Below are 517349 nucleotides of genomic sequence, written 5' to 3'. Positions count from 1 at the left end.
CCTGCAGCCCAGGTACATGCCCTTGACTGGAATAGAACCTGCACCCTTTGGTCCATGGGCCGATGCTCTAACCACTGAGAAAAACCAGCGGGCACCCTCATCTTCTTTTTCCAACAGGCAACTACACTTCCATTTTTTATGTATGAGGTTCTGCTTAAGATTTAACTTGGAGAACGATACTATGTTGCTTCAAAGAAAAAACAAAACAGAAAAAATTTTCAGTTGCATTTAGAGCCCTCCTGACTTCATTAACCTTAGGTACACAAATGAGTTGTTTTTATTCCCCCCAGGAAATGTTTGCTTTATATATAAAAAAAAAATAATGGCAAAATTAATCACAGTTCACAGTCACAACAACAAAATTGAAATGCCTAGGAAAACTACAGTGAAATTCACATGAAAAAATTCATTATGTTCCCTGAACAGTATTAAAGTAGGAGAGGATGGGAAGCCTGAATATTCCAAGAAGGTAACTTATTTTAAAAATAGTCTCCTTCCTTCCTTCTTTTCTTCCTTCCTTCCTTCCTTTCTTCCTTCCTTCCTTCCTTCCTTCCTTCCTTCCTTCCTTCCTTCCTTCCTTCCTTCCTTCCCTTATTAACTTTAAAAAAAATAATTTTAGAGAGTGAGAGGAAGGAAGGAGAGGTCAATTTGTTGTTTATTATGCATTCTTTAGTTGATTCTTGTGTGTGTTCTTACTGGGTGTATCAGGACCTTGCTCTAACCAACTGAGCTACCCAGCCAGGTCCCAACAGCCTTTATTTTTTAACAAATGACAGAATAATTAAAAAATAATATTTAATATTTAAAGTTATTTTTATTGCATATTATGATAGCAAAAGCCAGGAAACCTAAATATAAATATAAAATGGACACTGTTGTAATTAGCTGGTTATTAATAACAGGAAAGGAGCAAAGGGAAGGACAGACATTATAGGCATGTCATGTGGGCAGCTGCACCAGGAAGCTGCAGGTTGGGTGGGTTGGAAAGGGACCTTAAAAGGTGACAGTTAGGGATCTGGCCACAAATCGGTTAGATTGGGGAGGAGGGATGAATTGTCCAGGGTGACTCCTGGCTTTCTGGTTTGAACAGGACAGAGATAATGCCATTTCTCCCGCTGGCTGATCCTGGAAGGGCCAGGCCTGGGGGAGATCTTGGGTTCATTTGTGGACACAGAGGCGTTGACCTCCAAGGAGAAGGTGGAGACACTTGTCAGGCATACAGGTCTGGGGTGGAAGGTGAAATGTGTGAATCATCAGAGCCCCAAGGAGGCCTGAGATGACCCGAGGAGACAAATCAAGTGAGAAGAGGAGAGGCCACACCTCCAGGAGCCGCAGCAGGTAGTGGCCTGGCAGGGAAAGCAGGGGCAGACAGAAGGAGGGAAACCAGCCATCAGTCACAGCAACGCAGGGAGGAGGGCGGATCAAGAAAACACTGCCAAGGGGGCCAGAAGCCAGGGGCAGGTGAACTAGGGACGGCGACAGGAAAATGCCCACAGGATGCGGGCCATCAGCGACCTCACCGACACTTTAGTGGAGCCCTGGCACCAGGGAAAACTTATGAAGGATTTCTGATCACAGAAGCATATGATGTAATTCCAAGTTTAAAACAGGGAATCCAAGCTCACACTTATCTTAATTATGTAAAAACCATTTGTATGGAGAAACATACGGCTGGATATGTATTATTTTGATGACTAACGCTACACAGCATAAGGAAATGTATATTGTACTAATTTGTGGAGTAAGCCTCTAACCTTTTCCTTTAGTAAGGTGCTGAAATGGAATTCAGCCTATAGTTGGAGTTGAATATATTCAAAACAGTGTATTTTTAAAGTTGGAAGATTATTTAATCTTTTTTGTTCTTTCAGTGTGCTGGGTTATTTTTCTCACTTTTCATTTAAACACAAATTGATGAACTCTTCCTGGGCCCACTGACTTGATGGGAGTTGGCAGAGACAAGTCTTGTTGGCCAGCAGCCTGCGTGGTGCTCTCGCCCTTTATAATAAATCCCGTTACTTTCCTGGCTAGGTTTTACAGACGTCGTGTACAGTGTTGTAAACTCATTAATTTTCCAGAGGTAAAGACCCTCTCGTTTAGGAGGAAACTCATATACTTAGAGTAATATTTATGGGAATTCTGGCCTGGATGTTAGAGAAAGACAGACTGAGAGCCACCACAGAGCTCACTGTGAGGCAAATTCATTTGCAACTGACTCAAGGAAATGACTCTGGACGAGCAGAGACAGTGTATGTTATAGAAAATGGGAACAGGCAAACGTCCTGCAATTCTGTCTCTGGTTTTCGTAAATTCTTATGAAGACACCATGAAGCCTTGATAATTAATGCCTTCACCTTCCTCCTTACTGAGAAGATAACTGCGTAGCCACTTAACTGGCTCAGTGAGAACTACTAGAAAGTTATATTCTAGTAGCCTGTTGTAGGAAATTCCTGCAATAGGGCTTCCTGCTGCGCTCTCCCCCGCCCTGCCTGCTTTCCTTCCTTCTCCCCGCCCTGCTGTTTCCCTTCCTTCTCCCCTGCCCCACTTGCATGCTTCTCCACAGCTTCCCTCCCTTCTGCAGTGCTGGACTTCTTTCTACGCTATCTTGATATGCAAATTAATTGCCATCTTGGTTGGGTTAATTTGCATACTCACCCTGATTGGCTGGTGAGTGTGGGTTGGGCATAGCGAAGGTGCAGTCAATTTGCATATTACTCTTTTATTAGGTAAGATACTAGAGGCCTGGTGCACTTGCCATCCCTCAGCCTGGCCTGCGCCCTCTCGCAGTTCGGGAGCCCTCAGGGGATGCCCAACTGACATCTTTAGCACTGCCGTCACCGCTGCTGCACCTGCCAACGGTGAGCCTGGCTCCTGGTGCACTGACCACCAGGGGACAGCTCCTGCATTGAGCATCTGCCCCCTGGAGGTCAGTGTTCATCATAGTAACCGGTTGTTCAGCTATTCAGTCTATTTGCATATTAGCCTTTTATTATATATGATTGGCTAAGTCCTTCCCCTCCCCTTTTCTACAAGGAGTTCATTGATCTGCCTGTCACTTGGGCAGTTCGATGGCCTGGCTCTTCCCCAACAGGGGAACCCCTGGCCTCCCCTTTGGAGAAGGGTGAGTAGGGGCAGAGAGCAGGGCCCAAGAGCCCAACCACAGTCCAGTTCACCCTGGAGCAGCTTCATGTTTACACGGCAACCGGGTAAGCCTAGACCTTTAAAACGGTGGCCTGAGCATGTGTTGAGGGCATTCAGGGGTTTAGCAAGAGAACTGGGATGAGATTATGCTGTCTGCAGGACGAAGGGTGGTCTTGCTGCACAGAGTTCCTGGTGAAAGGCCCCGAGCACCTGGGACATTGGGACTTGGGTTTCTCTGCCTTGTCTCTGACCTGGACCCTCCCCGGTTAACCTGAAATCAGTGCTTCTGAGCCCCAGAGTCAGTGCTGGGAGCTGGGCTGCAGGGTGAAAAGCAAGGCCCTCGTGAGTCTGGTAGAATGTGGAGGCGAATGTGGGGGTGGAGTCTGGTAGATGGGAAGGCACAGTGTGTGTGTAATTTCATTGGAAAATAAGAAAATACCAAAAAATCACCGACTCACCCAAACACTCCCTTTAAAGGAAGAAAAAAAAGGTATGTTTATAACGCGGTAGATTTTATCTCCTTCAGGGACCGCTTCCCAGCCTGCCGTGATCCTGACTCACACTCATTGGGGAGAAGAGGCAGGCGTGTGTCCTGGCGCTGGCAATTTTTGTGGGGACAAGCCACTCCTTGGGGGGTCGAGTTCCCCCGACACTGCCACCCTCCCTCTAAAATTTTAAACGATTTCTCCATTTTGTGAGCCCTGGCCCGACCCCTCACTATCTCTGCTCTCCTCCAAATAACTGGAAATTTTCTCTAAATCGCAACTTTGTTTTCCAAATTCTGAGAACAAAAGCTCAAGGGTGATCCTTTCTCACCCCTGGCTGGTTCCCTGTGGAGTCTGCTCCCACCTGGCTTCACTCCCAGCCCCACCACAGGCCAAGTCCCAGGGACACCCACCCTTCACCACCTGCTTCTGGGGGCCTTTGACCCCAGGGTGGCTTCGCTCTCCCCTCCCCTCCCCTCCCTGTGCCCTGAGCCCTCTGCTCCCCTCTGCCTACCGGGCCTCCCCTCACCGTCCCTCACTCCTCCCTCCCTTCCCACCCTGCCCACTGCGTCTCTGTGACCTGCCCTTTGCAATGAGCCCTCACTCCTTCCCTGACCCCACACTCTCAAAGGGGTGACCTCAAACCCCATTTCTTTGCAGAACCACGAGCCTGTTGATCCAAGTGCCTTAGATCCCATCAGCTCTTCACACTAGGCAAACCTGCTCTCACAGCCTTCCTGACTGTACCTGACCCAGTCCGCAAGTCAGCACCCAGCGACAGAGGATGCCACTGCTGCCCACCTCCTGCTGGGCCTTTGCCCTCCGTGACCTGCCCTCTGTGACCTGCCCTCTGTGACCTGCCCTCTGTGAGGGGCCCTCTGTGACCTGCCCTCCGTGACCGGCCCTCTGGGACCTGCCCTCTGTGACCTGCCCTCTGGGACCTGCCCTCTGTGACCTGCCCTCTGTGGCCTTCCCTCTGTGACCTGCCCTCTGTGACCGGCCCTCTGTGACCTGCCCTCTGTGAGGGGCCCTCTGTGACCTGCCCTCTGTGACCTTCCCTCTGTGACCTGCCCTCTGTGACCTGCCCTCTGTGACCGGCCCTCTGTGACCTGCCCTCTGTGACCTGCCCTCTGTGACCTGCCCTCTGTGAGGGGCCCTCTGTGAGGGGCCCTCTGTGACCTGCCCTCTGTGACCGGCCCTCTGTGGCCTTCCCTCTGTGACCTGCCCTCTGGGACCTGCCCTCTGTGACCTGCCCTCTGTGACCTGCCCTCTGTGACCTGCCCTCTGTGACCTGCCCTCTGTGACCTGCCCTCTGTGAGGGGCCCTCTGTGACCTGCCCTCCGTGACCTGCCCTCTGTGAGGGGCCCTCTGTGACCTGCCCTCTGTGACCTGCCCTCTGTGAGGGGCCCTCTGTGACCTGCCCTCTGTGACCTGCCCTCTGTGAGGGGCCCTCTGTGACCTGCCCTCTGTGACCTGCCCTCTGTGACCTGCCCTCTGTGACCTGCCCTCCGTGACCTGCCCTCTGTGAGGGGCCCTCTGTGACCTGCCCTCTGTGACCTGCCCTCTGTGACCTGCCCTCTGTGACCTGCCCTCTGTGAGGGGCCCTCTGTGACCTGCCCTCTGTGACCTGCCCTCTGTGAGGGGCCCTCTGTGACCTGCCCTCTGTGACCTGCCCTCTGTGACCTGCCCTCTGTGACCTGCCCTCTGTGGCCTTCCCTCTGTGATCTGCCCTCTGTGAGGGGCCCTCTGTGACCTGCCCTCTGTGACCTGCCCTCTGTGACCTGCCCTCTGTGACCTGCCCTCTGTGGCCTTCCCTCTGTGAGGGGCCCTCTGTGACCTGCCCTCTGTGAGGGGCCCTCTGTGAGGGGCCCTCTGTGACCTGCCCTCTGTGATCTGCCCTCTGTGAGGGGCCCTCTGTGACCTGCCCTCTGTGACCTGCCCTCTGTGACCTGCCCTCTGTGACCTGCTCTCTGTGGCCTTCCCTCTGTGAGGGGCCCTCTGTGACCGGCCCTCTGTGACCTGCCCTCTGTGACCTGCCCTCTGTGGCCTTCCCTCTGTGAGGGGCCCTCTGTGACCTGCCCTCTGTGAGGGGCCCTCTGTGAGGGGCCCTCTGTGACCTGCCCTCTGTGATCTGCCCTCTGTGAGGGGCCCTCTGTGACCTGCCCTCTGTGACCTGCCCTCTGTGACCTGCCCTCTGTGACCTGCTCTCTGTGGCCTTCCCTCTGTGAGGGGCCCTCTGTGATCTGCCCTCTGTGATCTGCCCTCTGTGAGGGGCCCTCTGTGACCTGCCCTCTGTGACCTGCCCTCTGTGGCCTTCCCTCTGTGACCTGCCCTCTGTGACCTGCCCTCTGTGACCTGCCCTCTGTGATCTGCCCTCTGTGACCTGCCCTCTGTGGCCTTCCCTCTGTGACCTGCCCTCTGTGACCTGCCCTCTGTGAGGGGCCCTCTGTGACCTGCTCTCTGTGGCCTTCCCTCTGTGACCTGCCCTCTGTGACCTGCCCTCTGTGATCTGCCCTCTGGGACCTGCCCTCTGGGACCTGCCCTCTGTGACCTGCCCTCTGTGATCTGCCCTCTGTGATCTGCCCTCTGTGAGGGGCCCTCTGTGATCTGCCCTCTGTGAGGGGCCCTCTGTGACCTGCCCTCTGTGACCTTCCCTCTGTGACCTGCCCTCTGGGACCTGCCCTCTGTGACCTGCCCTGTGTGACCTGCCCTCTGTGACCGGCCCTCTGTGACCTGCCCTCTGTGAGGGGCCCTCTGGGATCTGCCCTCTGTGACCTGCCCTCTGTGACCTGCCCTCTGGGACCTGCCCTCTGTGACCGGCCCTCTGTGAGGGGCCCTCTGTGACCTGCCCTCTGTGACCTGCCCTCTGTGAGGGGCCCTCTGTGACCTGCCCTCTGTGACCGGCCCTCTGTGAGGTGCCCTCTGTGAGGGGCCCTCTGTGACCTGCCCTCTGTGACCTGCCCTCTGTGACCTGCCCTCTGTGACCTGCCCTCTGTGAGGGGCCCTCTGTGACCGGCCCTCTGTGACCTGCCCTCTGTGAGGGGCCCTCTGTGACCTGCCCTCTGTGAGGTGCCCTCTGTGGCCTTCCCACTGTGACCTGCCTTTTGTGAGGTGCCCTACGTGGCCTGCCCTTTTTGACCTGTTCTCTGTGATCTCCCTTCAATGACCTGCCACCTGTGACCTGTCCTTTGTGAAGTGCCCTCTGTGATGTTCTGAAAGGCAGTGGATTCCAGTTAGTGCAATTTCAGTGGCTTATGTTTTGTAAAGGTGTGAAATATCTGCCCCAGGGCCATAAAGGCCTGGGTAATCCTTTGGCCTGGCCCTGGGAAGACTTTGGGGTGAGTTAATTAAATGTTTGACAAACGTAGCAGGCGCATGTTTCAGTTGCTAATTTTGTATGGCTTGCAGATGATGTCACACATCCAAATGGCCCCAGGCAGACACAAGGCTCCTCCCCTGGCCTTCAAACAACACAAACCTGTTCTCCTAGGGTTCTGAAGGCCGGAGTCCAAAATGGTTTCAGGGCCAAACCAGGGTGGCAGCAGAGCCGTGCTCCTGAGTCCTTTCTTAGTCTTCTCCAGCTTCTAGAGCTGCGTTCCTTGGTTCATGCCCTTTCCCTGACCTCAAAGCCAGCAGTGAGGCATCATCACGCCTGTCATTGTCACCTCAACTTCTTCCTCTTCTGTTGTCTCAGCTCCCCGCCCCCTCCTCTAAGGACCCTGTGACTTCCCTGGGCCCACCGCGATGACCAGCTGTCCTCCCCATCTTCAGGGCCTCAGCGAATCACCTTGCAAAGCCCCTTTGGCCTTAGACAGTAACACTCACAGGGTCCAGGGCTTAGGACTTGACTACTTTGGAGTCGGCATTCCGCGGAATGCATCTCGCTCTCCCCCTGCAGCCAGAGTGAGCTTCTGGACCTGCTGCTGAGCGCTCCTCCTTCTCTGGCTCTGCATTGCCACCTGTCAGCAAGCCCCTTTGCACTCTGACTCCACCCTCCTTTTAAACACATCTCCCCCTCCTGTTTCCTCTTCCCCTCATCACCACCCTAACGCGCAGGCCCCAGCCTCCCATGATTACACGTTATGCTCTAGCAACACTGAATGCCGGGAGTCCTGCCAGCAAGGCTGTGCATGTGCAGGTGATCAGGTGCGAACTGAACAAGGTTCTCATCATGGACATACACTGATTTATCAGAAACACAGGAGCCGTCCCATCGAAACTGCCCTCCCATGCAAACCTTCACACACACAGGCAGGAGGGCACACAATAAAATTCCTAGCTGATTTACAAAAGTATATTGTTAGTGCTTTCAGAGAGGAAGGGTGAGGGAGAGAGAAGAGAGAAACATTAATGATGGGAGAGAAACATCAGTGATGAGAGAGAATCATTGATTGGCTGCCTCCTGCAGCTCCCACTGGGGACCGAGCCCACAACCTGGGCATGTGCCTGACCAGGAATCAAACTGTGATCTTCAGATTCATTGGTCAAAGCTCAACCACTGAGCCACATGGCAGGCCCTCGCTGACTTTTAAAACGATAAAGAGGCGGTGCCATTCTAACTCATGTATGTTGCTGCTCAGCTAGAGGCAGCCCTGTTCCACGTGCACTTCTCACACCTTCCTGCCTCTGCACTTGCTGTGCTCTTTGCCGTAAGTGCCCTCCCAGCTTCCCCCTTTCCTTACTCATCTGTTCACCTTTCCACACCCCGCCAAGGTGTTAGAGCCCCTCCGAGGCCCTCCATGCACCTCTCACCGAACCTGCTCCTCGTATTGTCCCTCACACACGGGGTTGCGGTCTATTGGCTTAAATATTTGCCTTCCCTTCCCCACCCAGACAGGAGTCCCGAGTTGCAGACTGTGCCCAGATCACCTCCCTCTCAGCACTGCCGGGTCTGCGAAGGCCCCTTGTAAAGCCATTCTAAGCACCTGCCAAAGGATGCACGCAGGACTCATTTCCTCTGGCAAGCTCACAAAATAACAGATTTCTGACTGCCCTAATTATCTCCCCTTCCCTCCTATTCAGCCCGCTCCGAGAGCCCTAATATCTCATGAAGACTTTCTAATGGACTCATTTATAAAACCATGCTCTTTTTTAATAAGTCAGGGGTAACTCACCACATGGATTACTAATGGCCTCTTTCAAAATGCCTTGGCATCTCTTTTTGGTTTCAAAAAGCCCTAAATGGATTTCTCAGTTTGAGCAGAACCAATTTATCCTTTTAAGATATACCCATCTATAACAAGAACATTTCCGAATGACTCACAGTATCTATATTGCAGTGTTCCTGCAGTGGATTCAAATATTTTCATATCAGATATTTTAATATAAAGTATATTGGTATTTTTGTCCTGCTATGTCAGCAGACCCCAGGGTCCCCTTTCAGTGACCGTGGCTCCCTGGGCCCTGCAGCGGGTTATATGACTTGTCCTGCATACTCACTGCCCCTCTCTGGGCCCACTGCCTCTGCTCCCTCCGTGTCCCTCCCCCATGGGAAGGTAGACTGCCCTCCTGTCCCATTGGCTTCATGCTTGGCTATTCAACCTACTTCGATCAATGGCATGTGAGAAGGTATATCCCAGCAGAAGCTGTAAAAATGAATGAATATTGCCAACACATAGATCAGTGGAACAGAATAGAGAGCTCAGAAATAAACCCATATGGCCAATTAATTTATGATAAAGGAGGCAAGAATACATAATGGGGTAAAGAGAATCTCTTCAATAAATGGTATTGGGAATACTGGACAGATGCAAAAACAATGAAACTAGACCATTTTCTTACCTCATATACAAGAATAAACTCAAAATGCATTCAAGACTTCAATGTTAAGACCTGAAACCAGAACACTCCTGGAAGAAAACATAGGCAGTAAACTCTCTGACGTGGCTCTTAGTAACATTTTTTTTGTGTGTGTGTGTGTGTGTATATCTCCTCAGGCAAGGGAAAATATAAACAAATGGGACTACATCAAAGTAAAGTTTTTGCACATCAAAGGAAACCATCAACAAAATGAAAAGCCAACCTACTGATTCAGAAAAGATATTCTCCAATGACATATCAAATAAGGGGTTAATATCCAAAATTTATAAAGAACTCATACAACTTAATGTCAAACAAAACAAAACAAAAACACCCCCCCCCCCCAAACAAAACAAATTAAACATTGGGCAGAGGACTTGAATAGATATTTCTCCAAAAGAGAACATACAGATGTCACTAGACATATGAAAAGATGCTCAATGTCAACAGAGAAATGGAATTTATCCCCTCACACCTGTCAGAATGGCTATCATCATTAAATCAAGAAACAACAAGTGTTGGGGAGAATGTGGAGAAAAAAGAACTTTTGTGCATTGTTGTGGGATTGCAAATTGGTACAGCCACTATGGAAAGCAGTATGGGGATTCCTCAAAAAATTAAAAATAGAACTACCTATATGACCCAGCAATTCTACTCCTGGGTATTTATTTATCTGAAGAAATCCAAAACACTAATTTGAAAAGATATGTGCATCCTTATGTTCAGTGCAGCGTTATTTACAATAGTCAAGATATGGAAGCGATCTGTGTCTATCGATAGACAAATGGATCGAGAAAATGTGGTACATACACACAATGGAATATTACTCTCTATAAGAAAGGACGAGAATTTACCATTTGTAACATCATGGATGGACCTAGAGGGTATTATGCTAAGTGAATAAGTCAGAGAATGACAAATATTATATGATTGCACTTATATGTGGCATCTAATGAAAACAAAGGAACAAAGTAGAAAGACTCATTAATACAGAGAACAAATTGATGGTTGCCAGCCTGGCCAGTGTGGTTCAGTGGTTGAGTGTCATGAACTAGGAGGTTATAGTTTGATTCCCAGTCAGGGCACATCCCCAGGTTGTGGGCTCAGTTTCCAATGTGGGGCATCAAGGAGGCACCCAATAAGTAATTCCCTCTCATCATAGCCCTCTCTCTCTCTCTCTCTCTTCCTCTCTGAAATCAATAAAAAATATTAAAAATATATATTTAAAAAATTGATGGCTGCCATGTTGGGAGGGGAGATTGGGGGACTGGGTACACAAGTTGAAGAGATTAAGAAGTACAAATTGGCAATTTCAGCAGAAACCGGTTTGGCTCGGTGGATAAAGCATCGACCTGCGGACTGAAGGGTCCCAGGTTCGATTCCAGTCAAGGCATGTAACGGTTGTGGGCACATTCCCGGTGGGGGGTGTGTAAGAGGCAGCTGAACGATGATTCTCTCTCATCGATGTTTCTAGCTATCACTCTCTCTTCCTCTCTGTAAAAAAATCAATAAAAAAATATATATATATATATATATATATATATATATATATTTTTTTTTTTTTTAAAGAAGTACAAATTGGCAATTTCAAAATAGTCATGGGAATGTAAAGTACAGCATAGGGAATATAGTAACTGATATTGTAATAACTGTGTATGGTGTCAGGTGGGTTCTAGAATTATCAGGGGGTTCAGTTTGTGAGTTATATAAATGTCTAGCCACTGTGATGCATATCTGAAACCTAATAGAGTATGGAATGCCAAGTGTAATAAAAAAATTAAAATAAAAAAAAGCTGTCCCTTCAGTTTGTCTGCTGAGGATGATAAAAACACTTGGTCCAGTGCTGCTGCCAAGTCGACTTGTAACGTGAGCAAGAAATAAAAGTTTGTGGTTATAAGCCCCTGTGGTTTTATTTATTTTTTATTTTTTAAACTTATCTTTGGCTCCTGTGGTTTTAGAGTTGTTTGTTGCTGCAGCTCAACATGGCAAAAGCTGGCTGACTCAGAGGCTTGGGGTCACACAAAAAAGACAGAGATTTATGGTTTTGAAAACTCCAAAGAGGTTTTCTTACCGACCCATTGGGTTATGGGACACCTGCTAGCTTGCAAAGAAGACTCATTTAACCTCCACAACTGCATTCCCATTGCAACATGTCATGGTCTCACAGTTTTAGCATCCATTCCTCCATCACCATAGCAACACATGTTCTGGGGCTGGAGTGGTAATATCTTTGAAAGGGATGGGAGAAACAATTCTTACTTCCTCCTGTATATTATTCTTTATTTCAGTCAGTGAATGCTTAATTTCTGACTGGTCCTTTCCATTTTTTTTGGCATTCTCACTAAGATCCTTAAAAGTCTCACTAAGTCTCTTGAAGGTCTCATGAAGATTCTTGAGTAACCTTACAACTGTGGTTTGAACTCTGTATCCAGTAGTTTGCTTTCTTCCATTTCTTTTTAAAAAAAATATATTTTATTGATTTTGTACAGAGAGGAAGGGAGAGAGATGGAGATAGAAACATCGATGAGAGAGAGTCATCGATCAGCTGCCTCTTGCACACCCCCTACTGGGGATATGCCCGCAACCAAGGTACATGCCCTTGACTGGAATCGAACCCGGGACCCTTCAGTCCCCAAGCCAACGCTTTATCCATTGAGCCAAACTGGTCTCGGCTGCTTTCTTCCATTTCTTTAATTTGTGACATGTTTCTTTGTCTCAGCATTTTGGCTGCTTCCCTGTGTTTGTTTCTATGTATTGGGTAGAGCTGCTAAGTCTCCTTGAGTTGATAGAGTGGCTTTGTGTAGTGGGTGTCCTGTAGGGCCCAGGTTCAACTGGTTGTTGAATCTAAACCAGTGCCAACAGCTTATCTGTCAGGGTCTGGCAAGTGCCTGGAAGTCTTGGTTTTGGTTTTGATTTGTGTTGCTGAAGAGATACACCGGGGTTATTTAAAAGAGAAGAATCGACACTGGGCGTTGGAAAGGAATGTCCTGACAGCCTCCCCAGTCACCTGAGCTGGGAGCTCCAGGTGTGCCCCTCTGTGGGCTGTGAGCACAGCTTTGTTGTAGTTGAGCCTTGTTTGCTGTTGGTGTCACTGGGAGGCATTGACCTCCAGGCCAGTTGGCCCTGAGGACCAGCTGCACTACAGTGGTAGAGCTGCTGTGTAGGAGACACCGTGTGGAGCGAGACTTTCTTTGGTGCTCACTGGGTGTGTCCAATGACTGTGCTGCCTATGGATGTGTAGAGTTGTAATCTGGGGTGGTCTGGCGCTGACCATCTGGGGTGGTCTGGCACTGGCTCTTGGGTTTCCAGGGAGGCGCAAAGTCAGCCAAGGGCTGGGGCCACCCAGCAGGAGCTACAGGGAGACCTGCAGATCCCTCCTCTTTGTTTCCAGTTTGGGAGTGCCCGGGCGAGGCCCAGCTATGAAGCAAGGCAAGCTAATGCTGGTGCTAGTGCCGTGTCTTCAGCCTTTTATTGACAGGTTGGGGGCTTCTTGACCCAGCTGCAGCTTGTGAGGGAGATGTTAGCCATTCCTACGCAAAAGCTGCTGCATGCGGCGTGGGTGGGGCTAGAAATTGGGTGAGGCAGGGTGTCGGGAATCACCTGGGCAGAGCAAACAAATGGCGGCCAGTCAGCCCTCCCACAGGAACAGAGAGAGCCCTGCCTGCACCTCCGCCCCGGAGAAAGCCAGGAGTTCCTGCCCCGATGCCAGACAATCCAGTTCCTCCTCGTTCCTGTCTGTGTCCCCAGGAGCCTCGCCCCCACACTGCAGCTCAGAGGAAGAGAGACCAAGTAAGCTCATGCCAGGCCCTTTACCAGGGACACCTGAGTCTCTGCAGCCTCCGTGTTCCTCAGCCACAATCCACGCTGGTTAGGGGCCTTCTCTTCCCAGCTCTGGCGCCTGGGCTGGGGGTCTGGTGTGGGGCTGGAGCCCCGTGCTCCTCACCAGGGGCCTCTGCAGAGACCATCTCCCTCCCAATTAACAAAGCGGCACACGTGGTGCAGGTCCAGCAGTTCAGTGCCCCCATCCTCCTACCGGTTTCGTGTGCTTTTTCCTTTACTTCTCTAGCTGTGAGACTTCCTTTCAGCCAGCTTTCAGATGGTTCTGGATGATGGTTGTTCTGTATTTTCGCTGTATTTTTGATGTGGTTGTGGGAGGCGGCGAGAACAGACACTTACCTAGGCTGCCATCTTGGTTCTCTGTCTTTTACCTTCCTCTTTGCCACAGAGAAGAGAGCCACAGAGATACGGTGAGGTTCAGAGGTCAGAGGAGCTGCCCTCCGCAGCAGCTCCGGGCGGTGCTTGATAGGGGTCCTCACTGCCTGCCACTGGGATCACCCACATCTTACAGCCGCCATCCCTGCGTGTTCTGATGAGCCAGGAATATGTCGAAGTTGTTGAATCTAAACCAGTGCCAACAGCTTATCTGTCAGGGTCTGGCAAGTGCCTGGAAGTCTTGGTTTTGGTTTTGGTTTTGGTTTGTGTTGCTGAAGAGATACACCGGGGTTATTTAAAAGAGAAGAATCAACACTAGGCTTTGGAAATGAATGTCCTGATAAACTTCCCGTGCTCTCACCTGACTCCGAAAAACCGGGGCAGACGGGAGCAACATGCCTAGGCCATGTGTGTGCGCATCTGATTCTGAGAGCTTGGCTCTGAGGAAGCGGGAGGGGCTCACAGCACGGATGCGGCACCGGCCAGCAGGCTTCTCAGGAGGAAGAGAACGAGGGAGAGTATGTGCAGTGACTGAGAGGAACGGGCGCGTGCAGTCCTGGGGGCTGAGAAGTTTGATGCTGGGGCATCGGCAGGCGCAGGCCCAGGAGAGCCAGGGGTGTGATCCAGACTGCAGGCCTAGCAGCCAGGGGAGCCAGTGGTGTCAACTCCAGTCCAAGGGCGGGGGAACATGGGATGAGGGGTCCCAGCTCAAGCACTGAGGCAGGAACCAGAGGGGGTGAACTTTTCCTTCCTCCCACGGTGGTTCTGTTCAGGCCCTCAGCGAACTGCCTGATGCCCTCCACATTGGGAGGCTGCTCTACTGAGGCTGCCAACTCAAAAGCTAATCTCCTCTGGAAATGCCCTCAAGACACAGGCCGGGATAACGTGGAAGCCGGGCACTAGGTGGCCAGGCAAGCTGGTAGAATTAATCATCACAGGAGGGAAGGCAGAATCAGACCCGAGGCGGGCCCCGAGGTGGGCAGGCGAGGGACTGCCAGGAGCCTGGGAGGGCTCAGGAAAGTGGGGCTCACATCCGGGAGGCCTGATGGGGCAGGGCGGACACGGCCCAGGCAGGGTGCAGAGGCCTCCACAGTGTGGTCTCGAGGTCATCCATGGTCAGCCGGGCTCTCACCAGCAGCTGGAGCAGGAAGGGAGGGTTGGAAAAAGAGCCCAGAGGAAGGTGGGTGGCAGGAGGAGGTGGTGGTGGTGTGGCGGTGGAGCAGGCAGGGCTGAACTCCTTGTAGGACCTGCCGGGAGCGCTCTGAGAGAAACCAGGCAGACTCCCTGAGGCCAGATTTGCGTTGGACAGACATAGAGGAGGGCTGGGGCAGGGCCCTGTGATGTGTGAGCTTCAGGCCCCCAAGGTTGCCCCCAGAGGGCTGGCACACAGGCTCTGCTATGTCCATTCCAGCCTCCCCCGTGGGGAGCCCGCGGGCTGCCTGGCGGCCACAGGTCTCTGCAGACTGTGTGGGAAGGGTGCCCACAGCCCCCTCCACTTCGAGGCCCTGTTCTCTTGGCACCTGCGCCTGCCGCTGTCACTCCCCTGGGCTGTCAAGATGTTCGCTTCCTCTCAGGTACAAATGGAAATTAGATGGAATAAGGTGCCCTCGAATTATTTAATGTTTTTTTTTAAATTTGATTTCCAGCAGCCCTCTGTCTCTGATCATCTCATCATTGCCCCAGAAGAAAAATGTGAGAACACTGATGGGGAATTCGGTCTCTGTCTTCTCCTTACACCACAAAAACCCAGGGCTTACCTGCAGAGAGAGCCTTTCCTATTGTCACAGTTGTTTCCATAAATTAATGAAAGGCATTGAGGTGTTTTTTTTTCTTTCTTTTTTTTCCTGAAGGAATACGAAGAGCATTGTGTTCCTGTTTATGATCAATTTTCATCAGCTTCCTCTTGTCTGTTCTCCCGGGGGAGATGTCTACAGGAAGCGTCATTCAGGAGGGACAGTGGTCATGGGACTTGGACTGTCCTGAGATGGGCCGTGTGCTTCCGTTTCTGAGTCTGAGGGACTGTCTGTCTCCTTCCATGCAGAACGGGCTGCGCTGGGCGTCCGAGGGCCGGTTCTCTCGGCCCCGTTACAGCTTAGCGAGCAGGGCCCACCCTACCTCTCCCTGGGCTCAGGCAGCAGCTCCCGTTAGCTCCCCAGCTCCTGCGTCTGGCTGAGCGGCAGGTACGACTCCGCCAGGATAACTTTCTAATGGAAGGCGGCATGATGACGGTTAATAATGTCTTAGTTTTTTGAAATTGTTTGGAAATGAGGGATTCAACAAATTGAACATTCGATGTTGAAGCTTTTTAATGTGTGTGTGTGTGTGTGTGTGTGTGTTTCAAGTCTTCCTATGAAATCTTCCCAGTGTAAAGGCAACATTAACCTATCTAGTAACTACAGTATCTGTTTATTTGTTTCTATTTAAGTGCCATTTAAGGGCAGCATATAATTAGGTCTTGTTTTTTTTAACCCATTTTGATTATGTATGTAGGATGTTTAGAGCATTTAGACTTACTGTGATTATTAAGTTAGTTAGGTTTAAATCTATCAACTTGCTATTTGTTGTTTATTTGTCTCATTTATTCTTGGCCCTTTCCCCCTCTTTTTCCATCTTCTTTTGGTTGCATGAGGATTTTTATTTTTTATGATCTCATTTTATCTCCTTTGTTGGCTCATTAACTCTTATGTTTTCAAACATTCTAGTGGTTGTTTCAGGGCTTATTGAATACATCCAGTGATATTATACAGCTTCGCATAGAAGATAAAAACCTTTCAAGAGTGTACTTCCATTTCTCCTCCATCACTTTTATGTTATTGCAGCCTTGTGCTTTACTTTTACAAATGCTAGGAACTCCACAATGCATTGTTTCCGTTTCCGTATGCCCTCTCAGATACCTTTTAAAGCAGGGGTCTTCAAACTACGGCCCGCGGGCCACATGTGGCCCGCAGAGGAGTCTGATCCTGCCCGCCAGGTTTTTTGGGCAGTGAGCGCAGCCGAGGTGTTACAGTAGGAATTAGTAGTTCATATAGTCCGGCCCTCCAGCTCTCTGAGGGACCGTGATCTGGCCCCCACTTTAAAAAGTTTGAGGACCCCTGTTTTAAAGAGATATACACCACACCAGACATTTATACTGACCCTTTCTGGTGCTCTTTAATCCTTTGTGTAGCCCCATCTTCCGTCTGTCTGAGGGAAATCCTTCAGCAACTGTTTTTGTCCTGGGACTCTGCTGATAATGAATTCTTTTAGCTTTTCTATGTGTGATCTCCTCTTCCTTTCACCTCCATTGTTTGAAAGATACTTTCACTGAGGATAGAATTCTATGTTTTCAGCCAGCCCTCTCCCCTCATCACTTTAAAGATGTTGCTCTTTTGTTTTTTACTTGTTTGTTCCTGACAAGGAATCTACTGTCATTGTTCTCTCTCTTCTTGTGTTTGTGACCTGTCCTTTTTCTCCTCTGGCTGCTGCTTTTAAGGCTTTATTTTCTATTCCTGGTTTTGAGCAACTTGTTAATGATATGCTTGGGTATAGTGCTCTTCATGTTTATTGTTTATAGTTTTCATCACAGTTTAAACATTTTCAGCTATTATTTCTTCAAATACTTTTTTACGTCCCTCCCCCCCTTTTGGGGGTCTAGACTTAAATGTATATTAGTCACTCAAAGTTGTCACAGCTCACTGAGGCTCTTTAGAATTTTAAAAGTTATTTTTCTCCCCGTTTCACTTTGGATAATTTCTCTTGCTAAATATTTGAGTGTTCTTCTGCTAGGTTTAATCAGCCGTTAATCCTATCCATCTTATTAATTGTAATTTTCATCTCTAGAATCTTTTTTTAAACACCTCCCATGTCTTTACTTTGCCTTTTTAACTTAAAGAACACAATGATAATGCCTGGTTTAATGGTCCTGTCTAATAGTTCCAATACCTTTGGCAGTTCTAGGTCGTTTTCAATTGATTGCTTTTCCTCCTCCTGATGGGTCCTGTCTTGCAAGCTTTGTAAATTTGGACATAAGACATTGTAAATTTTACTTTATTGTGTGCTGGATATTTTTGCACTCCTATATTCTTTTTTCTTTAATCCTTACCTGAGGATATAATTTTTTACTCATTTTAGACAGAGGAAGGGAGAGAGAGAGAGAAAGCAAAAGCGGGAAACACTAATATGAGAGAGAAACATCTATTGGTTGCCTGCCCTACTCACTCCGACCGAACTGGGGATCGAACCCATAACCTGGGTACGTGCCCTGACTGGGAGTTGGACCCGTCACCTTTCCATGTATGGGGTGATGCTCCAACCAACTGAGCCACATCAGCCAGGGCTTCTTATATTTTTTACTTTTGTTCCAGAATGCAATTAAGTAACTTAAAAACAGTTAGATCCTTTAGAGCAGTGGTCGGCAAACTGTGGCTCTCGAGCCACATGCGGCTCTTTGGCCCCTTGAGTGTGGCTCTTCCACAAAATACCATGGCCTGGGTGAGTCTATTTTGAAGAAGTGGCATTAGAAGAAGTTTAAGTTTAAAAGATTTGGCTCTCAAAAGAAATTTCAATCGTTGTACTGTTGATATTTGGCTCTGTTGACTAATGAGTTTGCCCACCACTGCCTTAGAGTCTTGCTTTTAAGGTTCGTTAAGTAGAACCAGAGCAGCGTTCAGTCTGGGGTGATGATTTACCACCATGAGGCAAGACCTTCCCGACCACCCTACATGATGCCCTATGAATTATGATGTTTTCCCGTCTGACTGGTGGGACCGGGCATGATCCCCGTGCCCGAGTGAGCACTGGGCACTGCTCCCTATCCTCTGTGGGGGGAGGGGACTGATTGCCTTAAGGACTGCGCTGTAGTTACTTTCTGTGCAGCTTTGCAGGAGGCTGAGTCCTTTTCTATAACGATACCCTGCAGGGGATCATTCTGGGAAATATTACAAAAGATCACAGCAAAATAAAACCAAATCTGCTCAAAATGCATGTCAGAGTGAAGTGGATTAGAAGCAGCACGTGTAAAAATAAAACTAAGAGTAATAGTTGGCATCATTTGAGTCAGAATTGGTATGACTTAAATATACATTTAAGTCTAGACCCCCAAAAGGGGGGAGGGACATAAAAAAGTATTTGAAGAAATAATAGTTGAAAATGCTTAAACTGTGATGAAAACTATAAACAAGAAACATGAAGAGCACTATACCCAAGCATATCATTAACAAGTTGCTCAAAATGCCCCCCCCCAAAAAAAAAAGAAAAAGAAAAAGAAAAAAAAAGAAAAAGAAAAAAAAAAAGCTAATGTGACCTCAGGTTTCATTAAAAGAAATACTATGTCTAAGACAAAGAAAGAGACATTTGTTCCACTCTGGTAACCTGCTAAGTGGGCAGAGCCTGGATAATGCTGTTGACTGCTCACCAAATCCCGGAATTATTTTCTTCTGTTTTTATTTAATAGATGTTTAAGTATCTGTAATTTAAAGCTGATTTTGGTTGGCTGAATACATCTTCACTGATGCAGCCTTCCCAAGGAAAGTGAATTGATCCTCACTATGAACGGTTATGCCCTTCTCCCTTCGACTGACCTATGGGACTGGACTCATTGGCTGACACACAGTAGGAAATATAATTATGTATTGAATGGTGTATTATAATGGAATTCTCCACACAGCTGACAGTGTTGTCCACTTTCCTCCAGTGATGACTAATGGCAGAATAAGGAGAAACGATTCTCAGAGTCTAACATCTACCAGACTTGCTGGTGTGTATAAAACTAGGGTTCAGGCTCCACTGCCCAGAGGCTTGTGGTGCGGATCTGGGGTGGGCTCTGGAGTCAGCATTATGAACCAGCACCCTAGGAGACTCCACTAATGAGGGTCCACAGGCTCCTTTAGCAGGGACATAGAGAACCAAGGGCTGCTAAGTTATATACATGGAGATTTCCCCAAATTTGGGGGGGGGGGGTAAATTTTGCAGTCACTCCCTAAATGATCTTTATACCAGTATGTCTATAAGACTTAAAAAATGTGTCTTTAAGTGCTGTAGAGCAATGTCTCTTTTCCGAGATGCCATAAAGATCTAGCCCAGCCCAGCCCAGCCCCATTCTCAGGACAGTGATGTCCTGGGATGGCTTTCTGAAGTCTTGCTCACGTTTACTCTTTATCATGGCTCAGAAATCTCTCCCTGCCGTCCCCAGGTCTCCGTGACACTGTGAATTCTGTTTCCCACCAAACAGGTGCGTCTGCTAACCCTCTCCATCACTTCATGTTCCAAGTCTAGAACACAGTGGAGATGGAGAGAGGGGGAGAAGAGAGAAAGAAAAACCACTCAACACAGATGGTTCATTAAGTCTCCCTCCCCCCCCCCACTGGAGAGTTAATTCAGTTCTTCTGGTTGATCTCTTACGAACTTTTGAAAATATTTCCTTTTCATTCAAAAGAACATCTATGCACTTCATCATTTGCACAGCAGGAAGGCTTCCTACAGAAAAGAACACTCAGATAAAAAACATGATGTTGGAAAAAGAAAAACATATTTTCAGTCCCATAAGCCACGTACAAGTTATACAGAAATTAGACATTTTTAAAATGAAATTTTCAGTGTTATTTTAATCATATTTATTGTAGGATATTTAGTAATATGCAAAACCATAAAGAAAAGAATAACATTATTTATAGCTCAAAACCTAGATATAACCCTGGTTAGATTTCTATGCTTACAAAGACATGGACTTTTGGACTTTCAACAAATTGGAATGATAATGTTTAACTTATATCTTCCATTTAAATTTTATGAACATATTTTATACAATCAAATATTCTTTAAAAACTATTTTTAATGATGGCATAATATATATATATATATATATATATATATATATATATATATTTATATGCATAATGATAGATATAAACTAATATCTGCCTATTGCTGTATGTAGATCATTTCTCATGTTTCTTCATTAAATGTAAATGCTAGTCTTCATTTCCCCCTTTCTCTTTCCTCCTCATTTTCTCTTTCCTTCCCTTCTCCTTCCCATCTTGTTTTCCCTCCTAGTGTGAGGATGTGTCCATGCAGCATCCAGGGAACAGGCTGACCAGAGGGGTGGGCCCTGGCGGGTGTCCCTCGGCCCCATTGACGCAGGCAGAGGAGTTGGCGTGCCACACGGAGTGTCCCCAGCAAGTTTTGCCCAAATTTCTGATTAATTCCTAGATATGGATTTAATGGGTCTGAACGGCTGTATTTTAGAGGATTTCCACAACAGTTGGCAACATCATACTCACACTACTCTCACTATCAGTGTATAGGGGCCTATGACATCTGACTAGTACTATTCCTTAAATCATTGCAGTGTGATTGGTTATCAATTTGAATCCTAGTAAGTTTTAAAGTTCTTTATCTTCATTAGCCAATACATACTATTTCTTCTTTTTTGAATTATCTACTCATGTCTTTTGCCTATTTTTTTTAATTAATGGATTAGTATTTTACATGTAGATTTTTTTTTTAAATAATGATTTTAAAGACTATTGATCCTTTGTTTTCTTGGAAAGCTTTTTGTCATTTTGTAAGTTTCCAATTTTGTTTTGCATTTTAAAATAAGTAACTGAATTATTTTCACATAGCAAAAAATATGTCTTCTAAAAGCAATGTGTTTTGGATTGAATACATCAGGTTTTGAACAGAAAAGTGACATTAGTAGAAAAACTGGTAAAATTAGAATAAAGTTAGTGAAATCAGTTAAGAGAAATGTGCCAATGTCAGTTTCTCAGTTTTGACAAAAGTACATGATAATGTAAGATGATGGTATTAGGGAAAATGGGTGAGGAGTATATGAGAATTCTCTATACTATCTTAGGAGCCTTTCTGCAAATCTGAAATTATTCCAAAATAAGAGTTTTATTAAAAACAAACAGAAAAATAAATATTCATTTTTTACTTCTACTTTCTCTCATTATTTTAGACTTGGAAAATTTTTGCTCATGTAGAGATCATGAATACATTCGCCTATATTTTCTTCTAACACTTTTGTGTTTTAATGTTTTGCATTTTATCTGTAGCTTATTTTGGTGTATGGCATAAAATAAAAATATAATTTGTATGCGTCTGACTTCCAGACTTTAGCTACTGGATAGGAAGGAGTAACAGGGATTGGATTTATCCACTAGCCTAAAACAACCACATTTTGGGCAAAATATCAGACAAAATATATAAAATAATGAAACTTGCTAAAGCTTTGGTCACTGTTTAAAAGCTGCCTTCACTGGGCTTGTCCCAGCTTACAACCTCAGGAGTTTTCAGGCTTGGATATATGGAGGAGAGCCCAGACAACGCCAATGGTCTCCCTGACCTGAGGATACAGGGCTAGGAGCCCAGGGATACCAAGAAGTGTAGAGTTTTCAAGAAAGAGTAGTGGAGAGAAGAGAGCTGCAGAGAGATAGAGAGAGAGATAGAGATAGAGATAGAGACAGAGATAGAGACAGAGATAGAGATAGAGACAGAGAGAGAGACAGACAGAGAGAGAGAGAGAGAGAGAGAGAGAGAGAGAGAGAGAGAGCGCGCGACAAGGGGGCGGGGGAAGAGGGAGCGGGAGGGGGAGAGGTAGATTGGCAGAGGGCTCTCATTCTTTAGCTGAGTTCTGAGCAAGGTGTTCCTGTGAAGAACTGCTGGCACTGGGAAAGAACCCTTCAAAAAGATTGGCAGGAACAACCCTCAGAGTTGAGACAGGACCAGGAATAGCTTTTGTTCCCACCAGCCACAATAGCATAATTCTAAGAAACAGTTACCACAGTGGTGAGGAAAACCACAGGAGCATATGGGGTAAAGAGTAAACATGTAGCAAATGGTAGAAATAAGTTCTGCCATATCAGTAACCACAATAAATATATATGGTATAAATATTCATTTAATTAAAGACATATATAGCCCTGGCTGGTGTGGCAACGTTGGTTGGGTGTTGTCCTGTGCACCGAAAGGTTGCTGGTTCGATTCCCCGTCAGGGCACAGGCCTGGGTTGCTAGCTCAATCCCTGGTAGGGGGAGTGCAGGAGGCAGGCAATTGATGTTTTTTTCACACTGATGTGCTTTTTTTTCTTCTCTCCCTCCCTCTCCCTCTTCTGTCTCTAAAAATCAATAAAAAGGATTAAAAAGTGTTAAAAATAAAAGACATATATAGATACCTTTTTAGTTAAAAGGCAGAGACTATGTGCTTTCTTTAAGAAACCCAATCTATAATAATAAAAGCATAATATGCTAATTAGACTGGATGACCTTCCAGACGAAGCTGAGGCTGCAAAGGAAGCCCAGGTCCCAGGTGCCTGCCAGCAGCCAGAGGGAAGCCAGTGCCAGCAGCAGGGGAAGGAAGGCCTACTCTTGCATGAATTTCGTGCATCGAGCCTCTAGTTTAAATATAAAGACACAAATAGCTCAAAATTTAGAAAGAATAAAAGAAATATACCATACCATGTTAACTCCAATTGTAAAAACTCTGGAGTAACTATATTGATGGCAAACACAGTAGACTTCCAAGCAAAGAAAATTACCAGAAATAAAAAGGACCTTTCACAATGATTAAGAGCTCAATAAATTAGGAGGACACAACAGTCCTATACATTTGTGCATCTAAAAAGTGAGCTTTGAAATATATGAAGCAAAAAAGCAATGTGGGCAGAAATGGCTATAACCACAATTATACTTGATCATTTCAACAACCCTCTCAATAACTGGTAAAAAAAAGTAGACAGAAAATCAGTAAGGATGTAGAAGAACTTAAACAACGCTATCAATCAACTTGACTTAATTGATATTTATATCAATCCAACAACAGTGTAGGGAAAGAAAAACTTCTATCCTCTTAGGTTCTGTGGCTGGCCTAAGAATTAAACTGACATATAAGAAAGATTAAAAAGAAAAAAGCATAGAGATTCATTTCATATTTTTTATAGGTAGGTAGGAATTTTCAAAAGACAAATGAAGACCTGGAGAAGCTGTTAGGCCCCAAAGCTTCTATACCTTTTTACACAAATAGCAATAAATTCTGGGAATGTGACAATGCTATGGGCAGTGAGTGGAGGGACAGTGATCAGGAGATATAGAGGAGAAACTAATAGAAGATGAGGATAATTTTAGTAAGTTTGTTTGTACAGATGAATTTCGCCATTGGCTCCCAGTCTCCAGTAATAAGAATGTTCCTCCAGTCCAGGTACAGGGAGGGCACGTTTCTCCTGGGGAATTTTATGATCTGTTTTTAGGTCAGAGAGCCCTTATCATCTGTTGTTCTTCAAGTGCTTTTAATTCAAAATAATCCATATACCAAAGCAGCATATTTGGGGATGGCATGTTCTAAACCTCTGCAACTGCAAAATACACATTCTTTTCAGGATAGACCATATTCTGGGCCAGAAGTCTAGATACATTTTAAAAGATGCAAGTTATACAGAGTACAGTCTTTGATTGCAGTGGAACAAAGTTAGAAATTAATTACAGAAAAAATATCTGGAAAGCTTCAAATACTAGTATTTGGAAACTGAGTAACACAAATTTTATTTTTCAATTGCTGTTGACATACAACATTAAATTACTTTCAGGTGTACAGCATAACGATTTAAACATTTATATAACTTACAAAGTGATCACCCTGGTAAGTCTACTGCCCATCTGACACCATGCATAGTTATTAGAATATTATTGAGTATATTCCCTAGGCTGCACTTCACATGCCTGTGACTATTTCTGTAACTGGAATTTGTGCATATTTATCGCTTCCCCTTCCCCTTCACCTCTAAACCCCCTTCAATCTGGTAACCATCAAAATGTTCTACCTCTGAGTTTGTTTCATTTTTTTTGTTTGCTTGTTTAATTTGTTTCTTAGATTCCATATAAGTGAAATATTGTATATATTGTTCTCTGACTGACTTATTTCACTTACATAATACCCTCTAGGTCCATCCATGTTTTCCCAAATGACAAGATTTTATTCTTAGTTTAAAAGTAATATTCCATTATACGTATATACTATATCTATAGCCATTCATCTATCAATGGACACCTACGTTGCTTCCAAATCTTGGCTATCGTGAGCAATGCTGCAATGAACATAGTACATATGTTACTATTTTTGTTTTCTTTGATAGATACCCATAAGTGGAATTACTGGGTCATGTGGTATTATTCTATTTAATTTTTTGAGGATATGTAATTTGTAATTTAAAAATAAAAATAAAACCTAAAAAGCATTCAAAGTAGACTGAAATAAATGGAGTGACATACCATGTTCATGAATTGGAAGTGCCAATGTGGTAAAAATGTAAATTGTCTTCAAATTCATCTTTAGTATATGTAATAAGAAATTTGGCCTTACCCAAAGAGAAGTTTGGTCATTGTCCCTGGATCACTTATAAATCTTTGACATTTCACAATGTCTTTGCTATTTATGGTGAGCCCCTCATACCAAACATAATAGTTTATGGTAATAAACCTCTTCATAATTGAATTCCCGGGAGCTCAATATCCAGGAAGTAGAGTGTGGGTACTAGAGATTGAGTTCAAGCCCTTGGTCAATGAATCAATTAGTCATTTCTTCATAATTAAACTTCAATAAAATCTCTGGACACAAAGCTTGAGTGGATTCCATGGTTGGCACTTGTTTTTGTATATTGTGAGATGTCATGGTTCAGATTACATAACCCCATCAATGGCTTCATGGGGAGAGGAACGACCCAGACCAGACTCTGCACACTGTGCTTCTTCCTTTGGCTGATTCTAAGTTGTGTCCTTTCCTTGTGATAAATTTGACCATAAATATAACAGTTTTTAATGAGTTCTGGCAATCTTCCTAGCTGATTATTGAACCTGTGGGTGGTTTTGGGAAACCCCCAAACTTACAGTTAGCTTCAGAAATCTTATACAGACTTGGCAGGCTAAAGGTTTTGCTCTCAAACTTCGCAGTCTGGCTAACTTCAGATAAGTATTATTGCAGTTTCTATAAAAATTCCGGGAGGAATTTCTTGTATAAGTAAGTTGATTCTAAAACTTATATAGAAAGCCAAAAGAAACTAGAATAGCTAAAGCAATTTTGAAAAAAATAAAAATAAAATTGAGGACTCACACTATCCATTTGTAAAAATTACTAGAGAGCTACAATAATCAAGACCATATGGTATTGTTAGAGGGATAGAAAACACATCAATAGAATAAACCCACACAAATACAGCTGACTGAATTTTGAACAAGATGTAAAAGCAATTTGATGGAGAAAGGATCATCTTTTTAACAAATGGTGTTGAAACAATTAAATATCTATTGGCAAAACAAACAAACACCTCAACCTCAATGTCACACCCTTTATAAAATATGTCCTCAAAACTGATCACAGAAAAAGTTAAACTTTTGGATAAAAACATAGGAAGAAAATTTTGGAAACCTGAGGATATTTGAATTTCTTAGACATCACACAAAGAGCACAATTAATAAAAGATGAAAAATGATAAATTGATTTGATCAAAATTAAAACTTTTGCTCTGTGACAATAATGTTAAAATAATGGAAAGAGAGCTACAGGCTAGAAAAATATTTGCATATCACACATCCAACAGACTTTAATCTTGAATACATAAAGAACTCTCTAAACTCAAGAGTAAGAAAACAATCTAATTTAAAAATGGGCAAAGTACTGGAAGAGAGATTTCACCAGAGATGATATAAGGATCAATAATAAACACATGAAAAATGTTTACTATCATTAGCCAAATCAAAACCTTGATGAGATACCATTACATATCTATTAGAAATAGCTAAAATTAAAAATACTGACAAAATCAAGTGATGGTGAGAATATGGAGAAACTGGAACTCTTTAAAAAAAATAATTTCTTTGTTGATTAAGGTATCACATATTTGTCCTCAACCCCCATTCCAATTCCCACCCCTCTCACTCATGCCTCCACCCCCCTATTGTCCTTGACCACTGGTTAGGCTCATATGTGTGCACATAAGTCCTTTGGTTGATCTCTCCCTTTTATCCCCACCCTCCCTTGGAGGTCCAACAGTCTGACCCATGACTCCTTATCTCTGGGTCTGTTCTTATTCATCAGTTTATGTTGTTCACCATTTTTCCTAGATGAGTGAGATCATGTCCTACTGGAAATATACTTATAAGAATAAAAAATGAGATAAGCAATAATCATTATGCTGAAAGTCATATGTATCAGTCTGCAGTGAGCTTCTTTCTGGGCCACCAGTTCTTTTGAGACCCAATTTCAATGTCAAACAGTTCCTTATGTGTACATGTCAGCAATGATATTTTAGTTCTGGATGGTGGGCAAATGATGGTAATGCAGATCCAAACCTCTGTGGTTTGGTCCTGGGCAACCTGCAGTGATACACAGCTGCTGACTGCTATTATGGTAAGGTGTCATCAGCGCCTTCCATCTCTGGACTGCTTCTCTTCTGTCTTCATGGTTGGAGTAGTCCTGTCAATTCCTCTCTGTTGCCAGAATCCACATAGTCTCGGAGTTGCTTTCTGAAAATATACAAACATATTCTCGACCAAAAGTTAATAAAGGAATATTTTCTATAAATTTGATTTGGGACCCCTTTTCATTTTTTGCCCAAATGATTTTCAAAAACTGGAACTCTTATCCACTGCTGGTTGGAATGCAAAAATATATAGCCACTCAGGGAAACGCTTTTTCAGTTTCCTTAAAATGTTAAATCTATACATACTATAGGACCCAGCAATTTCACTCCCGAGATAAATGAAACTATGTTCACACAAAAACATGTACATAAATATTTATAGAAGCTTTCTTTGTAATTTTGCAAACCTGTATACAACTCAAGTGTCCTTTGATAGATCAACAGTTAAGTGAAATATGGTATAGTTTCATTTATCTTGGGAGTGAACCACTGATACATGCAATACATTCGTTGGACTTTAAGGGCATTACACTGAGTAAAAAAAAAAACAAGTCAAGCTCAAAAGGTTAGATACTGTATGATTCCGTGATATAATATTGTAAAATGACAAAATGAGATTGTTGGAGAACAGAGCAGTGTTTTGCCAGGGTGAGAAGAGGGTGCGATCTTGGAGGGTTAGCATGAGGGAGTGTTTTGAGGTAATAGACATTTTCTGTAGCCTGATTGTGGTGATGGTTACACAAATGTGTATTTATTACAATATTCATAGAACTAAACATGAAAAACACACACCCAAGTACTTATAAAACTTGTAAAATCCAAATGAGGTCTACAGGTTAGTTGACAGTATTGTATCAATGTCAATATCATGGTTTTGATCATTGTACTACAGTTATGTAAGATGCTAACTTCAGGGGAAGATGAGTGAAGCACACACAAGAACTTTAGACAATGTTTTAGCAACTTTGATATAAGTCTAAAAATATTTCAAAGTCGAAAGTGGAAAAAAATTAAAAACAATTGGATCCTCAGCTCTTTACCTGGCTGTGCGGCCTGCACTTCCTTCCTCTCCCCCTGGTCGAAGAACAGAGGTTTATTACCTAAGAAGTAGTTGTGGGTTGGGGTGGATGGGGGTCATGAGCCCAACCTAAGGCAGGTGAACTATACTGAAATAAAATGAACATTTATATTCTGATTCAGAGGCCTGCCCCCAGTCCTGTTCCCTTATTTAAGTCCCAATATTGCAGACAACTTCCTGCAGATGATCCTGACCAGCCGAGGGAAAAAGACTTAGAGATCCTGACATAAAATTATCTTCAATGAAAGGGCCCAGTCAGACCACCTTCCATGCTAGGCCATACAGAGTCTGAGGGTTCACTAGTTCCAGCCTGTTCCCTAGCCCTCAACCCTTAAACATGAATAGAATGCGAAGGAATATCAGATGGCTACGGAAATGCTCTAACGTGAAAAACTATACTGCAGGCAAGCAAACAGACAAACAACAAGCACCTGGGAGGAAACAGAGACAATTCAGGAAAAAGAACACACACACACACACACACACACACACACACACACACCATCCAGAACAAAAAGGGGCGCCTAGAAATTAAAAGTTAGATAGAAGACATGACAAATTGAATATAGAATGTTTGGAAGATAAAATTAAGAAATCATAGACAACAGTATGATGACTGCTAGAGGGAAAGGGAGTGGGGGTAGGTAGAAGATAAAGAGGGAATAAATAGTGATGGAGGAGACTTGACTTGGGGTGGTAAATACACAATACAATATGTAGATGATGTGTAACAGAATTGTTCTATGAACCAAGATGATGTGTTATAGAATTTTTCTGTGAGCCAAGAATTGTATACCTGAAATCTGTATAACCAATATCACCCCAATAAATTTTATTAAAAAAAAGAAAATAAGAAAAAAAATGAGGGAGAAAACAAAGAAATAAGAAGACCTGCGGCCCAGGAATTAGGGGTTCCCACCCTGGTGCCTGTCCCCAGGACCAGGGGGCAACAGGTCCCAGGGGAGAGGTCAGCAGACACCCAGAGAGAGTTTTTCAAGAACATGAATTTGACAAATATCAGTTGCACTGCAGTATGAGGAGAGAGGAGTTGCAGAAAACGGAGGAGCATTTAGTTTAGTGCAGTGAGACAGTAGGAAGATCAATGGTTCTGCAGGAAGGGAAGGAGGGAGGGATGAATAGTGGAGCACGGGGAAACTATTTCATATGGTACTGAAATAATGGAGAGATAATCTATTTGTCAAATAGATTCATTTGTCAAAATGCACAGAACACACAACACAAAGAATGAACTTAATGTAAACCTTAGAGTTCAGTTAGTACTAAAGTTTCAATATTGGCTCATTGATTTTAACAAATGTGCCAGAGTAATGCAAGATGTTAAAATAGGAAAACTGTGTGTAGGCAGAGAGGGAGTACATGAGAACTCGCTGTACTTTCCATTCAATTTTTCTGTGAACCAAAAATGTCTCTAAGAAACAAAGTCTATTAACTTTTTTAATGTGCAATGAAAAAACAAGAAATGTATTAACTCTGGGGGGAGAGAGAAGTTGTGTTTAATAGGAAAAGGATTCATAATATACCTGTGTAAATAGCGGGGCATTAGCATACTGTGAACATTGGGAATGGGGCCGGTATATGGGAGTGAACAGGGTGTGAAAGAGCAAATCCTCATCTTCCATAGTGGAAAGTCCATTAAATAGCCATATGTCAGGGAATTGGGTGTAGGAGGTGGGGAGAGTCTTGTAGAACTATTTGCCTTTTTAGAGTGTGAACAACACTTTTTAGTAAAAAATAAAACTTTTAAAGACAATTCTAGATCAACAATATATACATTATCAATGCTATTAAAAATCTCAGGGAAGCTGAAACTGGTTTGGCTCAAAGATAGAGGATCGGTCTGTGGACTGAAGGGTTCCGGTCAAGGGCATGTACATTGGTTGCGGGTACATCCCTGGCAGGGGGTGTGCAGGAGGCAGCTGGTCAAAGTTTCTCTCTCATCGACGTTTCTAGCTCTCTATCCCTCCTCTGTGGAAAACCAATAAAAATATATTTAAAAAAAAATCTCAGGGAAATTTCTTAAGTTTATGTTAGATACTAGAGGCCTGGTGCACAGATTCATGCATCAGTGGAGTCTCTTGGCCTCATCTGTAGGATTGGGCTGAAACTGGCTCTCCAACATCCCTCGAGGGGTCCCAGATTGTGAGAGGGCACAGGTCAGGCCAAGGGACCCCACTGGTGCATGATCAGGGCTGGGGAGGGACATTGGAGGTTGGCTAACAGGGGAGGGAATGCGAGAGGGCTCCAGGGCGTATCCAGCCCATCTCGCTTAGTCCCAATCAGTGGGACCCCAGCAGCAAGCTCACCTACTGGTCAGAACATTTTCCCCCTGTTGGTCAGTGCACCTCATAGCAATCAGTTGAGCAGCCTTAAAATATCATTAGCATATTATGCTTTGACTGGTTGAACAGCCAACTGGACACTTAACATATTAGGCTTTCTATTGTCATTTTGAATAGATTATCTCCCCACTTTCTATTTTTTCTAAGTGGAAAGCATTAATTTGAAAATGCCTTCCCTCATTTTGAATTTTCTTGCTAATTTTCAGTTTGATTTGGACACTTTGGATTTCTTATTCATTTGATAGTATGTGCTAATATTTACTCCTTTGTGTCTGTTTCAGATCTTTTTGCATTAGTCAGAACTTCTAAAACTCTATAAAATTGTAATCATGCTGGCTGACATCTTTGTATTACTCTTGATTTTATGGAAATAGCCCAGTCAAAAGTGTTCCGTAATGTAAATTATACTATTGGCTGTTGAATTTAGATATAAAATCATGCTAGAGAGGAATCTTTTTAATTTTAACTATTATGTTTCATCAAGAATAAATATTAAATAGCATGGGTCTTTGATGCTTCTTTAAAATTGTGATATGATTTTTCTTATTGGTCCCCTCTTTTGTGACTTTTCATAATATTAGACATCTTATTATTTAACTGACTTGCATTCTTTTTTCTTTAAAAATATTTTACTGATTTTTTACAGAGAAGAAGGGAGAGGGTCAGAGAATTAGAAACATCGATGAGAGAGAAACATCAATCAGCTACTTCCTATACACCTCCTATTGGGGATGTGCCCTTGACCAGAATTGAACCTGGGACCCTTCAAGTCCACAGGCCAATGATCTATCCACTGAGCCAAACCAGTTAGGGTTGTCTTGCATTCTTGAGATAAACTCTAGGTGGCCATGACTCTTAATGCATCATTAGGTTTGGTTTGCTATTATATTATTTGTTATTCTACATTTGTCAATGAGAGTTTGGTAGTTTTCCTTCATTCTGCTTTTCTCCCCCACATTTTGACATCAGACTTCTTTGCTGTACAGCATCAAAAACATTTGTTCCTTGAAAAGTATAAGGTGCTCTTGTTTAAGGGTCAGCCTGCACCCACACATGTCTTTCCTGCCTCCTTAATTTCCTTTGAAATGTCAGCATAAGGAAATACAAAGAGATGAGTACATTGGGCACGCATTATGGGGTAGAGAGAAACCCTAGCTGACTAAATATGTTAAGAACTGCTGGGGGGTTCTGCAGTACTGGTCTAAGAGCTGCTATGATGGGAGAGCTCATATGCTCAGTGGGGCCCTGGAGAAGTCTCTAGGCCACAAAGAAGGATGGTGACAAAGGGGCAGAGGGCACAGATTTAAGTACAACCTAAGGACTGGCCAGGACTGTAGCCTTGTCCTGTCCCGGGGGAGTGCTGCCGTGAATGCCTGCCCGCGGTTTTGATTTGTTGTTCCCTGATATTGAGCATCTCCTTGTGTGCTTATCTGCCATTTGTATGTCTTCTTTGGAGAAATGTTTGTTCAGATTCTTTGCCCATATTTTACTTGGGTTATTTGTCTTCTTATTATCGTGTTGTAAGAGTTCTTAAAATATTCTGGATACAAGTCTCTCATCAGATATGATTTGCAAAAGCTTTCTCCCATTCCATTGGTTGTCTTTTGACTTTAATGGTAATGTTTGTAGCACAAAATATTTTAATGTGAGGGCCAATTTATCCATTTTTTTCTTTAGTGACTTGTGTATTTGGTGGCATATCTAAGATCATGCAGATATCTCCCATGTCTTCTTAGAGTTGTAGAATTTTAGCTCTTTGGAACTTTGATTCATTTGAGGGTTTTTTTTTTTTGTTTTGTTTTTTTTTGTTTTTTTTTGTATACAGTGTTAGGTTGGAGTCCAAATTCATAATTTTTTTTAATGTGATACACAATTTCCCCAGCACCACTTGTTGAAATGGGTACTCTTTTATCATTGAATTTTCTTGGCATCTTTGTTAAAATATCTATTGACTGTAAATGTAGAGATTTATTTGGGAAACTCTCAGTTCTCTTCCATTGATCCATCTGTCTATCTGTATGCCAGCACCACTTACTGGCATTTTGAATTCAAGAGATTAAGTTCTCTAAATTTGTTCTTTTTCAAGATTGTTTTTGTCTATTCTGGATTCTTCTAAATTTTCATATGAATTTTAAGACCAGCTTTTTTTTTTCTTCCCCCCCCTGCAAAAAGTCCAGCTGTCAGTTCACTTTTTACATATGCTTGGGAATGTTGTTAAATACCTCTGGTTCATCCCATCCACTCTCCCTGTTCCTTTGTTTTCTATGGCTTTTGTTATTGGATGGTTCTTATGAGCTGTTACACTTGTTCTGGAAGTTTTAAAAAATATATCATATACATATATCTATATAGAGAGAGAGTAGGGGGAGGGAGAGGGAGAGAGAGAAACATGGATCAGCTGCCTCTTGCAAGCCCCATACTGGGAATCGAATCTGCAACCCAGGAATCGAACCAGTGACCTCTTGGTGCATGGAATGGTGCCCAAGCAACTGAGCCATTCCGGTCAGGGCTGTTCTGGAAGTTGTGATGAAGGCACTTTTAGTATCTGAATGTGTTTGGGGCAGGACAACTAGGCCCTCCGTGCCACTGGCCAGAAATGGTTGTGAGTCTTCAACTATTGACATACACTGATTTTAGAAAAGTGAAAGTGTGAAAAGAATTCGTGTGTTAGAATGGACAGAATATGGTACCTGATTTCCTTTTTTCATCCTTGCCCCAAAGTATACTTTGGTACAGGACAATGGGTTGAAACACATAACTTCTTGGCTTCAGGCCTTCCCATGCCAGTCATTATAAAATCCAAACTGCCTACCATTGCGTCCAATATATTATGGGATGTGGTTCCCATAGAAAATCCACCTCTGAGATGGCTTTTCCTGCAGCTCTCCCTCGGACTGCTCTGCTCTAGTCACCCTGGCCTCCTTGCCACTCCTCAAGCACACCAGGCACGTCCCTATTTCAGCGCTTTCCCACCCATCGCCCCCACTGCCTGGAATGTTCTTCCCAAGACACTTACACAGCTCACTCCCTCACTTCATTTAGAGGCCTCTTGCCCAGCTGACCTAGAAGAGCCCCTCCTCCCAACACCGTGTCCTTCCTCCCTTGTTTTTTCATTTTGGCACCATCCCCTTCTTCACGGCGCGGCGCGATCTCTGTGAGAGCAGGGGATTTGTCTGGCTATGACCCTGTGTTTAGAAGACCAGCGTGCGTTAGGTGCTCAATCAGTATGTGCTAAATAAATGAAAAGAAGCACAGAGCCCATGGAAACAGCGGTGTTTACTCCCTTGTAAAACAGAGTGGCCCAAACTTTGGAGCAGGAGCAGAAAATTCAAACCCGTGAAGAGGCCTAAGACAGTAGGGAGCAGTGGGGACTGTGGGAAACTGGAGAGTGCAGACCCCACTCAAACGTTTCTGTTGTTAATTTTCCCTAAAGCATGTTTGTGGCTGGATTTGGCTGTGTGTGTGTGTGTGTGTGTGTGTGAGAGAGAGAGAGAGAGAGAGAGAGAGGGTGGGGGGGATGTGTGTGTTGGGGGTGGGGAGGGTTGGAGAGAAAAGAAGCAGATTCTGTAGAAGGTGAAATGAAATTGAAAGACTTGCTTGAGCAGGGTACAGTCCCCCGGAGGGTGTTGATATCTTAGAGCCGTGGTTTGCAATGAGACCGTTCATCCGGTGAAGTTCAAGGCAATCCATCAACCTAAGAGAAGGAAACAGTAAGACTTTTATTTATATCTATTTTTATGAAAATAAAAATTGAGCTCTATTGATATTTACCATGTAGATTGACCGTGGCTTCCTCACTTCCTGCTTGTCTGACAGCCAGGGCTCATGGGCACCACACAGGAGCTCTGGAGGGAAGAATGGGAGTAAGATCTTCAAAGTCCAGTGCCTCCCTCAGTGATTCATTTTCAGAGCATTGAGGCACATTGCGATGGTTGAGTAGGTATATAGACTATCTTGTCTGTTTTATACTAATATCACCCTCACAAAATGGACAAGTGTTTTCAAAATTTTCTGTAGAGAAATTGTAGATGACAGGTAATACTAATCAAAAAGGAACATTCACAACAAGAGAGCATGGCCATCACTTATTACCAAGTAAAAACCAAAGCAATCACTTTAGATTCACACATTCAATTCCTTTGTTATGATCATTTATTATAGGTACCATGTTTCCTCGAAAATAAGACATCCTCCGAAAATAAGACCTACTTAAAAGGTTTCCTTCTGAGTAAAATATAAGACATCCCCCGAAAATAAGGCCCCCCCCCCCCCCCTAGGCTAAACATGAGAGGTTTGGTCCACTGATTCTGAAAGAAATGGAGTCATAAGAAATTCACCAGGAAATTCAGGAATTGGATTGTTATGATGATGTTCCAGAAGATGATGACATGATTGTCATTGAATAAATGAGTAAATTCTTGATACTGTAGGATTCACAGTTTGTCTGGTTTGTGTTGACAACTACCGTACTACCAAGGTAATAAATTTCCTTTATTTTCATTTAACAATAAATGTGTACTGTATTCTTCTTCATGGAAAAATAAGACATCCCCTGAAAATAAGACCTAGCGTATCTTTGGGAGCAAAAATTAATATAAGACACTGTCTTATTTTCGGGGAAACAGGGTAGTATAGAAAGATACTTTTGAACCATTAAACTTGCTAAGCTAAAAATAAAAGGCCTTTCCAAATGAGAGGCAACAAGGATTTATTCGAGATCAATAAGAACAGCCATTTGGGACACACTGATTCAGGCAGAGCCCAAATAATGTTCTGATTAGGAGACAAAGCCAATGGGTATTTATGAGGAAGGGAAGGGGAATAATTACATCAATAGAAGAAAGGCATTTCTGTTGATGCAGATCACATAACCTAGTGATGCTAATTCAAAACAATGTTTTAAAATTTTCAGTCTGGTGGTAGCTCCAGCTCCATTTTAAAGTGGCTTCATTTATTATTACTTTTTATAGATTAAAACAAAAATTTCCTCATATTATCTGCAACCCGGGAATTGAACCAGCGACCTCTTGGTGCAGGGGATGATGCCCGAGCAACTGAACCATTTTATTCTTTGGAAAATCCTTTTATAATTTCTATTTGTGTATTTTTCATGCACATAATAAACTAGTATATTTGTACATGAAATTTGTCATTGATTATACATATGTTGAGATAGTGTGCAAATTTTAAAGTTTTTACTGATAAGGCTGTGATGATGGTCCATGGGAGCAGCATCACACCCAAAAGCTTAAAGTGAAGGGTGCGGGTTATTCTGTTGTCCACCTTTCCAGTCACAGGGGAAAGGGTGCCCAGAAATATAAACTCATCAATGTCAGAAGAAGTAAGATCAGCTTCCCTTAATAAGCAACTTAGACCTTTTTACATAATTCTAAATGACTATTAAGGATCTCTACATATTTTAAGAAAGTCAACAGTGTATAAGACAAGGATCAAATGAAAAACAACAACAACAACAACAAAAAACAGAACAAGAAAACCCAGAAGAAATAGCTAACTTGGTAAAAAAAGAAATTGCATAATTCTAATTAATATCACCAGAAAGACTACACAAGGTCTTGTACAGAATAAGTTCCTAAAACTGGAATAGTTTGCTAAGAAAAGTGAACAATGAGAGAATAAACAGCATTTCAAACATAAGGAGGCAATTTAAGAAGTTGAATATGCCTCTATCAGGCATTTTAGAAAGAGAAAAGAGAAATCTAGGAAGTATATTTAACCTTTTTTTACTTTTTCTAATTACTTGTATGAAGTAAGTATACCATTGACACCAAAACTTGCTAAAGACAGTACAAATAAGAAAATTATAGACCTAAATCACTTATGAATACTTTCTTAAATACTCTCTATAAAATAATCAAACATCACATTAATAAAATGATACATTATGACCAAATGGGATTTATTTTAGAAACTCAAGACTGGTTTAATATTTGAAAAGCCATATTATGATACACTATATTAAGAAATGTAAGTAAAATATTTTATTAATGTCTCCATATGTGCTGAAAATACTTTCCATGACATTCAACAACCCTTCCTGATAAAAACATGCAAGAAAATAGAAATTTATAACTATATTTATAAATTATATATAAAAATTTTATATGATCATAATAAATAGAAATAAATTTATAAATATATATAAATTACAGATATAATTTAGGAATATTATATATAATTTCTATACTTATATAAAATTTTTATAGATTTACATATAAGTATATATTTCTGACTATATATTATATATAAATTATATAATTAGAGGGTCATTGTAAAGATTCATGCACATTGAAAGTAAATTAATTAGAAGGTAGCTGGTGGTGTGGGACTGGGCAAGATGGGCCAGACATGCCCTGTAGCCAACCTCCCACGTTCTCTCTCTGGCCAGCTGCACGTGGGATGGCACTGGGGCATAAAGGGTGTCTGTGGAGTGAGTGGGGTCCCTGCGGGGATCGAGGCAAAACAGGCAGTCCCACATCCCCCGAGGGGTCTCTGAGTGCAAGACAGCACTCTACAAAGTTGCTGTCTCTCAGCAGCTTCTGCATTGAGCATCTGCCCTCTGGCGGTCGGTGCACGTCATAGCTACCGGCCAGTTGGCTGGTCACTTAGGCTTTTATATATATAGATATTAGATATATTAAACATATATTCCTAAATTAATTTGTACATCCAGTGCCATCTCAATAAAAATACCAATATGCTTTCTTTTTTTTTATTTAAACTAGGCAGGTTAAAACTAAATCCCCAAGTCATTTGGAATTTATTCTTATATATGATATGAAGTATAGATCTAATTTTATCTTTTTTCAAGTGGCTAACCAGTTGTCCTAGCACAATTCATTAAAAAGTCCCTTTGCCCAATTGATTTGAGATGCCACCATTATTACACACTGAAATTCCACAGGTACTTGCATCTATTTCTGAATATTCTATTCTTGTCCACTGGCCTATTCTCTGTTCAGGTAGTAACACTCCACTATTTCAATTAGCAAAGCATTGTAGTATATTTTAATATCTGACGGTAGTTGTCTCTCATAGTTTTTATTTTATAATGGTTTCTTGGCCGTTATTGAATGTTTATTTTTTCACATGAAGTTTATTATTATTTGCTGATATCTTCTTTGCTACTTATATGATCAGTTATTATAAATATTCCAAGTGTGCTTGAGGAGATTAATATTTTATTATCCAGGGTAAAATTTAATACATATTCAAAAGGTCTATGTTTTTTTTTTAATTATGATATACTTTTTTATATTCTTACTTGTTTTTGCCCACTTATTTAAAGTCATTGAGCAGGTGAGACTTATCCAAGGGATACTTGGACCCGGATGACTTTGGGTTTTAGCCTTCTGTCTTGTCAGTGAGAGATTTCCATTGGTTCACGCTGTGTTTTGTAGAATTTCACCTGGATACTGTTTATGCAGCTAACCTGCTCTCCTTGCCTTTTCTCTTAGATTAACACTGTGATATTGGCTTCTCTCTCCTCCCACATGCCCATCATAAGCTTATTTTCCTGGCATAAAATTTGTGGTGATCCTGAGCAATGGCTTAATACCATTTTTATCATTTTCTACGTGTACATAAATCTGGGAAAGACAGAATATTTTGGGATGTGGCACTGAGGCGCTTGTGGGACAGAAGGGGGCTGAGGATTTTGTGTGTGGTCATGGGAAGAGAGCCGGGAGTTTCTCGGGAGCTTTGGGTATTTGGTAGCCTGGAAATGGGGGACCAGTTCACAGCACTTGACAGAAGTGAAATGAACTTCGTGCCAGCCTCTATTTGTTTCTCCGCGTTTGCCTGCAGCACACCTGACTCCCAGAAAAACCTCTAGAAAGGGGGTGAGGTCCAGCATGGCAGTTTGAGTGGATTTTCACCCCCCAGGCCCTTGAGGATGTCTCCATCCAATAGTCAGCAGAGACCAGCAACTGGTGATAAAGAGGACGGACTTTTCTTCATGTCCCGGTAGATCGAACACCTTTGCAATGGCCTCCTCCTCATCCCACGCCCCCTTTATAACCCATTTTCTTCTCCGAGGTGTCTTCTGTAAACCTTTTACCTGAATTTCCATATCGGGGTGGCCTGGGTGACTGGCCTCACACCCACTTTTCTTCTGTGGCCTCAGAGCTCTGGGGCCAGCCCCTGCACATGCGCCGAAGAGCAGAGAGAAAGGGGAGTGCTGAGGGCTGCTCTGGAAGGAAGCAGGGAACTCATTTGCAGACAGAGGCAAAGCAATCTGAATTACAAGCGAAAACCCATATTTATGAAAGAAAATTATGCTGCCAACCTTGAAATAGGGAACCCAGATGACATCCATTTTTCTAAAGCCGGTGTTTTGATCCATTTAAAGCACTCGCTGGAGTTAGTCTTGTAAGTTTCATAATCCATCAGACAGCTGGCCTCGCAGGACGACATTTCATCATGAAAGTAGACATCAGGGAGGGGTAAGAGGAATCAAAGACACATGAGATTTATGACGCACTGAGTAATCAGTTTGCTGTCATCATCTTGACCTCTGTTGCAGGAGTCTCATCAGAGCCTCAGCTGTGGCCACCCACGGTGTTCACCATGATGTGGGGTCTACCCACTTGGGAAATGGATGCCCTAGGGAAGAGTCAGGACATAGCAGGACTGGAGGCCATTTGTCTTTCTCTCTCTTCACTTCCCCCTTTTCATCCCCTCTAGGGATGACTGGATTTGTTTCCAGACCCTTGGAAGTAGGAGCAGCTGTAAAAGATAAGTTTTTGTGGCAGTCTGTGTGAGCCATTAATAAACCTAGGCATTTCCACCTTGACTGACAGCTCAGGTAAAGCATGAGCACCCCCAGCACATCCTCAGCTCTGGCCATAAGCCCTCAGAGATCCTCACGGCGAGCGGGGATGAGGTGATGTGTGTGAACCAAGGGTGTCTGGGATTCACATCTGGGGGCTGCTGAGGAAGCACGACTGTTTTCATTTAGTAGATTGGGAAACAGACTCAGAGAAGGCTACTGGTCCTGGATTAATTGGTTTTCAAGAAAAATCATAATACAAATACAATCTGGGAAGTTGGAAATAAGAAGAATGAGTGGAAAGGAACTTAGCAAATTGGAAAAAAAACAGAAACTCAAGATTGCAGAAGGGAAGGCTAAATGCAACACGGAGTTGCATGTCTGAACTCCTGAAGGCCACGGGTATGTCTGAAGATGGGGATACAGCTTGGGTTCAGATAGATCGGTGGAAAGTGTATAAGAAGAAGGTGGGTCCCCTACAGTCAACTTCAGTGACTACCCATCTTAACAGAACATGCACTATTCCTCTTAGGAGAGCTTGATCCAAATGGAACCTGGACTCAGGGACACTGGGTCAGGGGGATTAAATACAAATGAACACATTGAATGGTGCTGGCATCCCAATCCTTGCCCCTCATTCGCCACCTAGAATAGAAATTCATAGTCAGGAGTATAGAGCTATATACAATTGCTGATAGGGGTAGAAAACGAACACATGAAACTATGAGACAATCATTCTTTTTTTTTTTTAAAAAAAATTCTTTATTGATTAAGGTGTTACATATGTGTCCTTATTTCCCCATTAGCCCCTATCTCCCCCTCACTTATGCCCTCACCCCCCTGTTGAGACAATTATTCTTAACTCCTAAGTAAAGAAAATGTTTATAAGAGAGAAATTATTTCCATGGTCTACACTCAGCCATAATAATCCCATATAATTAAGAGCTAATATGCTAATTAGACCAAATAGCAGAAAAACTGTCTGAACGACCTTCCTGACGACATTCTGGATGAAGCTGGGGCTGCGAGTGCCGGCTGAGGCAGGTGGGGCTGCGAGGGCTGACCCCTTGCATGAATTTTGTGCATCGGCCGCTAGTACTTATATAAGCACTGAATATTGATTTAACCAAAAGTTATACTGGAACAACATTGGGAGGATGAGGGAAGATTTATGAGGAATTTATATCCTCATCTTCCATGTTAGAAAGTCAGTAGTTATTATTTGAGAAATCAAGAAATAGTAGGCTAACTATGCAATTCTATAATGTATATGTAAACGTGTACATATTCAGATGCAAAATGGAGAGAAGTATTTACTCTATGTAGCAGGAATGGGGAATGGTGGAATTTACTTCAAAGTTTTGAATATGTGTAATAGTAGTTAATAGAGACATGATAAGGTGTTTGAATTATAATGATATATAATGTATGCTATATACAATATATGTGAATACACACATAATCTGTAGTAGGTGGAGAAGATGTCACAGATTGAAAGATATGTCAAAGTGATCAGATGTTTAGGAACTTCTACTTCATAATTTTAGACTTCCATCATAAAATGTTCTGAAGATTCTAAAGTCAAACATCTACCTTCACTGTCTTTATATGAAATAATTTCTGCTAAGCAACTAGGCAATGAAAATGTAGCATTTAAACCTTTTGCCTCCCAATATTATAAGGTTTCTTCCAATAAGTACAGCAGGAAAATGCAATACTTTATGAACATGTAACTCCAATAAATCTTGAGGCCCTAAGTACCCACAAAGAAACAATAGTCAACAATTAAAAAATAATCCCAGTGTTTACTTCCATCACTTAAAGAATATTATAATGGATCCATTTATAACCCAGATCCACGGCTCTTAGAATGCCCTTTCTTCTCTCCTTCAGTTCCTTTTCATCTCTAGCTATTCCAGAGTCACCCAATATTGAACACTTTGATTATTTACTCTTTATCCCAAATTACCTCTGAGCCTTTTACCTCTTCAGTTATGGCATCTTTCTACCCATCCTTCTGATTTGGTGTCACCAAAGCTCCTCTTGGAAGGTGTGGGCAGGAACGAAAGACAGAAATGCTTTCAGCAGATTAAAAAAAGAGAGAGGTCCTGGCAATACTTGTTAATGAATCCTGTTCTCATCACAAATGCAGAACTTTATTTTTAACCAATTTCTCGTGATAAAGTGATAATTTAGGCATTGTTCCTTTGAATGTTTTTATATAAACATCCTTATACATTATTCATGTAGATTATTATTATTTTGAAAAAATTGTTTAAAACTAATGAATTCATACACAGTGACTCAAATAGACTCAAATAACTGGAAATTTTTAACCAAAAGTTTTAAAATATAGAAATGCATAAAGAATAAATAATAACACCAGTGCCTCACTACTCAGAAGTAATATAGGCTACCAGCTCTTCGTGTTTGCTTTAGGCATTTTTTAATTTTAAGAAACAAGCTTAAATTAAGTAAGTTACAAGTAAAATAAAATAAATAATGACGAGGGGAGGTTATATAAGCGGGGGTGGGGGTGGTAGGGAAGAGAAGACAGGAAGCAGGAATGTTCTGCAAGTGAGCCCATGAAGCCCACAAAAGACAGGCACAGAAAGTGAGAGCTGGAAACTTCCAGCAAAAATTATAAGTAAAGGTGTTAAAACTCCTTCCTTATAGAAACAATTGTTTTTATATATTTGCCCACATATTAACTACTTCCACTACTCCTCATTTCTTTTAGATTTAAATTTCCAATGGTATTATTTCCCTTCAGCCTAAAGAACTTTCTCTTGCACTTTTTGCAATGTGAATCTGCTGACAGCAAATTATGTCAAATTTATCTAAAAATATATTTTTTTGCACTCATAGTTAAATAATTCTAAATTGACAGGATTTTCTTTCCACACATTAAGATATTCTTTCATTGTCTTCTGGTCTCTATTTACCAGGTGAGAAGTCAGCTGATGATCATGATAGTCCTCATGAATGTAATAAGTCCTTTCTGCCTGGCTTCTATTAAGATTTTCTGTTTATCTGTGGTATTTAACTGTGATGTGACGAGGTATAGGTTATTTTTAGTATAGATTCTCTTTGGAGGCTTGTTCATTCTCCTATATATGATGTTTATAATTAAATTTGTTTACTCCCTAAGACCATTGTACAATTATTTTATATTTTGTCTATAATCTATAATTGCCATCAGCAGGTGAGTTTTGTCTGATACAAGCTACCCTGCCATTATTAGAGATGGGAGAAAAAAATTAAAAAATAAATTAGTATCGTTACTTCTGTTTCACATTACACTAGAGGTCTTAACAAGTGCAATAGAATAAGAAAAAAGAAAAAGTAGATGAATGGAAAAGAAAGAAATAGAATTTAAATTATTTGCAGATGATATGAAAATTCAAAATAGTTTATTAAAAAGTTTTTAATAATAAGAGTTAGGGAAGGATGCTAGATTTTAGAGCAACATTTACAAATCCATTGCTTTCTATACATCAGATTCAGGTCTCTTAAGTTATATTTTAAGAACAATAAATATTTGTCTCAGATTCCGGACAACCTTACCATTCCAATTCCCATTCATGTTTATCTAGTTTCTTGAGGCAAGTTGAATTTTGTTCTCTGTTATTTGGTACCAGAAGAGCTTTAACTAAAAGAGAAAGACTTTATCTGAGGACAGGTGTAGAGAAGATGGATAAAGGGTCCCTTGCTCATGCGGTGTGTGACTACCTGGCAGAGTATTAAAGAGAGGATTCAAACAATAGCCAGGAGTTCAGATTTTGACCTTCAGAGTAAAAACTGGAAGAAAAACTGAATTGTAGTGTGGTAGCCAGCCTCCATGGTGGCCCTCAATGATTTCTGTCTCCTAGCATTCATGTCCTTGTATAGGCTCTTTCCACATTGGCTTGGGGCTGGCTGTGTGACTAATAGCATACAGTAAATGTCATAGAAAACATTGCAAATCACAACTGGATCTCTTGAATGATTCATTCTGGAGGAAGCTAGCCCTCATGTGGTGAGGGTACTCCCAACAATCCTATAGGAAACCCATATGGATAGGGACAATTTTCCCCACTAACTATGTAAGTGGGCCATTGGGAAGAAGATTATCCAGCCCCAGTCAGACTTTCAGATGAGTCCAGCCCCCCTGACATCTGACTACAACTTTACAAGATACCCTGAGGCAGAACCTCCCAACTGAGCCATTCCTGAATTCCTGACCCAGGGGAACTATGAGAAATGATAAATTACTATTATTGTTTTAAGTTACTTAGCTTTAGGGTGATTTGTTACCCATAACCTTTAAGGACAATGGAGTCTCACTCCCATTTTCTTTGGCTCTAACAATCTGTGCTGGTTGTTTACATTTTAGCGCCTCCCTTTGAGTTGTCTTTGGCATGGCACCAGAGACAAGTGTTCTGGGCAGGGTCAGGTTTCAACAAATTCCTATAGTTAGGGATGCTGTGTTGAGCAGGAGTCCCATTAAGCATGTGACTGAACAAACTTCTCCTCTGGTCAAGATGCTCCTGGAGGACAAGACTCACACCCCACGTTTGCATTATTACCAGCTCAGTGCCTGACACAGCACAGGTGCCCTCTAAGTGTTATTTGACTTGAACAAATAAAGGTGAGCTTGTCAGAAGCAGGTTCTCTGGTGTCTCTTATTCTTCTGATTTTCAGTCTTCCTGGCACACTCCTCAGCAGAGGGCAGTGTAGCGCATCCTGGGAAGCATGAACATTAATCTATTGAAATAGGTTTTCCCAAGTTTCGTAGCTCTGTTACTTGGGGGATAATTTCTTTTTTGCAATAAGCCCTAGATTTATATGTATGACTAGAAAGCTATACCCATAGAACACAGCTAAACATTCCTGAAGCCAAGGCATCGGGTGGCTGTAGATATAGATATACAAATAGATCGTAATAATACAATGCCACCTACATTAGCTCCCTAAAAGCTTGGATAAATAGAATTTATTTTCATTCTGATTTACAATAGCAACCAAAACGTTTGAAGCTGGCCCAGAAGGCACTGCAAGATCTAGAAAAGATGCTGTAAGAACCATGAAAAGAAGAGTTCATCTACAGCTGCGATTTTTAACCGGTGTGCTGCATACATTTTTAAAACATGCAATACCTGACTATTTAGTCATGGGCACTGACCTCTTTTCCCTTGAATTGTGAGAAAGAAAAAAAAAAGACAGCCAACAACAACAGCGTACAGGGGGCATGAGTCAAAATTATACCAATTTTTTTTTATCATATCAGCATAAAATATATTTTTTTGGTGTGCTGCAGCATTTTAGTAATTAATTTATGTGTGGCATGAAATGAAAAAGGTTGAAAATTGCTGATGTACAGCATGGATGAACCGTGAAAACATTATGCTAAGTGGAAGAGGCCAGTCACAAAAGACTGCATATCATGTGATTCCATTTCTATGAAATGTCCAAAATAGGCCAATCCATAGAGACAGAAAATAAATTAGTGTTCCAGGGCTGGGGAAATGAAGGATGACAGCTCAGGGATGAGGGGTTTCTTTTGGGGGCTGACTAAACATACTCTAAAATTAGGTTGAGATGATCATTGCAGAATTTTTTGAATATACTAAAATTATTAAATTGTGTATTTTAAATGAGTAAATTGTATGGTGTGTGAATTATCTCTCAGAGTTGTAAAAAAGAATTCTTTTTTAAAAATATATCTTATTGATTTTTTACAGAGAGGAAGAGAGAGGGATAGAGAGTTAGAAACATCGATGAGAGAGAATCATCCATCAGCTGCCTCTTGCACTTCCTCTACTAGGGATGTGCCTGCAACCAAGGTACATGTCCTTGACCGGAATCGAACCTGGGACCTTTCAGTCCGCAAGCCAACACTCTATCCACTGAGCCAAACTGGTTTCGGCTAAAAAAGAATTCTTAACGTTCAGCTAAATGTTTATATTTATCTTGTTATTCCTTTGGCTTAGCCTCTGAAAATGTGTTAGTTTGTGATGGAGATGATGGCTTTCCAAGGACCAAAGATATCACTGCCCGTACGTCCTGGATAGCACATGCCAGCAGGGAGCCATGACTCCTCTGATGCTGGGCAGCCAGTCTACATCCTGGGCACTGGTGGTGTGAGGGACTCCTCTGTTGTCTCCATTCACAAATAATGACCAGGCCAGGACGAGAGTCAGTTTCTCATTCTCATCATCAGTCCCACTCCTGAGCCATGGGGGCTGACCTGGAGGTTGGCATGGAGCCCTCCAGCCCTGCTGGCATTGACGAGGGGCCTGAAAGAGCCTCTGGCCGTGTGGAACAGCAGTCCCAGGATGCACGCAGGCGGCAAGGCTTTGCTTCCAATTCTTGCTCAACTTGCATCCAGGACCTACCTTCTTCCCATTAGCATGACAGTTCCTGTAACAGGCACTTTCAAGAAGGTGGGACTCTCTGGACCAGTAGTCTAAACAAAAAAGCAAAAGCCATCTTCAGAGGAAGCAGTCCCTGGCTGAGAATTAGGAGGCTTGGCTTCTAGTCCTGGCTCTGATAGTTGAATTGACCAAGATCACTCCCTGAGTTCTCTCTGACCTTGAGTAAATCAAGCTTCCTATGGGGAATCCAGGTTTAGAACTGTAAGGCCATTCTCCATCCTAAATTTCATGAGCTGGCAGTTCACACTCTTGGAGATAAATGTAGTTCGAGTGTTGAAGGCCAGCAGAAAAGGTGACAGAACTCTAAATGTCTCTTTCTTGTCTGCTCTCCCTGCTGCTTGTAATAGTCATAGTTTGAGAAGCTGTGGTTACTTCGTCTACTTCCCAGTCTAGGTGCCTGACGGGAGGGCTGTGCCTGGCGGGGCACTGGAGACGCTGCCTTTGACAGCTTGAGCCTCCTGTGTGGCCTCCATGGTTTGACCCATATCTGAGTGAAGGGGAAATTCTTTCCATTGTGTGACATTTGCAGGGAGGGAATATAACTGATTAACACCTGCAATTTTATATAGCCTGAAATGGGATCTCAGCATTTTCTTTTTAATATGTTTTTGTTGATTTCAGAGATGAAGGGAGGAGAGAGAGACAAGCACAGCAATGCTGAGAGAGAATCATTGGTTGGCTGCCTCCTGCACGCCCCCCACAGGGATCAAGCCACAACCCGGGCATGTGCCCTGACCGGGAATTGAACCTCAACCTCCTGATTCATAGGTCAATGTTCAATCACCGGTCAGTGCACATGCCCGGGTTGTGGGCTTGATCCCTGTGGGGAGCGTGCAGGAGGCAGCCAATTTTCCATTTGCACAAATATGACTCTTGATGTTCTTTGGGTCTTTGGTCACTTAATAAGAAGAAAACAATGCAAACGTGTGCAGCGGCCTTCCTTGCTGCTCCCGTGGTTACCATGATCACATCCCATCCCCACTGTGGCTGACTGCTCAGAGCAGTGGCTGTTCTAGCAGAAGCAAGCCTTCTTTGCACACAGCAGGCCCGAAGACCCTGTGAGGACCCTCACGGAATGAGCCCTGGTGGAAAGAACTCTTCTCAGGGGGATGCACGCAAAGTATGTCCATTGTACAAAAAGTGGACAATCCAACAACGAACGAACGAACGAAAGAAAAGAAGGAGAAGGAGAAGGAGAAGGAGAAGGAGAAGGAGAAGGAGAAGGAGAAGGAGAAGGAGAAGGAGAAGGAGAAGGAGAAGGAGAAGGAGAAGGAGAAGGAGAAGGAGAAGGAGAAGGAGAAGGAGAAGGAGAAGGAGAAGGAGAAGGAGAAGAAGAAGAAGAAGAAGAAGAAGAAGAAGGAGAAAGAAGAAGAAGAGGAAGAAGAGGAAGAAGAGGAAGAAAAAGAAAAAAGTTATCCCTAGCCCTAGCCCTCGTCTCACCACACATAAGCCACAATAATCAATAGTTTCCCATTTTTGAGCATTATTTTAAGTACTAGGCTCCCTGCTATGTAATTGTATACATTATGTAATATAATTTTCACAACAGCTCTCTGAGGTATTATTTCTATGCTGTTATTTCCCTCTGCAGAGAAGGTAACAGAGGGTCAGAGAAGTTAGACAACATGCCCAAGGCAGCGCAGCTGCTAAGTGCCAGAGCTGAGATGAAAATCCTAGTCACAACCCTCCCTCCTAACACCGTGGAGTACTTTCTACCAGCCATTTTGTCGCACAGGTTTTGTTTGTTTTCTCCTTGCCTAATTGTTACAGTGTGTTTTCTAGAGGTCTTTGACCTGCCAGACTCCCAAGTTCTCATGACTCTTGGGTATTAGATCTATGCAGAAATCCACACTGTAGGGTGAAAAAGGTGAAGGAATTAAGCAACAGAAACACACACACACACACACACACACACACACACACACACACCTTCATAGACACAGACACCAGAGGGAATGGAGGGTAAGGGGAGATACAAGAGGGTTTAGGAGGAATCAATGGTGATGGGAGGAGACTTGACTTGGGGCAGTGAACACACAATACAATATACAGGTGATGTCTTATAGAATTATACACCTGAAATCTATATCATTTTATTAACCAATATCACCCTAATACATTCAATTAAAAAAAGAAAAGAAAGAAATTCTGCTGTAGATGAAACCATTTCTGGAGGATTCCAGTGCATTCTATTGGCAGGAGAAGTCATGGTCTCTTTTTCAATCTTTCTTCAGCCCCTAATCTCTGAGGCTTTGCTTGCAATTCCTTTGCCTAAACATGCACAGATGCAAAAGGGAGCTGTGTGTTTCTGGATGATCTCCACCGGGCTGCCCAGGGAGCCCTGGCTGGGAGCCAGGAGGCCAGCTCGCGTGAGGGCCCAGGGATGTGCCCGTGCCTTGCTACCTGAGATTATATAACAAACATCAGGGCACACATCCCAGCAGCTCTGGCGTGGAGGGGTGCTGAGAAAGGGAATGTGTGAGGCCCCTGCAGGGAATGCAGCCCGAATGCCACGAGGGAGCCAGCACCTACGCCCAGCCAGGGGGCTCCAAGATGGAGCTGCTTCCGGGATCTGGACCCAGACAGGGCCTCTCCCCATTGGGCTAAGCCATTCCCACTCATCCTCATACAAATGCTTGACTCCAGCAGCATATTCTATTGCCCTCCCACCTCCCCCTTTCTGGTTGTTTTCCTCCAGCTTTCGGGAATATCAAATAAAGGCAGAGGGTCCCTGGGGCAAACAGCCAAGCAGCAGCATTTAGCTCTGCATTTCCTGCAGGTGAGCCAGGCTGATGGGGTGCAGCCATTTCAATAGAGAGAGGCTTCCTGGAGATTAGGCTGTGCTGGGCCTGATCCCTCACATTGCCTAGGTCACCAGGCCTAGGCTGGAAGAAATATCGCATGGAGAAAATGTGAGTGAGAAATAAAAAGCTCCTGTTAGGAATATTTACAGATAAGACTGTGTCAGATAGCGAAGCCCCAGGGGTCCAGGGCCATGGGTACTCAGCAAGCGCATCTGGAATTGAAGTTAGAGAAGTTATGATGATTCTTTGTGGTAAAAAGGGGGTGGGTTGCCCCTTTTTGTGTGTTTCCAGAGAGGAGACACCCTCTGGTGAGTACCCTAGAGGAGGAGTGTTGGTGTGAAAGCCTCCACACTGATGATTCCTGCCACTGGGGCGGGAGTGGCTGATGTACTCACATGGATCCATGTCACCAAGGGTTGAGTCACTGCTTCAGAAACAAAAAATATTCCACCACATCTGTCTACACCGTCTGCCTCATATAGGTAAGAGTCCGCGGGCTCCCCTCAGCGCAGGCTCCCATGAGTAAGCACACTGAGGCCAGGACAGGGGCCAGTTTCGAGAAGTAACTGGGCGTGTGAGGCAGGCCCGTGGTCCTCCACGAAGCAGGCAGGGTAGGAGGAGACCCACTAGGGATCCGGTCCATGGTGAAGCTCTAACCATTCAGCAGAGAGCCCTATTCTCCGGGGTCACTGGTACTACTTGGTCCATTAACAAGGATGATGCTCTGGCATCCTTTTGCCTACACACTGGGTGTGTTCTCAGCCGGAATCCTGGAGAAAAGGGGGAGTGGACGTAGTGAGCCTCTGTGCACCAGAGTCCAAGGAACTTACTCACCATTGAACTCAGGCTCTACCTGGTCTCCAGGGTGCTTTCTACTTTCTCATCCCCCAGTGGGGCTTTCTCTTCTCATCTGAAAGCCCACAGGAAGGCTCCCCCAGCCTTTTTATGTGTGTCAAACCTTATAGCCTCCTCTTTGGTTCTCCTCCAGGGCCCACTCATCTTTCCTTTTTCCTACTGTTCTCCCCAATGGTCTACCCCTGTGGGTCTTTGTCCATCAGTGACCCACATTGAAGAGCAAGTAGGGACACATTACACCCATGGTAATTATACTTAAGTGCCCCGTACTCCCTGAATGTTGCTGGACTTTGAGCCCTTTAACATTTTTAATAGAAGCAAAATAAATGGTTCCCCAGGTGCTTTTATAACCCTGTACTTAAAGGAGCCATTACAAATAAATTTGGGCCCTGGCCAGTGTCACTCAGTTGGTTGGGCACCATCCCATGCACCAAAAGATCACTGGTTTGATTTCTGGTTAGGCCACAGGCCCGGCTTGCGGGCTTGATATCCAGTAGGGGTGTGTAGGATGTAGCCAGTTGATGTTTCGCTCTCACATTGATATTTTTCTCTCTCCCTCTCCCTCCCTCTCTCTGTAAACATCAATAAAAACATCTCCAGGCTTGGGAAAGTCAAGGAAGGATTTCATGAAGTCGGCACAGGAGTAATCCAAATGAACAGATGGACCAAGAGTGTTTCAGGTTCAAGAAATAACGAGAGCTGAAACCGGTTTGGCTCAGTGGATAGAGCGTTGGCCTGTGGACTGAAAGGTCCCGGTCAAGGGCATGTACCTTGGTTGCGGGCACATCCCCAGTGGGGGGTGTGCAGGAGGCAGCTGATCGATGATTCTCTCACATCAATGTTTCTAACTCTCTATTCCTCTCTCTTCTTCTCTGTAAAAAATCAATAAAAAATATTAAAAGAAAAAAAAGAAATAATGAGGCTCAGGCAAAGTCAAGAAAGGAAGAGTCCAACCAGTGTGTCCAGGGGTGTGCGTGGGTCACAGTTCCGGGTGCAGGTGCAGAAGCACCTAGAAGAGGGCTGGTGAAGGGTGTGGTGCCTGCAGGGCTATGTGAGCCCTGCCCAGGAGTTGGCAACAACCAGGTGTCCCTCTCAGATTTTAAATACCGCAGGTCCGTGTTTGAAGACATCTTCACAAGAGCATGGCTTTCCTAGGGCTTAGGGAGACCGTCACAACCCATCCATTGAGTTAAGTAAAACGCCAGAATCTTGGAAATAAGGCAAAGAAAGGAAAACATCTTCCTTCAATGTCACACAGAAGCACTGTTTTCCTCCAAGCAATATTTAATTATAGGGGAATGTACCTTTGTTTGACTCATTAGTCATCATTGATTAAAATACCAGACATGTTGGTGTTAACTTGCTTTTTTTTTTTTCTGGTAGAGAGGCAATTGATTTCTGTCTGATAGAAAAGATAAGTCCAAATATTATGGTTTTTTTGCATTGTCAGGACGTTTACCAGTTTTGTATCAAACCTAACAACTTTATTCCAACATCTTCTTTCAAAAATCTATAGATACCCAGGTCCTCAAATGCTTTTTGAGTCAGCTTTACCCAACCCTCTGATTCTCTCATTAACAAGTTGAATAAATCTTGGATGTGCAATCCTTTTACATTTGCATGAGAACCATATTGTTAACTTTTGGAAAGTCATACTTTGACATGGGTGTTTCGGCCAAAAATCCCTGTGAAAGAAGATGGAACAGGAAAGCCTGGAACTGCTTTTTCAGCCTGAGACTGAAGATGCCCTGTTGAGAGGGCACCAGTGTGCTCCTGAGATAGTGGGAAAGGTTACTTTGAGGATTAAGAGGGGGTGTCTCAACTCACGATGGCACCCGGGGACCTCAGCAGCTCTGATTGGTGGGCAGGGGAGCCGATTTGCTAAGCGTGGGTGCTTGGGGTTTGGCTGGGGTCAGCAGATAGGACAGGAGGGCTTTCTGCAGCCGGTAATAGCAAAGCCAGAGCAGTAGTAGCACCCGTCCCGGTATGTTGCTAGATGTAAATCTGTTCAAGGCAGGACTTGAGCCAACAGCTGGCCAACATCCAGGGATACAGGCAGCGGGTGCAGCCCCATGTGGGGAAGGTAGCAGAGGTGTTCAGACTGCAGGAACTCACATTTCAACAGGGAACTGAAAACGAGGCAAAAGCTGCATCTTTCAGATCTGGCCAGTGGCTTGGGGACAGGTGAGAGTAGGAAGACTATGATATAAGAATATGTGAGGTCCTGGGGCTCAATTCCCAAGATGTCAGCTATTGTGCCTGAGGTGAATAAGATCTGCCTGTATTATCTCATTCACTCGTTCGTTCGTTCGTTCGTTCATTCATTCATTCATTCATTCATTCATTCATTTGTTCATTCAACAGGATGAATTGCCTGGCAAATGCCAGGCTCCGATGGCAGGTGGGAAAGTTTCTGTGACTGTGGTTGATTGCACTAGGGCAGGTGGCACTGTCATATCCTATGTTTCTATTTGCCCAATTCCCTTGCCCTCACTGGAATGAGATTGGGAGGAGAAGAGCAGTATTCTGTTTACCAAGTCTAAGTAGGACCTCATTATAACACCCCCCACAGTAGGCAACTGTCATTCTTGTTGGTTGGCTCCTTTGACCACTTAACCTGTGTTGGGAGAAAGCCCTGCTTGGTGGGCCAGCACCTCCCCCATGTAAAGCTCAGGAATAAGCTTCCCCAGCCACCACTGTGGCTGGAGGCAGGCATGCACCTGAGGCTCTGCATGTCACCGAGGCTCCCTGGACAGACTTCAGTCTGAAAGCAACAACCCTCAGAGGGAGGGGCCACATGGGCTCCGCTTCGGTGATGGTGGTGCAGCCCCCTGCAGCCCCCAGAAGCAGGGTAGGTCCAGCCTGTGCCCAGCGATGGTGTGGGCACGTGTCCTCAGGGATTCTCAGGGATAAGTGCCCACTGGTTGTTGGCAGTCCCTCTGCAGCACTTGGCTCAAGCTGGTTGCCCTGCAGGTCCTTAGTGGGGTACTCCTCCTAGGAGATCCAAATCATTGATCTCCAATGAAGGATTTACCTAAACATCTAGAGATGTTTCACACAAAAGTAATTCTGGGAAGCAATGAAAAAAAAAAAAATCCTGTAAGCTCTGTCTTGCCTGTTTCTTTACTGGAAGTGTGGGGTGATGAATGGTATTATATCCCTTCCATCAGGGAGGATCAGTGATGGGCTGTAAATGGAAATAGACCCTCATTCTGGATAGGAGTTTGCCTTCCTTGCTCATCAAGCTTCTGACAGCAACAATTTGTGTGGACTTCACAGAAAGCATTGCTTAGTATTATGGTGTTCCATATAACACTTAAAAATAAATTAATTAGCCCTAACTGGTTTGGCTCAGTGCATAGAGCATTGACCTGCAGACTGAAAGGTCCCAGGTTTGATTCCAGTCAAGGACATGTATCTTGGTTGCATGCATATCTCCCATAGGAGGTGTGCAGGAGGCAGCTGATTGATGTTTCTCTCTCATCGATATTTCTAACTATCCTTCTCCCTTCCTCTCTGTAAAAAATCAATAAAATATATATATTTAAAAAATTAATTAATCAAGGAACTCATTTACAGCAAAGGAAGTAAGGACATATAAAAGACTAATGCTGTCTCTTCCACCTGGCATGATTCAGGATATGCCCGAGTCAAAAGATCTATCCTCAATGCACACCTTCTAGAATAGGCAAATCTGATCATGAAGTAGCTAGGGTATGCCAAGTTTCCATGCTCATTTCTCAATTCCATTTTGTGCTATTTATTGAGCAGAACACTGGGCCAGGTGATTTATGCACATTATTGCAAATATGCAGTTATTACAGCAGCTTTTTCCCACATGACAAAACTGAGTGCCAGCGAGGATAAGTTGCCCAAGACTACATAGCTAGTAGGCTTCAGAGTTGGGCTTGAAACCCATTGGTGTTCATGTTCTTTTCACCCTATCATGCCCTGCTTTCCATGGAGAACTGAAGGGGGCAATTCTTTTATGGCTCTTACTATTCCCTCTCCTTCCTCTTACTCTGACTTCAGATTAGAGCTATAATCCACAGTTTCAAAGGACATTTTAGAGTAAGGTGTTATTTATGATGTATTCAGTTAGGAAAAGGAGCACTGATTCAGGCCACTTCCTCTTGACAGGTTTAGACAAGATTAAGGAAAGAGATCTAACAACTTATTATAAAGCTATAGTAATCAAAACAGTGTGATACTAGCACAGTATAGGTAGCACTACCAAGGAATAGACTTGATGATCCAGAAATAAGCTCCTACATCTATGGCAAATGGACTTTTGAAAGAATGTAAAGACCAATAAATGGGAAAAGAATGGTTTCTGCAACAAATGACGCTGGTACAAGTGAAAATTTGCATGAAAAAGAATGAAGTTGGACCCTTACCTCACACCATATATAAACATATAAATTAAAAATGGATTAAAGATTTAAATATAAGAACTAAAACCATAAGACTCTTGGAAGAAAACATAGAGGTAAATGTTCATGACCTTTGATTTGGTAATGGAGTCTTAGATATGACCCCAAGAGTCATATAAGTATAAGTAACAACAACAACAAAGGATAAATTGGACTTTATCAAAACTTAAAGCTTTTGTGCACCAAAGAAAATTATTATTTTTTTAAAAAAAATATATTTTTATTGATTTTTTTTCAGAGAGGGATAGAGAGTTAGAAACATCGATGAGAGAGAATCATCTATCAGCTGCCTCCTGCACACACCCCACTGGGATGTTCCTGCAACCAAGGTACATGCCCCTGACTGGAATTGAACCTGGGACTCCTCAGTCCGCAGGCTGACGCTCCATCCACTGAGCCAAACCGGTTTTGGCAACCAGAGAACATTATTGAGTAAATGAAAAGATAACCTACAGAATGTGAGAAAATATTTTCAAATTATATCTCTAAAGCATCTAGTATCCAGAAGATATAAAGAACTCTTACAACCCAACCAGAAAAAAACAACCCAATAGAAAATGGGCAAATACATTTCCATGAAGATATACAAATGGCCAACAGGTGCATGAAAAGATGCTCAACATCATTAGTCATTAAAGAAATGCAGATCAAAACTCCAGTGAAACAGCACTTCATGGTTTCAATGATGGCTATTAAGGAAAAAAGTGTTAGTAAGAATATGGAGGAATTGAACTCTTATACATTGCTGGTGGGGACATAAAATGGTTCAGCCACTTTGATGATTCTAAAAAAGTTAAACATAGAATTATCATCTAATCCAGGAATTCTACTCTTAGATTCCCACCCCAAAGAATTGAACCAACCTTAGAAATGTTATGCTAAGTGAAAGAGACTAGACACAAAAAAATTACATATTGTATGATTCCATTTATATGAAATATCCAGAATAGGCAAACCCATAGAGACAGAATGCTAATTGTGGTTGTCAGGACCTAGGAGTGAGGGGAATGGGAAGTAACTGCTTAATAGATATAGGCTTTTATTTTGTAATAATGAAAATATTTTGCAACTAGATAGAGGTGGTGGCTGCACAACATTGTGGATGTATTAAATACCACTGCATTGTCCATTTTATGGCATGCGAGTTTTACCTCAATAAAAATTGTATTAAAAAAGAAAAGATTAAAGTGAAACAACAGCCCGTCTCTTTGCAGAGTACTCTATAACCGGAGCGTGTTGCGGATGGGGTCCTGCTCAGAGAGAAGCAGCAAACAGGAGATCAGCAGGAGGGTCTCCAGAGGAATGGGGAAGGAGGTGCACCCCACCAGCCTGGCGGGAGCTCTGTGTGGCCATAGAAGGTGCCATCAGCTTGCTGGATCCACAGCTTCTCGGGAGTTAGCCTGACCCTCTGGAGGTTTTATAAGGCTCTCTCTCCTGCTCCTCCTCCACCTGCCTGTCTGGCCACGGAGAACTGGCTGGGCTCCAGGATGCTCACAGCTCACTTCTCGCTCTTGCAGTTGGTATAGGCAGCCTCGCCAGGGACTGGCACAACTTCATTGGGCTCCAAGGGGCTGGACTGGGCGCAGCTCTGGAGCGGGGCTCCCCGGAGTGCGGACACTGCAAGTTTATATTCTCAGCCCAGCTAGCAGGATTGGGACCATTTTGGCAGGTCCAGGAAAGGTTTGGGAGCCCATCCAGGAACACAGGTAAGTGAAAAGGGCCTCATAGGGGAATTGACAGGCTGTAACACATCCGAGTGTGTGACCCCACACTGTTTCCTCACCTTAGACCAGCGGGAGGGCCTGTAGCTGTCCTCCAGGAGTGGGGGCATTGCAGGGATGGCTTCTGGTTAATTTCTACTTGTTTTTCAGAGCTCAACACGGACACCGCCTTCTCTAGGAAGCCTTTCTGAGCCCAAAGTGTCCTTTCCCTGTGTCCTCAAAGCATCCTGAAGTTTTATAGCATTTTGTATATTGTATTTTAAAAGCCTAACGACCCATTGGTTTCCCATAGATACTAGTCTGTGGACTCTCTGTGGTTGAGTGCTCTCCGCCAGGCATCCCCTTACTTTCTCATTGGTGATCCTATAGGTGTCATGGGTGTCTATTATTGACCAAGGGAAGGATGGGTAGTTTTTTGCACGTGCGTGTGCAACACACACCACACACACACACACACACACACACACACACACACACACGACCTCAAGAAAAGTTCAGCCTGTTCTTCAATCCAGGTCCCTGTGATAGAATTTAAACTCTACAGAACTGGGGTGGCAATGGGCCAAGGTGTGGGTATTGTGGCTTCAAACGAATTGGCTCAAACCCTTGCATAATACTAAGTAATGGTATTTAGGGTGTTGTCTCCCATGTGAATGTCCTCTTGGTCGACCAGCTATCCCACTTGGCCCTATTTTTTTCATCCTCATTCTTTGCTTTCCTCCTTCCCCAGGCTGGGGCTATTCCCTTGGTTGGGGCGTCCCAGCTCCTCATCTGTATTAGAGTCCCCATTCATTTTACTGCCGCTGAGAGTGAGGCTTGGAACCTAGAGTCAGATTGGAGAAGGGAGAGGACTCTGCTCTCTGGATAGAAGCGTGCTTTTTCTTTCTGTTCCTTTATGATCATCCCAACGTATTTTATATATCAAGTCGCTTACACTGAAAGTGTTCATCTCATTCCCACAGACTTCTACATTCAAGATTCATGTCTTTCTGCTAGCATACTTTTTGGACTTTATTATCCTGGAAGAGTATCTGACTCTCTCCCAACCTTGACTGTGACATTACAAATTCTCCTTCTGGGAGCCCTGTTTTCAATTCTCACTTCTCATTTTCCCAGGCTGTAGCAATTAGGGGTTGGGTGTGAGTGGAAAGATGTTAATCTTGGTACAGACAGACAAAGGCCATGTACTAAATCTCAAATTGGGGCTGGGGGTCTCCAGGACCCTGGCAGATGAAGAAGGTCACTTATATAACCCCCTATAAGGGCCAGTAAGGCCAGCCCCTTGGGGCTTAAAGCACACAGTCTAGCGTGTGTTTGAAAGCAGAGGGGTGGCCAGGAATTTACAATATAATGTGATAAGTCTAGATAAGTACATGATGCTTTGACAGTGCAGGGAACAGAAGCCTAACCTTGTGCATGACAGAAGACTTCCTGATGAGGTGATGTCTGAGTTGAGCCATGAAGAACAAATAAAAGTTACCAGGAGCATGCTCATCTGCACTCTGATCCCAGAATTCTCATTCTGGAAAGACCAGAGAGAGGCCCTTGAGATACCCTGATGTGCTTTGTCCAGGATATTTGGGTTTGGTAGCCTGGACTCTGAAGCTTTAGCTGAACTGGGAGTGCAGCAGTCATGTGGGATGAATAAGAACTCTGGTCAGAGGAAACATAAATCCCATCCGACCTCAGAATGGACCGTGACAAGTGGCTAGGCTGGAGTGAACCACATGGGGGTCTTTTGGTCTGGGGAGGAGAGTGGGTGACTTGAGCATTCTGGCTGTCCCATCCCTTACCCCACTCAACCCTCCCTGCATAGCCCCATCTCTTGGCCAGACAGACCTAGATTATAGGGCTGTTTTGGGGTTTAGTCACACCTCTGACAGGGTTGCCTTGTGCCCAGAACCTCATAGCTTGACTGATGCTCTCTCTCCACAGTGGGGTTTTCTGTGTTTGGACCCAGAATACTGAGGCCAAGGACATACCTCTCTCCTTTGCTTCTGCTGGTCTCAGCTTGTGTCTTTATACACAGCTTGTCTGACTGATTTGTTTTCTTAGAAGCCAATGGTTTTATCATTGAGTTTGGCATCTCTTCTGGCTAAGAGATAAGGAGAGGAAGTTGGGCCTTTGAGCTCCGATAGATGGCCTTGCCAAGTGACAGCAATATGATTTAAGGAAATGACACTGACATTCAAAATTTACATTATCCGGAGTGCCCTGCTGGGGCCACTTTATCTACTCTGAGAGCCTTGCAGTAGGGCATAGCCAGCTGTGCTGGTGGCCAAGGTCAGGTGGATGGAGCAAGGTCATTCATGAGACTGTTTATGAGCGGCTCATGGCCTCCAGAAAATTCACCCGGCGATGCCTCCCTGCCTCCCTGCTTCCCCACCCCTGAGGGCTGCAGCATTAGCCAGCATGCAGCTTGGGAAGCCAATGTCTGCCCGGGCTGCACCCCTGTGTTTGGATTTAGAGGGGGATTCCAAGGCCCAGAAGTCACCATACCTTGGGAACAGATTTCACTAGTGACATTTTTATCCTTCACCTGTCTAGTTCATGCCACTCTCTTAGGAGTGGGGTAGAGAGAAGGACGGAGGAAAGAGGGGGAACTGGAGAGAGAGGAATCTGGGAGGGTTGGAGAGAACAAAACAGGGTGCTGTTTCTATTATTTGCAAGTCTTCTGGGCCACAGAGCAAACCCAGATTCACGGGTGCTCTGTGCTCTGCTATGGGGGACACAGCTGGCGGAGGAATGTCGCCATATTAAACCCACATCCTCCAGGTAAATGTGGCCGTGGAGCCTGACCCCGGATATGTCAGAAAACAGGGCCTAAGAGCGGATCAAGAAGTTAGATCTGGACTCAAGATTTTGACCAAAACTTTACATTTATATAATTGATCCAATGTGTCCACAAAAATCACACGGAATGGGGATTTTCATCTCCACTTTACCACACGGGGAATGAGCTGGGCATCTTTCTACCTTCACGGGAGGAGGCTGTAAGTTGGTGCTTTGACTTAAGCTGGTGGCTCCACACCTTGTGCACCTGTACTTCATGCACAGGGAAGCCATGCTATGCTGGACCTCTCACTCTTTAAGTTGGGATCTTGCACATTTCTTCTGATTGATCAACTAACTCCCAGGCAAGGCTAGAAATGCAGCTCCCCCCAGCAGGCCTTACGTTCTTGCATTTGGGCCGGTCTACTTCTGTGGGTAGGGGCCCAGTGAAACAACTCTAGAAAATCTGACTAATGTGAGGAAAATGATAAAATTAAGAAATGATGACTTGTGTATTATTTTGTGTACTATTCTAACAAATAAGACAATTACGTACTTGTTGAACAGATTTTCCTTGGGTTACAGACCATTAAAATGGCTACATATTGATAACTTTATTAAAACGTCACAGGTTTGAGTTTTATAAATTTTGCATTTTATAGCACTTAGCTTATCAATGTGGAAATATATTCTTCAGTTCCTTTTAACCAGAACTTATTGTGGCCCCACCCTATACCAGGAACTAAGAAGAAGTAAGCAAAGGACACCTGCCATTACCTTTACAGAGTGGGAGACAGTCGTGTGGGAGGGAAAGTTGCTATAGGAGAGGAGGAGTTCCCTTTCTGCCTGCGAGAAGGAGGTGGTGGGGAAACGTTGGTTCTAGAGAATGGGACATCTGAGTAAGGCCTTGATGGATGAGTAGGAGTTCACTGGGGTAGCAAAGAAGGATGTTCCAGGCTGGAGGAACAGCATGTGCTAAGGCCCAGAGATGAGAGGTAAGAAAAGGTAGATTGGGGTCTGCAGCTTATAAAAAAAGGCCTTTTTGGTAGATGAAGGAGTTTGGTTTTATTCCAGACACCATGGGTAGCAAATGCTTTGTATTTTAGAAGGACTGACCTAATTGTAAACCTTGTTCAATGTACAGCAGATTCTTCAGCACTCCCATATGGATGAAGGCTCTTTTATGTCACAATCCAACTTAGCTCAGTAGCAGCTTCCGTTCTCCCTGACCATGACATCTGCAGACCTCCCGAAAGCCTCTGCTCACTTCTTCATCTGACTACGAATCGGTCTCTCCTTGATTGGCGTTGGCTTATTTCCATTCTCCACTCTTGCTTGGTGCCTCAGAGCCTGTTCTGTCGGTCGAGAGCAATCTCTGCTCCATCAAACATCAACACTTACTTATCTTCCAGGTCCCAGCCTCACCATCCTTTCAGGAGCCTTCCCCGACTCTCCTGGAGTAAGTCAGTCCTGTGATGAGAATCGGCGGTGGCACTCCGCACGTCCTGTTCTTTGTCCTTGTCTCCTTTGCAATTGTTTGACATTTGTCTTTCTGCCAGCCCCTGAGCTCCTCCAGGGCTGGGCTTCCTCTTCCCAGTTTGCCACCGTATCTCTGGTGCCTAGCAGGACACTGGGAAGTATTTATGAACGGAGGGAGGGAGGAGATTCATTTAGAAATTTCTTGCAGGAGATCAGATGAGAGATAAAAGGGCTCGAGTGGAGCAAGCTGCAGTGGGAATGGAGAGGAAGGACTGCGTAGGCCAGACTTCTAGGTAGCACACGCTGGATCCCACTGCATGTGGTATCCTGGAAGAGTGGAAAGAGGTAAAGAGGATGATGCGAAGGACTGCAAACGCATTTTAAAAAATATATATTTTTGTTGATTTCAGAGACAAAAGGAGAGGGAGAGAGAGAGAAACATCAATGATGAGAGGTAATCATTGATTGGTTGTCTCCTGCATGCCCTACACGGGGGACTGAGCCCGCAACCCGGGCATGCACCCTGACCGGGAATCGAACCGTGATTTTCGGGCTCATGGGATGACGCTCAAGCACTGAGCCACACTGGCCGGGCCTGCAAAAATATTTGCCCACTCTCCCCACATCCTTACCCCTGCAGTAGAGGAGGGAACAGTTTTACTCTCTGTGATGTGCCTTTCTGCAGCCCCTCTCTATATCAGCCTCCCAAGAGGAAGAGGGTTGCTAATCACCAGGCAGAGCCCAGACCTAGATGAATGGGCAGGGTCTGGTCCCTGTAGCCAGAAAGTTCATGGCCATGCGGAGCCACTGTGCGGCTCTTCCTGTCTGTTTTTGCAGAGAGCGTCTCCCACCCCGCCTTTGGACAGGGCCTCGCTCAGAGCAGGCCTTCCTGCCCCTCTATCTGTGTCTGGGCAGATGTCAGACCACAGCTTGCGCTCAGGTCTCATCATCAGGCATTCAGTGTGGAGGAAAAGGACCAGGGTCCTCCCTCGAACCTCCCAGCCTAGGCCACCTTGTCCAGGCTCTGCCCAGGGGTCCTTTATTCTCGATGGGTTGTTCTCAGAACATAGACCCCCGCGGGGATGAAATGAGAGATGAATTAGGCTCTCCAATTGCCTAATATCCTACATTGCCCAAGTCGCAAGATATTAGTGAAATGTATTAACGTTTACCTGATGCCCCTAACATAGCTAAATAACAAGCAGAATGGTAATGTGCACGCTACCCAGAGTTCTTCCCTGCCGGGCTGGCATTCAGTTCAAGTCTCTCGAGGTTGACTTCCTCAATTATGCCTTAGGATTCTTTTGTTTTGATCTAAATTTAGCCTGGGAGCCTTTTTTTTTCCTTTTCTTTTTGATATTTGCAAATGTGGTATAAGTAACAAATCCGTACTATAAGGATGTGCCAATGGGCTCCGACCTGCCGAATGATCTTAAAAACTTTACTCTCTTGTAAGTTCTTGTAATCTGTTAACATCTATATGACAAAATATGTGACATGTGCCAAAATGTTCTGATTATGGCCTGATCATGACTATTAGAACACTCCAATTTGGAAAATTCTTGTCCAGTCAGGAAAACAAACCACATTCCATGTTTCAAACAGATGGCGTTTAGGCAGAGAATTAGTTACACTGGACGTGCAAAGTGGGAAATAACCAACAATGGATAATTGCAGAACAGCTTCTGTCCCCAGCCCTGGGGAAACGAAAGAGAAGAAGAGGTCTCATCTGGCCTAGGAGGGACCCCAGAGGGCTGATGCTCAGACCCCTGAGGGAGCCGTCAACCTAGCAGGATTGCCATGCTGAGGGGCAGAGGGTGCGGGGTGGACCAGGGCATGGCTAGGTCATAACCTAGCTTCCAGCACCGCTATTACCAGGGCAGAGTTGGTGCTGGCCGTTGAAGGGGTGCAGTGAGGCTGGTCTTAGCAGGAAGTCCCAAAGCGATCCTCTGCGGCATTCCTCCCTCCTGGCCTGCATTCCTCCCTCTGAGTCCCCGTTTGGCTGAACCAGCAGGAAGCCAGCGGAAGGGGCACAGAGAATAACCAGAGTTGCAAAAGCAGATTTGTGGACAGGCTCCTTTCAAGGCCCCACAAATCACTCCTACCTTAAACGGAGATTAGGCCTCCCGAGTGGTATTCTGATAAGCTTATCTGGTACAAGTCCAATGAAGTTAAGCTCCCGCAGATAGGAATGAAGAGCTGGACGTTCCCACTTGTCAATCACAGAAGAGGCGGGTCATTATTAAACGGGTGCCGACAGGGGACCTTGGACTGGAGGCCAGGGAACCCCTGCTTCTCTCTGGGTGTGGTCTCTTCGGTTTGACCTTGGAAAGGTCTGAACGCTCTCAAGGGCACTTCTTGGTGGTGGATGTGGCAGTCAGCCTCTCCCTTACTCGGCTGGGGCTGAGGCAGAGCTGAGTAAGCCACCAGCTTTCTGTTGCTTCTGGCTTCATGGCTCTTTGTACTGAGGAGCCTCCAGAGAGAGTGGAGGAAAGACTTACGGGGCATGGAGGCCCATGGAGGGTCCCAGGACCAGCTCTCCAGGGCCCTCCAGGCCATCCTGGCGTCAGCTGTGGTAACGTGGAGAGAGACCTCCATTTACCCTAAGCAAAGGTGGCCAGGCTGTTGTTCTTTCCCGTGTGAATGTTGTCTTCCTTGTCAGTCTGAGAGTTGTGGGACTGACTTAGCTTGATTCATGAAACTGGAAAAGAGATCCCGAGGATTTGGGGGCAGGCAGTAGGAACAGAGCTTGGAATTTGCCTCCAGATGCTTCCTTGTCCAGTGGTTCTTTGCCGTCTCTGCCAGGCCAGCCTCTCCGGACCCCAGAGTCCACCTTCCTGGGAGATGCCCATGAGGAGCGGGGGGCGGGGGAGGGGGGGCGCTGGGGCGGGGAGTCTGGGAACGCGTTGTGTCAGGCACACATCTCCCCCTCAGCCAGCCCCCAGCTCACCGCTGTCCTTACGCACTTTCTGAAGTGGGAGAGGGTGCCATACGCACGCCTCTCCGGGAGAAGGAGACAGGAAATTACACTAAGCTGATGTCTCAATGGGCGATGGCAGATTCTCCGCTGACAAGGTTTTTATTGCCAGTGGATGTGAGGACTCTGGCATCGGAGGGGGGAGGGAGATGCCAGGCAAGGGGAAAGTGGGCACAAAGAGCTTTGCGGGGAAGGTGGGGACAGACGGCATTGCTCGGTGACTTTGCCTCGGGTCAGCTGGAAAGGGCTCTCTGTGACCTTGGTCAGTCTGCGTGGGTTGCACGCAGGCCCCTGCCTCTCAGAGCAGAGGCTGGATCCGGTGAGTGTGTGCCCCACTCCATCCCTGGCTCACTCCGAGGCCCTTGGGGATGATTTTGCACGCCTCTGTGGTGTCTGTCCCCAGGAGCCAAGACTTGGTTAAGCTCAGAACAAGCTTTCTGAGGTCTGTGGGTTGACCTTTGCTTCCTCTTTCTGTTGAGAGCGTTGCCGTTTAGCGTAAAGCTGCTGTTCTAACGAGACCATCCAGGCTCGGGAGGGAAGGGTCACACGTGTGTGCTCCCTCCTGGCCGGCTCTGTCACAGCCATTCCTCTCGGCGCTCCACCTGTCACACACAGGCGCCTGGGGAGGGCGTCTGGCTGGCTGCAGGTCACGCAACTTTGCATCTGGGTGTTTGGAAGGTGGGCATGTGTATGTGCGTGGACAGGCATGTAGGTGCACATGGACAAGCATATGTCTGTGTACACGCGTAAGTAGGTAGGTACATGGGTAAGTAGGTAGGTACATGGGCAGACGTGACGTGTGTGTTTAAGGGGAGGCACGTGTGCATGCAGCTTACATGGTGGCTGTCACCCAGCGGTGCTCCCAGGAGAGGAGCACAGCAGAGACCACTCTGTCCTGGGGCGCCGTCCATCAGTTCCAAGTCTGGGGAGGGTGTCCCCGAAGCTGCTCGCGCCCAAGGAGGCCGCCTTTCTCGCTGCCCCAGGAGGCAGCACGGGGAACCACGGACGCCCTGTGGTTCTGATTCCGACTGTGCAGCCACGACCTTCCCGCCTGCACTTTTCCACCTTCACAGCTCCGTCTCCCTGCCGAAGGGAGGGCTGCAGGACGCTGTTCCAGCAGCAGCCACGGCAGCAGCAAGAGCAGCACCGGCACCCTCCGAATTGGGACTCTAGCCCTTTAAATCTGCTCAGTTACCAAAAAAGAAGAGGCACCAGACCCTGTTAATTAAAGCTCGCCCTGGTCCATCATTCTGAGGAGCTGCAGTGCTCTCTCTGCTCCTTCCCGAAGGCTCAGAGATTCTCCTTAACTCCCAGCCATGGATCTTGGAGAATTTCCCCCGAGATCAGCAGGAGGTATGATCCTTATCGATGGCACTCTGGGGCTTCTGTGGCTCGAAATCAATAGTACAACCGACTGCATGGATGCTGCCTGGCCCCCCTTCCTTCCCCTCTTCCCCTCTGCCTCCTCGCCAACCTCCCAGCTTGTGTTTAGTTGAGACAAATCAAGTTTTCATGGGTTTCCGAGGAAGGGGAGGGGCCGGGGGTCTGGAGGGAGCTCCCAATGTGTTCGCTTCGGTCCTGGCTGCCCCGGGGCTTGGAGGAGCCAGGAAAGATGTTCCTTCAAGCTGGGATCATGCCACCCCATTCCCTCCTGGCCGGGTCCCTTCCCTCAGGCTAGAATGAAAAGGGCATAACCCTGACTTGACTGGCTCCTGGAATCAATGAGCTGCCTCTCGGTCGGTCTGAAGATGGCTGTGCGGCTGTGCCCCTTATTGGGAAACTCGCTGCGTACAACTTTCTCTCCGTGCCGTGCGTTGTCCCGGCAGGAGCTCCTGTCCCCCAGCTCCCCTCCCCTGTCCTCTGAAGGCTGCTCGGTGACAGGCTTGCTGCAGGATTTCAGGAATCCCTGCCCCTTTCCCCGTGCCTTTTGAGGAAACTCACTTCCAGGCGAGTCTGAGGTTCTGTTGCAAAGAGTTGTTTTTATTCAGGAATCTGCTCTAGCCTGGCAGAGAGGGAGAGATTTATCTTCTTCTTCTTCTTCTTTTTTTTTTTACATCGCATTTTGCAAATTGTACTGGAGCCCAGAGAACATCTCTCTGCAAACCCTTCTTTGATTTGTGTTTGCCCCCACGGCTTCCTCCTGGGGAAATGCTCCCCTCGAGTCTCACCCGAAGGAGAGGTCTCCCCTCAGTCAGCTTGACACGACTTCACAGATGTCCTTGAAAGCCAGGCCTGGCGGAGGCAGCGGAGCCATTTTCATCGCCCGAGTGGCAGTCCCCATGGCCCAGAGCGAGGGTCCGTGTGCCCTGAGAGGAGGCTTCCAGCCTGCCCCCTGGCCCCCCAGGAGAGTGGCTTGGGAGGGAAAGCACTTTGACCGACTTTCCCAGGGGCTTTCAAACACGGTGGGCGATGAGCATTGCCGTTCGAGCTTTGAGCGGGATCTGAGCCAAAACACAGCTCACAGGAGCGGGGGTTTCCCCCTAAAGTTACTGCCAGCGGATCCTGAGCTGTTTACACAAACAGTAGTGACGGTGTGTGCAGCGGAACCCTTTCCAACCCCCCAGCTAGCATAAGGCTGGGAACTTTCTCTGATGAATGTCCCGGAAGCCAGCATGTCTGCCTCCCAGATGCCACGGGTTCCGTGCGATTCCAAGTCTCAGAATAATGAACTCTCAGCTGTGGCTCCGGGTCGGGGACTAGGCGCAGCATGCTGGGATTCCTAACCACCGTGCCCATCGGTGGACTCCGGGATAGGCTCCCAGGGAGGCAGCCTGGGGGCAGGAGCCACGGGGAGGCAGGAAGAGGGAAGCAGAATGAGGAGAGGAGGCCTGTGGGAGGCGGCATTCTGGGCGGGGTGCGCTCCTCCAGCTTTGCTTCCCGGCTGGTCTGTGGCTGGCTCAGTGCGGTCCGGCTCACGCCTGGGGTTGGGATGTGAGTAGGACTGTGGTCCTGGAAGCAGGGTGACCTGAGCTCATAGGTGGAGGGCCCAACCCGGGAGCTCCTCTCTAGAGAGCTCTTGTCCCCAACCCTCTGGGGAACCGACCGTCCTGGGCCCCTGCCTCTCCAGGTGCTATTGCTCAAGAGTCAACGCCTCCTTCCGCCCAGAGAAACGGGGCTTCACAGAGCCCCTGCCCGGGCAGGGAGAGGCCGAGTGATGTCACTGTTGTGTGACCACGTCCTTGGCCTGGTGGGATCTGGGGACAGTGAGGAAAGGAGTAGACGGCTCCTCTGTGTCCATTTTCCTTTGCAGCTTAATGATGTATGTATGTGTTTTGTTTTTAATTTACTGGATGGCTGCTGGCTCTCAGGGAGCTGTAAGCAGATCCTAATGGAGTCGGCTTAGACCCGGCGACGTGGTGGCTTTGTGGTTTCGGGTGTTCTTTCCGAGGCCTTGGCGGTGCTCCCATCACCAGGGTGTTGGAGTGGGAAGGGCATGGCCGTGGGGGAAGGTCAGGTCTTCGCTGGCCTCTCAGTTCCCCGTGCTTGGGTGTGGCCCACGCCGGTTACCTAATCATCTCTTGAGCCTCAGTTTCTTCATCTGTAATGTGGTGAAGTTGTCAGGACTAAATGGAGTAATTTAGCTAACGTCTGTGCACACAGAGGACCCAAAATAACGTTTCCCTCTTCCATTTGCATCTGCCTTGTGTTAAGTAAACCTTAACGGGGAGGGTGGAACCATTTAAACAGGTCCAATGGCTCCTTCACGGGCCCTGGACCCTGACTTCTCTGGGGCAGGGGCCACCTCCTCCGTGCCATGAGCCCCTCCCGATGGCTGGCACAGGACCCAGGGTGGGGCTGAGACTGCAGAAAACATCTACACAGGAAGGTCTGTGGACATTTAACCTTCAACATAGGTGATTTTTAATGACTAAGCGAAACCACTTCTCCCTCAATTCATTTAAGAAATACAACTGAGCCAGACAGATCAAAGAGTCCCATGACTGTAATACATTCGGACTAAAATATATCCTCTTGAGAAATGTAACAAAAAACAGCTCCTGCGCAAGGACCTGCGCCAGGTGCCTGTGGGCTCCTGGAGCGCCCCTGAGGCCCGGCTGGCTGCCGAGGAGAGTCCAGGTGACCACTGCCTTCCCCGGCCACGAGCTGCTTTCCCGTCCTCATGCTCTGAGGAGAAGAGGCTCTGGAGAGAGAAAACAGCTCTAGTTGGAAGGAGGCACGTTCCCTGTCTCTCTGCTGCGTAGAACAACTCAATCAATATATCAATCAATTAACCAATAAGTCTGTCTGTTTATAGCCACTACTATTGGGGGAAGTCATTGATTTAATAAATATGTATCAAAATAATGATAATAATAACAACAAATACCACTACTGCCACCTAATATTCACTAGGATGTCCTTGGCTCCAGGCTGGGGGTTCCGGCCCGAGAGTGACAACAGCTCTGCTCCGGAGCAGGGGGCCGGGAGTAGACGGTGCGCCCCTGGGATAGGGGTAGAGGCTATGACCAGCAAGAGACAAGTACAGTTGGGAACACAGGAGAGAGGTTTAAAAATGGTTCTTCTAACTACTGTGCTGAGGAAAGGTTGTAGGTGTCAATGGTGGAAGCAAGAAGGCCAGTTAGGAGGTACATAAAACCCCCCAGTGTGAGAGTATATGGCTAGACCAGGGGGGACAGTGGAGGTGTGAAAAGTGCTAGGAATCCGGATTTTTAAAAATTTTCTCCTCCCTCCCTTCCTTCCTTCCTTCCTCCCTCCCTCCCTCCCTCCCTCCCTCCCTCCCTCCCTTCCTTCCTTCCTTCCTTCCTTCCTTCCTTCCTTTTGGAGGAAGGCAACAGAATTTGCTGATGGATTGGATAGTTGTGTGAGAGAAAGAGATGAGTCAAGGATGACTCAAGCTTCTTTGGCCTCCAATGGGGGTGACTGGGGGTGGAGCAGGTTTGGAAAGGATGAGGAATTCAGTGTTCCTCCTGTTAACTTCAAGAAGGGTTTGAGCATTCCGGCAGAGATGGTGAGTAGGCAGTCCTGAGTTTATAGCAGAGATCTGGGCTGGATACAGAGTCATAGGAGCCATCAGAGCACACTTGGTGTTTAAAGCTGTTTCAGATGAGATCACCAGAAGGTGAGTTATGGATGGAGAAAACGAAGGACTGGATTTTAAGGCAATACAACTATTTACAGGTTAAAGAGAGGAGGTGAAGCCAATTGCAGAGCCGAGGAAGAGTATCTCTTCTGTTTAAGACAATTTACCCCCTTCCTGTACTCCATCTCCTCTCCTCTCCTGGGAACAAGAATCATAAATCACCCTCCCCACTTTCAACTTAATCCCTTTCTCCTGGTTTCTTCCACCTCCTTGGGCACCTGCTCACATGGCTCTCATCTTAAAAATAACCTGTTCTTGACTCGTAAGTGCTCCATTGCTTTTACCCCATTTTTCTCTTTTCCTCTACAGATAAACGTTTCTTTCTTTCAATATTAATTAAATAACTACTATATGCCAGGCAAGAAGGATGTAGACACAAAAAATAGACTTTATCTACTTGAAAGAATATCTATTTATTTCTACCTTTTCTACTTCCATAAACCATTTCAGATGTATTAGGGATATAAAAAATATAATTGTAAAGCAAGCATAAAAATTCTGTACTAAAGAAAATACAATTTAGAATAGAAGAGCAAGGCCAGAAAAAATAAAATGCGTAAATAAAGGTCAACAGGTGTATAAGAATATAATTGAGCCACCCATCTGATCCCAACTTCCTGGTCAGTAAAAGGCAATTCCTTTAAAAATGTAACCATCCTGGAATTTTTTATATCATGATTACATGGATCCATACCTTTTATAAACTGAACACACTCACCAGCATCCAGAGCAAGAAGTGGGACATAATTCACACTGCAGGCTCTCCCTTTGTGGCTATTTCTAGTTAGTACTCTCCACAAGGGCTGACATGATCAATTTCCCTATTTCAAGCTTTCTGGGAATTACTTTTTGAGTTTCATTGCTTGTGAGATGATATGCTAGTTCCTCAAGGAAACATGTTTTCTGGAATTTAATTCTCAAAGAGTATTTTTTTTGGGGGGGGGGCATTATTTAAGAGCCACTGAAAAAATTAGATAGACTATACCTTGGCTATTTCTATAACATATTCTGGATGGCATATACCCATATGTGTTTAGGCAATGAAATATAAAATTAGGAACTAAAGATAAAAATGGGCAAGGTGTGGCAGTTATTTAGTATCATTTGAAGTCTGATTGTGGACAGTCAGAAGGTGGAACCTGCAGAGGATGGTGTGTTAAATGCCAGAGGGACCGAGCAAGGCGGGGGCCGGGGAGTGCCCCTCGGACTTGGGAAGTGGGAGGCAGCTGGCCCAGTTTCCTGGAGTGATGGAGGCAGAAGCCACATTGTGGGAGGACAAGAATAGACTTGGAGCTTTGAAGTGATGGCTCTGAGTTGAGACCTCTATTTCTAGAAGGTCCATTCTCATGGGAAGGAGAGGGTGGTAGGCAGTGAAAGTTACAAAACCCAAAGAAGGGTTTGGTTTATTTCTCAGTAGAATGGCAGAGACGGAGTCATGCTCTTGGTGAAATAGGTAGTCAAGAGAGAGAGGGGAGAAATAAAGGGGAGGGGAAAGAAAAAGAAGCAAGAACCTAGATAAATTCTCATACTGCACATATATGCACACACATGCACGCACACACACACACACGCACACACTCAACCACTAACTTGGATTCTCCCTCTAACTTTTTCTGGCCATGGACCCCTCTCCGTGTCATCATTCTCCTTTGTTTCAAAGCCGAATGGCCCTTAGCAACCACACATCCCGTGGGGGCTCTCCCACAGGATGTGATCCAATCGGGCCTCTCCCTGAAGGGAAGAGCACTGTGGGATCCGCTGGACTTGATTTCAGCCATCTGTCCCACGATGTCAGGGCTGCAGGGGCCTGTTGTCCTTATTTTCCAAACGAGGACAGCGAGGCCCAAGCCTTCCCGTTGGGGAAGAGCCCGCAGCGGCAGAGCTGAGCCCCAGGCCTCGGGGGCTTGGTTGCAGCTTCAGCAGGCATTTACAGAGTTCTCCCTTGGATTTGAGCATTTCTAAGATTTCAGCAAGCATCCAAATCCCCGGAGGGTTTGTGAAGACCCAGATTCCCTGGGCCCCACCTTAGAATTTCAGATTCAGTGGGACTGAGATGGAGCCAAGAGTTTGCATCTCTAACAGCCTCCCAGGTGACACAGAGGCTGCTGGTCAGGGAGCCACGCTCCGGGGACACTGCAGGGAAGCGCTGTTGGCGGTGGAGACAGGGAGGGAGCAAAGGGAACCTGCTCCTAGGAGCTTTCCCTTTAGCTGCTCTCATTTCCCAAAGGTGAGGCCCAAATGAGGTGGAGATGGCCAGCTGCCCCCCCCAGCCACCAAAGATCCAAAGAATGCGGTGGGGCAGGCTGTGCTCTGAGACTAATCCTGGCAGTCAGGCTGTTGTGAACCACAGCCTGGGCCATGACAGCCCTCCCCCAGCCCTGGAGACAGTCACAGGGACCTGCTGTCGAGCCCAGGCTGGGGCCGGGAGAGTGCACTCCGCTTCCAGCAACTGGAGAGCCGCTCCCCTCCCTGTCCCCCGGGGGAAGAGGGAGTGCCTTGCTGGGTGGGACCCAAGGTTTGTCTTCTGCATATTCCATTATCTTGGGGCTCGGAGCATATGTCAAACGAATTCTGTGTCTGGCAGGTTATTACGCACTGAATTAGTGTGGTGAAATAAAAACTATAATAAAGCCGTACCAGACTCTTAAATTGTTAAAATTTATTGTAAAATGTGCATAGTGATTAACTGATTTTTGCCCCGTGTGCGCGTCTGCCTGTGCCTGAAGGCAGGGAAGATGAAAAGTGACTCTGTCAACGGGAGGCCCGAGTGGCTCCTGGAATCCTCCACAGCCCAGAGGGCGGCGCATGCCAAGTGCCCGGAGCACCCGGCCTCTCCCCAGGCTGAGGCCACCGCTCTCCAGGCTGCAAGTCCGGGGCCCAGGGGAGGGAGGCTGCCCCCTGCAGGCAGATCCCGCTGAGGGCAGTGTTCCTTGGCCTTGCTTTTCTCCAGAGTTTACCCCCCGAGGCTCCCTCCCTCACCGTCCAGTCCTGGGACCCGGTGTCCGAGCTCTGGAAAGCAGTTGCAAATGAGCTTCCCTGAGTTCTTTCTGCCGTAACCTCAGGCCTGTTTCCTACTCTGCCGTTTGAGAACCAGAGAAGGTGCCAGATTTTCCTTGGCTCAGCTGAGCCTGTTTTCCGGATTGGCCCATCCCCGAGGCGCCAGGCACTGGGCAGCCCAGCCTCCCGAGCCTTCTCCGCTGCCCCCCGGCGGGGAGCGGAGGATGGCGCTTTCTCCGATGCAGGGAGAGACGCTCCGGAGTGACCCCCGGATGGAAGGGGCTTCCCGGGCCTTCTGAACCAGGTGCTGGGCTGCAGTTGTTGACCCTGATGCCACCCCCCTGACGGGGGCTTTTGTGATTCTGAGCAACACCCTCCTTGGTTTGTCAGCCTGATTAGCTGCTCGGAGACCAGCTGCTAGACCTTCAATTCACTGGAAGCTGGAGATGCTTTGGCCTAAGAAAAAGTGGACGAGAAAAGCTCAGAATGTTACCCAAAAGAAGGCTGAAAGTGTTCTTTTGTCTCTGCCACTGTACCCTTGGGGGCACTGCGGATTCAACCCTGAGCATCCAGGACCACAAGCACAGTCTCCAAGTCCTGGGGGCACTGGGCCCCGATCATGGGGACCCTCAGCCTTCCCTGTGTGGGCCAGGTGAACTGAGAAACCCAGGGCCAGCGTGGGAGACCTCCTTGGTCCCTCTGGGAGGTGTTCTCCAGCCTGTTTCTAGGTAGTTCCCTGGAATAGGCTCCCCGAGCTCAAGTTCACCATCAGTGCACCCGGAAATTTGAGGCCCTGCTCCCTGTGGATGCACTGCTTTTGTTGGGACCCCAGTTAACCCACTTTCCGACCTTGGGACACTCAGACTGCCCTTTGAGTGAGGAGTTGTGAGGAAGATGACCCGCATTTTAAAGACTATTTGATGGTGCAGGTTGCTTTCTCCCTTCCAGTCACGGATTTGGAGAGAATGAAATGATACCAGCAGACATGTCAGCCACCTAAGGTCCAATGCTGTCCCAAACCCTCAATCCTCCCTCTCCTTTCCTTTGTCCCCTCAAAGCCGACAGAGTCCACGGGGAGCGCGGGGAGAGGAACAGTGTTCTGATTCAGACAGCGATGGGTTTATTCCTTTCCCGCCTCCCCTCGGCAGGGCTGCAGGGCACACACAGCTAGCAAGATCCCTGTGTAACAGGGAATGCAATCTGGTAAGTTCATCAGCATCGTCTCTTTGGCCTGGCCAAGTGGTTTTCTGGTTTTAAAAGACAGCGATGCTGCTGATGTGAGAACTGGTGCCTGCTGAAGTCGATCATAAAGTGGCCAACTTTGGAGAGCCATGTATCCTAGTAAATCCCCACATTGTCCCCAGGAGATGCAAGGCGGTTTGCACCGGTGCCTATGCCACTGCCAGTCATAAATCAATGAAGTTCAGTGGACAAAGACAATAAGACAAGCAAGTGTGGATCCAGGAAGGAAGTTAGGGCACACAATTCATGACATCAGACACTGTCATTTGCTAGAGGTGGAGCTCTGAGCTGTCCTGAGCTTTCTCTCAGCCAACACATTGCAGACGCAGCATCCTTGCAATAGAAGCAAAGCAACTCTCTCGGAAAAGGTGCAGCTATTCCTGGGACTGCAGGCAGGGAGAAGCCTCCCCCAGGTCCTCACGGAGAGGACATGGCTGCTGCAACAGCGTCCCAACGTCCCTACTGTGCCCAGGGCAAGGAGTTTGCTAGGGCAAACTAGCAAACTCCTTGCCATTGAGGAACCTCTCAGAATGTTCCTCAAGGAAGGGCGTTGGGTAGGGGGATAGAGCTGAAGGTCTGACTCAGTCTTAATCAGAGACTAGGTTATCTATGATGGGCTGCCTTTCTTTGAATCCATTTCTTGCGGAGTGATTCCATGGTGTGGTGTCAGAGCTGCTGCGGTGTCTAAGGTGTGTGAGTTGGGGGGATGGTGAAGGCCAGGGGTGCACTAAGGGGTTATGTACCCCAAGCCCTCAACCTTATTCCTCTAATTTGTGTACTGGGTTCCTCATAAGATTGACTTGAAGGGGGAGGGGCCCCCACTTCTCATCACGGCTTAAAAGTCATCATTGAGAAAGATGGATTGACGTAATTCGATGGGTGGTTGTTTTCCCAACTGTGTGAGCGCCGAGCAATGCATTTTGAGCTAATTCTCCTTGACAAGCGCCTGGAGGGCAGCGTCCCTGGGCTGCGGGTTGGGTACAACCCCATATGCTTGAACAGTTGGTGGAGCTGGAGGTGGCCCTGAAATCCTCTCCTGAACCCCGAGGAGGTGACCAGGACACCTTCCTGCACAGAACACCACTCAGGATGTGGCTACTGCCAGGCCCGGCCCTCGGAGCTGGCGCCTCTCCCAAAGGGTCAGTGTTCCACTGGCACCTACTGGACCGGGCAGTGCCTGCCCCCTGAGGGCTGTCACGCATTCTGAACGCCAGCCCACCTGGGAGCAGGACTGTGGAAGTCCTCCTGGAGAATTAGGGGTCCCATGTGGAGGCCAGGCCCTGGTCTAAGAGCTCCCCAAACTCTGGTCACGGCAAAAGGAACTGCCACATAGAAATAGTGGAAACAACTACCACAGTCAACAACCTCTTGATAGAAGCCGTTATGTCTCACTGTAGACACCATCATTTCCTCTGATATAAACCGGCCGCAGATTCAACACCTGGGTCCGCAATGAGCTGACTTCACACACACCATTTTTACTCTGAGGCAGTTCAGCGATGACAAGCGTTTGTGAAAAATGATGACATTGGCTTTCAACGTAGCCGCTCTCCATGCTTCCTTTTTGGCAATAATTAGAGATCAAAGTCAGTTGTCTGTAATAGCCACTGCTGATTCATGAGCGTAAAACCGTGCCCTCTGCTCAAAAGAGAACACGATTACTCTGCTCTCTGTCAGTGTTCAGTTCCTCTAGGAGGGGCCTCGGGTTCTAAGAGAGAAGATAAGGAGGAGAAAATACAATTCTGCTCTGCAACACAGTCATATTTTTGGGTGCTTTCTATGCACCCTTTGCTGTTTTGGTTGCTGGGGAGCGAGCAAGGCACAGACCCATAAGATTCCTGCTCTTAGCTCACTCGCTTCAGTGGAAGACAAAAAACCTTAGCAAAGAGATCTCTTATGATTTGAGCTAATTCTAAAACCCGAATCCACCTGAGGCTGGAGTCCTTCAGTTTCCCTTTCTCTCGAGCGTGGATCCCATTTTCCCGTTTGCTTGTACACCCAGTGATTCCGAAGTGCGCCCTGCACTGTGGACATGCAATGTCGTAGAGACCTGGGTTCTATTCTGCTCATCTGCAGAGCGTATTGATTTGTTGGTTGGTGCGTTTGCTTAGCAGGAAGTTTCCTTGGCTGAACAGCAGCTGAAGTGTCCGCTCAGTCTTCTGAGGGTTCCGGGGCTGCTCGAGTCTCACCCTGGGAGTCGACTGGAAGTTTGGCAGAATTATGATATTGGGGTCTCCCCTTCTGTGATCCTTTCTGTTCCTCATACTTCCTGGCTGCTGGGGATGCTCTCAATTCTGTCTTCTCGACAGTAAGACTCCAATTTCTAGCCTCATTGGTCACTGACGGGGGTGAGCGTGGGGAGGGAGCTGCCTTCAGGTAAAACCACAAAAGGGGGGATTCGCCTGGAGCCTTTCTAACGTCCCAATACTAACTCCCCTTCAGTTCCTTCCCGCTGTTGGGCCCCTTCCAGGGCCTTTTGGGCACTGTCTTTATACAATATAATGCCCAGAATTTATGGCTGCTACTTGTATGAGCGTTGGTTTAATATGAGCTACTCTGTAATTATTAGAAGTAGAACTCCCAGATATAGCAAACAAAGCGATCAGATAATCTCAGAGAGCGACAGATGCTCTGATGGGATGGAATAGGACAGAAGAGTGTGTATGTGGTGGGGGCACTTCACCTGAGGGACTGGGGAGAGTCCTTAGGAGGTGACATGGAGCTGAGTGAGACCCGAATGATAAGGAGAAGCCAGATGTGAATGGGTTTGGGCAGGAACGCTCCAGGGGGAGCGTCAGGCAGACCCGTGCGGAGGCAGGAGAGTGTGGTGAGCTGGAAAGGCAGGGAGTAGGGAGTGGGGACCAGAGAGCAGGCCGTCAGAGAGGAGGGCGACAGCTAGAGGGCGGCAACGAGAGCTCACAGGGCCTCAGAGCACGGTGCAGCAGTGGGGTTTCATCCCACGGATGATGAGAAATCACAGGAGGATTTTAAGCAAGGCATCATGGGATCTGTTCTATGCTTGCAAACGATGGCTCTGGCTCTGTGGAGACTGGCAAGAGTGGAAACCAGCTGCTGCAACCGTCCAGGTGGGGAAGACAGAGGCTTGGGCAAGAGTGGTGCCCACAACAGGCCCTTCCCACTGTGGGTGATGGGCTCCAGCAGCTTAGATTCTGAATAAGAGCAAACAGGGGTCAGGGCACACGGTCACTGGTCACTGTTCCCAGAACCAAGACCATTTGAGGTTGGCACAGGGGTTCCTAAGAAACCGCTCCTAGGGGGGTAAGTACAGCCAGTGGTCACAGCAGAACTGCCCTGACCCGCCCTGCCCACTCTGTGGAGCCTGGCCTGGGAAGGTCAGGCCGGAGGTGTTTCAAGTAGGAACCTGGCAGGCATCAGATGGGCCAAGAGCCTGTCGGGCCAGGCTGGGCGGGGCCCACACCCCTCTGGGCCTCAGCCGGGTGGGGCTCTTCCAGTCAGCCCCGAGGTAAGTGGGCTCAAGTCTGGGCCTCATCACCTGCCAGCCTGGGGCTTTCCTTCACTTTCTGGAAGAAAATAGCAGAAAACCCCTCCTGGTTTCCCAGGCTAAGCTGGGGTGCCAGCACAGCCAACAGAGAAGCCCCAGCTGGGGCAGCAGCCCATGCTTGGTCTGAGCCCTCTGCTCCTTCTCGGCTGGGGTCCTCGACATGTTTGGCTTCTTTGGAGGCACCGTGGAAAGAGGAGGATGGCAGTGCAATGACGGAACCTCTTCCTCAGACCCAGCAGGGCCATCTCGCTGGGCTGAGAGGGACAGGGGCAAGCTCAGGCTTTGGACTCTGTGGATAGCCGGGCCTGGGTTCAAGTCCGGCTCTGCCAACTTGTGGGTGTCCACCATCACCCACAACCTGCAACCTTTTCAATCCCAATTTCCTGATCTGCCAGTGGACAGGAACCCCTCCTGCTGCCTGGGGGCTGTGAGGGGAGAGGAGGTGCTAAGGACCGTCTGCAAAGTGCCGCATGGGATGTGGCAACAGGAAGCGCTGAATCAAAGTGAGCGACAATAATAGTGATAACAGCCGAAACCGGTTTGGTTCAGTGGTAGAGCGTCGGTCTGCGGACTGAAAGGTCCCAGGTTCGATTCTGGTCAGGGGCATGTTACATTGGTTGCGGGTACATCCCCAGCAGGGGGTGTGGAGGAGGCAGCTGGTCGATGTTTCTCTCCAATCGACATTTTTAGCTCTCCAGGAGGGCCTGGAGCTACACCACAGCTCACACCCAAGAACGCTTCCTCAGGGGCACCTATGGCTTGAGAGCCATCCTCCCCGGCAGGAACCGAACAAGAGGTTCCTCTGGGACGCTGTGCGGGTGTGATAGACACGCAGCAAGTGCTCTCTGTCGAGGTCCTGCAGCAACGGAGGTGCTGGTAGAGGGGTCAGGCCGGTGAGGCTGGGCTGGAGAGTTGATCAAAACATGAGGCAGAGAGTTGATTAAATCTTCTCTCCAGGAGCAAGCCCTCAGAATGGGTGCAGCCTCAGCCCCCCCTCAATCTATAGCTCATCGTGCATGGGCCTCAGTGACCAGGGTGGAAGCTGAGAAGGGAGGGATGAAGCAATCCTGTTCTCCACCACATTTTGATGTTTGCAGGGCCCGTGGTTCGGAGGCACGATGGGTGGGGTTTACCCATCTAAAATCCACCCTCACAACTTACAGGTGCCACCAGGTCAGGGCCCTGGAAGTTTTGGTCTCTAGTCCCAGGAATTTAAACTTTAAAATAGTTTAAGTATGTGAAAGCCCCGGATGTTGGCACTGAAGCGGGGCCTCTGCCATAGGAGGCGTCTCATGCACTGGAAGATGGACGGGGCAGCTTTTCTGTCCGTCACAGTGACATGCAGAATTACATTCGTTTCAGGTGTACGGCAGTGATTAGACATTTATAGACCTTAAGTCTAGTGCCCATTTGACACCATATGTAGTTATTATAATCCTAGAGGCCCGATGCACAAAATTCATGCAGGGGGATTGGCCCCCCCTGCCCGCCTGCTGCAGCTGCTACCACAGCTTCATCCAGAAGGTCGTCCTGAAGGCCGTCTGGTCTAATTAGCATATTATGCTTTTGTTATTATAGATTATTAAGATTATTGACTATGTTCTCTGTGACGTTTTTTTATAACTGGCAATTTTTACTTCAGAAGTATCTTTAAGGGGTCTCAGTCTGGAAGTTGTCACACCTTGGGGGCTGGTGTTGGCGTCTCTCTGCCGCCTTCCTGGGACTCAGCCTGTCTCAGAGGCTCCTCCTCGGGGTCAGAAAGCCAGACCCTCCCCCATTTGGCAGGAGGGGACACCTGGGATGTGTGTATTTTCCAGGAAGCTGATTATAAAATGTACATCCCCCTTCTCCTGTGCCCAGGTGGCCTGGGATGTGGGGTGCAAGGCCTTCCTGCAGAGCAGCCTGTGTCCTGTAGGGAGGCCACAGTGCCCCCTGTCCCAGGAGCAGTTTCCTGGGTCTCTGGAGGGGGCGGCTGCCTGGAGAGCCAGCCCTGGAAGGACAGGACGGAGGGAGGAAGGTCCCCAGCTCACCTGTGTGAGGCCTGGCTATCCCTGCAGTAGGGTTCGGCTTTCTGCTGGCTCCTCGGAAAAGTAAGAAAGAGAAGCAGATGAAGGAGACCACGGGCGGGGGGAGGGTGTGTGTGTGTGTGTGTGTGTGTGTGGAGTGGGGGGAGTGTGTGGGGGCACATGCTTGTAATGATGCAGCAATGGTAGAAAGTAGAAAAACTGCAACTTGAGATTGAAGGAAAAATGAGGGAGTGAAGAGGAAAGGGAATAGGATAGAAATGCAAACTCTGAACAATTAAATGTGCAGAAATAAAGAATGATGAGAAAGATAAGATGACGTCAATGAGATTGGTTTCAAAGTTAAAGCCAACAAGGTAAGTTAAAAACAGAAGGGTTAAAAAAAGCAAGCAACAGGATAAAAAGGTAAAAATTTACACAAAGGGTTAAGGATAAGAATGAAAACCAGTCAGGATTGCTTTGGGGGCTGTTTTTTGTTGTTGTTTGTTTTTGTTTTTTGTTTGTGTATGTGAGTGTGTGTGTGTGTGTGTGTGTGAGTGTGTGTGTGAGTGTGTGTGTGTGTGAGTGTGTGTGTGTGAGTGTGTGTGTGAGTGTGTGTGAGTGTGTGTGAATGTGTGTGTGTAAGTGTGTGTGTGTGTATGAGTGTGTGTGAGTGTGTGTGTGTGTGTGTGAGTGTGTGTGAGTGTGTGTGAATGTGTGTGTGTAAGTGTGTGTGAGTGTGTGTGTATGAGTGTGTGTGAGTGTGTGTGTGTGAGTGTGTGTGTGTGAGTGTGTGTGTGTGTGAATGTGTGTGTGTGTGAGTGTCTGTGTGTGTGTGTGTTAAAAAGAACCTTTATGATCCATTTATAGCAGTCCCTCATGTTCTCATGCTTTCTTGCCAGATGCCTTGGGAGCAGCAGGTGCTTCTGGGCTGGGGCTTTCGGACCCTTTGAGCTGGCGGAGGCACTGCCTTCTGGCCTGCGGGTTTCTGGGCGGGACCCTTCTGGGCTGGAGCCTGCTTGCCTGCAGGGGTCACCTTTTTTGCTGGAACTTTCGCAGCAGCTGCTGCAGCGGCACCTTTAGCATCAGGTGCTTTTTGGGGAGAAGTTTCCGGAGAGCTGCCTTTTGAAGCTTCCTAACTTCAAGCTTGATCATTCGGTCCCTCATTTTCTTTGCCTTTAGTACTTTGTAATGATCAAAATCTGTCATCTTGGCTTTCTTTTCTCTGGCTTCAATCTTCTTGGCCCATCTTGTGGCTGCCCATTTTGTATTGATATCCGCCTTCTCCCAGGCTTGTGGAACATACTGCTGGCGGGCACTGTGTGGGAATGTCAGGAAGAAGTCAGTGAGCTGCACGCATTTGAAAGGCATAGCCTGTCTCTTTACTTGAGTGCAAGGTCCATCAACCAAAGCCCTGTTCTGATCGATTACATCTATGATCGTGACCAGTGTCCCGGCATGAGGCCCAAAGGAGACGTAGGCCGCCTGGCCAACCTCTACTAAACGCCTGAACACCATGTTGGCGGCCCTCGGCGAGAAGGCGGGGGCTGGGTTTTTGTCGGCTCAAGGACTCAGACTCAGAGGTGCTGGGCAGAAAGGAAGGCACCGTGAGGACCCGCCAGGTTTCCATGCCCAGGGGTCCCCACAAATAGGTGAGCCCTCAGCTCCAAGCGCTGTCGCCCTTGCTGCCTTCCTGCGTTTAAGAGGGAACTCAGGTGTCACGTGAGTGGGGAATCTGCCCTTCTCTGCACCATGCCCAGGGGATGAAGGAGCCGCTCAGGCAGCCCCTCCCTAGTGAGAAGCAAGCATGGGCCTGTGGGCGGTGCGACAGGTGGTGCTGCCTGTGGGATGAGGGCCAGGTCAGGATGTTAGTCCATCCTGGGTTGGAGCAAAGCTGTGTGGAATGTTGGTTGTGTCTGAAACGGTATGCATCGGCTGCATCTTGCCCTCTTTTCCCCAAGCTGCTCCCTGGTTGGGTCTTCATGCAAATCGAGGGCCAGGAAGGTTAGCGGGACAATGAGCACCTGATCTGCATACCCGCCCTGGGAATGCTGGGAAATAGGACCCCTGGATGACTCCGAGTTGGGGAAGAAGTGTGGTCTCTGGGACCCAGTTCTCTGCTGTCAGACCAAGAGAGGTAAACAGTGCTCCCCAAACCCAGCCTCGGAGGGTGACCGGAGGAGATCCAGACAGGAGCCCTGAGCTCAAGATGATCCACAAATGCCTTGCCCTGTGCACCACAGGGTGCCAGTCAGGGAAAGCCAGGTATAGCTGGGGATGTTGCTTCCAATCTGAAGGAGTTGGGGTCTGCCAAGCCACCGAGGTTACCCTGAAGGGATGTAGGGCATTTGAACTCCTGGAGGCCCATCCAGTATGGTTGGCTGAGGAAGTTATCATCCTCGTGGGAGGTTCTGAGCTGGAGGAGGCCTAGGTGGGTTGGGAGGAGGACTGGCAAGCGTGTATTTTCCAGGAAGCTGGTCATGACATGTGCGGGCCCCTTCTCCTGTGCCCAGGGGACGGTTGTCTAGAAATGGTGAATGTATGGCTACCGGCATCCCTGTACCAGGTGCTGGGGGGCAATGTGGTGAATGTGGAGACTATTGCCCTCTGGACGGGGTAGTGGACAGAGTCTTACCTAAGATGAAGAGGGGCAAGAATGGCCAGCCAGGGTGGGGAGGAAGTTGGTTACCCCAGGGTTCCTGGTTGGGGCTCAGGGCGCAAGGTCGCTGTGCTGGAGTCTCAGGCTTGTCTGCCATGTGTCTCAGGGCAGCACGGCTACCCCAGACCCAACGCAGCCCCCCACCCCCGTCACAGCCAAGGAACACGAGGAACTCGGGGGCTCCACTCCTCGCCGTCCTCGGAGCTCCTGCCAACACTGCCACCAAGAGTAATAAGCATGTAGGAACTAATTATCACATCTGAACAAATCTGCTCCAGTCTACTGGATTGGACATAATCATATTAAAATATAATGAGTACAGTCAAACACGCAGGGCGTGATGGAATAACCACTTAGGAACCCGCACGCTGTTGGTTTAGGTCCTAATCTATTGCCTCCCGCCCCGACGCAGGCTCGTCCGCACCAACGAGTGGCGCTCCTGCGCCCTGGTTTTGCCCTCTGGTGTTAATCTTTGTCCCACTCAGAGTGCAGGGGTGGAGAAAGGGTTGTAGGGTATTTTTGGTATTGTGGGGACCACAGTCCTCATCCCTCTGAGCAAGGTCCGTTGCACAGGTGGCCTTGCCAACCCCATTCATTGTGTGGGAGGCCTCGCCCACCTCTTCCCAACGGCGGGACCAGGTAGCACTGGTCCTTCCCAGACCCCCGGCTTCCAGATGCCAGCCCGGACCTTCCTCAGCCGGACTTTCCCAGCACAGCCCCGAGGCTCAGCCTGGATTAGACTCAGGCCTCTCCTGGGAACCCCTGAGATGCCCAGCCTCCTCTGGCAGCTGACCTGGCACCTGGAGCACGTTTTGGCTAAGCCACGGCCTCGGGTTCGGCCCCCCATGGCTTCTTCCTGCTGCCCTGCACTCTCTGCCTCCTGCCCCAGCCCAGCCCAGCCCAGCCCAGCCCAGCCCAGCCCTCAGCTGGGTGCAACATCGCAGGTGGAATTGGAAAGTGCTGAGCAGAGTGAAGGGGGGTTGGGGTGGGGGCAGGCATGGGAAAGAGAAAGTAAGTGATCCCTAGGAGTCTCTGGCCATTAGGCTTGCCACAGAAATGGTGACAGACACACTTGAGAAAGAGATGGACTGGAAACTGGAAGGCTGGGGCCACAGAGACAGGTTCCCTGGAGCACCGCTCCTGCCGCCCAGTGGCCCCAGGAGACGTACAGAGCATGGAAAAATTTGCATATACTCCCTCACACATTTGCTTGCACTATCCTTCTTGGCAGTTTATACTGGACACTTCCAAACTCCATTACTCTGTCGTATCCCTGGAGAGCTTGGTGCTTCCACACTGGGATGAGGAGGAGAGCGGGGGTAGGATCAGGGAGAGTGACGTGAGGGTCCTCCCCGCACCCACACGAGCCCCCCCGGGGTCTGGCGTCAGGAAGGCCTCTGGCCTGGGCGAGAAGCTGTGTGACCTTTGGAAATGTCTCAGCCCCCTGAGCTCCAGGCTTCCCCAGGTGAATGGGGAGGGCCTGGGTTGGTCTCCTTCACGGGTTGCTTTTTGGATTTTTGCATGTAATTATAATCCCTGGTTAAGGCTCCAGCCCTGCTCTGGCCACACAAAATGAGGGACCCGGCCCCTGTCCCACGTGGACTGTCCAGGCCTCCTGCTACACTCCCGGGACCCTCCCACAGTCTGATTGCAGAGTGTGAATCAGCCTTCCACCCCCTGCTCCCACCTGGTGAGGCGATGGGAAGATACGGTATTAGCTCACAATTAAGTCATTAGCTACCAAAGCTTAATTGCTCTTGGGAGTATTTTAAGAGCCTTGGAGAGAGCGGAAGGAAGGAGAACGTGCGTGAGTGTGTGTGTGTGTGTGTGTGTGTGTGTGTGTGTGTGTGTGTTTAGCAGAACCTGCTTTAGCAAGTCCCTCCAGAATGCCTAGCAGCAAAAAAGCAGACACTAATGTCCACCCATGCATGAGGCGGCCCGCAGGCCTGAAGGCTGGTTCCGGTGGCAGTCTGCGTGGCCTTCAGGGAGCTGGCAGGAACGGACCTGCTGTGGGCAGAGGCAGGTGGGTGACTGTTATCCCATCTGGAAAGCCAGCCCCGGGCTGAGGCCTCCGCGATCTGGAACCTTCTGCAGGGGGCGGGAGAGGATCTTCCAGAGACTGCTGGGGGCTCTGGGGGTTTCCCTTGATTTGGAATGCGGGGTGTTTTTGATGTCCCAGTTTGTTTTTCCAAAACTGGGTCCAGTGGGGCGAGGTGTGGGATAGGGCTAGGGGGTCATCCAATGGCTGGCCCTGGAGGCCCAGACACCAAAGGGCACGCAGCTCACCTGTGCTACAGATGACAACTGGGAACTGGCTGGGCTGGGGGTTGGGGGGGGAAGGGGTGGTTCAGGCTGCAGTCAGCCTCCTGAGTCCACGTTTGGGAGCCATCTGATATCTTTGGTTGTCTGGGGAAGAGCTCGGAGCCTGGTGCCCTGGGGGCAGGTCCCTAGTGAGGGAACAGGTGGAGGAGGCAGGGGCCGGAGCCCATGCAGGGCTCATGCAAAACGCTGGGTGCCCCAGAGCAAAAACAGCGCTCCTGTCTCCAGGATTGCTGACATGCTTGAGAGAGGCGGTCGAGTGCTGTATCTGCCAACCACGGTCACATCCTGGTACACATGGCAGATGACAACATATGTATAGTGTGCTAGGTTAACAGAGAGGCTGCTGGAGGCCAGAGGGACCCTGCCAGGACACTCTGATGAACCCTGGGGCTGGGGGAGGGACACCAGCCTGGCACTCATGGAGCCTGTTGGCAGCAACTTCATGGGCCCTGAAGGGAGAGCCGGTGAGAAGCATGCCGGGAGCACAGCTGGCGAGTTCCTGATCCCGCCCCTCACCAGTCCTGGTCCTGGCGCCTCAGTCTCGTTGTCTCTAAAATCTTAATATCAGTCCTTACCACCAGGGTTGTTATGAGGATTCAGTGAGTAAATTCATGTAAAGTACCCAGAAGTATGCCTGGCATGAGGTACTTAATATGTGTCAACTATTACCAGGCATTTCACCCAACTCAGGACGTCAGTGGTTGTAGAAGGCGCCCTGGTTCAGAGATGCTAAAACATGAAAACAATGAGTCTTGGAGCTCAGTGAGTACGGTATTGTTTTGTGTTCATTACGAGGGAATCAGAACAAGGGGACTTTGCATAAAGAGAAGCCAGCTCCTGTGACCTGTGCCAACATACAAGTAGGACATGATTTGATTGGAGTCTCCTGCCCTCAGGTCAGAGGATGGATGTGGGGCCGAGGTGGCAGGGACGTTGAGATTAAGGTGGTGGGAGCAGCAGGGGGCAGGCTGGTGGAATTGCTGGGCACCAAGTCCTGCGGGGCTGGCCGGCCACACCAGAACCTTGGGCAGGGCTGAGCCTACCAGGGCCTTTGAAGACCAGGGCAAGGCGACAGATGTCCCCTTCTTTCTCGCTATTCCATGTAAGATTCTCTGGTTATGTTACTACTAGTGGCTCGGTACACGAAATTCATGCACCGTGTGTGTATGTATGTGTGTGTGTGTGTGTGTGTGTGTGTGTGTTCCTCAGCCTGGCCTGCACCTTCTCCAATCTGGGACCATTCAAAGGATGTCCTACTGCCAGCTTACAGGGATCGGGTCTAAACTGGCAGTTGGACATCCCTCTCGCAATCTGGGACTGCTGGCTCCTAACCCCCGTCTGCCTGCCTGCCTGATTGTCCCTAACCACTCTGCCTGCTGGCCTGCTCACCCTCAACTGCCCTCTGCTGCCGGCCTGCTCATCCTCAAATGTCCCCTCCCCCACCAGCCTGATCACCCCCAACTGTCCCCTGTGCCGGTGTGCTTATCTCCAACTGCCCCCCTGCTGGCCTGCTCACTCCAAACTATCCCCCTGTTGTCCTGATCACCTCTAACTGACCCCCACTGATGACCTGCTCGCCCCCAACTGGCCCCTCTGCTGGTCTGCTTACCCCCAACGGCTCTGCCCCCCACCAGCTTGATCACCCACAACTGCCATCCCATCTTGGCCTGATCACCCACAACTGCTCTCCTTTCTTGGCCTCTAACTGCCTCTACCTTGGCCCCGCCACCATGGCTTTGTCCAGAAGAATCTCTGGAAGGTCTTCTGGAAGGTTTCTCAGTCTAATTCGCATATTACCCTTTTATTTGTATAGATAGAGACCTGGTGCATGGGTGGGGGCCGGCTGGTTTGCCTTGAAGGGTGTCCGGGATCAGGATTGGGGTCCTGCTGTGGTGCCTGGCCAGCCTGGGTGAGGGGCTGAGGGCTGTTTTCAGGCTGGCCTCACCTCCTTCAGGGTGGGGGTCCCCTTTGGGGTGTCTGGCCAACCTAGGTGAGGGGCTGATGGCTGTTTGCAGGCTGGCTACAGCCCCTGGTGACCCAAGCTCTCAGCCCCTCCTTTTTTGCCTTTTTTTTTTTTTTTTTTTTTTTTTTTTTTTTTTCCCCTAGTGCCTTCTTGAGCAGAAGCCAGGGCTGGCTGAAAGCAGATATTTAGGATTTATTTATCTTCTATAATTAAAACTTTGTAGCCTTGAGCGGAGGCCAGGATCAGCCAGGGTGCACGGGAAGGTTGGCAACCCAAGCCTCCTGCTCTCTCCAGTTCTGTGGCTGCCGCCATCTTGGTTGAGTTAATTTGCAAACTCGCTCCTGATTGGATGGTGGGCGTGACTTGTGGGCGTAGCGGTGATACAGTCAATTTGCATGTTTCTCTTTTATTAGATAAGATCCTTGTACTATGAAGTAAGATTAATGATACACTTCTCTTTTTTAAAAATTGAATTTATTGGGTTGACATTGATTAATAAAGTTTTATAGGTTTCAAGTATACAATTCTATAATATATCATCTGCATATTGCATTGTGCTCTCACCAACCAAAATCATATCTCTTTCCAAATCCTCCTACCCCTTTCTCCTTTGGTAACCACTATACTGTTGGCTATGTCTGTTTTTGGTTTCTTTTTAGCTTCTTTTACCTTTTTCACCCAATACCTCAACACCTTTCCCCTCTGACAGCTGTATCTATGAATCTGTTTCTATTTTGTTTGTTAGTTTATTTTGTTCATTACACTCCACATACAAGTGAAATTACATGATATTTATCTTTCTCTGACTGGCTTATTTCACTTAAAATAATACTCTCCAGGTCTATCCATGTTCGTTCTCTCTCTCTCTCTCTCTCTCTCTCTCTCTCTCTCTCTCTCTCTCTCTCTCCTCTCTCTCTCTCTCTCTCTCTCTGTAGTATTCCATTTTGTGAATGTACCACAGCTTTTTTTTATCCACTCATCTACTGATTGGCACTTGGACTGCTTCCAAATCTTGTCTATTGTAAATAATGCTGCGATGAACATAGGTAGTGGTGCATATATTCTTTTGAACTAGTGTTTCGGGTTTCTTTGGATATATTCCCAGAAGTGGAATTACTGGGTCATCGGACAGTTCAGTTTTTAATATTTTGAGGAAACCCTATACTGTTTTCTACAATGACCATACCAGTCTGCATTCCCCCCAACAGTGCATATCCTCACTGACACTTGTTTGTTGATTTAGTGATGATAGGCACGAGGTGATATCTTATTGTGGTTTTAATTTGCATTTCTCTGATTATTACTGACATGGATCATCTTTCATATCTCTATTGATCATCTGTATGTTTTCTTTGTATAAGTGGCTATTCAGGTCCTTTGCCCATTTTTTAAATTGGATTTTTGTTTTCTTAATGTTCAGTTGTGTAAGTTCTTTATAAATTTTGGAAATTAACCCCTTATCAGATATACCATTGGTGAATATGTTTTCCTTTTCAGTGTCTTTTCATCTTGTTGATGATTTTCTTTGCTATGCAGAACCTTTTTAGTTTGATGTAGTCTCAATTTGTTTATTGTTATTTTTATTTCTCTTGCCTGAGGAGATATATCAGAAAAAAATATTGCTAAGAGAAATGTCTGAGATTTTACTGCTTATATTTTCTTCTAGGATTTTAATGGTTTCATGACTTACATTTAAGTCTTTTATCCATTTTGAGTTTATTCTTGTGTCTGGGTAAGGAGCTGGTCTAGTTTCATTTTTTTTTTTTTGTATGTATCTGTCCACTTTCCCCAACACCATCTAATGAAAAGACTGTCTTTACCCAATTATATATTCTTGTCTCCTTTGTCAAATATTAATTGACCTTATAGGCATGGGTTTATTTCTGGGCTCTCTATTCTGTTCCATTGATCTATATGTTGGTTTTTATGCCAGCACCATACTGTTTTTATTACTATCACCTTCTAATATAGTTTAATATCAGGTAGAATGATACCTCCAATTTTGTTCTTCTTTCTCAAGATTCTGAGGCTATTTGAGGTCTTTTGTGGTTCCATGTAAATGCTTGGAATATTTGTTCTGCTTCTGTGAGGCATGCCATTGGTATTTTCATAGGAATTGCATTGAATCTATAGATTGCTTTGGGTAGTATGGAAATTTTTAATTATGTTAGTTCTTCTAATCCATGAACATGGTCTATGCTTCCTCTTATTTGTATCTTCCTTCCATATCTTAAAATTTTCTGAGAACAGGTCTTTTACCTCCTTGGTTAAATTCATTCATAGGTACCTTATTTTCTTGGTTGCAATTGTAAATGGGGTTGTTTTCTTAGTTTCTCTTTCTGAGAGTTCATTATTTGTGTATAAAAATGCAATAAATTTCTGATGTTTACTTTATATCTTGCTACTTTACTGAGTTCATTTATCAGTCTTCGTAGTTTGTCGTTGTTATTTTTTTGCAATAATGATACACTTTCCTTAAATTGCTTTAGTATTATTAGTATCAACCTGCTTTCCACTTACTTTATAAGTGATAGTTATGATTCCACTACACAGAGACACCACATTTGAGAACAATTGGTATAGCAATGCCATGAACAAAAGGAGTCTCTTTAACTGTAGAAATTCTAGCCATGGTGATAGGCTGTGACAGGGATAGGTGGGAGTGGATTGTTTGAAATGATCACAGTACTTCCTGTAGGTAGTTGACTTTATAACATCTGACACTCATTCAACAAACATTTATGAGGTGTCTACTAATGCCAAGCCCTGAGCATATTTGTAGGGACAGGCCTAGCTACCATGTCAATGACCACAGCTAGGGTGGCAGAAACCCTCTTATGCCATATTATTCATCCCAGGAAAGCTAAGAAAAGACCCCTGACCTATGCCCTACTTTATAACCTGGCTTCCCCATCTCCAAAGCTGCTCATCTTATTCAACATTATTGAATTTCAGCTCCACTTGAATGCAAAACTGACCGTATGTGTATAAAGCATGTTTCTTTTCCCTTAATTTACACACAAGATATCTTGCCAAGATCCAACTCACCAAGTTCTTTTTCTAAACATTAAAAAAAAAAAAAAACCTTCTTATTGTGGAAATTTTAAAATATCCACAAAAGTAGTAGAGAGACTACTATAATGAAACCACATGTATCCAAACAAAAACTTTAATAATTAATGATACTCCTCCAATCTTGTTAATGTTTCTTATATAACATATTAGAGGCCCAGTGTATGAAATTCATGCACGGGGGAGGGTGTCCCTCAGCCCAGCCTGCACCCTCTCCAATCTGAGATCCCTTTCACAATCCAGGACTGTTGGCTCCCAGCCACTTGCCTGCTTGCCAGTTTGATCAGCCCCTCACAACTCCCCTGCTAGCCTGATTGATGCCTAACTGCAACCCTGCTGGTCCAATTGCCCCCAACTGCCCTCCCTTGCTGGCCTGGTCACCCCTAACTGCCCTCCCCTGCAGATTGGTCACCCCAAACTGCCCTCCCCTGCCAGCCTGGTTGCCCCCCACTGCCCTCCCCTGCAGGCCTGATCACCCACAAATACCCTCCCCTTTTGGCAATCTTATGGTGGCCATCTTTGACTACATTGGGCGACCATCTTGTATGAGTGTGTGAGGGTCAATTTGCATATTACCTCTTCATTAAATAGGATAATTTCACATGTAAATATTTCATTGTGTATTTCTCACAGATAAGGATGCTTTTATTTAATATAACTAAAATATCATTATCACTCCCAACAGAATCAATAATATTGCTCAATATCATCTCTATGTTCTATTTTCCCTGTTGCCTCAATTATACAGTTTGCTTAAATCAGGGTTTAAAGGGGCCACAGCTCACAACTGATAGTTCTTTTAAGTACCATAAAAGTGTCTTCCTTTTCTTTCTATGCCCTTTATTTGTTACAGAAATGGTATAATTAGTCCTATAGGACTCCCTGCATTCTGGTTTTGGCTTACTTTATTCTCCTGTGTTGTTTAACATATTTCTCGATGCTTTTAAGATCTTAGGTTTAAATATGAGGGCTTTATTAAAGTCTTATTCTGTTCTTCTAGGACCTAGAATCTAGGTTGTGCTGTGTGCTTCCTCTTACCTCACTTCAGAAGGCACTTAATATCTGGTTGTCCCCCTCCATTCATGTTAAGGTTGAGATTCTGTCAGCTTGATTCATCCATGATCAAGTTCTCTATTAACCTTACACCTAATGATTTTAGTAGCCATTGATGTTTATTACCTAGATCTATTATTCATTAGAGATAGCCAAATGGTAATGTTTTAATTCTATCATTTCTTCTTAATTAATTAGGAACTTTGTCTCATCAACTATTTGTTCACCTTCTAATACAGTCTGTATAGAAAAATGGTAGTTACAAAATAGTCATGGGGATGTACAGTACAATATAGGGAATTTAGTCCATAATGCTGAAATAATTATGTATGAAGCCAGGATTTATTGGGGGACTCCCTTCATAAATTATATGTATCTAACCACTATGCTGCATACCTGAAACTAACATAATATTGACTGTCAACTGTAATTGAAAAAAAAAAAAAAGAAAGAAACTGTAGGGTAATTGCTTGATACTTTCATTTATCATTTAAAAATAATAATTAGTTGGTGCCTTAGCATTTATAGTCTTATAAATTTTCAGAATAATGAACTGTCCCATATCTGACCATTGGACATGTCTTCAAGTTGATTCCTCTGTCACTTGACATCACTGGGAGCTTACCTGTGTTCTTGACATCACTGGGCTTATCTGTATTCAGGCCTGACAAAAAGTCCCAGACTACTTTTCACATTTCCTCCCCTGGAGCTGATTATTTATACTGGAAATGGCATTTAGAGACCACTGAATAAGTGCTAGTGATGTTCATTGCTACTGAGTTTTATTACTTTGAAGCCTTTCAATGACAGACCTGGGACCTACATATTCTTGAAAGAAAAAAATAAATTCTGAGTGCATACTAATATTCTTATTCAAATTAGATTTCTGTTTTTTATTGTAATTTAAAATGTTATATATGTCTTTTCTCTAATACAGAACATCTTGGTTCCTAATGATATTACCTTATTTATGATTCTTCTGTGGTTCTTTTTGTTTTTAGCATCTGTCTCACAGCCAAAATATTATGTTTTAACAGAACTGAAAAAATTCTTCTTTTCTTAGTTAAGCTATTAACCTGAAGCACAGTTGTATTTGCATGTTTTCATTTGCTTTCTATTTTTAAGAATTGCTTTACTTTTCCATTAAAAAACAATTTTTAAAATTGACTTTTAGAGTGAGATGGAGAGAGGGAAAACATCAATGTGAGAGTGAAACATGGATCAACTGCCTCCTGTACCAGGGACCAAGTCAGCAACCTGACCAGGAATTGAACTGGACACCTTTTGGTGCACAGGACAATGCCCACCCACTGAGCCACACCAGCCAGGTGTGGCTTTTCCATTTGGTATATTTTTTAAATATGTAAAAGTTATTAATTTAATTATTTTTGCCATTGTAAATGGGTTCTTCTCTTACATTATTTCTTCCTGGTATATGTTTCTAATAAATTCTGTATGTTACTCTGAAATCCTGCAAATTTACTAAATTCTCTTATCATTTATAATAGACCTTTTAGGGATTCTTTGGGTTTCCCAGACATATAATCATATTATCTTCAAGGAGAGATAGTTTTATTTCATTTCTTCTTTTCCAGACATGCCTTTTAGGACTTACCCAATCATATTGATTAATGCCTACAATACAGAGTTAATAGTAGTGGAGACATGAACAATATATGAATAGTAAGGATGACAGTGACTTTTTTCTGCTTTTAGCAATTCAGTCTCTGGTGTTGCTTCAGAAGAGAGAGGCTGGATGCTGGCTTTTGGATTAATGTGGATTTATGTAATTTATGCTAAAAAAATCGATTATTTCCCATTTTATTGTAATTTTCAACTTCAGTCGCTCTCAACCAGTCCAAGTCTCGGTTTCCATTTTGTGGGACCAGGGTTAGGATGTATTCTGTGGGTCCGAGCCAGGACACGGAGGGACCTGGGGCTCCTGAGGAGCAGCCTTTGTAGAGTCCTAATGCAGGTGCTGCTGAGGGGTCAGGTCTCATCTCCAGTCGTGGACTTGGGATTTTGGCTTTGCCTGGGCACACACTTTATCTTCATGATATCAACTTGGTTTTGGACAGAAATAGGGAGAAAAGGAACGTAAAAATTAATTTTATTGGGGTGACATTGGTTAATAACATTATGTAAGTTTTAAGTGTACAATTCTATAACACACCATCTGGTAGGCACATCACGTTGTGCTTACCACCCAAAGTCTAGTCTCCCTCTGTTACCATATATACAGTGTCCCAAAACACGTGTACACACTCATTTCTGTAGATTCTTTTACATTTTTAAAATGAATGTTAATAAACTTTATAATCATTCAGAGTGTATACATGTTTGGGGACACCCTATAATTGACCCCCTTTGCTCTCTTCATCTGCCCCTCACCCCTTTTCTCTCTGGTAACCATCATACTGTTAATCTACGTCTATTGAGTTTGTTTGTTTTGTTTGTTCTCTTGTTGCTTTCTGTGTTATACCCCACGCTCAAATGAAATCATACGGTTCTTGTTTTTTTCCATCTGATTGATTTTATTTAGCATGATCCTTCCAGATCCATTTGTTTTTACCTGACATTTATGGTAGCATTTAGCTTTAGCTGGTGCTTTTGCATTTTTTTTTTTTTTTAGGAGCTCAGTGAATATTTTCTATATGCTAGACCAGTGGCTTTTTTATTTTTTAATTCTAACCCAAATATATTTTCCCAGTGACTTTTAGAGAGAGTAGAAGGAAGGGAGGGGAAGAGAGAGAAACATCAGTGTTAAAGAGACACATCAGTTGGTTGCCTTCCTCATGATCTGGGCCGGGATCCAACCTGCAACCTTGGGCCCTTGACTGGGAATCCAACTCGATACCCTTCTGTGCGCAGGCTGACACTCTAACCATTGAGCAACACCAGCTAGGGCACCAGCAGTTTATTTTAATCTTTTACCTGTGCTTTGAATATTCCTTAGTATTAAACTATTTTAATGGCAAGAACAACCACTTTTACAAGATGACAGTGTCTCAGACTCAGTAAACAAGTGCATTTGGGTCGACTTTGCGGCTCTTCAGCACTTGGAGCTGCGTGTTTGCTCCTTTGACAGCCTCTCTTGTGTGGAAGGGGCCTCAGGGCTCACGTGTTCCGGTCAAGGCGAGATTCCTTGGCTTTGGGGCTAGCAAAACCTCACACCCAGCCTCCGGCTTCCTGTTCTCAGCAAATTGTACACCACTAAATATCATGTGGCATGACTCATTTCACTCAACATTTTGTCCAAAAGGTACCTTCAAAACAGAATTAAATTAAAGGGAACACTCTGCACTACTGGTGAGAGTATAAATTGCTACAACCACTACAGAAAAGGAGTATGAAGGTTCCTCCAAAAATTAAAACTACCATAACATCCAGCAATCCCACTTCTGAGTATATAATATCTAAAGGAAATAAAATCCTTATCTCAAAGAGATATCTGCACCTTTATGTTCTTTGCAGCATTAGTCACAGTAGCCAAGAAAACAACCTGTGTGTTCTTCCATAGACAAATGAATAAATAAAATGTGGTACATCTACAGAATGGGCTATTAACCCCACAAAATAGGAAATCCTGCTGCTTGCTACAAGGTGGGTAAAACTAGAGGGCAGTATGCTAAATAAAATGAGCCAGACCCAGAATGACAAATATTGCATGATCTCATTTATATGTGGAACAAAAACGGGCGGTGGGGGTGGGGGGCAGTGGTGGTTACCAGGGGCTGAAGGGTTGAGGTTGAGAGGTGGGAAAAGGGGAGATGTTGATCAAAGTGTACAATCTTCAGTTATAAGATCAATAAATTAAATTTTACTTGTGGATCAAATTGGATGGCATGTTGTAGAGGGTTTTGAAAGAAAAGACCCACATGCAAAACCCTTGTCAGGCAATACCGAGCATACAGTTATGATTATAATGTGGCCATCAACAACCGGGAGATGTAGCAGGGGCCACAAACACAAAAGGCTCTGACCTAATGATGTCCCATGTGGTCAGAATGCAGGGAGCGTCTCATGGGAACATTTGAACTGAACTTGGGAATATCAGTTTGGGAATTACTGTTCCTTAGGGTTCCCAGAAATTAAGTAGTACCATCTACCCCATATTAATAGATTATTTGTGCGGTAAAAATTAATCCTCGTACACTTTGCTCATAAGCATTAGATTGGCCAGAATAAAAAAAGGACAGCTTAGTTTTTATATACTAAATGGTTGAGAAACAAATAGAGTCCTTTACCTTCAAAAAGAAGTTTGCCTGTATCTATATTAGATGCCTGGTACATGAATTCTTGCATGGATGGGGTCAGGCCAGCCTGGCCAGGCAGAGGAGACATGGGTGGTTGGCTGGCGTGCCTGCTGATCGAACTCATGATCAAGGGGACAATTTGAATATTAGCCTTTTGTTATATAGGATATACACTGAGTGGCCAGATTATTATATGTTCAGAGATCATAATAATCTGGCCACTCAGTGTATATAGACTAGAGGCTCAGTGCATGAATTTGTACACTGAGGGTCCTTCAGCCCATCCTGCACCCTCTTACACTCCAGGACCTCTCAGGGGATGTCTGCCTGCTGGCTTGTGGCTGGATGGCCTTCTGTTGCTGCACAGCCTGCTGCTTGAGCTTCAGCAGCTGCTGCATGTGCATGGGCTGGGCCACCATGGTCTGTCCTGCGAACATCATCGAGTGGGTGAGTCAAGCGCAGAGGCAGGCTCACCCTGAACTGCCTGCATTTCCTGAGTCACTGGGTTGTTCAGACTGACTGCCTTCTATAGAGAATGGCACTGAGATTGGGCCTAAGTTGGACATCCCTTTCACAGTCCGGGACTCCTCGGGGGATGTAGCAATGTGCCAAGTGGCAGGTGACCAGGGAGGTGCCCAAATCGGGGCCAGGCACCACACTGCTCACATTCATCCTGGCCCAGTTCCGTAGTGCTGCCATGGGCAGAGTCAGGAGGGGCTCCCACTGTGGCAGCTGCACTCACCAGCTGTGAGCTGGCTTCTGGCTGAGCAGCACTCCCCCTATGGAAATGCACTGACCATGAGGGGGCAGCTCCTGCATTGAGCATCTGCCTCTTGGTGGCCATTCTGGTCGTTCCGCAGTAATAGTGGCTTAGGCTTTTATTATATAGCTACTAGTGACCTGTTGCAGGAATATTCCTGCAAGACTTCCTGCCTGCCATCACCACATCCGAGGCCACCACCACCACCACCACGGTCTCCCAGGGCCGTGTGTGCATTGCCACTACCACTGCACACCTCGCCCCACAAGCCTGACCCACTGCAGCTGCTGCCGCCGCCTCTGGGGCCCCTCGCACTACTGCTGTGTACCCTGCCCCACTCACCCGACCACTGTGCTTGCCACTCCTGCTGCCTCTGGCCACCACTGCCTCCTTGGCCACACGTCGCCTCACCCCACCCCGCCCCGCACAGGCTGCCAGTGCTTTCTCTCCAGCAGCTGCAGCCGCCTTGCTTTCCATTTTCCCTCCCTCTTCCTCCCTCCCTCCCTCCCTCCCTCCATCCATCCATGTATGCAAATTAACCACCATCTTTGTTGGGTTAATTTGCATGCTCAGTCTGATTGGCTGGTGGGCGTGCCTGGTGGGCATGGCTTGTGGGTGTAGTAGAGTGATGGTTAATTTGCATATTACTCTATTATTAGGTAGGATATCTATACTAATAAAAGGGTAATATGCTAATTAGACCAGACAGACTGGACATCCTGACAAAGCCAGAGCCTGGCCCTGGGGAAGCCGTGTATGGTCCCAGGTGTCTGTGGCTGGCTGGAGGGAGGGAAGCCCAGGTCCCAGGTGCCTGCAACCGGCCCAGGGGAAGCTTGCCGACTGGAGGGAAGCCTGGGTCCTGGGTTGTGGGGACTGAGGCAGAGGTGGTTAGGGGCGATCAGGCAGACAGGCAAAGGGTTTAGGGGTGACAAGGCAGGCAAGTGGTTAGGAGCCAGCAGTCCCGAGTTGTGAGAGGGTGCAGGCCAAGCTGAGGGACCTGCTCCCCCCAAGCATGAATTTCATGCACCAGGCCTCTAGTATATTTAATAATTCTTTATTGTTGAAAATATTACATATATCCCTATTTTTTCTCCATTGAACCCCTTGAGCATGTCCCTGCCTCCCACCCCAGGCACTTACTGCCCCATTGTCCGTGTCCATGGGCCACACACATATATAAACAAGGTCCTTGGTTGATTACCTCCCACCCACACACTCCTCCCCCACACCCCCCACGGCTCAGGCCTACTCTGAGATCCTGCACTCTATTCCATGCTTCCATGTCTCTGGATCCATGCCGTTTATCAGTTTATTTTCTTACTTAGATTCTATATATGAGTGATATCATATGATACTTATCTCTTTCTGACTGACTTATTTCACTTAGCATGATACTCTACAGGTCCCTCCATGCTGTCTCAAAGGGTAAGGGATTCTTCTTTTTTCCTGCTGCATAGCATTCCATGGTATAAATGTACCACAGCTTTTTTGTCCACTCATCTACTGATGGGCACTTGAACTGTTTCCAGATCTTAGCTATTGTAAGTTGTCCATTAGCCATGTTCTTAACCACACCAAGAACATGGGTTGGTAAAAGCTATGGAGCTGATAGAGCACCTTGAGGGCAGAACCAAGTCTGGGCGGCCTGGAGTGCCTCACACGAGGGGCCCGTTTTCAGGGAATATTTCAGGTGCTGAAGGAAGTTGATGGGGGTCCTTTGCGGAAACAAAACGTGGAAAGGACACTAAAGGGGGCCCAGGAATGAGCACAAAGCTCTAACTTTGGGACTTGGGCTCACAAACCAGCTCCTGGCCGACTTTTCAGATGATTATAAAGGACTTAGTGGGGAAATTCAGGAAGTTACCACCTTTAAGAATCTCAACAGGAAATGAGGCAACCAGTTAATTTGGGGACCAAGACTCACTTTTCAGGAGGTATTTACAGTGGGTGCCAAGGTGCACAAGGCCACTGAGGATTTGGGAGGTGCGTGCATATGGCTCTTCTCTTCTAGAAGCTCCTAGTGCGATGGGAGATGCAAGTTCATCTTCTCTGCAGATGCCACCTTAGGCTACTTCGTTAGTTGGCTGTGGTTGGCCAGTCCCACCCCGGGGAGGGCAGCTTGGCTTCCCCCACTGTGTGTCAGGCCAGCCGTGACCTGCAGAGGAGCATTCTGGTGACATGGCTTCTGGCTGGAGGAGCCAGCTCCCTGTGTGGCTGGGGACCAGCCCCCTGGCTTTGTGATTTTCTGGCTCAGAGGAAGTGCTGCGGTAAAGGGCATCAGAGGCCGGCCGAGCAGCAGGAGCGATGTTCCTTACGGAGAGCTGTCACCTCCAGGGCCACGCTCCTGTTGAGCTCAAGCACATTCCAAGTAATTAAGTGGATTAGGTTCTCAGGCTGTGGTGAGCATCAGCTTGGACATCCTGGCCCGGAGCGCCTGGCAGGTCCCAGAGCTGGCTTGGCAGCCTGACCAGCATGGTGGGGTGCCCCTGCCCTGGTGCCCACTCTGTGAGGAGCGGACTGATGAGAAAGTACACTCAATATATCTGGAAGGTCTCGTGTATAGGGAGCTAATTACGTTCTTTTAAAATCTAGTTGCCACCAATCACAGCTTCCATGGTGCTGTGACTGTCATGGCAACTAAAAGCATATCTGAAAATAACATGTCACCTTTTTTTCCATTTCTACTGTAATGACACAGGAAAAATGCTTTCGTTTTTAACTTAACATGATAAGTAGAGATGAGTAAAAAAGTTTAGGTGTGTGTGCAGCTCCTGTGGATAAGCAGGTGCCATTGTATATGTGAATTCATGAGTATGTGTGTGTGTGTGTGTGTGTGTGTGTGTGTGTGGTGTATATTGGTGTGTGCAGCTGTGTACAGCTGTGTGGCTGTGGAGTGAGTCCTCCTTGTGTGTCTGTCTAGGATAGGGGCTGAGATCACACATAGGCTGTGAATGTTTGAAGACTGATCTGTGAGCATGTGTGTATGTATACAATACTAATGTGTATGATTATGTGTGTGTGTGTGTGTGTGTGTGTGTGTGTGTATTTGAAGACAAGTGCTATTGCATGGGTGTGTTAACCCTGTATTGTTAATAAGAAAAGGCTTCTGCCTACCTTCCCATAGGGCAGGGGTCTTCAAACTACGGCCTGCGGGCCACATGCGGCCTACAGAGGAGTCTGATCCGGCCAGCCAGGTTTTTTGGGCAGTGAGCGCAGCCGAGGTGTTACAGTAGGAATTAGTAGTTCATATAGTCCGGCCCTCCAGCTCTCTGAGGGACCGTGATCTGGCCCCCACTTTAAAAAGTTTGAGGACCCCTGCCATAGGGTGTCCCTGTGGGAAGTTCCACCCAGTCACAGGAGAAAGAGCCCCTCTTTGGGGGAGGGCCCACCTCCTTGTCATGACCCTCAGAAAACCAGAGCTCTCACAGGCCAGGAGCACCCGGACACCGTCTGGCCTGGCCCTGACCTGGAGTGTGGGGTTTCCGGTCACGGTGGGAGTGACAAAGCCAGGGTCACTGTGTGCGTCTGTCACTCCCTCGCTGCAGTAACTGACACTTGTTGTGTCTGGAGCTGGGCTTCCCTCACTTGACCGGGATGGGACTGACAGATTTACCACCCTGACTTACAACAGTAATGACATTTGCACACACCTCTGCAAGGCGTCATGCTTCCTAAGGTCATCTTCTTAGTCCCGCCTCCAGAGGGCTGGCTTCCTCAGGAGGACACTTCCCAGGCGTGGCCATGCACCTCTGGTCAGACTCAAGGGGATGGAAGCAGAGCAGGGAGCCTCTTCCCAGGATGTGATACGCAGCCTGAGCTCCAGGACGGGGCTGCTTGTGCAGGGAGAGGCCACTGCCTGCTGCAGTGTGCGGCCGTCCCCTGGGGCCAGCTTTTTTGGACGAGGACTCCATCCATGATGCCAAGGCTCATTCTTTTCTTTCTTTAAAAAATATATATTTTATTGATTTTTTACAGAGAGGAAGAGAGAAGGATAGAGAGTTAGAAACATCGATGAGAGAGAAACATCGATCAGCTGCCTCCTGCATACCCTCTACTGGGGATGTGCCTGCATCCAAGGTACATGCCCTTGACCGGAATCGAACCTGGAACCTTTCAGTCTGCAGACCAATGCTCTATCCACTGAGCTGAACCGGTTTCTGCAAGGCTCATTCTTTTCATCACCAAAATGCTTCTGGTTACATTCTGTACTTTACATCTCTTAGAGATGTAAAGTACAGAATGTAATATCCTATTCTTTGCTTGGTTACTAATTTTTAAACACTCATCCAGAGGACTAATATTGATTAAATGTGAGTTTAATAAGTGTTTATTGGGCACCAATTATTTTAAGGTTGTCCTTGCCTGGGCCCAGATGACACAGCATGCATGGGAATTACCCTCTGCCTGGAGCTTTTCTCAATGCAGTGTCTCGGGAAGAGTGTTCAGCAGCCAAAGTGGGCACAGGTGAGGGGTGCCTTAATGTGAGGGGGTTCATAAGGGACCAGTAGGGGTTCACCAGATGTCGGGGAGAGATGGTGACATCCAAGGAATGCAGAGGCTCCCTTCGTGCGGGAAGCAAGTCTGGGCTGGAGACAGAAAGGGACTCTGGTCCTGGGTGCTCTTCGCTTTGTCTCAGGACGTTGGGATGGCACTGCCTTGGGATCCTGAGTAGCATCCCAGGCTTAGGAGCTTTGACAAGAATCTGCTCCATGAGGCAGCCACCCCGAACTCTGCCCCCAACTTTGTTTCTGTGGCTCTGCTGATGCCCGCGGCAGGGAAACAAATTATGTTGGCAAGGAGCTGGGCTTTCTTGCGAGTTGCAATCACGTTGGTGGCTGTGGCTCTCTCCACATCGCTTCTACTACCGCCGTCCCCACGGGAGCGTGAACGGAAAAGTACCTGTAAATAGGAAGGTTGGCTCCAAAGGCACATTACTGTTTCATTGTGTAACACCCTCCGGTGACATGGAGGCCTTATTAATAACTAAACAACTGTCACGACTGTAATTATATTTCTGGCGTCCGGATTGTGTTGCTGCCATTGTCCTGTTTAAACACGGAAGGGAGGGTGTGAATTATTTAGGCAACTGACTGAGTAAAAATGATCAACCAGCACTGTGCAGGCAGTAAGTTTCTGTCAACTCCTTACAGAGCCTCAGTGTCACCGCTGACGTTCGCTTGATGTGCTCACAAAGCTCTCTGGGAACATCGCCCTGGACCCCCGATGCGGCTGCCCGAGCAACCCGGAGAGGGGAAGCCTGAGCATGAGGAAAAGGGGGGAAGAGGAGCCCCTGGAGGGGGAGAGGAGCCGCCGAGGAGCCAGGCCCCCGACTTCCCCACTTGGCAAGTCTTCTCTCCCCAAACCCCCGGGAGAAACGAGCTTTCTCATGTGTTTGCTCAGGATTGATTGTGTTCTGCCCGCAGGTAGGGGGTGGTGTGGGGGCTAGGAGTGTCTGCTGCTGAGTGTGGGGGGAGAGGAGACAGGACATCTGGGAGGGGTCCAGAGGAGGCACATGTCTAAGCTGGGTACAGAGAGGAAGTCCTGAGCCTGACAGGTTCAAGGTGTGTGGTGGGTGAGGGGATGGGTTTGCAAGCTGACGCTCTCGGGTGCCGGTTGGGTTGGGGTGATGCCAGTGGTTAGAAAAGCAGCAACAGATATCATGTAGAGAGTGGGACTGTGTGTCAGCATTGGAGCGGGAGTGTCGCGTAGGTAATTTCCACAAATCCTCATAATAACCCTGCAAGGGTGTCACTAACACCGTTCTTACAGGAGAAAAGTAAGACAGACATTAATCAGCTCACCCCAGATCGCACAGGCAAAGGTAAACCTGTGATTCCTGCCACGGATCTCTGAATCCCAAACCGAGGTTCCTAACCACTGGGAGACCCAGTCCCTCACTTACAGGTGAGGAGGTCAGTTCAGGGGGAGGGGGTCTCACGTTACCAAGCCACAGGCTTCCCTGGCTTTGACCTTGCTTTCTTTCTTCTCCCTGGAATCATTCATGGCTGTATAAACTCAAGAGGAATTTCAACTCCAGGTGGTTTTTTATAGAAGGAAATTTTGATCTGTGATGCTGGCATTGAGGAGTTGGTTTGTACTGAGTCCTATAAACGGTTATGTTTTGAATGGTCTCCTTAAGGCTGTTGGAATGGAATCGCCAGTCCTTTCTGCCACCAACTCCTCATGGTGGCCGAATGTGTTGATGGTGGGGGCCCTGAGTTTAAGTTTAGGCTTAGAAGGGAAAAAAAAAAGAACTAGAGATGTTTCTGACTGTATCTCCTGATTTTTAGCCATTTCTCCCAGGTTTGGGAGAGCCGTGGTTTGGGAACTCGGAGGTCAGAGCTGGTGAGATCCCTGGCCCAGGGCATGCTGACCTGTGGGTGAGCCCTTCTCATCTACTCTGAGGAAAGGTCTGGAAGAGGGCAACATGAGCTGGAAAGGACACGAGCTGCAGGGCAGGCTCAGCGTGAGGTCTGCTCAGCAAGGTTGGACAGGGACCAGAGCAACCTGGGCAGGGCCTCCTCAATCCAGCTCACCCTTTCCAAGAGAGGAGCCTGGTAGGAGGTATGGTCTAGTTCAAGGGTAAAATTCCCAGTTGGCCTTTCCTCAGGCTGGTATAAGTGACAGCATCCTGGGCAACTGTCCTGGGGAAGGGGGACATGTTAAGGAAAAGAGGTAAGGACTGGGGTGACAGATGTTTCTGCATGTCCCACACATGGCTGTAACAAATAACAAACATGGCAGATGCCACAGAGGGAAGGGACAGGTTTCTACGTTAGTGGAAATGAAGGTATCATACAGTAAACAGACAAAGAAGTCTAACGGAGTTAGATAGAACGTTTTTGCTCAATATACTCCCAAATTTAAAAAAAAAAAAAGTTTTTTTAGTTGATCCTGTGACTTTGGGATTTAGAATTTTGGAGCCAGAACTGTGATGGGCATGAATTAGGCAATTTAATTTCATCTATCTTCGGGAGTAGCATTAACCCAATTGGAATGAACCAAACCATCAGCTTCTCCTTGCGGCATTAACTCTTTTTGGACCCAAGGCTGAGGGTCTGTAGGGCCTCTAGCTTATTCCCCTCACACATTCAATCCTCCTCCTCCATTACACTTTTGCATACTCCTTCCTTGGGAGCATACCCACAAAGATTTCTTGGTGCCATGGGCAGGGAGATACAGGTAAAAAGGAGGGATGAAATGAGGCCATGAGAGAGAGAGCCCTGATGTTATGGCCTCAACGCCAGGGATTGAAGAGAAGGGAAGGAAATACAGCTCATTTGGAGCATGGTCCCACATCAGTTTTCAGCAGTGAGGTCTCTCAGAGCAGCGGTCACCAACCTTTCGGTTTGCAGACCACCGGTTGGCCACCACTGCTCCAAAGGTTTCCTCAGAGTACATTGCCTCCTTGTCCTTCAGTCCCTTGGCTGGGACCTCCTTCAGCTAAAGCACGGGCTGGGTACTGCGTCAAGCCTACAGAGCATCAGAGGCCCTTCAAATCTCAAGCCTTCTGGGCAGTTACCTAGGTGGTTGTGCCTGGCATGGGCAGGGTGAGCAAAATTATAAAGTAAGGAGTCTCCTCAACATGTCCCATCTTCCCACCGGATCATTTTCACATTTCCTTGTACCATTTTGGTCGTACGTAACAGAAGTCCATAGAGTTCTAAGTGAAAAGAGAGACCTATAAGAAAGACTTCGGGCAGGGGTTGGAAGAGGTGTCTTATAGAATGCAAGGCCTAAAGGATGGATAACCCATCGGCCTAGAGGGATTTTGAAAACCAAATAAAGCTGCTCCTCTCTACCTGTCCACACTTCTCTGGTTTCTCTGGCTATATGAAAATTATTCTTGTCAAAAAGCTCCTAATCTGTCTTCCAGGCTTGGCTTGGAATCACTATTGTCTCAATTCCAAATTCCCCATGAACAGACTCATTGCTGCCCACTCCTGATCAAATCAATAGTATCCAGGATAGGACAGTCAGAGGTGATGAACATGGCTGCTTCCACTATAAATATGTGGATGGATAAGGGGAGAGGTAATGGCCAGAGTGGTGGGGCACTTCCTCATCACAGTTCCTGGAATATTGGTTTTGTATTCCATTCTGGAAGTTGGTTGACTATCTGATAAGGTGCTTACTGTTAATGCTTTAAATTGCAGCCTTTAAAAGAAGGTGGTCCCTTGCGATACCCAGAGGATTGTCACTGGTGGAACAAGCACAGTGGGGTGGGTAAGCACAGTGGGCCAGGGCCTCTGCAGGGGAGTGTGGAGAGAGACCTTAGACAGAGGGCAGGGACTAGAGAAGAAAAACCTACTCCCAGCCTTCCTCCCAGTTGTTCTACTCCTGCTTGTCAGCTCAGAGGATTGCAGAATCCCCCAGACTGTCTTTTCCTATGTCTTTGCCAAGGTGTGGTCATGTCTGCAGGAGATAACTCATAGATGGGGACCTCTTTCTTTTCTATTTCTTTTTCTTAAGAGTCTCCCAAGTGCACACAACAATGGAGCCCGACTTGTCTCGGGCCTGCCAAGGTGCCTTCTCAAACTGGTGACCTGAAAAGATGGTCTCTCCCTTTTGTTCAGACTATTGGATCTGGGGTGCTTTTTGGGTCAAGTATGGAGTTGATTTGTGGATGGTCAGTAGGCCCAGGAAGCCAGCTTGGAGAGTGTCGCCAGGTAATAGAGAGATGCCCAGGTGTCTTCATCAGATTACAATTAAATAAACAACCCTACTAGTATGGTGCTGCTCCAACCCAATCCAAAGGAAGCTTCTCTAATATGGGGCGAAATGGATGCGCACTATTGATATATGAGCTAAGAATAGCTCGTGTTCTAAACAAAGTGTTTTTTAGTATTTTGAAATAAAAACGTGTAGACAAAGCAAAGAATTAGAATGCATGACTCATTGCTGATTCTGAAAGCAATAGAATTTCAAAGGGAATTATTCTCTTCCTATTTCTCCCTCCCACCCCTGTTCTGAATAGCTTATAAAAAGAGTCTCTACATAAACAGGACCCACAAACTTCTCCATGATTTAAGGTTCAGCACAGTGAGAGGCAGCAGGAACTCAACCTGTATTACTTTGTCGTTAAGCTGGACTCCCCACTAGACTGGAATCATTTATCAGAGTCCTTCATGGCTTGTCCATCCTCATTTCTCCTCCACTTGTCTTCCATTCTTTGGATCCATTGTGGCCACTGCTCCTCCCTTCCCTGGCTCTGCTAGACCTCAGCAGACTCAACTCATTAGCCTTAACAAGGATGTTTCATCAATAAGCATTATCTCTATGGGCTATGGCTTAGGGGAGAGTGCAAACTGTATGGTATTGTAGCAGGATGCAGGATGTGGGCATCTCCATCAACTCACTGGGTAGTCTCAAGCTCATTTGTGTGTTGAATAGAATGGTTTGGCCTTATCAGTGGTGTTTAGTTGTGTGTTTTTTAAATTTTGTTTGTTTTTTTGCTCACAAGCAAAAAATAAGTCTTATGGGGAATCTAATAATTAAAACAGAAAAGTATTCTGGTTGGAAAAAGGTGTGGTGGTGTGTGTGTGTGTGTGTGTGTGTGTGTGTGAGAGAGAGAGAGAGAGAGAGAGAGAGGATGGGAGGTCCTCCAGGACCCCTGAGAAGAACAGCAAGATGTTTCACTTGAAGGAACTATTAGTCGACCTTCATAGCATGATTCCTTAAGAAATGTGAAAGTCTTATCTCTGACCTCTCCTTGCTATCTCCTTTCATTTCCAATCTCATGCTCCTTGAATACTTACCAGCTTGCTCAGTCTTATATCTGCCTCAAGTCTTGATGTCCTATGGGGAAGCTGAGAGGATCATGTGGATGACCAAGCAACATTTTCACCTCATGTTGCCTCAGCTTTAACTCTGTGACTTCCTTTCCTCTTGACTTCCACTCCCACGGCTTCCACCTTGCTCCTATTACTCTCTGGAGTAACCCACCTCTAGTACTAGATTAGTACTCACTGTAGAGTTCAATTGTTAAGAAATTCATGCACAGGGTGTGCCTAGGAGGCCGCCATTGCTGCTTTGAACACCTCTGAGAGCTCACACTGCAATACTGCTCTCTGTTTGACAACCTTCTCTATAGCTGTTTACCATTGCTAGTCCTATTTTGGGATGAGTAGCATACTGAGAGCAAATCCTATATGAATATGGGACACGGATAGTTGACCCTACGTACTCATAGCCTTCAACTCCAATAGGTCTTCCGTGTTGGCTCAGTAGTTCTTCTAGTGGGCAGGTTCCTCCCCATTCTCTACCGTGACTGTTTCAACCCCTACCCATTCTTCTAAAAATGATGTCACTTCCTCATCCACACAAAATACAAAGGTCCCAGGAAGAAAATTCTTCGTCTTCCTGACCACCATCTCTGTCATCTTTTCTTTATTCATGTCCCTCTTCACCTCTCCATGTCCACATTGTGGAGGAGAGGACCCCTCTACCAATCCAAAGACCATCTGCCACACGTGCTTGCATATCTGTTCCCCACCATCCCCTCTTAAAGGACCTATTCCATCAAATATACTTCCTCTGTTATTCTTCTACTTCTTGTTCTTCCTCTAAGCACAAACATTTGTTCTAATGTCACTCATCTTTTTTTTTTTTTAAAGCAGATACAAAATTTTCTTCAAACTTTTTGAAAAATTGCCTACACATGTTTTATTTCTTCCCCTTTCATTTGCTTTTCACCCCTTATTCACTGAAATCTGGCCTCTGCTTCAAAGATCAGTCCACTGCTCATATTCTGACTGGAACAAGGGATAGAGCAGAAGAAGCAATGCCAAGAAATGGGCCAGTTCAAAATGTAGCTCATTATCAAAATGTATCTACTGAGTTTATAAAATCTATATGTGCTTATGGGCTCTGCCTACTGAGTCAGAGCGTTCTCAAGCAGGACCTGGAAATCTGTCTCCATCAATTCCCTTCTCTTTGGGAACTTCACTGACAGCCCTGCCAAGTCTCCAGGGGTCCAGTCTGAGGGTCTTTGCCATCATAATGCCACACCAACAATTGCACTTTGCTCACTCTTGTCACATTGTCCAAATCTTTCTCCTTTCTCTTTTTTCATCAGTTCCAGCCATCCAATTGGAATTTCAAGTGATCTTAGCTAAGAAATATTTTTTTCTTTCTAATTTTTTAAATTAAAGTATTATATGTGTACATACTTTACCACCCCCACCCCCAACTCCCATACATGCCCTCTCTCCCCAGTTTTTCGTCCATTGGTTATGCTTATATGCATGCATACAAGTCCTTCGGTTGATCTCTTATCTCTCCCATATCTCCCTCCCCTCCCTGCTGTAATTTGACACAGTCTGTTTGTTTCTTTACTGTCTCTGTATCTATCTTTTTGTTCATCAGTTTATAATGCTCCTTATTATCCACAAGTGAGTGAGATCATGTGGTGTCTTTCTTTTATTGACTGGCTTATTTCACTCAAATCTTAGCTAAGAAATATTTAATAATTCTGGAGATTTTCTGACCCTGTCTCTTGGAAATGTGCTTTTCACCCAGGACCCATTCACTTCCTCTGCACTTCTTCTAAGGCAACATATTACAAATTAATGATCCTCAGAACATCAATGTAAACAAATATCCTCTAAAAGTGCTTCACAGTCAGTAAAATTCAGATGATGTTCTAGAGCTACATCTTGGAGAATATCAGTGCACATTGAAATCTTAGTGATGCCCTCCAGCAGTGAAAATGGCTTCTCTTTGGCTGACTCAGCTTTCCCAAACACAGTTTGAGCCAGGAATATTGGGTGTGAGTGAGTCCGTGTGTGTGTGTGTGTAAAAGCTTAGAAACCACATATTAAGTGTTGATTCCATCTTCCTAGGACATAGCTATCCTCAGATCAATGCTAACAATAAGTAACTGACAGCCTCTAGGGCCAGTGGATGGTTACCCTGGTATTCATTCAAACTCCAGTAATTGGTGTGTGTTGGGTGTTGGGGATAAAGCAATGAATACTTCAGTTTATAGGTTCATGAAAAAGATAGATTAGTACTCACTGTAGAGTTCATGTGTTAAGAAATTCATGCGTAGGGTGTGCCTAGGAGGATGTCAAAGGACACACACACACACACACACACACACACACACACTGTTTTATAGCTCCAGGGTAATATATATATATATGCCTAAGCAACTGAAGGACTGAATGACTGAACAACCAGTTGCTATGACACCCACTGACCATCAGGGGACAGGAGCTGCCTCCTGGTGGTCAATGCATTCTCACGGCCAACCTCCTGCAGTCCCTCCCCCTGGCCAGCTAGCCTCCCCCCCACCCCCCACATTGGCCCTGATCACCAGCCAGGCCGAGGGACTCCACCCATGCATGAATTCATACACCAGGCCTCTAGTTAACTTATAAAACAAGAATATGATGTGAGTAGTAATCCATGAAGTTATGGAATATAAAAGGATGGATATACATCCACCCAAATATGAATTGTTTGTTGTTTGAATAACATGTCACATTGCTTAGCAAGGTGTTTCAACTCAAGAATTTATTACCAACATCCTTTTGCATTGCATCATGATTTATGTAAGCAGTTCGATATTGATGGTTATTTAGGTCGCTCTGTTTGCTTTCACAAGCAGGGCTGCAATGAGCATTCTTGTATATTTATTCCTATAAACTTGTACAGGTATACCTGAATATAAGTTTTCTAGAAGTAACATTTCTGGGTCAGAAAGCATCCACATTTTTTCTTTTGCTGGATTTGCCAAATTGCTCCAGAATTATTATCTAAGGTAGGGCTTCTGAGGACAGGGGACACTGGCGTGGAGGGGAAGGAGGCTTACTTTCTGCATGATTTTTTTTCTAATAAAACACCACAAACTGAGGCTTAACATCAATATTAATAAGTGTTTTTTTAAAAGCGCTTCCTGGTCAGGAACCCAGTTGGCCCCTGGGAACCAGATGTCTTTGGAAGAGCTTTTGGTGTCAGGATGCCACCTTCTGGAATTTGCACAGGTGATACAGCCATAGGGGGAGCCTACCCAGCATCAGAGATAAACAGGATGCATGTTCATGTAATGTCCATGTCACCTCATGCCAGGCAGTCTGAGCCAGTCTAATATTCAAGCTAAGCCAGGTATGTTATGGTGCAGAATGCTAGTTTTTAAGAAAAAGTGGTGTCTTGCTCGCAGAGGATTGTTTTGGGCTATGACCACATAATTCTCTGTCATTAGAAGCCCTTTAATAGAAAAATTTAGAATCACTGGGACAGGCCATATTCAACTAGTACATTCCTTGTGTTTGTGTCAAATTTTAATCAGGGCATTTTGATCCTATTGAGAAAGTGACGGGGGAGGAGAGAGACAGTGGTGTTCATGCCCTAATAGACTTGCTGTTAGCAGAAGGCAGCACTTTACCTCAAGTTCAAGTCAGTCCTGCCCATTACAGAGTCCAAAGGGAACTGGAGAGACATGGAGGCTCCTCCCCCACTGTCTTCCCTGGCAACCGAGTCCAGCTCTCTGTCTGTGGTCCACACATCTGGCCATTGCAGGAGCCTTTTTCTCCTCACCTCTTCTCTCTCTCTCTTTCTTAAAAAAAAAAAAAAAATATTTCCATTGATTTTTAGAGAGAAACGAAGAGGGAGAGATAGAAACATCAATGATGAGAGAGAATCATTGATTGGCTGTTTCCCGCAGCGCCCCCCACTGGGGATTGAGCCCACAACCGGGCATACACCCTTGACTGGAATCAAACCCTGGACTTTCCAGTCCACAGGCTGATGCTTTTTCCACTGAGCCAATCCAGTTAGGGGTTAATGGAGACACAGCACAGCAGAGGACCCATTTGCTTTGTAGTGAACTACCCCAAATTCAGTGGCATAAACCAGCAAACATCTTATGCTCACGGAGTCTCTGCATCAGGAATTCAGTGCGGATGGCTTATTTGCCCCACGATGTCTTGTGCCTTTGTTGGAAAGACTCAGATGGCTGGGGGCTGGGATCATGTGGTCACTTGCATGCTTGGTACCTGGGCTGGGATGGCTGAAGGATCACCGTAGCTGGGACCATCTCCCTCTGACTTCTCCATGTGGTGTGTGCATCTCACAGCATGGCATCTGGCTTGTAAGATGGGCATCCAAGGTGAACCTTGCAGGAGGACCCGCTGGGACCTGGTTGGCCTTTTATGACTTCACCCTGTACGCATCACCTCTGGTATATTTTAGTGGTCAAAGCCATCAAATCCTCCTAGATCCAGGGGGTGGGACACATAGATAGCACCTCTCCTTGGGGAAAGGCTCCAACACTACACTTTTCCTTTCTGGATCCTGGGTCCTCTGCCACCTGCTCCAGGATGCTCATTGCAGCCCTGCTTGTGAAAGCAAACAGAGCGACCTAAATAACCATCAATATCAGCACCTTCTGGTTTCCTGCTGGCTGGTGTGGGAGAATAGAATGCTGGGTAGTCGAGATAAGGGGTCTTTCCAGTGATCTGAGAATCCTATGGATAGCTTAGAACATTATTATGTTAGAAGAATGTTTGCCTCCTTAAGTTATCCTAGCCTGGCGTTCCTGGAGGAGGAAGGACAGGGAGGAAGCACCCATGCTGGCACATCAGGAACATTAGACACACGAGCTGGGACAAGCAGGACAGGCTTCCAGGGAAAGTGGTAACAAAGCCCATTCAGGAGAGAGAGAGGCCCGGTCACACATTTCCTTATGCAAGTGGTGCGCTCCACAGCTCTAGGGGCGCTTAGGGATTGTAACTAATGGGCCGGGTTGCACAGACCTTTGATGGGACTCATTTAAGGGAAAGCAATCATTAGTTCCACTGTGCTGCTGTTATTCAAGGGCCTGCCGGCCTCAGTCATCATCTCCTATTATTCCTGGGCAAACAGCTGGGCATCAGATCCGTACTGAGTCTGTCCGCCCTGCAGCCGATTCTGGTTACCTGCTCCCACCCACAGGCTCAGCACCATCTCAGCTCTGTGCAGCCTCACTCCAGGTCCATGCTGGGGGCTCGGGGACCCCCATCTCCTTTCTCTCCATATGCAGCAGCCACCAAGTAACAGTCTCTGGGAGTGGGGGCCGGTGCTGGAGAGAAAGCTCAATTTCCTCTGCTGTGCTGTGTCTCCGTTCCCCACAACACCACTCACACACAGCAGATATAGATAAATCTCAGCTTTTACCGGACGCTTGGGAATAACCGGGGAATTGAAATGTAGAAAGAAATCACAAAATATGGAGCCATCGTCTTAGAGTCAGAAAAATAAAAATCTTCTTAAGGGGTCTTTCCATGCATAGATCCCTTTGCCAGCCTACTGAAGCCTGTGACATTATGTTCTTAAATGCATGTAATAGAGTAGTTAAGGCAACCACAAAGGAAATCAATTGAAGCACAGTGTTAAAATATTAAACAGAACCGATGTGTGATATAATAATACACGTGCTTCTTTGATGATGCGTTAAATAACACGATCCAGCGGTGGTGTAATAACTACCGTAATTTTGAGGTGCCGGAGTGGAAGGGTAAACAACAGTGTGAGATAATGTGCGATGGCGGTAACCTGATAGGAATAGATTGGTGGCAAAGCCACAGTGCAGCTAGTTCCACGGCGCCTGTGGCTTGCACTGATAATAAAAAAACCCCACGCGTGCTAGATTCCATTCCATGAAAATAAAGGTATATTCTTTCCCATTCAAATTCATGGACCCCTTGAATCCTATGCTCAAGCCCCCATGGTCTCTCAGGACCCCTGTCTGGTGTATTTTTTAGCCACGTTCCCAACCTCAGTGGCAGCCCACCTTCTCTCTCTCTCTCTCTCTCTCTCTCTCTCTCTCTCTCTCTCTCTCTCTCTTAAAATATTTTTATTGATTTCAGAGAGGAAGAGAGAGAGAGAGAGAGAGAGAGAGAGAGAGAGAGAGAGAGAGAGAGAGAGAGAGAGAGAGAGAGAGAGAGAGAGAGAGAGAGAGAGAGATTGAGACAGAGGCATCAGTGATGAGAGAATCATTGATTGGCAGCCTAGTGCACACCCACCTAGAGATTGAGCCTGCAACCCAGGCATGTGCTCTTGACCAGAATCAAACCCAGGACCCTTCAGTCCACAGGCTGACGCTCTATCCACTGAGCTAAACCAGCTAGGGTAGCCTGGCCTTCTCTTGCTCAAGACAGTGCACTTTCCCAGGAAAATCTCCATCCCTCCTTAAGATACTAGATCCCCCACTACTGGATCCATCTCCTCAGACTTCCTTTCCCACAGGGACAATCCATAGAACTCAATCCACTCGGTCCGTAGGCAATAAGAATGATATTCTGGAGAGGTGCCACACTGGTGTGTGTGAATATTAATAAGACTAAGCCCGAGTCAGGGACTTCTTTACCCCAGGTCAGAACAAGAGGGACTGGACCTCTTAGGGAGACAGGAGGCTTCAAAGCCAGCCCTCCAAGGCAGAGAAAACTTGCAAGATTAAAGGTGCAGACCTCTGAATTATTCTCCTGTGTAAGGAGGCTCCCTCGGACCACCTCTCAGGTGTCAGGGTGAGGCTGGAACCAGGATGAAGGAGCATATAACACAGCATAGGTAAAGGAAACTTCTCTCCATTTTCTGGTGGGAGGTTAAAGGGAGAAGGACAAAGGATAAGGAGGTAGGAGAGTTGGAAGGATGCTCTGCTTCCACCTCTCTCTGGGCACCCAGGGACAGGGGCGCCTGCCTCACCCCTCCATGGGGACTGTGGGAGCCCACCAGACAGACACCTGCTCAGGATGCTGTCACTCATCGTGCTAAATATGTGGAAAGTAGAGAAAGGTAGTGCCCTGAATCTCACTGTGGGACAGGCTCTGAATGGAGAGCTTGCGAGCCTACTGTGTGGGCACAGCAAGGTGTCTGTGGAACGGAGGGTGGACGCCCTGCTCCCTGGCCAGACCTGGATGGAGGCACCACAGAGACCAGGGATGTGCAGCCAAACAGAGCAGAGAGGAACCAGAGAGTAAGGACACGCACCAGGGCTCCTGAAAGCATTGCGCTTACTAGAAGGAGCCCGTCAGCAGTTCCAAGCTTCAGGTTTGGAGGCCAGCAGGACGCATGTGACTGTGTGACGAGACACATCACCCTGAGGGGTGATATGAGAGACTAGACATTCTTTAGAGTAAACTTTGTTTATGGGGGAACATTTTTAGGTTTACAGAAAATTTGAGAAGATAGTAGTTCAGATTTTCCAGGTGTTACAATGAATGAATCACTAATGATGCGGTATTGTTAACTAGGATCCATACTTTATTCAAATTTCCTTAGGTTTTCTCTAAAATCTGTTTCCTCTCCCAGGATATCATCCTGAATATAACATTACCTTTAGTAGTCACATCTCTTGAGGCTCCTCTTCACTGAGACAGTTTCTCAGACTTCCTTTGTTCTTGATGAACTTGAAGTTTTGAGAAATACTGGTCAGGTATCTTGCAAACTGTTCTCAATTGGGATTTGTCTCATAATTGCATGGGGCTTATAGGATTGGGGGAAGAAGACCACAGAGGTAAGGTGCCATTTAAAAAATATATTTTTATTGATTTCATAGAGGAAGGGAGAGAGAAAGAGAGAGAGGGATAGAAACATCAATGACGAGAGAGAATCATTGATTGGCTGCCTCCTACATGTCTACCACTGGGGATTGAGCCCACAACCCAGGCATGTGCCCTAACCAGGAATCGAACTGGGATTTTCTGGCTCAGAGGCCGATGCTCAGCCACTGAGCCACACCAGCCGGTGGAAAAGTGCCATTTCCATTACACTGTATCAGGGGTTCATACTGCCCATGTGACATCACTGTTGATGTTGATCAGCCTGCCTGAGGTAATGTTTGTCAGCATCGTCCACTGCAAAGCCACTAATTTCCCTCTTTCCTTCGTGTCTTCTTTGGAAGAAAGTCCCTTTGCACAGACTACACTTAAGAAATGAGGAGGGCAGAGTATCAACATAAACTACTTGGAATTCTGTACGGGGGAATCTTGTCTCTTCCCTATTCATTTGTTTAATTGCATATTTACACACGAATGGATTCATGGCTGTTTATATTTTGGGTAATAAGCCATTTCAACGTTGTTTTGTTGCTCTCATTGCCGTCACCTTGGCCACTGGGAGCTCTTGGTTCCTGTGTTTTGAGCACGTCCATACTTTCTGGCACTAGAACATGTTCCAGGCTCTGAAATATGCTCCAGGCTCATCTTCTGTATTTCCTATCCCAGCTCTCTGGCCTGGTTTCCTTTAAGAGAATGGTATTAGATACCAAGATCTGAACACTACGTGTGTTTGATGTTACTGTGGTATTATTGCTTCGAGGCCCACTCAGCTGACAGAACAAGGAAATATATATGTGTGTATTAACACCTGTGTACATGCACATATCTATACGTGTTTCCCTATGTAACCCTCTGTATCCAGATAGAAGTAAACATGGCTTTATACTGACGTCTCCAACTCGAATCCATTTCCACATAGATTGTTCTAGCATCCCCCCCTTACTTACTTAGCGGGGTCTTTTGCAGATTGGATTTTAATCCCAATTTTTTTTTTTCTAACAGTGAGAAAACTGGCTCCCACTATCCACCATCCATTTACACATTTGGTCATTGAACATTGCAGGGTTTAGGGGCACTGACCCCCATGCAGCTGAAAATCCATGTATAACTTTTGACTCCCCCAAAACTTAACTACTTATAGCCAACTGTTGACCTGAAACCTTACCGATAATATAAACAGTGAATAGCGCACATTTTGTATGTTATATGTCTTATATACTAGAGTCTCATCATACTAAGCTAGAGAAAACAAAATGTTATTAAGAAAATCATAAGGGAGGATCCAAGATGGCTGCGCCCAGGTGAACACCTAGCCGCAGCCGCACACAACAATTTCAATAAAATACAACTAAAATATAAAACGGACATTGCCCAGAACTACAGGAAGGTTGACTGACTGGAAATTCTACAGCGAGAAGCAAGGAGAAAACCAGAAGGAGGTGCGGAGGAGCTGGAAAAGCCCAAGGTACGGAGATGCGGTGTGCGGAGAGGACGGAGCCAGAGAGGAGGGGGAAGCGGAGTGCCTGGCGGGGGTTCCCTAGCGGAAAGGAGATAAAACTCCGACTGTGCTAGGCCCCCGACTTCTCTGAACCCCAGTTCCCCAGATCCCGGAGACCAAAGCTCATCCATAGGGAGCCGGGCTGTAAGGCGGGACCCGGGGAAGCGGCAAAAGGAGGTCCGGGAGGCGCGCACACTGCGCCCAGAGAAGGGACGGTCGGCTATGCCGCGGGATTGCCCTGACGGGAAGGAGACTGGGGCTCCAGACTGCTCTGAACGCCACCTCCAACTCCACAAACAACTGAACTGAACCCCAATACCGGGCTTATTGGGGGAGAGCATAGACTGTTTAGCAGCAGGTGGAAATTGAGGGCACCTTTCTCTCAGAGGCACGGGCAGCGAGCACTGAAGGACCCTGAGACCCAGGAGCCGCATAGGGCGGGGCTGACGGAAGCCAAAGCTGCAGGCTCCACCCTGAAACCCCGCCCCATCTGTAACTGCGAAATGCGACAACAAAATAAATCACAAACGAAAGAAATGGAGGACAAAAAGCGCCTGGATATAGAGTTCAAATCTACGCTTATAAGGTTTTTCAAGAATTTCCTAGAAAAAATGGATAAGACCTATGAGGATATGAAAAGAGATCAACTAGAATTAATGAGTCATCAAGAAATGATAAGGAGCAACAAGAAATAAAGAATACATTGTCTGAAATAAAACATATTTTACAGAGTCCTAAAAACAGAAGGGAAGATTGCAAGAATCAAGTCAAAGATTTGGAACATAAAGAACCAGAAGACACTCCTCCACAGAAGCTAGAAGGCAAGAGAATCCAGAAAATTGAAAATAATGTAAGAAACCTCTGGGACAACTTCAAGTGAACCAACATCAGAATTATGGGGGTCCCAGAAGATGAGAGAGAGCAAGATATCGAAAACATACTGAAAGAAATAGTGACAGAAAACTTCCCCCACCTGGTGAAAGAATTAGACTTACAAGTCCAGGAAGCGCACAGAACTCCAAACAAAAGGAATCCAAAGAGGACCACACCAAGACACCTCATAATTAAAATTCCAAGAGCAAAAGACAAAGAGAGAATATTAAAAGAAGCAAGAGCAAAGAAGGTAGTTACATATAAAGGAGCACCTATACGATTGTCAGCTGACTTCTCAACAGAAACCATGCAGGCCAGAAGGGAATGGCAAGAAATATTCAAGGTGATGAATAGTAAGAACCTACTCCAAAGATAATTTATCCAGCAAAGCTATCACTCAGAATCGAAGGTCAGATAAAGAGCTTCACTAATAAAAAAAAGCTAAAGGAGTTCATCACCACCAAACCAGAATTATATGAATTGCTGAAGGGGATTCTTTTAGAAGAGAAAGTAAACAAAGATAAAAATTATGAACAACAAATACGTAACTATCAACAAGTGAATCTAAAAACCAAGGAAATTAAAAAAAAATCTGATGAACAATAGTAACTGTTGAATATAATAGAATCAGAGGTATGGAAGGGGAGTGAACTGATGATTCTTGGGGAAAAGGGGAGAGGGGGGCGTGGGAAGAGACTGAACATAAACTGTGCACCTATGGATGAGGACAATGGGGAGTGGGGAAAGGGCAGAGGGAGGGGTGGGAACCTGGTGGAGGAGAGCAATGATGGGGGGGAAAAAGGAACATTTGTAATAATATGAACAATAAAAACATTAAAAACAGAAAGAAAAAAAAAGAAAAAAAAAAAAAAGAAAATAGCCCTGACCGGTTTGGCTCAGTGGATAGAGCATCCGTCTGTGAACTGAAGGGTCCCAGGTTCGATTCTGGTCAAGGGCATGTACCCTGGTTGCTGGCACATCCCCAGTGGGAGGTGTGCAGGAGGCAGCTGATCGATGTTTCTCTCCCATCAATGTTTCTAACTCTCTATCCCTCTCCCTTTCTTTCTGTGAAAAAAATCAATAAAATACATTAAGAAAAGAGAAAAAAAAAAAAAAAGAGAGAGAGAGAGAAAGAAAATCATAAGGAAGAGAAAATACATTTACAGCATTCACTAAAGAAAATCCACCCCTTCAGTTCAAACTGTATTGTTCAAGGGTCAACTGGACTTGATTGTTCAATTGCAGCACAGATGTAGAGCAGTATCAGAATTGCTAACACCCACCTGAAAAACAACTTCATCAACTATTCTTATGTATTGTTCCTGTGCCCTTAGTTTTACAGAATCCACTCGTTGCCAAAGTAACTGATATCAGCACCCCCGACACTGCTCCCTTCTGAGAGGTTGTTTCATACACTGTAATACAGATTAGTTGGCCACATTCTATGTTTCAATCCTGGGATTCTACTGACCTGCTCCATGGCTTTTAAAATTTGCATACATTAAGGCTCACTCAGTGCTGAAGTTCAGTGGATTTTTGCCAAATGCATAGTCACGTGCCCACAATTGCAGTATCACGTGGAATAGTTTTTCTGCTCTAAAAAATATAACCTGTGCTTCACCTATTCAACCTTCTCTTTTACCCCTAAACTCCAGAAACCAGTGATCTATGCATGACTCTATAATTTTGTCTTTTCCAGAATATCATGTATTCGAACCACACACACAGGATGTAGCTTTACAGACTGGCTCCTTTCACTTCCATGTATTCATTTAAGATTCATCCAGGTCATTTTGTGGCTTGATACCTCATTTGTATCGCTGAATAATATTCCATTTTATAGATGCACCACAGTTTGTTTATCAGTTCATCTCTGAAGGACTCCTTGATTCCATCCAGTTTTTGGCAAATATAAATAAAGCTGCTATAAATGTATAACTTTCCATATGCTTATATAGATTTATAAATAAACATTGTGCTATAAAGCTGCATACAGATTTTTGTGGGGACATAAGTTTTCAAATTAGTTGGGTGAAAATTTGGGCGTGTGATCATTAGAAAGAATGATAAGACTATGGTCAGTTTTATAAGAAACTTCCAAACTATTTTCCAAGGTGGCTGCACCATTTTTGCATTCCCACCATCAAGGAGTCCCTCTTGCTTCACATTTTCACTAGCAACCAGTATTATCTTTTCAGTTTGGATTCTAGCCACACTAATAACTATCTCACTGTTTTAAATTTGCGTTTCCTAATGGCATATATGTGGAACATCTTTTCATGTGCTTGTTTGCCATCTGTATGTTTTTTTTGGTGAGGTGTCTGTTAAAACCTTCCTCCCTCCCCCCCCCCCCCCCCATTAAATTGCTTGCTTTCTTATTGTTGAGTTTAATGATTTCTTTGGACAATTTGGCTATAAGTCTTTTATGAGATACATGTTTTGCAAATACCTTCTCTCAATCTTTTCATTCTTTTAGCAGGGTCTTTTGCAGATTGGATTTTAATCCCAATGAAGTTAAACTTATCAACATTTTTTTTCATACATCATGTTTTTGGCATTGCATTTAAAAGCTCATTATCAAACACAAGATCATCTAGATCAGGGGTCCTCAAACTTTTTAAAGTGGGGGCCAGATCACGGTCCCTCAGAGAGCTGGAGGGCTGGACTATATGAACTACTAATTCCTACTATAACACCTCGGCTGCGCTCACTGCCCAAAAAACCTGGCGCGCCGGATCAGACTCCTCTGTGGGCCGCATGTGGCCCGCGGGCCATAGTTTGAAGACCCCTGATCTAGATGTTCTCCTATATTTTCTTCTAGAAACATTATAGTTTTGCATTTTGCATTTAGGCCTACAATCCATTTTTAATTTTTATGAAAGGTATAAATTCTGTGCCTAGGTTAATTTTTTCCCACCAGTGGATGTCCAGTTGTTCCAGCTCCATTTGTTGAAATCAACATACGCCTTTCATTCTCCCTGTGGCCCTCTGGTCTCCCAGGACTGGGTCTTGTAGAAAATATGTGTGCAGATACACATTTGCCAACACTCACCTCCCAAGGACAAGCAGTATTCCCAGAGATAGCTCAGTGTAAGTCCGCAGAAAAGGAGAAAACCATTTTATTCAAAGCAGCATAGTCTGCAAAGTGTCCTCTGTTGATAATGGAGAAAGCTTTTTGTCTCCTTTCTCTAGGTCAGACTGAGAGATGCAGTTGTGCACACAAAGCCAGGATTGTTGTGACAATAATGTGACAACAAAGCTAACTGCTCTATATCCCATCTTTAGTTTCACTGTGGATTGCATATAAGCTGTGAAATCATTGCTTTTTTTCCATTGACTGGGCAGCAACCAATTTCCAGACAAGGCTTTTATCCTCTTCAGTATAAAGACACCTCCCTCCCCTTCCCAGAAACACCCTTGGGAGGTGCGAATAAAGTCCTGTGCTTGCAGCTCTACAAGGACCTTCAGTGCCAGCTGCTAGGGACAAAAGCAGAGACGGTATCACGCAGGTCCTGCCCTTCAGGGCTCCTATTGAGTTAAAAAGGGCAGACTTGAGTTAAAAATGCAGTTATAGGAACAGTAACCAAGCAGCATTTTTCGGACTGCCTGCCAGTCATTCTTTCGGAACTAGAGCTTCCCGGAGTCTCCAGCAGTGTTTCTCTCAAGCCTGTGCGCATGGGTTCAAGACTCTCTTGTGTGATGGTTGCCACTGTCTCCTGTTATCATCAAGGTGATGCTTCCTCTTCTGAGGGCTTCCGCAGCCTGACCCGGAAGGGTCCACTGCTGACCCTCGAGCATGTGGCCAGTGCTGGGACATAGCTGGACAGTGCCCATGGATGCAATCTGCTGAAGCGTGTATCATCAACACTTAGTTTTTTACTCACCTGAGACCCATCTAAGAGACTTGAGTTTTCTTTGTTTGGGATTTTTTTCTTATCAATTGATTGAGAGAGAGAGAGATAGAAAGAGAGAGAGAGAGAGAGAGAGAGAGAGAGAGAGAGAGAGAGAGAGAGATCAATTTGTTGCTCCACCAATTTATACATTCATTAGTTGTTTCTCGTATGGGCCCTGACCATGGATTGAAATCACAACCTTGGCCTATTGGGACAATGCTCCAACCAAGTGAGCTACCCAGCCAGGGCTATTTATTTTAGATATTTTTTTCTTTTCTGGTCTATAACTCCAATGATTTCCCCACCTCATCCTTGAATTTCAAAAGCTTTATCAGCCCATATCTATATATGAGTCTCTTCTTATTAATTTTGCCGGGAGGTGTGATCCACTGTAATTTTCATAATTACTTTTTAATCAGTTCAAAATTTTTTCTTTGGCAATATTTTTTACTATTATTACCTCTTTTCTGTGGTTTGGGCTTATTTCTTTGGAACACCTCTGACTCTTAGGATCCATCTCCATTTCTTTGCCCTACATACCTAACACATTTTTCTTTCAACATGTTTATATCTTTGTCCCTTTCTTCTGCATTCTGGGAGAGCTCTTCTAATTTTTCTCCCATAATAAAACTTTGGTTTATTTTTCAATGGAATATCAACTCTTTGTTGCCTCTGATGTGCCTTTTTTATCTGTGGCCATATGTTTCTTTCCTTCCTCTCATTTCCACATCTGTATGTTGCCTTCACCTTGGTTTGTTCTCTCCCTGACTCAGTATCACTAAATTTGGGCCTTCCTGTATCTTTTATGATGACCCCAAGGACACAGTTTCTAAAATTTATTTCTGTTTATTAAGATGTCATTTTCAAGAATAGTTTTCCTTGAACTTTTAAGACAATGTTTTCCTTCCTGCATGTTTCAGTGTCATCTGATAGGCTCCACATTTGGCTTTTTCATTCTGCTTGAAGCTTGGCATTTGCCAATTTGTGGACTTTGATTGGTACCCACTTGGCCTGGGGCTGTGAGACTGATGTGGGATCTTCTCTTACTCTGATTGTTGGATTTCCTGACTCAGTTGGAGAATTCCTCAAATTAATAATAATAACATGTACTGCTTCCAATTCTCTATCTAAAATGCTTTTCAGCTGAAACCGGTTTGGCTCAGTGGTAGAGCGTCGGTCTGCAGACTGAAAGGTCCTGAATTCGATTCCAGTCAGGGGCATGTACATTGGTTGCGGGCACATCCCCGGTAGGGGATGTGCAAGAGGCAGCTGGTCGATGTTTCTCTCTCATCGACGTTTCTAGCTCTCTATCTCTCTCCCTTCCTCTCTGTAAAAAATCAATAAAAAATAAAAAAAAAATAAAAAAATAAAATGCTTTTCATATATTATATTTCAATAATAAATACCATATTTTCCGGCGTATAAGACGACTTTTGAACTGAAAAAAAGCCTGCTCAGATTGGCCAGAGTCAGAGAGGCGGTCTATTAAAAAAAGAACTGGTGTTGCCTCGGAAGTGGTGGGTAGTCTTATACAGCGAATATAGGCCTAAACCTATGTTTTAACTATAAAATTAGGGGGATCATCTTATACGCCGGATAATACAGTAGCCTTTTTACTGTTGGATTGGGGCCAGGAGGCATACTTGAGTTCTTGCATACTGAGACTTGTAGTGACTTAAAGCAGAAAGAAGAGCTTAATTATGGGGGAGAGAGTTGCACATGGTGATAGCTCAGAAAATATTTTTATGCACCTGAGAGATGGTCACCTACTTTTCAGGTTCCTACAACCTCCATGTCCTAGAATCAGAGTTATGCTAAGGGACATACCAACTGGACAGCTGTTCAGGGTTTATATAGATAGATAGGTTGAATTACAATTCTATAGCTACATATGTATAACCATATCAATCTCTATGCAACAAATAAGTACACCTCCTGGTATATGCTATAGAAGGAAAAGTATTATAAATAGGATATTTTTTTAATTTAAAAGTGTTATTAATACTTGCTATTGAAATATAAATATGTATTGTCATACAGAGAGATAGATATAGATATATAAATAAAGAACTATAATTATATCTAGCTTTCTATGGAGGGCTAGCACATTTAAATAAATGAAAAATTGGATGGCTGTTAACTTGGATTTTCACACGTAATGCTTGGTAAAATATTTGTTCTACAGTTATTAAAATAAGAGTGCCTACAAGCAGGGTGAAGAAAACTCCTCTTTGGTAGTGTCCAACTTCTGTTGGATATTTTTATGAATGTGTTTGCACAAGTTTCAAGGTGAAAGCTGGTCTATGTCAGTGGTCGGCAAACTCATTAGTCAACAGAGCCAAATATCAACAGTACAACGATTGAAATTTCTTTTGAGAGCCAAATTTTTTAAACTTAAACATCTTCTAACACCACTTCTTCAAAATAGATTCTCCCAGGCCGTGGTATTTTGTGGAAGAGCCACACTCAAGGGGCCAAAGAGCTGCATGTGGCTCACGAGCTGCAGTTTGCCGACCACGGGTCTATGTTACCAACGCTGTGACTAGAGAAAAACTGGAAGTTACCTAGGGTTCACAGTGTTAATCAGAATTCTGAAACAACATAATAAATGGTGTAGTGCTACTTACAGGGGTCAAGTAATTTCCTGGCATAATGCTTGTATTAAGTGAGATAGTTCAGAGAGAGAGAGAGAGAGAGAGAGAGAGAGAGAGAGCGCGAGCGCGAGCGCGCATGTAGCCCAGTGTCTGGCACATGGTATGCACCCCGTAACTGTTATCTATTACCATTGTCATTAATTGAATGCACTTTATCTCAAATTAAACCTGTTAATGTGTCCTTTAAAAACTGTTTTATCAGAGAAAATAAGAATACACTATTTTTTTTAGGATAGACTTTGTCATACTAACCTAACACCTTTATGGGCTTAACAAATGAGGAATATTTGGTACTCCTATGAAGTCGGGCACAGATGGAGACCTGTTTCCCTATATTGTTGCTATTCCATGGGGAGCACAACCCTTCAAGGGTTGTATTGCAGGGGAGGAGAGAGAGGAGGAGCACAGCAGTTTTAATTGCTTTGATGGAAGCAGTATAGGTCATTTCAGAATACAGTTCACTGGCCAGAGCTAGTCACTTGGCCCCAATCCAACTGCAAGAGAGGATTGGAAGTACAGAAGAGCTCATTGATAGATCATAAATCTTAATAGATTCTACCACAGACTAAAAAGTAGGAAATCTGAATTTTGGACAAGACTACAAAATCAATTTCATGTAACTTATTTCTATATTTTCAGACAGGCATCAAATTCTAGCCAATTCTGTGAGATTGCAAAACATACAAATTAATAATAATTCTAAAGGAAAAAGTTATAATATTTTATCCTATTAAGTACCCATAAGAAACTCCTTATTTTGAGATCAGACAAGATCAGGGTGGTAGGATCTCAGAGGGAAGGCGGGGTGGGTGGATGGGAAGAGATTAACTAAAAAACTTGTATGCATATATGCATAACCCATGGACACTGACGATAGGGTGGTGGAGGCCTGAGGCAGGAGGTGGGGATGAGTTAAAAGGGGGTTATTGGAGAGAAAAGGGGGGCATATATAATACTTTCAACAATAAAAGGTTAAAGAAAAAACCCCCACCTCCTTATTTTGAAAATTCAGAGGTAATTATAAAACAAAAGTATAAGTCCACTGAACATTGACCAATATAATTTTGAGGAGGGTCCAGATTATTAGTTTTCTGAGATACTCAAGTCTAAAACTGGATTTGCCTGGAGTCAGGGATAAATAGTAGGTCTAAATCAAATCCTGTTGAACATTTTCTGAAATTACTTGTGCTGTTCAAATGAAGAAGTGAACATATAATGCCAACACTAAATTTTTTTAATAAAAAAATAATAAAAATGGTGTTTCAATGTACTTTCATTTCTGGTTAAGCAGGAATAACATAATTCGGATTTACCCTCCCTCCTGAAACAATAACAACAACAAAAATTGGAAAAGTACATGATATAATGTTTTTCAAGATATTACAATAAGGCGATGAAGAATAGTGAAACCTGAGAAACAAGTAACAGTGAGCCCTATGTTTGTCCCAACTTAGGGCCTGAAGGGTCTCCAGGTCTGAGTTCAGGGAGGAGCTCAGACATAGCACAACTTCAAAACACATGAAGTAAACCCTGAGAGGACACCAGGAGAAATGGACATCTCTGTCATAATAGTTGGAGATTTTAACACTATAACCAACTTGCCTTGTATAATGCTATTATTCAGCTTGACATAATTAGAATTTATAGAATGCTCCATCCAACAACAGAACACACATTCTTTTTAGGTAAATAGGCAACATTTACCAAGATAGACTATTTTATGGTATTTAAGTAAATAGTAACTTTAAAAGAATTCAAATCATACAAGGTATGCTCACTGGTAACAATAAAATTAAATTCGAAATCTATAGCAGGCCGATTTTCTTACATAACGTATGAGTCCAAGAATTCAAAAGATAAGTGGAAAAGTATGTTGAACTGAGTGAAAGTATAAATATAGCTTATCAACATTTATGGAATGTAGCTAAAGCAGTACTTAAGGAAATGTTGTAGCATTAAATATCCATATTAGAAAAGAAGAAAGATCTCAAACCAGTAATATAAGATTCCACTTTAAGAAACCAGAAAAACAAAACATTGTGAAAATAATAAAGGTCAGAACAAAATCAATAAAATAGACAAAAGAATTGATGAAAGCAACAAAACCAAAAGCTGATTCTTTGAGATAAATAAAATTGATCTAGCTAGATTGATCAAGAAAAAATGTGAAGTCATAAATTACCAATATAAGGAATGAGAGAGTTAACATCACTATAGATTGTACAGGTTAAAAGACTAGCAATAGAATATTGTGATTAGCTTTATGTCAATAAATTTGATAATAGATTAAAGGATGAATTTTTTAAAAGACACACCCACCAAAGCCTAGATTCTATACTAATATCAGACAAACTATATTTCTGAGTAAAAGAATTATAAGGCAACTCTAGCTTCCTCTTGATTAATATTTGCGTTATATATTTCTTTCCCATACCTTTATTTTTAACCTACCTCTATCATTATATTGGAAACAAGTTTCTTGTAGACAGCAAATATTTGGATACCATCTATATCCATTCTGACAATCTCTGTTTTTTAATTGTGTTTAAACCATTTATCTTTAATAATATAATTATTGACATATTTGGATTTATGCCTATAATTTATTGTTACTAATCTGTTTATTTCATCTTCCCTCCCTTCTTTTGGGTTATTTAATTATATTTTAATTTATTATTATTTATTATATATTTTGTATAATATTTTTACTTTTACTGTAGGAATTACAATATACATACTTAACTTTTCACAATCTAGTTAGAATCCATGTTTTAAAATTTTGTTTATTGAAATGTATTTTATTGACATAAAAGATACATAGCATGAAATTCATAAAATTCATGCATTTTAAAGTATATAGCAGAGTGGTTGATAGTAAATTTACAATGTTGTGCAACCGTCACAACTATCTAATTTCAGAACATTTCCATGACCTCAAACAGAAATCCCATACCTCCCATTTCCCTCTTCTCTCCATCCCAACACAGCACAGCTTTGCCTATTCTGGACATTTCTTATAAATGGAATCATGTTATATGTGGCCTTTTGGTCTAATTTATTGCACTGAGCATAATCTTTTCAGGTTCAGCCATGTTGTAGTTTGTATCAGTACTTCATTCCTTTATTTGGCAGAATAATATCTTATTGTGTAGATATACTGTATTTTGTTTGTTTAGTCACCACTTGATGGGCATTTTGGGCTGTTGCTCATATTTTGCTATGAACATTAATGTACACATTTTTGTGTGAACATATGTTTTTGTGTGAACATATGTTTTCAATTCTTTTTTGCATATCCTAGGAATGGAATTGCTAGGTTCAATAGTAACTGTATGTTTATTTATTTTTATTTTTTTGAGGAACTGCCAAACTATTTTCCAAAGTAACTACTTCATTTTACATTCCCACCAGTAATGCACAAGAGTTACAATGTTTCCATATCCTTGCCAACACACTTGTTCATTTTATTATTATTAGTGCCATCGTAGTGGATTTTGGCCTCATTATGGCTTTGATTTGCATTTCTCTAATGACTAACAATGCTGAACATCTTTTCATATGTTTAATGACCATTTATATGTTTATTGACAGGGTGTTCCATAAAGATATATACACACTTTTTTGTTGTTAGCTCAGTTGATATTTCTTTCTTTTCAGATTTAACCAATTGGAATGAATAATTATTCAAAGTGTATATACATTATTTGGGAACACTTTCTATATCTTTGTTGGAGAATAACTATTTAAATCTTTTGCCATTTAAAATGGGTCATTTGGGGTTTTGTTGTTTCTGAGTTGGAAGAGTTCTTTATATTCTAGATATTAAACCATTATCGTACACATGATTTGCAAATATTTTTCTCTCATTCAGTAAGTTGACTTTTCACTTTCTTGATAGGGCCCCTTGATTCACAAAAGTTTCTAATTTTGATGAAGTCCAATTCATCTATATATTCTTTGTTTGTTTGTGTTCTCTGTGTCATATTGAAGAAGCTGTTGCCTAACTGAAGGTCATGAAGATTTACAACTGTTTCCTTCTAAGAGTTTTATAGTTTTAGTTCTTATATTTAGGCCGTTGATCCATTTTGAGTTAATTATTATATGTGGTGTGAGGTAGGAGTTCAAATTTGTTCTCTGGCAATATGGATATCCACTTGTTCCAGCATCATTTGTTGAAAAGACTGTTCTTTCCACAATAAATGGTCTTTTTACCCTTGTCAAAAATCAATTAATCACAAATATATGGGCTTTATTCTTAGACTCTTGATTCTATTCCATTTTATTCTTACGCCAATACCACACTGCTTTGATAACTGTAGTTTTGTAGTAAAAATTGAAATCAGGAAATATGAGTACTCCAAATTTGTTTTCTCTTTCAAGATTGGCTATTCAGGGTCCTTGGAGATTTTTATGCATTTTAGGATAAGCCTGTTCATTTGTTTTTTTGCAAAAAGACAGTTGGAATTTGACAGAGTTTTCAAATTTAGAGAGTATTGTTCTTTAGTTTCTTAGGTATCATTTCTGATAGCTCTTTGAACATTTTCAAAATAGTTCTCTTGAAGTCTATGCCTAGTAAGTCCAACACCTGGGTTCAAGTATAATTTCTATTGATTGTTGTTTCACTCCATGGACCATACTTTCTTGTTTCTTTGCATGTCTTGTAATTTTTTGTTGCCTGCTAGATATTTTGTCTAGTATAATGGAGATAATTCTGGAAATGTAATCTTCTTCTTCCCCCCAGGATTTGTTGTTGCTGTTTGTTTTGGTTGCTGTACCTTGTTTAGTGACTTCTCCAAACTACATATTGTAAAGTCTGTATTTTTTTCGTCATGTATTGCCACTAAAGCCTCTGTTCTGTTAACTTAGTAGTCAAGTATTTAAAAGAAATTTCCTTAAACTCTTGAAATCAAAATATCTCCCAGTCTTTGCAGAGTGACTCTGTGTATAGGCATGCCAGCAACACTAAATCAGGAAGTTGATAATTTCCCCTTAATCTTCAATTTCCACTCACATGGATTCTGAAGGTCAGCCAGAGGTGAGTACTCGGGCCTTCTCAGGTCTTTCCTTAGCATGCTTTCAGCCCTGGGAATGCATGTTGCCTCCTAAATCCCCAGGAATATGTTGGATATTCCCCTGACTAATTTTTTTTTAATCTAGTTAATTTTTCCCCCTTTATTGATTAAGATATTATTTCACCTAAACTTTCTGATTAGTCTATTGTGTACCCTAATTGTTATCCATTAGCTCAGGCAGCAGTGACTAAAACATTTGCCTTTAAATGTTTTCAACTAATGATAACTGGGTAATGGCTTTCACACTGAGTGAATTTTAACGAAGGTGAGATAAAAATCAAGACTTTTAATTCTTGTATGTGCCCTAACAGGGCATCAAACCGACAACCTTGGCGTAACAGGACAATGCTCTAACCAACTGAGCTACCTTTTGCTACAGCATGGATGGACCTGGAGATTATTATACTAAAATAATAAGCCAGACAGAGAAAGACAAATACTATATAATCTCACTTATACATGAAATCTAATGAACACAATGAACTGATTGACAAAATAGAACCAGAGGCATTGGAACATGGAACAGACTGACAGAAGTCAGAGGGGAGGGGAAGGAGAGACCTGGTTAAAAAAAGGTGAAGAGATTAGCCACAGTCCATATATGCATAGATCATGGTCATGGCCAGCAGAGTGGTGATGGCCAGAGGGAGGGTGGTGGGACCTGGGTGGAGGTGGGTAAAAGGGGGGGAAATGGGGGATATCTGCAATAGTGTCAACAATGGAGAGAGAGAGAGAGAGAGAGAGAGAGAGAGAGAGAGAGAGAGAGAGAGAGAGAGAGAGAGACCTTTGAGCCACCAGACAGATCATAACAAAATAATTACCATTCTTTGTAAGGTTCATTATGCTGTTTCTGGTACCACGTGAGTTGTTGTTTTTAAGGCTGCTGGTGGTCTGAGGATCAGAAACTAGGATTAGCTAACATGCCACAAAGCATGTTGTTCTGACCAAAATTTAGCCGTTTGTCTTGAATAAGTGGTTCCAAATTTCTACAAGCTTTTGGCTAGTTTCCAGACTTCCCAAAAAAGTTAATTCTGATTTTGTTGTTGTTGTTGTTGTTGCCTGTTTTGTATTACTTTATGGAGGGACAGAATTTCAGAGTTCCCTATTCTGCCATTTTTGCTGATGTCACTCCCTATCCACTTCAAGTGGAACGTGGAAATTTTACTACCATACAGAATTCTTTATTCGCTCCTTTTATGTGGCAGTTGCTTTACATATTATGTCTACATGCATTGGAAAGCCTTTCAGATAATGTTACAATTTTTACTTTCATCCATTTAAGCATATTGCAACAAGAGAAGCATAATCAGTCTATTACATCAACCCAGATGCTGATCTTTATGTTGTTTTCCTTTATTCCCAATGTTCCTACTTTCTCATTTACCTTCTGTCTAAAGAACTCTTTTTTAGCATTTCTTTTAGCACATACCTGCCAGCAAGAAATTATCTTTGTTTTCCTGTATCTGAAAATGTTTTTGTTTTACCTGAATTCCTGAAGAACATTTTCATTACATATCGAATTCTTGGTTATTAGTTATTTTCTTTGAGCATTTTTAGAGTGTTGTTACATTTCCTTCCGCCTTCTTGAATTCTCATGAGAAGTTCAAAGTTATGTGAATCATCATTCTCGTTTGTTGCTCAGATTGCATCATTTTGATGGGTCCATCTTTAAGTTCTCTGGCTTTTTGTTATCTCGTGTGGAGCTTATCAAATGTGTTTTTATTTTGATTATTGTATTTTGAAGTTCTAAAATTTCCACTTGACTATTCTTCCTATTTTTTAGTTCTTAGCTGAGACTTTCTATCTTTTCATGTTTTAAAGAAGTGTTCACCTTTATGTCTTGGAGCATTTTACAACTGCTTGAAAGCATTTGTCAGATAATGTTATTGTCCATGTCCTCTTGGCACTGGCATGTGGTGCCTACATCTCTTTCCAAACAAGCTTAGATTTTTCTGGTTCTTTGTATTTTAAGAATTTGGGATACAACATTTAGAATATTACTTATATGACTAGGGGTTTTGTTTACACTCTATGCACAATGTTGATTTTTAAATTTTTTTTTTTTTAGGCAGTCATATTGGTTGGTTTCAGGGCACAAGTTCCAACCAATTTTATATAATTATGATTCTAGTTTCAGTTAAGTTTTCAAAGCGTTTGAATTGCTATTCATGTCTGTTCTGTGTGTGACACCAGTGGCTACTTTGGCAACTGGGCTATTGTCTAGCATAGTGGTTGGCAAACTGCGGCTCTTTGGCCCCTTGAGTTTTTAGCAAAAGCCAGCTTAGGAGTACCCTAATTAAGTTAATAACAATGTACCTACCTATAGAGTTTAGGTTTAAAAAATTTGGCTCTCAAAAGAAATTTCAGTGGTTGTACTGTTGATATTTGGCTCTGTTGACTAATGAGTTTGCCTACCACTGGTCTAGCACATTGTTCAGGCTTCAAAGTCTATGAGCTCATTAAGGGAAGGTTAATCTGCTCATGTGCCATTAGGCTCAGAAGTTTACAAACAACTGGAAATAGTCTTTTAGCAAACGTTTCTCTCTCCTTGAGTTTGTCAGCACTTTCCACTTCCCTGGAACTCTCCATTTTGGTCTTCCAACCAGAAGGCTGCCATGTTAGTTATCCCAGTCTACTGCCGCCTTCACACAACTGCACTTGTGTCGAGGACAAGCGGAGGGAGGACAGAGGGACACAATGCAGTGGAGGAACTCTCTACTCTTGGGAATCACATGCTACCTGATTACAGCGGAAGGTTCTTCCTCCAAGTTTTAGGCTCCTAGCGGCTGTTACTGCCAGTGCGGCGTCTGCTTCCAAGACCTGTTTAGAGGGTGAGATACAAGAGAACAGAGAATAGGAAAAGAAAGTGTGATGGAGAATTTCCATACTCTCTGAGTCTTAGGGAATGCCTTTCTCATTCAGCAAGCCAGACTTTGAGGCATCTCCTGGGGCTTTCTCTGCGGTGCTAATGCTCACGTTCAAATGCCAGACTGCATTGCACTCAGGCCTGGAAATACCAGGAGAAAGAAGAAACGATAAACTCATCACTAGCTGGTAGCCCTTTGAATTCTCTTATTCTCCTCTAGTCTTCCTGTTGCATTTATTTTCAGAGTCCTCAATAGCTGCTCCATGCATTCTCCCATAATTTTCGGCGGCACTCAGTGGGAGGTACCGGGTACAGTATGCTTGCTTCCCTCAGGAGTGAAAGCCTAGTCATTAGATTTTTTTTTTTTTTTTTTTTAACAAAGATGCAGAAACAACTAAATGGAGAAAGGGTAGTTGTGTTGACAAAACTTGTTGAAACAGCAGGATATCCATTTGTAATACATACATACTTCAATTCATACATCTGACCATATATAAAACTTAAATTATAATGAATCATAGACCTAAATGTAAAAGATAAGATTATAAAACTTTGGAAGGAAACATAAGACAACAACTTTGTGACCTTGGGTTAGCAAATAGTTGAAAAACATGATTCCCAAAGTATCCATAAAATTTTATTAATTTAATATACTAGACTTATTTAAATTGAGAACTTCCTCTTTGAAAGCCACTGTTAAGAGAATGAGATGACAAGCCACAGAGTGAAAATATTAGTAAATCACATATCTTATCAAGGACTTATATATACAACATATAAAGAGCTCTTCCAATTCAATAAGAACCCAAAATTAAAAAGGGTAAAAGATAAGACCAGATAATTCACCGAAAAAGGTATACATATGGCAAATGCATATGGCAAATAAGCACCCAAGAAGACATTAACATTATCAACATTAGGGAAATGCAAATCACAAATACAATGAGATGGAATTAGACACCTATTAAAATGTCCAAAATTTAAAAGACTAACTATGCCAAGTGATGGTGAAAAAAGTTGAGCCCCTGGAATGCTCATATTCTGTTGGTGGACATGTAAAAGTACAAGTTCTCTGCATAAGAATTTGGCAGTTTTTCCAACAGTTAAACATACATCTTAATACATTAATTAATATATTCTTAATACATCTGTCATATAACTTACTACTGCTATGTATTTAGCCAATATAAATGAAAGAATATGTTCTCACAAAGACTCAAACATAACTGCCTATTGCAACTTTATTTGTAACAGTCAAAACTGGGAGCAACCAAAATGTCCATGCGCGGGTTAGTAGATTAACAAATTATGATATATTCATACAACAGAATTCTACTCAACAAACTATTGTTACACAGAAAATTATGGATGAATTTCAAAAAAATTATGCCGAAATAGAGAAGCCAGATGACAGCAGTGCATATAGCACATTCTATTTCTATAAAATTCTAGAAATTGCAAACTATAATGATTCTTATGGATGAGGAGAGAGGATGAGAGAAGTAGGAAGAAGGAATTAAAAAGAAATAAGGAGACTTTGGGGGGCAATAGATATATTTATCATCTTGATTGTGGTAATGTTTTCACAGGTATATACATGTATTAAAAATGTGTCAAATTGTGCAGTTTATTATATGTCAGACCTCAATAAGCCTGTTTTATTTATTTTTTTCAATAAATCTTTATTGTTCAGATTATTACAATTGTTCCTCTTTTTTTCCTCATAGCTCCCTTCCACCTGGTTCCCACCCACCCTCTACCCTTACTCCCCCCCACTGTCCTCATCCATAGGTGTATGATTTTTGTCCAGTCTCTTCCCACACCCCCCACATCCCTTTCCCTCTGAGAATTGTCAGTCCACTCCCTTTCTATGCCCCTGATTTTATTATATTCACCAGTTTATTCTGTTCATCAGATTTTTTTATTCACTTGATTTTTATATTCACTTGTTGATAGATATGTATTTGTTGTTCAAAATTTTTTTTACCTTTTTCTTCTTCTATCTCTTCTTAGAGAATACTTTTTAGCATTTCATATAATACTGGTTTAGTGGTGATGAACTCCTTTAGCTTTTTCTTATCTGTGAAGTTCTTTATCTGCCCTTCAATTCTGAATGTTAGCTTTGCTGGGTAGAGTAATCTTGGTTGTAGGTTCTTGCTGTTCATCACTTTGAATATTTCTTGCCACTCCCATTTGGCCTGTATAGTTTCTGTTGAGAATCAGCTGACATTCGTATGGGTGCTTCCTTGTAGGTAACTAACTGTTTTTCTCTTGTTGCTTTTAATATTCACTCTTTGTCTTTTGCTCTTGTCATTTTAATTATGATGTGTCTTAGTGTGGTCCTTTATAGATTCCTTTTGTTTGAGGTTCTGTGTACTTCCTGGACTTGTAAGTCTATTTCTTTCACCAGGTGGGGGAAGTTTTCTGTCATTATTTCTTCAAATAGGTTTTCAGTATCTTGCTCTCTTCTTCTGGCACCCCCATGTTGGTATGCTTAAAATTGTAACAGAGGCTCCTTACATTATCTTCATATTTTTGGATTCTTTTTTCTTTTTGCTTTCCTAATTGGGTGTTTTTTTGCTTCTTTGTATTTCAAATCTTTGACTTGATTCTTGCAATCCTCTTGTATGCTGTTGGATCTCTGTATATTATTTTTTATTTCAGTCAATTTATGCTTAATTTCTAGTTGGTCCTTTTTCATACCCTCAAGGGTCTCACTAAATTTATTGGCCTTTTCTAGAAAATTCTTGAAAAACCGTATAGCTGGAGCAAGCAGGAGGCTTGGGTTGCCCCCACCAATGGAGGAAGCCAAGCTTCCTGTCTGCCCTGGCCAGCCCTAGCCTCTGCTCAAGGCTATAAAGTTTCAATTATAGGAGATAAATAAATTCTAGATACTTACTTCCAGCCGGCCCTGGCCTCTGTTCAAGGAGGCGTTGAAAGAAAAGAAAAGAAAAGAAAAGAAAAGAAAAGAAAAGAAAAAAAAAGAAAAGAAAAGAAAAGAAAAGAAAAGAAAAAAGAAAAGAAGAAAAAGAAAAAGAAAAAGAAAAAGAAAAAGAAAAAAAGAAGGGGCTGGGACCTTGGGTCGTTGGGAAGTTATCAGGCTAGGATGGGAAGGCAGGGGCCTTTGGGAGTGAGCAGACCAGCAGGGGGGCCAGTTGGGGGTGAGCAGGTCATCAGTGGGGGTAAGTTGGAAGTGATCAGGACAGTGGCAGGTTGGGACAGTTTGGAGTGAGCAGGCCAGCAGGGGACCGCTGTTGGGGGTGAGCAGGCTGGGATAGGGGGCAGTTGGAGGTGATTAGACTGGTGGAGGCAGTTGGGAGCAAGCAGGCTGGCAGGCAGAATGGTTAGGGGGCAATCAGGCAGGCAGGCAGGCAGGTGAGTAGCTGGAGCCTGCAGTTCTGGATTGTGAGAGGGATGTCTGACTGCTGGTTTAGACCCGATCCCTGTAAACTGGCAGTAGGACATCCTTCAAGGGGTCCCAGATTGGAGAAGGTGCAGGCTGGGCTGAGGAACACCCCCCTCCCAACCCTGTGCACGAATTTTGTGCACTGAGCCACTAGTTAAAATATAATTATGTAGTATGTATCTTACTTTACCTGTCTTATTTCATACAACATGATATTGATGAGATTAAGCTATGTGGTTTTAGGGGGTTGTAATTTATTCACTATTGTTGAAATGTATTCTGTCTCCATTCTGTGAATATATCATAATTTATTTATCCATTTTATTGTTGATGGGCATTGGGTGGTTTCCAGTTTGGAACTATGATGAATACTGCTGCTATAAATATTCTAGTGCAACTTTTATGAGCATATAAATGATTTTTTTATTGGTTAAACACATAAGAGAGATTGTTGGGTCATATACATGCAATTTAACTGAATAAATGCTATCATACTAGACAAAGTAGTTTTTAATTTGTTTTAATTATTGAATAAGTATCAGGCATCTTTTCATGTTCATTTATAGTATTTATCATATGGCTGTACCATATTTTAATCATTTAGTTGTTTATTTATGAGCATTTACTTTGCTTACAATTTCTCCTAATATAAACAATGCTGTATTCTGTATCTTTGTTTAATTGACTGATTATTGTTTAGGATAAATACTTAGAACTGCATCTAAAGGTACATTTAAATTTTGATACACATTGTCCAACTTGCATTTTGAAATGAGGCACAAATTACAATTTCACCAACATCGATGAAGAGGGAACATTTTCTTACTTTCTCACACTGGATTTTCTCTGTATTTTTAAATGTTGTCAGTCTGATAGAAAAAGAATAACCTCCCATTTCTTTCTTAATGAATTTAAGCATCTTTTTTAATAAATGTATTTCTCATATTATGTCCCTTGCTAATTATTTTATTATCTTTTTTTCTTATTGATTTATAGTTCTTTATATGTTCAGAAAAATAATTACTTGATTCATATCTTTGTTGTGAGTAATTAGTTCTGGTTTTTGTTTATCCATTAATTTGATTATATGTGTTGTGCTTTTTTGTGTGTCCTCATTACTATATTTTGCTTTTTCAGTAATGGAATCAACTTGATACATCTTTGTCTTTATGGTTTCTGGTTTTGGTTTCATACTTATTTGGGGTGGGGATGGGGGTCGGTCACTGAATATTTATGCCTCTCCTAATTCCAAATAATTTAAAAAATTTCAATGATAAAATACATTTCATAATAGCAAGGTATAATGTTTTTCAGAAAAGGAAAGATATATGTTTTAAATTTTTTCTTTATTTTTAAGTGATAGTTGACATTCAGTATTATATTAGTTTTAGGAGTACAGCACAGTGGTTAGACAATTATATAACTTACAAAGTGTTCCCCTGATATGTCTAGTATGCACCTGGCACCATACATAGTTCTTACAATTTTTATTGACTATATTACCTGTGCTGTAACTTATATCCCTGTGACTATTTTGTAACTTCCCATTTGTAATTCTTACTCCTCTCACCTTTTTTCACTAAGCCCGCAATTACCTCCCAACTAGCAATCATTCGTTTGTTCTCTGTAGCTATAAATTTATTTTGATTGCTCACTTTTTTTTGTTTTTTAGATTTCACATGTAAGTGAAGTCACATGGTTCTTGTTATTTTCTGTCCATTTATTTCACTTAGCATTATACCCCCTAAGCCCATCCATATTGTTGCAAATGGTAAAATTTCATTCTTTTTATGGCCTCATAATATTCCATCACACACACACACACACACACACACACACACACACACACATCTATCTATATCTATATCTTTATCTATATCTATATCTATATCTATATCCATATTCATATCCATATCCATATCCATATCCATATCTATCTATATCATCTATATCTATATCACATCTTCTTTATTCAATTATCTATCAATAAACACAGATTGCTTCCATATCTTGACTATTATAAATATTATTATAAATAATAACTATAGGGATGCATATACCTCTTTGATTTTGTGTTTTGGATTATTTGGATACTTCTGTGTATAGTTGGGTCATATGGTAGTTCTATTTTAAATTTTGAAGAACCTACATACTGTTTTCCAAAGGGGCTGCACCAATTTTTAATCACACCAACAGTTCATGAGGGTTTCTCTGTCTTCACATCCTTGTCAACACATTATTGATTTGTTGATGGTAGCCATTCTGACAGGTGTGAAATGATACCTCATTTTAGTTTTAATTTGAATTTTTCTGATGATTAGTGACATTGAGCATCTTTTCATATGTCTATTGGTCATCTGTATGTTCTCTTTGGAGAAATGTGTATTCAGACCCTCTGCCCATTTTTCAATTGGATTGTTTGGTTTTTGTTGGTTAGTTGTGTTTAAACCCAGTAACAGATGTATTACTGGTGAACGTATTCTTCCATTCAGTGGGTTATTTTTTCATTCTGTTGATGGTTTCCTTTGCTGTGCAAACCTTTTTAGTTTGATGTAGTCCTCTTTGTTTAATTTTTAATTTGTTTTTCGTGCCCAAGGAGACATATTTAAAAAAATATTACTAAGAGCAATGTTAAAAATTTTCTGCCTGTTTTCTTCTAAAAGGTTTATCAGGTCTTTCATTTACATCTTTAATCCATTTTGAATTTATGAAAGTGGTTGTTTTATTTTTGCATGCATTTGTCTAGTTTTCCCAGCATCATTTATTAAAAAGAATGTCTTTATCCCATTGTATATTCTTATATCTTTTGTCATAGATTAATTATCCATTAAGTATGGGTTTATTTTGTGGCTTTCTATTCTGTTCCATTGATCTATGTATCCATTTTTATGGCAGTACCATGCTGTTTTGATTAATAAAACCTTGATGTCGGGTAGCGTGATACCAGTAATTTTGTTCCTTTTTCTCAGAATTGCTGTGGTTATTCAGGTTATTTTTTTGGTTTCATATACCTTGTAGGATTACTTGTTCTAGTGCTGAAAAACATTCTATGGTATTTCCATAGGTATTACATTGAATCTACAGGTTGCTATGGTTAATGTGGACATTTTAATTATGCTAATTATTTCTATCTATGAGCATTGTTTCCATTTTTATATCCTCAACTTCTTTCTTCTATGTCTTCTAATATTTTGAGTACAGGTCTTTACCTCCTTGGTTAAATTTCTTCCTTGAAATTTCATTCCTTTAATGCGATCGTAAATGGATTGTTTTCTTAACTTCTTTTTCTGATGTTTTTTTTTATTGTTGTATAAAATGCAACTTATTTATGAATATTAACTCTGTATCCTGCTACTTTACTAAATTTATTTATTCTAATAATTTTTTTTTGTGTGAAGTCTTTAGGGTTCTCTCTATATAGCATTATAACATCTGCAAATAATGTTTTGGCTATAAGTTTTACTTCTTTCTTTTTGACTTGGGTACCTTTCATTTCATTTTCTTATCTGATTATTGTAGCTCAGAATTCCAGTAATATGTTAAATAGAAGTAGTGAAAGTTTACATCCTTGGCTTGCTCCTGAATTAAAAAACCCTACACTTGTAGCTTTTTCTTGTTGAGTATGATGTTAGCTGTTGTCATATAAGGTCTTTACTATGTTGAGATATGTGCCCTATATTCCCATTTACTGAGAGTGTTTATTATAAATGGATGCTACCCCAACATCTTTTGCTACCCCAACATCTTTTGGTTTCCATTTTCATGAAATATCCTTTTCTATCTTTTTACTGTCAAACTGTGTGTCTTTTGATCTGAAGTGGATCTTTTCTAGATAGCATATGTTTGGGTCTTGTTTTCTTACCCATTCAATTATCCTATGTCTTTGGCTTGAAAAATTTAATCCATTTGCATTTAAAGGGATTATTGATAGATATGTAGTTATTGCCATTTTATTATTTATATTTATGTTCTCTTCTCCCCCTCCCCCCTTTTCTTCTTTTTAAAGAAGTCCCTTTAACATTTCTTGTAATACTAGTTTCGTGGTGATGAACTCCTTTAGCTTTTTCTTGTCTGGGAAACTATCTGTCTTTCTACTGTAAATGATAGCTTTGCTGGGTAGAGTAGTGTTTGTTGTAGGTCCTTGTTTTTTATCACTTTGCATATTTCATGTCAATCCATTCTGGCCTGCATAGCTTTTGTTAAGAAATCAGCTGGAAGTTATATGGGAGTTCCCTTCTAGGTAACTAACTGCCTTTTTTTCTTTTCTGCCATTAAGATTCTCTTTATTTTTAACCTTTAAATTTTAATTATTATGTATTTTGGTGTAGGCTTCTTTGGATTCATGTTGTATGGATGCTTTCCAGTCTTGTATGCCTATTTCCTTTGCAGGTTTGTGAGATTTTCCATCATTAGTTTTTTCCAATAGGTTTTCAACCCCTTGACCTGTCTCTTTTTCTTCTGATATTCCTGTGATGTGAATGCTTTTATGTATGATGTTGTCCCAGAGATCCCTTAATTATCCTCATTTAAAAAAATATTTTTTAGCTGAAACTGGTTTGGCTCAGTGGATAGAATGTCGGCCTGCAGACTGAAAGGTCCCGGGTTTGATTGCAGTCAAGGGCATGTACCTTGGTTGCGGGTACATCCCCAGTGGGGGGTGTGCAAGAGGCAGCTAATCGATGATTCTCTCTCATCGATGTTTCTAACTCTCTATCCCTCTCTCTTCCTCTCTGTAAAAAATCAATGAAATATATTAAAAAATATTTTTTCTTTTCTCATAGGGTGTTACTGCTACCTTGTCTTTCAAATCACTGATTTAATCCTCTTTTTTTTTTTAAATCTAATTTACTTTAATTTGAAATATCATTTGATCATTATCTGAAATCCCTAAATATGTGTGTGTCTATTTCTGTACTGAAAATTCATTTCCACTGCTTTGTTCATCCATTCATATGACAAATATTTATGTGCCAGGTTCTTTTAAGCACTTGAGTTACATCAGTTAAAAAAAAGAGAGAGAGAGACTGATCTCTTCTCCTCATGGAACTTACCTCACAGAGGGAGATATAAATACAGATAATAAACCACAAGCATTATTTTTATTTCATCTCCTGAATTACTATAACGAGATGTTAATCACTTTAGATTTGTGGTTTCCGTTAATAGGAGACAGAGCTAGCTCTTCCACATTAGTCATTTTGCCTTTTTGTAAACATTAAATCTTACAGATGTACTTCAGAATCATTTGACAAGTTTCAATATAAATCCCGTTGGGTTTTAATCGTGACTGCTGGAATTTTGAACATCTTTAAAGTAGCTTTTTCTTATCAAATAATAAGGTATGCTTATCTATTCAAGTTTCCTTTTATTCAAATGTCCTTCTATGACCCTTAGTAGAATTTAAAAAATTTTCTCCATAGAGATTGAGAACCTTTTTTTGTTTGCTATTGTAAATGGAATTTTATTTTTATGTTTTATATCTTGTTATTGTTGTATATGAGTGCTATTGATTTTAGAAAAGATTTTTATAACTCCCCAGTTAAGTGATTTCCCATATGGTTCCTAATAATTTTTCAATTGATTTTTTTCTTAGGTTATTTGTTTTGTAATGGAACATTACAAATATCTTAACTGTGGACTATACTCTTATCATTACTTAAAGATTCTCCTTGTCCCCTTAGCCATTTTAATTTAGAATTCAATTTTGTATGATATTTAAATTGTGAGCTTTGTGTTCTTGTTTAAATTGGCCAACATCACCTACACTTTCATTTAAAGACTTTTTCCTATTACAAACTTTCTCTCTCTAGATTATACATATAATATATAGTATATATATACTACTATACATTTAGTATATATATACTTGCTATTCAGACACCAAAAATTCTGTTCCAACCCCAAATGGTTACTGCAATTCGATTCTGGCTCTGATCACCTGGAGTTAGCACAAATTAAGGGCTCAGTCCTCCGTAAGGCTGACCCACTTCAGATGCCAACCTGAGGTTCATGTGGTTCCCCAGGCCTCATACTAACGGCAAATTGGACAGGTTTCAAGGTCCCCTCAGTTTTAATAATTTGCTAGAATAACTCAAAGAACTCAGGAGAGCATTGTACTTATGACTTCCAAGGATTTAATGCAAGAACAGCCGAAGGAGAAGACATGTAGGATGAGGTCTGGAAGGGTTCCAAATGCAGAGTTCCCATGCCCTCTCCCTGAGGAGTCAGGAAACATCCCTACCCCTCCTCGCAGCACTCCTCCCCGCCCCCCATTCCCCCCTCCCCGCCTCCTGCCACAGCACATCAGTGTTTCTATCAGCCAAGAGCTCTGCCACGTCTCAGTTTTCAGAGTTTTGACTGGGCTCTCTTTCCATAGGAAGGTCTGATTAAATTATTGGCCACATGATTGAACTTAATCTCCAGCTTCCTCCCCTCCCTGGAGATTAGGCTGGCTCTAAGCCCAACCCTTTAATTACATGGTTGGTTTTTCTGGTGACTTGTTCACATTCTGAAGCTACCTCTGGGCACATCAAGAGTTATCTCATTAGGGTGAACTAGGATGTGATCAAGGGGCTTATGAATAAAGACTCTTATCACTTGGGAAGTTCCAAGAATTTTATTTTATTTTATTTTTAATATATTTTATTGATTTTTTACAGAGAGGAAGGGAGAGGGATAGAGAGCCAGAAACATTGATGAGAGGGAAACATCGATCAGCTGCCTCCTGCACACCCCCTACTGGGAATGTGCCCACAACCAAGGTACATGCTCTTGACTGGAATTGAACCTGGGACCCTTCAGTCCACAGGCTGATGCTCTATCCACTGAGCCAAACCGGTTGCGGCAATTCCAAGAATTTTAGAGGCTCTGTGCCATGAATTGGGGACAAAGACCAGACAAATTCCTTATTACACAGCATTCATGTAAAAGTTTAACAACATAGCCCTGGCTGTTGTGGCTCAGTTCATTGGGTGTTGTTCTGTGCAACAAAAGGTTGCTGGTTCAATTCCCAGTCAGTGCATATGCCAGGGGTTGCAGGCTCCATTCCTGGCCAGGAGCGTGCAGGAGGCAATCGATTGATGTTACTCTGTCACATCAATGTTTCTTTCTCTCTCTCCCCCACCCCCCTCCCTCTCCAAAAATCATAAACTATTTTTAAAAAGTTGAACAGCATGGAAAATGTATATATAGAAAACTAGTTACCTATAACACACAACCCAAAGAACGAATGCTAAAGTTGAAAAGTTAGTGAATGTTCTTGTAGAGTTCTCTGTGCACATATGAGCACAAAAATAAAATTGCTTTTATGCAAATGTCACTATATTTAAAATATTATTTTGAAACTTGTTTTTTTTTTTTCTGATAATTTATTTTGGGTCTTTCTGTATATCACTACATATAAACCAACCTTGACCTCATTATTTTAGACTGTTGTATTAAATGCACCAATGAGCTGAAGCCGGTTTGGCTCAGTGGTAGAGCGTCGGCCTGTGGACTGAAAGGACCCAGGTTCGATTCCGGGCAAGGGCATGTACGTTGGTTGCGGGCACATCTCCGGTAGGGGGTGTGCAAGAGGCAGCTGGTCGATGTTTCTCTCCCATCGATGTTTCTAGCTCTCTATCTCTCTCCCTTCCTCCTCTCTGTAAAAAATCAATAAAATATATTTTAAAAAAAAATAATAAAAAATAAATAAATGCACCAATGATTGTTTTCTAAAACAAAAACAAAATGCCCTTTAGTGGGAATTAGGGTTATTTCTAGTTTTTTCTCTTCTTTTGAAATTATGACTATTTTTTCTATTAATACCTTTGTGTATTTGTTCAAATACACATGTAAGATAAATTCTTTTTTTTTGTTTTTTAAAAAAAATATATTTTATTGATTTTTTTACAGAGAAGAAGGGAGAGAGGGATAGAGAGCTAGAAATATCAATGAGAGAAACATCAACCAGCTGTCTCCTGCACACCCCCTACTAGGGATGTGCCCGCAACCAACGTATATGTCCTTAACTGGAATCAAACCTGGGACTTTTTGGTCCACAGATCGACGCTCTATCCACTGAGCCAAACCAGTTTCGGTAGATAAATTCTTATAAAAGAAGTATTTTGGTAAAAATATACATGCATTTAAAATTTTACCATTTATTGCAAATAGCCCTTTAAAAACAGTTCACTGATGCATATTCCTACCAGTAAATTTTTGCTATCAATTTTTTTACTTTCAACTTTTTGTGTCTATAAAATATAAAACCTAACCTAACCTCTTTCTTCCTTCCTTCCTTCCTTCCTTTCCTTTCCTTTCCTTTCCTTTCCTTTCCTTTCCTTTCCTTTCCTTTCCTTTCCTTTCCTTTTCCTTCCTTCCTTCCTTCCTTCCTTCCTTCCTTCCTTCCTTCCTTCCTTCCTTCCTTTCTTTCTTTCTTTCTTTCTTTCTTTCTTTCTTTCTTTCTTTTAAATCCTCACCAAAGGATATTTTTTTTCATTGAGTTTTTTAGAGAGAGAGAGTGAAAGGGGATGGGGGGGGGGAGAGAGAGAGAGAGAAAGAGAGAGAGAGAGAGGAGATGTTGATGTGAGAGAGACATATCAACTTGTTGCCTCCCACTCTTCCCTATAGCTGAGGTGCATGCCCTGGACCAGGTATCAAACCCATGGCACTTTAGTCAGTTCTCAGGACAATGCTCTAACCACTGAGCCAGGGCTGACCCTTTTAAAAAATATATATATTTTTTGATTTTTTACAGAGAGGAAGGAAGAGGGATAGAGAGTTAGAAACATCAATGAGAGAGAAATATTGATCAGCTGCCTCCTGCATACCCCCCACTGGGGATGTGCTCGCAACCAAGGTACATGCCCTTGACCAGAATAGAACCTGGGACCCTTGAGTCTGCAGGCCAATGCTCTATCTACTGAGCCAAACCGGTTAAGGCCCTACCCCACCCCCCTTTTTAAAGGTGAATTTTATGTGTATTTAAAAAAATGTGTCAAAAAATCATTTTTCTCTTTGGTGATTTGTAATGTATATTATATGTATATTTAGTTTTATTAATTTATAATTGTAATTTTCATGTTTAAATTTATATCGATATATTCAATTACACAAGTTGTTTAATTGAAAGTGTTTCTATTTAAATCTTTCCTCCGAAAGATAGGAAAACATCATTTTCCCCAGTTCTTCCATTTCTTTCTCCTCTGTTTTCTCGTCCTCCTTGGTTGACTCTTCCTGAGTTCACTATATAACTCAGTAAGCTTTTTGTAATCGATGCTATCATATAAATGTGACATCACTGGGTCCAGAGTATGATATCACAGTAAAATTTTAAGAAATACCTACATGTACAAATTAACATCTAAATTCACAGGCAGAATCATTTTTATTTAACATCCATTTTACATATTATTAGGTTTTATGGGAATTGATATTCAAAATACTTAGCATCCAGCCTTAGGGACCAATGTTCTAGACGCTTCCTGCTGAGCCCTGGGCTTTGATCTGGGGAATCCATGGAATCCAGGTCTGAGGTGGGGAGGAATGGAGGCTACTTGGAAAGACTTGATGCTTCATCCCGATTTGTTTATGAATAACTTATGGAGATATTTTTTTATTATGAACAGTTAGCATTTTTGGACACAAATGATCAAAAACAATATATTCTCAGTGTAACAAATGCCAACAAGACAGGGCTAAATAGAGGTAGGAATGTTACAGTATTTATTCCTTTTTCCAATCCTCCTCTCCCCCACCAGGCTACCCTTCAGAGGTGACTGACAGCCAATGTTACCAACTGGTTTTTATTTAATACATTTTTCTATGCCCATGGGGCAAATATGATTTCTTCATTCTCTCTGATTTTGTATTTAAAAAAATGTCAAACCTAGGAAAAATTGCAAAAATTATATTAAAAAGCCCAGATACAACTTCACATTTTCTTTCTTTCTCTAGCTATCTTTTTGGAACCATTTGAAAATTAGTTAAGAATACACTGAACACGTCATTACAGACTTCACTTAAATATTGAACATGCACTTCCTAAGAACAATTCCTATTGACCTTTCAACTGTGTGGGTCCACTTATATGCAGTTTTTCAATAAACCTATGCGGCTCTTTGGCCCCTTGAATGTGGCTCTTCCACAAAATACCACGTGCGGATGTGCATGTACAGTGTGATTGATACTTCGTGGCCCATGCGCAGAAGTCGGTTTTCGGCTCTCAAAAGAAATTTCATTTGTTGTACTGTTGATATTTGGCTCTGTTGACTAATGAGTTTGCCAATCACTGTTCTATACCATTTTATAGATGGAACTTGAACATCCGTAGATTTTGGTATCTTTGAGGGGAGGGGATTTTGACACCAACTCCCAAGGGAACAACTAAGTTTTCAGAGCATTATATATGGTTTTTGATTATGTAGTGTCAGATCCTCTTAAACACTGCCCCCCCACCTCCATGTTGTTCAAAGGTAACCTGTACCTTCTTCTACCTGGCCATCATATAATTATCACACTTAGGAAATGTAACAGTGATGGCAAAGCATATACAGGCCAAAATAAGGTTTCCATGATTGTTGCCATAATTGCCTGCATTATGTGAAAGATAGGTGAAGGGAATGTGGAGAAATCTGGCAGCATCACATTAACCAATGATTAAACGTCATAGTGGGACATATGAGCATTGTGTGCCATAATTGCCATAATGTCCTTTATAGGTGTTGGTTTATTTATTTTTTTAAAAAATATATAATTTTTTTTATTGATTTTGTACAGAGAGGAAGTGAGAGAGATAGAGAGTTAGAAACATCAATGAGAGAGAGTCATCAATCAGCTGCCTGTTGCACACCCCCTACTGGGGATGTGCCCGCAACCAAGGTACATGCCCTTGACCGGAATCGAACCTGGGACCCTTCAGTCCCCAAGCCGACGCTCTATCCATTGAGCCAAACCGGTCCCGGCTAGGTGTTGGTTTAAACCTAAGATGCAAAATAGTAACCGCCTATGACATTGAGTTGTCAGGTAATTATTTATTTTTTTTAAAGGATTGCATTTTTAAAAAAATATATTTTATTGATTTTTTACAGAGAGGAAGGGAGAGAGATAGAAAGCTAGAAATGTCGATGAGAAAGAAACATTGACCAGCTGCCTCTTGCACACCCCCTACCGGGGATGTGCCCGCAACCAATGTCCATTCCCTTGACCGGAATTGAACCTAGGACCTTTCAGTCTGCAGACCGACGCTCTACCACTGAGCCAAACCGGCTTCAGCAAGTTGTCAGGTGTTTAATCCTAATGAGTTTCCTGGACTCTTTCTACATGTTTTATGGCTTGCATTCTTGCCGAGTCTGGGTCAGTGTTTTGCACAGGGTTTATATGATGTTTCCTTGTGTTTAGAATCGGGTTATGCATTTTGGCAAGAATGCTACAGATGTGAGGTTATCTTTCCAGCATATCACATTAGGAGGCACACAAAGTAAAGCAAACCCTTGCTTTAGTGATTGTAAAACGGCTATTCTTTCTACATTTATTAGTTGGCACTCTTCTACAAAAAGAATTGTCCCTCCTATCCTTTCTTAAAAATGGTTTTGGAATCAGTATTAAGTTATGAATCTGAGTCTATTTTTTTAAGGACAGCAAAACATGCTGAATGTATTAAGTTATGATTCAGCTAGAATTTACAGAGTGCCAACTGTGCTAGTGAGTTGGTATGCAATGTTAAACATAAGTAGATATAGTTCCCGTCCCCATGGGATGTATCTTCTAAGTGAAGGAAATAGGCATTAATGATCACAAATCCTATCTAATGAAAGAGTAATATGCAAATTGACCATCACTTCAACACATAAGAGGCTGCTCTCATGTGGTCAAAGATGGCTGCCCCCATGTGGACACAAGATGGCTGCCACAAGATGGTCAGCAGAGGAGGGCAGTTGGGAGGGACCAGGCCTGCAAGGGAGGGCAGTTGGAGGCGATCAAGCCTGCAGGGGAGGGCAATTAGGGGTGACCAGGCCACCAGAGGAGGGAAGTTGGGGGTAACCAGGCCTGCAGGAAAGGGCAGTTGGGGGGGGGGGGCAGGCCTGCAAAGGAGGGCAGTTAGGGGCAATTAGGCTGGCAGGGGAGTGGTTAGGGGGTGATCAGGCTGGCAGGCAGAAGCAGTTAGGGGCAATCAGGAAGGCAGGCAGGCAAGCAGTTGTGAGCCAAAATCCCCAGCAGTCCTGGATTTTGGCACCAACTCCCAAGGGAACAGTTGTGAGAGGGATCCCAGATTGGAGAGGGTGGAGGCTGGGCTGAGGGACACCCCCCCCCCCCCTCCATGCATGAATTTTGTGCACCGGGCCTCTAGTGAATGTATAAATATAAACTTTGGGCTGTAATTAGTTCTGTAAAGGGGAGCTTTTATCAGAGGATATGAGCTGGTCAGACAGCTCCCTCAGGAGGTGATGGCCTGTCTGAGATCCGAAGGATAAGGACCATTACTTCTGAGAAAATGGGCTGTGAGAGCAGAGTCCTGAGGACAAGGCAGTGCAGGGGAGCATCTGGAGATGGGCAGGAGCAGGGCACACAGGTGGGCCTAAATGACAGCCAGCAGTGTGGAAAGGCAGAGAGAATACAGAATGAAGAATAGTGTCCGATGAGCACAGAGAGGGCATGGAACCAGCCCATGGGAGGTGGGGGTGGAGTGTCATTGTCCATGTGAGAATTTGGATAGTTTTCCTGAGAGCAAAGGAAGTGTGTTTTATAGATGGAGTGATGCCTTTGAAAAAAGCATTCAGCCAGAGTGGGGTGGCTGAGAGACCCGTCAGTCAGCTCAGTGAGGCTGGTGGAGAGGGATGACTATTTGGCTAAAGTGCTCTATTGGCTGTGAGAGAGGTCAACAACCCTAGAAATGTGTGCGATACAAAACCAACGTGACTCTGAGTGATGGAAATAGTCCATATCTCGATTGTGAGGTGGTCACGTGGGTGTATTTCTAATGAATTGATTAAATACCCCAAATAAGATCCAGGCACCTCCCTATATGTAAATTTACTTTAAAACAGTGCTCTATCAAGTGAGAACGAAAGGGCAAAACAATAAATATATGGTACGGAGTTGTTTGTATGAAGAAGCAGCACCTGTCTGGACAATAGCTGTGGGTGGACACACAGAAGATAACAATAGGGCTTCCCGATGGAGGAGAGCCGAGTCTGTGGGACACGGAGGTGCCAGAGATGTTTTACTCAGTATTATTTTTACTTTGGGATCTTGAACCATGTCAGGCATCTTAGAGATGCATTGGGTATGGGGTCAGGGAAGAGAAAGGTGCCAAGAATGACTCAAAAGTGGTCTGGCCTCCCAAATTGAGGTTGTGCCAATTATTGAACTAAAGGTACAAATGAAAGGTATCAGCCGAAACCGGTTTGGCTCAATGGATAGAGCGTCGGCTTGGGGACTGAAGGGTCCTGGGTTCGATTCCTGTCAAGGGCATGTACCTTGGTTGTAGGCACAACCCCAGTAGGGGGTGTGCAAGAGGCAGCTTATCGATGACTTTCTCTCATCGATGTTTCTAACCCGCTATCTCTCTCCCTTCCTCTCTGTACAAAATCAATAAAATATATTAAAAACAAAACAAAACAAATGATAGGTATCAGGTCTAGCTGAAACTGGTTTGGCTCAGTGGATAGAGCGTCAGCCTGTGGATTTAAAGGTCCCAGGTTCGATTCCGGTCAAGGGCATGTACCTTGGTTGCGGGCACAACCCCAGTAGGGAGTGTGCAAGAGGCAACTGATTGATGATTCTCTCTCATTGATGTTTCTAACTCTCTATCCCTCTCTCTTCCTCTCTGTAAAAAAATCAATAAAATATATATTAAAAAAGAAAAGAAAAGAAAGGTATCAGGTCTAGTGTGAATTGCTGGGGAATTGGGGGGAGGGGAGTGGGTTATGGCACAGAAGAGGGATTGGCCTGAGGCAGGGAGAGGCAGGGCCTTCGGTGGAGAAGGAGGACAGGATACACGGCCATGAGGGTGGCAGGCTTGTATGGAGGGGAGCAGTGAACACGACTTTTCCGTGTAGCTTTGTTGACTTTGCCACTGCTGACACATTGAGAGGGAGCCATAAATTGCCCTTTTTATTCTCCCTTTCGTTGAAATTGTTTCGAGAGCTGCCGTCAGGCAGATGGGGATCAAAATGCCAGCTTTGTTGTACTGCACTTGGAATTAGGTAATTTACCACCTGGCCGGTCACTGGAAGTGAGGGACACAGGCGAGCTCGAAACCAAACGGAGTCCTGGCAGCGGGGACAGCCCCGGAGAGAGCTGGCGAGGGAGCCTGAGCTGCCGGTCCTCTCCCTTTGCCCACATTCACCAGGCAGAGGGGTGAGGGCGGAAGTGCTGCACTAATTGATAGGGCTCCACGTGGAAACCTGAAATCCAAGAAAAGCAGATCCCCTGCCACCAGCTGTCCTTCAGCACCCCCAGAGACTTGTCTGTCTCTCCACACTTCCGACCACAGTTGGGTGTTTAGGAAGACTTTACCATGTCTGTCTATTGATTGGGCTAACACGTAATTCACCACGAGGTTGTTTTTCAGCTGCACTTGCCTGGGACTCACTTGTGAAGATTCTGAGTCAGTGGGGTTGGCATGACTCTCCATGTGCATTTAAAAACATTTCAAAAATCTCACTCCTGGTGATGCTGGTATACAGTTGACATTGAAAAGCTCTGACATTTTATTGGGGGTGGGTGGGTGGGTGGGTGCTGTCAGTAAATGCTTCTCTTTACTTTTGATGTTATGCTTTGATCAGAAAATGGCTTTTTTTTTTGTTCCTAATCTAATCCCTCCCTTTCCTATCAAAAAGCTGGGGTTCATTAGCATTGGTGGTGGTGGGTCACAAAGGTCCCTTCCCCAGCCTCTGCTCTGGAGCGGATGTGAGGTGAAGGGGAAGCCTGGCTCTCTCTGGGGCCCGCCCTGCTCCCTCCAGATCTCTGCTCCAGCGTGTGTGTGTGTGTGTGTGTGTGTGTGTGTGTGTGTGTGTGTGTGGAGTGGGGGCGCTGTGAGGGAGGCTTGGCCCACCGCACCCGGTGCTGGGTCTCCAGCTCAGGAAGCGTGCTCAGCCCCTCCACCCCAGCATCCGATTTCATTTTAGTGCAAGCTGTGCTATGTCTGGCAGCTACTCCTCACCACGTAAAGGAAAAGGTTAAGGTTGTCCGAAGTCTCAGTTTAGTTTTCGTTTTAATTGTTGGTGCAGCCTTTGTTGATTTTTGTAGGTTTCATGGAGGAGGCTTTAAACATGTCTCCTTATTCTGCCATAGTTCCTGGAACGCCCTCCTTTCTTCCCTGAATTAAAAAAAAAAAAAAAAAAAGCTCACAAGTGTTTATGCTGAAAAACAGAAATTTCTAGCTCCGGGCTTTCTCTCCTGCCCTGAGGCAACTATGTTTAAACAGTTGTTTCAATATGCACAGATTCAAGAATATGCTCAGACATTTTTCTTAATTTATAGATTTTAGTTAATACGTTTTGATTCCCTTATATTTTTATTTTCGTTCTATTTTTAGATCTTTTATTATTTATTGGATCACTCAGATTGGGCTTGGCTGTTTCTGATTTTATTTACTATTTTGCTTTACATAATTTGAGCATATGCTATTAGGTATATCTAATTAGAGATGTCTTCCTGAGAGATTGACGCTTTTATCATCATGAAGTGTCATTCTTTTATCTTTAATAAAACCTCTTTACCTTAAAATTCACTCTGTTGGAAGGAAACCGGACTTTTGGTGGTGAGCATGCAATAGAGTATTCAGATTTTGAATTATGTTGCATACCTGAAATGCATATGTTGTTCTTTAATTTTAGAAAAAGAATGCCATGAGCCAAAGATTATAATTAATTCATGCCAGTGCCTCTTCAATCTATAAACAAACAAACAAACAAACAAATAATAAACCAATAGAAATGGAGACTTAGAAGCCCAAGCTTTCACATTTCTTCCATGATCTTTTCCATCAAGCTACTTCTATATTTCTATTGAAAAGATGCAAACAAAGTTCACTGTTGAGACAAATAGGGGCAATTTTCCACTGTGTTTGTTTACATTTGTGCCAGCTTTCTTTCAGTTAGTGTTTACATATGCCATCCTTTCATGTTTGAAAATTCTAATATTTAAAGTATTTATTACAAGCAAAATTTAGTTGGGCATTTGTATATTCATATGTCATCCAACAATCTTTGTCTTGAAGTCAGAGTACAGTTAGCCTAGTAATACTGAATACAGTTACTGATTTATTTGGATTTCAATTTAAAATCTTACTGTTTACTTTCCATTCATCTCATTTCATGTTCCACTTTTACTCCTTTCTTCCTTTTTGTGGAATTAAGTATTTTTATTATTACTTTTTCCTCTTATTAGTTATATGTTCTTTTATTATTATTTTTATTGATTACCCTAGAGCACATGTGTCAAACACAAGGCCCGTGGGCCAAATCCAGCCCGCCAGGCCTTGCAATGTGGCCCACACCGCTCTGTCATCACTGCACTCCGCTGTCAGTTTATGACATTGTCAGTTTATGACTGTTCAGTAAACCATTCCGCCCGCGATTTAGGCTGGATTTTAGATTTTGGCCCCTTCTCTGATTGAGTTGACACCCCTACCCTAGAGGTTGCCACATACACCCTTAGTTAGTATATTTATTGCTTTGATATGAAGCAAGGGCCTGAGAAAAGTTTAACTCCATTTACTTCACTACCACCTTTTGTATGATTGTTGTTATGTGTGTGTGTTTTATTCCTCACCTGAGGAGATAGTATTTTTTTAATGTTTTCTTTTTTTTTTCAGGGAGAGGGAAAGGGAGTGAGAGGTGGTGGGTGGGGGTGAGGGGTGGGGGGAGAGGTGAGAGAGAAAGAGTTGAAAGAGAAACATCAATGGGTTGCTTCCTGTATGTGTTCTGACTGGGAATTGAACTTGTGACCCTTTGGTGCATGGGATGATGCTCTAACCGCTGAGCCATGCTGGCCATGGCAACAGTGTTTTGTAGTTTTTAGTATACAGGTCTTGCCCTCGTTAAACTTATTCCTAATATTTCATGTCTTTGATACTATTGAGAATGGTGCTAGTTTTCAAATTTTATATTCCAATTGCTTATTTTTGGTATTGATCTTTTATTCCATGACCTTGCTAAAATCACTTACTATTTTTAACAGCTTTCATTTGTAGATTCCTTAAGATTTTCTGAAAATCTTGTTGATTTTGAATGAAAACAGTTTTGCTGTTTTTTGACCAATATATATGCACTTTACTTCTTTTAATTGCCTTATTTCACTGTTGGAGGTGCCAACAAATGTTCAGTCGAAGCCCTGTTCCTAATTGTACAGGGAGAGCATTCCATCTTTGACCACTGGTATGATGCCGGCTGTATTTTGTAGGCGTTCTTTACTGAGTTGCCTTCTGTTCCTGCTTTCTAAGAGTGTTTATGATGAACAGGTGTGGACTTTTGTTCAGGGCTCTTCGTGCATGCCTTTGGATGAGCATGATTTTTTTCTTCTCTGAATATGATAAATTATGCAGATCTCATTAAAAAAATTTAAACCACCTTTGTTTGCCTGGGAAAACTTCAAATTTTAAGATATAGTAGTATCCTTTTTTATGCATTGCTGGGTTTGGTTCGCTAATATACTGTTAAGGCTTTTGCATTTGTATTCGTTTTCTTTTCTTGTAAAAAATTATTTGATTTTGGGAACAGGGTACCATTGGCCTCATAAAGTGATGAGACATGTCATCCTCTATTTTATGAAATATTTAAAAAAAAAATAAGATTGGTAGTTGTTCTTCATTAAATCTTTGTTAGGATTCACCAGAGAAGTCATCTGGGCATAAAGAGATTTCTTTTTTGTTTTTGAAAGAAGGAGATCATTAATTAATTTCTGTAAGAGATATAGAGTTATTCAGATTTCCTATCTCTTCTTGGATATGCTTTGTCAATTTGTATTTTTAAAGGAATTTTTCTATTTTATAGAAGTTTTCAAATTTACTGGCATAAAGTTGTTTGTAATATTCCTTTGTTATTTGTAATGTCTTGTAGATATATAATGCATAATCATCATGCATAATGTTGGTAATTTTGTTTTCTTCATATTTTAAAATCAGGTTTAATAAAGATCTATCCATTATATTGACATTTTCATTAATTTTTTTCTATTGTTTGTCCATTTTCTATTTCACTGACTTCTGCTCTTTATTTTTTCCATTTTTCTATTTTCTTTGGATTTAGTTGCTCCCCTGCCCCCAGCTTTTTAAAGTCAAATCTTAGAATATTTGTTTTAAACTTTTCATCTTTTTTTCTAAAGTAAGCACTTAAAATTTAATTTCTCTCTCTTTCTCTTTTTAAAATATATATATATATATATATATATATATATATATATATATATATATATATATTGATTTCAGAGAAGAAGGGAGAGGGAGAGAGAGAGAGAAACATCAATGATGTGAGAGAATCATTGATCGTCTTCCTCCTGCACACCCCACCCTGGGGATGGAGCCAGCAATCTGGGTATGTGCCCTTGGCTGGAATCGAACCTGGGACCCTTCAGGCAACAGGCTGACACTCCATCCATTGAGCCAAACAGCTGGGGCCAATTTCTTCTTTAAGCATTGTTGTAGCTCTATCCCACAAATTTTAAAATACTGTGTTTTTATTTGGTTCAAAATATTTTCAAACTTCCTTTGTGATTTATTCATTGACTTATGCTTTATGTAAAACTGTATTTCATTTAGAAAATATTTGAGAATTTTCCAGGTATCTTATTGTTATTTATTTCTAATAGATATCTCTCATGGTCAGAGACTATTCTGTATGATATCAATACTTTACAGTACATTCTGTGGCCCAACATATGGCTATATTTTATGAATATTCCATGTGTACTTGAAAAGGTTGTATGTCTTGCAGTTATTAATGAAGTAATCTATACATTCAATTTAGTCAGGTTATTTGCCAGTGTTCCACAAGTCTTCAATGGTTTTTTAATGTTTTGTCCATTCTGAGAGAATTGTGTTAAAATCCACTATATTTATGGATTTGATGTTTTCTTCATGTAGTGTGCTTCATATATTATTTAAAAATTATATTTAGTTGGTGAAAAGTATTACAGATTTTAAAGCTTTATTATGAATTGTTATATTTTCTCAATGAATTGAGCTTTTCACATTATGTAGTAAAGCTATTTTTTTTTTCTTCTGGAAATATATATATATATATATATATATATATATATATATATATATAGAGAGAGAGAGAGAGAGAGAGAGAGAGAGAGAGAGAGAGAGAGAGGCCTGGTGCAAGAAATTCTTGTGCTTGAGTTGGGGGGTGGGGACTGGGCCCTCAGCCTGGCCTGTGGCCTCTTGCAGTCCAGGAGAGCTCAGAGGATGTCTGACTGCGGGGGAGCAGGCCTAAGCCAGCAGTCAGATTCCCTTAGCACTGCCACAGAGGCGGGAGAGGCTCCCACCACAGGCCATGTTACCAGCTTCTGGCTGAGCGATGCTCCCCCTGTGAGAGCACACTGACCACCAAGGGTCAACTTCTGCATTGAGTGTCTTCCTCCTGGTGGTCAGTGGGTGTCATAGCGACTCGTCATTCTGCCGTTCAGTTGATTTGCATATTAGCCTTTTATTATATAGGATATATATATATATATATATATAATATGTGTGTGTGTGTGTGTGTGTGTGTACAATTTTGTTCATCCTCACCTAAGGATATTTTTTCCATTGATTTTTTAGAGAGACTGAAAGGGAGAGAGGGAAGGAGGGAGAGAGAAACACATGCCCACTCACACTCATTGATTGGTTGTCTCCTACACATGTCCTCACAAGGGCCTGAGATCAAACCTGAAACCCAGGTATGTGCCCTTGACTGGGAATGAAACTTCCTATGCTTAGGTGTGCAGGCTGATACTCTAACCACTTAGCAACACTTGCTAGGGCTTGCGGTCATATTTAACTCATCCTAGTAAAAAAGTTATTTATATTTTTCTAATATGAAAACAAATACAGAAACATCCAAAAACCTCAAAAATTCTCATTTCCTGTGGAACCAGGCTCAGGCTTGAGGTCCTGGATCTGCTCGTCTAATGCAGGTTCAGGGAATGAGTCTCCCTGGGTAAAGTTCTTCTCAGGATGAAGATCTATAAGCTTGAGAGATGATTAATCTCCTCCCTCCTCTTCCCTAAACACCCAACATACACTAGTGAGGCAAAAATAGAATGACGGTAACAGACACCCTATTCGGTAACGGAGGGTACGGGAGGATTTCTTGTAGCAGTCACTGCTTCATAGCCATTTTGAAATCCGTCTGGGAAAATGTCATCAGTTCCTTAATTAGGACCCCGTCCTGCTTCTTGGGAATGATTCTTGGCATCACCTTTTGGGCTCTTGGTCCCACCCTCTGAGTCACTCACCCTCTCCCATTAGAAGTGGTTCCTCTTCGCAGTGTGTTTATTGCCTCTTAGATTGGGGGTTTGAAGGCCTCCTTTCATTTTGTCCTGTTTTTGTCCCTTCACTCCCAAACTAGTATACTTTCTTTAAAAACATTGAAGGCAGCCTGTGATTCAAATTACATCCACCCGTTAGACAAAAGCCATGCTTACACATCTCTTTACCAATAGGCCCTTCTCTATCTGTAGCCCCCACGAGGCTCTGAATTCCTTAGAAGCCCCTTGGGCATGCTCTCAAATATGTGTGAGGTCTCAACAAAGGGTCCGGTAGCTTCATCTTTATACAGAGACCCCACTTTACTGCTCTGGATTTGAAGTTTTTGCTTGGAGATAGTAGAATGAGAAAGTTATCCTTTCTAACCCAGAAGTCCTGGTTCTCTCTATTGCCTCTAATTCCTACTAAAAAAAAAGTAGTTTTGTCTTTAACTCATCTCCACTTGTCTTTTAGCACAGGCAACTCGAAAAACACAGTTTGCACTGTCTCATTCGTCCTGGAACTCTTTCCCAGCCAGATCCATGAATTCATTAGGTGTCCTTTTTATTTGTCGCATAAGGAGAGGCAACAGGTTTGCTAACTGTCCTACCAGTGTGTGACTCAGGCGCTCTTTTCTCCAGCTTCCATGAACAGTTTTATCGGTGTTCTTCAAGTCCCCTCACCCCCCTGCAAGAGTCTTCTGTTATCTTGTGTCTTCCATGTTTTGTTTTTAAAAATATATATTTTATTGATATTTTACAGAGAAGAAGAGAGAGGGATAGAGAGTTAGAAACATTGATGAGAGAGAATCATCCATCAGCTGCTTCCTGCACGCCCTCCACTGGGGATGTGCCTGCAACCAAGGTACATGCCCTTGACCGGAATCTAACCTGGGACCTTTCAGTATGCAGGCCGACGCTCTATCCACTGAGCCAAACCGGTTTCGGCCCAAAACCATGTTTTAACTTTTTGTTACAGCAGCCCTCTACTCCCAGATACCAAATTTTGCTCAGGTTATCTGTTGCTGCCTAACAGCATTCTAAATCTCTTGTCTCAAAGGAAAGAGTGTATATTGGAAAGAATTCAAAGCATTCTACACTCTGTGTTTAGTGGACTGCATGAAAAACGTCACTCTCTCACATATGCTTGCCCACATGATTTTTCTTTTTCTGCCCATTTCTGTTCAGAATAGAACATGCCACTTCATCACTCTCTACCCTTGGCTGTCTTGGAAGTAGATTTATTTACTGAAGGCAAAACAAAAGAATGAAGGTTAGGGGACAGAAGAGGTAGAGGCAGGAATGACTTTGGCCAGGCCAGAAAATGATTACTGTGGTGGAAAGGTCGCCATTTGTCCAGGTGTCTGATTTGTGTACCTCTGAGTCCCAAAGCTACAGGCAGGAGATTGAACCAAGTTAATTTCTAGCTGTCTTATGGAGGGCTGAATTTTTCTGGATTGGAGAGACTACTTATGCTAAATCCAGCTGCAAATGTATAATAAAGGGAACCCACCTCAATTTTTTTAGGGTGACCTGAGCTTCCATTCTTAAAATTGGTACAAGATTGTCTTTGGCATTTTAATAAGAAGGAGCTGACACATTTTGATCCTTAATTAATGTATGTTGAACAAAGAATAAAAGTTGGAGCAAGAGTACCAGGGCCTGTGAACCTGCAACTTCCTTAACATGGAAGTCTTAAATCATCACACTTGGTGAGGACCAGGAGACTCCATGTGGCACTCTCACCAACGTTTGACACCTGGCTTCTCTCGTTCTTGAGATCTCTTGAGCTTAGTATCCTTGATTCCCTCCCCACGCCCCCTCCCCCAGGAATGTCTTTGATATGAATGTCACCAATAATGCCAACATTTATTGAAAGCTTACAATATGCCCGGAACTGAGTTAGCTGAGGGAACTGCTATTCATGTTATCACATTGAATCACAGCAACCATGGGGGATTAAGTACCATAATTATTCCCATTTTACAGGTGAGGATAATTGAGATTTAGAGAGAACAAAAAACTTGCCCACATTCATACAGGCAGTAAGCAAGAGCAGAGAGCTTCTCTGCCAGATGTGTCCCTCCCTGGTTAATGGTGACCCTCACATTCCACCACGTGTGTATATAGACTGGCAAAGCACTTTGGTGACACAGTTGCCATCCAGAAAGTGACGAACAGTTTCTTACATAAGCAACTGATTGTGAGAAGATGCAGCTTTCATCCAAACTAAGAGATCAGAGGGAAAGATCATACTGAGACCCCACCCACTCTCTCCATGCATCTGCCCACGACCCGTCATGGAAACCCCTGAAAATGCCTCCTCTGCACATCTCTGAACCACGTCCCTCAGACTCAGCCAGTGGCTCAAGAGGCTATTAGCTAACTTGGGGGAGCTGAGCTGGCACAAGAAAGAACAGTAAGAATACAGGGGAGCAAATACTAAATGACAAAGGTGTGACACAATGAGTACTGCGGGGACTCGGGACCACTCCCAGTCTGCAAGCCAGGAAGCGCAGATGAGGAGGGGACCCTGATGAACGTGTGCCCCTGGCTGGCAGGGCCAGTGTCCACACTCCCTTGGCAGGTAGACCAGCCAGCAGAGAGGTGATGGCTGAGCTGTTTGCACAAGCTGCTTGTGGCCGTATTGCCTGCTTTGTTTCCGGTTGGCGTGAGAATTTTTATGCTGTGGCTTTTCTTTGATTCTGCGAATTGGAGTGGTTTGAGCTTGGTGAGCAGTCGTTCTGCCACCTAGAGCAGGCAAGGAACGGGAGCCCCTGGGAAGAAGAGTGCAGTAAGGAAAGGCCATCCTACTCCAGCCAGGTGGCTGTCTCTTCTGCCTTGGTCCACACAGCAAACAGCAAAAAGGACCTGGCAGGCCTCTGACTTTGTGGGACAGCCTGTGAACCATGTTGTTATTTTTTATTTTTCGTTTTTACTTGCAACACAAACCTTCGCTTCACTGTGCATTCCGTCAGCTTCTGGGTACGTGAGAGGTAGGCAGGTGGGGACCAGGGATGGTGACTGGAGACTCTTAAGCAGCTATGCTGTCCTTCAGGCATGGAGCAGAAGAGAAAAAAGGGGTCTGTCTGGGAATGGACTTGACATTCAGGTTTCAGATAGTCTTTTAAGAATTCTAGCTTACACCTGTGCCCAAGCACCCTCTTCCTCTCATCAAATCTATTTGACCTTGGAGGCCGATGGGCAGTGGCCCCAAACGTGCCTCCCTAGATAGTAGGGGCGGGCGAGCAGAAGAGCTTCCACCTGCTCCACCCATCTCTGCAGGTGTGATTGTGGCCCCGGGGTGTGGGCGCCAGGGATGGATTGGTGAAGGTGTGGGGCGCCCCGGGGGGAGCAGTCCAATACAGAAGAACAGCAGTTTGCCGGAGTTAACGTGGGCAGCCTCTTTGGGGAGAAGAGGAAGGAGGACCGTCTGCCAAGCTCCCGCTCGCCCCCCGCGTGTGCCTGTGTGTGCGCGCGCCAGAGAGAGTGAGTGCGCGCGCGCCGAGGCGTTCCTCAGGTTGCGCTGCTGCCTGGAAACCGAGGGAGCTTGGTTATTGGCAAGGCGACGGCGTGGGGGTGGGGGCTCCCCGACCCTCGGGGAAGCGCGGCGCGGGCTGCCGAGCCGAGCCCCGAATCCCGGCTCCCGGCGCGCGCTAAGGCGGCGCGGGGCGGGCGCGGCGGACGGGCGGGGGGCCTCCAGGCCCCGGGGGGCTCGCCGCGGGGGGAGGAGCCGGGAGGAGGCCGGAGCTGCATGGAGTTTCCAGGGCGCGCAACTCCGGCGGCGGGGCCTCGGCCACTGGGCTCCTGGGCGCTGCGAGGCAGCCGAGCACATGGGCTGAGCCCGCGCGCCGGGGCTCCGCACGGCCGGCGGGAGCGGGAGCGGGCGGGGTAGGGGAGCGCGCCGTGCAGGGTGCGGGGCACGCGAGCCCCAGACGGGAGCCGGGAGCGGAGACAAGGACAGACAGGGAGGCAGCGCCCGGAGAGCGCTCCCAGCCGACGGGGAACTCGCGCCTGGGGAGCGGCCTGGGGCGCCGTGGGAGCCGGCGGCGCCGGGGATGCCGGCGCGGGGACGCGGCCGCCCGCTGGGTGTGTGAGTGCGCGGCGAGGAGCTGCCCGCCGGCGCCCGCAGCCGCCCGCCCGCTCCCCGCGGGCCTCGGAGGGAGCCCCCCGGCGCCGCGCCTCCGCGCCTCGGAACCCGGGCTTCAGGGCTGTGGGCCCCGGCCCTGCCAGAGGTGAGTGCCATTCCCCCCCCCTCCCCCCGATCGCCCCCTCTCCTCCATGCCTCCCCCTGCGTCCTCGCCCCTCTCTTCTCCGCGGTGCGCAAAGCCCGCGGCGGCTGTCTCGGGCCCCTCTCCCCGAAGTGGGGGGCCGGGCAGGTGGCCGACGATGCCTCCGTACCTGTTGGCCCGGGCAGGGGGCGTCCCAGCTCTTCGAGCCACCTTGCTCTCCCTTGGGGTGGCTCCTGGACGCCGCCCGGGGGCGTGGGGCTGGGCAAAGGGCCATGGGTGTCCCAGCTGGGTGTCCCGGAGCTGTGCCGGCTTGAGGCTGGGGGCCAGCACCAGGGCGGAGGGAGGGAAGGGGCGGGAGGGCAGGGGATCGGAACCGCAGCCCAGGTGGGAGGGCAGCGCGGCTCCCAGGTCTTGGGGAAGCCGGGAGCCATGGCGATCAGGCGAGGCGGGAGGCGGGAGGCAGGCTCCTCTCCACCTCCAGCCCCTCGCCTGCCAGGGCGCACGCTCCTCGCCTCCACCCGATCGGGTTCGGGGTCCGGGCCCTGCGGAGTTCGGGGTAACCAGGGAGGCCTCCGGCAGCCCGGACTGGGACCTGCTGATGCTGCTCAGCTGGCCTCTGGGCATCAGGCAGCTCCGTGAGTCCGGCGCCCGGGCAGCGGCAGGCTCCGGCTCTCAGGGCAGTTTGGGTTGAAGCTCCCGGTTCCAGCCTCCCCGGACTGGCCGCCCCGAGGAGCGAACTTCCTCAGACTTGGCCTGAGGGCTCCCAGGCAGCAGGTAGTTCTGGGGCCGGGCGGGGGGACGCCTCTCCCCTGCGGGACGGCGGTGTGGAGGGCGGATGGAGGGCTCGCTGGCTTCGCCTCCGAGGCGCCCGCCACGTGCGCCCTCGGCCCCCCTCTTTCGGGTTTGGGGAGGAGTGTGCGGGGCCGGCGCCTTCCCTGCCCAGGTTCCCGCTCTCAGCCCAGGGGAAACGGCGCCTGCAGTGCCCTGGGTGCCAAGCCCGGAGCGCCATCCCAGCCCCTGAGCCTGTTTTTCGCAGAAAAAGGAGACCTAACATGGACTCAGAGAATAGGGGCTCACGGCGGACTGTGTGCAGCCGTGTTGGGTCGCGAAGTCTGATTAGTTTTCATAGTCATTACATTCCAGAGCGAATACGAGCGGCCTCGGGGTAGAGGTGCGGTGACCTCTGGGAAAAAGTGACATTTCTGCGCCCCGTATGCCCAGACACACCCGGCAGCCTTTGTGCCAATGGGAACCCTTAGCCCTCAGGATTTCCACATTTTGCTTCTTTCACTGCTGATTTTTGGTGAAAAAAAAAGATAAACTCTTTTTCAAGTCAGGCATCAGAGCTTTGGGAAGGGTTTTAAAGCCATTTGGTGTGAAATTGTCTGGAGGCTAGAGCAGAACAGGTTTTTTTCTTTTTTCTTTTTTCTTTTTTTTTTTTTCTCCCCTCAAATCAAAGCCTGACTGCAGCTCTCCTTGGCTCGCTGGTGGTTTTAATTTCATCTTGGGAGGAGGAGTGTCGATGGAGTCCCATTTTATGTATTGGAGGCTTTGACCGAAGCCTAGATGGCAGCTGAGACCTCCCCTCACCCCCCATGCTTGCAGCCCTGGCGGGCACCCAGCTCAGGATTCCCTCCTGGGCTCCCGATCTGCACAGCGGTTGGGAGTCAAAGGGTGATTAGGAAGTGGTCAGTCCCTTAGGCAGCTGGTGGTGGCCCTGATGGGTGCCCCGTGGACTGGACGCTGAGGGGGGGCACGTTCCCCCAGCAGCGGGGCCCTCTTTGCTGCGCTCACTGCAGACCTGTGGGTTTGTCATGGCACCAGCCGCCTGGAGAACTGCGATGTTTACTGAGGAGCTGGTCTAGGACACTGACATTGGTTACTGGATCTCTCCAAGTGGAGTAATGAAAACAAAACTCGCAGGAAACCCAATCCCCAGGCTATTTTATTGGAGGAGCGCTAAATCCTCTTAGAATGATCACCTCTCTCTGAACTCAGAATGTAACTGTTGCCAGTAATCGGGCCTTCGGTGAGAGTGCGGAGTAAGGGCTTTTCAGAAAGAAAACAATTTAATTCAGCTGGTTCTGTGGAGCAACTGATGGGCATGACTGGATGAAGACACACCGAGCTAAGGGGCGGTGGGGATTGGCTGCGGTGAGGGTGTGTGTGTGTGTGTGGACAGTTGCTTGGTTGACTTGAACATTGATCTCCACGGTGGGAGGACTCTGATCGGTGCTTAATACTGGGGAGTGTTGGGCTCGAGTCTAGAAATTTCTTTTCCATCGCGAGTGGACAGTGTGCTCCGAGGTCACCAGCCAGTGAGAGAGGTTTCTGTGCACTTTAAGCCTGCAGTCCGGGCTTTGCCAGCCCAGTCCACCACCAGCCGCCCATGCGGTACTCTTGGGTGGCAGAAAGGCCGCTAGTTCTTATGCCGAGGGGAATTCTCCTGGCTGTGATAGAACTTTGGACATTTCAGGTCTTTGAAGACACTCTTTATTCAGGTGTCAGAGCCTCTGCTTACTGCAAGACACACTCACACATTTGAGCTCACATAATCCTCATTTTTCATATGTGGAAGCAGATGCTAAGGGAGATTAGGTTAAATAACTTTCCTGGGGCTGCGTAGCTTGTGAGGAAGAGGCAGGGTTATGTTTTGATTCTAAGAGGTTGGGCTTTCTGATCCTAAGACCCGGGCCCTTTCTATGCCTTGGCTTACGATCTGAAGCGTATTTTGGTCACCTCTGACCTTTGGTGCCTCCTTCAGAGTCAGGCCCATAGTGGGTGCCCTGTCTGTGTCTGCTGAGTGAATCTAGGTCAGCGTCTCATTCCTCATTCCTGGTGAGGAAGCTCTAGCTCCGGAGGGAGCTGGGCTTTGGTGCATTGGGTCAGAGGAGAAAGCCCTGCCCTCTCGGGGTGCCCATATCCCAGCCTGGTAAGGTGCAAGGCCAGATTTGGTTTGATTCTGGGCCGCTGCTTGTTTGTGTGCATGCTCCCTCTCAGTGTGCTCACATTAGTATGGGGTGGGTGGCATCTTTGCCCTTCACCGGAGGCTTAACCTAATGCAGGCAGAGTGTCTGAAACATCCTTTTATGATGAAGAACCATTAGGCAGCGCGATGAACAATAGCCTCCGATTCCTGTTAAAACTGTGCGCTTCCAGCGATGAAACCGTCTTCCAGATGGGCAGCCTAGACTGATCCCTCAGTCACTCAGCTTCAGAGGAATTCTGAATGTGGTTAGAAAGATGGAAAATTAAAACACAGTGGTAGCATCCGACCTGCGGCTTTCAGAGTGAAGTATGCTTTTAATCATTTAAACAAGATCATCTAATAAGTGGTTAGTTAATAAATTATCTAACAAAATGTATTCAGTGCCTGTTATGTGGTATGGATATTGAGATAAATATGACACAGCACCTGTCATAAAAAAATCACAGGAGAGTGGGGAAGGCAGACCATGTATTGGGGGCACTCATTGGTGAGCAGAGACAGCAGGCAGCTAGCTTAGGATGGAAGTGATGTCTGAGCTGAGCTTAAAGGGTGATTAGGAAGTGGTCAGCCTTAAACAGGTATTCCATGCAGAGGACGAAGGGTAGGCACAGGGAGAGAGGTAAGAAAATATGTAGAGCCTAAACTGGTTTGGCTCAGTGGATAGAGCGTCGGTCGGCCTGTGGAGCTTGGTTGTGGGCACATCCCCAGCAGGGCGTGTGCAGGGTGTGGCTGATCAATGATTCTCTCTCGTAGATGTTTCTAACTCTCTATCCCTCTCTCTTCCTCTCTGTAAAAAATCAATAAAATACATGGAAAAAAAAAAGAAAATATACAGAGAATATGGGGAAGCAGCTGTAAGCTTGGAGTTCCTGGAGCTTACAGGTCGAGGCAGAGAGTGACAAGAGAAGAAGCTAGAATGATAGATGGAGGTCTTTGGTCAGGACGGGAGGTGCCCCATTTCTCCATTAGGGATGGGCAGCATGGTCAGATTTGAATTTTAGGTAAGACTTGTTGGGGACCTTGTAGAGAATGGATCTGGCAATAAGTCCAGCGGTGTGGAGACCAGTGAGGTGGCTGGTGCTGAGGCCATGAGGGGGCGTGGAGCAGAAGAGATGGATTGGGCAAACATGTAGGACAATCCTCAGAGTTCCTGGGTTGCAAGTAACAGAAACCAACTCTGTATAACAACTAAACCAAAGAGAATCTGTTAGCAGTATTGATGGGCACTCACAGGACTGAAGACACATCTAAAAAGCCAGGCTTGGAGCAGACAGGAATTAGGCAGAGGGCATATTGGTGGCAGGAATGGCCCACAGTTTCTCTCAGGCAATAGTATGGAGACAAATGATCTCCAGCCTTTTCCTCTTCCTCCATCATCATCATCATCATCATCATCCTCATCATCGTATACTTCGGTTACATTCAAATGCAGAGAGGAAATGTCCACTTGGCATAGCTTTGGGTTTGCATGTGTAGTAGCAGTTTCTTGAAATATCACTGGAATGGGGAGAGGTAGTTTTCTGAAAGACACGAATGATCCTGTGAAAACACAGCGACTTAGAAGTTGGACTGTCCTCCACAAGAAGGGATGTTGGTGAGACTTCTTGATTAATTGATGTAGGAATAGGAGAAAGGGAAGGGTGCAGCGTGACTCCCGGGTTTCTGATTCAGGTAATGAGGTGGATAAAAAATGAAACTGTGGCTAAGACTAAATAACTCACTTCCCCCCCACTGGCAGGGCTACGGGCAGCATTGTCTGATCAGTCTGCCCCAGAAGGCGATGACCTATTTTTAAAAGTCTCATTAAGGGGCTGTGTTGCTATCAATAAGACTAGGTAAGTAGTTACCTTATCTCATGCCCCACATAGCTGTGTACTTTGAGTACATTTTCATCCATTCAGTCAATATTTATTATACACATCTGGCTTAGGTCTTGGGGAAAAAGGTGAATTAGACAGAGGTGGTACACTCATATTCTGGTGGTACAAGACAATAAAATAGAAAATAAAATTAGATGATGTGATGGAGACAAGTGCAGTGAGTGCTCAGCAAGGAGCCCTATTAAGGAGGGTAGGTCAGGGGGAAGATCTGGAGAACTTCCAGACAGTGGGTGCATCCAGTGCAGAGGCCCTGAGGTCTGAACAGGCTGGGTGCATTAAAGGGACCGGAAGGAGGCTGGTATGGCAAGAGGTGAGAAGTAGGGACTAGTTCATGGGGAGCCTCATGGAGAGTTTGAGTTTGATGGAAGCCACTGGAGGGTTTTAAATGGGAGAGTGAGTGACTTAAACATGTTTTTGAAAGATTATACCAGCAGCTTTCCATTCTGTGTGCACTATCTTGGTACAGTAAAACGAGTCTTAATTAGAGTGTAAAATGAAACGTGCAATGTTTAAGAGTAACAGATGGAGAGAAAATGCTTTGGTAACCTTAATTTAGTGGTTTCTAATGTAGCAATTAAGTGTGGGTACTGACAAAACCACATTTTAGAAGAATAATGAAAATCAGTGGTCTAAAAATGTTCACACTGCCTGTTCAAAGATGTTGGCATTTTGGATGATTTTTATTTTTATTTTTTGAAAATGAGCGCATATTTATTTTATAATCAGAAAAGAATTGTTTGGAAATGTAGACACTGATGACCACAAATGTCTTGAATGGATGTTGTAAGAGGCATCTCTACGAAACACTTTTTTCCTGCCATTCTATTTCTGGAACTATTTTGCACCAACTGCCCCAATGGGTGGCTCTTTGTTTGAGTCTTAAAAATATTTTTAGTTACAAAGCAAACATTTTTTTTTTTTTTAATTAAAGCAATACAGAAATGTTACATAAAAAGTGATAACACTTCTCTGTTCTCTCATTCCCCAGACAATTACCATTCTGTACATATATTGTTAGGCTTTTTTCCCTATGCATTTCAAATATCCTATATAATAAACATGCAATATGCTAATTAGACCAGATGTCCTTCCGATCGACCTTCCCCACGAAGCTGTTGCTGAGAGGGAAGCCCGGGTCCTGGGTGCCAGAAGGAAGCTGGTGCTGACAGCCAGGGGAAGGAAGGCCTACTCTTGCATGATTTTCGTGCATCGGGCCTTTAGTATTAGTACATCTAATTCTTTGTTGAAGGATTCTGGGATACTGCTCTAACAAAATTCCTTCCTCTACAGCTTGAAACCTATTGTAGATGACCTTCCCCCCTTAAATTAAAGTCACTGGGAAACTTTGAATATAGGGCTCAGCTAGGAGAAGCTGCATCCTGTCTCTTTAGCATTCCGAGTGTTCACTGAGAGCATACTTTATACTTACAAAGAATAGAGCAATTAAATATTCATTAAATGTTCATTTTTGAGCACTGAAATATATTGCTCTAACAGTGGAGCCCAGAAGTTGGTACATGATTACAAACCACTTGCCAGTGTTTCATTAACAAAAGTTAGCCAATGTGGATGCTCAGAAGTGCAAATTAGGGAGCTTAGCTAATTATTTTGGTGACATATTTATCGCAGCGGAGTACTATCCTTTGAAAACAGGAAAGGAAAAAAACCTTCAATGAAGTGTTCCTTAGGGCTGCTGAGGTGCTTGGGAAGAGCTGTACCCCCATTGGTCTCTCCGCGCAGACCGGTGTTGGGAATGAAACTCTGTGTTAGGATAATTGAACGGTGTCGGATTGGTCTCATTATGTGATTCAGCAGAACTGCTACTTTCTCATCATTATTTTAATTACATCCTTTCTTGGAGAAGAGAAGAGCCAATATGTGCTTAGAAGAGAATGGTTGATAAAGTAATAGAACCATGGCGCTTAAAGGGGGAACAAGGCCCAGGGTTATTTCACTTTACACATGGGAAAAATGAGGACCGCAGGAGCAAATGACATGCACTCTGTCAAACGGAGTCGGTTTCCTCACCCTGGAACCTCTTCCCTAGACTCCGCAGTGGCTCTGTGTTGTCAGAAATGTATCTGTTTTGGTAAACCCAAGAATTAGAAAAGCACTCTGAAGCTGATGAAAAAAAAATTAAAAATGGGAGGGTGTTTGAGCGGTTCGTTTATTCTGTAAAACTGTAATCTGTTTGTGTACTGATAACAGGCCTGACTTCTGTGTAAACATCTTTACAGCCTGGGAAGAAAGCCCCGAACATCTGTACTACACATTGATGCGGCACGTCAGCCTCCAGCATTCCTCCGGCTTGTCCTGGAAGCCAGTTGTTCTGTTGTTTCATCTGGTCTAAAGTGGCCAGTTCATTTTACACACAGTCATGTAAACACCCGTTCCATATCCAGCAGGAAGTGACAGGTATTCATCCTCCTCTGGATTATTAGTATTTCCTCATTTTACAGATGAGGAAACGAAGATGCAGCAAAGCTGGGTAGCTTGCCCCGGGGTCCCAGGTGAGCCTGTGGTGGTGGGAACCACAGAGGCCTGTGAGGCACTAGCTGAAATCTCCACCTTCCTCAAGGACAAGCACACTTTCTACATGAAAGATCAGACTTGTCCTGGCTGATGTGGCTCGGTTGTTGGCACCATTCCATGTACCAGGAGGTTGCTGGTTCCATTCCTGATTTCTGATCACATGTCTGGGTTTTGGACTTGATCCCTGTAGGAGGTATGCAGGAGGCAGTCGACTTATTGATGTGGTGTTTTTACATTGATGTTTCTTTCTTTCTTTTTTTTTTTAAATATACACATTTAATACTTTTTATTTTTTTTAATTTTTATTTTATTTTATTTTTTTTTTAACAGAGAAAGGAAGGGAGAGGGACAGAGAGTTAGAAACATCGATGAGAGAGAAACACCGATCAGGAATGAACCTAGGACCCTTCAGTCCGCAGGCTGACGCTTTATTCACTGAGCCAAACCAGTTAGGGCTTACATTGATGTTTCTATCTTTCTCTCTCTCCCTCCCTCTCTCTCTCAAAATAAATAGACTATTAAAAAAAAAAAAAAAAAAAAAAAGGGAAGAGCATATTCTGACTTTGTGAAATTGCTTTAACTAGTTGAATCACTTTTTGTCTGGGCAAACTCATGGATGTAGACCTAGAAAGATCTCTTCTGGGGATTGAGTTTTCAAGTCTGTTTTGTGGGTTGTCCCCAACCCCTTCCCTTCATGAGTCACTCGGTGGCAGCAGGTTGAGGATGGATCATCTCTCAGCTGAGGCTGTTGGTCCTCTGTTCACTCCCAGACCCAATCCTCAAGTTAGTTGCCAGGATGCTAACCCGCTTCTGAGCTCTGGTGGATACAAGTACTGTTGTATTCCAGCTTGGCTCCTATTTTATCTCTTAATAAATACCAAAGTTCTCTACTTCTCACACATAGAGAAATAAATGCTTCTTTCAAAAACCTGGAGGCACGGAATCTGTGGGGCCCTCAAAGGGCAGGAATCACAGGGGAAGGATCACAAAATTAAAAAGGAGGGAAATATAAATACTGGCAGATACTGTCAGTGGTCCTCACTCAGAGATCACAGCCTTAAATTTTTAGTTACGGTGCAGGCTGACTCAGAGTCTTGCACACTGGGAGGGACTGAACATGGACATCACCATGGATTCTTCTACTCCCCCATTCTGGCCTCTGGTCCTGGGATCCATGTGCTTTGGGATCTCTGAATGAAAGATGCTGCTGAAAAAGAAAGTTCTGTACTCTGATTTGAAATGGTGTGGTGAGAGAGAGAGAGAGAGAGAGAGAGAGAGAGAGAGAAAGAGAGAGAGAGAGAGAGAGAGAGAGAGAGAGAGAGAGAGAGGAGAGAGAAAGAAAGAGGGAGAACTAAAAGCTAAAAAATGGTTTTCTCCCGGAGTGAGCACCTTGCAGGAGCTCGGAGGTCCGGGGAGTAACCTCAGACGCGAATGTAAACACAAGAGGCAGGTTCTGACTCGGGATGGTGACCCATCATCACTTGGAACGCCAGTGGGTGATCCTGCTCTCTTCTTGGGAAGGGTGATACAATCCTTTCCAGAGGGAAGTCGGTTGACCCTGGATTTGAGTTTTAGAACCAGAAGTGGAGAATCCTAGCTCAGTGTTTCTCAAACTTTGCTGCTCATTAGAATCCTCTGAGGAGCCTTAAAAATGTCCCAGTGGCCATCGCATCCCAGAGAAGTGGCGTCACATTCTTGGGAGTGATGGGACCCAGGCCCCAGGTGATTCAGTGCACTGTACAGTCAACTTTGAGAATCAGGGCTCTAGACAGCTGCTCTCAAACTGAGGTCCCTGCAAGTCCCTCAGGGATGTTGTTCAATTGCAAATTCTGATGCCAGGTCTGGAGCAGGCCTGGAGCCTGCGGTTCTAAGAAGCTCCAGGTTCTTCTGCTGCTTCTCATGGGCCACACGGGGAGGGCAAGGCCCAGGCAGGAGAATCAGATTCCTGATCTGTTTGGCTTCTGGAGCCATTGCCTTTTCATGGGATTATCTTTGGTTCATTCAAGGTAGGGTTGGAGAACAGTGAACCTAGACCCTGATTCCCCCTCCCTCTTTAATATTATAAAGAACAGATCAATTAAATATTCATTAAAATTCATCTCTGGACATTTAAACATTATTGCTCTAGTATTGGAGCCCAAAAGTTAAAATCATGACGACAAATCACTTGCACCTCTTTGTCCTTCAGAATCCAGAGCATCCTCTTGCCCCTGATCAACATTTATAGTCAGAATCAGAGGCTCGGGGAGTGCAAGGGACCTTACCAATGATCTACTCTAAACTCCTTAGTTTTGAAAGGGAGGAAACTGATGGTCCAGAGTCACAAATCATCAGGCCAGGGCTGCTGTGGAATCGAGACCAGCAGGAGGGAGAAGGAAGCCCCTGCTGCTCCCCATGCAGGGGAATCAGGAGACAGCGACACCCAGAAAGACGGACGATGTAGTCAGAGTAAAAGCGCCTGTGAATCGGGAGACATTGCTGTTAATTATACCTGTGATTTTCCATCGCCTTCCTCCAGCCAACTTCAGTTAACTGCGCAGGAGCTTGACGAAGTTCCTTGCTTCTGCGGTTGGAGTTGACACTTTGACAGATGTTCAGTAGCTTGTTCCCAGGTGGGATGCTAATTCAGGCTGCCCTACCTGATGCAGAATAATTACATTTACTGTCTTCACCCCAAATATTTTCCTCCTGTCGTTGAAACAAATAAAGAACACTCTTGCCATACAGGTTTCTTGATGTCATGATGACTATTTAAACCTGTTGTAAGAATAGGTCCTAATTGATGCTCCTGGCATTTGTCACCTGATGTGATGTGTTTGGCATGCGATGACTAATAGGTTATATTTTGTTGGATCCTTTCCTTCTGCTTTTTATTTTTTATTTTTTTCAGCGGAAGGCACCTGTTTCAGCATGTCAGTGTTGACAGGGACAATTTCCTGCCTATCTCTTCATGCTTTGCTTCACATGAAGGCTCAGAGACTGAAGGGGACATTACATTCTCAGGGCGGGTGTATTTTGTCCTAGAACAGTGGTCGGCAAACTCATTAGTCAACAGAGCCAAATATCAACAGTACAACGATTGAAATTTCTTTGGAGAGCCACATATTTTTTAAACTTAAACTTCTTCTAACACCACTTCTTCAAAACAGACTCGCCCAGGCCATGGTATTTTGTGGAAGAGCCACACTCAAGGGGCCAAAGAGCCGCACGTGGCTCGCGATCCGCAGTTTGCCGACCATGGTCTTAGAAGATCAAGTCTTTAAAATAGAGTAGGAAAAGACTTAGGGGCAGATGAAAGTTAGCATAAAGGTTGAGGCAGTATAATTATAGCTAATGGTTATATAAGTGCTCCTTTCTGAGTACTTCACAGAGGTTAGCTCATTGAATCCCTTCAGCAACCCAGGAAGGTAAGGGAGGAGGTGCCATTATTGACTCCATTTGTGTCGATGAGGATGCCAAGCCACAGAGGAGTTCAGTACCTTGCTGAAAGTCACACAGCTGATGAATGAGTAGTGAAGCTTGCCTCATGGCTCTGGAAGCCGGGCTCTTAGGCCACCAGGCTGTACGGCCTCTGTAATGCAGATTGTCCAGATGTGCCCAGCTCGGCGTTTCAGGGAACTTCCATCGGACATGTTCATGCAGACTCCGATGTTCCCCTCTCAGAGCACCCTTTTACCTACACGGAGGTGGGTTCTCTCTCATACCATACCATTGGAGCCGGTTCTGCCGGTGTTGGCCCTGTCCTATTTCCCCTGTCTTTGCTTTTCTAGCGCTCTGTAGATGTGTCAATTGATGGGCCCACATGTGGGCAAACTCCAGCTCGTAAGGAAGAGAAGCCACAACGATGGGTAAGGTTAGAATGTCATTCGGGGCAACCCTGTGTATGGTAAGCACCAGATACCTGTTTTGCATTTGACTTATGACTTTACTACTGCACTCTGTTTGGTCTTAATCCTCCTTTGGTGGCTACCCTTTACCCATGTCCTAGGCTTCTGAGATGGTGGCTCTGCTGTGCTTTGAGCATGGGAGTCTCGCTTTTGTTCTTGCTGCATTGTTCAGATTGATTGGTCACATTACCCAAATAGGAGTCTCAGTGGGGGTTCCACACTTGTGGAGAGAGGGGACCCCTAAGTTCTCCGTCACTTCAGGTCTGCTCTCTGGGCTGGATTTCCTCAGTCCAGTCCTTGCCTTGATTGCTCTGTCCTTGATCACTGGCTGGGCCGCCTGATGGCTCATTGGTCATCAGCTGGCCTGGTCTTGCTGCTCCCTCACTTCTCACTGGCCTGGTGTTGCCAACTGATTTTCATACTACAGCGGTTTGCCTAATGGTTAGCAAACTTTTTTTTTTTTTTTTTTAAGGGGCAGTTAGTAAATAGTTTAAGCTTTGTAGTAGGTCATAGGGTGCTTGTTGCAATTACTCAGTTCTGCGATTATATCCAGAAACCAACCATAGACAAGATGAAAATGAATGAACAGACTGTGTTGCAATAAAACTTTATTTAAAAAAACAGAGGTGGACTGGACTTGGGCTCATGGTCATAGTTTGCCACTTCTGCTTCTAGATAACTATTCACTGCTTCTCTCTGACTTCCAGCCTGCAATGACTGTCTCTTCAGAGGTCATTAGCAAGCCTACTCTAGAATCCACATTTCTGAATTCCCCAGAGCCCTGTACTCGTTGACCTCCCTAGCCTCTTGCTGTATTCACTTTGCAACCCTCCATCTAGAATAACATTAACCATTCACTTTTTCAAGTTCTCAGTCAGCTAAATTGATTCCATTAAAATTTTATGTTGTGCAACTACACGTGGGCCCTAAATTATTTTTACTACTCCTTCTTTTGAAACCTTGGCTGATTTCTTGCCCTCTCCACTGTGGCTGTATTCCTGAGTCTCTTCTACTCTTCTGAATGTTCTACTTCCTTCAGATGATCCTGCCTCTGACTTTGATAGATTGAAGGCATGGACTCCATCACCTCTTCCCTTGACCTTAATGCTCTCCATCCTTTCCACTTCAAAATTTCTCCTTTCTTCCTGTTTCTAAGAAAGAAGTGTCCTCATTTGTTTACAAGGACAACATGGCTCTGCCATTAATCTTATCAGTTTTCCTTTCTCCTCAGCTCAAATCTCAAATTTGCCTTTCCTTAGCTCATAAACAGAAGTCTCCCCAAAAGTTTGCTTGACCTTGCTGCCTCCCCAGGCTGCCATCTCATTTCACTCCCCTCTTTATGGCAAAGCTTCTGAAGAGGGTCTGCCCCTGCTGCTCTCACCGGTTCACCCTTAGCTCTTTGCTATTGGCCAACCCTATGGTTGGTCCCTATGGTATTAAGTCTTAGGTACTTAATACATTATGAACTTGCTTTTCAAAGCTCACTGACATCCTCACTTTAAAATCTAACAAGGTGGCCTCATTTTGCCGAAACTGGTTTGGCTCAGTGGATTGAGCGTCAGCCTGTGGACTGAAAGGTCCCGGGTTTGATTCCAGTCAAGGGCATGTACCTTTGTTGCGGGCACATCCCCAGTGGGGGGTGTGCAGGAGGCTGATTGATGTTTCTCTCATCAATGTTTTTAACTCTCTATCCCTCTCTCTTCCTCTCTGTAAAAAATCAATAAAATATATTAAAAAAATATTCTGACCCTCCTCATTCTGTTGAAAGTATATATAAAGAAATTAAAATTTAAAAAAAAGGTGTCCTCATTTTTCTTATTTGACACTATCCACCAACCTTTTCCTATGGACCTGCCCCCTGAATGAACTGCGCTGGCTTATTCTCACCCCTTAGGTTTTGGTATTAGTTTTCTAGGGCTGCTGTAACAAAGGAGCACAATGGGGGTGACTTAAACTACAGACATTTGTTTTCTCTCCGTTCTGGAGCCTGGAAGTCCAAGACCAGGTGTCAGCAGGATGGTTCCATGTGGGCCGTGAGGGAAGGCTCTCTGCCTGACCTCTGACCTTGGCTTGTCAATGGCCGTCTTCTCTGCATCTTCACATGGTTTTCCTTTCTGTGTGTCTGTGTTCAAATTTCCTCTTCTTATAAGGACACCAGTTATATTGAACCAGGGCCCACTCGACCTCATTTTAACTTAATTACCTCTTTAAAGCCTATTTGCAAATACGGTCGCATTCTGAGGTTAGGAATTCACCATTTGAATTTGTAGGGAGACACAAATCAGCCCATAACACTTTTCTATCTCATGTTTCCCTTTCCAACCCTCAAATGTAGGTGTTCCCACAGTTCCTGCATTTGCCTCTTCCTTTTCATGCTCTCTCTAGTTTCTTTCTTTGGACTATCTTTTCCCCTCCTCTGTGCTTCAACTATCTCTGGAGCATCACGTCTTACCAGCCTTTAGGTGTAAATTGTCCCACGGGCATTCCAAACTTGACATGGTCCAGGCAGAAGGGACCATTTCCTTCCCAATCCACAGTGTGCCCTCCTGCCTGGCCAGAAGCCTCCAGCCCCACGGACACTCAGAATAAGAAGCTTGTTGTCCTCTCTGGCTCTCGCTCCCCACCCACACGTGCTCGATTGACGTGTCCATTCTGTTGTTTGGCACCAGTGTTTGACCCCACTGCCACTGTTCTTATTCTGGCCTGGACTTGAGCCAGCTCCGACTGGTCCATCCGCTGAAAACACTAGGTGAGTCATGCCACTCTGGGCTTCCAGAGACTTCCAGTTGCATTTCGAATTCTTAGTGACTTTCATTTGGCCTCCTTGGGCATCAAACATCGCCACTTCTGTGTCTTCAGATTCCACCGAGACCGACCTCTGTGTCCTTGCTGTGCTCTTTCTGCTCCTCCTCATGCAGAGGCAACCGTAAAGCTGAGCTTGCCGGCGAAGCTGAGTTTAATTTCTCCCTCTCTGTGTTTGTATAATACTTACTTACCTAGTCATTTACCTAATACGTATTGGCTTGCACTAAGTATCACAGTTAGAATAACAGAGTCCTGGAAAGGTACAGTTAAAGGGATGTTAGAAGACATCCCTTTCAACGAGGAAATAGACCCTCCATGAGCTAAGCTAACGTGCAGTCATGTCTCTTCTTCCCCTTCTAAATTGTGAGCTTTTTAAAGGGCTTGGTGTGTGTGTTGTGTGTGGGCTGTGTGTGTGTGTGTGTGTGTGTGTTCACAGTTCTTGGCACAGTGCTTTGTCTGTAAGGCATGATTAGAGATGTTTCTTAAGTTTAATTGGAGGGCAGTCCTGTGGGGATCTAGCTGTGATCTGAAGACTCGGCCATCGGCTGGGAAGAGCAAGTTTGCATTGGTGTGCAAGATGGTCTCACTGCAGTAATCTTTGTCTCCATCATTTGCTCTGTGATTATTTGCTCAGTGTAAAGCCGAGATAATACATCGGGCACTTCTCCCACTGGGGAGGTGACGGGTAGGGGAGGAATGCAAGTGAGTTAAATGAACTCCTTCCTTTAACGCCTTGAATTCTTAGGAGAAGATGCCAGAGAGGAAACAGAGTAAAATCAAGGTATTTCTTGATAGAATCGTTTAGGTAGATCTGAACAGATGAGTTAGGGAGTGATTATTTGCACTAAAATTGAATAATTCACGGTAGGGGCCTCTTAAATAGGAACTCCCTCATAAATTTGAATGGAGTTTCCAGATCATTAGGTAATTGGCAGAGAGAAGGGAAGGCAGAGAAAATCATCCGTGTGAACAGAAAGCTCCATCAGAAATAGCTGCAAAGCAGGTCAGATATTATAACGCTGGGAAATGGAGTTTGATTCATTGCACAGAGTAAAAGGTTCTTTGGAAAGGGTGTGGTGGTTCAACATCCTTTCTCCTGCCTTTCCAGTGCATGGAATCTCCATGTCTCACTTTTCTCCAGGAAGCTCTGTGGATCCCTGCATGTATCGGGGCTGGTCCACGGTGCCTCTTGGGGGAGCATCGAGCCCTTTACCCTGGAGGGGCTGGAAGGAAGGCGCCTGCTGCACACCCCTCAGCCTTTCCCCGCTCTGGCTCAGTGCTTCTTGCATTGCCTGCGGGTGAGGGGCTGAGGCCTGTCTGGGTGCCAAAGGGACCCCCCTTGTGGTCACAGCTCCGTGGTGACTGGCTGTCCCTGGTCTCCTGGTGGAGCCAGCCAGGCAGCGCACACAGTGTCAGGAATAGTTTAGTGCCACGATGCCCAGCTCAGATCCATTCTTTGGAAATGTTTGGGAGCAGCCTGCCTTGTGGGCCCCGGCCCGCAGATTGGCCAGCGGTTCGGGGCTTTCCGAAGGGGACTGCCGCCCTCTGAGCACTGTGTTCACGTGTGTGAATGACAAGTCCATGGCAAAACATTGGTGGTCAATGACAGCAAATAAGAAAAGAGGAGAACATAAAATGTACTTTTTAATCCCATGGTCCCAGAGATAACCGTGGGCCACAGTTTGGGGAGAACATCTGCCAGAGTTTGTGTTTGGGTGTTTTGTACACTTATGAAAGCCTTCCTCTCTGTATTAGCAGGGGTGGGGAGGGGAATGCTCTTGTATAAGTTGCCTTTTAATTTAGTATTTGTGGATGTCTCTCTAGGTTGCTTCCTCATCATGTTTAATAAATGCATTCTAGTCCTCAAAGGGGCATGTGCTATTTTTGACTTTACTGTTGAAAAAATATTGCACATCCATGAGTGTTTTTCTAAGAATACATGCTCAGGAGTGGGATGATCAGGTCAAGGATTTGGGACCTTTTCGTAAAGATTTTCCCCATTACACTCCCCGCTGCAATAGGAGAGGGCTCATTCCCACGCATCCTCACCAATACCCGATATTGGCATTAGCTCTTTTCGAAACTTGATAGCCAAAATGGTTTCGAATTGTTTATTCTGGATTTCTGGGATCATGAGTAAGCATGCACATCTTAAACATGTATTTTGATTTTTTTCTTTTGTGAGTTGCATATTGAAGCTTTATGTTTACTTTTCTATTAAGGTGCTGTTTTCTAAAACAAAACAAAACAAAACAAAACAAAACAAAACAAAAAGACTGGTAAGAACTCTAATAGAAAGAATAGTACTCTTCTTTATTAATGCTGCAAAATTTCCCAAATTTGATGTTTATTTCATTTATATTATTTTTAACTTACTGCTTTGTTTTGTTTTTGTTTGTTTTTAATATTTAATCAAATGTTATATCATTCCCTTTTAAATACTTAAGTTTTGGAGTCATGCTTAGAAAATTCTTCCTTATCCTCCAGATTACATAAATATTTACTTCTTAAGTTAAAAAAAAATTTCTTCCAATTAAAAAAATCTGTTTTATTAATGTATTATATTTCAGAGAGTGTAGAAGTTGAATAGTATTCAGCAGCTTCTAACACCAAGTGGCTGCCCCTGCCATCCTGGGAACCATGCTGGGGGGAAGTTCCAGGGAGCTTGGGGCTGGATTCTGCCATCAGGCTGGGTGGGAGCCGAGGGCTCCTGGGTTCTGTGCACAGAAGGCTCCACACTCCACTCCTGCACTGGGCCTGGTGTGCCCCCTTTTTATTTCTGCTGAGGCTGACCTGCTGGCTCCCGGACACGGGGCACAGGAGCGGGATGCTAGCTCAGAGCTAGGGACAGGGCTCTGTCTGCCTGCCTCTGACCGGGGCCTCCCGCAGCACGGACACTACCAGTGTGCTTCTCAGGGTTCTGGCGCCGACTGGCTGGCCCCTTCCTAGTGTAGACCCATGACAGGCAAGAATCTGTCCTACCCTTCCCTCCATTAAGTCCCTAACCTCCTCTGTGCTTTCTTACCTCCAGATCCCCTGGAGAACTCTCTGTCCCCTCCTCTTTGTCCTCCTGCCTCTGGTCCTTCCTCCTTCATTCTTACACTGAGTGGCTAGATTATTATGATCTCTGAATGCAAAATAATCTGGCCACTCAGTGTATATATACACATATATATTAGAGGCCCAGTGCATGAATTTGTGCATGGGTGGGGTCTAGCCAGCCTGGCCAGGGGGAGGGGACATGGGCAGTTGGCTGGCCTGCCTGCTGGTCGAACTCCTGGTCCAGGGGACGATTTGCATATTAGCCTTTCTTATATAGGATGTACACTGAGTGGCCAAATTATTATGCATTCAGAGATCATAATAATCTGGCCACTCAGTGTATTTGCAGTGTTTGGGAGAGGAGAGGCAATAAATAAGTGAGATTGATTTGCCAGTTTTTACCAGAGGTCTAATACATATTTTTATTGTTACATTTAAAAAAGCCACCTACTATTAATTGTGGTATGAAATAGGGAATCTATTTTATTGTGGGGTTTTTTTCCCCCAAATAATTTTCAATCTTTCCAATATTACTTATTGACTAGTCCATCCGCTGACTGAGAAATGCCAGTTTTGTGTAACACCAAGTAACACATTTGGGCTGACCTTCTGATCTGTTGGTTCTATTTTACTCTTTTCCATTCTTTTTCCAGTGCCACCCTGGTTTCATTATAGTAACCTAAAAAATCCATGGTAGGGCAAATTTTCCTTTATCCTTTCTCATAGTTTTAAATTAGAATTTTTTTTCCCCCAGTGAGAAAACAGTTGTGATGGTCATTGTTTATCCAGATTTCCAGAGCCATCTTGCCAAAACCATTAAAAAAAGAAAAGAAAAAGATGCAGTTGTCATTTTTTTGACCGACGTATCTTTCCTAAAATTTCTCCATCTAAGGTGCCATTTCCAAAATTATATTTTAGGAATGATATTTTTTTCAGAAAAAAAAAAATCCCCTGGAATGGGGATTTCTTGACATGTGTGGTTCACCCGTGACCCCTCCACTCCAGAGAGGCACAGTGCTGTGTGTTATGGGGAACACAGCCTGTGGGTGCCCCCAAGTCAAAAAGTAAAAACAGCAATGTAAGGGAGTGACTCCTCAAGACCCCACTTCCCTCAGTCTGGGGCCGGTGGCCCTAGCAATGCTGAGACACAGATGTATGTCCCACGAGTGAGCAAGCCTTCCCTGCATGGAAATGGCTCCCTGTGGCAGTTTACCTGTCACCTTTGGTTTGCTCCTTCCCTGTTTGCTCACCACTTTCCTCTGTGCATCTCTTAAGTCTTTCCTGTGTCCTTGAATCATTCCTATTTTTCTTGCAGCATCCAAGCCATTACCTCCTTCCTCTTGAAAAACATATCCGGTCCACGGTTTTCTCTTCTTTCATAGGCCCTCTTCATTTTCCTGTTGGCCACTTTACAACTTCGCACTCTGCCCTTGTGTGTAGGTACTGATGCCATCAGATGCATCAAAGTGCCCCACAGACATTCCGATTCATGGTTCATGGCTGAGGGCTGCAAGCTCCCAGGTGCTGTCTAAGGCGGTGCCTGGTGATATCAACATCACAGCCCCGGAGGGCACACTCTTCTGGCTCCGCCTTCCCTCCCCCACCTGGACCTTCCTTATGCCCTGACGCTCCTGCGGGCTGCTGTGCTGAGGCCACAGCTCTGGGTATTTGGTAGAATCCTGAGTGCCGAGAGCTGATGCATTTTACCAGGCTCTGCGCTACGTATTCTCTGGATAATTCCAGGCAATGCTCACTACCGGGCAGTGAGGTGAATACCTTATAGATTGAATTTTATTGATGAGAAAACTAAGGCTTAGAAGGGTTGCATTGTTGAGGGCTTTACAGCTAGAATGTGGCAGAGCCTGCACTGGGTAAGGGGTCTTTAGCTTGGATGCTAATCTGCTAATCAGCTTCTCTTTATACGTTTAGGTGCCCAAGGGTTGGGAAAAGCCCCCTCCCAGGGCACGTCCCAGAGCTGGACATAGCAGAAGGGCCACCACTGGCAGGAGGAGAATGAAGGGGTGCTGAGTGGGCAGCACTGGGAGAGCACCTAGGTGGGAGAGGACTGGTAGGGGCCCCTTTGGCAAGTGTTGGCATCTTGACCGAGTCTACGTCTTTCTTCATCCTCTGGTCTAAAACCTCTACCCCGGACAGCCTTGGAGCAGGAGGTACAGGCTCAGCTCCTCCTTCAAACTTGAACCATCTCCTTGGACCTGTGAGTAAGGTCATTTTAGGAGACAGTGGAGACAAGATGACTAAATTAGGTTGGCTTTTATACCTCTTTGGCATGGAGTGGGGTTTGGGAAGCGATCCAGCGTCACTCTTCCTGGCTGGCGGTGGGGTAGAAGAAGACAGCAAACAGTGGGGGATCTTGCCCTCGTGTTTGTTTTGCCTCCTGGACACCTTCCCTGCCTGCCATTCTGATCTGTCCCTCCGATGCCCTCAGCCAAGGGCGTGTGAAGGTGGCTTCCTCTCCCAGCCATGGAACCCCCTTGCATCCCTTGAGTCCCTATTTGTGTGGCCATGGGAACGCCCCCTCCCCATTCTTTTCAGAGTGCCCTTCGTACGCCACAGTGCGTGGTCTCGGGCTGCTTGCTCCATCAGAGGAGAGGGTTCCGTTCCTGAGTCCCTCCCACCCTTTCAAGCCTCACACTGGCTTTCGGTGTCTTTGCAGACAGACTGTTGTGTGTGCTTCCGAGAGCAGAGGCCCTGCCTCAGGTTGTAGCTTCAGAAAGATGAGGAGGGCCAGCAGTCAATAAAAATTTCCAGGATGAGTGAATGCCTTTATTTTTCTTCTTCTTTTTTTTTTTATTTTTATAAAATATATTTTATTGATTTTTTACAGAGAGGAAGGGAGAGAGCTAGAGAGCTAGAAATGTCGATGAGAGAGAAACATCGACCAGCTGCCTCTTGCACACCCCCTACCAGGGATGTGCCCGCAACCAATGTACATGCCCTTGACCGGAATCGAACCTGGGACCTTTCAGTCCGCAGACCGATGCTCTACCACTGAGCCAAACCAGTTTCGGCAGAGTGAATGCCTTTCATCGTTGCTCTCTGTCCATCCCAGGGGCAGCTTCTGCAGATGTCGCCTTAGGCGTTGCCTCTGGAGCCAAGCCACTTGGGTTTGACTTCCCGCTCTCCCACTTGCCAATTCTGAAGTTTTGGACCAGCTGTTTAATTTGTCTGTGCCTCATTGTCCTCATCTGTAAAATGGGGGCAATAGTAATCCTGCCTCATAAGGTGTAACAGAGACGCTACTTAGCATTGCTTAGAATTGCCTGCCACGTAAAAATGTTCACTTTTCACGCATGACCTATTCTTAGGAATTTTCCTTTTGTATATCATGCCAGATGGTCATGGTCCCCGGAGGAACTTCTAGCATCATCACGACTCTGTGAGAGTTTTAGCTTCCAAGTTTTACTTTTCTGCTCCCACTGGCCCCGGAGATGGGATTTGCTGCAGGAAAGTGGGTGAATTGACCTCTCTCGTGGAAGGCAGAGCAGCTCAGGGAGGGATTGTCTTATTGCCTTTGTTATACTGGGTCTCCGAAGGAAAAGCTCCTTCGTATCATGTATTCATTTATGCAGGCATGCATTCCACAAACATTTGTACACCTCAGATGTCTGATTCTGGGCTCGATGCTGGGAGAACACTGTGACCGAGGAGCTCATTGTGTGGTTGTGCTTTGTGGACTCTGGTTGTTGATGAGGTTTTGTTTTTCATGTCTCCTGGGTATAGAAAGGCTTCTCATTTCTTGAGCAGATTCCTCTCCATCACAGGTCTTGGTGAAGGTTAGGCAGTGACTCAGAGGTGGCCTCCTGGTGAACTCACCATCTTAGCTTGTGTTTCTTGTTGGTTTCTGACTTTTTCTTCTGCCATCAGCTGGGACCCTCCTCTTGCCAGCTGTTCCGAAGGTGCCTGACATCCCGCACTTATTGGCCAGCTGTTGGGATGACCTTGTGTTCTGTTTGTGACATGCCTGATGCTGCCCTCTGGCTTCGGCATGGCTGTCCGCAGGGCACCGGTGTCTCTCCTGCAGGTGAGAGGTTGTGCCCAGTGTCAGCCTTCTGGAGGCTCAGCTGGTGCTTGCTTCTGGGTGCCGCTCTTCTCTGCCCGACTATGCACAGTTGTCAGAGTTACTTTATCTCTGGGACGCGTATCCCAGCAGCTTTATAATTTTTCAAGGACATGGGCTGTGACTTCTGCTGCAAAACCGTCCTGAACCACAGCATCCTAGATGCTTGACTGCTTACCCCCCAATAACTGAGTGGGTGAATTGACCTCTCTCATGACTAGATCGGCTTCAGCCTTCCCTGGGCACAGCCGCAGCTGAGTGGCAGAATGAGAAGAAACCTCAGAAAAAGACGAAGACCTTGTCTTCAACACTACAGTCTTATTTCCAAATATTTATGCGGTCAAGTGCAAAATAATGGGTAAGCTCCAAACCACTTTTCAGCTGAATGATGGGTTGAATGAATCTAATTTACATGCTTTTCATTTTATGTAAATTGGCCACAATGAGGCTAAATCTCCTGAGACCTACACCTTTCTCTATGATCTCTGATAGCCTTTTCCAAGTAAGGTAGGGAAAAAAAAAAAAAAAAAAAGCAACAGACTTTTAGAGACCTGCTTGATTTTGTCTGTCTTCAACCATATTTATTCTCAACTTGGCTACTGCTATAGACAGAATCCAGTCCCTTCCAAATTGCATGTGTTGTAGCCCTAACCCCCAAGGAGATGGTTTTCGGAGGTGAGGGCTTTGGGGGATAATTGGACTTAGATGAGGTCACAGCGATGGGGTCTTCAGGGTGGAATTGGTGCCCCCATAAGAAGAGATACCGGAGAACTTGCTTATATTCTCTCTCTCCCACTGTGTGGGGACACAGCAAGAAGGTGGCTGTCTACAAACAAGAAAGAGAGCTCTTAACAGAAACTGACCATGCTGGCACCTGCTACCTTGGCTTCTTGCTCCCATCACTGTGAGAAAATAACTTCCTGTTGTGTAAGTCACCCAGTCTATGATATTTGCTTATGGCAGTTCGAGCAGACCGTGAGAGCTGGTGCAGAACTAAACGCGCCATTCTGGAGAACTCTCCACAGTTAATGTTGGGTGCTGTGTGCAGGCATTCCCTGCCAGTTCAGGTCTTTTGCTTCCCCCTGTCTGTGGGCGGAGGGCTTCTGACTCTACCAATAGGATCGCCCACCTTTGCAAAAAGTTGTCCAGGGCTCTCAGTTTGTTTTATTTATTTTTTAAAACAATTTTTAAAATATATTTTATTAATTTTTTTACAGAGAGGAAGGGAGAGGGATAGAGAGCTAGAAACATCGACCATCTGCCTCCTGCACACCCCGCACCGGGGATGTGCCTGCAACCAATGTACATGCCCTTGACAGGAATCGAACCTGGGACCCTTCAGTCCGCAGATCGACGCTCTATCCACTGAGCCAAACCAGTTTCGGCAGGGGCTCTCAGTTTGACACTGGTGCCAGAAGTGTCTAGAAGAGTTAGCAGGATAACCTGACATGAGGATCTCAAAGGAAGATGCATAGAAATGTATTAACCTTAAATCCTTTAATGTTCAACTCCTTAATTAAAAAAGATCATAATAGCCTTAAGGAGAAGCCTTAAGAAGCAGCTGAACTTTTTGTCTAATTATTTCAGAACTCAAAGCATCTGCCAAAAGCATCTCTGTTGGAAGGTGAGCCTCAGCATTCCTATGACACGGGCAGACAATTCCTTCCAGCGGCTGCATCCACCTAATGACCTGCTGGCCTGTGATCCTTGGAAATTCTTGAGGAGACAGATCCACTCAAAATTGATGTGGGAGACGCACATCTGTTCTGGTCGACACGACCGGCTATTAACACTAGCCCTTAATCAACATTCTCTGGCCAAGACTCTCTCTGCTGAGGCGTGCGCTGCAGACACAGTGTGTGGGCACATGACGGCTGCGGGTCTTTTGAGCCCTGGCCTTAAAGCAACCCTGGTCCTGTCCTCAGACTCCCTGGGGCCCAACCCTCATGTGGAGGAAATTCCAGACAGGCTCTTCAGTTTGTAAAATAATGTTAGTTTTTTTTCTAGCTATAAAAATGAATTAGATCCATGATACTGTGGAAAGTTCAAACAAATAAGAATACAATTAAGTACAGTAAATCCATCACTCAGCAATAACTCGTATTTACATTTTGGTTTATTTCTTGCCATTAATTTTTCCTATGAATATACATATATGTACTGTATACACAGATATATGAATATACATATATATGAATATGCATGTGGATATACATGTGATGAGGAGACTATATTTGTATAGTTGTAGACAGGCTTTACATATAATTTTATGACCCGATCTTATAAAAATAATACAGGAATCCTATATAATAAAAGGCAAATATGCAAATTGAATGACAGAATGACCTGAGCTGCCCCCTGGTGGTCAGTGTGCTCCCACAAGGGAAGCCCTGCTCAGCTAGAAGCCTTGAGCCAGCAGTGCAGCGGTGGTGTGGGATCCTCTTCTGCCTCCTCAGCAGCACTAAGGATGTCCGACATCCCCCGAGGGCTGTGAAGAGGGCCGCATGCCAGGCCGAGGGACTCCCCTCCACCAGTGCACAAATTTCATGCACCGGGCCTCTAATAAGATAACAAAAACAATATAAATAGTTACCAAAAAAAAAAGTAAGAGTTCCCAACAGTCAAACCCATGTCAGAGGCAACTACTTCCAACCACTTGTAATTGTTAGTGCCATAGGCAGACGAAATCACTCCACCTCAAGTGCTTCTGCATTGTTGATGGCACTTTAAGTGGCGTGTCTCCATCCTCTCATAAGACAGACACGGAGATCCCTGCTGCCTGAGGCAGTCCCTCCCCTTTCACCTTCCAATCTCTGCCAGTCACATGTTTATTTCCAAATGGAGCTTTATTGCATTTATATCTTTATTTCTTCATTCACTTTAAACAGTACCTCTTGACCTCCCCCTGGGAGAGACTTTGCACCGCACATTCTTTTGCGCTCCCCCCTTTTTCTCAAAGAGCTTCATCAGGAGACTCTTAGGGTGTCAAGCACTTACACTCTGGTCTCTACCTGGAATTGAAATTTCTGTGATTTGTCCATCCATTTTGGATGTGAAAACAAAGTAATTAGTGTTTATAATATGATGCTTATGTAACTATTCACTGCAGAAACAAATATTGTGTCATTAATCTGTGCCACTTCTCTGTAGGAGAACTGTTTAAAAGGGAGAGTGAAGTGGGGAGGGGAGCCCACGCTGCTTGTGTTTGACATTTGGTGTCGGCATTTGGCTGCCCCTCTCTTCTTGCTCAGAAGAGCCAGCTCCAGCACCCTCTTTGCTGCCCCACTTCCCTTTCCCCTGCCCTCAGCACGTGGCACTGTGGCTCTGATTTGTTCCTTCCGTGGCCTTCTGGCTGTACACCTCTCACTGTCAGAATTTACCCATGTGTTGGATTCCAGGTTCTCTAATTTCTTGGTTTCCTTTTGTGTTTTGCTAAGATAATTCAGTAAGTGATTCTGTTAGGAAGCGCCTATGACTCATAAACTTGCTAGGCTCCTATCTTGATTAGATATTGACTGGGTATTAATTATTTTTTTTCCTGTGAGGTTTAAATATCCTGCTGTTACCTAGTATCTAATGATGCTGAACTGTGTCTAATAAGAGTGTAATTATCATTCATTAGAAAGTTGTTAGTTCTTCCTCTAGAAGCTTTAGAATGTTTTGTTTTTTTTAAAAAATGTTAATCTTTGTGTTCTGAAACTGTATGAAATTTTAGACTATTTGACAGGCCTTTTCAGTCTGAAGGTTCATCAGCTCTGGAAATTTTTCTTCTATGATTTCCTCTCCTCCATGTTCTCTTTCTCTTGTTTTGAAATGCTTATTAGGTGGCTGTGGCCCCTCTGCATGAATCCTTAGTATTTATTAATTAATTTTTCTCTCAGATTGTCTATTTCTATATTCTGTGTTATTTCCATGACTTTTACCCTTAGTCCTTCTATAGAAAATTTTAAAACAAAATTTTAATTTGCCCGAATTCTTGATATCAGCCTACTCATTTTTTCATAGTCTCTCAGATCTCCCTGAAGTGTTACATTCAAATTCTTCCAGGGTGTCTTTTTTTCCTGAATCCTCATTGCTGGTGCTGGAGCCATGTTTTCTGTCCTGAGTTCAATATTTATATCTGTTTCACTTTAGGTTTTTGATCATTTGATTTTTTTTCTTTGGTGATGCTGATTTTCTGACAATCGCGTTTGGCCATTGCCATTTTGACATTTCTGAAATGAAATGGGCCAATATAAGGGTCAAGTTTCCCTCAATACCATTTTTCTCCAGCCTCAGAGGAGTTGTGTTCTTATGAAAGACAAGAAGATGGGTGGGGCATATTGATGAGCAGGATTTATTTTAGGCTGCAAGGTAGGGAAGGGGTGGATAGATTGCCCATATGCCAATGCCAAAGGAGCACCCACCCAACCTCCTGATGGCAGATCACTCCTGTAATCGGACCATTTCATAGGGGTGGGAAACCCATCCAGCTATTCCAAGGAAAGGGTTTTCATCAGCCACTCTCAGTTCCTACCCTTTCCCCATTCCAGCGTTTGGTACCTGCCAGTCTGGCTGCTCTGTGGATCCCATGGCCTTTCCCTGACATGCTTTTAGCCTGGCCTCACTCTGCTCAACCTTGACCATCAAGATGGATAATTCTGCCTTACAGAGATTTGCCAGTTTTTTGGTCCCCTTTTCTGTACTCAATACTTTTATAAACTTATTTCATTTTGTTCCTCTATTCCATGATTTTCATGGGATTTTAGGAGCGAGAAGTGTGTTCAGTTTTTGTACTTAAGATACTTTTTCAAGTTAACAGTGTATTATAGAAATTTCTGACACCATTAAAATTTTAGTAAATATCAATGATACACAACGTACTCTAATATAAATATACTTTGTTTTTAATTACTATATTTTTCTTATCTTCCTTCCTTTTCTTATCTTTGTTTTTCCGTTTAAAATATAATGCAATGCAATTTTTTGGTGCACAAGTCTTTGACCGTATCTAAGGGTTGATTTTGAAACAATAGAGCCATTGGATCCCAGGGTAAGAATCCCTTTTTAGACTTCGTACACATTACCTTGTTTTCTCTAAGCTTTTTCTTCAACTGCTATGGAGTCCCATTACATTCTCACCAGCAGGTGAAAAACAAAATGTGAGCAACTTCTTCCCATGTTGAAAAGGCAGATAATGGCATTAAAATTGTATGTCCTTGGTTACTTGTAAGCTCAGGTATTGTTTTCATGTATTTTATAAGTTGTTTATTTTTCCAGTTTTGTGGATTCTCTGTCATATCCTTTTTGTACTCCCTTTTTGCTTGTTAGTTTTATTTATACTCTTTATAATATTCAGAAGATTGTGTTTATGCTGGCAAGACTCTCAATCATTTCCTTTGTACATTCTTTAAGTTACATTTCAACTTTGAATGACCTTTTACTATGCAAGATGACTTAAATAGTTATATCTGTTTCACTCTAGGCTTTTGATTATTTTTTTTTCCCTTGGTTTATTCCTTTTAAGTAGTCTCTTAATTTTGTTCATGTTTTACATCACTAAGTAGAATTTCTAGGAAAGTGTTAATTATAGAGGTATGGGTATCTTGTCTTTTTTCTCATCTTCACTACAGTATTCCCACAGGGATTTGCAGAATGGGGTGTGTAAAGTATCCTTTGGGGGTACAGGAAGAGAAGAGGAAGGAATTACACTTTTACTAATTATCTACTATAGAGTGATGCTGACCTCAGTTGCCCACATGCTTGCTGGTCCAGTGTGGCGGGAGTGACATGGTCAAGGAAGGGGGGCTCCTATACGAGGGCCGTTGGCAGTAGGACCTTCCTCTTGTACTTGTTTTCAGCGATGTGTGACACGAGTGCCTGGTTCGGGGGACTGACAGGTTACGTTACTCAGTTTTCAGTAGGCTAACACTCAGGGAAGAGGCGAGCTGTGTGTTAAGAAACCCCAGTTTGTGGCTCATGCTGATCGTGGAGACTCGAGTGGACCCCAAGAGAATGACCAGGTTGGCATTTCCTGTGGTCCCCAGGTGACTTTCATCAAACACTTTGTGAATTAACACACGGCCAAGCCCATCCGCTTGGACAGAAGTTGGCCAAAACCAATTAAAAAACTTCAAAAAGACTTAAGATACCGATCTTTATTCACTTTCATGAATACTGAAGCCTGGCTTAAGTCTTTGAAATGAAATGGAAAATGACTGCAGGTGGCTTTTAGACCTCAGTAAAAGGTGTGTCTTATTTCAGGGCAAAGTTCTTAAAAGAGTCCTCAAACAAAGATTGAGGAGGTAACTGCTTTTCGAAGGGACTCATGCTACAGAGAAAGCATTTTAAAAAATGGATATGTTTTTGAGACGTTTCAACCAGTATATGATTTTGTTGCATAAAAAAAAATTGACCTGAGTGTGCGATCTACAAGCCCAAATCGGTGAAGTTAAAAAGAATCTGGAAACCAATTTTCTCCAACTGTTTCAGAATCTCCCAAATGAATGGATCAAGTGCTTTGTAGACCCATTTGTTAAAAATTTGCAATCCGTCAATCAGTTTGCAAAGCCATCCATTGACATTAAGGAAGATGAAATGTTATGAGCCAAGTATCAGCAAAAATGTTGGCCTGCTTGCTGAATGGAATTGAAAAAGTTGCGTTGTTAGCATTAGCATTGTGGGCTGCAGAGCAATTTCTTCCTGGCAGATGTCTATTGTTATTTAATTCAAGGAAGTATATATGAGGTTATAATAAAAAAGAACTTCATCTAGTGATTTCAAAAAAGGAAAAATGAATATTGTGATTTAACAAATACTATCAATGACATTTTTCTAACACTTGGAGGTGTTAAAATCAGTATGGAAATACACCCAACATAAAACCAGATTTTTAAGTCACTGTATAACAAAGTGTTATGTCAAGATTTTTAATAAGCATGAATAATATTAAATTATATTTTTTTCTAATAAGAAAATCTAATTCCCATATATTGAGAGAAAAGCAGTTTTAAATTTATTGGTCTAGACTTGTACATAGAATTCTCATATTTCAGAGTGCGGTCTACTTGTGCTTTCTCTATTTGTTTTAATAAACTTGTCATAAATGTGTTTGGTTTATTACTTTTGTTTTAGAAATTGAACCAGCTCCTTCAGTTTGTCTACTTTCTAATTCATCTCTTTCATTATTTCTTTACTTTCTGTTGTCTTTGTTTTGTTGTTATTTTTCTAAGAAGTTAGTATGGAAATCTTACTTAGTATTTATTTTTCTCTTTAAAATAATGGAGCATTTGCCCTGGCAGGTGTGTTCAGTGGTTAGAGCATCAGCCCACACACTGAAAGGGTCTTGGGTTTGATTCCCAGCTGAGGGCACATGCCTGGGTTGCAGGTCCAATCCCCAGCCTCAGGATGTGTGCGGGAGGCAGACAATTGATGTGTTTCTCTCACTGATATTTCTCTCTCTTTCTCTCCCCATTCCCTCCTTCCACTCTCTAAAAAAATTAATGGAAAAAATATCTTCAGATGAGTATTAACAAACAAAACAAGTAATGGGGGCACTGACTACCTCACATCATACCTGAATACGCTTTTTAAATAAAAATATTTCCATTTTTTGTTATTTTAAAGAAAATCTATAGTTTTAATTATAATTTAAACTTTGACCTAAGAACTTGTTAAGAGAGTGTATTAAGTTTTTCAATTTTAATGAATAAGCTCAGGGCATCTAATATACAGAATGGTTATTATCCTATATAATAAAGAGGTAATATGCAAAATGACCATCATTCCAACAAGATGGCTGCCCCCATGTGGACACAAGATGGCCACCACAAGATGGATGGCAGGGGAGGGCAGTTGGGGGCAACTGGGCCTTCAGGAAGGGCAGTTGGGGGAGACCAGGCAAGCAAGGGAGGGCAGTTGTGGGGGGAGGGGGGAAACCCAGGCCTGCAGGGGAGGGCAGTTGTGGGTGACCAGGCCTGCAGGGGAGGATAGTTGGGAGGGACAAGGCCTATAGGGGAGGGCAGTTGGGAGGGACAAGGCCTGCAGGGGAGGGCAGTTGTGGGTGACCAGGCCTGCAGGGGAGGGCAGTTGGGAGGGACAAGGCCTGCAGGGGAGGGCAGTTGAGGGGAACCCAGGCCTGCAGGGTAGGGCAGTTGAGGGGAGGGGACCAGGCCTGCAGAGGAGGACAGTTGGGGCAACCAGGCCTGCAGAGGAGGGCAGTTAGGCATCAATCAGGCTGGCAGGAAGTGGTTAGGGGGTGATCAGGCTGGCAGGCAGAAGTGGTTAGGAGCAATCAGGCAGGCGAGCGGTTGGGAGCCAGCAGTCCTGGATTGTGAGAGGGATGTCCGACTGCCCATTTAGGCCCGATCCCGGTGGATATCCCTCGAGGGGTCTCGATTGGAGAGGGTGCAGGCTGGCCTGAGGCCCCCCCCCCCCCCCCCGTGCATGAATTTCGTGCACTGGGCCTCTAGTAGTGAATAATATTATATCATATATTTGAAAGTTGCTAAGAAAGTAGATATTAAATGTTCTCACTATAAAAAAAAAAAAGGTGGTATGATGGAGGTGTTAGTTAAAGCTAGGGTTGTAATCATTTTGCAATATGCAATGGTATCAAAGTATATCAAATCAACATGTTCTGCACCTTAAACTTACACAAAGTTATATATCAAGAATATTTCAATAGAAATAAAAATTTCAATTTTAGCTTTTAAAATACTGAGTTTACAAATTGTTTTACTTATATTCAGCTGTGCCAAACGTGCATTTGAATACCTTTACCAAAGTTTGCTTTGTGGTCTTCTTACATTTGAGAGATTTTTTTGAGTGTTCTGTAGACATCTGAAAAATGACCTCTGGGGATGGGAGAGGTTGTTACACACACGTACTCAGCCTTCCCAGAAAAAGGTGTACATTATTCATATCCTCTCTGTTTTTATTTTTTCTCATTAAAGTCTTCATTTTTATCCTCACTTTTTAATCAGTTTTTCTTTATGCTGAAATTATTTTTACTTTAAAGCAATATGAAATATGACTCATAGGGATTTGTGACTAATATATCATTTTGGATTGTACCCTTTTAAAACATGAAATGATGTTCATTGTAGTTCGGTACTTTTTATTCTGAATTATTTTGCAGTTAGAACTTTTCTTTTGCCTTAACGTTTTTCTCCAGAATTGAAGTTCTTTACTCATTTAACTTTAAGGGATCCTTTAACGGCAGCAGGGGGTAGCTGCTTGCTATTCTGAGACCCATTTAGTTTGCTCCTTTGTGGGGAGCCTGAATTTTCAACGTGGATAACTCAGAGGACTTTTCCTCATCTTTGAAATTAAAAAAATTGTCACAAGGATATCTAGTTCTGCCAATGTGACCACTAAGCTAATTTGGATTCTTTTCCTGTTATAAACATTGAAATGCTGGATTAAATATAATAAGATTTAAATGTGTCACTCTGCCAGTCATTTGCCTGCTTCCTTATATTTTATCCTTCTCCCTCCCCTTGCTCCACTCTGCCTCATAGGGACCCGTCCTTGGAAGCTGTGTTTCCAGATTCCCTGGCCAAAGGGTAGCAATAGCAGGCGATGAGAAGGCGGGGCTAGACACAGAGGCTCCCGCCTCTATCTTCCCTGGACAGCTGCCTCCTCAGTGCCTCTCTGTCAGGATCCTGATGGATGCTGGCAGAGCAGAGGTCTTCCTTTCATGGTCCAGCTCCTCATGGGCAGCCCTGACCTTGGTTCTAGCTCCTTCTGGGCACCCCAACTTTGAGGTTCTGGTATTGCCACCTTCTCCACCTGTCCCTCCAGACTAGACATGGGAACAATTTTCTGTTGTTGCTCATTCCACTAACCATCCTCTGTGGGGCTTTTCAGCCCTTCTAACCACACAGGAGATAGCTCACTGTTTTAAGTCCTTTTACTGAATCACCTGACATGGTCTCTGACCTCCTGACTTCACTCTGACTAGTATAACAACTTAATGTGAAAGGAAGAAGAGGAGTCACAGAGATGGCCATTGAAGTATGCTTGCTGCTCCTGCACCTTCCTCTTGACCTGTTTCGCCCCCCCCCCCCCCAAAAAAAAAATGAGCTCTCAAAGCTGTGATCTAAAGATTCAGAAGCCATTGCTGTTCCTGCAACCATCACCATGACTGCTTCTTCACGGCCAGGGAGCCGGAGAGGGGACAATGCAATGTTGCTATAGGAAAAGCCAGAAGTGGTCGGGATAAAGGCCTTCATCCAGTGAGTCAGTGCATGCCAGCCTGTGAAAGACAGTTGTTAAATTATCAGGAATTTTAAGAGCAGATTCATGAACACAGCCATTCTTATATAAATGATTAATGAAATATAACTTACATTCCTAAATAAAGCATAAACTTACAATTAATTTATATTAAAAATAAAGGTAATAATAATAAAAGAGGCTGTCTCTTTCTCATTATTTGACCACGTTTTATTACCTACTAGAGGCCCAGTTCACAAAATTCATGCAGGTGGGGGGGTGTCCCTGAGCCCGGCCTGCACCCTCTCCAATCTGGGACCACTTGCTCTTAACCACTCACCTGCCTGCCTACCTGATCACCCTAACCCCTCTGTCTGCCTGCCTGATGCTCCTAACTGTTCCCCTGCTGGTCTGATCACCCTAACCCCTCTGCCTGCCTGCCTGATGCCCCTAACTGTTCTCCCCTGCTGACTTGATCGCCCCTAACTGCTTCTGCCTCAACCCCCACCACCGTGGCTTTGTTTGGAAGGATGTCTGGTCTATCCGGTCTAATTAGCATATTATCCTTTTATTAGTATAGATGAACTGTGGCAATGTATGGTGGAAATACTGTACAGTGGTTTTCCTGGTACATTTCTGCACAGCTCTTCCCAATCCATGTTCAGTAACATCATGCTGGTAGCTTGAAATTGGCCATTTGAGAGTATTTACACCATGGAAGTGGGCAAGTGCTGCAAATAAGCACTTTTTTGAGTACCCCGCCCAGTTGGTAAACACTTACCAGTACACTACTGTTCACATCTGTATTCCAAACTTGTGTAAGTGCTTTGGAATATGGGAGCCAACTCTCATCTAGAACTGTTATAGCAGGAGAGTCCAAAAAATGCAGTTATAACTCCTTCAGCTTCTTCATTAATGGAGTAGAAATGGGTGTTGAAGGAACCAATCAAGAGTACCAAGCTTCAATGAAGAGGTCCAACTTACATAAGAGTTTGCAAAAGGGAGATTGCAAAGATTGGGAGAGGGCTTATAACTGGAAATGTAGACTTAGAATTGTCCAGAATGAGTCTTCACAGATGAACAACAACTAGGCTTCTCATCAGGTAAAATATTCTCAGAGTACCAAGGAAATAATATTTTTATAATTCTCTTCCAAGCAGAACTATAATTTAAATGAAATTGAAATAAAGACTTTTTAAAAGACAAAGACTTAAAAAAGATTTCCACATACAGTTCCTCAATGAAAGACTTAGTAAATTCCCCTCATTAAGAAGGAAATTGAGCCCAGGAGAGAGTGCCCGGCAAGAAGCAACAGTGAGCAGAGAAATAGGTAAACTTGTGGAAAAGTCTAGGTAAGTGTTGGTTGTAAGCTGTAACAAATTCAACGGCTACTACAACAATCATGACTAATTTGGGGGTGAGGGTTAAAAGTAAGGTTGAACTGAAATATTGGACAGCTATCCCATGGAAGAACAAAGAAATCCTAAAATGATAACCCAGTAAGATAAAGATGAAAAGCAAACTTACAGAAGAGGAAATCAGAACGGCCCCCAACTGTGCAACAAGATGCCCAAACTAGCAATCAAGAAGATCCGATTAAGAAAAATGGAACAGCCTGAGCATACCAAATGTTGGCAAGGCTGTGGAGAAAAAGGCATGGTGTTAGAATTATGGTGGGTCTGCAAATTGCCACAACCACGATGACGGACTCGAAATATGGTCACAGATTCTTTGATACTCCATGTTTGAATAGGTGGAGCCTAATTCCATAAGTGTGGACTGCACTTGGTGACTTGCTTCTGATGAACAGAGTGTGTTGCAAGTGACCATTTCTGAGACCACGCCATGAAAGTCCACTCCTTCGGTCTTTTGAGTCACTTGCTTGGCAAAAGCTGGCTGCTACGTAATAAGAACACGTGAGCAGACGTATGGAGGGGCCCAACGGAAGCTAGATGTTTTGTGAACAGCCAAGTGAGTGAATCATATTGGAAGTGGGTCCTCCAGCCCCAGACATGCCTTCTGAAGGTCAATGTCTTGACTGCACCTTCCTGAACCAGGACAAGTCAGCTAAACCACTCCCGATGCCTGACCCACAGCAACTGTGATAATAAATGTCTGCTGTTTTAAGTCACTAACTTCAGGGATAATTTTTTAATGTGGGGATATATAACAATTCCAGCCACTTTGGAGCAATTTGGCAAAATCTGTAATATTTAACCTAAGCACAGAGGCTAGAGAAGTTTCTGCCAGTGGGTGCAAGGAGAGACACAGAAAGTTATTCCTTGCATAGTGCTTTTTCTTTCCACCGGGTAACTGGTAAGTAGCAATGTACGTACACAATGGAAAACCATGGAGCAATTAAAAATACATTAACTAGTTTGTGTATGGATTTGGATAAGTCCCGAAAATTGAATAGTGCAATGTGCAAGTTGCAAAAGCATATGCATGGTGTGATATGACTGATGTAAATTTAAAGCTATATACAGCAATACTATAATATATTCTATGTAGTTCCATCCAAATGTAGGAAAAATGTTAAAAACACAGACTGGAAGGATACATTGCACTCCAGAATAGAGTTGTCACAGGGGATGGAAGGAGGTGGAGGAACAAAGTACATGAGCAGGGCTTCCATGTGTAATGGATCCTCTCTTTGAACAAATCTAAAGCAAGTAAGGCGATATATTAGCCCATGGCCAATCTGGTTTGTGGGTCCATGGATGCCTTATGTTATTTGCTGAATTTTCTGTTGGTTTGAGACACTGTTGCCATTAATGTAGATTCCCATTCTGCTGCTATTTTGGGGCTTGTTCTTTGCTTTGCAAAGGCCTGCACCTTTTCCAAATCACCTTGCCTCTTAGCAAGCTCTCCTTTCTTCTTCTTCTTTTAAAAAAATATATTGATTTTTTTACAGAGAGGAAGGGAGAGGGATAGAGAGCTAGAAACATCGGTGAGTGAGAACATCGACCAGCTGCCTCCTGCACACCCCCAACCAGGGATGTGCCCGCAGCCAATGTACATGCCCTTGACCGGAATCGAACCTGGGACCCTTCAGTCCGCAGACCGACGCTCTATCCACTGAGCCAAACCGGTTTCGGCTCTCCTTTCTTTTTAACTTGGTATCTCCTCACTTTACCCTGATATTTCCTTATGCATGCACATTCTTATTTCATTGACACACCACTTTCTGAACTTGTTTTTAAGGACATCACCAGAAACTTTGTAAAATTGTCTTCTTTCCCATATTATTGCCCTTTTGCTTTAATTCTTGAGAGTGCTTCCTCCTCTCATGCTGCAGAACTCTCATACAGACCCTACCCTGGTGTCTTTTGCTTACTCATTCCTGTCTGATTTGAGCTCTGTCCAAACCTTGTTTGCCAATTGGATCTTAATAAGGGAACAATCGTTTTATAGGTTCTCAGCCAAGTACCCAGTGCCTAGTGCATCTCTGCTGGATCTTCTTGTCCCCATGACTTAACTCTTGGACTCTGGGGAGGAGATGTACTATTTCTGGGGTATCTGAGGTCTTCTGATACTCTTTTGTAATCAAAAGCAATGCATGACAAACCAGAATGTCCCCATAGGTCATTGTTCTTAGGGTCCTTCTCATTGACACCTTTGCCTGCAGCACATTTTCTTTCACTTCACGTGCAGGGTCCATGCCTCTGTCCCTTTCTTATTTTTTTTAGCTGTGTTGCGTATTGGTAGATAAGATCCCTGATTAGTCAAGAGAAGGGGGGTGGGGGGGGTTGCTGCTCCACACTGGTGCCAAGGACAGTGGGGATTTGGCCCTGGCTACTTTGGAAAAGCAGTTCCAATTATAGGGTAATTGTCTGATGCCATAGCTGGTCATCCCCACCTTGAAGTGGAAGAGAAAGAATCTGGGTAGCACCAAAACCTCTTATCCCTTTACTGTCTGGCTCTATTATGTAGTTTCGGAATTCAAAGTGTGGGTCTGCCACTGATTGTCATGCTAATGCTAACTGTGCAGACTTAATGGAAACTTCTTCCACCCCTGTCAGGAACGGCATTTGTTTTGTGTGCCTTCCTGAGTGTATGTAGAGGAGTTTGGCAGAGGCCCTGTCTGGGTTGGCGAGGCTCTTTAACTTGTAGGATGCAGGGCCTATGTTGCCCCTGGTATGTCTGGTAACTAGGAACTCATGAGAAGGGTTCCTTGTGCACTCTCGGCTCTCTCTCTACAGAAAGCCCCCACTTTGGATGAGGTCTTGCACGTCCTTTCCAAAGCCCTTCTCTTCTCTCTGTGGACCTTTACAGAAATCCATGCAACTTAAACGAAGTACATTAGAGCAGTACTTCTTACACCAATTGTGGGGGAAGGGCAAGTTTGTTTTTTTTTAAATTCTGGTTCTTGGCAGACTGATTTTTTTGTCAAATACAGTAAGAAGGGGTTACTGGAAAAATAAAATGAAGATAAATCATCAACTGGTCACATGCTTAAATGTTGGGACAACGCTATAAACATTTCAAAGCGGTCTCCCTGTTCCTGTCCTTAGCTCATTGCAGACTAGCTACAAGCAGTGTCTGCCTGGCAGTGGTCCACAGAGCACGCTGAGTGGCCCTGCTTCGGGGCCCCGCAGAACTGTGTTTTGGTACACTCTGTCTGTAATAACAACACCAGCCTCCGGTAATATGCATGGGAGGTGTAGTGTTGTGGGCTCCTCAGAGAATCATAACCAATAAGATGGATGTGAACATAGAAGGATTTATTATAAAGAATTAGCTCCCATGGCTATGGAGGCTGAGAAGCCCACAATCTGCAGTTGGCAAGCTGGAGGCCCAGGAGAGATGATGGTGTGAGCTCCAGTCCAGGCAGAAGACCAGTGTCCCAGCTTCACCGTCAGGCCCAGAGAGTGGATTCTCCCTCCTCTGCCTCCATCGGTGGGCTGAGGCTCAGCCACGTCAGGGAGGGCGACCTGCTGTACTCAGTCTGTGACTCAGATGTTCCTCTCATCCAGAAACAACCTCACGGACAGCCCAGAATGATGTTTAACCAAATATCTGGGCACCCCAGGGCCCAGTCACATTGACACATAAAATGAACCTTCACTGAAGGGCACCATCTCATGTCAACGTGAATGGGGCTCTTTGGTTGGTTACTCCACCAAGAAATGTACCCGCTCCTTGACCCTTAAAGCAGGAACCACCCCTTTGATTTTTAACCCCTGGACACCTCGTCTATTATGTAACCGGAGAATCCCCTGGTGCCCAGGAGATTGACTCTTCTTCAGCTCCTGTGCTTCCCATTTAATAGCCCTCCTGCAGATGCAGCCAGCTGCTTGCCGACACCACTCTCCCCTCACCAGGAACGCTGGTGCTGTGAGCCCCTTGCCCACCTGTTCTCTCAGAGCCAGCCAGCTTCCCTCTGAGCCCACCCTTGCCACGTACTCCCTGACCCTCCTTCCTAACCCAGAATGTTTGATCTTCAATCCCATATCTGTGACCTCCTCTTTTCCCTGTATCCTGCTTCATATACCCTTAGCAAATAATTACTGATATTTATTGATAGTGTTTATGGTACTAAGTACAGCATTTTCCATATCTTATTTTATATTTATAAAAATACTATTCAGTATGTATCAAAACCTTCTTTTACAGAGGAGGAAACTGAGGCTTACAGAAAATAAGTAACTTGCTGATATGGTTATTGTAGGCAGAGGTAGGATTTAAATCTAATACTATTTTTGCTTCCAAAGTCCTGAATTAAAAAAAAAAATATATATATATATATATATATATATATATATATATATATATATATATATATATAATTTCAGAGAGGAAGAAAGAGATAGAAACATCAGTGATGAGAGAGAATCATTGATTGGCTGCTTCCTGCATGCCCCCGACCAGGGATTGAGCTCGCAATCCGGGCATGTGCTTGCAAACTGTGACCTCCTGGATCATAGGTAGAGGCTCAAGCTGAGCCACACCAGTCCAGCAAGTCCTGATTCTTTTTTTTTTTTTTTTTGTTAAATATATTTTATTGATTTTTTAATTTTTTACAGAGAGGAGGAGAGAGGGACAGATAGTTAGAAACATCAATCAGTTGCCTCCTGCACCCCCACCCCCCCACTAGGGACGTGACGTGCCTGCAACCAAGGTACATTCCCTGACCGGAATTGAACCTGGGACCCCTCAGTCCGCAGGTCAACGCCCTATCCACTGAACCAAACCGGTTTCGGCAAGCCCTGATTCTTAAACATGAAATCATACTGCCTTACAGAAGTTACAGAGAAAGTGTTCACGTGACCAAGCCAGTTAAATAATATTTCTTAATTAGTAAAGTTGTGGTGAAAATATTTGCATATATTTTGAGTTCATTGTCTCCCTTCTCTCCCCCATAAGGATCCATCTTCAAGTTTTAGTCCAGGACCATGTTTGTCTTTGTTGATGAACTTGTGTGTTTTTCTTCCTTCGCCAAAGAGAAAAATCTTGGTTGGGTTTCCCCAGGTGGCTTGGAGTGAAATTTAGTCTTTAATTGCAGCAGCTGTTTTTAGCTTACTTGAAATAATGTTCTTCCCTTTTTTGAACACGACTTTATTTATCTGTATGGATGGTTCAATTCCACGTTTTCTTTCCTGCTAGACATTGAACATTTTGGGTGCAGAGACCGAAGGAAATGGATATGTACCTAATTTTGTAAGCTGCTTTTTCCAGAAGCAAATTATGTTGGCATACCAAATGGGACTCAGTTATGACCAGCTTTTTTGTTTTTTTCTTTCTGCCAAGTACTCACTGTTTGTTATGTGCTGTACTGGGACATGGCTTGGGAATGGTCGTTTGCATATAACTTTGTTATTCGGCGGCAGAAATGTGTGTGGCAGATGCAAAGCTTCAGACGTCCAGGTAAAAGGTGATAAAGGGAAGATATTTACAAAATGCTTGGAAGCTGGAGTGATGAGTGATGAAATGGGGAGGAATAATTCCAGTGCTGGTACTGATCGGAGTGGGGCTCCTCCAGGTAGGGAAATTCGCTAAGATCAGTGTGATCGTCCCATGTTCACGAAGAACTGAAATGACAGAATAGCAGCCGGAGAGGCAGCTGGGATCCTGGGCCCGAGCTGAGAGGGAGCTGAAGGCATGCAGGAAGTGTTAGCCGGTGTTGACGTCTCTCTCCCTGGGCCACGGGGATCCAGTCCTTTGTCAGACAGTCACGGCTCCCGGTCCCCCAAATCCGGATTGGCTTTAGGAAAAGGGAGAGTGGCCTTAACGTACACGTCTGATACTGGCTTTTAAACCTGTTCTTTCTGAAATTTAACTTGGAGGAAAGAGGAGATGGCAATTGAATTGTTCTTCCAGAAAAAGATGATGGTTTTCTATTTATGTGAAAGGACAATGTGGCTTTGGGAGGGGGAAGTCTGGCTTGTAACTAGAGGAAGGTGTACATTATATACTTGGCAAATGTGTGTGTGCTTTGTGGCCAGCGTCCTGCCGTTGACGATCGGCCCGGGATGTGTGTTTTGTGAGCGGTAGAGTGTTCACGTGGTTTGGAGGCTGGAGGCCGGCTCTGGCCTCAGCCCTGTGTCTGTCTTACCGTTCGGGGCCCAGAGCATTTGTGAGAGCTGCCCCAGTTGTTATGATGAGTGAAAAGTACCTTTGATAGAAATAGAGAAATCAGGAAGTGTGGCCTATATTTTAGGAAGATAATTAATTTGTTTTTAGACATCTTGAGCTTGAAATGAGAGTTTGACATCCGCATGGAAATGTCTTGGCTCAGCTGTGGCTGCTTCGTCGAAACAGCGCTTAGGAGGCTTGCGTTCTGGAAAGGATTCTCTTTCACTCACGGGTTTTGTGCTCTTGGGCAAGCCCTGTAGCTCTTAGGAGTCTCCTGGGCTGATCCCGAAGTCAGCAGTGCTCAGCCCCAACAAGGACCCGCTGCTGTGGTGGGGACAGTAGGGGCGGGCCCAGCTGTGCCTGTCACAGTGGTGTCCCAGGGAGAAGAAGACAGGAGCCCCACCCCTGGTGTGTGCTGGCTCCACATCCCATGAGCAGGGACGATTGCCGAGCGTGGGTTCTCTGAGTGGAGTTTGAGGCTCAGCGAGGTTTGGCTGTCCTGAACTATCGTTCTCAGAGACTGGCCCTTTGGCTGCCTTCCTGCAATTTATACCTCGTTGCTCAGCAGTGGCCACCGGGGCTGCTCCGGCCACTCCGGCTTATCCTATAGACACAAGCGTTAGTGCCGGACAGGTCTCTACAAGTGACTTACATGCGGACTGATAGCTGAGTGGGAGAGAGCAAGGGGCCATTCCTCTCCCTCAGCCCTAGCAGGGAGGCCCTCATCCTTGCTTGGTGCTCCCAGGACGGGGAGATGACTCCTTCCAACCTGCCCAGTCCTCCTTCTGGGAGCCCTGCTAAGGTGTTCTTTACCCACACCCGGTGTTGGCTCCCTGTACTCCCTCCCTGTTCCCTACTTCCACTCACTGGCGTATTAGTCCTCAGTCCCTTTCCAGATGGGGAAGCAGAACCTGACATGCTCAGTGGCTCCCTCACTGTAACAGCACCAGGCAGGCCCTTTCTGCCCGGGAGGGCCCATCTTTCTAAGTGCCTTTCCTCTTTATCCTTTGTACCCGCCCTTTCATTCTCCTCACCACACCCCTTCCCCTTAGCCTGGAGCCTCTGGCCTGCCTTGCCCTGTGGGGACCTCTGAGGCCCAGCGGTGGCCATCTGGGCAGAGCAGCTTTGCCTGGAGGGTTTGTTAGTTGGGGGTAGAGGGATGCGTTAGTTAATTTCCCGGAGAGGGCTGGAAGCTGCTCAGTTCTGGGACACCTTGAGATGTCACTCACCTTTATAGTAGGGTGGGTTTGAGTCGGGCTTGGGGCCGCCCCTCAGGGGCACAGATTGGTTTGCATGTTCACGTGGAGCCGTGCGTGCCCCCCCTGCTCGGAGTGCTGTGTGAGCGGAATGCCTGCTTTGCCTGGGGAAAGTGAAACACGTGGGCCTCTGCAGGGTCACAGCCAAGACATCCGGTCCCTGGGCAGCCCGACATTTCTGGGGTGCACTGTCCTTTCTTGTGAGAACCGAGAACGAGGCTGCCAGGCGAGGGAGAGGAGCAGAGGGTGTTCCTGTTTGCACGGAGACAGCTTGGCGATGACATGGTGTCCCACAGTCTGCAGGGACAGCGCGCCTCAAATTCACAATTCCGTGGGAACAACGATGCAAGACAGACATACAGTGGAGGAAGGGCTAGAACTTGAGGCCCCGTGTGGATTGTTCAGCCACTGGCACCCCAAAGTTTTCTGACTTCCCCTCTAGATACGTTATTCATGAAAAGATAACACTGGCCAGGGGAACCCCGGGGTGGTCCTTTGAGGCCGGGCAGGAGGAGCGGCTGACGATGTCTTTCTCTCTCGCCCCCCTTCTCGCCGCGCACAGGGAGAAGATGCCTTTCCACCATGTGACCGCCGGCCTGTTGTACAAGGGGAATTACCTCAACCGGTCCCTCTCTGCTGGCAGCGACAGCGAGCAGCTTGCTAACATCTCCGTGGAGGAGCTCGATGGTAAGGAGCCCGCCCCGTCTGGGAACGTAGCCATCCGGAGAGGCATGTGGGGCTATTGTGCATCTCCGGTGAAAGGGCCAACCACCGTCTGACCGTGGTTGATGGGAAAGAGTTCAGAGGTAAATTCTGCCCGACGGACTTCTCTGTGTGGGATGGACCTCGAGGCCTGAAAGATCGATGGGGGATCGTTCCGTTTCCTTGGATACTGACTGGGAGGAGAGCCTTCCGCTCCCCAAGTGAATCTTCCAGTTTATGGAATCTCTGGCACACATGGTGTCGTCCTGTTCCCGTGTTGTCTTTTATGCCGGGGCCCAGCTGTGGGGGAGGTTTTCAGCCTGGCTAATGGCTGTCTCTTGACGTGTGGCCATGTGCTTCGAATCCTGCCCGGATGAGAAATAGTCTGGAAGCTGCGTCCAGGTGGACAGCAATAATTTTTATTGCCGCTGTTCCTTCGTAACACAGTTCAGGCCTGAGTATTCAGGGCAGAATGAGGGATGGGGAAAAAACCCGAGAACGCAGAGGCTGGCTTCGTCCTGGGACTCTGCCCTGTTGTGTCCCCATTGGTGAACCAACCCCCCATAAAAAGAAAATTAAAACGAGATAGAAGGAATTTTTTTTTTTTTTTTCTGGATTAGAGAATTAGGTTGATTCAGCCAGATGTTTGCCTAGGTGCCGCATCTGCTGAGGCCAAACCAGAATCGTTTTTCCCCCCAGTGTTTTGGAATGCTGTGTTCCTTGTAACACATTTTAAAACACGAAGTCTACTAATTTATTTTCTAAAAGAGAGAAGCGGAAAGTACCCCAGATGGCTCCCATCTCCGCTTTTAAGTGTAATGGTCCGAGCCAGCGCGCCTTCTCTGCGCTCCTCTTTTACCGGGGAAGGTGGGAAGAGTCAGAGCTGGGCCAGGGAAGCCACACTCGCTTCATGATCTGCAGCAGATGGACAGGGCCCTGTGATCACTTCCCCTGCCCTTGTTTATTTTGTTGGCCTGCTTCCCTAAAGGCTTGCTTATTTGTACGAACGGGCAGTGGAGTGGCAGAGGTGGGTGGGCTGTCAGAGCGAGTGGGCAAGGCCAGGCCCCTTAGGGCAGCAGCTGCTCACTGTGGTCTGGGCAGACTGGTGGCCGGAGAGGACAGCAGGACCCTCAGCTCTACTGGCCTTCAGTTGGCCAGAGAGCAGTCAGATGCAGGACACAGACGCATGCCAGAGAGCCCTAACTTCCTGTGACGTGAGCCCATCCTTCATTATTTTTGGCCGCGTTGGGCAGGTGAGGTGAGGCTCAGGCTCCCCCACACCCTGAGGAATCGGCCCCCAGTGGAGACGAGGGCAGGTGGTGCATTGATTTGGCGGGTTTGCACGTGTGTTTGGGTACGTCCTCTGGGTTTGTCAGTTCGCAGGAGCCCCCCGAGTGGGTTTTGCTGAACAAAGGCCAAGAACTGGCAACACTCAAAGATGCGAGATGACTAACCACATGAAGTTTGAAGATCCCCTGTGGCTGTCCCAGACCCCGCTTCCACTTCCCTTCCTCTTCCCGTCTGCCACCCAGCCTTGCCGAGAGTAGCCAGGAGATGATTTCTCCAACACGTCTCAGAGCAAGGCGCTTTCTCTGGTAAATCTGGGTCACCTCTGGGTGCAGCCTTTCAAGAGGGTGGCTGGTGAGAGTTCAGCCCGGTTCCCTGCTCTGAGCACCTGGCTGCAGCACCCTGCATGTGCTTGGACAAACATCAGCGTTCACCAGCTGTTTCACCCAGGCCCAGGCAGCTGGGCAGGGCTGAAAGGTGCCTTCTGCCCAGCTGGCATGGCTCAGTGGTTGTGCGTCGACCTATGAACCAGGAGGTCACAGTTCGATTCCCGGTTGCGGCTCAATCCCCAGTGTGGGGCGTGCAGGAGGCAGCTGATCAATGATTCTTTCTCATCAAAGATGTTTCTGTCTCTATCTCCCTCTCCTCGCTGAGATCAATGGGGGGAAGAAAAGAAAAGAAAAGGAAAGGAAAGAAAAGAAAAGCGAGACGGGCAGGCTCAGGAGTGAAGCCCTGGTGGAAGGAAGTGGAAGGAGTGTGGCTTCAGGACCCGAGGGCCCTGGTGAAGGTGTTGCCTTTGTCCTTTAGGAGGTGATCCACGCATTTTCTGATGGAAGATTTCTTCTACTTCTTTGTTTTTTGCCAAGGTGACCCCTGAGTTATGACTACTCATGCTTTCTTACGAGCATCCTGGGGCTCGGCAGGGCTGTGCAGATATGCACTGAGTTTAGAGCAGGGAGCAGGGTCTGAAAACCAGCTGGCAAGAACCGGTTCGGGTGACTGCCGCTGGTGCTTCGGGGAGCAGAGGTTTCCGAGCCTTTGGCTGCTTGCTGTTCTCTTGGGGCGGCCTCCTGTCAAGCTGTCCTCGGTCCTGCTGTTCGAGGCCACTCATTTATCCTCAGAGATCTCACGGTGTCACACAGGGAGTTGATGAGTTGGACACCGGTGGACAGTGGAGCATCCTTTGTGGTCTGGCTAACTCTGGTGCAGACACTAGTTGGGTTCCACCCTCACTTTCTGCTCCCCATCCCCCTCCTCATCCTGCAGCCTCCTGCTTCAGGATCACCATGGTGGGGATAGGGTGGTTGGTGTTTATCACCAGGAACAGAATGCCCCTTTCCTTCAAGGTAAAGGTCCAAAGTGCCCAGTCCCTGGGTGGGTCCCCACGGAGTACAGGCAGGACAAGAGCCTCTCTCCTGTTGCCATTCACTCTGGGAAGTTTCTGTTTCTTCTCTTTACACAAAGCTCAGGAGGAAATAGTGCAAAGCTGCTGCAAGTTGGCCAGGCTGAAGTTAAGAATCATCCAACAAGCAAACTCAGCCAGGATGAATCAATTGAGACAATCATTCATTCATTCCTTTGTTCATTCCTATTCATTCATTCCTTGCAGGAATGCTTACCCAAATGCTTTCTGGATAGAGGAAGAAATAAAATAGATATACTGTTCATTGCCTGTCCCCAAATAGTTTGCAGTATACCCAGGTAGTTCATGCATATTCATTAGCAGTATCTTGCACTTATACAGGTATCATATGAAGTTTTATTAGACATATGAATTATAATAAGAAAACAATTTTTGAAATGCTATTTATTGAATAATCTAGTGATGCTATCTTAATCTTAAACTAAAATTGCCTCTATCAGAGGTTCATTCATTTTCATTCATATATGGTATTCCATTACTGATACTCTAACTCAATTTCTATGTCCATTCTACTCAGGATGGATATTTGAGTTTCCAGTTTGGGGCTATCAGTATCTAACCCAGCGTCCGCCTTCTGTAGCAGTGGTGCTTCGGGTGTCCTCTCCTCAGGGCTTCCTCAGAGCAGCTATGACATGTCTGGGTGTAGGTATTTCACATTATTTTTGTCAGTAACAGTGTCAACCCCTTCGATTATTGTCTCGAATCTTCCTTTGAGCTTAGGTTTGTTTGCTTTCACATCTTTGATGGTCATTATTTCTGTGTGTTCTTCAAGAATGCCTCTCATTTTAATGCTAGATTTTCAGTCGTTTTTCACTTTACCTGTTTCTTCTCACATTATTTTTCTCTTTTGCACCTCTGCAGTCTGCATTCCTTCTTGAGTGTGTCTTCTACAATATCGATTTAGTTGTCTACTGTCATTTACATATTTTAAATTATTTATTATAAAATTTAAAATAATTTATGAAATACATATTAATAAATGTGTGTATATATCATTGTGATATACATGTATATGTTACATATATACATAAGTTACATATGTATATATAAAGTCTTTTTATCCAGTCTAATGCTGCTTTTCTTTTGCAATAGAAAATGTTTTTTTATGGTCCCTTTTGCTCTTTTCTGTTCTGCTTTGTGATTCAGTCATTATTGTTCTTTGTAGGGCCAGTGACTGTGAGCAAGCAAGGTTTGTAATGATTTTTTAGCCTTCTCTGTTCTATCTTCACTTTGCCCAGAGCTGAGAAAATTTTCGCCTTTCCAGCTCCAGACTAGAGAGTCCCATTTCTAGAAGACATTCATCTGTCTCGTGCAGGGCTGCAGGGCAGAAGAAGGATCTTGATGGCACATTCAGTTGTATGTGCCACAGAATCATATAGCCCTTTGTCCTTCCCTCTCCTGCTCCCCTTCCTGCTCACACGGGAGCACAGCAGCCAGTGAGCCCAGGTGCGTTCCGGTTCTCATCTGACCTGCCAGTGATCCAGGATGGCGCACCAACCCCTGCTCTGCTTGCTCTCAGAGGTGTGTTTTCTAACGGAGCTTAGAAAAGGGGTGCTGCCGAGGTGGGTTTGGGTTGGGGAATAGATCACCATGGAAACAGTTGCTTGCTTTGGTGGCCACTGTAGCCTCTGGGTCCCTGGCAAGAACAAATAGTGGTGGTGAGTGAAAACCTTCCTTCCCATGGGCCGCTGTGGTTCTCGGGATGGAAGTTGTGTCTCCCCAGTTTCATCGTGTTGGAATTAGTGGGGAATTAGTGAAAGTTCTCCTCAGGCTCTGACATGTGGACATATCTCAAAATTACTATTTCTGGTGATGTGCTCACACATATAACTTGGGAGTATTTTCATTTCAGTTTTGGGCGTGGATGGATCACTCTGTTATCCTTCCACTTTAATGGGACTGCTCCAGTCCATACAGCCACTCTCAGAGACCCACCTTTGCCTCTTCTGGTAGACACTCAGTGCTTATTCTTTCTGCAGCATCTGGCAGTGCTTGCCACACCTTTGGCTTTGAAGTGGTCACTGCCTTGGCATCATGTCACTAGCTGGCTCTCCTCCTACCTCTTTTCTGCCTGTTATTTTCACTGCTCCTTGTGTGCCCCTCACCTCCTGCCAACCCCTTACACACTGCTGTCTCCTAGAGTTAGTTTCTCTTGTCCTCCCCTTTGGCATCTACATGCTGACCACCTCAGGATCTGTATCTTCACTTTCTCCCTCCCTCCTGAATTTTATTTATTTATTTATTTATTTATTTATTTATTTATTTATTCATTCATTCATTCATTCATTCTCAAAGAGAGAAGGGATAAAAGAGAGAGAGAGAAAGAGAGAGAGAGAGAAAAGAGAGAGAGAGAGAGAGAGCGAGAGAGAGAAAGCGCGCGCGAAAGAGAGATGTGAGAAATAGTCATCACTCCCTCTAGAATCTGACCCCACTGGGAATGAAACTCACAATCTGGGTATGTGCTTTGACCAGGGATTGAACCCACCACATTCTGGTGTACAGGCTGATGCTCCAACCAACTGAGCCGCACCGGCCAGAGCCCTCCTGAGTTTTACACTTGCTAACTATAGTCCTGTGTAGATATCCCACACCTTTCTTAAACTCCAAAATCCAGAGCCCTATGGATTTCTGTTGTTCTTCCAAACTGCCCCTCCTGTGGAATTTCCCGCAGGAAATTATATCACACTAGAGGCCCTTTGCCTGAAGATTCGTGCAATAGATATTCCTTCCCCTGGCTGCCGGCACTGGTTTTCCTCCGGCACCCAGGACCCAGGCCACAGAGGAGCCAAGCCTTCAGCCTTCAGTCTTGGCTCCAGCTGTAGGGGAGCCTTCAGTCTTCAGTCCTCAGTCTTTGCTACATGCCTGCATATGCAAATTAACCCACCATTTTGTTGGGTTAATTTGCATACTCCTAATTGGCTGGTGGTTTAATTTGGAGGTTCAGTAAATTTGCACCTTTGTCTTTTATTAGTGTAGATCAGAGATCAGCAAACTCATTAGTCAACAGAGCCAAATATCAACAGTACAATGATTGAAATTTCTTTCGAGAGCCCAATTTTTTAAACTTAAACTATATAGGTAGGTACATTGTTATTTAACTTAATTAGGGTACTCCTAAGCTGGTCTTTGCTAAAAACTCTAGGGGCCAAGGAGCGGCATGTGGCTGGAGAGCCACAGTTTGCCCACCACTGGTGTAGATTATACTCAGTCAGCCTCAGTGGTAGTTTGGGAATCATTTCCAATTCTTCTTTTTCTCCTATTTCCCATCTATAAGTGGCAAAGTCCTGCAGATCAACTTATACGTGTTCCTTCCTCTCTGAGCGCATTCCCATTTTCTGTGGTCACGTCCTCACATCTTAGACACCGTAGTCATGGGGAGTGGATCTTGTACCTCATCCATGACATCGCCCTGTGTCAGTTCAGTTCCATTTCAGTGGAGGGAGCCTCCCCATTATATACTCGATGAGGTTATCCCTCTGCTTATAACTTTTTGTCCTACAAGCACATAAATATATACATATTTAATATTTATTTTAATTGTTAAAAACATTTCAAATCCACAGGGATCTTGGATTTAATTGTTAATATTGCAGTGTTTGCTGTTTAGATTTTGTCACCAATTACTGATTTGCTTTATTCAAAGCATGAGGTTCCCTGTCCTTTTTGTTTTTCTAAATGGCAGCCCCTTAGCCAAGACAGATGTGGATATAAGTTTATTTTGATGGAGGGAGAATAGATAGGGGGAAGCATCTGCTTTCTTCTTCTCTACCTTCTCTCAACACATCACACACACACACACACACACACACACACACAATTTTTTCAGTTCTAGAATTTTTAACTTGGTTCTTTTTTCATAGTTTCCATTTCTCTAATGAAACACTCTATGTGTTTACTCATTTAAACAGTGTTTAAAAATTCTTTGGACATATTTGCCTATATTTATAATAGTTTTTAAAAGTCTTCATGTACTAAATCCAATATCTAGGCTTGTGGTTGGTTTCTGTTGTCTTTTTTTTTTTTTTTTTTTTTTTTTTTTTTGGTTATGGCCAATTAAAAAAAATATCTTTGCAGGTCTACTAACATTTGACTGTTTACTGCACATGATGAATACTATGTTATAGAGACTCTGTATTCTGTTATCTTTCTCTGAAAAGGGTTGCTTTTGCTCTTTGTTCAATTACTAGCTGACCGCCTTCAATGTGTGTGGGTTTGGCTTTATGCTCTGTTAGGTTATGTCTGTGGAAATCCCAACGTGGCTCCTGAGCTCCTCTAACTGGTAGAGACTCAGCCCCCAATCTCCGCCTTCCTCCTGGACCTGGTCAGGGCTTGATTTTTGTTTGGTGTGGGTGGGTCTAAAATAGGCCTTTAGAGTGGTTCCTTAGTCTTACAATGTGATCTTCCTGGTGTCTCAGCTGGATGCTTATGGGATGTTAATGAGATTTTTTCAGACACCTCCTAGTGGGGCTTAAATTCTAGTATCTGTTTTCTCTTCTCAAACTCATAGCAGCTGATTCCTGGTAATCTGGTTTAATCTCAGCTTGCATAAGTGTAGCCCAGCCTCCAGCCAAGTATTCATGGGGAGCCCACACTCAGGCTTCTTCACCGTTCTCTTCTCCAGGCTGCCTTACCCCACAGATTCTAGCCCCTTTAGCTCCCCAAAGGATGAACTGTTGCTGGGAAATTGTCCCCAGGCCAAGAGCCAGGGTGACAGGGGGCTACCATGTGCATGTCCCTTCTCCCCACAATTACAGTCTTGTACTGACTATTGTGCCAGCCTGAAAACATACGCTGTATATATTTTGTTCAGTTCTTTGGTTGTACAGCTTCTGCCAGGAACAATCTGTGTACCTGGGAAACACATAATTCATCTTTTAAGTTTCAACATCGTCATTGTGGTCATGATCATGATCATCAGCATCATCACCGCTGAGTCCTTACTGTGTCCTAGGAACTGTTCAACGTGCATTATATGAATTAACTAATTTAATCCTTTTTAATAACCTATGATACAGTACTATTATTAACCCTATTTTTGCAAATGTGGAAAATGGGGACATTAAATCACCTAGTAGCGTCACTAGCATGCGTTGGAACTGGGATGCAAACTGCCACCTGTCGTCAGAGCTCATGCCCTGTAACCTTTATGCTCTGAATCCCCCTCCCTGCTAGATAAGACCCCTGCCTTCCCTGCACCCTCATGTCACATCACACAGATCCACTGCCACCACTATGACACATGGCTGAGAACTTGGCTGATGAATCAAACTTTCGTGGGCGGAGAGATATTTTTAAAGCTCCGTGTGAGCCCAGCATGCTCCTCACCCAGAGCAGAGGTGCCCTGCAGCCTGGAAAGGGCTGGTGGTGGGCATGAGTTCATGTAGAAGGGGGCTGGCTCCCATGCCATGCATTCTGAACGGCCCCTCCTTACCTCCACCCATCTGGTCCCTCATATGCTTTCTTATAAAGAAGCTTCTCCCTTCTTCCCCTCTCCCCCCCTTACTTTTGCTGGTTGATTTAAACATCCTAGAAGCATACCCTACTTGCCTTTTTTGAGACACTTCCTTCCTTTTTTGGAGACAGAAACATTACTGTCATAAGAAGAGAAGCTCACAAACCTTATTTAAGAAAGTTGATGGCTCCAAGTTCACTCCTCCAGAGGAGGCAATACGAGGGTAAAACTGCCAGGTAGATAGCTCTGCTCCCAAGCCTGGAATTAGCCTTACCACGGGGGTCTTTTATCTCTGTGGGTACTTCCTCTTGGAGGCTTGATCTGCCTTTGAGACTTGAAAGAGGAGTGTTTTGTGGAGCTCTGTGAAGCTTTGTTAGCAGGGCAGCCAGAGATTCCTCTGATGGTGGCTGCTTCCAAGGGCCCAGTCCTTAAAAGGGTCATTTGTCTACCTGTCCTTGTAGTTTTCTGCATCTTGTTCTGAAAATGTGTTTTGATAGCCACAGCCAAGGAGGAAACCTGAGTACCGCCCACCCCTGCGGCTTTTGTTTTATTCATTTATAAACTATATGCTACCTGTTTCCAAAAGTGATTGAGACATTGTGTGATAAGGAAGAGTAATGAACTGCGAAGGCTGTCAGAAGAGGAAGAGGAAATAAAAAGCCCACATAGAAAGAGAAAGAAAAAAATATGACAGCCCTTAGCACTAATGCATGTGGGTAAGCATTAAATTTAGCTCCAAGCTTTCAATTGGTTGGGGCAAGATGGTAATAGGAATTTCATTATTCCAATGATAGCCTTAATGTGTCCCATTAGAATAATAGTCTTCTCATCAGTATTACAAATAGGTTCCCATGGTCCATAATAAAAATACCCAATATATAAGAATTTTTTATTTCAGAGATATTGGAGGCTTTCAACTATTCTCACCCTCAATTTTCTGAGGATTTAAAAAAATACCTATTTCCACTAGTAGTAGTGGCTTATGATGGTGGTGATTGTCAGTGAAGGACGAGGTGCTAATCTTAGACTCTGCAGATGCAGAGATGAGGGTAGATTGTGGTCTACAAAGCCTTCCCATCAGATGTTTCTAAGTACACTGTGGAATATTTCTCTGGTTTCTATTCCTAAGAGCTCTGCTTGAGGCAGAAGGAAGAAGTGATATCTTGTATGAATGAAAATGTAAGAATGTGCATCTATCATAAAGCATGACCTTGAACTTGGAATATCTGAGGAATAGGAGTTACCAACCATTCACTTCTATCATAAAATGATTTTGAAATTATTCCTGTGGAACCTTTCACTTTCAACAGACGTGCATCCTAATAGATCTAAGGCAATTAAGTCTCACAGTGCTTCCCCAGATAACTAAATAAGTTAACCCATTGAGTAGAATTGTTCAGCATTCTCCATCTGGTTGCTGAAGAGAGTTTGCCAAAATTCATTATTTTGATGTTGGCTTCACTGATAGTGGACGGTTTCTCCTGGTGGTAATTGGCCAACAGCAGGTTCAGCTGTTTCCTGGGACTACTGAGGGATGTGATGTGAGCAATATTTTCTAGCAGGAGGGTTCACCGGGCTTTCCTCTTCACAGTGGTATCCAGGGCATCTCATCTAACCGCTGCTCCATATAATTAAAAAGCAGTGATGAGCTAGGACACAGCCATTTGCAATAAAAAATTTCTCTTTCAAGATGGTCATATCTGCCTCCTCGAATTCTCAAGGCAGAAGATCACTGAATTTACAGTGTATTGCTATATTGCTGCGTAAGAAATTATTCCCAAACTTCCTGATTTGCAATCAAAATAAAAACAAAACATTTTAATCTCACAGTTTTTGCAGATCAGGAATTCAAGAGTTGTGTCAATGGCTGGTCTGGCCCAAATTCTTTCTAAAGGTTGCAGTTAAGACATTTGCGGACACTGCAATCATCTGAGGGCTTGACTAAGGCTGGGAAATTCAATTTCAAGTTCACTCAAATGGCTTTGGGTTGGAGGCCTCTGTTCCTCCCACGAGGGCATCTCCACAGGACTGCCTGCGTGACTTCATGACGTAGGATTTGGCTTTTCCTAGTATGAATGATCATTTTATGACTTTGTCTCAGATGTCACAGATTGGACAACAGCAGGTTCAAGTGTGCCACGACACAGCCCACACTCAAGGTAAGTGGAATTAGGCTCCCTCTTTTGAAGGAAGGAGTATCAAAGGATTAGCAGGTGTATTTTAAAAGTATCAAAGACCATGCAAATTAGCTTAGAGATAGTTCCTAGCTATTGAATTGAAAGCTAATGAAATGTTATAGAAAGTTCTAACATCGTACTTAAAAGTCTCTTCATGCAGTGAAGAAGCGAGGACCAATGGTCACAGCTATAAAAATAGGAATTAAAGCCTGCCTGATCTTTTTTCCCTATTTATTTATTTATTTATTTATTTTTACTAAATTTATTGGGTTAATCACACTATATAAATTTCAAATGTACAACTTTATAATACAAAATCTCTATACTCTGTTGTCTGCTCACCCTCCAAAGCCTAGCCTCCTTCTGGCACCATATATTTGATCTCCTTTACCTTCTTTGTCTTCTCACCAAAGTCTACCTGATGTTGATGGAGTAGAGTCTCCAGAGTCCCTCAGATCACAATTCCTATCTCAGTTGACTGTTTAGCAGCCACAACAGAGATGGTTAGCTCTTCCCCAATGTAACTTATCCTTAGTAGCAGAAAGTTTAGCTGACAAATGGATGCTATTGTACAATAAAGACTATATTTTCCAGTCTCCTTAAGAGCCAGGTATGGCCATGGAAAATTCTGACCATTGAGATGTAAGCAGAACTGACACTGGGTAGCTTTGCTACTTCTTTTTTTCTATCCCTTTTCTTCTTCCTGGATGGGAATGTTATCATCTGACAGCACGAAGACAAAGAGTGTCATCTTTGGATGACAGAGTGATGAGTTAGAAGGAGTCCAGGTCCTGAAAATAGTGGAACTGAGAGAAACTAACTTCTACTTTTTCTTTTTTGTGTGTGTGTGTCATCTGGACCTAAACCCTCTAAATGAGCAGCTGTGTGTCCACAGACAAGAAATTTAACCTCTAAACCTATTTTCCAATATTTTAATGTCTTACTTATAAAACTACTTTTAGGGGTCTCTGATTTACTATTTTTTAAGAGGACGTTTTATAGAAGATTTGGAATGATGGATGGAATAACTTCAAAGCATCAGAGATTTGTCGTTTTTTCTAATACACATATTGATTGACTGTATATCAAGTTCATCTGTTGAAATGTGAAAGGAAGATGTTCAGCAGGGCCAGGGGTAGAGCCAGCAGAGAAGGCTGGGTGGCAGAGATCCTAGAGGCCTCCAGGAGGACATTAACTTTGGGAGAGTTTGTCCTGTTCTTTTTTTTTTTTTTTTTTTTTATTTTTTTTTAATATATTTTTATTGTTCATATTATTACAAATGTTCCTTTCCCCCCCCCCCCCTCACCATTGCTCTCCTCCACCAGGTTTCCACCCCACCCCCTGCCCTTTCCCCACTCCCCAATGTCCTCATCCATAGGTGCACAGTTTATGTTCAGTCTCTTCCCACGCCCCCCTCTCCCCTTTTCCCCAAGAATCATCAGTTCACTTCCCTTCCATACCTCTGATTCTATTATATTCAACAGTTAATATTGTTCATCAGATTTTTTTTTTTTAATTTCCTTGGTTTTTAGATTCACTTGTTGATAGTTACGTATTTGTTGTTCATAATTTTTATCTTTGTTTACTTTCTCTTCTGAAAGAACGCCCTTCAGCAATTCATATAATTCTGGTTTGGTGGTGATGAACTCCTTTAGCTTTTTTTTATTAGTGAAGCTCTTTATCTGACCTTCGATTCTGAGTGATAGCTTTGCTGGGTAGATTATCTTTGGCTGTAGGTTCTTACTATTCATCACCTTGAATATTTCTTGCCATTCCCGTCTGGCCTGCATGGTTTCTGTTGAGAAATCAGCTGACAATCGTATAGGTGCTCCTTTATATGTAACTACCTTCTTTGCTCTTGCTTCTTTTAATATTCTCTCTTTGTCTTTTGCTCTTGGAATTTTAATTATGAGGTGTCTTGGTGTGGTCCTCTTTGGATTCCTTTTGTTTGGAGTTCTGTGCGCTTCCTGGACTTGTAAGTCCAATTCTTTCCCCAGGTGGGGGAAGTTTTCTGTCATTATTTCTTTCAGTATGTTTTCGATCTCTTGCTCTCTCTCATCTTCTGGGACCCCCATAATTCTGATGTTGGTTCGCTTGAAGTTGTCCCAGAGGTTTCTTACATTATTTTCAATTTTCTGGATTCTCTTGCCTTCTAGCTTCTGTGGAGGAGTGTCTTCTGGCTCTTTATGTTCCAAATCTTTGACTTGATTCTTGCGATCTTCCCTTTTGTTTTTAGGACTCTGTAAAATATGTTTTATTTCAGACAATGTATTCTTTATTTCTTGTTGTTCCCTTATCATTTCTTGATGATCTCTTTTCATATCCTCATAGGTCTTATCCATCTTTTCTAGGAAATTCTTGAAAAACCTTATAAGCGTAGATTTGAACTCTATATCCAGACGCTTTTTGTCCTCCATTTCTTTTGTTTGTGATTTATTTTGTTGTTGCATTTCGCAGTTACAGATGGGGCGGGGTTTCAGGGTGGAGCCTGCAGCTTTGGCTTCCGTCAGCCCCGCCCTATGTGGGTCCTTCAGTGCTCGCTGCCGGTGCCTCTGAGAGAAAGGTGCCCTCGATTTTCGCCTGCTGCCAAACAGTCTATGTGCTCTCCCCCAATGAGCCCGGTATTGGGGTTCAGTTCAGTTGGAAGTGGAGTTGGAGGTGGCGTTCACAGCAGTCTGGAGCCCCAGTCTCCTTCCGGCCAGGGCAATCCCGCGGCACAGCCGACCGTCCCTTCTCTGCGCGCGGTGTGCGCGCCGCCGGGACCTCCTTTCGCCGCGGCTTCCCCGGGGTCCCGCCTTACAGCCCGGCTCCCTATGGATGAGCCTTGGTCTCCGGGGTCTGGGGAACTGGGGTTCAGAGCAGTCGGGGGCCTAGCACAGTCGGAGTTTTATCTCCTTTCCGCTAGGGAACGCCCGCCAGGCACTCCGTCTCCCCCTCCTCTCTGGCTCCGTCCTCTCCGCGCACCGTGTCTCCGTACCTTGGGCTTTTCCAGCTCCTCCGCGCCTCCTTCTGGTTTTGTCCTTGCTTCTCGCTGTAGAATTTCCAGTCAGTCAACCTTCCTGTAGTTCTGGGCAATGTCCGTTTTATATTTTAGTTGTATTTTATTGAAATTGTTGTGTGCGGCTGCGGCTAGGTCTTCACCTGGGCGCAGCCATCTTGGATCTCCCTGTCCTGTTCTTGAGGGTGGGGCTTACATACATCATGTGAGCAAACACAGTGAAGGCATGGGTACATAGTGACTGCTCAGAAATGCTTGTTGAAGAAATGAACACCAGGTCCTCTGATGAGAGAAGTTTGTCCCAAAATGAGCTGATTGTTCCTGATAATTCATTCTAAAATGGATGGAATTGGCAGTGAAAGGTGGTTTATAATACATGGCATTTAGAACCAGATTACCAACCGCGATGCTCCATGAGATTTGGTTTTCTCACCTGTATAATATGAGGGGTTATATGCAAAGTGAGTTACTGCTGTGTATTTGGCATATAGTAAGTACTCAATAAATAATAACTGTGAGTAATAGTAATTGTTGCTATTGTTGTTATGATGATGACAATGATGACTATCATGACAAGACACACCCAGACAAATGATTATTCCTACCTTGGGGCAAGTTGGGTCTTTAGAGGAAAAAACAAAACACTAATCATTATTATGCAATTGTCCTGTCAGAACAGGCACACTTCAGAATGTGAGTGCCCCTGATAGGGAAGGCCTTACAAAGTGGAAGTACAATAGCTGCACAGCCCGCAGTGATTCTCCGTGTCTTAGCTCTAAGCTCCTAAGAACACCTTTCTGTCCAGCCGGAGTGGTTCAGTTGGTTGGAGTGTTGTCCTGTGCACTGATAGGTTGCTGATTCAATTCCTGGTCAGGATACATACCTCAGTTGTAGGTTTGATTCTCAGTGGGAGTGAGAACAGAAGGCAACTGATCTCTATCTCTGTCTCTGTTTCTGTCTCTGTCTCTGTCTCTCCTTCTTCATTCCTGAGAAAAAGAACAAGGATCTCCTAAGACAGGGGTGGGGAGCCTTTTATCTTCCAAGGGCCGTTTTGATATTTATAACATTATTTGCGGGCCAAACAAAATTATCAACTTAAAAAGTAGCTGCTATATTTGGTCAAGCATTTAATTAACGCACCCGTAATAGCTTGGCAGGGTCAGGCCAAGTGATTCCATGGGCCTTAATATGGCCCTCGGGCTGATGTTCCCATTCCTGCTCTAAGACCTGGGCTTTGATGTCTGAGATTCAGGCCTTCCAGGTGCTCACCATGATACTCATGAGGATCAGGAATGAACATGGTCATAAATGTCCTTTAAAGAGAAACCCAATGTAATCCACAATACTTATTTCCTTCAACTTACTGGGTTGAAGGGAAGGAAGATGGTAGAGGGGAAGGTTGGGTGATACCACAGCTGGATGACCAGACTCCCCTTCAGAAGCAGACATCGTCAGCTCTTTGAGTTCAGCACATACATTGGAAGGAAGATTTCCCTTCCTTTCTCTGAAGTGGGAGATTGTGTTGGAATAGTGTCAGTTTCTGGAAATGAAAGAGCCCAACCATCAGTTTGTCTGGATGTATAATAGCTTCTACAGACATTAGCATCCCTACTTCCTGTTGTTCCTTTCCCCAGCTTCACCCCACTCAGGGTTCCCCTTACCTTATTTGGTTAAAATTCCAGGTCATTTTTTTGTCTTAATGTTTCTTCAAAACTCTAAACATTGACTTTGATATTAATTATTTGTTACATTAAGGTTTTATGGTCATATCAGAAAAATGTCCCATTTCCCACCTTAAACCAGCTAAAATCAATGGCCTAGAACATGAAGCACGGGGTTGGCACCATGTGCATGCTCAGGTGTAGGAATGGTCGTCAGGCTGGTGCCAGGTGCCTGCGCTTTGTGGGTATTTCTCCGCTGATATCCAGTGAGATGAGCCTCAGGATATGTACCTCACTGTAGCGAGCATCTCTGCCTGGTTGCATTGTATAGAGGACAGTCCTAAATTTCTTGGACTGGTGCCCCCAAGCTTTTGTGGGAGACTTTGAGAGAGCTTAGTTTTTCTGCCATCTGATATTGAGATAGGGAAGGTGGGGAAGGAGAGTCGTAGGGACAAACCTGAGAACTGCGCTTCCTGTACCTCCACGGTGCCTCTCCTCAGAAGGCCGTGTACAATTAATTTCTCAGCCATCACCTTTTGGGGCTGAAAAACTTCTGAGAATTTAAGGTAAATTGATCATAATTTTATGCTAATCTTTTTAAGAACCCTTCAGAGGTGCCATCTATTTCTGGGAAAAGTGCCTTGCGCTTCCTGCTGAATTCTCTTCCAGATTTTGAGGACCTTGAATATGCAAATTAAAAACCTGTTTGAAATTTGAATCCCCAGAGACAGGTAGTCAGTCTAGAAGAAGGCTTCTGAAGAGCTATGAAGTTGATAAAGGTCAGGCCAAAGAATGTGCCAAGTCAGGGACTTTGAACCTGAGGTCTGTATTTCTCCTGGAATTTCTGAATATTTTATATGTTTATGAGTAGTGGGTTTTTTTTTGTTTTTTTTTGTTTTTGTGTGTGTGTGTGTGTGTGTGTGTGTGTGTGTGTGTGTGTGCCTTTGTCAGATTCTTAAAGAGGTTCAACAAAAGGCTAATACCAATTACTAACCTACCCCTATGCAATCACTACATAAAGGATTTGCTTTGTTTGGGAAGACAAAACATGTTGATGCATGCTAGTGAGGTCCTACTAGACTGTACAAAGATTGCATCAGTTGTGGTGTGGGGAAGGGATTTGAGGGCAGTAGATCTAGAGGCTGGGACACCAAGAGCCCATTGTCATAGTCAGGGGAGAAATAGTGAGGGCCTAATTTTAGCAAGTGGCCTAAACTGGCAGAAAAGTGGGCTTGGAAAGTTAAAAATGCAGACACTTGGCCATGTTTACGTTGTCCAGTTCAATGCCTGCATTAACTCTGGGCAGCCTTATTGTCCCCATTACACAGATGAGGGGAATTAGTGTGAAAGTAATGATGTTACTTGCCTGAGGTCACACAACTGATAACTGATAGATGGGATTCACGCTCGGCTTTCTTGGACACCAGGGTTCATGCCCTTCATTAACTGCCATGGTATACTGTCTCCACCATAGCAGGTCTTGATGTATGGGTGTGGGGTGGGTGAGGAAGAAGAGGATTTGGGTGCACAGCTACCTGATTAGGTAATTAGTTAGGTGAGGGTGGTGCCAGTCCCTGAGATCAGGGACACAGGAGTTGGAAAGGGTAGGAAGAAGGTGATGAGATCTGAAGGTCATCCCTCTGGAGGTGACCAGTGGGCCCTTGGATTTGAATTATGAAACACAAAGGATTTAGTCAGGAGACAATGATTTTGGAATCTTCATTATATTGAAGTAATAGATAGAAGAAAGAGGACCAAAGACCAAACCAGGAGGCCCAGCAGGCATCCATTCTTTTGATCTCAGATGGTCGCTGGTGATGGGATTTAAGAGGCACCTCTTCTCCAGCTAAGCTTCTTCATATCATTTAGCTGGGCTTCATATGCCACGTATACTTCCCTAGTTATCATATTCTCAAAGCTTTCAGAAGGAAGAACTCTGCATTAAAAAAATAGGTCACCTAGTTGTGCCCAATCAATTTCTGTTGATTGACAGGGCCTCTCTCTTTCAAGTTTAGTTTGAGTCAGAAACTTGCCTAAACTAATTGGCTATATTAGATTTTCAAAAAGTTCACTCCAGTTCTGGACCACAAAAATCTCTTTTTTAAGGGTATCATAAAAACACATTGTCCTTAACTCTGCTAAATAGACCTACAAAGAGAGGTCACTTCACAGGTTACTTGCCTATAATTAGGACGGCCCCAGGCAACCACCTGACCAATGAGGAGGAGCTGGATTTCTTGCCTGCACTGGCGAATTCCAGGAATTCTGGAGTTACCCTGAAGGCGATTCAAGTCCTGGATCTGTCATCTGCCACCTCCATGCCTTTGGGCAGGTTTTGGGCACATACCTCAGTGCCATCGTCTACAAGATGGGGTGTATAGTACCCCCCTCATAGGAAAGGCCTGTGGCATGCTGCCTTGCACGTGGCAGAGTGCTCTGTAGAGCTAAGTGTTAGTATTACTGCTTGGCAGAAGGGGGAAGGATATGAGTAGAGAAAAGTACTGAATTTCTTTTTTCCTTCTCCTGACTGGCCAATTAAAAAGTGTTTGATCCAAACTGGAAAGTGTGAAACATCCATAAAGTGAAAGTACAAAACTAAGTCTTACTAGTGAATCTGGAATTGGGTCACTTTTTTTCAGCATCTTCAGGTGTGTGTGTGTGTGTGTGTGTGTGTGTGTGTGTGTGTAGGGATGGGCTGGGGGGAGGGGGAAGACAGAGGAGAGCCCTGATTCTGACTTTGCCCATGAGCCTTCTCTATGGAACCTCTGGAGGCCCTCAGATCACAGGGGCAAAGGCCATCCTGGTTGTACACACTTACAATTCAACATTTTGCTAATGCTATTGGGCTGGGCATGCATGGATATGCATGGATATCAGGGGATATTTTGTGCCAAGTACTGGTACATATACTAGGTCAGTGGTCGGCAAACTGCGGCTCGTGAGCCACGGTTTGCCGCTCTGTTGACTAATGAGTTTGCCGACCACTGTACTAGGCTATTTCACTCTCCTCCTTCTTCCTGGTCCTCATCACCTTACAGAGTCTTCCTCCTCCCTTACCCCACTCCTGTTTTCACCTTTCCTTTCTTTGAACTTCAGAAACATGCTGGTCCTGCTCTAGGAGAGAGGTGGGATGGGTAGGAGTCCTGGAGAGGAGGGTAAGATCCAGAGTTAGAAGGCCCAAGGTATATTTCCTTATCTCTGAAGTGTGATCAGGGCCAGTTTTCTAGTGACTAAGGTGAGAGTTATTCAAGATGGAATGTCTTTTCTTGAAGTTAGAGCCAGTAAAGCCTGCCATCTAATACACTTCTGGTGTCCTCATACGATGTTTAGCAAATCTCTCTTTAAAGGATATTTATTTAAGTGAACTAAGACGTGCAGATAGGAGCTAATGGCTTCAGGTTGGTCTGTAGCACGTATCACCATATCACCACTGTGAGCTCGGAAGAGAGTCCGTTCCCTCTACAAATAAACAGCCTGCAGGCGGGAAGTGTTTTCCTGTGAGCTTCTGATGACAGTTTTTGATTATAATATGTTTTTTTGTTTTTGTTTTTGTTCTAAAGCATTGCCCACTCACAGCAAAACACATTTGTCTTCATAGAGAAAGTGATTTCGTGTGTGTGTGTGTGTGTGTGTGTGTGTGTGTGTGCTTGAAGTGGTTACGTGTTATTCGGAGTGGGTGATGAGTGGGGTCGGTAGACAATAGATGTCTGAGAGGAGCCTCATACATCACGTTGGACCTTCATGGCCTCAATAAATTATCAGGCAGAGACAAATCAAGTACACTCTACCTAATTTGATCCAGTCCTACGCCACTTCTAAGAACACACACACACACACACACACACACACACACACACACGAAGGGTTTGTGTAGAGAAGACAGCTATAAAATTGTCCTCTGCCAGGCTAGGGAAACCCAATAAGAAACACCTCTTAGGGAGATGCTGCAGGGCATGGACAAGAAAGAGGGCAAGCTTCCTGTGTATCCTGGGCACGGGTTGGTCTAGTTTGCTATGGGCAGTGTGGCTCAGTGGGTGCGACCTCAAAGAGAAGCAGAAATCGAGCCGCAACTTGTTTCCAAACAAAATGAGGGTCATTATCTGGGAGTCACATCTTGCCTCACAAAAGAAAGTTGTGAGACCTAAGCTACCAGTTATATGCAACTAATATGTGAGAAATGGTAACTAAAGTTGTTAATTACATTTTTTAGAATAGATTAAAAGTTGCATTCATTCTGCAAGTATTCATTGCACCCTGCAATTTCCAAGCAGTAAGTCCAAATACTGAAAGTCAAAATGATCCACCAGACATGGATCCTGAGAAACTAATTTTAGGTAGAGCTGGGTGGATGAGACATGACTCTCATGAGCTGCAGGGCCCATTGACTTTCTCTGAGATTTGTTTTACTTGTAAATGTGGTGGCCCGAGTCTGTCCCCACTGAGGAGGAGACAAGGGGCAGTGATGAATCTGTATGTCCCAGTCTAATCAGGTCAGTTGGAACTATTTGAGCACGGTAGTACTATTTGTACTTTGGAGCACACGCTATGTGGTTCTTCAATATTTCTTTAGTGAAGGAATCTGTGATCTGTGATCAACAATGTATGTGCTTTTCCTTTATTTTGTCTTGCTTGCCTTTTATCTTCTTGATTACAATTTTTTATTTTTGCCTTTCTATTATATTTTGGAACACCTTAAAACTTAAAACATCCTTTTGAAAATATTTCCCTCAGCAAAGAAAAAATTGGCCGAGACCAGTTTGGCTCAATGGATAGAGCGTCGACTTGGGGACTGAAGGGTCCCGGGTTCGATTCCGGTCAAGGGTATGTATCTTGGTTGCAGGCATATCCCCAGTAGGGGGTGTGCAAGAGGCAGCTGATTGATGACTCTCTCTCATCGATGTTTCTAACTCTCTATCTCTCTCCCTTCCTCTCTGTACAAAATCAATAAAATATATTTTAAAAAATGTACTCTATTACAGATTATCCTGATTCTCAACATGTAATTGTGATTATATTTTTGAAAAAAAAATCAGATATAAATTTAATGGATGTTGTGGTGGGCTGAGAATGTTCCCCCAGAGAAGTCCCCCCAGAGCTGTCCATGCCCCAGGCCAAGGCACCTGTGAATAGATTGCCTTAATTGTCAAAAGATACATTGCAGCTGTGATCACATTAGGGATTTTGAGATGAGGAGATTACCCTGGATTATCTGGGTGGGAACAATGTAGCCATAAGGATCTTTATAAGAGGGAGGCAGGAGGGTCAGAGTCACTAAGTGATGCCACTAAGTGAAAGATTGGAAGATGCTGTGTTGCTGGCCTTCAAAATGGAGGATGGGGTCACAAACCAAGCAATGTGGGTGGCCTCCAGAAGCTAGAAAAGATGAAGAAATAGGGAATACATTTGTGTTGTTTTAGGCCTCTAAACAGTAGCCACAGGGAACTAAAACAGATGTTTGGTGGGGCACTAAGTGGCCACATCTGTGTAGGGGACGTGATAATTATAATTTATCTTTCATAAGAAAACTAGAGGCCCGATGCATGAAATTCATGCAAGAGTAGGCCTTCCTTCCGCCTGGCTGCCACACCAGCTTCCCTCTGGCATCTGGGACCTGGGCTTCCCTCTGGCCCTGGCTTTGTCCAGAAGGACATCCTGAATGACATCTGGTCTAATTAGCATATTACCTTTTTATTATTATAGATGGTCTGTTGAAACCCCTGCAAGTTCCAGGATTCATGATTCTTGCTTGTATGTTCATAGAACACCACGTAGTCTCAGCGTCGACTATTCGTGTTGGTGCAGGGAAGTGGAGGAAGGGGGCTACAGGCGGACACTGGGCTGTGTATGATTATATAGAACTTGGTTTGGTAGGAATGAGAACACTTGGCCTGACAGTAGAAGGGGGATCAGACAGTCCTGAGCAGAACATTAAGGTAGCTACAGGACCACGTCCCTATTCTTTGTCACTTTCAGACATTTAATATCCCTTTCCCCCCATTACTCTCAGATCAAAACAAGCTCTCATAAGAGAATCTGATCATCTTGATGTACACCTCATCTTAATAAGATATGGAATCGCTTTTGGCAAATCACAGGAGGCTGTGGGATTGGGGTTGGGAGAAGGACTTGTGGGCAGGAAAGACACGAGAGTGACATTTTATATGACTTTTTAAAAAAAATAAAAAATGTGAAGAAGGCATAATGATATGAACATTGCTGCAAGGACTGGGAGACTTTGTGAGTAGCTGCATTTTGTAGACCTGGGTGAGCTCCCAGCTTTGCCTCTTACTTACTGTGTGACGTCTGACCATTCACTTTGGCTCTCTGATCTTGTTTTGGGATGGTCAAAGGTGATGATGAGGCAGGGTTTCATCACTTTTCATTTCCCTCATGTGAGAAGCAGGAGCGTTGTGAAGTATCATTTCCATTGCTCTTCCCATGGCAAGGGTAAAGCACTGAGGAGCTGGGGTTCGCGTGACCACTCAGGTGGTTTGGTAGAATTTAATGAATTGGAAGAGTTTTCTCTCTCTTCTAAGTAAGTGCTGGGTTACAAAGTTATTGCTGGGTATGGGGTTGAGAAAGGTAATGGTTATTCTCTCTGTCAAGGGATATACAGAAAAACCACATTTTTCTGTCTCTAAGCTGCTTATATTTTCTCATCTGGGCAGCCCTTTCTGCCCATTTTTCAGTCTGCTGGGATCCTACTCCATTCTGTCTCTTCCAGTCGCCACCTTAATCTCTGAAACGTCTAAAACCCACCCCAGCTGTGCAGAATCCACTCTCTGTGTTCTCACTTGGCTTATTCCTCACTTCCATCACAACAACAGATTGTAGAGCCTTATTTTATTTTTTTCCTTTTGTATGTCTTCGTTTCTCTGCTAGATTGTATCCTGGAGCCAGGAACTCATTTGTTTTTTTTTTTTTTTTTTTTTTTTTTTTTTTTTTTTTTTTTTTTTAATAAGTTTTTATTTTTCATATTATTACAAATGTTCCTTCCCCCCCCCCCCCCACCATTGCTCTCCTCCACCAGGTTCCCACCCCACCCTCTGCCCTTTCCCCTCTCCCCATTGTCCTCATCCATAGGTGCACAGTTTATGTTCAGTCTCTTCCCATGCCCCCCTCTCCCCTTTTCCCCAAGAATCGTCAGTTCACTCCCCTTCCATACCTCTGATTCTATTATATTCAACAGTTAATATTGTTCATCAGATTTTTTTAATTTCCTTGGTTTTTAGATTCACTTGTTGATAATTACGTATTTGTTGTTCATAATTTTTATCTTTGTTTACTTTCTCTTCTGAAAGAACCCCCTTCAGCAATTCATATAATTCTGGTTTGGTGGTGATGAACTCCTTTAGCTTTTTTTTATTAGTGAAGCTCTTTATCTGGCCTTCGATTCTGAGTGATAGCTTTGCTGGGTAGCTTATTTTTGGCTGTAGGTTCTTGCTATTCATCACCTTGAATATTTCTTGCCATTCCCTTCTGGCCTGCATGGTTTCTGTTGAGAAATCAGCTGACAATCGTATATGTGCTCCTTTATAAGTTACTACCTTCTTTGCTCTTGCTTCTTTTAATATTCTCTCTTTATCTTTTGCTCTTGGAATTTTAATAATGATGTGTCTCGGTGTGGTCCTCTTTGGATTCCTTTTGTTTGGAGTTCTGTGCGCTTCCTGGACTTGTAAGTCAAATTCTTTCACCAGGTGGGGGAAGTTTTCTGTCACTATTTCTTTCAGTATGTTTTCGATATCTTGCTCTCTCTCATCTTCTGGAACCCCCATAATTCTGATGTTGGTTCGCTTGAAGTTGTCCCAGAGGTTTCTTACATTATCTTCAATTTTCTGGATTCTCTTGCCTTCTAGCTTCTGTGGAGGAGTGTCTTCTGGCTCTTTATGTTCCAAATCTTTGACTTGATTCTTGCGATCTTCCCTTCTGTTTTTAGGACTCTGTAAAATATTTTTTATTTCAGACAATGTATTCTTTATTTCTTGTTGATCCCTTATCATTTCTTGTTGACTCCTTATTAATTCTAGTTGATCTCTTTTCATATCCTCATAGGCCTTATCCATCTTTTCTAGGAAATTCTTGAAAAACCTTATAAGCGTAGATTTGAACTCTATATCCAGACGCTTTTTGTCCTCCATTTCTTTCGTTTGTGATCTATTTTGTTGTCGCATTTCGCAGTTACAGATGGGACGGGGTTTCAGGGTGGAGCCTGCAGCTTTGGCTTCCGTCAGCCCCGCCCTATGCGGGTCCTTCAGTGCTCGCTGCTGGCGCCTCTGAGAGAAAGGTGCCCTTGATTTTCGCCTGCTGCCAAACAGTCTATGCTCTCCCCCAATGAGCCCGGTATTGGGGTTCAGTTCAGTTGGAAGTGGAGTTGGAGGTGGCGTTCACATCAGTCTGGAGCCCCAGTCTCCTTCCCGTCAGGGCAATCCCGCGGCACAGCCGACCGTCCCTTCTCTGGGGGCAGTGTGCGCGCCTCCGGGACCTCCTTTCTCTGCTACCCCGGGGTTCCGACTTACAGCCCAGCTCCCTATGGCTGAGCCTGAGTCCCCGGGGTCTGGCCCAGAACGGGGGTTCAGAGCAGTCGGGGGCCCAGCACAATCGGAGTTTTATCTCCTTTCCGCTTGGGAACGCCCGCCAGGCACTCGGCCTCCCTCCTCTCCGGCTCCGTCCTCTCCGCGCGCCGCGTGTCTCCGTACCTTAGGCTTTTACAGCTCCTCCGCGCCTCCTTCTGGTTTTCTCCTTGCTTCTTGTTGTAGGATTTCCAGTCAGTCGACTTTCCTGTAGTTCTGGGTAATGTCCATTTTATATTTTAGTTGTATTTTATTAAAATTGTTGTGTGCGGCTGCGGCTAGTTGCCTACCCGAGCAGCCATCTTGGATTCTCCTCATTTGTTTTTGAATCCCTTGTCGAGTTTACAACAGAGCCTTGCACACTGTAGGGACTTAATACATTGCAGGGATTTGTTGAATTGCTTTGAATTGAAGTGTTTGAAATCAACTCCCAGAATTCGGAAAGATTCACGTTTTGAGAGATCTTTGTCCTGTCATTTTATTAGACTCTAGTAAAGATTTATTGACTATCTACTATATGCTAGGCACTGGGAATGCAGTGAGATTTCTTCAAAAAATGTAACTTGGGTTTTCTTCTGGAGCTCCATAAAGGTGCAGACCATCTCTTGCACCATGTATGTGTCCAGTCCTGAGTGAGGAGATTTAACGTTCACAATGGCCTGACTTGGTTCACGGAGGCAGGTAATTCAGGGTGGACTCTTCAGCATCTCCCGAGAAGGTCATTGTGTAGCACATAGAGATGGAACAATGGGCACTCACAGTGACTGTGGGTGGGCCAGCACAGCAAATAAAGGTTACAGAGAAGGAAGAGAAGAATGTAGTATATTCTAGGAATATTTTCATTCAAATTTGTTAAATAGAAATTGCCTCTGGACCTTGGTTTCATTTATTTGAATTGTTTATGAATAAGCGAAACCTGACATTTTCAAATTCACCACTAGAGTGGATTTTATTTTCTCAACAGTGTATAAAAATTTATGAATTTGTCCCTCTTTACTCCCAAAGGTTAAAAATGCATTTAAGATTTTAAACTCAAACATAGATTACCATATGATGCAGCTTTCCACTTCTGGGAATAAACCCAAAAGCAATGAAAGCAGGGACCAAACAGCTATCTGTACACTCACGTTCATGGCAGCATTTTTCACAATAGCCAAGAGGTGGAAACAACCCCGAGTCCGCTGACAGATGAGTGGATAAGCACCATGTGGTGTATACATACAATGGGATAGCTTTCAGCCTTAAGAAGGAAAGAAATTCTGACACATGCTACAACACAGATAAATCTTAAAGGTATTATGCTCAATGAAATAATAAGGTCACAGAGCACAAACACTGTATGGTTCCACTTAGAGTCATCAGATTCACAGAGACTGAAGGTAGAATGGTGGTTGTCAGGAGCTTAGAGAAAGGGAATGGGCTGTTATTGTTTAACTAGAGGTTTGGTGCATGGATTTGTGTACTGGTGGGGTCCCTCAGCATAGCCTGCAGGGATCGGGCTGGAACTGGCAGTCCATTGTCATCTACCATTCCTGCCTGCAGCTGCTGCTCATCCCAGCCCCACTGCTGCTGCTTCACTGTGGTTTCCAGGCTGTGGCAGCCAGCTGTGAGCCCTGTGTCTGGCGCCTGGTGGTCAACTGAGCGGCGCTCCGGCTGTGGGAGCACACTGACCACTAGGGGCAGCTCCTGTGTTGAGCGTCTGCCCCCTGGTGGTCAGTGCACGTCATAGCAACTGATCGACCTGTCATTTGGTTGTTTGCTCGCTTAGGCTTTTATATAGATAAATGGGGGCAGGGTTTTGGTTTGGGATAAATGTCCAGAATGCAGATGGTGGTGATGGTAGCACAACAGTGTGAATGTACTTTAATGCACTGAACTGTATGTTTAAACATGCTGATAAGTGCTTTTCTGATAGCATGTGCTGCCTTCATTTGTAGAGAAAGCATGTCTGAGTCACAGTCTCTGGCATTTTAGATATAAAGATATGTCGGGTTAGATGTCTTGAAACCTTCCTTGGAATGTGAGGGAGAAACAAAATGGTGCTTTTGTCTATCTTGACTTTTTAAAAATGATCAAAAACAGAACAAAACAAAAACACTAAATGCCTGCTCCTGGCTGGTACACATCTGGTGCCCAGTAACTGCCTGCTGAATGGGTGGGTGCTATACATGTTGGAGGATGACTATAAGGTAAAGTGAGTGATTGCCATGCAAGCCTACTATTCCAATCAGCAAATGTTAACTGAGAATCGACTGTATGCCAGAGAGTGTAGTTAATGCCAGGTCTGAGCTGAAGGGGCTAAAACATAGTTTAACTCCATTTTAGTCCATTGAGAGAGGCACCTGTAGACATTGATGAGATACATGATTATAAAGTGTGGTTCGTGCCTCAGAAGTATGTATGCACAAGTATGTATGCAGAGAAGGGAGATTAATTCCTTCATAGGAGGCTGGTGGGACCACCCAGGAAAGGCTTCCTGGGGGGCCCTATGACTTTGCTGGGTTTAAAGGATTAGGTGTTTGTTAGTGTAACAAGCCAAGGGAAAGGATATCCCAGGAAGAGGGAACAGCAGGGGCAAAGGCTCGGAGGCAGGATGCACTTGATGGGCACAGCTCACTCTGAAACATAGGTCAGTCCAGTAGGACCTCCAACATTTTTCTCCAAGAAAGCTGCCCTTGCTCCATGAATGATGAGATCTCTTTTTTTGGGAGCTGACTGCAAACCCTTGTGACATCCTTGGGAATATATATACTCACTGGTGACAAATCTCTCTTTTAGGAAAGTGAGTATAGCTTTAGCATCAGCTAATGGCAGTTTAGAGTCCAGTCGTGTGGACCCGTTGACTGACAGCCTGGCCATACTGCCTGTGTGATTACGCAGCCACCAGATGGATGTGTGTTCCTTGGACACTGGTTTTCAAGGACATTCTGAAGAAGGCTCCCCCAAGTGTTTAAAGCAATGGTAGGACTAGTAGGTCTTGTGTGACCACCCTCGGTGAAGCCCCTGCTCACTGGAGAGTCTCTGGCCCTCTCCAAGATGACTTAGTCATCTATGCAACCAAATGAGCTGGTTGTAAGAGTGTCGTTCATATTTAAACTTGAAATAGATTTGAGTGCTAGAGTGTGGCTCAGGCAGAGCCCAAACTTGGAAAAGAAAGCAGTAAGTGCTGTCACTCAAGCTTGAGTTTGCATTTCCCTGTGTCTCCTGGTCTGCAGTTTTCAAGGCTGGCCCTCTGATGGTAAGTGAGACCCTTGAAGGGTTATTCTGTTTTTGTTTTTGTTTGTTTGTTTGTTTGTTTTGTTTTTTAAAAAATATATTTTATTGATTTTTTTACAGAGAGGAAGGGAGAGGGATAGAAAGCTAGAAACATCCATGAGAGAGAAACATTGACCAGCTGCCTCCTGCACACCCTCTACTGGGCATGTGCCTGCAACCAAGGTACATGCCCTTGACCGGAGGAATTGAACCTGGGACCCTTCAGACCACAAACCGATGCTCTATCCACTGAGCCAAACCGGTTTCAGCTGTTCTGTTGGTTTTAATACAAGGGAGGGCAGTGCTCTAAGCTGTATACCCTGGCTGCTCCTGATCCTGCTGGTGGAGGGGCACATTTGGGAGCTAGCTGGCATGGCTGATCATGCTGAATCATCAGATGAGCCAGGTTTTTGATTTTTCAGTAGAATTATTAGCCCACTGAGCCAGATGACCTACAGACCCACTTATGTTGGGGATTTAGAAAATTAACACATTGGAAAAGTGAAACTTGGAAACTTTAGATTTTTCTATTTTCGTATAAAATATAGCTGTACACTAAATTTTTACTGTAGGTTGATGTTACTATGTTACTACTGTGTAGGATTACTACATGCAGGATGTGGGTGTTGGATGACCTAGATGAATAAATCTAAATGCTACTTGAGTGTTTTGACTTTGAGCATTTTGTCTGTTCTTATTTCTATTAAGTGTTCATTAAGCACTTAATAGAAATACCAAATCTTAATGAGCCCTTACTATATGTAATAGGCATCTTGTGTATAACAACCCTTCAAGGTGGGTACAACCATTTTTAAAGATTAGGTCATTTTTCTAGGATTTAGCTTCTGGTACGGAAGGGGTGCGATCACAATGCAGCATCCAGTCTTTTGGACTCTAGGGCTTGGTCTGAATCAGGACACAATAACCTTGGTGCTTGTTATTCATTCACCTTGCAGGTGGTGTGAATACAGATGTGTGAGAGTGAGGCAGAGGGTGGGCCAGGCTCAAAGAAAGAGGTGATCATAACTTGACTTTCCAAGATTGTATGGTCAGGTTGAGGAGACGAGGCAAAGACTTGATTGACGTTTAATAATAACAGGAGACAACAGGATGAGAGATGTGGTGGAGTACAGGGTTGGGGGGCCTGAGAGCTTTCCCTCTTGTTTAGAATTGTGTCAGGTCCCCTGAGAGGTGCTCAAGCTCATCTGTAGTCTACCTAATGAGGGCTGCTTAGTGTCCTTCTGCTGAGCACGATGGATGGGGCTCTTTCCGGTGGGCCCATGAAGGGTTTTGTTTGCAAGCCTGTCTGTGCAGCTGTTGAATAATTTTTACACCGTGGAGATATTTCTTTAACGGTTGTCTCCAAAATGGATTTCGGTAAAGCAAACTCTTTTAAAAATGCATGAAGGGAGGTCAGTATTTAAAGAAATTTTATAAGGCATGGTCACAATCTACTTTGTTTTATAAGTTTTTATCTATTGTGGTTCTTTAAAGCAAGTTTTAACCAATAGGTTGGGAAACTGAAGTGCTTCTCCTTCATTCCTCTTTGCCACCCATCACTGAGTTCTCATTGGATGTCTCCTGAGACCCAGGATCTGGGCTGTGCCCAAGCTTCCATTAGAGATGGTCTCTGTCCTGAAGAAGTTGGGAAAATGAGACAAACAGTCTATAAGTAACATGGGAAGCAGCAGGTCAGGATTATTGACAGGCCACCCTGACGATTGGCCTCAGGTATGTTAGACCTTGGGATGGATACATGGCTGGCCAGAGGTACGGTTTCATTGTGGCTGGGGCTCACACGGAAGTCTCTTTTCTTCTCCTGTTGACATCCAAAGCACTCTGCTTTCCCCTGTTCTCTGTAAGGCTCAGTAGCCTTCTATACTTCTAACGAAGTCCATCTATACTTTTAACAAAGACTGAGGCTGTCCGAGGTAAGCTCTTTTCAACATTACTTTTCCCTGCAAATATTGCTGTATCCTTTTTTATTGTCATGCCCCCTGTCTTCACTCTGTCTCTTGAAAAGAAATGCTTCTTTTCTTTGTTATCACCACCTCTTTCTCTCCTCTCAAATCCTTAACTTTCGATCCCCCAATCCTAATCTGTCATTCCCCCTTCTACTCTTCCCCAAGCATGTCCGCATGTCCAAGAGCCCTTGACTGTAAGAAATGCTTTTCTTTCACTCTGTTCTCTGATCAAACTACCATTTATCCCTCTCTCTCCCCTCTCTGTGTTGCGTAAGGATGTGTCTCTTCTTTCTTCACACACCTAATGTAGCTCTCCCTATGCGTCTGACTCCTGCCATGACTATGGTGTTGAATTAGCCCCTGGAGGCTCACAGGTGACCACCTTTAGACCCTCTTCTCCTTTGGCAGGTGTTGGAGGAAGGAGACTTATCTCCTTCCTCCAACACCTGCATGTGTCCATCACTCAAAACATCTCCTTCATGCCCTTCCCTGCGTGCTGCTATTTTCTTCTGGGGCCTCAGTCACTTTGAGCTTTCACCTCTGCATCCTGGTGTCCCAAAATGGCATCTGCAAGCCCGACTGCACCCCTAGGCTTTTGACCCAGGTTGTAAACTCCTTGATTCCCCCACTGAGCTCATCCATGTCCCCGCCCCCTCTCAGCATCCCTGGCCCTCCTGCTGCAGCCAGCTCTCCCAGCCCCCATGGATTCCATCGCTGTGCTCCCTTGAGCCAGCCTTATTGTTCTCTTTGACTCTCTCCTTTGGCCCCACCCTTCAGGGGACTGTCAGATCATGCATGTTCATTCACTCACTAGTCCAGCACACATCCTTCCCCGCTCCTCCACATACCCTTCCCTGCTGGTCCAGCTCCTTGCCAGTTCACCGCCCTGGTCCACAGGAACAGCATCTGCCTGGCCACCTTGCTCCCTCCCTCCTTCTCCAGTGCATCTTACACACAGCCCAAAACCTAATCTCACAAAAATGCACCTCCAGCTTATCACTCCTTAGATCTACTCTTACCCTGGCAGTCAAGCTTTCTGAAACATGGTACCTGTATAAGTTTTTTATTGTTGCTGTAGCCTAATACGACAAACTTTAGTAACTTATACAATATAAAATTATTGTCTTACAGTTCTTGAGGTCAGAAGTTTGAAATGGATTTTAATGGGCTAAAACCGAGATATCAATAGGTCTGTGTTCTTTCTGGAGGTGCTGGGAGAGAATGTTTCCTTGTGTTTTCCAGCTTCTAGCGGCTGCCTGCATTCCTTGGCTTGTGGCCCCTTCCTCCACCTTTAAATCTATCAGCATAGCATCCTCCAGCTTTCTCTCTCTGACTTTCCTACCTCCTTTTTCTATCCGTTAGGGACCTTTGTGATTACACTGTACCTACTCAGATAATTCAGGATAACACCCCCCTCTCCTGATCCCTAACTTTATCTCATCTGCACAGTCCCTTTGCCATGTAAGGTGACATATTCACAAGTGCTGGAAATTAGGATGTGAGCATCTTTGGGGAGCTATTATTCTGCCTATGACAGCACCCAGGATTTCTTCCATGTGGTTTTTCTCTTTCCCGAACTATATCTTTTGTGCTGGGCAAACAACAACAACAACAGTAAAACAATAAAAATAGCAGCCTGTATTATGGGGTGCTTAGCATGTATTTAAACCTCAGAAGTATTGTATAACATCAGTTCATAATTGTCTTAAATTGTAGATGAGGAAACTGAGGCCCAGACAGGCAATTTTCCCAAGGCTGTGTACTAATGTGCTGTGGACTGAGGTATAATTTGCCTGTTTTAAGTGTACAGTTCAGTGCTTTGCCATTTATTTAGAGTTGTGCATACATCTCCACTCTCCAGTTTCAGAACACATCTGCCACCCCAGAAAGATCCTTAGAGTAGCTCTCAGTCCAGTGGGGAAGCCAGACGTTTCAACGAGTGATTATTTATTGGGCTAAGCTCAGGAATAGTCATTTCTGTGTCTTATAGAGCACAGAGGGCAGGAATGTTGGGGGGAGGGCAAGCTCTCTAGTCCTAAGACACACCGCTTTGCCTATGGATCATGGGCATCTCATTGACCTGAGCCTAACCCTGATCAGGCTGCCGCCTTGACACAAGTCCCCGCAAGGAGGGAGGGCAGGGCTGATCACACTCCCTGCAGGGGTTCAGCGGTCCAAAACCTGTTCTGAACTGTGCTGGTTTGCCGTGACCCTGAAATCTGACACTGGAGGGCCTCAGCAGAAATGAGATCAGGGGCCATGGAGTGCAGAGCCCTGCCCCTCACCCTCCTAGTGGTCCGAGAGCCTTCCTGCCTGCTCTCTTGTTCCTGTGGACCATGTGGACGGTGATTATACGTTCATCCTGCCCATTGAGCCTTGAAAACACTCAGGTGGTGGAGTGTGACCTTGGATGACATGTCTGAGAAGGAATCCCAATAATGTCGAGGGTTGAAGCTGGGCTATCCTTGACCCTTGCAATTTTATAGGTGAGGAAACTAGAGGCACCAAAGAGACCTACAGAAGTTTTAGACTCTGTTCCAAGTGCTCTGTGCATTCTGTCATCACGTCACCCGGGAGAGGTCGGCGATGTGGCACTCACTTCACAGATGAGATGCCATGGCTCAGAGAAGCCCTGCTTGTGAACAGTCTCCCGCTGCTATTTCCTTCCCTCTACCCTTTCGCCTAGCAGAAAGCAGGCACAGTTGAAATTCATGCTGCAGACACGCTGGGTGCTTGCTGAGAAGAAGCCGTGGGGCTGGATTTTTAGCAAAGAGCACATGGGAGTGGGGAACACACAAGCTGCTGTGACATTTTACACCCTTTCAGTGTAACTCGTACGGAATCATCAAGGTAGCACGGAAGGCTGGGCTTGAAAATAGAAGGCACGCTGACTTATCTGCCTTCAGAGACTCAGCAGCGTATGATCTTCCTCTCCAGCCGCTGGTCTTTGGCACAGAAAATGGAAACTGACCCTTTACACTGTCTGTTCCTTATGAAGGTCGATAAACACGGCTAAAGTCCCCCGTTCACTTCTTTGAAAATGGCCCTTTTTGGGCATCGTTGCTCACCCCCATCCCAGGGCCTGGAAATGGGCACGTCAAATTAGCGGAGGAAGCAGGGACCTGCTGGAGGACAGCCTCTGCCCGAGGTGCACCCTGCCCGGTGAAGGGACCTTTCGTAGCACACAGAGGGCCCATGAAAGTCCAAGTTCAAGGACAGCACCAGGAATGTCCTGCTCTTTTTTTTTTTTTTTTTTTTTTTAAATATTTTATTGGTTTTTACAGAGAGGAAGGGAGAGGGATAGATTTAGAAACATCGGTGTGAGAGAAACATTGATCAGCTGTCTTCTGCACACCCCCTTGTGGGGATGTGGCTGTAACCAAGGTATATGCCCTTGACCGGAATCGAACCTGGGACCCTTCAGTCCACAGGCCGACGCTCTATCCACTGAGCCAAACTGGTTAGGGTGTCCTGCTCTTTTGAAGAAGCAGAACTGAGTCTGCCTTCATGTGCTGGGCCTTTTTTTGAGCATGTGTAGCATGAAATCGGTTGTTTCCTTTTTTTCCTCCCATCACGTCTGTCCGAAAGCCCACCCCCGTCATACCACTTCTAAGCCGAAGGGGCGGTTTCTTGTGTGGGCTCCTGTCTCCCTTTTCCGTGTAAGACAATGTTTCCTCTGCGTTTTCCCTCCTCCCGGTGTTGGAAGCCTCCCCAGTGTTAGAGCTGGTGGTTTGATGGTGGCCGGGCTCCAGCACCCAATTCAGATCCAGTTCCACTATGCTCTTTCTGGAGGTGGATCTCCTCCTCACCGCCTGCTGATCGCCCAGGCCACTTGGCAGCCCGGACACCCGCTATTCCCGTTGGTTTGCTGCCTCTGAGCCAGTGCCCACCGCTCTCCTGGGAGCGCACAGCTCAGCAGGGCACAGCGCCTGTCGCTGTTCACACCTGGCATAAGGACAGGTCCTACCCCGTGGGGAAAGATTCAGCACGGGCTCCTCCAAACCAGGCACCGGGTGGTAGAGATTCGGGTGGGCACCCCAAGGTTACTAGGAACTGGGGGGGGGGGGGGGGGGCAGTTCCTAATACGCGGGCCTGGCCACGTGCTCCACACTAATGAAGTGCCAGCGTGGGAACTGGCATAAAGCCCGTGCACAGACCAACAACCAAACCGGAATCCTGGGGGACTGATTTTGTTTTGAGTCTTGGCAGCCAAGCATCGTTTCTTCAGAAAAGCCTGCGGCATCTTGGTGGTGGGCGCTAAGGTTCCGTCCTCTGGCAAAGGTGGGCAGGGCTGGGGTGTGGTGGGGCTGGGCACTGGGGAGAGTTGGGTGGGGTTGACCTTAGCTAGGGCTCCGTTTGCCTTGGCGGCCTGCATATGCCACCAGCTCTGCTTTCCAGTCCGTGCCCATCTGACTGGCGGGTCACAGAAGTGCCTCTGTTAGAACTTTGGCCATTGCTTGTTTCTTGGGAAGCAGAGAGACGCTGTCTCAGAGGCAGCCACCAGAGGCCATTTTAACCTGGAACCAACTGCCACTCATTGGGTCCCTGGTACCTGCCTGGCATCCTTGCCTCAGCTAAGCTTCCGGGAAGGGGGCAGAGGTCCATGAGCAGGCACAAGGAAGGGACTGAATGGAGGCCCTTTCTGCCGTCTGAGGCCACTCCGCCCGGTGGAGGAGACTCGGGGCAACTGGGAAGGTGGGAAGTGGATGTTCCTGTTGGAGAGGCAGCGGGGAATGCCCCCCGTGACAGCTCTCAGCCTTTCTTCTGTAAAGCCATATGCATAGGAAGCATGGAAATTGCTTTTTTTATTTCAGTACTTGATAATAATGAATCTCTTCAGTGGAATAATTGTCTTTTTTTAAATCAGACAGTAACAACTCTTTTACCCAAGTGTTTCCTGCTCTGCTGACGCTGTCTGGGGTCACAGCGCTAAGCTCACCACCGAATGGAGTAATTAGTGCATGTGGTGGGTCTGGTGGCAACTCCTGTTCAGCCCCTTTTATCCCTCCGGCTTCCATTCTTACTTTTAATTGTTCTAGTTTTTTTTTTTTTTTGTGGGTTTAGTTTTACAGGCGAACTAAGTCTTTTTAGCCTTTGGGAAGAACACAAGAGTGGAATAGAAATCCTAAATAACTCTAATTGGCTAGTTCAATATCCCTCATCCTTATGTTTCTTTCTTTATTCATCTCCTCGAGTGTTTTGCTCCAGGTTGCATAATTCCTCTCACATTCAGAAAGTAAACTCCCCGAATTGGTTAGCCGGACTGGCTGCAGCTCTGAGCGGGAGGAACAAAGCTGATTCAGGTCAGATGCTGCCTGGTGTGGCCAGCACAGGTCAAGGGTAGTTCTGAATGGGGAGCACACCCTGGGAGAATGCCCCGGAAGGAGCAATGGCCTTACCTTCCTTTATTGAGTCCTCCCCTGTTGTCAGCCTTTCAGCTGTGTTTCCGCTTTTCTCTGATCATAAGCAATGCTATGATGAGCTACTGTAATACATCTTTGCCTGTATTTGTGATTGTTTTTTAAATCTAGACTTTACAAGGGAAAGCACTGGGTCAGTGTGTATAAACGATTAGGGCTCTTTTTATGTGCTGCGAAATAGCTTCCCCCGTCTCCATTTTCCCTCCCAACTGTGTATGAAAATTCCCTTTTCAGCACATGCTCACCATTGTGTTTATACTTTTTAAAGTTTTTGCAAAAATTGGGTAGTTTTAAATAATAATGTATTTTTGTTTTACTTGGATTACTAGTGAGGTTGAATTTATTTTTCTCTGTGGCGCTAGTCAAAGTATTTGCCTGCGTTCTTTGGTAAGTGTTTGTTTGTGCATCTACTGGCATACATGTACGTGCTTGCAGTGTGCTTGCATGTATGTGTGTATGTATTTCTGTGTAGATGTGGTGTGTGTATGTGTGTGTCTTCATGGCTTTAAATGGAAAGTTGGGTCAGGAGGGTGTGGCACTTCTCTCCATGTTGCCTCAGAGAAGTTTGGTTGACTCTCCAATGAAGGGCATTTGACTCAGTTACTGATGGCTGCAGGACTGTCACTAGAGAGGAGTTTTTCTTATACTGAGCTCATGGTCAGATCTTTGAATGACTAAAATAATTAAGGGATTCAATAGCTGAGAGTTTATTTAATGAACACATATTTTTAGAAGTACATGTCCTTAGACTTAGAGTCAGGAGGGGGAAATACAGGTGGGCACATTTTCCTATTTCAGTGGGGCGCTTCCTGTGGCATCTGCAATTTTCTGCATCTGGTTGCTCTTAGAACAGGAAAATCAGCACCTATCTTCCTCTTGATTGATTATTTATTTATTTTCATTTGCAGAGAGGAAGGGAGAAGGAGAAAGATAGAAACATCAACAATGAGAGAGAATCATTGATTGGCTGCTTTCTGCACACCCCCACTGGGGATCGAGCCTGCAACCCGGGCATATGCTCTGACTGGGAATCAAACCGTGACCTCCTGTTTCATAGGTCGATGCTCAACCACTAAGCCACATGGTGGGGCTTCCCCATGACTTTTTACTTACTGGTGAATTGAGCTAAAGCACCACTGAATGGATCAGGAGGTACACTCCTCCTAAAGAGGAAAATCAAATGGTGGATATAGAGTATATTACAGACCGAATGCTTACTCTAAGGTGACCAGACGTCCCGCTTTTGGCGGGACAGTTCCGATTTTTAACACGGGACAAATTGTTAAAAATCGGGACTGTCCCGCCAAAAGCGGGATGTCTGGTCACCTTAGCTTACTCCCCACCCCAATTTATATGTTGAAGCACTAACCCAAAGTGTGATGGTATTAGGAATTAGGAACGGGGGGCCTGTGGGAGGTGATTAGATTTAGATGATATCATGAGGGTGGAGCCCCCATGGTGGGATTAGTGCCCTTACAAGTAGAAGAAGAGACACCAGGGGTTCCTCTTTCCACTGCATGAAGATACAGTGAGAAGGCAGCCATCTGTAAGCCAGCAAGAGAGCCCTCTCCAGAAACTGAACCTGCTGGCAGCTTGACCTTGGATTTCCAGCCTCCAGATCTTTGAGAAGTAAATGTGTGCTGTTTAAGCCACCCAGTTTACGGTATTCTGTTACAGCAGCCTGAGCTGAGACAGTGTCTTACAGTCACTGTTTTGTAGGGTCCCACCCACTAATGTCCCTAAGAAGTTCTTAATGAGCACACTGCACCCATTCTTCCAGGGTTTCCTACCACCTCTTGAAAGACAGCGATGTTCATTTAGACCTTGCGTATTAACGCCCAATGATGTTTCCTTTTTGGAAATGTCTTCATTGAGCACGCTGTTCTCTTAATGGCCAGGGCAGGGATTCCCACCAGTTTCCCTGCAGAACAGAAAACCAAGCGACCACAACAACACAATGCAGGACACTTCTCTGGTGCTGCAGGACACTCTGGCTTGGACCTACAGATGCCTCTTACATCTCTCTTACCTTCCTCTGTGCTAACCTCTAAACTTTTATGTGGTCAACTCACTCATTTGGCGCCTCTTATTGCTTTCAGTTTTGATTCTGGTTCCCAGGCTCCCACATTTTGCTCTTCGAAGTGCACTGGTTGCCATAGAAGTGGTGATGTCAGGGCCAAGGAGAGAGTTTATTGGCAGGGATATGTGCTTTACAGAGTTGTTTTCTATAATCATGTTGGGGGCTGGTGTTAGTCATACTACGAGCGGTAGGAGGCCTAGGCTCAGACTTGCCACCACCCAAGGCTCCTGAGTTTTGCTGCTCCCCCCCCCCTCCCCCAGACTCTCTGCTCTCCTGCCTTGGGAAGCTGGCTGGGCAGCACTTGCTCTCCTGGAACTTTCTTGTCCTACAGAGGAGTGGGCACAGCATGGAGGTGGGGCAGGCCTGCATCTTTGTCAGGAGGAAAGCAAACACCCCCAGAAGGCATTTGCTGCCACCTCTCTGAGTCCTTTCTGGCATTCTCACTATTTCCTTTACCATCTTGTCAGATTCACACATTGCTTTAAACCTGCTAAAATTCTGCCTCTTTTGGAGGTGGGGAATGAACCACTTGGCCACACTGTCCCCTGCTTTATTCTGGGATCAGAGGGCTACCAGCTCAACTTCGGTGCTCAGTGTCCACCAGGAGGAGAATTTGCCCACCCCTAGCTCATTTCAGACCTCAGGGGCAAGAAGGCAGGTGAGGGTGAAAGGGTGATAGGTGGAGATTATAGCCACTCACCCCAGCATTTCTCAGGAGATCCATGCTGATCCTCCCCGCCCCCACACCCCCTCCCCCAGGGCACTTTCCACTCGGGATGTGCTCTCTGTGACAGGCAGAATCATAATGGCTCCTCCAAGCATGCCCATATCCCAGTCCCCAGAACCTGTGCACATATTGCACATGGCAAGGGGGAATGAAGATGGCAGCTAGAATTAAGGCTGCTAGTCAGGTGATCTCAAGATCAGGAGATTATCTAGGTGGGGCCAACATTACCAAAGGGTTAGAAGTGAAAGAAGGAAGCAGGAGAAAGACTCAGCCACTGTTGTCGGCTTTGAAGATAGCAGAAGGCCCAGGGCCAAGGAATGCAGGCAGCCTCCAGCAGCTGGAAGAGTCAAGGAGACGGCTTTCCCCTCGAGGCTGCAGAAGGAGCTCAGCCCAGCCAGCACCTTGGTTTCAGCTCAGTGAGTCCCATTTCAGAACCATAAGAAAGTTGAGTTAAGCCACTAAGTTTGTAGCAGTTTGTTATACAGATACCTCAAGGGCCACGGCAATGACTTGGCCTTCCTTCAAAAGACTCCAGCCTCGCCGAAACCGGTTTGGCTCAGTGGATAGAGCATCAGCCTGCAGACTGAAAAGTCCCGGGTTCGATTCCGGTCAAGGGCATGTACCTTAGTTCGGGCACATCCCCAGTAGGAGGTGTGCAAGAGGCAGCTGATGGATGATTCTCATTGATGTTTCTAACTCTCTATCTCTCTCTCTTCTTCTCTGTTAAAAATCAATAAAATATATTTTAAAAAATTAGAAAAAAAAAACATGCATGTTCTCTTAAAAAAAAAAAAAAAAAAGACTCCAGCCCCATACACAGAGTCCCCATGGACTTTCTCTCCTTAGGTTCATGTATCAGGACAATAGCCCTTGCCTCGGAAGTGAGAGGAAGACCAATGGCAGGTTTGGGTTTGGGATGAGCATAGAAAGGGGACATCGCCGTGACTTTTAAGGTCACCACGTGTGTCAGTTGGGTCTTCCTGGAAGCAGATGCTGAGGTGGAGTGCAGGGTTATTTAGAGGAAGGGAGATAATAATGGCTGTACAATGGGAGAGGGTGGAGGGAGGAAACTAGGCAGGGGAGCCTAAGGTGACAAAGAACTGACAAAGCTTTGGCCAGACCAGTGGGAAATTCTGCAGCAAAGATTGCCCATTCAGGAGTCCCACATGGGGAGGTCTGACCATTGGCTGGGGCTGCTCAGGGGGCGGGTGGCCATGGTGTCGCCACGGCAGATTCTTTCTTGAAGGGAGACTCTGGCGGTGCATCTACAGCTGCCACATGAAGGCAGTCACTACTTTTGGGCTTGTCTCTTGGCTTTAGGACCTTTGAAGTATTCAAGGAAAATGGTGACGGAGATTAGGGCCTCACTGCCATTTCCCTACCCTGATTGAAGGTTTGAGAGAGCTGCTGGGCAGAGTTTGCCATTTCTGTTTGGGCCAGGCTTCCGTGTGACATCACCTGGCAGTGTCCAGCATTGCATAGTGAATGTGACCCAGCTCACGCACCACACAGACCTGCGCCCTCAGCCTCAACCTCTGGCTCCCCTGGACCCTGGGGTGCAAGAAGCCCCTGGGCCCTCCGTGGGCACATGTGCCACCCTATGGTGCAGGGGGGTGGGAGCTGGTGGGCGCCTCCTTCTCCTTCCCTGTCTGGGACACAGAGGCTTGGGACAGAGCACCTTTAGGAAGGTGTCAGGGGAGGGGATGTGGCCACACAGTCTTTTCAAGTCTCTGTACCCCTTGGCTGCCGAATTCTCCTTTCCCTTCACTTTTTGCTCCTCTGAGGATTCTGTCTTCCAATAAAATGTTTATATATACATATATAAATATACAGCTTTACTGTGGTATACTTTATATTCCATAAAATTTACAGCACTGCACAACTATCACCAAAATCCAATCTTGAACATTTCCAACAGCCCTCAGGACTTTACAGCCCTTCCCTGTCCCACTCTCAGGCCTGGGCAATCACTCATCTGCTTCCTGCTTCTCTAGACCTGCTTTGCATGGCCCATAAACGTTTACCTCAGACTTTCTTGGGTAGGGACCCCAGGCGAAGACAGAAAGCAAATGATCCGCAACATTTCTTCATCTCAAAGGATTGCCACTTGGTGTCTTCTGACTCTGGGGCAAGAGGGCATTCTGGACAGCTTGCTAGGAGTGGAGGCCGAGACAGGTAAAGGGGGTTTTGGTTATTTTTAATCCGGCCATGAGGTATTTGTAAAAGGTGAAAGATTTATGCAATCTGACGAGAAACTAGAGTATTCCATGAGGTATTTGAACGATGACCTTTACAAGGCACCTTGGAACCTGTGATGAGGATGAAAGAGCTAGAAAGCTTTCTGCTGAAACAGCCCCGTTTCCTGGGAGAGATTTTCATTCTGCCCAGAAACTCATCATGGGCTCACATATGTTCTGTGAGAAAAAGGACCCTGAGGGTGGGGCTTGCTCAGGCGGTCTTGCCAAATCTTGTTAATTTTTTTTTTTTTTTGTCCCCCAATCACAAGTTGACCTCAAAGACTTCCTCCGTGCTAAGGGTGATTCACAAACAGTTTTGTGTTAAGGTGTTTTGCATTGTAACTCTGGACAGGTTAATGTGCTACCCCTTTTTAGACATATGTTCATATAAAGTTAGGTCTTTAACATCTTCACCCTGACACGTGACTGGAGATGAGGAAGGTATGTTGGAAGAGCTGTGGCGGGGGATGGGGGGCTCCTCAGTCCAGCCCTTAGGACTCTCCATGCCACTCTCGGATTGGGCAGGTTCAGTCCCTCTATGGTAATTAAGAGGGAACAAATGGTTCTGATGTCTGGGAGGCATAAAAACGGTTGTTTGTTAAGCCTCTGTTACAAGTCAATCCTAAATTGTATATAGAGCTACTTACTGTGCCTTTAGTATAGGCCAGGATGCGTGCCAAGTGTTGGCTCTCGTTACCTTCTTCGTTCCTCTTAACAACACCGTCACATTGCCATTTCAGAGACTTGGAAACTGGCCCAGCTCGGGTGGCGGGATATTAATGCAAACCCAGGCATGAACCCATGGCAGGGCGCTGCATCTCAGCTGGCAACATGGATAAGGAAGGCCGTGCGCAGGGGCTCACATTTCATAAGCATGGGACGGAAATACGAACAGGCACACCCAATGAAGTTTGATAATAATGTTTAGCTTTGGTTGAACATTTATGATGTGCCCTGCAGGCACTGTTTTTTGTGCTGTAGGCAAACGTGGAAGGGAGTTTAAAGAAATGGCACTTGAGGCAGAAGGCAGAGCTTTGGCAGAAGAAAGGCAGTGTGGAAGAGCATAATAGATTTGGGGAGCATGGAGAGAGCAGGAAAAGAGGTGCAAAGACTGAGGTCTGGAGCGGGTGGAGGGAAGGAGCTGGTCAGGGACAGCCTTGAGTGTTGGGCTACAGGAAGCCTCAGTTAATTTTGTTGGCTGTGGAGAGCCTTTGGGAAGAATTAATGAGAGCTATAACAATCGCGGTTTTATTTTAGAATTATTATCCTGCCAGCACAAAACATCTTAACACAAAATAATTTATTCTTCACTTTCATCCAAACTTCTGAGGATAGAACATACACAAGAGAAGTCTTATTGGGGTGCAGGTACGGGAGACCAGAAAGTTGGACTGCCAGGGCACCCAGAGGGCCTTCTGTGAGAAGTCCTGTCAGCATGGCAGGGGGTGGAGGATGGTTGGGTCAAAAGGCAAAGAGGAAAGAGAGTGTGAGCCAACTTCTTGTCCCTGCAATCGTCCTTCTCAGTAAGACAAAGAGAAATGGTGTGCTAAGTGGGCTGGAAGAGGTCCCCCTGCAAGGTAGGTGGAAGGAAGAGCAAGGGTCTTCTGAATCCTCAGGTAGACATGACTGAAATACCTTCTTTGGACTTCCTTTTAAACTTTTATTGTTTGAAATTTTATATTAAAGTATCCCATATGCACAGAAAAGTACATAAGCATAATGTACAACTTAGAGGATTTTCACCAAGTGGGGAGGACCAGCACCTTGTTCAAGAAACGGAACACGAGTCTTGAAAGCATGATGCTAAGCGAGAGAATCCAGACACAGAAGGCCACATATCATATCATCCCATTTAAATGAAATGTCAGAATAGACAGATCTATAAAGACAGAAGGCAGACTAATCAAACCCACAATATGGGACATGTAAACAAATCTGCAACATGAAAGGAGATAAATACATCCTGCATGAAGCAAAGGAAGGGCATAATTTTAAAAAAGATTTTTCTTCAAAAACAAACTTGATTCAGCATCTGTTTTCCTTGTAAGGACACTTGAGAAACCATAGCTTCTAAAACAAGACACAAAAGTATAAGAAAGATAAGATTATATGATAAGGCAACAGACTAAGATGGAAATAAATTTGGTAAAATTTAGAAGAGAAGTAAGGAAGCATCATTCAAAGGCAAAGCTGTTTGGAGTGTGGGAAGCAGTAAGGAGCAGGCTTAGTCTCAGCATGAATCTTTTCTGTGATAGAGAAGATGAATTGTAGTAAAGCCCTAGAAGGTAGAGGACAGGAAAAGAAATTAAAAGTTATTCATAAGTTTATAAATGCAGAGGGCAGACAGTGAAGATCCAACATACAGATAATTTATACCTTTGAAGAACAGTCCAAAAACAAATATAATAACAGCTGCTATGTTTCAAATAGAACAACAATACAATTCCACTGGACATTTTTGGGAATGTGACAGAATTATTCTAAGGTTCATCTGAAAAATATTGCTGAGAAAGGCCAACTACGTCATTAAAAAACAAACAAAAAACAAAATGGTGAGAGGGCACTTACTCTTCCAGATATTAGAATTCACTTTAAAACTATAATGAAAAGTGGTGCTAGTGTCAGAATAGGGAGAGCAATAAATGGAATACCGTAATTGGTAGTATGTTTGAGTTTATGTGGTTAGTATACAGCAAAGATCTTAAATCAGTGAGAAAAGGATTCAGGAAATATGGGTGGGGAAATTTTTAATATTTTGGAAGAAAATTGTTAGTTTCTTTTCTTTTGCTGGCGCATAAAATGAATTGGATTTGGATTAAAGTGTTAAATATGAAATATCAAACCACAGAGAACTGTCAAGGATGGCAATGTAGATAAAACACATCTAAACTTGGATTTGGGAATGCCTTTCCAACTATAACCCAAAGATATAAATTATAAAGAAAAAATTTGGTAGATTTGATGTTATAAAATTTAAAACATTAAAAATTAAATACTTTTAAACAAATGTTTGTAATGATGCTAATGACAAACTGAGGTAAAATATTTCCAATATATAATATAAATTTTTGTCCCCAATACAGTTTTTATTTATTTATTTATTTGGCAACAAATGCAAAAATACTTCTAACAAAAAATGGGTGAAGAACATGAATAGGTTTTACATAAAGGAAAAAATATTCAAAATGATCAAGAGGCATTCAGAAAATATGGTCCACTTTATCGGTAATAGAAATGTAAAATAAGGTGACAGTACTATAGTATGTCAGCTTCATCCACTACCTTAGCAGAGTTGTGGGAGGAAAAGTAGATATACAATGTTGTCAAGGCTGTGACAGTAGGCATCTTCATTCTTTGTTGTGGGATTATAAAATTGTACAACTTTTTGGTGTCAGATTAGACAATATACACACAAGTCTAAAAATACGAATTGTTGTCCTGGCTGTTGTGGCTCAATAGTTAGAGCCCAGGCCCAAGCACTGAGGGGGCACACGGATTCAATTCCCAGTCAAGGGCACATACCTGGATTGTGAGTTTGCTCTCTGATCCCTGTCAGGTGGCTTTCGGTAGCAACCAATCAATCTGGCTTTCCCACATAGATCTTTCTGTGTGTGTCTGTCTCTTCCCCGCTTCCTCTCTCCACTCTCTGAAAAATCAATGGAAAAAAATATCCTCAGTTGAGGATTAACAAAAAAATAATTTTAAAAAAATATATTTTATTGATTTTTACAGAGAGGAAGGGAGAGAGATAGAGAGCCAGAAATGTCGATGAGAGAGAAACATCGACCAGCCGCCTCCTGCACATGCCCCACCGGGGATGTGCCTGCAGCCAATGTACATGCCCTTGACCGGAATCGAACCCGGGACCTTTCAGTCCGCAGACCGACGCTCTACCACTGAGCCAAACCGGTTTCGGCCAAAAAAATAATTTTTAAAAATATGAATTGTCTTCAGACCCAGCAATTACATTTATTTATAAGAATTTTAAAAATAATTGTATAAGTCAAGAAAAAGATTTATATAAAAGACACTCATTCCACACTGTAGCAATGAACTAGACACAGAACAATCTAACATAGACTTTTGTCCATGTTGCTGGGGTATGCTAAAGCCTTTATATGTATTAATTAGTTTAATTAAGTACTGTTATAATCCCTGTTTTGCTTATGAGGAAACAGGCACAGATTGTTTAATTCATTTGCCTAACATTACATGGCTAGTAAATGGTGGAACAGGGATTCGCTCTTGGGAAATTTTGCTTCCAAACCTCAATTTTAGTTACCTCATTGCATAATACAATATAATGCATAATCTATAATGTATAGTATAATTTCTATAATGTCCAAAATAAATGTTCCATGATCAGGAATCGATTAAGTCAACTCTGAGTCAATTGGTCATGGGATGGAATGCTATACTGCCATCTAAAATAATCTTTTTGTCTGGGAATTTTTAAAATCATGTGATACTTTGTAAACAAAGAAAACTACATAGCATGTATAGTTTAAATACATTAATATGAAAAGTAGTATCTTATAAAAGGATATGCCTGAGAGAGGCTACAAGAACAATATGAAATTTGGCAATGCTTCTTTGTTTTTGGGCATTGAGATTATGCGTGCTTTCCCCCCATGGTATTTTTCTGAATTTTTGGCATTGCATGTGTATTGCTTCTGCATTTAGAACTGTTATTAAGTAATAAAAAAACAGAAAATCAGAACTCAAGGGTGATAAAAACACCCTTTAAATTGTTCATGTTGCCCTGTTTTAGGGAAAGAAACAAAGCTCTTTGTATTAATTCTTTAAAAATTAAAAAAAAATTCAATTCTTACGCGGTGTGCAATGGGGGTAAGTCAGTGTTTGCTCATTAGAATGGCCCACAGAAGCACCTACTGTTGTTTGAAATGATCTTAAAACTTAGCGTGAACAATAAGGTGCAGGATATGATGTAGGGTGCAGGCTGTGATCCTGGTCGTAGGAGTTAGGTAATAGGAAAACCTAAGGGAGAGGGAAATAGCTCAGGATCGTATTACCGAATGCTTGGCTCAGGGCCCCTAGAAATATCTCAACTATCCTTGACCCATTTGGATGCTAGAGTTTGGAAAAATGCACAATTCCTTTTATAACATGGCCTACTGTTTTGGGCATGCATTTTAAGTGATTTTTAATCTAAAAATTTAAAAAATTTTTACTTTTTATCTTTATTGTTGAATATTATAGGTATTCCTCCCATTCCCCTCCCCCCAACCTGGTTCCCACTCCATCCTAGGTCTTTTTATTTTTGTGTATTTGTTTTTAAATTAAATTTATTGGGGTACATTGGTCATCTTGATCATATAGGTTTCAGGTGTGGGTTTCTACGTTACAAGATCTGCACCATGTGCCCACCACCCAAAGTCAAATCTTCTCCTGTCACCTTGTATTAGGACCCCTTCCCGCCCCCCACCCCCTTCCCTCTGGCAACAACCACACTGATGTTTGTGTTCATGAGTTTCAGTTTTATATCCCATATATGAGTGAAGTCATATAGTTCTTAGTCTTTTTCCGACTTATTTCACTTAGCATAATGTTCTCAAGATCCATCCATGTTGTTGCAAATGGCAATGCTTCATCCTTTCTTATGGCTGAGTAGTATTCCATTGTGCGGGGGTGCCACATCTTCTTTTTTCAGCCCTCTATCACTGGATGCTCAGGCCTTTTAAAAGAGATGGTCATTGGTGGTATATATTCCTAAAGCAGGAATAGTCAAAGATGTTGCCTTCACAGACTACACAAGTATGTTTTCAAAATCCTGGGTTAGTCCTTGGGCCTATAATCCTTCCCCTCAACTGTGAGATGATGTCTTGATATTTTTTAGAACTTTTTATTGCAGAGAAGCTAGGGGTCAGTCAGTATGATTTTTGTTCCTTTGTAAATGTTCTTTATTTTTTTTCTTTTTCTTTTTCTCAGCTCTTAGAATGGTTTTAACTTTTTAATGTTTTAATAAATATTTTGGCAGGATATGTCCATGTATGGATTTTTTTTCATAGAATATGATTTTTCCAAAGGTCAAGAAAAAATTATTTCTATTCCTTTTTTTTGTTAGTTGGTTATTTTTGTCTATTCTATTCTTCAGAAAAAAAAATCAATTATCTTTTTAAAAAAAATATATATATTTTTTGATTTTTTACAGAGAGGTAGGGAGAGGGATAGAGAATTAGAAATTAGAAACATCATGAAAGAGAAACACCGATCAGCTGCCTCTTTCATGTCCCCTATTGGGGATGTGCCCGCAACCAAGGTACATGCCCTTGACTGGAATCAAACCTAAAACCCTTTAGTCCGCAGGCTGACGCTCTATCTATTGAGCCAAACCGGTCAGGGCAAAATCAATTATCTTTATATTGGAATTTTAAAATTGGTTTTAACATATCTGTCATTCACATTACTTTAACTTCTTTATCCTTTCCTCTACTTTCTTGGAGAACTTCTCAAGTGTATTTTTAACATCAGTGATTTGATTTTGTTCGGTAGTCGTCTTGCCTCAGCTCCATGTGGATATTCTAATGCATTTTGATTTCTTACAATTCTTGTGTTACTCATATCCCTTTTCATCTCCTCCTCTCTCCTTTTCTGTCAGCCTGTTCTCTCCATATATATTTTTTGCTCCTGTTTTGTAAAATTCACGTGTCCTTGAATTCTTCGGAGGCATGCTCTTCCCCTGGGACTCTAGGATATGGTGGTGCAGTAGTTTTACATACTGCTTTTACTCTTTATTTCAATGAAAGCTCTGCCCAGATGTAGACCTTGCCAGCAGACAGGGTATGTGGACTGTTTCAGGCTGTATTTCTGTTTACTTGGGTGATGGGCAGTCAGCTCTCCTTCTAAAGCTGCAGTTCAGTGTGATGTACATGCTCCAAATTTAGGTCTCAGGCTGTAGTTGGTGCTTGCCTAAGACAGCTACTGCTTTGACATGGTGACATCTTGTCATCTCCCCACTGTCTGTTCTCTCCTATTTTAAACCCACAGAGCACTTGGAAAACAGCCATCATCACCATATCCTGCGACCCAGGCTGGCATTGTGTCTTCCTTCACTCATGGTGACCACACCTGCAGAGAGGCAGCATGGTGTGTTGATACAAAGCCCCTCTTTCTGATGTCACATCTCAACTCAGTCCCAGTTCTGACTCTCCTAGCTGTGTTACCTTGGTGTAGTTACATAGCTTCTCTGGCCCTTGGTTTGTTCATTTTATATAATGGGACTCAAAGCATTTTTGTGATGATTAATGAGATACCCTTTGTAAAGTGCTTGAAACCTGAGCGTTTGTTATGGCCACACACTGTTCTGAGTACTTTGTGTATTTTAAAATAGGAGGTAGGCATTACAGAGAGGAATGAGGCCCTGAGAGGGTAAGGTACTTGCCTGTGGTTGCACAGCTGGTGGGTAGTGATGCCAGGATCCCCCCCAGGCAATCTGACTCCAGAGCCTGGCTCTTCACCATTATGTCCCTAACATCACTGCCGCAAAAATGTGTCATGCCACTTCCGCTCCCCGGATTTCAGATTCATTAGGCTCTCTTTGGGTTGATTTATGGGAACATTGAATGCATGAAGGAAGACAATGAGATATAGAGGAGGAGGTGTACAGGGCAAATTGGGGTACCCTGTATGCCTCAACCTTAATTTCTTCCAGCCCAAGTTTCTCTTGTGTGAAGACTGAGGGAGGCAGTAAGCCGGCTCAGGGAAGCGTCCTGCTGCCTTTCCCAGCTGGCTTTGTTTCATGAACTGAGCAGACATGGGTAGTTTTGTCAAACCAGCCTTGTAATTGGGCAGAGTTGGGGAGATTGTATCTAGACTTTGGGCTGTAGTTTTGCTATTGGCTTAGATTTATTTATTTATTTATTTATTTATTTATTTATTTATTTATTGTTAATCCTCACCCAAGGATATTTTTCCATTGCTTTTTCCAGAGAGTGAAAGGAGGGAGGGAGGGAGAAGAGGGAAACATCAATGTGAGAGAGACACATCAATTCGTTGCCTCCTGGACATGCCCCAACTGGGGTGGGGATCGAATCTGCAACCTAGGTAGGTGTCCTTGTTCGGGAATCAAACCCGAGACCCTTCTGCTGCTAACACTCTATCAACTAACCCAACTGGCCAGGACAATTGGCTTAGTTTTTGAGGGTGAGCTGAGCTGCTATCTTTTTGGGTTTTGGTCTTTCATGGGAAGATGGGAGCATGGGCATTAGATGCTACCAGTTAAGCCTGTACTCCTTACTCCTCAGATGTTTCTGGAAAGATCCTTTCACAGGGTGCCTTTGAGAGTACAGAGGTCATCGTAGGGATTGGTGTGGGCTTGATGACCTCGACACCCTTCTCTGGTCGCAGCTCTCTTAGATTATCCCTGGCATTAAAAATCTGCCCAGCTTGAATAAAAGCAAGCACAAGATCCTAGATGCCTCCCTGCCTTTCACTGTTGACTATACAGTACGCGGAATGACAAACCGGGCGCCTGAGGACCCTCCTGCTTCTCTCCAGCACGATTTTGGTGATGATTTTTTTTGTGCTTCCGTGTTCTGTTTTAGGTTGGTGCCATGCTATAAATGTAGCAGTTGGTGGAAGGCAGAATTGGTGGGAGTGGGTTATTTTAAGGGAGGATGTGTAGCAGGCAGGGAAGAATGGGGAAGAGGGTAGGAGGGGTGGAGGAGAAGGATTTCTATCTGTGATATACTTAGGGATCCTGTTCTGAAGACTTTGATGTCAGGGCAAAGTTATCCTTGATTGAAAATTGCACGTTATTTTAGGAAAAAGACTGGTGTGGTTTGATAACCATAATGTTTTTACCTAATCACAGGTAATAAATAAAGCAAGGTACCTGCAACCCGTTGCCAAAATCCAAATGTCGAATTGATTATGTAAAAAGCAGAGGAAGCCAAGTCTTTTACAAGAAGTTTTATTTATATCTTTTTATGGCCATTCATTGCGCTGAAGTAAGAAGCCTTCCAAGTACTGAAATATCTGATTACAAATGCCTGGGTTCTTCCTGGTCTTTTGAATTCAGAGACATGGTCCTCTTTTAATTTCTAAGTGTGTTGCTTGCATTAAGAATGCATTATTGTGAAGGCCATGACTATTTTTAAAATAATTTAAGGAGAAATTGGAATTTTCTTTTTTTAAGTACATTTACTATGTCAGGGGTGCATTAAACACCTCCTTGCTGAGGAGGCAATGAACCTTCCTTTCCAGAGTCCCTGGGGTTTTGATAAAACTTGGTAATACAGGAGATCACAAAGACAATGTATGAAATCCCTCAGTGCAGAAACTGTGCAGACCACACTGTCTGGTCATAATGGAGTGCAAGTCTGAAGAAACAAAACTACCAACATATGGAAATCAAATACAGAAAAAACAAATTGTTTAGACAAAAAAAATAATCATTCAGTCCTAATGACTTGTGGCTAGAGTTCACTCAAAAATGACACAGAAGTAATATCATATATTTAAATACTTCCATTATTAAAGAAAATAAACAATTTATTCAACTGAAAAATTCTTAAAGGTTATCTTTTCTTGCAGAAAATTCAAAGAGAAAACCTCCAAAATACTCTCCCCTCTCCCCCCAGTCTATAAATAAGGCAAAGTGGTCAACAGTGTGGATTTTGGAGCCATTCTGCTTGGGTTCAAATCCTGGCTTTCACCCCCTATGAACTGTGTGCCATTGGGCAGATGACTGGAACTCATCTCTAAATAGGAATAAAAGTACCCCAGATGGGAACTAAAGGAGAACGTACAGGTAGTATAGGTAGTGAATAACACCAATTGCCTGAATGAAAATCTATCATTAGTTAGGTCTGTCTCCCAGTGTCTCTCTGATCCTTTCCTTTTAATCATCAGTGAGTCATATTTGGTTCTAAATATGACATATTTTTGATAACAGATTTATTGAGTTATAATTCACATTCCATACAACTCACCCATTGAGAGTGTACAATTCAGTGGCTTTTGGTATATTCATATAGTTGTGTGTTCATCAGCATGATCACTTTTAGAACATTTATATTAACTCATAAAGAATCCAGTGCCCCTTAGCCTTTACTTCTGCACCCCCCTCCTCATGATCATTGCCCCAAGCCCTAAGCAACTATTCTACTTCCTGTTTCTATGAATTTGTCTCTTATGGAATGAAATCATACTATATGTTGTCCTTTGTGACTGGCATCTTTCACTTAGCCTACTATTTTTGAGATCCATCCATGTTGTAGTATGTATTGGCATTTTATTCCTATTTATAGTTGAATAATATTCCATTGTATGACTATAGCATATGATGGGCTAAATATGGCAGGTTCAACTTATAATGACTTTATTTTATTGTTCAGATAAAATTTCTTCACTGATGGATATATTCACTGATGGATATATTCATTCACTGAGGGACATATTCATTCGCCAAGCATTTATTTAGCGGATATAAAACATTAGGTGCTATATTATCCACCAAAAAATGAATGATGAATAGGATATTATTCTTGATTTCAGAATATTTATTTTCCAATAGCAAAAGAATTATGGATCTAAGCATGTTCCTGTGTTTAAAGAATGACAGCCCATACCTAGTTCACTGATACGGAGTGGGCAGTGGCCATTCTATCTGGGTGGAACATAAAGGAAGGCCCAAAGGAGCAAAGGTTCAGATGAGAATGTGTACACAGTTGTGACCGGCAATCTAGGCGAGGTGGCAGGATGAGCTGATGCATTGAGGGAACCTAACATGTCCTATAGTGGAGAACAGAAACTATAAAGTGATTTGACTTGGCTAAAGTTGTGGATTGGAATGGGGTGCATGGCAAGAAATATAACTGGCAACATGGATAGAGGCCAGACCATGAAGTGCCTTGTGTGTTAGACTGTGGAGTTGACTTTAACATAAACCCTGAGGGACCCCAGAAGAGATTAGTGGAGGATGGAAGAGGGGGTAGGGACAGAAAGTACGAGACAGCTGGGAGAACCCCTTTTTGTCCAAACCTGCTCCACTTGGGAGAGTTTTGATCTTCGTTAATGGCCTGACCATTCAATTAGTCATCAAGTCCTGTTGGTTCTCCTTGTTTCAGTCATGAGACCCTGCTCACTAACCCCACTGTTACTGCTTTGCCTTTATTATATCTTAGCACAGGGGTCCTCAAATTTTTTTAAGTGGGGGCCAGATCACTGTCCCTCAGAGAGCTGGAGGGCCGGACTATATGAACTACTAATTCCTACTGTAACACCTCGGCTGCGCTCACTGCCCAAAAAACCTGGCGGGCCGGATCAGACTCCTCTGCGGGCCGCATGTGGCCCGCGGGCCGTAGTTTGAAGACCCCTGTTACACCCAGTTTGCCTTGGCTTCAGACTGTCTTCCACATTGCTGTCAGAGTTCTTTTCCATGATCTGATCGTGTCACTTTCCTGCTTAAAAATCTCCCATGGCCCCTGATTGACTGCAGTATAAAACCCAGACTCTCCTCCCCCAAAGATTTCCACATCTCAATCCCTGGCACCTGTGAATATGTTACTTTACAATCCAATTGCAAGGCTCCTTATAAGAGGTGGGTGGGAAGGTCAGGGTGAGAGAAGGAGATATGATGACTGACACAGCAGGTCAGAGAGGAAAGAAGACACTACACACTGGCTTTAAAGGTGGAGGGAGGGGCCACAAGCCAAGGAATGCAGGTGACCTCTAAGCTGGGAAAGGCAGGGAAACATTCTTCCCTAGAACCTGTGGAGGGTGTACAGCTCTGTGGACACCTTGATTTCAACCCAGACTTCTGACTGTCAGAACTCTAATAAATTTGGTTGCTTACGTTTGTGGTAATTTGTTACAGCATCAGCAGGAAACAAAGATAGGCTCAAATATACTTTGCCAGCCTCACCTGCCATCCTCTGTCTGCATCCTCTAAACTTTACCCTTCCTTTCTTTCCACTCCATTCTTGTCATTCTCTTGCTGATCTGCAGCCTCCTCTTAAATTGCTATGTGGTTCTCTATTAAATTTTAGGACCCGCAGCCTCTGAGGACAGCACCAATTTCTCCAGGCTGTTAATCATGCTATTGTTGTCTTTGCAGCCTATTTGTGCGCCTTTACGACATCCTTTCTTATGAGGAATCGTAATTATTTGTTTATGTGTCTGTCTCTCACAGTAGATCATGAGTTTCCCAAAAGCAAGAACCTAGCCATTTTTCATGCCTGTTTCCTGCCTACAATATGTTGTGTGCCGGGGCCATGGCATACCCAGCCCCAGGGTGCCTTATGTGCGGCCAAGGGTGAACCTGAATTGGGGTGGCTGAAAGGCTTAGAAAAGACAGACAAGAGAATGAAAGCTGGGTAGGATGCTGCTTCCTGAGAGACAGCACCATGGACTACAAGCCCTGTCTTTATTTTATAGCCAGATGCCACAAGGCAAAGTAAGGACGTGGTCAAGATGTTTATAACATCCTCATGGGTTTCGATCCTACTCAACTACATGCTTTGTTTACTTGCAGCCTATATCACTTAGGCGCATTAGGCCACGTGTTCGGACCATAGGTTCAAGTTTACAACCAAAGCTGTTGGCTATAATTGTGCTGGAAGGGCTCTGCCCTCCAGGCTAGGACTTGCACGTGGCCACCAAAGGACTGTGTCCTCTCATTGGTCCAAGGCTTGAACCTGTCCAAACACTGTAGCCACGCCCCACAACAATAGTCACTTCAGATTCTTTGTTCAGTGAATGAATGCAAATTATAGAACAAAATGAGAAGTAAGAGTATATATATGACAATAGCTCTGAAGCATATAATGGAATGCGAATCAGGTTTTAATCTTTAAATAAAGGAACACTTTTTTTTAAAAACTGAAAAAAATCACATTTATAAAAGTAGGATACTTGACTAGGTTATGTTAAGTAAGGGCTGAGAAAGAGCTTATAAAGCTTATTAAAATGCTGCCCTTTCCCATGTAATATCTAATGGAATCACAAAGCATTCATTCAAATTTTCACAGTATAAAAATGACTCTTATATTTTAAAAAGCCCTTTGGAAATGTGGACAAGTTTACTAAATTTATCCTATTAGGCATACATGATCCTGAATCCAACCCTCAATAAAAGTACTTCATAAAGAAACAAACTCTTGCTCTTCTTTTTTTTTAATTCTCACCTGAGGATATGGGAGAGGAAGAGGGGAAGAGAGAGAGAGAAACATGGATGCAAGGGAGAAACAATAATCAGTTGCCTCCGAACCCACCTCCACCCCAACTGGAAATTGAACTCAAAAATCTCAGCTTGCTGAAACCAATTTGGCTCAGTGGATAGAGTGTTGGCCTGTGGACTAAAGGATCCCAGGTTCGATTCCGGTCAAGGGCATGTACCTTGGTTATGGGCACATCCCCGGTGGGGGTGTGCAGGAGGCAGCTGATCGATGTTTCTCTCTCATTGATGTTTCTAACTTTCTATCCCTTTCTCTTCCTCTCTGTAAAAAACCTCAATAAAATATATTTAAAAACAAACAAACAAACAAACAAACACCCTCAACTTGTGTCCTGACCAACAATTGCACCTGCAATCTTGTGTTGTATAGGATGACACTCCAACCAACTGAGCCAGCCAACTAGGGCAACTCTTGCTCTTTAATTATAACCAACATGTTAAAAACTGGTGTTCTGCAGAACACTGTTCTGGGAAATGTAAATAGAGGTGCGAGGGATAAGTTCCACAGTCAAATACGTTTGGGAAATGCGGTTCCCTCTCTCCCTTTTTGAGATTACCAGCGCGTGCCAGCCTGTTAGGGCCTCTGAGTGTTCATGCAGTAGAGACCTGCTAATATTGTTTTAAGCCACCATTTCTCAAGCTGGAGAATCAGCCCTTCAAAAAAAAAAATCATTGCACATTTAATAACATCTTCCTGATTGGTTTAGAAAAAGCTGATAGAGGCACTAAGTGCAAAAGAAATTACGAGTGGACAGAATTTGGCTGAATGCATTCAGAGTATCGCATCTGAAGTTGGGGAGGTTTGTTGTGGGAATGTGAGAATTCAGTGTGAGGTAATTCATTAACATAGTGCATTTTATTACAAGCTTAAGAAAGAGAAGAAAAATAACCTCAATACATATGGAAATGATTTAATAAAGTCCAATACTTATTCCCAAAGAAAGCTTTGTAATTTTAATATAATAAAATCCTATTTGAAATGTTTAGTGGATAGAGAAACAAAATCATTTTCCATAAAGCTAGGAGTAAAGCAAAAATGTCTGTTAGCTTATTAATGCTGTGAATATCACTTGGAATCGGACACACTAGAAACAATATACTACTTGGCTCCTGGACATCCACTCCAAGGATGATAATCCATGAGGATTCTCACCCATCACTATGTCCAAACCATTTCTGAAGCTATTTTTCTTAACATGAATATTTCTGGAGGTTAGGAATTTCTTACTTTTAGCTGTGATCATATATAACAGCATCTGAGGACCACTGATTTATTCTTCCCGATTTCTTTCTCAGTCTCTCTTTTCATCCCCCCTCCCCCCCCCCTCTCACGGCAGGACCCACACAGTCCTGAAGGCAGAGGCAGTCTTGCCCCCTGGGAACCAGGGTGGGGCACATTGCCTGAGTGTGTGGGGGTGAGGCTGAAGGGCTTGCAGAATGATGCTTTCTATTGCAGCCCTCCCTGTATCAAGCCTTCGGTTGGTTATAGTTTGGAAAGCAGAGTTACCCTCTGTGTAACGTCCCCTGCCTGGGGAGAGCCCCGTGTCATCCTCACCCTTTGGCACGTGCTGTGGTTTTGGCCCTTGTGGTGCCTGGTCCTGAGGTACCACTGTTTGGTGTCACAAAGGCAGCTCCTAGGAAGCGTAATGGACACACACACACACACACACACACACACACACACACGCGCGCGCACACGCATGCATGTGCCTTTGGGCTTTATTAGCAACATTACAGTTCTAATAAAATATTACAGGATAAATTTTTGAAAATGTGAAATCATTACTCTCCTACAGATATAAAATGAACATGTGTCAAAGATTTTATTGAAGTCATCAATTGAGGGAGCCAGTAAGATGATACAACTTGTTCTAAAGGAAAAGTCTAAGAACCACACATAGGCAGGCAAATAAGGGATGCTGAGGTGAATCTACAAACAGATGCGTAACAGACACAACACTGGGTCAAGGTCATATTCCATTGGATGCTATGACTCTGCATGTCTGTGGACAAGAATCACTTGCATTATTATTAGTTTTATATAGCTTACAGATTATATAATAGCTCAAAGTTGATGAAAGGCTGAGTGAACCTACAAAAGTGTGTTAGACCAGACACCTGGGAATCCTTACCATCCATTTTAAGGTCTCACAACTCCCCTACCCCCAAAAGAATCTATAATAATAGAAGTGTAATATGCTAATTAGACTGGACAGCCGAACGACCTTACGAACGTCATTCTAGATGTCCTTCTAGACAAAGCCACCATTGCAGGGGCCGAGGCAGAGGCAGTTAGGGGTGATCAGGCAGGCAGGCAAGTGGTTAGGAGCCAGCAGTCCCAGATTGCTAGAGGGATGTCCAACTGCCGGTTTAGGCCAGATCCCGTGATCGGGCCTAAACTGGCAGTAGGACATCCCCTGAGGGGTCCTGGATTGTGAGAGGGTGCAGGCTGGGCTGAGGAATTACACTCCCCCCCCCCCATGTAGGAATTTCGTGCACTGGGCCTCTAGTAATAATAATAATAACAACAATGATAACAACACCCACTTTGCTGATCCTAATTGGCTAAAGCATGCACATTCCTTTGCCAAATTCTTTCAGGCTCAAATTGCTTCCACTTTCATCTTCTTCTGAACACTGCACCTGCCCCGCACCACTTTAACCCCTGATTCGCCAGTTTGTGTGCTTCAACTCTGTTCTTTCTGTCTTCTTCTTGCAAATTCAGGGAGTGCATGTAATTTTGCTCCTAGACCTTTCTGCTTTTTACTGGTGTCTTTGTTTTCTATTGCTGCTGTAAAAGGATCACAAATTTGGTTATTGAAAACCATACCAATTTGTCACATTCTAGTTCTGAAAGTCAGAAGTTGATGCTAGGCCAGCTGACTGTGCTCCTTCTGTGGGTTCTAGTGGAGAATCCGTTTCCTTGTCTTCTTCCTCATCTAGAGGAGCCTGCATCCCTCTGTTCATGGCCCTGCATCTCTGCTTCCCATCCTCCATCTCCTCTGACCCTCCTGCCTTCCTCTCTGAAAGGAGTTGTGATGACATTAGATCATCTAGATATTCCAGGAGGATCCTCCATCTCAAGACCCTTAATCACACCTATAAAGTCCCTTTTGCCGCATCAGATGACATATTCGTAGGATGTGGACATCTTTGGAGGGCCACCAGCATGTCAAACTTGAGGCCCGCCTGCCACGAGTTTGACATGTAGGCGGGCCTTAAGAGGGTGAATTCTGTGTCCTCCTATGCTCATTTTGGAGCCTTTCCTGAAAAGCTTCCTGAACAATCCTGAAAAATCTCCAACTTTTCTCTACCTATGCTTTTATCATAGGCTCATCCCTCTTTTTTTTCCTCTTCCCTTTTTTCCCCCCCTTACGCGAGTTAACATTTCCAGCAAATGTTCTTTCTTTTTTATGAATCGGTGTATATTTTAGCAAAGAGGGAACTCTATGCAGGGACTCAGGGTGAGCTGGCTGACCCGGAGAAAGGGTCTTTAGACTTATTGTCCATAGGCTCCAAATTCATCACATCCATTAAGAAATGCCTTGGGTGATTCCTCCTAACTGTTCTATCCCTCTGCAGAATTTGCAGCCAATTCCTGAGCTTCCTTTGGGGAGCTCTGGTATACACTGCAATATTTTATTGCAAAATGGAACAGGGGGGCAGGAAGCAGTGGTAGGGAAAGAACCAGAACATCATTCATTTTTTGTACAACAAATGCTCTGCTTACCTCCCCAACATTGTCAGAGGACACATGGAATAAGCAGTACTAATCAAAGCCCAGGGTTATTGAGTGTCTACTATGTGCCACAGCTGTGTCAGCTCTTGGAATATATTTATATTTAATTCTCACAACACTGTGAGGAAGGGTTCTGTTATATCCCTATTTTACAGATGAGGAAACTGAGCCACAGAGATGTTATAAAATTGCTCAAGGCCATTCAGATAGGAAGGGCCAGCACCACGATTCAAGGCCAGCGTCCAGAGCCTGTGTCTTTAGTGCGTACACGTATGAGATTATGGCCCCAGATATGTCAGTCTGTTTGGGGACGAGGCCCAGAAAGGCCCCTGCTCTGTGAGGCTGTGTCTCCGGGTTAAACCAGCATGGAGGCGTGATCATGGAGTGGGATGTACATATTGAGAATTTTAGAAAGATTCTTGGAGAAGGTGGGATGCCCCCTGCTGGTTGAGCAATTGCATTTTTCTTTAAGTGAACCGAAATCATAAAGTCTCTGTTTAATGATCATTTCCCCTGCTCCTATTGTAGATTTGTGAAAGATCTTACTGAAAAAAAAAAAAGTCAGCTTTTCTCTGCTCAAGGGGACTGGTTGCTAGGCAACCTGTGCCTCAAATTTAGGGATCTTCTTTGACTCTAGGGATGGCATACTGGACATTCATAATTTACTATAAATGGAACACTAAAATTTAAAAAATGAGGAAACTGTATATATTAGTTGCCACACGTGTATTTTCAAAATGGTAGTCCTGATGAATTTATTTCTCTGAGATATTTTTTGTGACTTGTTTCTTTGCAGATATACTCAATATTAATTCTTACTCAGTTTGCATTCTGGTTTGGTTAATTAGTAAATGGAATTGCATTCCAATTACTTCCTGTTTACTCCCAGAGACCTCAGAGCCATCCTGTATTCTCCTCCATGATTTCTCACATTTCCTCAGTCACCAAGACCTTGGAAAAGCTTGACTCAATTTCTGCCTCTTTTTTCCCACCTGAAAATTCAGGGCTGCTTCTAGGCCTTATAATTTTTCATCTGGACTATGGTAGGCTTCTAACATCTTTTTTTTTTTTTTTTATAAACTTTCTGTCCATTTTTACTTACCTTCCTCCTTCCCCTTTGTGCCTCCCTTGAGTTTCCTTTTAAAACATAGATCTGACCATATTACTCTGGCATAATGAACAGCCTTAACGGTTCCCACAGCCTGATGAGATCGTCCAGACTCCTTGTCGTGGGCATTCAATGCCTGCACCACAGGGCCCACCCAACTTTCTCTGCTACTTTGCAAACACATTCTGTCCTCTGGACTCAGAAAACCTAAAGTTGTTGTCCATACAATGGGCACACCTCTATGCTTTTGCACATCCCTGCTTGGAATGTTTTTCTTTTCTTTTTATCAACACTGGTTTTCAGTTGTTGTTCAAAGCTCAACTCATGTTTACCTGCCCACAGAGATTTTGAAATCAGATGCTCATTGGTATTTTTATAGCATTGTGAGAAAATATCACGTTGCATTATATTTATCTGATGACACATTTATCTTTCTAGACTAGCATATTTTAGACCATGACACAGCTCATCAGTGATGGATAAATATGGGACACACTGCCTTCTACTCCTTGGTCCTCTGCATAGTGGGACAAATTAAGATGGAAGGGATTGTAGGGAGAATATTGAACCTGTCTTCATTTATTTATTTTTATTTTTTTTAAAAAAAACCACAATTCATTTGCAAACATCCCTACTTTTATCTGTATAATAAATGGTTTACAACAAACTCTCCTCTTGATCCTGAAAAGTGAGGTGCTGCGTTCACAGTTCTAATCCATAGGGCCCTGAGGAACAGGGAGCGTGCTGTGTGATATCTGTCTTATAATCTAACCACATGAAAATTGGATTAAAACTGGTACAGATTAAGGATCTAATGAATTTTCATGATATTGATACATTGAATAAGACATGCTCTTATCAATCATTTTAATATGGGAATAAGTTTAGCTTTCATGTAATCATAGTTAAAAGTCATAAAACTCCTTACTATGAGCTAAGTGGTGTGCTAAGACCAAAGACTAATGGGTCAGTCTTGGCTGGTGTGGCTCAGTTGGATGAGCATCGTCCCCTGCATCAAAAGGTTGACAGTTCCATTTCCGGGTTCCATTTCCGGTCAGGGCGCATGCCCGGGTTGCAGACTCAATCCCTGGTAGAGGACATGCAGGAGGCATCTGATCGATGTTTTGTTCTCCGGGTACCTGGATAAATTCACCCTGGTGCTCTGTACCAGGCACCCAGGAGCTTTTAGACCGTATTGTTGTGGTATTATTATTATTACTGGATGCCCCTTGCAGGAAGATTCCTGCAACAGGGCTTCCTGCTGTGGTCGCTGCCCCACATGCTTTCCTCCTTTCTCCCAGCCCTGCCTGCTTCTCTCTCTTCTCCCTGCCCCACCTGCTTCCCTTCCTTCTCCCCCACCCTGCTTGCTTGCTTCTCCACAGTGCTTGGCTTCTTTCTGTGCGTCTTCAGTCTTCACTCTGGCCTGGATATGCAAGTTAACCGCCATCTTGGTTGGGTTAATTTGCATACTCGCCTAATTGGAGAGTGGGCGGGCTTGTGGGCGTAGCAAAAGTGTGGTCAATTTGCATGTTTATCTTTTATTAGGTAGGATTATTATTTTTATATGTTTATTGATTTCAGAGAGGAAGGGAGAGGGAGTGAGAGATAGAAACATCAATGATGAGAAAGAATCATTGATCGGCTGTCTCCCGCACACCCCCAACCAAGGATTGAGCCCACAACCTGGGCGTGGAATCAAACCCGGGACTTTCAGTTCACAGGCTGATGCTCTATCCACTGAGCCAAACCAGCTAGGGCTAGTTGTGGTATTATTAAAGAGGCTTAATCACATAGGCATGATCCATTTGTAGCCCCAACCCCTCTTTGGAGACTTAGGGGGTGGAGCTGAAAGTTCCCAACTTTTAATCATGGCTTGGTCTTCCTTGTAACCAGCCCCATCCAGTAAAGTTGCTTCATTGGAACAAAAGATGCTCCTATTCACCCAGGAAATTCCAAGAGATTCAGGAGCTGTGTGTCAGGAGCTAGAGGCAAAGACCAAATATTAGCAGAAAATGAAGAATATGTATCCCTTTATTTTCACAGTGGGATTTTCTATAGGACTGTGACTTCATTTCTGTCACAAGTGAATGGCTTGGCAGGAGGGGAGAGGGTAGTGGGTTCTAGAGGAAGACAGGTGATAAGGGAGCCTCATCAAGTTTACATAATTATGAAAGAGCCTTTTGCTTTGTTTGTGTCCTGATCCCATCTGTAAAATGACCTTGGGAGACAATCAGGGAGGTGGGGTTATTAGATAATTCTGAGGAATTATTGTTTATTTTGCCAGTGTGATCACAGTGTACGGTTATGTGAGAAAAACATGAGGAATTTATAGATGTGCATTTTTATAGATGTGCATTGAAGTAGGTAGGGATGAAGTGACATATCTGAGATGTGCTTCAAAATGTCAGCAGTGAAAGCGGGGAAAGGACTGATGATGCAAATGTGGCAACGTTTTGAAAATTACTGAACCCATGCTGTAGTTATGGATTCATTTTGTTCTCTCTGTCATTTTAAGCATGTTTGAAAATGACATAAGCGTATACAACTATACATGTATATGTATGCAGGCACACATGCATATATGTGAATATATTTATTTTCTACTTCAGTTTTAATTTCCATGGTGGTAAATTAAATTATCCACAAATGTACCATGAGACCAGACTCTGTGAGAGAAAATCTGAGTGTTGGTTGATGGAGGCTCGGTCTGCATTAGCGAGATAATAGTACTTGCCTTGACCTGCGTGGTTTTCTGGGGCGGATGCAGTCATCAGGCCAGCCATTACTCTAAATCAGACTAGAAACTTCCAAGAAAATTGCACATACTTTAAAAAAGAACTTTTCATCGTAGGCATATTAGTCTTCATGCAAATGCTATTAATTACTTGTGAAACTTATTTAGTCTTTAGAGCTATCCTGATTAGGCATATAAATAGAATATTATTATTACTGCTTTCTTTTTTTTAATTGAATGCCCTTGAAAGTCATGATGAATTTATTTTAAGGAATCTCTAGTTAAGATAAATGTTTTACCATAATAGTTCAATAATGTCTGTGTTCAATGAAGAACTTTCTTGCATTTGATAAAATATATAAATCTTACTCTGTTACTTTTAGTCTAAAAAATTACCAATTTTCACTTAGCATCTTATTTGTTTGTTGGAAAGGAAATCACATATTGTTCTGGAGTCAGCCATGATGCCTAAAGACCAAAATAAAAAATAAAAAACAACAACATTTAAACCATGGAAAAGCTTGGACTTCAATTTTATCAAACAAATATGAAAATTTTTATATAAAATATAAGGTAAAAGTATTTCAGAGTTTACTGTTTATTTTTTGATGAATTCTAAATTTGGCAAAATGAATTTTGCATTCCCTAATTAAAATAGACATGTATTATATGCTTAAAAATATAACTCATGGAAAAACAAAATAAGAATATGTAAAAGAATCCATTTTCAAATTACTAATCACAGTAATTATGTGTTGGACACTAGTACTAAATTCAGTCTCTTGCACAAAGATTAAATGAAGCCTTTTGCAGTGGTCATACTTTCTATTGCCTTTTCTTTCTTTTTAAATTTTTATTGATTTCAAGAGAGAGAGAGAGAGAGAGAGAGAGAGAGAGAGAGAGAGAGAGAGAGAGAGAGAGAGAGAGAGATTTATTGTTCCATTGATTGCTTCTTGTATGTTCCCTGACCTGCCTGGATATTGAACCTGCAACCTTGGCTTACTGAAATGACTCTCTAACCAACTGAGCCATGCCTGTGAGGGCTGAAATGCTTCCTTGCCCTCTCACCCTTATTTCTTATTTAAAAAACTAGAGACCCAGTGCACAAAATTTGTGTACAGGTAGGGTCCCTAGGCCTGGCTGGCGATCAGGGCAGATCTCTGGGGCGATCTGCAGGGCAATTGGGGGGGCCCTTGCTGGCACTCGCCTTGGCTGGTCTGGGTCCTGCGGACCTGGGGCAGCTCCTGTGTTGAGCGTCTGCCCCCTGGTGGTCAGTGTGTGTCATAATGACTGGTTGTTTTGCTGTTTGGGCAATTTGCATATTAGGCATTTATTTTATAGGATTGTATTGAGATATAACTTATCTCAATACAAACTGCACATATTTAAAGTGTGTAATTTGATGCGTTTTGACAAAATATACACCTGTGAAACTACCTCCATAATCAAGACATGAAATATTTTCACCACACCCTAAAACTGCTATATCCTGCTTGCAATGCATCCCTTCCTTCATGCTTCTTCCTCCCTGTCCCCAGCTGATCTGCATTCTGTCACTACAGACTGGTTTTCATTTTATAGAATTTTATATAAATGTAATCATACCCTATATTCTCTTGTGTCAGACTTCTTTTTCTTGGCATAGTTATTTTGAGATTCATCCATGTTGTTATGTATCAGCACTTTATTGCTTTTTATTGTTGAAGGATGCTCTACTGTATGGATACCCTTCAATTTTTTAACCTTTTGATGGCTTTTTTTGTGTGCCAGTTTTTGAGTCTATAAATAAATAGTTCTTTTTCAAGTCTTACTGTAGACATATGTTTCCAATTCTCTTGAGTACACACCTAAAAATGGAATAGTTGGTGATATAGACAATGCTTGTATTTCTTCAACATTCATATATTGCACTTTAATCCCCTGTGTAGTATTATTCATAAATGGGGCTTTTGGCAGGTGCTTAGGTTATGAGGCTCGAGCCCTCAGGAATGACATTAATACTCTTACAAATAAGCATGGGGCATGCTCTTGCCCCTTATGTTATGTGAGGATACAGCTAGAACATGGCTATCTATGAACCAGAAATATGAACCCTTACTAGCCACCAAATTTGCTTGTGTCTTGGTCTTGAACTTTCACAACTGTGAGAAATAATTTCCTATTGTTTATAAGCTTCCTGGTCTATTGCCTTTTATTTTAGCAGCCCAAACAGACTAAGACAGGTGGATTGTTATACAGTAGGTGGATATTTAACATTTTAAGAAATTTTCAAACTGTTTCATAGTGGTTGTACCATTTTACCACCATCAGTGTATGAGATTCCCATTGTTCCACGTTATTACCAACAATGATATTGATAGTCTTTAATTTTAGCCATTCCACTGAGGCAGTAGTGATGAATAATTGTTGTGCTTTATTTCCATTTTCCTAATGACTAACGATATGAATCTTTTCATGTGTTTATTGGCTATTGCATTTCTGTTCAAATTTTGTATTAAATTTGTTTTCTTATTATTTAGTTATGATTTCTTTATATATTCTAGATATACGTCCATGTCTGATGTACATGTTGCAAATATTTTCTTCCAGTTTAGAGCTTGCCTTTTCACTTTCTCAGCAATAGTCTTCAAAAAGCAATTTTTAAAAAACAAAGTCAAATGTACAATCATTTTCTTATATGGTTTATACTTCTTATATGGTTCAATCTTTCCTATATGTGTTCTATCTAATCTTTGTGTATCCTGAGGTTACAAAGATTTCTCTTAATTTTTTCTAGTGTTTTGTTTTTATACTTAGGTCTATGTTCAACTTGAGTTCATTTTTATTTATGATATGAGGTAATGATTGGTGTTCAATTTTTTTTTAAATGGGGATATCTAGATGTTCCAACAACAACAAAAAGAAAACCCATCCAAACCTTTCTTTTGCCACTGAATTACCTTAGCACCTTTGTAAAATATCATAACACAGCCCAAGTGCCCATCAATAGATGAATGGATAAAAAAGCTGTGGGACATTGACCCTGTGGAATACTATGCAGCTGTAGAAAAAAGAGAGAGAGAGAGAGAGAGAGAGAGAGAGAGAGAGGGAGAGAGATATCTTACTCTTTGGGACAGCATGGATGGACCTGGAAAATATTATGCTAAGTGAAATAAGCCAAACTGAAAAAGAATAATATCACTTGATCTCAGTTATTTGTGGAATCTAATGAATAAAATGAATTGACAAACAAAATAAAGCCTGAAGCCTGGAGGCATGGAACAGACTGACATACCTCAATGTGGGATTGGGGAGACAAGAAGAGATAAACAAAAGAATTTATATGGATAGCCCACAGACATGGGAAATAGGGTAGTGAAGACCCGGGGGGTGGGGGGGGGGGCGGTAGCGGCTGGGAAGAGGGGAGGAGAAGGGGGGAGGGGATGGGAGACACCTGTAATATTATCAACAATAAAAATATATTTAGAAAATAAAAATAAAAGCAAAAAGAAAGAACACATATATGTAGGTCTATTTTTTGACTATTCAGTTCCAGTGATCTATAAGTATTATTTTTATTATTTTTTTAAAAATCATAGGATAAGTCCTCTACCTTTTCTTTTTTTAAAAATTGCTTTGGCCTTTTCTAGAATTTTAGCATTTTCATATTCATTTGGGAATCAAATGATCAAGTTCTTTGTAAAGCCTGATGGAATTTTGATAGAAATTGCATTGAATTTATAGGTCAATTTGGGAAGAATTAACCTCTTAACAATACTAAATATTCCAATTCATAAAATGGCATATATCTTCATCTAGGTTTTCTTTAAGACCTAAATAATCTTAAACTGTAGCTTTCAATGTAGAGGTCTTGCATATCTTTTGTTTAGATTTATTCCCACACACTTTACTTCTTCTTGTCTTTTTTCTTTTTTTTTCTTTTTTTTTTTTTTAGCACTTATGTAAATGCTATTGGTATTTATAATTTCAATTTTCCTGCTTCTATATAGAAATACCACTGATTTAAAAAAATATGAAACTTAAATCTACTTGTTAGTTCTGGAAGTTGTTTGATAGATAACTTGTAATTTTCTACATAGTCATATCATCTAATAGAAGGGACAGTTTTAGTTCCTTTTGAATCTTTATTTTATTTATTTATTGTTTATTGCAATGGGTAAGACTTATAGTCCAAATCTCAGTAGAAGTGGTAAGAATGGGCTTCTTTACTCTTTTCCCAATTTTAGGGGTTGTAAGTTTTCACTATTGTTAGCTTTAGGTTTTATGATACTGAGGAAATTACCTACTATCCCTAGTTTGATTTAATTTTTATAGCGAATGCTTTTTAAATTTTGCCAAGTGCCTTTTTTTCTGCATCTATTGAAATGATATAGAGGTTTTCTACTTTATTCTATTGAACTGGCAAATTGTTTTTGAATATCAAATCAGCCATTCCTTCCTGGGATAAGCCCTACTTAGTTATGATGTATCATCCTTTTTTATATATTTTTGTACATCACTGGTTTAATTTGCTAAAATTATGCTGAAGATTTTTGTATCTTTGTTCATTAGAGCTGCAATTTTTTTTTACTGTAGTTTTCTTTTCCTATAATTGCGTTGTCTGCTTTTGCTCCAGTTTGTGCTTAAACACAAAGGGCCTGGGCTGGGCATGCCTAGCTGTGGGCACCTCTGCCTCTGAGTATTGTCCATCACTGGTTGCTAGGAAGAAGAGAGACATGGTTTGATGTGACTGAAAAGGTGTCAAAGTGCTTTCCTGCCAGACCTCACATGTCCTTATGGCATCCTTCATAGACAAGGATGACCTATATTTCCCCAGGCAAGTCTTGGAAAGTGAAGTGATAAGCAGTAAGTTTTTGGAAGGTGGCTTTTAAGGATTCTGTCTTTCTATAGGGTGCTTGTCCTCTGCCTGACCACAGTCAGTCTGGGTTCTGTGGGTCTGCTTTCCTCTAGGTTCCCTTTTTCTGATGAGTCTGTGACTGATGGGAGAGTAGGGGTAGGGAAAGCATCCAGGGACCCTGGTGGGTGTTTCCTGCTCTCATTCTGGTTCTGGCTGTGCCACTTCATTCCTAGGTGACTGACTGGTGACAAACTTCTTGATGTTTCTGGACCTCAATTTCTTTGCCTTTCAAATAGGATAATGATACATTCCTGGTACGGTGGTAAGAATCAAAGATAATGTGTGTGTGCCCTGGCCAGTGTTTCTCAGTGGTTAGAGAGATGGCCTGCACATGCAAGGTTGTGGGTTTGATTCCTAGTCAAGGGCACATATACCTAGGATGCAGGTTTGATCCCCAGGCCTGGTGCAGGAGGCGACCAATTTATGTGTCTTTCAGGTGGATCCCTCCCTCCCTCCCTTCCTCTCTCCCTCCCTTCTTCCCTTCTTCCCTCTATCCTCCCTTTCCTTCCCCCCTCCCCCCTCCCTTTCATTCTCTCTAAAAATGAATGGAAAAATATTCTCAGGTGATAATTAACAACAACAAAAAAAATAATGTGTGTGTGAGAGGGTCTGTGTGTATATACATGGCAACTTTTATTACTATTTCAGTATTTAAACTCTATAAATCTTAGTTTACTCATATGTAAAGTAAATGTAATAATGGGTAAAATGAGAATGATCCCATTTTTTTTTAAAACTAAAATGATGTACCTGCCTTATATACAGTAGATCCTTAAAAATTTATTTCTCTCCTCTCCTTTTCTACTTGACTTTTTAGGCCTGGTTGCAGGCATTTAAAAAAAAAATTTTTTTCAGATCAAACAAATTTGAACTAAGAACATACTAGGCTAAATAATATAGGCTATTGGTCATTAATTTAGACACCTATTCATCCAGTCATTCATTATAAATCATCTCTACATCAGTCACCATACATTTAAGGAAGGTATTTTAAGAGACTTTCAATTAGGTGCAGGTCTACAGCTCTAGTTAATGATGCCGAAGTAGGATTTGCTCAGAAGCAAGCTTGTCTTTTGGGGTTTGGGGTGACAAGGTTAAACCTGCCCAAACCTCACCTTGAATACATGGGGTCCTGTTCGGTGTTCATCATTGTATCTAACAGTTTCCACAAGTATGAGTTATGTACTTATTCTTAGCTCAGTTATTCAGTTCATCTAAATATACCATAAAATATAATAAATAGCTCTTCTGTTTCTCTAAATAGATCAAAGGAGCTGGGGGTGTCTAGATTTCTTGGTTGTTCTGAGTCCGTGGTAAAGATGTGGCAGTGACAGATGACTAAAGTTAAGCTGAGAATTACTCAGGGACCCTGTCTTGGAGCTTGGACTCTGGGGCTCTTCCTTGTGTCTGATGTTTTCTGTTCTCTGGGGGAGTTAGGGAGACGATGCCACTGAGTCTAACATCCAGCCTGACATTACTGAGACTTCCACTAAATTCCTTAAAGATAGTCATAAACTGCTGAAACCGGTTTGGCTCAGTGGATAGAGCGTTGGCCTGCAGACTGAAAGGTCCCGGGTTCAATTCCAGTCAAGGGCAAGTACCTTGGTTGCAGGCACATCCCCAGTAGGGAGTGTGCAAGAGGCAGCTGATTGATGTTTCTCTCTCATTGATGTTTTTAACTCTCTATCCCTCTCTCTTCCTCTCTGTAAAAAATAAAATAAAATAAAAAAAAATATATATATATATCATAAACTTTTTTTTTTTTATTCGTTTGAAGTTGTTTTGCAAGTGGTTGCAGCTTCCCCTCATCCAGTTGGCGTAGAGTGGACCTCTTGTAATTGAAGACTGGATGTGGTTGTTGAAAGATTATGGGATGCTTTCTCAGCTCTCGTCAGTTATTAAGGCCATTCATATACAGGAGAGGAGAACTAAATGGCAACAAAAGAGTGAGTTAGAGGGAGGGTGAGGGTGTAAACAAGAGGTGAATGAGAAACCCCATTTATTTGGGAGCCTTTTTCTCCTTCAGGTCCCTTTCCTGAGATGGAGACTCAATGTAATGAGAGTTCTGATTCTTCGTACAATAATTATTTGCTTCTCTCCCGCCACCTCAAGTATGTGAAAATGTAGAAAAGAGGGTGATAAAGAAAACATACACGTCCCTGTCTGCATCCTTGAGGAACTTATCAACAAAACATACCACTGTGAGACGAGCAAGTGACGGGTACTATGGCAAATTGTATTGGTGAGTTTAAAACAAAGAAAAATACGATGATAGACTGAACTAGCCTGGGAGGGAGCCAGGACAGTATCCCTTTTAGTCTTCTAGTTGTTGTCCAAAATCTGGTTTTGAAAATATATGAGTAGAGACAGATGGGCACTTAAGTCTAGATCTGTGCACACATTATAAATAAAACATTTCTTGTAATCCTTGGAATTTTATTTGATGCATTTGAAAAGATCTATATTTTAAAGCCCCGAGCTGCAGATTCACTTGAAAATGTAATTTCACTACTGATGCTAAACATAAATTCATATCCATGTAATTTTCTACAACCTGAATAACTTTTCCTCCCCAATTTATTCACCGACTGCTTCACCAATAATCAACTTTTGCGTCTTCACTCTGAAGATTACTGACTTTGTGGATTGTGTATGTGAATATATCATCTCAGGCCCTCTTCCCAACTCACGGTTCAAGTCACTCTTTGTTTTCTGTCTTTTTTGTGTGCACAGAATAAAAGTGTGTGTTGAGGAAACATCAACTAATGTTAATGTTGACTTCAGAAAGGGAGAAATAATTTTTCTGTCTAAACAAACCCATCACTGTGTTCCCACATCAAATAAAGATGGTTTCTGGCGATTAACATAGATTGTCTAGATGTGACAACAAACCCGCACCTTAGCCTGGACAGTAATTCCTTTCTGAAGTTCATGGCTGCTGTAGTAGCGTGTTTAGAGTGCTTAGGAAGCTATTATCTTTATTGACAGGGTCCTGTCTTCTGTATTTTGCACTGATCGTTTGTACCAAGTGTTTGGAGCTTGGGATAATCAGTTGCTGTGATTCCTTTGACATGACCATGATGTCTCATAAGCAGTTCATGAATTTTATAAATCTAGCCAAAATACTTGAATCAGACTAAGTAGGTTGGGAATTGGAATGTTAAATCTCAAAGAGGCTCCTTTGTATACTTTTCTCCAACATTCACCTTTTTAAAAAGGAAGAAAAACTACCCCAGGTATATTAAGCAATTTCCCAAATTCACTGAGCCTGTGAATAGTACTGTAAAAACTAGAATGCTCATCTACTGATTCTCAGTCTAGTACTCTTTTCTCTATTACCCAATTTTGGTCGCATCCCCAGATACTTGTTGGCTCTTACATGTTTACTGGCACCGTTCCTTGACATTATCACGGTACAAGAGTTCTCATCTGAATTGATAATGCAATGCATATCAATTGCCTAGAACTTAGTAAGCCACCAATTCTTATTTTTCTTCTCTTCCTTCTTCTTTTATTATTAACTGCTACACTTTTACTTTAATCTTTCCGTGCAATAGGTTGCCGACATGTAGAATTAGATCTACTCATAGCTGTTGAAGAATACTGGTTATATTTACAGTTCATTTGCCACTCCCTCTACTGCCTGTCTTTCTATCTTGTTTGCTAGAACTCCTAGGCGGGATAAAGTTGTTAGTTTAACAGGAATGCATTTGACAGCAAGTAACAGAAATCTTGATGAACAACAGTTTAACGCAGACAGATAATTATTGTTTATTTAATAAGAAAGTGGACAGGTTATAGCAGATGTGGCAACACTTTGATGTCCTTTCATCCTCAGGCTTCTCCCCGCTTTCTGCTTTGTCACGAGTAGAGTTGGCTTTTTGTCTTCATGTCTGGTGCTTCATGGTCTCAAGATGGCTGTCTAGGTCTGTACATCACACAAGCATCTGAAGCATCCAGGAGAAGAATGGGCAAAAGTCTTCTTTTTTTTAATCCTTTACCTCCTGTGGATCTCTTTGCTTGAGAATAGGAGCTTTTCTCCTAATGCACTTACTGGCCAGGACTGTTAGACATGGCCAGCCCCAACTGCAAGTGAGAATAGAAAAGTGAATATTTAGCTTTTCAGCCTTTAAAGGGAAAGATGATAAAGGAGAAGGAGGCTGGAAACGAGGTCAGCCAATGAAAAGATCTGTCATAGACCATGTTGATGGCGGCCCGGTACGATGCATGCCCTTCCTTCTTCCCTGCATTTTCTCTAGTAGGCACTCAGTCTTCTAGGATGAGGCACCTCATCGCTGGAGTTCTATTTATTTCTAGTCAATTAAAAAAAAAAACTTCACCTGAGTAGTGTGTGTGTGTGTTTATTGATTTTAGAGATAGAGGAAGGGGGAGGGAGAGAGAAAGAGACATCATGTGTGAGAGAAATATGGATTGGTTGCCTCTGGTAAGTGCCCCACTGAGTATTGAACCCACAACTTGGGTATGTACCCTGACTGGGAATCAAACCCGAGACCCTTTGGTGTATGGACTAACACTCCAATCAACTGAGCCATACCGGCCAGGGCTATTTCCAGGCAATTTAAAGACAGTACTAAGCTAAAGATCTTCCTTAGATGTCATTTAAAAATTCTGATGATTCTTACCAGTTTCTCTAACTTTTGGGTTCTGCCGTCCCTTTTAGGCCTAAGTTTATGGGCAGTTTCCTTGAAGAAATTTGAAACATTAGGTTTTGGTGGTTGATACCATGATAAATCTGTTTATAGCAACCAATCTCATATCTTGATAAGGTCTCTCCTTCCTTGCTTATACTTTTTTTTTTTTAATCAATTTAGAAACAGTAAAATGCACACATCTTTTTGATGAGTTTTGGTAAATGTGTATGCTCATGTAACCTCATAAATATGTGTACTAGTGTCACCAGGAATATGAGTGTCCTAGGGCTGCTTGCTATAACAAAGTACCATTATCTGGGTGGCATAAACAACAGAAATTTATTATCTCAGTTCTGGAGGCTGAGAAAGTCTGAGATCAAGGTGTCAACAGGGCCACATTCCCTCTGAACCCTGTAAGGGCAAATCCTTCCTTGCCTTTTCCTAGCTTCTAGTGATATCCAGAAAACTTTATAATTCTTTGGCCTGCATCTGCACAATTCTCTCTACATCCATGATCAATGTCCTCCATCTTAATGTGTGTCTCTGTCTTCATGACACCAGGAATTTTAGGGGTGCATCCTATTATAGCATGACCTCACCTTAACTAAATTCATCTGTAGGGATCCTTTTTCCAAATAAGGTCACTGAGGTATTGAGATTTAAGACTTCACTTTATCTTTGACAGGGTTGGCACATAATTCAACCTTTAATTCCATGTAAATATATTCCCCAATGTAATTACGTTACACCATGTGATTTATATATATAAAAAGCCAGCGACCATAACACCGTAACTAATGTAACGACTGATTGCTATGATGCCCACTGTGGCCAGCGAACCGGCCTGATGGGAGGTGAGGCTAGCTAGCCAACTTCCTGCAGCTTCTCCCCCTATCCAGCCCTACCCAGATCAGGCCCCACCTCCCCCCTCAACCCTGTCAGGGGCTGGGCTGGCTGGCCAACCACCTACAGCCCCTCCCCCTGGCCGGCCCTGCTCATGATGGGCCTCCAACACCCCATTGGCCTGTGGTCTCTCTCCCCAGCCAGCTCTGCCCCTGATCGGCCCCCCTACTCTGATCAAGAGCAGGGCCAGCTGGCCAACTACTAATGGCCCCTCCCCCAGGCCTCGATTGGCCCCCACCATCCCAATTGGCCCATGGTTCCTCCCCGCAGCCAGCTCTGCCCCTGATCACCTCCCCGCCACACACCATTCAGGGGTGGTGGTGGCCAGCTCACCACCCACAGCCCATCCCCACAGCCGGTCCTGCCTCTAATTGCCCCCCCGCCCCAATCGGGGGTGGGCCCGCTGGCCAATCACCTGCAGCCCCTTCCTCCCCAGCCAGCTGGACCCTGATTGGTTCTTGATCAGGGAAGGCTGGTGGGCCAGCCTCCTGCCATCTCCTCCTCCTGACAGGCCCAGCTGCAATCTGCCCCAATTGGGGACAGGCTGGCCAGACCCCACCCATGTATGAATTCGTGCACTGGGCCTCTGGTATATTACATATTGGAATAAGATTCAACAAACTTTTTTCTATAAAGGATAGTAAATATTTTAGGATTTGTGGGCCACACTCTCTGTTGCACACACTGAACTCTGCCACTGTAGTGCAAAAGCAGCTGTGGTCAATATGTGAATAAGTGAGCATGCTTGTGTTGCAATAAGATTTTATTTAAAAAAAAATAGGAGGTAGACTGGATTTGTCCAATGGATAGTTTGCTGCCTCTTATATTAAAAACATTTCCATCATTTCAGAAAGCTCCACCAGCTCCCTTCCTGTTCCATCCTCACCTCCCATAGGTAAACCCTATGTAGCTTTCTATCACTATCAATTTAATTTTGCTTGGTAGGTGCAGGTATATAGTCGATTTTTCAGGCAACTGTCAAACACTTCTCCAAAGTACTATTTTACACCCTTACCAACTATTATGTTGTTCCACATCTTCATTAGCACTTGGTGCTATCTTTTTAATTTTAGCCAATCTACTGGGTGTGTACTGATATCCCATTGTGATTTAATTTACATTACCCTGATGGCAAATATATTGAGGTGATTTTCTTCCATGTATCATCTTTTTCCTTCTCCCCCTTCTCCTTCCTTCCCTCTCTCTCTCCCTCCCTCCCTCCCTCCCCCCCTCCTTCCTTCCTGTCAATTCTTAAAAGAGGGATGTTAAAATCTCTAACAGTGATTGTATGTTTTTTTAATTCCTTCCTTTAATTCTGTTGATTAATGTATTTCAAAACTCTTGTTATTTGGTACATAGGCATTTATCTTAGGATTGTTGTGACTTCTTGATGAATCAATTCTTTTTAGCATTATGAAATGCCCCTTCTACCTCTATTAATACTCCTTGCTTTACATTCATATTTTTCTGATATTAATTTAGTCATACCAGCTTTCTTCTTTCTTTTACTTTGCTCCTATCTGTATTTTTTATTTAAATTACATGTCTCATAGATGCTATATGATTGATCCTTGACATTTTATCTTGTCAGAAAAATCTCTGCCTTTTTAATTGGGATGTTTAGTTCACTTTCATCCTACAATTATTATATAATTGCTTTATTTCTACCTTTTTGTTATTAGCCTTTGATTAGATTCATATGTAATCTTTTCTCTTTGTTTCTCCTTTTTGGTCTTCTTTTTGGTTAATTAACTTTAATTACTTCAATACATATTTAGCTATGCTGCTTTGATTTGTGTATGCTTGTGTGGTTCTATGGATTGTAATATACATCTTTTATAACAGTTTAGATATTTAGATTTAATGTGATTTGTTTCATGTAAAATGTTAGAAATTCAACATTATGGTTATATAGTAGTATAATACACAGTAAGTCCTCAATGTTGCTGATAGGTTCTTGGAACCTGTGACATTAAGTGAAATGTTGTATAAACAAATCCATAGACTAATTGGTATAAAGAATTAAGTTCCAACAGCATATTTCTAGTCACAGAAACATCACCAAACTTATAAATTAAGACCCAAAACACTTCTAATTAAAGAAGAGGGACATGTCCTGCTGTGTGTCCCTTTTGTATGAGCCAGGAAAACCTTCCTAGACATGCCTCCGCAGCCTCACTCTCAGGTCCCAGAGGTCGTGACCGGCCCCTGGTCCATGCTCCAGCTAAGGAAGGCTGGAAGAGGGAGTTTCTGGCAGAGAGGGAGGGGATGGTACTTTGGGGAGCCTTCACTAGGGTCTGCCACATGCACACTCATCTCTCGCCTGGACTGTGGCCAGGGCCTCCTCTTCCTCCCTGTTTCCAGGCTCCCTCTCCCGTCGATCCGTTCTCCCACACTCTGGCTGGCAGAGGTGTCTTTCCAAATGTGTAGCTACCTGGTTAGCTTATGTGCTTCCTTGTTTGTGGTCAGTCTATTCCATAATTATGTGAACTGCATGAGGGGAGAGCCCTCACTTCTGTTCACATCTTTGTACCCTAGACCCGTGGTCGGCAAATTGCGGCTGGTGAGCCACATGCGGCTCTTTGGCCCCTTGAGTGTGGCTCTTCCACAGAATACCACGGCCTGGGTGAGTCTATTTTGAAGAAGGGGCGTTAGAAGATGTTTAAGTTTAAAAAAGTTGGCTCTCAAAAGAAATGCCAATCATTGTACTGTTGATATTTGGCTCTGCTGACTAATGAGTTTGCCGACCACTGCCCTAGACCAAGGCCCCTCACATCAAAGGTGCTCAGGAGATGTTTGTTGGCCAGCTGAGTGAATGAATGAATGAATGCAAACCCGATTCTGTCAGTCTCCTCTGAAAGCCTGCAAATGGTTTCCCGTCCCCTCTGGGAGGAAGTCACATCTGCTGAAAGTTGCCTGTAAAGCCTTTTGTGGAATGATCTGTGCCTCCGTTTTCACCTCTCCCCACTCCTCCCCACTTGTGCCCACTCCTCCACTCTGCTCCAACTTCCTGGAACCTTCTTCAGTTTTTCAAACACACCATGTGTTTTCTCCCCTCTGCCTGCCTAGAACAACTGTCTTAGCTTCTCACTCTGTCTGACTAAGTCCTTCTCTAGAAGTGAATTTCAGTTTAAATGTCACCTCTTCTGGGAAATCTTCCAGACCTTTCTCCCACTAGGCGTTGTCAGAAGCCCCGAAGTACTGGCCAGACTACCCTGGGCTTCTCCATCTTGGAAGTATCACATGCTTTTGTGACTTATTTAATAATTGTGCTTCTCTATCATCATGATGTGTTTTTTTTTTTTTAAATCAGCTTTATTAAAATGTAATTCACATTGCATACTTTCACCTTTTCAAAGTATACAATTTAATTTTTTCCAATATATTCACCAAGTTGTGCAACCATCATCACAATCAATTTTAGAGCATTTTAATCGAGTGATTAAAATTTGCCCCCCAATACCCATATCCATTAGCAGCCACTTCTTGTCTTCTCTCAATTCCATCAAACCCAAGCAACTGCTAATTTTTTTATGTTCATGGATGTGCCGATTCTGGATATTTCATAGATGGGGACTTAACCTCCAGGTGGTTAGGGATTGTGCCAGTCTTGTCAGCATTGTATGCTCAGTGCTGCACAGAGAGCCTGGTATATGATTAGGGCTTCGGATATATTTGTTGATTGACTAGTGGATTGAATAATGGACATTTAGGCATCCCCAGAGGCTATTTCTTTTCTGGGTATCTATCACATTTTTATGCATGCTGCTCTTTTCATTACCCAGCAGTGATGTTTTTATGCACTTGTTTATCTTCTAGGTCAGGAGCTTCTTGAGGACAAGGCCATGCCCAATTCATCTTTGCATATCTTGCTGAGTGCAGGACTTGGCATGCATTGTGTTTGACCGATATTTACCCAATGGGTAAATGAACGAATGGATTAGCTATGACCACTTGTTCCCATATCATCAATCAAGGTCTCCCACTGGCACAGTGGGCTCAGTTCATTTGTTCATTCTGACAGTGTTTATTAACAAACTAAGGACATTATTTTATGCTTCCCATCAGCATTCTTTGACTGACCATCTCATCTGTGATGATCACCCCTCCCTGTAGGCAGACTCTGTAATCCTGGGGTCCTCTCAAGGCCTGCACAGCCCATCACACAGACTTAGGGGCTCATCAGATGCTTTGTGATTTAAAGTCCAGGCCTTGGAGGCTCTGAGTCCCCGGACATTAGGGACAGGGACAGCATGCCACATGGGGTTAATGTTTACCTCTGTCATCCTCAGACACTTGGTAGCTTCTGAGCCTCTGACACCTTCATCAGGGGAGGTAAGCCCTCAGAGTGAAGCAGTTATGAAATAGGCAGAACACTGCCCAGGTAGGGCGCCTGTGTCTGCATAGTGGTGGGCATGTCCCGCTGTGTTGGGATGCCTGGCTTGGGCTGCACCAAGCCCTGTTCCAGATGGTCACTACTGTGGTGAAAGGGAGCAGTGGGCCTCATCTTACAGTGGCTCTCTGCTGGCTTCCAGGTACAGAGTTGGTGCCTCCAGGCCTAGAGGTGAGGGGCATTAGCCAAGCTTTGTGGCCTGGGTCCTGGTGCCATGGGCCCAACTGCCTGGCCCAAGGACATAGGGGGCTCTTCCTAGCGTCATGCACAGGGTCCTCTCTGAGCAGCTAGTCCTGTCCTATCCACACTTCTTTGCCTGTAGTCTGCCTGCTCCTGGTTTTCCAGGGAATGATCTCCCATTATTTGGTAAACCCATGCCCTGCCCTACCCAGGGACTCATTGCTGGACCTGATAGTCTTGCAGGCCCCTGTTCCCCTGGGTTTTTGGCCTTTCGGACAGTCCTAGAATATGCTTATAGATCAGACATTGTTTGTGGTAGGCTGAATAATGGCCCCCCAAATATTCATGTCCTAACCGTGAAAACAAAATATGTTACTGTCTATGGCAAAGGGGACCTTGCAGATGGAATAAGAGGTTCTCCTGGATTATCTGGGCGAACCCAAGGCCATGGTAAGGGTTGTTATGAGAGGGAGGTGCTTGCTCAGAGATAGAAGCTGCTACACAGTCAGCTTTAAACGTGGAGGAAGCAGCCATGCCTAGCCTCTGGAGGCTGGGAAAGGCCAGGATTCTCCCCTGGAGCCTCCAAAGGGAACAGACCCTGCCAGCTCCTTGACTGTAGCCCCGTAAGGCTCATTTCAATCCTCCAACATCCAGAGCTGTCAGAGAATCAATCTGCGTTGCTTTACGTTGCTAAGTTGGCGGTAGTTTGTTGCAATAGAAAATTAATATATTGCCCCTACCTTGGGGGTTCCAGTACAGAGGGTTTGTGCCTGGTCAAATGGAAGCATTTATATTTTGGATCCAAGTGAGGCAGTAACAGTCAACTTGGGCTTCCAGAATAAAGTACCACACACTGGGTGGCTTAAAGAACAGACAGTTCTTTCTTTATTTATTTTTACAATTCTGGAGGCTGGAAGCCCAAGGGTAAGGTGTGAGCCGGTTAGGTTTCTGGTGAAGGCTCTCTTCCCGGCTTGCAGATGGCTGCCACTGGACTTTGTGCTCACATGTGCTATGATCTGTGGGTGTGTCTATGATCTATGCTAGGATCTATGCTATGTGAGAAATATCGGTGTGCTATGATCTATGATCTGTGAGAAATATCGGTGTCTCTTCCTCTTTCCATAAGAACTCCAGTTCTCTCGGCTTAGGGCTCCATTCTATGATCCCATTGGACCCTAATTACCTCCTTGAAGTCCCTATCTCTAAATACTAGTATAGTCAGTCCCATTGGGGGTTAAGGCTTCAACATATGAATTTATGGGGGAACAATTCCATCCATAACGCAGGCCCTCTGTAGTCACAGCCATGCAGAAGAGCCAAACGTTCCTCAGGCCGTTCACATCCCGGATGCTCAGTACCTTTTGCAAATAAGAATGGTGTGTGTCAGCACAACAGTATCCTCAAGCCCTGTCACCCAGGGCTTCCCAGACGAATTTGAGGTCCTTAGGGATTTTTTACTGAGCTTGTTGGGGCCAATGCAACCTCTCTGGGGCAGTTGATGGAAATGTACACTGAGCACACTGGGAGTTAGGGTGTGGAGTCCTTGGGCCAAGTTCTGTTTGGCCCGAGGCCTCGCTCATGAGAGTGGACAGCTGACAGCAATCAGGCAGTATGCGTCTCAGGTGTTTTATTAGTGTTTTTTTGTTTTTTGTTTTTTTCCTTCTGCTGCCCTGCTTAGTAAAGGAAGCAGTTTGGTCCTTAGCAGGGATTTCATCTTTCTAGGAATTAGAACGATTAGGCATCTCCATACTCCGGCCTTCTCTGAACTTGCTGGTGCTGCACATTGTTAACGGTTCAGGCGACCTGGGAAACATAAAAGCCTCATCTCAGGAGAGCTGGACACTGAGAAAGTGGATTCTAGACACCAAAGCCTGGGTTCTCCAGGCCTGGCCCCAGACCGACTCTGGGCAGAGTGCTCTAAAGCAGGGGAAGCTGCCCAGCTGATGTCCGTGCTGGGAGCCACAGGCCGGGGCACTGCAGAGAACCCCCACTCTAAGAGAGCCTCTTGTCTGACAACTTTCCGGAAATCCCGCACCGGCAGCAGGCAGCAATTCCTGACCCAGACCCAGCTGCCCCCACAGCCGCCCCAGAGGTTCTCAAAGTGGGGGTTCAGTCAGGGCCTTTACAGTTGGAACAGTGGTGTTTTGTTGGTAGGGGAACCCACACTTAGGTGCGGTGACCTTGGAGCTCTGCCATGTCACTGGCAGATCCTTAATTAGGCTTCTTGGGACAGAATTTGGATCCACAGGCGTAAGTGTCAGTCTCACCCCATCGCCATTTGGGACTGACTCCGAAGGAAAACCTGGGGAGCCTGGTGCAAGTGCTGCGTTTTTATCCCGCTCTGGTGAGTGTCTTTATCTCAGTGGGAAGGGACATGGCTTCAGGCACTGAGAAAACAAGCTATGTATTTGTGTTTATTTGCCCAATTGGCCAGGGACAGCTTGGGGACAAACAGTGCTGTATTTGGAGTTGTTTGTTTTTTCTATACCTCTGCCCCACCGGGTGACCTCAGGTAACCTCCCCCAGCTTGGGAACACCAGCATCAGCTTATGCACAGCCTGGGGGGACCTTCCATCGCTTGGGGAAAGCCTCCTTCACCTCCAGAACCCTGAGAAAAGGAGCAAAGACTCCAGTCCTGTCCTGGCCCCTCTCCCTTGGCTGCTGGCAGGGAGTTGAGTCCTGAGGCCCAGGTTTTCCTGGGGCCCTCTGCTTCCTTCAGGGCATCCTGCCACTCAGCAGTCACTGGGCACCGCTGGTTGGAGGAGGCAGATGGTGGGCCAGTAGCTGACGGAGCAGTTAGAAACGTTTTTTCAACTGGGACACGTGACATGGACTGAAGTACTGTTTGTCGGGGGTTAGCATCAGTGCTTTCAGCCCCAGACGGACCACATCCTACCGGCAAGGCTGGGGTGCAGTCTCCGAGGGGGCTCCTTCCATTGTCCACTCTCCCTCGACAAATTGGCTGGGGAAATGCCCTCCCCAGGATCTCCCCTGAGGGGACCTCAGTATGGCTGCCTGTGCCAAATGCGTTTGGGCAGCTCCAGCAGGAGGCGCAGAGGGGAGGTGGGGCTGTGGCTCAGGGCACTTGGAGCAGCCTTTCCTCACTGCGCCTGCCCAATCGGGTGGGATGGTCCACAGGACTCCAGAGGAGAGAGTGAGCTCTCCTCCCCGCTCCGAAGGAAACCTGACTTGAGCTGTAAAGAACACATAGAAAATTGTCATTTCTGGAAGAGGATTCCTGAGTAACAAAACAGCCCATAGTGTGGAAAGAAAAGGTCTGCCCTCAATACAGCAAAGAGCTGGTGTGTGCTGTGTGGTTTGGGGTGGGGTTGGGATGTGCTGAGATGTGGGAAGGAGGTGGGCATGGCCAAGTTTGGGATGACCCTGACACACCAGAGAGGGGGTGTCCTCCCCTCTGGCAGTGGGCTCTGGCCCTACTTAGAAGAGCAGACCTGGAAGTGCCTGCTAGCCTCCGGAGCCAGGGAGGGACTGGATGCTGCAGCAGACCACGGTGAGATGTGCTGCTCCAGGCACAGCTCTGGGTGATGGGCATGCAGACCCCAAGAGGGGGAAGGGCCGAGGGTGACTTTTTGAGTTTGAACTATAGATGATGTCATGAAACCTTTGGAATGTCATCAGGTAGCAAGAGCAGAATGACTAGATGTTTTGTGGGCTTTATTTATGTGCTTGTTTATGTATTTGTTTTTATAGAATGTGTGAACAGTCTTGGTTCACTCCTTCAGCGTTAAACCAATGTCCCAACTTGTCTTTCTATCGAGAGAACCTCATTTTCCATGCGAGTGACACCAGAGAGAAAAAGGGTAATGAGTGAGAGAGGGAGGACACAGGCAGGAGATTGGCTGGCCAGCAGTTCATTTGTGAGTCACTTTTTATGGGCATATTGTTGTGAAGCAATTTCCATGTGGAAATGGCTTTTCTCCCCACAAACAAATCGCCTTTTATGTTGTTGAATGGGATGGCAGGCACCCTCTTTGAAGACTAGCTAAATCCATGCTCAGCTTGTGCTAACATGAGCACCTTGTAAACCCACCTACTGGCAGAGTCTGGGACTGGTTTGCTCCTCACGGCCGAATTGATGAATAGGAGTTGGGAAATAAAGAGTTTCCAGAGGGATTGGGCCTAAGAACAGATGACTCAAATTTTGTGAAAGATTCCCATTCTGAGTCGTCAGATGCTCTCAGAAAACGGAGAGAGTGGCTGGAGTCAAGCTTTCATTCATTCATTGCTTCATTTTTTTTTAATTTTTTTTTTTTTTTTAAGTATCATTTGGTCCTTATAAAACTTTAGACACACGGACAAGTTTGTAAGTAAAGGAAAAGTATAAAGGCCACTACTGACTGTCTGCAGTTATCTGGAGTGTCACCACTATATGAGAATTCACCTATAAGTTTTGTTGTATTTTTTTTTCTGTACCCCCCCCTCCCTGCCAGGCACATGCTTTTACAGTTAAAGTTATCTTGCTTATATAATTTTTATTCTGATTTTTAAAGAAAAATTTCTCATGTTCCATTTAGTAAACGCACATAATATTCTAACATATGATGTAATTAAATCAACATTATATAGTCTTATTTGTTTTTACTATTTTATTTTTGATAATTTCAAATATGGAGAAAAATTTCAAGACTAGCATAATGAGCTCCTCTACATTTCTCTCTCTCTCTCTCTTAAAAATATATTTTAATTATTTTTTTAAATAGAGGAAGGGAGAGGGAGAGAGAGTTAGAAACATCAATGACAGAGAAACATCAATCAGCTGCCTCTTGCACACCCCTTACTGGGGATGTGCCCGCAACCTAGGTACATGCCCTTGACCGGAATTGAACCTGGGACCTTTCAGTCCACAGGCTGATGCTCTATCCACTGAGCCAAACCGGTTTCAGCTCCTCTACATTCTTAACCCAGTTAGTTCTCTGATTGTTGACGTCCATGATTGCTTTAACATTCTCTCTCCCCCTTCAAATAGCGATATTTTCCTCTACATCTTTGTAGAGCAAGCAGCAGACATAATGTCCCAAGGCTCTCGAATAGTTAGTGTATTTTTTTCCACGCTCTTCCTGCATAGCCACAACATAATCACCAGACTCAGGAAACATTATACAAACCACCCCCTCACCTACAGTCTCTGTTCAGATCCCCCCAGTTATCCTGGTATTGTTCTTTACAGCTAAATCATCCAGTCCATAATCACATAGCACTTACCTGTGGTGTCTTTTCAGTTTCACCCAATCTTAAAATGTTTTTTCGTTTTGGGAGTTGTTTTTACATTCAGCACCTGGATGTTGTTGAAGGTTACAGGCCCGTTATTTTGTAACATGCCCCTCAGGTTGGACGTTGGATTTGTCTGGTGTTATTTCATGGTTAGATTTCAGTTATGCAGCTTTGGCAGAAATATTACAAACATGATAATGATATGTCATCCTCACATCATTATCCGGCATCCGATCCGGTGACACATGATGATGACTTGGCCCATTACTAGTGATATTAACTTTGACCACTGAATTAAAATAGAGTCTGCCAGGCTTCTCACTGTATAGTGACTCTTTCCCTTTTAAAATTAATAGTTATTTGCAGGGAAATACATTGAAGCTATATAAATATTCGATCTTCATCAATCTTGCACTCACTAGTGTTCTTGACTGATTACATTTTTTTCTGAATCAGTTATTATTATGGTGGTTATCAAATGATATTTTTTTTTTCTGAATCTATCATTCCTTCTACTTATTAGGCTGTAAGCAAGAGCCTTTTCTTCACTCACTCACTCACTCACTCATTCATTCAATTGGTATTAACACGTGCATTCCCACTTTATTCAATAGATCATGTTCTCTTCCTGCCATTGTTTACTTTGATGTTAGAATTGCCCCCTCAGGCTGGTTTCTGGGTCTTTTTAGTATAATTCCTTCATTAAAAATGATGATCTCACAATAAGACTATGTAGAAATTTATTTTGCCACTTGACAATAAATTATGAATACTTTCCAAGTCATTAAGAGTATACACAACTATTTTTAGTAATTGTATAGGGTCTATCAGGTATACTTAATACTTTAGCTTTCATAATGGCTGAGATGGTTCAGGAGAGACCCCTTCCATGTGTGAAGACCCTCATTCTATTAGCCAGGGACAAGAGGTGGCACGCCAAGCAAGCGAAAGTCCAGCGTGGTTGGGTATATGTTTTCCTGACCCCCCCCCATGTACCTGGCTGTGTAGTTGTTAGAGAGAGGCACTGTCTCCACAGGATGCAAGGGAACTTATTGTGGGGATTCCTTTCATATTAAAATTGTCAGCAACCTATATACCAATCAACTGAAGATGGTATATTACTATCTTCTATGAAGATAGAAGTTTAAACGAAGTAGTTATATGGATCAATATGTGTGTATTCATTGTATTATATATAAAAGTACACACACACACGTATGTGAATGCATATGTATTCAGAATAAAGATGAAAAATTCCAAGGCAACAATATGTACTGAAATCATGATAATGGCTACTTTTGGAATGGAAGGAGAGGACTAAAATAGAGAAGTGATCTATGAAGAGCTTCAAACAATAATATACTTCCATAAAGCCAATTTAAAAGAAAATCTCAAGTGAATACGGTACAATCACAGACTTGATAAGCCTGGGTTAGGTAAACACATGTTTATTATATTATTCTCTTTTCTACACTTTTATGCTTTAGGTATTTTGTGAGAAATAAACATTTTTAAAATTATGTATTTTTTAATATTTATTGACGAAAGAGAGAGAGAGAGAGAGAGAGAGAGAGAGAGAGAGAGAGAGAGAGAGATTGGCTTGTTGTTCCACTTATTTATGCATTCATTGTTTGCTTCTTGTATGTGCCCTGACTGACGATTGAATGTGCAACCTCTGAGGGTTGAATGTGTAACCTTAGAGTACCCACACCTTGGCTATTTGTACAGCACTCTGAACAACTGAGCTATCCTGCAAGGGCCAACAAATATTTTAAACATCATGAATGGGAATGATAAATACCAAATTAAAGATAGTGATACTATAATATCTGGAGAGCGAAGGAAATGAGATCAGAGAGAGACATACAAGAAACTTCATTTTTATTTGTGATGTCTAATTTTTTGTTTTGTTTTCTAAAAATATTAAGTCAAGATGGCAAAATGTTAAGATTTGATAGCTTGGTTGTGGATTTATATGGGTTCATTTATATCATCCTTTAGGCTATTCAGCATTTCCTAAAAAGATATGCTATAGAAGTGAGAGAGTAATTAAGGTGGAAAATCCCTGGGAGGGAAGAAGTAATGGAATTCATAGCATTCTTGGCATGTTAGCTCTGGAAAACAGAGCCCGAGGCAAGGCTTAAATGCTCAGGTCTTTGGGAAAGTGCAAACCCAGGGCCACAAGAATGAGAGAAAAGAAAAGTGATAGAGGGAAGTATGGAGAACAATACCAAGTGATGCATTGCTAGGTTGGCCATTGTTTCATGATGTCTCATCTATGCACGATGACTCCAGGTAGACTATTTGCGGACAATCTATTGGAGAGAATGGAGAGGGAATTTATTTCCTAACTCTCCTTTATACTCTCTCTAATTGGTCAAGATTGAATTTTCGGACTGTTAACAGCCTGGGGCTCCTGGACTGTGTGTGTCATCTAGTCCATTTGGCCATCACTGAGAAGGCCTGATGGCATACACAGTGTGGGGCTTCATCCAAGCTTATAAACCTTGGAAGAGTGAGACCTCAGGGCTTGGGGCCGAATGGCTCTAAAGGAGTCTGTTTTGAGTCCCCATGCTGGCAACAGCTACAGCCAAACAAGTGGCCCCGGGTATGGGAGATGGATGAAGGCGAGAGAATCTGGATTTCCATTAAATGAGTCTGATACAAATGCCATGGGTCTAAAACAGGAGATTCATTCTCATTTCCTACTCTTTGGTCTAAAACAAGAGAGGAAATTCGAATGAATTTTGTAGTTCAGTTTATAGGGGAAAGGGGATAAAAAAAAAATTTGAAACCGTTCTGGACTGATAATCTTTTTTTCTCTGAAGAGCAATGAAAGGATATCATTTACTGAGAGTTTGGGGATGGATTTCGAAAGTAGGATTAAAGAGTGTGTGTAGAATCCTGAAGATTTTGAATAATAACCATGGAGAGGCTGCTTGGGAAGCAGAGAACATGCCTAGCAGGAAGCTAGTAGGGGAGTTGGAAAGAGAACAGTTGAACTGAAGTGGGCCCTGGTAACTTGTCTAGTTGGGATGAATAAGAAAGGAAGACAATGGAAGACTGAGGAATGAAGGTCTCAGAAGGTTGAAGAGCAGCCAGTGGGAATGACAGCTGGAAAAATGTGAGGTCATAGTAATATGAGGAACCTTAATATTTAGACCTTAATATTTCAGAGCAATGTTGAGTGAGAACAAGGACCAGACTCTCCTTACAGGGGCATTTTTTGAGTGGAAAGGAGGTGAAAGTGTTTAGAGAAGTGGTGGTTAAGGGCGTTGAAGTCACTTAGAACAGTAGCAAGGTTGTTGTTGTGCTATAAGGTCAAAGCTTAAGGGCACCAGGAGGAGTGTTGAGTAACTTTGGCTCAGCTCTTCACTGGAGGACTAATGCAAATCATTAGGAACTGTTTTCCTGCTGAGTCACCAGGGGAGGCCAATTAGCAAATGGGGTCAGCTTTATCCATGACACTAAACTGAATCATCACCTATAATCTTGAATCTAATTACCATCCATCTTTAAGGATCTTATTCATTTTTCTCCAAAAAATTGGAAAAAATTCATCATCTCCTAAAAAATGACCTTCCTCCTCCTAGTTTTCTTCAGCACTTATCACATATTGGGATAATTGCCCATTTGCGTTCCTGTTACTCTCCCCACCTGCCCCATCATGAGGGCTTTAAGGGCAGGGCCAGATCTTGGCTATCATATCATCCTCACCCTAATGTGGGCCCTGAAGATCCTGGGTGCTCGGCATGCTGGAAGGAAGAGGGCTGTGGCAGTTTCAGGCAATGAAGAGTCCCCAGTCACCTTCTGTTTGATGGTGGAAACAAGCTCTTTGATTAAGTCATTTCCTACCTTATTTGCCCTTCTCACTCCCCCCCAGATTACTTAAGAGATATATGTTCATTGTAGAATATTTGGAAAATAATAACCACCCATAACTCTGCCCTTTAGCAATAACCACTATTAAAGATTTCATGTATATTTTTACAGTCAGACATTTTATTTGTGTGCTTAATAGATAAAACATTAACGGCACAAAATTCAAAAGTATACAGTAGACCCCCTTCTTCGTGGTTTTTATTTTTCATGGTTTCAGTTACTTTTGGTCAACTGTGTCTGAATATATTCAATGGCAAATTCTAGAAAAAGAATTGGAAAATATTCCACTGCACTCCATTTTGAGTGGTGTGATAAAATCTCGCACTGTTGTGGCTCCATCCCACCCAGATGTGAATCATCCCTTAGTCCAGTGTGTCCGCACTATAGACTCCATGCTCATTAGTCAATGAGTAGCCATCTTGGTTTGATAATATCAATTGTCTTGGTAACTCAGTGCCTATGTTCAAGTCACCCTTATAGTAGTCTAATGCTACATCACAATGCCTACGTTACTCACCTACTTCATTTCACCGCATGGGCACTGTGTCATCTCCCATCATCACAAGAAGAAGGGTGGTACAGTTCAGTAAGATACTTTGAGAAGGAGACCACATTCAAATAACTTTATTACAGTACATTGCTATAACTGACTTATTTTATTAGTTATTGTTAATTTCTTACTGAGCTGACTTTATAAATTAAACTGTATCATAGATATGTATGCACAGGAACAAAACAAAAACACCCCCGCATATACAAGATTCAGTACCATCTATGGTTTCCGGATCCACTGGGGGTCTTGGAAAGGTCCCCCACAGATAAGGGGGATGGCTAGATTGTGAAAGTGTTCCTCTATTCCTTCCCCTCCTCCCCCCACATGGTTCCCATCCCCAGGAAAATCATAGCTACCTGTTTCTTGTATATTCATCCACTGACAAGCAGGTATTTATACTAATTTTTTCCTCTTTCGCTTACATGGTGGTGTTTGATGCATGCTTTTCTGCTACTTGCTTTTGTCACTTAACATCTTGCAGGTCGTTCCACATTAGGATAAAAAGAACATTCTTATTCCTTTTCTAGCTGCATGCTCTTTTTAATGTTTTATTATAGAAACTAAAGTCTAATGAATACCCATCACCTAGCTTCCACTTGTGACTAAGCTTGTTTTACTTATACCCCATCTGTCAGCCCTCCTCCCCCCTCTATTGTTTTAAAGTACATCTCAGACATTATAGCATTTCACCTGTAATTATTTTAGTATAGATCCACAAAATGACTTAAAAAAACAATATCAATATCACATCTAACAACACAACTAACTATAATTCCTTAATACTATGAAATCTGATTTAAAAAAAAATATATATATATAAACAGTGGGCTGCAACCGAGAGCCTGGTTTGTACTTCATCCCACATGTGTGTGAGTTTATCAGTAATATACATTTCTAGAGGTGGAGTGGTGGAGGTAAAGTGGGCATTTGTAGTAGAATGGAGATTGCCAAACTGCACTTCAGAAAGATTATACTAATAAATAACTTCTAATACCAAAATTTGAGAGAACTGCTTTCTCTCAGCTTTATCTACACAGTGTGTTATTGTAAGTTTATGTATTTATCTTTAATGTGTTTTATTGACTTTAGAGAGAGAGGAATGGAGAGGGAGAGAGAAAGAGAAATGTTGATGGGAGAGAATCATTGACTGGCTGCCTCCTGCATGATCCCCATTGTGGGGTGTGCAGGAGGCAGCTGATCAGTGATTCTCTTTCATCATTGATAATTGATTTCTTCTTGAAATCAATACAAATATATTTTATTTTAAAGTAGATTTCTTTAAAAAAAAAACACGGAGATTGGGGCAATGTACAGTTGTAACTTAATATTTTCCAAGTATAAACTGACTATTTTTACTCCATTATTTAGTGATCTTTCTTTCCTCCATGGAATGAAATGTGGCCTTTATCACACTGGTCCCCTCCATGATCTGAAAATCCACAAGAATGTGCATAGCCCCTGAGCTTCCTCCTCAACTCCCACCCAGGTTCCCTTCTCTTCAGTAAAAACACACAGTGGTTTGTGTGGGTGTGTGCATGCCAATTGGGTGCTCATGTGGACTCATTTAGGATTAAGTTTCTAAAGCATTCCCTTCCTCACCCCCCTTTTCCCCCCCCTGAGTTTCCCTTTTCATATTGGAGAGCTGGACTGGAATCAGTCTGCCTCAGCTGATTTCAGTTTTATTTCTCAAGCTGGGGAAAGTGTGAGGATTTGAAATGGTCTTTTCAAAGGTGCAGACTTATTTTGATGGAAAACCGGCATATTAAAACAAAATGAGGGAGTTGGCCATTGTAAGCAAACAAATTGCTTCCTATTGATAATGGGCTATTCATGAAGCCTGCAGTGGAGAACAATTTCTTTCACCTCCAGGCCCTTTATCAATGATCAGGAAGGCACAATGGAGGCTGCAGTAATGCCTTGGGGAGCAAAGGGGAGGGCCCTGCAGGAAATGGGGGAGCTGAGGGATGGAGTCTCTTTGTGGGCCTCCCCTGAATGGCTGTGCATCAGTCCACATCTGTGCCTTCTCCTTTGCAGACGCACACGTGGGCTCATGTTGTCTTACATCTCATCTGGCTGCCTTTCTATCCACAGCACTCCCGGGTCAATTCTATTTGCAAGGCCGTTAGAAACATGGCCTGGGCCGTGTTTACGTGTGCTCTTGCATGTGAGAAAGGGAAGGACAAGTTTGCTAAGAATTACAACTAAAAAATTACTCAGCAGAAGGGGAGTTCTGTTCTGGGTGAGAGCCAGTTCTTCCAACTCCCACCATTTGTCATTTTGCCCTGCGTCTTAGTGCCATGAATTATTTGGAAGATGACTTTATGAGAATGTTGTTTTCGCAGGCTGAGCTGCCCAAGCAAAATTTCTGCTTGGCGTGGGCAGCAAGGAGTCTTTTAGACTCTGTTTTAGGCACCAGAGCTGTGTTGCTCTAAGACACTGCACCCTGGATGAATAAGGAGTGGAGAAGTGAAGCTAAAGATGTGTGACCATCACTGACCTCTTGTCCCATTGGGGTCAGTGTGCCTGCTTCTGCCCTCTCCCTGATCCAGAGGAGGGGTTGGTCCAGATGGGGCAGAGGGCAGGGCAGGCCCTGGCTTTGGGCTGGAGGTGCAGCTTGTTAGACCTGCCAGGAGTTAATCTGTCACTCAGCAGGTGCTGTGTCCTAAGGTGGGTAGGCCTACGGGGGTCCCTCCATGTTGGTGCTTCTGGCCTCCATATTGGTGCTAAGTCCACAAAATTACTTTGTTGTCTCAGATGTTAATTATACTCCGATCTTAGGATATTAACATTTATAGCTTAGGAACAGTGTGACTTAATGAAAAATTAATTGTATTGATTATTACCATGCCATTCACAGATAAATTCCACTCAATTTGCTGCTTGCAGATGCATCCAATATTGCCTTATGTGTCATCTTAAGTGAGATGATCCCTCTTTTCTGCCTTGGGCTATGGGCCTTGTTTTCCCTGAGAAACTACTTGTTGCCACATGAGAAATAGCTGCTTTTGTTGAGAAATGCCAGGCTTGTCTTCTTGATGCTGTCCAGTCTGCTGGACCCTGGGAGATGGTCCATCTCCTCATAGGACAAACTACCCATCATCCTGCCCTGGAAACAGTCCCAGCCTGGGTCAACAGAGTGGCCTCTCCCCACTGCTCCCTGTCAGGGGAGCCCTTCCCCCCTCTCTGAGCATCAGCTCCTTCTCAGCCTTGTGAGGTCATTTTTTGGGCCCTTCCTTTGGGCCAGGCCCCAGGCTGAATGTGGGTCACTGGGTTCTGGGGTTTTCAGACATCACCTGAATTGTCTACCTTGCCTTGAACCCTCCCTTAGCAATCTTTGAGCCTCGGACTTCAGTAACTAACTCCTAAGTGGTAACTGGATGAAAGGAATATCTCATGGAGATTGGATTTCTGTGTATAAAAACGATGTGAAATGGAGGATGGTGCTAACTGATACTTCCCTTTTGGAAGGTGTGATATTCTATATAATAAAAGCCCAGCGACCAAACGGCAGAATGACCAGAACAACCGGTTGACCAGTCGCTATGATGCACACTGACCACCAGGGAGCAAGATACTCAATGCAGAAGCTGCCCCCTGGTGGTCAGTGTGCTCCCGCAGTAGGAGAGCCACTTGGCTGACTGGGATGAGCGGCTGATCCTGCAGTGGGCCAATCCCTGCAGGCCACACCCCCTCACGAATCTCATGCACTGGGCCTCTAGTTGTGATATAATAGGACGCACATATTGATCTTCCCTGGTTCTTGGCCCAGAGCTCCTAAAACCCTTGGACTGTCCGGAGTGATAAGTGTCTTTTGTGTACTAATGAGATGGCTGGTGACTGGGTCCCTAGATAAATTCAGGATGGGGGCTGGTTGCCAGAAAGATGAAGGCATGATTAGAAAGTTGGAACTTTTAGCCCCATCCCCCTACCTCCAGGGGAGAAAGATTGAGTTCAATCACCAATAGCCAATATTTAATGAGTCATGCTTAAGTGATGGAATCTGCATAAATACCTTAAATGACGGGGTTTGGGAAGCTTCTTGGCTGGTGAACATATTGAGGTGCTGCGAGGGTGGTGCACCCAGAAAGGATATGGAAGCTCTATGAACTCCCCAACCCCCCATACCCAGCCCTATGTATTTCTTCCATTTGGCTGTTCCTCCGTTGTTATCCTTTATATTAAACTGGTAAATGTAAGTGAAGAGCTTTCCTGAGTCCTGTGAGCTGTTCCAATAAGTTATTGTGGGAACCTCTGACTTTATATGCATTCTGTAAGAAGAACAGGTAGCTAGAGTGTCTGCACTCACTCTGTAGGGTCTTCACTAACTCTGAGTGGGTAGCAACAGAACTTGGTATCCACAGAGCTAGAGAATTAGTTGTGTGTGTGGGAACTCACACATTTGGTGTCAGAAGTGTTTGGAGCAGAAACAGATCATAGAGGACAACTCAATGTGCTTTAAAAATGTTCCTGACCCCGCAACATTATGGTCTGGTAAACAATATGCAAGATTGAAATGACAGTGTGTTAAACAAACAAACACATAAACACACAACAAGGACAAAGAACTATAGAGAATGCATGACCCCAATTTTAGAAAATTTATATATATGTAAACATTTTGCATTTTGGAATAAAATACCCTAATACATTAACAATCAATGGTTATTGCTGACCTATGCAGTATAGATTTTTTTTTTTTTTTTTTTTGGATAGATTTTTGGGAGCATTTTTTTTTTTTTTTTTTTTTTTTTTAGAATAAGCATAAATTAATGTGTTAACCTGAAAAGATGGGGCATTCCCGTACAGGTCTAGCTCTAGTCTTTTGAGGGGGCTGCGTTCACCCCAGAGGTCAGGTCCAGAACCCCATAAAGAGGACTTGCTAGATGTCCCTTCCTCTTTCCTCACGCATCACCAAGACTTCTTGTATAGAGACCCACCAGCCGTTCTCACTCTCATACATATCTCAACGTAATGAGCTGTTTTCCTTTTGGCCCTGCCAGGAGCGTGCGGTCCATCTTAGGGTGCCCTTGGCTTGTGCTTTTACTGGTGGGAAATTTTTCCAGTAGCTTTAACTGGCATGCTGACATCAATTCAGCTCGATCTGTTGAGGTGTAAAATTTGGAGACAGATAAACCCTGTCCTAGCACCTCACCCATACAAGTGCCCCTAGCTTTCAGCTCACCTCATGCCTCCCTATTTTAGGAATGAAATTATTTTTTTTCTTTTTAATATATCTTATTGATTTTTTACAGAGAGGAAGGAAGAGAGAGGGATAGAGAGTTAGAAACACTGATCAGCTGCCTCTTGCACACTCCCCACTGGGGATGTGCCCGCAGCCAAGGTACATGCCCTTGACCGGAATCGAACCGGGGACCTCTCAGTCTGCAGGCCGACACTCTATCCACTGAGCCAAACCAGTTTCGGCTATTTTTCTTGAGTTGGGATGCTTAGTCTTTACATATATAATTTCACCATCTACTAAGTTATTGAAATGTTTTTCTCTCTGAATGCTAGCAAGGGAAAGAATTGGCTTTATTTTTGAATTCAAATTGTCATTTGGGCCAGGAGGTATGGAAAAGAAGAGCGTGGGGACCCTGCCTCGGCCCTCCAGCCTCAATGTCTAGGCCTTTGAACCGATTTCTAACACTGCCCCCCGGCCGGCTCCCAGGGGACCAGGGGCTCAGATGAGTGTGCGGTGTTTACGGAGCCCCACTGCAGCCCGGACTGGAACCGTAGTCACAGATGCAGGGATGCTCTCAGGGAGGGATGGTCACTGCAGCTGGCCTTGTCCTTCTGCAGGCGCCTCCCCACTGGGCCCTCACTTCCAGTCTGGGCGGAGCCCATGAACGCAGCCCCTTCCTCCCCTCGCCTGGGTGCCTCCAGGAAGCCTCTCTGTTGCATTGACTCCAGGCCTCAGCTCTCTCACGCCTCACCTCCTCGCTGAGTGTTTCCTAATTCATCTTCTCTCCTCTCACTCCCAGGCATTCCTCTTTTTTTCTCAGGTAAATTTTCATATTTTAAAACCTCCTACAACTTTCTGTGTGAAACAAGAGTCCATCTAAACAAAACGATATATACAGAAAGTGCCCCATCTCAGGGCGGACCCTCTCTGACGTGGTGCTTTGGTGTCCGGCTGCAGCATTCTTCACGTCTGAGCCAGGAAGGAGCTCAGTACACGTGTTGAAATGGACTCAGTTACACCTCAAACAGCAAGTTGCCTAGGAATGAGGATTCTTTAACCCTGTAAAGGTGACCCAAGAAAAACAGGCCAGGTTAAACATGTGACTAGTATGCTGCCACCTTTCTCCGCCCCCATCCCTGTGGCCTCTCCCCTGCCAGGGTTATTAGCTGCTGGGCACTTCTGAGTGTGTGTTGTTCCCAGGGACCCTGTCCCATTCGTGTCTCAGCTCTCCCCTCTGCTCCATAATTGCTGGGACCCATTAGTTGTTTCCATGCACTGATTGATGGTAATAAAATTGGAGCTCATTCACACTAAGACTTGCACTAGGACCAAACCGGTGTTTTTATGGCAATGGTGTTCATCCTATCCCCATTTTCTCTGAATACTAGCTGCAGGAGTTCACATGCTGGCTAGACCACCCGCCATCCCCTTCCCTCCCTGAAAACCTGTGCTTCCTCCTCAACTTTCTCTCAGTTACTGTCCTTGCGACTCACCCCATCAGGCAAACTAGCAACCCCAGCATTAGCCTTAGAGCCTCAGATCCTCCCTAGCCCCAGCCCTGCACGCCTTTCCTCTCTCTGACACCAGATCCCCTCTCAGGAAAGCCTCCTGGGCCCTCCCACCAATGCCTGGTTGCTGGGCTCCAAGCTCCTGGCCTGCCCTCAACACTCTCAGCCTCCACGTGAGGCCTGCTTCTCATCACTTGTCGTTCTCATCTTGGCCACCCCAATGCGGAGCCATCAGTTTAAAAATCAATCCGGATAGCTTTGTGAGGATCCAAGATGGCTGCGCCCAGGTGAACACCTAGCCGCAGCCGCACACAACAATTTCAATAAAATACAACTAAAATATAAAACGGACATTGCCCAGAACTACAGGAAGGTTGACTGACTGGAAATTCTACAGCAAGAAGCAAGGACAAAACCAGAAGAAGGCGCGGAGGAGCTGGAAAAGCCCAAGGTACGGAGACGCGGCGCGCGGAGAGGACGGAGCCAGAGAGGAGGGGGAGGCGGAGTGCCTGGCGGGCGTTCCCTAGCGGAAAGGAGATAAAACTCCGACTGTGCTAGGCCCCCAACTGCTCTGAACCCCAGTTCCCCAGACCCCGGGGACCCAGGCTCATTCATAGGGAGCCGGGCTGTAAGGCGGGACCCCGAGTACTGAAGGACCCGCATAGGGCGGGGCTGATGGAAGCCAAAGCTGCAGGCTCCACCCTGAAACCCTGTCCCATCTGTAACTTCGAAATGCGACAACAAAATAAATCACAAACAAAAGAAATGGAGAACAAAAAGCGTCTGGATATAGAGTTCAAATCTACGCTTATAAGGTTTTTCAAGAATTTCCTAGAAAAGATGGATAAGACCTATGAGGATATGAAAAGAGATCATCAAGAAATGATAAGGGAACAACAAGAAATAAAGAATACATTGTCTGAAATAAAACATATTTTACAGAGTCCTAAAAACAAAAGGGAAGATCGCAAGAATCAAGTCAAAGATTTGGAACATAAAGAGCCAGAAGACACTCCTCCACAGAAGCTAGAAGGCAAGAAGAGAATCCAGAAAATTGAAAATAATGTAAGAAACCTCTGGGATAACTTCAAGTGAACCAACATCAGAATTATGGGGGTCCCAGAAGATGAGAGAGAGCAAGATATCGAAAACATACTGAAAGAAATAGTGACAGAAAACTTCCCCCACCTGGTGAAAGAATTAGACTTACAAGTCCAGAAAGTGCACAGAACTCCAAACAAAAGAAATCCAAAGAGGACCACACCGAGACACATCATTATTAAAATTCCAAGAGCAAAAGACAAAGAGGATATTAAAAGAAGCAAGAGCAAAGAAGGTAGTTACATATAAAGGAGCACCTATACGATTGTCAGCTGACTTCTCAACAGAAACCATGCAGGCCAGAAGGGAATGGCAAGAAATATTCAAGGTGATGAATAGTAAGAACCTACAGCCAAAGATAATCTATCCAGCAAGGCTATCACTTAGAATCGAAGGTCAGATAAAGAGCTTCACTAATAAAAAAAAGCTAAAGGAGTTCATCACCACCAAACCAGAATTATATGAATTGCTGAATGGGGTTCTTTCAGAAGAGAAAGTAAACAAAGATAAAAATTATAAATAACAAATACGTAACTATCAACAAGTGAATCTAAAAACCAAGGAAATTAAAAAAAAATCAGTTACAATAGTAACTGTTGAATATAATAGAATCAGAGGTATGGAAGGGGAGTGAACTGATGATTCTTAGGGAAAAGGGGAGAGGGGGGCGTGGGAAGAGACTGAACATAAACTGTGCACCTATGGATGAGGACAATGGGGAGTGGGGAAAGGGCAGAGGGTGGGGTGGGAACCTGGTGGAGGAGAGCAATGGTGGGTGGGGGGGGAGGAACATTTGTAATAATATGAACAATAAAACTTATTTAAAAAAAAATAATAAAAAAAATAAAAAAAATAAAATATTGTAAAAATCAATCGGATCCTTTTTCTTTTTTAAAATCTAAACCCAGTGAGGGCTCCCCGTGGCCTACAGTGGAGTTCAGAAACCTTAAAGGCCAGAGTGTAAATATTTGAAGCTTTGTGGACCAAACCATCTCTGCCATCATTTCTCAACTTCACTTGTACAGTACAAAAGCAGTAGATGGTGGACAACAGACAGACACTATGTAAACATGGCTGTGTTCCAATAAAACTTTATTTACAACTTGCCAACCCCCCTGGGCCTTCAGGATAAAGCTCAGATGGCTCTGAAGGCCCTCTGTCATCTCTTCCTAGTGCACTTCTCCACCCTCGTCTCCGTGTTTGTACACCTGCTGTGCAGCTCGGGTGTCAGACATGCCCATCTTGGCACTTCCTCTCCACTCTGCCCCCTTCCCCTCAGCTCCGTGGCCTGAAGATGCCAAACAGTCAAGAGTGACCCTTTTCACAGAGCTGTCTCTCTGTCATGCCTTTCACCCCCTGGAGGAACTTTCGTGGGATTTTGTGAAGACTTGTGTTCCTGAGCTTTTCATCCTGTGTGATGAATGCCTGGTCACCTCTCTGTCTTTCCAACTAGAATATAAGCTCCGCACAGCCTGCAACGTTTCTTTGGCTTCCTATCTATGGTGGCACAGTACTGGCAGATAACAAGTAAACAGTAACTTTCCATTGATTAATCATTTCAATATTCATTTCTTGCCTTCCCTAGGGAAGGTGGAAACTGTTCTAAATCGTTTGTCATTGGCTCAATACCTGTCTTATTATTTCTTCTGGAAAAATGACCTCCAAGTTTGTATCTTCTATTTCCTGGTACATTTGTGTCGTTATTTAATAACCGCCTTGCCTAGCCTTGCTGAACTGCGTCTGGCTCCTGTGCTGCGATTTCTCAATGACGTACATCCACAGAATTCATTTTGTGAATAGAGCCATCTCTTTTTGTGCGTTAGGCCTACGGTCTTCCTAAAGATACATTTCTGTGGAGAACAAGCAGGTTTTGCATGTCATGAGAAACTGTTGTTCTTTGTTCCTGATCTAAGTTTGTACATGAGCGCTGTGAATTCCAGCCGAGCCTTCAAAGCCAGACGTGAGCCGGTGACTATTGGCTCTGGCTGAGGTCTGGATTTCACCGGCTGCACACCCCGCTCAGTGCCTGATGGATGAGTCTGTTCCGTATGCAAGGTGTGCCCTTGCTGTTGTTATTGCTCCAATTAGCTATGTCCCTAGGGTGCATGATGGAACCGAGGCCTGGTGCTCAGAGGGCACTGGGTCAGGCTACAGATGGTACCAGTGGTGGCTGTGGATACCTTTCAGAAAATAGACTTGCACCCTGGCTGGCGTGGCAAAGATAGGTGAGCATCATCCTGTACACCCAAAGGCTGCTGGCTCAATTAGTGGTCAGGGCATATACCCAAGTTGCGGGTTCCATCCCTGGTAGGAGGTAGCTGATAAATGTTTCTCCATCTCTCTCCTCTCTGTAAAAATCAATAAACTATTCTTTAAAAAGAAAAGAAAGGAAAACAGACTTGCAGGCGCAATGAGAAGCAGTCTCTTGGGCTCTAGAGCAGGTCCATGTCCCGCATGGGCCTTGGTTGGCTCCAGACCGCCATATCCCTCTAGGGAGGAGAAGCCCGGATCCCGGTGGGAATGCGGATTTGGTTCTGGGAAAGTCCATGTGCAGACAATGATTGCTCTTCTTAGAAGATGTGTCTTCACGTGTTTCCTTTCACACAGGGACTGTCGGGCAGGCTTGATCCCTGTCGCAGATGCCCCTTCTGGGCGTGGGGGTGGCCAGGCCCGTGCCTGCTGTGCGTGTGTCGCGTGAGCCTGAGACTGAACTGAAAACCAAATGCATAGCACGCTTGCTCACGGGACGTTAGCCCAAAGTGGGGACGTGTTCCAGGGGAAAGCGCACCACATTACTGGGTTCTTTCTGAACACTCGATCTGTGCTTCCCACTTCCCAGCGGGAGAGCGGCCAGAGCCCCTCCATGCTGTGAGCCGGCCGCCTGCAGCCGGAGGCAGTGGGACCTGGCCTGCGCCAGTGTCTCCGCTGGTTTTATGGGCATATTTCTCACACCCTGTTCGCTATTAAAAATAAAATGAGGCACACATCACATGCTCAGACTGTAAGACCCATTTCCTCCTAATAAGCTGCTCGTTTGGCTGGGCTTCCCTTACACTAACTCTCCAGTGGCGCCCATTATGGATTTCTAGTTTCGTACTTTAAAAAAAAAATTTATTATTCTCTGATATTTTGAAAGAAATTAAGTTAGTGAGCTTTATCCTGGGAGCCAAGAACAGATATTCTATGCAAACAGTGGAGGAAGGCTTTGTCCCCTTACCTGGGGAGGGGGGTGGGCACAGAAAACAAAACTCTGAGCCAATTATGTGCCTGCCTGCCCCGTGCTGGGCTGGGACAGGGCCTGCCTGCTTACACACTGCAGATGGGCCCAACCGCGGGGTTTCAAGGCCTGGAAGGAGCATGTCCCTTCACAGCACGGTAGCGCTGGGGTGACCCCATCTTTGGTCTGCCTTACCAAATCGGGGAGCCTCAAGGTGAGGCAACTCTGGGAATAGCCTAAGAGCTGGGTGGGGATCAGCGGGCGCAAACGCCAAGGCCTTCATTTCCAGACCAAGTTCTCTAACACCCGCAACCAGGTCCCTCTGGGGTGCCCAGTGGAAGGACACAGGCTCATTAGTCGGAAAGGTCTAGGGGTGTCGAACTCAATCAGAGAAGGGGCCAAAATCTAAAATCCAGCCTAAATCGCTGGCCGAATGGTTTACTGAACAGTCATAAACTGACAATGTCATAAACTGACAGCGGAGTGCAGTGATGACAGCGCGGTGCGGGCCACATTGCAAGGCCTGGCGGGCTGGATTTGGCCCGCGGGCCTTGTGTTTGACACATGTGGTCTAGAGCATGCAGGGGGAGCACAGGAATGAGGCCCCGTCCTGTCAACAGGAGGGCATCACCCTTTCGGAGTGATAGCGACAGCCCAGAGGGTGCAGGCTGGAACCTGAGGGATGGGAAGTGGAGATGGCACCTGGGGGAGGGGTGGTCCAGAGGACACGGGGAAGGGCTCTGCCTGCAGCTGACCCAGCTGGCCCAGCTGGCACCCTGGCCTTTTCTGTGATCCCCAGGTAGAGCCCTTGCCATCATCTGACATTTTCTACTGTTGCATAGGACAAGCCAGCCCCACGTAAAACCCTGCTAGAAAAGCCAGAAGGAGACCCAGCCCAACCTATGTTTTCCGATGGGGAAACCAATGGGGGCGGAGACTCAGTTTGCAGGGCAGAGCTGGACAGGCTTCCTCCTGTGCTCACTCCCCCCTCAGGGACCTCGTCTCCGCATCCTCCTGTCCTTGGTGTCTGGGACCTGGGCTCAGGTGAGGCCGTGGTCTCTGCCACAGTGTCCTTGAGCGCCGCGTGCCATGACCTCAAGCCGAGCAACAGCACTAAGCTCTTCCCAGGCCGCCAAGGACTTAGTAGGAAAACATATGGCCCCTTTAGGTGATCTTGGGCAGGTTTTGTTGATGAGAAAGCGTAAAAGTGCAGACAAAGCCCTTGATTCAGAATTTGGAGTGGACTAAAGTTTTTTTTTTTTCTTTCTATATAGTTCATGGAAAAATGAACATTTGAAGAACAGATTTATAGGGCATGAAAGAGAACACAGCTTCCTGTTCTTCTCTGAAACATTTTAACCATGTCCATGGGTCTACAGAAAGGAGGGCTTAGGGATCCTGGTGGCTGACCAACTCATTTTACACATGAGCAAACTGAGGCCTCAGGCTCTGGCTGCAAACTTAATTAGCTAATCCACCTGGCCCGGGGCCGAGGGCCCTGACTCACTGGCTGGTCTTGTCTCTGCTGGAGCCCACATCTATTTGCAGGAAGCATTCAGCATCCGGAATTGGTACCGATGATGGATTTGCTACCAATGTACCATCCTAATTTACTCAGACCCCCCCATCCATTGAACATCTGTCTATCACCCCCTTCTGAGTGTGGGTGGGAACATATAGCGATGAATGAAGTGTGTGAGGAGCTTAGAGGAGAAGCCCTGGTTTCTACACCAGTCATCTTATTTCTAGATGGGTCATCTAGATGTCATGTGAAAGTAATGAATGACCTACTGAATGCTTGACAGAAAGGGAGATGACTTTGGCTGCACAGTAGTGAGCAAAGATGTTTTTGTGGGTTCCACAGCTTGTCCTTGAAGGACTAATTTGATTTGGCAGGTAAAGAGGAAGGCAGGGTGTGTCAGGTGAAAGAAATGGGTGGAATAGTGCAGCATTCTGAAAAACAGCCCCCCTCTACACCCCCCCTCCCCCGCCAGTATTAGGTGTTCCTCCCGGGAACCTGTAAATGCTACCTCCTTGGCAAAAGGGTTTTTGCAGATATAATTAAGGATCTTCAAATGGGGAGATTATCCTGCATTGTCTGGTGATCCCTAAATGCAAACATAGGGGTCCAGAGAGAGATCATAGACAGAAGAGGAGAAGGCAGTGTGACCACAGAGGCAGATATTGGAGTGATGGGGCCACAAGGCAAGCAATGCTGGCAGCCATTTGAAGGTAGAAGGAGGCAAAAATAAACCCTCTCCCTCCCCCACAGAGCCTCCAGTGTTCCTGTCCACTTTGACTTTGATCCAAAGATACAGATTCCAGACTTCTGGCCTTCAGAGTGAGATACATATTCTGTTGTTTTTAAGCCATCAAATTGTGTTCCAGAAGCCACAGGAAATGAATGTAAATAGGAAAGGGCAAAGCCTGTTTAGGAAAGGGAGTGGTTCAAGGTATCTGCTGGGAGCAAGCCAGCTATTTAGAAAAGTGGTAACTAAGTGGATTAGGGCCAAGTGTCCTGTAATAGTTTTAAGAGTTCCTGCAAGTTTCTGTGTGGCTCTCACCTTCCTGACTGAAGTATCGGGCTCTGAAGGAGCACCGGGACACCCAGCAGGTGCTGGCTATTTCTCTGCAGAACAGACAGCCAATACTTGTTGAATGACATGACGAAGGTTGGCAGCTGCCCTACTTGGGTTTGCACTGGGTTTACTGATGAGAAATCAAAGCTGGCCAAGTCTGGTGCTCAGAGACGATGGATGGACAAATGTCTCATCTTCAGACTGTGATCTCGGATTCATGTCATGCCTCACAGGGTTGTGATGTGTTAGGAAACGCTCAGCCAACCCAGAATTAACGCCACAGGGGGAAGGCCTCTGGGTGGAAAGCAGAGCAAGTCCGGTTGGGGTAGGAGGACAGACCACCTGCCAGAGTGAAATGGCCTTGTTGATAGCAGAGTCAAATTCTCTGCCAGCCTCAGCGAATGTGATTAAAGATGTTGTTTCGGGTTTTTATGACACTCCTATCGATCTGAAGTTGCTTATAGCCATAAAACAACTGTAAATTACAGGAATGAAATAAAAACAGCAGGATACTTAACTCCTATCCTACTATGAGGCGGAGAACCTCTCTGCACAGCTCCTGCAGCAGCAGGGAGCCGGGTGTAAGTCTGTATAGGAATCTCATTCCCCTTTCCAACTGGTGGCCAAGGTTAAAAGGCACATTCTCTCCACACAGATGAAACCTCATCTTCATCCTCGCTCAAGAGGTGTCCCTGGTTAACATGACTCTCTGCTGGGACCACTGTCTAACAGTGTACCTACTACAGTGTTTTGGGATGCTCGGGGCCAGCTACCTCCTCTGTCCAAAGCTCTTTTCCTTCCTCCCCACTCCTCCTGTCCCCTTTCCCCTCCTACTCCCTTTTTTTTCCTTTCGTTTTCTCTTTCTTCCTTTTTTTTGTTCCTCTTTTGGCCATTCTTTTATTGAAGTAAAGAGTTTTGACACATCACTATCTGTAAAGTAGTTAGGAATTTTCAGTAGGTAATCACCAATAATTTCAATGCTATAGACCAAGCCATGTGACCATTGGACTGCCTTTGCTTTCTCCTTGTAGAAATCCGAGAGGCCTTTCGGGTTCTGGACCGAGATGGGAATGGCTTCATCTCCAAGCAGGAGCTGGGAATGGCCATGCGCTCTCTGGGGTACATGCCGAGCGAGGTGGAGCTGGCCATCATCATGCAGCGCCTGGACATGGACGGTGAGACCCAGGCAGCAGCCTCTCCCCAACGAGCCTCCACTCATTAGCGAGGCTTTTGATTTAAAGGGCCCTGCACTTGGAGTCAAAGGACGTGGGTTTATGTCTTGGTTAACATTTGAGGAGAAGAAACGTAGACTAGATCATTCCATTCAGCTCCAGGTGCCTGCAGAGCTAGTTCTGGGGCCACGAGAGGGAACAGGGTGAGGGAGGTCTGGTTGGCAAAGCAGTAAGAACAAGGCTGTTGTGTGTGTGTGTGTGTGTGTGTGTGTGTGTGTGTGTTTTAAACAGCATTATTGAGTTAGAATTCACACATCATAAAATTCATCCATTTAACCTGTGGCACAAATTTGTGCAACCAATGCTGTAATCAATCTTATAACATTTCACCACTCCAAAAAGAAGCCCCATGCTTCTTAGCCATCACCCCCAACCCCTCAGCCCCCCTCAAGCTTAGGCAACCACTAACCTGCTTTCGATCTCTCTGGGATTGCCTCTTCTGGACATTGCACACTGATGGAGCCGGGCAGCATGTGGGCCTTTGTAACCGGCTTCTTTCGCTTCACATAATGCTCACAAGGTCCATCCATGTTGCAGCACATGTCAGTACTTCCTTTGTGGAAGTGCTCTTTTATGGCCAAATCATATTTTATTGTGTGGTTATAACAGCTTATTTTCTCTCTGATTTACATACTGGGGTGAAAGAGTTTCAATGCATAGATAATCTTTAAGTCCTCCCTCCCCCCCCCCCCCCACACACACAAATACACACTCTAAAACCCTACACATTTATCCCAAACTAGTGTGTCCCTCCTGACATTTATATCCTGCCTGGGCTGAACGTCCAAGGAGGAGCCTTCTTATTTATTTATTTCTTGTTAATACATATACTCACCGCCTCTGAAAAGCAGCTTGATTCCAAGGCTAAGGGGTGCATAGTGGTGGACTGTTGGGACTCTTGGTAGAACATGAAGGATAGACCAAGTGAAAGAAAGCAAAGAAAGGGCCCAAGAGTCTTTCTGAACCAAGGCCGTTGTAGGGAGATGCTTGCTTGGGCTGCATACAGGCTGATTGGAAGAATGGGCTCTCTGCTAGTTTCCTGTGGAACCTGGGAGATTGACAGTTGGGTGACCATATGGTGAGTGAACCACAGCACCGGCCTCCAGCTGCAATGGTGGACATTCCTTTTCCAGTACAGGGCAGAGAGGCTCTACCAGGATGTTCAGTTGTGTGAGCAGACCACGCTTTGTCCTTGTAGCTTTGATGGATTGTGAATTGTCTTGTCTTTGCAGGCTTGACTGTACCTTTCTTGAATTTTAGAAGTATTTCTAAAAAGCTCAAGCAAAGCACATATTGTATTGCAAATTCACTTTCCCAGTGACCCCCATCATTATTTCAGAGATAATTTCCAGAAAAAAAGTTTTTTCTTTAAAATAATAAATATTTTAATCTATACATCTGAATATGGAACTAAGGTTATTTTATATGTATTTAAAAATATCCTATATAATAAAAGGGTAATATGCAAATCGACTGAACAGCGGAATGACCGGTTGCTATGGTGTGCATTGACCACCGGGGGGCAGACGCTCAATGCAGGAGCTGCCCCCTGGTGGTCAGTGCGCCCCCACAAGGGGAGCACTGCTCAGCCAGAAGCCCTGAGCTGGAATCACAGCTGGCCAACACAGTGGCCATGGCAGCAATGCTAAGGATGTCGCAGGCCAGGCTGAGGGAACCCTCTCCCCCCTCCACGAGTGAGCGAATGTTGTGCACCAGGCCTCTAATTGTTGTTGACAGTATTACAGATGTCCTCCATTTATCCCCCCTCCACCAGTTTTTACCCCGTCCATCCCCCACAGGCCTTCACCACACTACTGTCCATGGGCTATGAATATCCTATATATAATAAAAGCCAAATATGCTAAGTGGATGGTCATCCATTCAACCAATCAAAGCATAATATGCTAATGATATACTAAGGCTGCTCAACCGTTTGCTATGACATGCACTAACCACCAGGGGATAGCTGCTTGGACTGGTAGGTTAGCTTATTGTTGGGGTCTGGCCGATTGGGACTGAGTAAGGTGGGAAGGACATGCCCTGGATCCCTCCCATGATCCCTCCCTGGCTGGCTAACCTCCCTCATTCCTCCTTGGCCCCGATTGTGCCCCTGTGGGGGTCCCACATCCTGGCCTGTGCCCTCTTGCAATCCGGGACCCCTCAGGGGATGTTGGAGAGCCGGTTTCAGCCTGATCCTGCAAGCCAGGCTGGGGGACCCCACTGGTGCATGTATTTGTGCACTGGGCTTCTAGTAAGTATATAAGTTCTTTGAAGTTTTGTGCTTTGATTCTCTCAACAACTAGTATAATAAAACCTAGTCAAATGGACTAAAAACAAATGGAATTAGCAACTTTAATAAAAAAACAAGCTGGAGCTATTGTTGGAGAGTAACTTTTAGGAGATTGACGGGTCTTCATCAAAGTCAATTCTTGTTCTTTGATATTCACTCAATGTTCCCCCCTGTGGGGAATTTTTACATTTCCCAAATCTTCCTGATTCCCTGAGGCCTTGGAGTCCAGAGGGATCTCGTGCGATGGTTATTCAAGGGGCTCATCAGGATTCAGGCAAATGCTCTGTATGGGATGCAATTTAAGAGACTTCATATTTCACCAGGTTGGGGTTTGTACTCAGCCATCAATGCCCAAAGGCAGAATTTATAAGCAAATCTTGCAGAGAATTTCTTTTCGTTCCTTTAACAAAAGCCCAAGTCATTTGCTATTTCACGGTGACCATATCAGGTAAAATCACATTTATTTACTTTTGAAGCACAGCTTCCTCGAAGTTCTGTTGCCTACAAAAGATTTAATACAGAACATCTGAAAAACGGTGCTGCAGTGTAGGCAGAGGAATTGCCAACACAATTTATTAAATGCCTCTGAGTGTAAAGAGCTAAGTGAAAAACGCACAGCCCGAGGTTGAAATGTGGGTCTTTACCTGGTTTGTAATGATGCTGGTAAGTGAAATTTCTGGGGTACCAGGTTCTGAACGGTGCTTTTCCATGTCTTTCTCTTAAAGGGGTCTTTTGAGCCATTCTATGTTTTAAAAAGTCAGGTTCTAATTATATCCTTCCTTCCTAGCTTCTGTAACTGAGAATTCTCCACGGAGACTTGGCCCTACCTAATTAAACTTCTCTTTGGTGTGAACCTTGTGGAATGGTAGAGATTTTTAGGGGGATGGTGCCAGAAAAAAAGGAGTGCTTGGGCCAGAACTGAGGACTCTGGGCTGTGAGATGTCTGTGCCTCCCGGCCCACAGGCCCTGACTCCTGGTCCTCAGGGGCTTCGGGAGAGGTGGCTGTCTCCGTCCATCCCAGCCGGCTACCGTCAGTCAGGAGCAGGTCAGGCCCACACACCAGTCTTTTCTTTCTGGGGTCCCTGGTTTTCCCGACAGTGAGGTCATACCTTCGGCGCAAAGCCCAGCTAGAATTAGCCTGAGAGCGTGTGTGCAGCCTGAGTCAACACATGAGGCTCTCATTAGGTGGCTCCTTGGGAGTGGGTGCCTTGCTGGCGATGCCTGGAACAGTAGCCTCCCTGGATCAGAGAGCGCGGCAGGGTTTCCTGGACACAGAGCCTGCAGAGACCCCACCGGCCCAGTCTGTGTGCAGAGCTGGTTTTCTAAGGAACAGAATGGAAGACAGGCAGTAGGGGCTGGGATTGCTCTCTAGGCCCGTGGCCAGTTTACCTTTAAGGCTGGGACTGTGTGTGTGCGTGTGCGTGTGTGCGTGTGCGTGTGTGTGTGTGCGCGCACACACACACACACCACACGCGCACACGCAATGTATGGGCTGAAATACTCAGTTAAATACTAAGTAGAAAACCAAATGTTTTGATCAGGCTTCCTTTTTGGCCGATCAAGCTTTCTTGGAACTTGACCTACATTCTGTACTTCCTGGTTATCACTGTCCCATCCCTCTTTTCATCAGCCTCCACAGCCAGGCGACTGCCCTGAAGCCAGTCAGGGACAGCATTCACACTTCCCGGATGTTCTACTCCCCCCCGCCCAGGAACCTCTCCAGTGCATCATGGCACTAGTTATGGTCCATCCTGGGAAGGATTGATAAAATAGCCTCCCAGAAAGTATCTCCAAAGTCTTTTACCAAGGCGGGTTGGGAAAGTGACTCTGGGCCCTACCCCGCTCCAGCTGCTCCCTCAGCTCTGTGGTCCCCAGCTCCCGGGCCCTCCCAACCTGCTGTATCATTCTCTGGGGGATACAGAGTTGGTGTCTTCAAACCCAAGGGGTATTTTTGACTGTTTTCCACAACCACACCACGGTGGCCATCTGCAGCGAATCCAGCTAGCTTCGCAAGTAGTTCCCTGACACAGTCAGACCAGGAGACGTTCTCAGCAGTCCGTGGCCCTTCATTGTCCTGCTCTTTCCTAACAATTCTCTCTTCTTCCTAAAGAACGAAAGTTTCTCCCTATTTGAAACAAACTTAGACCTTGCCCTCTTCCTCCTTTATTCCCTTCTCCTCCACGATGCAGAATCTCATGAAATTCCAACAAATTTGGGGTTTTTGAAAATAATTCTTGTCTCTGAACAGGTTTGCAGTGTTTTGTTTGTTTTTGTAGGTTCACCATGGCTTGGGTAGTGGATTTGATTCAGTTTAGCTCAGTTAAAAAAAGGATTTATCTGGTGTCCATTATGTGTGGAACTGGCTTATTTTTATGGTTGGAAAGATTCACTTTTGGTTCATTTTGAGGCAAAACTGAGCTGCAAAGGACAAAATGGTGGCCGGAGTCCTGTGGGAGAGTTAGCAGTGGCATCACTGTTAGCCTGCGTATCCACATCTTCCCTCGTTCACTGCCCATCCACGGCAAGCTTTAGTCCTTTGCTGATTATTCCTATGATTCTGACCCATTTTCATTTGCGATCTCCTGGGAGAGAGAAGAGTTTGTCTTAATTCTGAGTAGTGCTCACTTCCGCTTCCCGTTCCAAACACATTCGCGTGCTGAGTTGGATGCCCTGGGGCTGGCAGGGGTCTCCTTTGCCAGCTAGAATGCACACTTCTCTACTGGGAATGGGCGAAGGTGCTGTCCACAGACTGCATGATGTGGAAATGCCACGTGTGAGGTGGAAGCAGCTGGGGCTTTAAAAAAAAAAAAAAAATATATATATATATATATATATATATATATATATATATATATATATATATTTATTAATTTTTACAGAGAGGAAGGGAGAGGGATAGAGAGTTAGAAACATCAATGAGAGAGAAACATTGATCAGCTACCTCCTGCAAACTCCCCACTGGGGATGTGCCCACAACCAAGGTACATGCCCTTGACTGGAAATCGAACCTGGGACCTTTCAGTCCGCAGGCCAACACTCTATCCACTGAGCCAAACTGGTTAGGGCAGCAGCTGAGGCTTTTTAGCCAAAAGCAGAGGCTCCCAAGCCTGAGTGTACATCAGAAAACACCCAGAGGGTGTGTTATTAAAAACAAAACAGACGAATTGAATCAGAATCTCTAGGATGGGGCCCAGGAGTCTGCCTCCTTGAACAATCTTATCAGATTATGGACAGCAATATGTGTGCATTGCTATAACTGGGGCCCCTTTGGTCAAAAGAAAAATCTAAAGCTGAAGAGAAATCTTCAAGCCTGTGAATATTTGTCTGAGCAAAGCCCTGAATAGAAGGTCAATGCCTGAAAAGCAGAGAAGGCGTTTTCTCTCTGGGAATTTGATGAAGGAAGCGGACAGGTCTGTCAGCCCTGCCTGAAAGCAGACACCCTGCTTCTCACATTCAGCTTTCTTGCTCCTCTGACTGCTCCAGGGACCTGCAGATTCCCCATCACCTGGGGGCTTACTTAAAATGAGGCACCTCACCTTTCTCCCTGCCTCCAGACCTGCTGATTCAGAGTCTACATTTAAAAAAAAATATAAAACTTTATTGTTCAGATTATTACAAATGTTCCTCTTTCCCCCCCCTCTCCATTGCTCCCCTCTACCAGGTTCCCACCCTCCATTGTCCTCATCCATAGGTGCACAGTTTTTGTTCAGTCTCTTCCCGCATCCCCCACTCCCCTTTTCCCCAAGAATCGTCAGTCCACTCCCCTTCCATACCCCTGATTCTATTCTATTCACCAGTTAATATTGTTCATCAGATTTTTTAATTCCCTTGGTTTTTAGATTCACTTGTTGATAGTTACGTATTTGTGGTTCATAATTTTTATCTTTATCTTCTTCCTCTTCCTAAAGAACCCCCTTCAGCAATTCATATAAATCTGGTTTGGCGGTGATGAATTCCTTTAGCTTTTTTTTAATTATCAGAGCCCACATTTAAACAAGAGATTCATACGTACGTTAAAGCTGGAGAGGTGCTCGTCTGGGACAGGAAGCAAACCCAACTGTGTCTCCTCATTTGAGGGCCTCTCCAGGGCAGTGCAGCCCCTCCCTAGTCTCCTGCCATTAATTCAATGCATGAGATTTGTAACTCTAAAAACTGGAAGTGATCCACAGAGCCAAAGTTCTGGTGAAGGTCATATATAGGAAAATACCTCTCCAAATGTTTGCATTTGTGAATAAGCACGGTTGTCATGAAATCATGGTGATTAAAAACATCCTTCTGTGTTAGTGGTTTATGGCCGAATGCACTTTGATCTAACCGTGGGAAGTCTTAACTGGGTAATGATGATGATAGCTAACACTTATGTAATGCTCTCCATGCTCCATAGTAACGTTGAGTAACAAAGATCCTAGCCAGTGCATTACAGGGTCTTCACCATTGGCCAAGCACTGTTCTGAGCACTTTATGTATTAATTTACTTAGTTCTCATAACAGCCATACGTACTATGATGATCTTCATTTTATAGATGAGAAAAACGAAGAGCAGAGGTTTCAAGCAACTAGCCCAAGTCCCACTAACTAGTAAGAGCCATATGAATATAAGTATTAACCATATATATATATATATATATATATATATATATTTGTGATCTTAGTGGATATAGGTCACATAGAGTGACAATGGAATACTGAAGCAGTGACTGAATAGAACACACACACACTTACATACACATACACACATACACACAGCACCTCACACACATACATGCCAAAGTTGTGATGTTACCTAGATATTTCACATCTACATGTTGGTGCCAAAAACACCTATAACTGTTCCAAATAGCCTCCTGCTATCTCCTTTGGCTGGGTGAAGAATTCCAGCTACTCCCCAGATTGTCCTTATATGAGTCAAGCCTGCTTATGCATTGAAGATGGTGTCTTTGGATGTCTTGGTGCTTTGGTGAGGGGAGAGTCCTTCAGGCCCTCTTGGGGTATGTGCTGGCGGTGGATGTTGTGACAACTTCACTCCAACAATCTCATCTCCCTAGGCAGTTCCTCCCTCTGCATTGGGCCAGGAAAGGTCTGTCATCTTCATCCTATTGACAGTTGGCCACACTGAATCCAAATTTCAGCTAAAAACTTAACTGTTTGAGCCACTTCCAGTTACTCAAGCAACATACTAAAAATGGAATTTCTGATATGTGCACCCATTTCGTTAAGATTATCTACAACCAACATGATACTCTGTCTCCCTTGTTTTGACACCGTAGATTCCACTGCTAAACCTATCCCCAAGTTTACATTAATGTAAATTAGCTAAACCTTGCAATGCTGTGTTCTCCCATATCAGACTTGAAACTTCGTCTGAGATGTGCCAGTTTGGTTCCGATCATGGGTTTAGAGGCAGGGAAACATGGAAGGAGTAGATTTGGAAAACAGGCGTCTTCTTTCAAGGCAGTTGCCTCAGCTGTGTTTGTTTCAGGTGGTCAGGTCGCTAATTTCTTCAAGCTGCTCTTGTCTGATCTCAGGAAGACATCAGAGAGGAAATCAGGGAGACTTGGGCATTCAATTTTTTAACCACCCCCCCCCCCCCCAATCAGGTCTCATTCCTTTTCAATCAGTGCCCCAAATTTCACAAGTCTTGATAGGTCTGTGATTTCAATTTCTATTATAATTCTGCAGATTACACAATTAAGTTTGGGGAGTTTGGGGTCTTCTCTGAAGTTGTAGGAAATAAGATTATTTTGGGGCCACCCTAGCTCTCTGTGACCCTAGTTGAGAATTAGAAGTTAACACACCTGAACTTCTTATCTCTTTTAAGGACATTCAGAAGCAGCCATCCCACCCACAGTCCTTGTAGTCACCACTGCTACTGTAAAGGTCAGACATAGCAGCTACTAGTACATGGGTCTTCATAGCTTTGCTTCCAATAATTAGTTTGCCCAAGAAACCACAGATGATATTTAATTAATCATGATGACATTGCAAAACATGGGTATCATTATCCTATTTTTTATTAGTGAGAATGTTAGCATTTCATTTAAGATCACAGATAAGCAAACCAATTTCAGAATCCCACTTAGGAAGTTTGTTTCCTCCTGAGACCACATACTGTATCATCATGAAAAAACACCATGCTGGATCTCTATAAGCAAGAGTATTATGTGAATGCTAAGAATGATGAAATCCTTCACCTTATATAATAAAAGGGTAATATGTAAATTGATCCTAACAGTGGAACCACCAGGAATGACCAGTTGCTGTGATGTACACTGACCATCAGGGGCAGACGCTCAACACAGGAGCTGCTCCCTGGTGGTCAGTATGCTTCTGCAGGGGGAGTGCTGCTCAACCAGAAGCCAGCTCATGGCTGGAGAGCTGGCCTAAGTTGTTAGTCAGACATCTCTTGAGGGCTCCTAGGCGGCCAGAGGGATGTCTGACTGCCAGCTTAGGCTCAATCCCCCAGAGAGCAGGCCTAAGCATGTAGGTGGATATCCTCTGAGGAGTCCCGGACTAAGAGGGCACAGGCTGGGCTGAGTGCATATATTTTTGTGCAATAGGCCTCTAGTACATAAATAACAGTTTTCTCAGGCAAGGCTTTTAAAAAGGAATATGTGAGAATACCCATCTTAAAACACCCTAACCAATATTGAGTATTATTTAACAAAATCATTACTAATATGATTGGTGAAAAGTAGGAACTTATTTTAACTTATAAGATGATATATTTTTCATATGTTGGTTTGGATATCCATTTTTTCCTTTTGCAGGTTATCTTTTTTTTTTTTTTTAATCTTTTTCTGTAAGGATAGACTAAGTTATGCTGCAGTAATAAATTACCCCACCCCCAAATATTAGCTGCCTAATGCCACAAAATATAAACTCTCACTCATGTCCATTGTAAGTTGGCTGTGTGTTTCCTCTTTGTCATCTCGTTCAGGAATCCTGGCAGAGAGAGGCTTCTGTGTCTGTTTTCATGATAGCTATAGCCAGAGAAAGAGACTGAAGGATTCACATAGCGATTCTTGAGGTTTTTATCACTCCTAGTCACATCTCATTGGTTAAAGCAAGTCACATAGCTGTGCCTAATATCAAGGACCATTCGGAAGTAGAATCTGACTCCATGCCCAGAAAGGAATGAACTGGAAATAATTGGTGAACAGCACCAATGATGACTTGAGGACTTTAGGCTTAAAAAAAATTTAGAATGTCATTCACATTCACAGCAAAATTTTTACCTCGGGAAAAGCTTTTGGAGATACTATGAATAGGGGTAAAACCAATTATTCTGGGAGATTTTAAACTTTCCTTTTAGATCGATCAAGTAAATAAAACTAAGTAAATAATTTGATGGCTTTGAATGTGTGTGTATATGAACATGATATGCATGTGTGTGTGTGCGCAATATAAATTTAAAAGAGAACACCCTTTAAAAGAGAACACCCTTTTGAAGTGATTCTGGAACATTAACAATGCATGGTTATTTATTAGGCCACAAAGACAACTTAATTAAAAATTCCCAGGGACAAACATTAGAGGCATATTTTTTATTACATGCAATAAACCAGAAATAACAAAACTTTGAATAAGAATTTCACCCACTTAGCAACTGGAAAATTAAAAACCAAAAACTTTTCAATGTAATGAACAGATCCAAGAGCCAGTTCTTTGAAAACAAGAGCAAGATATTGACAAATATAGCATATTTAAAAATTAGAGTTATCACTAAAATAAACTAGGAATGAAAAAATATGGGAAATTTTTTACAAGAATACTTGATACAGTTTTGTGCGAATACTTTTGAACATCTACATGAAATGGAGTTCTTTTTTTCTGGAAAAATATGTTACTGAAATTGATTCAAGCTGAAGTAAGCAGTCTAAATCGGAAGTTGCATATTTGCAGCCTACCAGCCAAATACAGCTCATAGCTATGTTTTATTTGGCGCTCACATAATTTTATATAGCAGAGAATCTCATACTAAAAATCCTCATTTCTCTCTCCTTTAAAAGTAGTGGAGAATTTGGCAAAACTAGGTCTGCATTCCTTCACTGCAATAATTAGGTGGAGTTGAGTTGTCTTTCTAGGCAGGGCAGATGCCACAGTTTCTGCTCCTTTTCGATGGTCCTTCTTGTTCCCATGGACTTTGGAGTTTGTGTAAATGAACCAGTGAGTGATGAGAGCGTCTTGTACTGTTGTGGCAATTCATCTTCCTTTCCCATAGTTTGCATTGTAGGATGTTTTTGTGTTGGTTTATTATTCTGTTTTTATTTCTGTTTGGCTTATTTGATGTCATTTCTAGCAACTTCAGTAGATTTTTTATTTTAATTCCTCATTAATTGATAATTAAGGTAACGAGGATGAGAAGTTTGCCACAGGGAAGAGCTTAATGATATTTCCCAAACTTTGATAGTTTTGTTTCATAGTTTGTAATATTTTATCGTATTTTCAAATTCCCTCTGCAATGCTACAATTTTTTAAGGAAATTATTTTATAATTTCCAAGTCACTGGGATTTTAATTTTCTAGTTTACATTTAGAAAATAAATTAGAAAAGAAATATGTCCTATTTGCTAGGATTTTCTCTATAAGCAGGAATAAGATGAATTTTTATGAAGGTAGTGCCTCTATGGTATATACTTAGAAATTATCTTCATATTCCCTACATTCCATCCACTTGTACTTTTGCTTATTTTATTCTAGGCAAGTTACTGTGATGATTGAAGTCTCCCACTGCTGTGTTACTTCTTCAGTTTAGTTTCAACAGTTTCTAATTTCCAAAGCTCTGCCTGCTCTCATACTGGATTTTATCCTTTATCAATGTAAATATCCTTTAAACGCTTTTGAGTTACGCTTCTGCTTGCTGTTGATATTTGATGTATACCCTTTTTGCCTGTGTTTGCATTTCTTTTATTGCTATCTGTGATCATTGGGGACATGCGCCATTCTTTTTAATTTTTAATTTTTCTGAGAGCCTTTATATTGGCAAGTTTAGCCTCTCATTTATTTCAGAACTTTCAGTTGGATCTTAGTTCTTTCATTTTGTTTTATACTGATTTCCAAGTGTACATACTATTAAATTTGTCTTTTTTTTTTTTTTTACTAAAGTGTTTTGTTTTGTTTTTAAAGTATAATTTTCTCAGTTGTTTGGAAGTTATAGATGTTACTATCACTTTTGCTAGTAATGGCCATTACGTTTTTGTGACCTTATCTCTAACTCCTACCATCAATTACAAATTAATGATACTTTCTTTCATAGGAGATGAGGGCCACATAGATCTGTTGCCTCCCATTTGCACTCTGATCGGGGCTGGGGATCTAGTCTGCACCTGAGGTACATGCCCTTGAATGGCAATGGAACCTGCAACCCCTCAGTCTGTGGGCCAACACTCTAACCACTGAGCAAAATTGGCCAGGGCTCTGTGTAGTTTTTCCTGTCACTTTTCTAATTTGGTTTGTGACATCTTCTCAGTGTTGTTGAGGATGCAAAGTAGATGCGATTTAAACATAATTTGGTAAATCTGTTTGAGAGCCAGGCACTTGCTGTGCTCTGAGACAGTGTTGACCTTTGAACCACAGCATTGGTCCCCAAGGTCTCATTTTCCCAGCAGAGGCAGATCCAGCTTGTCTAATGCAGGCAACAGGCTCCAGCAGAGATGGACCCGGGACAGCAGCCAGATCCCCTTCCCGTGCCAGGAAAAGAATGGGAAGACAGGAGGGAGTCATAACCAGCAACCTAGAAACTGAAGCAGCAGCCCTGTAGGTGTCTCCATTAGTCCCGATAGGCGCGGGTTCCCTGTCAAAAAGGCTCCCTGCGGTTTCTGAGTGAGTGCTATGTGAGGTCCCTCTCATTTTCCATTTCTGTTTCATTTCAGTTGGTAGAACTTGTAGATTAAGTAATAATGTGGGGTTTTTTTTTTTCAGGCATTTTTTTTTCTTTCTTCTGATTTTAATGGAAATGTCCTCAGTTTGAATTTACATTTGCAAATGGCATTGATTGTCATATAAGATGGATATTAGTTATTATGATAGGCTAATATGCTATTTGTGTTTATCTTTCTTTTGTAAGCCAATAATGCTACTGAGTAACTTTTTGTCACATATTGCGATAATCCCATAGTTTTCATCATTTTATATGTTGATATGTATTTAACGGAGTTTTATAAAATTAAACAAAAAAAACACCACCAAAAAACTTTTTTTATTTTTTTTATTTTTTTATTTTTATTTTTTACAGTTGAGGAATGAGGACTCCTTAGGATGAGCTTTTCCCACAATACCCTGTTATTTTGGACATGCTGTTTTTTAATTTAGGTTTCTGAATATATACCCATAAAATAATTAATTTTTTTCCCATTTGGCAGGTTCTTATAGCAAATGCATTTTAAATGATTTCTTTATAAATTGATACTTTTATCATGATGAAGTGGCTGATCAGACTTTGTCTTAAAATCTGCTTGTGTGATAATACACTCACACCAGCTGTATTGCTTATCATGTGCATGGTTTACTTTTCTGTTTTACTTTCAACTTGTTACTGTCTTCGTATTTAAAATCTGTTTATTATAAACTGCAAATAATTGAGTCTCTTCTCTATCAAGTCAGCTAATTTTTAAAAAAATTAGTGTCCATTTACAATTTATGTAATTATTTAGGAGACTGGATTTAATTCCACCATTGATAAATGCTTCTTCTTAGAACCATTGATTCTGTGTTCTCCTCCCCTTTTCCTGCCATCTTTTGGGTGTAAGGAGAATATTTGAGTATAGTATTTTGTCCTGCTTACTGCCTTATTAGCTATATTGTTTTGAATATGTGTATTTGTATATGTGTTTTGTATATGTCTATTTCTATATATCTTTCACTTACATTTTTTTCTTCAAGTAATCTTATTCTACTTCGTGAACAGTCTAATATTCGTACAACATATAAATGTATGTTGTCATTTATTTTACTTTTCCATATACTATATCACTATTTTACTTTTCCTGGTGCTCTTTATTTCTTTTTGCATATCTGAGCTTTCATCGGGTTTCATGTCTTTCAACCTAAAGGTCTTCTTTTAGCATTTCTTTTACTGCACTTCTTTTTTTTATATTTAGGAATTTAAAAAAAAATAGAATAAGAAAGACATAAAACTCAAACATAACCTTATCTGTAGAAATAATTGTGGTTACCATTTTGCAATATTTCTAGCTAGTATTTTACATAATTTTGATCACATTCAATATTCTGTATGTGAGTTTAATATTTTTTCTTTTATTTTACTTCATGGCCTGAGAATTTTTTAGTGTTAGAAAATTATTTGAAAACATTATTTTTAATAGCTGTGTAATATTATCTTGTAAGGAAGTACCATAATTTCTTATGGGACATTGAGTTCAGCCTTGGCTTTGATTGCTAATTAGCACCGGACAATGCCTGCACTTTACCATGTCTATTCTTACTTGATCACCATCATGTCTTCCAGGATGCAGCTGCTGTCTAGGCAAACATTTTCTTTTCTTTTCTTTTTTCTTTTTAAATATATTTTATTGATTTTTTTACAGAGAGGAAGAGAGAGGGATAGAGAGTTAGAAACATCAATGAGAGAAAATCACCGATCAACTGCCTCTTGCACACCCCCTACTGGGGATGTGCCCGCAACCAAGGTACATGCCCTAGACTGGAATCGAACCTGGGGCCTTTCAGTCTGCAGGCCAAACTGATTTCGGCCAAATGTTTTCTTTTATTGCACTTCAACTAGAGAGGACTAATCTCAGCTTCTGATGGACAAAAATAATGTCTTTTAAGAATTTTTTTTGAAATGTTTATTGTGATGAAATAGAGGACATAAAGTTGGCCATTTTAGCATGTCTTATTGTAGTTTAGTGGCATTCAGTATGTTCATAGTGCTGTGCATCCATCAACACTATCTATTTCTAAACCATACCAAACAAAAACTCTATCAGCAGTAACTCATCATTACCCCATTACTCCAACCACTCAAACCTCTAATCTATTGTCTCTGAATTTGCCTTTTCTAGATATTTTGGATATGTGGAACCAAACAATGTTTTTCCTTCGGTGGTTGGCTTATTTGGTTTAGCATAATGTTTTGAAAGTTTAGTCATGTTGTAGCATGTATCCGAGCTTCATTCTTTCGTATGGCTGAATAATATTCCATTTTGTTCATTCAAATATCACATTTTGTTCATTCATCTGTTGATGGACACTTGGGCTGTTTCTACCTTTTGGCTGTTGTGAATAATGCTGGAATGCACATTAGCATACAATTACCTGTTTGAAGAAAATGTCTTTATTTTGTCTTCATTTCTGAAGGATATGTGAAAGAGAGAAGATTTTAGGTTAACAGTTTTTCTTTTAGCACTTTGAAGATATTATTTTATTATCTTCCAGATGCCATGTTCCTGGTGAGACATCCACAATTATTTTTAATGTTGCTACCTCTTGTTAGCTAGTGTGTCTTCTCCTTTGGCTGTCTTAAGATATTTTTCATGTGTTTGGCAGTTTGGCTGTGCTATGCGTAGGTCTGGTTTTCTTCGCATTTATTAGGCTTGGTGTGTGTCAAGCTTCTTGAATTTATGGGATTTCATTCATTAATCTTGGCAAATCCAGAGCCAATATATATCTTGGAATATTTCTTTTTCCGTATTCCCTAGGTTTTCTTCTTCAGGGATTGCCAATCACACACTTGTTAGGCCATTTGATGTTCCTCAGATCTTTAATGCTGTGTTTTTTTCCACTCTCCTTTTTTATGCGTGTGTTTCAACAGATACTTTTTATTGACTGGTCCTTTTGTTTGCTGTGTCCAGTCTGCTTTTCAATCTAGGTAATGATTCTTCATTTCTATGTTGTATTTTTTACTTACAGCACTTTGTTTCTTTTGTATGATTTCCTTGTCTCTGCTGAAATTCTCTATTTGTTCACATTTTCTGTCTTTCCTACTAGACCAGTGGTTCTCAACCTTTCTAATGCCGCGACCCTTTAATAAAGTTCCTCATGTTGTGGTGACCCACAACCATAAATTTATTTTCGTTGCTACTTCATAACTGTAATTTTGCTACTGTTATGAATCGTAATGTAAATGTCTGTGTTTTCCAGTGGTCTTAGGTGACCCTGCTAGTGGTTCTCAACCTGTGGGTCATAACAGTAGCAAAATTATAGTTATAAAGTAGCAATGAAAATAATTTTACGGTTGGGGGTCACCACAACATGAGGAACTTTATTAAAGGGTTGCAACATTGGAAAGGTTGAGAACCATTGCACTAGATCCTTTAATATATTTATTGTCATTATTTTAAAGTTTGATCATTAAAATACGTGGGCCATCTCCGTTCTGCCTCTGTTGAATTTTCCTCTCTGGACTATCAGTCACACTTTCTTGCTTTTTCTCATAATTTTTATCGAATGCCAGATATGGTATACAAAAAACCTACCCATGTAAGACTGAAATAAATAGTTTATCTCCATAGAATGTCAGGACCCTCCTTCTGCGAGGCAGCAGAGTCAGAGCCTTAGGCATTCTAACCTGTTGTTGAGCTGGGCGGGGGCTTTGTTACAGCTTTAGTTAGATTTGGTTCACAGTGACCTCAAAGGTCTTGAAGGAGGTGCCAGGACTTTCTATTCACCGATAGATATCTGAGCACTGATGAGACCTTGCAGATCTCTTTATGCTTCATGGCCGAGCTGCCCGGCTTTCTGAGGCATGCCAGCTTTCTGGTCGCTAAGGATTTGCCTTTCCGTTCCTTTTACCTGAGGGTATCTGAGTTTTCAGGAGTCCTTTCTCCATTCTGCCACCTGTTCCTGGTCCTTGGAGAGCAGGTGCAGGCACTCCATGAAGTCTGGGGCGGCCTCACTGGGATTTCTCTCAGGTCTCCTGGCCTGCCTCCAGCCTTCACCCTCCTTGCTGTAGTCACGTAGTTAAGTGGGTGGGGATAGAGTCCTCTGCCACCAGGCTCCTAGGGATTCAAATCTGTCACAATAGCCCATGTGCAGCTGTCACAAGTTTGTTGAAAGTGAGTTAGGCTGATTCCTCGTTCATTCCCTATTGATCGTGAGTGAAAGTAGTTGTCAGTTTCTTCTCTCCTAGGAAGGTCTCATCACTTCTGGAATTTGGTTTATTTAGATTCCTCTGCTTTTTGATGGGTTACGAACAAAAGGAAGGAAGGGAGAGAGGGAGAGAAAGAGGGGAGGAGAGAGGGAGGCGGGGAGGAACGATGACTTTGTAACTTATCCCGCTTCTTCTCATTATCTAAGGAATATGGTCTCTGTGACCTACATTTCAACCATAAGTGCAGTTCCCTTAGTTTCTCTTTACTTGTCTTTCACAACTCATCTTTTCTAGGAGTTTCTGAAGAATGTGAAGTAGATCCTTTTCAAACATTTATATATATATATATATATATATATATATATATATATATAGTATATTGATTTTTAAAAAAATATATTTTATTGGTTTTTTACAGAGAAAGAGAGAGGGATAGAGAGTTAGAAACATCAATGAGAGAGAATCATCGATCAGCTGCCTCTTGCACACCCCCCACTGGGAATGTGCCCGCCACCAAGGTACATGCCCTTGACCGGAATCGAACCTGGGACCTTTCAGTCAGAAGGCTGACGCTCTATCCACTGAGCCAAACCTGTTAGGGCTCCAAACATTTCTTGTGGTTTCTGAGGGTATGCTCCTGAAGACTGTCTCTCTATAGCAACATCTTTCCTCATACCCTGCAGACACAACGCCACCACTGCCGTAAATTGGTCCTTGAATGAGAAACTAAGGACTAGGCCTGACCTGACCATTTCTCAAAAGAGAGTGTATGTGGATTGCTTTTAGCCCATACTAGTAGTATCTCAGATCTGCCGAGCATGGCCCTCCTCTCCATCCCCAGACTAGACAGAGCTCACCAGAGTTCACTACTGGTGTGAGTGGGCATCCTCCCTCTCTGTCCAAATCAGAGAGAACAGTGTGCATGGCACCCGCCTTGCCCTCGTCTCTCCAGCTCAGTCTGTTTTGCAGGAACTTCATCCCCCCTTTGCTGACATCTCTCCCCCGACCCCACCCCACCCCGTGCCAAATGCCTTGGGACACAGTACACCAGCGACTCTCCCTGGGACTCCCCCCACACCCTCTACACCTCACACTCAGAGTTAACAGCCCATTCGTTAATCCCACAAGCATTATGGATCACTCCCAGGTGCCTCCTACTGTCCTAGGTACTTGGCACAGAGCTGAGTGACACAAACAAACCAAATCCCTGCCCCTGTGGAGCTTACCTCCTCCTGGGAAAACGCTCATTTCCCCCATCTTAATTCCTTTCATTTTCATAACAACCCTAAGAACCAGGTTCCTTTATCCTCACTTTCCACAGGAGAAAACGGAAGCAGGAAGAAATTGGGTAAATTGCTGAAATGATCCGGATGATGGTTTCTGTGGGAACAGGCCTTGTCTGCAGCGCGGGAGAGGCTGTTTCCTTCCCAGTCATTGCGGCCACGGACATCTTCTCACCTGAGCTCCCTCCCCCAGGCAGCGTGGCTGCTGGGCAGTCCGTGGAGCTGGGCCCTGGTTTTCCCTGGTCCTCAGTTTAAGTCACTGTTGCCAGCTTTTGTCTGTGGATGGATTTTTCAGGACATTTTAATTAGGAATCAGGGGAGGGTGAAGTCAGACACTGCTCGCCTGCTGCCGGCATGGCGTGGATGTCTCTTGGGCCCTACTTACCCACATGGACCAAAATTTGGGCTTGCTGCTTGTGAAATAAATGTTGGCTGCTGTCTTCTCCACGGAACACAGAGTGCACGGAGCCTGTCCCATGTGCTTTTGTTGAATTCCAGTTTAATCCTTATCAGATTAGCTGCAGATAAAATCATCTTAGGAGGCTCTTAGCAAAAATAATCATTTCTCATGGTGACCTCTGAACACAAACATTCAACCAACAGTTTGCTAAACATATGCTTTCCTAATACCCCATCCCTCACTCCTGAGGCCTCCAAAAAGGGCAAGCACTCAGCACAACTGGCAAATGATGAATAGATCCTCCCCTCATTTACATGCCTATTCATTAGCTAGGATTGCCATGGCAACTGTGCCTTCCAGACAGACCCTTGGGCCCAGCACTTCATTTTGGAACCTGTCTGGGAGTCTTGTACTTACCTTACAGTCCTTGACAGGTAAGGATTTTCGGGGGCCGAGCCCCAAGGTTTCCGATGCGCACCAGCAATGTCTGTAAGCGGATATAGGAAGGAGAGCATTTTGCAGGGAAGCAGTCTACAAGACTCTGGCTTTGGTTCCTTGCCCCTCTGACCTCTGAGGGGTCCTGCCCTTCACTGAGGCGCTCCCTGCTTGCCTCTGAGACTCAGTGTGGACTGCATATTCTCTCTGGAAATGGTTCTGGTTGTGAATCTAAATGGAATATTTTTCTTCTTGAGTCCACGGCTTGGTTCTTCATATGACCTCTCTGGTTCACTTTCTCAATGAACCGCCTTCAAAACTGGTCTTGACTGTCTCATCCAGAAAGATAGATGTGCTTTTTAAATTCTATGGGTTAGTCATATTCTTTTTTTCTTACATTAATTTTTATACTGAGATATAGTTGACATATAAGATTGTACTAGTTTTAGGCATACAACGTAATAATTTGATATATGTACATACTGCTAAATGATTAACATCCATCACCACACATAGTTACACGTTATTTTCATTGTGATGAGAACTTTTAAGATTAACTCCCTTAACATTGTTCAAATATATAATACAGGATTGTTAACTGTAGTCACCATGCTATACATTACTTCCTCCGGACTTACTTAAAACTGGGAGTTTGTGCCTTTTGACCACCTTCATGCATTTCACCTATCCCCTGCTCGGCAACCACCAGCTCGTTCTCTGTTTCTGTGATTTCAGGTGGTGTGTGTGTGTGTGTGTGTGTGTGTGTGTGTGTGTAAGATTGCACATATAAGTGATATCATACAGTATTTGTCATTGCCTATTTCACTTAGCATAATGACTTCCTTGTTGTCACAGATGGCATAATTTCTCTTCTACAAGTATATAATATTTTACTATACATATTTACAGAATTATCCTATATAATAAAAGAGTAATATTCAAATCGACTCTAACGTCAGAATGACCAGTTGCTATGACGCACACTGATCACCTCAGGGCAGATGCTCAATGCAGGAGCTGCTCCCTGATGGTCAGTGTGCTTCCACTGGGGAAACACCAGAGGTATGTCTGACTGCCAGCCTAGGCCCAATCCTGGGGGATCAGACATCTCCCGAGGGGTCCCAGACTGTGAGAGGGTGCATGACGGACTAAGGGACCCCCCGGAGTGTGCTAATTTTCATGAACCAGGCCTGTAGTATTTGTGTGTGTGTGTGTGTGTGTGTGTGTGTGTGTGTGTGTGTGTGTGTATGTGTATGAACTCTATCACACTTTCTTTATTCATTTGGGATTGTCAGCTTCTTTTTTTTTTTTAATATATTTTATTGATTTTTACAGAGAGGAAGGGAGAGAGATAGAGAGTTAGAAACGTCGATGAGAGAGAAACATCGACCAGCTGCCTCTCGCACACCCCCTACCGGGGATGTGCCCGCAACCAAGGTACATGCCCCTGACTGGAATCGAACCCGGGACCTTTCAGTCCGCAGACCGACGCTCTACCACTGAGCCAAACCGGTTTCGGCGGGATTGTCAGCTTCTTAGGGAACTGGCACATTGACATTTGATTCCCTCTGTTCATAACTGACCCCTCATACATAGTAGGTGCTCAGCAAGAGGAACTAAATTCAAGTCTAATCCCACTCTTAAGTTCCCATAGAAACACTTTTATGGTAGCTAGCACACACTGCAGGCTAATGTTTAGCACCTCCACTTGTTGCCTGGAATTGTAAGTTCTTGAAGTCACAGTGGACTGGAAAGAAACGGGACTTATTGGAGGATCCCCATCTAGCTCTGTTTTGATTTCCCAGGTGAGCTCAGTCAGGCCTGGAAACAGGATGTACCTCTTTTATTTTACAGCATGACTTTATGAACCAAACTTGCAATAGGCTTAAGAAACTGAGTCATGGATGGGGAGAGGCTTACAAAAACATACGACAAAGTTTGGGCCTCTCAGAATGAAGATGTGTGGGCTAAGAGGAGACAAAATTAAAATCTCCAATATTGTCAATGTAGACTGTTAACCTAGGATTATGCATCAAACTTTGAAATTGATCTCTGGGGCCCCTTTGATCTGGAATGAGAGGTTTTAGATACAAAAAGGTAAGTTCTACTTCATAGGTAAATAATAAGCTCAGGGAACTCTTATCCCTTGAAGAGGATGGAATTGGGGGATATAAATGGATTCCAAAGAGGTGCAAGCCGATTCATGTTGCACCAATTGCTATGCAGAGCAGGTGGGAAGTGGTTAAGGTGCTATCAGGGAAGATGACCTGGCTGAGTCCCACAGCAGAATGCTTTGCCAGGTAGAGCCTCAGGGGCCTGAGGCAGTCAGACAAATTCTCTGTCCCAGAACACACCTCATGTATTCTGGCCTGGCACCCTCAGGGTGCAATGTAAAAATGATGGCCTAGTGCACGTTTCCCCTAACTTTTTGGAAAGGAAAAGATTAGAATGTAATAACTGTTCTGAATTCCTGACTGCATTTCACCTTCATCTGCCCTCTCCCTTCTTTATGGGTTGTGGTTGACTGATTAAACTAGTCTTGACAGAGAGACTGCTTGCTTTGTAGTGACAAGAGTTTTTCCTAAAGCAATTAGGAAAAATTAGGTGGGAGGGAGAGGAGAATAGGTGGGGGTGAGGGTGGGGGATGGGAAGATGGTTGCCTGGAGACTTTTGGGCACTGGGATTCTCCTCGGTGCCCCTCAGTGTTTGGGCCACGTGCTGTGTTCATGGGAAAGGATGCTCATTATGGGGGCCTCTTCATCCCCAGGAGGCCATGGTTGGGCTCTCCTCCTTCCCTGACTGCTTTTGCACTCATTATGCCACTTATATAATACTTCCCTTTATTTGTACCGAATGCTATTGCATATGCATAACTGTGGGATCATAGGCACTCAGGATATAAGGGAACTGGGGAAAGGTATGGTAGACTGAAAAGTGGCCCCCAAAGATGTCAGGTTCTAACATTTGGAACTTATTACCTTATTTGGGAAAAGGGTCTTTTTCCCAAGTAAGGTAATAAGTGATGATGAAGTTAAGGATCTTGAGCTGGAGAGATGATCCTACATTGTCAGGGTGGGATCTAAATGCAACATGCGCATTCTTACAAGAGGGAGCAGAGGGAGATCTGACACACAGAGGCCATATGAAGACACAAGTGGGCTGGAGTGGTTCCAAAAGAGATGCAGGCAGACACCAGAAGCCGGAAGAGGCAAGGAATAGATTGTCCCCTAAAGCCTCTGGAGGGACTGCTCCTGATTTTGGTTGAGTGATGCAGATTTCAGACCCCTGGCCTCCAGAACTGTGAGAGAGTGGTTTTGTTGTGCTAAGCCACCAAGTATGTGCCATGTCCATAATGACGCTCAAGGTTCCTTTCAAAGTGTCTATGTGTCATCAGGCCCCCAGGACAAACCTCTGTCCTTAGTGCAGGGATGTTTCAACGGTTGGTCCTTACTGATGCCTGGCACTTCCTCTGGCCTCTGCAGACGACAAATCACCCAGAATTCTGTCATAATTTTAGTGTTGTTTTTGTCGAAGACTTGAATCTTTCTTAAGATTCACAGATTGTCACCAAGGGCAGATCACACCATGTTTGGTTGTGGTTGGTCATAGAGTGGGAAGCAGAAAAGTACAGTTGGTCCCTGGAAACATTCATTTTATTGAAAACATGTGTACCTACTGGGAACTAGTGAGAATGGCTGCTCTAGACAGAGTGTATCTGGGTTTCAGCAAAGCATCCAACCGGTTTGCTTTCAGTAAGTAAAAGAAATAACTTGCTCCTACAATTAGGTAGGCTCATAACTGGGCAGAGAACTGTGCTCCAGGAGAAGGCTCCCAGTAACATGCCACAGGGCTTTGTCCCCAACTTTATTTTGTTGAAACAATCTTAGCTGTGATTTACCGAAGCCAGGACATGGTGTAATTAGGATCCAAAAAGGTCTTGACAGGCTGGAGCAATTAGGCTGAATCCAACAAGCTGATATTGAGCAGAAACAACCGGAAGGTCTTGTACTGGCATCCCAACAAGCAATTGCCCAGACATAGGAGGAGAAAAGCAGGAAAGAGAGGGGCAATTCTCAGCCCAGGTGCCAATGCATGGCACTAGGCATGGCGTGGATCCACACGACGGTGAAATTATACTCATGGGCTGTGCTGTTAGAGATGTTGTGTCCCAATGAGCAAAGTATTTATGTCCCTCTGTCCTCGCTGTCCACATGACAGATGAAGCACGGGATTCGGTTCTGGCCTCCTGACTTTAAGATCCCGTAGAACAAGGGGCAATGGTGGAGGCCACTGCTGTGAAGGCAGAAGGAATGCCCTTACCACTGCCACTTCCAGCAGTCCACAGGAGATTGGAATGTCGTGGGCCTGTGCCTCAGAACTAGGAGCTAAGAGCTGATTGAGATTTCCGGCCAAGATTGAAGATATATTGTTGTTGATTCAAAGGTGGCGGGTGGATTTTTTAGGTTCCAAATGTGTAAGTGACAAAGATCATTGAAATGTAATAGCCTGATGTGTGGTCATACTGAATTGTAGTGGTGCTGGAGCACATAAAAGCACAGCCAGGATTTACCCCCATTTCCCCTAATAGATGAGTTTGGGATCAATCAGCTAAATGCCTGAGCTAGCATCACTCAACAGTGACAAGTTCTGCATCCTGGAGTGTGAAGGAGATGACCTTGAGTTAAAAGGTCAGGATTTGCAAACACTGCTTTCTATGTTAAATATATATAGTTATTGCAAAATATAAAATTTTCAATGAGATTACATTATCATGGCTTCACAGGATAAGCTGTCTACAAGTGACTCCCACACCTAACTGGATGGGTTACCCAATTTAACAGAGTTGTTTAGAATTGTCCATCTGGAGAACAAAAGTACCTGCCAAAAGTGATTAGTTTTATATTATGTTAATTGGCTGTGAATAGTTTTCCAGTAAAAGGTCCAATCGAACCTTGATGTTTCATAGAATCTCCCTAGAGAATTTTATTTCTTATTTCCTTTACCAAGAAGGCATGTGTTCAATTCATCTATAAAAGCTATGCAAAGTAGTTCAAATATACATTCAGATATGCCATCCAACTTAGACGGCTTTAGCTGCCAGTATGTGAAATGATATGGCTTTATTAACTCTCATGACAAGTCTGGAGGTAAGATGAATTACTGGCTGATTAATTCAGCCACTCAATGTGTCAGAATTTTAAGTCAGCAGTTCTGTAGTTTTCATGGCTTCCTCTCATGGAAATAAGATGGCTGTCACATATCATATCTCCACAAGACAACATCAAAGCCAAGCTGTGTCCCCTTTTAAGAGAAAGGAAAACCTTTCCCCCGAGACCCCCAACTCCCTTGCCTTACATTGCATCTCTTGTCACATCATTTTGAAAAAAGAAACATTGCGAACATTGAGGCCCGCCAATTCATGAAGTCTGAGAGTTGTAGTCTGAAATCTGTAAAAGATTTCATTCTTTTTATTATAATTTTGGTTTTTAAATTTAAAAAGTTATTTCTTTAAATATTTTTCTTCTCTATAGCCTTTTTCATTTCCATTTGAGGTTCTGACAATTGACTTTTGGGTATATATAGCTCTATGAATTTTAACACGTGCAGGTTCAAGTAACCACTAACCCATTCAACATACAGGTCAGCTTAATCATCCAAAAACTTGTGTTCATGAGAGTTATTGGTCTGTAGTTCTTTTGTTTTGTTTTTCCTTTTTATGTCTTTGACTAGTTTTGGTATCAGGGTAATGTTAGCCTCATAAAATAAGCTGGGAAATGTTCCTTTCTCTTTTATTTTATGGAAGAGATTGTGTAGAACTGGTATTAGTTCTTTAAATGTTTGGTAGAATAGGCCAATAAAGCCATCTGGGCATCCAGATTTCTTTTTCAGAGAAGTTTTAATTATGAATGTAATTTCTTCAGTTATATCATTATGTCTTTCATCTTTTGTGTTATCTTGAGGAATCAGTTCACTTTGTCATTCTTGCTCGGAGTTTATATATCTACCTACATGGAAAACTCTATCAGACATGTTATAATTTTTGTTTTCAACCATCATTCACTTTTTAAAGAACAAAATGGGATAAGAATAATAATTGTGACCTGACTGGTGTGGCTCAGTGATTGAGTGTTGATGTATGAACCAAGAGGTCACAGTTAGATTCCCAGTCAGGGCACATGCTCGAGTTTCAGGCTCAATCCCCAATGGGGGGTGTGGAGGAGGCAGCCAATCAATAATTTTCTCTCATCATTGATGTTTCTCTCTCTCCCCTCTCCCTTCCCTTCTGAAATCAGTAAAAATAAACTTAAAAAATAATCATTAGTGTGTATTATATTTACCCAGATACTTATCTTTTCTTCATTCCTGATGTTCTAAGTTCTTTTCTGAAATAATTTATTTCTCTTGAGGAAATTTCTTTAAAAATTATTTTAGAGCAAGCATTATGACAAAGAATTTCTATGTTCTTATTCATCTGAAAATTTCTTTATTTTACATCCATTCCTGAAGGATATTTTCACTGGATATAGAATTCTGGGTAAAGCGTTCTTTTCTCTTAGCACTTAAATATATTGTTTCACTTCCACCTGGTCTCCATGTTTTATGATAAGGAAGCACAGTACTTGAATCACTGATTTCCTATTGGTAACACATCCTTTTTTCTGTTAACAAATTTGGGAAGTTTTCAGTCATTATTTCTTTAAATATTTTTATTCTCTATAGCCTTTTTCATCTCCATTTGTAGTTCTGATAAAAGGAGAGGAGAAAGAACTGTAATTTATATTGATATGTCTTCAACTTTATTAACTCTTCTTCTATCATTTCCATTTTATAATTGAGCTTACCTATAGAGGTTTTTTTTTGTTGTTGGATGGTTTCTTTTTCTTTTTCTTTTTTTTTTTTCAAGTTCTAAAATATCCACTAGGTTCTTATTTATTTCTTTGTTGAAATTTTCTATTATATTCCTTTTAAGAGTCTTTGTCCTCACTTGTTGCCGTATTTCCATAATGGTTGTATTAAATATTTTTCCAGATAACTTCAACATGCGTCATTGGCATCTGTTGGTTGTGTTCTTATCCAGGTTAAACTTTCCTGGTTCTTCTGATGCTGAATAATTTTGTAGTCTACTCTGGATATTTTGAATATTATGCTATAAGACTCTGGGCTTTCTTTGAATCCTATGGAGAATGTTGATATTTTTAAAATGTTTTTATTGATTTTTAGAGAGAGGAAGGGAGAGGGATAGATTAACAGAAACATCTAAGATAGAGAAACATTGTTGATCAGCCTGCTGCCTCCTGCAAACCCCTCACTGAGGATTGAGCTCCAACCAAGGTATGTGCCTTGGCTGGGAATTGAACCAATGATCTCTTGGTTCCTGAAGCTCAATCACTGAGCCATCTTGGCCAGGCAGATTGTTAATATTTTTGTTTAAGTAGGAAATTGATTTGGTTGTGTTTAAGCCACAAATTCCAACTGGATTTCTTTGGGTTGTGGTTCCAATGTCTGTTCAGTTTTCAAAGGCTTTGCAGTGCTGATCAGATTGCTCTGCTTATGCTCTACCCACTGGCCATTCTGGGACCCGAGTAGTGGTCAGTCCTGTTCTCCAGGTAAAGTTCGTGGTATGCTGTTAGGGTCAGACTCATGCATGAGTAGCTGTGGGCAAGTCCAGGATTCTGTAAAAAAATATTATGCAGTAGCTTCGCCTAGCTCTTAACTCTTCCAGATCTGCCTAGTTCTTTCTAGTTCTTTTTATTCCTCCAGGCAAACATCTGGGCTTTATTTCTTCAATTCTGGGTACACTTTCCATGGCTGTGTTAGCTTCCCAGTCCAAACAACAAGAGAATAGAAAGAGGGGGAAAAACACCAGGGGTTTTCCTTCTCCTTGAGACAACGATCCTCTGATTAGAGGGGAAGGTCTTGCCTCGGAGCTTTCAGGTGCCTACAGGTTACCGTCAGTTGGGACTTAAGGGAATGGAGAAATGAAAAAATATTAAGTATTTCCGCCACACGCTGTAAGCATTGGCAGCCCCCTTCCCCATCCTGGGGGCCAGAGAGCTTCCCAGAGCCCTTGCTGAGCACATCAGTCCCACCCCATTGCACCGAGCTGGGAATACCAGAGGGAAACATGTAGTCATCTCTTTGCTGGTTTGGTAGTACTTCAAGTTCAGGTCCTCTTCCCCACTTCTCCTGCTACTGTTTACTTCTCAGAATCTTCATGGGATGCTTTATGCACTTTGTTCAGGGTTCATAGCTCATCCCATGCAGGAGATGGAGTGGAACATTTTCACTAACCCATAATCAGAGACCCGTGGAAAATTTTCACAAAAGTTTTCTTCAGCCTGTGGCTAATTGAATGTTCTATCTTAAAGAGGTCGCTATATGTGAGCCAGGGAGAATCGGGGGTCTGTAAAATACTGAGTAGAAGCCACAGTTTAGAAAAATAACTCAACAGAAACAGGGACATCAGCTGTCACGAGTCTTCACTGCCAGTAAACTAGGAGCATCTGGATTCGTGATTGACAACCATTCTCAATCTTGATAGCTGAGTTCTGAAGTCTGTTATAATTCAATTTCTTTTTTTGAAACACTGTTTTTAATAGGGTTTCAAACCAAACTAATTTCCAAATAGTTTCCTCCAAATTTAAAGCACTGATTTTCTTTTCAGAAAGCTCTTGTCAAGGCAAGAATTCTTAATGAATTCCCTAAGTATGAGGAGTGTCAGGATTTTTAGTTAGTCTGTCTGTGTTTCCTTGGCACGTGTTATTAAAGAAACTTTCATCACTAATATTCTCAGTGGAGTGTTGCTCTTATACCCCATACCTGCAGTAGCTTTGCTAAGTAGGAGAGAGGGTTAGTCTTCCTGACCCAGGTTAGGAGGACTAGGCCTTGGAAAGAAATCCGCAGAGAAAGACTCTGAACACCATAGACTGGGATAGCATTCATAAGAGTAGTTTGTTCATTTTCTTTGACAAAGATTTTTCAAAAGACCATTTAAAAGAAATAAATTATGCATGTTTCTTGTATAGTCTATAAATTTTTGAACTACTTTTGCATACTTCTAAAGTGTCAGCTTAAAGATATAAATGAAATTGGATATCCACAATCCAGAAAGCGTAGCATTTATGTTTAAGTCCAAATCTAAAACTTTGAATCGTCAACAAAATGGAAACATGTCAAAGTGATTATTCCCTCTCCTCCCCACCACCACCACACACACACACACCCTGTTGACAGCCAGGTTTTAAGGCCAGACTCTTCCAAAAGTTGTTTATTTTGGATCCGTGTTTGTCCAATGCAGGATGTTATGGCTTCCTTTGCACATCGCTGTCCCTCTTTGTTGCAAGATATGCATGTAGCAGGGGCATATTTTTCATAGGGTATTTGGTGGTGGTATTTTTCTCAACTATTTCAGTTCAGAAATCACCATCTTCCAAAGTCCTGGGTCCTTGGTCTTTTTCCCATGGTGCGATGTGAAGATCCCAGCTGGTTTCAGCCTCCATCATCCCCAGCAGTCACACACAGTATTTACTCCTACTTTGTACTCAAGCAAGCTAATAATCTGGGAGGAAGAACAACCGAGCTAATTATCACCCAGGGACTCATTGGGATGAGATGTATAGCTTATATAGAGATTAATCATGCTGTGATTTTTTTTTTTTGGTGGTATAGCAATTAAGGGCCAGAAGAGCAATTTTCTAGACAGTTTTGATTTTGAATGAAATGATCTGGGTGGTGGTTGTATAACACTTTATCGAAGATGAATTGGTGCCAGGTGACATTTTACTTCTGTGCAACCTGGAAGGCTCCGGTCCATGTTCCACAGAGAAAGTCCTCAAGATCCAGCCATACTCTTGGTCCAGCAGAACCATTGCCCCTTATGGACTCTTAAGCCTATGCAGTGTGGCTCAGTGGTTGGGCGTTGACCTATGAAGCAGGAGGTAATAGTTTGATTCCCCTTCAGGGCATACGTGCAGATTGCAGGCTCAGCCCCCATAGGGGGTGTGCAGGAGGCAGCTTATCAGTGATTCTCTCTCATCATTGATGGTTCTAGCTCTCTCTCTCTCCTTCCCCTTCCTTTCTCTGAAATCAATAAAAAATATTTAAAAGCATTAAAAAATGGAAATAACTTACTGTTGTATTATAACCATATTACATGCTATTATAGAAGCTATTAGACCTTCTAGAAATAGGGAAAACCAATTGAGAAAACTATGTGTCTCTGTAAGGTTTTATATGACTTAGTATGTTTTAAATCCTATCTAATAAAAGGGTAATATGAAAATTGACCATCACTTTAAGACACAAGATGGCCACCTCCATGTGGTCAAAGATGGCTGCCCACATGTGGACACAAGATGGCCACCACAAGATGGCTGGCAGGGAGGGCACTTATGGACATTTGGGGATGACCAGGCCAGCAAGGGAGGACAGTTGAGGGGGTACTCAGGCCTGCATGGGAGGGCATTTGGGGGGAAATCAGGCCTGTAGGGGAGGTCAGTTGGTGGGTACCAGGCCTGCAGGGGAAGGTAGTTGTGGGCAATCAGGCAAGCAGGGAGGGCAGTTAGGGGTGACTGGGCCAGCAGAGGAGGGCAGTTGGGGGAGACCAGGTCAGCAGTGGGAGGGCAGTTAGGGGGGAACAGGCCTGCAGGGAGAGCACTTGCGGGGGGGGGGGGGGGACCAGGCCTGTAGGGGAGAGCACTTGGGGTGGGGGATCAGGCCTGCAGTGAAGGACAGTTGGGGGAGAACCATGCCTGAGGGGAGGATAGTTGGCGGGGGGGAGGGGGGGGAAACCAGGCCAGGAGAGGAGGGCAGTTAGAGGGGACCAGGATAGCAGGGCAGGGAAGTTATGGGTGATCAGGCAACAGGGGGGACAGTTAGGGGTGACCAGGCTGGTAGAGGAGGGCAGCTGGAGATCAGATCTGCAGAGGAGGGCAGTTGTGGGCAATCAGGCCAGCAGGGAGGGCAGTGGGGGGAGGAGGGGGCAGGCCTGCAGGGGGGTGGCAGTTAGGGGTAACCAGGCCAGCAGGGGAAGGCAGTTAGGGACAATCGGGCCGGCCAGCGAGCAGTTAGAAGTCGATCAGGCTGGAAGGGGAGTGGTTAGGGGGTGATCAGGCTGGCAGGCAGAAGCAGTTAGGGTCAATCAGGCAGAGGCAGGTGCGAGTGGGTGGGAGCCAAAAGTCCAGGATTGTGAGAAGGACATCTTTAATGGGTCCCAGATTGGAGAGAGTACAGGCTGGGCTGAGGGACACCCCTACCCCATGCACAAATTTTGTGCACCAGGCCTCTAGTATTTTTAATAACATTGGAAATGTTCACAATAGAATGTCAAGTAGAAAGGATAGGAAAATATTATTTCAATTATGTTATTTATTTTCTTAAAAGAAAATACTCAAATGTTATCTCCGGATGGTGGGTTGTTTTTTAATTTTGTATTTATTGTCTTTATTCCTTTTCATTTTTCACTATTATAAATAATGCTTTAATAAGCAACATGGTACAGAGATATTTGTCTAAATTTCTGATTAATTTCTTAGGATAGATTCCAGAAAAAGAATTACTGAATCAAAGGAAAAGAACATTTTTAAAATAAATAAGGCATTTTTAATCTAAATGGCATTTCCAAATTAATATCCAGAAAGGCTGTGCCAAGGGCTGTTCTGATCCTTGTGAATGAGCAGTCTCAGCAAGCTGTGCACACTCTGTCCTCGCACTTAAAACATAACTTCTTCACGTACTTGCAATGTGGAAAATGCTATATCTCACTATTGCTTTAATCTGCATTTATTTTCGGACGATTGAAGTTAGACATTTTCCACGTTTAACAATTGTATTTTTGCTTTGTGAATTACCTGTTCATATGCTTTAGCATTTATGTCTTTTAATAAAGTCTTTTGTACTTGAAGAGTATTATCCCTTTGCCATATTTATTGCATAGTTTTCCTGTTTTTTTTGATAAATGTTTAATTAGGTTCTGATGCTTTTCAAATGTAGGGTATGTTATCATGTCTATGAATCTTTACTTTTCTGTTTTTATTTTATTGAATTTAAGCTTAGAAAAGATTTTCCTTGTGTTATCTATATATTCCTCTAATTTATATCTTTGGTGTTTTAGAATAAAATACAAAGTGGGGAGCAAAATTGATTTTTCTTTCCAAATTCCTAACTTATCTTCCTGGCACCATTTGTCAAGTAAACCTATTTTCTATTCAATAACTTTTATTTATTATCTGTATTTATTGTAGCTTGTTTGTGAATAGTCCTGTTTTAATTATGTCCTATCCATTTCTACATTGGTACTTTTTTCATTGTTCTAGTTTTATAATACATATTATTGTTAGATATAGCCTTGCTGTTATTAATTATTTCTCAAACTTTTCTTGTTCACTTCTTCTTCCTAATGACCATAAGAATCGTTGGGAAAGCTTCAAAAAAATTCTATAACAATTTATATTGGAATTGCATTAAACATGAGAGTTAATTTGGGACTTTACAAAAATCTTTCCATCAAGAACCATGGTATTGCCCTAGCCAGTTTGGCTCAGTGAAGGGTCCCAGGTTTGATTCCGGTCAAGAGCATGTACCTTCGTTGCAGGCACATGCCCAGTAGGAGGTGTGCAGGAGGCAGCTGATCGACGTTTCTCTCTCATCAATGTTTCTAACTCTGTTCCTCTCCCTCTCCCTTCCTCTCTCTAAAAAATCAATAATATATCTTAGGGAAAAAAAACAAAACAAAAAACCACGGTATTATTTGCCATTTTCTTTAAAGCTTTTAAAAATATCTCACTAAAGTTCTGTAGATTTCTTTCTCTGGGCCCCAAATACTATTTTCAAGTTTACCCCTGTTTAGTTTATCTCTTCTTTGTGGTATAAATGAGAGACTGTTCTCTTTACATGGGATCATTTTCCCTATTCCTTGTTTAATTCTTCACTTGTCTTTGTGGCTAAAATCACAGACCCCAGAGTCAGGCTGCCCACATCCAGACTCCATCCAGCCCAGGCCTGGCCCCTGCAAATCAGGCCCAGCCCGCCCTGGTCTCTGCGTGCTGATGTAGGACGTGGAATAGTAGAAATAAGACCTACCTCCAAAGTGCTTTGATAATTTATCGAGTTCGTTCATGTAATTCCCAGCTCAATGCATGGTAGATAGAAAATGCTCAATGACTGTCAGCTAGACATCATGAATAACGTTCCCCCCGCCTGCTCTTTTGCTCTTTCTTTGAATTCTTCTCAGGTCAAGTCACAGGGCTCTGGGCTCCAGGTCCATCAGCCCAGGCTGCTGCCTCAGCCTCCACACTTGCCAGCCTCCACTCCAGTGTCTGTGAATTTGGGTCTTTGGAAAGCAAGTTGCTCCTTCTGAGGACCTTTGGCATATTGTTTCCACGCCGAGAGCTCATGTTCCTTTCCATTTCCCCCCTCTAAGTTCTGGTCAGGCTCCATCCTGCAGGTGCCGGGGTGGGAGCCGAGTGCTCAGAGGCTCGGTTTGGTCACCCCCTCTTGTCCCTGCACCTTGGAAATGGGCTACCTTTCCTTCTCCCACTTCTGCTTTTCTGTCCAACTCCACCACCACGTCAGGGCCTCCTGGGCAGTGGCAAAGCCACAGGTAGAGGACACCCCCACAGGTTCCATCTTTTCTTCTTTAGTATTTTTTTTTCCCAATTACAGTTCACCTTCAACATTATTTTGTATTGGTTTCGGGTGTACAGCACAGCAAACAATCACCGACCTCAAAGTGCCCTTCCCAAACCTCCAGCATCTACATAGTTATTACAACAGTACAGACTGTACTGCGTGCTGTACCCCACACCCCTGGTGACTGTTTCTAACTACCAATGTGTACTTCTTAATGCCTTCCTCACCTTCACCCAGCCCCCCCAAGCCCTCTCCGCTCTGGCATCTGTGGCCCAGCAGGGAACAAGTCTTGACCTCTGAGGGTGCAGGAGGAAGCCCTCTCTGTGGGAGTTGGGGGCCCGTAGGGGGGATACCCTGGAGCAGGAAGACCGCAGCCCACAGATCAGATTTTCTCCAGGCTGTGGGGAGTCAGTGAGGTCAGCACCCCCAACCTGTTCATGTGCGCAGGTGAGGCCCTTAATGCAGGTGAGGCAGGCTGGGTTTCTGCTGGCTGCAGGGTGCAGGCCCTCTGCACCCTCCTCCCACCTTATCGGGAGCCCCACCTGCAGGGTCTTACCCACTGCCCAGGGCACTTGCCAGGAGGCTGGGAGGGACAACGAGTTAGGAACACCTCCTGCTCAGAGGTCCCTTTGGCTATTGTGTTAAATTTTCGAAACAGTTACTGCTGCCACACAAGAAAACTATTGATTTTTAAATGCCCACCTGTACTTAGCCACTGTTACTAAATCCCCAGAATTACAGCTGTCTCGCTATACGGGCAATAATACGACTGATTTAGGAACGGGGATCATGTCGTCTTCTCCATCCCCTCAGACTTATTTCTCACTTCTGTTTCACAGCACAATACTGGCCGGCACATTGAGAACAATATGGAGTAAGAATGATAGCGAGCATCCTGGGGTCTTGCGTAGAGGAGCACAGAATCTTCCCTGTGAAGAGATCTGATATTGTCTGGCCATAGATAGCTCTTAGTGTCTTAAGGAAATATTCTTTTCCCAGTTAAAAAAGTCCAGAAGGAACCTTTTATTTTACTCAGCTCCTTTGCAATATTCATAGACATCATCACTTTTGTAATTGTACCTATTGATTTGACTTGTCTTATTAATTGATTTTTCTAATATTAAATTGTGCACAAGTCCTGAAATGATCTGAACTTGGCTATGATAGCCTATGCTTTTACTGTATTTCAGTTGAGGTTTTCCAGCGTAGGCTTTAGGATTTTTGTATTCATAAGTGAGGTCCTATAGTTGTTTTCTTCTTGCTTGTTTTGATATCAGAATTATACTGACGTTTTGCTTTTTTCATCATCCTGGTACATGTTGATGCAACAGTTTATATAACATGAGAAATATTTACTTCTCAAAACCATGAAAAATCTCACTTTATGTTTTTTCTTTTTGAGAAGCTTTTTGGGTTTTTTTTCAGCTTAAATCTTATTCCATTTCTTTATAATTTTTTTTAAGTACTGGTAAATTGTTCTTTTTAAAATAAAAGCAATAGTTTTACAAAAATTTAAAAACCATAATTGATTTCAGTTATACAAAGTATTTCATAATTTTCTTTCTTGTGTATTTGTTGCTACATCTTTTCTAAGCTGTATTTTTTTACTTTTTAATACTCAATGATATGCTTTTTAATTTATATTTTAGAGAGAGGAAGGGAAAGAGAGAGAAACACCTATTTGAGAGACAAACATCCATCAATTGTCTCCAGTATGTGCCCAGGCCCAGAATAGAACCTGAGACCTTTAAGGTGTATAGGGATGACGCTCCTACCAACTGAGCACCCGGCCAGGGCCTCAGTTGTAATTTTACTTGAGTCTTTCTAGATTTGATATGTCAATCATTTTATGCTATACAGTTTTTTCAAAATTTCTCTCATTTCTTTTTTAAAAATATATGTTTTTTTTTAATTGCTTTTAGAGAGAAAGGGAGAAGGAGAGAGAAATAGAAACATCATTGATGAAAGAGAATCATTGGTTGGCTGCCTCCTGCATGCCCCCCACTGGGGATCAGACTAGCAACCTGGGCATGTGCCCTTGACCAAAATCCAACCTGGGCATGTGCCCTTGACCAAAATCCAACATGCCGGCTGATGCTCTATCCACCAAACTAAACCAGCTAAGGCTGGTTTCTTTTTAATACAGTGGTTACCATTCTGTTTGTGTTTGTCCCAATTAATTCTGCCCTTACCCCAATTTTATTATATCCTTTCCCCTATATCTTTATATCTAAGTTCTTTTTTAAAAAAAAATATATTTTATTGATTTTTCACAGAGAGGAAGAGAGAGGGATAGAGAGTTAGAAGCATCAATGAGAGAGAATCATCGATCAGCTGCCTCCTGCACACCCCCAACCCGGGATGTGCCCACAACCAAGGTACATGCCCTTGACCAGAATCGAACCCAGGACCCCTTAGTCCGCAGACCAACGCTCTATCCACTGAGCCAAACCGGTTTTGGCTATATATAAGTTCTTTTCTAAGATTTTCTTTGAGTGTTTTCTTTCCTTTAATGCAGGCCTACTCTCTATCTACTGAGCCAAACTGGCTAAGGCTGCACTTCCTTTTTCTTTTTCTTTCTTTCTTTTTCTTTTTTTTTAATTATATTTTTATTTCTTTCATAGAGGAAGGGGGAGGAAGAGAGAGAGAAACATCAATGATGAGAGGGAATCATTGATTGGCTGCCTCCTGCACATGGACTGAGCCTACAACTCAGGCATGTGAACGAATCAAACCTGGGACCCTTGGGTTTTGCAGGCTGATGCTCTATCCACCATACCAAACCAGCTAAGGCTGGTTTCTTCTTTATACAGTGGTTACCATACTGTTTGTGTTTGTCCCAATTAATTCTGCTCTTACCCCAATTTTATTATATCCTTTCCCCTATATCTTTATATCTAAGTTCTTTTCTAAGTTTTTCTTTGAGTGTTTTCTTTCCTTTAATGCTTTGAATTTACCTCTGAGGACAGCTTTGATCAGTACCTACATATTTGAGATATGTAATATCCTCTTTGTCATTTTCTTTAAAATTTATCTCAACTTTATATTCTTCATTGATTAGGAGATGTTTTGCAATTACAGAAAGGTTTAGAGATTTTTTGCTGAATTGATTACTATTAAGTCCTAGTTTCTTTGAGTATGAGTGGGAGAATGTGGCCTGCTAATTTCAGCTCTGGCAAATTAGTTGCATATAAACCTGTATTTACAAATGTTGCATGGATATTTTGAGAGGAGTAGTCTTTGCCACAGCATTCAGTATATGGCTGATAATTTAGACATTGCAGTTATCGTACTTAAATTATTATCTTGGGTTATGACATGGCTCCACTTCTAGTACTAATTAGTGTGTGTGTGTTTCTCCCCACCCCCCCTTCCACACCAAACAATTCTCTAACACCAGCTGGTGTCCTGTAATTCAACTCAGATTCCCAGGTTAAAGACTCAGTCCCACAGACTGCCCCCACTTTATGTAATTGGACAATTAAGCAGAGACAGAGTTGAATCATATATGAGTGTTTATTCCAATAATGTTGGCAGTATGGGAGAGCAGCAGGTCATCCACAAAAATCTGCTCTGCAGCCCACCATAAGCCAGCTGCTTATATTGGATAGTAGAACAAAGGTTACACATGGAAGTAGGAATGACAGGCATGGGAAAGGAGGCACAGGGATAATCATTACAAGTTACAAGTCAGGTGGGCTGGGGAGGGGGCGGGCATGGCAGAGGGTGGGTGCCTTCAGGTGCCCAGGGACCAGATTATAGGCAATAGGAGCTGGGGGTTGTAAAGACAGGGTGCCTCCAGGACTAGGTTGTGTCAGCCACGAGGTTGTAAATCTTTCCATAATGATAGGCAGTTCTTGGGAAAGGAGGATGTTAGTCCCCATGTCCCAGCGTGTACAACTCTCAAGCCAGGTGAGGATACGCTTTCTCTAATCAGAACAGAATCATCATCATGGTTAACAGAGCATGATTAATATTTCTTATAGCTAATAACTAGTCTCCAATGTTATATTTCTGCCCCCAACTTTTTAAAAAATATATAGTTTGATTGATTTAAGAGAAGCAGGGTTTTTGTGGATGCTTCATTATACGGGCATGACTGATTAAATCACTGGTCATTGGTAATTGATCCAAATTCCAGCAGCTTTCCTCTTCCTGGAGGTCAGGGGGAAGCACTGACAGTTCTGACCCTCTAATCACATGGTTGGTTCCTCTGGCAACCAGAGGGGTCCTTAGCTGTATTCCAAAAGTCACTTCATTAGCATAACAAAAGACACCTTTATTGTCATTTAGGAAATATATATAGAAATTTTTGTGCCAGGTGCTGGATAAAGAATACACACACACACACACACACACACACACACACACACACACATTGTATGTCACAATGGCCTATGGAAAGAGCAAATGTGGAATCAAGCTCACCTAGTTCAAATCTGCATTTTGTTGCAATTAATGGCATAATCTTGTACAGGTGACCTAATATCTGAATCTCTTCTATGCCTTAGTAAAATGGGGACAACAATTTTACTCGTTGTTGTGAGAAGTAAATGAGGCCCTTTAAGTAAGATACCTTAGCAGTGTGCCTGGCCTGCAGTTTGTCATAATAATGGCAGCTATGTTTTATTATTGCCTATTGATTGGATATTGACTGGTAGTACATCAGAGTTATCTGTCTCAGCCCAGGAAAATGTCTTATGATTGTGCTTTGAGTATTCTTGGATACTTGTATTTTCCTTCCTTGTAAAATTTGTGTCCAATTTCTGACTTCAATCTCTATCATCACCTGTTTGGCTATTGGTGGGGTGCTTTCTGTGTCCCCACCTGTTGCTGGTAGGAGTGGGTTTCTTGGGGTGCCAGGAGAACAGGAATTCCCATGGGAGGATAAGGTAATGTGGAAAACTTTATTTCTGTAGAACCAAACTCCTGGGTTTCCAAGGTCCTATCTTTTTCTGTTCCAAAAATGTTCCATTTTGTCTTCAGTAGAGTCAGGATTAAACCCATTGCCTGGAGTTTCCACTCCATATTTGCACAATCTAGTCTAGCATCTGATTAGGTTACCTTGTGTTCCCAGCTATCGTCCATTGGGTGTGGGGTTCACATGGCCATGGCCATGTGGTTTCTGGGGCCACATGGTTATGGAGGAAGCACAGGCAAGAGCAAGGAAGCAGGAGTGAAGCGAGAGGAACAAGAGAGAGAGGATTTCTTTGTCTGGAGGTCATATATTCCCACGTGGGCTTGCATTGGAGTCCGCCCTCCTAGCCAGTGATCTTTGTTCCCAGGTTAGCCTGACAGGCAGGCACCTTCCCTCTGTCATCTGACTTCATTGCACATCTGTCTTCCCCTTCTTTGGACCCCCTTCTCCCAGTGATTGGTAGGGAATGGACCAGTGGTTTCCTGGGAAATGTGAAGCTACAGCTTCCTGGTGAAGCTTCCCAGATGGCTACGCTTATAATGTTTGGCCTTCCCTTTGCTTTCTTCCCATTATTAATATTAATAATTAGCTAGTTACAATGATAACACTTTCACCATTTTATTTCTGTTGTTATTTGGGCTGTTGGTTATTTATATGATTGTTTCTGCTGCTACTGCTACTTATTTCTGCAACTGCTATTGCTTTCCCCCTCACATAATTGATGTTATATTTTCCAAATAGCAGCTATGTTTGCCTACATAAAATGAATATACTAATCCACTACTTTTAAGTAACATAAGAAGAGTATACTAATTAGAAGTGTATAAGTAGAAAATTCATAATGTGCAGCTTTCAGCTTTTCTAATATGCAATGACTTCTCTTATCTGCACCCTGCCCCTTCCTGTTATTATTTTTTTTTTTTACCATGTTGTATGCATACACGGTTCTAATATTTTTTGGACCTTATGACACAATCCAAATAGTAGAAATATAGAAAGAGTGAACACAAATAGATCTGATGGAGCTAATAATTGCATTCTGGCATTGCAGTGAATGTTTTGAGCATCCTTGACTTGCTCCCACCTTGGAGACCACTGTCATAGACAATATCAACTTTTGCTTCTGCAGCACTTCCTCACTTCCTGTTTTACTCGGCAATGGTCAAGTGGTACTTTACATTCAAATGTAATGTGTAAATAAAAGCATCTTTTCTATTTTGATTATTTTGTATAATGTATGTAAAAAACTTCTAGTATGTGCTTGGTGTTTAGCTCTCGTGGGAAACGAACTCTTCAGAATGCTGGGTTGCTAGAGGCAGGCACACCAGTTAGCTGTCTGAGCCTCAGTTCTGTTCTTACCTATGAGGTGAGGATGGGGCCGATCAGGATCTAGGAGAGCTGGATGGATGTGAAATTCCATGAATAGAAGTAGAGGAGGAAGAGACTGTGCTGGTGCTTTTGGAACAATGGCCAATAACTCAGGTCTAGGAACACCCTACCTGTACCATTATTAGCTGTAAGACTGATATTAGGGACTCTGAACCCTAAGAAGCTCTGCAGCTGTTCCTGTTCTAGGTCACAGTGTTGACTTTGATAAGTGTCCATGGCCTTAGCTCAGTGACTGGAGAACTTGGAGTGAGGGTGAAGATATGTGTGGAAGAGAGTTAACACAGCAGGCTTTCCTCAGAAAGGCCTGCTTGCAAGATTAGTCCTTGGCTGGTGTCTGGGAAGTTGGATTTGGGGAGGGTTTTCGTCATTCCTAGAACTGATAAGAGTTGCTCACCATGCCTAAACTGTTTGGGCATGCAACATGGTTCATGCTAAGCACCTGCTTTCCTTCTGGAATCCTTGAAGTTTAGTGCATGCCAGGCATAGAGTGCCTGCACCACTAGCCCCTACTAAGTAGCTCTAAGGAGCTTTCCTGGTAAACAGGATTTCCCATATGTTACCACTACTGATTGCTGGGGGAATTGAGCATGTCCTGTTGTCTCTGTGGAGAGAGGATTCTGGAAGCTTGTGCCTGATTTCTTCCAGACTTAGCCCTATGCATCTTTCCCTTTGGTGATTGTGCTTGATATTCTTTCGCATTAATAAATCATAGTCATGAGTAGGACCACATGCTGTCCTGGAGTCCTCTTTGCAAACCATTGAACTTGGGGATGATCTTGAGGTTTCTCTAACACATATCCCACCTGAAAAGCTATAATCTCCTTCAATTCATGTTGTTGCTCCATCAAGACAGAGAGTAACAGTTGATCAAAAATAACACTCTTATGTCTCAATGTTAGGCCATAAAGCACAGGAACAATACAATACAATAAGTGCTAAGTTTCCCAAGAGCCCATTGTTCTTTTCTACTTTATGTGTTAGTCAGCTAGGGCTGCTATAACAAAGTAACTCAGACCGGGTGGCCTACACAACAGGATTTTATTTCTCTCAGTTCTAGGAGCTGCAAGTCTAAGATCAAAGTCCAAGCAAGCCTCGTGTCTGGTGGGAGCCTGCTTCCTGGCTGGCAGACACCTCTCTCACTGTGTCCTCACGTGGCCTTTGTCTGTGCTTGCACTCCTGGTGTTTCTTCCTCTTCTTCTAAGGATGCCACTCCCATTTAATTCAATTACCTCCCGAAAGGCCCTAGATCCTAATGCAGCCACCTTGGGGCTGTTGGGGCTTCCACCTATGCATTTGGGGAGAGGGGGAAGCACAGTTTTGCTCCTGACACTTTATGAGATGTTGAAGTTGAAGCACTAGGCATTGGAGGGAACTGGTGGTGGGTTGTGGGTTTTCCCTAAACTCCTTGCAGTGGGGAGGGGGTGTTCCTCATTCAGTTTGAGCTAAAAGTATTTCCAAAGAGCCGCTCATAGAGACTGACCTCTGTTTGATGGAGTTTAAAGTGTGTAGGGGCTGGTGTTGGTACCACACGTGAACCGCCCGAGGCCTGTTTTGGAGCTGGAGCTGCTGCCTGCTTTGGGTAGCCACGTAGAGAGGACGAGGGCTGCTTTGGAAAGAGCTACCTTTCAGTGACACGCGGAGCAAAGCAGGAGCCAGTGTGGCGTTTAGGATGGCCTAGACTCTGCAGGGGTGGGGAACCTTTATCCTGCCAAGGGCCGTTTGGTTATTTATAACATTGTTCACGGGCCATGCAAAATTATCAACTTAAAAACTAGCCTGCTGTATCTGCTCAAACATTTAATTAACTCACCAATAATGCCTCGGCAGGGCCAGACCAAATGATTTCGCAGACTTTATATGGCCCATGGACCACTCATTCCCTACCTCAGACCTAGAAGGTTGATGATACCCAGTGAAGGGAGATATCACCAGAAGCCCAGGGGCCCAGGGAGGGGGGTTAATAAGCATCCGACGTGGTAGAGGTATAGCTGATGTGGAGAAACCGCAGCCTCCTCCGGAGCCTCTCCCAGACCAGGTGTGGTCAGAAACCACAGCTGGAGAATGGAGAGAGAATGGGCCAAGGAAAACATGAAGAAATGGATCTCTTCTTCCCCATCCAGGTCACTAGCCTGGATGAGGTCTAAGTGAAAGGAAGGAAGATGTTTCCAACTAAAGGAGGTCTGGACTTATGTTCTTGGCAGACTGGACTGGAGTTTGATTGTTTAAGAGTCAACAACAAAGCTATGGGACAGCCCCGTGCTTCACCCAGAGCCGGAGAGAGCATAAGGCAGGGTGGCTTGCACAGGGAGTGTGAAGTTTTTTCTGCCTGCACCCTGTGGAGCCTAACAGTGGTCGGCAAACTCATTAGTCAGCAGAGCCAAATATCAACAGTACATCAATTGAAATTTCTTTGGAGAGCCAAATTTTTTAAACTTAAACTTCTTCTAACGCCACTTCTTCAAAACAGACTCGCCCAGGCCGTGATATTTTGTGGAAGAGCCACACTCAAGGGGCCAAAGAGCTGCATGTGGCTCTCGAGCCACAGTTTGCTGACCACTGGCCTAGGACATCTAAGAAAACAGCCGTACAGTGCTCCCAAGGCCATCCTTGGTCTTTGCTTCCCTCTTCCCTATGCTCCTGATGAGTTCATCCACATGGATGCTAAAGTCTGAATTCATTGTTTAATTTTTAATTTTAAAAATTATCTATTTTTAAACAGATAATATGTGACAAGTTTTAAAAATCAAAAAGTATAAAAATATATTTGGTGAGAAGATTCGTTCTTCTACTCTACATGCCCAGACTTATCTATGAATAAACCATGAACTATTATTAATTTTTGGCAGGTGGTAAGGGTACACTTTCAGATACTTTTATGAAAAGATTGACTCAAGAAAATAGGTATATATATATATTCTCCTTGATCTTTTAAAATCAAATTACAGCACACTATAATACAGTTATGTACCTTGCTTTTGTTTACCTGAGATTCTTTTGGAGATCTTAGAGATCTTTCCATAGATCCTGAAGACTTTTGGATCCACATTTTTAGCTGTTAGTTACTCCCCATCCTCCCATTCTGCCAGCACCTTAAAGCTAGCGTTTCCCAAATATGTGCTCCTCCTGACCTCTCCTTTGTTCCTCATTAGCGCCATAACCCATCCACTATCCCAGACTCAGCCTCTTTCCCTTTTCTTTCCTGCAGTCAGTTGCCAAGTATTGTAGTTACCTGGATCCAGTCTTCTCTGCGCCTCCTCCTCCACCTGGGCCTTCCTCTCCTTTGTCTAAACCAGTGGTCGGCAAACTGCAGTTCGTGAGCTACATGCCTCTGTGTTTGTCAACCACTAGTCTAACCCAACACCACTTCCTGGGCCAGCGTTGCCCCTCCCATCCAGCTTGTGCACGGTGACCTGGCTGATCTTCGGTAGGCAACACGGGTATTCTGATTCCCACTTTCCACTGTTTCTAGATCAATGGCACGCAGAGGCTTATCTTGTCCTCCTCTCTTCCCACACGAACTCTCAGTCCAGCATGAAGAGAGGGCAGTCACTGCTCCCAACCATCCCCCATCCTTCCTGGTGCCCCTGCTCTGCCCAGGCTGTTCCCCCGTCTCCCTTTGGTTTGTTGTAGCCTGGTCCTCTCCTCCTTAGAGGCTCACTGCCAAACCACTGGGAATTTCCTAACTGGAGTTTTTGCTCCCGCCTTCATGCTGCCTTAGCACAATGCTGTTAGGCCAGTCATGGCACCCGCCTGATTCTGTCCTGGTAACAGATCCCAAGCACCTGGAGGGTAAGCCTGTGCCTTACTTATCTCCTGTTGCCCACAGTCCATGGTCCACTGGCCAGCTGCCTTGCAGATGTGATTTGAATTGGATCTCAGACATCTTTTCTGTTCTTCCTCTTAACTGTGTCCTTGTTGTCCTTCAGAGCTCATCCTTTTCATTATTCTTATTTTTTTTTTTTTTGCAGTGATTTTTGTTATTTTAGCTCTTTGTGCAAGCTTCGGCTGGTTGGTTTTAATGAATGTTGCACAGTCCTGGCCCTCCTGCAGCTTCCTGCCCCAGTTCAAGTTCATTACTTTGACTTACATAGCAGCTAGACCTTAGCAGGTCAGCTTCCTGCACTTCCTGCTAAGTGGCTCATGATATTAGAAGGCTTGAGGGGGGAGAAGGAAGCCTGGTAGGGGTGAACTCTTCCATTCTTTAATTCTGCAGTTACTTGCATGTTCAAAATTGGTAAAAAAAATTTAACCCGATGACATTTTTGCAGTCACATTCTACAAAAGGGGGTGGGTCTGAGAAGATGCCCATCCTTTCCTTGGGAGCATGTGAATCCAGATTCCCTGCCAGGCCCGCACAGGCCTCCCTCATTAGACCAATGCTTTCAGGGGAAAGAGGTGTCAGACGTCCAGAAGGTTGTATAAGAGAGACCTGTGTCCGCTAAGAATTGACCATCGAAGAATTACTGAGACAGCGACTGCAGGCAAAATAGAAATTTGGGGACAAATATGTGGCTTTCAGGCAACAATCTTTTGCATTAGAACCGTGAAGGCCATCTCTCCCAATCTCCCACTGAATTCCTTCCTAAATGCCCAGATAGGACACCGTGTTAGACTCCGACACTTTGAAGAGAGATATGAACCTAAGCCAGGACTTATGCTGGGGTCCCTGATGCAGAAGCAGGGATGGTACATCAAGGTTCCAAGCTGATATGTGCTGCGTGGCCTTGAACTTGTTGCTTTTAACCTCTTTTTGCCTAAGTTTTCTCATGGGTAAATGTGGAAGGGCAGAACCTGCTCATAGTGTTGGGATAAAAATCAAACAAGATAATAAAATGTAAAGCTCTGAACTCAGTACCTGGCATAAAACAACTGTAAAACACATATCTCCTCTTTCAGTTTGTATTAGTCTTTTAAATGATTAAGACCTCTAAAGGTTGACCTGAGATGCAACAACTAGATCAGAGAGAGCAATGTAGATTTCACTTTGCCTACAAGTACCAGGCAGCCATGGCATTCCCCTGGCAGGAAATGCTGGAGTTGGGGAAAAGAAGGTTCCAGACAGGACCATGCGTGACCCAGCCTCCTTAGATGCAGCAAAAGCACAAGCAGACTGCTGGGTTTGGAATCCGAGCTCTGCTTGTTACATGAGCTTCAGCAGGCTACAAAACCTCTGTGTCTCAGTTTTCTCATCTGTAAAATGGGCTGCTGTAAGACTTGAACTAATGTAAAGAGATTTCTTTACACGGTGCCCAGCACATTGTGAATGAGTGCTTAGTAAATGTTAGATATTTCGAGCACCATCAGGCTCTCCAGACCTTACTTTGCCCTGGGAATGGTTTTCCTACAAGGGACTTGATGAAAAACCTCTCTCTGAGACTCCATTTGTCTCAGTTCTCCTGAGATGATGGAGTGAGGGGATGGGGCTGTGGGACTAGTATTCTGAGACCAGGATTGATAGCTTGTAGGGCGTTTTCCATTTCTGTTTGTTAAAATGCAAACTGCTGAAGAGAGCTTTTCCTCACATGAAGTCTGAATAGAACCTTGTGCTGTCAAATTGTGCGGTAGCAAGAGGAGCCCTCACTTATGGAAGGTCTATGGAAAATGTGCTGTGTACACAAATCCTCAGGAGTCAGAGCTGAGAAAGTCCTGAGAGAGATACAGAGATGGGGACTCTACCCCAATTTATTTCTCCTGCAGGAACCTCCCTTTGCTTGATGATAGTTAAAAAAGAGCAGTGGAATCATATTTTTACCAATAAAAAAATCCGGTGTTCCAAATGGCCTCCTCTAAGGAGCTGGAAGCAAATCCTCCATGAACTAGGCCTCTTCTCCCAGTAGCAGAAAGTCTGCACCAAGCCACCTGTTCTGCTGCACTGCAGTTGGCACTGCCCACAGCATCCTGAGCACCCTGCCCCCAGCGCTTCCCCTCTGGCCAAGGATTGAGTCAGAAAAGAGCAGTCAGCCAGTACCAGGAGAGTTTGAAGCATTGTGTCTGCTTGTCAGCTTTGGGCTTGGTGTTCTCAGCCAAAGGCACCCTCTTGAGCATTCCTTGGTGATTTGACCAGAGTTCCGTGTGGGCCCTTGAAATGCACCAATTGCATGCTGCTTTACTCCCATCACTCTGGTGGGGGGGGGGGGGATTTTGGAGAGGTGGGTGGCCTCTCCTCCTACGTGGAAGGTGGACTGTACAAAGACAATCCCATTTTCCTGGCAATGAGGAGCAGGTGTTTTGCCATGTCCTAGGGACCACTCCCCTGCAAGCCTCCCAGTTGAGAGGCAGCAGTGCCTATTACACCATGGCCAGGAGCTTGAGTGACCGTCTGGTAGACATATTTTAGTTAAGGTCTCATGACTCATGCTCTTGAAATGCTAAGCCTTTATGAACTGTTAGTCCTCGTCATGAGTGATAGAGAGTTGGGATAATGTTGGTCCATTGCTAATGGGCCCAGGGAAGGACAACCATAGTACTTGGGACATCTTCTGGTCCAGTGTTTCTTGACCTTCTTTTTAAATAGCCATCCCACCCCCAGGAGCCTTAGAACATTGGTTTCCATTGTTGCCCTACCCCCATGAAATTTTAATAGAAAGATATACTGTCTATCTGTTTATGTATGATGGTCCCAGAGGGCCACAAACCATTATAATATCTAGGATATTTTTTGTCCTCTAAGAATCACTTTAGTAAGGGAGATAGTGTCTCTATTGAAAATGGATATTTTAGTCTGAGACTCTTTGGCCCTCCAGTCCCACCTATAGTAACAGGGGTGTTTTGGGGTGAGCAGAAATAGAGGAAGATCAAATATGAGATGGATTGACTCCATAAAAGAAGCCATGGCCTTGGAGTCTACAGGAGCTGAGCAGGGCTGTTGACGGCAGGACACTGTGGACATCACTCATTCATGGGGTCACCAGGAGTCAGAGCCAATTCAGTGGCATGTAACACAACACAGAGGATTAGTGCATGTGCATAACAGGCGTGCCTGTCTGAGACTTGGAGCCACATGGAGCCAGCTCAGTGTGAATTTTAAGAAGACTGGGAATTCTCTTTCCCAGCTTCTAATTTTTCACTTTCACAAATACTAGATGATTATCTTGAGGCAAGCATCTTGGTTTTGCATTAAGATAATTTTCCTGTTTTCTTTTTTATTATTATTAAAAATAAAGTTATTATGTTAAAAAGAGCCAGCATGTTACAGCACCTTAAATACTGCCAGTCAATATCCAATATTCAGATAAGTGTACTGGAAATGCAGAAGAGAGCTTGGCTCTTCTCTGGACCTCTGCAAGGCTTGAGCAGTATTCTTGTTACAAGTATTCTCTAATTTGAAAGTCAAGATGGTAATGCATTATTGCTTGTGTTAGCTTTCTTATGATCAATGAGGGTGAAATTTTAGATCCCTTTATCTTATTGAAGGTTGAAAGATAAATTAGTTTCCTCTCAGTAGCCCACTGACTGCCCCACCCCATTTGGTGGCTAAATCTGTTCTTTCCTATTGATTTCTCATGCCTCCTTTATCTTCTAGAAAGTCTTATTTGAATTATTGACAGCTTGATGATGACATCTGTTTGGATTTTTGAAATAGGTTTTGAATGAAGGCTCTTTAAAGGCAATTGCATTCTGGGGGTGGATCAATGTCTGCACTTTGGCAAATTGTGTACAGACACTTAAGCTGCCTTCATCGCTGGGAGCCAAGATGTGGCGACCTCTTGGTGGAGACTCTCTCTTAGACGATATTTCAAGGTATCGTCCAAGCCTCAATGACTCATTAGGAATGCCACACTGATGAGTCATTGAAGCTTGGGCAATACCTTGAAGGTCAGCTTTTGTCTGCCTTGGTCAGTAGCAGCTCAGGCTTGAAAGATCCAATGGATGCTGAACTGAGCAAAGGAAGATCAAGCAAGAGACAGCATCTGTTCATTTTACAAGCACACACTGAGGGCCCACCACGGTATTGAATGTACAAAGAAGTTTCAGAGTCCAGGTAGGAGACAGGCATGCAAATCAGTGACTGAGATACAGGTGATAAGTTCTGTAAAGGATGCACATTAAGTTAGTAGGAGAGACGGAGAAAGTTTGGCCAACTCTGTCTAGTGAGCTGAGGAAGGATCAGAAAGAAAATGAAAAGGAACTATGATATTTAAGCTCCATCTTAGAGCACTGATGGTGTTCACCAGGTAAACCAATGGGGGAAAGCATCCCGGATGTACGGAGGCCTGAACCTCTGAAAAAGCAGGGCAATTTGTGCAGAGGTGGGGAGCAAAAGGTGGCAAGAGGGGCAGTGGGACTTGAATACTACCCTGAGGTGGTTTCCTTATTTTCAAAGATGAATTGATTTATAAAGCATGATCAGATGTGTTTAAGGGAAGTAAACTTGGAATTGTTTGGAGGAAAATGAGGAGTTGAGAGCGTGAGGTCAGAAAGCAATTCTAATAACATTATAATGATAACTAGGAACTTGAATCCTTGGAATCACTTTCCCACCATAGTCTTTGGAAAGGGATTAGCAGTTGGATTAATAAGAAAAATAAAACAGCCACAGGTATCTAAGAGGTGAATTCCATAAAACCTGATGACTAAATGTATTTGTAAGTGACAAAGATGAAGGGAGAGATATGAATGAAGCTGCAATTTTTATTATGTATAGTTGGGCAATTTGAGGTGCTGGTAGAGCATTTAAATAAAAATACAGACAAATAATTAGGGATATGTGGTATTGGATGTACTGATAATTACCAATAATTTATTGTATTTCTTTTGGTATTTGAAGAATGTTGCACAACTTTCAGTAATGCCTAGTTTTTTATTGAGGTCATGCTAAGGAGGAAAATATGAAGATGTTTATTTCATGAGGTACAATAGGCCAATTTCAACTACTTTTACATTTATATTTGTATCTTCTCCTTCCAGGGGATGGCCAGGTGGATTTTGATGAATTCATGACAATTCTTGGCCCGAAACTGGTGTCTTCAGAAGGCCGTGATGGTTTTCTTGGAAACACAATAGACAGCATATTCTGGCAGGTGAGTAAGATTTTTTTAAAGTTTTACTTTGACAGTAAACATATATCTGAGATAAATTGTTGATGCTGTGTTCTTGAGCACATGAAGATCTCTTCCAGGTTGGACTGACATGCATTCCTTGTAGTCTAAACTGAGGTACATATTAGATCCTCTGAACAAAGAATCAAAACTATGCTCATTTAAGGCAGGGAGGAATGAAATATCTCCCTGTTTTTTTTTTCTTATGTCAAAAAGTGTTTTACATTTTGGAGAAATAAGATTTCTCTAATTCTGATTCACAAAATCTTTTTCCTTGGCACATTTAAAAAAGACATATCAATATTATCTGAGTCCAGTTCTGTCCCTGGTTCAGGAGCCCCTTGCTGAGAAGATGTCATGGTTCTCTTGTGTGTCGGGATCTTATCAACAATCTTGTCCTTAATAGAACAGAATGGTTTGCTTAAGGATTATGTTCAGTGCTTCTCAATTTGCTCCTATTTCTGTCTTGTGAAATCTCTTAGGAAATTTCAGATATCTATCTTTGAATTACTAATGTGCTTTGAATCATTAATCTTACAATATGATTATTATTTCAAGATTATGGAATTTGGGGAATAAATTATCAATGATTATATTAAAAATAATTTGACAAGTTAAATTGATTTATTGATTAGAGATGTAAAACATCATTCAAACATGGCATGGTTTTTTAAATGTCTTGAAGGTTTCTTTTTTAAAGATATTTCTGTAACTTAGATAAGGATTGTAGTTGACATGTATTTTTTTTTAATCTGATTCTATTACCGGTCTTGCATATAACCAAAAAGTAGTAAGAACATATCACGTGCCCTGTAGTCTAACAGTCACTGTGGATTTTACAAAAAGATTAAGACACAGTCCTGGCTATTTAAGAATTTGGTTGGGGAAACACAGTTAAGAAAGAGGAAATAGCCCAGCTGGTGTGGTTCAGTAGTTAAGCCACTTGGACCCAATGCCCAAGAGGTTGCTGGTTTGATTCTCAGACTGGGCACTTGCCTGAGTTGTGGACACCATCCTCAGTGGGAGGTAATGAGTCAGTATTTCTTTCTCACCAATGTTTCTCTCTCTTTTCATATCTCTCTAAAAACCAATGAAAACATATTTTTAAAAAAGAAAGAGAAAAAAGGAAATTAATTGGTATTATGATTACTAGACTGTAATCTCCTTGAGGCCCAGAACTTCACTGTTGTTGCCCCCTTGTTGGCACATTGCACACAGCAGGTCCTCATTAACAATTTTCTTTGAAACAGAAGAATAGAAGTTCAAGAAAGGAGACAAATGTGGTCTTTAGGGGTCAGGTAAGGCTTAAGGAAATGGGGGCCCTTGTTTCAAACTGAAATATGAGGGAGATGAAGGGAGCAAAGAAAGAAAAGAGCACATTTCAGGCCTTTCAGGATGAGAGTTTGCAAAGGGGGGAGGCTCTGAGCACAGTCCATCATTGAGCATAACAAAAGTACAGTGTAAAGGGAAAGACCTCAGGACCACTGGCAGGAGGATTTAGGTCCTGAGGAAAGAAGATCTGAGGTGACTCCAAAGTTCCTAGCTGAAATTACCAGAAATAAGATCATGGAGAAAAGGAGTCTGTGTGGAATTCCAAATTGGATTTGATAACCAAGAGGGGGAAAGTCTATGCACAGTTGAAATCAGGAATGGATCACAGGCAAGAGACCGGGGCTGGACACCCTGGGATGCATCAGAGCTGGTGGCAGAGCTCAGCAGGGGAAGATGCAGGGAAGAAGATGAACAGAGAGACACAGGGCCAGTTCCTGGAGAATCCAGGGCCAGGGACAATGACATGGGGCCTCTGATATCTACTCTGCTCAGACACACCGGAAGAACACTGTCTCCCCAAACTGTGGTCATGATCAACCCTGATTCTTTCTAGAGAAGGACCTCCATGACCCTACTCACCTCGTGATGAGAAAATTTCACGTGTAACCCTTCAGGTATGACTCCATACTTGGAAGGGCAGGCAGGTAGAGTTCTCTGACAGAAATAAAAGGAAACACACAGGAGCCTGAGCAATAGTTTCCCACCTGGCCATCTTTCAACCCACGCAGGTCCACTCTGGATGTTTATCAGGAGTTCTCTCCCTGGTGCCCCTTCTCTGCTCTCCTTTATTCCCGTTTTCTACCTTTTGCCGCTGCCTTCAGGGCCCACTCCAGCCAAGGAGGATGCTGCAAGGCTTTCCCAGTTCTAGCCTTCTTCTTGGCCCCACCTTATACTCAACATGTCCAATTTAGAACTCCACAAAGACTCCTGGAGGGGAAGGACCTGCAGAAACTTAGAGCCTCACATCTTCCGGGTTCTTCATAGCAGAACTTCTATGCAGGGAGGAAATGTTTCTCTTGTAATAGCTTGATGGCCTCTACCATAATTTGGATGGGCTATTTATTATGCTCACACAGCCTCTGTGCTTTTATCTCATCAAAGACTCTCCTCCTCACCTAGGGTGGTAAATGGGATGGGAAAATGAGAGAAAAGGAGAAATTCCATTCTGGAATATTTAGACGAATTTGGGAGTGCACGCATTTGTGGCTGTGGCTTTCCTCCCTTGCTCTGGCTCACTCAGCTCAGAATTATATGACTAGCAAAGGAGAACAGACACATCAATCAATTCTCAGTCGTCAGCTGTGTTCTCCCCGCCCCCGCCATCTGTCCATTCAGAGACAGAGTGAAAAATACTACTTAAAACATCCAAAGCATCTGGTTCTTCCTGGAAAAAAGTTCATATTTTCAGCACTTGAGTGATTTGGTGATTTTTCAGGTTTAAAAGAAAGTTGTGCGCATGTGTGTATATGCCTATGTACATGTATATGTTTGCGTGGTACAGTGGTTGAGGATGGTATGGAAGAAGAGAAGCAGGAAGGCAGGTTACTGCACTGGATACCCATATATCTCAGGAGATACCAATATTCTGAAAGAAGACACGCTGACAAGGCTTCCCACCAGGGACAAAGTCAGTTTCCTGCATTAATAGACTTAATGGTACACCTGGCAGGGTGCATTAATGATGCATTTGCTGCATAATACATTACACCAAAAGCTAGTGACGTAAAATGACACTAAATACTTACTATCTCACGAGGTTCCTGTGGGTCAGGAATTTGAAAGCAGCTCACCTGGGGTGGTTCTGGCTCAGGGTCTCTCACGAGGTTGCAATCAAGATGCTGGTTGGGGCTGTGATCATCCGAAGGTTTGACTGGGATGGAGGATGTGCTTCGGGCTCCCTCATGTTGATGGCATGGTGATGCTGGCTGTTGGCGGGAGAACTCAGGTCCTTGCCACAAGGATGCCGCCTCGGTGCTGCTTGAGTGTCCTTGTGACATGGCAGCTGGCTTCCAAAAGACAACCAATCCAAGAGAGGACAAGGCAGGAGCTGTGATGTTTTTGTATGACCTAGCTTTAAAAGGCAAACTCCATGATTTTTTTTTTTTCCCAAAATTCTTTTGGTTACACAGGTCATCCCCAGACAGGGTAGTAGGACAAACTCTGAGGCAAGGATCACTGGGGCCCTGCTGGAGGCTGCCTACACAGGGTACAGACTCTGTAATTGGGCTTTAGCTTCTGACCCAAATTGCCGCCACAGCCTTCCATTTCCCCCAGACATTGGTTTCTCCCTTCCTTAGAAGAGACCTGTGACCGGGGCTGTTTTCTGTATTCTGAGAGGTGATCCTACCATGCACTGGGCTCATTTTGCTAATCCAATCTATCTGTTGGATTTCTAGCCTGAAGTGCCAAGGTAAAAATAAAATAGGATTCTGCAAAAGCAGCTACTTGTCAGTTGGTGCTAGTCCCAAAAGCGTGAGCCCCTGGCTCTTTGCAGGAAATCGGTAGCAGTGAAGACAGAATGTAATTGACTACTAAAGCAGCTTCATCCCTAAGGAAGATAGTCTGAGGGCCATGCCCCCAGAGTCTCTCTCCTTCCTCCCAGGGTGTTCAGCCCTTGGTGTGTGCATCTCACAGATCCCTGGGCAACCAATTTGGAATGTAAATGTCCTGAGCCTCCGCTGGCCACATGCAAGCTGGTTGTTACCATAGCCGGCTTACCTCACAGCTGTGCGCAATGTCCAAGACACTGTAAGTGACCTCAACATTAAAGTGTGTGGGACGCCCATCCCCAGATTTGGTCCAGACTAGGGCCTGATTGTCACACTGGCTTCTCCAAATAGCAGTCCTGCTCAGCATCCTTTCCAGCTGACCACTCCTCCCGATCTGGTGGGATAATACACATAAGGCGTAGTGTCTTTTATTCTTTGTTCATCACATTTCTGTGTGTTTTCTGAATTGCAGTGATGTACTGGGGAGGGAATGTGAAATTGTGTTTGGAGCCAGCCTTAGGATTTGATATATATTGATGGTGGAGAGGAGGAAATGCGAGGAGTAAAAGGACCTGGGACTCAGGATGGGGGAGTGGCTTTCATGCTCAGTGCTTCAGGTGGATTGTCCCTGCATGAGAAGTGGGGTCCTCAGAATCACTATAGTTCCACCATTCATTCTCATCCTACATCGTGAATCCACTTGTACCCCACAATGAGAGTCTTTGATACAGTAGGTGCCCCAAGTGGCAGAGGAGACCTCTTTTGTGGCATCCCAAGGTTCACCCGAGTCACCACAGTGGTCCTCACAGGGTCTCCTCTTTAACCTCCACCCCCGCAACACCGTTCTGCACTGAGTGTGCAGACAGTGCACAATGAGAAGGAGAATGACAAGGATCATGGGAAATCAGACAGCTCTGCCAATCCAGTGTTCAGCCTTCACTCTGTCAACCTCTTCTCTCTCTGAAGGAAATGAGTTCACACTTTGCGAGGGTTGCTGAGCTATCTCTGTGTCTTTCTGTGGGTGCTGGAAGGAGTGAGTAAAACCCCCGGGCCACAGTGACTCTGGAAATCATCAAATGGGTGCTCTAGCACTGGGCTCTTTTGCTCACATTTTTATCTTATCCATAGTCAAACACCATTCATTACTAGTGAAACTTTGCTGCTTTAGGGGCTTTGTTTTAAGGAATGAAACACATTAGTATTTACATAAATGGATCTGCTGACTGGATGGCGCTGGGTGTATGGGACTGCATCTGGGACTGGAGCTCAAGAAACAAGGAACTCATGCTGGCTCCTTGGCCTTTGTGTGTGTGCTGGAGAGCGTTGCCTAAATGACCCGAGCCTCCGCTGGCCATATGCAAGCTGATTGTTACCAGAGTTGGCTTACCTCACAGCTGTGTGCCATGTCCATGACATTGTGAGTTTCTCTAACATAAAAGTGTGTGGCCTGCTTGGCGCACTGACTTCTCTAACAGCAGACTGACACAGGATCCTTTCCAGCCGCCCACTCCTCCCCATCTGGTGGGATAATACCCAGAGCTGCGCCCAGGCTTGCCCTCTGTCTCTCCACCCAGAATTCTGTGGTCTCATGTCTTTCCTGGCTTTCCATCTCTATTATGGTTCTCGACTTTTGATTTCTGTCCCAAAGGGAGAGGTAGGCCCTGGTCCCCAGGCCATGGCTGAGATGGGCGAGGAGCTGGACTTGAAATTCTTGACTCCTAGTCAGTTGAGAGCACTTGATGTTCCGTGTTCATGATGCATGAGAGAAACACGATACGAAGCTACAGGCGCTGTGTCATCCATATCTGTTTTGCATAAAAGGACTGGAGAGAAATATGTCGGAACATCAGTGATTTTTCATGTGTGGTAGGATGATGAGTGATCATATCTCCCTGTATTTCCCAAAATCTTGACAGAGGGCATGTGTTACTTCTATAATCAGAAACAGAAAAATGCAGTCCCCAGCCAGTTAGGTATCTATGAAATATCTATAATTTTTTCATCTGTAAAACCGGAGATTACCTGTCCGATGAGGTTGGCTCTTGATAAAACTTGCAGGGAAAGCAAATTTTTAAAAAAGACAGAAGAAATCATGCTTATCCCTTTGAGGCATTTATTTGTTGCTTGGGGCCAAGACATAGAAAATACCACCTTTAGTTTTTTGTTGTTGTTTGTTTTTTGTTTGTTTGTTTGTTTTTGAAGGATAACTCACATTCCAGAAGGCAGTCTCTCCTAATAGCAGATCTGGCACCAACCGGATTGCTCTCCCCTCAATATTTTGCCAACGTGCCACTCTATCAGAGTTTTAGATCCAGAGCTGCTGCTCCTCAGTACTTAATCATCTAATGGAACCTAAACAGCTGTTAGCAGAGATGTCCATCACGAGCCCGGTTTGATTGACAGCCAGTGTTTGAATCCACAGTGTGCTTACTGCATTTGAAATATGGAGGGTGGGAAGCATTAGTGCTGGCAGGGGGGTCTCCAAGTGTGGTTCCTGAACCAGCAGCAGCATCACCCGGAACGTGTTAGCAATACAAATGCCAACCCACCCTGAAACACTGAATGAGAAACTCCAGAGGTGGGCCCAGCAGTGTGGGTTCCCTTGAGCCCTCCAGGTGGCTGATTCGCTCCCAGGTGAAATTCCAGTGACCAGGCAGGCTGACTGGTCTGATTCAGACCTTGGTAATTGGTTTACATTTTACTGTTTTACCCACATTTACGAGTGCAGTTGTTCTCTAGTCTTTATAATACGATAGGCATACTTTGGAGGTATTGCAGGTTCCATTCCAGACGCTGTAATAAAGCTAAAACGAGTTATCACAATAAAGCCAGCTGTAATTTTGTTGCCAGTGGAAGGTCTTGAGTTCAGTTTGTAAAAAGCTCAACGTTTGTCCTGGCCAGCGTGGCTCAGTTGGTTGGAGCACTGCAGGGCGCACGGAAGAATTGCAGGTTCATTCCCGATTAGGGCACAAACCCAGGCTGTGGTTTCAATCCCCGGCCAGAGTGCATACAGGAGGGTTGGGGTGAGTACATCAATATTTCTCTCTCTCTCCCTCCTCTGCCCCCCATCTCTCCCTCCCTCTCTCTCTCTAAAATCAATAAAAACATATCCTCACATGAGGATTAAAATCCCCCCCACAATGTTTGTGATGTGCAATAAAGCAAAACACAATAAAATGAGGAGGAATGCATGTATAAATTTTAACTGTTTCTAAAAGGGAAGAAATTACATTTTAATAAGTAATTTTCTAATTTGGAAATGTCTCTCTAAGCATTAAAGTAATGGAAGAACTCATAAATAAAAACCATTAAACAATCAAAGTAAAAGACTTGTTTCAGAACTAACCAACCAGAAAAACATGGCTGTGAGAGACTGAAGCATAAGTGAAGAGCATTTCTGAAGCAACGTGGAAACCTCTGAACGTGACAACAGAGAGATGGGATAAGGAACAGCATGAAATTAATGCATCTTTCAGTAAACATACTAAAGCAGTTGAACCTCACTGGAAAACTAAGAAACGTCAATTAAAATACTAATTGGATAACATTTTCCTGCTATCAGATTAGAAAAGAATAAGACATAGGATAATGCTCAGTGCTGTCAGAGAGATAAAATGTACAAACTGGTAGAAATGTAAATTGTAAAACTTCTTGGAAAGGTTCCTGGAGATACTTTGCCCCAACTTTTCAAATGTTTCAACCTGATAATTAAAAATAATTCTATGTTCAGGACTATGATTTGAAATTACTCAGAGAGGTAGAAAATACAGTTACAACGATGGGACATTGTACAGTTATTAAAAGTGCCATTTTCCCTTTGCAGTCTGTAGAGATTGACTTTCCAGCATAATTACATTGCTGTTCAACATCTATTCTATTTCCATTTATATTCATGGAGAGACAAAAACTGGAGAAAATGTAATAATGCTGACAATACTAATTATTATTGGTTGGCATAAAGGTGAATGTAATTTTTTTTCTTAATCCTTTTTATTTTCTGGAATTTCTACAATGAGACCAGATGTTCTACTCTGTTATTATTCAATGAAATTAGCAACATCTCAAATGAACAAAAATCACATTCTAAAGCAGCTGTTTTCAGTGGCAACAAAAGGTGATTAGAGTTTCTCATACATATGCTCATCGTTGTGGTCAACCAAGCACAAACTTGATCTGAGAATCTAAGAGGATGTAATCAGAAGGGCAGCCCCAGCCACCAGGAGGCAGGAGATGCTTTGGAGGCTTCTGAGTGACAGCTGCCCACCAGGAGCTGCTGTGGGAGCTGCAGGGCGCCCACGCTGGCTGCAGTGCCCACGTGCCAATCACCTTATGTCCAATTAGTATGCAGAAAACGCACACACACATTAGAGAACATCTGAATTGATTTTTATAATCAGAAACAAATGCATGTAGAGTAATTTAAAATTTTTCTTTTAAATAATTTCTTGACTGCTTCCTGTGTCTGGGGTTAGGATGTACTGACAGGTGACCTCAGCCAAGAAAATGAGAATGTCACTGGTTTCATTATCGGGGAAGCCTGGCACCAGTGGCTTAATCCGCATATCCAACGGAATCTTCCCAAGTGTCTTGTGAAGTTATTTTCTTTCTTTCGTCTACTGAAACTCAGGGTTCTAACCCACATTCTACACACTATGTGTACACTCTAGACTCTCAGGAAAGCACAGAGTTTTCATCCAAAGTAACTTAAAGAAGAAGGATGGGAGGTAGAGGAAAGATGGTTGAACTGATTCTATCAAGGGCAGAATCTTGCATTAAAGTTCAGTGGGGGGGGGGGGGGGGGCAGAGAGAGGAGCAAGGGAGCCATGAAATCTGTAGACATGTCCTGGGGTCAGCAGACACATCTTCTGAAACCCACTACACGCAGCACCCAGAGGCAGGCTTCTGAAGGGGCCAGGGGTCCCCTGGACTTCAGGGGTGGTGTTTTGGAGATACTTAAAGTAAACACATTTTATTGAGTTATGATTGACATGCAAAAAGCTGTACATATTTAATGTATAGAATTCCATGAGTTCGGAAATAAGTATACACTTGTGAAACCATTGCCACCATTATCTATACACATATTCATCTCCCAAAGTGTCCTTTACTCTCTGTATTATTATTATTCCTATTACTGTTGTTATTATTTTGTATGTGTGATAAGATCCATCCTCCTAGCAAATTTAAAGTGCACCATACTGTGCCTGGCTGGTGTGGTTCAGTGGTTGAGCATTGACCTGTGAACCAGGAGGTCAGAGTGCGATTCCTGGTCAGGGCACATGCCCCAGTTGTGGGCTTGATCCCCAGTGTGGGGTGTGCAGGAGGCAGCCGATCAGTGACTCTCACCTTTGATGTTTCTATCTCTTTCTCCCTATCTATTCCTCTCTGAAATCAATCTATATACATAAACAGCTAATATGCTAAGTGTCCCTCCTACTGACCGACCAGTTGCCCTGATGCACACTGACCACCAGGGGGCAGACGCTCAACACTGGAGCTGCCAGGCTGCAATGACTTGACAGTGGTGGTTCTCAGGTGACACACCCCGAAACCAGAGAGGAAGATTCCGGATTCCTTGCTGGGTCCAGCAATCCCACCTTTGGCCGTGGGCTATGTTGTTGCTGGGGCACTGTTGCCCCGAATCTGGTTTACTGCACACTTGTGTTTGCATTCCACACCCTGCATGACAACAACTTTGCAGAGGGCCCTCTTGCACTCCAGGACCCCTCTGGGGAGGTTGGAGAGCCGGTTTCAGCTTGATCCCTGTAGGTCAGGCCGAGGGACCCCACCTGGTGGAGGGACCCCCCTCAATCCAAATACACCGGGGGAGGAACTGAGGAGGCTGGCTCCAAGACGTGTCTGGCCCTTCTCGCCCCACCAGCCACCTTCTAATTAATTTCCTTTCAATGTGCATGAATCTGTGCACCTGGTCACTAGTAAAAATATATTAAGAAAAAAATAAAGCGGACCATACTGTTAGCTCCAGGCACTGTCCTATGTGGACCTCAAGAGCTGACGTCAATGGCTGTCCATAGTAAAGACTAACGTGGACAGCCACGTTCCCAGCTTTTTAAACTGAGGGTGTTGAGGCTATGAAGAAAGAGTGAATTGACAGGGATGAGCGCTCAGGTCTCATCAAGACAAAGAATTTGGATGACTGTTGTAGTAGCCATACTCACCGGAGTGTTTTAGGTGATGGGGTGGCGTGTGATTTACATGCAGACCACACCACTGCCACTGTGTGGAAGGAGTGTAGGGAGCAAGAGTGGAAATGGGGATTTGGAGAACTATTTCAAGAGTTAGGGGGACAGCTGACGTCTCTCTAACACCAGGATGGGAGCAGCTGAGGTAATGAGAAGGGACAGGTACAGCTTTATTTTGGAGGTAGAACTGTTCACTAAATAAAATTGTAGTCTTTTCATTATGTATCCCCATCATTACCATTTATACCTACAAGCAGCCTTATGGGCCCATCCACTATTTTTGCCTGAATGCTCCTTTTCGGATATTAATACTAACCATATCTCATCTTTTTGATTGACTTCACTGGGTATATTCTTACCCATTCTTCTCCTTTAAAAATTTCTACTTTTGTAGATGCCCCTCTCTTTCTAAACAAATCATAGTGTCAGATTTGTTTCATAAGCCAGTCTGACAGAATTTGTCTTTTAATAGTGTGGTTTAGTATATCGGAAATCCTTTTGTAACTGGTATTTGTTCACAGTTCAGTAGTTCTATTTTTATTTTCTGGTATTTAAGCTTTGTCCTTTGTTTTCTGTCTTTTGCTATACTGATTGTTTTGTATGCTTTATCTCCTAAATTAAATACAAATAAAGCTCTTCTCTAATCCTTCTACTGATTTTTTTACTTTAATGAAACATGTATTTAGAATTATATTTGTCTGAATTATTAAAGTCAAACAATAAATGACTTCTGACTTTTCCTGAAAGGAAACTTGACTTTTATTTATTATCTTCTTTCACTTCCCAATGTCTGTTAATTCAATCTGGTATTATATAGACTGTCATTTTTTTTTTTTTTTAAGGCTTGTCAAAATGGTTGTAAGATTCACATGCGGTTTTAAGAAACAATTCAGATAGAGGCCATGTACATTCCACCCAATTTCCTCCAATGGTAACACATGCAAAAGCCATAATACAATATATAAATGGGGTTCTGACATTGATAGATCTACCAATATCCTTCGCATTTTCCTGGTTTTACCGTACTCACATGTGTGTGTGCATGTGTCCTGCCGTACAGTTTTATTGTATGTGTAGGTTTGCATCTCCACCACCACTATCAAGGTGGTGAACACTTCCATCACAGCTCCCACCTTCCCCCCGCCCCTTACTGCCAAACACGAAGCTGTTTTCCCTTTTTAAAACTTCGTCATTTCAATTTTTTATAAACGGAATCCTACAGTATGTAACCTTTGGGGATTGACACCTCCCTCCTCCCCCCACTCAGCGTAATATCCCTGAGATTCACTCATTCAGTCAAGTTGCTGCACATCAATAGTTTGCTCTGTTCAAGTTATATATGAATAATGATATATCATGGTATCGATGTGCCACAGTTTATTTAACCATTCGCCTGGGAGTATGGGCTGTTTCAAGTGTTTGGCTGTTATGAATAAAGCTTCTACGAACAATTGTGTGCAGGTCTTTTTTTATTTTATAAGAAACTGCCCGCTTGTTTTCCAGAAAGGCGGTAATATTTCACATTTTTACCAGCAATGTGTGAGTGATCCAGGTCTTCCATATCCTCTCCAGCTTTGTTGTCATCCTTCTTTGATCTCAACCATCCTGATAGGTGTGCAGTGATATTCCATTGTTTAATTTGCACTCCCCTGGTGGCCAATCTTTCCCAGGCTTATTTACCACCTCTGTCTTCTTCTGTTCATGTCTGTTCATGTTTTTTGCTCATATTCTAAATGGATAGTTGTTTTTATTTTGTTTTGTTTTACTGTTGTGATTTGATAATTCTTTATACATTCTCACTAGTGATTTGATAATTCTTTATAATTCTCACTACTATTCCTTTGTTAGATATGTTGTTTGCAAATACCTCCTCCCATACATAGTTCATCTTTTCATCCTCTTTATATAGGCTTAGGCAGAGCCAAAGGTTTTCATTTCGATGTGGTCCACTTTATCCGTTTTCCCACTTACAGACCATGCTTTTAGTGTCAAGTCTAAGAACTATTTGCCTACCACTAAACCACAAAGATTTTCTCCTGTGTGTTTTTTCCCCCAAAAAAGATTTTATTCTTTTACATTTAAATATATGTCTCATATTGAGTAAACTTTTGTAGGAGTGTATGGTTTAAGTCAGTTTATTTTTTGCCTTTGGATGTCCACTTGCTTTAGCACTGTTTGTTCAAAAGGCTGTTCTTTGTCTCATGAGTTGCTTTGACCACTTTGCCAGTTGAGCGTATTAATGTGGGCTGATCCCTGTTTGCTCCATCGGTCTGTTTGTCTGTCCATCCCTCTGCCAAGTGCACACTGTTTTGATTACTGTAACTATATAGTAAGCCTTCATATCAAGTAAATAATTCCTCCAACTTTCTTCTTTCATATCAAGATTGTTTTAGCTATTCTAGGCTCTGTTTTTCCATATAAATTCTAGAATAAGCTAATCTATGACTACCAAAACTTTGCTAGAATTTTTATAAGAATTGCACTAAACATATAGATGAGTTTGGGGGAGAATGGAGGCCTTTATGTCGAGTCTGCCAGCCCATGACCACAGTATGTCTCTCAGTTTACTTCAGTCTTTTTTTATTTCTTTCGTCCACAAATGTGTAACTTTTCAACATACACATTTTGCACTTGTTCTGACAAGTGTACACCTAGGAATTCCATCTTCTCTGGAATAAATGTAACATGTTCATGGGTAGTAAAAAGAAATGTGAGCATGTTTCTTGGGATTATGATATGATCGGCTTATTCCCAATCTCATGGTGAAAGCATTCAATCTTTCACATTAAGTATGATGTTTGTAGTTACTCTTTACCAAGTTTAGTGAATTCCCTATTCTTGTTGAAAGTTTTTTTAAAAAAAATATGAATGATCTGTGTCAATTGATATGATTAAATGTTTTTTATTATTTAATAGACTCCTTTGGTCTCAACAAAAGTCACATTGTTTTTATTACTAAAGATTACATCTAAAGTTTACTAAAAAGTGATCATCTTTATTGCTAAAGAGTATATACTAATTTGAATATAATAAAGGTTTCTTAGCACAGAGCTCCTCAGACTTGCTTAAAAATGTGTTGATCACTTTTAAATTTACTTTTAATTATGTTTGACGTACAATATTACATTAGTTTCAGGTGTACAACGTAAGTGATTCAACATTTGCATACCTTACAAAGCCATTACCATTACCAAGTAAGTCTAGGAACCGTTTGTCACTAAGCATAGTTATTATGACACTAGAGGCCCGGTGCATGACATTCGTGCACTGGGGGGACAGGGATCCCTCAGCCCAACCTGCACCCTTTAGCAGTCTGGTAGCCCTCAGAGTGGGCCTAAGCCTTTAGTCGAACATTCTTAGAGCTGCCACAGAAGCGGGAGAGGCTCCCACTACTGCCATTGCACTTGCCAGCCATCAGTTCTGCTTGTGGCGAGCTGTGCTCCTCCTGTAGGAGTGCACTGACCACCAGAGGGCAGCTCTTGTGTTGAGCATCTGCCCCCTGGTGGTCAGTGCATGTCATAGCGACCCGTCGATCCGCCGTCAGTCGATTTGCTTATTACCCTTTTATTATATAGGATTAACTCTATTCCCTATGCTATACTTTATATTCCATGACTTATTTTATAACTTGATGTTATATAACTGGATGATATGGTGATTTTTTTTTAAACTGTTGAACTTGCCTTGCATATCTGGAATGAATATGACTTGGTCAGGGTATATACTTTTTTTTTTTTTTTTTAGATATTATTGGGTTCAGCTTGCTAGTTACTTAGGATTCTTACATCTAAGTTCATCAGAGATAATTAGTTCGAAGTTGACTCTTTTTTGGTATCATTTATCTGATTTTGGTATTAGGTCTCATAAAGTCATTTGGGAAGTGCTTTCTATTTTATGGAAGAGACTGTGTAGAATCAGTGTTAATTCTTTTTTAAACGTTTGGTAGAATTCTCCACTGAAACTGTCAGGGCCTGGAGATTTATTTTCTCAGGAGCTTTTGAATTATGAATTCAATTTCCTTAATGGTTCTAGCGTAGTTCAGATATCTATTTCATCTGTTTGAGGTTTTGACAGCTTAAGGAATTGGTCCAATTCTTATGTTGTTGCATTTATTAATGTAATGTTGTTTATAGTATTCCCTTCTATTTTTTAAAGTTTGCAGGATTTATAGTGATATTCCCTATCTTAGTCCTGATATTTGTGATGTCATCTCTTTTTATTTTTTGTCACTCTTCCTAGAGGTTTGCATATTTTATTCATTATTTTCAAAGTATCTTTTTTTATTTCATTTTTTTTCCTCTCCTACAATTCCTGTTTCCAATTTCATTGACTTCCAATTTTTATTTTCTTTCTGTTTGTTTTGTTTTGTTCCTGTTTTTGTTTCTTTTTCTTTTCTTTTTTTTAAATATATTTTTATTGATTTTTTACAGAGAGGAAGGGAGAGAGATAAAAATGTTGATGAGAAAGAAACATCGACCAGCTGCCTCTTGCACACCCCCTACCGGGGATGTGCCCGCAACCAATGTACATGCCCTTGACCGGAATCAAACCCGGGACCTTTCAGTCTGCAGACCGACACTCTATCCACTGAGCCAAACCGGTTTCAGCTGTTTCTTTTTCTTTAAAAAAATATATTTTTATTGATTTAAGAAAGGAAAGGAGGGGGAGAATGAAATAGAAACATCAATGATGAGAGAGAATCATTGATCGGCTGCTGCTTGCAGGCTCCACTGTGGGGATTGAGCCCCTGACGTCTTGGTTCATAGGTTGACACTCAAACACTGAGCTACACTGGCCTGGCTGTTTTTCCTCTTCTTTTTCTAGTTTTTTTTTCTTTTTTTTTTTCCCCCTGTCAGAACTTATATTATTGACTGATGTTATTCTTTCACTTTATTCATCTCTCCATATTTTTATTAACTTTGAATGATCTCTTTTGATTCATGGGTTATTTAGAATTATGCTGTTAAATTTTCAGATATTTAGAGACTTTTATAATATCTTTTTGTTACTGGTGTCTAGTCTGATTCCATTGCGATCAAAGAACACATTCTGACTTCAATTATTTAGATTTCTGAGGTTTAATACTCTCAGATAGAGTCTATCTTGGTGAATGTTCCATTAGTACTTTAAAAAGATGTACATTTCTCTGTTGTTGGGTAGAGTTTTCTGTATATGTCAATTGGATTCTACTGGTTGATTGTACTGTTTCGATCCTCTATGCACTTGCTGATTTTCTCTCTAGTAGTTTATCATTTGCTAGTGAGTGGTGGGGAGCGTTGAAGTCTCTAACTATAATTGTGGGTTTATTTCTCCTTCAGGTTCTAGTCATTTGTGCCACGTGTATTTTGAGGCTCTGTTTTTTGGTATGTTCACATTTAAGATCCTAAATTCTCTTACTGATCTGTTTGGTGAATTGATCCTTTTACTGTTATGTAATATCCTCCTTTGTCTTGTAATTTTCCAGCTCTTAAGTCTACTTCATTGAATATTAATATAGCCACTCCTGCTTCTTAAAATTAATATATGTATGGCATACCTTTTCCTATCCTATCTATGTTGTATTGGAAGTTGTTTTTTGTAAACAGCATACAATTGTGTAGTGTTTTTTTTAATCCACTCTTGTTTTTTGTTTTTTGTTTTTTTTTAATATATTTTGTTGATTTTTCACAGAGAGAAAGAGAGAGGGATAGAGAGTTAGAAACATCGATGAGAGAGAATCATCGACCAGCTGCCTCCTGCACACCCCCCACTGGGGATGTGCCCGCAACCAAGGTACATGCCCTTGACTGGAATCGAACCTGAGACCCTCAGTCCGCAGACCGATGCTCTACCACTGAGCCAAACCGGTGCCGGCTAATCCACTCTTGTTGATCTGTTTTTTTATTCACATACTTCGGCCATTTATATACATGTAAGTTAATTATTGAATTGTATAAGTCTGCCATTTTATGTGTTTTGCTTGTTGCCTTTGATTCTTTTTCCTCTGTTATTCTTGTCTTCCTGTGAGATATTTGAACATTTTAAAGAATCTCATCTTGATTTACTTATGGTATTTCTGAGTGTATCTCTTTGTATAGTTTTCATAGTGGTTGCACTGGTTATTATGACATAACATATATGACACCACAATCAACTGGTATCAGCATTTTACCTGTTCGAGTGGAATGTAAAAAATAGCATTTCTACTTAGTCCTTTTACCTCCCACTTTAAAATACCGTTGCCTTGTGTATCACATGGAATTATGTATTTTTTTTGCCTTAGTCTTTATATATGATTTATAAAACTCATGAGGAAAAGGAAGTTTAATGTCTGCATCCATATTTCTACTCTTTCTGACATTCCCTCTTCTTTCTTGCTGCTCCAAGATTCTTTTGTTATATCCTTTTTGTTTGAAGAACTTACTTTAGGCAGTCTTTAAGGATAAGTCTGAAAGTGATAAATTCTTTTCTTCATTTGAGAATGTCTTGATTTCCCCAGGGATAATTTTGCCAGTTATGTACCACAGATAATAGTTCTTCCTTTTTCAGGATTTGAAAAATGTTGTGCCAATTCCTTCAGGTCTCCATGATTTCAGAAGAGCAGTGTGTTTTCATTTGAATTGTTAATCCACTGTAGGTCACACATTGTTTCTCCATGGCTGCTTTCCAGGGTTTTTCTGACTTTTTAATTTTTTAAAGTTTAATTATGATACACTGAAATGGATGTATTTGGATTTATACAGTTTGAGGTACGATTAATGTTTTGAATTACAGGTTTGTGTTTTTGGAAATTTTTGGTCATTACTTCTTCAAATACTCTTTCCTGCCACTTATGTCTCCTCTCCTGGGGCTCTAAAGAGTGCTGGATCGTTTTATTGCCCCTTAGGTTCCTGCAGTTCTGTTATTTTTTTAAAATCTATTTTCTTTCTGCTATCCATATTGAGTGAACTCTATTAATCTCTCCACAGGTTCACTGGTTCTGACCTCTGTCATCTTTACTCTGCTATTCCTCCCTGTAGCTTGCTTTTTATTTCAGCAATTGTATTTTTCAATTCTATAATTTTCATTTGTGTTTCCTATAACTTGCATTTCCTTGTTGAGATTTTTCTCATTTTGTTTGTTTGAAGAGAAGTTATAAATGATTTTTTAAAAATTTATTTTTATTGATTTCAGAGAGGAAGGGAGAGGGAGAGATAGAAATGTCTATGATGAGAGAATCCATTGATTGGCTGCCTCCTGCATGCCCCACACTGGGGATCAAGCCTGCAACCTGGGCATGGGCCCTTGGCTGAAATCAAACCTGGGATCCTTCAGTCAGCAGGCCAATGCTCTATCCACTAAACCAAACCAGCTAGGGCATGAATGATTTTTTAAAGATTTTTATGATGCCTTCTTTAAAATCCTTATCAGAAAATTTCAACATCTGATTCACCTTGGTGTTGCTATCCTTTTTCTTTTCTCATGCAAGTTCTGATTTTCTTGGTTCTTGATACGATGTGTAATTTTCTGTTATATCCTGGATATTTTGCCTAATGTATTAGCAGTCTCTAGGTTCTAGTTAAGTAGGAACTCATCCTGTTTAAGAGTAGCATGCAAGCCCTAACCAGTTTGGCCTACGGACTCAAGGTCCCAGGTTCCCAGGTCAAGGGCATGTACCTTGGTTGCGGGCACATCCCCAATGGAGAGTGTGCAGGAGGCAGCTGAATCGGTTTCTCTCTCATCGATGTTTCTAACTCTGTATTCCTCTCCTTTCCTATCTTTAAATATATATATTTATATATTAAAAAGATTAGCATGCAGGCCCACCAGTGAGGCTCAGTGGTTGAACGTTAGTCATCCTGGGCCTCTGAGCCTCAGTATTTCATGCCCCGTTCTGAAAAATTCATTTTTCAGTTGGCTGGAGAACATTTTTTCTTTGGTAATTTTTTAAAGCAGAGGTTGGGGGGTTATGCAGATATATTTTTCAAGTCCTTTGCAGATTTGAAAATATCTTTCTGCTAACTTTGCTCATGAATAAAAATATGGTTGAGTATAGAGTTCTTGGGTCACAAAATGTTAATCTCAGTATCTTGTAGTCATTTTTCATAGCACTTTTCCATTGCCTCCGAGAGGAAAAAGTTCCTTGATCAAATAAATGGTAGAAATGCTTCATATTTCTTGGAGATGCAGAATGTACATTGGTTTGGTCAAAACTCTCAGACAGCCTTCATTGGAGAACTTTGTTTAATTTTGTGTAGCTTATTCTTTCTCAAGTGACGCAATGACGATAATGGGATCCCTTTTTGTGCTCTTTCTGCTAATATATATCCTCAATGTTTTCTTTTCTGAGTAAGAGCATAGATTGGGTAGCAAAGACACAGACCTAACTTAGGAAGTCTGGGTGGCTGGAGGGATGGGAGCAGAGGCTCGGCCAGGTCATCCTGGGCCTCTGAGCCTCAGTCTTCAGTGCCCCTCTCTCAGCCTGCCAGAGGCTCATCTTCAATCATGTTGCCTTCTGGCTGCCAGGTGGCTGTTCCATCTTCAGAAACCAAAACTGTATTTGGAATGGGGAAGAGGTCTTACTTCTGATAATGGATATCTTTTGATAAGCAAAGGAAAGACTTTCTTAAGAGGCTCCTAGCAGGTTTTCCCTTTAAACATCATTGGCCAGACCAGATGTCTACTCCTCGGGGAGGCCGAGAAGACGGGTACCTGGCAAAGAGGAATGTGATAGCTTAACTAGCTTAGATCTCATCCATGCTTGGGGCTCAACGCATTGCTCTCTCAAAGTTTCTTTAGGAAAGGAAGATGGGAGGTAAGTGGCTGCTGGGTATGCCACAAACGGTGCCGCTGTCACCTTCCTGTAAGTCAACTGGCAGGCAGAATTCACCAGTGGAAACAGATGGAGGTATCTGCCCAGTGTTTTTGTACTTTGTAGAGGAGTGGGAGGATGGCTTGATTATATTCCTCATAAGAGAACCTGTTTTGTTCTGATACTTTCAATCTTACTTAAATAATTAAACAATTTATTAAAATAATAAATTACCCCCTTTTTTCCACTTTCCTGAATCTCAGAAAGCTCTTCTGATAAGTAAACTCAAGCCTTTCTTCTAACCAATAGTTTTCTGTTATTCTTTTTAAAAATATACATATATATTTATTTATTTCAGAGAGGAAGGGAGAGGGAGAGAGAGATGAAACATCAATTATGAGAGAAAATCATTGATTGGCTGCCTCCTGCACGCCTCACACTGGGGATCAAACCTGTAACCCAGGCATGTGCCCAGACTGGGAATTGAACCGTGACCTCCTGGTTCATTGGTCCACACTCAGCCACTGAGCCACACTGACCAGGCTCTGTTATTCTTTATAATTATTGCTTCTGCTTTTGGTGTTTGTTTTTTTTGTTTTGTTTTATTTTGTTTTTTCCCTTGTCAAAAGATAAAATTCCTAAGTTAGACTTTTGTTCTTTTCCATGTGATTTGTCAACTTATTTCTCTATCTCTGTTTTATTCCTTTTCTGTCACAATTCTGAGAAATTCTAACGTTAGTTCTCTGCATATTAATTCTGATTTCTGGAGTGTATGGTCTGTTGTGTATGACTTTAATGAAATTTTAATTTTGCTCTTGCCTTTTGAGTTCAACATTCTCTTATTTAAATCCTTTCATGTTTCTGTCTTTGTTTCAACATTTTTCTCCCCCTATGGCTTCCTCTTTCTGTCCCACAGTGACCAAATCCTCTTGCATATTTTGAAGACTCGAAACTAAGATGTTTAAAGTATCATCATTTTCTGTGATCAGTGTGGTGTGTGTGTTTTTTTTTTTTCTCTTCAGGATTCCTTTCCCCTCCCTCTAATCAGGATAATGTTTATATTCCCCTGTTCTTCATTATCTTTTCAAAAGTACTATGTTAACATTTTTTTTTTTCTAATCCACATTACCCAGTATCCTGGGACTTGTCACAGAGCATAGAAGTTATTTATCATGGTTTCCCAGCTTCTCTGGTCTGTGGTTTTCCTCCGCGGGCTCAGAGGGTATATTTGACGTTTAACTTTCTACATCCATCCCCGTGGCCATGTGGAGGTTCCTCCCAGAGTTTGGCCTGTGGTCCTCTCTTATCTCCGGTCCACAGTCAGTACTGACTGTCTCCCTCTGTTATTTATTTCTGTGTGTATTCTTTGGGGAAATTAGCAAGGATATCTCATTGACTCCAGGCCAGCACTCATACCCAGTGGGTAGACACTTGGGAAATTCCCATCGAGGCCTCTGCAGTTACAGGAAAAGGCACAGGGCTTCCCAGGCAGGCAGCCTTCCTCCAGCTCTGCACCTTGCTTGCTGGGGACGGTGAGCCTGCTACACCACCCCTCGGAGCCTTTGCTGCCTGGGCTGTGAGAGGAATATCCTCTGGAGAGGTTGCTGTGAGGATGAATTGGGATACCACACCCGAGGGCTTGTGCTTCCGCCGCCCCCCTCCCATTCCTGATGCTCTGTGCACAGATAGCGGGCACCCATTTGGACCTCCTGTCATCCAGCTCTGCTCTCGTGGCCCAGCTCCCGGCCTGTGCCCAGACCCATTGGCAGAGCCAGGGCCTGCTTCACATGTGGACACACATCCCACATGGGCTGTGGGGTTGGGATGCGGATGTGCTGTCCCAGAGTCCCCCCCTGCCACCTATTCTCTTACAGGCAGGACACTCCCAACGTTCCTTCTTGAGTGGCAGCAGAGGGTAATGGTTAGCTTCGTAGGCTTCTTGTGAATCCCAGGCCTGCTGCCTCCTAGGAGCTGTGGGACCACATCAGACTCTTGCTTCTTCTCTCTGCTTCACTTCATCTTAAAGTGGGGCTATTGATGTGCCCGACTCAGAGAGTTAAGTGAGCTCCAGGAAGCCCGTACAGCACTTCCTGACACGTGGCATCAGTGTTCACTGCGGTGATGACCACGATGATGGCAGGCAGTCACCACCGTCCTCGTCAGTAGGCCCTCCTGCTGCAGATGCCACATCTGGGCACACTGCGCTCGGCTGACCCCATGCATCCTTCCCTTGTTGCAGCTGAGCCTGCCTTTCTCTGCTACCCTCCCTGACCCCTGTGCCTGGTGGACGCCAGGAGTTGGGTTTGATCGCCTTCCCCACCTTGTTTTGCCCCATGGCAGTCACCTCCCCACCCCCAGCGACACTTGCTCAACCCACGAAAGATGAAGGATGGAGGCTGCTGAGCCTCTGCCCTTGGGGACACTGAGAAGGAGACAAGCCCGTCATCTGGAAAGATTCAGACATCTATCTGCCTCAAGGCAGGAAACAGAGCTGGATGATCCTTCAAGGGCATGCCTCCGCTTGACATCTTTCAAAGATCCACTTCTCCCTCAGGACGGGGCCCGAATTCCACAACCCTTCAGAGCCTGCCCTGCTCTCCTCCTCAGCCCAGCCCCTCACAGCACCCTAACACGCTCACCCAGCCAGCAGCCAGAATTACCCTGGTCCCTACCACACTGCTCTTCTTCAATGCTCCACACACACCGACCCACTGGCCCTGACCTCTGCCCCTGACCTCTGCCCAGTCAGCCCCTCCCTCACCTGGGGAAACGCTCCCTCCCTGTGGTGATGGCTGGGTCTCCTGCAGCCCTCGCTCAGGAAGCAGACCCCTTGCGCTGGCCCTGGGACCTGGCCCTGGGACCTTGCCTGTGTCCTCACAGGACCCGGCCTCGGCTTATGTAACGCACTTGGGCCTCCAGCCTGAAAGCAGCGGTTTCTGATGGGAACAGGATGCTGAGTAAGCACCGCTCATCACATCATCAAAGCAACTTCACTCTTGTCCTCTGTTGCCCCTTTAAAACCCAGCCAGCCACAGCCATGTCACTCAGTCCCTGGATGAAAACCCCGTGGCAGGCCGTGACTTTTTGTTCACAAGACTTTCAGGAATTAAATATTTCCCTCCTGTAGGAAAGTGCAGAGCAAATGTAAGAAGTGCACTGTTATATAATCGATCACACATGTTGAGCAAATGGCATCACGATGGAGTATTTGCTTCAGAATTTTTTAAGAAATCAGATATGATAGACCTAGTCTTGTGTTCCTCCCTTTATCCCATTATGCTAATTTTTTTAAAAAAAATCTACTATGTATGCACATTCTGTAAACCGTCATTTACTTTATAGCTTTACATAAAAGGTATCCTTGGAAGTGGTGCCTGCAAACCCCTGTGATTCATTTTATGATCAAGACTCTGATCTCCACTCAGATTCCCACACACCCTGTGTGTCTAGAACAAGATCTCATCTTAATCGTCTTCAAATGTCATGTAGCCTGGCCGATGTGGCTCAGTGGTTGAGCTTTGACCCATGAACCAGGAGGTGGAGGCTCGATTCCCCATCACGGTACATGCCCACTTGCAGGCTCGATCTCTAGTGGGGAGGGGAGTAGGGGGTGTGTGCAAGGAATTAATGTTTCTCTCTCATTGGTATTTCTATCTCTCTGTCCCTTTCCCTTCCTCTCTCTATAAGAAATCAATAAAAGCATTTTAAAAATTCCATCTAAAGGGTGTCATAAGCAACTAGCTGTGTTGTTAGTTTTACTCAGGATGCTTTCTAAGGTTTATCCATACTAAAGTTGTAGCTCTTGATCATTTTGGTGTTGCTTAGATTTCACTGTACTGTCGTCATTTTCAGTGGCGTACCATCGGTCATTTAAATGGTCTCCAGGTTTTTGTTATTATAGGTGGCCCTGCTCTTAACGTCTTCTTAAGGACCTGTGCGTGAGTCTCTGTAGGGCACAGGCCTGGAAGCAGAACCGGGTGCTCAGCGATGCACATCTTCAGCGCCATTAAGAACTGCCAAATGGCTTGTTAAAAAGCTAGTTTCAATTCACAATCTCTCCGAGGCTTTATGTGAACTCCTACTTACCCACATCTTGGCAACTTAATCTTTGCTGAAATGCAGCCCATGAAATGCTATTTCATTGTTGTTTCAATTCGTTCTGCCTTTAATGCCAGAGAGGGTGGCCATTCCCCCCTCTGTGTATTGGCCATTTGGGGTTTCTCTTTGATTTACTGCTTCATATCCTTTGCCAATTTTTCATTTCGGTGCTGTGTCTTTTTCTTATTGATTTGTTTGACTCATTGTTTTGCTCCTTCCTCTGGGTGACTCAGTGCTCCTGGGTAATAGCAGAGGTAGAGAGAATAATTTAAGCCCAGCCTGGTGCAAACTCAAGCCATATCACCCCATCCCCGAGAGGGAGAGAACTTCCACTTCTCCCCAGTAAAAGAATCTAGATGAAATGAGTATAATACTCAAGATAAGTGTGGCTGTGTGTCTGCAGGCTTCACACTCTGTGATTTATTTCTTACACTGGCTTAGCCAGCACCACCAGAATGCTGAAACTGGTTGGCATTACCTGGATGCTTCTCTGAGTTCTTGGGGCAAATTGTTCCCCTCTGTCACATCATTCTTGCTGTTTTTGCTATTGTGATTCTTAAGGGGGACTCACTAAATCTCTCTTCAAATTACTGCTTATTCCACGGAGTGAGTGAGTCTCAGAGTCAGTGTAACCCAGAATGGGTGACACAACTTTCAGCCTTGATCAAGCATTTAACTACTTGGCTGGATTCCTACTAGTTTCGGGGCCTCGTCATTGGTGTGGTCAGGAGAATCCAAACCATTTCTCACTTCTTCCTGTTCCTCTTGCTCTCTCCTGCCCTCTCCCATAAGATCTGACTTCCCACCAGGCCCAGACAAGCTATTTTTCCCTGAATTTAATGACTTCACTGTCTAGGTAGCCCTGGCATTATTCTTGATCTCTTTGTAAGAGATTGTCCCTTGGATTGTTTATACTTAATGATTCATAGAAAGATTTTGAGAAGATTAGCTAGAGATCCATCCATGTTATTAATTGATTATCATAGGGTTTGGTTATTATCTCTCTCTCTCTCTCTCTCTCTCTCTCTCTCTCTCTCTCTCTCTCTCTCTCTCTTTTTAGCTTCTATTTTATTAATGTCTGCTCTTTATCATAGGCTCATTCTATTTATTTTCAACATTTGTGTATTTTTTCTAGGGTTTGCCTTTATAAGTAGCATGTAACTGGATTTTATCAAATCAGATAGTCTTTGTCTTTAAATAGATAAGTGTAACCCATTTCCTGAGTGTGTGTGTACATATGAGATTATAGACACTGGGACTCATCTGTATTAGCCTTATTTTATGCTTTTGGTTTATCAATTAGATGGATTACATTGTTCCCTATTAAATAGATTAACTACCCTCCTTTTTTCTTTTTCCTGACTTGGGAGCTATACATTGTATAAATAATATTTTCATTATTTTACAATTAAAATATGAGCTTTAATATTTTTTCTAGAAAGTTAAATATTATTCAGCATCTGTATGATCCTCATAAGTAAGAGAGAGACGCCCGCCCTCATGTCCTTGGCGGTTATTGTATAGAATTTAGGTGACTGATGATGTCATAGAGCCAGTGTGACTGGCAGCCTGGCCTGTGTTCCAGTGTGAGGTTTGCCTGCTTCTTCTGCTTCAGCCCCAGGGGGGGGGGTGGTAACTTTGTGGCCCCCTTTCCTACATAATAGGAGAGCTAGTCTCAGTGCCTGGTCTCAGCGAGAGAGCTCAGGTTCCTCATTTCATGAGGGGCAGTTTTACCTCCTTTCCCATGGGGAGAAGAGCGCCTGGCTACCTCAAGTCAGCAGGCCCTCAGGTACAGCAATGTCCTGCATGGCATCTGGGCTTCATTTTTAGTCTATGGAAATGATGGCTTTGTTCTTTGCTGGGACTATGTCTTCCCTTTTTGTTAGTGATATTGGAGTGTGTGGGGAAGTGGGGGGAGGGGGGTGGTGCTCAAAGCATGCCTCTTCTAGTGCCAACGTGACTGCTGTACTCCTGCAGATTTTGAGTTTCTTGAGGGGAAAATTTTCTTCATTTGAATACTCCTATGCAGACCACTGTGCCAGTTTTAAAAAGTAGTGTCTAGAACTGTGATGGGTCTGAGATTGTATAGTCCTTGCAAGCTAGCAAGTGAGCATGCCACAGTTTCATGGATGCTGGCTGAAGACACGAAACGCCTGGTGAGAAACAAGGACTATTACTGACAATAATAGCAGTAGCCAGAGTATCATCATATTTAGCTGGTTCTCTGAGCCCCAATTCCCATGAGGTGACACTAGAAGAGCCTGGTGTCATCTGTATAAAATTATAGGGGAGGACCCCTGAGCTTAAACCGAACCTTTTATAATAGGCAGTAAACCTGCTGCATTTGTCCTGGAGAGACACGCCATACTGGACCATAATAAAACTTTTGAAGGGATGCATTCCACCTTGTGCTTTCTACAAGCATCCTTGAGAAGATAATCCAGAGCAAATGCCCTTAGTGCCTGCGCTGTACGAAATGCAGAAATGTGAGAGGCCCAGGAGGAAGGCTCCCTGAAAGAAGGACTGTCGAGGCTGTCTGTCCAGTTACCAAATTTGCCTTTTTCTCTAGTTTCTCAGGCAACCCTGCTCAGGGACACTGTGATGTCCATGACCTTTTAGTCATTGCCATGACCAGGTGGGCAGTCTTATTCTTCACCCTCATATGTTTCCCTCCATTTCATCCCATGACACTCTTTTGTTCTTGACTGAAATCATTGTCTAAAGGAAGTCAGAGGTTGACACAGGACCAAACACTCCCCTCTTAAGAAAAAAATGTTTATCTTCAGACTCCCATAAATCAGCTGTGTATAGTTGGAACTTGTCTCTCATGGAGCCCTAAGTCTGGCATAATTAGAATGTACTGGAGATCTCAAATGGAAACACCTTCATATAGCTGATTATACTATGTTTCATGCTGGAACAGGTATCAGGAAGAGAGGATGAAAGAGCAAGAAGGCATGAATGTCAGTGCATAAGAGAGGGACCAGGGCACAGAGCCTTCGAGAGCACAAGCATTACCCATGAAGCTCATCCTATCTAATAAAAGAGTAATTTGCTAATTAGTCCGGGTGACTGGACATCTTCCGGACGACCAACTTCCTTCTAGACAGTTAGGGGGCAACCATGCCAGCAGGGGGGCAGTTGGGGACTGCCAGGCAGGCAGGCAGGCGAGTGGTTAGAAGCCAGCGGTTCTGGATTGTGAGAGGAACTGCCCTGTGCAACGGGCCTAAACCGGCAGTTGGCAGTTGGACACCCCCCGAGGGGTTCCTGATTGGAGAGGGTGCAGGCCAGGTTGAGGGACCCCCCCCCTTCCATGCATGAATTTCATGTACTGGGTCTCTAGTGGTAGATATTAGGCTTGAATCATGTCAGGAAACTTAAAAAGGGGTGCTGTATGGGAGAAGGAATACAAATATTGATTCTGACATTAGACTTAAACTTCATTCTTTTTTTTTAAGTATTTTTATTGAGATATAACTGATACGTAACATTATATTAGTTCAGGTATACAATATAATGATTTGATGTTTGCATAATTGCAAAATGATCACTGTGGAAAGTCGAGTTAACATCCATCACCACACAATTATAACTTTTGTTCTCATGATCAGAACTTTTTAGATCTACTCACTTAGCAACTTTTAAATATACAGTAGAGTGTTATTAACTCTAGTCATCATATTACATCCCCATCACTTATTTATTTTATAACTGGAAGTTTGAACTACTTTTGACCATCTTTACCCACTTTGCCCACTTCCCATTCCTGCCTCTGGCAACCACCAATCCATTCTCTGTATGATTACATGTTCTTTTTTGTTTGTTTGTTTTTTTACTCTATATATAAGTGAGATCATATGGTATTGCCTTTCTCTGGCTTATTTTACTTAGAATAATGTCTTCAAGCTTCACTCATGCTGTTGCAAATGGCAAGATTTCCTTCTTTTTATGGCTGAATAATATATCTATGCATAGCACATTTTCTTTATGCATTCATCCATTGATGGCCACTTAGGCTGTTTCCATTATGCTGTGAATAATGCTGCAGTGATCCTGGGGTGGGGTGCAGATATCTTTTTGAGTAAGTGCTTAAACTTCATTCTTTTAAATGACTGAGAACACAGATGCCACCCACCAGAGGAGCCAAATGTCAGGCAGGTGGCACCAGAGAGATGGAGGCTGGATCGTGGCTCTGATTCACAGCTGGATGCGCTCCTCTTTCTGGGCCAGAGCATTGCATCTGTGTATGCCTAGCACCCTTTTATCCAATGAGGGGAAACTGAGGGACAGTAATTAGGTTCACAGGAAGGCCCAGCTCAGGAAGCTCTGCTGTGGGTGCTTGGCTGAAGGCCAGGACCTTCTCCCCCCAGACAGAAGGTTAATGACAAAGAGCAAAGTTATCTCAGGAGCCTTGGTCCCAGTTCCAGAAACAGCTGCCCCAATGGAGCCTGTGCTGCCTCCAACCTAATTGTCAATCTGAGCAGAACCGCCCCAGCCCAGGCAGGGGCTTCAGAGCCAGAGCAGAGCTGGGACCAGGTTGTGACCGGTTCCTTCCAGCTGACAGCAGGGCTGGGAGAACATCTGCTCTTATATTTCCCACTCACCGCTGTCTCTGCTGATGGCTTGTTCCTTAGAACTTGTCAGCATGTGCCCACTTGTTCTTGCCAACTCATCTAGGTCACAGAGTACCACAATGGCCACAGTTGTCCACCAAATTGTGCCTTAGAGCCTTTAGGCACAGGATGATCAGTTAGTATAGCAGCAGAAGCAGCAGAACACTGGGAGGACCAGCAGAACACTCGCTCAGACAGGCCATCAGCAGTGGCTTCTCTGCCTTTGCTGCAAGGATGACCTAAATAAATAAAGATGATCGTGTTGTTTACTGCCTACTCAGTTGAACTGCTTCAATTCAGACCATGAAGTCAGCCTATATTGGTTAGAGATATCTCATTACTTAGGCTTAAAAAAAAGATATCATTTTTATTTTATTATTTAAAAATCTATTTTTAGTGATTTCAGAGAGGAAAGGAGAGGGAGAGACAGAGACAGAAACATTAATAATGAGACAGAATCATTGATTGGCTGTTTTCCTGCACACCCCACACTGGGGATCGAGCCTACAACCCCTGGCATGTGCCCTGACTGGGAACTGAACTGTGACTTCCTGGTTCATAGGTTGATGCACAATCACTGAGCCACACCGGCTGGGCTACAGAGGCATTTTTAAGAAATGGGGTTTTAACACAACATTTCCCCACATTTTTGTATCTCTAAGGTAATTGGAATTAACTGCTAGTTTTAAAAAACTGTTTTTAAAAGGAAGCTCTGAGACACATGGATAATTAGCACCCTGTTACCCCTCAATTAAACTGCCAAAGTCCCTAGTAGTTTGCTTTTTTCTCACGTTTCTTAAATAGAGCTCCCTAATTTTGTTTACTCGATTTGTTTGCCCAGGCAGCTCTTCTTCGATGATCATGGAGGGGAAGACTCCTGCCCTACTCACATCGAGTTGTCATAAATTTTAAATTTGCCAGGCCCAGAATTCTGAATGAGGGTTTCCAGTTTATAAACGCCTCCCTGGTTTTCAAAGCCTACATCTTGAGCAAGGAAAAGACACATTTCTGCTCTCAGCACACCATGAGCCTGCCCACAGACCCATATCTACTAGCTTATCTGTTTTTCTCTGTAGTGCTCCTTGTCACAGAATTCAGGTTTCCGTAAATGCATCTGTTCAGTAGTACAGGATTATTATTATTTTTAATGTATTTAGTACCTACTTGTGCTGGGTGCTATGAGACCACCGACCAGACTATATCAGTGTCTACCATTGAAGAACCCACCATCCTATTTATGAGAGGTTCAAAGGCCAAGCATGGCTGTGACCTGCTGGGCACCTCCCTGGGTTCAGTGCTGGGAGTATCACATGACTGTTCTGAGCTGCAAAATTTGGGGAACAAAGGTGACAGCAGAAGGGATCCCACAGTGGCCACGTGCTTTGCAGGTCTCCAGACCAGCTTCTCCTGATTGCTGCGACAGCTGATGATGGCTTTACTGGACTCAAATTAGGGAAGTTAAAACACCCATCAATCACTGCCAAGCACATGAGCAAGTGAAGCTCAAAGTCGAAATCTCTCCGGTAATCGACAGAGATCAGCTCATTAAAATACATTAAATTCCCTAATTTGAAAATTGATTGCTGCCACTCCACACACCTTCTAACTCTCCTGACACCTTTTGTTGGACATCATTTATCACCTGTGACAAAATAATAACAGAGGACACACCTTTGGCCAAATTATCACACTTGGGCTTTATTTCTTCTGTGTATGGAGGTTCACTTAACTCTCTCTTAGCAGACAAAAATAGAAAGAAAGGTAAAAAAAAATGTTTTTCTTTCAGATATATATTTCTTTCCCCTGTCCCCAGCCCCGGCAACCTCTCATTCTATTTCAGCTTTGCTAGATGCCACATACACGTGAGATCATACAGTGTTAGTCTTTCTCTGAAGTGTTGCATTTAGCATAATGCCCTCAAGGTTTATCCAACAGCAGGATTCCCTTTCCTACATTACCTATATTGTATATACACATAAACACATGCCTTGTATTTGTGTGTATACATAATTATTATTTAGTCATATTAATATTATTACTATTACTCCACCACTAAAATGTTTGCTTACATAAAAAGAAGTTGGCATTTTCTTTATCCACTCATCTGTTGATAGACACTTAGATTGTTTCTATGCCTTGGCTTTTGTGAATAATGCTGCATCGAATTTGGGGGTGAAGTTATCATTTCAACATAATGAGTTCATTTCTTCCAGATATAGACTCAGAAGTGGGATTGCTATTTTTTAATGGTAGTTCTATTTTTAATATTTTTGAGGAACCCCCAAACTGTCTTTTATAATGATTGAACCAATTTCTGTTCACACCAACAGTGCCCTCTTATCTCTGTGTTTTGGCCAAGACTTATCTCTTGTCTGTTGTTTTTTTCTTCTTCTATTTTTAAAAAGTATTTAGCAAAATAGTGGAAGGAAAGGAAAATCAATAGATAATACAAGGTAGAATGAATCTTTCATTCCTTAACAAGGAAGAAGGGAAAATGTATAAAACATCAACATTAAGCTCAAGGCCAGCGATGGAGGCTGCTCTCTGGTCTCATAAATCCTGCATCACAAGACAGAGATTACCAGCCATAAAGCATCTCAGTCTCACACGGTGCCACTTCCATAAAGACGACATATAAAGAAGACCATGATGAGTGCTAACTCAGGTCACCGGGAAAAAGACAAATGTTCCGAAAGGAGCTTTTGTTGTCAAAATGAGATTTTATTATTTTTATATATTTTTTCTAATTGAAGTTTACATTCAACTTCCTTTGTATTCATTTCAGTGTACAGCATAGTGCTTAGACAATCATATACTTTACAACGTGTTCCTCTGATATTTCCAGCATCCGCCTGACACCATACATAGTTATTACAATACTAATAGCCCTGCACTCTAATCTGTGCGCCAGTGGCTCTCTGCCACCCTCCTGTAGCTCTCTACCAACTGCCTGCCCTCCTGGAGCTCCCCCTGCTCCCTTCTTCCCTTCCTCCACTCATAGCTTGCTGCCCTGTCCCCTCCTATAGCTTGTAGCTCACTGCCCCACCCTCCTGCAGATCCATGATCTGGTTGTTAAGCTGTTGGTCATTACACCTCAAGGTGTAATGGGTAATTAGCACATTCCTCTCTTATTATATAGGATCATTGTCTGTATTCCCTATGCTGTCCTTTCCATTCCTGTGACTATTGTGTAAATACCAATTTGTACTTCTAAATCCTGTCACCCCCCAACTGCCCCCTAGCAAACATCAGTCTGTTCTCTGTATCTATGAGTCTGTTTCAGTTTTGTTTGTTTATTTTGTTCTTTGGATTCCACATATCAGTGAAATCATATAGCATTTGTGTTTTGTTTTGTTTTTTCTGCCTGACTTGCTCCACTTAGCATAATTTCCTCTAGGGCCATCCATGCTGTTGCAAATGGCAATATTTTATTATATTTTTATGACCAAGTAATATTCCATTATATATGTACCACAGCTTTTGTATCTACTTGTCTATTGAAGGAATTAGGGTTGCTTCCATATCTTGGCTATTGTAAATAATGCTGCAATGGATATAGGGGTCCATAGATTCTTTTGAATTAGTATTTTGAGTTTCTTCAGATTAGTGTCCTTATAAAAGGGACTCCAGAGAGCTCCCTTGTTGCCAATGCCTGAGAGGACACATTGGAAAGACAGCTGTCTAGGAACCAGGAACAAGGCTGACACCAAACCTGATGGGGCCTTGATCTTAACTTCCAGATCAAACATAGCATTATCAGGAAAATGGAATGACCCAGGAATTGAAATCTGGGTCGTTAGGAAGATCCATTTTTATTTTTAAATTTTTATTTTCTTAATTCTACCTGAGGATATTCTGAGGATATTTTTTCCATTGATTTTTAGAGAGTGTGGAAGGGAGAGAGGGAGGGAGGGAGGGAGGGAGGGAGGGAGGGAGGGAGAGAGAGAGAGAGAGAGAGAGAGAGAGAGAGAGAGAGAGAGAGGGAGGAAGAAGAAGAAGAAGAAGAAGAAGAAGAAGAAGAAGAAGAAGAAGAAGAAGAAGAAGAAGAAGAAGAAGAAAGAGAAGAGAAGAGGAGAGGAGAGGAGAGGAGAGGAGAGGAGAGGAGAGGAGAGGAGAGGAGAGGAGAGGAGAGGAGAGGAGAGGAGAGGAGAGGAGAGGAGAGGAGAGGAGAGGAGAGGAGAGAGAAGAGAGAAGAGAGAGAAACATTGATGTGAGAGAGAAACATCAGTTGGTTGCCTGGAATGGCACCAACAACCCAGATACATGCCCTTGGCCAGAAACTGATCCTGCAATCCTTCAGTGCATGGGCCAATACTCTAACCACTGAGCCACTGGTCAAGGTGGGGTTCCATTTTTAATATTTTGTATCTCTTGTCTGATGATATCCATTCTAATTGGTGTGAGGTGACATCTCATTGTGGTTTTGATTTGCATTTCTCATATTATTAGAGATGTTGAGTATCGTTTCAGGTACAACCTTGGTCATTTATATATGTCTTTGGAAAAATGTCTCTTCAGGTCCTTTTCTTTTGGCTTTTACTACTGTGCCCTCTAGTAAGCATGCTATTTATCTGCCCCCATCCCACCCCTACCAGTCTTTCGTGGCTCTGTGCCTGCAATTCCCAGTAATGACACCATATTGCTTTTACTCTTCACTTTGCTCAGTCCCTAGTTTGGTTATTAGACCTAAAATGCCTTCAGCGTGTTTCCCACCAGTTACTCAGGTCTGTGGGGAATGCTGGGTAAACCCACACAACATTGGAACCCAGGCATTGGGGCCAGCCAATCACCCTCAGGTCCCTCATGCTGAAGGAAGTGAGTTCTAAATCATAGGTCTGGATGTTTGGCAAAGGCTGGGTTTTGTCAAATAGGGAAAGGCAGGGATGGTGCTGGCTTGAGCTCTCCATGAATAAGGAGCACTTCTCCTTATCTACTTTCTATTGAAACTGTCAGGAGCTTTATTACCTAAGTGTTAAACCACAAGGACAAAGTGGGAAATCAGACTTCTATTCAGAAAGTGTTCTATTGCCCAGCTGATTCTAGAGGGCAAAAAGGACAGCTGGTTGTGCATGGAAAGGGGCTGTTTGGCAAATAGAATTCCTAAAAACTCTTGGTGTTTCATTTTTTTTAAGGGGACTTGTTTCATATTGGAAGGATACTATTTTCTCATAGGATTAAGTAACCATTGAAGGTTGGTATTAGAAGGAAGTGACCACTTATTTAAATGAATCTTTGTATGAGACCTCAGCCAAATGTTATCCAACTTATGCCTGGTTATATACATCACCAGACCCTCTCTTTCCTCAGACAATACATTTCATTTGAGTTGTGCTTCATTGCAAATATATGATTTATATTAAGCCACTAGTATTCCTTCTTCCTCCATACCATTCAGTTTATTTTTCCCCGATAATGCTATGTTTGATCCTCATTCCAGAAGCATCCAGAAATGAATAAAACAGCTTAGGTATTGCATTATAGTATACTTTAATGAATTGGGATTTTATGGCCTGCACTGTTATTAATGTGTGTCAGGAGGAGCCACTTTTATGACTTATTCCATATTCCATGGTATATTTATTGATTTGGTTATGTAGACTGTACTTGATGGAAACTACTTAGTCTCTGAAAAGCACATAGACCACATTAAGCTAAAACAATTTGCCAGGAAGAAATCGGGCACATGAAAATAGGAGAAACAAGTTGATGTCAAAGATACGATGGATACCCAAAATACACATTTGGACACCCAGCTTCCAGCTTTTCACAACCCACGCAAAGAGGTAGCACTGATTGGTTACATGATTCAGTCTCCAAAGATAAAAACAACCCAATTCTCAGTAGTAGTACAACCATTTATGGTACTGAGACGAGTCTTCTGCAGCTCCTTGGGAAAAGGACACTGGATGGAGTATTTTGAGATAACATTTTCAAAATGTCTTTCTGTACACTTCTATGAATTTTAAAAAAATGTACACATGCATGTAGCCACTATCACAATAAAGATAAGAAATACTTCCATCACCCCTAGAAGTTGCCCAAGTAATACTCCACCAACAACATACATGTCCATGGTTATATGCACTTTGGAGTCAGCTCTCCCAACCCCAGCTCCTAGCAACAACTGATCTCATCTCACTTCCTGTGGCTTTGCCATCTCCAGGTCATATAAATAGAATCACACAGTCTGTAGCCTTTTCATTGGCTTCTTTCATTCAGCAGAGGTTCACTCATGTTGTGGTGGATCAGTGGTCCATTCCTTTCCATTTCTCAGCAGCAGTGGTCTCTACAGCCCGCACCCGGTCCATTTATCCCTTCACCAGTTAGTGGGCATTTGAATTGTTTCCCACGGGAGTGTGTCTTAGTCCATTTGGGCTGTTAGCATAAGCTGTCATTGACCAGGTGGCTTATAAACAATGGGACAGTATCGCTCACAGTTCTGGAGGCTGGAAGTTAAGATCAAGGCATCAGCAGGTTTGGTGTCAGCCTTGTTCCTGGTTCATGGACAGCTGTCTTTCCAATGTGTCCTCTCATGACAGGGGCAACAAGGGAGCTCTCTGGGGTTCCTTTTATAAGGACACCAATCCCATTCACAAGGGCTTCAATCACTTCCCAAAGGTCCCATCTCCTAATACCATCACCTTGGGGGTTAGGATTTGAAATAGGGATTTGTGGGACACGAACATCCAGTTCCTTGCAGAGTGATTCTGAATCAAGTTGCTATAGAAATTCACATACAAGTCTTAATGTGAATGTATATTTTCATTTCTCTTGAGTAAATACCTAGGTATGGGAATGCTGGATCACATAGTAAGAGTATGATTCATGTTACAAAAAAATTACCAAAATGTTTTCTAAAGTTGCTGTATCATTTTTCGTTCTCTCCAGCCATGTGTAAGAGTTCAAGTCCCAGTTGTTTCACACCCATGTCACTTGATATTCTTAGCTTTTTCTTCTTTTAAAAATTTGACACACTAATAGGCATATATGTGAAACTATACAGTGTGTGTCTTTTCTGTCGAATGGAAATACTTTTAAGTTGGCAAGGACTAGATCCTAAGCTCAGTGTGCTTAGTCTCCATACCTTTCCTGTCCTCATTTCCTAGCTCAGTGCTTATCACACAGAATGAAAGAAGGAAGGAAGAAAGGTAGAAGGGAGGGAGGGAAGGAGGGAGGGAGGGAGGGAGGGAGGGAGGGAGGGAGGGAGGGAGGGAGGAAGGAAGGAAGGAAGGAAGGAAGGAAGGAAGGAAGGAAGGAAGGAAAGAAGGAAGGAAAGAAGGAAGGAAGGAATTGAATGAGTATTGCTTGGGCCCAAAATGTTGATACTTCATTGTATTGTTCTCCAGATTAGATGAGTTAATGTAGGCAAAGCATTTAGAACATATAGAAAGTGCCCGGTGAGTGTTATCTATTTATAACCATTGCTATCCTTGAATATGCATAAAGACAGGTATCAAACACTTTAGTAAGGGAAAGGGAGTGGTATTCGGAGATGGGGAGGGGAGAGGGAAAAAAGAAGTTGTTTAGAGCTTAGTTTGGGGCGGGTGACCTTTATTTGTGACACTGGAAAGAGTAAATTTTCTGGGTTTCCCTAGTATCTGAGATTCCAAAACTTCAATATCACTTTCAGATATTGGATGCCAGTGTCTAGACCTGTCCTCACTATAGAATTTGAAAGTCAAACTTCAATCCCTGTGTGAGAATTTATTTTACCTGTACCATTCAAGGTTACTAGAAAGGTGATTAAGTGCTGAATTGATGAGATCTCTGCTGCTCACTTCTGATGTCACTTTCCCTGTCACTTTGTTCATCTCCTCAGGGTTTGTCTTTTCCTGCGGGGGGGGGCCTGGCCTCTCTGACAGCACAGGCACCAGAAAGGAGAGACCACATTCGCCATGACATACTAGAGATAAAACTGGTTTAAAATTTTCAGCAATTTGTAGATAAGATGGGGAAGAGAAGTCTTTTCCTCAAGGCACCTGAGACAGAATTTTTTGAAAGGCCATCGAATCATGAAAGGTTTCTGGTGGAATTTGAAATCTTCCTAGTCAATCTCATTCTTCTGAGCCTCCACTCTCATTAATGTAAAAGGTTAAAAGAGGGGACGCATTCAGTCTTCATATCATCCAGAATATCCATCCAGACGTAGGCAGGGGCCAAATATAACAGCAGTTCCTCAACATGGAGGCAGTGTGGGTTGTGAGGTTTGTTACAGGTTATTTGCTTATCATTAATATAGTGTGCATATGTGAGTTGATTACAGTTGTTCCTCTGATAATTTCCCTCTCCATCACTTGCATTTTCTATCAGAATTTCATGAGGAAAAAGAAGACACCCAGATGCCAAGCAGGAGGCATTAATGAAGAAGCTGTTTACACAGCGTAGGCAGGTTGACGGAACAAGAGATTATGAGGTTCCCAATTCTAATGTAGCTGGAAGATGTCGCCCGAACTCCCCAAGGGCTTAGAGGAAGAGGCACTGGAACTCCATGAGAGCTGGAAGAGGTGAAGCTCAGGTGTGCCAGCATAGCAGAGCCCTATCAGGAAGTGAGCAGGAGGGAAATACCCCACCCTTGCCGCTGCTGCACACACCTCCCCCCTCCGCCCCAATTTCCTGCCTTTGTCTCCCACTGGCCAAACCCTACCAGAAGCCAGTAGCAAGGTTGTCTAGGAGATGTAACCCACAGAGATCAGCTTCCCAGGGCCCAGGACAGAGCAATGCAGAGGATGGGTTAGGGGGATGGCAAATGCAGCATTGTCAGCATCTATTTCAATTTCCTTTCTTCTTCTCCCTCCCTCTCTTTTTCCCTCCCTCACTCCCTTCCTGCTTTCTTCCTTTTCTTTCCTTCTTTAACAAGGAGAAAAAGAAGTGTGAGAATTTTATTTAACTTATTAAATAAAGATATGGATGAATCAAACAAATGATAATGAAATATTACTACATGCTTATTTGCCTGCTTAAAATGAAAAGGGGGTGGGGGGAGGTAGCGATATTAAATGTTGGCAAGGACACAGAGCAGCCAGAACTCTCATTTTCTGCAAGTGGGGATATATTTTTTGGAAAATCCTTTGGCGCTGTCTCCTTATGCTGTGCTTACCCAGACCAGGAGTCCAGTATCACAAGGAGCAGTACCCCAGCTCTAAGCTAGCGACAACCTAGAGACCCATCAAAGGAGAGAAGAAATAGATCATGGTGCACTCAGTCTCTGCCATAGGATAGAGCGATGAAAAAAGACAAACCACTGCAAGAGATGCAGGGGACAGAGATACAAACATCAGTCATTGTGATCTCACAAACTTCCCAGGTGGACACCACAGAGTACCATATTAGATTCCAAGAAAAATTTCCCAGTCTTAAAGTGAGAACAGTCCTATTTTTCTCCCCTGTTCAAGAAAACCAACAACAAAATTCCAGAGTATCACCTGGCTCATTTCTCTCTCCTTCTGGCCATTGGGTTCATGCGTCTGAGAACTGAAGTTACTTAATCAGAGGCTTGGGCTGTATGAGCTGAGGAAGGCAGCTCGGGTTTGCAGTGATCAGTACAGGCGAAAGCAGGCTGAGGGCCTTGCGGTGGGGATGAGAATAAAGGTCAAGGTTTGGGAGCGGTGTCATTTTGGGGTTTGAGTTTTTGGAGGATGAAGTATTTATTCCTGTGTTTCCTACTGCCAAAGACTGACCCATGTTCTATTTTTCAAAAATGTTCATTTTACTTTTCATGCTTTTAGATCAGATTTCTTCATGTTTTCACCTCTCCAGAATCAATAAAGATAACTTTCTTGCAGTCAAGAAAAATATTAGGTTTAATTATGAATCAAAGAGCCACAGTCTCACCCTCCTCCTATCAACCTTACCAAAATGAGCAAATCTAAATTCTTTTACAGAAATGAAAAATAATTGTCAATCAAAGCTGAGAGTGGCTGTTAGATCGCTTATGTGTCCAGACCACAACTTTCACCAATATAAAAACAAGATGATTAATTTCAAATTCTCTGTCTGTATCTTATTTAGCTTTCCCCACTCTCTCCCACTCCATAAACCTCCAGTAAAGGGAGATGAAGGGACTAACATTTTTTTTTTTAAAAAAGTAAAATATAAATGCTTCTGCTTGCCTTGTCTGCATTGACTAAGTTCAATCAAGACTTTGAATTAGAATAACACAGAATCATAAAATTTTCAGACACCCGAATCTGCAGTCTTTGCCTTGGTTGCAGCTCCTCCCCCGCAGCATACACAGTGTTCCGATCACCCCATCTATCACAAAAAGTGTTCTCTTCTGCTATTAAAATTTCAGAGTTGTAGAAGGCTTGTTCTATATTTTCTAGGTTAGAGGCTTTCATGGTAGCTGTCTGCTCTGTGATCACCAGGGATTACCAGGAGCCAGACTACACAGTAGCTTTCTCCTCCCCAGGGGACAGTTATCCCCACACTTGGCCATCAGTGTGTCATAGTCGGATCATACTAGAATCTGCCTCTTGCCTGGGTGGTTTTCCTGAGTTCCAGAGCATCATGGCCTGTTGAGACCTATCACCCTCAATCCCTTCGGTCCATTCCATGTCGTGGCCCGATACTGATTAGTTAGTTTTGGAATCTAAGGAAACCAATGTGCATGTCCCATTTTCACATAGAACAAGGGGGAAGAAGCTCATGTTGGGGTCCAACAGACCTGGGTTTGAACCCAGCTGCACCATTTACTATGTTATCTCTAAGTTCACTCACGCACCGTCCTCACTTATAAAATCGGAATCGTGCCTACTCGATTTGAGGCTTAAAGTAAAGAGCATGTAAAATGTTCATCATCCTATCTTTCTCCACTGTGTCATTCCCATTAGGATACACACACACAAAGACAACTCTCATTCTAGAAAACAAACAAAACTTTGTTCACGCCCCTGCCCCCTTGAGCTTCTAACTCATTTTCCTTCTCCTTTTGAACCTTTCAAAGTGTAGTCTGTTCACTCACTTTGCAGTTGACTCCTGAATTCACTCTGATTGGCTAGATTCCCATCCCCACAGCTTCGCAAACAGCCCTGTTCAAGGTCACTGATGATCTCTATGTTGCTAAATGCAGTGGTCAGTTCTTGGCCTCTCAGCAGCCCTGGCACAGCCGGCCACACTGCTCTCCCTGAGACACTCCGTTTACTTGGCTTCCAGGACTTGGCTTCTGTTCTGGCATCTTCTCCTCCATCTCCCTTCCTGAGCCTGCCTCACCTCTTGCTACTAAACTCCAAAGGCCCTGACTCTTCTTACCCTTGGGTTAATTTCATTGTAGACCTCACACATGACCATGAATTTAAATCCCTCTCTATGCTGAAGGTTCACAGATTTATACATCCAGACATTTTCCCTGGAGTCCCCCAGACGCCAGTGACACCCTCACTGCTGCTTATGTCTCTCACATACCACATCCAACAACCAGCAAGTCATGTTGAAACAAATCTAGACTCTGCCTTTTCTCCCCATCTCTTCCTGGTCCAAGCTACCATCGGCTCTTGCCTGGTCTATTGAAACGGCCTCCTTGCTGACCTTCTTCTTCTCTTGCTGGCTTCCTCTTCACCAACACAACTAGAGTCATCATTTTATAATGTGAGACAGACCATGTCACTCTTTTGCTCCCCTTTTAGTCTGTTTAAAAGCCAAAACACTCCAAAAGTCTGCTACCTTTCCTCCCCCCCATCGCTGTCACTGTGCTGCAGCCATACTGGCTTTCTTACTGCTCCTCAAACACCCCATGTGGGTACCCGCCTCAGGGTCTTTGTACTTGCCATTTTCTCTAGTTGGAAAACCCTTCCCCCAAAATACCTAAGGACTCATTCCCTTGTTCTCTTTGGATCTCTCCCCAGGTGTTGGAGAGATATTATCTTTGTTGATTGCTCTATACAAAGTAGCATCTCCTTCTCTCTTAGCATTCTTTATTCCCCTTATCCTGTTTTAAAAATAAAAATTTTAAAATATTTTTGTTATTTTATTATCTGCCTCCCCTAACTAAAAGATAAACTCATTCAACAAGTAATGAAACCTATGTCTCTGTTTCCTGTCTAACCAAATGGGTTAAAAAGTCCATTTTCTATAGTCTAGGGACATTGTGAGGAGCAGACATGGTATTAGATATAGATGTACACTGAAAAGAATCAAAATTGTTACCCAAATGTAAAGCATTAATTCCATCATGATCATTAATTAAGAATATTCTAGAGTGTTTCTTTTTTTATTTTTATTTTATTTTATTGATTTTGTACAGAGAGGAAGGGAGAGAGATAGAGAGTTAGAAACATCGATGAGAGAGAGTCATCGATCAGCTGCCTCTTGCACACCCCCACAACCAAGGTACATGCCCTTGACCGGAATCGAACCCGGGACCTTTCAGTCCCCAAGCCGACGCTCTATCCATTGAGCCAAACTGGTCCTGGCAATTCTATTCTAGAGTGTTTCTTGTTCTACTCTCTTTGGGTACCTGCCTTGAAGGAAGGCTTCTGTTATTACAACTGGAGAGGAAGCCCGGACTTCTCACAGACTACAGACAGGATAGCTGAGGCTGCTGAGGAGCTGTGTAGGCCAGGAAATGGGATGAATGGCTGTGAGCAAACCATAGTGTATTTCAGAAACTTAATTTCTAAGTATGTCAAAATGAGGTATTTATGATACCTCCTCTGAGTTGGCTGTCAAAGTTGATAAAATTAAGAGAATTGCAAGTGTTTGGTTTATATAAAAGTTCTAGCAAAAGGACTAGATGCAGAATGCTAATGCCAACATCTTCTATTTATCTAATCTATAACCTTGGGCAAGTTACTCTTTGAGCCTCTGTTTCCTCAATGTAAAGCAAAGTGTTAATCCAACCTGTCTCTTTCGATTGCAGTGTGGTTAACTGCAAAGCACCTGTCTATACTAATAAATGTTACTTATCTATATTGAAGCAAGATAAAAATGATAGAAAATACAAAAAGACATAATTTAAAGGTCCATACCATGTGTATAATTGGAGTTTCCAAAGGAGAGTTGAGAGTGAATTGGGCAGAAGCAGTATCTGAAGAACCACTAACTGAAAATTTTCCAAAATTGATGAAAAATACCAAGTCACTTTCATAAGTCACCTCTCTTCTTTGAGTCTCTGTTTCCACATTGTAAATTTGAGAGTAATAATAACTTTCCTAACAGTTATTATAAAACAATAGACTGTCTGATACTGTGATATTAAGCAGAGTTGAGGGTTGGAATATTGCAGTGAAAATAGATTAAATTATTAAGTACACATTGGATGCTGAAATTCTAGGAGGAAACTGGAAGGTTCTCTGGAGAATTTGTCTAATGCAAGAAGAAAAATCTACAGATATTGACATCAAATATCCCACAAATAAATGTCCCAGCCAGACCACCCTTTGATGAACAATGGTGAATGTGTCCCACCTCAGGGCTTGAAGTTTCCCATGGCCATTGGTTTTCCATTCTTCAGTATAGGTAGACAACCAAGGATTGCCTTTCCCCTGAGAATATCTTCTAACCTGAAAAATAGAAATGAAAACACATAGACAGGAAAAAAATAACTTGCAGAAAATAGTTTGTGGAAGGGGAGAGGTTTTAAAAAACGACTATGAATGCCCTTAAAGAGACAAGAAAAGATATTGTATCCATGAATCAAGAACACAATGCTATTTTTAAAAGAAAATTCAGAGAACAATAAGAACTATTACATTTTTTGAAATATGACTGCAGAAATAAATAAGTAGAAGAAGTAGGTATAAAATTGGGGAAGTCTTCCCTAAAAATTGAGTAAAAAAATCAAAGATATAGAAAAAAGGATACACACACACACACACACACACACACACACACATGCACACACACACACATACAGTAGGTCCTTGGGCTACATCGGAGATCTTTTCCTAAGGCGCTAAGTAACCCGATTTTCACCATAAGTTGGAATTCACCTATATAAGCACCTATGTTACTCACAAGGAGCACATTCACAGCACTAATGAAGTGAAACAGTAAAAAAAAATTAAAAGAAAGATAATTCCTGACCTTTACTTGTGATAAATAAAAAATAAAAAAACATAAAGTACATATGTCGGAATGATGGTACTTTTTTTTTTATAAATAAATTTTATAAATGGAAGATGGTGATGTAACCAGGACATAATGTATGTTGAGTCTGACGTAATCTGAGGACTGTGTGTGTGTGTGTGTGTGTGTGTAGAGAACCAGTCATTTTAGGAGGTATTCCATCTTAATAATAGATTTTCTAGAGAGAAAAACAAAGGGGAAATACTTAGCAGTGAAATAAACTATCATGAGCTCCTGATTGAAAACACTTACTGAATGTTTGGCATAATAAGTGAAAATAAATCAACACCAGGTCACATAATTATAAACTTTTAGAACAGTGGGAAAAAATTAAGATCTCACTGAAAACAATCAAACATAAAGGATCAGAAATCATAATGGCTTTGGATTTCTCAAATATTGACAGAAGGCAATGAAGTAATGCTTTCAAATTCTGAAATTCACTTCTAATTGACACTATCATATCCTGCCAAATTGCCAGTAAAATGTGGGGATAGAATAAGGTCATTTCAGACCTGTTGTCTCAGCCAAATTTTGCTGCATAATGAGCAACCACAGCTCACAAAGGCATATAGAATAAGTGTTTTTATTCTTTCACACGTGTTTATGAATTAGCAGTGATAATCTCCTTCAGGCTCTGAGTCTGCAAGGCAGCAAGTGAAGCTCTAATTTATGAGTAAAGACTGAATATCCATCTAAGCAAAAATCACAATATAACCATATTTGGAGAATGAGGGGTTGGAAAGGGAGAATATGTGTAGGGGGGCAGGGGATAAAAGAGAGCTAAATCCTTACTCTGGAGACAGAGTAACATAGGAGAAAAACAAATTTTAACAATAATCACTGCTCTAAAAATAATAGCAGACACTCTCCATTTCCATTCTACCCTTGATTCTCTAGTGATAAAGAATTGATTGCAATTGTTCCAATAATCCAGGTTCTCTTACCTCTGGGCCTTGGATGTGTTTTTTATTTTTCTGCACTGCCAACTTCAACTTGCCTGGCTGGCTCTTCCCTTTCTTTCAAGACTGTCTCGAGCTTTCACTTCCTCTGCGAGAGGGGGTCCCTCCTGTGTACCCCCATGGAAACATATACCCACTCCCATCAGAGAAGCCACATGATATGAAAATTGCTCCTATACTTGGTCTCATTATAAGCCTGCTATTTAGCACAATGCGTAGCACTTAAATGACATTTAGTATATAGTTATTTCTTTAGAAATTTTATTTACAATTATTCAAAACACTGTTACACTCATCTTAGAAGAATTATTATGCACATACAATGCCATAACAGATGTGAAAACACCTTAGAAAGCTAAAAGTACTATGAAAAGAATAACATACAGTAAAAATGAAATAGATGTTTCATAGAAGCCTTGACAATGTATAAGGGAGCAAAGGAGACTACTACATCTTCCCCCTGCCAAGGATACAGCTATTTGATTGGCCTAGAGCTGTGGTAGGCAAACTGCGGCTCTTGAGCCACATGCTGCTCTTTGGTCCCTTGAGTGTGGCTCTTCCACAAAATACCATGGCCTGAACGAGTCTATTTTGAAGAAATGGCGTTGGAAGAAGTTTAAGTTTAGAAAATTTGGCTCTCACAAGAAATTTCAATCGTTGTACTATTGATATTTGGCTCTGTTGACTAATGAGTTTGCCAACCACTGGCCTAGAGTGTTCATTTAACCCCTTTAAATAATTCCCTGGCTACAGACAGTATTGAAAGAAAGGAGGAGCCAGCGAGGCAAGTTGGATGTGTTGATAGTATCCACTTACTAGTAGACAGGGCGGGGCACAGGTTGTGTGGAGGACACAAAGGTGAGCAACCCAGTGGAGGAGATAAACCATTCTCACCAATAAGTTGGGGAGAACGGATGGAGGACTGAGACACAAAAGAATAGAGGTATTTATGAAAGTTTAAAGGGGCAGCACTTCCTACCACTAGAGGTACCAAAGAAGACTTAATGGAGATGACTTGAAGGATGAGTAGAGGCTGCAGAGGTTCTGATGAACTTTAAATGCAAAGGTAAAAAGGATGCCGGGAGACCACAGTGCTGAGCTGGCAAGAGCATGCTGGGAACTTGGTTTTAGAAAGAACAATCTGGCAGGTTGTGTGACTGGACAGGTCTGGAGCCTGTACTAGTGCAGGGAAGGGCTGAGAGGCTCTCGTGTAGATGGAGGCAGGGGCTGGAAACAGAGACATCCAGAGGGAGAGAAGATTGTGGTTACATGTGGGAGGTCAGTGGGAGGATGTTGGGGCCTCAGGAATGGAGCCAAGAACGTGGGGACCCTGAGCAGGAGGATTTCGTGGCTCCAGAAGGGGCCGCCAAGTGGCTTCTGACTTCTTCAGTTTAGCCGTTGGCAGTCAGCGTATCCAATCTAACACATCGGTAGCTTGACTGGGGCGCAAGGAAGAAGCTGTTAGAGTGGCGAGGCTGTTCGTTTTTCCTGCTTCAGCGAGCCATTGTTTCCCAGCGAAATGCCCAGAAAGCTGACTCTGTCCTGGGGTGGCCCTGCCCCGTTCTCCCTCTGCAATCAGCAGCCGCATCTGTTAGTTTGGGCAAGTGATTGATGGGTTGAGTCTCCCTTCCAGGGATGGGAGGGGGAGAACACTGCAGTAGTTTGACAAACTGAAATGCTGGGAGAAAAAAAAATGGAGGAGGAAGAAGATCCACAGTTTTTCAGGTCACTTGACTGCATTTCAAAGCTGAGAGCTTTGATTGCACATGCTGGCTCAGGGTGAACCAGTCATAGCAAGTCCGTGAGCCAAGGCTGCTGGCTTCTCTGGTTGCTATGATGTTGGTCACAGTAATGCTAGGAGACACCTTCAAGTCCAAGGGGTATATTTTGGGACGCTGTAGCAAACCAGACTGCTCGCTGTGTTTTCTAGGAAGCTGAAAGCCTTCTTTCTGTTGTTCTTCACTGGAAGGGAAGTGCTCTCCTGAAGCTACCGGGTGCCAGAGCTCTCTGATCAAACCCAATATGTCATCCAGAAAAGGTGTGCTGTGCGGTGGGGGTAGCCAGGCTGTCACCTTTAACGGAGTAATTAAACCACAGTTACTGTGTGCCAGGTGGGCATCAGGAACCGCAGTGAATGAGAGAGGGAGAGACAGATACTAAACAGGGGCTGCCACTTGCTGCTCAGTGCTACGATGAACATAAAACAGGGTGATAGGACAGAGACTGGGGGCACATTGGGGCTGGCTGGCTAGGGTGGGCTTCTTGGAGGAAGTGAATGGTTGGGAACAGAGTGAGAGGGTGGACCCGATTTGATGAAGGAATTGGCATTTTGTGCAGAAGGAACAGCAAGTATGAAGTCCTGAGGTGGAAACAACTTGGCATGTTCCTGTAAAAGCGAGAGAGCCAAAGAGGCTGGAGCACAGCCAGGCGGGAGGACTATAGCGAGCAGGAGGGGCACAGTGAGGGAGGAGGGGCACAGTGAGGGAAGAGGGGCACAGTGAGGGAGGAGGGGCACAGTGAGGCAGGAGGGGGGGCACAGTGAGGGGGGAGGGGCACAGTGAGGGAGGAGGGACACAGTGAGGGAGGAGGGGCACAGTGAGGGAGGAGGGACACAGTGAGGGAGGAGGGGCACAGTGAGGCAGGAGGGGCACAGTGAGGGAGGAGGGGCACAGTGAGGGGGGAGGGGCACAGTGAGGGAGGAGGGGCACAGTGAGGGAGGAGGGGCACAGAGAGGCAGGAGGGGGGGCACAGTGAGGGAGGAGGGGCACAGAGAGGCAGGAGGGGGGGCACAGTGAGGGAGGAGGGGCACAGTGAGGGAGGAGGGGCACAGAGAGAGAGGAGGAGGGGCACAGTGAGGGAGGAGGAAGGGCACAGTGAGGGAGGAGGAGGGGCACAGTGAGGGAGAAGAGGCACAGTAGGAAAGAGGAGACACTGAGGCAGGAGGAGCACAGTGAGGCAGGCAATGGACTGGGCAGATCATTGGGGAGTACAGGCCCCGCAGGGAGTTTGGAATGTATTCTTCCTGTGGTGGGAAGCATCTGTGAGTTTCAATAGAGGTGTGTACTAATTGGATTCGTGGTTTTAAAGGCCAACTGGGTAGCTGTATGAATCAGGAGTGTAAGGGGCAAATTATTACAGAAATTTACACAGCAGGCTTGCTCAACACCACCGACATGAGTGAGGTGTTAGTTCAGAAGCTGAGCTCCTCTCAGAAGGAGCTTGGCTAGACCAGGCCCCAGAAATTTCCTGTTTGTTTTGAATTTAACTCTTCCAGGTTTCGGTGATCTCAAGCTCAGAAAGTTGAGTAAATTTCTTCTTATCAATTCGGGGCTCACCATTACCACCAGCCCATGGAAGATCCCTCTTCACTGATTTATTTAAATTTTGCATCTCCATCCCTACTCTCCCATTTTCATCCTAACTGTATATACTCAACTCCAAAAGTTTGAATCAATTCTTTAAAAATAATACAGATGGTCCCCAACTTACAGTGGTCTGTGGTTTTTTGACTTGATGATGATGAGAAAGCAATACACATTTATTCGGTAGAAAAGTGTATTTTCAATTTTGAACTTTTCTTGGGCTAGTGACGTGTGTCGAGACACTCTCCTGATGCTGGGTGGAAGAGAGCCACAGAGTCCAGTCAAGGGAGTTTTGGCTGTTGTGTTTTATGTTTGCACACCCCACCCTGTCTTACAGCTGTTCAGGTGTTTGGCCAACAGGAGGCAATAAAATGCCCTGAGCTGTCTGGCAGCTGACAATAATCCTATTCAGGTTTGGGGGAAGTGCCTTAGCCAGTTCCAACAGGTAAACTACATATGTGGCTCAACTTTGTTGAGCTCCCCAAGTCCCATCAACCTTTTGATGAAACTCTTGTAATTATTACATGCTGGAGTTGGTTCTCAGCAGTTTAAGGTAGGCTAGGCTAAGCTGTGGTGTTTGGTAGGTGAGGTATATTAAATGCATTTTTGACTTATGGTATTATCAATTTACAGTCTAATTGATAATTACATAGGGATGTAATTCTTGCTGTCTAACTGAATTTGCCAGGGCCTTGTTCTGAGCTCTTTAAGCACATGTGCAATGCTTTAATTTTTTAATTCTCCCATCATGCTATGAGATAAGTTCTTGTTTCTATTTAACAGTCAAAGAAACTGAGGCACAGGTATGTTAAGTCTCTCTCCTAAGATCACCCGTTCAGTACATGGCACAGTGAGGACTCAACTAGGGCACCTGCGTGCAGAGCCTGAGCTCCAAGCGCTCTGCAGGACAGTGCCTAGCACGTATTTGTGTTTGTAAAACGTGTTCAAATATGATCATGCTACTACAGATATCTTTCTATATCTTACTTTTTTTCATTCCACATTGCTTTTAAGATCCCGAACTATTGCAAAATGGACCTCTAGTTCATTGGTTTCCACATAGCATTCCATCGTACACATCCACCCAGCTTACTCTTCTTTCAATAGTGACAAACACAGTGTCTCCATTCCCTAATCCTCAATCATTGCTGACATAAGCATCCTCATACATGTCTCTTTGTAGACCTGTATAAGGAGGATTTCCCTAGAATTTATTTTTTAGACAGGATTTCTGGGTTATAAAGTAACAGACTGGTTTCTGGAATGCTTATTCCAACCCTCCCACCAGCAGTGTGAAATATTTTCTTCCCCAAATTTTCATCAGCATTTACCCGACTTTCCAATTTTTGCCAATTGGGTGAACATAAAGTAATATAACATTGTTTTGTTTTTTTTTCATTTCTCAAATCATTCATTTAGTTGAGTACTTCTTCATAAACTTGAGATTTAGTTTACCTTTCTGTACATTGTTTATTTGTAATTTTTGCTCATTTTTTTTTTAAACTGGGTATCTTATCTGGTGTGTCCTAGGTACTAGTTATTTGTTAGTTTTAGAAGTTGAAAATATTGCCTCTCACTCTTCCACCCATCATTTAACTTTTTCAGTGCTAACCTTTATTGAGGAATTTCCCAATATTGATATAATTATATCCACTGGTTGTTTTTGCTTTTATATTTGAACTTTGTATTCTTGTTTTAAAAATAATTTCTATAGATATCACTTCTGGATAAAATAGAGTAGTTTTGTCTGACTAAACTTCCATCACAAAAACTGTAAAACCTGGACAAAGAAGTGATATCAGAAGTGATATCTATAGGAATTATTTTTAAAACAAGAATACAATAGGTAAGGAAATGCCTTATCTATTAAATAGAGGGAATTTTCATGATGGTTGTTACCACCATCTATAAACACTTAAGTGTATTAATACCGCAGTCACTTCTGCTTTCTTAGTACTTAACACCACATCTGGCAGATGGTAAGCACAGAAAAAAATACTATTACTATTGACTCCTGACTGACTTGCCCTTGTCTGTCATTTGCATAGCAAAAAGCTTAACATGTATACCTGCCTTTATTCTGTCTTCCTGTTCTTTTATCAGAACTTTGCTGAAAACCTTTGTTTTTCTTCTTTTTTTAAAAAATCATTTTGTTTCCTTTTAGCATTCCATTTTAGACTCAGCTATTCATTTGTCCTGAAAGCATGAAGTGCAAATATCTGGCTATCTCTTGCTCCTACAAACCTGTGACACCCGCTGCAGCCCCACCCTGTCTCTCTCAGTTCTCCATGGGTATATGTGCCAATTCCATCTGTAGAGTGGGGCTCCTCTCATAATGCTGGTGGTCTTGATCCAGCATCTAGAAGTGTTCAGCAACCTGGAGAGGGTGTTGTGTGTGAATGAAATAAGAGTCTATTGACAAAACATAATTTTGAAAGGCATTATAGGGAGTCAGAGAAGACTTAGCTAAAGAAACTAAGTTCTAAGTTCTTCTCGTCTCAGGACCCCTTACTTTTTATTAACACAATTTGTCCTAAGGTGAGGTAGATATACACATCAAAGGGTAGGTTTCCTATATAGAGTCCATTGTCAAAATGGGGAGAATTTGCCTACAGCTATTCAGGTGTTTGGCCAGTAGGAGGCAATAACATGTAGATTAAGATGCTTTCTGGCAGCAAGCAATAAATTTATGTATCCTTTTCAGGTTTGGGGAAATGGCTTTAGCCATTCCCAGATGATTCAGCCCTGCTGACATGCTAGAACTGGCTTCTCGCATTCTCACATGCCTCCTAGTCTCATCTGGGCATCTCCCCCTGAGACACACATTTTTTGGCTATTGTGTCCCTAATAGCAAGCCCTTGGGAGCCTAATAAATGCCTGCCTTGATTCCCTCTTTCCTTTCACTGACCTACTTCATTCATTTTTGGCTCATTCACCAAATGTTTATTGACCATTTTCTGTGTTCCAGACACTGAGGATATAGCATTGAACAAGCAACAAATATCCCGGTCCTCTTTGTGCCATACCTTCCTCACTCTCATTCTGGGTGGGGTAACCATTGACATAGAATGAGGGTCCAGCATTCCCAGTGGTGGGTAACAGAAGTACTTGGCCCTGTAGGAATGCATCCCCCATACCCACGATACTCCTGATTTTATCTCTTGGGGACATTACTGATTCTTTATTTGCTGAACTTCTTCTCATTCCACAAAGCCCAACTCAGATGTTGCTTAAAATGTTGAACCTTCCCTGACTTCCCCATCACACCACTCTGAGTGCTACATAGATCTGTGTTGCATAAATATAGACTCAGGTAAATAGGTGTAATTCTGGAAAAGGGCCGCCAGATTGGTGGAAGCATGGGCGCTATGTCACTTGAGTCCTGGTTGATGGGACCTGAATATTTTTTTCCTTGAAGAAGGGCAGGTAGGACGAAGACAGGGGTACAGCCTTCAAATATTTAAAGAGCTTCCTAGTGGAGTTGGAATTGGGGAACAAAGTAGACAATGTTTTCTGGAAGGTGGAACTGCCTTGGGAACAAGAGCAGTTCATAGACAAAACCCACAGCCCCACACCCAACGTGGAGAGTTCTTGTGTTCTGGAGTCCAGGCCAGGCTCCCACCAGAACCTCCCGGAGACCAGAGGATGGCATGAAGGGTGCCAGGGCCTTCTGACTTGGTGAGCAGCAGAGCAGAGCCGAGCTCTGTGCACATCTCCTCCTCTTAAGCAGACAGATTTACGCAGCTGTGGCTAAGGGACCCCGGGAAACCATTTATTGTTAGATTAAACCTGTGGTTTCTGGAAGCCTTTTTCCAACTCAGCACGCAGTGCTATTAGAGGCCTGACATGCTTTCTACTCATGCAGAGAAGAACTTCCAGGGTATGATTCAACGAGCATCCCAACCCTTTGCACAAGTTCACCCCGCACATCTGGGAGTCTCCGCTAGCTACGTTGTCAAGTCAACAGTCCCCACTGTCTCGATGGCCACAATGAGGTCGCAGGAGCAGGCTGGGGAAGAGCAGGCACTGCGGAGCGCACAGTTAACCTGCAGATTGCAGTTTGTGGCTGCATGTCCCCCAACCTCCGTTCCCACTGGGCAGCTGAGCATCTTCATTCGCTCAACAGCTGAAGGAGACAGAGGGGAAGCGTGGGCCTGGTGCTGTGACAGGAGGGGTGTCTGCTCACTCCTCACAGCTGCAGATCCGTTCTTCAGGCGCCTTGCTGCTGGCACAGGGGCCTCTCCTTTGCTCGCTAGAGCTGTGACTGCCTTGTCTTCCTTTCACTCGTAAATCATTTCTGTTCTGCCTCCTGCTCACTTTTCTTCGCGGCAACCCTCTTGGTCTTGGAGGAGCTGACACAACTCCTTTTCCAGATGGACACACATGCTAGCAACCCTGTGTATATATACCATATGAATATGATATATAACATCTACACTAATAAAAGAGAAAGATGCAAATTGACCATCACTCCACTATGCTACCAGCCGATAGGAGTGATTATGCAAATTATCCAACAAAGATGGCCACTCCCATAGCATGGCACCCCACAGCCCAAGAATTCAGGAGTATTAGTTGTATTCTGGTTCTCTAAGTGGATAATGGATTCATAGGTGTTTGTTTTATTATGATTTATAGCTTTGTAAGAAGTATGCATATATGCATATATATTCTTTTTGTTTTTATTAAATGTCATGTATAAAATTGAGATTATTTAATTTTGTATCTCCTACCAAGAAAATGTATTCTGTATCAGGAGAAGCGGGTTTTGAGTTGGGGGTGGGGATACTGTCACCTGCTGAAAGAAGACCTGGAGTCCCTGTCCCGGACACAGTGCTCTGGCGACTGGCCCCTCAAAACCAGTGCTGACACTGGAGACCTTTAAAACTCCAGTGGCCATCAGGGGAGGGGGTGGTGGTGGTTGTCTTTTGTGATGTGCTAAGAAATATGTGCGTCTCAGTCTAGCTCTCTCCAGGGAAGATGTGAATGTTCTTAATGTGCCCTTTCTAATTTTTCATAGAATCTGTTATTTATATGAGAATATTATCCCCGAGCCAGGTCATTGCTCTACATTGTCTTGACACCCAGAGAAAGCAATGAGCTAGTTCTTTATTCAAATGAGGTAATCACACTGCCTGCCCCTCAGAATCACAAGGAAGGCGGGGAAGTGTGGGCTGCAGGTGGAATTGGCTTAAGGAAGGCTTTGGAATAACAGAGTGAGTCTTCTGTCTGGACCGTGCTTGAATGACACACCCGTGAGGTTAATTGGGTGAATCCCACATGTTTGCTGCCTCCTTCAGTTACAAGTGCATGGGAGCCTCCATCTCTTAAAATAAGTGCTTGCTCTAATTGGAAGCTATTGATTATGTTTGTGTTTTCACATTGTGGCCTGAGAGAACCGAACAGCCAAATAAAATTAAGTACCCACAGAGCAGAGAAGTAATTGTTATGAAGTTGGCTGTGGGCTTGTTCTGTCAGAGGGAACAGAGGCAGGTGAGGAACATTCTGTCTGCATCATGCTGTGTGAAGTCCACTGCGCGGCAGCTTGCCATTTCACCCGCAGACAGCAGCGCGCACGGTGGGGCCGAAAATCAAGGAAGGGCTTCCAACAATTACCCACTGCTTAGGCCTGGAATCAAGTGGCAAAAGTTGATTGAATATGCTGGCAAAAGAAAAAAAAAAAATATATATATATATATATATATATATATATATATATGTGTGTGTGTGTGTGTGTGTGTGTGTGTGTGTGTGAGTGTGTGTGTGTGTACATATATACACACATATATGTATGTATGTATATATATGTATATATACATACACACATGTATATGTGTGTATGTACACATGTATATGTATACAGGGTGGGGCAAAAGTAGGTTTACAGTTGTGAGTATGTGAAACAGAGTTTATTATTGTATTGTTTATTAATTATTGTATAATTTTCCTTTCAAATAAGTCTAAACCTACTTTTGCTCCATCCTATGTGTGTTTGTGTGTGTGTGTGTATATAATATATATATATATATATATATCATATGAATATGATATATAATATCTATGCTAATAAAAGAGAAAGATGCAAATTGACCATCACTCCACTATGCTATCAGCCAATAGGAATGAGTATGCAAATTACCCAACAAAGATGGCCATGCCCATAGCAGCCAGATGGCTAACACCCTGCAGCTCCAAGAACCGCCATGGTGGCATTGGGGCTGTGGGGGCCAGATCAGGGACACAAACCCGCAGAGAGGCCAGCACCCAGCAGCCCCAAGGCCCACAGTCGAGGCCCTGGGGCTGCTGGGTGTGTGTGTGTAAAGGGGGCAGCAGAGACATAAACCTGCAAGAAACTTGTGGAAAGAGAGATAAACTATCATAATTTTATCTCCCTTTCCACAAGATGAGAAAACTGCCCCTGGTTTATTTAGTGATGTGGCCTATACCTTTCTACAAGCACAGAATATGTTATGACCACTCCCAGGAAGGTCAGGTCAGAATACTGTCTCCAGGGAATAACACTACTGTGGCACATCATCTAAGAGAGGAAACAAGCTTTTGTTGGGTTTATTCTGAAGGTCAGAGAACATGTCAGCCCAACATATGCTGTGTTGTTATATTGATGATCTTGAGCTGCAGATGCTTGAAAAACAGCAAATGCATGCAGAGGCTTTCACTAAAGACTCCTGCTCTGCCTAAAATCAGGACAACAAACCCCCCCCACCACCACCACCACCAAGGGAGCTTAAATGTCATAGGCCCCTTGACGGGAGAAAGTGTCATCAGGCAGAGAAGACTGACTCCTGTCACAGGACAGGAGAGTAGAAGTTGACATCACACCTAAACTTTGTTACAAACTATCTCCCCTCACCCCCATTCATCTTTCCTAAAAATAATTTACTCTCCTCTAAGAGGCCTACATCTCCCAATCCTTTCCCTAGGAAGAAGGTATTTAAATCTGCATTCTAAGCCACCTTGGGGAGTTACTCATTTTTCCCTGGGATCTCCCACATATACATGAGGTACACGTGTTAATGACCTCTTGTTTTTCTCTTGGTGATCTGTCTTTCATTACAAGGGCCTTCACTAAGAACTCAGAAAGGTAGAGGAAAACTATTTTTCCTCCTCCATAATTCTATCTCAGGAAATTGAGTCCCCAGCTGAACAATGAAGTTGGCTCAAGCAGTCCCAGCCGACAGGAGGGAAGCTTCTAGAGAGAAATCAATGATATTGACATCAAAGTGGGACAGAGGGCACATGCATGGGTGCTGGTGGGAGTTTAAAGTGGTTCAAAATTTTTGGAGGATGATTTGGAAAATTCAATAGAAATGTTCAAGGTACATCCAAGAGTCTTCTAGGAATCACATCTGCCGAGATAAAGTACAAGCACATAAGCCCTGCTCAGAACCCAGGATGCTACTGCAGGCTCCCCTTCCATGATAGGAAAACCTGGGAACAACCTGCATTTTTAGGACAGGGTGGCATCTATACTAATAAAAGGGTAATATGCTAATTATACTGAATATCTTCCAGATGTCCTTCCGGAATCCTTCCCGGCAAAGCCATTTTGGTGGGGCCAAAGCAGAGGAGGTTAAAGGTGATCAGGCAGGCAGGGGAGAGCAGTTAAGGGGATCAGGCTGGCAGGCAAGTGAACGGTTAAGAGCCAGAGGTCCTGAAGGGTCCCAGATTGAAGAGAGTTCAGGCCGAGCTGAGGAAACCCCCTTCCTGTGCATGAATTTAGAGGCCTAGTATATAATATAATATATAATAGTATATAATATAATATATATGACTACATAATATGTATAATAATACATAATATATAATACATGATGATATATAATATCTAGTATATAATATAATATATATGAATACATAATATGTATAATAATGCATGTAATATATAATACATGATGATATATAATATATATAATAGGTATATATAAAAATATATAATATACATATTTACACATGTTCTCCCACTTTAAAAGAAGGCAATCCCTAAACTGTCACTAATTACTTGTCACCTTAGGCAAGGCCTCTGTGTCTCAGTGTTAAGCCATTGAATTCGTTCAGTCATATATTTATTCAGGAGGCAATTCGTGCTCAACACACACAGACACAGCATTCTTCCAAGTTGCACAGATGTGAACCAGATATTACATTCCAATGCTTCTCAGCTAGCAGACAAGACAGCAAGGTAAAGAATTAAAACCAACCCCTTTGACTCTGTATTGTAACATCTCTTTTATTCTCTTATGGCGCTTTCCCAATTTGTAATACGTTACCTATTTGGTGCTTACTGTCCCATTGGACTCTAAGCTCTGAGAGGCCAGGACCACCTCTGTTTGGCTCACAGCAGCGCCTCAGTACGAATGCATTCAGTATCGCCTAATGGAAGTGCGCATGGGCTGCTGGGGGAGCCCCGTGGGTGCTGTCTAATTCACCATGGGGGTCGAGGACAGCGTTACCTGGGAAGGATGCTTGGGCTGATGGGTGGGAGTTTTCTGGAGGGCAGGCGAAGAAGACAGAGCATGTGTCCCAGGCCACATACAGAAAAGAGCAGCTTCCACACCTGCTTTTAAAAACCTGCAGATAAAGTATCCTTCCAACTCAATGTGTCACAATCTTAATCCTAACATGGTAGATATTTCTGTTTTCAAGACCGCATTTTAGATGACTTAGTTTTGAACCACTACAGGACATTGAGTTATTCTGAACATTACAATATCTCATTTTAAAAAAATCAGTTTGACCCTGATAAGATCGTGTATAAAGTTTGTTTTTCCTTTGTTCTATTCCCATTTTTATAATTGCAAAATTTCATTAAATCACTTTCTGCTGAGCTAAACAAGAATCTTTTGAGAGCCATTGTAAAGAAACTGTGGTTAGCCGAGCTGGTTTAGCTCAGTGGATAAAGCGCCAGCCTGCATACTGAAGGGTCCAGGTTTGATTCTGGTCTAGGGCACATGCCCAGGTTGCAGGCTAGATCCCCAGTAGGGGGCGTGCAGGAGGCAGCTAGTCAATGATTCTCATCATTGATGTTTCTATTTCTCTCTCTCCCTCTCCCTTCCTCTCTGAAATATAAATTTAAATATTAAAAAGAAAAGAAATTGTATTGAATAAAACTATATAGCTCCTAAGGTTCTCACCATTAATTCAACTGAGATAGCAGCTTCATAACTGTTAGCCAATGATAATGAAAGGAAATTCTTTGATTGAGTGTGTCAGGCAGAACACCGTATGGATAAAGTATATCATATACCTGTGTACTATATATGAGAAGATATTGTATAGGCATATATATTAATATGATATGCATATATGAGGAAACTGTCCATCAAAGATGTTAAGTAACTTATCCAAAGACGAACATTAAGGAAGTGATAGAGACAAGATTGAAAACTAACTGTGTTTGTCCCTGAAGCCCATGCCTTCATTTACAGGCCAGTATAGACATTCATGGAGTAGGACAGTGGTATAGACCAGTGTTTCGAAAACTGTCAGTCACCCAGGAAGTACATGGTGGTGCCATTGTCTTTGGATAAATAGATTTGAGACACTTGAAACAGCTACTTTTATTGCAAGACTTAGCGGAAACTTTCATATGCATGTGAACATTGTAGCTTTCCAAGGTCAAGGAGAGCATGTATTCACTTTGCAAACTTTTTGACGTCAGAACACTTTTTAAAGTTTTATTTTTGGTCCTTATAGTGATCTGCTTGATGCCTCTCAGAACGGGGTTCAGGAACGCTGAACCAAGGCGATTCCAAACGAGGAGGTCTGGGAATATCTCAGAAAGCAGGGAGGGCTAGAGAGATGGGTGGGATTCCTCAGCCCTAGGCTGGGGCTGGATTGAGCATTTTGTGGACACCCAGCAGGGCCCGCCCTGATGACCCTCAGCCAGCACCCTTGGTCTAGGCTGCTTTAGGTCGCCCTCACCCTTCTAAGGACATACAGTTTCTGTCTGGGACAGTGAAGGGGGTCTTTGTCCCCACACCTTCTTCAAGTGGAAATATATTGACACAGATAATAAATGCCACTTCACACACCTCTGGGATCCCTTTTAGTTTGCAGCTTCAACTATGTCTTCCTGAACCACAAAACATCTGGGTTTTTCTACATATTTTTTTCTCTCTGTGTCTTAAATGTCCTCTCTCCACCCCACACATTGGATCTCCTTGGAAAACCATCTGCGTCTCTCCCTTCTCTGCCAGCCTTCCAGATTCCCCCAGGCCAACTTGTCACTGGCTCTTCTGCACCCCCAGTATCTCTTGTCACTTAGAACTGTAATAGGCCCTTTCCTTTCTGCCAACACACTGGGTAGTAACTGCATTGAGGTCTGGGATGTCTTTTTATGCAGAGATCTCTACCACCTAACACAACGATTGGCACATAGGAGGCAGTCAATGCATGCTTAATAATGAATGAATGAATGAGTGTGTGCATGCATGAGTGAGTCAACTAGCTTCTCTGGTTTGGGAATTGGTGGGTTAAATGAGTTTCAATTGCTGACTGCAGTCAGCTGGAAGAGAGTCTTACTTTGAAGTTTTAGCCTTATCAGGTAGTCGGGGAAGCCTTTAAAAGATTTTGAGTGGGTAACTTAAATAATTTATTTTAAAATGGCCTTTAAAAAAGATGAATCAGGGAGGCCAATATGAAGACAAGAGGTCTGTTAGGAAGCATTGCAGCATCCCGGCATTAGGTGCTGATAGCAAAGATCACCCTCATTGCTTATGTATAGGATTGGCTTGAGATGGATGATAAGGTGAGATATTTCATTCGAAAAGCAGATATCATTGTGGAGCAGTGTAAGGAACACAAAGATGAAAAATACATACTCCTTGTCCTCCAAAGTCTCAGAAGGAAGATAGATCCAAGATGCTCACAAATAATACACTTTAAAAATCTAAGAATGCTGTATAGCAGTACAAAAGAAAGAGGGAGGGAGGGAGGGAGGGAGGGAGGGAGGGAGGGAGGGAGGGAGGGAGGGAGGGAGGAAGGGAGAGAGAGAGAGAGAGAGAGAGAGAGAGAGAGAGGACTAGAGGAACTACGGCAATTCCAAATGAGGAGGTCTGGGAATATCAGAAAGCAGGAAGGGCTAGAGAGATGGACGGGATTCCACAGCCCCAGGCCCTCAGCCAGTGTCCTTGGTATAGGCCAATGGTCGGCAAACCACAGCTCACGAGCCACATGCAGCTCTTTGGCTCCTTGAGTGTGGCTCTTCCACAAAATACCATGGCCTGGGTGAGTCTATTTTGAAGAAGTGGCATTAGAAGAAGTTTAAGTTTAAAAAATGTGGCTCTCCAAAGAAATTTCAATCGTTGTACTGTTGATATTTGGCTCTGTTGACTAATGAGTTTGCCGACCACTGGTCTAGCCCTTCGTCTTGACAGGGCACAGTGTCTGCTGTCCTCAGCTGAGGCCAAGTGACTTGCTGCTGGAGGTCAGAACTGATAGAGAAGGCCTCCATGCCCGCCTGACAAGCTCTCTTCCCTTTTCTTCTTTTTGGGTTGGAGGTGGGGGGTAGGGGGAGAGCTGTCAGCAGCCACCACACCCAATGAGATAGCCCTGAGGGACTGTGCACATCCAGTCTCAGCCTCAGCCTTTGATGGGAAATGTTTATCATCTGCACATGTTTGTGCTGGTGCTGCGCCCACCGGCACCCTATAGGTGCTGGTTCACCACCTGCTCGGCACCCCAGGGCTTCACTGGAGGGCTCCTGGGTCCGTCCAGCCTTGACTGAGCCGACGGCTGCGTCTGTGAAACTCTCGCGTGCACATTGTTTTTCCAAGGTGATGTCCTGGAACTGAACCTTGAAAAACACAGCTCAGAGCTGCCAGATTCAGAGTTAAGGCCAGAACAAATCACTGGACACCGGGTTTCCGGATCCGGGGGATTGTTCCCCTCCCCCACCCCCGCGGGGTCCTGCTTCAGATGTGTTGCTTCTCAGGTTGCACGGGCATAGCTTACATTCTGCCAAATTCTTGGGTTCGTAAGCCCCTGCCAAGGTCAGCAGGAACTCAGTTAATCTGCTGGGTGAGTCTAGCTGGGAACCAAACACTGGGGAGAAGCTGATGATTTAAAAAATCCCTTGCCTTGCATCCAAGATAGAACATGCCCAGCCACATTTCAGACATTAAACAGAAACAGGCACCTATTTTGCTTGGGTGACTCTTCTGGTTTTAAGTTGCTGCGAGAATAACAGTTGTGATTATATTAAAAAGGCCGCTGCATTTGAAACATGGAAGAACGGGAGGACCAAAGCGAGCATGCCCTCCAATTGCTTTGTTCTGACAGGGCCAGAGTCTGCCATCCTCAGTGGAGGCCAGCAGCTAGCAGGAGCATCTGCTGGGAACACTCTACACGGACTTGGTGCCCAGGGAAAAGCCTCCGATTTCACACAAGAGGCTCTGGCTTGGCAGTACCCTCTGGAATCTCCGGAGAACCGGATCTCTCATCTGCTCAGCTCCTAAGCCTTTTTTCCCCTCACCCCATCCAGAAGAGTAACCTGCCCTGAGAGCCACTTTAAAATGTGGGCCTCCTTGTTCAGCCCTGGGGTACAGAGGCCAAGATGCCAGATATGGAGCTTTGTCCACTTGGGTAGCTTTGTAGAGAGGAAAAGCCATCCACAACCAGGTGTTACCCTCTGACCACATCCGGAGCAACCAGCTGCCCCAAGGGTCCCCAGAACATGGTCTCCATGACTTAGGAAAGCCCCTTAATGTGTGTGAAAGACAAGGAGCACCTGGTTGCCACCCTTACTTGTTGGGGCAGGATGTCCTGGGGGGAAAAAAAATCCTTTTAACAAAATACAAGAGCCATAGAGAATCTGCTTTGGCTGAACACAGGAAGAATCATGTGTACAGAGAGGCCCTTCTGATTTAGTGAGTCATTCATAACTCAGTGTATCACCCTTTTGTTCTGGGCAGGATTTTAATCAGAGGTGGAACTTAATTTACCGGCAATGTCAACTAATTTTTCATCTGTGCACCCGCCTGCTGAGAAATACTTAGGGTTTTCTCTCTGCCCAGCTCCTGGGGTTCTTCTAATCAGAGACTGAGAGCTGAGGGTTTTGTAATTATTATTTTTTTTTTTTTTTACATTGTTATTACTGTATCACCATGTTCTGAAAATGTCAGGTTCTCTTACCTCTTGGGTATCAAGCTGACATATAAATGAAGGGCCCCAAGTGATGGTGGAAAACTAATGGACCTCGAGTGTGATAAACAGGGACCAACCCCATCTCTTCCATCGCCAGCACCTCTGCTGCCGAGGCGAGGTCCCAGGCGGGTGGCACCTCCTCAGATAGGTGCCAGGGTCTCTGCCCATTTGAAATGTAAAATACAAAAACAATGGTGATTTCCTAGGTTAATGAGATTCCAAGCAAATCTGTAGAGTTGGCAGGTTATTTATCAAAGTGTGGGGCCCAGAGACTGAAATGCAGGGGTTGTGCTTACTTCAGCAGCCCCACAGTGACACAGGCATGGTCCACTGGAGCCTGAAAGGACTGTGAAAACCAGCTTGGTCCAGACTCTTACTTCACAGATAAGTTTTTGGTTTTGTTCAAGTTCACACAGCAAGACAAGGGATGGAGCTGAGATTGGAACCCAGATTTCCCAGCTGCAAGCCTGGTGCCTCCCTCCCCCTTCTCCCTGCAAGCCAGGCCTGCCAGTCTGCCGCATAGAACCTCACCGATCACATCGGCTGGATGTTTTGTTCCCAGAAAAGTGTTGGTGCGACTAATAGAAACCAACTCTTATTAACCAGAAAAGAAATATATTGGGAGAGTAGGGGTAGCCCTCAAAATTCATAGGAAAGCTAAAGATACAGGCTGAGCGAAATGGGGCAAAAAAGCAAGGGTAGCTTCCGGGGACCGGGGCAGGCCTTTGAATGAGCCGTTTTCTTTTTCTTTCATGATTCCCCTCAAGAGCCAGGGTCCCTAGAGACCTCGGTCTCCACGCCTGGCTAATTCATTGGTATTACAAGCTAAGCAAATGTCATTTGGGATTTGGGATTGCAAAGCTTAAGCTTTTGGTGTATTGCATTTCCTGGAGAGAGCACCCAGTTGGCCCAGTATGGATTACCTGCCTGTTAGGTGTGGATGCTGAACAGCCAACACCAATGTCCTGCATGTGTACATTGCTAGTGTTCACCCACATTTTCCTATCTCCTTGAACTCCCTCACAAGAGGAATAGCTTCCCTATCCCCTGGAAGTAGACATGGCCATGGGGCTTGAGTTAGCTCATGAAACTGGAACAGAAGGGATGTGAGAAACATTTAAGAACTGGTGTGTGGCTCTGCACATTCTCCCTCGCCTTCCATGGCCAACCCTCAGGCCTTATGTTGACACAACAGCTTTATAATCTCTGAGGATGACCCAGGTCCTCAGCGAAGTCCTTGTGGTTGTTACAACTACACAACTTGGACTCTAACCAATGCACCCGCTTACACAGTGTCCTCTGGAGTGTTTACACAAAGGGAACCCAGCAATGGCAAACATCCCACCATGTAGCCTGGAGAGGAATCTGTGCAGCTGGAAGCCTCAGCGGTGTGATGACAAGATGGGTAGTCTGTCACTTTATCCCAATCATATCCGGAAGAGTGTCTGCCGAATTTCATCCCATCAACCTGAGCCGCACAGGCTGAGAGGATTATCATTGAACTAGAGGCCCGATCATGAAGATTCATTTAAGAATGGGCCTTCTTTCCCCTGGCTACCGGCACTGCCTTGGCTCTGGCTGGAGCCACTTTTCCACTCTGGCACAGAGCCGCCTTTCCACCTTCCTATGCTGCCCAGAGGCCCGGAGAGGCTGGGGTGGTGTGGAATGCATGTGTTGTCACCATGGCGATGACACAAGCGTCCCGCCCCGCCCCCAGCTGCTGGCCACCTGCATATACAATTTAACCCATCATCTTTGTTGAGTTTATCTGCATACTCACTCCTGATTGGCTGGTGGGCACTGCGAAGGTATGGCCAATTAGCATGTTACTCTTTTATTAGTGTAGATAGGAAGCCAACGTGCCTACGATGTCAGGCAGGACGTGCCCCCATCAGCAGCCAGCTTGCTGTTTTATCTAGTGAGTGTTTATGGAAAGGAGAAGTCAATGGTGGGTTTGTATAAAGAAGATCTGTTTCTCTCCCTACATACATGATTTTATCTCGAGGCATGTTTGGAAGTGCTGGACCTCCTAAAGGAGAAAAATATAATGTGTGTGTGTGTGTGTGTGTGTGTGTGTGTGTACACCTTTTGATTTACCCCTGAATCAAATGACCCAATTAATGCATTGGTACTGAGTGGGCATGACTTGGCACTATCCAGCCCAGGCCTCTAGGTTGCCTGAGCTCAGTTTCCTTGCAGAACACGGAATGAGCAGGACACTCTGTGAGTGCTTTTTCCCACTTCTTGAGAGTGTAGGAAAGATACCGAGCCAGACACAGGAGAGAGAGCGTTTTGTGCCGTGTTAATTTTTCAGTGCATTTCACAGTGTCCTTTTAACACTTTTGCTTTTCATCTTCCAACCCTGGCCAGACTTCCCAGGTCACCTCTAGGTTTGTCTTTCTCAAGGATCCTCAGAAGCCTCCCAATGTTACTTTTTGATTTATGTCCTGTCTCCATTTGACATTGAAAGTAGCGATTCTTAACTAAACTCTGTGCTCTGGGATTGGGTCTAAATTGGAAGAAAAATAATTCCAAAATAAAACAAAGTGAATTAAAAATAATGAAGTGCTGCATGTATAGGAGAAAAGGTTTGCAACACCTGCAGCTTGAATTTGTTGGAGACTAGTACCCATAATGGGATGGCTCTGGGTGAAGGGCAGGGTCCGTGGGGGTCAAGTAGGGAAGGAGAGAAAATATCCGATCTGAGTCACTGCAGATGTGATGTGAGAAGCTAAGAAAAGTCATGTGCTGAAGGGTAACAGAACCAGTAAAAATGACTGGGACAATGATTGGCAGCCAGGACCTACAACCCATAATAATCTGGTATAGGAAATGTTTTCCTTTTTTTTTTTTTTCCATTTTGTGTGGGTTTCAAGGGTATAGCTTAGTGGTTAGATAGTCATATACTTTACATAGTGTTACCCCTGATATTTCCAGTACCCACCTAGCTTCATACATAGTTATTACAATATTATTGATTATATTCATAGATACAGAGAACAAACTGATGGTTGCCAGAGAACAGGAGGATTGTGAACTGAGTTGAAAAGGTGAAGAGGTTAAGAAACACAACTTGGTAGAATGTGGTCAAACCAGGTTCTGACGGACCCGTGATTGTGTTGACATTGAAGCCCTTCGTGGTGCTGTAGTTCTTGCCCGGAGGATCCCTGGCCTTGGCGAGTGAGGAACAGAAGGATGCTTCCAAGGCCCCTCCCGTTTCATCCTTTTGGTTTTGTGCCATGAGGCTTCCCAGGGAACCAAGTGCCGCATTCTGAAGACCCTCTTGATAAAACACATCAAGCCTTGCTGAAGTTTCTTTTTGCCTTTTACCTAAATTAATTTAGTGAGTTATATGGTGCCTCCCTGGACCGCACTTTGTGTAGTGCAAGTATGTCAAACTCAAAGGCTAGCAAGGGCCAAATTAGCAAGGTTTAAGTTTATGTGGGCCGAAAAAAAAAAAAAAAAAAGAAGCTTCAATTTTCATAGAAACGTAGTTTTATTTCGATAGAGACATGCTGAATACAAAGGGCTGGAATGAATGAGTAATCGTTAACATAAAAATTAGTATTTCTCTTCAACATTAACCAGACACTGAGTAACTGCACAAATTAATAAGTGTAACGCAAATAAACCTATTTTTCATGTTCTCCAAAAGCGAAATATTTCCTGTTGTGCACACCAAACAAGTCAGTCCAAGACTAATGACGTGGCAGTCGGCTGCTAAAATATTCAATGCTAGTGTTAGTGGAGAGAAATTGCCTGTGTGTAAGGTGCGTAAGGGAAATGAATGCAACACGATTATAGTAATCAGTCATTAGGGAATGTTGTAGTTGGTTGTTAATAATTATGTATAACAGGATATTGTAAAAATTAAGTTATGAAGTTTTTATTAAAATGTTTCTTACGTGCGGTCTGGCTGGTTTCGCTCAGTGGATAGAACAACGACCTGCAGACTGGGACTTCCCAGGTTTGATTCTGATCAAGGGCACAAGCCTGGATTGTAGACTCGATCCCCCGTAGGGGACTTGTGGGAGGGAGCCGATCCATGATTCTCTCTCATCATGGATATTTCTACCTCTCTCTCCTTCTTCTTTCCTCTCTGAAATAAATAAAAACATATATTTAAAAAAATTAAAATGTTTCTTACATACTGTTATATTGGCTGGGACGCAAAAATATTCGTTGTGGGTTGCATGTGGTCCTCGGGCCATGAGTTTGACATGCTTGATGTAGAGTGGAATGAACCCTTACATGTTCCATTATCATAAGAGAGTTTGGGTGTGGGCTCCAAATCCCGGAGTAAAACAGGGAGCAAGGAGGTGCGGCTGGCACAGCCCAGATGACAGTGAGGTTGCTCCATTGCAAACGGGTGCATGTCTCTTTCTGCAGGAAGAAATGGCTGCATGTGCTCCTGAGACCCGAACTCCTGCCCTTCTTGCCGTGGTGCTGTCTGGGTGGGGAGGGTCCAGGCCTAGTTCAGGTGACAATGGAGGGCCAGCCAGGTGCTGCCCTATGCTTTCCTGGGCCAGGCCCTGCGGTGGAGGCTAGCAGAGCTATAGCTGTGGCTGTGTGAGTGCTTCCTAGGCCTTTCTACTTAGGATAATCATTATAAGCTGTTATCCTGGCTCCTGAGTGAAGATTTGTTTTTGTTGTTGTTGTCATAAGCACACTTCACATGCATCTACCCTCTTAATGTGTATTAAATGCACATTACATTATCGGTGATTGTAGGAACAATGCTATACAGCAGATTCTAGAGCACATTCATGTGCTGAACTGAAACTTTGTGCCCGTTGTTCTTAAACTGACTTTCCCCTGTGCCTGCTGTCCTGGGCTTTGGAACCCCAGGGACCTCCCGTGTTCCTCCCTGAATTCTGAACCCCAGTCCACACCCATTCCATGTCTGCTTCACTGCCTGCTGACCCCTGGCCCTGGAAATACATCGTCTACATCTGAGCTGCGCTTCCAAAGCCTGGGAAATGGAAAGTTATGCTTGATGCTGCCAAACGCCACAGCATAAAGGATTTATGTTATGGATGGACCGAGAGTGCCAGGAGGCTGCCCCAAGAGCAGGTCCCCAGCCGCTGCCAAGAGGGTCCATTTCATAGCAGTAAAATCTAGATTTTAAAAAAAGTTTTGCCAACTTCATATTTTTTTGAATTTGCCATTTTTAAGATAGAGCTATTTGCATTTTCCTTTCTGTGACCTTGACTGTTTTACTATCGACCTATGAAACTCAAATACTCAATACGTTCAATGTCTGTCACACTCATGGAAAACATTTTGCAGGTTTCCCTTTGTGTTGTAGTTTTGTTTTTGTGTGTTTTTTAAAAAGTTGAGAGTTGACAAGTTCGGAATTTTTTTATTTGTTTATTTACTCTACTGCTTTTAGGACTAAAATATATTACCCCAGCTAGTGATTACTTTAGTGTACAAGTTAGCTATCCTCCTAATTTTTGTGGCCTAGAGCCCGATTTAGTAATATAGATTCTTCATTACTTCTCAAACTTATCTACATTTCCACAATAAGGATTTCATATGATTCCCGCCCCCACCCCCCGAGGATCTAATGTGCCTTATATATGTCTAGATGTACTCTGTGCTGTGGGTACGCATGTTGATTATTTTACCATTAGCACATCATGTCAATTATTCTGAACTTTATTATATACTTCTATAGATGAAGTTCCATTCCTCTGATGTTATTATTTTTCTTTCTTTTTATTATTTTATTGATTTGAGAGGAAGAGAAAGAGACACACACATCGATAAGAAACATTAATTGGCTCCTCCTGCATGCCCCCTACCAAAGATGTTCCCCGACCGGGAATCAAACCAGTGACCTCTTGGTGCGTGATTTGATTCTCAATCAACTGAGCCACACCAGCCAGGGCCTTGTTTATGTTTCATATGGACTTTAGAATGTTTTCATCTAATTTCAAATTAAATATCATTGGGGTGTTCACTAAATTACTTTAAGGGACTGACAACTTTAAGATAAAAGCCCTTGCTGTCAGGAATGTGGAATGGCTCTCTAAATACTTCTTTTCCTTTAAGAATACCAGTAGAGATTTTCAATATTTTCCATAAAAGTCCCATAAATTTCTTGTTAGCATTTTTCTTGACAGTTTATAAAAGGTGTGTGTGTGTTAGGGGAGGGGGGTCTTATAGGAAGACAGAGAGAAAACGTGTGTGTGTGTGTGTGTGTGTGTGTGTGTGTGTGTGTGTTGTGAGTGAAATTTTCCCCTTTATATTTTACTTTTTCACGTTTATATTTTAGTATTGCCTATAGAGAAGCCACTGGGTTTTGCTGATTTTTAAAATCCTATTGCATCTGAGTCTCTTAGGTTTTATAAATGTATGACTGTATAGAATTCAGTAATTACAAGTTGGTCTTCTAACTTTTGATAGTTATTCTCCTTATTTCTGGAGGAAAAAATCCTAGGCAAACAGTCCCTTTCCAATTCTCATTGTGACAGTATCATTCTATCACTTTCTTGCTTCTATTGTCTATCATCTATTATATGAAAATTATTTCTTTAAGGGTAATCTGTCAGCTGTCAGTATATCTATTGCTTCCTTGAGAATAATCTCATTTTTTTCTCTGGCTGTTTTTGGACATTTTTTTACCTTTGAATTTTGCAAGTTTACTACATTGCCTAGTTGTGGATTTCTTTTTATGTATCTTCCTTGGTCTTTGCTCAGCTTCTTCAAATCCTGTATTCCATATCTTAGCTTTTAAATCTCTATGTAATTCCTCTTCCTTATCCTCTCCCTCTTTTTCTTCTGAAACTCTGAAATTAGCACTGTATCCTTTATGTCTCTTATACTCGCCTACCTTTACTTGTTTCATTCATTCATTTCTCCTGACCTATATTTCAGTTTCTAAATCCTTTCAACAGCTGTGTTGAATCTGCTATTAAATCTATCCACTGAGTTTTTTAATTTTTGGTTATTATAAGTTTGTTGTCTTTCCTTTAACTTGCGATGTCTGTTATTTTTTATAGTTTCTAATTCATTGCCAATATTGTTGAGCTTGGTATATTTCACCGTGAATTCTAAGCTTCATTGTTTTATAGACTGTAACCTCAATATTGAAGCCCCTGCAGGTCTCTTTCTGGTCTCTATTGTTTCTGCTGGTTCTGGCTCATGGTGGGTTGGCTCTGCTTGTGCCACACTGTTTTTGATTGTTTGCTGGATGTTGGATTTGAATAGAATTTTGTATAGGGATATTTTGAGGCCTGGAATGTTATTATCTCCCTCTGCCACTCTCCTTATTTCCCAAACAGGGTCTCTTTGCATCCTGTTGATACTGAGCAAATGCTCAAATCCCTTTCTTCTCTTTCCTTAAGAACTCAATCGCAAAGGTACATGCTTACTCTGAGCATTCCCAATTATGTTCCCTTGACCTTGGGTTAGAGTAGTGGCCGGCAAACTCATTAGTCAACAGAGCCAAATACCAACAGTACAACGATTGAAATTCCTTTTGAGAGCCAAACTTTTTAAACTTAAACTTCTTCTAATGCCACTTCTTCAAAATAGACTCGCCCGGGCTGTGGTATTTTGTGGAAGAGCCACACTCAATGGGCCAAAGAGCCGCATGTGACTCGTGAGCCGCAGTTTGCCAACCACGGGGTTAGAGTAATGCTCCGTGGATTCAATGTAGGATTTTTCTTATCGTCTTTTATTTTTTATTTATTTATTTATTTTTATTTATTTATTTATTTTTTTGTCTTTGAACAGGAAGAAGGGTATGCAGAGCTAGTATTTACCAACACATAGCCCAGGTGGCAAGTCATTGGTTCTGTTTACTGGCCCTTTTTTGGTGCTTAGTAGATTCACCCTGATAAATCCTTGTCTGGATGAATCATTTAATTCCAGAATTGCTTGCCAATTTCCAGGGATTTGGTTTTGTTTTGAGCAAATGTTTATCTCCTAAGGTTCTGCTGGACTGAGATGGGGTCTTCTCATGGCCTGATTTTCTGAAAGATACAAAAAGGTAAAGAACAGGAAAAAAATCTCTGTTCCAGCATACTCCATTCTCCTCTTTGGCTCACATGCCCTGCTTCACAGGTGAGGACCATCCTCCCAGGAAGCTCTGCAGTCTTCCCCTACTGAGAAGTTACCTGAGAGTTGCTGACTCTGTATGGACAGAGAAGAGAAAGAGGTTGAGATGAAAGTGAAGGTGGAAGGAGCTAACAGACTTCTTTCCACTCCCCCACAAAAGACCCTGAAAATGTGGGATTAGCTTTGCTGTTGGTTCACTCTGTGGCTCTCATGGCCTGAGGGAGATGCTGATGGTTTTCCAAAGCCTTTCCAGCCTTCCTTTCACCCTTTACAGGAGGGAGCCACACAAAACCTCCTATTGTGTTTGTTAACCCAGCAACAGTCCTCCTGTTGTAAATCCCTTCAAGATTCTGGACTAATTTCAGTGTATGTTGTTTTTTGTTCTTTCGCAACTAGTATTTTAGTGAGACTTTGGGAACTGTTGTATCAGGACTTGTAAGCTGATTTCATTTCAACCGGCTCAGCTACTTTTTGGAAACCTAATCTTTTATTAAACATTTGAGAATGCTGAGCTTGCAAGAGAAAAACTACTTCTCTAGAGACATGTGGAATTAATAAAGGGAGCTGATAGTTTTTGACAAATCATCCCTCAGTTGTCCAGTGTATATGGTTACAGATTTTTCAAGTATTCATACTGTGTATGAAGTTCAGTGTCCTGAAAAGAAATGTGACATAACCTGTCAAGTCATATCCTTTCTCACATCTGGGCAATGATTTCAAAGGAATGGTCTGCTTTAAAAAAAAAAAAAAAAAAAAAAAGCATATATTATTGAAATGGAAACATACTGTATGTGTGTCATTTTCATGATAATTGGTGTCCTTTATAAAATTCAATTGACTTGTGAGACACAGCAGGTATTATATAGCAATCCTACTCCTATTTTAGATAGCTTACTGAGATCATTATCTTCAGGAAATAAGCATATTGAGATATTTTTATGGCCAGTATGGTTCCAAGCTCATTAACTGCTTAAATTTGTAACATCTCTCCAACAAGTTTAGAATATAAGTTAATGGTGTTGTGAAACCATTTATGTATTGCTTTGTGTTAGACTAAAATGGTTGTCTCATGATTTTCTGGCTGGACCACATCCCAACCTCAGTGGATGCATTTCTGAAAGGCCTAATTCTTTTCAGGTCTCTTCTTCTAAAGGTAATTTTGTTCCCTTCATATTATTTTGCTATTCTACCACAGCTCTTAGAGACAGTTCTGGTGTCCATGTAGGATGAGAATAGTATTTATATCAGAATTCAGTCCCTACGAGAGAAAATCAGATTTTCGCCATGGAGTTGGGAAAATCAACCCAGGCAAAGATGAAATATGGGATGCGTTCCCACCAAAACCAAAAACAAACAGATCATTAGTCTAGTGAATGAAAAAGCAGGATTATCATAATTACTTGATATTCTTCTAAAATTTCTAGGCATTGCAATTAAATAAAAACAAGAGGAACAATTAAAATGAGATAAAATTGTCAAGGGAACCATTAGAAATAACGCTACAGTTAAAAATGGAATTGAGCGAGTTAGCTGAATAAATAGTGCAGTATAAATATTACAATCAGTTTTTCTTCTATAGCAAAAAAAGAAAACACACACACACACACCACACACAATAAGATGGAAAAAATTTTCATTCCTCATAACAACAACAACAACAAAAATGCAGCACACAGTAATAACCTGAATAAGAAGTATATGGAATTGAAATAAATCAAGCTAACCTACTGAGAGCTAGAATAATAATTGACTAAATGAACAAGCATATCATACTCTGAGAAAGCAAAATAAATATAGTAAAAATGTGGATTTTTGTTCAAATTATGCATAGGTAATGCAATCTGCCTCAAAATTTCAGTGGCATTTTTAATGAAATAACAGATGTACTCTAATTTCATCTCAAAGAATAAAAAACTTGAGAATATGAAGAAGGAAAAAAAAACTTTTGGTTGAGAGATGCAAAAAAGAATAATTAAGATTTGTTTAACAGGATCTGAAAACACATTATAAAACTGTAGTACTTCCATCAGTGAGGTCAGCAGAACAATAGGATAGTCTAGAAATAAACTCCTATGACTGAGGATGTAGGCTATGATTGAGGAGACACTGTGTCAGAAAGGGGAACCCCACAAGTTAGACTTGGGAATGTGGTTACGAAATCAGGTACCAGGACCTAGTTTCAGTAGCCATGGGATTTTGAATTCTGGAGAACTTGACAGAGTATGAGACCAAGTTCCCAAGCTGGATCAATCTTGGGAGATTTTATCAACTTCATGATTTCAATCTGGGCAGCACCATGGGAGGCAGCCCACACCTGATCCCCAGGGAAACATTCACAAATCCCTCAGACCTGACCTTTGGTCCAGTATTATTTCCTCCGCCCCTCCTCAAGTCTGCCCTTCCAATTGAGATATTTTTATGACCAGTGTGGTTCCAAGCTTATTAACCACATAAGTTTGTAGCATCTTTCCAATTAGTGTAGAATCTAAGTTAATGATGTTGCTGAATTATTTACATATTGCCAAAAGATGAGTCAGAAGATGGAGAAATATTTCATTGCTAATAACAACCAATATATGAAACATTTAGGAATACTTGAATAAGAAATATATAAAATTGCTATTAATTAAACTACTGAGAACTAAAGTAAACACTGACTAAATGAAACAGGCTCCCTCCTCCTGACCTAGAAATTGGCATATGACTAACCATAAGAACTCACTCTCCTCTCCCAACCCACTGCCATAGGCATCTGTCCCTTGGCTTTGCTGGTGTCCCGGTCACAGTCCTCCTAACTGGAAAACTCAGATTCTCTTTCTGGACCTTCAGCTCCATGTGACCCACATACTCCCTGTCTTCTTTTGATACTCTTTCCTCCTGTTTTGAAATAACAGTGTTACTGGTCTATTTCACCCATTTAAAGTGTGCAATTCATTGGTTTTTAGGATTTTCAAAGAGTTGTACAACCATCACCCCAGTCATTCTGAGAACATTTTCATCACCCCCAAAATGAACCTATACTTGTTAGCATTAAGTCCTCCTTTGGTTTTTAACACACTTTTCCTCCCCTGGTTATCCTAAATTGTTCTTTCTTAGTCTTCTCTTCTTCTTCCAGGGTCTTAAATATTTCTGTTTCCCAGGTACCACTGTTCAGCCTTCTTCTCATATTATTCCCAGTCTCAAGGAGATCTTCTTCAAGCCCATGTTTGAACTTGGCACTTCTATGACTCTCATAGCTGTACCTCAACCCCAGACCTCAATCCTAGGCTTCAGTCTTCTCATTGCACCTTCCAAATGCACACATCCATCCAGAAGTCTTACAGACACTTCAAATGCAATAGGTGCACATTGAACCTATCTCTCCCTTCAGGTCCACTCACCTATTCTGCCACAGATGTGTTCTTCCTCCAATGCAACACATGCCAAACACACATTGTCACGTTGTTCACTATCACTCAAGGTTAGCCTCGGCACCCGGACTCCTCCTTCTCCTTCACCCTCCATATCCAGCCAGTCATCAGGCTCTGATGATTCTGAATTCCTATGCATGTCTGACCTGCACGTCTTACCTGCCTCCCTCCTCTCTGCTGCACTGCTGCTGTCTTAGTTCATGCATCTTTTACCTCTTGTTTTGATTCCTGCAAAGTTTGGCCTCGCTACCCCCAGATTGGCTCCCTCCCTAAACTGTAGACATAAAATCATGGCCTTGCCATCAGTGGTGTGTGGCCAGCACATATCACCTAATAGATCAAACCCAAACCATTGAGTAGAGGGTTGCCAGCCTTAGGCAGCTGCCCTCCTGCACACCTGCTCCACCACAAGACTCCTGACCTTCCCCATACATGCCCTCCATTTTACACATTAGCATGTTTGAAACTGTTTGGAATTTCCTGTTAAGAATTTCCCCTTAGCAGAACATTCTCTTCATTCTCTCCTCTGTTCCCACAATACCTTTTACCTAATCATATCTTGGCATTTCCACATTTTCGTGGTTTTATTACATGCGCCTGTGCCCTAGTAGAACATAAGTTCCTCAAGAACATGTACCCCCTCTCAGTCCTCTCGGATCCTCGGTACCTAACACCACACCCACAAAATAGAAGACAAGCTGTTGATTCATTGCACAGATGGATGAATAAATGCATGAGCAAAGGAAACTCTCTCTTAATTCCTTTCAACCCGGGACATGACTTGCCAAGGGGAAGCAGGAGTGGGTGACATGTCGGACATTGAAAGGAAAAGCTGGCTCTGTCGCTGCTGCCAGGGTAGCTTCGGGCCAGTATCCTCCACTGTGGCTGCCATGACTTTGAGTTGTCATGCGGACCCAGCTGGATTTAACAATGAAGCTTTCAAAGGGGACATTTGCCGCAGGGGTTGAGGGCTTTGTAGGTCACCTGAGATGATGAATCACTCCCTTCAAAGCAGACAGAACTTGCTACTTCCTTTTAGATTTCTGATCAAATGGTGTTGGGTTGTTTGCTAAGACTTGGATCCCACTCCAAATTTCTGAACTCACTATTTCTCTGGACCCTCAGATTGACTTCACATTTTAAAATCGTGGCTGTGTTTGCTGGAATGGATCAAATCGACTCATTCTACTGGCAGCCCTGATGGTTCCGAGCCTGTTACTATGGAAATGAATTTGTTACTTCTGTGGTTCCTTCCTGATTTTCAGGCTGCACGGCAACATTTGCAACGCTCCTGCGAACCTCTCCCCACAGAGGGGAAGGATGAAAATAGAATCCTAGGGGTGGGAGCCAGGGATGTGTAATAGTCATCAGCCTTTGGCAAATGTCTTGGTTCCAGATCAGCGCATCTCACTCCTGTTTATTTGTGTTGTTTATAGTTTATGCGCTAAGCTCAGCACTTCCCTGAGACGCTCACTCTGCCCAACATAGCTGACTCTATTAGAAAAAAACATTACTTTTTATAAAACCACTGTCTCCAACATACAGCACCATCACCAAGGGACTGATGTGCCCCACGTTGGGAGTATGGTGACTTCATGGCCCCATTACCCACCTCCCTAACTCCGGGATCTGCGGCCCTTGTCCAGGTTTCATTCCATTGATTTTCACAGCATTCTGTGTCCTGGTAGGGGACAGCCTGAGCCCTATCCAACACTTTGATAAAGGGAAGGGAAGAGGGCGCTCAGACGTCCTGAGATTCTGGGCCATCTTCAGCCCTGCAGGTGGAAGCTGCTTCAGATGCCTTACCTCTTGTTCTTTGTACTACTAACAATAAACAGGAGGAAGGGAAACAGATTTATAATTTCAGGACTTAAAAGGCTCCTGAGTTCTGATACCTCTTAAAGGGAGCTCCTCGTTCTTGTTATCATCTTACATTGTCAAACAATCAGGGGTTTGTTCCTTTATTCATACAGCATCAAATACTTTTTAGCACCTGTTTTGTGCCACACACTTTTCTAGACACTGGTGGTATGACAGTAAATAAACAAAGTGTGTGTGTGTGTGTGTGTGTGTGTGTGTGTGTGTGTGTGTTTCACTAACCACTATTCTCACAGAACTTAGTGTGGTGGAGAAAAAGTAAAATGATCAAATGAATACTTGATAGGTCAGTGATAAGTGCTATACGCAATGGAGCGGGATGAGGGAATAAGAGTGGAGGGAGTAATACAGGGTTGGCAAGATGGTCAAAGTGACTGAAGCCAAAGAGTTGAGATGTGGATGTGGAGATGAAGTTGGAGTTAACCAGGTATGGTAGGCTGAATAATGGTTTCTCAAAGATGTCCATGTCTTAATCCCTGGAACCTGTGTCTATATGTCACTACATGGTAAAAAGGGCTTTGCAGATAAACACCAGTAAAATCTCAAGATGGGGGACATAATCCTGGATTATTCAGATGGGTCCAGAGTAATCACAGAGTCTTTATAAGAAGGAGACAGAGGGGTCAGCTAGATAAAGAGAAGCTATAAGGAAGTAGAATTCAGAGAGGTGAGAGATGCTATGCTACTGGCTTTGAAGATGGAGAAAGAGGGAGGAAAAGGAGGAATGCAGGAAACCTGAAGAAGCTGGAAAGGTTGAAGGAAATGGATTCTGCCTTATAGCCTCCAGAAGAAAGATTCTGCCTCAGCCCTACCAAGACCTCAGTTTGAGACTTCCTACCTTCCAAATTATCTATAATAATAAAAGCGTAATATGCTAATTGGACCAGACAGCCGAACAACCTTCCAGATGACCTTTCAGATGACCTTTCAGATGAAGCCGAGGCTGTGAGGGCCGAGCCCCTTGCATGAATTTTGTGCATCGGGCCTCTAGTAGTAGAATAAATTTATGTTGTTTAAACCACTGACTTTGTGGGTAATGTGATACAACATCAATTGGACACTAATGCAGAGATCAGATTATGTAATGCTTAAAAGAGCCTTGTTTATAAGGATATTGAACTTTAATGAGTGTGAATCAAAACCATGGGAATATTAGGAGCAAAGGAGTGCCATGACCCAGTTTGTGTATTTGCATAGTCATTTTGGATCTTGGGTGGTAGACCAGCTCCGAGAGGAAGAAGTTGAGGTACAAGACCAGTTAGAAAGAAAAGTGATGGTGGGGTAGTGTGGGAGGCAGTGAGAAGTCAGATCTGGAATGTTTTAAAGGTAGAGAGACAGCAGGACTTGCTGATAAACAAGACTTAAGGAGTACAAGAAAAATATATAGCTCCTAGCAAATACCTTGAGCAAGTCACAGGTAGAATAGAATTGCCAATATTAAAAGGCCAAAAAAAAAAAAAAAAAGGAGGAAAGGAATGGGCAGAAGGGGGGGCGGTGTGTGTGTGTTAATTATTGGTTCTTAATTTAAAAGTAAAAATTTATTTGCTATTTTTAGAGGATGGGAAGATTAAAAATTTTTGTTTTGGATGTAAATTTGAGATGGTCAATAAATGCCCAAATGTGCAGTTTAGTGATCAGTTTTTTATACCAGTCTAGAACTCAGGTGTGAAATAATAGAAAACAGATACTTTTGTTTTCTGCCCCTGGATCCTGGCACAGAGCTCCTAACGCTCTTGTCATTTCCTAGGTGATAGGAGTGCCTTTTGTTCTAATGAGGTGACTTCTAAATGGCTCCTGGATGGGGGCTGCCACCAGAGAGACCGAGCCATGATTAGAAGCTTAGAATTTTCAACCCCACTCCCAGCCTCTGGGAAGGCAAGAGGGGCTGCAAATAGAATTTGTGACCAATCATGATCATCAATTAGTTAATCATTAATGAAGCCTCTATAAAAATACAGGAAGTACAGGGTTTTGGAGAGCTTCTGGGTTAGGGAACACATCCTCAAGTTGCGAGAGTGGCATAGCCCAACTCCATAAGGACAGAGCACCTGCACTCAAGACCCTTCCAGACCTCATCCTGTCTATCCTTCATCTAGCCGTCCACCTGTATCCTTAGCCCATCCTCTATCCTATAATAAAATAGTAAATGTAAGTGTTTCCCTGAGTTCTGTGAGCTATCCTTGCAAATAATTGCACCCAAGTCACGTGAACCTCCAATTGGTAGCCAAGTTGGACAGAAGTTGTGAATAATCTGGGAACCCACTGGGTGGCATCTGACGTAGCAGGCAGTATCATGGGAGTGAGCCCTTAGCCTGGGGGTCCTCACTAACTTATTTAGGTCAGACTTGAGTGGAATTATAGGACATCCAGCGGATGTTGCGGATAATTGCTCGGTGTGGGGAAAATCCCACACACAGCTGGTGTGAGAAGTGTCGTGAGTGTGGTAGTAGGCTGAGACTCAAAGAAACACACAGGAGGAGTGTGTGTTTCCAATTCATCAGGGGAGAGGTGGAACCGAAGAAATAAATTTAAGAGTCATCCAGAGAGCCAGAGAGGGAAAAGGAAGGAGATGAAGAGAGGTGGGTTGAGCCTTGTGCCATTTCTGAATTTAGAGACCACCTGAGCCACACAGCCACAGGAGGCAGAGCAAAGTGCACTCAACAGTGATGCCGAGGTAATTACATCCCTCCTGAGCCGGAATCCAAGCTGGCAGAGGAAATAGAATCAGCCCTGGGAGAATGATAGACTGTAGAATTAGCAGGTTAATTTCGTTCCCAGCTGCACCTGAAGTTGATGAGCTCAATTTAAGGATCAAACCAATCAACCTTGAGCGGTTGTGAAACTCTCTAACCCCTGCTTTTCGTGGCTTTCGCTTACATGCCATGAGATGCTGTGTTCTTGAGCGGCTGTTAATTCATTTCACAATGAAGTTGAATCTAGTCCTAAGCCTTCCTAACCGAAGATGTGGGAGCCCTCCTCATCCCTCGAGGCGTGTGAGCATCGAGGGCACCTGGAGCTCCGGGAGGCTCCTCCTGGCCCTGCCGGGGTGATGCTTAGAAGGCTGAGTGCTTCTCGGAGTATCTTCTCCATTTGGCCCTCACGCCCTGCGCTTGAGAAAAGCATGGCTAGCCTACCCACCTCCCTGCATGCACGGCTCCTGGGGAAGAGACTACAAGAGGGCCCGGGTCTTTACAACTTTCAGAAGTCCTCGTGCTTTTGGCCTCTGAAAGGCAAGCCTTGGCCCCCAGGAGACTGTTGCTGCCAAGAGTCTCTCCCTTCGCCCGCACAGGTCTCGGCTTCTCCCACAGAATCTTCAGAGAGGAGGTGAGTGAGGTTACCTTCTGGGTGCCTGGCCATTCCATCTGAGTGCTAAACGTCTAGGGCTATCAGTGGCCCCCAAGATATGGTGTCCCCTACTCAGAGCACAGAGAATGTTTTTCTAGTTGGAAGAGGAAAAGTGCATCTTTTTATTTTTTTATAACTCATCTAAATTTTATCATAATAAAATTTTATTATAATTCATCTAAACATTTTATGGTCTTATGATTTCACTCTTAAAGTGAACAAGGACACTCTGGAAATAAAGCAACTCTGTTTTTGTCTCCCAATGACCCTTAACTTTCTCTTCCCTTGCAGTTAGGGATGAATATGGGTAGGTTTTTCTGGCCTCTCTCAGAAAATTGAGCTTCTGTGCCATGGTTATTTAAGTACCATCTACAACACAGACTTTCCGTCGTCAAAATGTCTGACAAAACTGCAAATTTGATTTAATGTCACCGTTTCTCCTGGACCCCCGGTTGTGGGGGCAGAGGAGGAATCGGTTGTGGGGGGAGATTGGCAGTTGGCATGTCTCTCTTTCCCACTGGCTCTCCAGCTCACTCTTCCTCCAGCTCCATCGCTGTGGGTTCTGAGCCATCGGGGGCTGGGGTGCAGGGAAGGAGTGGAGGTTGTTCCTCTTGGCTGGCAGGCTGCCGTGTTGCCTCTCAGCACCCCAGACTTGGCGGCTGGTGAAGGCCTCCTGTTTCTCACGTGGGCGTTTTCATGTTTTTCGGACACTCCTGCTCTCCTTCCTCAGGACCTCTCCCCTGCACTTCCCATGTCAAGTCAACTCCACCTCTACTCCGGCTGGCACTTCCCTCTTCTTCACACTCGGGGTTTGGAGGGGCCTCTAGCTTCTCTGCCCTGAGGCTCCTTGTTCCCTGTAGCAGCTGTTTCTCCTTTGCTCTCGTGCTCATGCTTCTGACACCAGGTGTGTGGGTTTTCCACACCACGCAGTTCTGACACTAACTGCCTCGGGATAGCATTAGATCCCACAGGTTAAGGGCTCAGTCCCACATGACTGCCTACCCTCCCTTTCTGATGCCGATCACAAGTCTCAGGCTGTCTGTCACCTTCTGAGCTGCTTTAAATCGGAGTTCCCACTACCCCCTCCTCAGTGACCCTCTAGATAACCTCCTACCAGCTCTGTGTCATAGGGTCATCTGGACCACAAGAACCTAATGCTGTGCCTACAGAAAACATGCATCCAATTTCCCAGAACCATCCTGTTTATGCCTGTTCTTCTAGCATAACACTTTCAGGCTCAAAAGGATCCATTTCATGTGAAAAATTATGTGGTGGTTCTACCTATTTTCTACAACTTCTGGGGGTGAAGAACACTTAAGACAGCCACCTTTTCCTCCTCCTACCATCCTCGACCACTTAGCAAGCCTTTAGGTTTCCCAGGCAGAAGTCAGACCACCGTTCACTCTGCCTGAGCAGCAGGAACCCCAATGGAGACCCTTCTCAAGGCTGGAGAGGAGGAGGGGCAGGTGTTCCCCACGCCCCCTTTCCAGTGGGAGGGCTGGCAGCCTGCTGGTGGCACTGCTCTCTGAACATCCTCTCCCAATGTTATGGGTGAACCCAGTACCAAGTTTCCCTCGCCATCTTTCTGATAAATTTTTCACAGGTGCGAATCTACTAGTAACAAGAATGTGAGCTTCCTAGAGAGGGGGCTTGATTGTGTTTGCTGTGTAAATCAGAGCCTCATACATCATAGCTGTTTAATATTTATTTGTAGAGCCAATGATAAATGGAGTGTCTGGCACCTCACTTTTGAATATAGCTTCTATTGTCTTTGGATCTTGCTCAAAACCATTTTAAAATATCATTAATCATGGCCATGTGTAGTTTTACACAAATGTGATAATATAATCTACAGCATTAATTTTTCAGAGCTGCGTTTTTCTTTTGGCTGAGCTCCCCTACCCTTCTCTCCTCTCCCATTTTCATTTCCCTCAACCCGTGTTAACCATGTATGTACAAAATATAAATATTTACACACATGCACACATAGTATTGTATTTTCTTTGAGACAATGTTATACAAACTTTTATGCAGCACACTTTTCTTATTCAGTCACTCCACATGGATAGTTTTTATTATTTATTAAACACTCACATATATTAGGCTCATTTCTGGCTTCTCTTGTCTGTTTTACTAGTTTATTTGTCTGGTTGTTTGTTTGTTTTTCCTGCCAACATTCTGTTGGCTGGTTACAGTAATGATTCCCTGAGAATATTCCCTAGTCCAGCAGAACCAGCATCACCTGGGACCATGTTACAAATGCAAATTATTGGCCCCATCCCAGACCCACTGAATCAGAGACTCTGAGTGGGGACCAGCCATCTGTTTTAATAAGCCCTCCAGCAGATTCTGATGCAGGCTAATATCTGAGGATGCATTTAAATGGCTTTCTCAGATGTGCTTACATGCTGTACTCTCTCATAAAGTAAATTCCCCCAATTAGTCTTTCATTTCAGACGTTCTTAGCTCTTCTTGAGCAGTTGTTCTTTCATATCACAGTAAGATAATTTCATCCGATTAAAAACCAAAAGCTTGTGTTGGCATGGCCAGGTGGCTCAGTTGGTAGGAGCATTGTCCCATACACCAAAAGGCTGAGGGTTTGGTTCCAAGTCAGGGCACATACAGGAGCAACCAATCGATGTGTCTCTATCACATCAATGTTTCTCTCTCTCTCTCTCCCTTCATCTCTCTCTCAAGTCAATAATGCATATCCTCTGGTGAGGATAAAAATAAAAGCTTGCGATTCCAATGAGAAAATGCAATAAATTACATAGAAATGAGATAATTGTAGTTTTTGTAACATTAAGTATTTATATTTGAGAACATAAAAATGTCTTTTAATTAGTCATAAATTAGATGTCATTGCTTTATTTTCATAAAGATCAACTTTCTTACTAAATTTATTAGGAAATATTATAGTTTGAGATAATTATATTGGGTTAAATACTCTCCCCATTTCCATTTTTAGATTCTCATTTCTAGAATAGAGAGAAAACTATATAATAACTAAATATTTTCTTATATATAGTCACTTTATTACATTGTCAACAAAAAGATAATTGTGTTTCTTTTTTCCAGTCTATATACTCTTCTTAATTTATGCTGCATTCACTAACCTGCAAAGGAGGGCTGAGAAAAATTACAGCAAAGCAAATGCACCTGTCCAGTTCCCAGTTTAATTAAAAAAGGCTCTACTGTTTCAACATTTAAAATAACATTTACTATTGGGCTTTAGTTGTAACTGGAACCAAGGCTCGGCTGCGTGCCATCACACACACACACACACACACACACACACACACACACACCAAAAAAAAACAAAACAAACAAACAAACAAAAAAACACCTCATGAGACAGATGCTGGTGAAAAGGGAAGAGGTTTATTCAAGCGCTGGGTTACTGAAGGAGATGGGGACTGTTGTCACAAAGCCCATCTGCATATCTCAGTGCAGGCAGGTTTTCAAAAGGAAGCAGAGGCAAAGCAGAACAAACGAACCAAGGGGAGAGGTGTCAAGTTCTCTCTGTGCAAGCCAGTACAGTCCATTCCGATAAGGATCTCAAAACTGGTCAAGTGGTGGTCTAGTGTGCAGCATCCTGGTCTTGGTCATCCTGGTTCTACGGTCAGAGATCTGCAAATCTCTTGGAACTGGGATGACTGAAGGTCAGAGTCTGTATCTTCTGAAGTTAATTCCTAGGATTCTTATGCAAACATGCTGTTTATCTACTAGCTACGTATCAGAGTTAGCAGTTACAAAAACAATGTGATGTGGGTTACAATTTCCCACTATTACATACATAATGGTAGTTAATACTTTTGAAGCACTTTCCTCCTGGTCCTATTTTAATTAGTAAAGGCTGTGGATTTTTATCATATGTCTTTTCAGCATCTATTGATATTGGTATGTTCCTATATTTTCCCCTTTTAATATGTTGTAAAATTTTTTTGTGTGTCCTTCTGTAGTGAGAATGAGACACAAATTGTTGTCTCCATCAATATTCCTGTTTCACTGGTTTTACTGAGGGAGGAGGGGGGAAAGCCCAGGGATTCTTATTGCTTACTTGGATAAGTTATTTGAAGCTAGGAGGCTGGGAGGAATACAACATGAGTCAGAGTAGCTAGCACACAAATGTAGGCACACCTAACTCTTGGCGCTATTTCCTCTGTGATCAGCTCAACTAAGCAAAAATCTACAAGTAAAAAATAATCATTTGGGACAGAGATGGTGCAGTGGGTCAGAGGGAAGGTTTCCAGGTCAGACAGGCCTGGGTCCAGATTTTGGTTCTGCCACTTGCAAACTAGACAACTTCGGGTAATAAAAACGGCTAGCACTTACTCAGTTTGTTGCCTGTGTTTTTCTAACATTTTGTATGGATTCATTGGGTTACTTGCTTCCCCTCTCTAAATCACATTCTTCCCCTTGACTAAACAGAGAATATTGTATCTACTTCACAAGGTTGTTATATGAATTACAAAGAATTCAAAAAAGTTAGCTCTATATTTCAGTAAGGTTTATTTTTTTCATAAAAAGACTTCTCTTTTTCCTTGTTAACTGCCAAACATTAACCTACCGTGAAGCAGAGGGAGTCACTTATGTGGATTCTTGGCCAAACACCCAAAACCTCTCATCGAATAAATAGTTTTCCGTGGAGGAGGGTGGGGAGTGGGGGTTCCTTTGCTGCTGGCCTTGAGCCTCTGCTCACGGTCAGGCACATCTTCCCTACTGACCATGGTCCGTGGGCACTGCCTTTTCTTCACCACAGTGGGCTGAGCAGAAAATAACAAAAGTCCCAACAGACCACATTCTGCCCAGGGGGCACAGAGACTTATGGGGTTCCTGGAATTTGAGCTGTTCATCGTGTTGGGTGAGAACCTTCCCTGGGCTCCTTTAGCCTTCCTTCTATCTTTCTCACCTTGGAATTTTCCAGATCCACTCTGTGTGCCCCTCATGGCAGCTGCTTACTCCATGGCTGAGCAGAGAATTTGGGCAGGCTAGATCACTTGTCTTCCCACTGTCAGGATCCAGTGGTTGGCTTCCCGTCATGACCTCCTCCATTGGCTTGTAGTTGGAGATGGCACCTTTGACCCAGATCCTCAGTAACTGGCTTCATTGTGCTACAGTTCAGCACCCACACCACAGCTGGCTTCCTACCACATTTTTAGAGGCTGCCAGCTGACTTGCTGTTGGCTTCAGCTCCTTCCTTGGAATCCAGGCTCCTCTGTACACTTTTCTGAGACTCAGTTAAGACTTAACCTGGCCTCAGCTTTGGGTTGTTTTTTGTTTTGTTTTTTTGTCCCAGTCCTGGTGGAAATCTAGTCCCCTGCATTGCTCCTTGCATTTGCACATTTGCTAACACAGCTGGTGTTGCCAATCCTTGGAGACCCCATATTACCAATCCCCTTACCCCCTAACATAGCCCTCCTGACTGTACACTCCACATTGCTTGGCATGGCTCCTGTGCCCCCACACACCTGGACTTTCCATCAAACCCTGATCTCCTCCAGTCCCGCCTCTCACCACTCAGAGTCTCAGAAATCACTGTAAAAACCAAAAGCTTCCTTAGCATCTCTTCTTGGTGAGAATGTCCCTGGGGAATCCAAAAGAGAGAACTGTTCTCTTGTCTTCCGGACCAGTGGACCAGTCCTGCCCCCATGTCTGCTGAGGCACTGGACCTCAGATCCCGCCTGCTCAGGAGCTCAGGCTGGAGAGTGAGAGCACACCTGCAGTGCTCACACGTTGCTTCTGCTTCAAGTGACCTTGTTTAGCTAGGCTTCCTGTTATTAGTCTTGATGGCATCATTGATAGCCTCTTAGGTCTTCCTACTTGATGAATGGATCTCTGTGCTCCTCAGGAGGCAGTGAGATAACCTCGAAATATTTTTTGACCTATAATCTGTCATTGAAACACATTTTTTATTGATTTCATCTCTACTTACAGTATAGTACAGTCACATTAGTTGAACATATTTATATATCAGTGCTTAAAATTCTCATTTGGTTAGCAACAGAGCAGTTGTTACAGTTTTATAAGCAGGGAACTAATAAAATAGTATAATTCTTCTCCCCAGAGGATAAAAACAAGGTAGCTTATACTGCAATTCAGAAAGTAAACTTAGCACAGTGGGTTGCAAGCTCTCCTATGCATCAAAACTATAGCTTTCTGGGTCCTGGGCCCCCAAGATTCTGATCTAATTGGTTTAGTGTGGAGCCCAACAGAGGTGATTGTTAGTAGATGGTTTTGAACCACACTTTTGAGAAAAATTGTTTTATATTAGAGAACTTTGTGTTTTTTTGTTTGTTTTTGTTGATGGTGGTTTTTTAAACTCAAGAACTTTGGACTAAGAAGGAAAACTTGGGTTTTAATTCTAGCTCAGTGGCCTTAGGTTTCAATCCTTTGATTTTCATTTTTCAGTCTCTAAAAGGGGAATAGCAATAACTGCTCTTTTTGTTATTTCAGTCATTATTTTCATGAAAGTTGTGTGTACAGGCCACCGACCTCTTTGAACAGACTATGCATGTATCCATAGTAAAAGTCATCATAAGCCCTGTGCTTTTAACTCTGTGGGAGAACAGAAGTACTCTTGAGTCTTTCTCGGTTATTTCTTTGAAAAATAAACAAGGCACATACTGGAGGCACCAGCAGGAAGAACTTAATGACAAACAGCCAGTTAGTAGACAGACTATAAAAACTTAGCAATCTGGTTTGGTTACTGAAGGGATGACATTAACAGTCTCTGAGAAAACAATTTATTGCAGCATAGCAATTTATGTACAGAAAAGTGACACTGAAATTGCAAAGAAACAATATATTCTGGTATTAAATTAAGAAAAGAACATATATAGAGCTTAGAACAATTTCTGAAAGTGTTTGAAATAAAAGCTTTGGCACTTAAAGTGATAAAACTTGAGGTAAAGGCTGTTCATCCTGCAGATATTTATTGTACATCTATTATGCATCAGGCACAGAGGAAATTGCCTTCATGGAGCTGACTTTCTTGTGAAGAGGATGAGGAGCTTATGGGTATTATGTCATAAAATCATATTTACAGGCAACCAACTCTTGAACAAACTTGTGGGAGGTTAAGTAAATTACAGTAGAGTATAAGTAAATTATAGACTTAGTCTATCCATTACAGTAGCCACAAGCCACATGCAACTATCTAAACTTAAATTTAAATGAATTAAGATTAAATGCCATTCAAAGTTCAGTTCTTCAGCTGCACTAATCACTTTCAAGTGTTCAACAACCACATTGGCTGGTGCTGTGCTGTTGGGACAGCGTAGAACCAACTTTTCCATCTTTGCAGAAAGTTACAATGGATATGCTGATAGAAGATGAAACATGCTATGGCCAAAAGTAAAGCATACACAGTGACAGGGGAATTATCTAAACAGGTCTGAGAATGTCTGTAAAAAGGGGACACGTAGCAGAGTGTGAATCAAAGGAAATCAGAGGTCAGAGCATTCCAGGAGAGGGATGAGAAGGTGCAAATCCCTGAGGAGTCGAGTGGTCCAGGAAGAGCAGGGAGACTCCGTGGAGTCAGGGAGATGATAAGTCAGAGGTAAGGTGGGGAGGAACACCTTACCTGCACAGTGAGGACCTCCCTTCTTGTTTGAAGAGGGATGGACAGCTGTCGCGCTGTTGTGTGGCACATGGACTGAAAGAGCTGAAGCAGGGACCAGTTGGGAGGTTTTAACACTAGTCCAAATAAGAGACAATGATGACTAGGACCAGCATGGTAGCAATGAGGTGGGAAGACGTGGCCAGATTCTAGATATATTTTGAAGGTAGAGACAAGAGGATTTTCTAGATATAAGGTGTGAGGAGTCAGGGCTGAGCCAACAGGAATTAGGATTTGGACCTGAGTTACTGACAGCACAGGCTTGCCATTTGCTGAGATGTAGCAGACTATGAAACAAGAAGATCTGAGCATAATCAGAAGGCCCTTGTAGGGTATGTCAAGATTGAAATGTCTAGTAGACTTCAAAGTGTAGAAGTGGATGGGATTCAATGGCCTGGAGTTTAGAAGAAAGGCCCAGGCCAGAGAGTTATCTCTAATAATCATCTGTACTTTGGCCATGAGATTGGATGAGATCGCTTACCAAGCAAAGGTGGATGGAGAAGAGTTCCAAGCAACTACCCAGACAGTGGAACATGCTAATGTCCAAATGACAAGGAGGAACCAGCAAAGTAGGCAAATAAGGAGAGGGCCCAGGAGTGTGGTGTTCTGGAAGAGGAAAGAAGAAAGTATTTTAAGATGTCAAATCTTACCAGGTCAGATAGCCATACCTCCTTCCTGTTTTGCTTGACCTGGCCTTGGAGTCCACATTATTCTGTCTCAGTTATTAATAGCATCTCTTCTCATTCTCAACAGTCACAGAACAGTGAATTATAACATGTTATGACCCCCTTGGGTAGACTTATATGAATTAAATAAGAAATGAACCATTGGATTGAGCAACATGGAGCTCATTGGTGACCTTGACCAGAGAAAGGAGTGGCACAGTGGGGTGGGTTCATGAGAGAATGGGGAGAGGCTTTGGAGACAGTCAGCATGTCCATTGTAGGAGGAGTTTTGCTGAGACAAGAAATAGGATGGTAGCTTGAAGGGAAATGGGGTCAAAACAGATTTTCATTTTCGCTTTTCTTCTTGTAATATAAGAATAACTGCTCATTTGTATGCTGATGGGAAAGACCCAGCAGAGAGGAAAATTGATGCAGGACAGAGAAAACTCTTGGAAAAATGAGTGGGGCTGTGCTAGGATGTACATGTAAGGGTGGGATTGAGGAGGGGCTTACAGGGGCACAGGAGGGAGGGCCAGGGAACTGGCTCAGGCACAGGGCAGTGGGAGGGGATCCTGTAGAAGTTCTCTTCTGCCTGCTTTAATGCTTTCAGTAAAGGAGAAAGCCCAAGTCATCAGTTGAGAGGAAGGATGGAGGAATGGGTAGGGGAGGGGGGAGGGCAGAAGAGGTGGGGTGGATTATTTGTCTAGGGAGTAGGAGAGTGGACAGGGCTGGACTGTAGCACTTGGATGCTCCTGAGGATGGGGTTGGGGGATTTCCAGTGAGACTGAGCACCGTGATGGGTGTGTCTCCAGCCATATTCACTGGGCAGATGCAGCCTGGCGTAGGTGAGGAGTTGGATGTGTTCAGTTCTCCTCTGAGAAAGTTCTTCAGGCTACAGATACTGGAAAGACAAGACTCTATGATAATTCACACTAATTAAAAAAAAGAGGTCAGTCAGTGTTAGCAAATACACATTATTTTTCAAAGCTCTTTGATTCATTAAAAATTTATTCTGTAATTGATGTTCAGCTGGGTCTTGCTACAATGAATAAATAAAGCTGTATTTAATTAGCTACAATATTTACATTTCAACACTTAATGAGCTAACAGCTATTAAAACAGTTTGTTCTCTTGAGAAGATTGAGACTCTCCCTGCCATTTGGCTTACCTGTTTTGCTGAGTCACTCCTTCTGGTATGGGTGGTAAGCCAGTCAAAGACCCAGAAATCACTGGGATGGAGATTTCCTGGCAGGAGAAACCAAACATGTAGGAAACATATCCCCTGCCTGGAGCACATATGTGGTTGGGCGACAGGATATAATAAGAATTAAGAATAGAATGCCTCCTGGTACTAATAAGCAATTCTTTCTTCACCCATTGTGCAAGGTCTGACCCAGTTGTCCACTAATTAATGAGAACAAGGAAAGTACAAATTAATGAGATTTAACCACATTTTATGCTTTGTCATTGCCCTTTTCATTTGCTATTTTATCAGCATCAACCTAATCCATTTTCCTTCTCGGTACCTTCCTATTTATCTCTGGTTGATTAGTTCTATGACTTTAAAATGGAACTTTCTAATTATAATAGTAACACAGGCTAAATATAAAATGTTTGAAAACTATAGAAAATTGGGAAGGAAGAGGAAAACACATTCTACTGTTTAAAGACATCCACTAATAATGTTTTGTCTTTATTTAGACCTTTTCCTTAAAAAAAATAATCCTTATTTATTAATCATTTCAAACCTACAGACAAATATAAAAATAATTAACAAACAACCCAGACTAGCAGATGTTAACATTTTGTTAGATTTGCTGTCGAGCATTGTATGATTTTTTGTTTTAAAGAAATTAAATATTGTAGCTTCAAGTAAAGCCCATACCTTTTCTCACTTCTTCTCTCTCCAGAGGTAATGACCGCCTTTGGCTACTGCCTGTGGTGCACTAATGAATCGCCATCTGGGTTGGGTGTCCTGGTTTGGGAATGTGAAGGAAACCTCAAGGGTCTGATCAGCAAAGCCGAGGTCATCCCTACCCCCAATCCCAGACTATTATCACAATCCTCAGTCTTGCTCGCCTGCAATTGTACTACAAGATTCCATCTTCTTCAGATTAGTTATAATAACCCAAAGCTTGGGTGCAAAATAGACTACCTCCTACAAATACTCCAATCTGGAAAATGTGACAAGAATTAAATTACCCCCTGGTTAAAATGGGAGTAAAATAGCCCAGTTGGCTCTCTCTCCTTCAAATTCACATTTAAATTCTGAGTGTCTGTGAGTTGGTAGCCTACAGAATCCTCCTGAGAGTGGGGCCCAAATCTGACTTGCATCTGACACTGTTAAATAATAGCTGAAGGGACTAAAAACAGAGATTTTTATAAGAATGGGAAAATGCAGTGAAGAGAGCTGATTCCAAATCATGGGCAGAGCAATCATGGGCACCTTGAAGTCAGAGAGGGTATCCTCTTTTTTTGCATACACATTTTAGTGTCTACCTCTAGTAGAAACACGATCGATGTCTATTGACTGATTTGTTACTCACATAAGCATCACACACACAAACACACACACACACTTTGCTTCATACATGCAAAATAGCATTCCGAGTCAGTTGAAATCACGTTCTCCACGCACTAGAATTAAGAAATCCTTTTGGAGATATAGATAGGAAGTGCCCATTCTGGCTGGCTGCTTCTCTTTCCTTGTTCTGTCGCTGTGTGTCTGACCCAAATGGTCCTCTTTGAAGATCCACACAGGACCATGTGTTAGTCTAATAATGAAGTAGATGTTTTCCTTTGTCACTGTTGGTATTACGCTCAGGCATTAAGCCCCCTTCTTGATGTTGTGCTCCTGGAAGCTTCCTTTTGTGCACACCCATGCTCTGAAGACTTCTGCACTGCCTGTTCCGTCTTTCACTTCCATTGTCTCTTCTGGCAGTGGTAGGTGGCCTCAAAAGCTTACAGTACATTGACCATTTTTTTGTGGGTTATGTCATAACAACGGGTTTTTGTCAGCACGGGCTCAATTAGGGTCAACTACCAATGCTGTTTTTCCATCCTACGCCATCCAAATGCACTAGTGGGGCAGTGCCAAGCAGCCAGGAAGGGCAACATTTGACTTTGAAAGGGAAGAAGAACCAAATCAGGTGTCTTTGGAGCACACCCAAATACAGGAGTCAATGCTTAGTCTTAAAGTCATCTTCCAAGTGTCATGATGTAAACTGAGGGGTCAGAGGTTGAAGAAGAAATCAAAGTTCAGAGGAGCTGCTGTCTGGAGCAACCAACAACCTTCCTTTCAAAGACAGCAGCGAGCGACAGGGACACAGCCACACAGATGGTGGGCTCAGGCTTACCGGGTGTCATGAGGTAAACTGACGAAGGAAACAATGTTCCTGCCATTCTGAGCTCAAGGAAGCTTGTTCAGTTTAAATGTTCCGTAACACTTCCACAGGACCTGGTTTCTTATGTCCAGGATCCTGAATTTCTTTGGCCTGCTTCCTGGATAGCAGAGACTCAGAATGAGCAGTGTTCCCCTGAGTGCTCTTTGAAGCCTATGAACCATAAGGAACTCAACTATTGCTCACCAGGCCCTTGCTTTACAGTTCCTTCACACATATTGGTTTGAGATACTTTGGTCCTTGGGCCCTTCTCCAATGGAAGAAGTAAATTAAACCATTTGCTTTCTATTAGAATGAATGAGGGAGTTCAGAGCCCTTGCCCTGAGCCATCAGCTCGGCCACTGGTTTGATTTAGTGAGGGCAACACTGCAGCTGGAGAGAGGGACAGGGAGGGAAAGGAGTCGGTGAGAGTCAGCTCCTGGAGATAGAATGAAGGAATGGATGGGGTCAATCTCTGATGATTTTCAAGAGGATCAATCCTTTGAAATGCCCCGGCCAGCAGCTCTCCGCCAGCACTCTCAGCCCCCTCCACACTTAACTTTCTTTGAATCATAGGCTGAATTCCTACTTCTTGAATTTCTTATAGATCCTTTATATTGAATTCTTAGCTCTGAGTGATATGGCATTTGCTCTGATGTGCCAGAGGCACTGAGACACATCATGAACGTTTCTTCAAAAGTCTAATATCTCATAGCCTTGTCAGATTCCTGAGCATGGATGCACCAACTTTTATTTCGCTCTTGCCCATGTGTGAGATTCTATAACTCATTTCTTTTGTGATGATTGCAAATATTTTTAACACAATTTTTTGTGTGCATTTATAAATTTTTATAAAGAATGCTAGTCCATTTGAATAGCAGGATGCCTTGACCGGTTTACACCTTAAATAAATCAATCAATCTCTCTCTCTCTCTCTCTCTCTCTCTCTCTCTCTCTCTCTCTCTCTCTCTCTCACACACACACACACACACACACACACACACACACAAGTACCATTATTCTGTCCAAAAGTAAAAATATTTTTATAATTTTTACTTAGACATTTGTTGTATATTTGGGGGAAGACAAATATTAAAATATGGAAGCTAAAACAGAGTAAATAGTCTGGTCCATTTTATCCAGATTTTTTTTACTTCCATATACAGATGGGTGTATGTTCATATATAAGACTTTTTTTTAATTTATACTATCTTTGACTCTAAAAATGCCATCAATGTGGCCCACCCTGCATGACTCAGTGGTTGAGCATTGATCTATGAACCATGATGTCACGGTTCAGTTCCCAGTCAGGGCACATACCTGGGTTGCAGGCTTAAGGCAGCCAATCAATGATTCTCATCAACGATGTTTCTATCTCTCTCCCCCTCTCTCTTCCTCTGTCTGAAATCAATAAAAACATATAAAAATAAAATAAAAATACCATCAATGTGAAAAGAGCTGGCAGAGAAATAAAAAGCGAAATAAAACAATAATCAGTAAGTACTGCATTAATGCACATGTAATTGGGATGCTGAATGCCAGCCACAGAAATCAACTCAGGGTAATTTAAGCCAATTAAAATAATAAGTTTATTGTAAAGACTCTGGGTAGCTCATGGAATTGATAGGAAGGCTGGTGGGCCCGGCTTGAGGAAGGCATAGGAAATAAGTAAGACTAAGCAACTACCACCAGAGGCAGATCCACTGAGGCTTTGATGGCACCCTGGACTTAGTGTGCCACTAGATACCACGACATTGCTCTCTAAAGCCAGATGGAACCTCCAGAGCATCTTCTCTGCAGCCCTCGCTCCATACTAAATGTCTGGGTCGTCACTGAGTCCATGTCCTGGTCCCAGTTGCTTGGGAGGCTGGTGTCATGCATGGTCTTTGGGTCTCTTCAGGTGAAGTGGGTGATACTGCCCATGGCTCATAAGACAGAGGATTCTCCAAAGGCAGGAAGGAAGTTTAGGATTCTCCAGACAACCAGACCAATTGGAGATGTATACCTTATAATATTCCAAATCTCCCCATCTGTGAGCACTCAGGTGGTCTGCAGAGACCACAGGTGCAGCACAACATTGGAGCACATATTGACTTTTCACTGACCGTGACATGCATTGGTGCATGCAGTTACATAACACTTTCTTCTTCATTAGCACAAACTCTGAGTTTAAAAGGCATTCTCGTTTGCCATGAAGAATGTACTACATCACTGCTGGCCACTGGCCGTGCTTCATGCAGAACTCAGAACAACACACAGCTCTTTATGCTCCGTACTCTTCATCATGACAGATTTGGCATTGTTTTGAATCAGAGTATAATGTTGAGATATTTCAAAGCATTCTGGGGCCTTTGTGATATTGCTGTTTAGGAGAAGCCATGGCTTCTTTTCTTAATTGAATTATGTTTAGCTTCACAAAGAAAATAGTGTCTCTTGAAAAATAAGCTTGGAGCTTATGACAGATATTGCTATCTGAGTGATAGACATTCACAGCGAGTGAATCAGCTACAGAGCTTCTCCAAGTTTGAAAATGTCTGTGATATTTTGAAAGAGACTTGGCAATTTCTATTGCATTTAATGGCATTGTCTAGCATGGAACTGCCAAGCTTCACTGTTCAAAGGAACTTTTTTATTACTGTATCATGGTGTACTCTCTTACTTTTTAATTATGAAAGTATTTTTTCAATCGGAAAAAAGACAGGGCCTTTGCAACGAACACCGAGGTAGCCACTGTGCAAAAATAACAAACGTCACCAATTTCCTTTAATTTTTTCAGATCTTTTCTCTTAAAATAAATAGCATTATTGACTGGTTGATATCCCTTTTCTGTGCCTTATCAACCTCTACCTTCCATACCTTTTCAAAGGAAACCACTGTTGTGAATTTGGGTGTTATCTTCTAGCCCAGGTTTTATGACAATTTTTTTTTTAAGCAAAAATTTAGAATCCAATTTAGGTTAAAATTCTACCATCTGCTTGGCCACCTACCTCATATTCTGTACACACACGCAAATCAATTTATGGTGATTCATACACCCAAAAGACCAGAACTACAAAATCTAAAGGAAAACAGGAGAGTATCTCCACAGCCTGGAGACAGGCAAAAGTTTTCTGGGAAGGACACAGAAATCACTAACTATGAAAAAGTCAATACATTGAATTTCATCAAAATTTAAATTTTGCTCTTTAATAGGAAACACTAGGATATGAAAAGTCAAGTCACAGATTAGGAAAAAATATTTTCAATATGTATAGCTGATAAGACATTTTCCTCCTCTCTCCCTCCCTCCCTCCCTTCCTCCTACAAATAAAAAGGCAAACAACCTAATAAAGGATGTACATAGTATTTAGCCACTTCACCAAAGAAAATAAACAAATGGCCAATAAACTCAATAAATGTAAAAATTTACAACATAGTTTGTCTCAGAGAAATTACAGATTAAATCAGCCATGAGTTCATCACTTCTTGCCTACAACACAAAGGCTAATATTGAAAAGACCAACATTACCAAGTGATGGCAAGGATGTGGAAAAAACAGGATTCTCATGCATTACTGGCAGCAATGTAGTTGGTATAACCACTTTGGAAAATTGGCCTGGGTCACCAGTTTGCCAAATCCCCCTGCAGGTCTTGGGTCCTGCCAGCCTCCATCTCCTATTGGTTCTGCTCCTCTGGAGAACCCTCACTAATACAGCTTCCCAAAGGACGTGATTGGTGGCTTTCCTGCTCAGGAGACAACTGAAAGCCCTGTCCTCTCAGAGGGGTTAGTATTGTTACTTTGATAACCATGGGCAGAGCCTTGTTCTAGTCATAACCTCCGCCTGGCATCTCCCACGGGTTATCTTGGTAAAATAAAAGGATCAGAATTGCAAAAATTGTACCATTTGAGGGGGTTTTAGTTCCCCTGCCCTTGATATAAATATACTAGAGGCCTGATGCACAAAATTTGTGCATGGGTAGGGTTCCTAGGCCTGGCCGGCCATCAGGGCCAATTTGTCAGGTGACTGGCAGGGCGATCAGGGGGGCCCTGCTGGCACCAGGCTCGGCTAGCCTGGTTCCACCTGCTCTGGTGGGTTGATCTGGGGCCAGCGCCAGCCCCCTTGCTGCCAGGCCCCAACCCCAAATGAACTTGCTGTTGCCAACAATCACCTCCCTCTGCGAGGTGACCAGCAGGGCAGTTGGGGGCCCCCTGCTGGCACCCACTTTGGCTGGCCTTGGGCCTGTGGGCTGGGGGCAGCTCCTGCGTTGAGTGTCTGCCCCCTGGTGGTCAGCCCGCATCATAGCAATCTGTGGTTCCACTGTTCATTCCATCGTTCAGTCAATTTGCATATTAGGCTTTTATTATATAGGATACCAAATTAGAAGTGCATCTCCCCTAGTAGATGACTTTTTGTGGGTATGTTCCAAGTGCCCCAGTCAGTGCTCAAGAGCCAGCCTTCCCCATGTGTGGTGCTGTTAGTAGGAGTGGTAGAAGCAGCTGGCAGGCAGAAACAGATAGGAGGGGAGTGCCGATCTAACCCAGAAGGAAATCCCAGGGCAGCAACAGAGGTACTGTGTCACCCAGATTCTGGGTGCTGGTTCCCACCCCCCAGCCTGAGGATGGAGCCTGAGGATGTGCATTTCTAACAAGTTCTCCAGTGATGCTGATGAACCTATTGGTTAGGGCATTGGGATTAGGGGAAAGTGCTAAAAATAGAAGATCATAAATCAGGAAGTCAGGAGCCTTGTAAGAAGGTTAGTCAGCAGAGGACAAGGTCAAAACCAGGACTTGGGCATGGACAATGCCAATATCACAAGAGCTTGTTTACATTGGACACTAAAAGTGGAGATGGGATGGGCTATTTAAACACACAGGGCCCAACCACATCTAAACAGAATGCAAGTGCAAAGGTTACCCTGCCCAGGCCTCTTCCTCAGCCTGTTCTTTCTGAAAAGTCACACCCAATTGGAAAGAGCAATGGATTGTGTCAGTATAGATGTCCAGTATTGACACTGATTTTTGGATTCAGCTTATTTTTTTTCAGGAGACAGAAGTTATGTGAAGCTGAACTAATAATACACCTTATAGAACTTATATGGGGGAGTATGTTGTCTCCTGTTTATAATGTGTTATGTTTCCAATAAGTCATGGGTCCTTAGGTTAAGGCAGAATTCATTATATGATGCTATTTTTTTCCCTATCTCAGACATATTTAGGGGCAACGAGTCCATTTCTCAGGCTTCCTTCCTCCTCTTGCCTTCTGCCCTTCCAGTCAAGTGTTGTAGTTCCTTGTGCCACTCCAGCCCATTTAATAGTCATCCCTTTTCCATCATATTAAAAACTTTAATTAGTTATTTTGATCTATTTCCTAAGAACTCTGGAGTCTGATTCATCAAAGTGATAAAAAGAAGATATTTTGGGAATTTGTTCCCATTTAAATGACTAAATTATTTCCCCACTTGTTATCTATCTGCTTGTGGATATTGTAATGCTTGGCATCAAATTCACACTCAAGAAGCTGGCTACCAACAAGCCAGCTTTTCCAGGGTGAGCGGGGTGCAAACTTAGAACCTGAGCTACATCTTGCAGAAACACATGTCTGAGTCATTAGGTGAGTCTAAATCTGAAGAAATCTGGCCTTGCTAGAAACCATTTCTGTGGGAAAAGCAAATTTCAGCTGTTGTGACTGCAGTGACATCTGAAAAAAGAGGAAGTAGGTCCCATCACTGAAGGAATCCAGCCCCAGTGAGAGGCTTCGAAACACAGCCTTTGCATCGCAGGAAAATCAGTCCTCTTTTTGTAGCATGTTGTTCAAAGGAAGAAAGACACATAACCATAAGTTCCTTATGCACATGTGACACCTTTCCCATGTTCAGGGCTCGTCTCTACAAATGCTGGGATGCCCAGTGCCACCATCGTATACAAAGCTGCTGAGATCTGTTCCTGAGGAACCTGCATTTTAGCTCCTTGTCTGCTGTCCTTACTCTCTCCCTCTCCCTTCTATATTAACCCAGAAAGTCAGGCTCACCATGTCAAGTGAGCTGGCCATCTGGTGTGCAGCCTTCAGTCTATGCCCAGGAGAAGGGGGGGCTGAGGAATGAGATGAACGTTTATTGGGGCCTGCTGGTGTAAGGCTCTGTGCCAGGCATGTGACATACCTCGCGTCAAAGCAGCCCAGGAGGTGCTGGTAATTAGCTGCATTTAGCCCCATTTTACAAATGAGCTTCATCATGAGGAGCTGAGCTTAGCTCTCTTTCATAAATAAAAATATTGTAGTACTTTATACAGCAGGTCCTCTAGTAACCTTGTTTTGTTATAACATTGAAATGCTGTAGAAACTTAATTCAAATAAGAGTTATATCAATTTCCCTATGGTGAAATGGCTTTGGTTATACGTCATTTTGCTTAAAGTCATCTAGTGACAACGTTAAGTAGGGAGGACTAACTGTATCACCTATTACATATTGGTGCCAGGCAGTGCTTAATTAATCCTCAAAACAGTCCAACAGCATTTTTGTTATTACAGCTGGGAACACTGAGAAACAGGAGCTTAAGTAACTTGCCCTCAGTCACAGGATGAATCAGAGGAGAGCTAAGATCTAAATCCAATCTACACTCTTAATCACTTAATACCATAGCATTTCTAGTAACAACACTGTGCTATTAAATGGGATAATTGTTCACCAAATAGTAAGTGATGGAACCAGAAGTTTATCTCACTTATGTCTTACTGCTGAATCAAAGAAGAGCTGGAAAAGTGTTTGAGATGGCCAGGTCACTTGAGACCAGGCTTTATATAGATGGGAACTTGGTTAGAGCCTCCCCATGATCAGACCTGTGGTCCGATTTTAGCTAATCTTGATTATCACCCTCCCCAGTTCCTTCTGAATCTTTATAGGAGTCAGTTAATAAGGACTCTGGATTTACAGGCCCTAGTGACCTCCAACAGTGAGATAGTTCTTAGCCTACCCAGAAGAACCTGTTCACAATCAACTTGAGATTTTCCTTCCTGTTCTCCCAAGTTTTTCTTGTCATCACCACTTATTGACAAAACAAAGCAAAACCAAAGAAACCTCAAAGAAAAGGATTGAGAGGGTTATGATTTACTCCCAGATCATGGCTGTGATACCAGAAAGCCCACCCGCTCCTGCTCACAAATAGCAACCAGGGACGGACTCAGCCGACTCTCTTTCTTGTCCTCTTGTGGAAGACAGATTGTGTACAAGATGGAAATTGCAGTTGAGTGCCTCTAAAGAAGACTGACTACAGAGACATAAACGCATAAAAATCTATTTTCCTCACGTAAGGAGGTGATCAAAGGAGCCAGTTTTGCTGTTGGTTCAGCAGTTCCAGATTGTCAGGGCTGAGGTCTCTGCTATTTGATTGCTCTTTCCTTCCTTGTCTTAAGATGACTGCTGTAGCTCCAGCCTTTGGGGTTAGGCAGAAAAGAGGAAGGAGGGAGAAAAAAAGATGGCCCATACATAAACTGAGTAACCTCCTATTCAAGCGCTTTCCCCAAACACTACCCACTACTTTTGCCTATGCCTGTAAGTGAGGCTGGGAACCTAGCCACCCCGATGATATAGACCACATATGTCAAACACAAGGCCCGCGGGCCAAATCCAGCCCGCCAGGCCTTGCAATGTGGCCCGCACCGCGCTGTCATCACTGCACTCCGCTGTCAGTTTATGACATTGTCAGTTTATGACTGTTCAGTAAACCATTCGGCCCGCGATTTAGGCTGGATTTTAGATTTTGGCCCCTTCTCTGATTGAGTTCGACACCCCTAATATAGACAAAGGGAGATCAAATCTTGGTTAGGCAACTAGCAGTTTTGGCTCTACATTACTGTTGGCCCAGCACAAGGTTGACATCACCTCTGGCTTCTCAATACTCCAGGTCTCTGCTGCCGCTCGAAAAGCTCTGGGGACAGTGGGCTCCTGCAGCATCCTTACTGGCTTAGGCCAACAAACATTCCAGGACTTGGAGAGCCCAATATAGTTCAAACTGTGAAAGACCAAAAATGAAGCAATCTATATTTCTAAAATGCATTTTAAATGGGGAAAGGACTAAATGTGTTGACTCTTACTCATGATCGCTGCATTGGCATGACTGGCTGCCTCTTTCTGTATTTGTGAGTCAGGACCATGGTCAGTGCATCTGGGAGCTGCCCCATGTGTGAGAGACCTTCAGGAACCATAGAAAAGAAATGCCTAAAGAGGGGAAGGCGGCTGTCTCCTTGCTAATCAAGGGTACGGGAGAATAAGAATAAGATGTGGAAATTATGGTGGATCTGATTACTGTGCATTATTTTTTTTTTACCCATATTTCTTACTTTGAGGACATTCAGTGCCATCTCACATCTTTATTATTATTAATCAATGCCTAGGAAAGAACAAATTAAAGACAACTTCTCATCACCCTATAATTCTGGGTATGCAGTATTGATGGTTCTTTGCTGATTTTTCTAAGAAATATTGCAGAGCAGATAAAATCTCCATAGATCATAGTTAGGATAAAGTGCAGTACCATATTACATTCTAGTGCAGACATGTTCCTACCGAAATGTAATTCCAAGGAGGTACATCAAAGTTGGCAATGTTGGGGTGCAAGGAAGGGCCTGTAGGCTTTGGGGGATAATTACTTACAGAAGGACTCCGAGTTGCGGGGTTGAAGGCCAGGAAAGCTCCAGGAGGCCTGTTATTTATTGCTACTTCGCTAAGCGTGTTAGCCTGTTATGGAGGCTCTACAGCAAGCACAGCTTGCAGGCATCGCAAAGGCTGCAGTGGAAGCAGAGAAGCTAATGTACCGGTGCATTCTGTTGGCTGGATTCCAGGTGGCACTGAGGTTTTCTTAATTTAGAATTGACTGTAAACTCAGGTGTCTTGCTCCTGTGCCACCAACCATGCTGCCCACACCCAGGGAAGAAATCAGCTAAGCCACAGGGGCAAAATACCCAGCGCTCTGACTCACCCCTGGATGTTCTGAAAAGAGTGTCGAGCCCCCCTGAGGATGTATTGTGAGTCTCTGAGAACCCACACAGAATGGCAGCTGTCAACATCAGAGAGATTTGGAAGGGACACCCTGTGGATCGGAGTTGGCTTGTAGGACAGCGCAGGGCCAGCCTTATGCGCTCCCTGGGAGGTGGGTGGGTGGGAGGCAGCACAGGCAGCCCCAGTGAGGCAGCTTGGCATTTCTTTCTTGACTCATCCAAGCTCCCATGCTCAAGATGTGATTCTCCAAATGTCACTCTCAGTGAGTCCTGCCCTTCCCAACAGATGTGTGATTGGTTACACCCAATCTACCCCCCATCTCTCTAAGTGAGGGGTGTGCTATGTGTCTCTCTCTCCTGCCACAGACGGAGCCTAGGGTCTTTGACCAGGTTGTCCAACTTGTTGGAACTGGCTCTCAGCCAGCCCATTCAGTCTTCATCGGCAGGAACTGAATGGCATGCAGGGCCCTTACCACCTTGTGCACAGAGAAGCAGAAAAAGTTGAGGGTTTTGGTGTCCCAAGGGTGGGCAGGGCTGGAGGGGCACCTTGCCAAGGTCTGATCCTTCACTTCCTCTCCTAGGATTCTATGCATCCTCGACCCACCCATCTATCTTTCCAAAACAGCCCCTGTGTGTTGTAACTCCATTTGTATGGATTTCAGCTTTTTGCAAAATTTCTGCACTAAAATATTGAAGATCCTTCAACTATTGCTTTGTGACAGATGCTTCCCTGATTTTTTATTTTAAAAGGACATTCTTTCAGAGGGGGAGGGAAGGTTACTTCAATAAATACCTTAAAATACTAAAAGAATACCAAAAAATTTACCAAAAACAGCCCAGGTGGCATGGCTCAGTGGTTGAGCATCAACCTATGAACTAGAGGTCACAGTTCAATTCCCGGTCAGGGTACATGCCTGGTTATGGGCTCGATTCCCCAGTGTGGGGTGTGCAGGAGGAAGCCGATCAATGATCCTCTGTCATTGATGATGATGCTTTTTCTGTCTCCATCTCCCTTCCTCTCTGAAATCAATAAAAATATATATTTAAAAATAACATAAATACCTAACACACACACACACACACACACACACACACACACACACAACACACACGTGCATGCATGACCATAGTAAAATACAGAGGATAAATCCTAAATGTGATTTCCCCCATTATATAAATAAATGCTTCATCTATTTCATGGTTAAACTGTCCTGGTAAAAGCCATAATTTAATTGTTTGCCCTGTGCCAGGCATGATAATAAACACTTTATAAATGCTGGTTCATTTCATCCTCACAGTAACTATTAGTATTACTATTCCCATTTTACAGAGGAGGATGTTGAGGCTTAGCCCTGAGAGGTTCAGTAAATGCCCAAGAAGACCCAGGGATCAAACCACAGGTCTCTCCTACTTGAATGTCTGCCTTCTTTACCAGTACACACTTGGCTCTGCAGTATACTAATAACTTTGTTTCTGTTAGATTGTTGTTGCTGCAAGTAGCAAAAACACAAACTGGAACTGACTTAAAGAGTAAGAAAATATCTCAGAAAATAGAAGTGCAGATTGGGAAGAGCTACAGGGTTGGTAGAGTCAGTGGCTTTGCCCCTCTTCCTCTTTAGTGTTCACATCTGTGCCAATTATATTCTCCAAATATGGCCACAGCACTACAAGGTATCCTGTGGTATGACCCTGCCAATCCGCCCATAGACTGTGGGTCCACCTTCCCACCCTTGAATCTGGGTGGGACAGTGACTTGTTTTAACCAATAGAAGGCACAGAGGTGGTGTGGGGTGCCCTCTGGGGCTAGCTCAGAAAAAGCCATGTGGCATCTGTCTTATGTGCAGGATCATATTGTACTGGAAGAAATCCACCGACCCGGAGGCCGCCATACTGTGGGGAAGCAGCCACATGAAGAGGCCCCTGGTAGGCTCTATCACTAACCATCTTGCTCTCCATCCTCCTTGCCCTGCAGCCAGACTTGCGAGTGAATGAGCCCTCAGATCATCCAGTTGTTCCAGCTTTTGAGGTTTTCCAAATGCAGAGCATAGACAAAGGGTGATAACCTGGACAGTGTCACTGTCCTGTGGGTAATAAGATGACTGTAGCTGTTCCAGGCATCACATCTCCAGACATGACAAGACCCAGAGCTTCAGGAAGGGCTGTCTCTCTCTCTCATAAGAAAGACAAAATGGTTCGCAAGGACCTCTGCAGGCACCGTAGTATCTCTCTCTGGCCAAAAGTGGTCTTATGTCCACCTGAGGTGTTAGAGGACAACCTCAATGTTTGCTACAAGATGACCCAAGAAAAGGTTTCCCTGATTAATTATTGCCGAACACCTGCCTTAAAATTAAAATGTTAAACTGATTTCATTAACTCCAAGACCTCTCAGAAACATTTTTACTAATAATATTTTTCATCTCCAGGGAGCAGAGGATCATAAGCCATATTTTTTTCATTCATATTTACGACAAACTTTTTTTTATTTCATTTTATCTTTTGGTTTTCTTGAAAAGCACTTCACTTCATGAAACTATTTTCTACAGGACAAAACTTGGAAAAGACAATACAATTACAGTCTCTTTAGAATTTTAATTCTAAAGGCATTTTCATTAAAATCAGAAACAGGATAAATAATGTCTGTTATCACAACTATCATTTAACATTCATCTAGTAACCAGTGCAATTAAATAAGAACTTTGCCATCATTTAAATAAATTAGTACTTTTTCTTCCTTCTCTTTACCCCTCTTCTTATTTTTTTATCTTGTTTTTTGAAGTATGGGATATAGATCCAATTTGTTACAGTTAAATTACTGGTTTTTCATATTATGTCTTCCCTTTGAAGAAGGGGACACCTTAGTTGCCTTGTGTCTAATCGTCATGCTCACAACAGGGAACTTAAGCTCTAGACTGGCATGGTTTCAGTTCTCAGATACAGTCCTTTATGCCACGTGTTCTCCATTCCTGAACTCCTTTTCTTGACTCATCTCTCGGTGGGCTGGTGTGCCTTTAAATAATATATTTAGGAAGGGTGGCAGATTTTATGCTTTCTGAGCTCTTGCATAGCTGGTTGATGTTCTGTTGCCTTTGCAAATGAATGAATCATAACCCTGCCAGGTGTCAAATTTTTCAGTAACAGCCCTTACCCCTAAAAACTCAGTGAGCCCTAACCGGTTTGGCTCAGTGGATAGAGCGTCAGCCTGAGGACTGAATGGTCCCAGGTTTGATTCTGCTCAAGGGCATGTACCTTGGTTGCGGGCACATCCCAAGTAGGGGCTGTGCAGGAGGCAGCTGATAAATGTTTCTCTCTTCATCAATGCTTCTAACTCTCTATCCTTCTCCCTTCCTCCCTATAAAAAAAATCAATAAAATATGTATTGGAGATTGGAGTTGAACAGGACTTTTCCAAGAAGGCCTAGATCTCTTACCCTTGTGGTTAACCTCCTCTTTATACCAAGATCTTGGGAGAATTTTTTTCTTTATTCTAGCATTTCAAACACATCATCAAGGTATGTCCAAGTGTTGACATCTTTCAAATTATGTTGACAGTAAGCCTTAAAGATCTGGAGAAATACATTATCAGAAAGTTTTTAATGTATTTTTTATTATTACTTTTGATCTGCTTTTTGACACTTCAGAAATAATGACTTTCCATATATCTCTGTTCTATGTTCTTTATATTTATCACCTCTTCCCATATGTTTTTTATCCCGCGATCTTTCCTACTGCGTGGCAAAGCTAATGCTATTTGTTTTGCCACCTGAATCACTGAGTCCCTTCTCTGCTATAAATTTTGTCCTTTACTGCTTCTGTTGTCATTTCTCCTGTAGCATGATTAGATGTTCAAAACATTACTTCTTATATATTAGCTAGTTTTCTTCTCATCAACAGATGTGTGTGTGTGTGTGTGTGTGTGTGTGTGTGTGTGTGTGTGTGTGTATGTAAAGATAGGGAATACAATGCAATTGCTATGAAAAGTTAACTTTTATTTCCTATACATATTTTTCAAAATTATGTTGTCTTCAATCTCCAAAGTGCTTGGTTCTGCAGTTTTTATGTCTCTAATCCTTTCCCCAGGTTGCAAACTTTGTTTGTTTGTTCATTTCCTCCAGAACATCCCGTCTTTTGCATAAAGAAAGATTTTAAAAAATGGGATAAGAATTTTCCATAAACCAGTAAAGGTCTCAGTGAGCTGGCAGTGTGCCTTCAGTATGGAGAGAGCCAGGAACATGGGCAGGTCTGTTAGCAGAAGTTTGTCTCTGCAGAGCTGCCTGTCCATGAAGGTAGAGGCAGTGAGCCTGGGGTCAGCTTTTCTTCTCTTGTTTTCTGTTGGACCTAACCTCCCCTCAGAGCCACACCCGGCTATATGGCCCTTTTCTTTGTGCTGTTTCCTGCTCCCGTCAGGTGGTTACTCTTGCCCTCAGAAATTCCAGTCACACCCACCAATCAATGTTGCACACTGATGCTGCACAGCAGGTCACCCAGAGCACAGTGACCTGTTACAGGAAGCATTTATACAGATGTGCATGGATCTGGCAGCCAGCTATGTCCGGCTCAGCTGGGAGGCTCTGCTTCTAGTGCCAGTTGGGTGCGGGTCTGCCCCATGTATGTTCATTCGGGACCCAAGCAGCAGAAACTGAGAGGTGGGGGGGGAGGGTTCTTCTTATTGAGATGTCTTTGGGCCAAGAGGGCATGCCCAACTACCTCTGCTCAAGCAACACTCATTAGCATCTCATTGCCCAAAGCCAGTCCAACACCAATGGGGCAGGAACACACTCCAGTCACTGAAGAAGTATAGGAAGCAAATGTTTGCTTTGCAACATTTCAAATTATAGCACCAGGTCTCACTCGCTGTGATGATCCGCAGCGACAAATGAACTCTCCTTGGGGTGTCCCCTTGCTGCTCTGGTGCCCTCACATTGCCAAACCTGGTCAGGTTGTTGTGTTTCTTCCAGGATCCTTCACCTTGTCTCCCTAACTTCCTCCATGTGACTGCAGCCTGCCTTTTTTTTTTTTTAATATATATTTTATTGATTTTTTACAAAGAGGAAGGGAGAGAGAGAGAGAGCTAGAAACGTCGATGAGAGAGAAACATGGACCAGCTGCCTCTTGCACACCCCCTACTGGGGATGTGCCCGCAACCAAGGTACATGCCCTTGACAGGAATCAAACCCGGGACCTTTCAGTCCGCAGACCGACGTTCTATCCACTGAGCCAAACGGGTTTCGGCTGCAGCCTTCCTTTCTAAGAGCTTCTACGGAGCTGGGGATTTTATGGCCTCACTTATCTTGTTTTTGTAAAATGTTTGTTTTTCTTTAGCTAATAAAATTTCGCAGGCAACAAATAGCATTTACAAAGCTGAGGCTGGGATGTGTAATTGGAATTTAAAAACTCGGCATTGCACAGTTTAGCGGTGTGCTCAATCAGTGAGCCGAGAGGCAATGCCACCTGCCATACGTGTGATCTGCTTATTAAGAGGGTGAGGCTCCAGCTTGGCCACGGTCTGAGTTTGCTGTTTGGTTCCTAAATTGGAAATTTCTGCCGCTTAATCATGTGCCGTGCCTGTGATCTGGTTACTAAAACAGAGAGTTGTAATTGCTGACCACGTGCTGCCTCCGTGATTTGGAAACGGGAGCAAGTGTGATTTACCCAAGTGACATATGAGTGACCTGGTTACTAAACATGACCACACAGTTCAGCCACATGTTGTATTTGTAGCCTGTTACTAAAACAGAAGGCCAGGGTATGTCCAAGTGCCGTGTTTGTGATCTAGTCACTAAAAGAGGTCTGTACCACATTCCCACACACCATATTTGGGTTCCAGTTACTAAAACAAAGGGCATATGGCTTGACACAGTTTGCATCTGTGATCTGGTTCATGAACAGAGGGTCCTGGGCCTAACCTTGGACTCCTGTCTGGGTTCCTGGAGAAAGAAGGCAGTCTCTGAATTGTGTGTGGTTTCCTCTGAGAACCAAAATTGGGTCAAGTATATTGTATCTAATTTGGGATTCTGAGAAAATAACCACTTTAATTTCACTACTCAGAACAAAGTATCTTAGGTTTCTTAAAAATTAGAAAAAAGAAAGATTTTATTGATTTCAGACAGAGGAAAAGAAAAGGAAAGAGATAGAAATATCAATGATGAGAGAGAGTCATCAATCAGCTACCTCCTGCATGCCCCCTACTGAGGATTAAGCATGCAACCTGAGCATGTGTCCTGACCAGGAATCAAACCGAGACCTTCTGGTTTATAGGTTGACGTTCAACCATTGAACAACACCAGCCAAGATAGTTTTCTTAATTTTTAACATCAATGTTAATATCTCTATAGTAGGGGTGTCGAACTCAATCAGAGAAGGGGCCAAAATCTAAAATCCAGCCTAAATCGTGGGCCGAATGGTTTACTGAACAGTCATAAACTGACAATGTCATAAACTGACAGCGGAGTGCAGTGATGACAGTGTGGTGCGGGCCACATTGCGAGGCCTGGCGGGCTGGATTTGGCCCACGGGCCTTGTGTTTGACACATGTGCTCTATAGCATCAAAGGGACACACTGCCCTACACTGCCACTCTTTCCTATCACTTCTATTGTATATACTAATTTATTTTTCACTCTCCATTCTGACCCATTTGATTTTTGTTCTTCTGATTCTTTGTCCTCTATTGGGTTACCTTTTATTTTTTTTAAACCATTTTACATTCCATATTTTCTATTCTTTAAGTCTCACAGTTGTCACTAGGTTTTATTCAATTCCTCTTCTTGCTTTCACACTCATGTGTAGCCATGGCCCACATGGTTGCATATTTCCTTTTGCCACGTGCTTCTCTTTGGGCATGGGGGGTTATCTCAATGCATTTGCCCATTTCTCATGGCTATGTGCACTCATACTTTCTTTCAACAAATACTGATCTAGGACTAACTTTTGTTAAAATTTCCAACCATCTCTATCCTCAAGGATTTTATGGTCTAATGTATAAAACATAAATGTCAGCAGGCAATTTTCATATACTGTTGTAGAGCTGTGATAAAGCAATGTGTGAAATCCATGGCTCATGTGTGAAGGGAAGTGCATTCAACCTTGGGGAACTCAAGAGGCTCACCAGAGGGATGTCAGAGAAGTTGAGGCCTGAAGGAGGAATTTGGAGGAGGACATGGGTCAGAGAAAAGTGTTATAGACAAAAGGAATAGGCAATGGCCCCAAAATGAAGGAAAACCTGATGCATACAGCAGCTTTTGAGGAGATTAGGATGGTCAACACATGGAGGAGTCAGGTGTAGGGGGTGGAATGAGGCAGAACAGGTGGTAAGGCTTGGTGATGGAAAAACTTGAAAATCTGTGTTGAAGAATTTGGACTCTGATGAAAACACACTAGAATGTCATCAAAGGGATTCCAGTAGGTCACCTTGGCTTCTGGGACCTTGTTTCAGGACAAGTACCCATATGTAGAAAGGTTACAATCCTTGCAAGCGGAATCAAGGTCAACCCAAATTTCATTAATTTATTTGGCCCAAGCAGGTTTCCATCTCTTTATCTAAAGTTGCAGTTTGCTGCTGTTTTGCACATTTCCCTCCTCTCCCACCCCCTCAGAAATGACGTTCCTCTCGATCTGAAAAGAGTCACTAAGATTTATGCGTCTGAGGTTGTGGGTGTGGTAAAACGAACACTCCAGAGTGAGACAAGCAATGCAATGACATCTCCTATTGCTTCGAGGGACGCCAGATGGAAGCTGTCAGGAGAATCCTGAAAGCCTAAGTGACATTCTTTAAATGAGGAAAGAGCAGGTGTGCCCTAGCCATGAGGATCTTAAATCTCTCTGTTCTCAGACAGAAGCATGTGTCGGCCAACTTCAGTATGCAGCCTGCAGCAGAGAGAGTGCCTATGAGCCTAACTGCAGAGACAAAATTGGGTGTCATGAGTAGGCCTATCAAAAGTATGTCTTCTACTGGCATTGCCTTGCATTTTTATAAAAAGATTTAACACTTCCGCCCTGACCGGTTTGGCTCAGTGGATAGAGCATCAGCCTGCGGGCTGAAGGGTCCCAGGTTCAATTCCGGTCAAGGACATACATGTACCTTGGTTGAGGGCACATCCCCAGTGGGGGGTGTACAGGAGGCAGCTGATCAATGTTTCTCTCTCATCGATGTTTCTAACTCTCTGCCCCTCTCCCTTTCTCTCTGTAAAAAAAATCAACAAAATATTAGAGTCTATCTTTAAAAAATAAAAGATTTAACACTTCCTATTTTATCTGATACAAAATCTTTATGAGGTCAATAAGGCAGTGTTCTATTATTATCTCATTATTACCATTATTATTACTTGTATCTATTGATGGCATGAGGAAACAGATAATGAGCTATTAAAGGACCTGCCTAAGGACACTCGGCTAGTTAGTGGCAGAGCCAGTCCTAGATGATACACAGGACATTTCCACCAACCACCTGCTCGAATGCTCCGAGCCCCTTTCTGCATGTGTGTGCACGGGGATGCAGAGAACTCAGCTGGGGAATCTCATTTTCTGGAACTGCTGCAGTTGCCAAGGAAGGTGTGGGGAGAGAACTCTCCACTTGGGATCAGGCATCCGTCACTAACTCGGTGATAAGTAACTGAATGAGCCGTGTTCCACTTAACATGTGTGGACCACAGCGAAGCAAAGGGACAGGAGAGCAAAATGCCTAAAGTCCAAAGAACTGTGCATTTTAGAACAAAAAGAGCTTTATCTGGAGCACAACCCCATGATGTAAACAGCGTCATCTCTGTTTCTCATGGGGGGAAACTTAGGAACAGAGATGTTTATTAGCTTTCATTGGGTCACACAGCAATTAGGTGATAGTGTCTGAACAGAAACCAAGGTCACGGCCACAAAATCTGTGGTAATTTCCTATGGCAGCAATCACAATGTAACAAAAGTTTGTGTTTGGCTTTTGTTGACATAGTAAAGGCATTTTTGCCAGGTCAATGTATCCCTACTAAGAGCTTAGGCACACATCACACTCACCACACACACACACACACACACACACACACACACACACACACTGGCTTCCTTCTTCATTCCACTTTCACCGTCAGTCAGACCCCTCATACATGCTTGCCTTAATATGCTGCTTCACATTCTCAACGTGAGCCGCTTGGGGCCATCAGCACCTCCTTTTAGATGTGCAAAGAGGAATTTAAAATATATATAATGTTTTTATTGAATTTTTTTTAGAGAGGGGAAGGGAGAAGGGAGAGAGAGAAATACCACTTGGCCGCCTCCTGCACGCCCCCTACTGGGGATCAAGCCTGAAAGCCATTCTTTGAATGGATGACCTCTTAGTTCATGGGTTGCTCAACCACTGAGCCACACCAGTCAGGCCAAGGGGGACTTTTATGTTTTTTATTCTCAACAGCTGCTGTGAGAACATGAATATTTTTCCTGTGCCTTCCTGCTTGTTTCCTTTTCCCCCATTTCTGCATCCTCAGACATCACAGGCTGCAAACATCGCCCAGGGGTAGAATGAGTGAGGATCTTAAATCTGCTCAGGTCTCACAGGAACCAGCGCTGTAGGGGCAAGTTCACAATTTACCCTCTGCCCCAGAACCACACTGTCCAGTAAGAGCCCCCCTTGCCTGGCAAACCACAGTGTACCCTGTGCCCAGACGCTCAAAGCTGAGATGAGTTCTCCCCAGACCTGGCAAAAATGCCTTTACTATGTCAACAAAAGCCAAACACAAACCTTTGTTACATTGTGATTGCTGCCATAGGAAATAACCACAGATTTTGTGGCTTAAAACAGCACAATCGTACCACCTCTTCTCCCCAACCCCGCCCCCCCCCCCCCCCCAAAATAAAAAAAGGTTTGAAGATCTGAAGTCTGAAACCAGCTTCAGTGCCTAAAATCAAGGTGTCTGCAGGGCTGTGTTCTGGAGGCTCTGAGGGGAGAATCTGTCTCTTCATCTTTTGGCGTCTAAAAACTCCCTGTATTCCATGGCCTGGGGCCGCTTCCTCCAGCTGCAGGCCTGCTGCTCCAGTCCCTGCTTCCTTCATTGCTTTGCCTCTTTGGCTCCCTCTTGTAAGGATCTGCGCTTACATTGAGGGCCCACCCAGGCAATCAGGAAAATCTCCCCCATCTCAAGGTCCTTCATTTAGTCACATCTGCAAAGTCCCTTTGCCCTGCTAGGGAACAGATTTACCAGTTCCCAGGATTGGAGCATGGACATCTGTGGGGTTGTTGTTCAGCCCCCACAGCACCCTCTTGAGGAGGGCAGCGGTGACTGCTCCCTGGAGTCCTTGCAGGTCCACAGGCCCGGCACAGAGCAGGCTGGGGGAAGGCTGGGCACCAGTGAATTATAATTGCAGTGGAGGCTCCCAGCACGATGGCCCTTGAAATCAGGAGCAGAGAGCTGCTAATGGGCCTGTCCTCTGGCCTGTTCTCAGAAACCACACCTTCAATTTTCTGCTGCCTCGCAGTGATCACCCCATCTTCAAAGGAGAAACGCTGAGCTGGTTCATGGAGAGACATGACCCCTGTAGAGCTGCGTGCCCCCTGCTCCTGCCCAGCGCAGCCCTCGCTCGCTGTCCTTAGCCAGAACAGAAAGTAGGTGCCCGCCTCCCGACCTTGGCACTCTCCAATCCCTGTGCTAAGAATGCCCTCTCCCCGAAATCCACACCATCCACCCTCACCTCCTTTATGTCTCTGCCCCAAAGGCACCTTCTGGAGGAGACATTCCCTGACGTGCTCATTTAAAACTGCCACACACAGACCGCCCCAGACCGCCCCAGCCTCCCTGGGGCTCCGTTTGCCGCCCGTGCATCTCATCATCTAACGTCGATTCCCTTGTTTCTTTGGGTCCTTTGTCTCCCACAACTGTGAGTCCGGGAGGACAGAGAACGTTCTGTCTCATTCTCTGCTCTATTCCCAGCTCCCAGAACAGCGCCTAGCACGTAGTAGGTTCTTAATGTGTACTTGTTGAACAGATGCCAGAAAAGCATACAGAGAAAGAAATATCCCAGCGACAGTCAGGGCCTGGGTCGGCCCGTGGCTCTCTCCCTGGCCCGGTACACCATGGGCAGCACGTTTCCACAACAGCATCGGGGAGAGCGAGGCGCACTCCTCCAAGCCAAGTTCAATGTAGAGCCGCGGAGCGAGTGGCCCTTGGCTAAGACAGAGCAGGACATGCACACAGGGACAGTCTGTGCTAAATAAAGCCTCTCGCTCCCTTGCTGCTGGTCTTCAGCTACGTCATTCAACCTCTGAGCTCCAACATCCTCATCTGTAAAGTGGGCATCATGCAGATGCCACCCCTCACCTCTGTAACCACCGTGAAGTTTAAATGAGGCTGCGCCTGACACACAGGATGCTCACCCTCCCTCCCTCCCACCTGCTACCAGACCTCCTAGCGGAAAAGTAGGCATTTGGCACCCAAACAGTCCCGTCCTGGTGGGCATCCTTCTCAGACCCGCAGTCCGAGGACCCTCCCTGGGCACAGCTCCCACGCAAGCTCTCTGCGCCTCCAGGCCTTCGTCTAGAAAGGCTCCGTCTTTCCCACACTGTGGCGTGGAGCCTGGGTTCTGTGACCAGGCAGAAGCCACGGAGAGTCAATGTGGCCCCAGTCAGTATGCACGCCAGGGCCAGCTAGAGGCCACATGTGGAAAGACACATGAAGTGAGCAATGGCAGGAAAGGGACCTTTTCTGTGTCCCCTCGGCCTGCTCTGTGGTCAGCGGCCTTTGAAAGAGGAGCAGCTGGCCAGGAGGTCTGAGCTGGGGCAGGAGCAGGGGGCACGCAGCATCTGCCCCACGTGCCAGCCGGGCAGGTCCAAGTGCCCCTTGCTTTCCCCCAGATAGGCGAATCTTCCAGGAGACAGAGCTTTTCAATGTCACTGTAGATTCTGAGTTGTGTGTCTGCCCCACCATATTGTCTGCGCCGTATGTCCTGTGGTTAGTAGACATTTTCTTCCAGACAGTGGCCGCCAGTAGGTGCTCAACCTTAATTTGGTGTGATGGCGTGTTTTCGAGTTTTTCTGCAGCATCCCTGCATTCTGGGAGGTGTTTGCAGAGGCTGAGCCACATGTATGACCCAATCTCTGTGCTAACTTGAACTCACTCCTGGCAGGGCCATGGCACACAGTATCCTCTCTCTCTGTCTCCTCATGTCCCCACACCACGTCAGGGGCACATACCAGATGGAGTCCTCACAGCTCCCTCTCACTGCTGCTTTCAGACTGTTTCCAACCTCCCATTCCTTTCCCTTCCTGCCCACCTTGCCCGAGGCCCCAGTGTGTCTGTCTTTTGCTCGTGGCAGGGAGGGTCTTACAGCTTTGTATTCCAGTCTCACCGTTGAACTCCTCCTGTGGGGAAAGGGTTAGGGCCAGGCAGGACCCCGGAAGTCTCTCTAGTTATGCTGTTGTTGCTCGTACCTCACATCTAGATACCACTGGCAAGCTGGTGGCAGGACACCGTGTGGGGGGCTGGTTATTAGGGAGATGAGTCTGTGTGGCCCGTGGTGTGGGGAGGACACGGGCAGGGAATTCTGTAGACCAGAGAACTGCGGTTCTCCAGCCACATGTGGCTCTTTGGCCCCCTGAGTGTTCTCATTCCACTTCTTCAAAATAGACTCACCCAGGCCGGAAGCTGACTTCTGCGCATGGGCCACAAAGTTTCAATTGCACTATATGTGCACTCCCGCACGTGGTATTTTGTGGAAGAGCCACACTCAAGGGGCCAAGGAGCCTCGGTCTGCAGACCTCTGCTGTAGACTGAAGGCGCTGTGTGATCTTGCCACATGGGTGCTTGTGCGCTCTTAGAAAATGTGTTTTTATGCTGCACTGAGACAAATAGGTGAGGGTGCCCAGCCACGTGGATGGCACTCTGCCAGATGCCCTAGACTACAGGGGCTCCTTCGGTGGCAAATGGCAACCAGTTCCGCTGGCTGAGGAGCTCTGGCCTATGGACCGCCAGGCACTCCTCCCTGAGCAGGACGATGTCTTTTGCAGATGGACAGAGAAGGGAATAGAGGTGGGTCGTGTACCCAAGCTCACGCAGCCCATCCTTCTCTCCCGAGAAAGCCTGCCATGAAAGTAATCCCACACTTTCAGAGAAAGTTGCATTGAGTTTGGATTCATCTAAGATCTGGTGGGGGGAGACATGGCCCCCAGCCAGGCTGGTCTCTGCGTGAGGCCGGTCTGAGCCTGGAGGCAGAGGCCAGGCAGAGCCAGCACCTGCAGAGCAGAGAACTCAGAGCCTGGCCTACCCTTGGCAGCATTTCATCTTATCACAATTCCCTTCCGGGCTGAAGTCTCAGGCACCCCGAGGTTCCTCTCGCAGCAGGAAACACAATTCAATCACCCTGCTCTTCCACCTGGAAGCAGCGGAGAATCTGAGCGTGGCCCGTCCCCTTGGGCAGGGCCTTCTCCAGGCCTTCGCGCAGGTTGGGGCGGCTCTGTGACGGGCTGTCAGGCAGGGTGCGCCCTCTCGGGGCTCATTTCCTCTGGTGGAGGCCGATAAACAGACAAATAACTCCCAGCGGGAGGAGCGGTTGGTGTTCTGGGAAGCCCCAGGCACCAACACTGCCCCTAGAGAGGCCCCATGGACTGGGGAGGAGGGGGCCGAGACAGGTGGCTGGCTTGCTCCTCCCTGGGAGCCAGACCAGGGTGAGACCAGGACAGAGGACCCCACAAAGGCAGGGGCATCCTCTGGCTCACCTCCCCAGTTTGCACCCACGTCCTGGTCGCAGTGGCTAATATGAAATGGAATGAAAACAGAGGGTTCCTGAGAGAATGGTTTTGCCTGTCAGAGCCGCAGAGCTATCTGTCCTCTGTGTCCCATCCCCTGTCTGCGCATCTCTTTGGAGACTGCTATTCCCAGCATAATGAGGAGGAGACAGCCGGAAGGAAGGCCTGGGGCATTTGTTGCCATGAGGGACAGCCAGGGGCTGGGAGAAGGGTCCTCTTTCTGTACCAGAACTTCATGTGCTTCTGCAAACCTGAGTGATCAGAGGGACCCCCAGCTTGTTAGGTGCTGGCTGCAGGGACCACCCCCAGAGTCTCCGACTCAGCAGGTCCAGGGTGGGTTGGAGAAGCTGCATTTCCAACCAGAGTCCAGGTGCTGCTGGTCCAGGGAACACACCTGAGAACCCCCACCACTGAGCTAGAGTTACAGGCTAAGCCTTCGGGAACCCAAGCAAGAGCATCTGTATCCACAAGGCAGCACCTGAGGAACTGAGAGGGGAGCTCATGGCTGGAGTGAGAATCCTGCCATGAGTTATTTAAAAACCACTCCTGCTGATTCACAACTCCCCAGCCAGCTGTGCGCGGAGGGCCAAGACCGGCCCGCCTGCTCTCTCCTTTGCTAGCCCTGCATTTGGGCCGTCCTCTTCTCGCTCACATACACTAAACACAAACAGCAGCCACAGTGAAGGTGGGTTCATTGCATGCTAATCCAGCCCCAGGAAGAGGGATATGGTGGGCAGCACAGCTCTGAAGAGAGAATCAGTGAGACCTGCAGAAGACGCCTGCTTGCTGTTCTTTAATATTTTAATCTGTAGAAGCAATGCAAGAGATTTGGAATTGTTTTTAGGCAGCAACCGTAACAGTCTGGGGCACAAAGGGAACGAACTGAAATAATAAGTGCGTGGAAGGAGCCACCCTGAAACTGTAGAATGAACATCTCTCCCAAGGATCGGAGGAGCAGAATTAACAGTACAGGATGTTGGTGATATGATATACAAAACAAAGAGGTGGAAATTATTAAAGGAAAGATGAAGAACAGGGCTACCAGGAATAGAAACCCAATTAAGACTGATTTGTGTTCCTGAGGAAGGAGCCCATTCAATAGAACAGGAGAAAGACAACAACCAAAGTGGTTTCAGGAAACCGTCGGAGGCAGAAAACGATATGGGTGTAACTCTTAAAAGACCCCTCACAAGGAACCCAAGCCAAGAGTAATGCAAAACATATACCTTACCATAGCATGGAGAACATTTTTTTTTTTAAGTTTTCATGGAAAAGGAAAAATTCTTCTGAGTGTTCAAGAAGCAAAAAGGAATGATCTTCAAAGTAAAAACCTAGGCCACCATCCAACCTCCTTGTTTCTCCCACATTCAACAGCGGAAGAACTGGAGACGGTGCGGAGGGAGTTGGGCGCGGTTCTAGAATTGTAAGCCAAGCTAAGCATCTGTCCTGGGAGCGGGGGAGGTGTTACCAGGTTATCAGAAGTCAGATAATGCAATGCCCACACATGCTTCCTTATCAAACTACTGTTACATGGTTTTCAGCAGTCATTTGGATGAGAGCCAGGTACTTGGCTGGGATGGTCATAGACAAATGGAAGTGAGCACTGAAACCAATTAAATATAACGAAGTAGCAGTAGCCGTTATAAATTTCGTTATAAAATTAAATGCAGAAGCCAAGTACCATTCTAGGAGAAGGTGCAAAGAGTAGAAAATGCCATAATAAACCTCAAATTAAACTTCCAAAAACTGTAATGTGTCAGGTGAGAGGCAGGAAAGTATACATTTTCGCAAGAAAAGATGAGAAAATGCAATCTCATTTCTTGAATTTGATAATACAAGGAAACATGGCTTAAGTAATGTGTTTGATAAATGGAAAGATATCCACCAATATAATCAAAACTAGGACAACTGTAGGTTTTAATTTAGTTTAATTTTGTTTTTAAATAAAGAACTGAAGACTAGAAAGCCGGAGATGGAATAACAAAAGTCCAGCCCAACATGTTTAAAACAATATATGAAAATGTAGTTAGATTCTACCCCTGGAAAGAAAAAAAAAATTAGATTTTCAGTTTCATTCTCTATAAGAGACCTGTCTTTTTAAAGAGATGTGTTTAATGTAATGCAATCAGTTTAAAAGACAAAGGGGAGACAAGTATTTAGAAGAAATTCCACACAGAAAGAAAATTAACATAGCCATATTGATATAGAAATTGGTTCTTTTTCGAATAGAAGGCCTTAAATAGTTTTAATGATTGATTTTGTACGCTGATAAGAGGCACCCTGTGGTTCTGCACCCAATTCCAATGTGCGAGGCTTTACCTGACACCAGGCAGTTCTCCAACACGTGCTGGGAGCCCTCTAATGCAACTCAGTTCTGCCACTGTTAACCGAGGACAGGATCAGAGTCCAGAAGCACTCAGTCCCACAAGACTGCCCTCACACCCTGGCCAGTGTGCTAAATGGTTAGATGTCAGCCTGCAGACCTAAGAGTCCCAGGTTCGATTCCCAGTCAGGGCTATGTACCTCAGCAAGTTCCCCAGCCCCCGGTAGGAGCACGTGTGGGAGGCAACCAATCAATGTGTGTCTCTCGCCTCTCCCTCTCTCTCCCTTCCTCCCTCCCTCTCTCTCTCTCTCTCTCTCTCTCTCTCTCTCTCTCTCTCTCTCTCTCTCTCTCTTCCCTCCCCCTTCTTCTTCCTCCCTTCTGCTGTCTCTAGAAATCAATAGAAAAAATATCCTCTATGAGGATTTTTAAAAATTTTTTAAGGAAAAAGAAGGCCCTTCATGCAGCTGCCCATTGCAGGGCCAGGCTGCTCCCCGTGCTTCTGAAAGAGTGGCTCTGCAGGCACCTGCTGTGCTTGTTTATGGTGCGTCCTGGTATCGCATCTTTTACAAACTGAAGGTTTGTGGCCACCTTGCATTGAGTCTATCAGCACCATTTTTCCAGCAGCAATTTGCTCGTTTTGTGGCTCTGTGTCACACGTGTTGTTAATTCTCACAATATTTCACACTTTTGATGATGATTATATTTGTTATGGGCACCATAACGTGCACCCATATGATGGTGAAGTTGATTGATAAGTATTGTGTGTATTGACTGCTGCACCGAGCAGCCCTTTCCCCGTCTCTCTCTCCCTCTCCTGCGGCCTCTTTATTCCCTGAGACACAACAATATCGAAGTTAGGCTGGTTCATAACCCTACAGGGAGAGTGTTACCAGGAAGGGACTGGGCAGGAGAGGGTCTGCCTCAGGCCAGCTGGACGTGTGTGGGTTCTTGACTTCATGCAGGAAAGATTTCACAGCATAAGTCCGGGTGATTTTGAGACTGTTTACTAGAGATGGGGACAGTGACACAGGAAGAGCTAGTGTAGAAGAAACAACAGGGGAGAGCCTAGGTGGGGCTGCTCTGGCTCTCTAGAACTTCAGAAAAAGGGGGCCTTGGAGACAGGATTTTATCTTCCTCTTGCAGGCAGGACTCTTAGGGGAGGTCTCAGGGCAGGGTTTCAGCAGAATAGTCATCTGTTTCCCGGATGTGCCCTTTCTGAGTGGTGGTCTCCACTGATTGGTCAGCGCCAGGGCAGGGGGCCCTTCACTAGTCATTGCAGCTGGTCCTGATGTAGCCCCCCTGGTTTTGCTGCTTTCCTGGGCCTGGAGCTGACATGCAGCTGAGGGAGGCCTAGATGGTATCTCTAGGGAGGTGCCTTCTGTATCTGTTATAAATTGCTCTGCCAATTTGTTCGGCTCTCTCTTAGTGTCCCTGTTCCACTTGTCCTGGCTTACTGCTTGTCACAAAAGGAAGAGTCACATGTCTCTTACTTTAAAAGCTAGAAAAGGCCCTGGCCAGTGTTGCTCAGTGTTTGGAGTGTCAGCCCATACAGGGAAAGGTCACGGGTTCGATTCCTGGTCAAGAGCATGTACCTGAATTGCAGTTTCAATCCAGGGCCCCAGTGTGTGGGAGGCAACCCATAGATATGTCTTTCTCGCATCGATGTTTTTCTTTCTCTCTCCCCCCACTTCCACTCTCTTAAAAAAAAACAAAAAAAACAAATCAGTGGAGAAACTATCCTCTGGTGAGGATTAACAGCAACCTGAAAAAGCTAGAAATGATGAAGCTTAGTGAGGAAGGCATGTGGAAAGCTGAGACAGGCCAAAAGCTGGGCCTCTGTAGCAAACAGTTAGCCAAGTGGTGAATGTGAAAGAGAAGTTCTTGGAGGAAATGAAAAGCAGCCCTCCCCTAGTTAATACGCCAATGATAAGAACAGGCCTATTGCTGATAGGGCGGGGGTTTTAGTGGTCTGGACAGAAGATCAAACCAGCCACAACATTCCCTACGCCCAAGCCTAGTCCAGAGCAAGTCTTCAATCCTCTGCAGCCCGAGAGGTGAGGACGCTGCAGAAGGGAAGTCCAAAGCTAGCAGAGGCTGATTCCTAAGGCTTAAGGCTCAGATAATGCTTGGAATTTTTTAGCAGTAAAGTCTTTTTAATGAAGGTAAATACATTGTATTTTTAGATATAATGTTATTGCAAACTTAGTAGACCACAGTATAGCATAAACATAACTTTTATATGCACTGAGAAACAAACAAAAATACTTTTTGTGATATTTGTTTTACTGTAGTGCCTAGAACAGAACCTGCAATATGTCTGAGGTATCCCTGTCAATCTGCGGTTCCTACCACCCCCTATTTGGGTTCAATTCATTTGCTAGAGCGACTCGCAGAACTCAGGAAACCAGAATACTCACTAGACTCTTACAAAGGACATTAAATGATACAAATCCACATCCTGGTGAAGAGATGTATGGGGAGTTTGTGTCCTTGTGGAGTTTGAGGCCAGGCATGGTGACACGTGGAAGTAAGGGTTCTGATTCACTAACCTAGAAGCTCCCTGAACCCCGTCCTTTAGGGTTTGCATGGAGCCTTCATGATGTGGGCATGACTAATGACGTCACTGGCCATGGTGACTGAGAGTTTCAGCCCTCTGTTCACAGCTGGTTCTCCTGACAACCAGCATCCCCATCTCTAGGGGCTTTCCAAAAGTCACCTCATCCACATCAACTGAGTTGAGATTGAAAGAGGCTATCACAAGACATCCATTTATGGCTCTGAAGTGATTTTAGGAACTGAAGACAAGAGACCAACTATAACAAAAGGTCTTCCCATTGCCCTTAACACTTAGGAGATTCCAAAGGTTTGGGGAGCTGTGAGCCAGGACGGAAAAACCAACGTATCTATGATAAAACCACTCACAATATGCCCGTTCTGGATGGAGGCTGCCCTCTGTTTATCTTGATGTCCTTCCAATGCCTCTCGAGGTTTTTCTCACTTCCTCGATGTTGTCATCCTTTCTGAGGACTTTTATTGTCACCCTTTCTGATGACTTCCAAAGCTGTATCATCAGCCTATGTCTGTACAGCCTGCTGCCTCCTGGGCTATGCTATCCGGCTGTCCCTCTGGGACCTCCAAAGCACACCTCCAAAATTTAACCTGACACCTTGCTCTCTCAGCCTGTTTTTTCACTGTTGCCATTCAGCTCAACCTAAAGCCCAGATGTCATCCTAATTGGCTCCTTCTCCTTCATCTTCCACCCACAACGACTCATCAAGTCTTGCCAACTTCTCTCCTACAGGGAGTTTTCTCCGTCCCCATAGCTCATTGTGGTTTCTAAACCTGTTATTTCTATAGCCTGGTTGTCCTGCCCCTGATACCAGCAAAGGGTAACTTTGTTCAAGCTCAGACTTGATGAGGTCATTTCCCCAATGAAAATCCTCATTTTACTCAAAAGATAAAACCAAGCTTTATTCCTCAAAAACTAAACATAGAGTTACCATATGACTCAACAATTCCACTCTGGGAAAACCCCAAAAAACTAAAAGCAGGGGCATGAGCAGGTATTTTCCCACCTGTGTTCATAGCAGCAAAATAGCCACAAGGTGGAAACAACCCAAAGGTCCATGGATGGATGGATAGATTAACAATGTAGCATAGACATACAGCGGAATAGTGGTTGGCCTTAAAAAAGAAGAAACTTCTGCAGAATGCCACACATGCTGCACCATGGATGTTATGCTAAGTAAGTTAGCCAGTCACAAAGGGCCAAATGCTGAGTGATTCTACTTATATAAGGCACCTAGAGCAGTCATATTTGTGCTTGACTTTCTATAGAATGTAGACTGGTGGTTGCCTGGCATTGGGGGAGAAGGAATGGGGAAGAAGTATCACTTGAGGGAAATGCCAAAAGTTCTGAAGATGGATAGTGGTGCTGGTTGCATAGCCCTGTGAATGTACTCAATGCCACAGAACTATGCACTTAAGTATGGATAAATGGTAAATGTTATGTTGTGCATATTTACCACAGTAAAAATAAAAGCAAGTAAAAAACCACCAAGCTCCTCACCATGGCATATAGGTCTTTCTGGATTAGCGCTCCATCCACAGCTCTCAGCACACCACTAACACCTTCTCCTACAGCTCTCAGTCCTCAGAAGAAGTCAGTGACCTGGGGTCCTCACAGCCCCTGACCAATTCTTTTCCCTTACCTTCTGAATTTCAGCAAACTCTCTGCTGCTTAGTTTCCCCAGGCACCCCAGCCCTTCAATTGGTCTTCTAGGAATGGTTACCCAGGTTTTGGGTCTCTTTGATTTTGTCATTTGTCATCCTTGGCTGTGGCAGGAGGGTACCAATGTTCTCCTCTCTGAGGTCCCCCACCCTCACCATGCACTCTGCCAGCCTTTTCCCTGCACCCAAGCTAAGAACCCCATGCTTGTTCCCCTGTCAAGTTAAAGGCTCAATTCTCAGTGTATCTCAAAATTTACTTTTATAGTCAATAACCTGGGAAACAAATCCGCTTTATACACTCCCCTTCAGTTGCTCTTAGTCATAGAAATAGCTTTGAACTTGAGTTATGTAGATGTCCAGCAAGTTTCAGTAACCTAAGTTAATGTGTTATAATGGGCACACTTAAAGCAAGGTAGGAATTGTTTTACAAATAAAGCAGGGAATGAAAATGTCTAAAACCAGGATTTAAACTAACTTAAAACATTGATTTCTGAATTCATTATTGTCTAAGTCATACTGCAGAAATCCCAAAGTCTTAGAGGCTAAAACAAGGGAGGGTTTACTGCCCAGCCAGTATAGCTCAGTGGTTGAGCATCAACCTATGAACCAGGAGGTCACGGTTCAATTCCTGTCAGGGCACATGCTTGGGTTGCAGGTTTAATCTCCAGTGGGGGGCAGGTAGGAGGCAGCTGATTAATGATTTTCTCTCATCACTGATGTTTCTATCTCTCTCTCCCTCTCCCTTCCTCTCTGACATTAATAAAAATATTATTTTAAATAAGTAAATAAATAAGATAAAAACAAGGGTTTATTTCTCACTCAAATTACATGCCCTTCATGGGTTAGCTCTATGCTGTATTCATACTAGGAGGAAGGAACAGACCATATTTGGTATGTATATTTTTGTGGCAGAAAAAGAGAGAGAGAGAGAGAGAGAGAGAGAGAGAGAGAGAGAGAGAGAAATGGCAGAATGCACATGGCTTCTGAGATTTTCATCACTTTCACTCTCCTTGAACAGGCCAAAGCCAATGTCAGTGGGCAAGGAGATATAATTCTGTCATTTCTACGTAATAATTGGAAATAATATAACCTGTTCCAGACCCACACTCTTGCTTATAAGTATTTCTTTCCTTCGGCCACAAAATATGCTCATCCCCTCTGCAAGGGAGACACCCTGAAAGTCCCATCCAATTATAACATCAGACTTGAGATCTAGAATCCCAGGAGATACAGCAAATGTGGGTGTGGCTTCTCTTAGAGACAATGTGAACTAACAAACAAACAAACAAATAAATAAATAAATAAAATGGGAGCTATATAGCAGTCTAAGACTGAGAGCAATTCTGAAATCCTGTTGGACAGACCTTGGGGTGAACAATATTCTTTAATTAAACCCTCATTCTGCATCCTGGAAATTACTCATGATTTCAAGCATAATGCCCAACTTCACCATGTAAGGGGTCCAGCCTTTCTACTCCCCATGCTCATCTAACGAGGGCGTTGGAAGTTGTGTCCTCCCTGGGGTCTACTAGTATATAGCCTCTCCTCATAATGTTATGCTCATAGAAGGTTGGGAACCCAACGATAATAGGGTTATGGAGTCCTTTAATGTTAGGCCATTGGCTCTTGGCCAGTACAGTTCTCTCCAAAATGTAGTCATCTATTTGGTTCCAATTGGTGTATACTTGTAGCCACGCCCAAACTTATCTTTGAGACACACTTCTCTCTCAACTTAAGAGCCAGCTTCCTGGAGAGTCACCTAACGCATTCAGAGGTTTTGACAGGGACACTTGGATTTGTTTTAATAGGCCTATATTGCTATTTAAATCATTTCTCCACTTTCTCTCTTCCTAGTTGGAGGTGAGAAATAACTATTTTTCCTGCAAGTCCAGGAATTTCTGAGTTGTGTCTAGAATTGATTGCAAGCCAATCAATTCTTTTCTGAGCTCATCTCCTTCTTGTAGCACCCTGTCAGATGCAGCTATTTGCAACTGGAGCGCTGTTTCCCACACTTTTTCCCCAAAGCCACAAAACCGTTCAATAGGGATCTGTCCTACAAGTTACCACAGGCAATGATTTTACCAAGTGTTTTGCTACTGCATAAGAAAGGTGATTTTCTTTCTAGTCTCCAATAACAGTTTTCTCATTTCCCTCTGCCTCGCCCTGGAAGCCATACATCATATTTGAGAATTTTTGTAATGGTAGTCTATCATTTCTACATAATAATTTCAGCATTGTTTACTTAAAGCACGTTATGCTATGGTAGTGAAGTAGTCCAGAGTCTCTATGACTAATAACAAAAAGTGCATTTCTTTTTTTTAATTTAAAAAATATTTTTATTGATTTCAGAGAGGGAGATAAAGAAACATCTATGATGAGAGAGAAGCATCAATCTGTTGCCTCCTGCATGCTCTGCACTGGGGATCAAGACACAACCCAGCATGTGTCCAGATTGGGAATTGAACCATGACCTCCTGGTCAATGCTCAACCACTGAGCCACACCAACTAGGCAAAGAAAAAAAAAATCTTACATTATTTTTCCTTTTTGGGGATATCTGCAGGAATTTCCCACTGTATCCTCATCCTAGGACCCAGACAGAAGGAGCAGCCCCTACCTAGGGCATGCTGTTCTCATGGCAGAAGGAAAAGAACAAATGATAGAATCACACAAGGGCTCTTAAAGCTCCCAATGGGCGGTGGCATGTGTGACTTCTACTCACATCTCACTGGCTAAGAAAGTGACGGAACTGAGCCTGATGGAGATGTAGCGGGAAAGCATAATGCTGTCACCAGGAGGGGCAGAGCAGAACCAGGAATGCCGCACCTCCCTTCAGCTGCTCTTCCTCATAAACAGGCTATGAACTTGCATTTTCTCTTGTTAGAACGAGATCCATACTTACAGCAAGCTGGGAGTTGCTGGCTCCTGGGGAGATAATAAAATTTTTAGACATACTTCAGACAAATGCATTGTCTGAAGTATGACACAACTCCCAAGTATACAAGGGGTGACAGCAGATGGCTGGATGAGTAGGAAACCGAACTAGCAGGTGGCATTTTTTTTCCTCCAAGAGTCTTAGTGGAGGGGGATATGCTGAGCACACACGGTCTTCCCAGTAAGTTCACAAGTATGCTTGGAGCTGAACGTGATGGAGAACTGCTCATCTGATGTTCCAAAAAGCTGGGACAAGTTTCCATAAAAGGGCTTGAGGGTCATGCCCCAAGCAGAGTTCTCACCTCTCTTATTCCTCTTTATCTTCACAGTTCGACATGCAAAGGATAACTCTGGAAGAGTTGAAGCACATCCTCTATCACGCCTTCCGGGACCACTTGACAATGAAGGACATTGAGAACATCATCATCAACGAGGAGGAGAGCCTGAATGATACCTCGGGGAACTGCCAGACAGAGTTTGAAGGAGGTAGGTACCCCTGTTTCTGCTTTCTCCCTGGTCGGGGACAGGCCAACGACTTCACATCTTCTGTATGAAAAACGTGTTGACTGTCTCCTGACCTGGAATGGCCTTGTGCCAAAGCCAGGAATCCAGGACTGAGGTTAAAAGATCCTTTTGGTAAAATGCAATTGGTTTCTTTATTTTTTTTTTCTATATTTTCCCCAAACTCTGCATTTTTGCAAAACCTCCATTGGCCCTATCCTTCCTCCAGTGACTCTCTGTGGTCTGTGACCAGATATGTGGCTTTGTGGTGTTTGCCTTGACTTAGGAAAGGGCCTGTTTAGGCTGTCAGTAAATCTAGATCAACTTCTGTGGCTAATTGCGTGACTTGGGCAAGGAGTGTGCCTTCCCTGAGTGTGTTTCCTCATCTATGCACATCAAGTTAATATGGCCCTAACCAGTTTGGCTAGAGCTAGTGGATAGAGCGTTGGCCTATAGACTGAAGGTCCCAGGTTCGATTCCGGTCAAGAGCATGTACCTTGGTTGCGGTCATATCCCCAATGGGAGGTATATAGGAGACAGCTGATTGATGTTTCTCTCTCATCAATGTTTCTAACTCTCTATCCTCCCTTCCTCTCTATAAAAAAAATTGATAAAATGTATTTTTAAAAAGATAATTACGCCTACTTCTCAGGATCTTTAGAAATGGGATACCTCTATGCTGTGCTCTCCAAAGGCAATGGCCAAAAAGAGCCCTGTTCATGAAAGGATCCTGTGAACTTAGTGAAGTAGTTATAGAAGTAGGTTCCCCTGGGCCAAGAAAGAGCCCCCTGAGAGGCCATTTTTCTTGGGCTCATGGAGGAAAACAAAACCATCCTACCTTACCCCCGCAATCAGAAGAGAGTTCCAGGGAAGCTTAATGATCTGATCTCTCTTCCCAATGTTGAAGATCAGAACGGCTTTAACAGCTCTGATGTGTAGAATTTTAAAAATTCCATTAAAGCAGCAAAGCAGGCTTAACTTATTCAACACTGAGGTTTCTTACAGAGATCAAACTGTTTTTTCCTATTTCTTTTTTCCCTGAACATAATCAGAAGTTAATCTACAGATGGTAAGCTATATAATTATCAAAATATGTAAGACAATATATAGAAGAAGGTCACATAGACATGGGAATGGCATTTGATTACCTTGTCTTGGAGCTGACACATCAGAGCTGGCTGGGCCATGACAGAGAAGCTGCTTGGGTAAGCTGACCAGACATCCCGCTTTTTAACAATTTGTCCCACATCCTGTGGCGTTTTAAAAAAGTCCTGATTTTTGGAATTTTTTTAAAGAATATATATTTTATTGATTTTTCACAGAGAGGAAGACAGAGGGATAGAGTTAGAAACATCGATGAGAATCATCGATCACCTGCCTCTTGCACACCCCCTACTGGGGATCTGCCCGCAACCAAGGTACATGCCCTCGACTGAAATCGAACCCGGGACCTTTCAGTTCACAGGGCGACGCTCTATCCACTGAGCCAAACCGATCCCAGCCTGATTTTTGGAATTTTTAAAACACTGTGGGATGCCGGACAAATTGTTAAAAATCTGGACTGTCCCGCCAAAAGCGGGACGTCTGGTCACCTTATGCTTGGGGCTGAGCTGGTCCAAGTGGCCACAGCGATTCATTCAGACCTGCCCTCTCTGCCCCCTGCCTGGACTGCACTTCTGGGTCCATATGAAAGGTCATGACAAGAGGAAACAGGAGATGGCTTGTACTCCAAGGTGACAAACTAAATGAACTCAAACCAGGGAAATGGGGCATGGTAGGGACGGGGGTGAACTTGAGAGCAATGCCTCCTTGTAAAGACATTCAAATTCAACATGTTCAGAAGTGCTGTTGTCAGCTAACAGAACCCAGCTACGGTCCCAAAGCTGCCCTTGTCTCCTCCTTTGTGACCTGGGCCGTAGCATCTATGACCGTATTTGGAGTTGGAGCCACACAGACCATACAGGGCAACATGGTCACAGCCAATTCATTTCCAGTCAGACAGGCAAGGGGATTGGAAAGGTAATAGAGGTTCAAGGGCAGGGATTGGACTACAGCTGGGAAAAACAGCAGGCCTGGACTCCCATTCCGTCTCTTTCCTGTCTGACAGACTATGTGCTCAAATAGTGGAAGCATTTGGGGCTCCAGCCTCCCATGTCAGCAACTGTTCATGACAGAGGAGGAAAGAGTATTTTGGGGCATCTCGTTTTCCACAGGAGCGTCTGTTTGTGGATCGCTGTTTTTTTTTTTGTTTTTTTTTTTGTTTGTTTGTTTTGTGTGTTTTTTTTTTGTGTGTGTGTGTGTGTGTGTGTGTGTGTGTGTGTTTTTCAGAGAAATGTCATAAGTCTTAGTAATTTGAGAAAGGTCAGACTGCACTGGGAAGTAATCTGAACTTTATGCCATGTCTTTTTATTACTCAAAAGCTCATATATTAGTGAAATAAATGACTGACAAAAAAGATTTCCAAATAGAAGTCTTACTGGGTCTGCTTTAATGATTCATACAAATAACATTGGCAGCAGCTATCATTTGGGGTTGGTAAATGATAAGGGCCAGTCACTGTACTAGATGCTCTAAAATTCATGATCTTGTTTAATACAAGAAACATTATTTTGTAATTAGTACAGTGCTTTTGGAGTGATCTCTGTGACCTTGATTATATAATCCCTTTTGTATATTTTCATTTCAGAGAGTTGGGTTTTTCCCCCCCTTACATATACATATATACATATACATATATACAATTATACATATATACATATATACATTTATACATAGTCATCACTATTTGGCCCCAAAAGCAAGCTCATTGGTTTGTGGTTAGTTTAGATTATTTCAGTCTCAGATATGATTGTACTGTGGGCAAAGCTGTGTAGGAAGAGATGATGCACAGGGTCTGAGTTCACCCCCTGATGCCCCAGGATTGAACAAGTTCATTAAAGACCCTGTGGTTGAACTTGACCTCCTCCTTCCCCTCTTTCTTGCACTACTGCTTTCCACAACAGGGACATGTTGGCATTTTTAACCTCTCCCTGCTCCCTGCAGCGATCTGAGGGCACAGTGGCATGGCTCATGCCTTCTAAACCTCCTCACCGTCCTCCCAGCCCTTTGACCCTACTCTTCCCCATGCTATCAACTCTTGCTGTCCTTTCTTGCTCTAGCCTAGGCAGCATGCCCTGTTCAGCCACTTCAGCCATACCCTCACCAACATTTCCGATCCCTCACCCACCTATCAGCTTCCAACATGCCAACTCTTAAGTAAATCCAGCATCGAAATCTGAAGGCACAAGGTGGTTTCTTTTTTCAAGTGATGGCATGCATTTCTCCTTAGATCTAATCTTCATAACCCACATTGTCCAATGAGAGGGAAGGAAGCAGGCAGGAGATCCCCGCCCCCCAATCCAGATTCCAGAGCCCCAATCAGGCCTCCTGTCTTGCTGCTCCCCACCCAGAAGACCTTTCCTCCTGCTCTTATTGGAGCTTTGCTGAGCAAGTACATGCTCACCTATAGAGCTGGGGATCCACAGGCATTGGAAATCCTGCCCTATTTAATGTCAGAGGAAGGAATCAATGGAGAACAAAAACCTGAAGGTGCAGGAGGGCTTTGCCTTAAAAAGGTGAAAGGGCACATTTGTCTGTGAGCAAAGAGATGGTGCATGAAACAGATGTTTTGTGGCTGAGTGGAGTTTTAAATAAAGCCCCCATTCCATGGCTGTGCAGAAAGCAAAGCTTGAGTCATGACTGAGATTCTGGAGTGTGGAAAAGGTTTGAAAATGTGTCCTTAGGCAACCTGTGTGTCACGGAGTCAGAGATTCATAGGGGATTTCCAAATGCCATCAGTATCATTTTATGTCAGTGATTATACTTTTACTAAGGTGTTCACATTCTGTCCATGAAGTCAGGAGATGTTGATTATTCCTCCCACATGAATGGAACAATGAAAAAGAGAAAAATAAGCTAGGAGCCCCTGAGGTGTGGAGTCATTGATTGGAGAATTGGGTGTGGTTTTTTTTTTTTTTTTTGTCCTCTTAGTTCTCATTTTGGCTTGATTTTAGCCAATAGGATATTTTGGCTAAAAGTAGGAATTTCAGGCAACCCCAATTCCTTAGATCTTTTTTGAGCTCTCTTAAGATAACTTATGCTTGATGTCATTAGGTGTTAGTTGGAAACATTTGTGTTATAATTATTTTTAAAAATAAATGGGTTCATATCCACCAACATGGGTTAAATACAAGAATATGTGACTACCCACATATTCTTGGATGCCCATTCAGTGCCCATGCTACATAAGAGGAGTTTTGAGATGTTTTGTTTTAGTTCAACTGCTTATGGTCACCAGACATTTTGTTTTTGGAGAACATAAGCTCTGTGACACTGAGAGACAGGTTCATATTTAATTATTTGGTTCGAGTCATATGTGCAACTGAGCGGGCTTATAATTGAGTTATCTATTTGCCTATCCCTGATCCTTATTAAGCATTCTTATGACAAATTAAACTATATACTCAGTTAGGTAGTAATTGCTTCCAGTGTTTACTGCTTCATCCCTATTGATGCAGTCCAGGAAGAACGGGGTGGAAGAAAACTGGTCAGCATGCCAGCCAAGGGCTGGTCATTTGTTAATCCTTTCCATTGACCTGTCAGCACAGTCTGAGCGATAAGTTCTGTAGCTGCTGTGGTTCAGGTGAGGAAACTTAAGCTCAGCGAGTGGAATAAATTGTCCAAAGTCAAATAGAAAGTCAGGATTTGAACCCAGGTCTACCTGCTAAAGTCCTGCCCTGGCCTCTTCATTGTTGGGGCCATTTCCTTGGGCGTATGCATTACAAAGTCTCCTTACAGAGCACAGCTTCAGCGTCCTTTCTCGTTTTCCATTCCCTCGCCCATGAAATCATATTATATTTGGAAAGGGAGTAGAGATGCAGCAAGATCTGTGTGTGAGCCCTTTTGAGACACATAGCCCGTGTTGTCCCTAAATGGAACACCAGCTGTCAGATTTTTGTAGACGTTCTGAGGACATGCGCAGGGGAGGAAGTCAAGCGCATCAACCTGGGAGTGAGTTTCTGTGAAAGAAGAGCTGCTCTGTACCATTCAGTGCCTCAGTAGGAGGGACAAGAGGAATGATGGTAAAGGAGGTGACACAGGCCAGGTAGTCCCAGAGGATCCCTGTGCAGACTTGTGGGTTCTGTTTCCCTGTCCTGGGTAGACTAGCTGTGTGACAGTGACTCTTGAAGCCTTATTTTCCTTATCTGTCCAATGCAAAGATTGGGCAACAGCAGTCATATCTAGATTCAAAATTTTCTAGGCTCAGTGGGAGGTTAGAAAAAATTCACGGCCAAAGTCAAGGTCTCCAGCTCAGCCATCCTGCTGAAGTCACAACGTTCCTGTCCGGATGTCAAATGCACACCTGGGTGGGGAGACCTGGGTCATCACCTGGTCGTGCATATTGGGCATTTCATGCCCATCTGAGTGGAAAGGGCATGGTGTGTCATCTATACCATCTGCTCCCAGCTCTCCTGCTGCTGTGAGTGTCCTGAAATAAAACCTGCTCTCCTTGGGTAAATGGAGGAGGTTAAGATGTGCCTGAGGTTCATGGTAGGTGGTGAGACAGTAGACAGTTTTCAAATAAATTGGGGGCTTTAGACCAAAAGGAATTTTTCTTCTACTTGGGTACCCTTCCTGTAGGAAAGTTTTCTGTAGCCATGAATGAGGGATAGTGAGATTCTGAGACTCCAGATAGAGACCTAGGGAGATTTTCTTGATAAATTTGCATGATGGTTAAGCGTTTGAGCTCTGCACTCTGGACAGGGTTGACTTAAAATCCTGCCTCACCACATATTCGGTCATTGAGTCAGGTTTTTAAGTAAATGTTAGAAGCCTAATTTTCTTCATCTGCAAAATGGGAATCATATAATGACCTGTAGTTGTTATGATGATTAAATGAGGTAACATGAGAATATTTAGCACAACCCTTAACACATTAGTAAGCACTCAAAACAGGCAAACAAACAAAAAACTAGCCAGTCCCTAGCTCTAGTTCTCTTCTGATTGTTAGTTTTTCACCTGGAGACGCTGTGTATCCACATCTTTGAAGAATGGGGCAGGGGACAGATTTACAGGGTTTGAGTCATCCTCTTCACACATTCATTCCTAAAGGCAAGTCCCTGCTAACACTGGAGTCACCAAGAGTATTGGTCAACACTCTTTGGGTTTTAAGTTACAGAAACTCAACCCAGACCCCCTTAAACTAAAAAGCACTGGCTCAAATAATAGAAGTCAAAGAGATGTACTTTGGCTGACCTGGACCCAAAATGCTGATGCAGCACTCTCTCCTCACTCCCACCTGCTCTCTCTCTCCCTTTCTCTCTTTCTCTCTTAATCTCCTTCTCTCTGTCCTTATTTCTTCTCTGTGGGCTTCATTCTTGTGAAGGCTCTCTCTCCCTGAGGTGATGGGATTGTCTCTTTCAAGGTTCACCTCTATTCCAAGTAGGTCCGCCATGCCTACTGCTGGACCAAGCCAAAGGCTAGGGAGACTACCTGGCCAGTCCAGTTTGTTACATTGGAAGAAGTGGTTCCCTAGATTGAGTCCCACTAGGTGGAGAGGTATAGATCCTCAAATAAAAGGATGGATTTTGTTACAGGAAGGGGAAGGCACAATAATGCCTGCCACTGTACCACAGGTCCATAGCAGGAACCTCAAAGCCAGAAACCCAATACGATTTTGTGGCGAAGGGACCAGCTCCCACCCCCTGACAGAGTTTGCCCCTCTTCCTCTGAACAAGAGCATCACAAAACACCCAGCCTCACTCCTGTTCCCTTTAAGGCTGCATCCCCACCTCCACCTTCAGTCTTTTCTGATATCACGGATATATAGAAAAATCTCTTTCAAAAGCTCTTAATTAGTCCCACCTCAGGCATGGAAATATGCAATTTCCTAGACTCCGAAAGTGTGAGACCTGGAAGGATCACAAAGCAAGAACAGCTCCCAGACCCGGTAGCTCTGGCTTATTGCGAGAATCACCTGCACTGGGTTTTGTAATGTTTTAACCTTCCTGAGGCCCAAACTCCCTGCCAGAAATGTCACTTATGTAGTCTAGGTTGGGGCCATTCATCAAAAGTATAATGATTCCGACTTGCTTCACTTGGGAGCCAGTGCTTCTGAAGGCACACAGCCCGGTTTCCAAGCATATATTGAAGCCAGAGGGATTAAGAACCCGTTATATGCAGGGTCACCTAGCTGGTCAGGGCCAAAGTCTGTGTGGACTCCTATTCCCAGGAGAAAACCCAAGAGCCCTGGGACAAGGGGAAGGAGCATTCTGTGCTGGAGCTCAGACACCAGGCCTGGCAGCCAGGAGTCTGTCTGTGTTGGGGCTAGCAAGCTTTCAGATAATCAGGAAACGTCACTTCTATGTCCTCCTGTGTCAGCTTTCCCCAACTCACACTTACTATCCGGGCTACTTCCCTATCAAGTGCTACGCTCGGAGGGAGCTCAGACCTTCTGGGAAGGAAGACACAGGAAAGAGCACCAGCAGCATGGCCACTTCTGTGTTCCTAAGGTCCAAAAGGAACAGCTTCCTCAGGAAGTTAAACACAGAGTTACCATGGGACCCAGCAATTAATGGCACCCAGAGTAGGACCCTGGAAATATATTCACATAAAAACTTTTACACGAATATTCATAGTAGCATTTTTCATAATAGTAAACAACAACAACAACAAAATAGAAACAACCCAAATGTCCATCAACTGGTTAATGGATAAACAAATGTATATCCATTCAGTGGAATATTATTCAGTCGTAAAAAGGAATGGAATACTGATACATGCTACACATGATGAACCTGGAAAGGTTATGCTAAGTGAAAAGAAGCCAGGCACAGAAGGCTAGCTATCGTATGGTTTCATGTACATACAAGGCCAAGAATGAGCAAGTCCAGAGAGGGAGGCAGGTTAGTGATGGCCAGTTGCTGGGGAGAAGGGGGAAGGAGGAAGTGACTTCTAATGTGGATGGGGTTTCTTTTGTTTGTTAATCCTGATCTGAGGATATTTTTTCCATTGATTTTTTAGAGTGGAAGGGAGGGAGAGGGAGAGAGAGGTGAGACATCGATTGGTTGCCTCCCAACTTGCCCCTGAAATTGAACCTGCAACCCAGGTACGTACTCTTGACCAGGAATTGAACCCTCAGTCCTTTAGTATGGTGGTTGATTGCTCTAACCACTGAGAACACCAGCCAGGGCTGGATAGGGTTTCATCCTTTAGCCATCATACTAAATGTTTTGGAATTAGGTAGTGGCGATGGTTTCAAAACCTTGTGATTGTAGTAAATGCCACTGAATGGTACACTCTAGAAGGGCAAGTTTTATGGTATGTGACTTCTATCTCCATTTAAAATAAACAAATGAACAGCTAGTCCATTTAAAAGATTAAAAGACCAGGCCCTTTGGGAGCAGAGTCTCCTGTAAAGAACAGCCAGAGACCTGCTTGGCTGAGACAGAGATTGCTAGGAGCTGAGGCGGATGTGGTGGTCTAAGGGCAGAGGTGGGAAAGGGACAGGAGGTGATCTGGGGTCCTGCCGACTGAGCTTAGGAGCTGGATGAAAGGGAACATGCTTTTCCCAGCACGGGGCCTCTGCAGGAAGGCTGCAGGGGTGCGGATGCGTGCATGCGAAGAAGCACTGCTTTGGGAAGGTGCGTCTAGCCGCAGTGCGGATGAATGAATGAGGAAAGGAGCGGATGCAGAGGTTGGATCCTCAGTGCTGTGCTGCAGGGCAGAGGGGGAAAGCAGGCCTTCCCTCCTGCCCTCCAGGGATCCGAGAAGGAAACCTTGCATTTCTCTTGTGATTCAGGGTTTGACACAGCTTTCACTTTCTTTATTAGCTCATTGATCTTTAAAAAGAATTCTTGAGCTCAGAAGGATGGTGATCATTAGCTCCTTCACAGGCAGAGAAGCGGGTGCAGGAAGCCCAGGACTGCTCCTAAGTGGCAGTTAGCCAAGGAAACCAGACTTCAACTCCCCATGCACCCCAGGCTGACCCACAGTCTTGTTGGGGAAACTAAGCAAAGATTGTGATAATAAACAAATACTCACAGATACAGTGTGAGGCAAATGTGTGACAGCCAAAGACAGGCCTCAAATTACCAACAAACACATTAATTAGTGCCGGTCTATTCCCTGCCAATCACACCAAGTGTCGAAAGTGCATTTTCTTTGGATCTTTCTATTGCTGAACTCTGCCCTGCCAAGCAAAAGACTCAGAATAGAGTGTGTGTGCCGGAATTTTGAACCTGGATCTTAAATTATACTTGGGCTCAGATCCTACCTCCACCTTTGCCAAATGACCTTGGACTCCACTTCTTGGCACTTCAGGCCCTTCACCTGTAAAACAGGGACCCCCATGCCCAGCTCACGAAGGACTGCCACACTGCAATAAAGGAGCGCATAGCTAGCTCACATGGGAGGGGGTGCTCAATACATAAAGGGGAGTTTTTTATTGCAAAAGGGAATTCACATCCTTTGGGCACAAACTATTGCAGTACCTTCCTATATCCTTAGTCTTTACACCAAAGCAGGTTTTCATTACCTGCTTTTTACAGGTGAGGAAATTGAGGCCCAGGGAAATTAGCTTGCCCGAAGTCACACAGCTAGGATGTAAGATAATCACTTTTGGTCTGGTTCTGAAGCCCTCATTTTTTCACTCTGCTGTAAAACTTAGGGTGATGGCAGAATTGGGCATACAAGGACCCTCATCGGGGCAGAGTCTGAATTATGGACAAGCGATCTGTTTCAGAGGTCCTGGGGAATGAGCTGGAAGCTCCATTCAGCTTGCAGGATTCTGGTCTGGGTTCAGATTTGCTTGGACTCATACAAACTCTTGGCCTTGCCTCCTTCCATCTCTCTCCTCCTACTACTTAAGGGTTTTAGGTCAAAGTGCAGCCTCTGTCCTGGGAGATCACCCTGTAACCTTGTTTTGTGAGGGCTTCGGCAGAAACGTTCTTTGCCGCCCAGTCACACAACCGTCCTTTCCCTGAGCCCCCGCCAGCCTCAGGACGGCAAGGCAGCCGGCTGCCTGCAGACACATTTTATGCTGAGGAGCTGCTCAGAATAAATTAGCCAGTCCTCAGAAAGTGTTAGATACGCTACTTCCACATCGCATTTTATTTCGGCTTCAGTCCTTCCTTCTCAAGCGCCACCTCCCTTTCCCTTCCTGAGGGGCTGGCATCTTCACGTTTGCCCATCCTGGGGGAGGGGAGGCACAGTCCTGCACAAGAGGATTGTCTTCCTTCTGCTAAGAACCTATAGATTCCAAAACCTAGACATGACCAGCAAGTAAAGAACTGAATCAAAAAGACTTTCAATTACCAAAGGGAGGTAGAAGCCTAGTGGGTCCAGAAGAATTAAAGATAACAAGATAACAGGAATTAGAAATAACAAGAGATGATGGCAGCAATAACCAACCTTCACTGGTGAGGGAGGTTGTGCCTGGGCACTGGTCTCTGTGAAGTGTGGGTACTGTAGAAACTCCCCGATGGATGGAACTTCCAGAGGCCCCTTCTCTCAGTGAGAGCTGTTTGCCTTTGGACACATCACCGGACTCCTACTGCTTCCCCGTTATTTCCAGGGATCCGAGGAGCCACCGATGTCAAAGAGAGAGGTACTTGAAATGGAACATTTTTAAAGGCGAGTCTAGCAGAATGGCCCCTTTTTCAAATGAGAGGTACTTTCAGGTTCTGTGCCAGCCCTGGGTTTCTTAACATCTGAATATGAAGAATCATTTCCCCTCATCCCCCCACCCCAGTGTCCCTAACACACACACACAGCTACCTCCTGTCCCCAGCAACTCAAACTCTGATTCTTTGGCTATACCCACACATACAGAATCAAAACTTTGGGGGTTGAGCCCAGTGACCCCCTAATCACCTGTCAAGTTTATTAAAACACATTCCTGGCCTTTACCGTCAGAGATTTTTGATTCAGTGGGGCCTGAGCATCCGCATTTATATCAAACTCACCTGGTGCTGAAGCTCTGGTGTAGGGAGCCTCCAGGGCACAGGTTTCTTCCATAAACTAAGCAGTACACTGTGTGCAAGATCACTGCAGGACAGGAGGGGAGGAGGTGTAGACAAAAAGGAGGAAAAAAGAAATCTGGCCTGGGAAGTGATGCCTGGAAAAGAGACTTGTTCTTTCTCAGCACACGTTACCAAAATTCTTTCTTGTTATTTCCAAATTCGTGGTCCATATTAATAACCCACTAATTAATGCCTTGTGGTTGAGAGCCACTGATGGTGGGCCTTAGAAAAGTGGTGCAAGAGCTGGCCTGACAAAAGGATGAAGAGTCCACAATCCCAGGGCCCAAGGTCAGACCCCTGGGGCCGCAGGATCTTCATACCAGTCTTGTCTAGATGCATTGGTCCCCACTTCTCAGACATCAGCATGCACCAGGATCACCCAGTTAATCCTCAGTCACCAACTCAGTAGATCTGGGGTGACACCCCACCTGAAAAGCTGCATTTAAAAAAATATCTATATATCTATATTTTTTCTATATTTGTATTGACTTCAGAGAGGAGAGGGGGAGAAAGATAGGCATATCAATGATGAGAGAGAATCATTGATCCGCTGCCTCCTGCACACCCCCTACTGGGCATTGGGCCCACAACCTGGGCATGTGCCCTGACTGGGAATTGAACTGTGACCTCCTGGTTCATAGGTCAACACTCAACCACTGAGCCACACCAGACACCAGCCGGGCTAAAAAATCTGCAGCCCTGTGTGATGCAGACACTGCTTGCCCAGGGACCCCTCTCTAAGCAACTTCCAGCATTATTTTCTATGTGCCCACAAGTGATTCTAGAGTCATTTAGACCAGCAGCCACCCAAGAACAATCCTGGGAAAGGTAAGCTGCCTCCGGCCCCATAGGGCTGTTTGTGATCAGCCGCCTCAGATGTGGCAGCCAGGCATTCCGCAGAAACGGTCACAGCAGGTCCCGGCTGATGCCCCTTTGTGAAACTCACTCTGAAAGGTTCCATGTTTCCTCCCTCAGAAAGTCACGGGGACTCTATTACATCTGGAAATCTAGACCTGACTCCCTGAACATCACATTTGTCACGGTCTTTGGTATAGAAGCCTCACCGTTTTATACCATTTGCCAGAACACGTTCAGATGTTCAGAGTGGTCCCAGAAATGGACTTGACCAGCCTGCATCCTGTGGCCTGGACTCGGGCTTGTTGAGGAAGAGGCGCAGCCTGTCTCATCTCACTGTGTCCTGTCTCTCCTCTCTCCCCCTCTCCTCCCCCAGTGCACTCCCAGAAACAGAACAGGCAGACCTGCGTCCGGAAGAGCCTCATCTGCGCCTTCGCCATGGCCTTCATCATCAGCGTCATGCTGATCGCCGCCAACCAGATCCTGCGGAGCGGCATGGAGTAGCCGCCTCCCGCCACCGGCCGCTGCGGCCCCCGCTCACTGCGCATGCGCACGCCCTGCGGGCCGACTCCTCCTCCACAAAAAGCATATCTGGACGATGCAGACGCGGCACAGTTCGGTGAAGAACCCCGAGGTTGCAGTGCAACCTCCTCCGTTGCAAGTCCACTTCATCTCCTTGGCAGGGACACACAAGGGCTGTCTTCAATGCTTTAATGGTTTTGTTTCCTAATGCAATAAATAGCCAGGAGTTTTCCGAAGGATCGCTTCACCCACCTGCAGAAACTCCGAACAGGAACTTCATTTTCATCTCGGAATTCCATGCGGGCCAGTGGTAAGAGAGCAAGGGAGAGGCATGAACACACAGTCACCTCCCTGCCCCACCCTTTCAACCCCAGGGGGGCAACTGGAGACCCCTGAGGGCAACCCAAGGGGTGACTTCAGAGTTGCCGCAGAAGAGGGGGCTCTCCACCTGTCCCTGGCTTTCTCCTCCACCTAGTGGAGCCCCACCCCCACCCCCGGCAAGGCATGAGGGGAAAGCTGTCGGAGGGGTGCAGGACCTGCAGCTGCTCCCATGCTTCCGTTCTTACCGCCTTTCGACAGGACTCTAGTGGCAGAGCTGGGGAGTTCTCGGTTTCCATCTGCACTTGGCTTTCCGTTCCTAGAGCCCATCACGCACCAGCACTTTGGAATCTGCAGAGAGCCTTCCTCCCAGCTTTGCCGCTTGTGCTGCCATTAAAGAAAAAGAAAAAAAAAAAGAAGCATACTCGTGGGCATCTCTATAATCACATAGACACGTAGATAGACTATCTGGCTTCTTTATGTGTGGCATCCTTCTTCCCCAGTCACTTACTCCTCATATAAGCTTACCCTCCGACCCGCAGCCCTGCCTTTTGGGTGGGAGAGGTCTGAGTTTGGGGGACGGGGACAGACTGGCGGTGAGGAGGGGTGGCAGCCCTCGCCCTGGTCATCCGCATCAATGGAGCCCGCACACGACTCCCTGCCGGAAGACCTCTGTGAGCTAAGGTCCTCATGCATCTTACCTTTTCCTCACCTTACACTTGGCTTGTAAGTTAGTCTTCCCCAGATAAGAAGAGGAGTACAATCCAGAGTGGAAAGATCAAACTACTGTATTTTCCATACCATCTTCAGGCATTTGGATCCTGCAACTGACTCATTTTCGTGAGAGAAATAAACAAACAAAAAGATGTTAATAAGCTTAGTACAGGTCATGTACTCCTGCCTACAGAATTCTTCTGCTGGGGAAGGAAACGGAATCCAGAATTCTGTTCCAACACCATTTCAAGTCTGTAATTTCCTGACTTTTCCTACATGTCGTATCAGCCACCACTGTTAATTCAAGCTTGCATAGTCTGGTTAGCCAATACCCTTTCAATGGAACATTTCCCTTTGTACTTTTCCAAGCTCAGGTCTTTATGTCTATGATGGGATTGTCTTGCTCCTCTTGCAGCCGAAAGCTTTGAGGTTCCAGAACCTTTCCTTTCTCGCTTCAGCTAGGTAGGCTTTTGGGTGGGGTGTGTGTTCCTGAACCTCTCCTCGAGCCCCCCTCCCTCTCCGCCTTCTCCTTACTGCCTTCTCGGACGTGGAGCATCCACAGTCTCCGTGTAGGGTCTTCATCCAATTCACCTCTGCACGTGCTTCAGGCAGCAGCCTGGGGGCAGCTGTAGAACTCCCCCCCCCCCCCCGTGGGAGACCGGGAATATTCATGATGAGCACAAGAAAAACTAGGGTTTGAGCCATAGTACAGAGGAGGGAGCAGGTGGAAGCTTTCGAGAGTCCAGGGGCATGAGAGTCTCTCTGTGAGCATGCCTGGCGTCCCACACATCCAGGCCAGGAAAGCACCAGCCTGCCTGCCCACCCTGCCCTGCCACAGCACACCTGCCTCTCCTCTCTCCCTTGCCTGACTCACCATACCCCCCCTCCCCATCAGAATCCTGAACAAGAACAGGTCCAAACATAGCATACCAATAGGACAGCTTCATCATCAGCTCCTGCCCAAAGCAGTTGGCCCTCCCTATCTGGATTGCACTCAGGTGGGAAGGACCCCTGAACCACTAGACTACATTATACTGGGGGTCAGGGGGTGTGCAGGATCCTAAGTAGACTAGATAGAGACCCCAGGGTCGATTCTTAAAGGACTGTGCCCCACAAGAGGGGATTGCAATGCTCTAGGTGAGGCTGGACTTGAGAGCTATGAAAGCATACTTCAGAGGCTGCTGTCTGTAGGTTCCTCTGCCTCTCGCTGGAGAACGGGGACCCCGGTGATGGGAGGGTTAGTCTTTGCTGGAAGGCAGGTTAGCCACCACGCAGGGTGGAGATTAAAAGAGTTCCCAAAAGGCACCAACAGCCTGTTCTCTACAAAGTCCTCCCCACAAAGAGAACTTCTCTCCCCTCCCAGTGACCGGGAAGACAGCCATCCTGCCCCGGAGAAAATCCGGGAGAGAGCATTCTTTGTGGGGGTTGCTAGGGAGAGAGGACATGAAGGAATCCACAAAACTCTTCGATGGGCTAGAAGTGAACCTCCTCCATGATAACCTCAGATGTGTCCCACAGGCTGCAGTGTGGGGACAAGCCAGAATGGTGGCCTTCCTGAGGCTTTGAGAGCTGAGAGCTCGTCCTAGTGACTTGCACCGCGGCTGCTTTGTCTGGATGGTCTTTGTCAGGCAGCTCAGGGTGTTGACTGCCCCCAGCCCACCCCCAGTCCTGTCCACACCAGTGCGCTCCAGGGCTCCATACCTGTCGGTGTCCTCACAACAGGGATGAAGACTAGACGATCCTGGTCCCCCATGCCTGTGGCCCCAGTGGGAGGTGACCTCTGCAGGAAATGAGAGGGAGGACATCAACTCTCCCGCTGTGCTCTTAGCCACTAGACATAGCGGTCTATTCTGAGTGACTGGCAAATTGAGTTTGGCTCATTCTTGTTGCAAGAATGGGTGCCCCCCCTCTCCTCAGGCCACACAGGGATGATCAAGGAGGCACTCTGCCTGAGAGACAAGAAATACAGACCCTGACGCTCTTGGGCCCCCCCCAACCCCCCCCCTCCCCGAGAAGCTGTCACCTCTCACTCCAGAAGCAGGGCCCCCAAACAGGACCCAGCATGGGAACTATTAGCAGTGACTTCCAGAATGTGTGTGTGGGTCCCATGTGACCAATCTGTAAAAAAAAAGGGGGGGGGGGGTTGCCATGGCAACCCTTGCATTCCACCCAGAGTTCGCCAAGGCACACAAAAATAGGGAACATTCTCTTAAAGAACACTCGGGTTCTGCCTGATTGCAACCTGACTCCCTGCATCCACATCCTGCTGCGGGGAAATTACCCTTAAAACATCTCCTGGTTCCTCTGCCCTTTTTTCTTTTGTGCTTGAACCTGCCCTCCCATTTGCTCAGGAGAACAGGAGCTACCCGGGAGCCAGGTACCATCCTCCCTACTCTCCCCCTCCCCCACCTCCCAGGGCCCAGAGCAAGGACCTCTCAGTCTGGGGGGAAAGTCAGAAGTGTCATCTGGAAGGCAGAACTATTTTAAGACCCAGTCGTCCAAAGCATCTGTTTGCCGGTTAAGAAACTCTCCCACGAGCCAGAAATGTGAGCTGACGTGAATCGAAGTTGACATGTGGTCTTGGGCAAGGCCAGTGGTTTCAGGAGACGCTGGGTATTCCATTTGCAGAGATGATATGTCCTGCAAGTCTTCGTTCTTGATACCTGCTCCTGTCTCAGGTTTCACAGGACAAATGGTCTGCTCCAGCAATTCCCAATCTTTTTCATCTCATGGCTCGCATAAGCTAATTACATAAATTCTGCGGCACACCAAAAAATATATTTTTTACTGATCTGAAAAAAAAAAAAAGGTGTAATTTTGATTCATGCACACTGGATGGCTATTAAGTTGGCTGTTGTCACTTTTTTGACAACCTAAAGGAAAAGAGGTCAGTGCCCCTGACAGGCAGGCAGTGAGGGCATGCTTGAAAAATGTATGCTGCGCACCAGGGGCCTCGGCACACCGATTGGAAACTGCCAGTCTGCTCTCTATAGCTAGCCAGGAGAACCTAATGAAAGATGGCAAGCACAGTTTGACAACAATGCCTCTCCCGACCTCCCATCCACGGAATCCTAAAGTGATCTATCTAAGCACTAGGAGAAATTTATTTTATTGCAAATGCCTTCTCTACGTCTAAATCCAGAATCAGATCATAAATCAAAGACAATTGCTCTTCACCAGTAGCTAGAGCCTCCTGGGACCATGGGCATGCCAAGAAGAGCACAGGTGTGACTTCAGCACCGCTCCACCCCGTAGCTGGGCTGGCCCAGCCGCGGTGGCCAGATGCTGTGGCACCCTGATCTGCGAGGCCCTGGCTCTCCGGCCCCATGGAGGCTGCTGAACGCTGCTCCTCCCAGATGGAGGCCTTGCATCATACTGGCTCATCTTCCTGCATTTCTCCAAAGGCCCATAGGAATCACGTCACTCACCCTGCTCCACTGACACACAGAGAAGGTCCCAAACCCCACTGTAAAAAGGAGGTGCCCCTTTTGCTATAACGCCATGATAATGCAGATGGGCTGAGCTTAAGCTTCTAGACTGCGGCACACACCAGTTACATTACCTTCCCTGCAGAATATCTGTCTGAAATGACCACAGGTCAAGAGTTGTCACGTGGCCTCTTCAGCAACCTCTCAGGGCTAAAAGTCCGTAACCTAGGGGCCTTGCATAGCCATTCTCCCTCACCACCTCATGGCTAAATGCCCCCAATAGGGGGTGGGGGGGGGAGATCCATCAGAAATAGAAAAGAAACAGCAGCTAGGGTTTTCAATCTGAATTATTTACAGTGATGGAAAGAGAGGAGGGTTTGGGCTGCTTTTATGGACCCTGTCTCCATGACAATTTAAATGTCAGAACTGTTCAGCCTCACTCTATCCTTCCTTTGACTTAGTCACTCAGGGGACTGTCCTCAGTTAAGTGGCCTTGCCAGAGACACTTGATTTGGAGGAATAAGGTCAAGTACACAAACCATCCAAGCATTTCTCTTGGTATCCTATGCTCATCGCTATTGCAGCTATGGTTTCTACTTCTTATTGATTTGGGGCCCTTTTTGATATGGTCTCAAAGGACATTGTAACAATGCTCCGAAAGTCTTCAAGGTGACATTAGTTTGACTCAGTTGGCTTGAAATAGAGCCACAGAGAATCAGGTGTTGCCAGTCCCACAAAACAGTTCTCTAAAACTGGAAAAGGCGTATCCAGCCTCCTGCCCCTTGCCCCTACCTTGGGTAGCTTGCGCAGCCCCCTTGGGATGCTGGCGGAGCCCTCATCCATCTCTTTTCCTTGAGCATGATGGGTGGATGCTTCTGACACTGTTAGAAGTTATTGTCCAAGTGAAAGGATGCAGAGGCCGGAACTTTCCAGTGGAGAGGAAGAGCAGAATAATTAGGAAGAAATACCCCAGGGAATGCAAAATCCAAGGGTGATGTTGGCACATGCCTGGACCTGAGAGAGAAAAAGACAGTGTTTAAAGGGCTGCAGAGGCTGGTCTCTGAACATGTTGCCTGTCTGTCAGGTCGGCTTTGGGAACACAGGGCACTGAGTGCCGTGGCGCTGCTGCCATCAGCCTGTTCCCAAGGATATGCACTGGGAATCTCAAGAGCAGGCTGGCTGCTCCTCTCTCCTTGTGGGGAGCTGATAGTGGCCAGGCCCCCAACACCTCTCCCAGGCTCTCTGCCTGGCCTCGGACCTGTTGAACTGAAGCCAGGAGAGCAGAGCATAGAACCAGGCGTGCTGGCAGCTCTTTCAGCTGGGAAGGGCACAGGAGGCAGGACCCCAGGTGCCCCTGCCACCCACCAGCTGGGTAATTCTGAGTGACTTCCCTTCTTGGCCTCAGGTTTCTCATCTCTAAAGGGAGAGGAAAGGTAAACCAGATGACCCGGAAGAGCCCTCCCCTTGTGACTCGTTTGTCTGAAACAAGTCAAAACGAATGCCCATACTTGACAGGGCCTTATAATCCCCTATGAATCACATTAGTGACCGCGTTCCTTTTTTTAACACAAGTGCCAAGAGGCCGTTTGTAATAAAGCATCTCGTGTGGTGTCCATTGCCTATAGACGAAACAATGCAAATTGGCTCATATCAAATGTGTTGCGGACAGGAGGTTTCATTTACTTTCTAGGGTCTGGCTGATTCAAGGGAACGTGTCCTGGCTTAGCCAGTGTGAGAAAGAAGGGGCTTTGATCACCTTACCACAGGTTGCAGGAGTCAGAACACGTGCGGAAGCAGGGGGAAACAAAGCCAGATTCCAGGAAAAGGTGCTTGTTTCTCCAGCTGAGAAAGCCCAAAGGAGCTACAGAATAAAGAGCACAACTTCCGACCATCTCTATCTTTCCTTTCTGTCTGGCCACTGGAATGGCAGTTCTAGTGTATGTGACTGTGGTTTGCAGTTACTTGTGACCCTGCAGAAGGGAGCTGTGTGACCTCTGGTGACGGTCAGGAATTAGACGGACAGTCTAGGGAGACCAGCTGCCTGCGCTTGCCCTTTAGCTGGTTGGTGACGGAATCCAGAGGCCTGCTGGAGGTGTGGGCCAAGCATGATGAGGGGGAGAGGGCAGAGAGTGTTTGCAGGAACCCCCCAAGTCTCCAGCCCTTCTGCCCATGACAACATAACTCCTAGGTTTCAGTCCTTTTTTTCTTTTCTTTTTTTATTTCTATTCTTCCCTGGAAAGACCTAGATTGGCCAGGAAAGGGAAATGTACACAAGCCCATGTCTCTCAGCCTCTCTCCAAGGAAGATCAAAGAATATTCTTTCTTGCTGACCCAGAAATGAGGTTTCGGAGGTCCTTGAATGGCTGCTTAATGGGATTTGATTTTCTTCCCCGATTCTGAATCCAGGAAGAGGCTATGTCGCCAACGACTAACCGAAGACAATGCCCTCAGAGGGGAATCGGACCCGAAAATCTGGTTAGGGAGTAGGGTTGGCAACTGGTCATCTATTGGAGGTGCGGGACCTCTGTGATCCTAGGGGCTGTCAGACTTGAGATGTGAATCTTTTCTCAAAGCACAGTGGCAAATGGCTGGGTGCAAATCGGAGTGCAGCTGAGGACGGTTATAACCAGGACAAGAGGAGCTTGGCTGCTCTCGTGTCCAGAATGGGCCACGAAGTCTGAAATCCTGGGTGACAATCTTCCCATTTACCTCATTCTCGCTTTTTTTTTTTTTTTTTTCATGTAGTATCGGTTGATGATTTCTGCTATTAAGCGATGAGAGAGTCCGCAGACTAGTCAAAAGAAAATCTTTATATAAAATGTAAATATTAATATAAATTAACTCGGCATGCAACTTACTGATCCAATGAAGCATATATTATTAATATGTTATCTCAGTGTATAAAAGGAAAACTGACTGCCATATTTACCAGATGTTTTCTCTAACCAAACCTGTCTGTAAATATATAATCTGTATAAAAAAGAGTCTAATTTACCATTATTTATGCAATAGAAAAAAATAAAAGTTTTTTTTTTCTTTTGACGAGAGATTCAGTTCATTATATGTGGTGTAATTTGCAAATGGATCATGAATTTCATTCCTGTTGCCCTAATAGAGCAACCAGATCTCTTGGGATGGCAGTTCAGCAGCACCTCCTTCCAAGAAGGCAGCAAGGAAGCAGTCCATATCTGGTCCTGCGGTGGGTGGGATTTTGGAGGGAAATGATTGACATAAGGAGAAATAAGCTGACTGTGGAGCATATAAGAAATATGAAACATCTGGCCACGGAGGCACACAAGCTAATGGTGTCATCCTTTCGGTATTCCATTTTCCAAATTTTTCCCGATATTAGCATGCAGGAATTGCATGTTTTTCATTAAACTTTTGGAATTTGCAATGTTATTTGAGCTTCTTGGGCAGAGAAAAATATATTCATTCCCTTATGTCAATATAGACACAAGGGGGACCAAAAAATTAAGTGATTTGATTAAGGGCACAAGCAGAGATCTTGCCCGAATTTGGACCAGAAATCTCCAAGCATCCTGAGGACATCTCTCATTTCCTTTACATTTCAGTGATGTTATCATACATTTTTCAAAATGTCTTGTACCTAAGCCAGAAATCCAGGTTTCCATGAAAGCAGTATCTCCCAGGTTCTCCCAGCATCCCCAGTTCTAAGTGTTGCAATTCATACTCCTTCTTAGGAGAAATTTATGAAGTAAAATCATTAGGCATTTGTTATTGCTTAAAAATTCTAAAAATAGAATTCCAAATTCTGGGCATAAAGTGCTATGTCTTTCTCTCTGTTAAAGGGGAGCCCCTGGCAAATTCCAGTGAGATCATAACTTGTGTTTTATACTCTCTGATCTGGCTTTTAAGTTTGTTGATGCTTTTTTAAATTATAAGTAAACATTTAGTCATGAATATTCATTCTCCTGGGAATGAATGGAGACACTCTTACCAGAGCACGGGGTGCCTTGCAGGACAAAAAGCCCCTTGGGACTGACCACAGAACTCAAGGCTCTGACCCCTGACCACAGCAACAGCAATTTAGAAGCCTGAAGTCTCATAGCCCAATCTTGGCCCAAACTGGATAATGGCCAAGGTAAAACAAAGCTTGCCCTTAACATGTGAATAGATCTTTGAATACCAGTGGGATTTTTCCATAATGTTGCTGCTAAGTGGATTTCAAAGGCTTTTCTTTCAGATAACTGGTTGTCTGTGGCCCAGCCATGTACACAATTAGGAAGCTGTGTCTGTTCCTTTTGCCAATTCTGGATGGGTCTACCTGTAGCATGCAGCTTCGCCTTGAATGGCAAAGGATTGGTGCCTTGGCTGACATATTTCCAGGCCTGGTTTAATCTCACCACAGTATAGCTGGGCTTCCATCACTGGGCAATGGGCCAAGAGAATGCAACTGTGCTCCAGCCCACTCTAGTCAGAGCCCCAGTTCCTGCAGCATCGCCCCCATGTGTAAGCCAGTGTGTGGTCAGAAGGCTTTTCTGGCTTGGGAGGTCTTCAGCAATCAGCCCTACAACAATGCTCCGCAAGGAACTTGCTCTCACTTCTGAATTTCCTAGGACGAGGAAGGAGGGAAGATGCAGGTGCTTCCTTGAAGAGGAGCTTCAGGGCTGTGCTAAGATGACATCCTGGCCCTAGCCCTGGCTGATGTGGTTCAGTTGGTTGAGCATCAACACGTGCACCAAAAGATTGCTGTTTTGATTCTGGGTCAGGACACGTACCTCTCACATCAAGGTTTCTTTCCTTCTTCCTTCCTCTCTAAAAAAATCAATTATATATATATATTTTATTTATTTTTTAAATGACACGCTGGTTCAGACTCTTTGGGGCTCATTGCCCCACTCTCACTCTCATAACCTTTGTCTTCTACTCTCTCCCTGTCTTTCCTCTTTGCTCTCAGGATAGCTGACCTTCAAAGACTTCCAGGGTAATGTTCTCAGCCCTGGTTTTACCTGGAAATGGCCTGGAGCAGTGGTGGGCAAACTCATTAGTCAATAGAGCCAAATATCAACAGTACAGCGATTGAAATTTCTTTTGAGAGTCAATTTTTTTAAACTTAAACTTCTTCTAACACCACTTCTTCAAAATAGACTCACTCAGGCTGTGGTATTTTGTGGAAGAGCCACACTTAAGGGGCCAAGGAGCTGACCCCAGGCCTAGGGTGCTTTAAGAAAATGTCAAGTCCTGGCCCTGCCTCGGGTGTTCTGATTTCTGCTCTGGAATGTGGCCTGGGCAGCAGAGGGCTTCACTCCCAGCTGATTCAGATCAGAGTTAAGAATGAGACTAAGCCTGGGCGAGTCTATTTTGAAGAAGTAGCATTAGAATAAGTTTTAAAAATTTGGCTCTCAAAAGAAATTTCAATTGTTGTACTGTTGATATTTGGTTCTGTTCACTAATGAGTTTGCCGACCCAGTCTTTCAGATTGGGGTGATTTCCAGAGAAATCAAGTGGTTTCTCAAAACTTTGTAGCAAATGGTTCTCAAAATGTAGTTCCTCAACCAGAGCCTAGGAACTTGTTAGAAAGGCTAATTCTCTAGCCACACCCTATAAGTCAGCAACAAGCCCTCAAGAGTGAGAACCTCTGTCTTAGTTATGGACATCAAAATCAATACACAGTTATGATTATCATCGGAATCACCAGGTGCTTTATATATGGAAAGATGCCTGGGCCGCACCTCAGACCTATGGAATCAGAACCCCAGGGGAGAGATTGCTGTGGGGCATTCAAGGAAGCCCAGGGACTATTCAGAGGGAGGTCTGAACTTGAGTCACCATAGCAACCTGACGTGGCTGAGCTGGGACCAGCAGCAACTTCCTTCGGTGACCCCTCAGCAATGTTCCTCACTCCTAGGTCTTAGGAGGTATTTCCTGGGCCTGGCCTCACATCCCCTCAGCACAGCAGCAGAGACCTCAGCTCTCCCTCCTAGGAAGGAGCCATTTGGCTTATAAACTTCAACTAGAGGCTCTCAATGCTATTCCCCCCTGCCTTTCAATGTCAAAGCCATGGCTGCCAGGCTGTTCCTAGGAAGCCAAGAAGTGGGAGTGGAGAACACAAAACACATGACACTGCTCCACACTTTTCCCTGAGGTTAATCCGGATGAGAGCGAGTAAAACTGCACACCAAGAGCCAGTGGACTGCATAGTGAATGAATTATAACTCAATAAGGCTTACCCAAAAGATGAGCACAGAAGTAGCAGTGCAAGAGAAAAGCAAGCAAGAAGTGCAGGTGCAGGGATGGCTCTGAGCCTCCCGTGTGAGTATGTGAGCCTCAGGTTATGATCTGGGGGAGCAGGCAGAGTCCTGGCTTTTCCCATTAGCATCTCAGAAGCAAGGCTGACCAGGCCTGGGTTCACCCCCTGCAGGTGTCTCTGCTAGAGGCCTCCTCCAGCACCAGCTTTCCCCTGCCTCGGCCGGACCCCCATGCATTTGAAGCTCTGTGGTGCAGGAACCATGTGGACTGGTTTCTTCATGGCCAGTATCACTCCAGTGCCAATCCCCAGGCCTCCTCTGGCTCTCTCCTCTGAGGATGACAAGTCCTATTAAAGAAGAGCATTTGGAGGGTGGGGGACTGGAGGTGTCTGCAGTGCCATCATATAAGGGAGGAAATGGATTGTGCTGTGTGGCCCAGAGGCAAGCTATGCACAGACTCTAGTTTATCTGTGACCCTAAATGGACAAATGGCCTCAGCCCTGAGATTAAAACAAGCTTCTTAGCCACAGGACAACTCATCATTTGTATTCCTAGTACCTAGCCTGACGCCAAGCACATAGTAGGTGCTCAATAAATATTTGCTAAATAAATAAACCAGATTACTTCACATTGCTTAGGTATCTACTTTCTCTGGCTGTGCCAGGTTCTTATGCCCTCCCCTCTCTCTGCCACAGTCCTCCATCTGCATCTTCATGTCCCGGGCTCCCATATCTTTGTCAAAACCAGGTATATCCCTAGTTTTGTTTGGTCCTATGTCAGTTTCTCCAGCCTGTCCAGGAATTCTTTATCCTTTTTGAAGAGCCAGGTTCAGCCCCTTCAGTTTCTCCTTGAGGGTGCTCTCAGCTGGCAGCTGGTCTTAGCCTAGAAGACAAGCCCATCACCCTCCCTGAGAGACACAGCATCAGTTCCCTTGGCTTGGTCCAAGCTGGGATCTCAATGGCTGGGCATGGCTAAATGTGGTTCTGCCAACTGCTTTACCCGGCTCCCTCATTTCCTCTCTGCAGGTCTCCATCAACACCTGCTGACTGCCAGTGTTACCAGGCAGCACCAGCCTTCGTTAGATGGCTGGTGTGTTAGAAACTCATTCTAGTAACTAGCAAGTATCTACCAGGTCCCCATGGGATTCACATAGAGACGCGAACAAACCACCAGGAATTTTTAGGCTAGTAGACAGAACTGACAAGTAAACCTGCAATTACAGTCCAGGGTCAGGAGCCCTATGGAAGGATTCACTACAGAAAATTATAGCAATATAAAGAAAGGAGCATGGCTCGTTCAAAAACATTTTATATCTATAATTATGAAATATTTCAAACACATAAAAATAATTTAACACAGTACACCTAAAATACACTATTAGTAGATGTTAATGACTGAGATCTGTCTACTGTTCTCTCTCTCAATAAATCCTTAGAGATGCAGCTAAGGCTCCATCCCAATTCTATCATTCTCCCTCCCTTCTTCTTCCAATGCAACCACCTTCTTGAAATGGATCGTTTCCATTGATATTTTTGTAGGGGACTTCTTGGAGCAATAGGACAAAGAAGTAAGCCGGACAGAGGGGAACAGTGCATTTCAGGAAGAGGGATCAGCATATGCAAAGGCCCAGAGGCATGGCATGCTCACCTGAGAGACTAGTTATGAAGACTTTGTGTTAATCCAGGGGAGATATAACAGTGGCCTAACCTCAAAACATGTGGGGTCAACAAAAGAGGGTGGGGCCTAGAGAGACTGAGAAAGGAGAGCCTTAATTTTCTATGTAGCTTGATGGGGAGGGAGGAAGAAAGAAAAAAAATATCTAGGTTTCTGGTTTGATAAGGGGTGAAGAAGATGTTGGATTTAGTTAGAGTCATGCTTAATTTGAGATATCTGTAGGGTAACCAAGTAATATCAGATAGCAGATAGAGAGATCTGGCCTACAGCCTTTGATGGAGAAAGAGAGAGAGAGAGAGAGAGAGAGAGAGAGAGAGAGAGAGAGAGAGAGAGAGAGAGAGAGAGAGAGAGAGAGAGAAAGAAAGAAAGAAAGAAAGAAAGAAAGAAAGAAAGAAAGAAAGAAAGAAAGAAAGAGAAAGAAAGAAAGGAGGGAGGGAGGGGAGGGGAGGGGAGGGGAGGGAAGGGAAGGGAAGGGAAGGGAAGGGAAGGGAAGGGAAGGGAAGGGAAGGGAAGGGAAGGGAAGGGAAGGGAAGGGAAGGGAAAGAAAGGGGAAGGGAAGGAGAGGGGAAAGGGAAGGAGAGGAGAAGGAAAGGGGAAGGAGAAGACAGAAGAGGAGAGGAGAGGAAAGGAAAGAAAAGAAAAGGAAAAGAGTAGGTCAGTCTATTTGCCCCTATAAGCTAGAGGAAAAGGCACCCAACAAGAAAAGTTTGCTTCCAAACCTTTTTTGGTCTTTATTGATTAAGGTATTATATCTGTCCTTATCCCCCCTCCCCCTCAAATCACTGTCAGAATGGCTATCATCAAAAATCAACAAATGTCAAGTGTTGGCAAGGATGTGGAGAAAAAGCACTGCTGGTGGGAATGCAGACTGGTGCAGCCACTGTGTAGAACAGTATGGAGTTTCCTCAAAAAACTAAAAATGGAACTCCCATTTGACCCAGTGATCCCACTTCTAGGAATATATCCTAATAAACTAGAAACATGAATCAGAAAGGATATATGCACTGCTATGTTCATAGCAACACAATTCACCATAGCTAAGATTTAGAAACAGCCTAAGTGCCATCAGCAGATGAGTAGATTAAAAAACTGTGTTTTCAAAACTTTCTCATCCATTTGTGGCAAGAGCGTCAGCCTGCCTTGGGCAATTACCACTGCTCAAATGTTGGGCATACCTGTACCCAGTGTTCAAGTCAGTTGATCACTTGCCTTCCAGTTCTTCCGTGTCACATAGACCCAGCATCAGTCTGAGAAAATGATGGCGTTTCCTGCCTGTGGCAGGCTGGAAGGTGGGAATGAGGTCACAGCCATCTTTGAGAGGTAAACAGGCTGGTTTCATGGAGACAGAATACGGTGCCTCAGTTGCCTGCATTGCAAGAAAGCCTGCTGCTGGTTTTGCCACTGTTGCCTTTGTAGCCCCTGACCAGATTACCATCCTAAGAAGAGCCTTTCTCTGCTCAACTCGTATGAATGGTTGGCACAGACTTGTTTAAGCCCTTTTACAATGTGGGCACCTAAGCAGCTTGTCAATCACACTCTCAGCCGTGATGCCACCTCGCCTCCCCACACATTGCTTCATCTTGACCTTAGCTCAATGATTTAATAGATTCATTGCCAAACCTAGGCTTTCATAAATGATTTCCAGGAAATAGGAGGGTTGAAATCAAGTTGAACTCGTGTGGTTTTGCTCTTAACTTGAGTTTCCTCTGATTTCTGGAAGATCTTGCCTCTCAGGATTTTAGAAATCTCTGCTGGTTAGTTGTTTTGATTCCAGGAAGCTCCAAGGTAATCTATCCCATTAAACTCAAAGAGAATGTTGGCAAGGAAGAGTGTCAATATCAGCCCACACAAAAGGATACTTTATCTTGCCTGAGAAGTATAAAATCAAAATATCACGCGAGCCAATTTTCTTTGCTTGACTTTTAGAATAAAATATGCTTTGAACTGCTTTCCCAGAGGTTAAACAAACAAAAAAAAAAGTTACATTTCTTTGGTTGAGTCATTTTGGCAAGACCACTTCCCTACCTTCCATCTGCAAGTTTGGAAACTTCAGAATTTTTATGAGAGTGTCTGAGTGCTGAGCCATTTCCCAAGTGTCCTTACTGTAACTACATATCACCACATAGCACATATTAAAGGCCATGCGAATCCATTTCTACCCACTTGTCAGGATAAAGACCTTTAGTGTAAGAACTGATGTGATATACGAGACCTTCACAATACAACTGGATTACTGGATTGACTTCTGGCTTTATATGGGTGTTTCTTAGTTTCCAAATGTATTTTAGCTCAACTATAAGAGATCTGTATGCCTATAGAGATTAGTTCTTTCTGGCAAACTTCCTCTCTGCCAGTTCACAAAGGAGAGACAGCTTTTCATGGGGAGCCATATTCTAGTTTCTTATCATGGTGATTTTCTCCATGCTTTTGCATACCTCATTGCTTATCTATAGTGTAAATGCACTCAAGAAGTTACAAGCATTATTAAAGATAATGCTTCATTTTCTCTCTTCCAAGCTACCATTAAAATAATCATGAAAATGTGAAAGTAGAGGTGGAAAAAATACAACACTGGAAACCAAAGACACGAGTTTAGGGGGAAGATTCTAAGAACCATAGAACCAATGAGATTGAATGAAAATGGATGATCAATTCACATTCTACCTTCTGAGCCACAATAACTCTGCCAACCCACAAGTGAGAGGGCTTCTATTGCCAGCTTAAAGTAAAACAGGCTATGACTCACCTCTCTGACATAATAAGGGTCCCTTGTCTCCATTACTCCCCACAACTGTGTCTTCAGAGAACTAGAAACTCTCTATCCTATGCACAGTCACTATTTTCTTTTGAACTCATCTGGGGAAAACAGACTAGGGCATAACAGCTGATTTTTTATCAGAGACCACAAAGGCCAAAGCTAGTAGGATAATATATGTAAAGTGCAAAGAAAAAAAACTATCAATCAAGAAAAATTTTGTATCTAGAGAAACTAAAATCAGCATAAATATATTTTTATCTATAACTTTTATTTTCTACCTGATTTAAAAGACAACTGTATAAAGCAAAATTTGTAATGATTATAACAATAAACGTAAGATATAAAGGTATAATTTATTAAAAAAATATAACAGTATGGGGATACAAAAATATATAGGAGCAAAGTTACTGTAGATTATTGAAAATAACTTGGTATCATTCTGAACTAGTTTTGTTTTTATACATTAAGATATTAATTGCAATTGCCAGGGAAGCCACTAAGATAATAATTCAAAAATATAGTTAAACAAATGGCAAGGGCATTAAAATGGTACACTGAAAAAAATCACCATCTAACACAAAATAGGTAGTAATGACAACAGAGGAACAAAAATGACATATGAAAAACAATTAGTAAAATAGCATAAGTTTTTCCTTATTGGTTATTCCCTTAAATTGCCATACAGATAACAGAAGAGAAATTTCAGTGTGTATAACAAGAAACACACACTTCGAAAAAAATGATTTAGGAAGTCATAAATAGAAGACTACAAGCCTCAATGAGCAAGGCTTAGCAGTCCCTGAGGAGTGGGCATATTAGATGTCCAGAGTTTCAACAACATAGTACTGTAAAATGTCCAGTTCTTAACAAACACACACACACACACACACACACACACACACACACACACACACGCACACGAGGGCCAGTGCACGAAATTTGTGCACAGTGCGGGGGGGAAAGGGGGGGTTGTCCCTCAGCCTGATCTGCACCCTTTCCAATCCAGGAGCCCTCAGGGGATGTCCTACTGATGGGAAGCGGGTCTAAGCCAAGGCAGTCTACCCTCCCTCTGCAGGAGGCAAATGGGCTGATCAGGGGAAGGCACCACCCCCATCACCCCACTGCTGGCCACCACAGCCACCAAAGGGTTTTCATCAGCAAGGACTCCAGTCCCTTTGCCATGAAAAATGACAACTTTCTTTAGTAGGCATTTTCAATAAGTCTCTTTCATAAGATACGATCTTTCCTTCCTTCCTTCCTTTCTTCCTTCCTTCCTTCCTTCCTTCCTTCCTTCCTTCCTTCCATCCTTCCTTCCATCCTTCCATCCTTCCTCCCATCCTTCCATCCTTCCTCCCTCCCTCCTTCCCTTCCTCCCTCCCTCCTTCCCTCCCTCCCTCTCTCCCTTCCCTCCCTCCTTCCATTTTTCTTTCCTCACCTGAGGATATTTTTCCATTGATTTTTAGACAGTGTAGGAGAGGGAAAGACAGAAACATCAATGTGAGAGGGACAGTTTGATTGGTTGCCTCCTGCATGAACCCTGACCTGGGCCCCAGCCAGGGAGGAGCCTGAAACCTAGGTACATGCCCTTGACTAGAATCAAACCTGGTCACCAGGCTGAGGCTCTATCCACTGAGCCAACCCAGCTAGGGCAGCATATGACATTTCTTAGCCCCTCCATCAACGGACTTGATTTTTTCCTCCAGGAGTGAGGTGGAAAAACCTTCTTGGATTCTTATTATGCAAGTCACCAAGAACACTGCGAGTGGCGTACCGGGAGCTTAGCCAATGAGGGGTCATAAAAGGTGTTTCCTCTGCAGCTCACATGCAGAGGCAGTATTGCTGGCGTGCCCTGGCTGGCAGGCCCTGCTCCCTGCTCTCTGCAGGCCTGCTCGCTGCAGTGGTGGCTGGCAGGCCCTGCTCCCTGCTCTCTGCAGGCCTGCTCACTGCAGTGGTGGCTGGCAGGCCCTGCTCTCTGCGGGCCTGCACCATCCTTGGCTTGCCTCACCACACAGCAGTCCCCTCCCACCCACCTGCACAGGCAGCCTCCTCCTAAGCAGTTGTTGCTGTTATGGCGTCCAAACTAATTTGCATATTACCTCTTTCTCTCTGTGTCTTGATAGATAGATAGATAGATAGATAGATAGATAGGATAGATAGAAGATAGAGATAGATAGATAGATAGATAGATAGATAGATAGATAGATAGATTATAAAAAGAAACAGAAAAGTTTGACCCATTCACAGGGGGAAATATTGAACAGAAACAATCCCTGAAGATTCCTAGATATTGGAAATATTAAAGATGTTAAATCAACTGACATAAATATGTTCAATGAGCTACAAAAAAAGTAGGCCAAATACTAAAGGAAATTAGGAAAATAATTATGAATAAATGAGAATCCATATAAGCATCAACTGATGTATGCATAAATATGTGGAACAAAAAATCTCTCTCTCTCTCCCCCCTCCCTTTCTCTTTCTCTCAAATCAATTTAAAATATTTTTTAAAAGCCATGGCTAATAGCATTCTTAATGATGAAAGACTGAAAGCTTTCCCTCTAATATCAGGAATAAGACAAAGATGTACATTCTCAACATTTCTTATCAATATTGCATGGAAATTATGGAAGAAAAAAAGTAATAGTTTGGAAAGGAAGAAGTAAAACTATCTCTAAATCTCCCATGTTCATTGATCAGAACGCTTAATATTGTATAATACAGAACTCCTCAATTTGTCTACAGATACAACACAATCCTTACCAAAATTCCATCTGGCTTCCCTTCCCCCCCCCACCCCCCCCCCCCCCCCGCTCCCCAGAAATTTACTCATCTGAAAATTAATTTAGAAATACAAGGAACCCAAAGAGAAGGGAAAAAAATCTTGAAACAAATTGTTGTAGAATTTACACATCCAAATTTCAAAGCTTACTATTAAGTTGCAGTAAACACTATGGTGTGTGCTGTGTAATAGTAATTAATGATGGACAGCTATAACAATGGAATAGAATTGAGAGTCCAGAAATAAACTCCAGATTTATGGTCATTTATTGTCCAGCAGGATGCCAATAAACTTCAGTGGGAGGAAAAAAATAGTATTTCCAACAATGGTGCTGGGACAACTGCATATACACATATGAAAGAATAAATTTGCACCCTTACCTCACACCACACAAAAAAATTAACTCAAAATGGATCAGAGATCTAAATAGAAAATCTAAAACTATACCATTCTCAAAAGAGAATAGAGGAGTAAACTTCTATGACCTTGTGTTTGGTAATGCGTGGGATGCTGTGTATATTCTTTGTCTTTAAAACTAGGTGAGAGACCATACAGTGGTCATCTATCTAATAATAGGATAATATGCAAATTAGTCGGGACACCATCACATTACAACTGAACAGCAGGGACCTGAGGCTTCATGGTGTCTGGCCTAGGCCAGGCTGTGCCCTCCACCCAGCGAAGCTTGTTGGGGAACCTCAGGCCATGACCCCCTCCCAGCAGGGCTGGACAGGGGAAGTCAGGCCACACTCCCAGCCTTGGCACCGGGCCAGGAGACCTCAAAGCTGCGCTCCCTGCCCCAGCTCTGGGCCAGGGAACCTCAGGCCACAACGCCCACCCAGCGGGGCTTGATGGGGGACCTCAGCCCACACCCCCTCCCACTCATTGGGACTTGTCAGGGGACCTCAGGCTGTGCCCAACACCCCAGCGCTAGACTGGGGGACCTCAGATTGCACCCCCTCCTGGTGGGGCTTGACGAGTGACCTGAGGCTGTGCCCATGCCCTGGCACTGGGCTGGGGACCTGAGTCTGTACTCCCTACCCAGTGGGGCTTGATGGGAGACCTGAGACTGTGCCTCCAACCTGGTGCTGGACTGGGGGACCTGAGGCTGAGACCCCTGCCCAGAGGGGCTTGACAGGGGTGGGTCCAACTGGGTTTGGGTCTCCTGTGATTTCAAAACACGTGTGAGTGGGCTGGACTTGACACTGGGTCCCGTGGTGTACCTCAGACTCTGACAGGAGGGAGATTTTCATATACATTTTATTAATTTCTTTCATCTCTGACACTTCCATTATAGAGAAAGGGGGAAAAGCAATATTAAAATATTTCCTCTAATTAATTAATTACCTTTTAATGTGCACAAATTTTGTGCACCAGGCCACTAGTTTGACAATAAGAGGTAATGTTTTGCAAACATTTTATATGCTTGTTAAATTTTACTATTTAAAAATTAAAAAGAATAGCTGAAACCGGTTTGGCTCAGTGGATAGAGCATTGGCCTGTGGACTGAAAGGTCCCAGGTTTGATTCCGGTCAAGGGCATGTACCTTGGTTGGCGGCACATCCCCAGTAGGAGGTGTGCAAGAGGCAGCTGATCGGTGATTCTCTCTCATCGATGTTTCTAACTCTCTATCCCTCTCTCTTCCTCTCTGTAAAAAATCAATAAAATATATTTTTAAAAAAATAATAAAAATTAGCCGGGACAGGTTTGGCTCAGTGGATAGAGCGTCGGCTTGGGGACTGAAGGGCCCCGGGTTCGATTCCGGTCAAGGGCATGTACCTTAGTTGCGGGCATATCCCCAGTGGGGGGTGTGCAGGAGGCAGCTGATCGATGACTCTCTCTCATTGATGTTTCTAACTCTCTATCTCTCTCCCTTCCTCTCTGTACAAAAATCAATAAAGTATATATTTTTAAAAAAATAATAAAAATTAAAAAGAATAAAAGTATAAGAAATTTTATGTCACACCATTAAATATATTAATTTGAAATGAATCATAGTCTTATCTGTAGAAGGCTAAATAGTAAATCTTCAGTGAGAAAATAATAGGAAAATATCTTCAGGATCTTGGAGTAGGTAGCAATTCCCTAAGTAGGACACAAAAAAGTACTAACCATGAGTAGAAAATTTGATTAATTGAAGTTGGTCAAAATATAAGCATCTATTTATCAAAGGCACTATCAAGATAGTGAAAAGGTATGTCAGAAACTGAGAGTATATATTTGCAGTACATATATCTGTAAATATATTACCAGGATATATTTTTAAAGACCATAAGAAAAACACTCCAAAATTTAATGGTTAAAACTCCTAAACAGAATTTTGCAAGTGAGAATACTCTAATGGCCACTAAGTAAATGAGAAAGCACTCAGTATCATTTCTGGTGGGGGTGGAAACTGACACAATCTCTTCAGAAAACTATTTGGTCCTATTTGTTAAAATCAAACATACATTTATTCTGACCCAGCAATTTAATTCTCAGATACATATCCAAGAGAAATAAGTATATATATCCAATGAAAGACTTCAAGGTTCTTCAAAGTTTTTTTTTTTTAATATATAATAGTCAAAAACTGGAGAAAACTCAAATGCAATTGACAAGAGAATGAACAAATAAAGAGTGATATACTCATGTAATGGGATACTACACAGTTAAAAGAAAAAAAAATACAATGTTAGGTAGGTTACTCTCACAAATGTAATGATGAACATATATGTTATTTTATTGCTTTGAAGTTCAAGAACAAGCAGAATCAGAATAGTGGTTACCCCTAAGGAGGAGGCAGGTATAAGAAGGCAAAAAAGAGTATTCCGGGATGTTGAAAATATTGTACATCTTTTTTTTTATTTGCTTGGTGGTTATATGAGTGTAAATGAATATAAAAATTCAAAAGCTGTACATGAGAAAGATGTACACTTTCTTACGGGCAAGTGGGCCTAAATGTATGTATACCCTTTCACCCACCCATTTCACTGTTTGTGAAATGAGGGTATTCATCACAAATTTGAAGCAGTCTGCATGTCTGGATAGTGAGCTGATTATATAAATTATGAAATATTCATACAAAGGCTTACAATGCAGCTCTTCAAGTTGTAGAATAGTTAATGCATAAAAATGTTCCTAAAAATTATGTTCAAAGTACAAACAATATGTTATTTTCATCAAATGTCATATCTGTGTTTTAACTGCATGGACAGGATCTTGATTAATTGTGAAAAGGGGGGAATGATGGCCAATTACAGCTGCCTGTGCAAGGATTTAGACCCAGCACCCCTGTGTCCCTCCCCTCCCACCTTTACAATCCCAGTCAAGTGTCTGCAAAGGTGGAGGAAGGCCTCCAGGGACCCCGTGGTTTTTACAAGTCTCCAGACTGTGGAAGGGGACTACAGTGGTGGGTAAATGGGCTGGGAGGGTGGGGGCGATCTAAGCTTAGTAGGCTGGGGTGCAGGCTTCAGGCTGCAGGGGGAGAGAATGTATCTATCTGGATGGACATGGGGAGACCCTGAGTTTCGTGTAGAGTTTCCTACAAAGAACAGCAGTACAAGCTGAGTCAGTATTCAGGGAATCTTAAAAGACTATCATAGAATGACGCTATTAGTCGGCCCCATCCAATAAAACACCTTACAAGTTAATTTGACCATAAAAATTATAAGCAAATGTTAAATAACACTACTCAGTATTAATGGCCGGGAAACTAGGTTAATTGATATCCTCATATATCATTGGTGGGACTACCTACTAGAGAAACCTTTTAGGAAGGCAATTTGTCAGGACATATGAAAATGTTAAATATATGTATTCTCCAACCAGCAATTGTACCTCTGAATGTTAAATATCTGTTTTCCATGCTGGGGGTTGGGAGGGTGGATTAAAGATCCATGTTACAGGAGGTATATCGTGGCATCGTTTAGAAAAGCAAAGAAATGTAATAGTGATCAAAACTCTGTCATGATTATTTTGAAATGATCATGTCAGTATGGAACTTATGACTTTTCATTTTAGCGTAGGAACTGGCTTTTTCCACAGGAGGCACATAGGAGCACAGATTCTCTTAGACAATGAGGACACCTGGTGACCAGAGCTTGCTTTGTGAATGCTGCCAAAAGGAACCCGGTAGGTTCAAGAGCTGGGCTGGGAAAGCGGGAGCGAATCTGGAACTTGTTGTTCTGGCAGTAATTAAGCAACATTCAAAGCACAAGTGGAGACATACCAGAGTTGGAATGAAGGAAATGCAACCGGCCCAATCTGGACAATTGAAAAATCAACAAGAGAAGAATGACTGTAATTGACTTTAACACAATGAATAAAATATCATGAGTTAGTAGTCAGAGAGGGGAAGGGAAGGGCAAAAGGAGAAAGCAAGCCTGAAAAACTGTTAATAATGGTTGAATTTAGATCAAGGGTACAGGTGCGTTTGCTTTACTACTTCTTTCAAAGATGTTATATGTCTTAAAACTTTACATATATGAGAAAAACAACAAATCAAATTTAACAGCAAGCAGATAGCTAAAATCCATAAAAACAAATCTTAAAGCCAAATAATGAATGAGCTACCTACTGAAGAGCAGAAAAACCTCTCCAACAAGATGAATAAAAATTAAATGAGACTTCATTTCTAGACAAAATAGGGTAACTAGGACTGATCATTCCATGTGAAATAAGAACAAAATCAAACAAAAGGACACATTATATGAAACTCTGGCTCCAAGATCCTGGGCAGGGAGAGCCCCCTGATTTGGAGGCGTGGAGCTGGACAATGGGGGGTGCCCGGCTGTGGGGTTTGCAGGGCAGAGGGCCCGGGGGAGAGTTGCACAGAGGGAACTCTGAGGACTGCAGAGCTTTCAGTTGAGCACCGACTACTGATCAGCACCTGTGTGAGGACAGTGCCAGAGGCTGGGACAAAACATTGCTCAATAATGCCTGTTCCCGACGTTCAGAGTGGCGGCCTCATAACTCACCGATTATGAGCATCAATTACAGTAAGGTATTTGTTTCCCCGGGCTGCTGTAACAAATTATCACAAAACAGGGTGGCTTAACACAACAGAAATGCATTCTCTCACAGCCCTGGAGGCTAAAAGTCTCAAATGCAGTGCTGGCAGGCTCGCCCTGAAGCTGTAGGAAAAATCCCTCCCTACCTCTCTCTAGTTTCTGCTGCTGTCATGGCTCACAGCTTACCACACCAGGTTCCCCTCTGTTTTCACACGGCCATTATTCCTGTCTGTCTACCCTTTCTCTTCTCATTACGACACCAGTCATTGGATTAGGGCACACTGCTTCCGTATGACCTCATTTTAACTGAGGACATCTGCGAAGACCCTCACATTCTGAGTTTCTGGGTTGACATGAATTTTTTGGGGGGTCAATGTTCAACGCTCTAAAAGAACTAAGGAGGGTCTTGCCTCAGTAGTGGAAAAAAGTTACCCCTAGGCTAAAATGCTAATTTGGTCATGTCTGACAAAGCTTAAAAGCAAGACCAAAAGGTTCAAACTACTCTTAGGTAACTAGTGCATCCCAGTACAAAGTTCAAGAATTTTGTTAGTCATACAAAAATATGCAACAACTGACAAGGTAAAACTCACAATATCTGGCATCCAATGTGAAATTTTATTTGGAAAAATCATGTCTAAAATGTCCCCATATTTGATGGAAACCATAGATTATCGATCCCAGAATCTCAATGAACCTGAAATGCAAGAAACATAGAATAATATTACATATATTGCTTGAGCCTAGGGATAAAGAGAAGATCTTTTAAACATCAGAAAGAAAAGAATATCTATATCTATATCTATATCTATATCTATATCTATATCTATATCTATATCTATATCTATATCTATATCCATATCTATATATATCTCTATATATCTATATCTATCTATATCTGTCTATATCTATATCTATATCTATCTATATCTATATATGCCTAATATGCAAATTACCCCCACAGGAGTTTGACAGGGAGACCGATCACTCACTATGACATGCACTGACCACCAGGGGATGGTGCAGAATGAAGGGAGGCCCCAGTCAGCACTGGAAGGTCCCGATTAACCCGGATCGCTGGCCAGGCCTAGGGACCCTACCCGAGCACAAATTTCATGCACCAGGACTCTACTTATATACTATAAAGAACCAAAATAAGAATAACTGCAGATATCAAGAAACTGTCAAGTAGAGTTTGGAGAAATAGCTTTAAAATACTGAAAGAAAAAATCTACTCACCCGGGCTTATTTTACCCAGTGAAAATACCTTCCAAAGACAAGGGCAAAAATAAAGAGTTATCAGACCTACAAAAGCTGAAAGAATTTTCAGCCGGCCTTCACTATAAGAAATGTTAATGTGGTCCTTAAAGCAGATGGAGATAATAAAGATCAAAAGGGAAAATGAGTGAAAAGGAGACAGAAAACAACAGAGGAAACCCATGAAACCGAAAGCTGGTTCTCACAGAAGATTAATAAAACAGACAAACCTGAAGTTAGACTTAAAGAGAAAAAAGTGAGAAGGTACAAATCATCAATATCAAGAACGAGTTAGGGGATGCTATAGATTTTGTAAGTATTACTAGGATGAATTTTTAGTTCAATTTTTCCCCCCACAATGAAAACTTCAGCCCCAAAGCTTCAGTTATAAATGTTACCAAACATTTAAAGAAGTATTAATACTAAATCTATACAAATTATTCCAGAAAATTTACAAGGAAAGAATAATTCCCAACTTTCACTATAAGGCCAGAATTACTCCAGTACCAGAGCCAGAAAAGAACATTAGAAGGAAAGACAATTATAGGCCAATCTCCTTCATTAACTTATATGAAAAAAATTTTAATAAAATCTTTAGGGAGCACAGCCAACATGACTCAGTGGTTGAGCATTGACCTATGAATCAGGAGGTCACCATTCGATTCCCAAAGCACAGATTGTGGGCCTGGCTCCCCATAGCCAATCAATGATTCTCTCTCATCATTGATGTTTCTATCTCTTCTTCTCCCTTCCTCTCTGAAATCAATGAAGTATATATATTTTAAAGAAACTTTAGGGAATCAATTCCAATAACATAAAAATAATAAGACATGATAACCAGCAGGGGTTTATCTCAGAAATGCAAACATATTTATCATTTGAAATCAGTCTATGTAACTAACCTTAATAACAAACTGAAGGAGAAAAACATAATGGTTTTAATATTATAGATGCAGAAAAATCCTGTGACCAAAGCCAACATTCATTCCTGATAAAGACTTTTAGCAAAAAGCAGAAATGGAAGGAAACTTTAACAACCTGACCAAGGCTGGGCGGGGCGGGGGGGGGGGGGGAGTGGCGGGTGGTGGGACTACAAAAAGCATGTAGGTAACATCAGATATAATGGTAACAGAATGTTTTGTGCCAGTATCAGCAGCCAGACAAAGATGTTCATTCTTACCACTTCCATTCAGTTTTGTGTTGGAGGCTTTAGCCAGTGCAATACGTCAAGACAAAGAAATAGAATTCACCCAGATTAGAAAGAAAAAAAAAAAAAAACTGTCTTCATTTGCAGAAGACATGATTATGTGTATAGAAAATCCGATAAACCTTCTGAAAAACCGTATACCTCTGGCGGCAGTTTTCCTGGCCCAGTGCTGGCTTCTGTGTCCAGAGCACCTTTTCTTGTACAGATCTCGGCTTCTGCTAATCTCATCCTCGGCCTATGCCTGGACACCTCCCTGCCTATTCTGCAGGTGCTGCAGAATGTACCACTGGGGCTCCCACAGTGCCTCCTTCTGGCAGGACCCAAAGGATGTGACTGGAGGCCCCCAAACCTATTGCCTACCATTCAGCTCCACAAGAGAAGGGCTTTATTGAAATTGCTGCTAAATTCCCAGAACCTGCAACAGTGTCTTGAAAATAGATGGTTCTCAAAAAATCATGGAATAAATCTCACCATTTTAGCTCCTGGCTTTTGAGTCATAAGGCCATTTCATCCTCTCTGCACTTAGGATAGGCCACCAGAGTCATCGAGTGTTGGCACTGAAAGGAATACTTATAGTCCCTCACTTATAGATAAAAAACCCAACCAACCAGCCAGCCAGCCAGCCAGCCAATCAACCAACCAACCAAACAAACAAACAAAAAGCAATCTGGTAGGCATGGCTCAATGATTTTCTCTTATCTTTGACTAGAGGCCCGAAATTCATGCACGGGGGGAGAGAGGGTTGGAAGGGACAGGGGGGTGTCCCTCAGACCAGCCTGCACCCTCTCCAATCTGGTACTCTTCCAGGGATGTCCGACTGCCCTAGTCAAAGATAAGAGAAAATCTATTTTTCTTTCAACCAGCCAACCAACCAAAATCATGTGCCTGGGAATTGAACTGCGACCTCCTGGTTATAGATCAATGCTCAACCATTGAGCCATGCCTACCAGACTGTTTGTTTGTTTGTTTTTTAATCTCTTATCCTTTCTTGGGGGGAGGGGGGGGAATAATGGGTCAGAGCCTAGCACTGAGGATGCAGATCAGTACACTGACACTGTGGTCCACAGAATGTCACAATTAGGGTCATCCCCTCCTTCGGACTCACAATTTGGAGCGCTGACTGCTCAGCAGCAGGATTCTGGATGCCAGCTCAGGCTGTGGACCGAAAGAGGAAGAGGGATATTGTCCTGGAGAAGGAAGGTTCTCAAGAAAACATGGACGCTAACAAGAAAGGCGGAGGAAGCCATTCCAGGTGGGGGAAACTTCTACCAAGCAGGCCACACGGCTGCCATCAGTTTTGGGGCATGCTTGATGATGGGAGGGGAGGACCAGGCAGGAAGCAGTGGGGGGAAGGGGCATAGAGGCAGGGGAGAGAAAGGACCCTCTGCTTGGCATGCCCATTATCCACCCAGAGCTGGTAGAGGGTCTCAACAGGCTCATATGCCTTCAAAGGGGACTACCCCTAAATACCACTCCATGCCCATGACTCTGCCTGTTACTCCAGCATTAGAGATAAGGTTAGTTGTGGCTTCCCGGTTTCCAGAAGAAGGCAAGTATTTCTTAGCAGGAATTAGATGACTTATTCAAGTCATCTGGGGAACTTTGAAAATAGAGAATGCAAAGCTCTACTGCAGACCAATTACAGTAGAAGGGGTTGAGGGAGCAGAGAGGAACCCTAGAAATCACCAAATCCCTTTTCGGCAGGTGGGAAACTGAGGCCCAGAGAGGGGTAGGGTCGGGAACCTGTGGCAGAGATTATCTCCAGCAACTTAGGGAATTACGAGTTTGCAGACGGGTCTGGAGGGCAGAAAAAGGGGGTGACCTGCACGTGGTGTCACAGCACTTCTCAGGGCTGGCGGAGTGGCAGGTGCCCTGCCCCAGGCAGAGTCCTTCACTGGAGTCCTCTCTTTGCCCCCTCCCCGCCCTGCCCTGGCTAGCAGTTTAGGAAGATGCTGGGCTGATGGGTGACACTTTTCCTGCCAGTGGAGGTGGAAGGCAGATGCTGGCTGGCGGTGGCCCTCTGTGTCTCCTGACACAGACTTCTGCCCACACCACAGCCTGGCATATCAGGACCCAGGGGGACGCACTCCTCTGAGCCACCCTGCCCAACACAGACCTCCAGTTCTCTCAGATGTCACCTGGGCGGGCAGATAATCAGGCAGATGGCTGGACCTCCTCAGCCCAGGACCTCTGGGACCAACCAGAGCACAGAGGTGCCTGGAGAGTGGCTCCGAGCTCAGCATGTGCCTGGGACCTCAGCCCCGCCTCTCAGGCCACAAGAAGGGCCAGGGTTGGCCACAGAGGCCAGGGCAGGACCGGGGTGGGCGGGCCCATGTGCAGGTGCTGGGCGCTCTCAGCTGCTGGCCTGGATGGCTCCACCTGCAGCTTTCCCCAGCGGCCTCCCATGGCGGCCGCCGCGCGCCCTCTAGCGGCTCTCAGTGCTCCCTGCAGCGCCGGTCCCAGTCCCGCCACACCCATACAGGAGCACTCCCCAGCGCGGGAAGATAACCCCCTCCCCCAGCAGGCCTGGTAGGGGCTGTCCTCACCCCCTTCCCCAAGTCTTAGCCCTTGTGCTGCCCTTGTCACTGCTCCCATTGCTGTTGTGTTGCACTCCCATGGACCTTGCGCTCTGCAAGGTTCTGTCTTTATTAAATACTTAACACGTTTCCTTTAAAAAGTAGGAATTCCAGGTGGAATGAGATCAGCTGAGGCAGCAGGTGTGAGAACAGAAAACCGCTCTAACAATGTTGCAGCCAAAAAGCAAAGAAACCAACCCTTTGGCTAGCATCTGCTGCCACCAGCGTGGCAGAGGGTGACCCTGTGCCCTCATGCCTGCGTGTGCCATCCCACACAGGCCTGGCACCAGGCTGGGTTCACGCTTGAGCCCTGGGACTTGCCACATGGCCTCCTACATCTGCTTCAAGCAAGCCACCTTGCCAGCATGAGCCGAGGACCTTGGGGGCCGCAGACCCCACCTAGACCTCCTTCCCTGGTCTTAGCTTCCTTATCTGCCACATGAAACTCACAGCCCCTGCCTCACTCACATCGCAGAAGTGCCATTAGGAAGACTCAGAACATTCAGAGAACGCGCTCACACTGTGTAGGAAGTAAGAGTGTGGAAGGCAGCGTGCTGTGGCCTGCCCCTGCGCTGCCCGAGCACAGCCCCCACCCTGGTCCCCTCTGAACAGGCCACTCACCTCCTTGCCCTCACCAGGGGAGATGTCCATACTCAAAGAAGACTCCGGTTTAGGCGTTTGGGTGGGATCTAGAAGGCTCCCTGACCGACTCGGCGGTCCTCAGGCTTTAATGTAGATCAGAACCACCTGAGGGCTGGTTAGAGCAGGGAACTCTGGGACCATGTCAGAGTCTGACTCAGGGGGGCCGCGAGGGAGCCCAAGCATTTGCCTCTCTCCTAACCAGTTTCCAGGAGCTGCTGTTCCCTGCTCTGGGAGAACCTCCGGGTTAGCTGTAGGCTTCTGAGCCCCAGTAGCACTACCTGAAAGACTGAGCAAAATGAGAACAGCTTTCTTATACCTCCTTAAGGCCCAGCACCAGCCACACCTGTAATCAAGTCAGCGCTGTGAGCACCCAAGCACCCTTGCAAGGCAAAGCTCCCTCCAGCCCTCTCTGCCCACCAAGGCATTCGTGAAGCCCTCACCGGGATCCTCATAGACACAGAACACATGATGGAAGCAGGGACGGGAGTGAGCACACGTCGTGTGATGCCAGGTGCTGTCCCCGGAGGCTGGCTGAGAGGGACAGAGGCTCCATTGGCATCTCGTGGGCTTAGTCCCCAAGGCCAGAATGTGGATCTGGCTGCAGGGCCGCAGCATCGTGGAGATGCAGCCCCAGAGGAATACAGTGAGGCAGAGGATGATGGGAGAAGGTGCAGGTGTGGGCACCTTCAGTAAGGGAGCCCTCTGCCCTGTGCATTGAGAGGCTGCCTGCGTTTATTTGCTCCATTAGCACATCCTTTACTGGCAGAAGCACTACAAGGGCACCTCGGCTAACAGTGCGGGGGTGCCTTTATGATCTTTGCCAACCTCTGGGTCTGGCAAGCCCATGCCAGACCACGCTAGTTAATAACTTTCACCCTCCCGTCCCACCTGACTCCACAGCTGCCTTGGTTGGACCCTCTATGCGCACAATTATCCTGAGTTTAGAAACTAGAACCTTATGTTCTCTTCATTTTTACAAAATTGCTGAAGCTGTTAATACCTGTGAGCCTCCCTAGCTTGCAGACCACAGCCTCATCAACCATATAGATGGTCCTTTCTCCCCAGATTGCAGGTGGGGGCTCTCAGGACCCTGACTCTGCTAACCACCACCCACAGGGGCATCTCTAACAGCCAGGCCACTGCCCATTGCTGGGTTCTTCCACCAGCAAGACCCACATGTTACCCCTGAGCCCAGGGGACTTAGCACTGCTCATCATACTCAGTCCCTTCCTCACGTAGTTCCCCGTCTTCAATCCTGAATCGCAGCCTCTGGGAGAGATACTAGAGCACCGACCTGGAATTAGGAAACCCCACGCCTTGTCTTATCCTTTGTGACAAGATGTTGTCACATTCCAATCTCAGTGTCCCTGGGTGCTGGATGTTGACAGGGGCCTTCAGAAGAGCCGTGTCAAGGAAAAAGTGTATCAGACAAGGCTGAGCAGGCAGGCAGACTTTAAAGGCTAGTGCAATAGGGGAGAGAGAAGCAAAAGCTGGGGGAGTTTCTAAGGGCCGGGTGAGCTGGTGGGAAAGTACAGAGGACGCTGGGGTGGACACGGGCAGGTTGGTCACTGGGATGTGTGCAGCACATTGCGTCACTTCTGAGTTTGCACACGGTCTCTGGGGTTGAGCCATCTGTGCCTGCTAATTGGTGCCCATTATCAGGCTCCTAACCCTTCCCCCAGAAACCAGCAGAATAGGCCACTGTCCTCCTTGATGATTACCGTCAAAAGGACGGCTCCCAGGTCCTTGAGAAGATTTCTGCATTTTGTAAAATTGGCAAGAGGCTGGAGATTTATATACAGTTCAAAAGGGCAGAGAAAAGGATTCCAAACTAAATGCTCTGTAAAAAGGGAAGCTAGGGGCATAGAGTCAGGAGGAAGCCTCTGAGATTGAGCTGAGGGGAAGGAGGAGGGGACTTGCCAGCCACCTCCCACCCATGAAGCCTCAGGCTCCTCCCCAATCTAAAAGGAGCCTCCCAGTTGTGACACTTTGTCTCTTGGTCACTAGAGGGCACTGTCGCAGTGTTTTGTCCTGAAACATTTGGGAAGGAAGCTCTCAGTCCCAGGCAAGCCCCCAGAAGGCAAAACCAGGTCCCATGTGTCCATGAGAAGGACCAGGATGTTCTCTATGTGACGGTATAGAGAGACACTATGAGACAAATGCTCAACCGGAGGCCAAACCAGAGAAACATGTTGAAAATAGGTCATCAGCCCTAGCCCTTCTGGCTCAATGGATAGAGTGTCAGCCTGTGGACCAAGGGTCCAGAGTTCGATTCTGGTCAAGGGCACATACCTTGATTGCAGGCTTCATCCCAGCCCCGGTCAGAGTGCATGCAGGAGTCAACCAATTGATGTGTCTCTTTCACATCGATGTTTCTGTCTCCCGCCCTCCCTTCCACTCTCTCTAAAAATCCATGGGAAAATATCCTTGGGTGAGGATTAACAAAAAAAAAAAAAAAAAAAAAAAAAAAAGGTCATCAAAGTGACATTGTCAAGTATCTTTGGCCCAAGGAAACTGAGAGCAAAGGGCAACAAGGAGAGTCCGTTACCAGAACAAATTCCACACTGAGAGTGTCTTGCAGAGGCTCCCCGAGGGCAGGCTGAGAGGCAGGTTCCCAGGCCGCCTTCTGACCCGCTCCCTCCAGGGACCTGGGTGTGGCTGTGGCTGTGGTGACCCAGGAAATCAGCACTGCTCTGAGCTATTGCAGGCCATCTGGGCTGATTGTGGGGTTTGGGGTGGGCAGATTGAATGAGGTAAATCCCTCTGCATGATGCAGGCACATAAGATTGAGGCCATCATTCTTTTCCTAAAGTGTATTTCTATTGGTAACCAGCGGTCCTTCCTTTGAATTGCTACATGCCTTTAACCCTCTTGGGGTGTTGGCCCCCAGAACCCTGTTAGCATCAGGCTGTGTCCTGGCGAGGTAAGATCCAGGTGAGAACTCTACCTCTGCAGCTTCTTCTCCTCAGGCCCACAGACACCTCAAGCCTCCAGCTGTGGAATTCGGGGAGTCTATGAACTTGGGTGGGAAAAATTACACCCTTAGTTTCACCTCTAAATGGCGTTTAGCATTTCCTATAAGAATCAGAGTAGATAACAAACCATGGGAGATGAAACATATCTATACCTTTGTCATCAATAGAAATCACAGATCATTTCATGCCATATCATAATTGTGGCAGAAGTTTTCCAATATTACCTATATTCACACAACTTTGGAGTTATAGTGACTAAATCCATCACATATTTAGTGCGACCATTAAAAGGTATATGTGTATATTTCTAAATTATAAAATGAGTGTATCTCAATATAACTGGGTTTGTGTATAATCCTGTGTATTGTGCTTTACACATTTCTAAAATGTTATCCTAAGAAGGGGTCCATAGGCTTCCACAGACTGCCAAAGGCATCCATGGCCTGGAAAAGGTTAAAAACCTTTGGCAAGGCCCTCAGATGCCAGGAGGTACAAGGTCGACCCAGGCTGGCATGCACGGGGAGGTACGAGACAGCTCTGATCTCCCCTGAACTGCTCCTCCTCCCCATCCCTGAGGATTCACTCCAGCATTACAACCCCGTTTCCTTTGAACTCGTTTCAGAGGCAAAGAGCAGCGGAAATCAATGTCAGGCACCAGCAGGGGGTGCAGCTGCATCACTTGAGCTGCCTTCAGAAGGCCTGATGCCCAAGGAGCACAGACCACATCCTTCCACACATCTAACCATCAACACGCCGCTCCACCCCACTTCACCCCCTGTCACCGTCCTTGGCAACCATGGCAACCACTCCACACACCAGGGACTAGCTGAGCTGTGGGCAACCCAGGGCGACTCACAATTCTGTCCTTTCAAACCGCACAGTTTACTGTCTTCTCTACAGGTGCCAGTATGAAGTGCCCATGCCATTAAGGAATGTGATTCAAATGTCCACCGGGGGGCGCTGAGTATGCAGGTGCCAGGAGCGCCCGCAGGCATTCCTCCTTTCCTAACACAGATTTGCCTGCAAAGACAAACCTGAGGTGACCAGCCTGTTCGCTTCTGTTTTTCTCTTTGCCTGTCAATCTCACTCTTGCCTCCCTCCTTCTCATCTCTGTTTCATCCTTTCTCTTTTTGTTGCCTTTTCTGTATCTTTGCCTTTCTCTCTGAATGTCCCTCTTTTGTCTCCCTCTACTTTTAATTCTCTTTATTTCTCCCTGCAGTTCTGTGCTTCTCTCTTTTTCCTCTCTTCATGTGTGTCTCTGTTGTCTTGTCCTGTTCCTTTCTGCCCCTCCCCCCTCTCCCATTTTCTCTTACACGTACACCCTCACGTTTCCCTTCTAAGGCTGCAGGCAGCCCATTGGGGCTGGTGCCCCCCCTGCAGCTCATGATGCAGGGACTCCGCTGGGGATGGCAGTGGGTGGGCTGCTCTCGCAGACTCTCACAGGACTGATGGCTCCTCCAGGCAGCCTCACTGTCCATTCGATGCACCTGCAGCCTGGCTGGTGGCGTGGCAAGACAAACACAGGTGCTGGCACCACACAGGCCTTCTTCATCTGCCACTGATGGCCGGACTAACCCCAGACAAGCTACTTTACCACCCAGGGTCTTACTTTCCTTAGTGTTCCCCAAAAATGTATACACGATTTAATGGCTGATAGCTGTAGATTCTATTGCATTTTGGAAATGAAATGCCTTTTGATAAACACTGCCTTTATGATGTGTACGCATTTTGGGGGACACCCTGTGTGTGGCAGGCAGCTTTTGAAGGGCTCCAGTGATTGCTGCCTCTTGGCATCCAGGCCTTTGTGTATCTCCTCCTTGAGTGTGGCCGGACGCCTGTCTGACTTCCAGAAAAAGGAATATGGTGCAAGTGATGGGGTTTCACAGCTGAGGTTGGGTTACACGGGACTGGAATGTCTATCTTGGAGCTCTTGCACATTCTTGTGTTCTCACCTGCTTGCTCTGATAGAAGCTGCCCGTGTCACCAGCTGCCTTATAAACATCACGTGGCAAAGAATGGAGGCTTCTGGTCTCTGGCTGATAGCCAGCAAAGAACTGAGGCTCTCAGTCCAATTGACTCATTCCAACAACTTTGGATCTTGGAAGGAGATTGTCCCTCAGTTGAGCTCTGAAAGGACTCCAGCCACAGCCAACATCTTCCCTGAAGCAGAGGGGCCAGCTAGGCTGTTTCCAGAGCTGACCTACAGGAGCTGTGCGCTCACAAATGTGTTTTTGTCACTCACCTTTAGGATCATTTCTTATGCAGCTCTAGGTAACTAATACAATATGCAAAGGATCTCGTATTAGCTAGGGTCAGCTAAAGTGCAGTAACAAATAGACCCAAACGTGGAGTGGCTCAACAAAGCAGTCTTGGTTTGGTTTTCAGGTCAGTGAGAGGGTCTCTTTCAGTCAGCCATTCAGGACAGAGAGTCTTTCCACCTATGGCTCCACTGTCTTTGAGAGCCTCCTGTTGTCTGCATTCAACCCAGAAGGGGAAAGGGAGGATGGTGGAGGCAATCCCACATCTGAAAAAGCCAAGTCCCAAAGAGACACCCATCACACCCACTTACTCTCTTGGGATAAATTTAGTCACATGGTCCCACCTATTTCCAAAAGAGACTGTGAACTGCATCTAGTCATGGCGCCAGAATCTTAGAGAGAATGGATATAGGTGGTATAGGCCTGTCCTACAATACTTAGTATAGCCTGGCCCTGGACTCCTCTTTTCCTGACATGAAATTGTCAGGGGTGTATCTCTAAGAGAGTCTTGGCCTTCTCATTCCTGGACCATGTGCCCTAACCAAGGCCTGGGAGCCTCTTCTCTCTTGTGACTTGCTTCTACTCAGAATGTGGATCTAGAGGCTGGTTGGCCTGCTTCAGGGAGTGGCCTCTGCATTCTGAAGTCGTTGATTTATTCCTAACTCACCCGCAGAATGATGAGCTCCACAGGGTTCCCAAACGACATCTTCACCTTCAGGGCTGACATTGCTCCAGACATGTTAGGCCACAGCGTTTCCTGATTCAGCAGATACCCTGTTTCTGAATCCGTCTTTACTAATGGCACAAATCAAGAAACTCAGATAAAACTCAAAATAAACGAAAGGTTTTGTTTTCCCTTTATGTGCCATTCTTCTGTACAGATTTGCCTCTTCCCATGAAAACATTTTAAAATGACAGAGTCTATGAGAATTCCTTCTCCTCCTCTCATTGCTAGGCCTAAAATAAGTCTGTTGCATTTTTTTTTTAAACAAAATCTCAGGGATGCACATTTTGGCGCTGCCCATGACTAAATATTAAGCAATTAAAAAAAAAAAGATGTCTTTGATTTTTCTTCTTGTGAGTCAGTCATCCAGTTAAATAAACTGTGAACTGTCAAGTCAACTCCTCCTCTTCGAGAGTGACATGTAACCAGCATACCCCCCTCTCACAGTTGGCCTGGACCACTCCCGGAAGAGAGGGTATCCTGAGACCCGCTTCTGTCACCCACACAGCTTCCATTCTTACCAGCGCTAGAAGCTTGGCAGGAGCCATCAGAAGGTCATCTAAGAACAGCAGCATCACAAAAGCGCAGGGCTGAAGGCTACCCACTCTGCTCGAACCTCCCAGGAGCAGAGCTCGCTGCTCCTGGGACCCCTCTCCCCGCTCTGGGAGGCCCCTCCATTAGAAAGCAGCTTCCGACACCAAGCAAAGCCATATCCCAGCTTCCACCCTCATGGCCCCATTCTGAGTCACCGAGTCATACAGCACAAATCCAAACCTTGGCTTTTCTCCCATGGATGTTGTCCAGCCCCCATCCCCATGCCATGGCCCATCTCCTCCAAGGCCAACACACTCAGTTTCTTCCTTGATAAGATGTGATTTCCAGGTTCATTACCACCCAGCCGCTCTTCTCTGCACGGAATCCAAGGTGTTAGGGCAATCATTTCACCCTGCTTCTCCTACTCCATTTCTAACTGGCTTCTTGTGGATACTGCTGACCCAGATGGAGGCGACTATTCAATAAAGCCCATTTCATTTTATACTCCCCTAGCACACATTAGTGCAGCTGGCTTTGGGGATCAAAGTGCAGGAATGTCCACTTATCCCATTAAATTTAATCATGTCATGACCCAGGGTGTATTGTATATATGAGGTTATAGGGATCTTTATGCAAGAAATAAATAGGGAAGGATGTTCATAAACATCTCTGGATGGTGGGATTACTCGTGTATTTCCCTTCTATTAGGTACTACTTACTTGTACTTACCATCAATTAATTTTTTAAATATATTTTATTGATTTTAGAGAAGAAGGGAGAAGGTGAAAGGGACATAGAAACATCAATGATGAGAGAGAATCATTAATCTGCTGTTCTAGAATGCCCCACATTGGTGTTTGAACCCACAACACAGGCATGTATCCTGACCTGGAATCAAACCGTGACCTCCTGGTTCATAGGTCAATGCTCCACCGCTGAGCCATGCCGGCCAGGCCATCAATTACTTTATAAATAGGCATTTGTTTTCTCTTGCTCTTGTTGGAGCGAGACTATTTTCCTAGATTGCTGAGGAAAAGCAATAAAAACAAAACAAACCCACCCTGTGTTTGAAAGAAACCCTTGCCTATACTTAGCCACCTCTAGCCATGAGTGCCAACCTCCTCACTCCTCTGGATCATTCTTTAGGGGTAAGAAAGATTTTTTAAAAAGCAGAGAATTAAAACAAAATGAGAACCTAAAAACAAGACATAGTTTCCCACCACAATGGCCAAAAGCGCAGGCTGTCTCCTCCTCGGCCGCAGATGGCAGCTTTCCTCCACGGAGCTGTCGTCACTCTTGTTTATGTCACAGCGTTGAGAGGCGGGCCCTGTGTGATGTGACAGCTCTTGGAGAGCACAGGCCCTCCAGTGGGGTCGGGGGCAGCTCAGTGGCAGGCTGTGTTGATGGAAGCAGGAGTGTGCGGCCTTCTCTCTCCAGGCTCCTGTAGAGCAGTTTCTTCTGTTGTCGCCTGCTCTGAGCCTAGCGCTGTGCTGGTTCCTGCTGAGAACCTCACAGAAACTCTCCAGGGAGAACGCAGGTTCACTCCGGGGGCCAGCACAGCAACCCCACACTCTAAAAGAACTCTAAAAGCAGCCCCGAGAAGCGCTGGGCACCTCGTTCATTTAGGCAAATTTGTCCTAAGTTATGGTCGGGCCTGTCGGGGCAGAGGGCAGCTAAATGATAAAATGGTGGCAAGGAAATACAGTTTCAGTGCACATGGGCCCAGGACTGCCCTCTGGTTTCTGCCTTGGCACCAGGTGGGGGAGCCTCTTGAAAGAACAGCTAAGAAGTGGGTACAAATAGTATAAGGTGACCAGACGTCCCGCTTTTGGCGGGACAGTCCCGATTTTTAACAATTTGTCCCGCGTCCCGTAGCGTTTTAAAGAAGTCCCGATTTAAAAATTCTTTTAAAATGCTGCGGGACGCGGGGCAAATTGTTAAAAACCTGGACTGTCCCGCCAAAAGCAGAACATCTAGTCACCTTAAAATAGCAGAGAGGTACGATGCAGGTCAAAGGGTGCCTTCCAGGCACCTAGAAACCATGCAGTTAAGCAGCTTTGTGTGCAAACTCTTCATTTTTTAAACCTTGCTCGTTTGAGCAAAGACACGGGTGAGGACAGGGAAGGTTCATCTCCCCTCACGGGTTTGCAAGGCAAAAGGTCTGGGGCAAATGTAAACGCTGAGCAGCAGGTCAGTCTCTGGTTATCTTTATGACAAGATTTTAAGTGCCGTTCCTTGGGCAGTTTCTGTGGAAGCCTCAGCATCTGAGGCCAGGCCAGCAGCAGGCACAGAAGGGCCCCGGGGGAAGCGGTGCCATCGCCACATCCGGCGCAGCAGCCATTGCGCTCAGTCAGCAGCACTGCCACCAGTTTAAATCAATGTTGTTAACTTAAGTCTTATTGACTTTGGAGATTTCTTTGTATTGACTTGTACATTTCTTTTGAGTTCATAGTTGTAATGGGCCCTTGAGCAAAAGCCATTTTACATTTATACATATTTGAGGAACTCTAAATTGAAAAATAATTTAGGTCAGCCCTTCGGGTCTCTGGGGGTTGCTTTCTTTTTCTTTAGAAGGACTCCATCTATGACTTTTCCTAAGAAATTGCACATAGGCATTTTCCACAATATATGCCCCACCCTTTGGCCAACGGGGACATGGCTTCCCTAGCCAGGAAAGGTATCCGTTTCTCCGGGAATGAACTCTGTCCGCCAATACACTGGCTGCCTATGGGGTAGAGGTTGTTTCTCTCAGAACCAGTGGTGCTCAGGCTGCAAGGTGGGCACAGACTTTGAGGTGCACGGCCGATGTGAACCACACGGCCCATGTGAATACATGGCCGATGTGCCCCGAAGCTGATCCCGTGTGCAGAGCTCCAGAGGGAGGGATGCTGGGAAGAAGTTGCTGAGACGTGGCCTTTGCTTGGCTCACTGTCAGCAGGTTTTCTGTCCTGGAATAAGCTGTCTCTAGACTTGAGCAGGCAGATATGGGCTGCTTACTGGACAGGTAGGCGGGCATCCAGTGGGACAGTGGATTAAATGTATTGATTCGGGAACAATATGAGCCCCTGCCCATTGGTTAAAGATGCTGATACCAGCTGGCGAGGCCTGGCAGTCTGCGTGTCAGCATTGTGGTCCTGCCTGGCAGTCTCATTCCCCAGCTTGGCTCTCTGTGCGTGGGCAGTGCTGGGAGCCTGTGGCAATGGGCAGCAGCCAAGCTGAGAGCTACACTGGGAGGCCCAGCCATCAGCCAGGGCCTCTTTGGGGAAAGAACACTGGAATCTGCAAATATGCTAAGACCCCTCCCATTTGTGCCAATAGGTGTAGACCCCATTTCGTGACTGCCCAGGCTCCAGGGGTGGGGAGGCCCAAAATATTGTGTCTATTCCCTTCTCTCAAAATAAGCTTCAAAGGCCAAAGGTGATGATATTCATCACACACTTGCTCAATGTCCATTAGCTCCTTCTTCCTGCCTCTCCCTGCCTTCCAAGAAGCAAACCACAGGATATGTGTCCAAACGTACTCGTCGAGCTGAACTGAATGTACCTCTAGAGTGTGATCGCCATACTCAGGTCTAGGAAACTTGCCTGATAAGTGGCAGTGCGGCCAAGAACTCAGCTTCGTGATTCCAGAGAGGAAGGGGCAGCAGATTAGGAGCAGATGATCTGTCCGCCCAGCTGCTGACCCGGAGCTCAAATCAAAGCAAGAGGCTGAAATGCTGGCCATGAGCAGGGCTGGAACCTGAGGAAGCCACCTGGCAGGTCCCAGATCTCATTGGCCACCTGGTTCCCGACCAGGCTCCAGGGCCTCCCACGCCCATCCCCGCCCCGGCCAGCTGTCCCACGGCCCTTCTGAGAGCAGTGTGGGGGGAGGAGAACAGCTCGCCAATCAGGGACAGTTCCCTCATCCCCAGCTCTGGGAGAGTCCAGCACTGCCCGGGCCTGACTCCTGCCCCTTGTGAAATGGGGACACTTTTCAAGAACGGTGGAAAAAACATCAGCTGAATAAAAAATGATTTCAGCCGAAACCGGTTTGGCTCTGGTAGAGCGTCCGTCTGTGGACTGAAAGGTCCCGGGTTCGATTCCAGTCAAGGGCATGTACGTTGGCTGCGGGCACATCCTCGGTAGGGGATGTTTCTCTCTCATCGACGTTTCTGGCTCTCTGTCTCTCTCCCTTCCTCTCTGTAAAAAATCAATAAAGTATATTTTTTTAAAAATGATTTCAGAAGCCCAAGTGAAGAGGCTTAGAGCGGTTGATGTTGGTGGCGGCAGGCCCAAATTGTGCTTTCCCAGCCTTTCCTATTTTCCCCCTTTTCTAGCCACCAGAGGGAGTATAAAAACTCATTGGAGAAATAGCACATATAGATTCAAAGCCATTGGCTGTGGTAGTTTGGGCCTGACTCAGGAATGCCATCTGTGATGGGATGAGGGACAGCCTGAGACAAGCAAAGGCCGTCAGAACTCAGCTGCCTCTGCAGCATCACCTGTGCAGCTGTGAGTGAGGTAGACTAACCTATCCCTTCTCAAACTACGGATGGTGCCGACTTCCAACCAAGAAGTAAATGATGCCAAAGCTGGTTTGGCTCAGTGGATAGAGTGTTGGTCTGCAGACTGAAAGGTCCCAGGTTTGATTCCGGTCAAGGGTATGTACATTGGTTGCGGGCACATCCCCGGTAGGGGTTGTGCAAGAGGCAGCTGATCGATGATTCTCTCTCATCAATGTTTCTCTCTATCCCTCTCTCTTCCTCTCTGTAAAAAATCAATATAAAATATATTAAAAAAAAAAAAAAGAAGTAAATGATTTCCCTAGACTCCAAACTTAGAGCCTGCTGCCCACAGTCTCTGGAACTTCCCAATTCCCACAAAGGACCAGGGACCCCAGATTCCCTCAGGGCCCTGCTTCTCCTCTCTTCTCTCCTCCACCTCTGGCTTCATTAGTTCCTCTTCTCTGCTTTGGCTCGTGGCCTGCTACCCCACAGCCTCTGGGCTCACTGGGAACCTGCAGGGCAGAGGGTGCTGACTGGGGATACTGGCCTCATGCTCTGGCCAGTTTCCCAGGTGGCCTCACCTTTGGGAGAAGCCCAGGTGTGAGTGCTGACAGCCTGTGCCAATATGAACAGACAGCCCAGGCTCCTTGGATGCTGAACCAAGGGCAGGAGTAGATACTGGTGCCTGGAGGTAAAAGCCTCCCCTGGCCCTGAACCATCTCCCCCAAACTAGGAGGCCACCTAAACATCCTGTCCTGTTGCTGGTGACACTCAAGAGCAGTGTTTCTCTTGGGAGTCCCAGGCACTTCCTGCTGTTGTAATTTGGGGGTGAGCCTTGGAGCCAGATGAATCTGATGTGCTGTGAGCATGCCGAGTGCTGAGGTCTGGGCTCCCATTCCATTAGTTGGACCTGGCTTTGGACCTTGTGGAGGACAGAACAGGTCCTTGGGTTCCTTTGGTCTGAAGCAGTCTTGGCCCATTTCCTGTTGGAGGAAGAATCCCATGGGGCCCACTAAGACCCTCACAGAGATCTGGGCTCAGTCCCAGCTAATGGTAATAGAGGATGATGCTGTCCTTGAACTTCCACAGTAATACCCACAGAGGAGTGAGAATGGCTCCGTCAAGGCAGGACTCTTCCCCAAGCACCACCTTGTGATATGACCTCAGCATCTCCAGGACCTGACTGGGACCCAGGGATCTTCATCCTTTTCACTTCACAGCAATACTCTAATATTTAAGTTTGATGGATTC

General features: G+C 44.1%; 1 protein-coding gene and 1 pseudogene across 16 annotated transcripts; one reads left to right on the top strand and one right to left on the bottom strand.

The window, feature by feature from the left end:
- The first annotated feature begins 55447 nt into the window (after window positions 1-55447).
- On the top strand, window positions 55448-484073 carry CALN1 (calneuron 1). 15 transcript variants are annotated; one of them, XM_084880732.1, is made up of 7 exons: window positions 55448-55464; window positions 98809-99000; window positions 196929-197053; window positions 296409-296552; window positions 343910-344022; window positions 463963-464119; window positions 476426-484073. In XM_084880732.1, exons 2-7 carry the CDS (start codon window positions 98882-98884, stop codon window positions 476551-476553), a joined length of 786 nt encoding a protein of 261 aa, XP_084736858.1. In that variant the 5' UTR covers window positions 55448-55464; window positions 98809-98881; the 3' UTR covers window positions 476554-484073. The 15 variants fall into 15 exon arrangements, with proteins under 15 accessions (XP_084736858.1, XP_084736860.1, XP_084736854.1 ...); XM_084880736.1 differs by lacking the exon at window positions 55448-55464 and adding an exon at window positions 63934-64060 and having other exon boundaries at window positions 98809-99081; XM_084880723.1 differs by lacking the exon at window positions 55448-55464 and adding an exon at window positions 63935-64060.
- Window positions 78412-79108, bottom strand: LOC311622112 (large ribosomal subunit protein eL14-like; annotated as a pseudogene). Its single transcript has one exon. The product of its transcript is annotated as a large ribosomal subunit protein eL14-like (transcript).
- Window positions 484074-517349: the final 33276 nt, after the last annotated feature.

Source organism: Pipistrellus hanaki, assembly GCF_964339955.1.
Source record: "Pipistrellus hanaki genome assembly, chromosome: 4".
Taxonomy (NCBI): domain Eukaryota; kingdom Metazoa; phylum Chordata; class Mammalia; order Chiroptera; family Vespertilionidae; genus Pipistrellus; species Pipistrellus hanaki.
The sequence above is the reverse complement of the archived record's forward strand: the minus strand, read 5'-3'. Positions and strand labels throughout refer to the sequence as shown.

What these genes read in the sequence shown, in the direction of transcription:
- CALN1 (XM_084880732.1), top strand. Translation starts at nt 98,882, where the DNA reads ATGCGGCTGCCCGAGCAACCCGGAGAGGGGAAGCCTGAGCATGAGGAA. An exon ending in CTCCGTGGAGGAGCTCGATG is followed by an intron (nt 197,054 to 296,408) that starts GTAAGGAGCCCG and finishes TTCTCCTTGTAG; the next exon opens with AAATCCGAGAGGCCTTTCGG. An exon ending in GCAGCGCCTGGACATGGACG is followed by an intron (nt 296,553 to 343,909) that starts GTGAGACCCAGG and finishes TTCTCCTTCCAG; the next exon opens with GGGATGGCCAGGTGGATTTT.